The 576077-nt window shown below is 42.8% G+C and overlaps 5 protein-coding genes, 1 long non-coding RNA gene and 2 other non-coding genes across 21 annotated transcripts; 5 read left to right on the top strand and 3 right to left on the bottom strand.

Moving 5' to 3' along the window:
* Positions 1 to 71046: 71046 nt before the first annotated feature.
* USP46 (ubiquitin specific peptidase 46) lies at positions 71047 to 98301 on the bottom strand. Its single transcript, XM_053404437.1, has 9 exons — positions 98143 to 98301; positions 86313 to 86393; positions 83364 to 83577; positions 81530 to 81759; positions 77264 to 77340; positions 74550 to 74633; positions 73987 to 74184; positions 72788 to 72866; positions 71047 to 71348 (listed from the first exon to the last, which is right to left on the bottom strand). The coding sequence occupies exons 1-9, from the start codon at positions 98176 to 98178 to the stop codon at positions 71247 to 71249; spliced, it is 1101 nt and encodes a 366-aa protein (XP_053260412.1). The 5' UTR covers positions 98179 to 98301; the 3' UTR covers positions 71047 to 71246.
* A 10159-nt stretch (positions 98302 to 108460) lies between these two features.
* LOC128421526 (uncharacterized) lies at positions 108461 to 114096 on the top strand. Of its 2 annotated transcripts, none has more exons than XR_008332334.1 (5): positions 108461 to 108548; positions 110198 to 110301; positions 112277 to 112342; positions 113263 to 113663; positions 114030 to 114096. It is a non-coding gene; the product is annotated as an uncharacterized LOC128421526 (long non-coding RNA). The 2 variants fall into 2 exon arrangements; XR_008332335.1 differs by having other exon boundaries at positions 108472 to 108777.
* Positions 108619 to 108740, top strand: LOC128421571 (small nucleolar RNA SNORA26). Its single transcript, XR_008332352.1, has one exon. It is a non-coding gene; the product is annotated as a small nucleolar RNA SNORA26 (small nucleolar RNA).
* LOC128421570 (small nucleolar RNA SNORA26) lies at positions 111981 to 112098 on the top strand. The gene has a single exon (XR_008332351.1). It is a non-coding gene; the product is annotated as a small nucleolar RNA SNORA26 (small nucleolar RNA).
* Positions 114097 to 151741: 37645 nt separating the features above from the next.
* Positions 151742 to 157558, top strand: RASL11B (RAS like family 11 member B). The gene is made up of 4 exons (XM_053404441.1): positions 151742 to 152065; positions 153024 to 153080; positions 154729 to 154805; positions 155742 to 157558. Exons 1-4 carry the CDS (start codon positions 151924 to 151926, stop codon positions 156210 to 156212), a joined length of 747 nt encoding a protein of 248 aa, XP_053260416.1. The 5' UTR covers positions 151742 to 151923; the 3' UTR covers positions 156213 to 157558.
* Positions 156759 to 307206, bottom strand: SCFD2 (sec1 family domain containing 2). Its single transcript, XM_053404446.1, has 9 exons — positions 306275 to 307206; positions 304913 to 305081; positions 288817 to 288944; positions 275504 to 275679; positions 258055 to 258304; positions 183259 to 183404; positions 179284 to 179418; positions 164475 to 164594; positions 156759 to 160609 (listed from the first exon to the last, which is right to left on the bottom strand). The coding sequence occupies exons 1-9, from the start codon at positions 307131 to 307133 to the stop codon at positions 160517 to 160519; spliced, it is 2076 nt and encodes a 691-aa protein (XP_053260421.1). The 5' UTR covers positions 307134 to 307206; the 3' UTR covers positions 156759 to 160516.
* A 2614-nt stretch (positions 307207 to 309820) lies between these two features.
* On the top strand, positions 309821 to 345191 carry FIP1L1 (factor interacting with PAPOLA and CPSF1). Of its 9 annotated transcripts, none has more exons than XM_053404424.1 (18): positions 309821 to 310129; positions 312460 to 312499; positions 313206 to 313266; positions 315304 to 315407; positions 316087 to 316148; positions 316516 to 316623; positions 317212 to 317342; positions 317633 to 317701; positions 320610 to 320713; positions 322371 to 322478; positions 326325 to 326418; positions 327270 to 327426; positions 331231 to 331257; positions 331650 to 331704; positions 334868 to 334923; positions 339838 to 340051; positions 343729 to 343866; positions 344870 to 345191. In XM_053404424.1, exons 1-18 carry the CDS (start codon positions 310042 to 310044, stop codon positions 345018 to 345020), a joined length of 1767 nt encoding a protein of 588 aa, XP_053260399.1. In that variant the 5' UTR covers positions 309821 to 310041; the 3' UTR covers positions 345021 to 345191. The 9 variants fall into 9 exon arrangements, with proteins under 9 accessions (XP_053260399.1, XP_053260398.1, XP_053260400.1 ...); XM_053404423.1 differs by having other exon boundaries at positions 320604 to 320713; positions 326328 to 326418; XM_053404422.1 differs by having other exon boundaries at positions 309822 to 310129; positions 320604 to 320713.
* A 637-nt stretch (positions 345192 to 345828) lies between these two features.
* Positions 345829 to 472462, bottom strand: LNX1 (ligand of numb-protein X 1). 5 transcript variants are annotated; one of them, XM_053404416.1, is made up of 13 exons: positions 472086 to 472462; positions 439264 to 439424; positions 415988 to 416481; positions 386046 to 386287; positions 383847 to 383996; positions 379676 to 379816; positions 376729 to 376931; positions 374645 to 375016; positions 371833 to 371967; positions 361628 to 361808; positions 357805 to 358033; positions 348606 to 348764; positions 345829 to 346529 (listed from the first exon to the last, which is right to left on the bottom strand). In XM_053404416.1, exons 3-13 carry the CDS (start codon positions 416380 to 416382, stop codon positions 346394 to 346396), a joined length of 2343 nt encoding a protein of 780 aa, XP_053260391.1. In that variant the 5' UTR covers positions 416383 to 416481; positions 439264 to 439424; positions 472086 to 472462; the 3' UTR covers positions 345829 to 346393. The 5 variants fall into 5 exon arrangements, with proteins under 5 accessions (XP_053260391.1, XP_053260394.1, XP_053260393.1 ...); XM_053404419.1 differs by lacking the exon at positions 379676 to 379816 and having other exon boundaries at positions 472086 to 472459; XM_053404418.1 differs by lacking the exons at positions 439264 to 439424; positions 472086 to 472462 and adding an exon at positions 426628 to 427160.
* Positions 472463 to 576077: the final 103615 nt, after the last annotated feature.

The following is a 576077-nucleotide window of genomic DNA, read 5'->3' as shown; positions in this document are numbered from 1 at the left end:
ATTTCACCTAAAGCAAAATTTATTGTGAATTTGAGGGGTCCTACCCTAGCAAAACGTTGGAGAGGTTTTGGGGGAAGTCAAGTGAGCTTTGATAGGCTGGGCAAAACTGAGTGGTTGTTAGCTTACACAGGATAGTCACACCAGAAGCACAACTGTAGTAAAACCAAGAAATGTTTTTGGGGGGAGAGGTTGAAGAAGTGATGATACAAATGAAATAAACTGAAATCACGCTCACACAAAGTTCAGTTTCCCCAGAATAAATGCTGAGTAGGCAACAGTTGTAAATGCATTCTGGGCAGTACAGAAGCTGCTTTTGTCCCATTCACAAGCTACACTTTCAAAATATGGTACAAAGTGTGTCTTCTCAGAAACTAAAAACAGTACTGTAGTGATTTTTAGTGCAATTTCTCTTCAGTTTCAGAGGACAAACTGCTTGGGTCCCCCATAGCAGCTCAGCAACAGTGGTAAAGTGCTGGCTTTTGCTTGAAAAAATCTCTAGACATAACCTTATTGACAATTATTTCATTCCTAACATGACATTTTTTTTAAAAAAACGTCAGAATTTGGGAACGGGGTGTATTTAAATCTATTAGTGGTTAGGGATGAACAACAATAAAACATAGAGTCATGCCCTTTATATCTGTCTTTAAGAGAAGAAGAAAATACCTCCCGTCAATCTCTTCTTATGAAATACTGCTATATTGCAGCATAATTTGAAGAGAGTGGAAGGAATTCCTGCTGCTTGCCAGAACATAAATAATGGATTTAGGTTTCATTTATACCGTGCCTCTTGCAAAAGCCAAGTCATCTTTGCCAAAAGAATTAACGGGGGGAGGAGGGGAGGGAAACGTGAGGAAGAAAATTAAAATACTCTGTCTTTCCATTTATTTCTTGCCAAAGCTTTTCAGCTGCAAGACCCAGTAAGGGCCAAAACATTTGAAACTTATTAGAATTGTCATGGCATTCAAGGAGAGTGCATCTGAGATACAGATATGGATGAATACTGCAGCAGTCTCATGCAATGGAAGGGTTTTTCTAAAATCGCCCACCCAGTGCAGTTTTTAAAGGGTAACATCTGTCCATAATGATGGGGCGCCCCATGACTCAATATGGATTTTAAAATTTTACTGGTATTGCAGATTGACATTTTAACACCTTTTCAGCAACTCTTCCAGGGTAGTGTATTTATGCAATTTATAAATATAGTATTTTATCCACATATTGGACAGGACCAGCCAAAGTGGAACACATCCATGCATCTATTTTTTTTTCCTGGTATCCTGCTCTTTGTCACAAGAGAGTCCAGGGCAATATACCGTATTTTTCCGTGTATAAGACCATATTTTCTCCCCTATTTTTTCAAGCTTCAAATTGAGGGTCGTCATATACATGGACACACAAAAAAAATACGGTATTTGGTTACCTGATGGAAAGGACAAGAAGCGCCTCCCTATTCCAGGTATAGAAGCTAGTTCAACTGCAAGTGTAATCTTATTTCAACACTGGCAACAGAACATACCTCAGGGCCAGAAGTTACAGTATTTTTCGCTCCATGAGACGCACCTAGTTTTGAGAGGAGGAAAACAAGAAAAAATATTCTGAATGAAACACTGGATGTATGATTTTTTGGGTGCAGGCTGTAGCCATGGACATGCTATGTGATCTGATGGTGAATTTGGGGTGACCCAATGCAAAAATCCTGAGGATCCATGGGCATCTGTGCTTTGTAACCACATTTTTGCACCATTGCAGCCCCAGGAAACAGTGGGTGCATGATTTTTTTGGTGCAGGCTGTAGCCATGGACATGCTATGTGATCTGATGGTGAATTTGGGGTGACCCAATGTAAAAATCCTGAGGATCCATGGGCTTTTACCTTCCCCCTCCCAGGCAGCCTCCGCTAGCGTCCCTTATCTCTCTTCCGATCCCACCGATCAGCTGCTTCCTTTCAACACTCCCTTCCCTCCTGTTTGCCATAGTGTATTTTCCTTAGCTGGAGCAGTTTTTTGCTCCTCCTTTTCTTCTAATTGATTTAGTCTTCCTGTTTCCCCCCTTTGCAAGTTTGCTGTCTTTACCTCCCCCCTCCCAGGCAGCCTCCTTTATTGCTAGCATCCCTTATCTCCCTTCCCGATCGCTTGCTGATTAGCGGCTTTGTTTCCACACCCACTTCCCTCTCTCTCTCTCTTTTTAAAAAAACATGATCTGCTTTTTGCCCCTGGGTAGTTCAGCTCCAGAGACCACGCATTCACTCCATAAGACGCACAGACACTTCCCCTCACTTTTTAGGAAGAAAAAAGTGTGTCTTATGGAGTGAAAAATACAGTAGCTAATGATGGTTCAAGGCAGATTGAATGGCAGACATAGCTCTATCCTCTAGCACAGGGGCAGCAAACATGGAGCCCTCCAGATGCTGTTGGATTCCAGCTCTCATCAGTCCCAGCCAGCATGGCCAATGGTCAGAAATGATGGGAGTTGTAGTCCAGCAACATCAGGATACCACCATGGTGTCTGTCCCAGCTCCAAAATCTCAGAACCTAAGTAAAATACAGTTTATTGAGAAATTCCAATCTGTTAGGTATGTTTGTTATTAAAAACTCTGAACTTACAATACACCTTCATGAAAAAGAGCTACAGTTGTTTCAGTTGCGGGCTTTCCCCTTGGGCTTTTTGGCGAGACATTAAGAAAAGGTGTTTTTGCAGAACAGGCTGTTACATCAGAGGCGTACTCAAATGGTTAAGACCGAGGCAGAACACAACAGGCAGTTTGTTCCACTGAGCTGTCTCTCTCATTACAGCAACTTCTTTATTTCTCTCGCAATGACGTTAGCTAGAGGCTTTGCCAAAAACAGACATTTGTTTTCCGTTAGCTGCACATATTCTCTGTTTATAGGCTTATTATGACTTGATATACATTACGGGACATGGCTCTGATTTATGTAAAGGCATCTTTAGATAAGGATAAGAACCTTCACATTCAAAGATATTGTGCTTTCTTGCATTCCCCTGCCTCAAACAGTGTGGAGTAGCCCTGCTCTTTGCCTTCAAGAGGTCTCTGGCCTTCCCAGAGATAGGTGCTGTACTATACCCAGAAAGGCTGGCAGAACATCAAGGTATTGAATGGCACTGAGGCTTCAGGAACCCTCAAACAGTCACTCTTTGAGCCTCCAACACAATCGTAGTGGCTTTAAAATTCAACCCATCTGTCTTTTTTTCAGCAAGGGAATATATAAATACTCCAAAGAAACTATTTGAAGACCCTGCTGCAGAAGAAAACTGTTTTATCAATTTCTTTTCTTTTTGAACAGTGTTGAAAGTTCAAAACACCACAAAAACTGTTCTATGTGAAATCATCAATTACACATAAAAGCTGCTGTGGTTTTAGTACCTTTTCACAACTGAGTTATTGTTACGTCCAGGTGCCTGGAGGGCTGCAAGTGAAACCTGAGCTTTTTCTTCTGTATAATTTCAGTTGCCCTTTACTCAGCCTCTTCTCTAGCCTTCCGGTCCCAACTCCTCCTGCTATACACTGCCTGCCTACTCCCACTGCAATATTCTTGCACTCATCCCTCGAAGCCTTTGTGTACTTCTCTCCTTCCCAGACAACTTCTTGCCACTTTCTGTTTATAGCATTGCTTTAGTTCTAGTTTTGTTATTCTCCCTTTTGCACCCTCTGTCCCTGGGTCTCAACTGCTACATCCATGTCTTGATCTCCTCCTTCTGATCCTTAAATCAAGAGTGCTGGTGTAGATTCCACAGCAGCATCAATAGGAAGAACTACATAACAACCCACAGCAGAGATCACAACTTCGCATGGAGCCTCACCAAGAAGTTGTCTCCCATATAGGTAAGAGAATGGGAAGAAAATAGGCCCTATGTCCCATTCTCATCAGCAAATCTGTCCATGCTGAGGGATTGAAGGTCCTGGGCTGCCTAGATGACAAGACTGCCCCCCTGGCCTTGCTGATGCGGTCCAAAGGAAAGCAGAGCAATATGTTTGGCACCAGCTTGGCTGCAAGAGTTGCTGGAAGGAGCCATACAAGGCACCATCCAACCATCTTGGGGACTCCACTCTGGATCTGTAGAGGGTATACTCCTTAGACTTTTCTTCTCCTGAAGATGTCCTATTAGGCAGTAGATATGGATTGTTCCTGAAGGTTTACTCCCGGCACCTTTCTTACGAATACAGCAGAAGTTGGGGATAAGAGTTTTCCTTCTCCTAGATGGGCTACCTTCTCAGGTCGATGAGCCCCTCACTTCCTTCTACAGCACATGAAGAAACTGCCTTCTTGATCACTGACTCACTATTGGTCTCATCTCCTCAATCCATTGGAGCCTGTCTTCACATGCAGGGGAAGTCTCTAACTCACTGAGGGTGTGAGACTCATCAGCTCCCCTTACCTGGTTTAGCTGTCCAGGGTGTGGCCACTGTCACATGCTGACAGCTTCAAGGAGCCACAGGTGAGAGCTGAGTGCAGGGTGGGGACCAAAGGTGGACAAACTATCCCAGAAGGAGCATGACATGGACTCCACCAAAGGTACTACCCTTCCCCTAACACCCTATATACCTCACCAAAGGGGTGGGTCTGGGAAATCTCCTGAATCTGGGGGTATATGAAGTCAATAGCTTCATCCATATATACATTACCTGTATACTAAGTAATATGTCAAATATACATAAGGACTGAAGGCAATGGAAAAATAGACGGAATAGGGTGGGACTCAGGGAGACTGCAGTCCAAAGAGCAACAAGTTTGGGAAGGTTGAATCTGAGCCCAAGACTTGAGTTAGACCTCTGGAATGCAGAAGATGGCCACAGTGACCATCTTGGACCCTTTGTTTAATGAGGAAGACTTTGTTTAAGAAGTTAGCCAATGGAGTTGGTTTCTTCAGGCACATCCGGTCAAGGCCAATGAAAGAACAACAGAGGCCATTTCACCCCATTTGTGGACGGAGGAGGAGATCACTTGAGCACAAATTCTTAATTGTAAAGAGATGCGAGCGTCCCAACATGAGACCTGAGGACACAGGCATAGATGGAGTCTCGGCAAATACTTGTCATGCAGAAAGTGCACGGAGAGACGTTAATGTGGTCAGCAGCATCCTGTTGCCTTTGGAAGAGGCATTGCTCAGAGCATGGGCAAATTGGCTTTGGGCCAGCCCTTCTGAACTACAGGGTGAGCGCAAAGCGAAGGAAATGTGTTGATTGGAGCTGGTGATAATTTTTTATTCCAGCATGAATAGCCCATAGCAAGGAGACCCAAATGACCTTCTTGGTGAAGCATGATCAGAACAGGAGATGTTTACCCAAGGAAGAAATAGCTATAGGGAAGCTACAGTTCAGATTTCATTATTTTGGCTACTATACACTAGGAAATAATCCCTAGAGAAGGGTCTTAACTATTTTAATATGTATCTCAATAATGCTGCTTGAAGGAGGCCCTGAATTAACTATTTGATTGCTGCTCTGTAGCAACTGCTGGTACTTCCATACAAACATTCATTCCTGGATTTTTTTGTATTCTTTGTAACATGCTTGGCATTGAAAAAGTGATATTCAGTGAAATGAAGCCACAGAGGCTTCATGTGGTACACAGAAGTGGTGGGATGAGAAACATATTCCATATATACTTGGGAGGTGGGACAACTCATACAACTCTCTGTGAGTGGGATTCAAAAGTCCCCTTTCATAAATTGCACCAGAGCAGGAAAGAAAAAAGAAAAGAAAAAATTGGAAATCTGCATCTCTCACACTTTATTCTACCCATAATTCTTTGAGTTGCTGCTAAATTCACCATTATATGAAATGATTAAATCTAGTATTTCTTGCAAGCATAGGCTCAGCCAGTCCTACTGAGGTGACACGGGACGCGGGTGGCACTGTGGTCTAAACCACTGAGCCTCTGGTCTTGCCGATTGGAAGGTCAGCAGTTTGGATCCATGTGACGGGGTGAGCTCCCGTTGCACTGTCCTAGCTCCTGCCAACCTAGCAGTTTGAAAGCATGCCAGTGCAAGTAGATAAATAGGTACTGCTCTGGCGGGAAGGTAAACAGCGTTTCCGTGCACTCTAGCTTCTGTCACAGTGTCCCATGTGCCAGAAGCAGTTTAGTCATGCTGACCACATGACCCAGAAAGCCATCTGTGGACAAAAGCTGTCTCCCTTGGCCTGAAAGTGAGATGAGCGCCACAACCCCATAGTCGCCTTTGACTGGACTTAACCGTCCAGGGGTCCTTTACCTTTACCTTTTTTTATTCTTTTTTACTGAGGTGACAGCCTGAGCCCCTGCAGGATTAGCACTGAGTTGAGATCTAAATGCTCCAGAAAGGCTGAGGCTAATTTTCGGGAAAAGTAGCATATGAGCAAGTTCATCAAGTGGCTTCCCGAGTCAGTAAGGTAGCACTAGCTGGTCCAAAAGCAGTGTATAAGATAATAGTAATATAATAATAATTTATTATTTATACCCCGCCCATCTGGCTGAGTTTCCCCAGCCACTCTGGGCAGCTCCCAATCAAGTGTTAAAAACAATACAGCATTAAATATTTAAAACGTCCCTAAACAGGGCTGCCTTCAGATGTCTTTTAAAGATAGGATAGCTGCTTCACATTTCCTTCACAACTGAAGGGAGGGCGTTCCACAGGGCGGGCGCCACTACTGAGAAGGCCCTCTGTCTGGTTCCCTGTAACCTCACTTCTTGCAATGAAGGCCCTTGGCTCTGGATCTCAGTGTCTGGGCTGAACGATGGGGGTGGAGACGCTCCTTCAGGTATACAGGACCAATACTGCTCTTCAGCCAGCAAATGCATGCCCCTCCCACACGTCAGCAGATGATGGCATGAAACACAGACTCATGCAAAATAAATGAATCTCAGCGGAATGGAAAATAAGAGCCGCAAGTGTGAATGAGCATTGGAATGGATTGAGGCATGCTGGTACACTACTACACCGGACAAGTAAGAAATATATCCAACCTGGTATAGGGAGATGAGGTGAAAGGGACCAGCAGCATTGCATCCACGGTAGGCATAGGGCACAGAGCGGTCATGGAGAGCCAGTGTGGTGTAGTGGTTAAGAGCAGTAGATTCGTAATCTGGGGAACCGGGTTCGCTTCCCCGCTCCTCCACATGCAGTTGCTGGGTGACCTTGGGCTAGTGACACTTCTCTGAAGTCTCTCAGCCTCACTCACCTCACAGAGTGTTTGTTGTGGGGGAGGAAGGGAAAGCAGAATGTTAGCCACTTTGAGACTCCTTCAGGTAGTGATAAAGCAGGATATCAAATCCAAACTCCTCCTCCTCCTCCTCCTCCTCCTCCTCCTCCTCCTCTTCTGGCTGTGGTGTTCCACCTGCCCATCCACCCACACAAGGGGGATCTGGCTGGCCGATGTGGCCCTTGGAAGGCAACCCCTTCCCCCCAAAGCTGGGCAGGCGGCCATTTAGTGAGGGGGCCAGGGGCACGGCAGCAAAGCCAAGCTGGGTTTTGGTGCCCAGAGACTGCAGGCTGCAGGCCGAGCAGGAGGGGGATCCCTGCATTGAGGCACCTGGTTCACAGCCCCTCAAAATCACGCACCCGTGGCCGCATCCCCCCTGGCCCGCCCCATGCTGAAGGGGACTTGAAAAATCAACTGGGGAACAAAATGTAGGCTGTCCATCCCTAATCTTATTTAATTGTTAGTGTTCCACACAAAGTATATCCTCCCCCACCGTGCTACAACTGGTACTATATCCTAAGCACATTTACTCAGTTGTAAATTCCACTGAGGATGCTTTCTGGGATTATTGCATAACTACATTATTGTGTGGCAGGGGCCTTTATAGGCAATGAACCAGCCTCATCTGATGCCCAGTGAAAATGGAAGCTGAACTGGGAACTGTCTTTAGAGAGGTGAACAGGAGTTTCTGCACCGAAACTGATTTGAATAGTTTCTCTGTGAAAATATTGTTTCAGCTGCAGCTTTTTGGACTGAACAGCCAGGAGGGAAGCAATGAATTGATTGTTAGGCTAGCAGGCTGGGGCTGGCAGTTAGGGTCCATAGGCTTCAAAGAAAGATAAATCTTATTAAGCTAATTCTCCAATGACACATTTACGAATAGCCTGCTTATTGAGCAGGACTTGACACTTTGTGGATTTTTAGGAATAGAGAAGGTAGATGAACTCTCCCGTACTTTAAGGGAATTGTCTTTGCTTGGAAAAATCTAAGATCTGGAGAAGGTGCCACAGTTCTGTAAAATTCTATTTAAAATCCCAACAGCCCCCTACTGGCAGTTGTGTTGGAAGACATATGAATAATTCAATGAGTCGCATGTTCTAGGTTAATCATTATTTTGCTAAGTACAGAATAGGACAGCAACAAAACGTTCTACAAAAATCTGAGCATTAATTGCATTCATGCAATTAACAGCAGATCTAGTTTGTCCCTATATTTCTCTTCCTTGAAAAAGCTGTAGCCAATATCCACCATAGCCAGTCTGGGAGATCCACTCAGTGGGTTAGCAACATTTCTGGGCCTGTGGGTACATTTGGAAATTTGAGAAACTGTCATGGGCACCACCACCAAAGAGTTCCCATGGCTGGGCCTGGCGAACTCAAAATGGCTGCCATGGGTATATGTTTGATGGCTAGTCACTCTACAAATTCATTACCTAAATCAATTTCTGATTAACTCTCAATCCACCACCACCCCAGATTATCACTCATACACAGATACACACACTATCTCTCCAAAGAGCACCCACACCCACTCAGGATTACCCACCACAAAACTCTCTCTCAGGTTGGTCCACCAAACCCTTTCTCTCTCACGCATGCAAACACACATCCATCTATCCAATCATACACACACAAGGCCATACCACATCTCCCCTTTCTTTTAAGACACACACGCAACTCCCTCCTTTAAATACCCACTTTATCTGGGCCTTTTAAAAAAAATTCCTCCCTTTCCCCAGTTTATTGCCCTTTGCCAAGACCTCTATGTGTTTATTCTTCCCTCCTGGTTTTTCCATTCTTGACCCTGCTTGCCTAGCTTTCTTTTCACCAGGTACACAACAACTGGTTTTGCATGGCTCTGCCTCCTAGTCTTCTATTCCAGGCATAAGTAAACTCGGCCCTCCAGATGTTTTGGGACTACAATTCCCATCATCCCTGACCACTGGTCCTGTTAGCTAGGGATCATGGGAGTTGTAGTCCCAAAACATCTGGAGGGCCTAGTTTGCCTATGCCTGTTCTATTCTGTCATTTTGGGTATCTGAAGCGAACCGCAAAATGGAGAGCCTCTCCCAGCTGGGAAGAAGTGGTGAGTGAACGTCTACATCAGGAACAAGCGGGGAGTAGAGATCTATGGTACATTGGGATCTGCTGCTCATGTGGATCCTTCCTCCCGGGTCAGTTGCCTCAGATTGCCTCATGGGTAAGCCAGCCCTGGTCACACCAATTCATTGGTTGTACATCCAATCAGGATAGAAGGCAGGGCAGATATATGCAGAAAAGACCTGACAGAAAAGTACTAGGTGTAAGCAGGCACTGTGGGTTAAACCACAGAGCCTAGGACTTGCCGATCAGAAGGTCGGCGGTTCGAATCCCCGTGATGGGGTGAGCTCCCGTTGCTCGGTCTCTGCTCCTGCCAACCTAGCAGTTCAAAAGCATGTCAAAATGCAAGTAGATAAATAGGTACCGGTCTAGCGGGAAGGTAAACGGTGTTTCCATGCGCTGCTCTGGTTTGCCAGAAGCAGCTTAGTTATGCTGGCCACATGACCCGGAAGCTGTATGCCAGCTCCCTTGGCCAATAAAGCGAGATGAGCGCCACAACCCCAAAGTCGGTCACGATTGGACCTAATGATCAGGGGTCCCTTTACCTTACCTTTAATAGCCATAGATGTCATATTAGCTAGCAGCTGGATGCAGAGGGGAGCTGACCAGCATATTGACATTGCCCTGGCACTCATGAACACCAGATTGTCAACCCCAAGGTTAGGTTGCAAGACAGTGACTTGCCCAAGCCCACCTTCCAGTTGATTAAGCAGGTAGTTGAACCCAGGTTTCCCCAGATGAAATCAATCAATGTATGTGCTACTTCTTGGTGACTCTGGTAGAGATTGATATTTTAGAGCACTTCTACATGGCTTTCTTACTATATTTGTAACCAATAAATATTTCTAGATGGACTAGACAAGAGGAGATTGGCAGTCTAGGCCAAATTGACAGGAGTGTCCATTACATATCATTACCAACATTGTGTGTGCCTGAATTTCGGTATTGGGGATTCCACTGACAAGAGTCTAATGTTGGCTCTATACTTTTTTATGGGCCTGACCCACATTTCCTCTGTCCTCCTGTTAAGGAATAACCATCATCCCCTGGCTGAACGAATGTACAGATTTTGCTTGTAATCCAATTATAGAAAACAAACACAGGCCGAAAACGTGAAGGTGCTGGAGGGTATGCAAAAGGTCACGAGACAGTATTAAATTATACTGTGTCAATAAACAGAAGACTGTTTGTCCTGTAACAATAAAACACTACTCTTAAAAATACTCACGGATGTACAAACTGGGATTAAATTTCCATTGCTATTCTCTTGCATCCTTTCATTTGGTGACGATGAAGTCAGAGAAGTTGGGTGGAGGGGGAGGACAGATGGTACCTGAAATCCTCTCAAACACATTTAGTCTAGCTGAAATTACCCTTGTAATGTTGACAGAGTTGTAAATATTTATGTTGCAAAAAGTGGGTGCCCCAAAATTTAAACAACCCTGAAACATCTGCCTCCCTGATATGGTCACATCACATGGCACTAGCGGAGAGTTGCTAGGAACACAGAGAGCTGGGTTCAAATGCTTTGCTCAGGCTTAGCCTTAGATTTTACTGGGGGACCCTCAGTCAGTTGCTGCTCTCGTCTCCATGTAACCCTAAGCCAAACCATGACTTAGTATGCGTGTGAGCTTCCAAAGAGGAAATGGTGTGTGCTTTGCTCCTCCCCAGTGATTCTGCTGCTGTGCTGACATAACCCATGGTTTGTCCAAGCTTGAGTTTGTGGTTTAGCTCTCTCCAGACAAACCACAAGCTGCAAATCAAGAGCCAGTATTTTTTCTTATTTGTGCTAAGCCATGGTTTGGATTGTCATTATGTGGGAACTAGGCCACTGACAGTCAAACCTGCCTCACAGGATGTTGTTCCAGCCATCAGGAAGCCCCTGGTTCCAGGCTTACCTAGTGGTAACACCTGGGGTTGGGAAGCCACTCAGCATGTTAAATTCCCATGATGCTCAGTCCAAAGCAATGCTTTGTGTTTCAGGGCATTGTGGGACATTAAACATGGCGGATGGCTTTCCAGATGCAGGTGTTGCCACCAAATAAGCTCATTCTTGGAGCGTTGGACAGGGACAAATAGACATTAACAGTACTGGTGAATCTTCCGGAAACTGTTTGAGGGTGCTGGATTTAGCTATGCTATGAGTGCCCCTTTGTCTGCAACATGTAAACTTTCAGGGTGTTTTTTGGAATGTAATGCCTCCATGGAGGTGCAGGTCAATTCTGTGTCCAGGGCAGCTGTTTACCAGCTCCATCTGGTACGCAGGCTGAGACCCTACCTGCCCGCAGACTGTCTCACCAGAGTGGTGCATGCTCTAGTTATCTCTTGCTTGGATTACTGCAGTGCGCTCAATAGGAGCTACCTTTGAAGATGACCTGGAAACTACAACTAATCCAGAATGCAGCAGCTAGACTGGTGACTGGGAGCGGCCACCAAGACCACATAACACCGGTCTTGAAAGACCTACATTGGCTCCCAGTACATTTCCAAGCACAATTCAAAGTATTGGTGCTGACCTTTAAAGCCCTAAACAGCCTCGGTCCAGTATACCTAAAGGAGCGTCTCCACCCCCATCGTTCAGCCTAGACACTGAGATCCAGCGCCGAGGGCCTTCTGGTGGCTCCCTCACTGTGAGAAGCCAAGTTACAAGGAACCAGGTAGAGGGCCTTCTTGGTAGTGGCACCCGCCCTGTGGAACACCCTCCCACCAGATGTCAAAGAGAAAAACAACTACCAGGCTTTTAGAGGACATCTGAAGGCAGCCCTGTTTAGGGAAGCTTTTAATGTTTAACAGACTGTTGGATTTTAATATTTTGTTGGAAGCCACCCAGAGTGGCTGGGGAAAACCAGCCAGATGGGCGGGGTATAATTAAATAATTAAATTATTATTATTATTATTATTATTATTATTATTATTATTATTATTTTACTGTTTTGTTATTATTATTGTGTTTTAAGATTGCTATTGTTTGTAAGCCACCCAAAGAACACAGTTAAATATTATTATTTTAAAGAAGAAAGGTTTAGGATTAGCAATTGGGCTTATTTGCCCTTCTTCTTAGTTTTCCTAAGCTGTACAACAGCGCTTAAGTATCTCTTAATGTAAGGGAGCATCAGTGTGTGTAGGTATCAATCACACATTCATCTAAAGTGATCCTACCTTCCACTGACCCCCTTGACTCTGCAGGGTTTTATCTGCTTATAGCTTCCCACCTCAAAATATTCAGAGACCAGACAATGGAGGAATTTACTAAAGGCAAGATGTTCAGCAGAAGACAGGGCACATGGGAGGTTTTTGGCACTGGTCCTGGATCTCTCATTTCAATCATTGGCTTTGGGTCCAAAAGCTTTCATTTTCACAGAACAGGATGCCATGAAGACAATAACCACAATGGGGAGATATTGTTAAGCCTTCCATATCAAACAAGAAAGAGAATATGAACCGTTTGAATTTTACATTGGGGAGAATCAATGGCTGCTATGTTAACCTTAGGCTTGTAAAATTCATTCTCATTGTTGGTTTCGGGTTATTTTGTTACTGTATTATGCCTAAGAATTTTGAACCGACCTGTATTTTCAAAGCTTTAATTGAAAACACTGCTTTGTACATTCTGGACTGAATCTTATCACTGTCGCTGTGGTAGGGATGTCAGCACAGATTCCCTGAAACTAGCTTATATTTGAACTCCACTGGTCAAACAGGATTCCCTCACACTGATGATAGGCTTGCACTGTATGAGTATGATGGACTTGATTATCACTTCTTAAAATCTCTATTATTATTGTTGTTGTTGTTATTGTTATTTCCATTATCATTTTTATGTGACTAATGGCTGTCTGCTAAAACACAATAAACTGATTTGACTTCTTGATGTGACATTTCCATGTGGCATCTTCAAATTCCTCTATAAGCTCCCCCAGACGCCTCTGTTTATTGAGCATTCATTCTCATTTTCTTGCACAAAGCTTACGCAGAGGTTAGACCAGGGATAGGCAACCTAAGGCTCAGGGGCCGGATGTGGCCCAATTGCTTCTCAATCCAGCCTGCAGACGGTCCGGGAATCAGCTTGTTTTTACATGAGTAGAATGTGTCCTTTTATTTAAAATGCATCTCTGGGTTATTTGTGGGGCCTGCCTGGTGTTTTTACATGAGTAGAATGTGTGCTTTTATTTAAAATGCATCTCTGGGTTATTTGTGGGGCATAGGAATTTGTTTTTTTTTCTCTCTCGTCAAAATATATTTCTGCCCACCACATGGTCTGGGGGACAGTGGACCAGCCCATGGCTGAAAAAGGTTGCTGACCCCTGGGTTAGACTATGTCCAATCTTTATTAAGCATTCCTTCTGCTTTCCTTGTGGGGTGGCAATATGACAATGAGCATTTATTCTCATTTGCTTGAAGGGTGTATATACATCTACCTGTTAATCATTCATTCGTCCCACATTTTTCTGCGCACTTCCTCATAATTTCCGTAATTTTTTTTTTTATAAGGGGGTTGTTGCACTAGGGCAAAATGCACTTTAATCCCTTTTAATTGTGCAAAAGTACATTTCCATTGGGCACCTGAATCCCTCCAGCAATATAGTGTCAGTCTGGAGGCAATCTACGTTTTGAATTTGACCCACTAGCAGCCGAATGTAGTCAGTGTCACTGCCTCACTGATTCATGTGAGATTAGGGGTCAAACTTGACATAACGTTAACCACATCTTTGAATCCCATGCTTGGGATACTTCTCATCTCTCCCTCCCCCCCCCAACCCCAAGCTAGTAGTTGTTTCAAAGCCACTCAGTCTGGATCAGATTCATGGCCCAGAGGGCATTTTCAACCTTTTACCCCTTTGATGTTTTCCTGCTGAAAATCTCCCAGACCACCATTGGGGGTAAATCTGCACCACTGTGCTTTCACACAGCTAACTTAAAAAAGAAAAAAAAAGAAAGGAGGATTGTTTCAGGAATAGGATTCAAAGGTGTGGTTAATCTCAGATCTAATTTGACCTAAGGGGAAGCAGCTGCAATTAGGAAAATAAAATAAAGGGGTTATGCTCCCCTGCACAGAGACTTCCTGTACTCAGTTAAGTTTTCAATGTGATCAAAATAACTAATGCTGCATGAGACCTAAGTGACATGGAAATGGTATGGTGTACATTGTCCCATTTCTTCATATAAAATATGACCAGAATGTCACTGAAGAAATTAAGGATCATTTATGATATAACATTGCCCTCAAATCTATTTTTCTTTTACCCGAATGCTAGCACTAATTATTGTTTCATTGAATGCTTTTAGATTTACTTTCTGTCCCTAGACAGAGATCTGAAGAAAGTTGACAGTTTCCAGAGGCAGCTCTGCATAGTGTTGCCCTTGGAACCTGCCCTTTCCTTCTCGCTAAGGTAGATTTGATGTATTTAGATGGCAAGCATCACTGTATTTTGCCTTGTGGCAAATACTGTGGAAACCTCCATGGTTAAAGCAAGGGAACAGATGTTCAGCCTCTTCCTTGCCGCATGATGGCAGTGCTTTACAATATGACAAATATCTGCATACTGGTCCTTTGACATGTAACCAGTCTTCTTTGCTGACGCTGCTATTTTTGCTCTCTCTGCTGTTTCTGCTCTGCTTTCATTTCTGGTTATGCTATGGTGCTTTCAATTATTTCTTTTGTGTGTGTGCGGGTGTACTGCCATTTATGTGACGCTGTATTGCTTTTGTCATTTTGTTATTTAATTTCTAAACTGCCCTTCATCCAAGTATCATGGGAGTTACATTAGAAAAACACAAAAAATGCACAACACAGTAACAAACATAAATAATAACCCCACAGTTTATTTATTTTTTTATTTTAATGTTTTATTTAAGCATATTTACAAACAAACAAACAATAAAGTACACACACTTAACCCCAAAAACCAGAGAGTAAAGGGAAAGGGTAAGAAAGAAAAAAGGATGAAGTGCCACACCCATTGGACTCCCCTCCACCAGCACTTGTCATCTTTGAGTCATTTAAGTTCTTATTTACATTGCATATCTTTTATCACTGTAATTACTTCTTTTATAGTAGTATTATGGTATAACATCAAGTCACTTGAGGTAACCCCCACAGTTTAAAAGGCTGTAGGTTGTTTAATTAGTCCAAGGCTCCCAGAGCCTGGTATATTATTTTCCTCATTTACAAAAGCACATGCATTGTCTCTTTCTTCGGGTTGTGTTTTCTACAGATCAGTTACATTTTTTGTGAGACATTGGTGTTATGTGCAGTATAGAGTTGGGAAGAAAAGGGGGGTTAGAGAGGGGCAGTAATGCTTATGTTCTTTTACTTAGTGTATTGTTGGGGTTTTGTGTCAGCGTCACTTGGGTAGGTTCTTTTTCTATTCGCTTGTTATGTTTCCTTGGTGGTGAGAGAGGTTGGTGTGGCCTCTACGCTGTGGCTGATTGTCTTAAAGGCAATGAGCTTTTAAGCTCTCCGCCTTGTATGCATTTTCTCTGAATGCATGCTAGCTGGCCACCAGGTCTGTAAAGATGTGATTACAGTGGTACCTCGGGTTACAGACACTTCAGGTTACAGACGCTTCAGGTTACAGACTCCGCTAACCCAGAAATAGTACCTCGAGTTAAGAACTTTTCTTCAGGATGAGAACAGCGCGGCAGCAGCAGGAGGCCCCATTAGCTAAAGTGGTGCTTCAGGTTAAGAACAGTTTCAGGTTAAGAACGGACCTTCGGAATGAATTAAGTACTTAACCCGAGGTACCACTGTATACGAATTACCCATAAATGCATGCAGGTTGTGAGTCCTCTACACAATGAAAACAATCCAGTATTTCCAAGCAATATTTTTTGCAGCGCACCGAAGACATCACAAAGACCAATAATCTGGAATGACCATATGAAATCTAAACAGGCATCTAAACTGGTCTACAGCAAATCTGCTGAAGAGTTAAAGGAATATGTATGTATGCTAGAAACCTTGTGGAATTCATTAGGAATCTTCAGATTCTTTCCCCCCTAGGAAGTAACTGCACAGAGCTTCAACAGCATGAGGTAATTTGCTATTCAGAGCTCTTAAAAAAAAATCCCTCCTGAATTTTAGAAAAGCAGAATGAGATCATTTGCAGGTGATAAGTGGGGAGGTTGGTTGGTATTATAAAAAGAAGGACTTAGACCGGTAACAGAGCACTGCAATCTAAAGCTATGTACACATTAGCAGCTCAAAACAGAGCAAGTTTGTCTCCCTACTGCATTTCCAGTTGCATTTGCACATTGCTGTACACACCAGAGGGGGAGTGGAGATGTCTTAACCTGATACATATTAGCTGTTTGGTTTCCCTGCACTGCAATGTGCCCCTCTCCTGTTCATGAAGTTGTCATCTGCATGTGTGCCTTGGTTCAAATGTGCACACCTCAGTTTAACTGCAAAGTGAATGTGGTTTGCATCCTGTTTTCAGAGTGGCCTATGGGAAGTCTACAGACAGAAACTGAGCCCAACAGTGCTCTCGATACATGCAATTCCCAGTGACTAGCATTCAGAGGCTACTCCTTCCCAGAATGCTTCCTTATGATCCATGAATCTGCCTAACCCTCTTTTAAAGCTGTCCAAGATGGTGGCCGTCCCAATGTCCTGCGGAAGCAAATTCTATCGTTTAACTATGCATTTCGCGAAGAAGTACCGTATTTACTCAAATGCAATGTGCACCTTTTTTGGCCCAACTATTTCACAAAAACTAGGGTGTGCATTAGATTCAATGGCGCATTCGATTTGTGTAAATATGGTAGTTCTTTTTGTCTGTTCTGTTCAGATTACTGTTTTATTTTGCATCCAGAGTGCTCCCGCTGCTAGTTTTCTGAAGCCACCTTTACGCAACGTTGGCCACAATCCATATCGATCCCGTAGTTTCCTGGCAAGTGCTGCTGTTTGATGCATTTGTTTTGTCAAACAAGCAAGTGTCTGGTTTGCGGAGTTAGCAGTCAGTACCGTGGGCATACCCTGACAGCTGTCTCTCATGAGCAGATGACAGCTCTGTGAAGCGTTCATGCGGAGATGGACTGCAGGAGTGGAGAAACCCGAAAAGGAAATGCGTGTTGGGGTGAGGATGCCTACCTCTCCATGATGTGAGCAACACTGTGCAAATACAGCTTGCAATGCATTTTTTTAACCTGCTCAGGTGAAGATAGCCTTAATCTTCCAATATTCAACTTCTCTCTTTCTCCATTCGCTCCACACGATGCTTAATTTACGCACCTCTACCATCTCCTGTTTTAAGCACCCTTTTCCTAAACTAAAAAATCCCCAGCTGTTGTACCCTTTTCTCCTAGGCAATTTACTGAACTTTTCTGAACTTTTCCCACCTCTATCCTCTCTGGAGTGTGGTGACCAGAATAATATGCCATATTCCAAGGGCAGATATGTATAAGGACACCATGATATGGCTGTTTTATTTGATTTGATGGATGAAGACGAAGAGTTTCATCTATAGCGTTTGAATTAGTAAGTGAAGGAAAAGCAATGGAGTGCTCCATGCTTCCTTCGTGCTAACTTTAGAAACCAAGTGGGTTGCCAGAGGGGGGGATCCCCCGTTTTCCATACCCAGCACTGAAATCAATTGGCTCCTGGAAAAAGAACAAAGCTCTCTGTCCCTCCCCTGTTGGCCCCCAAAAACTAGTACAGTGGTACCTCGGGTTAAGTACTTAATTCGTTCCGGAGGTCCATACTTAACCTGAAACTGTTCTTAACCTGAAGCACCACTTTAGCTAATGGGGCCTCCTGCTGCTGCTGCGCCGCCGGAGCACGATTTCTATTCTCATCCTGAAGCAAAGTTCTTAATCTGAAGCACAATTTCTGGGTTAGTGGAGTCTGTAACCTGAAGCGTATGCAACCTGAAGCATATGTAACCCGAGGTACCACTGTAAGGTGATTTGTTGTTGTTGTTGGCGGCGGCTAGTAGCTTTTGCGAGTTTGTTTCCATAGGTATGGAAAATAATCGTTTCTGGAATTGTGGAGGTGCTATAGGTCTGTGGTTCATGCCCTGTCAAACTGGCTTTCTAGGTTTTTGAGTGCTTCAGGCAGTATAGGGACACAGAGGCAGAGAAAGGTGGGTGTGGTGGGTGTGGCCCGCCCTGGGTGCCATCCCTGAGGGGAGGTGACATGCAGAGCTGCCCCCGATGTTCGCTTGTGAGCAGCGCCCCCCCCCCCAGGACGCTGCAGCCAGTGCATCCGCCAGGACACTATTCCTTCCCCCAGGTGCACACCACTCCAGGTGCTGGAGCAGCTAGTTCCACCTCTGTAGGGACAAAGTCCCTATAAGTGTTATCAGCTCAGGTGCAATAACGCATGTTTTTGTGTTGTCACTTTTGCCAACATCTGTTAGATTAGTGCTCTCTACCGCGTTCTGTGCTTGTGTGCTTTGAAGTACTTTTATATTACTGGCAAGCAGGAAAATGATGCTATGGTTTAATTTTGAAGGTGCCTACCACATATGATAATTACTAGATAGTACCATTTAATTGTCCCACTGGAATTTCTGTCTTGGATTTAGGTTTTGGGAGTTGTTGTTTTTGCAATCTGCCCAATTTTACAGTAACCAATGAAAAGGCTCACTTAGCCTCATATTGATTGTGTGATAAGACTCCTTTCCAATTATTAAATGCAGATGGGAGCCATCCTGAGCAACTGAATACAATTGGTAATATTTCCAATAATAATAATAATCGTCATTGTGCATATCTAGTGGATGAAAACAGCATGCTAAGCAAGAATTTCATATTATATCCCCTTCTTTTGATAATATCTGACTTGCAAACAAAACAGCTCAATTTATTTGGCTATGAAGATGAAGTTTTGTGCTGTGCAGGTGCTTACTTCAGCTAATTGCTTCCCTGGGAACAATGAAATATCAGCTAACTCGAGCAAAAGAAAATAATAACCCAAAAGAAAATTCCCAGTTTGAAACAAAGCATGGATTTTATGGCATTCAAGGTTAAATTACTCTCTATAGGATGCTAAAGGGGTGGAAAACCCAATATGAAGTTCCAAGAAAACGTGTTTAAATTTCCTGCCTGTTAAAATATTTCTCATTTTAAAGGTGCAAAGTTAGTGGAAGGAATATTTCTTGGCAGCTGGACTCTGAACTACAGCTAGGAGGGATTTTCCTTTCATTCAACAGCAGCTAGTCGAATTTTAGCCCTACTGCTATATCAGCAAATCAGGATATATCCTCATGGGGTGGGGTGGAATGGTAAGTGCTAGTTGATGGGTCTTTCTGGTGTGTTGAGTTTATCCAAGTAATCACTTTTGATGCAGAAGCATGGGCGTAGCCGGGGGGGCAGGGGCAGGAATCTCCCCCCTCCCCAAAAAATCAATAAAAATACATAGCAAACTGAGGTTCTGCCCCCCCCCCACAAAAATCCTGGCTATGTCCATGTACAGAAGTTGTAGATTTGCAGAACTGAAAGAGTTTCAACAACACAAACAGGGAGGAAATGGGAATCTGATTATTTTAGGGCATATTTGTGTTTGCTCTGTCAAACACCAGACATTTACTTCCACAGTAGCTTCAGAAGAAGAGATCTGTGTATGTGGACGGCTCTGTGTTTCCTCTGCAGTGTAGCTTCTAGAGGTTGATATGGTAGTACTTCAAATTATCCTTTCCAAATACAGTGGTACCTCGGGTTACATACGCTTCAGGTTACATACGCTTCAGGTTACAGACTCCGCTAACCCAGAAATAGTACCTTGGGTTAAGAACTTTGCTTCAGGATGAGAACAGAAATTGTGCAGCGATGGCGCAGTGGCAGCAGGAGGCCCTATTAGCTAAAGTGGTGCTTCAGGTTAAGAACAGTTTCAGGTTAAGAACGGACCTCCAGAACAAATTAAGTTCTTAACCCGAGGTACCACTGTATATTGTTATGGGTTTGGGCGGTGGGGGTAGGCTGTTTGCGTGACTCCCTTCCAATTCCTGGATCCAGCAGGGATTCAGTTGCTGAATTAGCCAGGCAACGGCCATCATGGCCCTAAGTATGAGTTGTTAAGCGAAGTAGCTGCACCAGAGAGCAAATGGGTAGTTAACTGTCTGGTAGTTAGAAAGACAAAATGTGTACCGAACTTGCAAAAGCGCTACAAAAATTCTGACAATTCTGGATTAAGCAGGCTCACACATTTCTCCTCCCACCCCAACCATGCTGATCCCTTTCCTTTTGTGTTCTTAAACAGAGAGTCCTACAAAGATTGTGGTGGGAAACCTGTGACCCTCCAGATGTTGTTGGACTACAACTCCCATCATCCTTCACCATTTGCTGTACTGACCGAGACTGATGGGCATTGGAGTCCAACCATTTCTGGAGGGCGACAGCTTCCACAACACTGACTTAAGCCCTCAGGTGACAAAGGAGGGTGTTTTTCGTTTTGAAATGGTTGGAATTACTGCTAGAGGGAAAATACAACTATACCATATGCCACTAGATGTCAGGAAAATCACATGGCTCAGCTTAAGATAAAGCTCTGCAGTCCTTAAACATATTGCCTATGTAAAACAAGTGATCTTTATATTTTTAATCTGAAAACTCCAGGATTTCATGGATTTCATTCATTCATTCATTCATTCATTTAGTTATTAATTCATTTGATTATTGTTGTTGTTTAATTGTTTAGTTGTGTCCAACTCTTCGTGACCCCATGGACCAGAGCACACCAGGCACTTCATCAGCTCTGAATCTACTTGTACTTGTCCTCCGCTCTTCCTCAGTAGCATGTCGGACTCCTTCCGACCTGAGGGACTCATCTTCCAGCGTCATAACTTTTATATGCCTGTGTCTTTGTCCATGGAGTTTTCTTGGCAGGGATACTGGAGTGGTTTGCCGGTTCCTCCTCCAGGTGGATCACGTTTGGTCAAAACTCTCCACTATGACCTGTCCATCTTGGGTGGCCCTCCACAGCATAGCTCATAGCTCCTCTGAGTTATTCAAGCCCCTTCGCCACAGCAAGGCAGTGATCCATGAAGGAGAGTCAATTATTAATAACATTAATAATGTTTGCTTCAGGTGGCCCTCTTAAAAAGCCTTTTTAATGGAAAAAACAGAAGCCATGAGTTAGGATTCTGATAAATTTTCAAAATGCATGACTTTCGGGAAATGCACAGAATTCCAAAAAAGGCACAAAAATTGGCAAGCGACTAAGGATTCGGGGGGGGGGGATAAACAAAGTGATACACAAAAAGTTGGCTCATAGATAGGATTCTTTGTAGAAAGCTTCAAAAGAATGCCTCAAAATGTGATTGAGGTTTTAGATTGGGAGGGGGGAGTCCCCAAATGTGACCAGGATTACTGCAAGTTATGCTTTCACTCATCTTTTGCAGTCCTGAAGCTTGGATCACCTTTCCCCTCATTTTTCACATCCTGACCTAAATGTCATGATTTTTAATCATATATTGGAGTCCTGATTGGGTCACGTTTTCATTCATTTTATACCTTTGGACTCGTGAGTCACATGTTCGGCTATTTTTCAGAATCCTTAAATCCAGGTCAAGTTTTTTTGCTCATGCTTTGCCTCTTAACCCATGGGAGCAGCAAGAATGAACTGGAAGAAACCTATTGGTATCTGAAGAAGTGTGCATGCACACAAAAGCTTATGCCAAGAACAGACTTAGTTGGTCTCTAAGGTGCCACTGGACATTTTTTTAATTTTTTAAAATATATTTTGACTGCGTCAGACCAGCACGGCTACCTGCCTGAATCTGGAAGAAACCTATGTTATTGCAATATATCCATTATATATTTGGACCGTTACAAAATGTGCAACTATTCTATAGATAGTATAGTATGTTTAGATAGAAAAGAATGCTTTCCTGAAATGGAGATAATCTCAACACCCAAGGAGTTAAAAAAGAAAAAAACATTGATTAAAATAAATCACAAAGCTTTCCGCCACCCCGCTATAGTCGATTAGCACTCCTGCTGAGATCAAACAGTGTTCTGACATCGCTGGATTGGGCCTTGAACAGTGATTTTTTTAAAAATATTTTTTTATTAAGGATTTTCTTGTTTTACAGAAGTGTAGTGCCTCATATTTTTTTTCTTCTTCCATGTAACATTTTTACAAATCCGTTTCATTTGTTGAGGCATTAGGGGGAGAAGAAACAAGAAAGAAAAAAGAAAGGGGGGGTGGAGAGAGGGAAGATGGATGGGGGTGGGGTCGGGTGGCGGTGTTTCTATTATGTTTAATGTATGTAGAGTTTGGTGTCAGCGTTGCTTGTGTTGTTCACTTGTGTTCCTTTGGTGGTGAGAGAGGTTGGGGTTGGCCTAGGGTGTGATTGTTTGCTTGTGATTGGCTGTGGTGATCTTTGTTTTCGTGTGTGAGTGAGGTGGGTGGCCTTGAACAGTGATGACAAATATCAAAAGCAAGGTGCAGATTTGGGGTTTGGGGTTTTTTTGTATTTTGTTTTTTTCATTTCCATTTCCAGGACAGATGGAGGATTAAAAAGTAATTATCACACAACTGTATGCAACTGAGTTCAGTGACCATCATTTGACCACCATTTGCTGCATTACACTGCAGTTGAGCCTTAAAGAGACGTAGGCATGATGTAAGCTTATCTGTGCAATATGATAACCATTGGTTATACAGTGGTACATCGGGTTAAGAACTTAATTCATTCTGGAGGTCCGTTCTTAACCTGAAACTGTTCTTAACCTGAGGCACCACTTTAGCTAATGGGGCCTCCCGCTGCCACCATGGTGCGCCATGTGATTTCTGTTCTCATCCTGAAGCAAAGTTCTTAACCCAAGGTACTATTTCTGGGTCAGCGGAGTCTGTAACCTGAAGGCCCTGTAACCTGAAGCGTCTGTAACCCGAGGTACCACTGTAACTAGGGCTGTGCAATATCTGGTTTTCAACATCACAATATATCGCCAGCTAAACATTGCAATATGTACCAATAGATCATGGTGTTTGAAATAAGGGTGGAGCTATGTAGAAGCATTGGCTGGCTTCGTGGTTTTTCTCACATTGTGATTTTTGCACAGCACACAACCACACACCATGATTCACAATATATTGCCTGGTCAAAAATTATGAAACAGATATCACAATATGGACTTCAAATCAGTTTTGGACAATATATTGCCCAGCCCTAGTTATAATATAAATTTAGGGTTCTGATTGTAAATGAAAACTGTAAGTGAACTGAAACAATTGCTTAAGGTAACCCTCTTTGGAGCCAAACACAATTTGCAAGAAGATTCTATTCCTTCCAGCTAGATATGCATAGGACTGGAGTGGTTCCTTATTATTCAACATCACTTCTCATCGGTTTTGTCTCTGAGACTTAACCCTTACCCACCCTGTTTAAGCTCCCTGCCTCTGTCCTAAGTCACAATGTCAGAGTCATACCTCTAAGACATGCCAGAACCACTGACTCAGCAAAGGTGGAGGCATTTCTGAGCAGCACAAGGCCTGCTGCGTTCTGTTAAGAACTTATCCCAGAAATAAAGGTGATGTGTACACTGTTTCACATGGGGTGGCGCTGTGGGTAAAACCTCAGCGCCTAGGACTTGCCGATTGTATGATCGGAGGTCCGAATCCCCGCGGCGGGGTGAGCTCCCATCGTTCGGTCCCAGCTCCTGCCCACCTAGCAGTTCGAAAGCACCCTTAAGTGCAAGTAGATAAATAGGTACCGCTTTATAGCGGGAAGGTAAACGGCGTTTCCGTGCACTGCTCTGGTGCCGGTTCGCCAGAGCAGCTTCGTCACGCTGGCCATGTGACCCGGAAGTGTCTGCGGACAGCGCTGGCTCCTGGCCTATAGAGTGAGATGAGCGCACAACCCTAGAGTCTGTGAAGACTGGCCCGTAAGGGCAGGGGTACCTTTACCTTTACACTGTTTCAAGGTTGTTGCATACCCCTTACAGAATCAATTCAAGCAGGCTCTGTATTTTGCCTGTCTGCTTAAACACAGCCTCTCATTATCGGGCTCCCGACCTCAGGACTTCCTCAGTTTCTTCTGCACCGCAAACCCCTTTTTAGATGCTAATGGAAAGTTCTCCAGAGAGGTGCCCCAGACTCCTTGAGGCAGACGGCTTCAAAAGAATCCAGTGATCTGTAGAGCTTCAAAGGAGGAAGGCATCCAAGACATCCAAATATCTTGAGTGCATCTTGTAAATGGTTTTTGGGACATGTGCAACCTTATCCAACATTCACTTAAGCTGAAGTTTGTATTTAAGGGTGCACCCAGATTTGGGGTGTGTATTAATTTGCAAATGGGTCATTGATTGCAAATGGATCATTAACAACAGATTGGATTAAGCAGGCAATAGAAGCAAGTCCATAACTGGCCCTACTAAACATCTACCAAGACAATAATGCACACTTACCGGACAAAGAACTGTATATTTCTTTTTTCCTTCAGTGCAGCTGAGGAAAACAACTTGTTCGCACCAAATATATCCAAAGTCAAATAATTGGGTGAAGCTTTCCCCCCCATTAGACACACTCCCTCAGTAACTTTTATTCTGCTTATTTGGCAGTGCCAGGTTAGACTACAACCTTTAATCTGTATACGGAATTCCCAATTAGCTAATCAGAAGCCAACACCTCTGAGACACCGAGGGACGTAACGAAACACTGAAAGCAGGTTTCTATTTTAATGAAGAAATAATTGATGCTTGCTGGTACATGTGCACTGTCTCCAAAGCAAGCATGATCTTTGCTTTGCTTCGTCACATGCAACAGAGAAAGTTACTTTTTTCCCATACAAGGGAAAAGCCTTGGATCTGTTAAAGTTACATGAGAATACCTACTTTGTCTCATGGATTCTTTATTGTTTCTGTAGGTGTGGCTCAGTCTTAATAAATGGGTTTGTGGAACATGAAGTCATGCACTGCACATAGCACCTGATTCTCTTTCCGAAAATGAAGTGGAGGCGAGGAATTGTGCTCTAGCAACAGGTTTTAATAAGGATGTGTATGGGTGGGCTACAGCTCTCCTGTGGCAACTTCTTCACTCCTTGCTGGTCATTTAAAAAAGGTTAAGGTAAACGACCTCTGACAGTTAAGTCCAGTTGCGAACAACTCTGGGGTTGCAGCGCTCATCTTGCTTTACTGGCCGAGGGAGCTGACATTTGTCCGCAGACAGTTGAACAAGTTAAAAACTAAGGTTTTAGAGAAAAATCTAACGCCGATTGAGAGAGAGAGGTTTCAGAAGGAGACAGGTTAAGAAAGTAAAATATCTGGGGGTTAATATGACCGCTAAGAACCTGAATCTTTTTAAAGATAACTATGAAAAATGTTGGTCAGAAGTGAAAAAGCATTTAGAAATATGGTCAAATTTGAAGCTTTCCTTGCTAGGCTGCATTGCTGCTATAAAAATGAATGTATTGCCAAGAATGTTGTTTTTGTTTCAATCATTGCAAATTTTGGACAAAATGGACTGTTTCAAGAAGTGGCAGAAAGATATTTCTAGATTTGTCTGGCAGGGCAAGAAGCCCAGAATAAAATTTAAAATACTAACCAACGCAAAAGAAAGAGGTGGATTTGCCCTGCCAGACCTTAAACTTTATTATGAATCAGCAGCATTTTGCTGGCTGAAAGAATGGCTGCTTCTTGAGAACACAGACATTTTGGATTTAGAAGGTTTCAATAATGTATTTGGGTGGCATGCATATTTGTGGTATGATAAGGTCAAAGCACATAAAGCTTTCAAAAACCATATTGTCAGGAAAGCACTGTTCAATGTTTGGATAAGATATAAAGACTTACTTGAAAATAAAACCCCAAGGTGGTTATCACCGATGGAAGCAAAGGCTCAGAAAAAGCTCAATATGGAGGCCAAATGGCCAAAATATTGGGAGATCTTGGAACAAGAAGGAGATAAATTGAAATTGCAGAGCTTTGAGAAACTAAAAGACAAAGTGCGAGATTGGCTTCATTATTATCAAATAAGGGAGGCTTACAATTTGGACAAGAAAATTGGTTTCTGGGTGAAAAAATCTAAATTGGAAACAGAACTGTTAGATCCCAAAACTAAGATACTATCAAGAATGTATAACTTGCTGTTGAAATGGAACACTCAGGATGAAACGGTGAAATCTGCTATGATAAAATGGGCACAAGATGTTGGACACAACATTATGTTTGCTGACTGGGAACAGTTATGGACCACAGGTATGAAATTTACGGCATGTAATGCCTTAAGAGAGAATATTATGAAAATGATATACAGGTGGTACATGACACCAGTCAAGCTTGCAAAAATCTATCATTTGCCCGATAATAAATGTTGGAAATGCAAAGAAAATGAAGGTACATTCTTTCACCTCTGGTGGACGTGCCCAAAGATTAAGGCTTTCTGGGAGATGATCTATAATGAAATGAAAAAGGTATTTAAATATACCTTCCTGAAGAAACCAGAGGCCCTGACTTAACATTACATCCAAACCAGGAATCATAGCTGTTTCATTCCAAACAAACCACAATGATAAGCCAATGTTTGTTCTTGGCTTACCAGTCGTGGACTAGAGTCCACTTCATCATGGAATGTTGCTCTGAATTTGCAAGCTAGGTGCTTATTTGCATGAGTTACGAGCAAGCGAAAATGTTCGCTTTTGGGGTCAACGGAAAATTAAATGCAACCAATTCAGAGCAGTGGATTTAGATCAGGGGTAGGCAACCTAAGGCCCGTGGTCCGGATGCGGCCCAATCGCCTTCTCAATCCGGCCTGTGGACAGTCCAGGAATCAGAGTGTTTTTACATGAGTAGAATGTGTGCTTTTATTTAAAATGCATCTCTGGGTTATTTGTGGGGCATAGGAATTTGTTCTTTTCTCTCTCTCTTCAAAATATAGTCCTGCCCACCACATGGTCTGAGGGACGGTGGACCGGCTCACGGCTGAAAAGGGTTGCTGACCCCTGATTTAGAATAAAGTTTAGCATGAGATTTAATTGAAATAATTGCAGTGACCATTCACAAAGGTGATCACACACATCTTAGCATGAAGTTTTTTGGCCTAGTGTGCATTTTTAAATGTTTTTTTTTTAGTCTGAGAATGTCACCAAAATAATTACATTATTCTCTGAATGGTTTTTGACATTTTCATTCCATTGAAAGACATTGCAGCTAATTACATAATTAATTATGTTAGTTTAGGCTGTTGAGCAAGGGAGATGAATCACATAGGTTTTAGCAGAAGCCAAATGACAGTGGAACAGAAACAGCACTGATTGTGACAAATGCCGGATGGGATGATTGGCACCTCCTAGTTGCAGCCTCTGTTGCATTACTAGACATTGCACAAAACATGTAGCTGCTACTCAAATCAGCCACTGCATGTTTAGCATCTCCACTAGTGCTACCTCAGTGAGTTTACCTCATATCACAATGGCTGCATATTCACCATATGTTTAAAGCACATTTAAAGCACACCCCTCTAAAAAAATATCCAGGGAGCTGTAGCTTTTTAAGTGTGCTAGGAATTGTATTTCTGTGCAGGGTGAACTACAGTTCCCACAATTCTTTTTTGGGGGGGATATGCTTTAAATGTATGGCATGCATGAAGGAAACATTATGACAGTTCTGATTTCCTAACACCTGAGAGACAATGATGCAAAGAAGAGAGAAGGAGTTGTTCCACCAAAATGTTACAGAGTAGGAGGGAAGTCACATATGCAGTTGCTATTTTCAAGGTAACATCTACCGTATTTTTCGCTCTATAACACGCACCCGACCATAACACGCACGTAGTTTTTAGACGAGGAAAACAAGAAAAAAAAATATTCTAAATGAAACAGTGGATGTATGATTTTTGTGGTTCATGCTGTGGCCACAGACATGTGATCTGACAGTGAGTTTGGAGTAGCCCAATGCAAAAATCCTGAGGATCCTTTGTAACCACGTTTTAAGTGGGGAGGGAAGGAAAAGCACTCAAGGGACAAGGAGCATGCGTGGGGTGGGTGGAGAAGGATGCTGCTAATAATGAAGAAGAGGGGTATAAGGGGAGAAGGCTCCTCTCCTCTTTGCTCCTTTAAAGCAAGCAGGCTCTGCTTTTCTCCCTCCTCCCTGCTCATCCCTGGCTTAGCGAGCTGAAAAACTTTGCTGCTATGTAGCGAGCTGAGTGGGGAGGAGAGAGGGACAGAGAGGCTGCTTGCTTTAAAGGAACCAACCGGACAGGACAGTAGCCGCTTACACTTGTGTAAGCGGCTCCTCTCCTCTTCCGCTTTGCTCCTTTAAAGAAGCAGGCTCTCTGTCCCTCTTTCCGCCCCACTCAGCGGCTCTTCTCCTGCTTTGCTGTTTCAAAGCGAGCCACGGAGGAGGGAAGGAAGGGGAACCATGGATCCTCTGCTCACGACTGCAGCAGACCCCCCCCCCCCGCCATCCGTAGGCATTCGCTCCATAACACGCACAGACATTTCCCCTTACTTTCTAGGAGGAAAAAAGTGAGTGTTATGGTGCAAAAAATACGGTAGTTTGACACTTAAAACTGCCAGCAAGCTGTGGATATTTATTTTAAAACTCACCCGCCATATCTCTGTGTGTAAATGAGCATATTGGGGGGGGGGGAATTATGCAAATCGCTAGCACAAGAAGCTGGTAGAAAGAGATAGCTGGGAGGTATTTATGAGCATAGATGAATGTTGTAAGATGTGTAAATGTGGCTATGGATGTAGAAGAAGGTGTGAAGTAACTTGAAGGCTGCAGGGGTTTTTTTGTGGGGGTGGACTGGCCCAAGACATTTTCCTGCCTGAGCTAGAACAGCAGGTAGCCCCCCAGCTCCCGAATCCAGTCACAGTATTTACAGACACAGAATATCCTACAAGCACCTCTCCTTGGCAATAAAATACATCAATAGGAAACATTTTTTAAAAAGCCAAATATTTGTTGGTGTCTATTTGAAGGGCTGTGAGGGGACAATAAAGAGTACCTGAAGGAGTCCTCTGTTTGAAAAGCTGTCTGGTCTGAGTTCAGTCGTAAGATAGGGTTGCCATATTTCAAGAAGTAAAAATCCCCCCAAATGGTTGAGCTTTCTTTAGGAAAACCCAAAAGTTGTTGAGCTTTTTTTGACGAAAATTCCAAAAACAAACAAGCAAAAAAACCCACAATTTCTCAGTTTACTTGCCAAACCACAACCTTCCAGAAATTCCCCCCGGATGTCACTTCCGCCTTTGAAATATTAGTAATGTCCAGAAAATCCCAGATGTATGGCAGATGTATGGAGAAGTGAAGTGGAAGGGTCCAAAAGTTGCCCATCCATTTTTTGCACCTGCAGACTAAGCAGGTGTAAATGAGTCACAAATTTCCCTAGTATAGTAAAATGTGTTATATTTATATTTTTAAATGATGGTAAGTAATTCCAAATTTTCATCTATACAGCTAAATTAGCATATTTAATTTTCATGCAATTTTAAAACACATTTTAAATGTATTTTATCCAAAAGAGGATACATATTTTCATCCTCTTCATTGGTGACACATTTCCTTTGGGAGAGGTGATGCATAATATCCTAACTGAAAATCAGGTCCCTTTGATAAACAATTGGGCTGGCCCAGGTAGATACTATGCTCATGAATAACTTCACTTTCTTGGAAGCAAAATGAGTTAGTGAATAAGCCCCAAAGATAAAAAGGTCTCTGATAAATAGCTACAATTTTAAACAAGACAATGTTGTTTTGATTTCTATTTTGTATATATAAATATATAGCCATTCTTCCTTGATCTTTTTAATTGCTGAGGTATTTTGCACCTTTGAGGTTTCGTTGCATTAGAAGTCAGGTAAACAGCTGATGGGGACGTGGGTTTGCTGATCAGAAGGTCGGTAGTTCAAATCCCCACGATGGGGTGAGCTCCCGTTGCTCGGTCCCAGCTCCTGCCAACCTAGCAGTTCAAAAGCACGTCAAAGTGCAAGTAGATAAATAGGTACCACTCAGGTGGGAAGGTAAACGGCATTTCCGTGCACTGTTCTGGTTTGCCAGAAGCAGCTTAGTCATGCTGGCCACATGACCTGGAAGCTGTACACTGGCTCCCTCGGCCAATAAAGCAAGATGAGCACCGCAACCCCAGAGTCAGCCACAAACTAATGGTCAAGGGTCCCTTTACCTTTAAACAGCTGATGGGGGGGGCGGACTGAGGCAAAGGAAATGACTCCCCTCCCAGACTTTGGATTTGCAGTGAGGTGGTTGTGACTAAACCAAGATCCAAGCAGCAAAACGGATAGAAAACACATAAAATCTGATACACAGCATAAAAGTTTCTTTAACTCTGGCATTTGGGTCAGAAAGAGTTCTTTCATGCTTCTGTCCCAAGAGGTTGGCATAGGAGAGGAAAAGAGGAAACTGTATTTGTGTTACAGTCTTGGTTTTCCAAGCTATAGTCGCTCAGGCTGTTTATATCCCCAGGATAAAAAGGCCCTCTGTAACTCACAGTCTTTGTTTGAGACTGCCCCTTTTGGAATACTATGTTGCCTTGAACATTAGACTTTCTTCTATTCCCAAAACAAACACCACTCATCCAGCACCTTACTCTTAAAGAAGGAGAGGGAGAGAGAGATATATGGCTTGGTCAGAAAAGTAAGCTTGTAAAAAAATTTCAGGAAAATTGGGGCTCTGCCCCATAAGACAAATGAATTATGGGCATAAAAAGTCCCCAGTAGGGTTTGGGGTTGAACACACAAATCTCCTTCCCACTCCCCAAATTAATTTCCTGGTGTATTTGCCTGGAGGTAAAGACCGTACTTTGACCAAACTGCGGGAGGTAGTGGAGGACAGAGGTGCCTGGCGTGCTCTGGTCCATGGGGTCATGAAGAGTCGACTAAACGACTAAACAACAACAACAAAAGACCGTACCTTCCAAGTGCCCTGGAAAAAAAGGGGGCATTCCCTTTTTTTCCTCGTGAGATCTTGACGGCCATTTTGGGTGCTGCACTCTTGCCTTCACAAAAGCATGTTTTGGGGGCCGCAATCTCACCTCCCAAAATTGCATAGCCAGTAGATACAGCAAGCACTCCTTGCCATTTTCTATCTAATAATAATCTCTGTGGAGTTTAAAAGCAGATGGTTTTTAAAGAATTTTTTGTATGAGGTTAAGAGATCTTACTTCGGGTGACTATGAATGATTCCGAAACTGAGAAAGTGGGAGAAAATTTCTCTATGCCAAAATCCTGTCAGGTTTGCATTTCACCTCCAGAATTACATTGCAGTTTATTGCCACCACATTGTGTGCGGATGTTATGACATCTTGTGTGCTATGCTTAGATTTTGCTGCTAGTATCTAATTTTTACTGTATTTCTAAAACTTTAGTTTCAGATTTCACCAAGAACAAAAGCCATTAACAGTCAGTTTATGAAGCAGGCAAAAGCCCTACATGGGGCAAGCTTAGTCACGTCAGTGAAGTTACTCCAAATATGACACCCTTTTAAGAAGTTCAACTTTTAGGTTTTTATGGCCATTATTACCATTGATGGTTGCCCTTTGTAAGGGATGGGGAAACTGTGCCCTTCCACGTGTTGTTGGAATATTTTTCTCACCATCCCTTACTCTGGATAATGGTGGCTGCAGCTGGTGGGAATTAGAGTCCAAAAATGTCTGAAGGTTCCCCACAAGTTCCCCACAATTTTGACACAATGTCGTTGCTATAATGCATTTCTTGATTAGGTTCAGCTCAATACACCTTGGCTTTTGAAAGCCTGCCACTTCTCTGCTCCTTGCAGCAATGCCAAATGTGTGTTTGTCTTTGAAACATGAGCTTGGAACCCCAGGAGAAAAGGCAGCTGGGTGTTTGTGTGGGGAGTCGCAGAGGAAAAGGGGAAGCCCCTTTCCTTCACTGTTCCAAATCACTGTTCCAAAAGCATTCTTTCTTGGAAGATGAAGCTTATTGACCTTTGAGTATACACATGTTTGTATGTAATAGGCAGTTAGTTCCTATGGCAGAAAAGTGTAAATGCCTTCCACCTCATGGTGGAAATAAAACAATCTAACTTAATGTGTAGAGGTAGAGCTACAATGAGTACCAGTTAGTCGGACAATGGCAGAATTCTGTTCCCAGAGGTGGACTTTGGTCTTTCAGATTTCAGTGGTAAAGGTAAAAAAAAAAGGTAAAGGACCCCTGGACGGTTAAGTGCAGTCAAAGGCGACTATGGGATTGCGGCGCTCATTTCGCTTTCAGGCCGAGGGAGCCAGCGTTTGTCCACGGACAGCTTCCCAGGTCATGTGGCCAGCAGGACTAAACCGCTTCTGGCACAATGGGACACCATGACTGAAATATACTCAGAGTCGAGTGTGGATTTCATGCTCTTTATTCAGCTCATAGTAGTGAGGAATGGAAGTTCCCCCGAAATGTCTGCTTTAGATACATTATTTACACAATGGGCCCCATGTGATTGGCCAGTTCCGGGATTCTCCTGTAGGCCAATCAGGTTATGGATTCACTTCCACCTGGTGTTGGATTGGGTGGCTCCTGCGGATCAATCAGACTGCTGCATTCTGAATCCTATTGTTCTAGGACCAATCAGAATGCTGCAATTTGGATCCTATTCAACTCTGTACATAACAGTGATGGAAGCCAGAGAGCACAGGAAAAACCCTTTACCCAGTGGTGGAGCTTCGTGTTCCAGCACCGGGGGTCAGAGAGCAGGCGGGGGCAGGGCTGGCATGCGTCCTGGGGGTGTGGTGTGCTGCCTGCAGGGGCGGGGTGCCCAGCGAGGGCGGGGCGGCAGCCGCGATGGCACCCTGCCAGGATTGCACTGCCGGGAGCGGTGCACTCCCTCCGCACTCCTCTTCCTCCACCAGTGCCTTTACCTTCCCACTGGAGCGGTACCTATTTATCTACTTGCACTGCCGTGCTTTCGAACTGCTTGGTTGGCAGGAGCTGGGACAGAACAATGGGAGCTCATCCCGTCGCGGGGATTCGAACCGCCAACCTCCTGATCGACAAGCCCAAGTGACTCAGTGGTTTAGACTACAATGCCACCCGCATCCTTTACCTTTACGTTATTTCAGTTTGTGAGGCCAGAATTTGGCACTTTCCATTCTGCACATGCACTATGTCATAGTTGCGATGCTATGTGGCACCCCCCCTGGCTCGGCACCCAGTGAGGAGGAACCGATTGCACTGCCCTAAATCCACTTCTGCTGTTCCTTTCATGCACTGCTTGTGGAATTCCTAGAAGTGTCAGTCTGCCAGTGCTGGAAAAAGGATGCTGGACTAGATGAAGCCTTGATCTGATCGAGAAAGTCTCTTTTTTATATTTATAGATTTCATGCATCACCATACAAAATACTCATTGTTTGGGATTACTCATGGGAGTAATTCTGCAGGAGCTAACATATGAGTCAGCTTTCAGTTCTGGCTCTAATTCATTAAGTATCCAGAGTAGAGAAACTTCCAAGGCATATTTGAGGTTGGATACATACATGGCTGGAGGCAGCAGGGGGCAGCAAGAGACAGGGAAGAGGGTCAAGACCTGTCTTCTGTTTTTGGAACACGGTTATTTAAATTTGATGGATACACTCCAAAACAGAATTAAACATAAACTTAAGCCCATCAGAATTGGCTAAAGCATGCTCATTAACTGTGTGTTAGACCATGGCTTACTATTTTCCATATAACTGAATCTATATTCCATATGTTCCATCCTCTGCCCCAGAAACAGGCTTGAGAAAGGGTGGAGACTGATATAACACCACATAAAGCATAATCCCAAATAGGATCTTCCCCCCATTTTAATTTTGAAGAACCAGAGCTGGATTAGAAAAGAAGATTGTTTTGAATTCAAAATATCTTGGCTAAATTCAGTGGTTAAGACACACCCCTTTCCCACTGCTCCATCTAGTCTGTTAACAATTAGTAAATTACAGGGAATAATTTGTAAACACTATAGCCTGCCACAAGAAATGGCAGGTTAGGATGCTTACTTGTGAAGTTCAGTTCTGTTTGCATGCCTAGATGAACCTACCTAATTCATACTTTCAAAAATAATATGCAAACCGAAACAGTGACAGCCTTTGAAATTTGCACCTCCTAATATGCTAATTATGGTGCTGGAGGAGACTCTTGAGAGTCCCATGGACTGCAAGAAGATCAAACCTATCCATTCTTAAGGAAATCAGCCCTGAGTGCTCACTGGAAGGACAGATCGTGAAGCCGAGGCTCCAATACTTTGGCCACCTCATGAGAAGAGAAGACTCCCTGGAAAAGACCCTGATGTTGGGAAAGATTGAGGACACAAGGAGAAGGGGACGACAGAGGACGAGATGGTTGGACAGTGTTCTCGAAGCTACCAGCATGAGTCTGACCAAACTGCGGGAGGCAGTGGAAGACAGGAGTGCCTGGAGTGCTCTGGTCCATGGGGTCACGAAGAGTTGTCCGACTAAACGACTAAACAACAACAACAACAACAACAACAAATATGCAGTGCAGTTCCCCAGCCCAAGTACTAGGGTAAAGTGTGAATAAAAATGCATACATTAGTGAAAGCAGAATGCAAAATTACACTATATTAGGTAAATTGCTTTCTAAAAATGCATATTACCAAATTGAATACAAAAATGTGCATGTGATAAGAAATTGCACTCAAATGCTGCTGAATTTTCACAGGGACCTTTTTTAAAAAAGCAAACCATTGTGGAAATACAGAGAACTGAACTGAAGAGTGGGAAAATGAGAAACTGAGAGAAACCAAAACTGACGTATTCCTCCATCTCTACTCATGAGTAGTTCCAGTGCTACTACTTCTGATGTGCATTGAAAGATGACAATGAAGTGAATTTATTTTTATTGAGCAACTCACTTTCCTGCGAACGACGACAACAACCAGCAGTGCAATATTTGTGAGAGATGGGGAGGTGAGATGAGCAGCAGCTCTGCCCCCACCCCCAGGTGGAAAGTTGGCCTGTACCATTGAGGTAGACAGGAAGGCAGAGGGGAAATTGAGATCTTCATACCCAGTGTTATCAAGTGGGATGGAGCTACTGGGTTGTTTTATTACAGCCCTTCTGCTTGGTAGCATTGATTTGCATCATTTCCTCCTCCATTTTGTAGCTGCTGGACTGAGTCTCGAGTGCGAAGGGGATCAGCACGCTCTATTAATTCCTTGACCTCTCAGCTGAGACTGCAAGCGAGGTCAGAGGATGTGATTTGTACTGGCGACTTCTTTTTCTACGATGTCACTGGTCTGCTGCTTAATGGACTGAGGTCACCCTCCCTTACTGCCCCCAGACAGCTCAGCAGGAAAACATTTCGCTGAGCAAAGACCATCATCAGCAAGGCAGGCTATCTATAATGTGCCAGTGGTGTGCTTGTACGGTGGTTTGAAGATGTAAAATGTCTGGTTTTAGTAGCAGCTAAAACCTTCTGGCGGTAAATGCTTAGAATAAATTCAGGGAGTTTTTAAAGGCAAGGCCTTTCTGCTTAGTTGGTGGATGTTATGAAGATGTAATGCAACAGATAACTCCACTTGGCATGTTTGTTGCTGTTGCTGTTGCTGTTGCTGTTGTTGTTGTTGTTGTGTGTGTGTGTGTGTGTGTGTGTGTGTGATGTCACACATGTGTTGAGCGATGTGGGCACCGAGCATCCTGAGTGCTGGCTTCTCTTCTTCTTCCTCCTCCTCCTGCTGTTGCAGCTGCCAAGGAAATAGGCCTTGGCTCCTCCTGATGTTGTGTTGAGCGTTGAGCATGCCGCGTGTGATGTACCACATGTGTGGCATTAGAAGTAGTCAGGACCTCTTTCTCCAACAGCTGGAGGAGAAGGGGGAGCTGCAGTTCCATGCTCAGCCTCCACTGCCCCCTGAACATTGGGGATGGGCCCTCTGCCCCGGCCAAATTATTTTTGGGGCCCAAAGATCTCTGGCCCTCCCCCCAGGTGGTGCCCCTGGGCTGGTGCACTTGAGAGAACCCTACTAGGGCAGATGTTATGTACTGAGCTGAATCCTAGAACAATAGGATCCAGAATGCAGCAGTCGTATTGGTCCACGGGAGCCACCCAATCCAGCTTCAGGTGGAAGTGAATCAGCGACCTGATTGGCCTGCAGGAGCAGCCAATCAGGCTTCTGGAGGAAGTGAATCTGCAACCTGATTGGCATACAGGAGCAGCCTGGAATTAGCCAATCACACGAGGCCCATTGTGTAAATAATGTATATATAGTTAGACGTTTTGGGGAAAGATTCATTCATTGCTACTATGAGTTGAATAAAGAGCATGAAATTCACACTCAACTCCAAATATATTTCAGCACAGAAACCTTGTTTTCAGTGATCCACGCTTTGTTCCCCACACTAGTCTTAGGGGATGGTTTGATAAGCCATGAACTTCAGGCTTCATCAGTGGGAGCTTTAATCCTACAAACATCACTGCATAAGCAACTGCGCATTGGGATTAATTGGCTCTGAAAGCCATGTATCAGGTTACACCGGGGAAAGGTACAGTTTGCTTCATTTCAAAAGGGAAGACAGCTTCCCTGAGAGTTTACCCATTTTTGAAGTTTGCTTGACAGTAATTGCTAACTGGGCTAATGAAAAATCAAGACAAACAGCCCCGTCCAACAAGAGAAATCTGCATTTGAGAAGCTGGCTTCCTTCATCACAGCTGACACTTTTAATAGGTTGTAGTCAACTTTTCATTCCTTAGCTACTCTTCTGTTCTGTGCGGGTGCTTTCAGATGCAGGTTTATTGCAGGATCAGTGCTGCTCACGCATCAAAAGGGTTTTTTTTGCAATGTTCACACAACACTGTTGACATCAGAATGCAACGCCTTATTGGGCCCTCCATTTAATCTGGATGTTCCCTTTTTACAGAAAATTGATTTAAAAAACACTATTGCCAACCACCTCTCTGTGATATCTGAAAGACTCATTTGCAATATAAGCATGTCCCACTTGCAATATGAAGCCCTCATCTCCAAGCACCCTAAATTAGTTACAGTGCATGTTTTGCACTGTCCCAGATCACGACTATATTATGGTTGTTTTGAGTATTTTTTTATTAAGCCTTTGCTTAATGATGTGTCAAACTAGAGAACTGCTCCTATAGACCTGGTTTTGTTCATGAGTGCATTACTGTTTCAACGACTGCTTGTTTAAACTCCCCAAGACAGAGTTCTCTTCAGAGTCGTACGCCACCTGAATGCAGCATGACTAGTGACACAGAGAGTTGTTTATTGGATGAGGAAGAAAGAAAAGTGGGATAATTGGATTTTAAAAGCACCATTAGAGACAAAGTACTCCTCTGGCATAATGCCTATTTACATCAGTGGTTGGTGGATTGTGTTTGGGAACTGAATGTTTATACAAGACATCCCAGACTGGGTATTTAAGTTACCCTGTTGGTGTGGTGGCGGCAGCAGCAGCAGGACTCCTCTCTGTGCCAGTCTCGACCCTAAAAAACCACAACATACACACCTGGATTGACACTGGTAAGAGCTGTAGCATGGGCCCCTCCCGTCTGCTTTGGGGTTTCTTGTGTTCCCACAGTGATGTGGTAAGGAGAAGTACTGGCAGGCTGGCCCAATACATTTTGGTGCCCAACACAAAGGACAAGATGGTGCTCCCCTCATTCCCTGTGCAGAATGACAGACAGCTGAATCTTATTTTAACACTGGCAGTGGGAGAGCATCCTCCGCTGGATTTGAGGGCTGCAGGCTAGCACCTTGGCTACCATTCTCCTCCCCTCCGCATCTGCAGCCTGTGGTGGCTATCTCACTCTGCCTAACGGTAGGGCCAGTCCTGATGTCAGGTTCTGCAGTCAGACGCAGGTCAGCGCCAAAGTAATGTCACCAATGCCAGTGAAATTAACTCTTTATTCAAGTGGCCCTAGGCTCAGGCCTAGTGATCTCAGGAACTTCTCCCAGTAGGTCTTGCCCTGATGACATAGTTGCAAGGACTGAAGGTCCTTGCCTTCCCACCCCCCTCTGAAGCTCCTCCTTTCCAGGGTTTCCCCCATGCAGTCTCAAACTGCATCTGTGCACAACTAATCTCTGTTCTGCTCTTTTTATTTCTCTGCTCATTCTCAGGGACCAGGGGGGAGGGGTGCGGGGAGCAGCAGGAGGGGGAGACTCCCTGGATTTTTCAGCAGCCTCTTGACATCCTCCCCTCCAGCCTCTGCTTCAGCCTCAGAGTCTGAACTGCACTCTGCCACAGAGTCTTCCAGATCACGAAACCCTGTTGCCCCTCCAGCTTCTGACATTTCCTCCTCCCAGGCTGTCCCATCTGCGGCGATCACACAGGGTCCCCGGACGTTTCACCGTCTATTGATCCCTGTGCCACCACTTTATTTCTCGCTGCCACCACCCAGGCCCTACCTGGTACAATACTGAGTCCAGTCAGTGTTAAATTGGAACATAAACTTCTGTTTATTTATTGCAATTTAACAAGCATGTGGTTTCATAAACAGTATCAGTCGATTACAATCATGGGGTGCCTATCCAGACCTATAACTTCTGCTACCTGCTCTCACTCACTAAACCACCTCTCAGATATTTACTTGTCTTCCTAGCCCCTAACTGTTCCTGACTCAGCTTATTTCGCTACACTAACTCAACCTACCCACGCTCTATCCCAATTCACTCCCACTCCAACCAACCACCCAACTCCCAACAAACTTCTCCCTTCGCCCCTCCCAGAGCTGGTTTTATAGTCCCTCTGACTCTATCCCCCTGGGTTCTGATTGGGTAACCTGTTTAACTATTTCACCTCCAGCACTCTCATATGTTAACATCACACCTCTCACCGCTCATTGTCATCCCACTCTGAGCCTTCCTCCCCTGGGGGTTCAGCTGAGGATTCCCCAAGTGGTGCCCCCCCCTTCTTCTGCATCCTGCCAATCCATGACATCTGAACACCTCTGTGGCTCCCATGATACTAGGATATAAAGAGCATGCAGGTGTTGACTGAATTCAATGGTCCACACCTCTCACTGTTTCTGTGATTTTCCCCTTTCCTCAAGACATGATTAGTGTGTTGGAGACCTATTTCATACTACTCACCCTTGGTTGTATCTGTGCAAGTGGCTGTTTTGTTTTCCTGTTTTTACGTCTAGCTGTTCCATAAAGAGCTGCCAAAACTGAGTCAACTGGATGCAACCCCAAATAAGTACATTCCAGTGTGTTGAAATGCTTACCATTCCTTATAGATGGTCAAGTTCAATTAAAATTGCATAACCTTTCTCCTAGATGCTCAGTAGCCTGGAACCTCACCAGGGTGTCAATTAAAATTCCAGCAAAGTTGAAGGATTTCTAGGGTAGTGAGAGTCATACATGCCTGTTTAACTTCTTTGAAGGAGGACGGCTTATTTGGATTTGGAAGAAGACTTATGAATAGATCTGAAGATATTATCCTTGAAGATAGAAACCAGATGATATTCTTGTCTGTTCCATTACCACCTACTCATAAGCTAACCTAATATGTCAAGGAGAGGTAACGGGGCCAAAATAAAACAGGATCAAAGAGTTGTCAGAGGCAAGTAGCAGCACATTTGTGCTAGAGACAGACCCAAGCCAAAGTTGTTTCAGTTCTCTGTTAAGTATAACAAATGATTGGCTGATTCTAGCATTAATCAGAAGTACTCATAATCTGGATGGTTAAAACAAATGGCTATAGTTTTAAGGTAAAGGTAAAGGTACCCCTGACCATTAGGTCCAGTCGCGGACGACTCTGGGGTTGTGGCACTCATCTTGCTCTATAGGCCGAGGGAGCCGGCGTTTGTCCACAGACAGCTTCCAGGTCATGTGGCCAGCATGACTAAGCCACTTCTGGCAAACCAGAGCAGCACACGGAAATGCCATTTACCTTCCCGCCGGAGTAGTACCTATTTATCTACTTGCACTTGACATGCTTTCAAACTGCTAGGTGGGCAGGAGCTGGGACCAAACAACGGGAGCTCATCCCATTGCGGGGATTTGAACCGCCGACCTTCTGATCGACAAGCCCTAGGCTCTCTGGTTTAGACCACAGTGCCACCCGTGTCCTTGGCTATAGTTTTAGTCTACCCTAATTATATCATTATGTAACACTTTCACCCATGTGCAACAAGAGAGATCACCATATAAAAGTAGGTTTCCATTTTCTGGACTGGGAATCACAGGTGCAGATGGGGCAGATGACGTGTTCATGTGCGTTATAATTTGTCCTAATCATTCAGATGTGAGTGATTCAGTGCAATTCATCTGCCCTACAGTTTGGATAGGGATATGTGCTACATGACCATCTTATAAGGCAGACTTATAAGGCTTATCTCAGGAAGCTACTAGCTGCATCCAATCCCTTCTTGATGGGGATGGGGTTGTATTTAACTTTTACTAGGAATAGACCCATTGAAAGTAATGGCAACAAGTTAGTCATGCCTATTCATTTCAATGGGTTTACTTTGTAGGACATACGCTGAACACAACCCATGATGGCTTTACCTAGACAAAGGGGTTTACTTGGTTTTTAAACAGTTTTAAGCAGTGCTGGATCTCAGCAGCCAAGCAACCATTGCACTGAAATATTTATTTAGATTTTTCAAGCTGTTTGCCTAGTTGACCAACACCTGCCAGCATTCTATGGCTTAGCCCATGGCCTGCACTTTGGGGGGATATCAGGAAATGGAATGGATATAACAGTTCAATTGTTTTGGCAGGAATGGGAGAAAGAAAAAGACCCAAAGGATGGATGCACTGCCCTAGTTACCCGGGGTTGGTGGAGGCCAATATTCTGGAGATATACATTGACAATCATTTATTATAATGGTTAAATGAATAAATAAAACTGGGGGAAACACAGATGAAACAGAGAAAATGTTTTTAAGATAGTTGTGGGGTGGGGAATCACAGAAAAGGGAGGAATGTTCAAATGTAAAGCAAAGCATAAATTTAAAAAGCGTAAATTTCAGCTAAGCTCTAGATATTTGGACCCCAAAATCTTGAACGTTGATTGTGAGTAGTAAATCTCTGAGATGAAGTATGAACTGAATTTCCCCTTTTTGAAATAGCAGAATGTGCCAAAAAAATAAAATAAATCCTTCCAGTCTGGCTGTACTTTTCCACATTGCCAAAACAGAGGGCACACATTGCCCAAAGAGAACAAGAGAAGGCAGATTTCAATAAAATTTGCAGTTGCTCATTTATATCTATAAATATGAATTTAAAAATAATTCTTATAATTTAAATATAAATGCAGCCCAACTCACCATGGTGGTGTTGGGGCAAAGGGGACTGTTGAGTAACACACTGTAGACAAGGCAATTGTACACTTCCATTGTGGATTCAGAAACTTGCTTTGTATTTTGGCATTCAGGCTTCTCAAGAAATGGAAAGTGCTCCTGTCAAATCTATGGAAATATGGAATATTCCCCAGCCCCCAGCAACTAAGAGCTCCCTGGGCTCATAGTGTGGAAATAACAGTGTAAGTCTACTCAGAAGCAAGTCCCATGAAGTTCAATGGGGCATACACCCAGGTATAGGATTTCAGCCTCTACCACACAAGTTGACCTAAAATATGGGAACAGATATTTCTAAAAACATCAGTGCTGAAAAAGAATTTCCCTTGCTTTCCACATAACCCCCTCTTTACAGGAGATTACTATGATCAAAGACATAAGCAACTGTCTAATTAATGTTTCTTTTAAAATGGAATATGGTCTGTTGGCCACCCTCAGACTTAATCCAATGTCTTATCACGGAAATGCAAAAAAACACTTCATAGCTTCAGATCTTGCAATTGGTTAGCCTGGACAACCAAGGATGAAAACCTTGAAGTATTTCCTTGAGCTACAAACATTTCTGTAAAGCCCTCGGGTGAATATATTTTCATGTGTTTTAGATTTATGTTGCAGACGAGGAGAGAAAGTTGAGCGATAGAAGCTGTGCTTTGTTTGGCTTTAAAATTGGAATTTCTTCTCTTTTCACAAACCTTGTGTCAGTAACACTTCCACAACCTGGGGTGGGCATAATATGAAGGAGGTGCTAATTTTGTAGGGTTGGAAGGGGAATCTTGGTCTATGGATGTTTGAGGGTAGATGGGGAGCCAGAGACCCCAAATCTTGAGACCCGCGTCTTCTTCATTGTCAAGACTTGTAGCAGGAACATATCAGAAGAGGTGTTTCTTTTTAAAAGTGCTCATTCCAATACATAGGTAAAAGGTAAAAGGCTGATCAGCAAACCAAAGAGACTCAGTGGTTTAGACCACAGTGCCACCTACCATTCCAATATATACCCTTTCCCTGGTAACTTTATTTGATTAAAGAAACAGATTTATTTTAGAATATCTGAGCACAGGAGAAGCTTACAGTGGACTGTTAGCCATTAGATGGCACTGCTGTTATTAGTGGACCCCCCCCCCAAAAAAAAAAACACAGAAGAGAAAAGTAAAACTAGGGCAAAGTTAGTTTGCATTAACTCTTCCTAAGAAGATACTTTGTACATAAAATCCTACAGCTGCATTGTTTTAGAGGAGGGCTGATCTAATTGTATTGAGAAGTGAAACCCAGCTATTCACTGAAATCTCCACTTCTCCAAATGTTGCAATGCAGTTCTCCAGCCATGTAATGTGTGCAAAAATGCATATACAAGGGCACCAGCAGGCACAAAATCATATGCATTAGTGAACATTGCCTAGAAATATGTGTATATGAGGAAGAATTTGCTTCAAAATGCTGGTGAATTTTCACAATGACTTTAAAAAAATTAAAATTCAAACTGATAAGGAAATAGGAAGAAATGTTGAAAAGCAACATACAAAACTGCAACAGCAAATATTTTCCAGCACACTATAAAGATGAAGTGTTAGATTTCTTCAACTATGGGATATAATAAAGCTCTCTGAATTTAATGATATTTCCTTGCTTAGCACAGTGTTAGCTTCTTTGTTAAATAGAGCATCTAAACTGCAGCATGTTCTAAAGGATATGATGTACCATGTTTAACCATTACAATTCCAAAATGAAGCTCACATCTGCTTATTATTCCAGCAGCACAAAGCATTTCAGAAGACGGTTGCCATTAGAAGCAACTCTTAAACAGTTTCCATAGTGATAGTGTGACTAACTGTACCAAAAGGCTAAAAATTTGTTTTCAATTACAGGATATTTAAGAGCACTTGTATAATCAATTTCAGATTGTTGCATTAAGTTATTTGTCCCCAGGGGCCAGCTCCCATCAACTAACTGTGCCATAAGTGTCCAAGCATTGTATGAACACTTCATCTATGCCACCAAGACAGAGATTAACATATGCAACCGGTGCTTTTTTCCTAGAAAAATAGGTGCCATGAAGTTGTTATAGTAAGTGACACACTTTTCAACAACAAAAAAGAGGTTCCTGTACTGCATACCTTTGAGTACCCCCTGAAAATAGCACTGGATGCAACCAAACAGAAATAGAGTTCTGGTAGAATGACCAACACATCCCATTTAAATAAGGCTGAATTCTTCGTAAGCCTTTGCATGTTTACCAATGTGGTATCAAACTGGCTATAAAAGTGGATTTATAGGGGCAGAGCTATACTAACCATACAGTGATTTTTTTAAAAAGGGGCTATTATATTCAGCCCTGCACAGCTTGTGAGCCATCAAGTTGAACACACTGGGCACCCTGGGAGGGGTGTAAGTCAATTGCTCTTCTGTTTTTACTACCTCTCAGCTGCAAAGAAAAAAGAAAAAAGCCAACAATGTCAAGTATCCGGTAGAGTGGTGGATGCCATTCTGCCTGGTGGATCACAAATTGTCCAGCCTGGGAGTTAGCATAATCATGGTTGCTTACTTACTCACTCACTCAGAGAATTTTGTGCCATTCTTCAGAACGAAACTCATGGGGCATCGTACATTAAAATACTACTTTAAAAGTGACTATACAGTGGTACCTCGGGTTAAGCACTTAATTTGTTCTGGAGGTCCGTTCTTAACCTGAAACTGTTCTTAACCTGAAGCACCACTTTAGCTAATGGGGCCTCCTGCTGCCGCCATGCCACCGGAGTGTGATTTCGGTTCTCATCCTGAAGCAAAGTTCTTAACCCGAGGTACTATTTCTGGGTTAGCAGAGTCTGTAACCTGAAGCGTCTGTAACCTGAAGCATATGTAACCTGAGGTACCACTGTGTAGCCATTAAAAAAACTCAGGATGAAACAAAGCAGTGATGAAACCTCGGCAGAACTAAAAGCAACCACAGTTAAGTCCAATTTATGCTGCGTTCTGGAATGCCTGCGGCAGATAAAAGGCTCTTCAGCAGAATGACATGATAGTTGATTCTGGGCCTGGTTCCCATGGAAGCAGGGCACCACAACCAAAAACGCCCTATAGCTAACTTCAGAAGGCACATGCGGGAGAATTCAGGTAGTCTCCTGTGGTAGAAAGTGGCCTTTCAGGGAACCAGGTCCAAACTGGTTTATTTAGGACTTTATATTGATTATTTGCACTTTTAATTGTGCCCCCTCTCCACACAACAGATCGATGGCTGGTGTTAACAATGTTTCTGATGGCTCCTGTATTTTAAGTGAAGAGAAAAGGGCTGACAATATTTTGGATGTGCCCTAAACTTCTATTTCAGAAAACCCATGTATTACTGATATATGTTAAAGGAAAATTATCAGTGCTATTTTTCTAGAAAAAGAGGTGTCAAAACACACCGTGGACACCTCCCTTGTTCTTTTAGAATGGTAATGGTGCCCACCTGGGAGGTGCTGGAACTGAGTTACAGTGAGTTCTGACTGAAAAAAGCCCTAATCCAAAGTATGTATGAAATGTTATATATCTCTGTGCGGACTTTTAAATCATGATGCATTAACAGAAAACCAAGCAAGGTTTTCAGCACCCAGCAAAAGTGTTAATAGATGTTCCTTTAGCATCTGCCATGAGTGAATGAATGGATTTATGAGTAACAAAAATAACACATGGAGTTTTCTTAATATAGAACCTCAGAAAGGAAAAGAACATATGGTGGAGCTTAGTCTGTTATGGGCACATTTGTGTTTTGTGCACTGCAGACAGAGTTCTGTTGAAAAATGCAGGTTTTTATTTTATTTTCTTCAATATAGGAAGTGAATTCATTAAAAAATAAAATAAATACAGGTGTGTGGTGCCTCAGTGTGTGAGACAGATAATTCTTTCCATGGATAGGGAGATTTGTTGGGAAGAAATAATTCTATTTTTTCTACACTGTCCTTTAAGGCAAATAGCTGATATACAGATCCAGCCAACATATTCTCAGCCTGGAATAATATGAGGATCTCAGCATAATATTTGATAGCTATAGATGCGACAATAGGGTTGTATTCAACTAAAGTCAACCATTGAAACTAATGGATCTAAATGAGCCATGACCATTAATTTCAATGAGTCTACATATAGTAAAAGTTAGCTGAATACAATCCATAGAAACAAAACCATAAATGCATTCTTACTTGGTAAGCCAAGGATCAGTAACTTGGCATCCTTCAGATGTTTTTGGATTCTGACTCAACCATCACCCTCAACGATTGGCCATGATGGCTGGGTCTTTTTGTGTTGAAGCAATTTTTGTTTTAATGTGGTGAAGCCTTCAAGTACATGATTCCATGGTGTCGCACAGCAAAGGGGTGTATGGTGTGGTATTCTTGGGTGTGTTCTGTACATTTTTACCTATAAGTCCTTTGGTCACTTCTATGTTGTGTGCCATGTGTGATGAATCCCAGCTTCCCAAAATATATTTCTTTGTTCATTTACTCCCTAAAGCCCAGAGGCATCTTCCTCAAATGCAGTGGGCCTCATCCTCTAAGCGAGCTGAGGCTTTGGCAAAAAAAAAAAAAGTTCTTACTTATTTAGTTTATTTAAAGATATGTTGTTATGATTCCTGACTATCCATTCTAGAAAAGCGGCTTATTACCAGGAAAGACTCCATATTTAAATATGGCTACAGGAACACAGAATGATTCTAATAGCCACTAATGATTTGCAATTTGTTCTGAAATAGACAAGTGCGTTCCGGTTCATCGCAAGAACAAAGATATGCTGGACTCTTTATGTAACAGAACATCATAGAGAATTCCTTGAATTTTGCTAGTACATCAAGCTGTAATTAAAAACAGCAAATTGTAATGATGTACTCTTTCCCCCTCACTCTAAGTAGGCAGAAGAAACAAAGCAGAACAAAAAAGCCTGATGTTTGTTTGCTGGGGAAAATAAGCATTCAGTAATCCAGGAAAATGCCATATGCTTAATTTTCATATCTTCCTCATTTTCCAAGAAATGGAATACACAAACTGAGCTTTGAGGAAATTACAGAGCCTGTTTTATCATGCCTATTTCTTCTAGCTGCTTAGATCGGTGCTATTCTTAATTAGCCATTTTACATTAGAGTTTTTATTCTTTTCCACCCTCAAATACCCCAGTCACACATTGGACACATGAAAGGTACTTGGAAGTGCAAAGTGCTGTTTTCAATGTGATGAAATATTCTCTCATTTATCTTATTTGCATCTTTTCTGCAGACTTTGGAAATGGGAGGCCCAAGTTGAAATCTCTGCTCAGACATAAAATATCCTTGGCAGCCTTTAATCTTCTAGTCTGTAATACGAGGTTGTTGTGATGATGAAATAAGATAAAGATGAAATGCAGACGTTGCACATGGTAAGGAATAGATATGAGGGCTGAGCAAAGTGGACTCCCAATGCTGTCCATGCTATTTATGAACAGCAAGTTGGGAGGGGTGTACTTTGCTGAATATTCTCTGGGGAGAATTCTCCAACACATCAGGAACAGCTCAATTCAGAAGGTTTTCAAAATTTGTCACAAAATTATTTTATGAGAAATGTTGGCTGACTTAATGTTGACTTAATGTTGACAAAAGTCTGTTATTTATTCAGATTGGTGGATGGTGGAGATAATGGTCTGGAAGAGAAGGACTGGAGGTAATAAGGATCAAGCCCATTGCTTGGCTCAACAATATTAAAATAATATGGAAATATGAAAAATGGATCCACCATTGCATCACAAATCATGAAACTTGGGAGGCTGTTTTGCCTAATATCATTCAGAGGACTAGTGGAATTATCCAGTAGTTCAAGAAGAACTCAAAATCTATCAGAAAACTTTCATCAGAAATTTCATCTCAGTCCTAATTAATATGGATCCTCACGAGGCATGGGTTACTGTATGTGACAGAACAATTCAGATTAGACCCATATAGTGCATGATTTGTGTATGCAAATCTATCACCTATTAGTCACCTTGTGTCTTCTTGACATCTGACAAGCGGGTGGCCTCATCTCCTGTCAAAGTTGACCTGTAGGGTGAAGGGGGGAGATAGAGATCTCACTCACCAAGCCAGAAAGTTTTCGTACCCCTGTTCTACAGTCATCAAAACCCTTTCAGCCAACCTACTGCTGCAACTGCAGGACAAGCATTGACACAGAGAGTGAAAGGAAGAGGGGATCTACATGCCAGATCCAGAATTGCAGCTCCTCTCACTGATTTACACAGCAACGTGGTTCCACACCATCCTAGTTGCAAGCTGACAGTCGTAGCCCTAAACCAGGCACATCCAACTCCAAGGAGACAGCGATCTACTCCCAGTATAAAAAATCTAGCAGTAATCTACCCATTGTCATTGCCCAGCGTTGTTGAACTTTTTTTTAGGGGGAGTGCCAAAAGTTCTCATTGGCCAACTTAATAAATCCAGCAATTGACCTGCAGCACCCCTGCAATCGACCTGTTGGACATGCCTACCCTAAACAAATGAGGGAGCTGTCATTCCAACACATTCCCCAATTTACTTTCCACGCATGGTATAATGAAAGTTACAATAGTCTAGTAATGAAGAACAGGATGTTGTGATGCTAAAAAGAAATATACATGTGCAAATCTAATATGTATACAGTGGTACTTAATTCGTTCCGGAGGTCCGTTCTTAACCTGAAACTGTTCTTAACCTGAAGGACCACTTTAGCTAATGGGGACTCCTGCTGCTGCCGTGCCGCCGGAGCACGATCTCTGTTCTTATCCTGAAGCAAAGTTCTTAACCTGAAGCACTATTTCTGGGTTAGCGGAGTCTGTAACCTGAAGCCTATGTAACCTGAAGCCTATGTAACCCAAGGTACCACTGTATATAAAATAGCTGTTTCAGTCACCATTTTGTCACTGTGTGCACCATGAAGAATTTATTTCTTTTTGCACATTTTCCTCCTGTGCCGAAAACAAAGAGAGCTGTGTGTTTATGTAACATGTACAGCAATTAGCCATCACTATGTTTCCGGATCTTGAAAACACCTGCACATTTAACAGGTTGATTATACGTCCAAAGTGCATTTTGTTGGTCTCTGAGCCCTGAGTGCAGCAATTAGATCTAGGCAGGTGGTTAATTGCATTAATGCAGAGTCCCTCAGAAGGCCCATCAATCCTGTTTGCTTTCTCAAAATCCCACTTCTTTTCTTAGTATTTTAATAACATAGATGACTGCAGTGTTGGGACTTTATGCAAATATATGCACGTTGGAAAATGCTGCAATGCCTTCTACTACCAAGATGCCTTTTGAAACTTAATGTAGGATATCTTTAAAGCCTCAGCTATAATATAATTTGCTGGAGTATTAAGAGCATGCTCTCTAAACAACCAACAGCATGAAACATGCTGGGTCTGATTGCATCCTTCTATAAACTGCTACAAATCCATTTCAAGCAATTGTGAGAAAATTATGTGTGTTTGACTGCTGAGTTCAGCAGATTTAAGGAAACATGGGATGCTTTTGATCCCATACCTAGACGTTAACAGTGTGAACAGTGATATGTCAGGTACCCAAGTCTTCGACAGGAAGTCAAGAATGACCTATCACCCGAATGTGCCTAACTTTATTAAATTCTTCCTCTAACAAACTGCAGTTTCTTTGGCAATTTGGAGGATGAATGTTTCTTTGATGAACTCCATTCAAACTTTTTTTCAACCTTCAAAGGGAGAGTCTATAGAAGGAACGAACGACAAGTTGACAGGATCCTGCAAAATCCTGCAGTCTTCAGAGTTGCCAGTTCTTGTCCGTTTAATGAAAGTCTTTTGATATTTGGTATTTTCCTTTAAGCTCTTGGGGGGGGGGAGTTTTGAGTTATTTTCAAATCCAGCTTTTGTTTTATTTTGTGATGGTAAGGTTCCCTTTTAGTCATAAAGAAATAAGATATCCTAAAAATATAAATGGCTTTAGAAGAATGAATATGCATCTGAAATTTTTAATGGATAATATAGGCTCCCAGAATGCTTCATGTTGCTCATGCTAGTTTTCAACCAATCCTTTAAACAAAAAAGACTGTTTGGTTTGTAGCATCGTAATCAGAAGCTCTGATCCACACGTACAGCAACTCATTTGTTGGAGGAGACAGGAGAAAGCCCTGGAACCTGAATTCAGTTTCCTGCCTTCCCTCAAACAGGTGGTTTTTATTGACAAAGCTGAGATCCTTCACACATGTTTGGTGAATAAAGATGTTGGAAGGCTTTGCTTTTTGTTCTACTGTGTATTCATCATATGTGTACCGCTGTTTCTATTCCCTTGCACTTTGCTTTCCACCAAAAACAGCATTATTCATTTAGCTGTCCACTATGGTGAAATTATGTAAGTCACATAACTAATTAACTTACATAACTACTGTTATTCCACCACATTCATTTCAATACAAAGGCTCTGTATTGTTTTGAGAGTTAATTTTATAGTGTACTATTATATTCTAATAGCTTATGGAATATTACTTTATTTGATATAAGTCATTCCATTTTAAAGTTATGCTTTATTATGACTTTCTATATCGGATCAGATTATTATAAGGTGTGTGCTCTTTGTTGTGTATTTTGTTGCTGTAAACTGCCTTGTGTATAGTAATATAGAAATGTGGTATACAACTTAAAAGTGAATTGAAATGAAACACAATGTAAATGGCTGTAGGGGAGCATAACCAATTACGTATTGTTTGTAGGTGAAAAGTAACAACAGTGAATACCAATCATATTCACTGGATTGATCTCAATTCCAGACAATTTCCACTTCTATTGCCATTTTTCTCTGATTTCTCTGGCATCACTAATGGTGAGGCTTAGCAAACCAAGAGATGGCTGTCTTAGGTCTCATTTTGCATGCCTAAAGGTTTCTAGCATTGCACATACATTGTGATGATGTCATTGACCCATGCAATGTTCCTGAGGTGTAACCGCATTTGCGGTTTAGGGTGATCTGATTATTCCATTATGTCCTGGTTCCATTGCAGCAGAGAGGAAAAAAATCTGTAACAGTAAATGTTTGTAATTGGAACAAATAGCAGCTTTGAAGAGATATTTTTAGTGGGGAAGACAGTAGGAGAAAAAGAGTTCAGCCAAACCTGCATTCCACAGTCCTCCTGATCCAATTCAGCCCTCACCCTGCCTGAAAAAGCTGACTTTTGGGGGGCGGGGGAATAAAAATAAAAACGGACAATTTTCAATCACTCCAACATCACATTTAGTTTGACTGCCAGTGTAAGGTAAAGGTAAAGCGACCCCTGACCATTAGGTGCAGTCGTGGCCGACTCTGGGGTTGCGGCGCTCATCTCGCTTTATTGGCCGAGGGAGCCGGCATACAGCCTCCAGGTCATGTGGCCAGCATGACTAAGCCGCTTCTGGCAAACCAGAGCAGCGCATGGAAACGCCGTTTACCTTCCTGCCGAAGCGGTACCTATTTATCTACTTGCACTCTGACGTGCTTTCGAACTGCTAGGTTGGCAGGAGCTGGGACTGAGCAACGGGAGCTCACCCCGTCGTGGGGATTCGAACTGCCAACCTTCTGATCGGCAAGTCCTAGGCTCTGTGGTTTAACCCACAGCGCCATCTGCATCCCTGACTGCCAGTGTGGTCGGCCACAATACATTGTCTACATTCTGAAGTGACTTAACACAGTCAAAAGACAAGTACAATTCTGCTTCATCAGAGGAGGACTTCGTATCTTTACATACAAGTATGTGCACTTTTGGGGGGAGGCTTGAGTCTAATGTGGGGAGACTGTGACAGCAGCAGAGTGGAGCGCAACTTTGGGCCTCCACAGAAGGTTGGGAAGAAGCACCTAAAGGCAGATTAAGGTTGATTGACATCTGTGACCAGGCACTAGGATGCCCAGGTATCAACATCTGAAGAACTATAAATATTTCCAAGAATGCATTTCCTTCTGAAAGCAGTTTATTATAAAATTCATTTTCAATTACTCTGTGAAGTCTTTTCAAAAAGGTCATTGGACAGCTGCCTGACAGGATATTGTTGAAAAGGAGTTAAGGTGGAAAGTAACTTCTTTTAAAACCCCAGAATCCAAAAACAAGGGAAATATGTGTTACCATATATGTGGATGGTCTAATTCCCCAGCATTATTACCCTTGCAGCTTGAATTAAGTTTGTGGCACAGTGACACATGTTACACAATGTTGTTGTTGAAGAAGCACGGCGACCCACATTGCTGTTTCAGTTAAATTCTGCATGGCTGTCAACACTTAAAGCAAGTAAGTCAGAAAATATGTTTTCGTTATTGTTGCCTTTAATGGTTTCATTCCAGACAGTGAAATTATTTGGTCAACTGGCAGACTGACAAAGATGCCCACATTGGGTGGGAAAGCTGTAACAAAGAAACAGAACCACTTCTTGAGGGGCTGGAAAACAGTTTAGGTCATTTATGTTCCCAGAAATAGCTTGGTGCTGAGTGGCTTTATGTAACACCAAGCTTGTCCACAACAGAGCAAAATGTGGCTTTGCACCTGCCTTGCCGACAAAGATCCGTATAGTTAAAGCTATGGTTTTCCCAGTAGTGAGAGCTGGACCATAAAGAAGGCTGATCGCCAAAGAATTGATGCTTTTGAATTATGGTGCTGGAGGAGACTCTTGAGAGTCCCATGGACTGCAAGAAGATCAAACCTCTCCATTCTTAATGAAATCAGCCTTGAGTGCTCACTGGAAGGACAGATCCTGAAGCTGAGGCTCCTATACTTTGTCCACATCATGAGAAGAGAAGACTCCCTGGGAAAGACCCTGATGTTGGGAAAGATGGAGGGCACAAGGAGAAGGGGACGACAGAGAACAAGATGGTTGGACAGTGTTCTCAAAGCTACCAACATGAGTTTGACCAAGACAGGAATGCCTGGCATGCTCTGGTCCATGGATTCACAAACAGTCGGACACAGCTAAATGACTAAACAACAATCTCCCCATTAATGGTCATTATCCACAAAATGATCTCTCCATCCCAGTGTTGTCCCAGAATTATCCTCCTGTCTCCTCAATGCTGATTCAAGACACATAAAATTAGGGGTGCAGGGGTATGAGTAATGGGCTCTGACAGAGTGTTTGAGTCTTGGCAACTGTTATAAGAAAAACTGCTCCCTTTCCCTTATGGGGTATTCCAGAGCCTGTATAGAGTTCTTACGTGGGTTCCCTATCAGGGGGAGAAAACAGAGGCTAACCAGAGTATACTGAGAAGCAAAGCGGGCAGTAAGCCTGATCTTTATTAAAGGGACTGTTGCAACACTCACCACACACACAGGAGGGAGGAGAACCCCGAACAATGGTCCGCAAGCCCTTATATAGACTTTTGAAATTGGCCACTCTGTAGCCCAAGACCACCCCCCAAAATATTTTACATACATCACAGAAGGAGGCGGTCTACAGCAGAAATCCTGCCTGCCAGGATACCTGATAATGTTCACTGATTGAATTACCTGGGCAGCCTGGCCATTCTTTTGTGCTGGTTAATACTTTAGTTCCTGAATCCATGTCACAGGTTCACCCTATTCAGACAGAAATATGCCCTTAAGACAGGATTTGCAAGCAAAAAAGACAATGGGAAGGCTTTCCCCATTTGCCTCCCTTACTGCAGAGGAATATTTGAGGTCACTGGGAGAGTCAAAACAGCTTCAGGGTTGGTATCCCATACTATTTCAGACACATGGTTCATATATTTAGATATGTGTGCATTTATGAATATTTATATTTGAGGCCTTAAAATTCTTATAACACAGTTGTCTGGCAATGCTGTGTCATGATGCCAGCCCTCCATAGCATCATCTCATATCTACTATATAGTAACTGCTCATTTCATACAATATCTTTTCATCTCTACAATTAAGGGATAATACTAGTTTATAAACAGTTCCATTTTTCTCCAGAAGTATATATGTAAATTTTATAATTATTTGTGTCAATGTGCAATACACAAGTTAGTGAATCAGGATAAAATGGGTGATTAAATAAAGGTAGCAATTTGGCATAATCAAAGCAGGAGTCAAGGCCAAAGTTTCAGGTATCAACCATGCTTATTTTCATGACATGTTATGAAGTTGTTGGGAACAAATCGTAGTCTGAACTTGGGGTACTCACCAAGCTGTTTGGGGAAACCCCAAAGCTCAAGAAGGTAAGGGATGGAGAGATGAAAGGAATCTTTTGTTTTAACATAGTTAAACATTTTGGAGCAGTGATTTCACTTCAGTAGTATCCCCTGTTAGGAAGGATAGTGTGGTTTCATTTTACAGCACCCCCAGTTTAGGACACGGTTGTCAAGATGTGCATTTCACCTCTGTTGGGTATGTTTACCAAGAAAATCTGCATTAATCGAGAACAAAAGCCAGAGTTTTAAAGATAATAAGATACCTTTGTAGTTCTTCAGATGATAAACATTGCTGACTAGCAATCTGGCAATGTTATTCCCATGACCTGCCAAGCAGTTTCGGGGGAGGGGAGCTACTGCACTGGGACATCATTCACCCTAAAAATAAAAAAGGGAAAAAGGCAGAATTCCAAATAGGTGTTAGAACTGACTTGGGCTGACCAAAATGAGAAAGAAAGAAAGAAAGAAAGAAAGAAAGAAAGAAAGAAAGAAAGAAAGAAAGAAAGAAAGAAAATAGGCAACTCTGTTATTGTGTTTTGTTAGTTGCTGGGTTTTATCTTTTGTTTCTTCTTTGTGTCTCAGTTACCACAATGCATCTTACTAGACAAACAGAGCAGTTTCTACAGTGACTGCTTGCCCAATGTCGGAATAAAATATTTCAGATCTTGACACTTAAAAGAGCCCTAGCAAATGCCAGTTCTGGATTTGCGCCAAAGTATACTTTCTGTGGAGTTCCATGTTAATTTCCCTTTCCCTCTCTTTTTAAAATGAAAAGCAGGAATGGAAGAAGGACAAGGAGGGAAGGGGGGACTTGACACTTCCTTTGCCAGCTGTTTTCCCACTCAAAAGTGCTTTCCTGATCTGTATCAAAAGAAAGTGGGAGCAGCAGTATTGAAAGGAAAACTGGTTTTCAGGGAAAGCTTAAACACCGTGTAACATCTCTGGTTTTTTGTTTGTTTGATGCCAGGTGGTCACTGGGGGCACTTTCAGACATGAAATCCTTTTTTGCAGTATCTGTGTGTCTTCACTGTCTTCACTGGCAAAAAAAGGCCACTCCACAATTCCCACTTTAATCTGGATTTACCATTTCTAAGAAAAATATGATAAATATAAGCCTCCGTGTGGAAACCTATTTTTATCAGTTTGCCAGAGCCTGATAATCAACTGAGGAGCTCACTGTCTCAACTGCACCGGTGGTCTCAACTGCACCGGTGGCTGTTGGAATCCATCTCTATCCATCTGTCTCAAGAGACAATGGAGTTCACCTTTGGGAGTGAAGTCAAACTGCTGTGTTAGCAGCACCAAAGTGACCTCCCTGGGGCACAAGCCTGGGAAGTGTGTGTGGAGGTCCTGGGCTGTCCAGACAAGGCCCTCCTCTCCATTCCTCTCAGCCTCACTGATGTGGTCCAAAGGAAAGAAGAGTGATACACTTGGCACCATCTTGGCTGTAGGAATTGCTGGAAGGAGGCATACAAGGCGCCATCCAACCACCTTAGGGACTCCATTTTGGATTTATGTTACATTTACTCCTTAGCCTTTGTGGTGTAGTGGTTAAGAGTGGTAGTCTCGTAATCTGGTGAACTGGGTTCTCGTCTCCACTCCTCCACATGCAGCTGCTGGGTGACCTTGGGCTAGTCACTCTTCTCTGAAGTCTCTCAGCCCCACTCACCTCACAGAGTGTTTGTTGTGGGGGAGGAAGGGAAAGGAGAATATTAGCCGCTTTGAGACTCCTTCGGGTAGTGATAAAGCCGGATATCAAAGCCAAACTCCTCCTCCTCCTCCTCTTCTTCTTCTTCTTCTCCTCCTCCTCCTCCTCCTGAAGATATCACACAAAGCAGCATAAGTTTAGGATCAGAGTTTTCTTTCGCCTTTAAAAAAAAAATTATTACATTTTCCATTTTAACAATCCAATCAAATCACATTAAGTATTCCAAATTATACAAATACATATCATATAGTCCAAATATTCTGCCAAATTATAAATTTTTGTTGGGGCTTCCCATGCTTCAAGTTCAGCTTCAAGTTCAGTTTTCTTTCTCCTAGATGGCCTACCATCCCAGTTCGATGAGCTCCACATGCCCTTAGTAATAAACAGTGCTGGGGTTTTTTTCTAGAAAAAGAGGTCCTGGAACTCACCATGAAGACCTCCCTTGTTCTCTTATAACAGCAATGGCACCCACCCGAGAGGTGCCAGAACTCAGTTCTGGCAAGTTCCAGCTTTTAAAAAGCCCTGATGGTGATGATGTTGATGATAAATAACTTCTACAACCTAACATGTTACATTACAAACTCTCCATCACATACTACCTCTCAGCTTTCTGGTTTTTTTATGACAGCCTGAACAGATGCTTTTAATTTTTTTTAATTAAAGGAAAGTAGCATAGAACACTACAGAACATGAGGTATGGCTCTTTGAAGGCTGCACGTTGGACTAAGAAGGATGTTGCAGCCTAGGATTTAGAAGCCCTACAACAGAGTTCCCTGAAGTAGTCTTCCTGGCGCCTTCTTGTATCATGCCTGCCTCTTTGTTTTTTTATGTAGGCCTATTAATTTCACGACCACTGAGTGCCTGCTTAAAGTATTTACAAAAAAAATTATTGGGCATTTCCAAGGTAGACATCTTATATAATTAGACTTAAAGTAAATCTACTACACTTTGTTTATAACTGTGGACCACAGATTCTCTGGAAGGTTTAGAATTTCCTGTTGAGCAGGGAGAGCTTGTCAGGCAGCAGGGATGCAAAACAAAAGGGAACCAGCCAGCTCTGAAAGAGGTTCTGTTTTTTTGCCCATATTAAGCTAAACAGATGTGGTACAGAGTGGCAGAATTGCTAAAATACTCCCTTTGCTTTGTTTTGGCAACCATTGTTATCATCGGTAGAGACACATGAAAAATGTAATCTGTTGCTGAATTTGTTGGCGAGGCTCGCACCAATGCTGTCATTTTCACACCAGGAATCAGAAATGTCTTCCTCTAGCATAAAGGCAACAAATTCAAGTATTTTTTAAAAAATGCAGGTACGTACATTCCTTGAATAAACACAGATCTTTTTCACCTCATTTTTGGGAGAGTTGATTTTTAGGATACTTTTGTAGCAGTTTTGAACAAAAGGGAGGCACAGAGTTATTCCTGAGCTCTGCGGGTATAGGGCGGTATACAACTTTAATAAATAAAAATTAAATAAATAAATTCCTGTACCCTCCTGCCTAATTCCCACTGCCCAACATGTACAAATACACGAATGAACCACCAAGTCCTCAGCTGGAATTCAGGCCACTGTCGATATCCATTTCATCTTGGAAGTGAACCTTCTTTCTTGGTAACGCTAACCTGCTATGCAATGCCAATGCCCTCATATCCTGTCAGCAGGCTTCCCATAGGCATCTCGTTGGCCACCACAAGTATCAGTCTGATCCAACAGGGCTCTTCTTTTACCTACTTATGAAAAAGCAGGCTTATACTGAAAAATATACCTGGGTACTCAGTCCAGAGGGTGTTCTCTTAGACAAAGACAAGCTGGGTTTTGTTTTTTAAATCTTCTGTCTTAATAAAATAGTTTTGACTAATAAGCTACAATATCTGCAAATGAGCAGAACCAAGCCACAAACATAGGTGGCAAGTTTGAAATATCCTTTGATTATTTGCTTTGCTTGCATCCCCCAAGGACCGATAATCCACAGGGCAGTTGGGGCAATTCCACCAGGGCCCGTGCCTGCAAGGGGTCACAGTGTGTGAGTTTCCTTTCTTCCTTTTTTAAAAACGTCAGCCTCTAACCTTTCCAAAGAGGAAGTTATCAATCAAAATATCGAACCTGGTTGGAGATAAGATTTTCCTGAAGTGGGTGAAACAGGTTTCATATTGCTCTGGAGCAGAGCTGGCCAATTAATGAGGTGGAGCAAAGTGCCCTCCTCAGGTGGTGGAAGTGCCAGAGGCGGCAGCTAGACTGGTGACTGGGAGTGGCCGCCAAGACCATATAACACTGGTCCTGAAAGACCTACATTGGCTCCCAGTTTGTTTCCAAGCACAATTCAAAGTGTTGGTGCTGACCTTTAAAGCCCTAAACCGCCTCAGCCCAGTATACCTGAAGGAGCGTCTACACCCCCATTGTTCTGCCCGGACACTGAGGTCCAGCTCCGAGGGCCTTCTGGTGGTTCCCTCACTGCGAGAAGTGAGATTACAGGGAACCAGGCAGACGGCCTTCTCAGTAATGGCGTCCATCCTGACCTCCTATCAGATGTCAAGGAAATAAACAACTACCTGACTTTTAGAAAACATCTGAAGGCAGCCCTGTTTAGGGAAGTTTTTAATGTTTGAAGTTTTATTCTGTTTTTAGTTGGTAGCCCCCCAGAGTGGCTGGGGAAACCCAGCCAGATGGGCGGGGTATAAATAATAAAATTATTATTAGTATCTGCCCAAGCACTTCCACCACTTGGAATGCCCCCATCTCACCAGCAAGAGGGAGGCATTCCAGCGTGTGGCATTGCCGTTCATCTTCCCCACCCCTGAGGCAGAGAAGATGAGAGTGGCAATGCCTTGTGGAATGCCCCATCTCTCACCATATTTGGTGAGGGGGGCTTTCCATCAGCAGTGGAAGTGGTGGGTGGGGGGCACACTAGAGGAAGCACAGGGCAGCACATTCCTGTTTCGTCTCATGTGACAAAATGGGACGAGATACCCCTCTTCTGCAGAGCAGTTCCAGAAATCTAAAGGGCTCTTCCCCTTTCATTCTCATTGCCTATGAAATAATTCTCTCCCCCTTTGGAGAGAACTCTTGAGACTTTGTGTGAGATGTGGTTGTGGCCAAAGGTAGGCCCATCTACCTTTTGTAGGTTTTTTGGAGGGTGTTTGGGGACTAAATACAGCAATGGCGTTAGGGCAGGGGGCAGATTTTGTTGCATCTGGAGAGAAGGCTATTTTCCTCCCTGGTTGTTTTGCTGAGTTAAGCCATGGTTTGCACCTGGACACATGCTTTAATGTTCTCCTAACAAACTACCAGCCATTACGAAGGTTTGTCCTACAGTTTACAGCTTGTGTTTTATCTGGGAGAGCTAAACCAAAAGCCCAGATTTGGATGTCATGGTAAGTCGAACCTTGTGCTGTGTTTTTTTTAAGATATACACCTAAGAAGTTCTAAGTATGTCCCTGAAGTGTAAAGTGAAAATGTAAGAAAATAAGTTTTCAAACATGGTGTTCTTGTGATCTGATTTGGCTGCAGCTTCCCATTTGATTGTAAATTCAGTGGCACAGTTGGGTTTCCTGTGTACAATGTGTTAAATGTTTCCTGAGAGTTTCTTATGGTTGCATGTCAGGTTTAATGTGATCATACCCCCCAAAAGAAACAAGAAAATGGATAAAGGAAGAGAATTATATAAAAGTCTGAGGATTAGGACAACAATGTTGGTTTGGGAATAGGAAAAGAGGGGAAATGTGCGGCAACAGATATAGAGAAGATATAAAGCAAGAATGAAAGGTGGTTTTGCCAGAAATATCTGAGATATGCTCCAGGTGGAGAAGATAGTAATAACAGATTATTCCCTAGTGGGAGCAGAGCAATAGTCTATAAAGCCTGATGTTAGTAGAACTACAAGCCTCCCACAGAGATGTCCAAACATAGGCTTTTGAAGAATGAGCAGAGCTGAAATTCTGACAAATGCTATAGCAACTGTCACCAAGGATACTGTCAGGAACTTTCTTATCCAGAAGACTCATGAGCTGTGGCATGTGTTAACAAAATTGGGAATAACTTTTTAAAAGCCAAAACAAGTGCCGCTTCATGATACCTCTGGAATGTGTGTGTCTCAAAATGGAAATAAGTCGCCTTTAGTAAAGCTAAAAGGCAGTGCTTTGGAAAAGATGGGGGCATGATAATGTGGCTTTAGGAATCTACATGGATGTTTTTGTGAATGAAGGGAAACTTGAAAGGAGCCAGGATTGAACTGGTTCTATCAATAAAGCCAACACAACATAATGGGTTATAGAACTGATTGAAAAATAAGATACGAGTTGAATAGAAACAAACATATGTTTAAAACAAAATGTCCGAGGACCAGCTCTAAGCCCACTGTTGGCTTAAATGTGGCACATATTTTATTATTATTTTATTAAATACACCTCACTCTTCCTTCAAAGAGCTGAAAGTTCAGGCACTGTATGACCAACAGTAGTCACAGCAATTTTAGACCTACAGTGGTACCTCGGGTTAAGTACTTAATTCATTCCAGAGGTCCGTTCTTAACCTGAAACTGTTCTTAACCTGAAGCACCACTTTAGCTAATGGGGCCTCCTGCTGCCGCCACGCCGCCAGAGCACGATTTCTGTTCTCATCCTGAAGCAAAGTTCTTAACCCGAGGTACTATTTCTGGGTTAGCGGAGTCTGTAACCTGAAGCGTCTGTAACATGAAGCGTATGTAACCCGAGGTACCATTGAAGTGAGAAGGACAATTTCAGTTTGTGTATAAGTGAACCTATACATTATTTTATTTGCCAAACTTGTTCTTATGTTCCCTCAGCAATTGTCTTGCTAATCAACTGCCTCGTTTTTCTATTGTGTAAAAAAAAAACTTGAAATGTTGCCTCAGCAGTTGCAAGCCTTCAGGTACTTTTCTATCCTGCCCACCACCAAGGCAGCTTTTCACAAATACATCCATCCTCAAAAGTGTGTTGCTGAAGACATTCAACAGTTGACTGAGGCCCACTCTCCATAGCAAGAGTGACATTGTTATCCACATTAGCACTCAAGCAGAGAGCGCCAGATGGTTGGCTGCCTATATTATCTATTTCAGGGGGTTATTTGCCTCACCATCATGTTGATTTTCTTGTATTCTTGCAGGACTGACTATTGGGAGACTTGTGCTCCCCTGTTTAGAATGCTACACTTGGTTCGCGCCATCAACTGCAAAATGTAGACTCTACCACACCACACTGAACCCAAACAGGTAAACGCACGCACACACACAAGTCACAGGTAGCATTTGCATGGTTGGTAAAATAGAGCTATATGCAGAAAGAACCTGTCTCCGCATGTAGATTTCAGCTGTTCTGCTATTTGTTGAGTTGCTCTTGAACCTTAGAGAGAAGAACATAACACTCTTTACCTCCATTCCAGTAAACAAAACCATTCCTAAGCACTGCAGATGTCCAGTCAGTTATGTTTAAGAGCCCCATCAATACCAATAGATCAATAGACCAATACTGGTTAACAGTAGCTAAGGAAACTTGGCTACACAGCTTGAGTCTAAAGAGGAAAGAGATTATCCACAATTAATGATGGGTGATTCTGCCAATTTCAATTTCTCTGTGTTTCTCGTTTTCCCAATATTAAGTTGATTTCTTCACGTTTTCACAACTGATTTAAAACAAACAAACAAAAAGGTCTTCGTGAAAATTCATCAGCATTTTGGTACGGATTTATCCTAACATATACCTCCTTGAATGCAATTTTGCCCATAAACACACCGTCATAGAAAGATGGGAAACATTAACAAGGACCAAAATGGATGATACATTAAATATGTGACTGCATTTAACATGCCTGGCTTCTTAAATTTTTAAAATAGTAGCGCTCTCTCTCTCTCTCTCTCTCTCTCTCTCTGTGTGTGTGTGTGTGTGTGTGTGTGTGTGTGTGCATGTCTAGGCTGATAAAGCTCAGAATTAATCCTCCCCCCTTTTCTTGTCACAGTCCTGACAAAAATTGCCCCTCAAACTGCTAATTCATCCTTCCAGGGAGCTCCCAACTGGCATTTTGTCCTTCATTGAGCTGCTGATGTAGTAACAAGTATCTGTTAAATTGTGACAAAGGCTTCCTATTTGGTATGCCCTGCTGCTAGTAGATTTGCTAATCATTTCAGGTGAACAGATTATAAGGCCATTTTCCACTTTCTCTTTTCCTGATATTGCTAGAACATCTTGCAGAAGGCCTTTTTAACCAATTTGGTTGACATGATGAGAAGGCTGCCAGTTTCCATTTTGTTCAAATTTAGTTTCTTACTGATGGATATCTTTTCTGGCAAAGTCAGACAATGTGCATTTAAAATAGGCTGCTATGGAATTTTGAGAACATTGCTACTGAAACACTTGAAAGTGCTGTGTATAAAAATTGATTCAGATATTCAACTGGCAAAATATTCCCGTTTTTCCCATAGATGTGAAACAAAAGAACACGAGGACAGGAATGGTCAAGAATGTCATCAGCCTTAATTTTCCACGCTCTTATTTGAACGTATGAATAGAAGACTCTTACGCTCTGCTCCAACTATCTCTTGTGGACTCCAGTGCATACAACACACACAAAAACAGCTCCCTCGCCTTCCATGTTCACTTCAGTGGAGGGGGAAATGCAGAATGCAGAAAAGCACATGCGCACATTTCACATGCGCAGGAGTTCCACATGCTACATTTCACAGACTGTATGGGACTCTAGGTTGCAATACAAGTGCTCATTTTATTTGCAAATGTCAACATTAAAAGCATTGGACATAAGCTTATTCTTCTGGCCAGCCCTGGATTTTCATAATAGGCTGGTGTACAAAGTCTTGGTCAGAGTTCTTCAATGCTATTCAACAGCAGTAGCAACAAATGCTGCTTGCTTTCAAATTCCATCCACTATTGCTTCCAAGCTTGGGAGCAAACAAGGTGGTCGTGGTAGCTCCTTAATGAATTTCAGAAATGGGTAGGTTACCCCTTAGCCTGTTTAATTTGTGTGGGAGTCTATGCCCCTATGTTATAGGTCACAGCTCTGAGTAGAGAGACATCTTCAGGCTCTATGGAAACATATTTTGATTTACCCTCTGTGAAGAGCTTGGAAAGTTCGTTTAAAATAGGAACTCCATCTCATTCAAGCTCAACAGGTCCACAAAGGAACTAATTCCAGATCATGTCCATCATAGGAGCCAACTTCTAGAGTCTGAGGTTCATATGGCCCCCCCTAAAATATTTGAGGAGGTTGGGGGGCCCAAAAGTTGATGGGCATTGCCATTCAAATGCGCAGTACATCTTGTGATTGATTACATGGGAAAGGGCTTACCTGCCTTCCCCCATATTTTGTTGAAGTTGTCACCTCAATGTCCACCCCTTTGCAAAATGAACTACTTCAGTTTATGTTCAATTCACAGTTCACCTGAATGATTCTTGGCGAAGTGTTTTCAGCATTCAGAATGTTACAAGCTGTGGTGCTGAAGCATAAACTATAGCTAAGATGACTAAGAAAACATCAACACACAGAGAGAGAAGTATGTGGCTTGTTTAATGTACTGTCCCCAACAATTATTTTCTTTAAGCTTAAAGGATCAAAAGAGCAAAAAACAGACATAAGAGAATGCACTAGAAATCGTAACCAAGTGCTGCCACCAGATTAATGTAATTCACATTCACCCAGCAATTACTTTCAGGTGTAGTTCAGAGATTTATTAACTTCATTAAACTGAACTAGGTGATTCCAAGTACTGCACCTGCAACACAGAATGTGGCAGAGTATAACCAGCAGGTAAAGGTAAAGGTAAAGGGACCCCTGACCATTAGGTCCAGTCGTAGCCGACTGCAGTTGCAGCTCTCATCTCGCTTTATTGGCCGAGGGAGCCGGCGTACAGCTTCCGGGTCATGTGGCCAGCATGACTAAGCCGCTTCTGGCAAACCAGAGCAGTGCACGGAAACACCGTTTACCTTCCCACCAGAGCGGTACCTATTTATCTACTTGCACTTTGACGTGCTTTCAAACTGCTAGGTTGGCAGGAGCAGGGACCCAGCAACGGGAGCTCACCCCGTCGCAGGGATTTGAACCACCGGCTTTCTGATCAGCAAGTCCTAGGCTCTGTGGTTTAACCCACAGCACCACCATACTCTTTATCAAAATCCTGAAGTACAGCACAGTTGCTAGCCCCAAAGAACAATAGAGAAAGAGAAGGAAAAAAAGGATGTGAGGGTCAACTTCAAATTATGGATGAATATGCAGAGCAGAAAATAAATGTATATATTGGCCACCTAAAGTGGGGGATGGGGAGAACTGCCCTCCTGAAGATAAACAAGACACATTTCTGACAGACATCCACAGACCCATTGCTAGCCAGGTTCTTAGTAAAACATGCCTTTGCACATGTGTAAATTACTCTCCTTTGGGATGAGAGACACACTCACAGCTCCAGTAGTCAACCATTGATATGGACAGATGAAACAGATTGAATGTTGTTTCCCAGCAGGGTGTGAAGATGTGTTTTGCACAAATTGTGAAGGAGTGAGGAAAATGGCACTGACTTCTCAGCAAATGTGCACTTACTCAACCTTTGCCCCGCTGAAGACAGTAGGACTTATTTCTGAATTTTCGCGCTTAAGACAGGATGCTCAGGATTGTTGCGCATTCAGCTGATTTCTGTACTAGACTGTACTAGACAGTCTAGATATGTACTAGACTGGTGAGAGTCTAGTACATATTTAAGTCTCTCCTTAACATCTTTAGGGCTTGAAGTAATTTGCCTTAATCCTGCTAGCATGGGTGTGACCAGATTTACATCGGAGGGGGCTCCAGAACCAAGCAATCTGTGATGCAATCGGTCAGTTAGTTAAGCATTTTTATTTATTTGATTGATTGGGGGGGACTGCCCCCTGTCCCAGGCTATGTGCATGCCTGCTATATTCACACAGAAACTGACTTCTGTGATAAGCCTGGCTGCAGGAGGAATCCTACCTGAGAACAAACGCTGCATGAATGATTTGCAGCCTGATCCACTGGTCAGGGCTGCATATGCGTAGCCTTGGCTAGAGATGTTGAATAGCATCTTTCAGCTGTTTAGGAGGGGAAGAGAGGGGGGAGGGAGAGAGAGAGTAGGGGGCTGGCTGTGCATTCATAAACACACATACAGGCTTACATGGGACAGTGCCTTATACTAAGCAGACCATTGGTTCATCTATCTCACTACTGACTGCACTGACAGTTTTGACTGTGTTATGCCTGATTTTGTAAGAAAACTAGAAAAGGGAAACCTAGCATAGTAATTTTACCATTAAAAAAAACCCCAGTATAATTATCTGCATTTATTATCCAACTCAAATCATGAGATACAGCAAGGAAAAACATGTTGAACTGTATATTATAATATTTAAATATTATTTCCATCTTCTGGCTTTATTACCTGCCACAAAAAGAATATTGTAGTTAATGTAAAACACAGATATACCCTAACCCCCAAGTTGTTTTTTTAAAAAATATTCACCAGTAATGCAAAAATTCTGTCCATACAAACATCAGCTCCAAACATTCCAGTTATACATTAATACTAGCTTCTTTTTATTTATTTTTAAAAAGAGGTTTAACATATATCCTTAAAATGTTTGGCAGCAACCTTTGCAATGTACAAAACATCTGTATTACACTGATTAACACTGAACTAGAAAGTGCATTTATTCACCACAACCAGAGCAGCCTAGCTTGTCAGAAAAGTGATGGTCACACCTTGAGAGAAATGCTGTGCAATGTAGCAAAGCAAGTAAAGGATTTCATTCACAAAAGGACCATATCCTAACCCCATGGGAGTCAATAGGACAGTTGTCTTTTGATGTAAATGGGCTTTAATGGAAAGAGCCCCATTGATTCCAGCTATTGATGAGACAAGCTAGCATTGTTCCAGTCCCAACACAAGGAATAGTTTCTATATTCTGTATTCTGAGGCAAGATCTACATGCTGTGGGCTGCTGTACACATGCCTGTTAATCACTTGATCAAATGATGCCTCACAGATGTGAATGTACAGATCAAAAGCCAGACACAACTTTCACATCATTGCCTAAAGTGCAATGCTTCTCAGATGATGTCCAGCTAGGTGAATGAAGTATGATAAGCCTTGGGCTCACACACTCCTCCTGTTTTGCTTCTTTTGTGGCCATAATATTAGTTTTAAACAAACCACAGTCCCCCATTATGTAGAAACTTGGGGAACTCTGATTTGTTTAAACTCCAATAAGTTCCAAAAACAAAGCTGGGAGGAAACTGTGGTTTCTAATCCTGGTTTATTTCCTAACTGTAGTTTAAACAAACCATAGTTTCTGCATAATGGGAATCTGTGTTTTGTTTTAAAACAGAAGTAAACGCGTCCACAATCTCCTCCTTGGAACAACAAAAGACGAGGGTTTCCCATTACATCTGAAACAGGTCTGAGCCGGTCGACATATGAAGCTGTCAGAAATAAACCACTGAGGAATCAAGTGATGCATGTGTGTGTGTGCAGTGACAAAGACGGCAGGCACAATTTGAGGTCTTCTTGATATAAACCCAACATTTCCATCCTTTGCTTCAGCAAGTAGCCCAGTCAGGAACCTGCAGACTAACGTATTTGTTCACAGTAACTCAATAGCATCAGTTATTCCATTTAATATTTTTTTTTAAAAAAATATTTATTGAGTTTTTCCACCTTTATACATTAAAAAATAAAAAAACAAAAAACAAAAAGTTAAAAACACAAAGTTTACAATCCTTATTTTCAATAACATGTTTCCCTGACTTCCCCACATCTCCCCTTCTTATATTCTAATTCAAATTGTTAATTCAACAAGTTCTTATCCCCAATTTTTGACTTTTTATATTTAATTCATTTTAGAAAAACCAATTTTAACTTATAAACATCAGTATTTATACATCAGTGCTCATTCTTAAAACTTTTTTCTAAAGTCGACCCAAATTTCCTTCCACGAATTCCCCAATTTTCATACTAATAAAAAAACAAAATAAAAAAAAACAGATTATAATTATGCACCCTTTGGATTCCCAAACCCCACCCCACCCTTTCCCGGTTTCAATCCCCAACAAATGTCCATCAGTCTTAGTCTACTATCAGCCTGGAGACCTCACGTCCGAGGCTCTTAATTCTCTCTCAATTCCTCTCTGCCAGTTTTTTTGGTAGTCCTTAATATTAAACACCAGATCTCGGAGAAGCTCTGTCCCAATAGGGTCCATATTTCTTCCAGCCAGACCTCCATACTTAAAAGTGGAGCCCGGATCTTGTTTCTTACTCCTTTTAAGTCCAAATGTCCCAAAAGCTCCAACTTCCACCTTAATCAAATTTGTAATCCATAGGTCTTCAGATCTCCACATAAGGAGATCTCTCCATTCTTCAATCTTCAATTCAAAACAGATTTTCATCATCCAGTACTTATTTTCCTTTGTAGCCATCATGTCAGGCCTTTGGCTCTCCTTTGTCATCTGCAACATTACATCTCCTCCTTCCTTCTCCTCAGAAACAACATATATCTTTTTCTCCACACTCTCAAATCTTTCAAGTTTCTCTTCTTGTCCAGCTGCATGAACTTCATGAGTCAAGTCCTTATCAAATTCAATGAATTTGTTTACTGTTAAGTCCAGAGTTGCAACATTTGTAGCCAAAACATCAATTTGGCCTTGTAACTTTCCCAAGAAAAGAAACACTCTGTCCAATTTAGCTTGAATTTTTCCTCCTTCAGCCATTCTTGTAATGTCCCAAAATCCCCTCTAGAGGGATTTTGGTTACTTTATCTTCCTTCCAGTTCAAATCCAAAAATCAAATTAGTTTGTATCAGTTCTTCCTTGTTTTCAACAAAATATAACCAAATTGTAGCAAATATATCCAGCAGAGACAGCAGAAACAAAGTTCTCTTTTTCCTTCTTGACAGCTAATTTGACAGCTGTCAAACTCTTCTATATCTCCTCAACAGGCTCTCTCGCGGATCACTCCCGGGTCCGGGGGGGTGGCACTTCAGCTCTCAAAATTAGCTCTTATCCTCCAGTGAAATTACTTATACTGCCAAATCGTGAAATTAATGTCTTTTACCCAATAAAGAAGAAGAAATTCTCTCGACCTTAGTTAGCTAGTCCTTGCTTTAGATTATTTATAAGACAGGGAGACGGACTTCCTCTTTGCGCCTTCCCCGATCGTGCCTAATTTAAAAAAAAAAATTCTTTACAAATCCAATTTCCGTATTACTCACGGGTTGTTGCTTTTAGAGTCCAATTGTTCACAAGAAGAAGTCAGCGCTCTCCGACCATGGCATGCGGCTTCACTCCGCAGGAGAAGCAGTCGACTCTCAGCACCGCGCCGCTCACCCCGTCCCCCGTTCCAAAGCCTTTAAAAAGGCTCCTTCGCGGGTCGGGGGCGCAAATGGTGCCCGCCGAGTCACCAGGTTCACAGGCTTCAGCGCCTGTGATTTCTGAGGGTCCCCACGTCGCCGCAGCGGCAAGACCCGGATCCTGCGGAGCCGATTCCCTCCGGAGCTCGGAGGGAATCCGCCATTAGCCGATGGCGCTAACACGGAAGTCAGTTATTCCATTTAAATAGCCCTCAACCATTCTGCATAAAGGGACCTTCAATGTATTTATATTGTGTTCTTGCACTGAAGACAAAAGGTGTACATTTTGCCTTCCTGAAATACTGAGCTCTAGATAATTAATATCACTGGTATTATTGGGTCAATGGTTTTTCGATGTTTAGCAGAACATAAATAGGTACATAGACATTGAATCATGGGAAAATGAAAAGGAACAGAGTTAATCACTCAAATTGATATATATATTTAAGGATTCAACAAATCCATGAGGCCTAGGTGAATCGAAGGACATTAGCTATAATTAACTCTTTTTCAGAATATATTACTGAGTATCAGATATTGGGGACAAGCAAGCAAGAGCTATTGCCTTTGTAACTAGCCAGGGACATTTGGTTGGCTACTGTTTGAAACTGATTGACCTTTGGTCTGATCAGGAATGATTCTTCTTATGCTATATTCAGGACTATGTATATTTTTATACATTTGACGGCACTGTGCAAGGGTGGAATTTGGCATCTTGTTGAGAAGTCAGAATTCTTCAAATTGTTTTTAAATATATATATTTCTAATCTTTGTTGCCACTGACATGTTTGGAAAAGATGTGGGGAATGCCTGCTATAAAATTTAATTTGTCAAAATTGGGTCTGAGCAGGACTTCAACTGGTCAGGAATACACACAGGCTTTATTAATCTATGTATAGGTGTCTGTTTATGTACACAGAGTATCCACAGCCCTGTTGAATAAATGGAATATTCATGCAAGCAAGACTCTCTCTCTACTCTGTTAGATCACCGCAAAGATAAAACAATTTATGGCACTTTAAAGAATATCCAATTATGCTCATGTAAGGTGCTACAAAGTAGTTCTAAATGCACTGTTTCCTGTCCCAAATGCACAGTAAACGGTGTTCTCACTAATACTGTAAGATCACCACAATGTAACAAAGGTACATAACACATGCGCACAAGAAAGATTTTCATTCCCAGATGGAAAACCAAGATGCAAGTTCCAACAGTGTTGAATTATGGCAAAATAAGCAGCACAGCAGTAAAACTGTAATTAGATCTCTATTCAGAAAGTACTAAGAGGGGCTCTTTCCTAATAAATACATGCATATTTTTTAAAAATAGAAAAAATGATGTATATCTCTTCTGGAATTTTCTCACTTGAAGTCATACTCAGATCTGCACAAATCCAGGGTATATGTCAGCATGAAGTAGCTTTTGCACAATTCATTTATTGTATTCCTATTCGTTTCTTGTATTGCAAACGTGAATATCTTGCAGGATATTTATTTGCCTTTTATTTTGATCGAAGACCATGCACAGCACCTTACAAGTGTCAAGACAATCCAACTCTGCAATTTTAGATCCATTAATTCAGCAAAGTAGAAATTATTCCCATTCCTCTTCTGATATTTGCATTTAAACATGACTTATGCAATAATATTTTTAAACAGCTATTGAATAGCTAGAGTGCATTTATCATAACTAACAGGGAACACCTCAAAACATTCATATAGTCTTGAAACACAAATTCATGCTAGTAAATGGCTCATGGCTGTTGATGCTGTTAATTCCTGCAGGGCCAAATGCTCTTCATTATTACACAACAAGCAAAATGCCTGCAAATATGATGAGCAAAAGAGCCAAAGATATTTGTATATTGCAGGTTCTATTGGTGGCATGCAGAGACACGTATTTCCTCAAATGGGAGTCTCACTCAGCACAACTTTGGCAACCCAGTGTTTGGGCCAGAGAGCATGTTTGGCCACCACTGCATATCCTCGAGATGGGAGCAAAATCTGCCCTTCACCCCCAGGAAACTTTCTCTTGGATCAGCAGCTCTGTACTTTACCCAACAGCTTTGCCAATTTGGGCCAGTTTTCTAATGGAAGTAGCTGAAATTGGACCAGGTCCTATTTACTTTAGGTTTCCGGCGTTTGTCACACTAGAGCATGACAAACAGATGGAACCTAAAAACTGATTTTTATTACATATGGCTACAAATGTAGTACATCTTTGTGCAATGCCACATAATGTGGCTCTCAGTGCAATCGGTGCCATCTGTCCAAGTCCAGAGCTCTGCGTAATATGATGGATATTCACTTAAATCCAGGGATTCTGATCTGCGTGTAGGATCTCTTATGTGCCCATGATGCATCCCCAAACACCAGGAAGAATGAGAAACTCCTCTTTGCACAGAGCTCTGCACCAAAATCCTATGGAGCTTTGGATCATGGTCACTATTGCTTAATTGGATTGTACAACCAATACTTGCTTGCATGCATGATACTCATATAGACATGTGCAAACTCAGGTAAGCAAGGACATTTTGTGGTATTTCTTTGGGATAAAAGGATACTATCACTCATCACACAGTGAAAGTAACATGGAAGAACAACTCCCCCCCCCCTTTTCTTTTCAGTGCAAAATCTCCTAAAGCCTTTTACAGTGTGGGAATCCAAAGGAGCAGTTTGGCTGATCTGTGCTGTCACATGATAAACAGGAAGACTGGTGGAATTTGGTTCAAACAGGACTGAGCGACGTTGTGTTTTGTGGCTGCCAATTTGATATTGTTTCATGACCCAAAGCTTGAGGGGGATCGGGAGATAATAGTTTTCTAGTTAAAGAGTACCATGTGACACAATCCACAATCCAACCAGATTGAGGATCCATGAATATGAGTTACATTTCAGTAGGTATCTAAAGCAGCAATTTCCCAAACGTTCCAACTTAAGAGAACACTTTTCACATTGATTGCTCTGCCTAGGAACCCTTGTGCATTTGCCAGAGTTCTTGCAAAAGAGTTGGGTGTTCTAGGCTGCACATTTCATTTGGAGTGTTGGCTAGGTTTCTTGGGGCTCACTACTGTCCTGTGTGAATGGTGAGAGTGCCTCTTAGGACACAGCCCAGTGCTCCCCACAGCTGCCCTTTACAGGTGAAGATTGGTAGCTGCAGGCAAGCTGCCATTAAGGGATGGGTGTCTACCATTACTATTGCATCTTCTCATTGAGGAACCCCTGACAGGCATCTCAGGAATCCCAAGGTTCCTCAAAACATGGTCTGAAAACCACTAGCCTAAAGGAATGGTTCTTTAGAAACAGAGAACAAATGGTCCTTAGTGGTGGTGCAAACATCTATGCCACATTATACCTCAGTTCAGCAGGATTCAGCAAATGAACACGAGCTGTATAAATTTGTTCTTGCAGTAGTTAATGAGATTCAGACTAAAGAAAAAAAGATCTTCCAGTCAAAGATGGAGAGTCTTAGTTCACAATTTCGGCATGAGCTTATCACTGTCATACTGTATTGGATGAGTCTACATGGAAGTCAGTTAACAGTGTTGGTCAGTTTCTCCTCTCGGGGTGGAAAAAGTCAAGTGTCTTCCCAAGTCACTCTCTTGACTGATAAAATAAAATATATCCAGATTCTGAATTTTTAGATATATCAGAGGTCAGACCATAAAATTCTTCAATAGCCTGCGCATCTATTTTCTGCAAAGGTAAAACAATCAAAATGTTAACGGAGAAAAATTAAGGAAATGGATGTAACAATATCAAAACAAATAGGCTTTGCCCAAGGGAAAATTCTGTTAGAAATTTAGACAAGGTGGCAAAATAGTTGTCCAGCTCCTTCCAAACTCTCAATTCATGCAACACTTAGAGATAAACTTACCTTTTAAATGCACAGAGGCTGGCAAGTTACTGCAATAGCTGCAGACAGCTGAGATCTTTCTCCTGTTTGTGGTTGGAGTGACTTGCAATACAAACTTTTTGTGGGGCATATTTATTTTGCATTGTCCAATTGAGAAAGAACATCAATTAACTTTATTCCATCCAAGCCCCCTCTATCTTCACATATAGACCTTTTGTTCAACTTATTACTGACTACAATTTCTTTGGGGAGCAAGCGCCTCTAATCCTTTTACCAAGACAATGAGCAGGTAGGCTATGTGATACAACTGCGTATGCAAACATAAACCAACCAAGTACAGATAGCTAAAGGCCTAGGTAATCCTAGCTGCCTTCAGGTTACAGCTACTTGGTTCAAATATATTTTGCATTCTGTCACAGCAGGGCCCTTCTGTATCAACCGTCATTATTATTTTTCAAATCTATGGTGTGCCCTTTACTCAAGCTTGTGGGAGATTTTATTTATTTGTTCAAAAATATTTACAGATCAACCCCTCCATATAAAATAATAGGCTTGTGTACAGCAAAATACACAGGTGCAACAACACATAAAATACCATAAACACAATATAAAATAATCACACAAATGACTGGCTCATCTTGAAAAAGTTTAAACAACTGAGTAGGCCGTTGGCATGAAAAGGTCTTCAAGAAACACTGGGGGGCAGAGCAAGAAAGAATCATTGTTTGCGATGATGTTCCATTTATGAAGCAGGTAACTGGTTATTATTCTACTTGTATTCCCCCCCCCCCATTTTCTCTTGGGCTGATTATGCTATATGCAACTAAAATTAGCTTGTGGGGGTCAGGAGAACCCACCAAAACAGTGTGTGGAGGGAGGAATGGGGGGATAATTCAATCCGGCAAACAAAAAAGCTTGTGCCAATGGAACAAATGGCAAGGTGCTACATTGAATTCCTTCCACAGTATATCAGAGAAAAGGGTTCTATCTCAGGGCTGCTGTGTTGGTTTTCTATTGATGGAGAGGTTTTTTAAGTAGGGAGAAAATTAAAAACAGAATCCTCTGTTTACACCCGGAGGGGATTCCATCCATTCTGCCATCTTGCTCTGTTGCATATGTAGATTAGGCTGCAATGAACACCTGAGGGTAATTAAAAATTAGGATCCTTGCATAAGTCCCATTGGTTTTTATGCTTTCCAGTATTGGGGGCTTGCTCTTATATGGGGTGGGGCACTAACCTTCAAGCTATAAGCCACATCCCAGAAACAAGTATACTGACCTCTACAATGTCATCATCAAACAATAGCCAAAAGCCATGACTTTTCACAATGGTAATATAATGTCCACGATTAGGTCCACTAAAAGAAAAGAAACACCATTAAATTTAAAAAAAAAAAATAAGGACACAACTGAGTCAACCTTCTACACATAAAGGTTGCATTCCCTGCAACTATAATTCTCCCCTCCAGGGTATTGTCTATAAGATGTTGAGGCTTGAACAGGTGAATTCCATCTTCTCCCACATCCAATTTATTTTCCATCTCTGTTTCAACTGATATCTTAACATTATGACTTTCAATCAAGGTAGTTTATATGTGCTTGTTATGCCATTTGGGTAATAATAATAATAATTTAATTTACAAGCTTATATACACCAGAATACCTAGATAGTACCCCAAATGTGTAGAAACCACATTTTTGGGTGCAGAAACCCTTATTTTTAGGTGGCCCTGTTTTGTTTCCAAACTGACAGGCACTCCTGAATACTAAAGGCAGTGCTTTTTTCTGGGGGTACACATATCCCTAAACATTGTGTGAATCTAAGTTTGGCCTCATTGAGGGGCAGTATTTCAAAATGAGTAGGAAAATGAGAGTACTGCTAGACATTTTTTTTAGAAAAAAGAACTGACTAAAGGAAATTATACTACTTCTTCTGCACAGGATTTATTTTCTTTAATGAAGCATCAATCTTGACTGTGGTCAGATTGATGCTTCATTAAAGCATCAATCTGACCACAGTCAGACAGCAGAATTTACAACAGCATCTCACACTGCATCCACGCCAAGGGGCGGATGCAGTAGATGAAATTAAAAATTCCCTTTAAACTTATTTGCATTAAAAATAGCACTCCTTCAGTTAAAATCTATGTTCCAGAGTTTAACATCAGTACTCATTCATCGACCATCACTGTCACTGCAGCCTGTCTTATCCTCGTTGCCATAAAACATACTCTTCGGGTATCACGATACAGCAGACAATATAGAAGAACATGCCAAATGGACACAATCCCATCAGAATTACATGGACACCATCTCTGTTCCACTGGGATGTCATGATATGTGCCCTCTAATAATGCTGAAGGGAGAACATTAAATGCCCAACGGTGTTCAGAACTGTCCAGCGCACTTAAATCATTTGCTGGATAGGATCTTTGGGGTTCGTGTTAGAGTTTATAAATGAAGGAGAATGCTGCTTACCTGCCACAATGCACTACTACAGCCACCAAGTCATACATGCGATCCAAGTTGATAGCATCCCCGGATGTGTTGAAGAGACGCAGCTCGAGAGGAAATACCACGCGGTAAGAGAGCTTGGTATACCGATGTAACTGCTCCATGTATTTAAATCTCTTCAGGTGCAATGCAAGGATCATTGGCAGCTTTTTGACCCTCATCCTATGAAGTCAAAATAATATCACTGGATAAGAACAGAACCTGTGCAGGTTTTGTTTTTTCTTCCAAAGGGAAAAAAGCAACCCGCAATTATTTGTTATAAAAGCTATTTTTAAAAACAAAACAACAACAGTCTAATACTTTAAATACACACAAAAGGGAGTCCATGATATCCATAATAAAAATGTAAAATTAATAAGTGCCCATTCTATTTATAAACAGGTCCCTATTCTTGATACGGTGTTCCCACATAGGCACACCTCTGTTACTGTTTTTTGCAGAACTGAAAGCAGGAAGAATTCGTTTTATTTCAGCTTTAAAATTTATACTAGCCTCCCTGGGACCAGGCCACAAGGTGCTTTGCTTACCTTTTCTGTGCCTCTTGTTTGCTGCAGCAAGTCTCACAGTAGTACTTTTGTTCGCTGCACAATGTTTCTGTGTTGCTGAAGTCTCTGAAAAATCAACGGAGGGAACAGTGCTCACAGTTTCATACTTCCCCTCCCAAATGCCCCCTGAGCTGGTTGCAAAATATTGTACAGTTGTTTGACTGTAACTCAAACACAGTGGTCAGAGAGAATATACTTGCAGGATCGCCTTACTTGGGAACTGTTAAGGGCCCTGAGAGTGTTAGGAGACGCCCTAGTCTTCTCACTGAGCTATGATTCTCAATCCCTCTTTCCAGGGAACTCTGGGAATTATAGTTTTGTGAGGGGAATAGGGATCTCCCAACACCTCTGAGAACCTGTAACGCACTACAGTTCCCAAAATTCTTTGAGGGAAAGCAGGCCTCTTTAAAGTCCTGTGGTGCTGCTTTAAATGTATAGTACAGATGGGCACTCATTCTGCCCTTCAAATTTCATTGAAGCGTGGTTTTCACAGGCATAAGAAATGCTTGTTTTACATTCAACAGATGACAGATTACTTCATTTTGACCTAGCTAAAATAAAACTTCTAATTTCTGGATAAAAGCTAGACATATAAACTATTCTTAGACAGAAATATGCTGGAGGTGTTGGTTTATTCATGGGGCAAATGCTTTTCTAAGAAAAAAAATAGAGAGGTAAACTGACAGAACCAGCTGGCCTTTTCAACTCCTCATGGAAATAAAAATAATTGATACATAATTTATTGTGTTATTTTATGAATTCCTCTTTTAATGCCAGCACTGATGCCCAGAGGAAAAGAACTATGTTTGGAGGCTTAAACACAAAAGGGCTTTTTCTTTCAACGATAACTAAGAGGAAGGAGAGTTTGCTGTAGTATTAAAGGGAAGCAAGACTAATTGAGCTATTGCCTCTGAAATAGCTCCTGTTTACTTATTTCTCTTTCCAGCTCAACACTGTTTATACAATTAAGGTCAGACAATGCCATTTCTGTTCTCAAACATGGCAATTATAATTTCCAAAATACACTTGGGAAACCTGCCAGCTAAAGGTTCATTTCCATTGCACATGCGAGCAGACATGTTTTGAAGTCACTCTATGTTAAGAGCTCGTACTCTTAAAAGGGGTTAACTACAGTGAATCCAAAATCTTAATGCAGTGGTACCTCAAGTTACAAACGCCTCAGGTTACAAACACTTCAGCTTACAAACTCCGCTAACCTGGAAGAGTTACCTCGAGTTGAGAACTTTGCCCAAGGATGAGAATGGAAATTGTGCGCCGGCAGCACAGCGGCAGCAAGAGACCCCATTAGCAAAAGCATGCCTCTAGTTAAGAACAATTTCAGGTTAAGAATGGACCTCCAGAACGAATTAAGTTCATAACTAGAGGTACCACTGTAGAGGTGAAAAGGTGAGCTTGCAAAGCAATTTGTAAATTTTAATTTTAATTTAAAACAGTAATAAAAACACATGAAACAGGAAAAAGTACACATTTTGCCACCAGAATGCATCACGTTCAAAATAGAAGGGGCCATAACATTGAAGTGAAGATAACAGATCCATATCGTTGTCATTTATGCCATAGCATGTCTCCAAAAAAAAAGATGCAGGCACACCTGGAGGGCACTTCCTGTTTATCCAGGCATGTGATGGATGAATGATGTTGCTCCTGGCAACCTTGAAATTATTAGCTTTGAGGGTTTTTGACTCTTGTACATTTTTTTATATGCTCATGATTGGTTAAAAAAAAACACCCCAAATTTTGGATTATTTTAAATGTTTCAAATATTTTATTTTCGTTCATATCGTTTTGCTACTTTGGTGTTGGCTTCGCAGGGCCCATTTGGGAAGAAGGACAAGAGGGAAATTTAAGAAGTAAACAAGAGAGAGAGAAGAGAGAAGAGAGTTTGGATTTGATATCCCGCTTTATCACTACCCGAAGGAGTCTCAAAGCGGCTAACATTCTCCTTTCCCTTCCCTTCCGTTCGACTTCCAAGGTACAAATGTATAAGCATTTGGGATAGAACTTGTGCGCGCGCACACACACACACACACACACACACACATGCACAGGCAGGCAAAGGGGGATTTTTGTCTTCCAAGTATTGTTAAGTCTTGGACCCAACTGATAACAAGCCTTGAGGAGGTTCTGAACTCAGAAAGATGTGTTAAATTGCACTCTTAGTTCAGTATAACTCTGGTAAATCTAAATTCAAAGTTGTATTTAATTCAGTGGGACCTAATGGATGCTTAACGACTTCTTTCAGATTAACTGCTGTGATAAATAAAGTTTTCTAATACTTGGGATAAATGCTCCATATTATTCATCAGTAAGCCCTTTGATTGACAGATGGTAGATTACTTTCCCAGGAAGTACATGTTATGCATGCATGCACACCATTCTCAAGCTATTTGCTCCAGAGTAAATCTGCTGCCTTCAGTGGAACCTCCCTGCAGTAAGCAATCGAAAGATTGAAAAGCTGTAGTTTCTTCCTGAATATTCAATTGCAGCAGGATCGATTTGTATTTCTACTTTCCAAAAAAAAGTTCCATTTATATTTCTTGATTTGATTTATGCCATATCATACCATAACCCTCATGCTGCTCTTCCTTTCAAATCCCACTAATCTAAAATGATCAGACAGCAAAAACCTGCTCCCACTTTTTTTCCAACACACATTTCTGCAGCCGCTCATTTACCTTAAGCAATGAGTAATCGATGTGTTCTGCTCCACATCAACAGAGAGATCGAGGAAATCTTCATCTTTGCTGCTAACCTGCAACAAAAATAGGAGGCAATAATATTTCTGGGCACTGCACAAGCAACAGCTTGATCCTAAGGCTAGCTGCACCAGCAGAGCAAATGCCTACCATTATGTCAGCACAACATCAAAACCTAGAAGAAGATGCCAACATTGCAGAAAGAATTAAGCAGTGGGGCAGATGAGTACACCAAAACAAGTTATTAAAAAGTTCAGGTTCAAGTTGCGGAGCTGAATGGTCCTGTCTTTGAAAGTAGTTTGGGAAAAGGAGGCATATTAATCTCTTGCAGCTCTAAGATGGGATACCTAAGCATGGTTTGTCTTCTGTAACTATGGTTACAGAAATGCCTTCACCGTAGTTAAGGACTGGATACAATGTCATGAAACTGTGATTTGAGGGTGTGTGGCTTTTTTGCCGACTAAGGTTTGTTTTAGCATAATTGTTACACCCGTATTGAGTATAGCATTCCCCCTTCCTCTCCAGCCTTCCTGAAGAGCCCAGACAGTGTACTGAACTTCATATTTTGAGAGGCCATCTATAGCAGGTTCTGCCAACCTGGTGCTCTCCTGTGGTTTCAGACTACAATTTCCATTGACCCTAGCCAGTTGTCAAAGACTTTTCTATAGGATGTTGGCCACAGGTTGTGAAATATTGCAAAGATAAGCACCAGCACCTTGAACTGAGCAGAAGAGGCCTGCAATATCAGTTGCATATGACCTTACTTCCCTGGGCCTGTCGGGAGAGCAAACATTCTGTAGCAATTGCAGCTTCAGAGTTGTCTTCAGAGTTGCTCTCGGTGGTGCTCCCCAGTAAGGGGCAGTGCAACAATCAGTCCTATAAGTTATAAAACCACAATCCCCCTTCTCCAAAAAGAGGAGTCTGCATAAACTCCAGCACTGCTGCTACGTGCTTATCCAGGAAAGGGAACCTCTAACTCTGGACCTGCTGAGGTAGAGAAATTCCTACTGGACCTCTCACAACCAATGCTCCAAAGACCCTTTCCAATACACTGGGGCTCCCTACCAGCCTCATCTGGTATAATTGGCCCAAGCTATGGCTGTTTTAAAAGTCTCTCTCTTCAATTTCTCTGAGTTGTGAGTACTGTTATAAGTAGATTAGACCTAAATGTGGATCCCTACTCTCTAGTGCCATTGCTTTGATCCAGTTACAGATTCTCTTCCTCATATTGCAAGGTGCTTTAAGAAATGCTTGTGTTTACATAATGTCACTGGCATCAGCAAAACTATAACCACACAAGTTTAGTTGAGTTTTTATTAAGCTTAGGAACTATAGATACAAGCTCAACTGCGGGGAAGAGATTTGTGGGATGAAAGTTTTTCATTCCAGAGTTTGTCCTGCTGAAACCCATTATATGAGTCACTTTGAACATGGGTATGAGAATACAATCCCTTTTGTACGTTTGCTTATACTGCTGCCACTAGACCCATTTTCCCCTGTTTGAAGGGGAGAAATAGACTGCTTCAAACAACAAACATTGCTTGTTACACACAGCAGAAATAATACCTCGTAACTACTTTATATTGAAAGAATAAAATAAGGATATTTGCTTATTTCAAGAAACTGATTATGGCAAAATCTCATAAATACAGTAATTATGTGTTGACATATGGAATCTGGATCCAGGGCTCTCTCTTTCTCACCTAGTATCCTTTAGCACAGCATGCAACTTAATCCAAAAAAGCTAAACTGCGCATAGAAGTATATCTCAGTCAAGATTTACCTTGCCCCAAATCTGACAATGACAATTCAGACGATGTCATATTTCTGACTGTTTTTCAGGTTGAGGGGTAAGCCAGTCAACCTGGAAAAAAGGGCTGCTCTCAGGCTCCACCTAAGAGGCCCAGATCCATCCAAATCCCAACTCTCGTGTGAACCTCCCTGCCTCCTCAATCACACATTCTGTTTCTCACCCTATTTCTAAGATATGAATAAGAGTGATGACTTCACAGGGATGCCGCAACAGTGAATATAAAAAAGGCCACAATGGCCTTTGACTTGCACACTGTTACATAAATGGTCCTAATATGCCCTCATCAAAAAGTTGAAGCACAAAACGGCACGATACAATATTAGCGGTGCAATTATAAGAGATTGCCTTTATCTAATCCACTAATGACCAAACTGTTTTCCAGGGCACACTAGTGTGCGACGACAGGCCCGCTACTGATCGAGGAAAAAATTAATGAATTCCATCATTAGGAGCTCCGGGGAATCTGAACTACTCACTCAAAGTACCTACTCAACGCCTTACTGCATGAGTCACTGATTCAGCAGGACTTTAGCCTAGTCGGATAATTCTGGCTTGCTATCTGAGGAAGGCACAAACAGGGCAGGACTTGAGGGCAAACGTTCAAGGACCACTCCACAGAATGAGCAGGGCGGCCCAGCAAACATTGCAGTGACGGCTTACTGTATTTTGAAGTAATGTGCATTACCATCTACAAGATTATCTAAGCCAAGACAACTAAGTCTAAAATTATCTAACCGAACCACTGCCTCTGGGATACAGAAGGGTGCCTTCCATTGTGGAATGCAAGGGGGCAGATGTGGGGTTCCCTCCCATGTACCTTCAGAGCACACCCTGGGCTCTGTCTGTGCCCAAGTCTGGGAGGCACATCTAGCACAGTGGCTGTCACAGAGGTGGGTTCTTTCGAGCTCTGGTAAGTCTTTCCCAAGGCTAAGCTTGTTCTGCTGCAACTCTGCATTTAGAGTGCCCAACCACGGCTCTCTTCACACACCCCAACTTGGATTAGGGCTGCAATGCTGGAGAAATGGGTCTAATCCTTCCCCCCCACCCTGCAGCACAGCCTTGATCCAGACGGCCCCCCAACAAATTTCCATTAGTGACAGAAACCTGGAACCTTAACAATGTAATAGCAGTTTGTGTGATGAGGTCATCTGGATTGGTGCATTAGCGTTAGACCATGATTTGCCAAGGGACGCAGGTGGCGCTGTGGGTTAAACCACAGAGCCTAGGACTTGCCGATCAGAAGGTTGGTGGTTCGAATCCCTGTGATGGGGTGAGCCCCCGTTGCTCGGTCCCTGCTCCTGCCAACCTAGCAGTTTGAAAGCACGTCAAAGTGCAAGTAGATAAATAGGTACCACTCCGGCGGGAAGGTAAACGGTGTTTCCGTGCACTGCTCTAGTTCTCCAGAAGCGGCTTGGTCATGCTGGCCACATGACCCAGAAGCTGTATGCCGGCTCCCTTGGCCAATAAAGCGAGATGAGCTCCACAACCCCAGAGTCGGTCACGACTGGACCTAATGGTCAGGGGTCCCTTTACCCTTTACCTATGGTTTGCCAAACTTGAGTCTGCAGCTGATTTTGGACTACAATTCCCATCATCCCTTACTACTGGTCCTGATAGCTAGGGATGATGGGAGTTGCGGTCCAAAAACAGCTGGAGAGCCAAGTTTGGGAAACCCTGATTAGACCCTCTCCTCACCACAATGCAATCCTGTTCAGTTCTCACCCCCATGGGAAAAAAATTCTGTTGGGAACTTCAAACACACTAGAGTACCAACCTAAGAACATAGATTGGCCCATGCAAACTGAGGTTTAAGAGTGATGTGTGCCTCCAATTCAGTTTCAGGAAAAAGGGGATATCAGAAGTTTGGAGAAGGGTAACCTCATTCTTCTTTTGGCACAAGTAATTCCTGGAGCTGCTCCAAACTCAAATTATCCCTCAGTGAAAACATGTACACATTTACAATACCTTAAGATGCAATATGTCACATGTGGGGCTCTCTTATGGGGAAGGACCAAAGCTTACATGTAGATCATCTGCTCTGCATGCAGAAGTCCCAGGTTCAAATCCTGACACCCCCAGTTAGAGCTGGGAAAGATTCCTGACTGAAATCCTGCACAACCACTGCCATTCAGTGCAGACAATATTGAACTAGATGGTCTGACTCAGTATTATTCAGCTTCCCATATTTGTATGCAAAGAGACAAGGTTGGGGAATAATTTGTCCTTGTCTAAAGAAGATTCAACACGGTGGGGGGGCGATTAACCAAAGTTATCAAAAGCCCCAAATAAATATACATAGACAATAGCTGCTTTACTCCATAGAAACACTCATATTTCTTGAACGGCTTCATAAAGCGACATATTTAGCTCTACAAGCTGCTATAAAGTAATCTAACTATTATCAGGAAAACACCAACAAACCCAGTGCTTACAGTTTCACAGTTCAAGCATCTCGTTTCGTTAGTCAGCGTTCCCTGAAAAATCTCATGCACCCAGGTGAGTTCTTGCTTGTTGTTCTCTTCCGCTTCGTTCATGTTGCCGTTTTTCAGTTTGCCGTTTTGCTTTTCCTGCTTCTTCTCCTCTTGCAGAATGTCGGCGACGGTATTCAGTAAGTAGTTTAAAAACTCATGGGCGTCTTGTTGCATGTAGTTGTCAAAGAGATCTGTAGAAAAAACAGGAGGAAGGCATATACAATGGTACGTCGGGTTAAGTACTTAATTCATTCCGGAGGTCCGTTCTTAACCTGAAACTGTTCTTAACCTGAAGCACCACTTTAGCTAATGGGGCCTCCTGCTGCTGCTGCACCGCCGGAGCACGATTTCTGTTCTCAACCTGAAGCAAAGTTCTTAACCTGAAGCACTATTTCTGGGTTAGCAGAGTCTGTAACCTGAAGTGTATGTAACCCGAGGTACCACTGTATTTAAGCAGCAGCTCCTCCCCACAGCCTGAGAGGACAGTCAGCACAGGGCTGCCTTCACTTGCTTGCCCATGTGTGGTCCATGCAGCCACCAGGGCATCTGATTGCTCACCTGTTGTTTCCCTTGGTGGTTATTTCTGCCTCTGCCCCCTCACTCACCTTCTGGTGTGACAGGGTGAATCTGGGCCCAGCAAGACTGCCCAGAGAGAGCACACAAGCAGGCAAGGAGGAACCCTTGAAGAAGTATCCACCTCACCCTCTGAATTGCATCTCCCCCTCTTTCACTGAGCAGTGTAGCAAGGAAGATTGTAGTTTCTAATACTGAATTTACAAAAAAAGGTTTGAAAACCTAAATAGCAAGTTTTAAACAAAGCTCAATTTGAAGAAAGCAAAGCACCATAATAAAGGGTTAAGGACTCAACTGTGAAAATTCTAGTGCTGCTTTTACAAAAAGGTTTAAAAACCTAAGTGGCACAAATTCAAAGAAAGGAATACAAGATAAACCTTTTTTGTAAATTCAGTATTAGAAACTGTACTTTTGAGTCCTCAATCCTTTAACACTGCACTTTGCTTTATCTAGGTCGAGCTAGGATTATAATACGCCAGAATTTTTGGGATTCTACCCCTGTTTGAATTTTGGTCATTTAAAGTTTATGATTTTTCTATTTCCTTCTGCGGAAACTGAATAGTTCAGTGAAACGAGGTTTGTAGCCGGCATCCCATTAAGGCTTTGTTCTATTTTAGGTTTTTCTAATTTTTTCCTTCAGCTTTTTGATTTTTATTATTTAGTTGATTTCCACAAGATAATATTTATAGTCGATTACTTCTTGTTTCAGGGATTTTCACAGTATTTCATTTGTTTTGTGCAATTCCTTGGTTTTCAAACAGCTTGGTTCTCGAACGTTTCAGCTCCCAAACATCACAAACCAGGAAGTGACTGTTCCAGTTTGCGAACTATTTTTTGGAAGCCAAACATCTGACGGGGCTTCCGATTGACTGCAGGAGCTTCCTGCAGCCAATCAGAAGCCGTGCTTTGGTTTCCGAAGGCTTTGAAAGTCGAATGGACTTCCAGAATGGATTCCGTTTGACTTCCAAGGTACGCCTGTTCTGACTTCTGCCTCTGTCCTCAACAGGGAAGGACTGGGTCTCACGGGGGCTGTGACTGTCTCTACTCCTTTCTCTGGCCTCTGTCTCGAGGTGACGCAGAGGACTGGACAGCAGAACTGACCAGAAAGCATAGGCATATCTGAGAGGACATCCACTCCTCCCTCCTCTCCTCTCTCGGGAGCCTTCCAGAACGGTTTGGGATCAGGGCCGTGGTCTGAAAGGATGTGCGAGTCTATACTTGCCATTCTCCTTTCGTAACCTCGAGATGAACTTTTTGGGTGGAATCACTCCAACTTTCTTCTTCTGTGTGGCAATACTGTGGAAAAGGTCCGCAAGGCAAGTCAGGAGGTTTTCCTTCTTTTTCTGCTGGGCCTTGTAGGACAGCACATTTTCCCGAAAGGGCCGGCAGAAATACAGGGCTTGCAGGACGGAGTTGCAGTAGCACGTGTTTCCAAACTGCAAAATATAAGTGGGGACGGGAGAGTGGACAATGAAGTGCAGCTTAGTGTAACACCCAATATCCTATCTCCCTTGCCTCGGTATTTTCTCCTCTCGGTAGAAGAGGAGAAATCTATAACTGTAGCTTGAATGTAGGTCAACAGGTCTGTATGTGGAGCTTCAAAGTATTACTCTTTAGCTAGGAATAAAAATTACGTAATGCTAAAACAGGCTTCTTCAGTTTTGTTCTGGTGTCAGGCGTAACACGGTTTTAAAAACAGTGGGCCCCTTCAGACTTGGTGCTTTTTTGTGGGTTCACAGTAAGTCCGCAACATATGCAGGGGTTACACTTCAGGGGTTGTGCCTAAAGCCAAAATCATGTATAGTCAAAACCCATTAGGTTCAATGACAGGCGGGACTGCCAAACTCAATTTTCCTGGAATATTATTATTATTATTATTATTATTATTATTATTCTGTTGGGTGGCTCCCAAAATAAAAAATACAATAAAACATCAAACATTAAAAACTTCCCTAAACAGGGCTGCCTTCAGATTTCTTCTAAAGTCAGATAGTTGTTTTCCTTGACATCTGATGGGAGGGTGTTCCACAGGGTGGGAGCCACTACCGAGAAGGCCCTCTCCCTGGTTCTGTGTAACCTCACTTCTTGCAGGGAGGGAACTGCCAGAAGGCTCTCGGAGCCCTGCACCCTTTCTGCTATCATCATCATCACTATTATTATTAGCCATGCATGTAAAGCTGAATGTGCACAAGTTAAATGCATGTAAGTTGCAAGCTTTCTGTATTCTGCAACACATAATTGATGTAGTAATAGTGCATTAGTGCTAGGTTTTTACTGGACCATCCACACATCATTCTGCTTCATAGCTGTTTCACAATGCTCTTCCAGTATTACTGTATTACTGGATTTCACTATATTTCATTAAAGCACAAAGGGACACCCACCACCTCTCTTGGAACACTTGTGGAATAAAATGTTACAGTGTTTCAGCAGGAAGCTACAGGACACGCACTGACTGGAAATGAAATGGGACGTCTATTCCAATGTTTTTCCAGGTGCAAACAGCATTGAAAGTACAATTGCATAAAACTGTCCCATTTCCATCACGAGCATAAATAAAGGAATAATAAAAGGCACACCTGGAGGGGCCCAGTGTTACTATTCTAGAAGTTCCCAAAATCGGTAGTCAAAGCACTCATCAAAATAACTTTTGTCTGTGACCCAGAGAGCCCTTTACCATGCATGACCTCCACCTGAATATATATATATATATATGTATTTTAAAAACCTATTATGATAAGGCATAAATGCATGCTTCACACGCAGAACTCGCTTCCTTCTTCAAAACAGGGTGGCTGGACCTTTACAAATGCTATTTTACTTAGAGTATGGTCAACATGGTAAAAGTGGGCTAGTTCGGATGATGTACTGGCTCAGCACACAGAGAGGCACATGTAGTTTCTCCTTCCTGCGCACCTGGCATACTATCCATACCTGTGCACTTGGGGGCAGATCATCTGATCAATGACCACAAATCAGGGGGACTCACATGAAAGAATGTCCTGATCTATTGTACACAGAACACGTGGGTGCACCTGCCCACACCTGCGTCCTATCCTGACCTCAAGCAGAAGCCCACGGGCCAGAATATAGTCCACAACACAGTGTAGAATTACTGACCACTGGAAAACTTCAAGTGAGCAACTTACTCTCAACAAGTCTAAAACTGGATGGAAGGCTTTTATCCTTCTTGGGAAATATTACTCTTTGCATGTTCTGCCCCTTCCTGGTAATGTAGAAGGCCTTAAAGAGGCAGACATTTGACCTGGAGCGAGCACTCCACCCCAACACCAAGTTCATTGCCTGCCAGACATGGGAGTGGAGGTCTTTGGGGTCAAGAGCACCAGTTCCTCAGAAAGTTTAGGCTTAGTTGTTGCTGTCTCCAGAAATCCCAGGGGTCTCTGGCTGACAGGGTCTGGCTGAGACCAAACTGTGATATTAGGGTCTGGGTTGGTATGTTGAGTCAGGGTCTGTACTGCTGCTCAGGGTAAGGTTCATAATAACAACCCAACTGCATTTGATTGATAGGATTTTTAACTGCCCTTCCTCTCTAAGCAGCAAACACATCCACATTTTAAAAAAAAACATTCCAAAAGCAGTTAAAACATTCTAAAAACAATTACAAATAAAAACAAATTTTCATCCAGTGATGTCAGGGTCACCAGGAAAATTATTCTGCAGCCACCAAATGCCTAGGTTAGCAAGAAGGTTTCAGATTCCTCCTGAAAGCTAATAATGATGCAGACAGTTGCACCTCACTAAGGAGGGCATCCCACAAATGAGGAACCACCACTGAAAAGGCCCTGTCACAGGTCACCAACAACAACCAGGCAGCCCCAGGCATGGAGAATATACCATTCACACCAGGCTGCACCCAGGTTGCCCTTTAGACCTGCTGAATTAGTCAATCTGGTCCAACAGCGCTCCTCTTATGCTCTTCTCCTGATGTTCTACCAGTGCTGCAAAAGCTACATATTCTCTCAACCTGTTCCTCCCATAGCCCTTTCCACTGCTGTGGGGCAACATGGGAGTCTAACCCAGCAGGTGGGGGGTGGAGGGTGGTGTAGCAAAATGGAGGACACATCTCCACCTCTAGACAGTACTCCGAGGTGCGACAGGGCAAGTCATAAAATACGTTTTCAGAAACTGACACCGCAGCAGTAATACTTACATTGACCAGTCCAAAGTAGTGTTCATTGATTGGAAATTGCTCTGGCCCAATGTCTTTTTCCAGAGCAGAGGCATTGGTGCCCTAGGGAAAAGGAAACAGCCAGTTATTTTAGTTCCAGGTTAAAATATGACACAAGCCTGAGAAATATCCTGAAAGGTTAGGTCACTTCCTGCTGCCCTCCCCCAAAGCTGTGCCAAATGGATTGTCTGAAGTGTTTTAGACATTTCCGAATACTTACGGCCCAGGCGCTGCTCAGCCAATGACATGAGGCTGCCATGAACTCTGTGAAAACCCAACATCCCATTGAAAATGCTTGTTAAGAGAAAAGGGCTGTTATCCAGCATGCCAAGAAGCATATGCAAGCCCCATTGATTTTAAATTGGAAACAGAGCACAGGATCCATTCTTTCCAACACATGACATGGGAATGGTTGGCCAAAGAAATCTCTCACTCCACATCCATTAACCTGTCATCATCTGGTTCCCAGACAGAGCAATATACAAAAATAAACAGGCCCTCCCCAGGGCTTTTTCAATGTTATTTGATTTTATCCATTTCTGCAATCTAATCTAACATTTCCTTATCAGCCCTTCTATTTGCCTGATTTGCAGGGGTTGGGAGAGAGGAACCAGAGCAATGTTTTCTCTCTCGCTTGGATGAATGCAAACGACTTTGATTTTTCCCCAGCAAAATAAATGCTTTCAGAGAGCTGGAACGGCTGAATGAAAATCAGAAGAGATAATTGCGGAGAGCTTGTAGGCTTGAAATGTAAATCAACTTGCTTGCAGTTGGCAGCTAGTAATAAAAGTCACAAGCATTTGGGTTTGGTTCTTTTTTAAAGTTTCATGCGCCGGAACACTTTCCCTATTTTTGAACCTTAGGCTGCAGATGTTTTTGCATATCCCGTCCCAGCCGTTCCCATTGAAAACAAAGGGCTGTATTGAATTTCGTCAGGCACACAGAACACCTCAGTTCCCCAAGACACCTGAGCCTTTCTTGAAGAGGGCAAAGGAAAGGCAGACAATGCATTGTGGGTGACTCCAGTTGCCCAGGAGCTGAGCTACTATCAATCTGTATTTCAAATTATATCACAGGGAGGATCAGGTGAAAGGGTTTTTTTTATCCAACACATCCATCATGCTGCCATCAGCCCTGAAAAAGGAAAAGCATTCCCAGAGTCCAAGTGACCTAACTTTCCATTGCTGCAAAGTGTACCAGGATTACTGATTTTGAAAGTGTTTATCTATGAAACAAAACTATGGGAGGGAAGAGATTACGTAAATTGTCTTCCCTAAACACACCATGGTCAGGCAACCTGGCAGCTTAAAGAATAAAGGACATGCATATAGAATACTCATAGCCATTTAGCATTACATGTAGTTTGGTCTCTATACATAGGAATGGTCCTGAAGACTTCAGAAGGAGAAATCCGTAGCTCAGGTGCAGAGCAACAAAACTTCATGCTAAATTGTATTTGTCATTTTGCAGCAGCTGTACTGGCTTCTTGTTATTTCTTGCACCAAATTTATGTTGTTGTTGGTACCCTATAAAGTTCTTTGTGGTCTAGATTCCTGTGTCCCTTACCAAGTGTCTATCAGCACTGGAAATGTTTCTTTTTATGCAAGAAAGCATTTGCCTGAAAGTATAGGATGCTTTGTGCACAGGCCTTGTGGCTGCTTTGTGTATGACTGGTTTCACTAGCCTGTAAACCATCTGACAGATTTATGTCTTAAAATAAACCATTTCACAGAGACCCTCTTCTCTCACTGATGTCATTTGCTAACTTGCTAAATACAAAGATGTAGGTCAGGTCCTTTTCTCCCACTTTTGTGATCTCTCTTACAATTGTGAGTGGCTGCTTTTCTTCCCCTGCAGCTACTTGTCATTCTATTCCCTTGTTGAGGTTTACATTGTCAGTTTCTATTTGCGAAGTTTTCATATTCTCTTTCTCTCTGTCGCTCTGTCTCTCTCTCTAACACACACACACACACAGTTTGTGTACACATGCCTACACTCATTCTCCAGCAGCTTATTCATTAGTCATGTGTTTTCAAAATTTCTCTCTTTGGCTGATTGACATCCAATGGGCTTTCAAAATGGGTTGGGGAGGGGGGTTATTGGGCTGTTTTTGTTTTTATTATGTACTTATTATGCTTTTATTATGTACTTTTATTATGTACTTTACAGTGGTACCTCGGGTTACATACGCTTCAGGTTACAGACTCTGCTAACCCAGAAATAGTGCTTCAGGTTAAGAACAGTTTCAGGTTAAGAACGGACCTCCGGAACAAATTAAGTACTTAACCTGAGGTACCACTGTATTATGTAATTTTTTAATATTGTGTTTTTATGTTGTAACTGCCCTGAGACCTGCAGGGTAGGGCAGTATACAAATTTAATAAATAATAATAATAATAATTGCAGTGTAGATGTATAGTGCAAGGAATCGATTCCCCCCCCCTACTGCTTCTGAACAGGCTTGCTATTTCCAGACCTATAGACTGCACCTATAACTCTGTCCTTGGTGCTCAAGTACGTACTGAAGTCCACCCATTCAGTTCCTTTTTCTACAAAAACTAGCATCCTGTCAACCCTGTAACTGCAAAATTCTAAAAGTTTCAAAGATGGGGTTTTAATAATAATAATAATAATAATAATAATAATAATAATAATAATGCCCAGAAGTATACAACACAGAATCACAATCTTTGGAGGGATTTATTCAAGTCACAGATTCTCATTGCAGGGATTGACAAGCATTGGAAACAAATTGGCATCTCAAGTTGCTATAATGTGTGCGACAGCATCAGGAGCTATTATGACATGTTGAAATTTGGCACCAAACTCAAAACAGATAATTTTAGCTATTGTTCAGAATCCCAGGGAGGAATGAAGTGTGGGAAGAAAAGCCAGATTACTGCAGGTGGAGAAGATTATATATGGCAGCAATCACTCTCTTTCCTTTTCTCTCTCCCTCTCTCTCTCTTTCTCTCCCTCTGCAGCTGAACTGCAGCAACCACTTAACTTAAAGAGTCTAAAGCTGCTGAACTGGAAGATTATGAGTGATGCAGAGAAATGTGCTGCAGAGGATTTGTGGGGAAAGTGACAACCCATCACAAGAACATCAGAAAAGCCACCGGATCATAGAATTGCAGAGTTGGACGGGACCCCGAGGGTAATCTAGTCCAACCCCAAAAAGCACATCTAGTCCAGAATCCCACAGTGGCCAACAGGGCAATAGCTCTCTTCCACTGTTGCTCCCAGTTGTTCCCATCAGCTGGTATCCAGTGGCATGCAGCCTCCAAACTCAAAGGTTCCATGTAACTATCATGTAGGGCCAACCCTACCATTAGGCAGAATAAGGTGGCTGCCTCAGGTGGCAGATTCTGGAAGGCAGAGGACAGTGATAGGATTTTGGAAGGTAGAGCAGGCCTGCTCTTTGTCCCCTAAGTTCACCTACTGTCCTCAGGTGCAGTGGAAGACACTGGTGCATTGCTTTTATCAAACTTAGACTGCATGCACACCATACATTTAAAATGCTCCCTACCCACAAAGAAACTTCCTAGGAACTGTAGTTTAAGGGTGCTAGGAATTACAGATCTCTGAGGGGTGAACTACAGTTTCCAGGATAAATGGATGGTGTCTATACATTGTCTCTCAAGACAGATGGATGCCAACAGCACACCCTAAAATTCAATTGTCAGACTGATCAGTTTCTGCACATAGAACAAGCAGGGACAGAACCATGTCCTCCACTTCAGACGTCATCAACATGCAAGGGATCACCCTTGCCATCATGACTAGAAACTGTGGAAAAAGATTCCACAATTGCCACCCAACTGCTTATTGGTTTTCCTTCTGGAAAGTTTGCAAACAAAGCTTACGTGAGTTTGGACTAACCTACACTGGTCAATTAGTCCAAACTCACATAAGCTTTGTCTGCAAACTTTCCAGAAGGAACCGTGCGCTGCTCTGGTTCACCAGAAGCGGCTTAGACATGCTGGCCACATGACCTGGAAGCTGTACGCTGGCTCCCTCGGCCAATAAAGTGAGATGAGCGCCGCAACCCTAGAGTCAGTCATGACTGGACCAAATGGTCAGGGGTCCCTTTACCTTTACACTGGTCAATTAAAACATTAAAATGTCTTATAAAAGTGTGACACCAGAGGGTGCTGTAGAGAAATTGCATTGAGAGTTATATTATGTGGGGGGTTTTAGCATTGTTGCTTTTCAAATCAGTGTATATCCTTTGAGAATGTGAACAAACACATCACGCACAGGAAATCTATTGCTCCAGCTGCTGCCCCACATATCACTGATATTGTTTTTGAAAGTCAGGGCTAGCCCCATCTACCTGGCGAAACCAGAATACTTGTCACAAGAAGCAAGTCCTTAGTGGCTGGAGTCCCACAACCAACAACCACGAGACAAGCAAAACCAGGGCACTGGAAAAGGGAGCGGCTAGCAACACAGCAAGATATAAAAAGGGGAACAGCACCTATGAAAGAGTGGAACTCATCAAGGAGTACTGAAGGACCACAGATAAAAGGAGGGAGCAGGCTGTGAGATGGAAGTGACACATGTTGAAATCCTCCTACAACATAACAAACCCCTCTGCCAAAACCAGTCCCTGTTCTTCTAGCATTCTCAAGGAGCCCATATAAATGGAACTACACCAAATGCACAAAAGTAAAATTGAACTTTGCCACACCCTCAGTGTGTCCAATTTCCATAGCATGCTGGCCAGAGCGCTAGCATGCTAACTCTTCCTCATGCTGGAAACATTTTCATGGAGTTATCACTTGACCTAGCCACAGGATTCAAAGATATCAAAAGTAAATACAACTAAGTTTGATGACTCGAGTATTTCTAAAGCTGGCACCAAACACCAGGTCTGGCTGCTGTATTTGGGAGAGGCCTATCTTCGTCCTTTTTCTTTTCCCAACTATTTCAAAATCTGGACTCCCAAAGGAACCTAGAATGAATTTAAATGGCCCAGGCCTTCCTTGCCTCCTTTATCCAGTTGGTGACATGCAATGAGGCCAGAGGCCTCCCCATAAATTGTACACATCTTAGCCTGGCTCTCCCTACTTCACTACTGCATCACATCCCAAAACTCCTGTTGTGCATCCTTCCTCTTTCCAATTAGTGCAACACTGCAAGTTCTATGTGCTGTTGGGTTTCCTAGTTGGTGGATAAATGTCCCTGGGTCGCAGGAGAAACAATTTTTTCTTTCTTTCTTTCTTTAGCCTTTCAGCTTTATATTTTAAAAAATCCCCAAAGCCCTCACCTTTTGTAATGATCCATCTAGTTCGGAGCCCAGGCACAAAATACTGTTGCTTTGACTCAGGATGCAGGTCTAGGCTTTAAAGTTGCATTTCAGAGCTCGCTCACTCTCTCTCTCTCTCTCTCTCTCTCTCTCTCTCTCTCTCTCTCTTTCTCTCTCTGTGTGTTGGCACTTTCTTTGGGAAAACCCATATTTTACTGCTGAATCAGAACAAACAACAACCAGGTTTTCTGTGAATTGCCATTTGCTGTGATTCAGCAGTAAAACACAGGTTTTCCCAGAGACAACAAAACTGCTCAGACACAAAGCTCTCACAAACCTGTGCCTGGAAAGCATGGTGCAAAAGAAAGTCTGGATGAGCTCCAATATCCTTGACATGAAGGATCCTTTCTTTTTGGTGGGGGCGGACCTGCTTTCTATTTAATATACTGGAAAATAGATTTATTTATTTACTTGTCAGAATTAGAAGCTTCATCCTTATATCCCCACAAGAGTCCGAATAAATTCTGCCATTTCAGGAGTGGTCTAAATGCTCTCCATCATGAGGATTCGCTCTTGTAAAAATGATCATCTTCCAGCAACCACTGGTAACAAAACAAGGAACCTTCTGGTTGCTCTGACAAACCAAATTCGATATGTCTAATTCCCCAGCGTTAATTCTCAATTTACAGTATTCATTTCAGGGGCACATGATAACATAATGTTTCCAAGTGAAACAAAACAAAAATCAATAGGAGAGTCCAGGATTCTTTCCTCCCAGTCAAAACATGGTTTCTTAAATAGTGTCGCTTATTCCAGGAATTCTCAATCTTTTAAGCTGGGTGTGCCTGGGGACCTCAGCACAGTTCTCTGTATGGCTGTTTCTGACAATGGAGGCAACTGAGAAAACTCATTTCAACAAAATATTGGCAAGAAAGAGGAGGGAATAGTGCTCATGACTCTCAAACAGCCTTGCAAGTGACCCCAGGAAGGTCAAAACCCCACAGGCTGAGAGGTGCATTACGTTATAGGAAGGCTCCATTGTCCACCACTGATGAACGGCGCATACGACATCAGCAGCAAGGGACATGCAGGCTCACCGCAAGGAGGGAAAATAGTGACTGAATCTAGCTGCTCTTGCAAGAACCTGAAAATAAGGAGGGATATAAACTAAAACAGAAAGATGTTCTGAGGAATGGCTTCAGATATTGTACTTGGATACTTCCTTTTATTCTTAATATTTTTATTTATTAAATTTCCATACCGCCCTTCCTCCAACAATCACAGGGTGGTTTGCAATATACAAACACAAAAATACGAAACATAGGAACAAAAACAGTACACTCCAGTTTCAAATGCCACAGTCAAAGCCAATTTCCCCACCTCTCCTTAAATACAAATTAATGAAGCAAACATTTTGACTAAACATTTTGCGGCCCTAAACAGGCAATCAAAAGCCCCAGCAGTCAGATTTGGCTCCCGGCATTATTTTTGTTTTTTATGTAATTTTATTTTAATTTTTATCCCAGGGATGGAGAAAACACAGATCCTTGGGACTTTCTCCAGGCCACAAATCCTCTTGAATCAAGCCCTGCACCAGCCTTCCTTGAGTGCTTCTGCCTGTCTGGAATATGTCCTTGAACTCTGAGAAATCCTATTGCTTGTCTGGATGGAGGGCAGTGAGGGATGTGGCATACTGTACAATATAAAAGCCATTGCTCTGCCCCATTTAGTCTCTGTTCCAACTCATCAAAGCCCATTGTTCTGTTGCGACACACGCAGAGCAGTGGCAAAGCCTTCTCTCATGTCTGGGATGTTGTTGTTGTTGTTTTGCTTTGTTTGTGGCAGGGGGGCAGTAGAGCCATGGAGCTTTTTGTAATTGAGGCTGAAAGTGAGGATGGGGGACAAGAGCTTCCATGGGACCCAAACAGGCAGGCCTGATTTTTGTTTGCCCCCAACAAAGAAATCCCAAGAATGTTTCTGCACTGTGAGGAATTTCTCTGTGCCCCCCTACTGTTTCAAGGCAGCTTCCTACCGCTTCAAAGGAAGAAAGGAGTCTCTGTTATTGCTCTTCCAACTACAGAATCATCAAACGGCACATGAAGGGAAGCAAAAAAAAACACACACAAAAACAAACCACCCATGTTATGCTGACTGCCTTTTCACTAACACAGAAAAGAATGGTTAAATGGGGGGAATCATTCAAACATGTAATCCTCCACACGCATTTTACAGCTCTAGGAAGGCTGCACTATGGACATTTGCTGAACATGCAGATGGCCTCATGGGCGTAGCCATGGGGGGTGCAGGGGGCAGCTGCCCCCTCCAATTCAAGTAAAACAATAGAAATACTTAACTCACTGGCGAATCATGTGGCATCTGCCTGACCCCCCCAAAAAAGTCCTGGCTACGCTCAGGGATAGGCTGTGAAACATACACAAAACCCATTTCAGGACTAGGTACTGGATAAAAAGCCTGCATCTCCCCAAGCAGTTTCTCACACACTTCAGTAGACAGAGCCCCTGCTCAGAATTGTAGAGTTGGAAGGGGCCACGTGGATTCAACCCACATTGCTATGTGAAAAGGTAAAGGGACCCCTGACTGTTAAGTCCAGTTGCGGACAACCCTGGGGTTGCGGCGCTCATCTCTCTCTATAGGCCAAGGGAGCCGGCGTTTGTCTGCAGACAGCTTCTGGATCATGTGGCCAGCATGACTAAGCCGCTTTTGGCAAACCAGAGCAGCGCACGGAAACGCCATTTACCTTCCCGCCGGCGCGGTACCTATTTATCTACTTGCACTTTGATGTGCTTTTGAACTGTTAGGTTGGCAGGAGCTGGGACTGAGCAACGGGAGCTCACCCCGTTGCAGGGATTCGAACCGCTAACCTTCTGATCGGCAAGTCCTAGGCTCTGTGGTTTAGATCACAGCACCAATTACTGTTGTTGCAAAGATCACTTTGCTTACCTACAGCTTTACACAGAATTGTCACAAACTGCTTTTTTTTTGCCATTTGGACACACAAGTTTACAAATTTTCTCTCTCTCTCTCTATATATACATGTATGGAATTACCCTTTTAAGGGCGAGCTTGTTGATGTTTATTGCTATTTTAGTTTTATTGTATTTTTGTATGCTGTAATCCACCCTGGAACCTTCAGATGAAAGGATGATAATATAATAAAATGTCAACAATAACACACACACACACACACAACACCAGTCAACTGAGGATAACACTTCATGTATGTATCTGGTAATGCAGACTCTAGCTAGTACATGAAAAGTAATGCCCTAATAAATATGTTACAATGAAATCCTATACATGTCTACTCGAAGGGAAAGGGTTATTGAGTACAGTGGGACTTATCCCAAGCAAGCTTACGGTATATAGGATTTCAGCTTTAGGAATTAACTTTGGAGTACTTTTAGTCTTGGAGGTGCTGCAAGCCTCTGTTGTTGAAAGGTAGATTTTGGCCACTAAGGAGAAGGGCAGAACGTTTATTATCGTCGTTCTATTTCCCAAATCACATTTTTTTGGTATATGTTTATGCAACCGTGAGTCACTTAATTGTCAAAATAAGAAAGTAAATTGGTCCTTCTAGGCAAGTGGTGTGTGTGTGTGTGTGTGTGTGTGTGTGTTTTGTGCGAGTCTCAGAACCTGTCCTACTACTGCATCTTGAGTATCTTCCAAATTAAAGGCAAGGAAACCAGACCAGCTTACTGCTTAACAGCACACACAAGTTCTGTCACAAAAGGAAGAAACCAAAGCAGAAATGAAATACAGGCTGCTCCAAGCCCCACATTTTCAGAACCCCTTTTGACTTCAATGAGCAAGCAATGAAGGAATCAGCTTGAGGACTCAGGTCTTACACTTCCTGTTATAAGCATGTGTTCTGACCACAAGGCTGGTCCATCGTCATATTTTGTGATGTGCTCTCATATTATATTATTATTATTATATATACCAAAGATCCCATGGCAGTTCACGGCATAAAAATACAGAATAAAACCATAAAGTACATAATAAGTACAAGAACAAAACCAACCCATAACAACCCCAAACATATTTTAAAGGCCATAGACTGTTCATCAGCCAAAGGCCTGGTTGAAGAGGAACATTTTTGCCTGGTGCCTAAAGATGTATAACAAAGGTGCCAGATGAACGTCCCAGGGGAGAGCATTCCACAAATGAGGAGGTGATCCTTGAGCAGTTCAAGGCTGTATCAGTCAAAACCAACACTGTGAATTGGGCCTGGAAACTAACTGACAGCCGGTGCAGTCGGGCCAGGATCGGTGTAATATTCACACACCATCTTGCTTCGGTGAGCAACCTGGCTGCCGAATTCTGCACCAGGTGAAGTTTCCGAACTGTCTTCAGAGGCAGCCACACATCTAACACATTGCAGTAATCTAACCTAGAGGTTATCAGAGCATAGACAACTGAGGTTAGGCTATCCCTGTCCAGACAGGGCCACAGCTGGGCCACCAGCCAAAGTTGATGGAAGGCACTCCATGCCACTGAGGCCGCCTGAGCCTCAAGCGACAGCAAAGGATCCAGGAGGACCCCCAAGCTATGTACCCACTCCTTCAGAGAGTGTAACCCCATCAATAGAAGGCAACCTCCCATCCATACAGTCAAGGGAACCACCCACTAACAGTGCCTCAGTTGGCTCTCATCCAGTCCATTACCGAGGCAAGGCAATGTTCCAACACATCCATGCCACAGCTGTAGATGTAAAGGAGAAGTAGATCTGTGTGTCATCAAGAGATTGCTGACCATGTGCTCCAAAACTCCAGATAACCCCACTCAGAGGGCTCATGCTGATAGGGGATAAATTGAGCAGAGCTTTTTTTTGGCCCAGAACTCACCAGAATTCAGTTCCGGCATCTCTCAGTTGAGTGTCATTGCCATTATAAGAGAACAAGGGAAGTATTCACGGTGAGTTCTGGCACCTCTTTTTCTAGCAAAACAGCACTGGCCCTGAGGCCACAATGAGGGTTCCACAGGGCCGAAGAACGTTCCCCAAGCATCACCCTCTGGAAACAGCCATCCAAGTGGGACTGGAACCACTGCAAAGGGGTGCCAGCCACTCAAACTCCAGAAGGAAACCATGGGCAATGGTATTGAAAGCCAGTAGGGGGTCAAGGAGAATTAACAAGGACACATTTCTCTTGTCTCTCTCTCCTGACAAGAGCTCATCATACAGGGCGACCAAAGCAGTTTCAGTGCCAAAACCGGGCCTAAGTCCCAACAGAAATTAATCTAGAAAATGGGTTTCCTCCAAGAGTGCCTGGATCTCATCTGTGACCACCCGCTCAAGAACCTTGCCCAAGAAGGGGGGATTAGCAACTGATGGTAGTTACTTAGATTTTCTGAGAGCAGGGAGGGTTTCTTAAGGAGTGGTTTTTACCACTACCTCTTTCCCTAGCTATTGATGCCCTCCAGTCTAAGCATGTACACACTGGTACAGCAAGTAAGATCTAGGTAGTTGTTTTTCACACAATTTGTTACCTACAGACACACAAGGCGATGACTCACTGGACCTAGTGACTTTTCACCCTTTGCGGGGCGGGGACTTGCCCACACCCTGCAAAATATTGCAATTCAACTAGTTTGCATTGTCTCTCCTCCACCCGATAAATAACACTTTTTTATCACCTAGCTGCCAATTTACAAAGGAGAAAAATGTTTGGAAAATGTTGACACATTAGGTCAAGAAGTTTAATGCAGAAACCTCATGGTTAACTAAATTTCTAAGCCAAGAATAGCAAAACTGATCAAAGCCCTGCATCTAACTCCTGATTTATTCATTTCACCCAAAAGAGAGGCAGGTTGAAGGCCACATCTCTTAGCTAGGCTTATTCACAGAAGCTTAAACAACTCTCATTTGGACCAGTTCCTTTTGGAGCACATGCTTCCTTGAGGGACTAGCACTGCCCAGACGGAAATCACATGTTCATGTTTGAACCTGCCCAACATGTTTGCACGCTGGAAAAAAAACAATTCCTTCCTTGTTTCCAAAACCCAGTTATTCAGATCCCTGGCTCATCCGCACCTAGCACTGTACAACCGGTATTCTCCTGTGCAAAAAAAAAAAAAGCAACACTGTGCAAACTTTCAAGGACGCCCCCCTCCTCCCCACACATGGTTCGGATGCCCACCTCCAGCACCCCGCCCACCGGGTCAGCAGAGAGATCGCCTGCATTTCCAGACTTCGGCAGCTCCTCCTTCCAAAATGGCCCCGATCCTGGGGAGGGATTACTTGGGAGCAAGTCCTACTGGGCTGCAGTGGGCCTTTTATTCCCGAGTTCAGTGTGGCCCAGGATTGCAAGCCTGAAACTCTGGCAACCAATTCGCGGCGGGGGGGGGGAGGTGGAACCTTGCCCTCTCTGCACGCACCTTTCTGTGGATTCCGATCTCCCCATAACTGGGTGGGTTGTAGGGGGTGGGGAGCCGGAAGAGTGTGTGTGTGTTTTTAGTGGGTGCGGGGGAGGATTGTGCGGCTCTCTCCCCCGCCCCGTGCGCCCCTCCCGCCCCCAGCCAGGCCGAGCAAGTAATACTCACCATATTACAAATGGAGGCGATGTTTCTGACAGTCATGAGTCTAAAGGTTGCAGTGATCCCGCACCGCCATCTTTATGAGGTGAAAACCGGAATGTTCATGGCTGGGGAGGATCGGGAAGAGGCCGGGAGGAGCAGGGAGAGGCGGCGCGGGGGGGGGGGGAGTGGAGAGAAACGGAAGCTCTGCCGAGGCGGGGGGAGGGAGAGAGAGATCGGCTGCTCCGCCTCGGGGCTCTGCAGGATCGGAGGCAGAGGGCACCCACCCACCCCCTTTCCCTGCTCTGCCGGCTAATTCCGCCGCTCCCAGACCCGTCCAGGAACCGCTGGGGGTGGCCGGGGTCTCCCTCTCAGCAGCAGCAGCGCGGCATTTCTGGGGGCGATCGGCTTCTCTCGTGGGCGCGCAGCCGCCACCAGGCGAGCGCGGATCAGCGGCGCTGGTTTCCAGCAGCTGGGACAGGCGCGATCTCAATCCCCCCGCTTTCCTTCCTCCTCCTCTTCCTCCTCCTCCGCCTCCTTCCCCCGCAGCGGGTGCTGTTGCGCCTCTTCCCTTCTCTCCATTGCAACGCAGCGCCCGGCGGTCAACTTTGACAGCGGCCGGGGAAGGGGAGGTCAGGGCCGGGTGAGTGGCGTCGCCACCAGCCAACCGCCCCGGGAAGGGGGCGCGCCGAGCAGCCAATGCCAGAGAGGCGGGAGGCGGGTTCCGCCAGATACGGGTCAAAGGGGCACCAAGGGGTTGGGTGTTTCTCCCATCCCCACGTTCAAAGAGTCAGGGATCTCGCCTCTTTTTTCCTCTTTTTTTCCACGTTTTAGGACGCCAGGGCAAGATGCCGGCTTCAGATCCTGCAGGAGCAGCACTCAGAAGGGCGACACTTGAGCACACGCGTGCATCAAGTGATAGGGAACACTTGATGCACGCGCGCGTGGGGAAACGTCGCCGTTTCGAGGGCTGGGAGAGATTTCCTCTCCGCTGGAAGCTGCGCATCCTTCGCGCCGCCTCGGATGCAATTGCTTTCCCAGGTGAATCAGTTCTCACATCCTTGGTGCAGCCAGTCAACTGTGCAGTGATCAAGTGCAGAGAGGGACCCAGTGAGGCATGTGTGCATGTCTTGTAAAGCAGACGTTTGTTTTTGGAAAAAGAAACATCATCTCCCTGGCTGACAAGGACAAGGGGGAAATGTTACTGATCCTGCTCTTCCACCACCAGTATCAAGAGACATATATAACCAAGGCCACGCAGGAGGAGAGGTGCCCAGTGCGTTTTTAAAAATGCAAGAGATCTGTGGCCTGCTGGTTCTTGGGCAGCATTCTGTTCCCAGAACCCACAAGCAAGACATGAGTGAAATAGCACCCTCCTTCTTAAAGAATGGTATATAAAATGTCATGTTTGCAGCCTGAGAGTTGAATCTTTCCCAGTGCTCTTGTGGGGGGGCGTTACTCAAGGGTTCACAGGACCAGCACCTTTCCTCCCTCCAAATGTTAAAAAGTACAGTGGTACCTCTGATTACATACTTAATTTGTTCCGGAGGTCCGTTCTTAACCTGAAAGCGCCGCTGCTGTGCAATTTCTGTTCTCATCCTGAAGCAAAGTTCTTAACCTGAGGTAATATTTCAGTGGTTACATTCGCTTCAGGTTACAGACTCCACTAACCCAGAAATAGTACCTCGGGTTAAGAACTTTGCTTCAGGATGAGAACAGAAATCGTGCTCCGGTGGCAGCTGGAGGCCCCATTAGCTAAAGTGGTGCTTCAGGTTAAGAACAGTTTCAGGTTAAGAACAGACCTCCGGAACGAATTAAGTACGTAACCAGAGGTACCACTGTATGACACTTACCCAAACTCAGCCCTCCAGAAGTTTTTGGACTACAACTCCCATCATCCCTATCTAACAGGACTAGTGATCAGGAATGATGGGAATTGTCCCAAAACATCTGGATGGCCGAGTTTGGGGATGCCTGCTGTGAGAGCTTCAAGGTGAGTACTGGCACCTTTTAAAAAAAAAGCACTGATCTTACCGGCTTTTAACACTGGAAACTGGTCGATATCCCCCAGGTTTAAGACACACAGGGCACACTGCGTGATGCGCAAAGGTCTGTCTGCAGCATCTCACCTCCCCTTCCTTGCCCCTGGCCTCTGCCATCTGAGGCAACTGCCTTGCTCTGGTGGGGCAAGCCCAGCAGCAGGAAACATCATATCACCCCAACACAAACATTTATCACTGGAAACAGTTCATGCATTCTCTTGCAACTCCCCAAGTGTTATGTGATGAAGGAATGGACACGTGATTTATTGGGGGGGGGGACAGAACTGAGTTATCTGTAATGCAATTGGTCAGTCCAGGTTTTTTTTTATTTACTTGATGGGAGGGCAGCTGCACCCCTGCACCCCCTGGCTATACTCATGGATGGACAGGAGTTTGCAAAGTGGGCCTAGTGCAGCCGATTCTGCAAAGTGCCTTTGTCTTCAGAGCGTTGTGCTTGAAGTGATGCCCTGTGATGTGTTCTGGCTGATTCATCCCTTACCATTCATTGCTTGATGTTGCAGTTCTTGAATGATGAACAACCATGTGTGTGATCTTAGGCAAGTTTACTCAGAAGTCAGCTCCACTGAGCTCAGTTCATAGAATTGTAGAGATTAAGAGTCTCACAAACTACCGACTGAGCTATCCCAGCTCATTAAATGTACACAGAACCGCAATTGTGCAGCGCAATTCCACATATGATTATTTGGAAGCAAGTTCCACCAAATTTATTGGAACACTCTCCAAAGGGAATGGGGATGGGACTGCAGCTCAGCTAGGTGATCTGCACTGCTACTAAATGGGCAGCTGCTACACCAAGGCTTTTCCTTTCAGCCCGCTTTCAAGTTATGACTGTTTACTGGATTAGTCTCAGCCAGTATGGTCAATTACTAAGCAGTATGGTAGCACTGTGGGTTAAACCACAGAGCCTAGGACTTGCTGATCAGAAGGTCGGCGGTTTGAATCCTTGCAACAGGGTGAGCTCCCGTTGCTCGGTCCCTGCTCCTGCCAACCTAGCAGTTCGAAAGCACGTCAAAGTGCATGTAGATAAATAGGTACTACTCCAGTGGGAAAGTAAACGGCATTTCCGTGTGCTGCTCTGGTTTGCCAGAAGCGGCTTAGTCATGCTGGCCACATGACCTGGAAGCTGTACACCGGCTCCCTCGGCCAATAAAGCAAGATGAGCGCCGCAACCCCAGAGTCGGCCACGACTGGACCTAATGGTCAGGGGTCCCTTTACCTTTACCTTATGGGAGTTGCAGTGCACCAACAATCTAGTTCCCAATCCCTTTTTTAAAATACTGTATTCCACTGTAAGCAGCATCTAGCGCCTTCCATTGTGTGCTCCACCCCAGTTGTATGACCAATTTTGCTTGTAGAACAGGCTTCCTCAACCTCGGCCCTCCAGATGTTTTTGGCCTACAACTCCCACGATCCCTAGCTAGCAGGACCAGTGGTCAGGAATGCTGGGAATTGTAGTCTCAAAACATCTGGAGGGCCTAGGTTGAGGAAGCCTGTTGTAGAGCATCACCCTGGTGTGAGTTTCTGACTATGTTCTGCTTCTCTCTCACCAAACTCCTTACTCCACCCATTTTGCTCTCCTAGCCAGCATAAGGATCCACCACTCAGTGTGAACTAGCATCAGTGATCTGCTGTAAATCCAGCATATTTTGTTTGTGTTCCAGCTTAGGGCAGTTTTACTAGTGATCCATTCCTGCCCAACAGGCATAACTGGAGGCTAGTTTAAAATATTAGTTCACGTTAACAAAATTAGAATTGATTTTATTTCGTCATGCAGTGATATATACTTGCCCTTCAACAAAATAACATTTTTTTAAAAAGATTCAGAAACTAGTAGAAGAGCATTTCAGTCTCTCAGAACACTCTGTTGCTGACCTTCAAGGGGTAATTCTCAAACAAAGGAAACAAACAAATTCAAAAGGATATACCCGCATGAAACCACTAAATCACAACTTATCAAGATAAAAATCCAACCTGATCACTTGGGGGGTTAATAAATAATAATAATAATAATTTATTATTTATACCCCGCCCATCTGGCTGGGCCTCCCCAGCCACTCTGGGCGGCTTCCATAAAAACCAAAAATACAGTAAAATATTACACGTTAAAAACTTCCCTGAACAGGGCTGCCTTAAGATGTCTTCTGAATGTCAGGTAGTTGTTTATCTCTTTGACATCTGCTGGAAGGGCGTTCCACAGGGCGGGCGCCACTACCGAGAAGGCCCTCTGCCTGGTTCCCTGTAGCTTTGCTTCTCGCAATGAGGGAACCGCCAGAAGGCCCTCGGCGCTGGACCTCAGCGTCCGGGCAGAATGATGGGGGTGGAGACGCTCCTTCAGGTATACTGGACCGAGGCCGTTTAGGGCTTTAAAGGTCAGCACCAACACTTTGAATTGTGCTCGGAAACGTACTGGGAGCCAATGTAGGTCTTTCAAGACCGGTGTTACATGGTCTCAGCGGCCGCCCCCAGTCACCAGTCTAGCTGCTGCATTCTGGATTAGTTGTGGTTTCCGAGTCACCTTCAAAGGTAGCCCCACGTAGAGCGCATTGCAAGTAGTCCAAGCGGGAGATAACCAGAGCATGCACCACTCTGGCGAGACAGTCCGCAGGCAGATAGGGTCTCAGCCTACATACCAGATGGAGCTGGTAAACAGCTGCCCTGGACACAGATTTGACCTGTGCCTCCATGGACAGCTGTGAGTCCAAAATGACTCCCAGGCTGCGCACCTGGTCCTTCAGGGGCACAGTTACCCCATTCAGGACCAGGGAATCCTCCACACCTGCCCGCCTCCTGTCCCCCAAAAACCTCGGATTGAGAACCCCTTGCTTCAGGATGAGAACAGAAATCGTGCTCCGGTGGTGCAGGAGGTCCCATTAGCTAAAGTGGTGCTTCAGGTTAAGAACTGTTTCAGGTTAAGAACGGACCTCCGGAACGAATTAAGTACTTAACCCAAGGTACCACTGTATAGGTGTTCATCAGCTTAGCAATGCCAGGATGTTTGCATTATTACAAATACATCACCTCACAATCTTGTTTGCTGAATGTCTTTGTTTGCATGTCTTCTTTCAATTTTTCTTGAGGAACTAACTGTAAACTCTGGTTTAACTACCACTGATGCTAAGTTGTTTTGTTTTGTTTTTTAAAAGCGGAGGCTTGGGGGGGAGGGGCTCAACTCACACCACAGTAGGTTTGTTGGTCTTTTAAGATGCTGTGAGATTGTGTCAAATACAGCTGCCTCTCTGAAAACTAGTAGCAAATAAGTGCAATGTTGGCAGGGTGCATATCACAAAGACGTATTTTCTTTTTTAATGGTTGACAAAGAAATGTTGGGAAAGCAAGAAATTTTATTCTTCAAAATAGTATCAGGAGGATAAGAACACTGAGCAATTGTTCTCATTGTATCCCTTCATAACAAACAAAACAGCCTTGTGTTTCCTTTCTCTGGTAAGACAAAACGAACTATTTATAACACAACTGTGCTTATATAATTTTTATTGAAAGGTCAAAAGAACATTCACCCTTGCATTTCCTTTTCACAGCCTGCTGCTCATTTGCCTCCAAATACTCCCAACCAAAATGTTATCAGAAAATATCCATTTTGCTGTGGGTGGTTGTGGTAAGAGCCTCAAAGCCATACAGCTACCTAGACTAGCTAACATTGCTTCGCCTTATCTACATTTCAAGCTCATGCATAGAATTGGAGCTCAAAATCCATGGGCCACAGACTTCCCCACCCCTCCAAAAGCACACAGAATTAATCCAATAGTGAAGAGCCTGAGCAACAGACAGTATGAGCACGCTGACCCCATCAGCTCACCCTGTTCCCTGGCAGGTCTACTAGCCTGGCTAATGTTGGGCTGTAACAGAACTGGTGGGAAGAGTGATGGGGTGTGTGCCTTGCTGCCAATTGTTAAGACATCCATGGAATCATAGAATTGTAGAGCTGGAAGGGTCATCTAGGCCAGCCCCCTGCATTGCAGGAATCTTTTGCCCAGTGTAGTGCTCAGACCATGACTCTTGAGATTAAGCTTCTCATGCAGGTCATCTGAAACAAGAACAACCAGAAGCTGATAGTAGGGCATAACAAGTTTATCACTGCCTTTGCTTGTTGTTTCATGCTGCTGCTATTTGTGGGGGATGGATGGTGGTTCTCAGTGAGACTGTGGAGTCCCAAGGGAGGAGGTGTAGCATTTATTCCAATCTCTCGGTGAGAGCTTGAGTCTGGGGGACAGCAGCCTGAGTGGAAACAGGCCTGCTGGCCATGAATGCACATGTACTTGATGTCAGGAGCTCAGCCCTACACTCGAGTAGGGCCCTGGCAGAGACACATGCCCAACTGGCATGTTCTCTCCCTCCTGGCCGTTCGTTTGGGAGCTTCAAAAGCTTTCTTCAGCCCAAACATCACAACGACTGATGCCAACCGGCACAGGCACACTTAGGGATCCGCAGAGTTTGCGCATCGTGCGTAACAGACCTCAGCAACTTAGCATTTTGGCTAATCTACTTTATTTACATATAAACACACACATGGAGCACTCCAACATGGCTCCCTCTCTCTCTAGCATCGGACAGCAAAGAGAAAAAACAAATGACAATAGTCCCACTTCACAGAACACAGTAACACAAACATCCTGTCTCCGTCACTTCCCACTCTGTGGAGTCAAAACATACACCGTCATGTGATAGACAACAATCCCATGACTGCAATCATGGAGCAGGAATTCTAACACTTGACTGGGGTCAGAAAACTGGGTGTTTGTTACAGTCTGGTTCTGTAGCAGCGGCTTCTATTGAATCAGGATACTCTTGTATGCTGACTAAGTAAAGTGCATGATTATTAAGCTGGCGTGGTGGCAGCGGCAATGTATGCAACAATGTTTAGCTTCTGTCTTATTATTATCGTTATATATAATAAATTATTTATAATTGTTTTTACATTATGCATTTGCTAATGATATTACATCACTTGTGCTCTAACGATGATATTCTATTATGTCCCTGCTTTTGTTGCTTATTGTGTGTAAGCCGCTTTGGCATTCATCTGAACAGAAAGTGACAAAGAAGTACAATCAGCCAAGAAAACCAACTTAATTGGGAGTCTTTTTTGTTGTGGTGGCTTTTGTGAAACCATTGGGAATCAAAAACCCTTGTTGATTTACTGACAGCAATATGTAGGAGTTTCCATTACTTTCTGCCCACACCTATAAAATAGTTTTGCTTGTCACATGAATGAAATATGGGCTGATGGACAATGACACTGGCAAGCCTTAACTCTATCACACTCTTTTTCTTTTCTTTTAGAAATAAAGCATTGCTCTCATGAATTTGGACAGCATCATGAGTACATGTCCTTTTCCTTTTTCAAGCTCGTCAATTTGATGGTACTGCATTCCTGTCCATGCCCACTCAAGTTCACCTCTGACCATTCATAAAGGTCCACAGTGGTCCTCTCGGTCATAAACCAAGAGAGTAGAAACCAGTGTTTTTTTTCTATAGTGAGAAGGGAACGGCAGAAGGATTTGTTTTCTGTCTAAGAATTAGACAATAGGCAGCCTCACACTGACCTACCAAATTCATTTACCAGAACATGACATCACCAAATGCATAAAGCAGGCTAACACTCTGTGCTAATAGCAAGTTAGGGGCGTTTATTCCTATCTACCTTTATTTACAGCAGCTTTTTGCAGTTGGTCCAATTCTCCATAAATACCCCTGGAATATGATTATTTTACAGTATAGCCATTCCTTCTCCTACCTTGCAACTTAATTACATTTCATAAAGTTGTATTTCACGTGCAAATGTGCCTTTGTAGAGAGAGTTCCAATGAGACTAACCTTCTTTGTGTACATAATATTTGTCTTTATTGCAGCTGCTAGTTGGTTCAAAAAATTTCCTGCCTTCTGTGGTGTAAAAGCTTGAATAAGGTTGCAGCTGTGACCTAATAATAATTTGGTAACCCATTCAGTGAAGAAGTCATAAATTATACTAGCACTGGAGTCATTTAAAATAGGGAAATGCTACAGAAAATATTAATCCTTCCCAGGAACATATGATTCCCCCACCTCTCCTGGAAAATTGATAAAGCATAAATTAACCATAGAAGAGACATATTGCTGTTCTGTTTTTTCAAGTAAACTAGAAAAAGGGGCATGGACAAATTCAGGGCAATTAAACCAATAGCAAATTAAATTGATAGCAAATTAAAATCTTACATGTTCAGAAGTGATATTCCACTCAATATCATTTTTGGTTGCATGTTTCTCTTTCATGGGGGTTGGGGAACAAAATATTTTTTTGTCCTAGAGGGATTTGAACTAGTGATTCTAAGGACATGCTTATACATTTGTGTTGGCCTTAGCAGATAGTACAACAGAGGTCTCTTGAATATTCCTGTGACACTTTGCCTAGTTGTCTGTGCTGTCCCACCCCACTGTGCTGGGGGTGTTGAGCCAGGAAAAGATCCCAGCACCTTCTGTACCATTCCTGATTGGTAGGTTTTAGTAATATTTCCAGGGACTGTGACGGGGGTACAGTCTGCCCTATTCACAGTGTTCTGGGATGTTTCTAGCCGTGTGTTTCCTTCCTTGGGATTAGTATCAGATACAATGGCAGTTCCTTTGGCACAGTGATGTATCTACCCCCGGGTACAGGATTGCTCTTCTGCACCCCTCAAATTTCCCACCATTTGGGGAAGAGGAGGAGTGTAACAACATTTTGAAAGTGGCCTTTAAGAAACAAAAATAGCACATTATCACTGAAGGGTTGACAACAAGTGCAAAACGGTTCTTCTGCCTTTGTAAAATACATACTGCTTCTATGTGCTCTTTTCCCATCCAGTATTTGTGTATGGCAATCTAGAAATGTTAATTGCAGGGCATATGCATTGTGGAAGTCAAATAGTGGGGTGCACTGACAGTATGTGGGCTGAAGACATACTAAGAGCTATTTTCAGCATCGTATAATAGGACCAACATGTAGAGGGTAAGCATAAATCCATGCAATAGCAGCAGCCAGGGACTCCAAATTGAAATTGCAGCTCGGCTAGCTTTTATTTATGGCTTGTATTCTTCATAAAAGTTCATGGGGTAATTTTGAATGAAGGATAGAAGTGTGTTCATGTTTATTATTGCAATGGTCTCTGGGCCTTACCGGGCCTTGTGCACAAATATCTAGAATGATTTTTAAAGTTGCTTTTTTTAAAAAAAACACCCACTGGCATGTTTGCTGTGTTGTCGGTGGAGACAGAGCCTGGCCCTGTTGCAAGACGGCACTTGTGCTTCCAGATCCTTCCCTTCACATTCATGGAAGTGATTCACGGCAAGTGCAAATGTCTCGCTGTTGGTGTCCTGCTTACTCTGGCCACAACTAGACAGCGGGGCTTTTCTGGGTCCTATTGTTCTAGGGCCAATCAGACTCTGCATTTTGGATCCTATTCAGCTCAGTACATAACAGGGTCCCTTCCAACTCCCTGTGATCTAGAAAGGGAGAACTGGATTAAGAAGGAAATACTGTACTAGGAAGGCTGCTTGATCCAGCCTTTGCTGAAACCAGATACAGTACACAACAGAGAGAAATAGGCGGAAGCTCAACTCTCCCGCAGCTCTAAACTGCAACTAGAAATGGCGGAGCTGGTAACAAAGTAACACCTTGTACTGTTACGTGGCAGTTCCACTTATTTCATGGGCCAAACCTGCGCATCAAACAGCACAATGCAAAGCAATGGCGAACTGTCACCCCCACCTCCCCAGTGCCACGAGGGGGAAACCAGTCGCGGGCTACACGGCAGGGCGACTGCAAGCCACCGTCTCTTAATATTTATCCTCCTGCAATGCGCAGATAATGGACAGCATCGCTCTTCCCTCTTCAAGCAAGAGGCGCCTGCTGTAAGAGCGGAACAGGCACTGCAGCGTGTAGGCAAAAGCGCCCCCCTTTCCACCCCTCTCCCTTTTCCATTTCCACACAGGTTGGATGGCCACCTGTCCTGTTCGACCGAGTTCCCTGCATTAAAAGGGGGTTGGACTAGATGACCCTTCCAACCTCTCCCATTCTAGCATTTTATGCCTAGAGCTTAGCCCACCTCCCTCGCCAAGCCCGCCTTCTCTTTTAGATAAGTCACGTGCCTTCTCCTCTCCACCAATCAGCGACGTAGCCGGAAGAGGCGCTTGCCCGGAGTGGACGAATTCTCTCTCTTCCCCGCCCCCACACCGTCTCGCGCCGTCCTCATCCATTGCGCGCGCCCTGGGCCCTGAGTCTCGCGCGATCGGCTTTGCCCGCTCGCTATATAAACCCGCTGAAGGCGGACTTGCCCCCTTTCCGCTTCTTGGCTGGTTGGTCGGGGTGGCTTGACGCAGCTGGGCCTACCGAAGTTGGAGGTAAGCATGGCCGCGTGCGAGGTGGAGCTGGCCTTGAAATTGGACTTTTCCCTGCGGAGCCCCTTAAACATTGCGCACCTCAAGCGTCCCGTGCTTGAGGTGGTCAACACAGGGGGGCAGAGGATCCCTCTCACTGAAACCCGGGGCAGGGCTGCCGCTCTCTGCTTCCGGATCCTGTCGTGAGAGACACGTGCTGGAGCTCCTGCTTGGTCCGGGAAGAGCCATTTCGGTGTGTATCTGACTGTGGCGCTGGATTGAAGCCCGTGGCTTGGAGAGGTGGGTGGGTGGCAGGCTTCGCATGAGGAGTTCATCTACCCAAAAATAGATGCCCCGCACCCCCTTAAGTTTCCCAGCTTCATTCAAGAAAGAGCATTTAATCATAAAAAAGCATGTCGTTGAACCCATGCATTCAGTCATCGGCCTAAATTGTAAAATTGTAGAGTTGGGAGGGATCCCCAACGCTCATCTAGTCCAGCCCCCTGCAATGCAGGAGTTCATAGCCTGTGAATACAGGCGGAAGAGGATGAAACATATTAAAGGGCTAACTAGTATCCACGTTTGCATGGCTTGTCCTTCACTGCTCAGCAAGAGTTAATTTTGCAGTGCAAATAAGTTAAGAGTTTGGTATGAAAGACTGGCAATGTCCCCTTGTATTTTATGCTTGGGCTGCATATGTACCGTACACTTTAAGAAGCACACTCAGGGGGTTTTGAGCATTGTGGTTTACCCCTTACAGAGTTATAATTCCCAGCAGCCCTTTAAAAGCTGCAGTACCCAAAGTTATTTGAGGGAGAAAATGTGCTTTAAATGCACAGTGCGCACACAGCCTTGTACCCTGCTTTCTCCCAAAAAACGTTCAGAGTGGCCTTTATATACGGCCAGGCCTGCTTACAGCTGCTGGAACTACATCAGGTACCTTCAGACAATTTCTCTGGGCATTGAAAAAGAAACACATTTAATATTTTTTTTAAAAAAAAATTGCAAATTTTGTTGCCATAAAAATATTTTGAGTTCTTTCCCCCCTCACATAGAATCATGTCTTCTCTCTCTTACGTTTTGTTATCCATCACACTGGACCAATAGAAATAAATATTCTTCATTCATTCCCAACCCTTCACCCTAAGGTTCCAGGGCAGGTTACAGCATTAAAACAGTTTCCAATCATAAAAAATAGGATGGGTCCTAAAAATACATTGTATGAGGATATTGGGGAACAAGGAACCATTTGTGGCATCTTCCCACAATGTTCACTCTGCAGTATGAGTCTCTAGAGTAGAACTTGAGGGTCAGGATAGTGCTCTGGAACTGCGAAAACTGACAGAAAATGCTGCTTGAATGCTACAGGAATTCAAATTTAAAACACACACCTGCCCAGATCCTTTTGGTTGCTAGCATTGGGAAGAAAGCAATAAATCTCGATTTAATTAAGAGTATTCCCATGGTGCATTCCCCCTCATTTGGTCTACAAGCAGTGACATGATGAAAAACCAGTGTTGCAATTCTTCAGATTAGTGGGCTTTTGATACATGTTATGACAAAATTTGGTACAGTTGCCTTGACTTACAAGGTTGAAACATTTGCTGCTAGCTTTGTGTTCTTCAAAAGCCATAGTAACAAAAGTAGCCAGTTAACTAATTCTTCTGTTGCAGGTATGTTCCAGTAAAAGCAAAATCCTTGTCATCTTACCCGCAAGGCCTTCCACAAAGTGTTCTGTCACTGAACAAGCTGGAAGCAATATTCCTTTAGGTAGAAGGTAAGAATTAATGACAATCCTTTCTTTAGAACATCATTTGAATCTGTCTCTTGACCTCAGAGCTTGCAGTGAGCCCCTTACACTAACTTTTCATCCTATTTTGTATCCATCCCAAGTGCCTTACTTAAAACTCAGTGACCTTGCCCCAGTCTACTTTTTGCCCTCATTTCCCATTACAACACTGCCTGTGATTCTTTCCCCTCCAGTGCTGTCTTACAAAGCTCTCTTCTAAACAATTCTACCTGTGTTTCCTTGCTATCCTTGATGTCTGTGACTTATCCAAGGACGCCTGCATGATGTTACTATTTTTCTTCAAATCCTTCCTCAGTACCACCCATTTTTCCAAGAAGTCATTGGCCCCCAACCCCTTGATGCATATTGCATATGCATGTACGTATCTTTCGCCTCTCAAAATACTGCAACAACCTGTTGTTTGCACTGTTCTCTTTATTGAGTGTCGTGTAATTTGATGGTGCTAGATAATCATTGCTTGAGACTACTTGCTTATGGCCAGTATCTTGTACCAGTGTTGCACAAAATGCTAAGTAAGATAAGGGGCAGCTTTGTTCCTGTGTAGGAGATGCAGGGTCAGAACATGGGCTGATTAATTAAAAAACGAAGAAACAGTGCTAGATTTGTAAGGTAAAGGACCCTTGACCATTAGGTCCAGTCGTGACCGACTTTGGGGTTGCAGTGCTCATCTCGCTTTATGGCCGAGGGAGCCAACGTACAGCTTCCGGGTCATGTGGCCAGCATGACTAAGCCACTTCTGGCGAACCAGAGCAGCGCACTGGCAGATGAAGGTGATGGACTACATGGGTTTGGCAGAAATGACGAGCAGAATCCGAAACCAGGGAAGAGAAGCAGCGGAAGAAGAATGGAAAAAGTTCAAGGACTATCTAAAGAAATATTATAAAATTAATGACAGTTAGAATGATGTTGGACTAAAGTAAATGGTTACTATTAGTAATGGTTAAGACAAGGAGAATAAGGATGATTAGCTAAAATTTATAGTAAAATAAGGGAAGATTTGCTGAGCAATTGATTAGAATTTGGAATACAGAAATGGGAGGCATGAGGAAGTCGAAGAAGAAAGGTTCAAGAAATTAGGATATGAAATGGTACTTGTTTTCTTTTTGTTTGTTTGTTTATGTTCTGTTTTTGTCTCTTGTTTGTTTATGTATGTTTTGCTTGTATGATTATAAAAATTGTTTAATAAAAATATTTAAAAAAAAAAAAAAACCAGAGCAGCGCACGGAAACGTCGTTTACCTTTCCGCCGGAGCAGTACCTATTTATCTACTTGCATTTTGACGTGCTTTCAAACTGCTAGGTTGGCAGGAGCAGGGACCGAGCAATGGGAGCTCACCCCATCGCGGGGATTCAAACCGCCGACCTTCTGATCAGCAAGTCCTAGGCTCTGTGGTTTAGCCCACAGCACCATCCGCATCCCTCCAGATTTGTGAGTAGGAAGGATTTAAAGGAAAAGGGCCTAATACAGCAACTGATGAATATGAAAAGCATTGTGCTTATATGGTTCAGTCTGTTTCTTGATTTGGCGTGGATGTTTGCAGATCAGTGGATTTAGTAGTTGCCAAGTGATAAACATCAATGTGTGAACTAAGTATTTGGAGTCAAAGTCTTTGGAGTTGCAGGCACTAGATTTCCCCCTTTTTAGCTTTGCCCTCTTAAGGCTGGTGGTGCTTTAAGTGGCCAAAACAAAGGGGTAAAGTAATTCTCTCTTAAACCCAGAGGCGAGAATGCAACTTTCCTCTGGATCCTGTCGGGAGGAACAACCATAAGAAAATACTTGTGAAATGTCTACTGCGATACAATGATATATCTTGCTCTAGAATTGTTGAGACTGATGTCAGTGGCGTTTTAAACAGCAGCCCATGGATTTTGTACTTTCTTGATAGTTAGGTACATGTAAAACTTTTTAGGAGGTAAAAGTTAAAATGGATATATTCTTTTAGCAGATGCCTGGGCGGTTATCCAGAGTTTTGAGCATCCCTCACCACTAGGAAGACCCAAGCATCTGGGTGAGTGCTATGAACAGCTGCAGATGAATGGATTATAGATGGTTCTGTAGAAACTGCAGGTGTGGCAAGGGAAGATTCATTCATCTGGCTGACATTTCATTACCAAGTAAAGAAGGGGCACAATGCAGTAGCCTGTAAGAAGAATGAAAGTTCTTAACCCAAGGTACTACTTCCGGGTTAGTGGAGTCTGTAACCCAAAGTGTTTGTAACCCAAGGTGTTTGTAACCCAAGGGACCACTATATAACTTTGTTTGCCATAGCATTACCATGTTTGGTATATTAAAAGTAGTTTATCCAGACAATAATTACAAATTGAATTTACTTGTTATTTTGTTACAAGTAGAACCACAACACAAGCCTTTGATCAATTTCAGATTCTTTCTGTTCCTCTGTACTTTCTCCTACGAGAGGACAGAAAGTGACCCACCAACCTTGCTAACAAAGGGAAGCCCACAAAGAAGGCACTGAATCTTCCTTTTGTGTTAATGGCAGTGCCTCCTAGTGGCCAAAATGCATCTTGCTCTTGTTTTCAGTGTACAAGAAACGCAATAATCAGCGGTTCTCAACCTGTGGCTCGCGACCCCTTTGGGGGTTGAACAACCTTTTCACAGGGGTCGGCAAGCTTTTTTGGGGGTGAGCTCCTCCTCCAACAGCCTCTGCCACTCGCAAGGGCAAGCACAGGAGCCGCGTTTAGCAGAGCGGCGGTGGCACAGGCGGCAGCATGAGCGGCAGCAGCAAACCTCGGCCACACGCAGCCGCCACTTGCCCATTGGCCAAAATGGATAACAATACAAAAAATAAATCTGTAAAATCAAGGCAGGTGTCAACACTGATGGCATTCACTTATGCCCATAAGTATAGCCAACTGATGTCTGTTTTAGCCTAACATTTCCTCCTGTGCTACTGTTTTCTGCTTCCAGAGTTTCTTGCACCCGGGTCCCACGCTTAAATTAAAGCAGCAATATGGAAAGATTCTTTAGTTTGGCAGGTACTAGTAAAAAGCAAGAACTTGTTGAGGATGACAAAGAAGAAGTTGATGAAGAAAGGAGCCGCAAATACAGAAAACAAGATGAAAGTTATTTGTATTTTGGTTTCATTAATGTGAACAATGAAGAGCACCCACAGTGTGTTTTGTGTTTGAAAATACTCCCTATTGAATGCATGTTGCCTTGCAAAATGAAACACCACTTAGAAAGTGTTTATAAGAATGATGTGGGTAAACCAATGGAATATTTCTCTAGAAAACTAAGTCAGGTGAAAGAATCAGTATTTAATAAACAGGTTGCCGTCCTTTAGTAAAGCTCTTTTAGCATCCTATAAAGTAACCTAGGTAAAGGTAAAGGGACCCCTGACCATTAGGTCCAGTCGTGGCCAACTCTGGGGTTGCGGTGCTCATCTCGCTTTATTGGCTGAGAGAGCCGGCGTACAGCTTCCGGGTCATGTGGCCAGCATAACTAAGCCACTTCTGGCGAAACAGCAGCGCACGAAAACGGCGTTTACCTTCCCACTGGAGCAGTACCTATTTATCTACTTGCACTTTGATGTGCTTTCAAACTGCTAGGTTGGCAGGAGCAGGGACCGAGCAACAGGGGCTCACCCCACTGCGGGGATTTGAACCGCTGACCTTCTGATCAGCAGGTCCTAGGCTGTGTGGTTTAACCCACAGCGCCACCCGTGTCCCATAAAGTAACCTACCAGGTCGCAAAATGTAAGAAACCCATACAATAGCAGAAGAACTCTATTGATATGGTATCTACTATATCCTCTGACAATGCAAATTCAAGATTTAGGAGAGGGTCTTAATGAGCAGCTTTTAGAAAAAATGGGGAGGAAGGACTTTGGTTTGCAGTTTGATGTCTCCACTGATAGCAATAGAGATGCTCATCTGTTATGTACTGCTTGATGATGATCTAAATGAAATGGTGGAAGATATTTTTTGGTAAGAACATAAATGTAGGAGTAACAGGGAAATATTTGCTTGGAATTGTGGACAACTACATGGCAGTAAATAAAATAGTCTGGACTCGTGTCAGTGTGCGCACCAATGGTGCTCATTCTGTGGCAGGACTTCAGTAAAACAGGAGTTCCCAACATTGAGTAACAAAGCACTGAAGATAATGATTAATTTTGCAACATCCCATCTATGTGAGTCTGGGTTTCCAGCCATGGCTGTCATAAAAAGCAAATACAGCTCAGGATTTGATGTGGAGAAAGAAATAAGAGTAGCAGTAACTAAATTGGTGCCAATATTTGAAAAGCTGTGCAACAATAAGCAAACTCAGGTTTCTTGCTAATAAAAAAGACTGACATTTCATGCGCCTTATGTTTTTACTGAACCTTTTTTAAAAAATGAAGACTAAATGGTTTGTTGTATTATATCTGCTTCAAAATGCAACTTTGTATCTTTTCCCTATTGGTATATTCAGATTTTCTTGATTTTTTTTAATTTAAATTTGTTTTCAGTTTTCCCCGGCTTACAAAAATAATATTTAGCAGGGCAATGAGTGACTCATGATTTTTAAAAAAGCTTTTTCAAAGCTCTACTGCCTAAATGTTAAGTCTTAAAAATGATAGCTAAAATGGCTAAATGATGAAACAACACAAGTTTTAACCAGGTACAGGGGAATCTCCACTTGCACACAATCTACATATGCGTTCCCATGTGCACACATTCTGAGAGGGGTGGGGGTGGGGTAGAACGGAGCTGAGACACTGGGGGAATATGAGACACTGAATATAGTTTCAGGCAAAAGGTTCAGTGACTATTTTTAATGATGTCATAAGTAATGTAAGGGAGAGCTGCAAGAGATATTGGGAGTATATTATGCTTTGCTCATTGGGGAGTTTGTTCCAATACATTCTTTTTTCCTCTACTATACCATATTGATCTTTTCAAGGTAAACTAGTAACTAATAGCCAACCCTAAGTGTTTGCCATTTTGATAAAGATTACATCCAAGCACAGCCAGTTTAGCTCTAAACAAGAGTGGTATAGATCTTGAAGATACAAAGTTGCAGTGCTTGATCTTTAATTGAAAGCCAGTTTATTAGTTTAATGTCACACATTTCCTCCCACTTGGCGGTGTCCAACAATATAAACTCCACATAAAGCCAACTTCAAATACAGCCAAAAATGCCTGACTAAGAATGGTGTTGCTTCCTAAAGGCTAAAAGATAATGTTAATTACTGAATAAAGAACATCCCAGAGTCTTTTTTGGGGGGGAGAGCATCACAAAAAAGTCACTGCACCTTATACATGCTGCCTTTGCTTAAGGGGGAAAGCCCCCCTCCCTTGCTTTATCTAAGAAGCTGAGGAACTACAAATGCAATCAGGCATTGATATACAGAAGGGGTGGCCAACTCCCAAGAGACACTGATCTACTCACAGAGTTTAAAAACTGGCAGTGATCTACCCACTTTTGGGGGGTTCAGGCCAAAGTAGTTGAGCTTTTTTAAGGGAGGAGGAAAGCCCCATTTTTGGGGGTGCAGGGCAAAAATGTTGAGCTTTTTTAGAGGAGCCAAAGTTGTTGAGCTGCTTTAGGGGGAGCCAGTGATCTATCACAGACGTGTCAGGAGCTCAGCCTACATTCAATAGGACCCTGGCAGAGACACATGCCCAACTGGCATGTTCTCTCCCTCCTGGTCATTCGGGAGCTTCAAAAGCTTTCTTCTGCCTGAACATCACAGCAACTGATGCCAACCGACACCGGCACACTTAGGGATCTGCAGAGTTTGTGCAGTTGCACAACAGACCTCAGCATTTTGGCTAATCTACTTTATTTACGTATAAACACACACGGAGCACTGCAACTTGGCTCCCTGTCTAGCATCAGACAGCAAAGAGAAAAAGAGCAAAGGACAATGATCCCATTTCACGAAACACAGTAACACAAACATCCTGTCTCCGTCACTTCCCACTTTGTGGAGTCAAAACATATGTCATGTGAAAGACAACAATCCCATGACTGCAATCATGGAGCAGGAATTCTAACATCACGTCCAGTGATCTACCAGTAGATCAGGATTTACTTGTTGGACATGCCTGATATACAGCATTAAATTGCTTTGGTGCTGGAAAACATGGCTTGATCTCGTGTGCTCCTTCTGCTACAAAGATATTGAAAACGTTTGCTTCACTTAGCTACAGTGGGCCACTATCCAAAAACAGACGAACACTGGATTTTACATAATGATTTGTCTAAGCAAACTAACTTCCAGCTGGTTTGTGATCCTGGCACGTTTGGATAAACCATAAAATGTTCTGTATTTCCTGGTTACGTGTTGGCTTGCCAGAAGCAGATGCTTCTGAAAATTCAAGCAGGTTCATACACACAATGCCAAACTGGTTTGGTGTTGCATCTGAGCCCACCCCATCCTCTATAAAAGGCTAGCGATCAAAGTCATTATCTTCATTTTTTTCCATTTGTGGTTGGGATGAAAGCAGTAGAAAAAGGTATGGCAGAAAGCTTTTGTTGAAGTATCAACAGTCCTGAAACTGGTTGTTTCCAGATGCAAAATTAACCCTTATTTGACAGTACACAAAGAACTTGTCGTATTCTGATTTGTGGAACCTTGATGAGAAGTAGCCAAAACTTTACAAGACACAGACTATCTCACCATTGAATTTTGGTATCAAAAGATGTGGCACATAGAAAAGTTAACACATCAGCTCAGGACTTCCCAACAAATTGCTTTTATATACCATAGTCCTTACTCAATTTGTTACAACCTTCTCAAATAAGTGCGCTTCATTCCACACTTGGCATTTCTGTTGATCTACGTTTTACTTTAATTGCCTTGATTGAAGGTTGTCATTGTGACTAGTCTTTTGGTACCCATTTCCTTTTGAATAAGTTTTTAATGTGGAAAAATAAGCTTTGGGGCAGTGGAATCCACTTGAATTTACTCCTTAGTGTGCCATTCAGCACTCCCTGGAGAAAAAGCAGTAAGTAATAGATTTTCTTGGCGAGGAAAGTGTCCTCACTTCACAGACGGTTGCTTTGTTGGAGGCTGCTTCCCCTGCTTCGTTTTCCTTACATAATCTTTTGGATTCTCTGTCAAGATAGCAGTCTAAGTCAACTATGGAAAAATGCCCTGTATATAAAGAACAGAGGTTATTCTTGATCGTTTGTCTCTGTACAGTCAAGGCAGCACACAAAAACAAGTGCCTTCGGCTTTAGAATTTATTTACATAATTTACATAGGATGTACAGAGAGCCAAGTCAAGGTTGTTTATATATCTGTTTGGTGTAAGGCATGACCTTAACTTGCATCAATACAGCATTTTCTGAAAAGTGCACATAACTTTCTAAAGCTTGTTGGCAGCAGACGTCATCAAGCATGGCGGAATAAAACCTGCTTTTGCTGAAAAACAAGCAGAGGGAAATTCCAGATAAATTCCAGATAAAGTGAGACTTGAAGACTTTAGTATGTTTACCTACATCAGATCAGTTGACTCCCCCCACCCCCAATTATTCCCCTGTCATCAAACTTTGCAAACGCCGAACATGGAAAAGTTATGAACTGCTCCATTATGCTGGCACACAGTAAAAAGGTAAAGGGACCCTTGACTGTTAGGTCCAGTCGCAGATGACTGGGGTTGCAGCGCTCATCTCACTTTACTGGCCAAGGGAGCCGGCGTACAGTTTACAGGTCATGTGGCCAGGATGACTAAGCTGCTTTTGGCGAACTAGAGCAGCGCACAGAAACGCCATATACCTTCCTGCTGGAGTGGTACCTATTTATCTACTTGCACTTTGTGCTCTCGAACTGCTAGGTTGGCAGGAGCTGGGACCGAGCAACGGGAGCTCACCCCGTTGCGGGAATTCGAACCGCCAACCTGATCGGCAAGCCCTAGGCTCTGTGGTTTAACCCACAGCGCCACCCGCGTCCCATGCAGTACATGCAGTACCCATGTATTATTCCTGTTTGTCAGAATCATGGTGGAAAAGGGCTCAGTGTTTGAGCCTGACCTGGTAAAAGCTATTGGCACATTCCCATCAACCTTTCAGAGAACAATTATTATGCAGTTCAACAACAGTGAGATGCAAATGGAAAGACAATGGTTTGAAAGAACCAAAAAGCCGCCAATAAGTAAGGTATACCAAGCATTCCACTTTGTCTGGCAGCTTTTTGACATGGAGAAAATGGCTCCATCACTTTCAAATGACCAACTCAAGTTCCAGCTTTCAAATGGAGACAGGGAGATAAAATAAGCTACTCAGCGCCCCTACAAATCTGAGCTTCAGACGTTGGATTTGTATGCTCACTGTGCTCCATTCATGCTTACAAGGCTCTGTATAATCATGCTGAATATTAGCAACATCCTTGAGCCCTTGTTATTGGTTATTTACAGCGTCTCTGCATTTTTCATTGAGTTCATCCTTAGCGCATTATCCCCTCCCCAACGCTATTCATAGACTTTTTGCTATTAATGCAAATAATACGTTTATGAAGATGAATGCATGTCTTAAGGTTTTCAAATTCAAAACAGTATCACAACATTCAAGGTTATTTTAACTTTTGTATGTTTTTAAGCATCGGTATAATTTTTCTTGTTTATATTGTTTTACCTTTTGTATTAAATGTTATGAAACAAATACACTGTAATAAATATATTACTTTTTTTTTTAAAAAGCCAACCTAAATGTTTGTTTCGAATCCCCGCGGTGAGGTGCGCTCCCGTCGCTCAGTCCCAGCGCCTGCCAACCTAGCAGTTCGAAAGCACCCCCGGGTGCAAGTAGATAAATAGGGACCGCTTACCAGCGGGAAGGTAAACGGCATTCCGTGTGCTGCGCTGGCTCGCCAGATGCAGCTTGTCACGCTGGCCACGTGACCCGGAAGTGTCTGCGGACAGCACTGGCTCCCGGCCTATAGAGTGAGATGAGCGCACAACCCTAGAGTCTGGCAAGACTGGCCCGTACAGGCAGGGGTACCTTTACCTTTACCTTAAATTTTTGTTAGTTTAACTCTTCATTCCTTGATGCAATCAATTCATTTCCAAACCATTTTAAGATGCTCGCTATGACAAGTACTATGGGGGAAAAAAGGCCTTACATAATATGGAATGCTTGTCATACCTTGCTTATTGATGGTTCTCTTTAATTCAACTGATTTTCTTCATAGTTCAGGTTTCAATACTTAGATGACTCAGTCCTGCAGTAATTTGAGTAGAGAAGGGGGCTTGGAAAGAAGGGGAATTGCCGCTTGTAATCTGCACATTTTTAAGCAGTTACAGCCACAATGGCAGAGCTGAATTCATTTCTCTCTCTGCCAGACCCTGAAATTAGTTATCCATGCTTTTATTACCTCAAGATTAGATTTACCACTTGGATTGCTTGAAAAAGTTTTGCATATAATTGAGTATCAAGGAACGTGCTTGCTGCATTCTTGCGGGGAGTGGGGAATAAGCTTCACAATGCCTTGCCTTATTGCTCAGAGAGGTGAAATAGCTACATTTCTTGTCAGACAAGCATGATATTTAATTAAGAAGTGCTTTCTAAGTCTTGTGAAGCCCATACCTTGGCATCATGCTTGCTTGCTTGTTAAGCTGGCAAATATCCACTGTGGCAAATACCTTTGGGACAGGTTCGATAAACTCTCAATTCTCAAGCCTTTTGAAAATATTAATAATTTGAAATGGGATTTTGAATAGTGTTCTGCAGTGCTTTCTCAGCCTAAGGAATTCTGAAGGAAGTTGACGCCAGTCTTGGGCTGCTATCTACAACTCCACTTGTTCCAGAATAGTACAGTTAGCTTGGCCATATTAAAAATATATATTAAAAATCCCTCCATGATGGCCAAAATCCCAAGAAACAAGCCACATGGAGGGGAATCACAGAATCAATCGCTAATAATTTGATCCATGGCAGAGAAAACCTTTCATTGTCTCAGTATGGCATCCAGCACACAATAATTCCTCAACTGTGATGCAAGGAAACGGGGATTTGTGAGAGATCTCACTCCTACAGTAGCCAGCACAGTTTAGAAAAGTTGTACGTTGGATCTGGAATGCCTTGCGAGTCGAACGTTTTGGCTGCCAAACTCCGCAAACCCAGAAGTGAGTGTTCTGGTTTGCAAACGTTCTTTGGAACCCAAACGTTTGGTGCGACTTCCGATTGGCTCCAGGAGCTTCCTGCAGCCGATCAGAAGCTGTGCCTTGGTTTCCATTCGACTTCCAAGGTACCACTGTAAAGGAATATTTACAAACAAACTGTAAACAGATAAGAACATTGGCAGGATTATTGCAATAACCTGCAGTTTCATAAGAGTATATATTTAAAGTAGATTAAAAAAAGAATAAGTTGAGAATATGCAGGAAATGTAAAAAAAAAAAGGAACCGCAGAAAGAGGAGTAGGAAGTCGAGTTTTGAAATGTTAGAATGATTGTAAAACCATTGAAATATATATAACAGAAAATCATAAATATTTTTTTAAAAGACATTTTAGTAAAGAGGGCAATGGGACTTGACCCATAAGGTAAAGCTTAGCAATATTGCCCACCCTAAACTGGCAAGTGACATTTTCTATAGTGATTGCTGTTTTCTTAGAAGCCTGTGCTATTTTTCTAAGAAAAGAGGTGCCAGAACTCACCATGAACACCTCCCTTGTCTTGTAGAATGGCAATGGCTTCCACCTGAGAGGTGCCAGAATTCAGTTCCGGTGAGTTGAGGCTGAAAAAAAGCCCTGCTTAGAGCTCTGAAGGATATTTATATATCTATTTAACATAGCGCACTGCTTCTTCATGCCACAAAGCAGTTGTTCAAAGTGACTTACAGATGTAAGAGCAAACAAACAATCAGAATCCCAATCAATAAAACAGAAGTGATCAAATCAAAAGAAACGGCACATGGAAAACCCAGGCACCATTTCCCTGTTGTTGTTTTAATTAAACTCCTTGAAAGCTACTCTCTTGCTTGGGAATGGGAAGTGGGGTGTATAAGCCTCAGCTCTCCTCTGGCCAGCAGGACAGTGGAACCTGAATCCATCATTAGAACCGAGTGAGGAGCCAAGTCAACAATTGGTAGCCAGTCTGGGTGTAGGAACCAGAGTCGCCACGCAACCACAGCTCTAAAGAAGAAGCCGTGGAGAAATGTGGAGAACAAAGAGGGTACAGTGGAACCTCAGTTCTCGAACGTAATCTGTTCTGGAAGACCGTTCGGCTTCCGTTAGAAAACTGAGGCACAAAGGACTGTTGGCAAATTCAACTGAGAAAATTGAAAAACACGCAGCGGAAACCTTTCAACTTCTGAGACACGTTCAAAAATGGAAGCAATTCCGGGTTTTCGACATTTGGGTTCTGAAATGTTCATCAACTGAGATGTTCAAGAATCGAGCTTCCACTGTACTTTGCCTTTCTATTTGCTACTTTCCCTGATTCTGTCCCCACAGCTTCTTTCTCCCTCAGTGGGGTAAGGACCAAGACCTCTATTGCCTGCCCTTTGGGGGTATGGTGACCATGTTTCTCAGATCTGAATAGTTTGGAAAATGCCAGGCCTAAGCTAACGAAGCTCATTTTCTTTGTCCGTCAGTGAATTTATTTTCAGTCGCGTCACAAGCCGAAATGGTAATTGTGTGAACAAGTTTTAAACATCTTGAACTGATGGACTCCAAGACTCCCCTTCCTTTAATGTGTTTCGTCTGGTGGACTCTTGATGCTTTAAAAGCAAATTAAGTTTTCTATCCCTGTGAGACATTTGGCATTTCATTTAAACTATGGTGCAACAGCAAAGCATGTCACTTATTTCAAGAACTTCGCAGCCATGGGGTCTTATCGGTGGATTTAAGAAGCGAGCAGTGGGGCTCATTCCAAGCCCTTGGATATAAATTCCAGATGTGAATTCAGCTATAACCCCATTCTTAGAGGATGGCCTAATTTAAATGACAGCATACAAAACAGTACATTGTGTGCTGCTCTCCAAAAAAGCTACCAAGCACTCCTCCTCAGTGTTTATGTATTCCAAGATATTAGAGAAGTATTAGGGGAGTCAAGATTTAATGTGCTGTGTAAAGTTTCTCACTCAAAAAGAGGACAACTTGACAGATTGTCTGGGGGGGGGGAGGAAATGGCAGATAACCAATGTTTGTCCTTCAAAACAACAGACTAGAGACTAAAAGGAATTGGAGGAGGGAGGGTACAAAGTTTTGAAGTAATATGCCAGAAGGAATATTGGCAAACGCATTACTGGGATGGTTTCAGCTGTGCATTTTACTATTATGAAACCCATCTTTTATAGCATCTATTTATAACAATATTTGTTATCTCACCCCCTGACTTCACAACAATGCTCCCAAGGTGAACAACAATCTCAATTTTAACAAAATAATAATCTCAATCCCTGATCAACAAAACTGTGGATAAAAAATAAAACCAGAATACAAGAGCAAGTCAGAAACACCAGCTACAAATACTTTATTGCAGTGAGGAACTGCAATACCCAGCAGATATAAATAGTGAACATGTTACTGAAGAATGTGTCAGATTTCTCACTCTAAGCCTGACTGCCACTGCTAAGAAAGCTCCAGCCCTTTTCTGTCATTCAGTGCATGTGGCTAGCCCCACCTGCTAGATGCCAAGTTGGTCAGTCAGGTCTCCTGCTCCCTTGGCAGGAGCATTGCAAGTCAGGCAAATTCATGCAGCTTCGGGGCATACCATCCTCCAAGGCAGTATTTAAGTGGCAGAACTGAAACAATTGCTGCAGGTTGCATCCGTGGGTGGATACATTAAACCTCAACATAGTTGAGTAACCACGGGACAAGGGTGGAATTGGGAGCATTTATCAAGGAGAGAGGGACCAAATCTATCGTCATCTTTTACCTTCTGTATGGTCTTCCTTTGCACTCTGGGAAAGAAGAAACCCTGAATTTATTGCCTTGTCTGTACATCCTAACTATATATACAATTTGTGATTATCCTTTGACCTTCTCCATTTGACACCACTTTTAAATAAAAAAGAAAGCATTGCATATAATGGAAACTAACCACAGTACCACACACACACACACAATTAGTGCTGGAATGTGAAAAGCAAATACCAAAGTGTTTGCCTGGATTGTTTAAAGAGAGAACACAGAGGAGCCCAGTGTGGAATCTGCGGAACAATTCTGCACCAGCTGAAGGTCATCATGGAAGCAACTCAGTCTTCCTTGGAAGAGAATTTAAAGTGCTGTGATTCATAAACCAATTAAGCCTGTGCTTCTTGGATTACTTAATTGTATAGCTTTGGTCAGCCTAAGCCAGACATAGGCAAACTCGGCCCTCCAGATGTTTTTGGCCTACAACTCCCATGATCCCTAGCTAGCAGGACCAGTGGTCAGGGATGATGGGAATTGTAGACTCAAAACTTGTGGAGGGCCAAGTTTGCCTATGCCTGGCCTAAGTCAAGAGCTGGCATAAGGCTATGCTTACTAACTGGCCTGGGGCTGGAAGGCTTGGCCCACGTTTGTGCTTCTAACAGCATTTTGGTGTGCAGAAATGAGCAGGGGAAGTATTGCATAGAACAGAGGTAAACATTACCCTTCTCCAGACCCTCCCTTCACCACGTGTCCATTGGGCAAGGGGAAGGAGGGTACTCCCTGATGTTCTGGCTAGTCAGGCCTCCAGCAGCTGAACATTCAGCAGCCATGAGAAAGAGGACCTGCGTGTACACATCTGTCCATGCACCAAGCTGTTGTGTGTGAATTGGAAACCTGGCCAATTAAGTTGGAGCCTTATGTTTGTTCATATATATGCACACATGCAGCAGATGGGGCCAGGTTTGGCTCACATGTCACGGTTGGCTATTCTCAGCCCATAAAGCATCAGGGCAGGTTGAAAAACTGGCAGCCTTCCCAGGTCGAAGTTAGCTGGTTTGGAGGTTGAGGTTGTAGATATGGTTGCAATAAGTGGACTTTTGACCTGCTAAGATCAGGTTTGTAAGTATTGGGGCATCATACATTCAATCATTACACTCCTCTGCAGGAACAGGTACGTAGCTTGTGGGTATTTCTAGATCCTTTGATGTTGCTTAAGGCTCAGGTAGCCTCAGCGACACAGAGCACCTTCCATCAGCTTGGCCTGGTGATCCAGCTGCATCCCCATCTTCTGTTGTCTATACTTCAGTATAGAGAGAGCCAGTATGGTGTAGTGGTTAAGAGCGGTAGACTCGTAATCTGGTGAACCGGGTTCGCGTCTCCACTCCTCCACATGCAGCTGCTGGGTGACCTTGGGCTAGTCACACTTCTTTGAAGTCTCTCCCTCCTCCTCCTCCTCCTCCTCCTCCTCCTCCTCCTCCTCCTCCTCTTCTTCTTCTTCTTCTTCTTCTTCTTCTTCTTCTTCTTCTTCTTCTTCTTCTTCTTCTTTTTCTTCTTCTTCTTCTTCTTCCAGTAACCTCTGGGTTAGATTACTGCAATATGTCATAAGTAGGGCTGCCTCCAAAGACTGTTCAGTAACTTCAACTGGTGCAGAATTCAGTGGCCAGGTTGCTCAATGGGGCAGGGCAGTTTGAGCATATTACACCAATATTGGCCTGACTGCACTGGCTGCCAATTAGTTTCCGGGCACAATTCAAAGTGCTGGTTTTGACTTAAAAAGCTTTAAAGGCTCATGACTGCAATACTTCAATAACCACCACTCCCTGTATGAATCAACCTGGACCCTGTGAGCATCATCTAAGACTCTTCTTCATGTGCTGCCTCCACAAGAGGTCCAGAGGGCGGCAACACAACTATGGGCCTTTTCTGCAGTGGATTCCCATTTGTGAAATGTTCTCCCCAGGGAGGCTTGCCTGGTGCCTTCATTATACATCTCTAGGTGTACAATGACAAAAACATTCCTCTTCAACCTGGCCTTTGGCTGATTTACAAGTCTACATCCTTTTAAATGTGTTTGCTGGAGGCTTATCGGTTTATTTTGTTCTTGTTCTTGCTTTTCTTATGTACTTTGTGATTTTGTTCTGTTTTTATGCTGTGAACATCCCTGAGACCTTTAGATGAAGGGCGGGATGCAAATATAATTAAAAATAATAATTATGTAGAAGAGGGAAATTGGGCAGTCAGAACTTCTGCTGAGGTCCTCCCTTCTCCGTAGTGTACCTGTCCTCTCATGGCCAGTATTTTTCAGTGCTTGCAACTCTAATTTAAGAGCATATTTTTCATATAAGCACTAGGAGATGCTTGTTTTTCATGCTCTGACACCTGGCCTCTCCTTAGGTGCCGACAATCCCAGATTGCTCTAGTGCAGAATCCCCGCTGCTTCCAATTATGCTTCTGATGAACATTCACGCAGCCAGATCTGCTTACATAGAGAGATGTTAATTTTGATTTCTTCTTCTTCCGGCTTCAGAAACAAAAGCCTAAAGAGTTGAAAGGGAGGGCGTGATACCTGTCCCTAGGCGGCAGGCGGGTTGGTGTACACACGAATGATGAATAAAATAAATAAATAAAAGCACACAATCCTGCACACCAAGAATGCTGCAAATGCTGCAGACGGTAGAAATTGTGTAAAAGGCAGATTTATGGCTTCACACATGTCACTGTACATTTTCACGGCTCTCAAAGCAGCCGGTGAGAAATGGGGAATTTCTTTGCGAAGTAGCAAAGGAAGGGCTGAATCCTAAATGAGTTTATGGCCTGCTTCTGAAAGCATTGGAAACCTTTTCCCATACAGTGGTACCTCGGGTTACATACGCTTCAGGTTACATACCTTCAGGTTACAGACTCTGTTAACCCAGAAATAGTACCTTGGGTTAAGAACTTTGCTTCAGGATGAGAACAGAAATCATGCTCCGGCGGTGCGGAGGCAGCAGGAGGCTCCATTAGCTAAAGTGGTGCTTCAGGTTAAGAACAGTTTCAGGTTAAGAATGGACCTCCGCAACGAATTAAGTACGTAACCAGAGGTACCACTGTATACGGTTTTGAAAGTGGGAAATGGGGACATTTCTAGCATCAGACACTGTGGAAGAAGCAGGCTGGCTAGTTGCAACAAGGGACTGCACTCCTGCACCTTTTGTGGTCTTGCAGAAGAGTGACTCTCAGCCGGCCTAGCTTGTCACAAGATGTCATGAACTGACAGCACAAAGGGGAGGAGGAAGAGGACCCCAGTGAGGGCACACCAGGGCAAGCAGGAGATGGAGAAGAAAGTACCGGTACTTTCAGGGTGATGGTGAGGGAATGGGGGTCAGTGCACAGGAACCAGAGCAGCAGGACCCATCACCAGAGACAGAAGGGCCCCTGTCTCCCCAAACACGTCGTGCTCTGAGGCATAGGGAGCAGTGGGAGGGACACTTTAGGAGGCTGAGGCAGGCAAGGGGCCACAGCCCAGCTCCCTAGCTGGCCAGGGGTGCTTGCTAGCTCTGGGAGGAGTGGTGTGATTCCTTAGCTGGAGTAGGTCCAAAACAGGTGAGGGTCACATGCCTCAGCATGCAAGTATACAACGCAGCAGAGCTGAGGTGCTGTGTCTGCTCAACTGCCCATGTTGACTGAACCTCAGTTTGGATGCTTCAGGATTTCTGCAGGACTGTGCCTCGGTTTGGACTTTGGACATGTGTACTGTCCCTGGACATACTGACTTGCCACCAGGTAGGTCAAAGTTTCAGGATACACAAACTACATCTGCTGAAATTCCCATTTTGCTCAGGTATTAAAGGGACCAGCTTCTATGGTTCCAGAAGTGCTCTTAGGGACCCCTCAGGCAACCATGAAAACATATTAACCCATCAGTGGTTATTATTCCAATGTGTTTGAGTTCCTTTCCTTGCCCCTCCTCTACAACATTCACAAGCCGCTGTCTCGTATCCCAGTGGGTAGCAGATACTGGTATACTGAAGCTGTACTGGACCAGTGCATAGATGAGAGATGTTTAGACCAGGGGTGGGGAACATATTTCAGCCTGTGGGCCACATTTCCCCCAGGCAACCTTCTGGGAGCCATGTGATAGCAGTGGGTGGAGCCATAGGCAAAAGCAGATGGAGCAATGGGTGTGGCTCCCTGTCGTCGTCTTGTTGCTGAGCAACAATGTGCAGGACTTGATGGAGTGGGAGGCCAGACAAACAGAAGAGTCTCTGAGGTGTAATTGACTCAGCATCCAAAGTCAGGTCCAGTCCTAGGGTCAGGCGAACAGCAGTCTGCATGGTCAGGCAGTCCAGGGGTCAAGGAATCACGTGATCATGGGGTTTTCCAGTTAGCTTATTCTACAACTTTTAATGTCAAAATGGTAAGACATTATCAAGACTGGAGTATCATTCATACATAGTGTCGTCACATCAAATCATCGTGACATTCAAAAGATGGATGTTCTGGGCTTTTTAGAAACACAAGTAAGCCATTACTGATGGGGATTTTCAAAACAACAACTTAGCAGATGACCATGTTTGCTATAGTCAGGGCAGATGACTCACCGATGTGATCGCTCAAGATTATTTTCATCTTGATGCATTAAGAAAAGAATATAGAGGGCAGAAATAAGTAGAGCATAACCAGATGTGTTTTTGTGAAGATCTCTCCTTTGCAAAACACACACACACTTATTTTCAGTGGGCTGTTGTTGTTCACACTCCCTTACAAAAGAGCATGAAACTGTTCATGAGTGGGCAGGAGTCAGAGCACAAAAGAGAGCATGGACAAAGCCACAAATATACCCCACAAAGAGGACAATGGATCCATGATTCCAGATCTGAAAGATACACACACACACGCTGTCAGGGAACTGCCATTGGCTTAGAGGTGAGAAATAGAAGGACAGTTGTGTTACAGGGAGCCTCCGAAAATCTTGCGAAGCAGTTTCTCTTGCAGAGAGGAGGAAAGCCCCACCTCCAGTGGAGAAGAGGTTCAAGGACCAGAGGATGCTAGTGAGAGCCTTAACGCTGCTCCTGAGCAAGCCGGAGAGGGGGGAAGCACGCCCTTGCCATCGCCCATCCTGCGCTGTAGTCTGGGGTGCAGGGAGGGGCGGAAACAGTTGGGGGTAACGAAACTTTCATGTTGGGGGAGGTACAAAAAAAGACCACTCCCGGATTCTGCTAGCGATTGAGCCAGACATGAGCCCTGGGGCTCTTCACTGTAAATAGTCTGCACCAAAATAAAGTGTGTAAAACACAGGTCGGAGTCCTGCCTGCTTACTCTCGAGCAACCGCAACAGCACCTGACACAGACAGACACACACACACATCGCCAAATATCCACTACAGCAAATATCAAGTCCCTTTTTAAAAAACAATTTGTATTAAAGCTTTTTCATAATACAATAAAAGAAACTAAATAAAAACAAAAACAGAGGGAGGAAGGAAGGAGGGAAGGAAGGGTTCTCTCTCAAAGGTTACACACAGAAAGGGGTGGACCCTCCCAGCTCTCACCTGGTAGCTGCCAAACTTTCACCTAAGATGCTGGCATTGTAGAATGAGATAAATATGCTGCTGCTAGGTGCAAATCCCATAGAACATTGCTGAAGCTGCAACTGAATAAAATAGTGTGCTAACAGAAAGGGTTACAGGAGGATAGGTGGCCAAATGGAAAAGTGGAACTGCAGAAATCATGCTGAGTTAAGCTGGTGTGTTGGATGGAGTCAATTTGGAACTGACTCCATCCAAATTGGTTCATACCCATCTGGGCCTACCATATTTTTCCATGTATAAGTTTTGGGGACTCCAAATTAAGAAAACACCCCTCAGCACTACCCGTGTATAAGACGAGCCCCAAATTTAAGCCTAATTTTTTTGTTTAAAAGCCTAGTCTTATACACAGAAAAATACAGTATATTGACTAAACATCATCAAGCAATCCCACCTCCCATATGCGAGTAAACCAAGATAAGGGCTTCTGAGTAAATCTCAGGGGTTTCGTATTAGTTTTACTTTAAACTGCTAAATTGTGTTTCATGCACGGATTGTTCAACAATGGTTGGTTTGTAAAAACAACAACATTAAATTGGCAAGACAAGGAAGCACAATGTGACTTTCAAAAATTGTTACTGTTCGTATTGACAAGTGGAGTTATTTTATACAGAGTTGCTTAGAACGCAGTGGTTTCTGCGCTTGTGGGTAGCTGCGATACAAAGAGAGCCGTCATATCAGAGAAGAATGCAGCTCCAATACATTCACCTCTGCACCTGCACAAGTCTTCTTTATATAAACTCTCAGTTTCTTTGTCCTTTTGCACCTGAAGAATGTGTGCATGTCAGCATGAAATCTGCTACACAGCACAATGATTCCACTGTATCACTAGATAGATGCGACATCGTATTTATAAAATGGAACAGCTGAGCTGCTTGCAGTGCCCAAAGACATTTTGTTGCCTAAAATGGAGCCCAAATGGTGGCTGTTCCTGGCAAAGACTACTAATGTAGAAACCTTGCTGCACCACTCAGACATCAATTCTTGCTCTCATCTATCTTCCCTGCCCACCTCCACTGGCAGATACCATGGGGTTTTGCCCTACCATTAGGTAGAGTGAGTCAGTTGCATCAGGCAGCAGATTTGGGGTGTCCTGAAAGGACAGCAAATTGTTACTTATTTGATTTATTACTATATTTAGTAATAAGGCTTTTAGGGTACTTTCCATGTCACATGCCAGAATTATTTGGCCAGTCACAAGTCCTATGAATCTTGACTTGAGGGAAGGGTTTCATTGGCTCTTTGGCCTAAGGCAGAAAAACTCTCAGACTTGGTTCTTCTTGGGATGGTAAGTCTGTGTCTGGGCTGTAGTACTCCAGATTCACTGAGGTCCAGCTTTGAGGGTCTTCTGGCGGTTCCCTCACTGTGAAAAGTGAAGCTACAGGGAACCAGGCAAAGGGCCTTCTCAGCTGTGGAATGCCCTCCTATCCAATGACATGGTGATAAATAACCACACAACTTTTAGAAGACATTTGAAGGCAACCCTATATTGGGAAGCTTTTGATGTTTGATGATGTTTTTATGTGTGTTGGAAGCCACCCAGAGTGGCTGGGGTAAAAAAAGGTAAAGGATTAAGTCCAGTCAAAGGCGAGTATGAGGTTGCAGCACTCATCTCACTTTCAGGCCAAGGGAGCCGGTGTTTGTCCACAGACAGCTTTCTGGGTTATGTGGCTAGCATGACTAAACTGTTTCTGGCACAACGAGACACCATGATGGAAACCAGAGCTCACAGAAACGCCATTTACCTCAGCAGTAATATCTGTTTATCTACTTGCACTGGTGTGCTTTCAAACTGCTAGGTTGGCAGGACCTGGGACAGAGTAACGAGAGCTCACTTCGTCATGGGGATTCGAACCACCGACCTTCTGATCGGCAAGCCCAAGAGGCTCAGTGGTTTAGACCACAACCCAGCCAGATGGGTGGGGTATAAATGATAAAATGATAATTTTTATTTTTATTAAGTGCATGAATGCCCAATCAACAATAAAAAAGACCCCTTCACATTGAACTAGATATGAGAAAGAAGAATCCCATGTTTCTCATGAAACACTAGTTTTCAATGCATTTTCAGTCTGAGCACTACATGCTAGAAAAGTGCATCCATTTGTACTAACGTTGGTTGGTTCGTGGCAGCATTTTGAACCAATGGAATTGCTGAGTCTATGTGGAGCAGCCCCACATAGAACTCGTTGCAGTAATCCAGTCTGGAAGTTACCGGAGCATGGAGTACAGTGGCTCAGTATTTTCTGTCCAAAAGAGGCTATAGTTGGTGACCCACTCCTAGCCACCAAGGTCACCTGATCCTCTAGTGATAATGTTGAATTCAGGAGCACCCCAAGCTGCAGACCTGCTCCTTCCAGAGGCATGCAGCCCTGTCCAGAACAGACCATCTCTCCACCTCCCAGAACTCAGGGCACAAAACCCACCTGTCTTTTCAAGCTTCAGCTTCAGCTTATTGGCCCACAACCAGCCCATCATTGCCTTCAAGCACCAGTCTAACATGTCCCCATGACCCTCAAAAGGTGGGCATGGCCTGGGCCTCTCTCAGTCTCTGAGGGGACCTGTGTGTAGTTTGGACCTCAAGCTAATAAAGACCCTAATGTGAGGAACAGTGGCATAGCATGTCTGTGCCCGGGGCCACACGGGGGGGGGGGGAGGGAGGGAAACAGGCGGAGTACATATGCACATTCAACTGCCTAACAGCATCTGTGTCACCCAGGAGATCGCAGACACAGAGATAAGAAAAGAAGAGCCATTCCATTGCTTGGAGAGGTCACTCTCTGGTTCGGAAGGAGAAGCCATTTTCAATGGAACCCAGTGACAGAAGGGCGCAGCTGTATTGAGGCAGCACCGGGTGTTGAAATTTTGCATCCCCTAACAATTTTGCCCCTGGGGCAACCACCCCTGTGTTCTCCCTCCCACTATGCCACTGGTGGGGAAACAGGTTTCTACATGCAGGTAAAAGCTGATGCAAAAAGGATCCAGTATCCCGCAATTAAAATGCACACAGAGTGCACCGTACTCTGTGCACTACCTGACCCAGAGTTCACCCATGAGGCCCTGCACTCAGTTTAAGGGCACTTCTTTTCATACTCCCCTAATTCGTGACTGCTGCTGTCCATCAATAGTGCCTGCTATAGCAATGGAAAGAGCTCTATAAGCACAGATTCGGCTGACCTCGTGATAGTTTACAAGCTGATCTTTTTAATGCTTGGCATTGTATTCCCAGAACCATTCTTTAGAGTTTGCTGCTGCTGCTATTGTTAGCTTGTCATTAATGACTGTTATATAAATCATCTGTTCTTCTGAATGACAGCGCAATATGACTCAACCTTTAGATGCTGTTGTGAATTTTTCTCTTGATGGCAGCTGCCCAAGAAAAAGCTAAATAAAGATTTGTGGCTTATCTGTGCTCTTGAAGAAATCCATGCATTATTATTTTTTAGCCACAGTTCTGATTAGTTGTTGTTGTTGTTTGAAAAGAGGTTTTTGCATTTAGTCAAGATATCCCTTATCAAACCACTGTTTCAATGTATTTGTTTGCTTTTGGATAAGGTCAGGCAGGAGGAGCCCCCCTTTGCTACTAATCTTTATAGTATCCTATCTTCAGCAGTTAACTGCAGTGGCGAGAAAATGTATTTTGACAAGAGATGAAGTTGCATCGGCTATTGCCATGAGTCATACTCTTCTGTAAAAGAAACAGAAAACTGCTTTTCCACTGTGTTTAGATGTGGCCTGGCTATTGATTAAGGACAACAGGCACTGATAGGCAACTGACTTTTTTTGTGCAATAAAATTGTCATTTTCCAAAATAATAAAACTTTTAATGACAATAACTGGGTACAAGTCTAGTTATATAATACAATCTCCACAGAAAAATTTACATTGAGTTTGTAGTGTCATTGCAAGCATATTCTTAAGACATTAATATACAGAAATTTGAGTAGTTGGTGGGAGAGACATCTTATCTTCTTCTCCAGAGACTAGGTTTCAGCAAAGGTGTTGTTGTTGTTGTTTAGTTGTTTAGTTGTGTCCGACTCTTCGTGACCCCATGGACCAGAGCACGCCAGGCACTTCTGTCTTCCACTGCCTCCCGCAGTTTGGTCAAATTCATGCTGGTAGCTTCGAGAACACTATCCAACCATCTCGCCCTCTGTCCTCCCCTTCTCCTTGTGCCCTCCATCTTTCCCAACATCAGGGTCTTTTCCAGGCAGTCTTCTCTTCTCATGAGGTGGCCAAAGCATTGGAGCCTCAGCTTCAGTCAGCAAAGGTATCTCTCTTCAAAGCACCTTCTAAGCTCTAAGGCAGTCACATTCCAAATATGGTTGAACCATACCTCAAGGGGGAGCTCAAACAGGCAACTGACTTTGACAAGTAACATTTTGTGTGTGCACAAACCACATCTGGCTGAACATTCCTAATAGCTGCATGGGGGCAAGTGGATATTTTCCCATCACAGCTGGAAAAATGTGCACTTGTTATATTTCTTCTTAACACAAAGATGATAAAGGCACAGACTGTGTTCCTGTTGAAGAAAAGGTTGGTTACCCAAATATAGAAGCAAGTCCAATACAACTAAGTGTGAGATGCTGAAACAACAAAGACCACAGCTTAACACACAGTGGCAGCAGACTCTCTGGTAAGGTCCCTCCAGAGTTTTGTAAGAATCATTCTGTGTTTAGTCATGTGTTGTTCCACACCAGATAGGTGGCAAAGGCATCAAGGTGTGGTGCTTTCTAGAGAACTATTTCCTGAATGATACAACCCAAGGCTTTCCCTTCCAGGCATTTTAAAAAAAGAAAAAAGCTCATGTCCAAAAATGGATTTATGACATTCTTGTTGTGAAACGGTCAATAGTTCACAGCCACTGCAGCCTTAGAACATGCAACGCTGAGCTGGAGCAATGCGAATGGAGAGCAATTCCTAGACTCTCCATTCCATTTCACATCACAGGTGCCATCTTGGTTCAAAGGCCTAGGTTCAAAGCAATACAAGCACCGGGAAATTGTTGAACAGCTAGATTCCCCAAAGGACACCGAGTTCTAATGATCGGGTTCTTCTCAAACTGTTCTTCCAAATACACTGGTTACAGACGCTTCAGGTTACAGATGCTTCAGGTTACAGACTCCACTAACCCAGAAATAGTACCTCAGGTTAAGAACTTTGCTTCAGGATGAGAACAGAAATCGTGTGGCAGCGGGAGGCCCCATTAGCTAAAGTGGTGCCTCAGCTTAAGAACAGTTTCAGGTTAAGAACAGACCTCCAGAACGAATTAAGTTCTTAACCTGAGGTACCACTGTACCCAGAGACCTGGACAGTAAGGTAAAGCCGCCAAGTCAAGGGATTTTCTTAACTGATCACAGGATGGTTTAAACTAGGCCTGTATTAAGATGACAGTTCTGTGAACACTTACATAAAGGCTTGCAGCTTAGAAAATAATGTGAGGAAGGGGGGCATGACCAATAGGCAGCCCTGCTTAGGGAAGTTTTTATGTTTCATGTTTTATCGCTTTATGATGATGTTGATGTTGTTGTTGTTGTTGATGATGATGGGAGCTGCCCAGAGTGGCTGGGGAAACCCAGCCAGATATGTGGGGTATACATTATAAATTATTATTATAAATTATTATTACTCTGGTACCTCGGTTTAAGAACAGTCCTGTTTAAGAACAATTTGGTTTATGAACTCCGCAAAACCAGAAGTAGTGTCCCGGTTTGTGAACTTTACCTCAATCTAAGAACGGAATCTGAACAATGGAAGGGCACCGGCAGTGGGAGGCCTCATTAGGGAAAGCGTGCCTCAGTTTAAGAACGGTTTTGGTTTAAGAACAGACATTCGGAAGGGATTAAGTTCGTAAACCAAAGTACCAGTGTATTATAAACATTTTATGCATTGCATGGGGACTGTGCTGTTTCATAATACTAGAAGAAATGAAGGTGAACACTGAGAGAGTCAGGTCAAGCAAAAGAAAGAACTTCTACACACAGTGCCTAGTTAGACCATGAAATCTGCTGCCACAAGAGGTAGTGGTGGCCGCCATCTTGGACAGCTTTGAAAGGTGATTAGACAAATTCATGGCGGACAAGGCTACTAGTCATATTGATTATATTACCCTCCAGTATCACAGGCAGCATGCTATGCCTCTGAATACCAGTTCCTGGGGAACATCCACTTGGCCACTGTGAGAACAGGATGTTGGACACAATGGGCCACTGACGGAGACTCAAAAAATAAACAAAAATCTGATTGACCACTGTGGAAACAGAATACAGGACTGGACAGGTCTTCTAGCTGCTCTAAATGGGCTCTTCTTGTTTTCTCCTGATGTTTGATAGTGTTTGGAGGTATGGGATTGCCACTGTGGCAGGTAGTCCTTGCCTCACAAATTTCTATTGGAGACCAGTGCTGAATACATAGCAGTCTCATAAGACAGTGCTAGCCAAAGCTTTAAGGCAGGCATAGACAAACTCAGCCCTCCAGCTGTTTTGGGACTACAACTCCCATCATCCCTAGCTAACAGGACCAGTGGTCAGGGATGATGGGAATTGTAGTCCCAAAACATCTGGAGGACTGAGTTTGTGTATGCCTGATTTAAGGGATATGCATCTACAGTGGTACCTCTGGTTACAAACTTAATTCGTTCCGGAGGTCCGTTCTTAACCTGAAGCACCACTTTAGCTAATGGGGCCTCCCGCTGCTGCCACGCCACACCACGCAATTTCTGTTCTCAACCTGAAGCAAAGTTCTTAACCTGAGGTACTATTTCTGGGTTAGCGGAGTCTGTAACCTGAAGCATATGTAACCTGAAGCGTATGTAACGTGAGGTACCACTGTACTTCCCTGTGCCATGAAGTTAAATAAAGTTTAACAAAAAACAAAAACACCCAAATATTCCATTAACTTTTACTTATCAATTTTAACATATTAATGACAGTTTTAAGCTACAATAGTCCCCCCATGTCCCACCCTGAGTCTATTAAAATATTTACATTGTAATAACTCAGGGGCTTGTCCCTCCTTACTGGAATGCCCATAAGTGGGTGAAAGTATTTTAGGGTAGGGAGAGACCAAAGTGATGTGACATGTAATTGATGCAAGGACCCTACAAGGTGAAGCCCAGGCCACCATAAATTCCAGGAATGCGGCGGATGTGACTCTCTCAGCATGCATAGAGGGCTGACAGAGTCTGACAGCTCCCATCTGTGAACAATAATGTGTAGAATGCAGAGCCCGGCGATGAGAACTGGAATATACCTATTGGACATGAGGGGCTCTAACAATTTATGGTTTCTTATCAGCGACCACGGTCATGATTAGCTGCCACAGGACTTGGAATGAAACTTGGGAATTCTGAAGAGAGAGAAAAATCCACAAAGCCTCTCTTGTTAGAACAGAGTAATGACTTCTGTGCACAGGAGAGAGAAACAGGCAGGAGATAATTTTCTTTTTTTTCTGGCAGTTTACCAATCAGTGCTCACACAAAACCATCAAAATGGTATTTAGGTAAACCTACAGATACCTGGGGGACACAGGTGGTGCTGTGGGTAAACCACAGAGCCTAGGACTTGCCCATCAGAAGGTCGGCGGTTCGAATCCCCGCAACAGGGTGAGCTCCTGTTGCTTGGTCCCTGCTCCTGCCAACCTAGCAGTTTGAAAGCACGTAAAAGTGCAAGTAGATAAATAGGTACCGCTCCGGCGGGAAGGTAAACGGCGTTTCTGGTTCACTGCTCTGGTTCGCCAGAAGCGGCTTAGTCCTGCTGGCCACATGACCCGGAAGCTGTACACCGGCTCCCTCAGCCAATAGAGTGAGATGAGTGCCGCAACCCCAGAGTCAGTCACGACTGGACCTAATGGTCAGGGGTCCCTTTACCTTTACTTTACAGAAACCTGGAACCAACGTCCATGGACATAAATGTGCCTCTTCACTAGGAATGGAAGAGAAGGTTATTTTCTAAAGCAAGCTTACACCCACTGGTTATGACGGCTTTGCTGCGAAAATCTTTCCCCCAAATGTTCCAAAGTTCCCTTCAAGCAACGCTTTCCTAGAGATGACAAAAAGAGAGATGAAAAATGGAGGCTTATTTTTATGCTCTTATGCTCAGCACCATAAGAGAAGCCTTGTAAAGAACGTGGATATCTTGTAACTAGCTTTGTAATAGCACTTGTTTTATTATAAACACAACTAAGAAACATTCTCAGATGGAGGGATCCGCATACATCCCTCTTTGGCATCAGTATGTCCATGAAGATTTGTGCGGATGGTAAAATCCTGGCAGGATAGCTCCTGCAAACAAAAACAAAAAACAAAAAAACTAGCTAAGAACAACTTAACATTCACACCCACCCACCCCTGGCTTCACCCTGTCACACATCCCTGTTTCCATCCCACTCAACATATTCTCTTCTGTGCGAAGCACACGCATTACACATGCTGAAGGTCACACCTAACTAATTACTGATTTTATTCTTGGAACCTGAATTTCACTGCCACAATTTGGCTAAGAATAGCTGCTGCATTTCCTGAATTTACAAGTACTGTAGTGATTTGCTAAAGTTAATGCTGGCATGACTCAGAATGTTATCTTCTCTAGCTTGGAATGAGAAGTTCTGCTAGTGAGGCTTGTCTGCAAGACAAATTGAGCACCATGTCTCCCCCCCCCCCCCAAGTTATTTTCAAGCAGAGGAGACAACTCCTAGGGGCCGCGGGGTCTTCTGCCCCGACAATAGAATATTTGAGGGAGCTGGGTCCTCCCCCCAAGTTGATGGGCATTACCATTCAAATGTGTGTGCACCACATCATGTGATCGATTGTGTGGGGTGGGGCTTATCTGCCCCCCCCCATATTTTATTCATGTTGGCACCCCTGTCCTCAAGCTTGGACAATAGCATAACTTTTGGGACATGCACAAATCAGCAAGAAGCCCTGGGACATGTAATTTTCCAGGGGACCTCAGTATCTGTTCCATTTCAGGGTCATGATAGTGCTTCCAAATATCAGAATCAGGCTCAGTAAAACTTTTCCAGCACCGTGATATGTTTTTGCACAGAATTCACAGAGTACATGCAGCCCTACTGATGAATTTCCCATGTGCGTGAATGAGATCGTGGGAATCTGCCTTGCAGACATGTCCTATGAACTGCAGTTACTGCAGCCAGTTCCAACAGGGCTTCCTGTCCCCTAGAAACACATAAATTGCAGAACAATCATTAGGTTACTTTAAAAGGAAGGTGGGGAATTATCCCAAATGTTACTGAGTGATTGGGGTCAAATTTGAAGTAACTGGCTGGAAGTGAAAAGTCCTGGCTGTCATAAAGTTTGTCTCCCCATCCTCTGATCCTTACGGTGTATTTGATTCCCTAAAAGCTGTCAAGCATAAAGATTCAGATTACCAATAACCCAGCAACATGCATTAATGAGGGATTAGATAGGGTTTAGTATCCCTTCTTGTTTGCTGATGTTCCTTGACAGGCTTTCTCTTCTGCTAATGCTCTTAAAATGTTCTCTAGATGCACAAAGGATCTTATTAAAATGACTGCTGATAATACCATTGTAAGGTGGGGGGGGGGTTTAGGTTTCAGTTTTCATGGCAACCTCAGATGAATAATTTTTTTTTTTAACCAGCAATGAGAAAATTCAAAATGAATTTCAACAGGGACAAATGTAAGGTTCTGAACTTAGGCAGGAAGAACCAGATGCACAACTATAGGATGGGGGACACCTGGCTTACTAGCAATATACACGAAAAGGATCTAGGAATCTTGGTGGACCACAAGCTTAACATGAGTCAACAGTGTGATGCAGTGTAACACTATTCTGGGCTAGAAGTATAGTGTCCAGATCAAGGTAAGTAATAGTACCACTCTATTCTGCCTTGGTTAGAACACACCTGGAATTACTGTGTCCAATTCTGGGCACCACAATTTAAGAAGGGATGTTGACAAGCTGGAACGTGTGCAGAGGAGGGCAACCAAGATGATCAAGGGTCTGGAAATTAAGCCTTACAAAAAACGCTTGAAGGAGCTGGGTATGTTTAGCTTGGAAAAGAGGAAAAGTCAGCCATATCTTAGGAAATGTGAAGAGTATTGATTCCTTTATTGTATTATTTTTTGAATATTTTATTGTCATTTTTTAAGAAACAGAATTTTGATTCATTAACATCATTTTCATATTTTACACTTCTGGAATAACTTGAATCCCTTGGACCCCCCCCCCCCCGATTTCCAAATTCCCCCTTATTTCTTTGCAGGTGAGTACATTTTTCTAATTTATTTTATCACCCCCCTCCTTTTAACTAATATTACATTATACGTGTTACAATAACCCTGCTAATATTTTTAAGTATACACAATCGTCCTTAAGATATTCTATAAACTTTCCCCACAAATTTCTTGTCATCTTAGTGTCTGATCCTCATGGTCGTCTTCGCCATTTTGGCATTGTCCATCATCCTGGCTATCCACTCTTCTTTGGTCTGGACTTTTTCTTCCTTCCACTTCTGGGCAAGTAACATTCTTACGGCTGTTGTCACATACATAAAAAATCTTTATACCATGAAAAATAATAATAACAATAATAAAATCTTTTAAATTCTTTTGGTATTTCATCTCCTATCAATCCTAGTAAAAAGGCTTCTGGTATTTTGATAAAGGTTATCTTAAACATTTGTTTTTAATTCATTGTATATCATTTCCCAGAAGTCTTTTACTATTTTACATGTCCACCACATGTGGTTAAAAAGTACCATCTTTATTTTTACACCTCCAGCATAAGTTGGAGGTGTTTTTATACATTTTGGCTAATTTTACCATAGTCAAATACCAACAGTGCATCATTTTCATGCAGTTCTCTTTATTGTAAATTGAGCCTTACACTGTCTGCTCAGGAGGAAGTCTTTACAACAACCCTGTGAGGTAGGTGAGGCAGAGAGATTGGCTCAAGGTGACCAATGTTGATCTGTATATGATGTTTAAGTCTGCAGGAAATCAAATGTGGGAGAAGCTTCCTGATGTAGACTAAGATGTCCCTATTTTCACTGGAGAAATGTTGCAGGGTATGCTTGTGGTGTTTGCCCGTTCATTTGAAAAATGTCTGTACAGGGGGAGAGAAAGGGTTAATATGTAAACCAATAGGAAAGCCGGAGGCGGAGCCTACCTGTATATAAAAGTTGTTGGTAGTTGGTTGGTTGGTTTTAGTGGGTTGGTTGGTTGGGAAAGGCAGCTGGAAAAGCAGTTGGCAGGCAGTTGGAAATAGAGAGGCAGTTAGTGCAGTGGCTTCTCGTGTGAGGGGAGGTAGAAGAGATAGAGACAGGATAAAACAAGACTAAGAAGGTAAAGAGTAACAGCATTTGGAATGCAGTTAAAGTTTGTTTGTGTCTGAAATAAACTACACTCTTCTTTGTTAATTTGAGAACCTGACTGAGACTAAGTGATTTACCGGGGAGGACCTGGTTGGTGGCAGCGGATTAGTGGTGTACAGGTCAATAGTCTGTGAGACGATTGGGGGATCCGTACGAACGCTTCCTGATGTAGACTAAGATGTCCCTATTTTCACTGGAGAAATATTGGAGGGTATGCTATACATGATTTTGGCTTGAGGTGTGACCCCCCCCCCCGGATCATAACCCCTGCGTTAGTTGAGGGCTTATTGTAATTTGGAGGACAGCAGTCTAGGAAAGGCTGCAGTAAAATTTGCCATGTATCTACAAGAGCAATTAGAACAATCCAATTGCTGTTCTGTTTTGGTATCCTCCTCTTACTCAAACTTGTTCCAAATTTCTCATTGTACCCTGCCAAACTCATTGTGGCTTGCCAGAAAACAATATGTATTCTGGAAAACACCAGAACATGCAATTACAATACACCACCCCCTTCCCCATCCCCTCTTCTTTTCGCCTGCCAAAACGTTTTGAAATGTTTTCTTTTCGGACTACCTTTATTTTCACCTCTGCATTGTCCGGAATATTTCTCCGCTCTCAAATACATCCATTAGTTCTGTCCCTCGAAAGGATTCCAGTTATGTCTGCTCTCCCCCCACCCCCAAGGCTGCAGAGCAGCACAAACTTGGCAAGCAAACAAAGACCATTTGGAAACTATAAGAAAGGCGTCGCTGGAATGTTAACTCAGATTCAGAACCTGCTTCTTAAAATATTCCAGCAGCTCTCCTATTGGAAAAAAAAATCTAATGCTGCTGACTCTTCAGATGTGTAACGTCCGATTACAGTAACAGACTCGTGTTTCTAGAAATCATTACCCCGCAAGCAATTTCTAAAGAAAGTTAGGGAAACCTTCAAAAACAAGCCAACTACAGTGGTACCTCGGGTTACAGACGCTTCAGGTTACAGACTCCGCTAACCCAGAAATAGTACCTTGGGTTAAGAACTTTGCTTCAGGATGAGAACAGAAATCGTGCTCCGGCAGCGCGGCAGCAGCAGGGGGCCCCATTAGCTAAAGTGGTGCTTCAGGTTAAGAACAGTTTCAGGTTAAGAACGGACCTCTGGAACGAATTAAGTACTTAACCCGAGGTACCACTGTAATGGCTGATGGGGTGGACTGACAGAGCCAAACTGTGGTCCACTGCCACTTTTTGTCTCTTTCCATGTCTTTGATGCTCCCCTCCCTTTTGTTGTTGTTGTTGTTGTTGTTGTTGTTGTTGTTGTTTTGTTAACCAGCAAAAAGAAAGGAGGGGGAATGAGCTACTAACAAGCTAACAAGCTAACAAGCTAAAGTACACAGTTCATGAGCTGAAGTTGGTGTGGTCATCTGCATGTTGCTCAGACTTGCCCCATGGCAACCCCGCTTAAGGGAACCATTTCAGTGAGGGCTTCAACGTACCGTATTTTTCGCCCTATAACACGCACCCGACCACAACACGCACGTAGTTTTTAGAGGAGGAAAATCCGTAGGCATGCCACTCGTAGGCATTCCCTCCATAACACGCACAGACATTTCCCCTTACTTTTTAGGAGGAAAAAAGTGAGTGTTATGGTGCAAAAAAATACGGTATTTCTGTGAAGGGACAAACAACATGCTCAGCAAAGTTCAAGCACTCACTCTTGGACCTCTTCAAGATCAATTTGTCAAAATATAGGTGTTGTTGGTTTTTTTTGCAAACATTTGTTGTGATGAAGTATAAATAACTTATAAAAACTAGAGCAGTTTCAGATGAGGTTACTATTTTAATTTTTTTAAAAAAGTCAAGGAATGTGTGTCTTCAGCATACAGATCTAGTACTTATGAGTATAAATTTCTTTGTAAAAACCAGTCAGTGTTTAGAAGAAATGAATGATCAAGATACAGAGGTCGCCTCAGGGCCGACCCACCCATGAGGCAAGGTTTGGCGAGTGCCTCAGGCAGCAAGATCCACAGGGGCAGCAAATCAAGTCTCCAATGAATGCACCACCCACTGCTGCTAAGGTGGCAGCGACAATGGTGGTCTGCTCCTTGGCCTCTTGGAGAACAGAAGGCGCTGATGGTCTTGTTTCCGATGCAGATCTTCATTCCCCCTGCTTGCTCCTGATGTAGTTTTTCACTCACCCCTTCTCCCCTCGTGTGTATGTGCTCATTTTGTGGTTCGCCTCAGGTGCCAAAGTGTCTTGGGCTGGCCCTGAATGGCCCTGAAGAATAATCCCATGTAGGTCTCCCTAAGTAGTGCCTTTGTTACACATTTGCTAAAAATCACCTATCGTTTTCTGGGCTGACCTTTCCTGATGCAATTCAACGCCAACACAAAAAATAATAATTGTATAATGTTTTGAAGTGGACGGGTCCCCTTTGTTGTGTGCGTGACTTGTCTGTTAAGAGAGATGCCTGGTCTGTACTAGAAACACCCCTCCCTTCTCTGGGTGTGGCTCCCTCTATAGTTTGGTCAGACCTAGTTGGAACCATAGTGTTAACTTGTGTAACAAGCTTTAGCTGCTGTATTGTTTCCCAATAAATACAACTACCCGGTATTCCAGTTTCTCTGACTCCCACTGCTTCCTATTATTAGGCCAGATCCATTGCAAAGTTTCCTCACACAGTGAATACTGTTGGGAAAGTACCCCCCCCAAAAAAAATCCAACTTTTGTCTCTGGGAAAATAAGGCATGATAAATATATTTTTAAAGAACAGTCTGTTCTAAAGTGCGGAAAGTTCACAAGGCAAGTTCACAAGGCTGACTTTGCCAGGGGATGTAAAAATAAAACATTATTGCTCAACATAACTCAAGACAGCACTTATTCCTTTAGCATCGGGCTATGGTATCGGGCAACATACTGTACATATTTTACCTACGTATGAAAAGCCCATAAGGCTTTCCTGGGAGTTCATTAGCTCAGTAAAGTAGTATTATAATTGTTCTAGCCAGCTAGCCACATATAACAGCATTATATTGATGGCCTATTCATAAAACAGTGGTTGGCTCTTCGTGTCTTTAAAGTTTAGGACTGAAGTCTCCCATCTTTATTCGGAACAATATGTACTATACTTATTCTCATAACACAATGAGGAACAACCTGTAGCTTAGAGAGTGTACAGATCATAATGTGCCTGGACGGTTCCCCCCCAACATTTCAAAGGGTACATCTGCCGAAAGAGCTGAAAAAGCAGCTACCTTTCACTAAGATGAAAGCAGCAAAGTACTCCCGACCGCGTTTTCATGTTTAATGCATGACTTACGGTAATATTCGAGCAAACATTTCTGAACTAAGTCATTTCAAAATCCAATTATCAGTTTTATGATGTCTCGGGCATTTGAGATGCCTTCTAGTGAGAAGATGGTTAGGTATATAAGCCGTGAGTCAGCTCTAGCGAAGATTCACTAGTAAAGGACTACATCGTAAGCTACACTTCTGTCCATTGATCTTCCATGCATTAGCTACTCCCCACAAACCATTCAGGAAAGAAAATGATGATGAATGGGCATCGTACAAGAATGAAAGAAGAGCCCTGCTCGACCAAGCCAAAGTCCAACATCCTGTTCTTACAAGCGGCCAACCAGATTCCAATGAGAAGCCAGCACACAGGACTTGGGTACAACTGGGCTTCCTCCACTTGTGATTGCCAGCAACTTGTGTTCGGAGATATCTTGCTTTTGACAGTAGAAGCAGAACATAGCAATCACAGCTAGGAACCATAGATAGGCTTACCCTTCATGAATTTGTCTCATCCTCTTCTAAAGCCATCCAAAGTGATGGCCACTTATGGAAGTGAAGTCCATAATTTAGCTATGTGCTGTGTGCATAATTATTTTCTTTTGAAGTAGTTCCAACATTCCACTCTGGAATGGGTCTCTGCTATATTTTGTGTGCGCCAAAAGAATAGACAAAGTAGTACGTATTTGCAGGCACATTTGTGAGCATCATAATTTCAAAAAAAGGTAAAGGACCCCTGGACGGTTAAGTCCAGTCAAAGGCAACTATGGGATTGTGGCTCTCATCTCACTTTCAGGCCGGTGGAGCTGGCGTTTGTCCACAGACAGCTTTCTGGGTCATGTGGACACCATGACAGAAACCAGAGCACACAGAAACTCCATTTACCTTCCCAGTGCAGTGGTATCTGTTTATCTACTTGCACTGGTATGCTTTCGAACTGCTAGGTTGGCAGGAGCTGGGACAGAGCAACGGGAGCTCACCCTGCCACGGGGATTCAAACCATCAACCTTCTGATCAGCAAGCCCAAGAGGCTCAGTGGTTTAGACCACAGCGCCAACTGCATCCCATTAATTAGAATTGGCCTGATAGTATTCAAATTCCAGCATATTATCTTATAAGATTTTTATTGTTCTGAACCACAAGTTAAAATAAAATAAAATAGACACTGAAATTATCAATAAACATTAGCATCAAAAGCAAGTTAACCTACACAAAATTCAAAACATCACACACACACATTAGAATACATGTCTACCTTGCCTTTCTGGGTAGATTTGCTTAAACAGAAAAGGTTTTGTCCGCTGTCAAAAGCAGTGTGGTGAAGTCACCCACCTGGTGTCAATGGGCAGGGAGTTCCAGAGGTGCTCCTACACTAAAAGTTGGTTTCCTTGTAAGTACAGAATGAACATTATGGGACACTTGTAAAAGTTCTAGTTTGGCAGATCATCTTTAGTTTAGGACCACTATAATAAAATGATCAAAACTAATTTCCTGTTGAGGAAGGGGTGGAGGAAGGAGCACCCCAACTCAGACAGATTGATCCCCCCTGCCTTGCAAGAGTTCACAGAACTGATAATCTGTGTGGCAGCACACAGGGCAAGACCTCCACATGTGCTTTCCTGGGTCCTCTTTTCTGGTCACCCTCCAGACTTCAACAAGAAGAAAGCTGTCAGCGGATACTTTCTTCTGCTCACAGTCCTCGAAAAGTTATGACAAATGTCTTCAGCTGACTAATTGGACTTTACTGTGCACAAAACGGCACCCTAGTTAATTAAACACCGCCATTCATTTTGCAGTGTTTTGATTTGTTAAAAAATGAAAAGCAAAGCTGCCACAGGCATTTGCAAAATGAGAACTGGGCATTTACACCATTTGGATCGCAAAACCATATGATGAAAAGTGCCTACTCGACTGCTTTATTTATAATTGCATTCAAATGTAAACTAAAGCAGTTTCTTTTATTTGAAATCCCTGCATATTAATGCTTAGAGTTTGTTCTGTTTCTGCCAACGCAGCACAAATCCCTAAGCCCTTAGGAAGAACCGGATGAATATAATGAGTCGGGTGAAAATGGTAAAACTAGAATAGAACTTTTTGAATCACTTAAGTCTTCCTTGTGATTGGACAGATTTACACTCCAGATGCAACAGGCTGCCTTTCACACTATATTCTCTGCAGAGATGACCTAACATTCCAACCTTTGTGTTTTTGGTGCATGGAATTTGCAGTTCCTCCAGAAGCAGAATTCTTTTAAGTGTTACTTCTATTTTTGGACATGCTCCATCCTTTATATAGAAAATTAGTCTCCTTCTTCTTCTTCTTCCTCTTCTCAGGCTGTAGGAGACGATATGACTCATGTCTTTATCCAAACTGAGTTACTGCTCTTGACAATAGATTATTGCAGTATGATAACCGAAGGATTTGTGGCACAGAAACATTTTTACATAATGAAGTGCCACGCTTCCCCATCTCTAAATTTTTGTGCATGCATAATCACCTGAAGAGTTGGCCTGTAGCAGTGCTGGTTCATAGCTGCTGCTGAAAAATTAACTCAATTAAGGTATAGTGAAGGACAAACAAATAAGACTCACTTCAAAATGAATGTGCACAAATGTTAGTGCAATAGTCTTTTGAAGCATTGAGAAACAGAAGGCTTATGTGCACTTGCATGGAAGAAAGCAGAAACATGATTGACAATTTGCTTTCACAGCTGTAACTCTCTCAATACGATGAAGGTTCATCATTCATTAATTGAATCGACGTAGTGGCATTTTGGGAGAAAAATCTGTGATGCTAGGAAGAGCTGTAGTGTGTAGCATGGAAGGGCCTGCTTCTTTGAATCATCCAGATTGCATTTGCTGAAGTTCCTGCTTGTCCTATGCACAACAAATTACTTGCCTCCTGTTCTCCTTTTGTGGGCAGCCAGGAATGGAGGGTGAAATCCCAGCCAGAGCTCCACTTCCTTGCTTCGGCACACCCTTCCTTGTGGTTAAATAGCTGTTGGAGTGAAACGGGTTGTTCCAGTGTTCTAACGTAACCCCCCCAAAACCTTATTTTATTAGCACTGACAATACAATCAATGCATTATTTCCACCACATGGCACCTATGCAGGGTAGACCCCAACATTATGCTGAATCTGGTGGTAGATGCTGGATGGGGTGGGGCACATTTGCCACCTCTCTGGCTGAAACTCTCAGCCATTCCCAGTTTCCCCAGTTTCCTGGGAAGAGGGATTGCTAAGCCACTCTGAGAAGCGTAGCTCTGTGTGGTGAACAGGGGTCTCTTAGCTACTCTCTGCTCTCATAACAAACTACAGTACCCAGGATGCCTTGCGGGAAGCCATGACTTAAAAAGCGGTATAATAGTGTTTTCAATGAATGGGGCAGATACGACCCAGGATTCAGCTACCACCAGTCCTTCCAGTTTCTGTATATGGACGGAATCTGTCTGCATTGTCATTTTGCTAAAGGGACCCCTGACCATTGGTCCAGTCATGACCGACTCTGGGGTTACGGCGCTCATCTCGCTTTATTGGCCGAGGGAGCCGGTGTACAGCTTCCGGGTCATGTGGCCAGCAGGACTAAGCCGCTTCTGGCGAACCAGAGCAGCGCATGGAAACGCCGTTTACCTTCCCGCCCGAGTGGTACCTATTTATCTACTTGCACTTTGACGTGCTTTCGAACTGCTAGGTTGGCGGGAGCAGGGACCAAGCAACTGGAGCTCACCCTGTTGCGGGGATTTGAACCGCCGACCTTCTGATCAGCAAGTCCTAGGCTCTGTGGTTTAACCCACAGCGCACCTGCGTCCCATGAGCATATTTACAAGCAGGTTTATTCAGCATAGATCAGGACTGAAGGAAAACATGTCTGATCTCCTTTGTGTCCAAAGCAAAACAGAAAGCTATATACAAAGGGAAGTTCCCAGCATACTGTGCTGGAATGTAAACAGATATGTGACATGCAGCAATTCCACATGTCTGTCCCTTAAGGTGGAAGGGAATTCTCAACAAGGACAGGTGAAGAGGCAACAATAAAGAGGAGGAAGAGCAGGCCCAGGAAACTCAAGGGATTAGCAATCCACACACCCACCCCTGTCACTACAGAAGCATGGACCAACTGGTGCCCAGGGATGCGGACACCTGACACCAGTCCTGGAAAAAGACAACACCAATCCCTAACATGGAAATCTGCAATGTGGCTTGCAGAAAGCTTGCAGGCACGTGTGCATTCTGGCTTTATAGCTAAGGCGGGTGCTTTCATTCCAGCACATCATTGCCAGCATTACTTTGGGCTGCAAACTTTAACCAGTCTTTGTGTCTCAGTCTGACTGCTCTTTCAGTGAGGATAAAATTGAGGTGCTGGGTTCTAACAAGTCCTGAACTCCTTGGAGGAAGAGTGGGATAATTTTTTAAAAAGACATTTTTTAATGGGAGTTTATAATAGGAGTTCCGCCCATCCCGGCGCTTTTAAAATAAGCCAAGCTTTGAAACATGTGCAACTTGTCCCAAATTCTCTTGGTGAGATAAGGCAGGATTGAAGTTTAAAATAAATACGAGTGGCACATGGGCAGCCTTGAGCAGCAGGGGGAAAAGCAGCTGCCTTGGCCCAGCATGCGTGTGTTATGTAAGAAGGAAAAATTGGAAAAGGGGAAAAACGCCCCGCGAAAGCTTCAAAAAGTGATAAAAATCTTAATGTAGCTGCGGAACATTAGTTGGCCTTTTTTGTGGAAAGAGAAAATATGCCTGCTATTAAGACGACTCTAGAAGCCAACTGGCTTTTTTATGTGTGTGTTTTGCCTGGCCCCCAGCTCTCCGTAATGAAGATCCTATCTCACACAATAAGCCCGACCAGCTGATCTTCCCCGGTACAAAGCAAAGTTGCCCTGCTTTTGTATTAAATTTCTTTTCAGCCCTGGCTCGGTTTCCTCTTTTGTTCTGGGCTTGTTTGAACGAGGCGACTTTCTGCTAAAGCAGCAAATATGGCAGTCTCGACAAGGTGCTTCCCGCCATGGTTTGCTGATCCACATCAGCTTAGATGAAGCAAGCAGGCAACACACGTGCACTCGATGCTGCACCAGCGGCTTCTGATGCCTGTGTTTATTTGTGCAAACTGCGCAGGTTGTTGGACGAATCCAAAAACAGCAACGACACAGGAGGGACCGGCACGTGTCCATTCACATGGCTTGTTTGCGTAGGCTCAGAGGTTCAACAGCACAGCGCTAGAGACAGAGGAAATGTTTGAATAGCCACGTTGTTTCTTTGAGTTCCTGCTAAACCTCAGAATGGATCGAGCAGCCCTGCACAAACCACTGTTCACCTGAACACACAGGTCTTAGGAGAAATTTCCACGCAGAACAAGCTGTTTCAAAGAGAGTGCAATAATTATAAGAATTTTAAGATGTTGATGTGATGCAAGCACATCACATGCCACATGAGGAGCCTTGCTGATTCAGATCAGGTATTCACCAACACATTTCCAGCACTGGCCAGCTAGGTACCTCCTGGAAGTCCAGAAGCAATGTTCCATTCAGTGATGCTAAATGCAAGCACTATGATCATTAATTATATTCATTAGGAATATTTTTGCACTCAAGTGCTTCAAAGCAACTTACACATAAAAGAATTCATGGCCATTGCATTGGGCTGGGTGATATATTAATATATTGTCCAAAATGGTTTTGAAGTTCACATCGTGATAATTGTTTCATAATATTTGAGCTGGCAATATATCATGAATCACAATGTGCGCAAGGGCTAAGCGATATCTGGGTTTCCGCACTGCGATAACTAACCAGTTAAACATTGCAATAACTCACTATATAAATATCGCAACAACTCAGCTAAACGCTGCAATGTTATCAGCAGCTAAACCTCACAATATCACCAGCTAAATGTTGCAATCTACCACAATGTTTGAAATAAGGATGGAACTATACAGAGGCGAACAGGACAATATCCCGGCAACTGCTACTACTTAGGGGTCTAAAACGAATAAATGACAATATTATCAATAATCACACACTCAGTTTCATCAGCAGGCATCAATATATTGGGATGTTTAGCTGGTAATATATATTTGCAATATTGAAAACCAGTTATTGCCCAGCCCTACAATGCATCCATGCTGCAGGGCATTCATGGACAATAGTCGTGTGGGCAGGTGAACTGAGGGACTCGGCTACATTGGTAAAGAAAAAACACTTTGTCTGCGTTATAATAACACTGTAACACCAGATGGCGCTGTGGAGCCCCACTTTTTGCCAATGGGATTTCCCTTTATGAAGTTTACAACGTGTTTAACTGAATTGCTTTTTTTGATGTGTCTAGATCCAGCCCTGGTTTAAAACAGATTTCTTAAGGCAGCCTTTTGAAATGATACAAGAAAAGCATGCAAGACCAGAGGTGAATGTGGGATACCTGCGCAAAGCAGAGACCACTCTTTCAAACTGCTTCCATCTCTCAGGGGCAGGGGGAGTTTGTCTGTCTAAACCAGGATGTGGAACATTTTTCAGTCCGAGTTGGATATATAATTGGTCAACCCACTGGGGACCATTTCTGACAGGTGGGTGGGTCCACCTATCTGTCAGTCACGTGACCATTGTATGTTGTCAGATGATCCAAATTCCAAGCACTGAAGCAGGCAGAAGGTTAAAAGACAGCAGGTAGCTAAGCCTCTGCATGATGCTTTCTAAAGAGCAAGCAGAGGTACATCGTCAATTTTACCACTGTGTTCCCACAGCTCTGACCCCTAAAAACCCAGCAAACATGAGGAATTTAAATGGATTGGGACTGGTTCTCAACATCTCCTCCAGCACATCTGGAGAGCTTAATCTGAAATGAAGAGATTTGTATCTCAAAAATGAGGCTGATAAGGAATTCAGATGGTAAGCTTGGGTGTGAATCTCACTTAATGGGATTTGCGTAGGATTGGACTGGTCCATCCATCTCTCTCTAGAGTAGCCTTTCTCAACCTGTGGGTCCCCAGATGTTGTTGGACTACAACTCGCATCACGCCTAGCTAGCAAGGCCAGAGCTCAGGGATGATGGGAGTTGTAGTCCAACAACATCTGTTCTCATCCTGAAGCAAATTTCTTAACCCGAGGTACTATTTCTGGGTTAGCGGAGTCTGTAACCTGAAGCGTCTGCAACCCGAGGTACTACTGCACTTGGGTGTTGCACCTCAAGCAATGTCAGCGCTTGTGCCAACACACACCCCCACCTCCCGCGAGCACAACCTCACGGACTCTCATCCTTTTGTATTCTATCAAGTGGGAAATGCAAACTCCAACGTGGCCCGCCCAGCAGCCCTTTGCAACGGACGCAGGCGAGCCGGGCTGTGTGTTTACCTAGTGCCGAGCCTGGCGAGCCGCGCACGCTCCGGGCCTTGTGGAGCGCAGCGCAGCAGGGGGCCACTTTCTCTGAGTCACCGGATGCCAGCAACTCCCACGCCGCCTTTGAGGTCCGCCGCGAGAGTTCGACGGCGAATTTTCTGCAGACCATTCCGGGTTCCTGGAGCGGGAGCTCGGAAATAAGAGGCGGGGCTGCCCTGGGGCGCTCCCCCCAGTCACCCACCCTCAGTTTGCCTCAGTGCATCGTCGTTATTGCTGCCCCCGACGCCTGACCCATCACATTTGGGGAGGGGGAATCCCATTTGGCTCGCCAGAATTTTGTTGCACACCAACTCCAGCCTGAAGAGGGTAGAGAATGAGACTCTTAATTTCAGGGTTGGGGTTTCGAGCCCCAAGTTGGGCAAACGGTTCCTGCATCGCAGGGGGCTGGACTAGAGGACCCTCGTGTCCCCATCCAACTCTCTACGATTCTGTGGTCAGAGAAGAGGGAGCTTGCTATGGGACAAGGATAACTATGACTTTAAAGATGAATGAGAACCCTTTACAAAGTAGTTGAAGACGCAACAAAGTGAACTGGACTCCTTGGCAGGTTTTGAATAAACATTCACAAACTTTTTATTGATAATAATCAGCTAAATAGTTTAAAACAGCACTCTCAGAGAAACCAAAGACTGGAACTGAGGGGGGTGGGGGGGTTGTGTGGAAGGGTGGAGGGAGGGAGGAAAAATGGGGAAAAAACAAGGATGATATGTTTTTGGATAATATGTCTTGTTTTAATTTTGAATAAAAAAACTTTTTTAAAAAAAAAAGAGAAGAGGGAGCTTGCAATCCGCTGCAGCTTGCACGCCGGGGGGCCGTCAGCCCCCACAATATTTTATCCAAGTTGGCACCCCTGCCGCGTTCCCTCCCGGGAAGCAGAGCAATCGCCAAGGCGCTCAGGATCGCGCAGCGGGAAGGCGGGTTTGCTAGGAGAAGGAGGTGGGGAGAGAGGTGGTGCCTGGCTCCCCATTGGCTGCTCAAAGCGAGGAGGAGGCGGGGCGGAGCTTTGCCCGGGAACCGGGAGGCGGGGCTTGCGGAAGCCCAGAGAAAAGGGGCTCCGGAGCGCGGAGGCGGCGCAGAGCAGACGCGCTTCTTCTCCGTCTGTTCGGGTTCCCGTCGCGCCTCCTCTCTCCCAGTCCGTCCCCATCGCGGCTGGGCGTCGTTCGGCTTGCAGCGACGCTCGCCTCCCCGAGGGCAGCTGCGATGCGCCTGATCCAGAATATGGGGACCATCGCCGAGTACCCCCAGGCAGGGAGCACCCTCAGCGGAGATAGCTGCGGCGGCTCGGGCCGCCCCCGACTCATCAAGATCGCCGTGGTGGGAGCCAGCGGGGTGGGCAAGACCGGTAAGAGAACGGGACGCGCGGGGCTCATCCTGGCGACATGGAAAGGCGTGTGCGGGGGGGGGGCGGGGCGGGGGTGGACGTAGACATACTGCAAGGACGCAATGAATATACCAATATTCAAGGGAGGGGATCCTTCCCCAGTTGTAGCAAGAGAGCGGGGCTGGCCCTGCAGGATCCAGAGGTAGCAAACCTACTGCCATTGTGACAATCTGTTTGCCCGGTCCAAAGTATGGTTTGAATATGAGGATAGCATCCCTGCCAGCGATCCAAAGCGCTCACCTCTAATTTGGGGAGAAAGAGATGATGGCTAGCTAGGTAGCAGCATCCTTCTCCTCTTAGGTAGGCACCTGCTGCCAGATCAGGCAGATCAGGAATGGATGAAGATCAGTGACCAGACAAAAGCTCTGACACCCCCTGCTGCCCGAGCCTGACATGTGGACGCCTCGTTAAAAGGATAACACCCATTCCCACTCCCTTGAAGATGCTTCTGTAGTTGTAACTTTCATCATAGCAGTGAATCCTTAACCTGTGAGGGGTGAATGATATTAGAAGGTGCCTAAATGCCTGCTCCTTCAGACTGAAAGGTGTATCGTGGATGACTGTTCACAGCTCCACTCTTAAAAGTATTTACTCAGGAGTCAGCTGCAGTGGATTCTGTAGTAGGATGTCTTTCCCAACAGAATATGCTTAGGATTGCAGCCTTTAATTTGCTTGACTGCTACATCCCAAGTTTTGATGGCTGCTGCTACTGCTAGCCAAAGCTAGCTCTAGAAAAAGATGCACTCCCCTAATAGCCTATTGAAATGCTGTCCCTGCTCAGATGTCCTGTATGTGGAGTTTTTGGGTATGCAGACAGAAACTGGGGGAGGCTATTGCCCTTAAACACCAAGTGCAGATGACATTGTGTCTTCTGCTTTTCCCCCTTTCTAACCTGCACCTTTTTTATTATCAATTACAGCCCTGGTGGTGAGATTTCTCACAAAACGGTTCATTGGAGACTATGAACGCAATGCAGGTAAGAAATGAGCTTTGCTGTATTCACAGGTGTGCACTGCAGTGTATTTTGACTCCAGCGACAAACTCAATGAAGCCTTTGGTGTCTCACTTCCAGAAAGCTAGACTGTACAATGGGGATTTCACTAGGCAAAGTCACTATGCAACGCTGAAACCCAGGTGTCTGGCCAAGTGTTATCAAGAGGACAAAAGGAATTTATACACTGACCTACTTTAGCTAGCACAAGGCGAGAACTGCCCTGTTTTTCTTCTCACTGCAGCCACATTGGGATGTCAAGCCCCTCCTCTATAGTTTGACTTCTGAAGTTTTGTCCTCATTCACCAATCTGCTACACACCCACCTACCCACCCACCATTAGAATGAAACAAGTTCCAAGCTAAAGGAGGTGGCTTCAGTCCTATAACCCTTTCCCACTCCTATCTTTATGTAATCAAGTTATTTATGCAAATAAGCTTGAATTCAGAGCCAAGTAGTTTGTTATTCATGCAGAACAGCAGACACACAAAATTTCCAAGAAATTTCTGGACCACGTGTAACGATGAATGGGGTGGGAATGATCTTCTATAATGCAGATAAACGAAACTAAAGTTTTCAGTATATTGGGGGCGTGTTTAGGTGGCTCTCCAGGTGTTGATGAGAGTTTGGGGTCCAAGCAAGATCTGGATGGCCCCATAACAAGGTGTACACCCATCAAAGCAATATTCCACTGTCCTGTTTTTGCTGTAATGAAGATGCAGCTTTATATTGAATTCATTTATTTCTTAGCATCCATTTCATTCCCCCTTACACAGGCTGCCTGTGTACTTTAAATCTACTTGCACATATTGTAGATAAGCATTTGTATCCACTTGGAGGGGTATGTATTTGCCTCAGCTTGAGCCAATAGTGTCAAGACCAAATATAGTTGATCCAGAATCAGTTGTGACAAAGCCTTTAAAGTCTCTTGTATAAAATGAAAACAACCCCCCTTTCCCATTAATCAGACACTGTAGCTAAAAGAGGAGTGTGTGTGTGTGTGTGGAGGGCAGGACACATTGATTTGAGGGTGGTTGTTTTTTAGCACAAGGCTGATTTGAGTGAAAAAGTTCTGTGGTCACGCAAGATCCCACATTGTCAAGGAAGGACAGCATGCTTCAGTGTGGAACGTTGAAATCCTGCTAGTTCCAGTGTAACAGTTTTAAGCACATGCTTAACTTTCTTCTTGGACTCAGTGGAACTTAAATGAGCCTACATTTGGCTAGGAATGTGCTTCCCATGCCAAGAGGTTTTTATGTAGGTTTGCTTCAGCATTTTAGCTTTGTAAGTGAAGCCAATTATTAAGAATTCTGTTGTGTGGTTTTTTGCCCATATACGCCATGCTTTCCTGTGTTTAGGCTGTAAACACTTACCTGGGAGCACATCCCACTGAACTCAGTGGGGTGTCTTTTTGAATAGACATGGGCAGGATTGTGCAGCCAGTCTTTCTTATGATGAAAACACCATCTGCCTAATGTAGCAAAAGTGCCACTTTTTTTCAACAAGTCACAGATCCACCTCCACTAATGAGTTTTTTTTCTTTTCATTGTGCAGAGGTTAATGAATGTCAGTTTATAGTGCATGTACAACCCCCTGTCTGAACTTGTCTGATGAAGTGCATTTTTATTGCTAGGTAATTTGTACAGCAGACAGATCGAAATCGATGGGGAGTTGTTTGCAATTCAAGTCCAAGATACACCTGGAGTACAGGTGAGTTATGTTCCTATGCCTTGTACCACTTTAAAGGGGAGCTTCAGTTTTGGCACATTTCAAGAAGTTCATTGTTACATATATTGATTCGTAAGAATCCCAGTAGGGCTTTACTTCCAAGTAGATGTGCAAGGATCGTAGCTGTTTGAATTGGGAGCCTAGCTGCATTGAAAAACTGTTTTGTTGCTAATAACTAGAGTTGTAAACAGTCAGACCTTGATAAATGGTCTGTATATTGTCCCCTGACAGTAAAAGAAAACAATCCACAATTTCAGCTAAACTTTGGTCTACTTGAAGACACAAGCATCATGTTTAGGAAACCTGCCTTTCTTAAAAGAAAGGGGGGGGGGAAACCCGAATGTGTTAAAAACAGTTCCTTGGCAAACTAAGAAACGCTTCATTTTTATTATTCTACTAAAGTGCACTGGATATCTGGAAAGAAATTTCATTGCTATAGCCTAATCAACTTTAGTTTCATAAACACATATGCAAAAGAAACTAAAAGTCACAGCCCTGGCAGCTGCACTCATTAAAATTTGTTAGGAGTTGAGTTTATATTACGGAAAGTTTGAACGTATAGGCATGAGTAAGGGCAAATTTTGCCTTTTTGAACTGGGCTGTTCTCCAACTTTAAATGTTTCCAGCTCATACCTTTGTTCTTTTCTCCCCACTCCCGACTCACTGTCTAGCCAGTTAATTTCCCATTCTACGGCACCACAAAGTCTTTTTCTCGAGGCAGAGTACAGCTTGAATATGGCAGACTTTGCAATAATTGAGTGTAGCATTTTTTATTTTATTTTTTTGCAACTGGACTAACATGTGGAAATGTGGATTAAAATTTTAGAGACAACATGCAATAATAAACATGTAATGGACATTGTAAGCTTTCCTTTGCAGCCAAATATTTCCCCTACTTAATCTTTTTTCCTCCCCCAGGTCCATGGACACAGCCTTGACTGTAACGAGCAACTGAACAAATGTATTCGCTGGGCAGATGCAATTGTGATAGTCTTTTCGATCACAGACTATAAGAGTTACGAACTACTCGGTCGCTTCCACCAGCACATACGGCAGCTGCACCCAGGAAACAGAGTGCCTGTGGTGGTTGTAGCAAACAAAGCAGATCTCCTCCACATTAAAGAGGTAGAACCACAAAATGGACTTCAGTTGGCTGGCATGTTGGGTTGCACTTTCTATGAGGTGTCTGTCAGTGAGAATTACAAGGAGGTCTTCAACGCCTTCCACAACCTCTGTAAAGACGTCTGTAAGCAACAAACCACCAGCAGCACACCAGAGAAGCGGAGAAGCTCTCTCATTCCAAGACCAAAGTCACCCAACATGCAGGATCTAAAGAGAAGGTTTAAGCAAGCCTTATCTGCCAAAGTGAGGACTGTCACATCTGTCTGAAAGATCAAACTAAATGGGATGGGGTTTCCCTCCCCCTTCCCAGTGCATATTTCTATAGTTCCAGCTTTGGAACGTTAATTGCTGGTACTTCAGCATCCGAAAATCATGGCAGAGAAAGAGTTCAGATGCACATAAAGCATTTTGTAATGAAGGAGTAACTCTGAAGCTTGAATAAGCCCCCAAAGAAGTGGTGGAGCATAGAATTTCTTGTTGCAAGCACGTTTGATTGACTAAGTGGACAATATTTTCATGTTCTGCTGTGGAAGTTAGGTCATGTTGGTATTTGTATCATACTTACACAATGAAGGACAGGGGAGAAATATTCTGAATGCAGTCTTACTGATGGGGAACAAATTGTGTGTTACATCCATTAGCTATATTTTGGTATTTGGTGGAAGGCTGGCTTCTTTAGTAGTCTTCAATGGAGCCATCTGCTTTTTAAAAACCCATGGTTTAGAACAGGGGTCAGCAACCTTTTTCAGCCGTGGGCCAGTCCACCATCCCTCAGACCATGTGGTGGGCTGGACTATTTTTTTTTTTTGGGGGGGGGGGGAAATGAACGAATTCCTATGCCCCAAAAATAACCCAGAGATGCATTTTAAATAAAAGCACACATTCTACTCATGTAAAAACACGCTGATTCCTGGACCGTCCGTGGGCCGGATTTAGAAGGCGATTGGGCTGCTTCCAGCCCCCGGGCCTTAGGTTGCCTCCCCCTGGTTTAGAAGCACAAGTATGTCATTGAATCAGTAAAAGAAATGTCAGTATAAAATGTGGGGGCATTATTAACTGTATTTCTGATGGTGTGATGAGACATTTTGGTACCACAACTGTTGTTTAGCATCATTTTTAGATAGCTAAGTTTACTCTCACTGTCTCTAAGATACTGCCATCTTGATGATTCTTCAGAGACTGGTCATCTGATGCAATGCTGCAGCTTTCCAGATAATATCTTTTTCTGCATTCCACTCATCATGAGGATTGTAAAGTTCCCACTTAATTGCTCTGAACAGGAATACAACTTCCTATTGTTTCAATCCAATCCAATTATTTGTCTTAGTCCATGAAACTGTTCCATTTTAGCTGAGACTTATCTCCAGCTAAGGCATGAGGGCTATTCCACTATTGCATAAGTGCTGTTTGTAGTAACATTTGAAAACACTGAATTATCAGTCGTGTTATCCAGGATTTGAGGACTATGCGCCCGACACCAATGCACTTTAAAAACAAACAAACACCGTGCTTGTTCCTTAAGCTGTAACTTATTTATTTTTATGTTGACAGCAACTCTTTAAATGGGACATCTTCATTTTGTTCCGGTGATTAAACCAAACCTTGTTTTCTCATCTGATTGTTGTGTTTAATATTCAGATGCCAAACAAGCCAGAAATGAGTGGCAAGACTTGTGAGAGACAGGGAAGTCACCTAAAGGCATTCAAGGGCTAAGAGGACCTTCAATCATTGGCTTGGCCAGTGACGGTTTGCAGGGATTAGTGTCTCACTGATTTTAGTAACACAACACAAATACAGATGATCAGGGCTTGCCTTTGCAGCAGTCTTCTGCTGTCCCCAACTGCAGACTTCTGTAATACAGACTTGTACTGCAGCAACTAAAGCAGTTACTGTATTATGCAAAAGCACTTGCCTCTTAAACCCTTTTTGACCTGATTATTAGCATCGTTCTGTCATTCCTAAGACGCTGAAGACTGTGTAGTAGAAAATCTACACAGTCCTCCTTTACCTCATCCTAAAAAACAAAAAGAAAAAAGGCTATTGTATATCAAGACTTTTTCAGAGTACTGGGAGTATCCCTTGTCAAGACAGGGACTCTCCTTGTTCCGATGGGTCTCTCCCCACTGCCTAAATCTGTATTTCCCACATTTTGAGAGCTATTCATGCCCATTCACTTGTGACAATGGCATCAGAAATTTGGTTCAAGCATCGTGTGGTCTTTTCCATTACACACAATACACAGTTGTCCTGCGAAGCAAGCCCCAACTTTTATGTCTTGAGTCTAAACCCATGCTGCAGTTAACCATCATGAACAGAGAGGAGCAGCCATTGAATGAATGAAGGTCTGGCTTCCCAACAGCCTTTGGGGCACCCACCAATGGGCAGAAAACTGGTCTGGGTTTCCAATCCCATCAAGGAGACAAAGAAAAGATGCATCATTTCTGCCATATGCCCGTTTTCCTGCTTAATCTCCAAAATACTGACGTCTATTAACGCAGTGTAGCAGAACTGCAATGGTAACCATGGAGACTGCCAGCTTTTTCTTTTCTCCAAGTGCTTCAAAACAAATAGCTATACAGATATTATTTGTCACCTGTCTATCAAATGTAGCCTGCGAGGTGCATCCAATGTCTATTGCCATAAGTAAATGCTACAAAATGTGTCCTTTTCATTTAAGAAAACTTTGTCCATTGTTCCCCTTTTGTCAGCTGGGTTAGAGCCCAATTTAGATTACCTTCATGAAGGGCCATGAAATGAAACGGCTTTAAAAATGGGATGATCAGCATCTACTAGACTGGGGAAGGCCTAAACTGGTGGTCCACATAAATATTTGCTGGCTTACACTGGAAAAAGGCAGTGCCTCGCTGTATTCTAACATTGTAAACTGCAGCAAAGAATCACTAGCTGGCTGGAGGAAAATCTCATATGCAATTCAGAAAAGAAAATTTTGTTTCTCTGCTTGATTTGTCAGGCATTCTTTCCTAATCTTAAACTATTCTACCATTGTTTTTTTCAGAAAACTAGCTGTAAGAGAAAGATTAGCTGTAGCCTTATAATGTTAAACCTGCTACAAATTTTTATCTGCTTCTTTTATAACAGAAGACACTAAGTAACCATTTCATCCAATAAATCCTGGTCTGGACTAACAAGCTCTTTGCATGTGGCTTCTTCTATAAATGTTCTACATTCAGTAGCCAAAAGTGGAAAAGACTGACTTCAGGATGCAGTGGTGGCAGGTTTCATGTTTGAATGACTTTTGGTGGCAATGTCTAAGGGAGAATAGTTAGCATATTGTGACCACCCTCAACATCTGGGATGGAGTAGGCTAGAAGTCCAATAATACATGCAATTGTGGGAGATACTCCATATAGAAAACTAGCGATGCCTGGGAGATGTCTATGTGGAACCCTTCTCTCTCACATGCTAGTTTGCTAAAGGAAGGGAGGGTTTTTCACTGGAGGAAGCAACTGAGTTGAAGTGGGAAGGTCCAGAAGCTTTTACCGTATGTATCTACTGAATGTATAAACTGACCCTGTGTCTAGATGACAACCCAGGCCCATACAGCGTTTTTTGCTCTTAGTATGATAGTGTAAATCCGGCAGGCCCTGGGTGAGCCCTTGAAGCTGGCTTAGACCTCAGAGGCCTGGGGCAAGAGTACCTGGCTGCTCCATCCTCTGCGTGGGCCTATGGCAACCCCATGGTGCTGTGCACTTTCAACAGTTCTGAAACAATCCAACCTCATTTGGGTGTTCAGCTTTCCAACACCCTACATGTCCAATCACACTGGGCTGATTCTGTAGTATACTAATGTATACGTAGCTATCAAAGGCTTGATATTTACCTTCTGTGTAGCACCACTGAAATGGACACCACTGAAGAGAGTGACTCCACAATGGACCAATAGAAGATTTAAAAAAAAATTTTTGGAAAGCACTGATAGGCAATCCCAGTCCTCCCTCTTTCTTCAGTGATGTCCACTGGTTGCCATTATGAAAGCTGCCCCACATTAGAGCTCACTATATTACAGATTGTGAAGAAGACATTAAGGCACACTTTGTTGTCACTGACATATTCTGACCCAACATTTTCTCCAGGGGTATCTTATATCACAAGCCAGCCAACTGCGTAAGCAAGATGGAAGGAAAAACTCAGTATAAAAGAAAATGAAGGAAAAGTTCAGCATAGAAATGGAAGCACTGATAGTCATCTTCAGTGGTTCTGCAATGCTCCGATGAGACTGATATGGACAGTGAGGAACCTTTACTCTGTAGATGCCAGCAAGAAAGAAAGAATTTCAGTTAAACAGCATCACTGCAGAGAGAAGAACTGAAAGTTGGCTTGACGTCACAGGACTAATGAACAGATTTTCAAGTGCTATCTTAGCGTAGGTACTTTTCTCTTGCTGGCAGCTATAAAAGCAATTCCCCCAATGTTCAGATCAAGATCAGGAGTAATTTCAGAACCTCTCATTTTCTGCAGGAATGTCTCATTGGATAAAAGGCCAAGGGTTTTGATATTTTTCCGGCGACTTGGGCTTGGTGCTCATCTTCTCTGATAAGACTCTTGGCTTGTCAAATGCCAATGTCTGGCTGGAGACGGTCCGTGGCAAACAGCAGCTCCAGAAGGCTAAGTGGTGTCAGGAGAGCTGTGGAGAGTATAATTACCTGAAAAGAAAGAGAGATGCATAAAGAATAACAGAGACTAATCCCTGCCACCACTACCAGACACAGAGAAGTGTCAGGCACAGTTTATGACAAGGAGTTGTGTTTCTGCAGGCAAATAAATACAGCTTCACTAAAGCTCAATGTCTTGTTATAGATAGTACTATTATTGGAAACATCATAATCAGAAAACTTGTACCCCATTGCATAATTTTCTTTTCTTTTCCCCCAGCTTATGGGCTATAGCAATGTTCCTTATTTTAATTAATTGTCAATCTGAATATACCTGCAATAGGTTTACTGCAACTGTGTTAATATTTTTGTCAACAAATGATTCAATTTAAATTGCTTCTTTTTGGCTTATGATGAATTTTAAAAATCAAATGTGTTTTTTTCCTAGCATGTGCTCAGCAGATTACAAAATTTGCCTTCTCGTATTTGTAAGAGACAATAGTTAACTTGTGTCATGCATTGTGCAGTGGTGGATGCTGGGTCTCAAATTTCAGCAGTATCCTGTATGGCGCCCACAATCAGAGCCCCTCCATCAACTAAACATTTTCAATTGATTAATTATTTCTTTTAAACTGATTAATCAACCAATTAAACTTATTTACATCTGCCAAGTACCAAAACCTCAATAGAGATGCCTTTTGAAATTCTTACCCATTAATAATAAAGACAATCTTTACTATTTCCTTCTTTCACAATAAGAATGAAATAATGTGGTAACTAAACCATGTGTAAAAATGATAGGTGTAATGGAAATATATCCTTTTTGCATTCTCTGGGTTGTAATCAATTCCAGTTATTACTAATGCCAGTTATTAATCACTGTTTGTTTCTGCAAGGTGGCCTTGTGCTTCTCTGAGACATTCACAGGTATTTTTAAGTACAATCCTTAACAAAAAGGAATGCCACGAATAAGCTATTTTCTCTTTGTGTTTCTCAATGAAAGGCACGGCTTCTCTTATCATCATAACCATCTCTGTATTTGAGGTTGCTCTGTGAACTGAACCACACGTTCTTTAACTTTGCATTTAGTCATCATTTGCTTATACTCCAACCAAACATTGGAAGTGATCGGTATCTGTTGACAGGCTCTTTGCTTGTTGCTGAAAACACTTTAGATTTAACAACCCTAATCCAATTCCTGTTTAAAAGGGACACCAGCATAAACTGTGAACTGCAAGGTGTTGTTTGAATAGAATGGTATGCCAATAGCAATGTTTTCATCTGGACCTAAGATTTAAAAGCGAGTGACACGAGGCTTCACATAAACAGCTTTGAATAGTGCCAGGATCATTGAAAACATAATCCTGAACAGGTGGTCAGCATTCAGAGACCCTGAGGAGTCCAGGTAAATCCAGATGATTTGGAAACTTTATGTAAGAAAGGCTCAGATAACTTTTTTTCGGGCTGGGGAGAAGCATAGGATTCCCCTTCCCTTCTACTCCAAAGCCCTTTAATCTCTAATGTAACAGCTTTATACATAGGGGCATAAAACAATGAGTATGTTCTGAATTCTTTGTCTCAAGGGGTGACCCATCGTTGGTGGGGTCAAGTCAAAGCAAAGCAACACCAGATTCCATGTCACTCCTTGTCAAACCTCAATCCCTCTCAGATAGTAAGCCAAAAAGCCTGGCTACATAGTTTAAACTCTTCTCACTCATTAAACCTCTGCTTATCTTTCAAGCCGTAGTAATACATTTGGAGTCGGGATTAACTTGTCCATCAGTGTACTGCAAATTCAAGGTCTGCCCAGGGCAGCGAAGAATTTGATTCCCTGGGTTAAGGGGATAATTGAGAAGCAAAACGCAAGCGGGAGAGTTATCAGATGAAAATGTGTTGCCGGAGAAAGCATTTAAGGCTTGGGAACTATTGAATGAGCTCTTAACTCAAGAATGCCATTAACACGCAAAAGGCATCTTCTCCAGCCCTGCATTGCTTCAAGGCCCACCCTGCTTCCACCTCCAACATTTTCACTAATCAAACATGCGGCCACCATGATTTATGACAGGAGGGTTTGCATGCTGTTTGCAGAGCAAAAAGATGCTATTTATGTACCATGGGGGTAGAGAAGGATGTCTGCCTGGATTTCTGGTGGAGCCCTGAAGAAAACTGTCATGACAGCTCCTTGTAAGACTGGCCCACCCCAGTGACACCCACTCAGAGAGGAAAGGAGTGGGGAATCTTTCTGTGAGTCCACAGTCGCAGCCAATGACTCATGGGGAAGCCATGAGTATGCTGTGAAGGCTTACAGAATTATAGCTGCAGCTTGGCAGACGTTTAAGCTGACCCTTACTGTGTACACACAATAATTTGCTGGACGACCGGCATACAAAAGCGGGCCAGTGTTGGCAGAGCCTGAAAAACTGCCTAGGTTCCCGAAGCAGCCTCCCATCCATGTCCTAGTTATTGGGTAGGCCTTAGATAATTCACAAGGGATTGGGGAATCCTGACAGGAAGCTGTTTGGTAAACCGCCCTCTGTGAGTGGTGTAGAATTCTGGAGTCCCTCTCTAACCTCAGGCCTCCATGTTCCTCATCCCAGCTTGAGGTGGTACTGTACCTGCTACTGCCATTCGCTTATGTCTTTCTTACGTCCCACCTCGCTAAACTCAATCGCCAGTGTGGTAGGGCTACACCTCACAACAGGCTGTGTTATGGACTACAACTGACATCATTCTTGATCAGAGAATCATAGAGTTGGAAGGAACCATGAGAGTAATGTAGTCCAACCCCCTGGAATGAAGGAATATTTTGCCCATGCGGCTCAAAGAGAGCCAGTGTGGTGTAGTGGTTAAGAGTGGTAGACTCATAATCTGGGGATCTGGGTTCGCGTCTCCGCTCCTCCACATGCAGCTGCTGGGTGACCTTGGGCTGGTCACACTTCTCTGAAGTCTCTCAGCCCCACTCACCTCACAGAGTGTTTGTTGTGGGGGAGGAAGGGAAAGGAGATGGTTAGCCGCTTTGAGACTCCTTAGGGTAGTGATAAAGCGGGATATCAAATCCAAACTCTTCTCTTCTTCTTCTTCTTCAAACCCACAATCCTGGGACGAAGAGTCTCATGCTCTACCAATTGAGCTATCTCAGATGGGTGGGGCTGATGGGAGCTTGAGTTCAAAAACATCAGAAAGCTACCAAGCAGCCTATTCCGGGTACTGAATGCACCACCCCATGTACTCAGTTATTTTGAGTGTTATTTGTTCCTATCTGGAACATAAACTAGGTAGTAGACAACTTTGAACTCAATAGCTACACACCCATATATGCCCTCCTCCCTCCAATCTACAAGGCCAGTTCCACATGTGCAGCAGAATGAGGTGAGAAAGAAGTGGTAGAATAATAGAGCGAACCACCTCTGGCGGATGAGCAACAGTCTGGAAAACTCCTCTACATAAAAACTCCCTGAATGGAGAAAACTAGTACTGTGAGGAGAAAGCTAACTGAGAACCTTTCTTCCTGATGTGCTAACTTTCAACGTGAAGGGGTTTTGTTTTATTTTTTTAACATGATGGAGCATTAAGAAACGCCACCTCCCACTTGAAGTTTGAAGTGGCACAGTTTGCTCCATCACCTCAGGATTCCACCACCTCATTCTTCTGCATGCGGAGACCCAGCCACACCTTAGAGCTTTTCAGGTTTGCTTTATCCTGTGGCACATTTTGGGCAGGGGAAAGGCTTTTGTGGATTATAGGGGCCATTTGTGTGAATCCTTCCCATTTTTTCTGCAGAGCGTGCCACTTCATTCAATCCGAGAATCGAGTCTTTGTGACCCCAGAAAACTCTTAGCATCAGATTGAGGCTGAACCCAATAGTTCTACATCCATATGCAGAGATGTTCTTGTTGCTCCGAAAAGAGTTTTGTACCTGTACTCCGGGCTTGTGCACCATTACAAGGTCCTTTACCATTTTGACTTCAGACACTGTCACTCCACCAACCACGAAGATGATCACCAGAGGATGATCACTAGGGTGAGGGCGGCTCACCTATTAAAGGAACAGAATTAAGATGCTTATGCAACTTGAGCTATTTATTTATTTAATTCCCCCCTCCAAAGTAAGGAATATGCTGCCTTTCAGAGCAAAATCCTCCGATGGCAGCTGACATCGGAACCACAATATAAAACTAAAACATTACACATTAAAACAGCAGCAGTTAAAACAATTTGGAGTGCCACATATTGAGATGCAACTTGGATAATGATAATAATCAAGTTTTCAGGGTCTGTTTCAAAGTCAGGACACTAGAGGCCAGCATATCTCCTGGGGGAGGGGGGAATTCCACAAGCAGGGGGCCACTCTGAAGAAGGCCCTCTCTTTTCTGCCTGGCAAGCGAACAGATCATGAACAGAGACCTCCTTTCCCTCCTAATTTACTCTGCCTTCCATTTTCTATGCCCATTTACCTATGCATCGTTGCTATGGTTGCAGCTTCACCCCTAAGATGGCTGCCCACCTTGTCAGATTAGAGAGAAGAGGAAACTGGATTCTCATTGCTTGATGACAGTAACAAAGCATGCACGTAACAGCCTCCTTTAAACCACTTCTAGGCTGATGGTGTGGAAACCTTTTGTAAAAATGCAACTTTAAAAGTATAATTTGCTTGATGTTCTCTTGCCATCTCCCAATGAAAAGATGCCACTAATAGGTTTATTTAAAATAAGTCCCTTTCTAGCTTAACTATTAACACTGACAAGCTAAGAAGCAGCAGATCTGAAAGGCATGGCGACATCCAGATATTCTGCTGCCTGTTCTGTAATAGATTTATGAGTCAACTCAAAGAAGCCCTTGAAAGAGAGAACTGTCCTTTGTAAAGGAAGACATAAGGGCACCCTAGGTGGACAGACCAGAATGGAGAGAGGGGTGCTGTGCTATGCTAGCAACTAACTGCCTCGTCTTGCAATACCATTTGTTATATGCATTTGCTCTACTGATTGGAAGCCGTAAAAGTTCCATGACCGGATGGAACCTGTACTGTCTATTATGGAGGGCTTCCAAACTGCAAGCTTGAGTGTCATTGTTGTTTTTTTGCAAGGCTGGTGAAAGACATTTCACTGACAAAAAGAAGTGGCAGTGTGCTCAGGATCCCATGCAAAGTGGCTCAGGATTCCTTGCAAAGTCGTTCAATGGGGAGCAAAACACGAAACAAAAACGCAGATTGCATTCCTTCCCTACAGCCACCTCAAAGCAGGCAGGCTGCACCGAATGTGGTGGAGAGGCCACCAAACCCCATGCGTACCCTCCAACATTCCTCAGAGGGGAATAGGGACATTTCTCACCCACTCCCAACTGACCCTCCACAAACCCCCCATTTTTGTGTGTCTCTCCACCCAGTGGAGAAGCTGCATGCTCCGCTACCGGGGCGGAGAGCAGGCGTGGCGTGGCTGGCGCCCGTGGGGTGTGGCACGCCGACCATAAGGGCGTGACACTGTGGCGATCACAGAGGGTCCCTGGACATTTAACGGTCTATTGATCCCTGTGCCACCACAGGTGGCTGTGTTGCCATGGTAACAATGGCCTGCCCTCCTTTGTGACATCTCCTGCTTCTCCCTTAAAAGCCACCAACTACAGGTGTCCAGTGTGGGTTAGTGAGGATAGACAGAGAGAGGTGTGTAGGTGCGGTTGGTGGTAAGAGAGAAAGCAGAGGATTTGGATTTTCTTCTGATTTTGACTGCTTAAAGAGGAAGCGGAGCCAGCATCAACCATGCGGTCAGTTCCAGACCTTCAGGAAGAAGGAAGGTTCAGCAGACTTTTCCCTCGCAGAACAGAGTGGCTCAGGCGACTGAGAAGCGTAATGCAGCTCAAAAAGAGCAATAAAGTGGCCCCGCTCCAGCACAAGGAGCAGCCTCCTGTGGCACCAGTTGTGACAAAGCTCTTCAAGAGTTTTCCAGAGCTTGAGAAGGCAATAGCCCGACACCGGGCCCGTATCAGGCCAGCACCTGAAGAAGAGGACATAATTGTAGAAGATCTAGAATGAGCTTCCAGCGTGACGGGTCAAGGGAAGGTGCTCCACTTTGGAAGAGCTAAAAGGGAGTAAGGGAAGAACGAGGCCGATGAGATCAAGGTAACCCTCCAGCCTCTCCTGAGCTGCAGAGGCTCAGGGCAGAGAGGCGGAGGGAACTAAGTTCCCGCAGGAGGAGTGCTCGCCTGCAGACCAGGAGAGGCGAATCACCAGAGGATCGGGGCCGCCCTATGCCTCGGGGCAGATAAAAGCCGGCCAGCCCCAGACCCAAGTTGCGGGAGCAACATTGTTGGTTCCTGGTTCCTGCCTGAACCCTGTTCTGCTTTCCTGCCTGAGCTCCTGACCCGCCCTGGTTCCCTGCTTGCAAGCCTGTTGCTGACTTCACCCGACTCCCTGCCCTGCACCCATCTTCAGCTACTACGGACTGCCTTCACGTTGCACCTTTGACCACGGACTGGACTTGGACCTTGCCGCTCGGGTAACCCACGGGACCAGCACAACGGGGAAGGAGGGAGAAAGGATTGAAGAGAGGTGAATATGGCGGGGACAAAAGACTGACTGCTGACTCACCCTTACCATGCGAGGAAGAAACCAGAAACAATGGAAAAAAAATAGGCCTTTTGGGGATGATGTTGTGGCGTTTACACAGGGTCCCCGGACGTTTGACGGTCTATTAACAAGTTTATGGTTTCCCAGATAATATTCCTGTCAGTATCTTAACTTTAGTTTCTTTACCGGCCTATACCTTCCTAATACCTTCTGACTGATTGTCTCAACTGTTTGACTGACTCCCCTTAACAAATTCTCTCCCTCTCTCACACCAGACTAGCCCAACCCGCAGACTTATCTTCTCTGTCTCTTCTAACTCCAGACTGACTTCTCAACCACTCTTAACTCTAACTCCTCCCCTCGGGTTCCCATTGGTTAGTCATTTTACAATTAGTTAACCCTTTCCTTATGAACCCAGTATGATGTCACACACCTAGGAGGGCAAACGTCACATACATGCCTCCTGGGGGCGTGGCAATGCACCTGTGAGGGCGTGGCACGCTGCCCGCAGGGGTGTGGCACATGTTCTGGGGGTGTGACGCGCTGCCTGTGGGGGCATGGCTTGTGGCGCATGTCCAGGGGGGCCGCCACGATGGCACCCTACCAGAATAGTGGTGCCGGGGCGGTCCGCTCCCTCCGCACTCCCGTTCCTTTGCCAGTGTCTCCCCCCAGCATTTCCACCACCAATACACCAACAGGACCCAGCACACACACCCTCTGCCGTCCTCAGAAAACCCCTTAATCCCGAATTTATTTTATTCTTTGGTAGGTTTACCAAAAGTAAAACACACACCAACAAATACATTTTGGAAAGGGGAAAGATCAGACGCAGCACGCAAAGCATTTCTTTTTTTTTTAAATAAAAAAACAAAACAACAGGACTCCTTAAATTACGCTCCCCCTTTCTTCCTGCCCTGTGCCTGCTCCTCAGGGCTGGTGTGTCACACGAGACTGGGCTTCTCCAGCAGTCACTACAAGCTGCCCAAGGGAGGAGGCCAGCAGCAGTGGCCACAACAGGCCACGGGATGCTCCCTTGCACCCACTGATGCCTCCGCCATCGCTCAAGACAAACGCAGGCTCGTCTAACTCCCCAAGTTTGGTGGCGGTGGCACTGATGGGGGAAATGGGGACATTCCAGGATCAAATTAAAAGCTGGGATGGCTTTTGTCATTCCAGGCCTGTCCCTGGAAAATAGGGACACTTGGAGGGTGTGCGGAAGGTGCTGCTCGCCGTTGCCATTTGGACAGCTTGCGTAGGTACCTCGGCCCTGATCTTCTAAAGGCAAAAGAAGATGGTTTTATTTGGACAGGCCTGTGGCAAAGAAAAAGACAGGGCTGCATTCAACCAAGTCATCCCATTCATGCAAGGAGCTCTGTGTGCACAACAGAACTTCCCCCCAGTTTCCTCCCCCTCTTGCACTCCTCCAGGCTGCTGTGGAAGCACACCTATGATTTTATTAATGTACAGCATATTTTAAAGGTTTCCATGCTTTTCGTTTTGAATGCTACAATACACCTTCCCTTGCTAATTAAATTAAACCACCGCTTATTTTGATCTTTTCTGGCTACGGCTAACCATTTGTCCTCTATTACACACGGTCAGCTACATTCAAGTTCCCTCGCCACCAGTTCCTGAGCATGCTGTGTCACGCTCCTCAGAATGACAGGTAGGGGCTCTTTTGGTCTCTCAACAAGGTTGTTTACACAGTACGAAGACCGAAATCCCTGTCAAGCGGTCTTCCCAGGTGCACAGCTCTTGAACACGTACATAATTTAAAATTAGCATTGTCAATTGGCAATCAGATAATGGGCCACCTACAGAGATGGGGAGAAGGGCAGACAGACGATGTGTGGGTAATGTTTTCTCTCTGCCATCTTTTGCTGTGAGTTTTCAAGGGGAGGGGAGATTATAGTATGTTAGGACACACACTGGGTTGCCACTTGGTGCAACTTCCAACGTATATAAAAACATAATAAAACATTAAACATTTTTTTAAAAACCTTTTCCTATACAAGATTGCCTTCAGACGGCTCAAGGGTCGGATAACTCCAACATTTCTCCAATGAAAACAGGGACATCCTAGGGAAAAGTGGGACATTCTGGGGTCAAATCAGAAACCGGGATGGCTTCTTTAAATCAGGGATGTCCCTGGAAAATAGGGACACTTGGAAGGTCTGGTAGTACCTTGTAAGACTGCAAGCCTATGCAGAATTATGTACAGTATGACAAAACCTGGTGATTTCCAGTGCAGGCTGGTCCATTTGGCAAATGGGACATTGCTCCACCAACCTCAGTCAGCCCACACTTGCACGTTTATTTCAAGCACCCCAAGGGGTTGTCCTGGCTGCCATGTTCCTCAGACACAGTGTGGCCCTTGTAGAACTTAGCAGAGAAAAGGATGGGGACAAAATGAGGATCAGTTGGCTCTGCTTATCGTTGGCTCTGGTTCCACCTACTGTTGCTGGCTTTCCTGCCTTCTGCTCTAGTGACCCCATTCATTGACAATTTCAAAGGGCTTGGTTGAGCATGCCTACCTAAATGTGTAATAGAAGAAGAAGAAGAAGAGCTTGGATTTGATATCCCGCCTTTCACTCCCTTTAAGGAGTCTCAAAGCGCCTAACATTCTCCTTTCCCTTCCTCCGCCACAACAAACACTCTGTGAGGTGAGTGAGGCTGAGAGACTTCAAAGAAGTGGGACTAGCCCAAGGTCACCCAGCAGCTGCATGTGGAGGAGCGGAGACGCGAACCCGGTTCCCCAGATTACGAGACTACCGCTCTTAACCACTACACCACACTGGCTCATGCTGCAAGTTGTTTCCAAGATGTGGTTTAAAACACAAGGTGAGCGTATCCCTCATGTTTGCTAAATGATGACCAACAACGTTCAGACTCGACATACTGTCTGGTATACTCTGTTCACAGCCGCTATTCATGCACTGGTTTCCCGGCAAAGGAAGAAAGCGATGGATGTCAGCTGTCTTCTTCTTGTCCATCATCCTACTTCCACTGCAAGAAGATTATGCAGCATGGCAGCATTTACTGGATAGCTACGTTTCTGCAGAAGCCAAACTATTTGCATACCATAAATAAAAGCACACAGTTTGTGAAAGATCTCAACAGCCACACTGAAAAGTAGGTCAAACAAGACTCCAAAATTGCTGAGCAGTACAGCAATATGAGCCGCTGTGCTGTTCAGCGACTTGTATGAGCTTAGCTGACATAAGTTAAGAATAAATATTTATGAAGATTACAGACAGAACTATTGGCTACTCAGAATTAATGATAGAATACAAGCCACAGCGACTGGAGATCCCTGTGCTAAATCTGATATTGAGTGATACCATCTGCTACCACTGCCCTTGCCAAGATAAGAGAACTCATTGGAGTGGCTTTCCTGAAAACAAATTTCTGACAAGGGTCTTATATTTATTCTTTGCCCACCCACCCCCCAAAGAAAAGCTCAACAACTTTTGCATACAGATTTTCACTTTTTGAAATATGGCAACCCTAGCTTAATGCCTATATATTTTCCTAACAGAATTCTTCAGCAGCCTAGAAAAATTACCGCAGGTGCTAATAAGATTTTGCATCCTTTGTATTTTGACAACTTTTCTTTAGAAAAGCTCCACATACTTCTACTTCTATTAAATGTGTATGAAATCATCTCTATAATTTTATTTTTAAAACCCGGCTATACTAGTGCCATAATATATTTTAAAAAAATATCTTAACCAATGTTGTAACGACTTCTGAACATTTCCTTCAAATTAAGAATGACTTGAGAGAAGCAGATTTGTAGTCTCAGATGAAAAAAGTCTATCTATCTATCCATACATATCACCATTTTTCATCTGTGACTACAAATTCCATAGCTTTCCCCTATTTTAAGTCATTATTCTCTGATTGTATCAAAATATGAAATGGTTTACAGTCCAACCTGATGCATGTTCATTCAGAAATATGTCCTGTTTAGTTTACTAAGACTTGTCAGCTTTTAGGTGTGCTGAACTCAAACACCTGGGTCTTGGTTTCCTGTACAGTGGTACCTCAGGTATATACTTAATTCGTTCCGGAGGTCCGTTCTTAACCTGAAACTGTTCTTAATCTGAAGACCACTTTAGCTAATGGGGCCTCCTGCTGCCGCCGTGCCGCCGGAGCACGATTTCTGTTCTCATCCTGAAGCAAAGTTCTTAACCCGAGGTACTATTTCTGGGTTAGTGGAGTCTGTAACCTGAAGCGTCTGTAACCTGAAGCGTATGTAACCTGAGGTACCACTGTATTAACATGTTATCAGCTTGCCCTAGCAAGGACCCAATATACATTTATGTGGGACCAAGCCCCATTGAACTCAGTGAAGCTTACTTCTTGGTAGGCAAGCCCAGGATTGTGTTCCAAACCTCAATGTTAACATGTTTGTGGAGTTAGAAAAGGACTTTAAGGTTACTTAATGCGCACTGAAAGAAGTTATGAAATTTAACTGAGCTGCGTGTCCTTTCGTGATTGTGCTAACAAAGAAAGTGCCTCAACAAATACTTTCCTTAAGTAAAAAATAAGCAAGCATCCAAACACATGGTGCATATATAAAATAGTATCCCTTTTCAAAGGTCTGAAAGTCAAACCATGAATTCCAGATATGCATATTAAAATGCAGACTGCTTAGGCATGCAAGTTTTCAATTAAAACTGTTATGAAAGAGGTTTTGGAACATTTCAATCCCCCCCGCCCCCCCGTTCATGGTTTTCTTTTCTTTTATTCACTGGAACTGGACAATTTCTGAATGCAAATTAAACTGTGTGTGGACCTGGGGTACAATTGAGATTTTTGATGCGATAAAATACAATTACATAAGGCTTTTTGTTTTGAAGTGATCAGTGCCATGTGGCTAAATGCAGCAAGGAGGATTTCTGATGGCAAGTATTTATAACCTTATTATAATAGTTGAGGCTTCAAGGGAATCTAATGAGATTGGCTACTCTGAGGAGTTTCCACATTGTCTTGTTGTTTGTGTGCATCATGCCAGTTTCTTTGCTGGAATGCATTTTATATTAAATGTTGTTCCTCGCCCTGTAAGGACAGTACATTGAGCTCCTCCTGCTTTCTGAGGTACAACCTCAAAGGGTTATTGTGTGAGGGGGTAAACATGTATGTGTGTTGGGGGGGAAATGACTATATATGCTGCCTTGAGCTCTTAGGAGGAAGTCCAAATTAAAATGAAGTAAATAAAACCTGTTAAGTGGTTTGGGTTCTTAAAATGTCTGCCTTTGAGTGCTGGACATTAAAATGCAGGCACCAGATTAAGTACAGTGTATGTACCATTATGTGCCCGTATGTGGGACGCGGGTGGCATTGTGTGTTAAGCCACAGAGCCTAGGACTTGCTGATAAGAAGTTCGGAGGTTCGAATCCCCACGACGGCTGGAGCTCCCGTTGCTCGGTCCCTGCTCCTGCCAACCTAGCAGTTTGAAAGCACATCAAAGTACAAGTAGATAAATAGGTACCGCTCCGGCGGGAAGGTAAATGGCGTTTCCGTGTGCTGCTCTGCTTCGCCAGAAGCAGCTTAGTCATGCTGGCCACATGACCCGGAAGCTGTACGCCGGCTTCCTCGGCCAATAAAGCAAGATGAGCGCCGCAACCCCAGAGTTGTCCGCAACTGGACCTAATGGTCAGGGGTCCCTTTACCTTTATGTGCCATTAAAAAAGTCTTGCTAGAGCAGACCAAATACTACCAGTCCAAAATCCTATTTCTAGTATTGGCCCTACAGATACCACTGGGAACTAATTTTCATCCTTTGTTGTTTGTCAACAGCATTGGTTACTCAGAATTTTCTGCCTCTAAACACAGAGGTTCCATTCAGCACTTGTGGCTACGAGCTGCCAAGAAACCAGGAATGGAGAACCTCCAGCTTTCTTGACTCCCAACTCCCATCGGCCCCAACTAAACAGGGGTTGAGCAATCTTTCAAGGGCCACATACCAGCGGCAAGCATGGCCAGAGGCAAAGGTGGGTGTAGCAATAAATATAAATTTTACCGTTGTACAGCAGGCTTGTTTCTACACAAACTCACACACCTCTCTCTCCTCCATCCAGGCAAACAAGAGGTATTATTAGTGTTCAAGGACACAGTCCAGTTAGAGAAAAACAGTCAGAGAGAGTACAGAGTACAGCTGGTGAGGGATATGGCTTGGGGAGAGAGTCCCAAGAGCCAGACAGAGAGTCTGCAAGAGTTGTATTTGGTCCCTGGGCCTAAGGATCTCTATGCCAGTGCTAAACTGTGGTAAATCTAAAATTGAAACTTCTGATATTCTCCTTATGGCAGTGCTGGAGATAAGAGGAGAGTTGCACATGAGCCCAGAAGGAGGCTAGGCTCATTGTCATAATACCAAATCACAGTCCAAACACAGCATATTGACATGCATATTAATGGCACACCAGCCCTTTCTCATATTAAATATGGCAATCCTCATAAGAGTTCTGATGCATTCCTTTCCTACAGTTCTATGATTTTGAGGAGCCATTAAGTAATCAATAGTAAATAACTTTATTTCCAAGACAGCCCACAAAAAAGCTTTCCCCTGTTGTTTTCCCACATGCTAACAGAAAACCCTGCGACAGCAAAGGTATTACAGCAAATCATGTACTAAGGCTCCCCTCAACCAAGCAAGTTTGTCAGGTTCAACCAAAAAGTGACATTTCTTGCCCAGGTTTTGATATACAGCAGCAACTGCTGAGTGATTCTAGCTATGTTTTAGTTTCTCCTTTATCTTTCCACCAAAGATGGCTGGCATAGATAGCAATTGTGGCTGCAAGAAAGACTTTCCCTCTCTTTTCCCCCTGGAGAAGCCCCTGTGAGGTGGCACATTTAGATCCCTAATTTCGGAAGAAGCAAAAAACAAGAAGCAAAGAGGCATTGACACACCCTCTTTGATTCTACAAGAGTGCAAAAACTTGTCTACACTAGCAGTTGCATGCCTATATTGTCAGGGCCGTGCTGAAGCAGATTTAACAAACTGCTTGTGCCGACCACGTCTGGGAATCGTTTATGAAGTGAACCTCTGGTGGCAGACGTTCAAAATGGCAGAGGCAAGAAAGGAAAGAGGGAGTCCAAGATATTACGCTGCCTAAAGACAGGATTCCGCCCCACCCATTCTACACACAGAAGCCAACCAGACTTGCAGCTGATTCCTGCTTTAATGCTGGCAACAGGACAGCCACGTCTGAGCGCAGCAGGCCAGCTAAAAGGCCACATGGCATGTACAGCTGATCAGAATACCAGGAGGAAAGGCCAGAGAAGCTGCCAGTCATTGCTGTCCCTCAACACCCCCCCACGCCAGCACCTACCATCTCAGGTAGCTATTTTACTCTGCCTACTGGTGTCAGGCCTCAGGGAATCAGCTTCCCACCCCCCTTGGCAGTAGATAAGCAGGACAAAGGAAAAGAAGTCTTCTTACCAGTTAGAAACTTTACTGATCACAGCGAGAGAACAAAGAATCCATTTCCTAGGAATGACGGTGCTCCCAATTAAGGGCTCCACCCACTTCCTCCCTAGTCACCCACTTCACTACTGCGTCTTGTACCCTGAGCTCGTGACCTGTGCTGCCACCTTATCAGCTCTTCTTGACCTTGGGCTGAGCGGATGAATGCTTTCCAGAGACAGTGAATCTGTTAACTCTCTCTCTCCCAGTTCTTCTCCTCCTAGCTGTTCCCCATCCAGTATTTCCCAGCTTCTGCCTTCTGAACTATGTCCCACTGTTTGGGACCACTGTTCCAAATCTATACTGTCTTCCTGTGCTCCTGGGAAGATTCAGGATCCGGATCCGGAGCAGGGGGAGGGGGAGGCTCCCACCATTCCTCCTCAACACGGTCCCTGACAACTTGTAGGACTGGTTTATAGATTACCAAATTCAGGGAAAGATACATAAAATACATTCATTGTCCTGGGTCTCCCTTACACAGCTTAAAGACAACTGTGATTAGGAACAAGAAGTTCCAACAAAAGAAGAGTGGCAGATGAAGATGATAGACTTTGCAGGATTGGTGAAACTGACTGGGGAAATCTGAAATCAGCATGATCAAGCATTCCAAAAAGACTGGAGCAAATTTAACCAATATTTGAAGGACCATTGTAAGCAATTAACAACACTGGCAGGACAGTAAGAAAACTTGTAATGTTAACCGTACTTACCTTTTTATATTTATCTAAAACTGAGACGTATCAAATGAGTGAAACGTAAATTGGGAAAAGTATAAATGCTATGATACGCAGGTTAACTCTGAAAACCATGAGGTGGGAGGGAGGGGAGTCAACAAGCTCTTAAGAGCCAAAGAAGTAAAGCGAAGAGTGATGATGTGATTAAATATTATATAATAGAAATTTAATAAAAAAAGTACTAAAAAATAAAGAAAACTGTGATTAAATGACATACAAATTGTTAAAATAATAATTATAATAATTTAAATAAAAAGGTGCACAGAAGACAATTCACTGGCTAGTGCATTCTGGATATGCAGGGGAGGCTCTGAGTCTCTGTTTTCAGAGAGATCCCAAAGATGACCATTGGCTCAATCCAACCCTTGGCAGCCTGGTGCTCTCCAGATATTTTGAACTATAGCTCCCATCAGTCCCAGGCAGCACTTGGTTGGCAAAGGCTGCCTTAATCTCTTTTTGTGGTGTCTTAGTTTGCCTGGCTCAAAGTCAGCTGGTTTGTCTGTGGAGCAAAGCAGAGGCGGATTTAGGGGAGCGCAACTGGTTCAGTCTTACTGGGCGCAGAGCCTTGGGGGCGCCGTAACTGTGATTTAGAATGGAGAGTGAGAGGTGGGGGGGGGGCACCAGATTTTGGCATCGCACAGGGCACCGCTGAAATTTGATACCGCAAGATCCAGCACTGAGCACAGTTATGAAGTATGAACAGTAACTGCGAAAAAGGCTTAATCTATATTTAGGGCTCACCAGGACAAGAAAGGGACCTGTGTTACAGAATCCATTTTTAGATAAGTCTTGGGGAGCCAGGGAACAGGGGAGCACTTCCACCTAGAAAACTAGATGAGCAAAAAAAAAAAAAAATGTAGCAGAGAAATTTTGTGGAGTTTCTATTAGTGGTCAAGAGCATGATTTGTGGACAATCTCTCAGGGATGCTTTCTAGGTAATATTTCCTGCCCCAAGACAGGCTTGTTGGTGTGCCCTTTAAAAATATAGATTTCTTTCAGCTTAGGTAACGTCTATGGCTGAGGGTCTGTATTGCAGGATTTCCTAATTGGTTTGCAGTGTTGATACTGTATTTGCCTTTCTTCATTGATTCCTTCCCCTCTCTCCTGTCTTTTATTGCTAGTCCCTCTCTCCCTGCCTCCCAGCCTGTAGCTGCCAAAGTGAATACTGGGCTGTCCCTTGAGAGACATTTGAGGAGCTGCTTGCCTGCCTGTCACCTTCCTGAACAGATCTTGTTAATGACTCCCACAAGCTGTGCGACTTCATTAATCATTTTGGTGTGTGTGTGCATGATTAAGTGAGGAGGGAGAGAGGATTCATACCCAGTGGAAAAGAAGGCCATTACATCATATTTGTAATAGGGAAAGTGGGCACAGACAGTGCAGTTAAAGGCCTGGAAGGATCCCAGGACAAAATTGGCACAAATGTTCTTATCTCGTGAATGGTGGTGAAAAAGCTAGTTTCCTCCCAAAGGTCAGTCAACATTCTGTAGCCAATCAGCACACACAGACTACGTTGGGCTGCTTTGTATTCCCCAAGTTTGCCCATTTAAGGGCTTTCTCCACATAACAGGTAGGGAGTATACAGTGGTACCTTGGGTTACAGACGCTTCAGGTTACAGACACTTCAGGTTACAGACTCCTCTAACCCAGAAATAGTACCTCGGGTTAAGAACTTTGCTTCAAGATGAGAACAGAAATCGTGCGGTGGCAGTGTGGCGGCAGTGGGAGGCCCCATTAGCTAAAGTGGTACCTCAGGTTAAGAACAATTTCAGGTTAAGAATGGACCTCCGGAACGAATGAGGTACCACTGTATCCTGGCTCAAAGGGGGATGCTTCTTGGATACCTCAAGAAGATGCTGATTGCAAGGTGATGAAAAAGAAATGATTCATAATTTGCTGAAACATGAAGATTTGTTCCTGGCATGTATAATTCATAAGCACTTCATAATTCTTCTTCTTCTTTTTTCTTTCAAAGGAAAGCTATTTTGAGAAATGCCATTTTAACGCAGTCACTGTTGTTTCCAATTTACTGCATAACTCACTGCTTCCAATGCTTGTTCTTAAGAGCTTTAACCTTTTTTAAAAAAATAATAATTGAGTACTGCCTAATATATTCATCAGGAGAGAAGTTTAAAAATATTCTGAAGAAACTAAGGTTTCCCCTCCCCCCGCCCCATCAGTCCTCAATGATTCTGCCCCCATCTCTTTCTTCCTGACTGACTGAAGTTAAGCTCTAGGGCCTGTGAAGCAGGCAAATCCTTTGATTGCAACAGTATTTTCCTTAAAGGTAAAGGTACCCCTGCCCGTACGAGCCAGTCTTGCCAGACTCTAGGGTTGTGCGCCCATCTCACTCAAGAGGCCGGGGGCCAGCGCTGTCCGCAGACACTTCCGGGTCACGTGGCCAGCGTGACAAGCTGCATCTGGCGAGCCAGCGCAGCACACGGAACGCTGTTTACCTTCCCGCTGGTAAGCGGTCCCTATTTATCTACTTGCACCCGGAAGTGCTTTCGAACTGCTAGGTTGGCAGACGCTGGGACCGAACGACGGGAGCGCACCCCGCCGCGGGGATTCGAACCGCCGACCATGCGATCGGCAAGTCCTAGGTGCTGAGGTTTTACCCACAACACCACCCGCGTCCCAATGATTCTGCCCCTATCTCTTTCTTCCTGACTGACTGAAGTTAAGCTCTAGGGCCTGTGAAGCAGGCAAATCCTTTGATTGCAACAGTATTTTCCTTAGACCTAGTTAATTTCAGCACCGGCAGACAAATGAGTGAATGGACAAATTGTTTTTGGAAGCATCGTATGATGTTAAAGGCTGCAGTTATTAATTATGGACTGATAAAAAATGGTTTGCATTTGCATTTGATGTGGAAACCAGCAGTTTCACTGCAAAATCAGTGAATGCGAAATCTGTTTATGTGGAATTGTAGGAATGAGTTCATCCCTTATGGAGAAAAATACACTAATTCTGGCAATCAACCCGAGCCCATCCTAGCAGGTGAAAGAGAGTTGAAGAATTGAAACCACTATTAACAGAGGCAGATGGAATAGTCACTACTTCTCTGTGGGCCTCAAGAAACCATCTTTGGGTGCAGACTTCAAGAAACCATCTTTGAAGAGACTTCATCAGGCAAGGCCTTCTTTCATCTGCCTTGCCCCACCCTCCAGTCCCTGCTTCTCAATTTGTATTGTATTATTTTTTGCTCTGTGGCTTACCAATGTTTTATTGATTGTAGTTTAGAAATTATTTATTGTAATTAAGAGTGGATTTCTGTTTAATTTTTATATGCTGATATTATTATTCTATACTATTCTAATGATTGTTGAATGTTACTTTATTTGATGTATGTTGCTTATTTTAAAGTTATGTTTTATTATCACATTTTTGTATTGCATTAGATTGTTATAAGGTGTACATTCATTGTTTATTCAGCTTGTAAACCGCCTTGGGTATTGTAAGATAGAAAGACGCTATACAAATTAAAAGTGATGATGATGATACAAAGTGTTCAAAGTGGCCGACAAATATAAAATCGAACATAAAAACAACAGCAGAACCACTAAAAACTCACATTATAAACAAAAGCCAGCAGTGACAAACAATAAAGAGCCATCAGTACTTTTAGTAGCAACAGAATCAAACGTTTGCTTAAAAAGGAGTTTTCCATTCCCGATGGAAAACAATTAAAGAGAAAGAAAACCTAATCTTTGGGGGCAGGGAGTTCCAGAGCTACCACCTATATATCAAATACAAACTTTAAAACTACAAAATGCATGTTCTGTATTCTACTGCAAGTCAAATGCCAAAACCAGGTGTAGCCAATGACTTGTGCACATTAGGCATGAAACGATGAGATAACAACGTCACAGATAAAACGAAGCAGCTTCCTCTTACCAAAAACAGCTACACATTTAACTTTGTTAAGATGTACACGCGAGCAACTGCATAGCAACCTTACCTTCATAAACATACTAAACCCAGTTTTCAGAAGGTCTGTGAGCCCAGAAGACATGTGCTCAATATCAACAGAGTCAGGTCGATCCGGATTATATATCTCTTCCACCACTTGCTTCAGCAATGGTTTATACGAGGCCTGGAAAATATTAAACACTGAACGTAAGTGTATATATACAAGTGATTTCACAATGCACAACCCACTTGTGAAATTTACTGTGTTGGGATATGTTCATGGTCACTGTGGTAACTGCTAAAAAAAGAGAGGAAAAAGGAGTGGTCCAACTTGCTCACTGGAGAAGATACTGTCCTGCTTGCATCAATATGTTGTCTGGAGACAGAGACAGGGCACACACACAGATATCTTTCATACTGCTTTTGCAACACTAGACAAACCAATTCTGCTTCATTTCGCTACTAATGTTGGGGAAACATTTCCAGCCTCTGGCTAGTTGATGGTTCAAACTGGACTATCGAGCCTCTGCACTGATTCCCATTGGTTGGCTCCACAAAGATACAAGCACTTAGCTTCTTGGAAAATAAAAATCCAACAATCTGAACTTTAACTAAATTTGAAGATGAGGGGAGGGAAATGTACAGAATCCCAGGGAGTTCTTGCCTCTGCCTGGTATATTTGCTTTTGCCAAAAAAACAAAACAAAACACCTCGTCATGAGAAATAACATTGGTTCACTAGGTCCTAGCCTTGTGCAATTTTGGAGCTGCTTTTTTGTATTTATATGATCGGGAATTGATCATGAATGGACTGAAGTCTCCCAACAGTAATGATTACCATTACCCTCTCTCAACACACACTGGCTGGGATGGGGAGCAGCGGTGTTCCGATGGCTAACTAATCATGTATTAAACACAAGCATATAAAAAGGATGCATAGTTGAGTTCTCTCACCTACTGCTGCTGGGCACACAGAGCTCCTAAATTCAAGAGCGGGTGCAGACTGTGTAGGACAGCAGTTCTCAACCTGTGGGTCCCCAGATGTTGTTGGACTACAACTCCCATCATCCCTGAGCTCTGGCCTTGCTAGCTAGGGGTGATGGGAGTTGTAGTTCAACAACATCTGGGGACCCACAGGTTGAGAAAGGCTGGTGTAGGAACTCTAAGCACATGTCACATGAGGTACCTTTCCCCGCACTAGTCAGACATGCAGCCAGCCAGGTAATGGTCTCCACATCCAATGGTGGCAGTGGGGATCTGCTCTCTCTCCGTCAATGTATTGGGGGTGTATGTTTGAACATCCTTGCCATTTGGCCCTTCCAGGAGGAAGAATGCTCTCAGCACTAAGTGAAAGGATGCGGCATAGACATCATGGATAAACACAGGGGCATCTGCATTGCCCTCTTATTTAGCACTGAAAGGGACAGTATCCAACTAGAAGGGAAGCCTGAGAAGGTGCTGCCTTTTGTCTGAACAAAATTGCTCCCAGGCTTCCCACCTAGCTCTCCAGCTTCTTCTCCCCCATCATGAAATGAGAGATCCTATGTTCCAGAGGGTGAATTGCAGCAAAGGATAGGCTATCTAGACTAATGAAGAGTCTGGGTTTATCTGGCTTTTAAAATGATTTTTAAATGTTACAATCTTCTTTTGCTGTATATGCTAAACACATTACTGAGAGTGCATCACTTCAGCATTTTGAAAATTGCTTTGGAAGGCTGTATTCGCAACATTGCAAGCACATCATTTGGAAAACCAGCATCAAAACTGAAGTTTTGATATAGAGCTGGTGATGGACAGCATATTGTCTATTTGAACATGTATTTTGCTGGTTCTTCAGGTCCCTGGATCCAACCGTAATGCAAATAAAATAAAGAAGGCACTTTAAACCAGAGGAATGCTTTTAGTGAAAGCTTACTGTATACAGTTTATAAAGTTTTCTACATTTATACAATTACTGCAGATCTAAAGCAGTAACAACCAACTAATATAATTTCAGTAGCCAGTATTACAATCTACAAAACTGAATTAATGTGTTCCATTTATGGCAGCCAATGTTTCCTTACTGAGCTATTCCAAGAATGTCAATCTCTAGTTTTCTTAGAAAACACATGTAGGAGTCATGCTGCAGAAATGATAAACAGAAGTGCCACTTACCTTAGACAGAAAAAAGAAAAACAAATGAGAAACTAACTACTTAAACTGAACAACCTGGGGGAAAATGATTTTCTAAAACATTATAGCCATTAAAGACACATTTTTGTGTCCAGCAGTTTGCGATGTCAAATAAAGATCTTTTTCTTCCATGCAGCCACTAAGAAAATGTAGATGAGCCACTCAAAGCTTCCTCCAACACACATTTACATTTTAACTGAGCCAAGAATGATGCAGCAGACATTAGCTGTGTGTTATATGACTGGCTGGGACTCAAAAACATAAAATACGGCTTGTTGAACACACACAATTATTCCTTTGGGAAAGAGAAACAAATTCATTCAAAATGATATGCTTAAAAGGGAAAGGATGTCAAAACAGGAAATATGTGATTTTTTAATATATATTAAAAAATCACTTAAGCTTTGATTCAAAGCACACTTATTGGAAATAAGTTCCACTGAAATAAGCATAACGTCTCTGTATTTAGGTTGGATCCAGATTTGGTTAATTATACTTTAGTCATGGCTAATATAAGTCCCATTGAATTCAATGGGTCTATTCCAAGTAAGACTAATGAAATCTGGATTCAATCCATTGTAGTTACTGATTATCCATGGGGGAGGGGGCGGCAGCTGGACCCACTCTGGCCAAGGACCTGGGGATGGGTGATGGCATGATAGCCAGTATGGTTTCACTCCCTCTATGATCTTGGCAGTGTGGAAGGTAAGGTATAACCATTAAACATCCCTGTCTATGCAACTGGATGAGGAAAAAAGTTTTTTCTTATTGGGGCGGGGGCAGGAATCCTCTCTTGCACTCTTCGTACTTCTAGTTTAAGACTACAGCAGCTAAAAAGAATCAATCAGTGCTTAACAATGGTACATCAGGGACATGATGCTATCTGAAATTAAGGGCTGAGAAATAGGAACACGGTGACAAATTGTCTAGAAAACATCAACAAAGGTGCTACCAAAAAGCACAGAGCAAAAGCTTCAGTAACTGGTTGTTCTAAACTCTGATAACTTACATAATATATTGGGGGGGGGGGTTAACTGTTTCATGCACAGAAAATGTATCAATGAAAAGATGCTATAGTTTGATTTCTATTCTTTTTAAGCTAGATACATTTAGTGGTTACTGCTAAATGGATGACTATTCTATAGAGTAGAGTAGAGTACCCCTGGATGGTTAAGTCCAGTCAAAGGCAACTATGGGGTTGTAATGCTCATCTCACCGCAGTGGTTCCTATTCATCTACTTGCACTGGCGTGCTTTCAAACTGCTGGGTTGGCAGGAGCTGGGACACAGCAATGGGAGCTCACCCTGTTGCGGGGATTCAAACCACCGACCTTCTGATCGGCAAGCCCAGGGGCCCAGTGGTTTAAACCACAGTGCCACCTGTGTCCCTTTCTATTTTATAGAGCAGGTGGCCTTCATGGGTACGTGTAAGCTCCCTGCAACTGGGGAGGCTAGCACAGAAACAACATTAGATGGATGGCAATGTTATAGCTGCTGTGGTTCAGTAGATATCCTTTCAATTAAGCAATGACTATTAAGAACATTGGAAGGGAAAGACAATTCTACAAACCCACTTGTAGATTAGCAGAATACATTCTGCATTAAACAACCACAAAATCAGTCACATTTTGCTAAAGGTAGCTTTGCCAATGCCCCAAACCAGGGCTTCTTAAACTTGGGTCTCCAGCTGTTTTGGGGTTACAACTCCCATAATCCCCAGCTAGCAGAACCAGTGGTCAGGGATGATGGGATTTGTAGTTCAAAAACAGCCGGAGACCTAAGTTTGGGAAACACTGCTATAAAGTAACACAGAGTAACACATGGATTTTTTTTTAAGAAGACACAGCAACTTGCCTGTTGAATTTGGCTTCCTGGAACATGTACGGAATTAAACTGCTTCATGTAAGCCCGAGCTCTTGCAACATCTCTGAGAGTCATAAAGATCTCATTCACAGCAGCTGTGGCCTTTTGAAATGTCAGATCAAGTGAAGACTCACAACCTGGAACAACATGGAAAAAATATTTGCTAGGTGAGGCCTTTTTTTTTTAACCAACACAAATGAAAGTAGTGGGGGAAGTGAAGAGGAATGGGGGGGGTGTTTCTCTAATTTAAGAGCAGGGATGGTCAACGTATGCATTCTTGAGGGGGTTCTGCATTCTCCAGATGGTAGTTTAACAAATCCGCCCAGATTTAAGAAGGCAAGCAACAGTTTGAACCTTGCATATGGCAACATTGGACAAGTCTTGTTAAGCTCTCAACTATGATGCTGAAAACAGAAATATCAGTTTCCTTACCTAAAAGTTTTAAAAGAACCATCACCACTTTAGCATCCCGATGTGGTTATGCATCCCAACTTGGTTATGCTACCAAAAATAAAATAAGGTATCGAAAGAAGAGAGAAGAAGAGTTTGGATTTTATATCCTGCTTTATCGCTACCCAAAGGAGTCTCAAAGTGGCTAACATTCTCCTTTCCCTTCCTCCCCCACAACAAACACTCCATGAAGTGAGTGGGGCTGAGAGACTTCAGAGAAGTGTGACAAGCCCAAGGTCACCCAGCAGCTGCATGTGAAGGAGCGGGGAATTGAACCCAGTTCACTAGATTATGAGTCTACCGCTCTTAACCACTACACCACACTGGCTGTCATAAAGAAATAATAAATAAATAAATAAATAAATAAATAAATAAATAAATAAATAAATAGATAGATAGATAGATAGATAGATAGATAGATAGTATAACAAATGCCCATTTAAGTCTCTTTTGTTCCTGTTAGTCTACATATATAACACACAGGTTTGACACAAAGGATTCCAGAGGTTTTCCTTCTAATAATGTATTACAATGTATTTTGCATGCTTCCTTAAAACTGTTTGCAGAGGATGTCCATGGACAATGAGATGAAATCAATGATAGGCGATATCTATCTGACTTCCACTGATCTTGCTGACATTTCAGTACAAATATGAAACAGCTGCGAAATTCATGCTCACAAGGAAGCTTCATAAAGTATTTCCCCCCCTTTGTTTCTACGCTATGGTTACTCCGTCTAAAATTAAATTTTAATCTTTGCATAGCAACATAGCAGAGTGGTTTTGTATTCTCAGTGAACTGACTTGAAGCTCATTTCACTTAAGAGAGTTTTGAAAAGGCAACACAGTTTCCAGGATTACAAATGGTTGTTACAACAACTCTGAGGTTATTCTCTGCTAGCAATAAACATGTTGTAGCAAGTTGATAGATTCAATTGCATCAAGGAGTAGGGCTATCGGACCTAAACAAAACTGTAGCATCACTGTGTTTGGGGGCCTTTGGCAAATATTTCTAAAATTTTAGAAATTGCATTTCTAATATTTTAAAACCACCACCAATTATACCTGCTACCCACTGTTCAACCACATGGTTCCGGGGTGGGTTACATCTTCAAATGATAATATAATACAATAAAACACCCCCATTCCCAAAATATCCTGGTTGTTTGATAGTAACGACAACTGCAGTAATAATAATAAACGTGGTTGATTTGTTCTAAGCCGGGATGGAAAGGGTCCCAGTAACACTATGGCTGATACAATTGTCATGAATGTGTTTGCTGTTATTAAAAGATAAAGCTTTAAAAATGACTCACACTTTCTCTACAGATATGAAAGGTTAGGTTATTTAAGTTTCTTGAACTCGTGTAACAAAAAACACTGAAGTAATTTACAAAGAGAATAAAATAAAATAATAAAAATACGTACACATATTAAAAGCATAGTCAAAATAAGGTCTCACTGTTTAAGGATGGAACAGTATTTTGTACATTTTGTGCACCAAATAACCCAACTTCAGGTTAGAAGACTATTGTTTTTAATGTGCAGCTGACAATAATGCACAATGTGTTCCTGCACAGTGTGTTCCTGGATTGAAAACACGCATGGACATACACATAAATATAACTCAGATGTTGTAAAATCCAGTCCTGTTGGTTATGGACACCCTTCTTAACTTGGATCAAAAGAAAATGATAAGCAGCAGCAACTTAGAAGGAGACTGGTTTTGAAATTATTTATAGTCTGAAGTCTTCCCTACACATATTCTTATATGGTTAAAAAACGCAATTGAAGAAGGTTGCATAAAATCAAAGAGGTGACCATAGATGTAGCGGGAAGGTAAACAGCATTTCTGTGCGCTCCGGCTTCTATCACAGTGTTACATTGCGCAAGAAGCAGTTTAGTCATGCTGGCCACATGACCTGGAAAGCTGTCTGCGGACAAACGCCGGCTCCCTCAGCCTGAAAAGCGAGATGAGCGCTTTGACTGGACTTCACTGTCCAGGGGTCCTTTACCTTTACCTACCACGAACCCCATGCAATTTAGTTCTAATCCAACTGTGCTGTTCATGAGTGCAATAATATCGGTAATCGTGATGTTGCAGCTTATGTTGACCTTTCCCTTAAATGAACTGAACAAATAGAATTCCATGAAGTTAGTAATGGCTTTCAATATAATGCACAAAAATACTATTTTAATAAACTTCTTGCATTTCCATCCAGCTTAAAAAATAAAAATCAAACCTCAGGAATAATTTCAAATTTAATTCTACTTCTAATATTGGATTTGAATTAATAAAAAGTGAGCCTTTAACAAGAAAAAAAAGCCAAGGCAAAAGTTAATATTGGAAAATCTCGCAATTTTTTTTGACAGGATTAACATTTTCCTCAAACCATGGGTGGCAGCGTGATTTGAAGTACACATTGCACTCAGAATGACATTCAATAGAACATCTTTAGCAGAGGGGTTTATTGAGATTTACGTAGCTTATGAATCATATAAATCATTCATCTGATAATAATTCAAACAGCTTTGCAAACCTCTCTATCTTGATTTTTCAAAAAATTTAATCAGGGCTCTGTAGGTTTTCTGGGTTGAGGAGAGTAAATATAATACAATAGTCTATCTATCTGAAACTGAGCCAGACTATTTCTCCAGCAAGGTAGTGCAAACTCAATTATGTTACCGGGTTATTTACAAAATTAATCATTTTGCTTTATGGCAGCGATTCCGAATCACAAAAAGAAAGATGGAAAAAGAGAGAAGCACGTGGGCAAAAAAGGGAACACAAGATGACACAGAGTTGCATAAAACTGACATTGGTTAATTTAAATGTACAAATGTGAATCTAAAATATTTACTATAATTTAAACCAGAAATATGGTATACTTAGCCAAGGCTTCCCACTTGGCCAATGAGACAATGTTCCTGAAGACACACCCACCTGCCTGACACCTGATGTCACATGTGACACCAGGTGTGGGGCAGGTAGTTCCTTGGCTGAAGAAAGAAGCCTAGAATTCCCCTGCTCATAAGTAGTGAATTTGATCCTGTTCGGTTTGGGCTTGTCGCCAGTGAGTCAGCATGGGGAGTTCAATCTTGCATGGCAGTATGTCCCCCCCCCCACTACCTGGGCCATTTTTGACAGGTTGGTGGGACAACCTACCTGTCAGTCACATGACAAGTGACAGGCAGGTGGTGGTCTCACCCACTTGTCAACGTGGGCTCGCCAGTGTGGGGAAGATTTGGGCCCTACTGAAAAGAATGATTCCCCCACTCCAACTTCAAAACAAATACAATTCTTCTTTCCATAGTGGGAAGACTTGACTAGGTGATGGCCTGCTCAGTCTGCTTTCCACATGTTAACTATTGATAGTTAACATCAAGGTCCTTGCCTCTTATAGTTTTTATCTTGGACTAGACCACCCCTGAAATAGGGCTTCTTCAACCAGAGGGCTCTCCTGTCTCCCCCCCACCCAAATCTGTGAACTGTGAATCTCTATTAAGCAGACAGAGGAGCCAGCAAAAATGTTTTTGGCTGATGAGCATTAAGAATGCAACTCAAAACATGTTTAATAGGCAGTAAGCCTTGCCAAACACAGAATATAGGATTCTGCTGCTGTGAATCATAAAGTGGTGGAGTTGGACTCTTAAGTGTCAATAATAATAATAATAATAATAATAATAATAATAATAATAATAATTTATACCCCACTCATCTGGCTGGGTTTCCCCATGGAGCCCCATGGTTTGGCAAGATTTCCATGTTATAAACCCTCTTCCTTAAGTTTTATATCCGACCTTTCCCATCTTTCATTCAGAAAAGATTAGGCCCACTGCATTCACGATATGAACCGAGCTACAAGACTTCTTTGAAAATAACCAATTAATTTATTGCCTTGCTCTGTCACTTTCCAAAACCTTATCATATAGCATACATGGCTCAGTTGGTAGAGTATGAGACAACAACAACAAAATTTTTTTATTATTTCTATCCCACCCATCTGGCTGGGTTTCTTCAGCCACTCTGGGCAGCTTTCAACAGAACATTAAAAACAGAATAAAACTTGAAACATTAAAAACTTCCCTAAACAGGGCTGCCTTCATAGGTTGGACTCAGTGACCCTTGTGGTCCCTTCCAACTTGACAATTCTATGATTCTATTATTACAAAGCCTAAAAAGATTGGGCAGATTTTGCTCTGAAACCTCCATATCCAAGGTCTGATAGAAGTAAGGTAAAGGTAAAGGGACCCCTGACCATTAGGTGCAGTCGTGGCCGACTCTGGGGTTGCGGCGCTCATCTCGCTTTATTGGCCGAGGGAGCCGGTGTACAGCTTCCGGGTCATGTGGCCAGCATGACTAAGCTGCTTCTGGCGAACCAGAGCAGCGCACGGAAATGCCGTTTACCTTCCCGCTGGAGCGGTACCTATTCATCTACTTGCACTTTGACATGCTTTCGAACTGCTAGGTTGGCAGGAGCAGGGACTGAGCAATGGGAGCTCACCCCGTTGCGGGGATTCGAACCGTCAACCTTCTGATCGGCAAGTCCTAGGCTCTGTGGTTTAACCCAGTACTGGATATTAATATCCTCTCTGCATAGCCTTCCTCCTTTACTTGTGTGAAGGATTTTTCTCTGTTGTATTTGTTTGAATGTGAGCTCTCCCTAACCCCACAATTCATTTCTACTTGTGAAAGCAGGGTTAGGGTGATCTTCCAGACAGAGCAACACTGTCACACATCACTGCTAGAAAAACTTAAAAGAGCCAGCAACTCCCCTCCATCTTTCTAGCCCATCATCTCCTGCCCCCTCCCCCCGATCATACTATCCAAGGCTTTGCACTGCCATCTTGAGAGGAGGAGGAAATATTAAAATAGCATTCTGTGGGGGGAAACGTTGCCATTTGCAGCGCCAACTTGTTTCTAACACTCAACACATTTTCATTAGCAGGCTGTAAAACTTTCAGGCTGCCCAGGACTTTAGCAATCCACAGAATAATTTATCAGAATAGAAAAGAGCACTTGACAAAAGTCTCCAAGCAGCAGACTACAGCTAGCCTGAATCAAGCTTTGAAAACAAATCCAGAACACTTCTGGTCTTTTCCTAAGAACCTCGCGCCAGAGTTTATGAGAACATTTATAGAGACTATGATTTTCTCAAGCTATTTTTGCTTTAGACAGTTAAGTTGAAAAAAGTTGTTTTGCAAAAAATCATAGGCTCGCTTTCACTAAACACTGTAGTCCTTTCCAGCATTGGAATCTGTATTCACGAGGGTGTGGACTGAATGATACATCCCTTCCACCCTGATCTTCCTGCACTGAAGGGGGATTGTACAGCAAGTCTACTTGACTGAATGTACTTACAACTCTCCCCACAACCGCCCTGAGATCTCCAGGTATAGGGTGGTATATAAATAACAGCAACAACTGGAAACCCTCAAAGTGCAAGGTTTCCAACTGGGCAGAGAATTGGTAAATGTGTTCAGCCAAACTCACAGATTTTCTTAATCAATGCAGGAGTTTCCTCACTCCATGGATACAGATTCTGAACACCTCAGGAGGAATTGTTTTACAGTGGTACCTCAGGTTAAGAACTTAATTTGTTCCGGAGGTCCGTTCTTAACCTGAAACTGTTCTTAACCTGAGGTACCACTTTAGCTAATGGGGCCTCCTGCTGCCGCCGCACGATTTCTGTTCTCATCCTGAAGCAAAGTTCTTAACCCGAGGTACTATTTCTGGGTTAGCGGAGTCTGTAACCTGAAGCGTCTGTAACCTGAGGTACCACTGTACTTCAGAATCATTACACTAAAAACTACAGTGTTCCTTGTTCACTGCCCGGTTTGACACAGCTCTAGTACGTTTTATCCTGAGCATACTTTCAAAGTAACTTACGTTGCTACCACAGGTAGGATTTGAGCATCAACTTGTTACGGTTAGTCACATGACAGTACTGAGCTCATGGTGCCTCCCCTTGTTTTCATACTACCACGGATTCAAGTGTGTGGCAAAATTCTGTGTGCAGGGGAGAATCAGACATGCAACTGGAGGTACCTTCCTGCAGCTGTTTGTACGGCCGAACCAGAGCTCTGCTGTTATTGGCTTGAGTGTTCAGCTATGTGAACTGTTCAGCTATTCTCTTCTGCATGTGGGCAGAACTTTGCAGACTAGAATGCTCAGTAAGAGGGGGATAAAATCCCTTCCAGCTACCTTTTGTCAAAACTCAGAAGCAAGAGGAAAAGAAATGTCAGCACCACGTAAGCAACTTGTTTTCTCAAAGAGACACCAGGTTGAAAACTCTCTTTGGCTTTTAGATGAACAACAGCTTGCCACTTTGAGTCATACAGTGCCTACGTATTCTTTCTCGACTAAAGCTGTTTTGCAGTTGTCTGCAGAAGGTGTGGGCAACATATCGCAAGGGGTTGGCATGTGCTCCTGGTAGTATTTCTGTAACCCACAAGGACTTCAGGAAATCCAAGAGTCTAACTTTTAGCCCCGCTAAAAAAGTAATGCTCAAGAACTTGTGTATTTACAAAGCGCTGGAAATTCTACTAAAAGAGGAACAAAAATGCAAAGCAAAAAGAAGTCCAAGAGTAGAAATTGCCTACCCTAACTGCTCTAGAATAGAGGTTTGATTAGCATATGCTACGCTAATGAAAACGCTGAGCAAATTAATTACAGGCAGCATAGGCCAATGAAATATATTCGGAGTCAAGAGCGGATTTCATGCTCTTTATTCAGCTCATAGTGGTGAGGAGGAATGGCAGTTCCCCCAGAATGTCTGCTTTATATACATTATTTACACAATGGGCCCCATGTGATTGGCTAATTCCGGGATTCTCCTGTAGGCCAATCAGGTTGCGGATTCACTTCCACCTGGTGCTGGATTGGGTGGCTCCTGTGGACCAATCAGACTGCTGCAATCTGGGTCCTATTGTTCTAGGACCAAACAGACTGCTGCATTGTGAATCCTATTGTTCTAGGACCAATCAGACTGCTGCATTGTGAATCCTATTCAACTCAGTACATAACAGCCAAGCAGCTACAACACTTCAGATCTGCTACTGGTCTCATGTTGCGCTTACAGTGCAATCCTATACAGGTCTGTGCAAAACTAAGCCCAATTGAGTCCAATGGGGCTAACTCCGAGGCAAGTGGGTATAGGATTGCAGTTCTAACAGTCTTCTGTGGCATATGTTATTTGATCCAATTACAGTCGTACCTTGGTTGTCAACTTCCAAAAACGTTTGACAACCAAGGCACGGATTCTGCTTGGCTGCAGGAACTTCCTGCGCACAATCGGAAGCCGCAGAAGCCGTGTTGGACATTTGGCTTCCAAAGAACATTCGCAAACTGGAACACTCACTTCTGGGTTTGCAGCGTTCGGGAGCCAAAACATTCATCTCCCAAGGTGTTTGGCTTCCAAGGTATGACTGTATAACACACATTAGGGGGGAATAACATGTTAATGGGAACCTTGATTATGCTGCTCAGCTACAGAACCATGCCAAAGGAGGATGTGAGGAACAAATGAGAATGGGCACTGCTCAAAGGTAGAATAAGAGAAGTCATTTACTCCACTGTATTAATATTAAAATTATATCTCAGGTCAGTATATTACGATCCCACAGTGTATGTTCCTCCAAATTGGCTTAACTTGCAATAATATATTATTGCCTGGTTCACATGTCTGAGTCACGTTGATTCAGGCCTTCTCTTTCAGTTTTGGTTTTATTTTATGTTTGTTCTTTATCCAAACTGGACTGTAAGCCAATTGGGTAGCAATGTCTTAGGTGCCTCAATAAAATATATTATTATATTATATAATATTATATAATATTATATTATATTTATATGACATATAAGGGCACCTGGACCAGGTGGTCCTTGTTCTGACCCAGAAAGGTAATACTTACTTTGTTAGGCTATATATGAAAATTCAACATTACTGAGTATCTCCGATTTATTTGGTTCCTGCGGTTGCTACATTTAGACATGCCACAAACCCACTACTGCCATGGAAAATTAAGTATGCGTATAAACAATGAAACAGCAATAGCTCCACTGCTAAGCAATCTTATCCACATGTTCCAATTAAGGTGAAACAATCAAAAGCAACTCTAAATAGGCTGCCAGAGGAACTATTTCTAGGAAACTTTGACTCCAAGAAAGACACAAAATTTGGTGCGAGGTTGTTTCAGAGTTCACTGAAAATTAATGAACTAGTTCTCTTAATGTTTGGCCACAGTTTAGAATTTTAGCTAGGACCTGTTGCGATTGAACTAAAATGAGAAGAGGATTGGAAGTTAAGCAGCTCAAGCTCTTGTGATGTTGCCTATTTCTAAAGACTGTGATCTAATTCAACTCCTTCCTTCCTTTCTTAAGAACATGAGAAGAGCCTGTTGGATCAGACCCATGGTCCATCTAGTCCAGCCTCCTGTTATCTCAGTGGCCAACCAGATCAAAGAATCATAGAACAGTTGGAAGGGATCCTGAGGATCATCAAGTCTAACACCTGCAATGCAGGAATATGCAGCTGCCCCAAATGGAGATCAAAACTGCAACTTTGCTGTTATCAGCACCTGATAGCCAACTCCTCCATGAATTTCTCTAATCTTCTTTTTAAAGGCCACCCAAGTTGGTGGGCATGACTGCCTCCTGTGGGAGCAAGTTGTGGGAAATTATCTATTGAAGGTGAACGTTCTTGATCCATTTGCGCTTAAATTTGGCAAGGGTCTAGAAGAAAGAACCAGACTGTAGCTGCAAGAATGAGGTGAATATCTGTCATGTTTCTATAATAACATGGGATAATGCAATGGTCAATTTGTAAGGAGCTGCTGGGACTCAAAGTCTGCCTGGAAGCCACAAACCCTGGCCTATGAGTGTCAGTCGAAATTTACCGTATTTTTCGCTCTATAGGATGCACCCGACCATAGGACGCGCCTTGTTTTAGAGGGGGAGAGCAAGAAAAAAAAATCTCCCCCTCTCTGCGCAGCACCGCTTCAGCGAAGCGGCAGGAGAAATGGAGCCCCTTCCATTTCTCCTCCCGCTTCGCTGAAAGGGGGCTGCACAGCTCTCCCTCTCCCACATTGCCTTCGCCTTCAGTGAAGGCAACCCAGTGCCTCCGGAGCGTGGCGGAAGTTCCCGCTGCTCTCCGGACGCTTCGGGTTCCTTTCGCTGAAGCCACGAGAGTCTGCATTCGCTCCATAGGACACACACACATTTCCCCTTAATTTTTGGAGGGGAAAATATGCGTCTTATAGAGAGAAAAATACGGTATACCTTTTATTGCAATGCCAAATAAACCAATGTTTTGCTATTATCACCAGAAACAAAACTCAGGTAGCCATATAAACAACTGCATTTTTTTGGGGGGGGGTTTCTAATTCCACACACTATCTGTTAAGACAAATACAAGATATAAGTAGAACTTTCAAGATCTTCTGTCTGTTATCGATGGAAGCATCCCAGTCTCATATAACAGATTTCTGCCCTCACCCCATTACACACACACAGCACACACAGAGAAAGGTTTACCGGTATATCTTTTCTCAACAATTCAAGCACTGCACCACTGCCCTCTGCTGCTCATTTTCTTTTTTAACTGTAGTTCGTATGTGGATAGTTCTCCAACTGCCTTCATAATACCAAGCGGCAACTCACCTGCACTCTGCGATAGAGCATCTCAAATAAGTAAGAGATATAAAACGTCTGTCAACAAACTGAGCAGCCCCGCAGCTTTGCATTTTTTTGTATAGCATACACAAAATGTACTCATGTGGGCACAGTATCAAGCCTCTGTTTGGAGGGAAGCGTAGTATGATGTCTTATAAGGGATGCTGATAAAGCATACTGAATCAAGTTCCCTGTTTAATTTCTTACTCCATCCTGGAGCCAAGGGTTAATTCCTCTTTTGGCAGCAGTGTCATTGCTGTTTACTTCTAAATATAGGATCGCACTGTCAGATACGATATTGTACCTGTAAATAAGGTTTTGTCTTCTGACGCTACTGTAGCTATAGTAACTACAGTACATCAAGACCCCATTATGCAAAGATCGTATTTAATTTGTGCCTCAGCTTCTAAAAAATGGACGCTGCTTTCTATACCACAAACCTTTAACAAGGCTGTTCTTATCAAGACACCTTGCCTTGTCCAGAGAACATAATAAACAGATAGCTGTGAACTGTGTAGCTGTTTGCCTTATCTACTTGGGATCCAGATATCCAGTAATCCCGCCCTTGTTCCTATATTTATTGTTATATTACATTTATTTATATTCCACCTTTTTCCCCTGACAGGGACTCAAGGTGGCTTACAGCTAAAATAGAAACAGCTAAAAACATGAGGGGTGGGGTGGGAGAGAGAGAGAGCAATCATTAAAAAAATAATCTAACTTATATCCTAAAACCTCAGCTTGCCTAGCAACCCTCCTTGCCCCATGCTCCCAGTTTAGCAACTGGAGAAAAAGGAAGTATCAGAACAATTTTCCTTCCTTCTCCCCCCCCCTCCCCTGGCACCAGCTGTTTTCTGGGCGCAATTACAGGGAACAGAGTATGACAGGACTAATCCCAGTTTCCAATGGAAACATTAAATGGTCTAGTCGCATCCAAAAACAAAAGGGTTATAATATCTAGGTAGCTCTAGTAACATTCTGTGAATCTTCATAACACTGAACTGGCGCTCTAAAAAATTCTGTAATAAGTGACACCTGCTGTTTCAAGCTAAGTTTTGTGGATCTGCGAACCTATGAGGAACCTCTTCCCCAGAAATTCATACTAAAAAGTTTAAGTAAAATAAAGCAAAATTTATTTCCTGCCTTGAGTGGGCACGATCCAGAAAGGCAGCTTATAAATGCTGAAAATCCTAATCAGTAGCAGCATACTTATTGTGCTATCGCCGCCACCAATTCTTTATTACTGTTAACCAACCAATAAACCAACCAATAAACAAAATACAAAGTCACAACCTCAACAGAACCAATTATTAATGATTAACAATGACAAGCTAGGAACTGACAATGATAGCAGGTCTAAGAAATACAAGAACATTCAAATAGTCTGGTAGATTTATGAGTTCCTTCAAGGAAGATACTCAAAAGATGAACCACAAAACCTTCTCCCCTTGATGAAAACTAGAGCAGAAAAACACACGAGTGACTGTTAAAATATTTGAATGCTACAAGGACAAGTCATATCCTTGACGGGAACTTTAGCAAATCTACCATCTAGGATCTCAGAGGGAAAAACATTAAAATGCAATGCAAAGTTAGTACATCATGTTTCAGATTCCTATTCCTGTTTACCGCACACATTTATTTTATCTGATATACTAGTAACTAGTTTACTTACCCATCCTCAAGGGCTTGCATTCATTTATCCATAAAGGTAAAGGTAAAGGTACCCTTGCCCGTACGGGCTAGTCGTGTCTGACTCTAGGGTTGTGCGCCCATCTCACTTAAGAGGCCGGGGGCCAGCGCTGTCCGCAGACACTTCCGGGTCACGTGGCCAGCGTGACGAAGCTGCTCTGGTGAGCCAGCACAGCACACGGAAACGCCGTTTACCTTCCCGCTATAAAGCGGTACCTATTTATCTACTTGCACTTAAGGGTGCTTTCGAACTGTTAGGTGAGCAGGAGCTGGGACCGAAAGGCGGGAGCTCACCCCGCCACGGGGATTCGAACCGCCGACCATACGATCGGCAGGTCCTAGGCACTGAGGTTTTACACACAGCGCCACCCGCGTCCCCTCATTTATCCATACTCAAGGGCAAAAATTATATTATTTTTTAACCCGCCCCACTTGAACAGCAGACCTAACCCTTTCTGAAGCCATATTACAAATAACTTTCGAAAGCTCCCATTTCAAATAGAGAAGGAAAGGAAGGGAGCCATAACAGGGCAGAGGGCAATCTGATGCTTGTTGCAGTTTCATAAACCATATATTATGAAGCTGGCATTCGGCTGAACAAGGAACATTCTCTTGTTGGAACAATCTGAAAATATGTAACATTAAAGCACATCCACACTCTCACACATGCCATCAAAAACCTGGAACTGCATTTTGAAAATCCATAAACAGATTGCCAGCAGGGGTAGCATCGGTAGGGGTCTTCACAGCCAATTAGCTGTTTTCCATATTGCAATTGCAATCAACAGGACTCAGCACAGCAGGAGAGGTTTTAAGCCAGAGACACACAGAACTAATTGCAAACTATCTCAAAAGACCTCGAACTGTGTGCACGCCACATTTCTAACTAAATGGGATGCTAATCTATCTTACAATATGAATTTGGAACATCAAGTCCCCCTCTATATTGCATTGTAAAAAAACCATGTATGAAAACCACCTTTACTATAGTTGATCCAATAGTACAGATCCTTTCTTTTTTCTTTTCTTTTCTTTTTTTGGGGGGGTGTGGTGTCAGCAGAACTCTGCTCATGGGATGGTCCTCATGAAGGAAAGGGGTGATTTTTGCCAATTCCTGTTTCTGCTCCCATATATTTGTAGGGCCTGGGTAATTTCTTTAGGTGCTAAGAATGACTGCAAGAAGAGGGTCCTACAGTACAGTTTTGTGGCTGTCTTCAAAATATGTAAGTTTATTTAAATTTTATAGGTTAAAAGGCAGCTAATCAACTTAAATCATTTTATCATTGGCAACTCCAAATATTAGCCTTTCATTATAACATGTTTTAATATGCAATTCTTTCTTCTGACTGATCTTGATCGGGACCTTCACTTTGTTTCCTTCTCTGCAAAAATCTTAGACAGACTTTAATCCTGGGCATGCTTTTTGTAAAGTAAGTTCCACTGAAGTAAATGGGATTCATTTCTGAGAAATCTTGCAGAAAACCAGGTGGATCACTTAATGTAATTTCCCACCATCTCCCTGATCAATTTCTTACTTTTTTTCTAAAACTGGCCCTTTCATTATGCCTCATTTTCGTTGCTCTTTTCATGCCCCTGTTTCATTAGGCTGATTAAAGTGGCATTCTAAGACTGTCACTTATAATCCATTAGACAAATCTACACTAAAAAGGATCAGAAATATGACAATTTATACCAGTGGTAATGCATATATAAGTTAGTCATAGATGGATTTGCAGGTTCCACACTCATTTATAATTGTTGTTGTTGTTGTTTAGTCGTGTCCGACTCTTCATGACCCCCATGGAACAGAGCACGCCAGGCACAACTGTCTTCTGCTGCCTCCCGCAATTTGGTCAAACTCATCTTTGTAGCTTCGAGAACACTGTCCAACCATCTCGTCCTCTGCCGTCCCCTTCTCCTTGTGCCCTCCATCTTTCCCAACATCAGGGTCTTTTCCAGGGAGTCTTCTCTTCTCATGAGGTGGCCAAAGTATTGGAGCCTCATTTATAATACTCTTCCATTAAGAAATATATGACTGAGATCTTCCTATAGATTTTAAATTGTTTTTCAACCGTAGAATCATAGAGTTGGAAGGGACTCATGGATCATCTAGTCCCACCCCCTGCAATGCAGGAATCTCAGCTAAAGCATCCATGACAGATGGCCATCCAACTTCTACTTAAAAACTTCCAAGGAAGAAGAGTCCACAACCTCCTGAGGGAGTCTATTCCACTGTCAAACAGTTCTTACTGTCAGAACGTTTTTTCCTGATGTTTAGTTGGAATCTCCTTTCTTGTAACTTGGAGCTGTTAATCCAAGTCCTACCCTCCAGAGCAGGAGAAAACAAGCTTGCTCCATCTTCCATGTCACAGCCCTTGAGATACTTGAAGATGGCTATCATATCTCCTCTCAGTCTCCTCCTTTCCAGGCTAAACATACCCAGCTCCTGAAAGCGCTCCTTGTCAGGCTGAGTTTCCAGACCCTTGATCATCTTGGTTGCCCTCCTCTGCACACGTTCCAGCTTGTCAATATCCTTCTTAAACGGTGGTGCCCAGAATTGGACACAGTATTCCAGGTATGGTCTGTCGAAGGCAGAATAGAGTGGTACTATTACTTCCACATTCCCACTAGGCAGGGGTACCAGCTCCTGGAGCCCCCCCCCAAAAAATGTTCAAAAAGCATGGAAGCGAAGTGCAGAGCTGAGCATGGCTGGGCTCCAGTGGCCAGCTCCTTCTCCTCCTTTTCTTGTGATGGAGGGGAATAAGGGTGGAAGCAGCCTCCTGCCAGTGGTGGTGCCAGGAAGAGGAGGAGCCGCTGTCCACTGAAGTTGCATGGTAGGCGTGTTTGGCTCCGCCTCCAGCTCCTCCCAATGCCCTGACATCATGTGTGCAACATTGCCCCACCCACTCCCAATCACCCTCGCAAGCTGGCGCCTCTGATTTCAGTATTGCTCAGCCTCTCTCTCGCTATGAGCTTACCCACACTCAGCTTTTGCCCTCCTCTTTCCAGACACAGGTCCACGCTTAAAAGAGCGTTTTTTGGTCCATACCTTTCCCTGTGAAAATATGCTCTTTAGTGCTCAATCGGAGCAAACATCAATTTGAGGGTTTTAAAAAAATGGATTGCTGTTTGCTCCGATTCAGCTTTAAAGAGTGGGTTTTTGCAGAGCAAAAAATTAAAATGGGCACTTAGTGCTTTAAAGCACAGATTGTGCCTGAAAAGAGCGGAGGGAAGATAAGTGTGGATATGCTCTTTCTGACATTTGCAGGTTTATCTAGATAGGCTTTTTGGGGGAGGAGTGGACACAATACCTTTCCATGCACAGAAGGGGCTTTGCAAGGCACAACCCAGTAGCTGATCTGTACTTCTGATACTGCAGCTTTACTCATGTTAAGTCACTCTGCAGCTCTTGTTGTGTGCCCTGCAGGGCCTTATAGGTTCATGATCTCAGACTAATTTCTTGTACTTCACAAAAGCCCTTTAGGACATTTACAGTAAAACGATCTCTCTCCAGTGTTTGTGGTAAAATCTGCAACCATTCAAGCCCACTCAATAAATTTAAACCACATGGGCATAGAAACAAGACAAATCGTTCTTTTAGGCACCACTAGGACCTGTACCACCAATTCCCAGGGCCTTTAAAGTCCACACACTACAAGATCACTGAACTATATACCTATTCATAATAGTTGAGCCAAGCCAGAGTTGTGAAGACAGTCAGCAAGCAACACACTCTCTATCCATTTTGATATAGATTAACCTGTGCACACTTCTTTCCCATATTTAAACTCATTCCGCCTTTTTTGGAGTGCTTTTCGACTAGGCATAATCTTCCCAAACACAAGCAAATGTAAGCTGCTAGTAAGTTTTCTCATCGACAGTATTATTTTAGTCTGCAGGTTAAAGCTTTTCAGAGAGCCCATCAGAGTTAAGGTAAACTTTACCAACTTCGGTTTAAACCCGGTCAAAAAGCCAAAACAAAACACCCCCATGATGTAACCATTAAAACTTGGATATAAAAAGTTTTCATTCCCTGGAGAAAAACAAGGAAAATAAAGCTCCTTCAGAAAACCTTATTTTTTAAAAAAAAACCAAAAAAAACCTACCACACATATTTATTCCAGACAAAGCAGTCTTCTGGATATTTTACGTTTTAAAATAATGTCTGGTTCTTTGCATTTCAGTTTTCCCAAGATGAAAAGAAGGGGAAGGAAGGAGGTTCTAATATGTCATGTTTGTTGTTTTGACAATGAGAATCATTCCATTTGTATTACTATCTCAATATCATTGGGGGCCATCTTGTAATAAAACCTTCATACTAAATCTCTGTGCACCTTATGAATTTCACTACATCTTTACCTACAACCCCCCTCCCCTCTCAAGTTCCTTTAATAATAGCAGCAAACAGTTCCAGCTTTCCGCAGCTGCAGAGGTTAACCCTCCTTAGAGATTTGCAGTGGTACAGCTCATGCTTCCAATCAAAACAGTGACATAGTCAACGTGATTTACAGTCTAGAGGGGTTTGATTAGAGAACAGCATGCCGTGGAGCAAAATTTAAACCTGCAATGCTTTCTTCTTAACAACAATAACAGCTCCCTGCCCCAAAGCTGAGAGAAATAGAAAGGCAAACTTAAGATAACAATTCGCTTGGCTGGTGAGTTTTTGATCCAAAAACCTTTGTTCCATAACTGAGAAATGGGTCTTGAAGCAAAAGTTTCAGTTATAGCTTTAAATAAAAAACACATGCTCTTTTACGCCAAAAGGAATGCCCTCCTCATGCCATAAAAACGAACAATACTCTGGGAGGTCAGCATTAGGTTAAAATCATCTCTCAGGTAGACCTGGCAGCATTTTCCTGGTTGAATTTCAGGGGTTTAACTAATGATGGAGGCAATCAGAGATGTGGGTGATTTATTTAATAGAAGCAAATATGGAATGAAGACAGCATCTCTAGCAGGAAGCGCAGGCAAGGCAGCCACACCAAACAAGGTCATTTCTGCCTCCAAACTGCCCTTGTAACTCCAACACAAAACACGAATATACAAAGTCAAGGCCCCTAAGCCCAGACATTCTACACCCCATTTACTTTAATGGGAGAGAATTAGCTATGTGCTTACCTTTCCATTTGAGATAACAGGGATTTAACGCAGCTTAACTTTGACTCGGTCATGCCCATATATTATTTTTACATTGATTTTACCCTAGGGATAGGCAAGCTGAGAGCTTGAAGAGTCAACCTTGCTCTGGCTTCCCAGCTGGTCGCCGGCACAGGAGAATCTCATCTCCTTTACTAGGAACGTTACTGCAAAGGACTCAATGAGAACCACCTCCATAGGTTTAAATGGTTTTGGAAGAGCATCCCTCTTTGCATTGCTTGGTCATTCACTCCCATTTGGGACAAACATGAGAAACCAAAAGCTGAGAAGGTGAAGAGAACCCTGCCAGAAAACTCTGCTGGTTATGCAGGTGGGAGCCATTGGCCAAGTGGCATGTTGCTTCCACTTCAACGCTTGCTCAATTCAAAATATGCCTTTGGTTAAGTAACTGCCAACCAGGGCTGCATGCTTCTCTACCTATCATGTTGACAGAAAACAGAAGCAGCCTTAATGCTGCACAACCTTTCTTACGTATGCATGCCCTTTTAACTGCTTTTTTAAAACAAAATATTACAAAATTGTGGTAAGCAAGGAGAAAGCCTCAGAGTTGCCTTGTGGAGTCACCCCTGGACAGAGATTTCAAACCACATACACTGGTTGTACAGTCGTACCTCGGAAGTCAAACGCCTTGCGAGATGAACGCTTTGACTCCCGAGCGCCACAAACCCGGAAATGAGTGTTTGAGTTTGCGAACGTTCTTCAGAACCCGAACGCCCATCGTAGCCAATCGGAAGCCGCACCTTGGTTCCCAAACGTTTTGGAAGTCAAACGGATTTCCGGAACAGATTCCGTTCGACTTCCGAGGTACGACTGTACTTTGAAGATTTTCTTGCTAGTCTTGTCTAGCTGTGAAATATTAGCAAAATGCTAGTATCATTATTCAAGACTGATCCCACTGCAACACTAATTCAAAATATTTCTACAATTTGCTATCAACACAGGCACTTCTTATAAAATTAAAGGCCTGTGCCTCTTTTTTTATGTTCCACAGCTAAGATATTTTATTTTTCTAACACACTTTTAGTTGTCACATTTTCCACTGATTTTTCCTAACTCCTTCATTCCAAGCAAAACCCAGCTCGCTATCAGGGATTATTTCATTTTGTTTAGTGCTTAGTCTGCCTGCACAAGCCTGTTTCAGCTGTACAGTAAAAGCACATCTGCATTTGTGGAGTTAATCATCATCTTATTAATTTTGTTTGGGCTTTTCCTCCCCCTCCAAGAGAATCCTAATGAAAACCATGTTTATGTGCTCTAAGGCACAGAGGAAATTCATTACTCTGAGGAATAACACACTCCACAAGTGAAATGAAAGTAATCTTATTTATGACAGGAAGAGGCCTTCACTAGCCTGAACTCCACCACACTTGGACTGATACTGGGAGTATGAGGGAAGCAGCAAAAATGTAGAAACTTATTTTCAAATAGAAGCTTCATAACATTACATTCACAACTAGGCTTTGAAAGATTTTTAAAGCTTTTTTAAAAAACAAAAAAACCAAAATCCTTTGCTATGGCCTGCCAAATTGACAGAGTTGCATGGAGATAATGCATTTTAAATTCACAAGAGACCTCTCTCTCTCTCACTTTATCACATGTACCTTTGGGTTCCATCGTTTCCTTATGTTGCTGCTTACAATGACACGTACCTGTGTTGACAGCCCAGCTTCCTCGTTATCAGTGTAGGTCATTAGTACTCTGTTCCATAAGATTATTCTGCATTGCTAGAATATCTGGCTTTCATAAAACAGAAGTCAAGAGTATTTTAGAAATGTTGTCGCTTGTTTCTTGAGAATTGCTTTATTGAATGTTGGTCATTTTTTAATGCTGGGCTAAATAAAGGATTCTAAAGGATGATTAACTCTCAGTTGCTGCTCGCTGGCATACTGGCCCTTTGTTTGCAAATTATGCATTTATATTACATTAGAAAATGATATTATATACATATTATATAGAATCGTGTTCATTGATAGATGTCTGAAAACCACCTAGAGAATACCTTGTTGTGTAAGGTGGCCTAAAAAGATGTCAGATAAACAAAGCACCCTATGATCTTCTGGTGAAGGGTGGTTTACAAATTTAATAAATTATTATTATTAATTATTATTATTAATTAATAAATATTGATTTATTAATAATAAAAATACTGCACCTTATACTACACAACTGGTGGGAAAGGCGGTGATGAAGTTGATGATGTATCCAATTCTTTATTGGCAGAAAAGCTATTGGTACTGGGGTAGCAGCAGAAAATGTGGGTTCTGAGACCAGCAAGAAAACAGTTCAAATTTAATCACGGCCACAAACTCACAAGAGGGACTTAGCTAAGGTACTGTTCTCTCAGGTTCAGCCTCCCGTATGCAATATGTAGTTAACTCTGCTTTCCTACTGTACAAGATTGTTGTCATGATCACAGAGATAACCCCCTAAAGCAATCTTAAAAGGTAAAGGTAAAGGGACCCCTGACCATTACGTCCATTCGTGGCCGACTCTGGGGTTGCGGTGCTCATCTTGCTTTATTGGCCGAGGGAGCCGGCTGGTCATGTGGCCAGCATGACTAAGCCGCTTCTGGCAAACCAGAGCAGCGAATGGAAACGCCGTTTACCTTCCCGCTGGAGGGGTACCTATTTATCTACTTGCACTTTGATGTCCTTTCGAACTGCTAGGTTGGCAGGAGCAGGGACCGAGCAACGGGAGCTCACCCTGTTGCGGGGATTCGAACCGCCGACCTTCTGATCGGCAAGTCGTAGGCTCTGTGGTTTAACCCACAGCGCCAACCGTGTCCCTAAAGCAATCTTAAAAGGTTACATTTTATTACTATAATCTGAAATGCTTAAACCAATTCCCACAAGCACCGTATGCCACCCACTCTTCCTTTCCTCTTATACTGAACTAGATGTCTTCTGAAAGCTGGGTGGGACAGTATCCAGTGGACCAAGTCTTCCTCCATGTAGACTAAGACTTAACACAATCAAAACTGACAAACCATGCATACAAGGGGTCAGGTGAATGGGAAGAAGTACAACTTCTGCTGTGAAATACACATGGCAGGATTGCAACCTTGAATAGTAACATATGCCTTTTTTAAAAACACACACACACACACACACACACACACACACACACAATGTATATTGCATTCACTACAGACCTGGAGGAAAGAATCTTCTACTTATTGTTGTATCAGGAGGTCCTTTCTGTATGAGATATGAACAGGGCCTTTACTGTGGTGGCACCTATCCTTTGGAATTTCCTCCTATTCCATATTAGAGAGCTGCAGTCACAGAATAATAGAATCATAGAGTTGTAAAGCTGGAAGGGACCCTGAGCATCATCCAATGCAATGCAGGAATATGTAGCTGCTGAATACTATTTTTAATTGCTTTCTAAAAAAAAATAAATATTCTTGCTTTATGGTTGTAACCATTTTATAACTTTATATTTTATTGTTGTAACCCACAGAGGGACCTTATGAGAAAGGGCGAGTAAGAAATCTAAATAAATAAATACTTGTTTTTGCTTTTAGATTTAAGCCGCAACACATTGTGTTCAAGGTGGGAAACAAACCAGCAATCAAGAATATTCTTTTGAAAGGTTGATAGTCTCAGGTTGAAATCTGAATCGCACTTACAGTGGTACCTCGGGTTACAGATGCTTCAGGTTACAGACTCTGCTAACCCAGAAATAGTACCTCAGTTTAAGAACTTTGCTTCAGGATAAGAATAGAAATCACACAGCGGCAGCATAGCGGCCCCATTAACTGAAATGGTGCTTCAGGTTAAGAACAGTTTCAGGTTAAGAACGGACCTCCAGAATGAATTAAGTTCTTAACCCGAGGTACCACTGTACTAGGAAAGGAAAAACATGGGGTCTGCTCCATCCTTTCGTGTATTTCCCTACCTTTCTTTAGAGTCTGGCACAGAATCTGTCTGAGTCTAACAGAGCTTCCCAGCGGCCTTTGCGAGACTCCAGCCATAGACTTTCCATGCTCTATTAGGTGCTAGAAATCATGCTTTCTCCTGAGACACACATGGCTTCAGCAGCAGCAATGTCTGCTAATTACACCTCCCCTGGTCCCTCCTGTCTGATGTCCTCCATCTGGAGTTCACAAACTCAGGGCCACTCTAAGTGCTCTGTCTGTTCCCTCACACCAAAGTTGCATTAGGCACAGGGAAAAAAGGAGATGGAACAACAGAGTCAGCTCAGCTGCTATCATAACAAGTGCCAGGGACTTAGTAAGAGCTGGGACAGCAGCAATGTGTCTCACTCTCCTATGAGTGCATTTGCTTTAATCAAATCTCTCAAGACTGTGCTGTCAAAGAAAGGAGGGGTGCTACCTTGGAGTTTTAAGTTTCTTCTGGCCTTTGAAAAATAATGCAGCAAGCACAAATACAACTTGTGCATCGAAATGTGATCCTTTTAAGAAAGAATATGTTTTATGGTATTAGGATGAAGGAACAACCTTTTACAGTCGTGTGGCCAGAGATTAAAAAACCAAAAAGGGAGAATCTTTTGAAAGCGTTCAAGAAGTTTAAAGTCTTTTTTTGGCCACAAGAAGGCACTGTATACTAACAGATGGAAAGGGGTTGCATGGAAAGCGTCTCACTGAATGAATCTTCATTTGATGTACTGTTGACGATTTCCATGAAGGATTCATCAAAACATACAGAGCTTTATCTAATAATATGAAGGACAATTAGCCCCTCTGGAGTGGAGATGTTTAGTCAACTGTAGTTTAGATGCTTGGCGGCTGTTTGCAGATAATTGGACAAAACTCAGTGCTGTAGCTCCTGCCAAATAGGGACTTTCAGCAATCCTAGAGCAAGTCCATAATAAAGGACAGCAAAATATGATGAGCAATTTATGTGGCTATTTGTTTCCCATATGTCCTTGACAATGTTACAATGTGTTGTAATTTGGATTTTCTCATAATTTATGGGTCTTCTTTGCTGTGGAACAAAGCTGCAGCTGCTTTGTACAGGAAGAGCCTGTACCTACAGCTCTGCAGATGGGTAATGAAGTTAGAAAGGTTATTTCTTAAAGCAAGTTTTTATTTTTGTGGATGAAAACTTGATTTCTTTTTTCCAGTGGTTTTCAGCACCAATTAAACTGCTGTCTCCTGAAAGAAAGATTGGGCAACATGTGGATCGCATTCATTTGTTTGGTACCATTAAGCTAAACTTCCAGATTGCTGTCATTTGGAAATTGAACATGATTTCAAAATTTATGAATTTTGTAAATGTTTGCTACAAAAACAAAACTGCAGTTGTTTCAGAAACAAAAATATGACAAAAATAAAACAGATTGGTAATTGCTTGCCTCAGTGTCTATTAAACCCAGGTCAATATTACTAGGCTATGAAACAGGATTGTGATTAAAATAAAATCATCTAGATGAAATTATTGGCATTTCAATTGAATACACTGTTTGTATTTGCATCCTGGCCAATGAGGTACCATTCAGATATGATGTCGGCTGCACTTGAGCTGCTTTCCTTTCTATTCATCCCAGTGTGCTGCTGTGCAGTGTTGAGACTCACCTACACAGGACTATGGGATCAACTCCATAGGATGTTACCATGCAATCCCTGCCTGGCAGGGATGGGGGCAACTGTCGGGAGCTAAGGACAGGTGCAACTGGCCCATCACATCCCTTTAAAAAGGGATCTTGCACTGCTAGGGGATAAATCAATAGATTTGCTCTGGGATAGCTCAGTCAGTAGAGCGTGAGATTCTTAAGCTCAGAGTTGTGGGTTCAAGCACCATGTTGGGAAAAAGATTCCAGACCCTCCAAGTGTCCCTATTTTCCAGGGTTTACAGAAGCTGTCCCAGTTTCTGATTTGATCCCAGAATGTCCCACTTTCCCTTAGGATGTCCCTATTTTCATCAGAGAAATGTTGGAGGATATGAGATTCCTCCATTGCAGAGGGTTGGAACTGATGACTACTGCAGTCCCTTCCAACTCTACAATTCAATGATTTTATGATTTAGACCCAGAAGCCACTTTTAACCCAAACATGCATTCAGGAACTCTTTTCTTAATCTTTTAACATAAATTTGCATGGTGGCAGCGCTCCTCTTGCATCCCACCTTTGATCAGGCCATGACCCACTCACTAGTAGGTCCCAACCAACCAGCTGATGGGCCAGTGCTGTAGACAATACTGAGCAGGATAAAGCAATGGTCCGATTTAGTAGAATGCAGCTTCATATCTCTACAGAGGCAGCCTAGGGTGATATTTCCTTTAAGGATTTTCCATGTACAATATAACTTCCCTTCTTACTCTGTGACTTAAGTTTTGCATTGGCATCACAGGATATAAAAGCAACCTGATGCCTGAAAGGTGGTGGAACTGTTTAAATGTCACCATTTATAGTTCCTATTATCTGTGCAGTCCAAGCATGCAATGCAATGCATTAATGCTACAAAAGGGCTGATAAAGGAAAGAGGAATGGCTGTGATTGGCATGGTGTTATGTCAACTTAGAAAACTCCTAGATAGGGAACACGTGACACACCAGATATTGATAAACTACAGCTCCCATCATTCCTTCTGGAGGTATCTGGAAGGCTATAGGCTCCACATCCTTGGATTAAACTTAGTTGCAAGAGATATGTAGTATATTCTTGTCTAAAAGTAAGATCCACAAAAGTCTCACCATATATAATAGTCATACTCTTGCAGCCTTAGAAGCAACGATGCTTTGCTTCAGACACGTATAACAGAAAGGAAAGCAGACTGAATTTTTAAACTGACATTAATCCTTGCCACATTTTAACACAGCCATATGGACTAACTGTTAAACTCATTTATTCAGGAGTGTATATTTTAACACCATTTTAAAGACTTTGCACCACTGAATATTTTACCATGTTTGTATTAACTCGTTACGGTATCAATCTTTATTTGCTGGATAGAGCTATATTGTCTTCCGTAAAAAGAAAAAAAATCCCTTCAAATTACAAAAAAAGGGCTAGAATTTACAAGGCCTGCACAGCAAGTAGTGTGAATTATAGTACTCCATACTGGCAAAGCCCTCAGGTCCAGGAGGCAATTATGCTATGTTTTACTTTTCCTGCTGCTTACTTCAAGGTGCTTGCTGGCTACTTCAGTCCAAATTCAGAAGTACCGGTAATCTGAACAGATTTAGGAGAGGAGAAATATCCCACACAATAATTAGGGACTTGGGGTGCAAAAAGCCACGTTAAGTGTTAACAAGTAAAATCCCACCATCTAGCATTGACTTTTAAATATGGAATGGATAAACTAATGACAGTAATGGCTAGCTGCCCATTGGCTTTGGCATAAGGAGCCAAAGTAAGGATAAATTGGTAGAGGATGCAGCTCTGTATTAACTTCTGTAGACTGTAAGAAAAGCCCTCTTAGCCTCATCTTTTGCTGTTAAGACATTTAGTAATTACTTTTTCTCTTCTTTTCTTGTTTTGCTTTACAATGCTTTTATGGTTATAAAATTGACCGGGAGTCCGGCTGGGTTTTCTCTGTTGTTTTTATGTGCCTTCCAAGCTAATTGCAGCTGCCTTATATTTTACAGCTTAAATTGTTTATGACTGTGTTGTATATTACTTTGTGGGTTGGATCCAGACCTGCGCTCAGCAAATTCCACTCATGTAGGAGGAAAGGTGGCAATTTATCCAGCCCGCCTGAAGCCTCAGAGCTCCAGAAAAACCGGGGAGGTGACACTGGGAGATAGAAGGAGAAAAATGGTTAAAATCACCACCCCACCCCTTTCCTCTAGCAAGAAGTCTCCACTGGATTCCGATTCCTTTGGTGTCCAGAAGAAGCTCATCTGTTCACAGAGGGGAGAGTCTGGATCCAAACTTGTATATTCTATGAAGAGAAATGTATCACAGAAATCAGGTGGGAGTTTCACAGGTGGGAGATGAATGAGCTGGTTGAGGGTAACAGCTACACTGGGATCTGTACTGACCTATCCTGCAGCACCAAGATCTGATTGGATTAAGTTGACTGTGTTATTTACATACTCTGAGATTTTCAGTTGAGTTCCATTTTCTTTTGCAGCTCCCCTATTTGGCAATTTAGAGTGTCTTTGGCATCACCTACCCATTGTCTAAGATGCACCTTTTTAAGTGGGTGAATGTGGTCCTTTTTCTCTGTTGTGTGGAAGCAATCTTCAAGATTTCTTGTTTTGGGGATTCATACCTCTGTGCTCAGGGACACGGGTGGCGCTGTGGGTTAAACCACAGAGCCTAGGACTTGCCGATCAGAAGGTCGGCGGTTCGAATCCCCGCGACGGGGTGAGCTTCCATTGCTCGGTCCCTGCTCCTGCCAACCTAGCAGTTTGAAAGCACGTCAAAGTGCAAGTAGATAAATAGGTACCGCTCCGGCAGGAAGGTAAACGGCGTTTCCGTACGCTGCTCTGGTTAGCCAGAAGTGGCTTAGTCATGCTGGCCACATGACCCGGAAGCTGTACACCTGCTCCCTCGGCCAATAAAGCGAGATGAGCGCCGCAACCCCAGAGTTGGTCACGACTGGACCTAATGGTCAGGGGTCCCTTTACCTTTACCTCTGTGCTCACCCACACTGTCTCTGATCAGGGTAGCTTCAGTCTTTATTGCTACCATAAAAACTACAGGGCTGTTCCATAAAGTTTTGGGTCACACACACATGGCAGGCCAAATGCCTAATACAAAAAGCTGCTGACCTGAATGCGGGCAAGGTATCAAATTGTTCCCTGTCCTAGTTCGTCTCTGCGTGGCCTTTCTTTTCCAGTGATTTTCTTGATTGGAATTTTAGGTTTTTTCATTGCTTTTTAAGTTTTAAAGGTAAGTAGTCTTGGGAACTATTGGCAAAGGAGTAGGCTAGAGGAATTTAAAATAAATAAAGTATAACAACAACAACAACAACAACAACAACACCAACACTTTATTTCTACCCCATCCATCTGGCTGGGTTTCGCCAGCCACTCTGGGCAGCTTTCAACAGAACATTAAAAACAGAATAAAACTTCAAATATTAAAAGCTTCCCTAAACATATGTATATATGTATATGTTAAATCTAGATCAGGGTTTCCCAAACTTAGGTCTCCAGCTGTTTTTGTACTATAGTTCCCATCCTCGCTGACCACTGGTCCTGCTAGCTAGGGATAATGGGAGTTGTAGTCCAAAACCAGCTAGATACCCAAGTTTGGGGAAACCCTGATCTAGATTGTCATTTTTAGTTCTTTTCTTACCATACCCCCGCTTTTTCGCTTCCTACTTTCAATGACACTCTTTCAATCCATTATGATCCTCTGCACTCCATGTTTTCAGTACTCCTAGCTTATTTACTCATGCATGGCAGCCAGCTATCTAGGGGGAAATGTTCATGCTTCCTAGCAGCACTAGAGCTGAGTCACAGCTCCTGGACAGTATCGCCCCAAATCCTGGAACCATGCTATTTGTAAGAACATAAGAACTGCTTTGCTGCATCAAGGCCCAAAGTCTATCTAATCCAAGATTTTGTTTCTAATAGCAGCCAGCCAAATACCTTGACCCATTTCTCTCTCTCGTTGGATGAAAATACTATAAGAGTGTTTTGCATTATAATACTGTATTCCTTGAGTAAGCAAAGCAAAAACACACACACAAAAACGTACACATGAGAGTCCTGTTATTTTAAATATATACAAGCACCACCCATTTCTATAAATCAGTGCAATCTTGTTTTGCTAAAATAAAATAAACTTTGCCAAGAGATGAAACGGATAGCCTGCTCCTTTGCAAGGCCTCCAATCTTGGCTCTGTGAACTATTACACATAGGAACTAAGTGACACCTTTTGGATAATGGTGCCAAGTCAACAGATGGAACGCATTACAGAGTTTGGGACAATGCTGTTTAAACAACTGGATGCCAGGATTCCAGGGTAAAAAGTAGAGAGAGGTTAAAGGACAATGTGTTATATAAAACATGAACACACACACAACTACTCAGGCTGAAGAGTCCTTCATTTAAAAGCAATTTTGGTGGCTGCTGGAAGCAGCCCTAATCTTTCATTCTTTCGACACCAATAGGAATGCTGTTGCCTATTGCTCATTCAAAAAAAAAAGTGGCATGGAATCTGAGTGAACAAAAAAGAAGGACAAAATACAAGCTGGATGAAAGGATGTGAAAAAGAAAAACCTAGCGTGCTTCGAACTTTTCTCCAGGACCAAACAGATGAACACATTTTATAAGGCTTTATAAAACACATTTTATAAGGCTGGCCCCACCCCATGGATTTCATGGCAAATAGATTATCAGAGTGAGTTCTGTTCCTGTCTGCTTTCTGAATGTTTGGCCTCTGGCAATCAGCTGCTAGTCAAAAAGGAGGTCTCATCTTAATTCCATTCTATGGGACTCAGACCCACAAATTTCCATTCCCATGCTATATCCAAGTGAGTTAATGGGGTTTGCTCCTGTGACAAGGCAGCTGTGGCTTTCCTTGTTGCTCATCCTAATATTTCCCAGGCAAACAGTTCCTCCTCATACAGACACAGTTCTCCCAACAGGGCTTGAAAACCTGGTAAGGGCTGGCTATGTGTTCTCCATGTTTGCCCCTCACCATGTGAGCGGCAGGGGTGGGTGATGCTGAACTCTGGTCTTCCTTCCCCTTTTGTTGACCAGCCCTTGTTGTTGTTCAGTCATGTCCGACTCTTCGTGACCCCATGGACCAGAGCACGCCAGGCACCCCTGTCCTCCACTGCCTCCCGCAGTTTGGTCAAACTCATGCTGGTAGCTTTGAGAACACTATCCAACCATCTCGTCCTCTGTCGTCCCCTTCTCTTTGTGCCCTCCATCTTTCCCAACATCAGGGTCTTTTCCGGGGAGTCTTCTCGGGTGGCAAATTGTATGCTTATGTGTCAGCTGTACAATGAGATTCCATCTCCTGTCAACTACTGGAGTGTGTAAGAAGTGGGTCTCCTATAGATTAAGGTGGTATTTATATGTGATATGGGACTGTGAAGGAAGACATCCACCGTAGGTGTCTGGGCATAATTTTGCTTGGATGAACTTACCTTTGTTCTGCATTTCTAGGCCCAAGTCCAGGCTCTCCAAGTCCGCATCCAAATTTTGTTTTGTTTTGTCCTGGCGCTTTCCCCTGGGAAAACCAGTGTTTTAGCACTGAATCAGAGCAAACAGCAATCCGGTTTTTCCTGGGGAAAGCGCAGGGACAACCCCCCCCCCCCCCCGCTTGGACACAGACCTGGAAAGCCCAAACCTTATGCCTAAAAAGCACAGAGAAACGGCAAGTGTAGATGAGCCCTCATTCCACACAGGGCTAATGTGGGGGTGCAAAAGACACTTAAAGAAAAATGTAATGAGTGCTTTGCATTCTTTAAACAGACAGCATTTGCTGTTGATGCAGTTGCTAAGATGCACAGGATCCCAAATATGATATACTGATGATAGACACATATATTAGCGACTGCTGGTGTAGCTAGTACCCATGACTTGGAGCTTTGGCTTTTTTTCTTGCAGAGACCCTTTGTTCATGTCATGGATAAGTTTAACAGTCACGATGATAAGTTTGATGATCTGCATTCTTTTCTTGTTACAATATATTCTTTCCCCATCCCTTATGATGTAGAACTGATAGCAACTTCTTCTTCTTCTTCTTCTTCTTCTTCTTCTTCTTCTTCTTCTTCTTCTTCTTCTTCTTCTTCTTCAATGTACTAGCTCTCTTTTCCACTCTGTGATCACAATTTAGGTTAACTCTTCTTCTGGTCTTATAGGGACGCAGGTAGCGCTGTGGGTTAAACCACAGAGCCTAGGACTTGCCAATCAGAAGGTTGGTGGTTCGGATCCCTGCGACGGGGTGAGCTCCAGTTGCTTGGTCCCTGCTCCTGCCAACCTAGCAGTTCGAAAGCACCTCAAAATGCAAGCAGATAAATAGATACCGCTCCAGCGGGAAGATAAACAGTGTTTCCGTGTGCTGCTCTGGTTCGCCAGAAGCGGCTTAGTCATGCTGGCCACATGACCCCGGAAGCTGTACGCCGGCTCCCTCGGCCAGTAAAGCGAGATAAGCGCCGCAACCTGAGTCGGTCACGACTGGACCTAATGGTCAGGGGTCCCTTTACCTTTACCTTTTCCTGGTCTTACTTACTCTTGGCCATCATTCTGCTTTTTCAGAGAAAGTACTGAGCCTGTTAAAATTTTCTCCACTATAAATGCATGCTAAACTCTCCTTTCTGCTAAACCATTTTGTTTTGCAAACTTGATTTCTCACACGTTTTCTCCCTTGCTGTTTATTTTCCATTTTCAACTCTTTGTCCTGTCTGGTTCCTCTTTCTCTCCAGTTCTAACCCAGGTTTTCACCTAGGTAATTCAGGATGAACCAAGATTACTTTCCTTCAGTATATCTCCTTTCTGAATCTTTTCTGTTTTCTTCTATTTCTCCATTAAAATGATCTTTGTTATTTTGACATCACCAATATTGCTCCTTTCATTCCTGATTTCTTTACCCGTTTTTTTCCTTAAGGCCTTGGCTCTCTTACCTTTACCTGCATTTCTGAATTTCTAGTTAGCTTCTACTGAATTTCCTTCAGATTTTCAATATCTGATCTTTAAAAGAAGCACCAAAACTATTCTCAATTCTTTCTTCTTAGCTATCACACTGTTCATCTTCTCATGTCCCCAAATTGCTTGAAATGTATTTATTTTAGCTGTCTGCATTTTCTTTTATCTAAATTTTTGATCTTCACCAATCTGGTTTCCGTGCTTACCACAAGAGAAAGTAATTTCTTCAACTAATTTTCTTTGTCTAAACAGCAGAACTAGTATTGTCATCTTCTTCTTGATTTAACCTCTGCTTTCAGTACTGTTGATCATACTTCTTTGTATGAATTTGGTTTTCATGGATCTGTTCTAACTGTGTTTTCTAATGTCTATCGCTCTCTCTCCTTCCATTCCTTCTTTGGGCTCTTTTGCTTTGATTCTTTATCTTTGCCCTTTAAGATTTTCCTACTCAGTCATTTGGTACTAATTAATTCTATGGTGATAGAAAAGAATAAGTGAATATTATCATTCATCTATCTTGGTCTTTGCTAATCTTTCATCATCTCTTGCTGCTTCCTCATGACTTGCTTGCTCATTCTTTGAAGTTTAATTCTTCAAAAACAGGATTTCTCCAGTTTCCTCTCTTCCCTATCCTTATATTGTGTGTTTTTGGTTTTTAAAAATCCACTGATAAAGTTATTTCTTCTAAGCTAGAGATCTTGGTGATTTTAAAAAAAATCTCATCAGATTTCATCTTCAGCTATGTTTTGCTGTTTTCAGTTGAGAAAGATGCTAAAATCTGACAAAGTATTGCTTTTATAGGGACTCATTTATTTCCAAGTTCTCTAATGTGCTCCATTGAGTTCCCTTATTGCCATACATTAATCTTTCCCCGTATTTTCCTGTATCTCTGTTAGTGCAAAGACTTAGGTTTTCTGCAGACAGTTTTTGTAATAATTTTACGGAACAGTGAACTTACCTCCAAAACTGGGGATAATGAGCAATAGAACTTCTTCTCATCAGCCTCTGGCTGATATTTCACTCTAGGATTGTGTGGCTGCAGAATTGTTCTAGGGCATTTTTTTTTTGCGGGGGGGGGGGAGCAGCTGCCATAAAAAATGGCAGCTCACCTGGTGGCTGCGGTTTTTTTAAAAAAGCTGCAATTGCATAGCCGCCACTAGAGGAGTCCTGGAGTAGTAGTTGTTAAATGAAAAGAGTGAAATCCACAAGTGTCTCAGCACTAATGGTAGGCTCTTCCACTCTTCCACAAAGTCCCTCCCACCATGATACGCCATCTGCAAATAGGTATTTTTGTTAAGAAAATGTGCATTCTCCCACAAATACCATATTTTTCGCTCTATAAGACGTATGTCAGGGAACTGCCATCGCAGCCAGGAGTGGAGGAAGGGCTCCCAAGCGATGCCGGAGAAGGTCCCAGCAGGAAAAGAGGGGACTCAGCGACCGGGGAAGGAAATCAGCGTTACACCAGGGAGAAAGGCGGGCAGAGGCGGGCTTCAGAGAGATGGCTCCAGGACTCTTCGCTAGAGACCAGCGGGGAGAGCACAGGTCCTCCACTGCCCACACCCACCCTGCGCAGAAGACTTCCACGCAGGGACGCTAGGCGGAGACTATCCGTCAAGGAACTTTTATGTTGGAAGAAGTTCAGGAAACACCCACTGACGGATTCTGCCAGTGACTGAGACAGACGCGGATTCAGGACTGTCCAGCCAAGGGAAGGTTTATCCAGGCAACCTTGCCGAGAGTGGCGGCAACTTACGCACGAGCAACCCCCAATTCCCATTACAACGTACCAGACCATAAGACGCACATAGTTTTTGGAGGAGAAAAACAAGGAAAAAAAATATATTCTGAATCTCAGAAGCCAGAACAGCAAGAGGGATCAGTGCACAGCGATCCCTCTTGCTGTTCTGGCTTCTTGGATAGCTGTGCAGCCTGCATTCTCTCCATAAGATGCACACACATTTCCCCTTACTTTTTAGGAGGGAAAAAGTGTGTTTTATAGAGTGAAAAATACGGTAATCTGGGACTCAGCTACATTGAAAAGTGCTTTATACGCATTGTTTATGCATTCTAACCAGTGCTATTTTTCTAGAAAAAGAGGTGCTGGAACTCACCACAAACACCTTCCATTTTCTCTTGTAATGGCAATGGCATCCATCTAAGAGGTGCCAGAACAGAGTTCTAGCGAGATGTGGCTGGGGGGGGGGGGAGCCCTGATTCTAACACTGTCACATCAGATGGCACTGTGCAGTTCTGTTTTTGCTAACCCAATTTCTCTCTCTCTCTCTTTTAATTTTTTAAAAAATTCATTTTCATTTTTAACAATTGTCCTCATACATAAATCATAATCATTTTGCAAATAGGATTCTCAGAATCCCAGATCTTCCCTTCACGGTTTCTTTAGATATTATTTTGAAACTGCATCATGTCATACCTTCATATTTTCTTAAAACTCAATTGTTACCATAGTTCTCGCTTCATTGCAAGTGTTTTTGTTCTTTTTTTACAATCCTGCCAATGTTTTTATTTGTTTACAGTGTTATTTCCAGTAATTTATAACATTTCCCCATTCTTTATTAAATTTATTGTCCTCTTGATCTCTGATTTTCCTGGTCAGCTAACCCAATTTCTCATACAAAGTTTGCAATGTGTTTAACTGAAACGCCTCTGTGATGTGTCTAGATCCAGTCCTGATTTAGAAACCTTGTGAAGCAGCTCAAGGATGTAGGGAAAAACAGCCAAAAGATTCCCAGGACAGAACCCCAAATTACCAGTTTCATTCGTTTACTGTAACAACCATTCAGATTATATCTATTAGAATAACACAATACAGCATGGAAATAATGCAATCAGAATAGAACTAATTGTTTCCGATTAAAAAAGATTCCTTTTACAGTTAGCAGGGCAATGTTTGGCACACAGTGTTTAAATGGGGGCTAATCATACAGAACAATTTACTCTAATCGCAGGGACTAGTCTAGAATTTTTTGCCAGGGTATTCGCCAAGATACATCCAGTAACCTTACCTCAGTCTTCAAAAATTTCCTTGAACTCAGTTATTTCAAAGGCTTTTCATACTCACAAAGGGAGGGATGATACAGATGCAGGTTTCTGCATCACAAAGATCAGATTATTTTAATGGAGTGGCAAATCAGATATCCCTCATGAGCAGCACCACCAACTACCTCACAGATAAATTCTCTTCTTTCCAATGGGCATTTCATACATGGACACACACAAAATGAAGCTCATATTTAAAATCCATATGTTATGTAGAATACGAGTGAGGGCAGCGTAAGTACTTCACATGTACCTAGGAAGAAGAAATACTTGCTTAAATGAAATTTTGTTAGGTACTGGGCAGAGCTTTGCTTCAATCAGAATCTTGGCTAAGTCACGCGGAATGTTAATGCTAATAATAATAATACTAATAATAAATATTCCTCAGAGTAAAAGGCTTGAAGAGGAAAAACAAAGCAGCCATCTTGATTCCATTCAGTTATTTTCTCCTCTGCTTAGCCTCATGACAGGAACCAAAGTAAAACACAAAGCAGCCAAATGTTGCTTTAGTCACAGTATATATTTTAGATAGGCCTGACAAAGTTATTTCTAATTTTGAGCCCCGAAACCATTAGGAAAAAAAATGGATCTGCAAATGCTATTGTGTTATTTTTGTATGTTAAGAGTAAATCTGGGAGCTAAATTCCCTGGCAGTGGCTATCCAAGTCTGGAGTAAAATTAAATTAAAGCAAGAGCTCTGAGAATGTCTGCTTGTATATAGGTCAAGAGCCATTGCTGTGAGATCTCACATTTCATGGATATGGTCAATGCCAGGTCTGTTTATACAGGGGGATGTCAAGCTCACCTCATAAAACAGCACTGTCCAATGAAAACCATTCATTTGATTGCTCTGGAAAAGGCCCTATAGCATTGTTCATAGGCAGTTATCTCTGGAAAAAGCTGGAGCAGTTGCCTGATCTGCTTTTCCATGGAAGAATTCCAAAAAGGCTGAAAGCAGTTTATTCTTTAAAATAAAAACAACAACACACAGTTACAACAATGCACACAGAACTACCACCACATGCTCCAGCCCTCTCATTTTCAAAGGCATTCATTCACATGCATGCCAAAAAACACCTATCGCTGATAGGTTGGAACTTTGTCATGTTATCAACCTTTTTCAAAGAAAGTGTAAACTGATCAGAGTTGCTTGGGGAATGTCTTTGACACACAGTAGGGATGCATACTGGAATGTGAAGCAGCCTTGTGTGCAGTGGAACCCCACAAGAGTTTGGACTGTGGACATTATATTCAATTAGCAAAATGTCCCTCATTGTCAGGGGACGGTGTGTGTATTGGAAAGCACTGTGCATTTCTTTTGAGTCCTGCATTCAGACACACAATGCGCCCAGCCTCTGTGGAATCCTGTCAGTGGAAACCTCAGCCTCATACCAAGTCACACTACTGATCCATCTTAAAAAGGTAAACAAAGGTAAAGGACCCCTGGACGGTTAAGTCCAGTCAAATGCGACTATGGGGTTGCGGCACTCATCTCACTTTCAGGCCAAGGGAGCCGGCGTTTGTCCATAGACAGCTTTCTGGTTCGTGTGGCCAGCATGACTAAACCGCTACTAACGCAACAAAACACCACAATGGAAGCCAGAGCACACGGAAACGCCATTAATCTTCCTGCTGCAGCGTTACCTATTTATCTACTCGCACTGGTGTGCTTTCAAACTGCTGGGTTGGCAGGAGCTGGGGCAGATCAACAGGAGCTCACTCCATGGTGAGGATTCAAACCACCAACCTTCCGATTGGCAAGTCCAAGAGGCTCAGTGGTTTAGACCACAGTGCCACCCACGTCCCATACTGATCCATCTACCTCAGTATTGTCAACAGCTCCCCATTGTCTCAAGCAGGAGTCTTTCCTAGCCCTACAGAGAGATGCAGGGGATTGAACCTGCAAAGCATGTGCTCTGAAACTGAGCTGAGCTATAGCCCTTGCAGTGACACGAAGTCATCCAGCAGTAGAGTAGAGCAGGGGTAGTCAATTTGATACCCCGCCCCAGTGTTGTTGAAAGACAATTATCACTTCAAACAATGTGGGGCTTCAGTAGACTGTCTGTTCACATTGCAAAATCTTCACATAAACACACACACACACGTACATTTCTGGAAGAAGGGCTATAGCTTAGCTTTACTCATGTCAAGTGGCTGGATTGTGAGTCCTAACTCCCAGTGTATATTGGCACCATTTACAACTTCACAAAGAGGTTTATCTCCTCAGTAAGGACTATTCCAAGGCCCTGGCCACAACAACTGTGATGAAATGTTAAGAACTAGAAGTGGAAGAGAGGGAAGACTAGTAAATTTGCCACCATATTCAACTATAATGCAAGTTATGAAATGAGCTTCTATATTTTTCCTTAACCAAGAGTTAAATTCTCAAGTGGGTAGGTTTTTGAGTATCGATGCTTTTGGAAAATGAGAACACCCTGGTGTGTGTATGTGTATGTGTTTTATTATACATGCATACACACCCACACACCCACTCACAAAAACACACACACAAAGAGAGATACACATAAATATATACACACAGACATATATATATATACACAATTTAATTTTTTTCTCATATCTATCTTTTAGCCCAAGGAAATATATAAAAGAGGTTTACTGTAGAAATACTGACACATTGAGATGCTATAGGAAACATACGAAAAACAGAAGGGAACAAAAGTAACCTTTTAAAAAAATAATAATGTTTAAATGGCTCCACGCATTCTGCCCATGAACTTCTCTTTCCTCTTGAATTCACCCAGAGAGGAGCTGGACAAACAATTCATAATGTTTGCCTCCTAACAGTGGCAAAACACACTTCTAAAGTTCAATAAAAACAAACAATTCCAGTGAAAAACAGTCGCTGGGGGAATCTGTGACCAGCAACCATGTCTTGTTCCTTCATTCTTGGCTTTTCTCCTAGAGATTTAGCTTCCGCCATTGACCTCTCCAAGGCCTTTCCAAGGGGCTGCACTCTCCTACCCTTGAGATTTCTTATCCCAAGTTTGACTCTAGCTTCCTTGCTTCCTCCCACTGGTTTATTCAGCCCTGAGATGTGGGCGATTTGGCTTTTTGTTTAACTACAGGCAACCTATGCAACTCCATTGCCTCTTTCCTGGACTCCAATTTGGCTCACTCACTCATGGCCCAAGTTTTTTTGACATTGACTTTCCCTCTCTTTTCGTATCAGTTATATTGTTATGAATCAAGGCTAAGATCTCCTCATCATGCTTCCATTTATCCACTGTTTCCTCAGTCTTTTGATGAAAATCTTATACACGATATGGAAGACTAGGATATGAAGATCATCACTAGCATAACTTTTGAGCTTGAACTTTTCCAGTCTTCCCACCTTCTTCTCCTCAAGCTCACCTCCCTTTTTGTATCCACCACTAATTTTGAAGATTTGAGAAAAAAGCAAATATCCCTAAAATTCCAGCTTAATAATGACAATGACAGCTTAATGACAAACCTAGACAGCATCTTAAAAAGCAGAGATATCACCTTGCCAACAAAGGCCCATATAGTTAAAGCTATGGTTTTCCCAGTAGTGATGTATGGAAGTGAGAACTGGACCATAAAGAAGGCTGACTGCCAAAGAATTGATGCTTTTGAATTATGGTGCTGGAGGAGACTCTTGAGAGTCCCATGGACTGCAAGAAGATCAAACCTATCCATTCTGAAGGAAATCAGCCCTGAGTGCTCACTGGAAGGACAGTTCGTGAAGCTGAGGCTCCAATACTTTGGCCACCTCATGAGAAGAGAAGACTCCCTGGGAAAGACCCTGATGTTAGGAGAGATTGAGGGCACAAGGAGAAGGGGGCGACATAGGATGAGATGGTTGGACAGTGTTCTCGAAGCTACCAGCATGAGTTTGACCAAACTGTGGGAGGCAGTGGAAGACAGGAGTGCCTGGTGTGCTCTGGTCCATGGGGTCACAAAGAGTTGGACACGACTAAACGACTAAACGACAACAACAATAACGAGTCTGGGACAATATTAGAAAGCATGAGAGAGAGACTGCTTCAGACACACTGTTAGCCATTCTGGACAATGGGCCTTTAAGGTAGACCAACCATACTGCTCCATTAAATATTGGTGGGAATTTGGGCTGAAATACAGAAACAATTGCACAGCCCCATCCTATTAACGTTCTCTCAGAAGCACACCCCACCAATTTCAATGGAGCTTTCTTATACATAAGGGCATGCAGGATCATAAGCAAAAACTTCTTAGGATATTTTGGGATACATTTTGGAGGCAAAACAGCTTACAGCTTTCACAGGCATGCTCACAATTGTTTTAAAAGTTTACTATGGACTTCCAACAGCTAGGCATTATGTACTGCATTTGGACCTGGTGTGTATATAACTCAATGTTGCAAACCAAGGGAACAACTTTCTTCTGCTGTTCTGAGCCAGGAAAGCACTCTCACTGCCTCAACAGCTGGCATTGCAAGAGAAGAATGCATTGTGGGGAGCCTTGAGATCTCAAGAGACTTAAATATACACACCAGCTGACTGCTGAGTCATCTCTCCACCCTTCTATTTCACCAATAAACTTCACATAGGAGAACATAACTGCTGCACTTCTAGACTGGTGCAGCTCTGGTTATGGTGGGTTCATGGCAGCCAAGCAAAACATTCCTCAGGAGTGGTAATGCAGGCTTATAAATTGTCTCTTAGTTGATAGTCTATGACAGGAACAAAGGGACATTTTAGCAAGTTATGGCTCTCTTCCTTACCCACAATCCCCCATTTTAGGTACAACTTACTAATGCAGAAATGGGTGTGGGCAGGTGAGCTAGTTAACCTTTTTGAAGGCTTAGTAGTTTGTGGGCTCATCTGTGAGACAATGCAAATCCAAACTTTATTAAATTTTGAACAGGGGCACCCTATGCCACTGAAAAGCATTTCTGTGGGGTAGTTTCTAACTAACATTCAGTGGAGTAGCCATTATTTGGCTTTTTAAAAAAGTATTCAGTAGTAGTGGTGTTCTGTCCCACAGTAATTACTACAAGAATAAACAGGCATTTTCTTTTCAAATGTTCACCCTGTGCATTCCCAGTACTGGTCTGTATTTCTTCAAATTAGAATGTGCTATATTTACTTTTCTAATCGGGTCTTCAAGCAACACTTTAAAGTTGTCCACAACTAAAGTCTGCTTCCTTCCCAAAATAAATTTGCTTTTTTACTTCACACCCATACTGCGTCATTTCTTTTTACTAAAGGCTTTCAGTATTCCACTTAGAGAAAACAACTTTATGGCCAAATGAAATAGTTCTATCATTCCGTGAAGTGTCGTCTGCTACAAAAGTGTGTGGTGTTGCTGCCAGGATTTTTACGGCAATTGCCAAGCCATGTCTATTTTGTTATTTGTTATGGTAGTCCCCCCAAATTATTTTAACCAAAAATTAGGTGCATGCAGTTTTTGTGTTTTCTCCTAGAGAAATACATAACTTTACTTCTCTACTAAGTTGATATGGAGGTTTCCATTCTTCAGTCTTGAAGACATGTACTTGGGAATATAAACCCGACTGATTTGTCCTTTTTTGTAGCAAGTTTGCTTAGAATCACATTCCACCAAGAAATTAAGTTGACAACTAATTATTTACTCACTCCTAAGTAGATATAAGCCATTCACACAAGCCAGTCCCTCCAAAATAGATTTCATCTAAATTGTAGAATGACCAGCACACTCTATGTGAAAGGCAGGGTATGCTATGTAATCATGAATTGTAGAGTGCAGTTTGGATTTAATTTCTAATTTTAAAAAGCACATTACCTTGACCCCCCTGCAATACTTCTGGGGTCCCTAGTCAAAGACCACCTTGTAGAACAAGAAATAAGCTTAATAAGGTCATTTTAAAACTAAGCCATTCAAGTGACGGTGCAGAGACTTTAAACCGATTGACTGCTTTCTTGCTCGTGCATTTGGGGCTCCAGCGTAGTTTTGTTATTGGCTGCAGAAAAAGCGTGTGAAAGAGAAAGGTGGGCTAGACAAACAAACTCTGTAAGAACAGATGACAGGGGGGAGGCAGACATTGAATGCATAGTCAAGAGGGAGAGGATGCTGTCAGCTCGAAATCTCAAGGGCTTTGTGCAATAGAGCCAAAGGTCCCCAAGTAGCTTGCTGGAGTGCATTGGTCCCTAAGAGTTTAGTTATATAAATAACTCGTGTTCCTGCAGATCCCTAAGGACTGTTCATATATTCTTGTTTCCTGAATTTCTGTGTGTTTTGGAAATAAATCATCCTACAGCTGAGGAGATGTGTACAACTTATTCCATTCAAAACATTTGCTTCTGTACACTCACCATATGAACCAGAGAAGCTTGGGGAGGGGAATTAAATGCTCCCCATGGTGGTATATTTCTAATTATTTTTTCTGTATTTGTTTCCCCCCCCCATCCCCCCAAAAGTCAGAACCGGCACTAAAATATTGCACAGCTAATCTCACACACTAGACAGAATTGCTGGATCTTCTTTTTTGTAGTGTGTTGACTTTTCCAGTTTCACTTTTTCCATCTGGAAAAATGCAGCAATGACTTTCCACTAATACTGTTTGCTTTTTTCATGGAAAGAAAGAGCGTTTCTAAAGCTCTTACTAGACCAAGATGAGAATTCACTAATTATTGTAACAAATTTGTTCTTAGCACTAGAAGTTCAGGATTTTTCTTTTTCTCTTTAAAAAAAGAACACTCCACATTTCTTCGCCTGGGAAAATTCTAGATCCTGAGTTACCTTTCTTGTGGTGAGAAAATTGCTAGTCTGCATGGCTGAAAAACGGAAGTAAGCCAAAAGCAATGTGTCATCTCTCCAGAAAACATGAGCTTGGGAAATTTTGAACAAATACTATTTACCATTGTGGGTTTCTGAGTGTGTTGAAAGGATGAGAATCTCAGCCAAACAGCTGAATCCAGAATAATGGATCTGAGGTAGTGACCTATCTGTATACAAAAGTGACTTTCCAACACTGTCACACTCTTCTAATGTTTTGTTACACTATAGTATGAGGGGGCACTGCAGACAGGAGAAAGCTTGGTAAAGTCAGGGCAGGGTGCAAGATCACACTCCTCTTTTATATGGAAAAGTAAGTACAGTGGTACCTTGGGTTAAGAACTTAATTCGTTCTGGAGGTCCGTTCTTAACCTGAAACTGTTCTTAACCTGAAGCACCACTTTAGCTAATGGGCCTCCCACTGCTGCCATGCTGCTGCCACACAATTTCTGTTCTCATCCTGAAGCAAAGATCTTAACCCGAGGTACTTTCAGAACCACTGGCAGTCATCTTTGAGAATTCCTGGAGAACAGGCGAAGTCCCGGCAGACTGGAGGAGGGCAAATGTTGTCCCTATTTTCAAAAAGGGGAAAAGAGAGGACCCAAATAATTACCGCCCAGTCAGTCTGACATCAATACCAGGGAAGATTCTGGAGCAGATCATTAAACAAACAGTCTGTGAGCACCTAGAAAGGAATGCTGTGATCACCAATAGTCAGCATGGATTTCTGAAAAATAAGTCATGTCAGACTAACCTGATCTCGTTTTTTGACAGAATTACAAGCCTGGTAGATGAAGGGAACGCAGTGGATGTAGCCTACCTTGATTTCAGCAAGGCATTTGACAAGGTGCCCCATGATATTCTTGTAAAGAAGCTGGTAAAATGCGGTCTTGACTATGCTACCACTCAGTGGATTTGTAACTGGCTGACTGACCGAACCCAAAGGGTGCTCATCAATGGTTCCTCTTCATCCTGGAGAAGAGTGACTAGTGGGGTGCCACAGGGTTCTGTCTTGGGCCCGGTCTTATTCAACATCTTTATCAACGACTTGGATGATGGACTCAAGGGCATCCTGATCAAATTTGCAGATGACACCAAACTGGGAGGGGTGGCTAACACCCCAGAGGACAGGATCACACTTCAAAACGACCTTGACAGATTAGAGAACTGGGCCAAAACAAACAAGATGAATTTTAACAGGGAGAAATGTAAAGTATTGCACTTGGGCAAAAAAAATGAGAGGCACAAATACAAGATGGGTGACACCTGGCTTGAGAGCACTACATGTGAAAAGGATCTAGGAGTCTTGGTTGACCACAAACTTGACATGAGCCAACAGTGTGACGCGGCAGCTAAAAAAGCCAATGCAATTCTGGGCTGCATCAATAGGAGTATAGCATCTAGATCAAGGGAAGTAATAGTGCCACTGTATTCTGCTCTGGTCAGACCTCACCTGGAGTACTGTGTCCAGTTCTGGGCACCACAGTTCAAGAAGGACATTGACAAACTGGAACGTGTCCAGAGGAGGGCAACCAAAATGGTCAAAGGCCTGGAAACGATGCCTTATGAGGAACGGCTAAGGGAGCTGGGCATGTTTAGCCTGGAGAAGAGGAGGTTAAGGGGTGATATGATAGCCATGTTCAAATATATAAAAGGATGTCACATAGAGGAGGGAGAAAGGTTGTTTTCTGCTGCTCCAGAGAAGCGGACACGGAGCAATGGATCCAAACTACAAGAAAGAAGATTCCACCTAAACATTAGGAAGAACTTCCTGACAGTAAGAGCTGTTCGACAGTGGAATTTGCTGCCAAGGAGTGTGGTGGAGTCTCCTTCTTTGGAGGTCTTTAAGCAGAGGCTTGACAACCATATGTCAGGAGTGCTCTGATGGTGTTTCCTGCTTGGCAGGGGGTTGGACTCGATGGCCCTTGTGGTCTCTTCCAACTCTATGATTCTATGATTCTATGATTCTATGATTCTACTATTTCTGGGTTAGCGGAGTCTATAACCTGAAGCATCTATAACCTGAAGCATCTGTAACCCGAGGTACCACTGTATTACACTTGAGTATAGGGAGCAGAGAGGACTGATAGAGTCTAGCATGGAGTGGCAACAATACCCTTTGTGTCCTAGCACAAAGAACACCGAGGTGGCTTGGAATCCCTAAAGGATTCTTGCAGTACAGAAATCGTTTCCCTCTCCCACACCACCATAACGATAAACTGCAACAGAAGTCTTTGAATGATGGCATCTGCACTTTTACCCTAAACTTGTTACTTCTCTGCATTTACTTCACACCTATATGAACTGCATGGAACAAATTACAGATTGAATACCCAAGGTGTTTGCAGCTTCGGGAAAACAAGGTGTAGTATAACACAATACAGAAAGTTGCAATATGAAACCAAGAAAGAGAGCTGTAGTCATTTTAACTGGAATGTATTAGAAAGGATCCCAAGCGGTTACAGGAAAGAAGAGAAGGCAATATAATAGAATCAAAGAATTGTAGGGTTGGAAGGAACCCAAGGGTAATCTAGTCCAACCCCCTGCAATGAAGGAAGAACACGTACTGTACCAACGATTTGCATGTATATTTCCAGGTACAAGGAAGCCTGGAATTAATTACACAGTGCTCCTATTATGAAGATAATGTTAGTAAAAAATGAGTTGATGCAAATCGGAGACCAAGACTTAACCTCATAACAACAATTAATATTTAAATTCAATGTTACTGATTACCAATGGAAAAAAACTATTAAGAGCTGATGCAATCACTTACCTAGTGATGTTACTCCAGTGTATTCTACATTTAAGGGTTGTCACGCCAAGATTTTCATTAACAATTGAACAATTTCATTGGAACCGTAGCCATACATTATACGTAGTAGAAATAGGGAAAGAAATATTAAACAACCCAAAAAACAAGGGAATGGGCCTTACTAGTCAGTTACTTCTAAAACACTCAATAAAAGATGCTAACACCGCTCTCTCTTTCTCCTCCCTCCATTTTATTTGCCAAGGAGTACAGATGAAGCCTGATCAGTCTGTTGCAAAAATGTTTCCCCTCCTGGTAAAGGTAAAGGGACCCCTGACCATTTGGTCCAGTCGTGGCCGACTCTGGGGTTGCGGCGCTCATCTCGCTTTACTGACCGAGGGAGCCGGCGTACAGCTTCCGGGTCATGTGGCCAGCATGACTAAGCCGCTTCTGGCGAACCAGAGCAGCGCACGGAAACGCCGTTTACCTTCCCGCTGGAGGGGTACCTATTTATCTACTTGCACTTTGACATGCTTTTGAATTGCTAGGTTGGCAGGAGCAGGGACCGAGCAACGGGAGCTCACCCCGTTGCAGGGATTTGAACCGCCGACCTTCTGATCGGCAAGTCCTAGGCTCTGTGGTTTAACCCACAGTGCCACCCACGTCCCTTCCCCCTCCTGGGTCTTTGTTAAATAAACAAAAACCAATACAGGTTCGGATTTCATCCCTTGCTCTATCGGCAAGCCTGTTATTTGCACAGATGCCTCTTCTTTTCTTTTAAACAGTGCAAATCCGTTGGTTTTTATCTGTTTGGATATTCCTGTATTTTCTTTCAAAACCCTTCCCTATAAAATAGAATATGAGGGGAATATAAAATAATACTCCTCATGGACTGCCTAGATGCAGAGGAGCAGTGGGAGGCAGCAGCTAGGGAACCCCCAAGGGAAGAAGTCATGGAACCGGGAGATTGGTGGTGAGATGACGATGAGTGGTCTGAGAGAGAAGAGGGCGCAGACCGGGAGGAGGAGGCGTCAGAAGCAGAAGAGGCAACAGGGCTTAGTGAGCAGGAAGAAGCTGCGGCAGAGAGCAGTTCAGAATCAGAGGCAGAAGCAGAAGCTGAAGCTGGAGGGGGGGCAAAAGGCAGAGATGAGTCAGGCTGCTGAAGAAGCCAGGGAGTTCCCCCCTCCTGTGGTGACCAGCTCCCTTCCTCCCAGAACCAGAGGAGGTATGAAGAGGGTGGAGCAAGAGACAGGCACAACAATGAAGTATCAGATTGCTTGGGAAGAACCTGGGGGATGAGACATAGGGAACTGTGGGAAGGCAAGGACCTTCAGTCCCCACATCTCCCCCTATAGGGACAAGATCTACCGGGAAGAGTTGCTGTGCTCACTAGGCCTGGCCTCCTGAGTCGACCTGGTTTCCTTGAATAAAGACTTAACTACACTGTTGCCATGTGATTTATTGCTGACCAGCTCCTGACATTAAGTTAATATTTGAAAGAAAAATATCAGTAAACTCAATATACTCTCCTGCTAAGGGCCCTACTTTCCCCATTCTCTGATGGTCCTTTCTTAGCATAAGAGAGATTTAATTTCAGAAATTCCTTCAGGTTATGCTTAAAATAGGATAATTGTTTCACAAAGCCACAGAATGAAATTCTTCTACTAGAGGAAAGCTGCAAATTGCAGAAGCCAGGAACGGGGGGCATGTGATGTGGCTAGAGGTACAGAGGCATCCAGCAATGCCCTTGGGTGGCAATATTCTGAATCAAATGCATTGGCAAGTTTGAGGCATTTGAAGCCACAATATGTGTTTTGCAGCAGATGTCGTGTCTGCTTTAATACATTTTGCAGCTCATGAGGATACCACTAGCAAGTTTCCTCATCTGGACAATATCCAGTTGCTGTCCAAATGGAAATCTCCCCCACAATCCCATTTTCTTTTCGAGTTTGAACTCATCTTGGTGAACATGGAGCTAGGAATAGCAATTAAAACATAAAGCAAACACCAGGAAATCAGGTAATATTTTGCACAAAGTAGAAATGGCATCTTAATATAGCACTAGCAGTGCCAATTCTTTTAGAATATTAGTTGCAATTTCTGCTCACAGCTTCTAACTTTCACTCTATGTGTGGCCATAAGGAAAACCACACACACTGTCTCCTTTTTCTACCTATAATGAGAGAGAGAGAGAGAGAGAGAGAGAGAGAGAGAGAGAGAGGAATGCATCAACAACTCCACAATCCTCACTTCCAAGGGATGTAATTGCTTGTTCCTGCCCAATATGTAGGGGGACAGGCAACTGTTACAGGTGTCCTAAGCACAATATCAGCTCACGTGAAGTGCCCAATAGGTTTGGCCCGTGTTGTTTGTGAACACACTGCACATCTTACAGAACAAGCTACAGGAATTTTAACTGCACAGAGGAATGCCTTGGCAAATGTCAACATGGAAAGGGTTCCCCGAGGACAGAAAGTGTGGAAACCATTAGGTCTGGAAACAACTGAGTAAGCACCAGCTCAAATGCACCATCCAGTCAGGTCTCCGTAATACATCCAAGCCTTTATGCTGAATTAAGCACTGAACAATTATTACCAACCTTGTGTTCTACAACGCTACATATGCCCTGAGAAATATGAGCTGTCCAGCAGGGAGGAAACTGTTTCCATACCTATACATTTCCAGCATAAGACACACCCTCGCTACCAAGAAACCACCAAAGTGCAGGTCCATGAAAACCTTCACCACCCACAGAAAGAAACCCAGCCGGCCCCTGTTATAAAAGCTTTGAAAGAAACAAAACATTACTTATAGGAACCAAAACTATTAACTACGCTGGCAGGGTGAAGTCTATGACAATTTATTTTTGGTTGCTCTGAACGACAGTCTGCTATCTGTGGCTGCTTAAAGCTCTGTTCATTAGAGTGTACCTATCTGTTTGGTCTCACTATAAACAGGATAATGAATGCTTAGTGGAAAGAGACCACCATGAGAAGAACCACAACCTTCTTGGAAGATCTCCTTATTTAATTTCTTGCTCTGGTTCTTAACTAAAAAGCACCGTTAATGGCAAAGAAATAGGGTTTCAAGCTTCTAACTATAGTCTTTGAAGTCTGGCAAATTCACAGGATGTGCCTACTAGATGGCTTTTTAAAAAACTACTTGCAGGAGCAATATCTCCACATCATGCCCCCAATTTGAAAACAGTAGCAATTCCAAATGGAATATAATCAAAGAAGGAAAACAAAAAGGGGGGGAAACACTATAGGCTCAAGAAGGCCTTATATCTTCAGATGCCCCACTAAGCAGTGAACCTAGAAGGAATTCATTTGCATGCCCCGGCGGAGACTCCACAACCCCCAGGAGATCACCCAGAAGAAATGAATAACTCACGACAACGTGTTATGGTATTAAATTGGTCACAACTTTATTAAAACTTTAAGATGTAGGAAGACCTTGGCTTAGGAATTGGGAGTGTATCCCTCCCAGTCCCCCAGCCGGGGGACTGAGGCACAGCAGGGTTAATCGGATCAGGGGAAGGGACACTGCAAGACGTTTGTTTACACAGCCAGCCAGCCCCCTTTTCCTTGCAACACTGGGGAGTTCACTGACAACCTTTCAGTGTATGGCCAGTGACTCCCCTCAAACAAAACCCCTTTAATGGGGAACCCTGGAATCACCACTGCGGGGTTGGGGGTGAGTCACCACTTCACCCCCCCCCTTTTAGGGAAGATAGGGATTCCGCTCAAGGTCTAAAACCACCAAAGTTGTGACAATTGCTACGGAGAAGGCAAAACCTGTGCGGCAGGGGAAATTCCTTCCCAGTTCTTTAACAGCAACCACCATAAGATGAGAGCAACGCCCACTGACCTGGAAAGAAAAGGTTAATCTGTCATCAAGCATGAAACAAGGGAGGGTTGGATGGGTGAAGCTCCGGAGCCAACTGCGTGCTCCCCGGTTGGTTCTGCCCCTTATTATACCCCTAAAAAGGACCGGAGCAAAGTCTGCTCACTCTTGGCCTCCTCAACTGGCCCCACCTCCACCAACACCACGGGTTGGCTTATTTGAACCAGGGTTTGGCAGGAAACCCAATGGCCGCAACGCAGGAAGGCAGGCCAGTGTGACCATCCGGTGAGTCTCCAGTGGATCGGGGGTGCTGTGCGCGGCCCCGCAAAGGGCACCCACTGATAGATGGGTGAGTGATCATTACAGCAAGGAGAGGCAAATTCCCACAGCCTGTAGGTTTATAAACATGGAACAATCCGAAGTATCTAGAAGTCTCTGCTCAAAATTACTTGCCACTCACGCCAGCTGCAAACGGAAAGGGGAGATCTTTTAAACAGATACACTTTCATTCTATTATACCAAGTTCATATGGGAATAAAATTTTCAGTTATGTTTATCTTTTAACGAGTGAAACGCCTGTCATTATGACGGACAGGGGTGTGGAGGGAGCACTGTGCATTACACACAGCCTTGTACGTACATGTAATTATGCCAACTTCCTGCCACTGTCCGTTGAAAATGTCAATAATATTTAATACTGCCATAAATTGATAGGCAAAGCGTTTAGCGTTCTTTTATTTCTTGCAGCGGGCCAAGGTAGGTGTTAGTTTTTCAAATAAAAATTTTGATCAAGTATTTTGCTTTGTAATACAAAACAGTCTGTTGAACTGTAGAGTTGTTTTCTTCTTTTCTTGTTTTTGTGTGTATGTGTTAATCTTTTATATACTTTTTTATACTCTCTAACACTTTTGAATTTCTCTGTGAATCTGTACTTTTTGTTTTATGCCAGATTTTTACCCTTAAAATCAGGCCTTGAGAAAATTAGCTGGTCTATTTCCAGAATGCTTGTGGCTGGTAATGATCAAGAATTGGAGTGTCCAGGTCATGCAATCTAGATGATATTATTGGGTCGGCTTTTGCAAAAGCCTCTATCAGCCTGCACAGGTGGGAGCTGGGAAAATCACAGGCCTATCTGAAGTGTCAGAAAGTTTGAGCAGGGGCAGCAAGGAAAATCATCAGGCCAAACAGACACCCACACTCCAGAGAAAAGCAAGGAAGCTTGAAAATGTGCCACACAACATTGCAACCATCTAGTAACATAACAAAAAAAAGTTGTTCTGGAATTTCATGTGTGTTACATACCTGGCAGACTATTCTTCAAATAATTCTTACAAAGTACTGAAACAAGGGACATCTCTCTATACTTAATGTTCACATACCTGAAATAAGTGAACAAGCAAATCAGCAGAGGTGAGTCGGTTTGCTTAAGATGAAGTGGTTTCATGACCTGCAGCACAATCCGATGCATGTCTGCCAGGATGGGTTCAAGACATTTTGCTGCCTGAAGCAAAGTACAAGATGTCACCCCTCCTCACCATTCCATGTACAGAGGCCAACTGGACTGTCGGCTGAATATTACTTGAACGAGGGGGGTGTCCTCCACTGAAAAGAGGGTAGCAGGAGAGTTTAGGGCACACCTACCACCCCATCCTCAACACATTATCTAAGGGTAGGGCCGGCCTTGCTGTCTGTACAGAGGCAAGTCCCAATGAGTTCAACGGGGTTTGCTTGCAGATTAGTGGGCACAGGATTGCAGTTTTAAGCTTTTAATGCTCTGAAAAAAGAAGCTGAACTCAAAAGTTAGTGCATATGTTTTTCATTGGCGTTTGTGCTACTGTATTTTTTTAAAGCCACATTTATATGCATGAAAAAGGGAAAGGAAAAAGGCGCAGTGCAAAGATAGCAAATAATGAATACTGGGGTCACCATCAGCAAACTTTTCCTTTATGATGAGAAGCTTTTAATACCAACATTTCTTCATTTAAAACCACTCACATCAAAGAAACAGTCAAGAACAGCAATACCTTCTGATGTTCTTCAAGTATAAATATAGGAATCTTTTTGTTTTCATAAACCAAGCAAAGACAAACTACCGTGTAGTTCTATCACAGTAGGTCTGTGTTTTTAGCTTACAGCAAAGCTACCATCAGGTGAAATAAAACAATGAATCATTGAGGGAGAGCTTGTTAATTGAATCAATCTGGCCCAATCCAGCTATTTGTTAAATTGTTAAAACAATTTAGTAACCCCAAGGGCAGTTACCAGCTTTCAGTAAGAAATGGCAACAGATAATGTCCTCATGATAATTTTATGAAACAAATGAAAACACTGCTACAAGACAAAGCTGTACTGTTAAAACATATCTCGTAGGTTCATAAAATGGTCAACATATATGGTTTGAGTAGCTGCCCAAATTAGCAATAAATACAAGTTAACAGTGCAATTCTATACATGTATACTCAGAAGTAATTCTCAATGTGTTCAAAGGGCCTTACTCTGTGGTCCTGTGCTCAGCTACTGAGGGCAAGCTCCACTGGGTGTCTTGGGAGCACACCTTGCTATAAATAACTTTCAGAGACATGCATCCAACATATTAAGTCACACATGTGCTGATCGCTCTTGAGTGGGGAGGTGCCTGTAAATATTTTTCAGTATGCTCAAAACTCTGATAATACTTCCATTCCCATTTATTTCAGTTTAGTTTGGTGGCTAGAATAGACAATGTCTCACTTTGTTCCGGCCGTTATTATTTCTAAACTCAAAGATTTACAGCGTTGCCCAGTGACTCCTTATGTTGTTACACTGGTGAACAAATAACTATGGTATGGCTGGTAAATTCTGGAATCTGCTTCAGCCTATTCTGTGGTTTGTCATTCCAAGTGGAATGGGGAGAGCAATGCATATATATACACATTAAGTAGGTGTTCAGCATATTTTTCAAGGTCAAAAAAATCACAGAAGGCAGAAATGCTGCCCATTGCTCAGTACTATTTAAATACTTCTGAGTTTTTTGGGAGGGACATTACTACTACATTATTTTCAAATGCTTGTGTTTTGGCTTTGCATATAGAAAGTCCACATTATTTTAATATATTCAGCTTTAAGTCTGTTTCCCAGACACAGAGGAAACTAGGTTCAAAACAGATATGAAAATGACAAACTATGTTAACATAAAAACTGCTTTTATGTGCGGGAAACCATTTATAAGCTGCTAGCTAGATGTGCTTACTTTAATTCCAAATTGACTAAAAGCCCCACTCCCCCCGGAGAGGACAGATGGGTGTTAGTATTTAACTAAGTTCCATCAGCAAGCACCTGAGTCAAAGTTAGATAGCGCCTCCACTGCCTTTTCAGATAGATGGGAAAATTCAGTGGCTGAACACTGAGCATCTATTTTAATCTTTAAACAAGACACTATCGCTGGCAGGGCTGAAGGAAGAGAGAAGAGAAAACTCTTCTTATAACCCTCCCGTTTAACTTCAGACGGATGTTAATGGTACAAAGCCAGCAAAGTGATAAATAGGTTCTGGCAGAGAATTCTTCCTACCTTGAGCAGTACTACAGTTTATCGTTCGTTTTAGCCATTCAGAACAGGAAGTAGGGTGGTGTTGCCTCAGTGTGTGTTCACAGATACTTCTTTGGCAAATACTCTGTGCGTACTAAAAAAGCATAAAAATGGCTTTATTTCATGAGCAGATTCATCTCCAAAGATCTGCTGGGGGAAACCCAGCAACTGGGGAAGCCTCGGCCAGAGTTAAAATAGCTAGTGTATTCACATCTTCACAGTGAACAAAGGGGTTGACTGATTCACCAGACAAGCAATTGGCTAATTTTACACTGTGGGAAAGATCACAGACACTCATACACAAATTAACAGCATCTGCCACTCCAATTCAAATGAGGATTAAAATGCTGCTCTTCACTCAACTCATAATTGCAGCATTTTCATTTTTCTATTGCTGTTTATAACATCCTTGATGACTCTAAGGCGCAAGGACTCTTTGCCCGAATCTTCTATAATTAACAAAGGCTTATTCACGTAAGCAATCCTGTTGACTGTAACAGAATAAAATTTAAGATAGGCACCATGCAACTAGGGATGTTAAGCAGACATTCCTTATTCATCCTTGATTCAATTTATTAGCTACCCAACAATAAAGGGTTTTCTGGGCTATGTGCAAAGTAAAAAATACATTTAAAATAACAATTACAATAGGACAGATTAAGTCAGGGGTGTCAAACTCAAATTCATCGGGGGCCACATCAGCAGTTTGGTCACCCTCAAAGGGCCGGTTGTATCTGTAGGACTATGTGTCCACTCTTTATTATCATAAATTATTGTCACTGCATTCAATTATTACTGTATTTTGTAATAATGTAAGTAATAACTAGCTCTGAAAGCAGAAACATAGTCAGAATAATGGCAAGTAGATATTCAAATGTACAATTATTGTACAATTTATTGAAAAATGATTTTTGGTAACAGACAGTAATTTTTTTTTAAACATAGAAATATTGCCAAACACTGTTTATTACACATATGGCAAACACAAGGCATTAACTTTTTTTTAACTTTTCTGACTAGATGGCTGACATCGTTTTCCTGAGGTCAGTCCATCGATGTCTGGCGTTAGGTCTTGTGCTATAGCAATCCGCAAAACAGCATGGAGGTTATTATCAGTGATGCGTGATCTGAGCTTGGTGAACATCTGTTCACATAGATAGGTGCCCCCAAACATGGACAGAACACGTGCAGCTTGAAGTCGGAGCTGTGGCATCAAAGCCGTTGGATCTGTCACATCACAGGATGGCATGCGCTCAATATAAAAGCAAGTGGAGGTTTCCTGAATGCATGTAAAGTGGAGGTTTCCTGTGTAGAACGGACAGCGCCGCTAGAGGGCAGATGTTCTCTGGCTTGTAGGCTGCCGCGCATGCGCTGAAGAGGCGGCTTTCTTGTGTCAAAAAAAAGAAAGCGAGAATAAAAGGTGAAGGCTGGCGGCCGGCGGCGGCTACACGGGCCACTTGACGAGGTTTGGCGGGCCGGATTCGGCCCGTGGGCCTTGTGTTTGACACCCGTGGATTAAGTGATTATCAATGATCAGTTAGAAGAGTGAGTTTAAAAAATGTTTTCAGAGAGCTAGTATCAAGTTTGTATCCTAAATACACTTAGGCACAATTAATGTGATCAGGGAGGTATAGGAGAAGCTGATATCATCTGTAAGGAGAAATCGCAAATGATGATTAAATGACATGGTTCTTTCTGATGCTAACATATACTGGTCAGGGCCAACATGTTACATATTCCTTATTTGAGCTTATTTCAAATCAAACTGAGTTTTCCTTTGACAATTTAGCTTTAATCAGCGCATGATAACCAATCATGTGCTTTTGCGTAGGCATGCCTAGGCTCCAGAACTTCTGTGAGCAGATCTATTAACTTGCACGTAAGTAGAAGTAAGTTATAATATGTGCATGCACAAAAAGCATATGCAGCTGACCAGAATCAGGTGATAACCGGGGGGAGGGGGAGGGGAGTTGATCGGATTTGAAACAAGACCAAATAAGGCCACAAGAACTGACCCTTCTCTGAAGTACAGTAAATCTAGCTCAATGGGATTTACTGCAGGGTTAAAGGTAAAGGTAAAGGGACCCCTGACTGTTAAGTCCAGTCGCGGACGACTCTGGGGTTGCAGAGCTCATCTCGCTTTATTGGCTGAGGGAGCCGGCGTACAGCTTCCGGGTCATGTGGCCAGCATGATTAAGCCGCTTCTGGCGAACCAGAGCAGCGCATGGAAACGCCGTTTACCTTCCCACTGGAGCAGTACCGATTTATCTACTTGCACTTTGACATGCTTTCAAACTGCTAGGTGGGCAGGAGCTGGGACTGAGCAATGGGAGCTCACCCCGTTGCGGGGATTCGAACTGCCGACCTTCTGATCGGCAAGCCCTAGGCTCTGTGGTTTAGACCACAGTGCCACCCACTGCAGGGTTAAGTTTAGGGAATTGAATTATTTGCAAAATGACCATTGTAAGCAAAGAGACCTTTCAAATGTTGTGTGTGTGATTTATTTATTAGAAAGATTGATATCCCACCTTACAGGATACAGATCTTTCCAAGGTGGCTTGCAAGAACATTAAACTGCATTTTTAAAAACCACAGCAAACAATATCATAGGAGCAGAAGAAGTAGCCTTACAATGAGTCAGACCTATTCATGCATCTAGCTCAGTATTGACTGGAAGCAGCTAGCCAGGATTTCAGGGTCCCCCACCCCCAAACTTGGATATGTCAGGGATTGAACCATGGGCCTTCTGAGCACATGGCAGATGATCTATCACTGAGCCACTGTCCTTTTAAGGTCAAAATATGGAAAGTCATCAGGCCTCCTTCCTAAGGGGCACTTGGTGGTAGAATGGCCCTATGTGTGTGATGAGAGAGGACAGTCCAGCTGCAGCAGGCCCCAATGTTTTTTCACTTCCCTCCCTTTCTTTCCTTGCTACAGGCCAGTCGATGGCAAATGACCCTGTATTGGGAGGGAAAATCCGGCTGGTATCATGTAAGGAACGCAGGTGTCATAATGAAGAATCAAATACTATTGCACAATTTTGAAACACAAACAGCTGCTTTGTAGCACAACATTTATGATTCAGATAGTTCCCTACACCATCACAATCTTAAAAGTGTAAACACTGGGGGAGAATCTCAAAATGCTTCTCATATGTAGTAAGTAGCTGCATTAAAGCTATATAGATTTCTATATTCATATCAGTATTTGCTGTTTTCCAAATGTTACAGTGAATTATTATTAGCAAATTTTTCCAGTTCCAAAATATTTTGCACCACTTTGGCACAGTAATGTTGAGATGGGCGTTTTGGATCAAGCTGCTGCCTTAGTTTCTAATAGCAATAGTTTTATTTCACAAAGACTTTAAAGCAGGTGCTTAATTTTTGTCCTCTTTGAGGAGGCACTCCCTTCATAAGACAAGATTTTGGTTTTGGTTTTTTTAACCTACAGTTTTGTTGTTCAAGTTAAGGAGGTCTGTTTAGTGTTATTTGTCTGCAGTGGAAACGGACTATCAAAGAGTAAAGAAGCAGGCTCAGGCTGTAAGGTGGGAGGAGGACATGAGACTTAATGATGTATTTCATTCAGGCTTCAAGGATTGGCAGCACAGCTCGACGCAACCGAGTGAGACCCCTCTGCATGCGTAGCAAACAGAAGACACCGGCCAGCCATCAGAACAATAAGTTCAACCTTTGATTCTTACGTTGCTACTGTCCAGCACATAGGACCCTGTGTTCATAACTGCTCTGAGTGTGCTGTATCTCTAGGATCTTCTCTGTGGCTTAATGGACTGGAGGTTGTGGTTTGGCTCATTTTCCAGATAGATACAGGTGACCAGCTGTGAGAGGGTAATTGCCACGTCAACACAGAAGCCTGATCTGACCATACAACCTGCATACAAGCCTGCTCAGTGCTGCTCCTGACATCCAATCAGCAGCAAATAATTTCACAGCAATAAAAATAAAAACAAAAACTTGGGAGCAGCAAAATCAAAGCCCGTTATTTCCAACCTTAAATTGCCAGCAATTAAAATCTCATATCCTGGTTACAAACTTTTAGCCAAATAAGAATACTTTTAAACATTTGGGTCTCGTTAGAGAAATGTGCCATTCTTTCGTTTCTGGCTAAGAAGAAAACTTGAGATATTTCAGCTTATAAAAAGTAGGTGCTCTCTGCAGAAACAGTGTTGATGAGAACCATACCACCAAACAGGAAGTTCAAAAGACAGAATGGCAGATGAGAGCTGCTCCATCTGTTCTGGAAACGTATAACTGTACTGCAGAGGCCAAAACAACTGACAGAGCTAAGTCATTATTCATGGAAAGACTCTGAACCCTGGCCATTTGTCAACTGCAGGCCCAAACGGGCTTGCAGGCATCACACACCGATTAGTGCTCTAATAACTGTCACATGCAAGAGGTGTTGCTGAAACTGACTGCTGAAATTTGGGGGCCGGGGCAGGAATAAGGTACGTCCCTCACAGATTGACCTCAATGACCATCACTGAGTGACCTTGACTAGGCGATCCTCAAGTGCTGAGATGCCTCTTTTCGAGGAAAAGAAACGAGAAAGACGCTTGCATGGAAATTTGGCTGTGAGGTGTGATGGGTTTTCTGGAATCCCAGTATTCCTTTTGACTTCAGTAGCTTAATTCCATCGTTAAGGCCAAAGAAAATATGTAACCCATCAGATGCATGCATCAGCAAAGGGGACCAATAAAAGTGGGCTGTGACAAGTCTGCTGCTTTCACAAATTAGAATTGCTTGAATTCTTCAGGAGAACCAACTGAAACAGAGATAAATTTGATGTTTGGCTGTGGTGGTCTATATATTCACTCCCAAGCAGGGTTTTTGGGGTAGTGATGAAGTCTCTGGTTATTATTGGCTCAGACCCTTCAAGTGTCCCTATTTTCCAGCGATGTCCCAGATTTAGAGAAGCCATCCTGGTTTCTGATTTGATCCCAGAATGTCCCACTTTTCCTTAGGATGTCCCTATTTTCACTGGAGAAATGTTGGAGGGTATGGAATTATCTGAAGGAAATCCTCTATAGGGAAGTTTTAAAAAATGTTTCATTACGTTTTTATATGTTGGAAGCTGCCCAGAGTGGCTGGGGCAACCCAGTAAGCTCTGTGGGGTATAAATAGTAAAATTATCATTATGGAATGGGATGTCCCTATTTTCATCAGAGAAATGTTGGAGGGTATGTTAGCTTCCCTGCTTGAATGTCACAAAAGTGGCAGACAGTTAGAAGGGCTTTGACCGTTTTGCTCAGACCCTAAAGAGTGTAAGGTGGGCAGAAGAGACTTGGCAAACAGAAAATACCAAGCAAGTTGGGAAATCAGGGGGCAAGGAAGGGCCTAACACTCAGAGCTCTAAAATGTGCAAGGAACCTCTATGAGACACCCCACCAAAAGATAACCCTCCAACTTGTGCTTGGTGACTGTGAACAGCAGTGGAGGGTGACAGTGCTGATGTGCTCATCCCATACCCTCAGGTGCTTAATTAAACCTTAACGTGAACGCCTGCAGAGGGCTTCTAGTAAAATTCTTGTAGGAGGCCACTTCCAGCTTATGCTTACTAAGGGATCCACAGTGGCTAAGGTATCTAGTTAGTTGGAGATGGGCTGAGGAGTTTGGTAGGCAAGGCTTCTGCCATTACCTTCATTTCCTAAGAATGCCTCTAGACCCACATGGAAAATGAATACTTTGCCAGAGGCCAGTACTTTGCTACAAAGTGCCCCCAGTTGCCCACAATACCTTTTCACTTAAAAATGGAAAAGGAAGGGGAGAGAGCTGTGGCAAGTGCTAAGGAAGGAGTTCACATTGGCAACCCAAGATTCAGGTACTGAAGAACAACAGGTCTCCATGGTGAGAGGCAGGAGGCTCTTCAAGGCCTGACTTCAGATGCCAGAGATTGAATCTGAAACTTTTACATGCAAAGCATGGGCCCAACCAACTAGCTACAGCCATTCCCCTCAAAGACTACAGTAACATGTGCTATAATGTTTGCTTGTGAAACATGGACCACTTATAAACGCCAGCTCCAGCTCCTCGAAAGATTCCATCAAAGGTGTCTCCGAAAAAATTTACAAATCACTTGGGAAGACAGGCAAACTAATGCCAGTGTACTGGAAGAAGCAAAGATCACCAGTGTCGAAGCAATGATTCTTCAACATCAACTTCGTTGAACTGGTCATGCTGTGCAGATGCCTGATTATCATCTGCCAAAGCAACTACTCTATTCCAAACTGAGAAATGGTAAGCGTAATGCTGGTGGTCAACAAAAGAGGTTCAAAGACTCTCTCAAGGCAAATCTTAAAAAATGTAGTATAAACACCAACAACCGGGAAACACTGGCCTGCGAATGCTCCAATTGGACAACAGCCTATACCAAAGGTGTCATAGGTTTTGAAGACACTCAAACTCAGGATGAAAGGGAGAAACAGGCTAAGAGGAAGGTACGCTTGGCAAACCCTTAATGTGATCAGCTCCCACCTGGAAACCTATGTCCCCACTGTGGAAGGACATGTGGATCCAGAATTGGCCTCCACAGTCACGGACTCACTTTTAAAACCGTGTTTATGGAAGACAATCTTACTCGGCTATGAGTGATCGCTGAAGAATAATAATGTTTGTCTCAGTTCTACAGCATTATTTGAAAAGCAAAGCAACGAACTTAACAACAGCAGTCAATAATCCACTTTGAGAAACAGAAAGAACCTTAACAGAAATTATGACTATACAGAAGGAAAATGAAAATTAGTTTTGTAAGGTGACCGTTTTTATGCTAAATATTCTAACTTTTTTTAAAAAAAGCTTTCAGTATAAATGAAGAGCAGAAATTGTAACACAGAAGCATCATGGCAGAGTTGTTTCTTTAAAAAAATAAACAAACAAACAAAGCAGCATAGCTTCATTTTCTACATGTGGGGAAAATCTATTACAGTGGAAAATATAGTCTTTAGTTATTGTCATCTTTTCCTTTGTGTCGTGTGAGGAGGCATTTTTATGGAGATTCCAGAGAAAATGGGAAGGAGCCTAGACAATCTCGGTGTTGCTTATTATCTATTTTTCAGAAAAATGAATCAATGGTCAGAACGTTTATTTTAGATAGGGACACCCACAATATAATAAACTTGCCACTCAGGCAACCATTATGAAAACTGAAACTGAATTAAACTGTGCTGCAGGATGCTGACCCACACATACACCCCACCTCCCTAGCTTTCTTGGACAGAGAAAATAAACTACGGTTCAATCTTCAGACAAGGGAAGAAATATATTGTGGGAAAGTCTTATTGAACTATTCAAAACGATGAAATTTCTAATAACAGAATGAAGTTTCTAGTTAAATCAGATTTACAGCCCAAACCTATACCTGATTAGCTCAGAAGCAACTCCCAATAAATTCCGCTGGATTTGCTTTCTACCGAACGTGCACAGAATTACAGCTTTAAGATTATTTTTGCTTGCAAATGTCCACCAATAAGTCAAAGCACTCTTGCAGAGGGCAGGGAAGAATTGCTGTAAACTCCATTTCTACTTGGAGCAAATACTGAGAGCAATCTTTGTGCACACTTAGATTTTACTGCCTGTAAATGTAATGGAAGGAAGCTCGCAGAAGGGGACTTTCACACAACCATTATCCCACTCTAGCAGTTTGTGACCATTAAAAAGCCTCCCTGGAGGGTCGGAGGAATTTCCTGACTAGTGAATGATAGGTGCAGGAGGATGATAGGGTGGAGGGTGGGGAAAATTCCACTGCAAACCACTCCGCCCCATCCCACACAATTCAGGAGGATTCTGGACTTCCCAAGAGGACTGGGGAGCAGTGCAAGGGAAAGGAAGGGATGTGAAAGTCCCCTTTCGTAATCTTCCTTCCACTCAGGAAGTCAGCATCCATGCTGCATAGGATGTAAGAGCTACATTACACTAATAAACTCCCATTGACTTTGATAAGGTTTAAAAGCAGCCTAACCACATGGAGGAATTGTAGCTAAACCATGCTGGCAGGGAAAAAAAACCTAACGTACAAAAATAAGTGCAAAGGCTATACAGTGGTACCTCGGGTTACAGACGCTTCAGGTTACAGATGCTTCAGGTTACAGACTCCGCTAACCCAGAAATAATACCTCGGGTTAAGAACTTTGCTTCAGGATGAGAACAGAAATCACACAATGACGGCGCGGCAGCAGTGGGAGGCCCTATTAGTTAAAGTGGTACCTCAGGTTAAGAACAGTTTCAGGTTAAGAACGGACCTCCAGAACGAATTAAGTTCTTAACCCGAGGTACCACTGTAGTACTAATCTACCTGACAAACCATGGCTAAGCCTACATTTGAAATAATACAGCTAACTTACACCTTTGAAATCATTAAGTGCAATTAATACAAGAAGAGCCAGTCCCACGACAATAAACAGAAAGAAAAACAAAATAAAATATTTTACTATTATTGATAATTTATATTAGATACCACTTTTTGAAACCAACCATTATGGAAAATTGGGCTTTAATTCCTAGGGGTTCTATTCTGACAGTGTTAAAGAGTTCACAATCTGATGCTTGCAGCAGAGTCCTAATCAGCGCTGTTTTTCTAGAAAAAGACGAGCATCTCACCATGAACATCTCCCTTGTTCTCTTAAAATAGAAGTGGCGCCTACCTGAGAGGTGCCGGAACCAGGTTTCAGCAAGTTCTGGCTGCCAAAAAGCCCTGGTCTTAATTCAGATGTCACGCTAGCAATCTCTAAGCCATAGAAGTTAGTAAAGCCTATCAAAGTCAATGGAACTTACTTCCTAAGAAAAGTGCTTAGGATCATAGCCTTAGTATAGCAGTACTGATTTTACCACATGTTAACATCTAAATAATCACACAGTAAGGCGAAAATCTGAAACTACTAATTATGAGACATCAGTAAAAGATGTCCTATTAGTAGTGGTGACGTAACCATGATAAGGAGGTCATATTTCATCATCAGACAGTTCAAAAGGATTCCTCTCAAGCCACAGTCTCCATCTCTGGTTTATATCACAGGCTGCCTAGGCAGCGCTCACTTATATGTCAGCCAATACATTTTGTTCAACATTTAAAACGCTGACACTTTCACGTGTTTAAAGTCAGAATAAGCTTTGGTTTTAAAGAGTAAGTCAGTCAAAAATCTTATATGGTAATAATTAGATATATTCTTTAAAAAAAGAGTTGCATTATTACGCTTACAGTTTTACCTCAGGTTACAGATGCTTCAGGTTACAGACTCCACTAACCCAGAAATAGTACCTCAGGTTAAGAACTTTGCTTCAGGATGAGAACAGAAATCATGCTCCAGCGGCGCGGCGGCAGCGGGAGGCCCCATTAGCTAAAGTGGTACCTCAGGTTAAGAACAGTTTCAGGTTAAGAACGGACCTCCAGAACGAATTACGTTCTTAACCCGAGGTACCACTGTATGTAAATGTACGATTTGGAGAAGAGTTAACATTTCACAACTAAGACTCAGAGGAAGGATGCTATTGCTCTATTGACATTCCTTTCAAGGCCTGAACACAAAACTGCTGCCCCCAAATCTTTCACGTGTGGTGGGCAGTGGGGCTGGCTATGCAGTTGTCTCCCCTGGGTACACCATGTAACATACAACTCAGGTAATACAGCTGTACGCTTGTATAGCCATGGGTCATATATTACATTGACCTCATGGATGGAGGGAAGTCTCATTGTCCTCTTCCCCCCACCCACCCACTGCTAATCTCCAGGTAGCAATTGTATAAATATGATACAATCCAAAGGTACTTGGACAGTCAAGGTCTTCAACTGTTTTAGTAAGTATTCTGGAGTTTAATTCCAACTGTTTCCCATTAACTTATTAGGGTACCTTCAGGGCTTTTTTCCCCAGTGAGAACTTGCTGGAACTCAGTTCTGGCACCTCTCAGGTGTGCGCCATTGCCATTCTAAGAGAAAGAGGGAGGCATTCATGTTGAGTTCCTGCACCTCTTTTTCTAGAGAAATAGCACTGAAGAACTTCCCTTAATTTACGTCACATATTGTGTTGCCTCAACTTCCCCCAAACCAATGAAATTTATAGTGGAATTTTCCTGTTCCAAAGCTCACCACCACCACCATTTAAGTGATGGCATACTCTAATAGAATATTTTAAATTAGGAGCCATCTGTTGACCTGGAAATCTGCCCTTCTTAGGTGCATAGGTTACATTTCTTCAATTCAGCCATCAGGGCAGCCTAGAAATTCGGCTTCTGAAGCTCATCATTTTGGAAGCACTTACCAGAAATGAGACACTGTACGGTATTGGGATTTCCCATTTTTGTTCCAGGATTATAATAAAATAAAAAAACCTGCATGCCCAGCAATACTTTTGACATTCACTCTTTGAATAGCAGCTTCCATTGGCAACCCATGTTTGAATCTTAATGGGAGCTTTAAAGAAGTTTATGATATAGCATCTGTTCAACGAAAATAAATCAAACTGGGTATGTATAAATTCTGGACTGTGGCCCAGGTATATCTTTTTTAACACAAGGGCCAAATCTTTATTGGAGTAGACAGCATTGGATTATAACAGGAGAAGTGCATCTGGATTGGCTTTAACTGGCTCTAACTCTGTCATGCTTAAAAGGCCTGCAACTTAGTCCTCAACAATGTAAAAAAAACTTGCATCCCAGCCATTTTCTCAAAATGTAAAACACTGAGATATGTTACACTCCCCATAATTTAAAATATGGGAAATAAAATGTACTTCATATAATGAATCAAGATGAAAAAGTGTCTTGCTTGAAATATTTTATAAACAGAAATGTTAATATACCCTTTAAAAACTGCTCACATTAAAGAAAAAAACTGCTCACTGATGAAAAACACGATTTGCAATAAAAGGATATGATTTTGAAATGTTAGATCCATTTCTTACTACAAAACTAAGCAAATTTATACAAATCATTCTGGAAATATATAGACCATAAAAATATTTGTAAAAAATATACTGACAATGGTCATTATCTTAAAATGGAATTTTAAAAGACATATGTCTTAATTTATCAGAAGGTTGTATTGTCATAAACATAACTTTTATGGAATCTACAAGACTCAAAAACAAGATTTTCCAGTCATTAAGCCTGGCAAGGGCTTAATGTTTCCAACCTCCTAACTATGGCTAATGTTTCAAGCGCAAATGTAGCCATGTCTAGAAGATAAGGAACATTATATCTTCATTGAGCCATGGTACTTGGCTTGTATTGCCTCTGTTGAAACAATTCATATGAGCAGGCTATAAAAGGATCTTTGCTCTTTTTAACTGCCCCATATTCATGCGAATTGGATTTCTGTTGGAGGTGCAAACATTTCAAATAGTGTAACAATTTGCAGATATGTAGTACCTCCACATTTTGAAATGCTTTGCTAACTTAAAAAACAACATGAAAAAGAATATTTGGTTTGGTTTTTGTTTGGGTTTTTTTTAAAAAAAAGAGTTTTCCCCATTAAGTAATTATTCAGAGTGAACTTTGCAATATTATGCAGAAATTCAGAGAATAATTGGATCCAGACCTCTAATACTCCCAAGCCAAAAAAAGAGAACCATCTTCTTTGATAAACCGGGCTGATAATCAAGCTGCACATTTGCATTATATGCATTTGCTTTACTTTGATCTGTAGTCATTCCTTAAAAGGCAGGCAAACGAGAGCAAAACAAAAAACAAAACCCCAGATCCTTCAGCTTAACTTTCTACTTTGATACACTGAATATTTAAACCTTCTTGAAGTGATGCAAGAGCCATCCAAAACCAATCTAAGAAGTAAATACAGTGGTACTGTGGTTTTAAGAACAGCTTAGTTTATGAACAACTTGGATTAAGAATGCTGCAAACCCGGAAGCAGGTGTTTTGGTTTGTGAACTTCACCTTGGAAGCAGAACATGTTCTGCTTCCCGTTGAGTGTACATTGATTCCCCCACTGCTATGGGAAAGCACACCTTGGTTTAAGAACATTTGGTTTAAGAACGGACTTCCAGAACAGATTAAGTTCGTAAACCAAGGTACCACTGTAGAAACCTCAGTGTTTTCATCTGGTCTGTACTGAAACTTCTGAATTATGGTTCTCTATCCTGAAAGTACAATACCACCTTCATCACAACACAACCTTAACAAACTATTTGCTGCATTAGTATATTAAACCTCAATTAAAGGAGATAATTTACACACATACATAGAAAAAGTATCACCGATTCCTATTTTAAACAATTGTTCAGCTAGCACATTCCTAGATACAACTAGTGGTAATTAAAAACAGCAATAGTGTTTTTTCATAGATCATAGAATTGCAGAGTTGGAAGGAACCAAAAGGATCATCTAATCCAACCCTCTGAAATGCAGGAATCTCTTGCCCAATGTGGGTCTTGAATCCATGACCTTGAGATTGAAAAGGAATGCCAGGTTACTCAAGCACAACTTTTTGCAGAGGGAAAGATAATAAACCAACATTACAATCCAGATAATATGTGGTGTCACACAGCCACACTCGTACAAATCTCAGATTGCAGGAGCTCACTAGAACAGCAGAAATGCAGGTCGGTTCAGTAGAGTCTAGCAGTAACTGTTAACAGCAGGCTAAGCACAACTGCAATCTGTGCCCTTCACTGTATTACTCAGAAGCAACTAATTTAATGACAAATAGCCTCCCTGGAGATGATTCTAGCAGCTACTTATGAAGTAAGGACTTGCTTATATAATCATTTATGGTCAAATAACTTCTTAATAACTCTAACCTCAAATTAATCAAGAGACTATGGATATTCATGCTTTCTTTGGACCCAATTTACCTTGGAATAACTGACTCAATAAACTTAACAACTGGAATGACATCAGCAGTTATGACGAATTGACAGTCTCAACACATTACGCAACAGGCTATTAAGTCAAAAGAATGGTCTAACTTACACTCAGAAGTGCTAAGACAGAACAGGTTCAGACTGTTCTTTCTCAATTATTAATACACAAATATATATCATTTCAAAAGGTCCCAAGACGATAATTGAAAAGAATACAACAGATGCAGCTATGTATGTATGAAAAAAGCAGAATATTTCTGCTTCATTTGACAATAAACCAAATCCTCCATAAAACATGCTTGGTGTTAAAACTATGCGAGTTATAAGAGTGAGGAGCCAGATCAATGAAACGCGCTTTCATTTCAGGACTGTAAACCTTAAAAAATCATTATGGAATAATCATGGAAGATTTGCAGCACTAAAGGTTCCAGCAAGCACACAGGATTCTAGGATACAGATACAGAATATTGTGAATCATGTTAGAAAAAGATAGGGCACCTCCAGACATCCTTTTTATTTTGCATTCATGATGATTTGTGCTCATGATAGTATCAGGGAAGTTATACGTGATTCTACTTCCAAGACTATTTACGCCTGCAAAAGTTTACAGGGAGCATTACCGCCTTATGACATTTTGCAAAACACACCTGCCAAAAATAAAAACATTAAACACATCAGACTGAAAAGGCCCATATATTCTCGAGATTTTTCCCGCTTCGGGAAAATCTGTAGCTTAATTCATTGGATGACTGGGACATTGGCACATGAGTAAATTCAATACTGGGCAAGAATGTGTTATTGTCATTTTTAATGAGAGTAGGCCTGACCCAAGCCTAACCTCCTCCTCCTCCAATGAGGACCCCAATGATAGAAAGTCCAAAGGTCTTATGGGGCCTCCTGACTCTAGTGCTGCCCCCCACACTTCCAGCATTTCCAGATAAGCACTGGCAGGCCCATCTGCAGCAGAGGATTCAGAGTGGACAGAGTTCCTAATTGGGCCAGCTCTTTTGACTGAGGCATCGGAGGGGGTTGTTGAACTATTGCCTAGCGCCAGGAAACACTGGTGTCAGAAGGTATAGGCAATGACAGCTACCCATCAGTGGAGTGCACACTTGAAGGGCTGCAAGAACCAGGCTCCTTGTGAGTAAGGGGACTCCTTGAGACCAGGGAACCTTGCAGGCTGAGTTAACCAGTTGTAGCAGGGTCTGGGGACTCAGCTAGACTGGTAAAGAAAAAGAGATTTATATGTGTTGCATATAACATTGTGCCACCGGATGGCGATGTGGAGTGCTATTTTTCTCTTCCCATTTTCCCTGTTTAAATTTACAACACTTTAAGCTGAAACACTTCTTTGATGTGTCTATATCCAGCTTCTGTGACCAGGCTACATAATTCCTCCATTGTAGAATGTTAGTAGCTGCATCAACACATTTCCACCCTGACTGACCTCTAGAGTCCTGCTAATACTTACTATTGCATTCTGCCAACCTTTGAATTGCTCTGCTGTGTTGACTTCAGCTTTGACTCACAAAGCTGCTATTGGACTATACCCATTAATGGACTTAGTCATTGTTCTTGACCTCAGCTTCTCCTTAAGATCTGACTGCTACCAGACCAAGGCAGGACAGAGAGAAACTCAGCTTTTATATTTACTTAGCTGCCATGGTCATTGCCTTAGAGAATTAAGAATTGTCTTACTTACAAATCAAAATCTGGTTACTCTTCAGAATGAAGGGCATTTATTCTGGGATAACATTTATAAGAGTATAAAAGAGCAAAAAAATACTCATTGGGAGGAAAAGCCCTACAAACTCTCGAGTCACAAAGCTAAAATATAAAAAGGGAACTAAAGTATTGTGACTATCCTATGCTGCTTGTTAAACTTGCAGCAGATCCTCAACTTGTGACCTGAGAGACATATAGGTAGAGTTTTAGGTTAAGCACCGCTACTCACCTCTGGCCAAAGGAGAGAAATCACCCAGATATTTCCAGATGTTTCTGAAATTTATCTAGTCATGGTTGGTGTCTAGCCTAACCAAATGAGGGGGCACTGTTGCTGTATAGGCCACCTCTCTGAGCCTCTCCCCCTCTCCTCACTCCCTCTGTATCTTTCTTGCTCTGACCTCTCATTCACACACACACACACACACACACACACACACACACACTCTATAAATCTTGAGGGCAAAGTTTCACAAACTGGAACAATCCTTCTGGATTTAGAATGTCCAGGTTTTATAATGGTAGAATGCAATTGACTCAATTAGGTCAAACTAGGGCAGGCACCCCCTTTCTATGTAACTGAAGGGACAATATGAAGGTTGGTGGCAAAGTAACTCAAATAGTTTCCTGAAACCATAACAAATGATCCTCTGATATGACTGGTCATTAATTCTTCTAAAACAGGGGTCAGAAAACCTTTTCAGCAGGAGGCTGGTCCACTGTCCCTCAGACCTTGTGGGGGGCTGGACTATATTTTGAAAAAAAATCAATTCCTATGCCCTACAAATAATCAAGAGATGCATTTTAAATAAAAGAACACATTCTACTCATGTAAAAACACGCTGGTTCCTGGACCATCCGCGGGCCAGATTTAGAAGGTAATTGGGGCAGATCCGGCCCCTGGGCCTTAGTTTGCCTACCCATGTTCTAGAAGTACCCTAAAGCAAGTAGATGAACATTAATAATGGAAGGATAGGACTTTAATCCTTTACCTAATCAGATCAGGGTCACAAGCGTCCTATTTAATAAATCCCTATTCATGTGAATAACAGGGGATCATATTCTGACTTATTTCCTTGGTTTGTTAACCAACGTTAAACCGGAGTTCCCCAGTTCAGATGTTAATGGGGAACTCTGCTTTAATTCAAGTCATGATGTTTGCATCAAATCCAGCATGCAAAGGGAGGGGGAAGCATTCTGCCATGATACTTGTTCCCAAATTCCACAATCATGGATTGTGAATGGTTTATGGTTTATGAACCATTAATTTCATACATGCGATTTCTCTGTTGAAAAACCAAGTCCCAACGAGCTTCAGCAATAAAAAGTGTTGCTAAATCATAAGACAGTTTGGCTCCACATATTCCATAGCAACAATGGAACACTTGTGGTTTCTTATGTTTTAAGTCCCTGCACATCTGCTTTCAACAGAAAACCTACATTTCAGCCCCTAATTTCTAAAAACCTGCATGATATGCAAGCTGGGAGCCGGGAGTGGGTGCTGGAATCTGGATTCCATAAAACCTGAAAGGATCTAAATTATACCCAGGACAACTACTGAAGGCATCATACTACTTCCAGGAAAAAACAGAACCATAGTTGTCCAGTTACAATTGGAAGGGGGGGTGGTGGTTTTGCCGTTATTAGTATGATGTCATGGTGTCTAGGAGTTGTGGATTCCTAGCCAGAAAAAAAACTTGGAAAAATCAGGAATGGAATTGTTCCAGGAGATGATTATTTAGGCACTCAATGTGGATATTTAAATTTTCCAGCTCTTCAAACCTATTGTTATTAACAAGAAGAAAACCAACAGTTCAAGCAGCTTACTGAACAGCATACCATATTGGCATTCTTAGCAGAAAATACTGAAAGTAATACCTTCTATAAGCACATTTACAAATGCTACAAAATGTGAAACTGCATGCTAGGCAAGACCCAAAAAAAGGGTGTTGTTGTTGTTGTTGTTGTAGTAAAGGTAAAGGGACCCCTGACTATCAGGTCCAGTCGTGGCTGACTCTGGGATTGCGGCGCTCATCCTTCTTTATTGGCCAAGGGAGCCGGCATACAGCTTCCGGGTCATGTGGCCAGCATGACTAAGCTGCTTCTGGCGAACCAGAGCAGCACACGGAAACGCCGTTTACCTTCCCACCAGAGTGGTACCTATTTATCTACTTGCACTTTGTTGTGCTTTCGAACTGCTAGGTTGGCAGGAGCAGGGACCGGGCAACGGGAGCTCACCCCGTCGCAGGGATTTGAACCGCTGACCTTCTTATCAGCAAGTCCTAGGCTCTGTGGTTTAACCCACAACGCCACCTGCGTCCCATTGTAGTAGTAGCATCTCATTTTTCTGAAGGACACACACACACACAGTTTCACAAAGTAAGTAGGCAGAAAAGAATGCTCCTGTTTTAAATATGTGTGAACAGCATTCTCTGGGATCTTTCCAAAGAAGCCACATGTATGTAAAAGAAAAGGTGAGGCAGGGGAGGGAAAAGTGGAGTTCCTCCTAAAAAGCATGCAGATTAATTTTAAACACAGCTTATTGACTAATTAAAAAGTTTACTGTCTGCTTATGTATTTTGAGAAATGTAAATAGCTAATGGATATTTCGACATATCAGTTTCCTGCTCCAGTTGGCTGACTTGTTAAATTGGCAGGAGTTGAGGGGCCAGCAAAGCTAAAAGCATATATATTGTGTTTTAAATAAGGGGGGCAGACAGACATGTTACGGACACCTCTGTGAAAACTGCCATCCAGTTTAGGGTCTGCTCAGACCAGGTGCTGAAGAGAGGAGTAAACAGTGACACCTGAAAGCATAATAAAAAGTTGAGCTTCTATAGGAATTATGATCTAAATTCCATTTTGAATACCATACTAAAATAGGAGCTGATGTATATTTATCTAGTTTAAAAGCCATGATTTAAGATTACACATTTTTTAAAAAAAATTAACGGCCCTATGTATTATACTGACTTGATCTTAAAATTGGACAGTGTACATTTTGTTATAATGCAATATGTATTGCTCTACTTCCCTTTGGACCAGATCAGCAAGGCGTGTCGTCTGGGCAGCCCAGCACCTCCATGCACGCTGCCAGGGCCTGCACCACAGGGAAGTCACTTCCGTGCTGCTAATGCAGCAGTTTGACTTCACCCCTGGAGGCACACTCCATTGTCTCTTGAGACAGGTGGATGCCAACTGTACTTACTAGGATTTATATTGAGCCTATGAGACCCAAATAATATTTGCTATCTATGAAATAGCCTACAGTCTGTAGGCATTCTTGCCATTAAATACAGACCAAATCTGTATCAAGAAAAACCAAGTCTTAGTACACAGCTAAAGAATCAGATGTCAATTCCCAATTTTAGCATTTTAACTATTTCCTAAAACACAGCACTTGCATGTATAATCTTTATAATGTATAATATTCTCCGCTTTATCCTGAGGGCTCAGGGTGCATTATGGCAAGTTTTCTAATCACACACAGTTTCTTTTTGTGTGCTAGCTTAGGGTGTAAAGGTAAAGGTAAAGGGACCCCTGACCATTAGGTTCAGTCGTGGCCGACTCTGGGGTTGCGGCGCTCATCTCGCTTTATTGGCCAAGGGAGCTGGCGTACAGCTTCCGGGTCATGTGGCCAGCATGACTAAGCCACTTCTGGCGAACCAGAGCAGCGCACGGAAACGCCGTTTACCTTCCCGCCGGAGCAGTACCTATTTATCTACTTGTACTTTCGAACAGCTAGGTTGGCAGGAGCAGGGACCGAGCAACGGGAGCTCACCCCGTTGCGGGGATTCGAACCACCAATCTTCTGATCAGCAAGTCCTAGGCTCTGTGGTTTAACCCACAGCGCCACCCGCGTCCCAGCTTAGAGTGTAACAGAGGCCAAAGAAATTTATCAGCTTAAACCTATCCATGTTTACTCAGAAGTAAGCCCTACTGTGATCAGTGCAGCTTACTGTTAGGCAAGTGGGCATACGATCGGGATCCAAGGTTACAATCCTAAACATAGTTGTGAGTGTAAGCCCTTTTGAACTTACCTCTGTGTAAACATGCATAGGATTTTGCTGAAAAATTATATTTCTTAGAAATAAAATTTTAAAAAGAGATATGCCAGTTAATCCTATGCAAATAGGATGTCATGCACATAGTTAGCTCAAAATTAAGCTCCACTGAGTTCAATACGATTGCTTGCTGTTTTTTACTTCTAGATAAGTATGCCTAGGCTTGCACTAAAAGAAACCCAGTTCTGTTCTGATTTACTTGTATTTACTTCTATTAGCTGTACTAATATTTCAAAGTCTTGATGCCCCCCAGCAACATGTCGTTTCCCCTACCAGATTTCACCTCTTTTATTTAGATTTTAGAAGTAGAATCGCTTTTCCAATAGGAAAAAGAAACTGCATATGTCAACCCTCCGCTCACCATAATGTGACCCAAATTAGTTTTGAGCACAATGTTTTCCTTAACATTAAAATACGATCTAGACGTATCAGATCCACATCTTTTGTACGGATGGTTTAGCTTTTAATTCAACGTGTATTGACCTTCATAGCACATTATAAAGGATCTCTGATTTAAGGGTTTTCTTGAAGGCTTTGTAATGAGTACATTATGGTTGAAAAGTTGAAAAAACTGTGCATATATATATGAATGAATGAGAGAGAATACCTTTGGGGCATGCCAGTGTAGCCGATTTAACGCAATCTCCTCATGGGTGCAGGTTGTCCTCAAAAGAGAACTAGAGGCATAATTTTTGTTCCAAGATAGCAGCCATAGGAAGTGATAGAGAATTGGAGGAGGAAAACAGGACTTTTAAATAGGTCAAATAGGCTGCCTTATCAGTGGAGTTTGTCTACGCCCCATTGTTCTTAGTACTCAAGATTTTTGTCCACCCCCTTTTTAATAGAGTTGAAATGAATCCCAACCCTTTAGCGCTGTTATTTTTGTATGGTATCATATTGGAAAGGGGAGCCATTTGGTTCTAGACTGGTTCAGCTAGTCTGGGATTTCATCTTTCACTTGTGCTTTTCACCCTCTTGTCAGGAGACAGTAGCCAGCTGGAATCCACTAAGTCTAGGACCTGTGGCATTGTCTCACCTCAGCTATGGGCCTAGGTTCTAGAGTTACTCCAGAGTCATAGCTGATGGGGATAAAGTGAGCTCAAATTCGCATTTTGGCATTGTTTTAAAATTGTGTTCAGCTGTGGACAGGTGTTTCAAAATAAATGTAAATTACACATTTCAAGCTCTACTTTTAAGATCCTATTTTCTTTTATAGCTGCCAAAAGAAATCTTTTAACCGAAGAAGACTGTTTGCCATTACAGTTTACTACAGTGCTTGGCCTAAACCTTTGCTCTTGATTTCTGCTGGAAACAGTGATGAAGAATATAAAGCTGTTACGAATTAGTCACTAGAAAGCCCTGAACGGTTACATTCAAGTATCCATTGCATTTGAATAGCTATAAACAAACAACTATGAGCAAATGAAACTATGTAGTATGTAATATTTTAGAGTGATGCCAATGAGAAGAGGTATTTATCATCCTGTCACTTTTATTATTTTAGAACATACTGAGAAATTCAGATTAAAGGCAACTTACTATGATAGTCATATCTTTTATTTGACATTACAACTGCAGCTGCATGCAAGGAGTCCCTGGCAGATCATTCCCAAAAATGCCAATCATCTGCTTGGAGAGAGCAGAGAGGGATTGAAATCTGGATAACCATAACTTTGGCTAATTTTGTGACGAGAACTACATGAGCACAGCCTCAGCTGCTACACGGGCCTTTGCAATATCAGAAACTGCATGCACAATTCCTCCACTGGTTGGAAATATGTGTGAGGAAGCCTGCTTCCAAAGACATAAATGCCTCTGGGTGGATTAGGGTGAAAATGTAAGCAGCTTCCCCCCCCCCTTTTTAAATTTTATTTTGACAAAGTAGTACTCATAAATAAATAAGAATAAAAATGTGCACCCCACCACTGAGACCATTTCGTTGTAACCATCCAACCTCCCAAAATTTCAACACCTCTTGTGATGGTTTGAGCCCTTTCTGTTTTAACAATACAAATTCTACAAACACCCTCCATATCTCTTCAAAATCATTTCTCCTGCATATTCCCTGTCTTACCTTAATGGCACATGTTAATTTATCATTAATAGCTATATCCCTAAGTGCCTTTCTAGGATTATTATTTTTTAAAGATTCTTCAAACGCCATCTGTTTCCAGATATTCAATCTTTCTCACAACAAAAAATGCAGATATATTATTACTTCTAATGTGTTTGTACAGTGTTAATAAATACGTGAAGCAATGTCCAACTCTACTGTCTCTTTCACTGCTACTGGTAGAGACTTCTAGTTCTATGTAAACACACATTTGTCATATGCGATAGTACGCACAAAATATAGATTTTCCTTTATCCTATACAGATGTAAAGGAAGAACCAAGTATTTATTGAGAGCACATCTGGTTCATTTGCAAGAAAACTCTACGGAATTGTCCTTTTCTCCTCCCTCCCCCTCACTCTCACTCACGTTCTAGCAATTGTCATGGATGTTTGAGACTGATACAGCTACCGTATTTTTCGCACCATAGGGCGCACCGGACCATAGGGCGCACCCAGTTTTTTGGGGGGGAAATAAAGGGGGGGAAATTATTTCCCCCCCAGGCGCGGGGCTGGGGCGGGGGAAGCTCGAGCTTCCCCCGACCCCAGCCCCCAAACAGGCAGCTCTCTGCAAGCCGTGGGAGCACTCCCGCTGCTTGCGGAGAGGTCCGCGAAGCCTGGACGTGCTGAGCTCAGAGCGCGCAGGCTTCAGCATGCAGGCAACTCTCCGCAAGCAGCGGGAGCACTCCCGCTGCTTGCGGAGAGTCCGCGAAGCCTGGACGTGCTGAGCTCAGAGCGCGCAGGCCTCAGCATGCAGGCAAGTCAGCGCGCGCAGGCTTCAGCATGCAGGCAACTCTCCGCAAGCAGCGGGAGCCCAGCGCTGGGCTCCCGCTGCTTGCGGAGAGGTGTGCGAAGCCTGGAGAGCGTGAGGGGTCGGTGCGCACCGACCCCTCTCACTCTCCAGGCTTCAGCGAAAGCCTGCATTCGCACCATAGGATGCACACACATTTCCCCTTCATTTTTGGAGGGGAAAAAGTGCGTCCTATGGTGCGAAAAATACGGTATTTATTAACGTTAGCCAATGCGGTTGGCTATCTATGTACATCTGTTGTGTAGAAATGAATGGCAAGGGGGAAAGTGATGGCTCACATTTTCTCTGGAGTCTCCAATGCAGCCACAATAGAAGAAACAATATTTTGTTGAATGTGCCAGAAATCTTATGCAGCGTGGCTGTGCTTTTGTTTGCACGCACACCATATTTTTTTCCATCTGCATTATGTTCTGCAACAGTTGTTTATTTTGTACTTCCACATAAACAGCTGTATTGGATGCTGTACTATGTACTATGCCTGGCAGGATTTGCAAATTGTTACAAATGAGTTATCCACACGATGGAAAAACTGAACAGTAACCTATTTGTGCTATTTGCCACATGTTCTTTAATCATCTCAGTTAAAATCTCCAGTCCTAATACAAATACACACACAAATCATGTTTGGATGCAAAAATGTTAATTTGGGTCTTTCCTAATTTTTTTCTTGGGTGGTGTAAAAAAATCTCTCAAAGCTTTCTTGTAATGACATTATACAATAAGAGTTAAAGAAAATATTTTCAGTACACAGACAAAAGTTAGTTTTTGGTTGTTGTTTTTTTAAAAAATAACATGCTGAACATATCTGACTTTAGCTACAAAAGGTCTAGAGGAAGAATGCGCTAGCATTGCTAAGGACCCATAAGTACAATGGGCTCTGAATTTCCTCAAAGGTCTTGCATTATTAGCATTGTGCTTCTCTCTTGATGGTCGCCACAGGGGACTTGACTATGCAAGTTTGCTATGGCCACTCTAGCAGTCATAAGCTTACTTTCTAGAAGAAGAAGAATTTGGACTTGATATCCTGCCTTTCACTCCCCTTACGGAGTCTCAAAGCGGCTAACAATCTCCTTTCCCTTCCTCCCCCACAACAAATACTCTGTGAGGTGAGTGGGGCTGAGAGACTTCAGAGAAGTGTGACTAGCCCAAGTGGAGGAGCGGAGACGCGAACCCGGTTCACCAGATTACGAGTCCACCGCTCTTAACCACTACACCACGCTGGCTCTTCTGAGACCTCAGAATCGGAATTTCAAGGTCTGAAAGCAATCAACAAAAATAACCTGAACCCTACTGTCTATGTTAGTTAGGTTGGTTGGCATTCGTCTGTCTTGGAAGACAATGGAGAAGTGACCAATGTGGGAGAGACATGTTTTGTTGCAGCTGGGGCAGATGAAGGTATTCAGTTGTGCTGCTGCAGATTCACCATGGCGTTTCCTCTCTCTGCACTCCCCCCAGGGGTCAATTCCTCCTCTGGTCACTGCTATGGATACACAACTTGACTGCCTGCCTGCAGGCACTGTGGTCGTCTGCAAGGAATTCCCACATGAACCTTTGGATAGCTTCTAATAGGTGTAGATCTGTTCAAAGTCAGCGCACCTTCAAAAGCACTCTATGCATGTTCATGTGATTCAGACTGTAGGCCAGTTTCTGCAGTAACTATCACAACACTTGAAACAGTTGCAGAGAAGTTTGCTCCAGGGCCCAACCTGCTCTGGCACCCTTATAATTCCTACCAACCCCAGCTGATCACAGGAGCCACATCAAGCATGATCTCTGTAGAGTTTAATAGATTAAAACACACACCAACCATTACTCTGTTAGTAATTAAACCAAGTGTGTGCTAATGGCATCTATAGGCCTCACACAAGTCCTCCCAAGAACAGCAAAACCCATGGACAAGAGCATAATGGGTGTTTTCCTTTTGGTTAGCCAATATTCACATTCAATAAAACATTCAATGTCCATTTTAGAAATGTTACTACTTGCAGTGCCAGAGAAGATAGATCAAGTGCACAAAGCAGTGGTTTACTGAAGATGCCTTTTGAATTTCCAAAGCCGGCATTAAGTACATAGCTCAAAAGGGAGGGGAGCTGCTTTAATAGAGAGAAATGCAGCCAAATTTAAGAACATAAAACAGTTGCAATGATTTCTAAAATTCAGTAGTAACTTTCAGCATTTGCTTGGGTGCATCTCCAATATGGCTTAACCCACACAAAATCCTTGGGGTTGAACTTAACGGCTGTGAGCGGACTTCTGGTTGAAAATGAGCTGCTGCTTCTTTTACCTCCACCTTCCTGTTGCAGCTCTGTGACCTCCAAAATAGCCACTCCTCTTATCTGTTATCCAAGGATGCCCCTCCACAAGAGAGCCATGGGAAGCTGGTGGACATTTTGAGAAGTTGTGGATAGATGACCCTCCAGAACAGTGTGGGACATGGCATGGGGGGGGGGGGAGAGACAGCGGAGAATGTGGGGTTGATCAGGAGTGGGGGTATGGAGAACATGACTACAAAATGTCCTCTGCTTACACAAGAACAGCTGGATGCAAATCACTGAGTTCATCCACATACACCAAATTACAAATGCTTCCTTTAAACCACAGAATCTACACTAATAGGAAAAAAGCAGGAAGTGACAGGATGTATCCCAAACGACTATATTAACCCCCCATTGAATGAAACTGAATCACAGATGTTGACCTAAGTGGATAGACGTGGAGGCCTTGGTAACGTGGAATTAAAATCTTTTATCCAGCACAGAGGTCCACGCATTGCAGCAGAGAAGGAAGACCCTCTGATACACTTTTGTAGTTTATTACCTACCTGACTGTGCAACCTTGTTTAAGGAGATAAGGGTAGTCACATCATTGTGAGCAACATCATTGGGAGTGATTAAAAACATAATTTTTCTGTGTTTTTTTAAAAAACCTAGTGATCTCTACTGCTTCACAACATGTAAACACATGAACGCTTTATGAACAAAGTAGTTTACTTAGTGCACTAAACTTCTCTCCCAATTCTCTTTTCATGCCTGTTCAGATTTTGGACACTGATAGGGTGACAGTTGCTTTAGTGCCATTACTTTTAAAACCATTTTCTCCTAAAAAGAATTATCCCAACTAATTGGGGATCACCTGGCAAATGTTAAAGATACCACAAGGCTGTGTAGCCAACTAGATTTGGTCAGTAGGCAACATCATGGAGCCAATTCAGGAGTTCTGGCAATACCTTCTAAACTGGTGCACTGGCTTTTTTGCAGAACTTCTGAAAAGTTGACAGAAAGCAGAGAACACTTTCCCCAGCCCAGAAACATTTAACTACAAAGCAACACCCCCTCCCTCAAGCTTTGCATGAATTACAGCTAGGCAATCTCAACTCTACACTCCTCACTACTTTAGCCCAGCACAGAAAATCATTTACTATGCCATACATCTCTAAAACCCTGGACATACAACATTGTTTAGGCTGAAATTCTACATGCAATTACCTAGCAGTAAGTCCCATGGAACTCAATGAGGCTTACTTCTCAACAGATGCATATAGAATTGCGCTTAATTTCATTAATTAATTAACCCTTAATTAGGATTTCATTCTCTTCAATAAATGTGTGTGCAATTTTTATAAATAAATAGTTAAAGCAAGCAGCAGGTATTAGCAGCACCCTGAAAGCCTCGGAATAATTAATCTATTTTTAATTGATGGAAGTCTATAGCTTAAACAGTGTCCGAACAGGCCTGCTCCTTGAACGAGGAAGGGAATCTACACTTACCTGTTATTTTCTGCAATAGGAAAGGCAGTTCAGGCTCGTCACAGATAGACTGGACAAGAGCCTCTTTCACTTCTCTTTCAGCTTCATCCAACTCTTTTCCAGTTTTGAGTTCCCCAACTATGGAGTAAATATACACCAGCAATACAAGGAAGTCTTCAGGGGTATAATCACCATCTGTCCTGTTCTTATGAGACTTGATGATAGGCAACAATTGGTTCAGTACAGTAGGTAATGTTGACTCCCCAATATTCTGCAAATAGAAAGGGGGTTGGGGGAACAACCACATTATAAGAATTTGAAGGAAGGCTGCATTGTGGTTCACATATTGTTTCACAGAGTACAGCTTAGGTAGGTTCGTCTTTAAATGAGAAGTGAATCAAATTTCTCCCTGATATTTACAATGAGTTATTGCCCTTCCCTCAAAGTGACTTGATAGTTGCCTGGATCTGTTTCAGTGTGGGATTTTATGAAAGTGACAGACTTTCTTGGGGCACAGGAACATACCCTCCAAAGTTTCTTTCATGAAAATAGGGACACCCTATTATTATTATTATTATTATTATTATTATTATTATTATTATTATTATTCCGCCCATCTGATTGGGTGGTCCCAGCCACTCTAGGTTCATAATAAAACATTAAACATTAAAAAAAACTTCCCTTTACAGGGCTGCCTTCAGATGTCTTCTAAAGGTTGTATAGTTACTCATCTCCTTGGCTTGGGGGGTTGTATAACGCCATACCCTCCAACAGTTCTCTGATGAAAATAGGGGTGTCCTAAGGAAAAGCGGGACATTCTGGGATAAAATAAGAAACCAGGGCAGTTTATGTAAATCCGGGACTGTCCTTGGAAAATAGGGACACTTGGTGGGTCTGCAGGAAATTGCTTCAGTACATAGTGGTTACTGATTCTGGACCCAAAGTTTTTTTTTAAAAAAATAGATAAGCCACACATTCTAAAAAAAAAATTATTTTATTGAATACTTGAGCCTTTTAAAAACTAGTGTGCAAACTGCCATAAGCATAAAAGGTAGAACAGGTTACAAATTAAATAATGATAATAAATATCGGCATACAATTTCTGTTACGTTTAGAAAAATAACTGGAAGAAGCAGGCGTCAGGCTGGCAGTGGAAAATAATTTGATGAAGAGTGTAAAAAACATTTTAACCATAGATCAGAGTTTTCATGTGCCTTACAGCACAATCCTTTGCACGTCTACTCAAAAGTTAGTCTCCCTGAGTTCAACAAGAGGTAAGGGTGTACAGGATTGCGGTATTAATCTCATAGGTCAAAAACCGCCAGAATTTTTTCTTTGGCAGAGTTGACTTTTTATGCATGAGAATAAACACATGAAGACCCTGAGGAAAGACAATGTTCAAAAGCAGTGGGGAACTCTGCATAAAACAAATTACTACTTCCCAGCACCAGTCTGCCGCCTGACTCTCTCTTGTTTTGCATTGTTGTTCCTACTGATATAAGAATTATGTAATTATATACCTGACATGTCTAAAGATGGTGTTTCATATTCCAACTGGACAGCGATACATATGAAAACAGGCAACAAGCCAGGTCCTTCAGACTTCATCCGAACACCACAGAGCTTGGAAATTTGCCTCAAACAAAATCCTATAGCAGCTTGTCATTAACCAGCACCTCTAAATGATTTAGGAGCGCTCTCTGATGTTACAAATCAATCAATTACACTGATTGAACAGCCCTGAAAAAACCAACAAGTTTTAAAAATGTAACTACCCGTGACCCAAATTTCCTGCTGGTTATGTTGGCCTCAGGTTAGCCTTGTTTGTCTATCATCAAGGGGTCTAGTAAAAATAATAAAACGAGGGTCAATTCTGTGCTTCTGAAAACCCCCATAAAAACAGCCACACTAGTCCAGGTGGGTCCAGCCAAGATGACTCTCTACCACCTTTCTTTACTTATTGTCACTTGGTTATTTTAGCACGATACAAAGGCAAGAATGAAAGGAGAGGGGTTCCTCTTCTTCTCTCTTCTCGCTAGTCTGTTTTGTATTAAACTGGAACTAAGAAATAATCTACTATCCCTGAAGAAAAAGCGGTGACGTCAGTTTGCTGACTGCTCCAGTTTGGGTTTTGGCAGGTTGGAGGGAATAAGAAAAAAAATATGTATTTCCCAAAGTAAGAAAACAGTTTTATTTTGCAAGATGTTACACATAAATCTAATGTCATGTATTAAAGAACTGAGGGAAAATCAATGCCATAATCATTTTTTAAAAGCCCAAACCTTTATACTTATATTATCAAACACAGAGTTCATACAGAAGGTATCCTTCCCTTGATCAAATCTGCTATGAACTTGCACATGCACAATAAATTTCTGGCTCTCATTGGGCCTACTAGTTTTCAAAACTGTGGTAAAAACTGTGTCACCATTCTGACTTTTATTGGGGGTGGGGTGAACAATTTTGAAATGCCAGACAGAAAGTATTCACACTTTAACTTTGCATGTATCTGGAGGGTTTGTTTGTAATGCCTACCAGTACCTGAACACACATGTTTTATAACTCTGACACCAACATTATTATAGAGTATGAAGCAGTTGTGGGTTAAACCACAGAGCCTAGGACTTGCCGATCAGAAGGTCGGCAGTTCGAATCTCCGCAATGGGGTGAGCTCCCCTTGCTCGGTCCCTGCTCCTGCCAACCTAGCAGTTCAAAAGCACTTCAAAAGTGCAAGTAGATAAATAGGTACCGCTCCGGCGGGAAGGTAAACGGCGTTTCCGTGTGCTGCTCTGGTTCGCCAGAAGCGGCTTAGTCATGCTGGCCACATGACCCGGAACCTGTACGCCGGCTCCCTCGGCCAATAAAGCGAGATGAGCGCCGCAACCCCAGAGTCGGTCACGAATGGACCTAATGATCAGGGGTCCCTTTACCTTTACCTATGAAGCAGTTGGATTGTGCCGTAACAAACATTCCAGTCCCTGGACAGTTGTATGACAAATAAATTTGCTCTCAATAAGTTGTCCAGCCCATATCTGGAACAAATAAGAACATCCTCCTTGCCTAACTCTTTATTTCAGAATTCTCCCCCTTTTCTGCTAATTTTCGTGAAGACAAATTATTTGTATAATCTACCGGCAAATCACTGAGGTATCTACGGTAACTGTTAGTATTATGCCAAGATTTAGGAGATGTTTCAGGACTAGAAATTCGAGGATGGGTCTTGTCCACCTGTTGAAGATGACCAAACATGCTTTGTTACTGGAATTTTCCTTATGACCAAATGACACATTGAACATAATTGGGGTTGGAAAATGAATCAAGCAATCTCTGAGAAAGTTGAGGATGGAAGACACTAATGGTAGTACCCGTAAAAGTCAACCCACATGTCCCTGAAACCGAAAATTCTAATGCAGTATCATGCTAGTTAGCATATATGTTGGCAGAAAAGGAAGACACAAGCTAGGCAGAATCAGATGATCCCCCCCAGTCCTTTACAGGGCAGGTTTTTCATGTATTCAATAGGCAACAGGGGGAAACAATCGGGAAAAGTTAAAACGTGAAGTTGGTTTCATTTTCTAATCCCTGTTTTGAAAACAGGTTTTAGTGAACAACATTAACCCGTTACTTCTAAACTAAGCTTGATTTATGACACTTATACATATATGTATTTTCTTCCTCTTAAAACAGGTATCCAAATAACCACCAGTTAAGTAGAGACAAGAAGACCTCCATCAGATTAGACCGCACTATCCAGTACTGTCCAGCTACTTTGTAGGAATCAGTGCAACAAAAGCTCTTTCCCATTTCTTTTCTTTGCTCAATGCTCCTTCCCATCCTCCTTCCCCTTTCTGAGTGGCAATTTCCTGCCTCCGTTAAACTTTAAGCTTCTTGATTGCTCTGGTTTCTTCTCAGTGGAACCTGTCAAGATTCTGTTGTTGACTTTATTACACCATAAATGGAAGGCTTAAAAACAAGTGACCCTCCCCTAATAACAAATTAAATACCTATAATTGCCAGATGCCAAATCTTCCAAACTCTCACGGACACGTGGAATTCACCAAGTTGCTCTTCTGGGCAGCATGTCGTTATATTTGTGACTATAGCATACTTGCAAATTAACCAAACATAAAGTTATGGGTACAGTGGTACCTTGGGTTACATACGCTTCAGGTTACAGACTCCGCTAACCCAGAAATAGTACCTCGGGTTAAGAACTTTGCTTCGGGATGAGAACAGAAATTGGGCTCCGGCGGTGTGGCGGCAGCAGGAGGTCCCATTAGCTAAAGTGGTGCTTCAGGTTAAGAACAGCTTCAGGTTAAGAACGGACCTCTGGAACGAATTAAGTACTTAACCCGAGGTACCACTGTATTTTGTTGCAATTGATTGGCTTAGTGTAGGGTCAGCAGGAATAGAAGCTGGCCATTGTTTTTCTTTAAAGCACTCCTAAGAAGGTTTATAAGAAGCCTGGATTTTGTAGCATGAATATCTGCAAAAGTTGGAGCTTTTAAGTCTACTCATCTGCACTCTCAACCAAGAAGCTGTTAACGATGACCAAGTTCAAACTGCAAACCTCAGCCACCATGAAAGCCTTAGTAATAGCAATGGATGATCAGTATGAACGAGTAGTATGCACTCAAATGTAGCTTCTTTTCTGCTTTCTTCACACAAATAAGTGAGGATTCAGCTTTTAACCCTAACTTCCTAAGAATGTGCAAACCTGTAAATCATGGTTAGTGACTTTTTAATGTGTATTTAATAAATATATATGTTGCTGTTCAAAACATACCATCTTCCCACAGTGCTTTACAACACTGAAAAAAGGTTTAAAGCCACATTAAATATCAGAACTACACACGAATGATAATAACAGCAGTAAAATATTTCACTTCTTCTGATCCAGTTCCACGATTTAAAGTTGGCTTAACATCCTGACTTGTAAGCCACTAACCACAGTTTCTGGGTTCACAGGTAACAGGAAACGATGGTTAAGAGCTGAATCCCGGCTTGTTCAGCTGCTCCTGAAAAGGGAAGAATGAAGCACTCTCAATAGAGCTCCAGCCACCAATGGGCAGGTTGTGCATGTCCTTGTTTATTAAATCAGGAACTGATCCTGTGAACCAGACCATAAACTAACCATGAACTAACCATGAGAAAGACTGAGGACATGCAAATGACCTGTGCTTCAGAGAGACCACTTGGAAGGATCAGCTGTGATGTAAGAGGGCCCAAAATAGCAGATCAGAGCGGCACCATCCTCAACTGATCCAACTGTACTTCAGCCAAACAGTGGTCCATGGCCTTGGGCCTTAATAGGACTAACCATCCTGTTGGGGAATTTCAGTTAATGCTAGTAAGTTTTATTAGATTTTAAAGTTTTATGATATTTTGAAAGATAAAAACCTCACTGTGTTGAAAGGGTACGTGTTATATGTAGTTTGACCTTGCTGTAAACAACTTTTTCAAATACTGTTCACAGTAGAGGTACAAAGTAAATAGGTATCATGAATATGGGTTTCTATAGTAGGAAATACTGCCCCTTCTCCTTATTATATCTAGAAGAAGTGTCCTGAAGTACCCTGTTGTTGCTGCTGCTGCTGCTGCTGTTGTTGGCACCCATCTGTCTCGAGAAACAATGGAGTGTGCCTCTGGGGGAGAAGTCTAACCACATGTTAGCGGCACCAAAGCGACTTCCCCAAGGCACAAGCTTGGACAGTGTGTATGGAGGTCCTAGGCTGCTCAGACAACAAGACCTCTCTCTTGGGATCACTGTATGTTGCAAAGAATAGCAGAGCAATACATTTGGCACCAGCTTGGCTGCAGTAGTTGTTAGAAGGAGGCACACAACGTATCATCTAACTGCCTTAGGGACTCCACTCTGGATTTGTGTAGAGTTTACTCCTTAGCCTTTTCTTCTCCTGAAGACATCCCACAAAGCAGCAGAGATTTAGGATCAGAGCTTTCCTTATCCTAGATGGGCTATCCTCCCAGCTTGACAAACCCCATCTACCCCTCCCTCCCCCCTACAGAACATGCAGAAACCACCTTCTTGACCGCAGGGCCCCACGATTGGTCTCATCTGCTCAATCTGCCAGAGCCTGTCTTTGCATGAAGGAGAAGTCGCTGCTTCAGAGATCCTGGCAAAGCAATAACCGGACATCTCTCTGGTATACCATTCTGTTGCAATGGTTTGTGCATTGTTACAGAATGGGTGCATAACTGATGCATGGATTTGTTCCCTTAAGGAGAAGCCTCCTAGCAGGATCTCTGCTATTGTGGTACGTGAAAAATGTTCACAAGAATTCTCCCAGTAATTCTTACAAACATGTGGTAAGTGGTAGGTAGTGTTTTCCCCTTATTACAGATGGGAAGCTGCAGGACAGTGACTTGGCTGTGCCCATAACAGTGAGAGCGGCATAAAAACCGAAGACACATGGGCTCCTAACATTTTACAGCCCAAGTTATTAGGGTTTTTAAAAATGTCACGCCACAGTAAACAAATCTACCACATTTTGCTCAATAGGTAGGTGTGTGTGTATGAGTGGGTGAGAGAGACAGACAGATGGATAGACAGACAAAGACCCCACAATTATTTCCCCTTTAAAAGTGAAAATGAAATTTCTGTATAGCAATCAAAGCAAGGAAGATCTGCTGACTGTTCTCTGCTTCTCTGCTCCTGTCAAATTCTAATGCTTTCAACAAAAAAAGAAAATTAATGGTAGGTGGTCTGCTATAAAGAAGACAAGAAAAGTGTTTTAATTAGCCAAGAACACCAAAAACATTATTGTGCAAATACTGGCGAATCTTCAAACAAGAGTACATGCTGTCCGTTTTATTCACAATGAAAAAGTTCTTAAGAAAGATTTCGATAAAGATTTGCCTCCCTACTTGCAGCCTGCATTTGTAATGTTTATGTAAGTGAGGGATATAAATCTTTTTCAAATGAACCCCACTGTTCTTGAACCAGACTGCTTGTTATAAACTGCCTGTTTCCGCTTTGCCTGCTTAAGCAAGCAATGCAGAGCCTTGCCCTGGACATACTGGAACTAATTTAATGTGTTCCAGGTTTGATCCTCACTCCCTCCTCCCAGCTTTTACGGGTAGATTTTACACACTGGATTACTGCTGACTTTAACAATGATTCATGTGATAAGTGGAGTTTGATTTGTTATGCCATTGCAGAAAGGGTGCCCTACCAACAAGAATGTCACCAACTACTGTTAAAAATGAAACAATCCCAATCCCAAATACAGAAATTTACAAAGCACTAGGAAACAACTCGCACATGCAGAATTACTCTCAAACCCTTAAACAGGGCTGAGCTTTATTGTCTCGGCACAGAAAGCGGAGAGAAGATTTTGCAGGCGGCTTTATTTGACTTGGAAGAAAGCCAACAAACATTCTGTTCGGCGGATTTTTGTACTAAGAGACTCGTGCTTACTGTTCAAAACACAAAACCACCACAGGAGACGATAGACTGAATTGCAATTCTTTGTATTGCCTAAGATTCTTCTCCTTATTGTTTCAGCAGTGATTAATTGGAAAAGACAAGCACAAAGCAATTAGTTGCACACTCTTGTGCATTGCACAAATATGTGGAACATAATGAAAGCTATGTTAAGAGTGGCACCATGAAACTGAAATAACTGCTAGTGATTTTTAACCTCCTCAAATCTCCCTCTTTCAGTGTGTGTGTGTGTGTGTGTGTGTGTGTGTGAATGCGAGTGTGAGTATGCAGACACAATTTGTCCAAGAGACCATTCTACTTTCCAAACCATAAGATGGCAGTATTGCACTAAGTTGCTAAACTGTCAAATATGTTGGATGGAGGAAAGAGACAAGATTCCTGTGTACTGAGTTTCAGTCTTGTCAAAAAAAAATTCACGAAAACAACAAAACTGATGCTGAACTTCAGCAGAACACTCTTCAGTCTCATTTCATTTAAACGGAATAGGGTTATTAATTCTTAAGGCGCAAGGCAGAGCATAGTCATTCTATGTATACACTCATGCATAAGTCAACTACGCTCTGAAACACAATTCAGTGAATCAACCTGGGATACAAGCGAATCAACCTGGGATACAAGCTTTGAAAGTTAGAAAACATAAGGGTACAATATACTTCGTCCTTGTGGGGTGGGAGCAGTCTTTAAGGAAATGGAGCAAAAAATACTGCACAGACACTGCGGCAGTTTTCTTCCAAACAATGGTGTGGTTTTATGCTTCATAACCCTTGGCAGAAGTGTTCAGCAAGGAAACCAACTGGTGCACTGAAAAACACCATCTCAAATGCTTTTCACCCCCTTTGGGGAAGCAACAACAACAACACCCTCATTGCCAGGACTTGACGCTAGAATCAGTCATCTGATGCATCTCTATAATGGACAAAGGGCATATGTTTTAGCACAAACAAGAATGCTTAGTGTTCGTAATTTCTGCAGCACTAATTGGCTGATGGGATCTCTTCCCAAGTCCCTGATTCTCTGAAGCTTGCAGAGGAAGGAGAGTGAACAACTATTACATGATTAAACCACAAACCCCAGCCCACCCATTCATGTTTATTGAGTATAAAAATAGGCTAACGGGCCATCAAGGAAACACAAAAGTTGAGTTGTTGTTTTAAAAAATAACCTGTTTTACAGTGTGAATTTATAAATTTAATCTAAGCAACATTCAGTTATCACAGTATTTGAGAGCTGTGCAGGAGGGTTAAAGTATCAAGGATCTGATCCAACTACAACTGTGGGCACCTCATCACATGCTAACTCATCACTAGTCTTCTAGATTATTATTATTTTACATTTTTATCCATTTCCTCCAATCGGACACCTTCATCTGCCCCTGCTGGGACAAATCATGTTTCTCCTACCCAGCATGGTCATTGATTAGGGTGGACATAAGTTGCTGTCCAACAAAATTGTAGGGCCACAGCTTCCCATCCCTGGGCTACACAAGATTTCTCATTGGCTGAGATCATATATGGAAAATACCATTCCAAGTTAAAAATGTCTAAGCACCTGCAATCAAGCTGGCAACAGATGAAGAAGTGGAAGGCAGGAAGGTTTGGTAAATATTTTTTTGTGCCTTCTTCCAATACGTTATTTGTAGCAATAATTCGATCTCATGAAAACTCAGAGCAGTGCTATTACATACAAGGATCTTTCTTACTGCTTTGGGGGGCACCAAGGTCAGGGCTTAATAAGAAGTTCCATCCAGAGCAAAATAACATCTCCCTCCACCAGAAAATTCTTACTTAGTTTTGCAAACATGGGGAAGATGAGGAGGCAGGCAGCAGGGAAGAGATGTTCTTACATTTGTAAAGGTACAAGCTAAATCATCCTTGGGGCATTTATCTGTATCGGAAATGTAGAACAAGAAGGTTGGCAATCACACAATTTGTTCTATTTATTTATGGAATTTGCTACGTTCATTTGCAACTAGCTTCATTTCCTGGAAATTTAAATGCAAGCTTGATCAGTGAGCATGAATCCTTCAGAGAGGATGCCCAGAGGCCAACTCAATTAACAGAAGAGGAAATGCAAGTGACAGTGATGGAACGTACTGTGGGCAGGGAACATTCTTCTACATCTATACTGACAAGCTTTTCAGGAATATTACTCCTTCAGTATTCCCCCCCCCCCATCTAGACCCAGTTCCAAAGAGCTGGGATGGCTTTAGTCTTCTCTGGTGGATTATCTATATTGAGAAAAAGGGAAACTGTGACCCTAGTGATCTTCCTCGATCATCTCATCCATTTGGGGGCTGGGAGTTGGAGATGTTGTGATACAAGGGTTCTGTTGCTACCTGCAGGGCTGTTTCTAGAGAGTGCAGAATCCTTTTCCCCCTTAAAAAGTTGTGTTGTGATTTCCCTCACTTCCATTAATTCTCCAATGCTATTTAACATCTACATGAAGACGTTGGGCGTGGTTATCAGGGGTTTAGGGCTTGGTGTCCTCAATATGCAGGCAGCAAGCTCTACTTCTTCATTCCATCTGCACAGATGTGGTTGGAGGTACAGATGGCTACATTACCAAGTTTCCAATGCCTGGCTAAAAATACCTGCTTCTTCAGGTATTTGGAGATAAAGTCGTACCCTGGATCCCAAATGCCCTGGAACTCGGATGCTTTGCCTCCCAAACGCCACAAACCTGGAAGTGATTGTTCCAGTTTGCGAACGCTCTTTTGGAACCCAAACATCCGATGAGGTTTCAGCGGCTTCTGATTGGCTGCAGGGGCTTCCTGCAGCCAATCAGAAGCCACGATTTGGTTTTCAAACGTTTTGGAAGGAATGGATTCCATTTGACTTCCAAGGTAAAGTGTACTTCAGTCATTCTGATTTTAACCAGTGCCTTAGTCTGTTTGCTCTGCTGTGCTGTTTATATGTAAATGTTTTATACGGGATTTTAGTTTTGCTAGAAGTGTTTGGTCTGATTTGTTTGTACGTACGTTTCCAGATATTATGTTGTAGCTGTCATGTGGTTACTTTGTAATGAAGGGTGCCATTTACATTTTGTTAATAAACCAAATGCCTGTCCAGTGGGCTTACTGACTTTTTTGTCGGGGAACAGATGTTGCTTGGTAGTAGAACATCTGTTTTACCCCCAGAATGTTCCAGGTTTAATCCCCAGCATCTCCAGGTAGATCTTGGAGAGATCCATGTCTGAAACCCTGGAGAGGTAGTGTCAGTAAGTGTAGACTTAAGTAGACCAATGGCCTGAAATCAGCTTTCTCAGTTCCCCTTTGAACAGCAGATCTCCAGGCCATATTGGAAGCTACCTTTGAAACACCACACAGTTTCTAAACTGTCTTGCTGGAGATAACGTTGCATTTTGGGAAGCACAACCTGAATCCCATTTTTTATACACAGTTGTGTAGTTCTTCCTATCCTTCATGTAGGGTTTAAAGTTCCTGGTGAAAATACTTGAACCTACGTGGCCAGACTTCTTAGCACTGGGCATCAGGAATACCTTGCTCTAGAGGGGTGGTTCACAAGTATGAACACAATATTCTGTACTCCTGTTTTCCTACATGCATAAACCAAAATTAGAAGGAAAAGGTTGCTTGGCAAATGTGCAGTTCTTGCTGCAGATTTGATAGCTTAAAAATATTTTAAAATACAATAGTTTTAGGACACGGACATTATTCTACATTTCTTCTGTCTGGCACATATGTTAGGTCTATATGTGATCAACAAAAATAATTAATGTGAAAGGGAGGGGGAGAGAGGGAGAGACAGAGAGGTTAGCATCTTGAGATGTCTTGCAACTCAAAACTGAAATATTCAGTAAGATAATGAAAGGTGAAATATGGTTTGGTTTGACTGCAGTTATGTTACTGGGAGCCCCTGACATTAACTGTACAGAGATATATGCTTGAATAGCCCAAGATTCCAAATAAGCTGCAAGAACCAAGCTGAAGTCGTGTGTGTGAACTTTTCAACCTGAAGTTTTTTACCAGAGAAAGCGCCTCTGCAAGGGCTAATTGAAGGCACATTTCTTTCAAGACGTTCACTCCACTCTGGTTTTCATTTTGGACTTCTTGCTATGTCAAAAGTCATGTTGCAAAAGGGAATTCAAGTTTATTATTAAATCAGGAGCGATATTTTTTTCTGTCTGTCCTTACTTTGTCAGTCTACACCAACCAAACGTGCTTTAAGTTTTGGCTTCGCATTCTGCGTGCCCAAATAAGATTGTGTTACTTGCACCTGAGGATAAAGTGTAAACAGATATCAGGGCAAACTTTAACTTTGCTCTACATAATAGGAAGAAGAATGAGGGGAAAGTAGACTGTTCTCAAATTTTGCTGCCATTCTTCCATGAAAACAGTTAGGAATCAAAACCAAGTAATCAAAACTAGAGTTGAGCCAAATGTTCTCTCTCAATGTCCTCAAAAGTAACTATTTCCAGAGCAGGGAAACCTATTCAAAAGTGATTAATTTTGCCTTTTACATGGCTCCTCAAAACTACCGGTATTTACAGGTAATGTTTCAGTCCTCTTTTTCCTTCTTAAGTGAACCCTGCCAAGCGGAGTTCAGGTACTGGATGTGATGAAATCATGATCCTATGTAATTAATCTGATTTGTTTATGTTCTGACATCCCTAAAAGAAAATGAAATCTATTCAGAGCAATGGTGATATTTCTTATTCTGGTTGCAGGGATAATTCTAGCCAAGCAGGAATCATTCCGTTCTCTAATATTGAAACACTCTTGATGCTACCTTGTAATAATCGCTGAAAATCAATAGGGGAGCTGCCCCATTTCAAAGCTGAGAAAGATGCTCATGAAATGACCCAACACTGTGGGCTCAGCTCCTTTTCAAAGCAGACAGATCACACATGTTAAAACACTTTTATACAGCCCTTCCTCATGTCAGACTTCAGAGTTCTGTGCAACATAAAACAAATACAATGAACAAGAAAACATATATAACTTTAAACAGACTGAAATTCACAGTGTTAAATATGTAAAATCTATTGAAGTGCCAGGGTAAATGAACAAAGATAGACTGTATATCTTACATACTTTAAATGAAAATAGAAAGGACACAGTCTAAGGGCAAAAGTAAACTTTACTGGAAATCCAGGGTTCCCCATTTGAAGGATCAACCGTGGGGGGAAATTATCAGGACAGAGGAGGTACTTAAAACATTTTCCAGCCTACCATTCCTCCCCTGCCAATTCCTGCCTGCGGTGGGCATATTAAATTATTTTATTGCTACATGGTCTCAGAAACTGGAAGCAAGGAGGGGAAACAGTCCTATCAGTAGGAGAGCAGGCATCTATGGGAGTGGTTAAGTGTTTCAACTGCTGATCAAGTCCACCCTGCAAATGCCTTGCAAGTCCTGCATTCAAAGCTGTTGAACAAACATGAAATTCTGCCCTGAAGGGCAGTTTTGCTTCTTGCTTCTTCTTTTTGTTCCATATAGACTGCACACATACAGGAGGGAACAATTTTTCTTTTGGTGAGCAGATAAGATGAAGATTGCGGCCTGGGTAGTTGGCTTTGTTCGTGGGTTGAAAAAGCAGTTGTTTAAAACTATAGTACAATCAGTTTCAAGAGTGTCAACATTTCTCAAAAAGAAGATAATCTGTATCTAGAGTTTATAGAAGCAAAAAACAAGTATCTAGATTTTATGGTAAACATCCCCTCCCATAATATAGCCAGAATCATCATCATCATTGTATAGTTCTTGAGCATAGTTCTGTATACTCAATGGGGGCATTAGGGCTGTTTTTCTTCAAAACAGGAGCACCCGCTCCAGCTTTCCATATGGCATAACAAACTGCTTTTGAAACTGCAACCGTAAAAAGTCCAGCATGGAGTCAGCTATTGAAAGAAAAGGACTCAAAAACTCCACTGGGTTTCTGCGAACCCTTGGGCCTGGTCAGAAGTTGCTCTTTTGGATCCTGCCCAATGAATTTTGGATTGGAGCATTAGCTCAACTGATTCCTCTTCGGGTCAAAGGGAAAGCAGCTAAAGTCCCTCCACAAACACAAGAATGGCATCCATGATGTATTTCCAAGGCACGAAATGTCAACCAACATTGGGATACAAAAACACATGAGGACATCCATCGCAAAGCAATCGCTCCCAATTATGTGAAACATGTTCCTGTTATCTTTGGAAGTTTTGCAATTTCAAAACATTCATAGCAGGAGAAGCTAACTCAAGGGCATTAGTGCATACTTCCAAGCGCAAAAATGTGATGATGTTTTTCAGAAAGTCTCTAGACGTTCACCAGATGTGACACACATTTGCCTCTTCCTTATAAGATGATGGTGTGCCTCTAAAGTTGGCTATAGTAATATCAATCTGTGATACTAATCATTCAAAAATGCCTTGCAGATATTCAGCAATTTGCAACTTGTGTAAACCTGTTCCTCTCTCAAGGCGATCCTTAAAATGCCTTGCCTTTTAAGAGTGTCTATCTGCACAAAATATGTTTTTTCTCTCTGCAAGACATCAGATTAAATAGGTCACCATATAAACTATTTAGTACATCTAGTTTCTCTCCCATATGCTATAATTTGGCTGAGTGGGTGATCCAATATAACCAGCAAGGGGGTATTAGCTGGAACAAAGAGCTCAATATTCTGCGGTGACGTGTGCGTGATGTGCACATGCCACGTGATGTGTGCACACCGCACAATAATAATAACAACAACAACAGATTAGCATGTTGCATGGCTTGCGTGCGACACGTCAATTGCATGCACCACAGGTTGCCCATTCCTGATTGAGAGCTATGAATTTTTTTCCAGAAAGTTTACGTTTTTAGGAAGCACAGATTATCGCAGCAGTCCTAATCTAGAAAACTGCAGAGTCTATAAAATGCATCGGGAGATGGTGTACGAGAGGAGAAGGAGCCCACAGATGGAGGAAAAATCAGTGAGCAAATGCGTTTGTCCCTTACTTAAATCTCCCCATGACACATTGTATTAGGATTCTCAGATAGATCATCATGTTCCCTGCTAATAGTGGTCCCTGCTGCTAACAACTGATATTCCTAAGAAATCACCCCTGGACCCAGAAGTCTGCAACAGCTATCAACAGGTCATAAATCTTCCCTCTCTAGGCAAGGTGTTTGAATGGTGGTGGCTGTACTGGAATTCTTGGATGACACTGATGATCTGGATGCAGTTCAGTCTGGCATCCATCTCTGTTTTGGCAGCAAAACAGCCTTGGTCAACCTGCTGGATAACTTTTAGTGAGAAAAGAACTGGGAGTTGGGTGACGCTACTACCACTGACCGTGGTGTGCTTCCAGATCAGGTGTTCATAATGAGACCTGAGGAAGACACAGCATTCTGGTGCTTTCATTCTTGCCTGGTAAACTGTTTCATGGAGATGAAAATAGGGTATGGTTGTACCCTGTGGACTTTGTGCTACAGGGTTTTACTTGGTTTGAAATGTTTGTTTTTTACATGAAATGACATCCAGGGGGTCACCAATATGCTGGAGTGACTCTACTAATTTTCATCCAATGCAGACATGCTGAATAGAGGTCTGCAGGCTGGAATGGACTGGATAAGGCTTAATCTAGAGAAAATGGCGGGTGGCTCATCTTAACAGGAGGTGGTACGCAGCCATTTAATTGCTTTGAGCTGTTCTTTTGTGATATTTTATGTTGTCTCTGTTCTAAAATGTTTAATGTGGGGGGGGGATGACAGAAGTGCCCCTAGGAGCAACATTTAATTCTAGCATAATTCCCCCATTAAAGAAAGGAATATTATTTAAACCCATCTCCCTCAAATGCACATATTGTCTCTCCCAAATTTGCAGACTGAGAATGGGGCTGGGAAGTTCAGGAAGCACATACTGACCAGCCCTATAAAATTATAATCCCATGAGCACTATAGGGTCAAAGACTAATCTAGATGTACCGTTATATAACAGCAGCTAACATTTAGAGGAGTGCAGTGGATTTGCAATTTATTGTATTAAAAAAATCTTAAGCAGAGAGAGAAATGTATCAGAGTCTTTATTGCACAGTTCTGACTTTAAGCAGACCGTTACACCTTGCAGAAAAGAAGAATCTTGGAAAGCTAGACAGCATCCTAAAAAGCAGAGACATCACTTTGCCAATAGTTAAAGCTATGGTTTTCCCAGTAGTGATGTATGGAAATGAGAGCTGGACCATAAAGAAGGCTGATTGCCAAAGAATTGATGCTTTTGAATTATGGTGCTGGAGGAGACTCTTGAGAGTCCAATGGACTGCAAGAAGATCAAACCTCTCCATTCTGTTTTTTTTTTTTTATAAAATTTTTATTGGTTTTTCAACATATAATATAAGACAATACAAACAACAAACACTGACAAACAAACATATAAACCTGTATAATTTCATAAATTTTTTTCATATACCCAATTTCAACGACTTCCCCATGCCTCCCTTTTCTGCATCCCTGTTTTAAACTTTTTTCAGCAACCCCTGGTCTGAATTACTTATTAATTCCTTTCTTTAACCCTTTTCTTTCCTCTTGTCCAATCATTTATCGCTGCAAATCTGTTATGCTTTACCCATGACATTTTAGCATTCAGTAATTTTACAAGAATTTTTAAGATAAAGTTTCACCTCAGATCGTATAAATCTTTCGCCTTTTACAAACCTCTCCATTCTGAAGGAAATCAGCCCTGAGTGCTCACTAGAAGGACAGATCATGAAGCTGAGGCTCCAATACTTTGGCCACCTCGCGAGATGAGAAGACTCCCTGGAAAAGACCCTGATGTTGGGAAAGATGGAGGGCACAAGGAGAAGGGGACGACAGAGGACGAGATGGTTGGACAGTGTTCTCGAAGCTACCAACATGAGTCTGACCAAACTGCGGGAGGCAGTGGAAGACAGGAGTGCCTGGTGTGCTCTGGTCCATGGGGCCACAAAGAGTTGGACACGACTAAACGACTAAAGAAAGGAAAGCTGGCATCATGTATTATGATTCAGTACATAGGAAGTTTCCTTATGCTGGAATCATGCCAGTGACCCATTGAGTTCAGTACTGTCTACACTGACTGCCAGAGACTGTCTATGGTTTCAGAAGAGCAGATTTTCTCAGGTCTACCTGGAGAGGCCAGGTTCTGAGCCTCTGCAACAAAGCTATGATTCTTTCCCTAAGGACAGCCATGCTTTCCGAGCATTGAACTTCGAAACTCAGATTTGTTTTCCCTTAGGTCCACAGTTTCCCTCCTCACAACCCGCCGCCTGCTAGAAATAGGGTTCTGTGTCCTAGTTCAGAAAATTGCAAGCCTTATGGATAATGCAATTCAAAATAATTGTCATTTGACTGCAGCAAATGAATGTGTACTTAGGAAACAATTATAATGCCAGAAAGGAAAGTTTGCTTTGGCTCCAATTCCAAACCTATTATAAAGGTTAGGAGGCAATGGGTATAAATCCTGAGATGGGTATGATTAAGAAAGGACTTGGTAACAACTAACCATCAAAATGTATATTTTAAAATGTTTGCTTGCCTTCTGCCCTTTTTCTTCTTCTGCATTTTTTTCCTTCACTCAGAATTTAGTTCAACACAGTGCTGTTGTTTTTTCAGCGGACTTTGCACACAGTGCTGAGCCTGTACTTCCTTTTTTAATACAAATAAAATTACAAGTGTTATAACCATATTTTATATACAATTGGCACAATCTTGCCAAAGCCGGGCAACTTTTTAAAAAGTTTGATTCTATGTATGTTTCCTTGAAAGTAAGCTCTTGTCAGTTCAAAGATCTATAGGTCAGTTCTATAGGATTACAGCCTCAGTTGTTCTGATTACATGGGTGAGACTTAAGCACATGCTTAACTGTTCTAACCACTTCAAGGAAACTTAAGAAAGTTCAGTTTAGAGCATAATCTACAGATTTTAATGGAAGCAAAGGCTGGGGGCCTGGCTAGAATCTTGATGGTGGCCTACCTAAAAAGTGCCACTGTTAACTTCTTGGAGGAAAGAAGGAGGGACATAAAAATCTCACATTATATCTTACCTGCACAAGTAGCCTTTCAAAGGCTAGGAAATTGTCCCATTTGGCACTCTGAGGGTGTTTCAGTGTCTGCACAACAGCCAACGCAATCTGCAGAAGCCCACAATGGTTCTCAATGGCCTCAAATTTCTTTTTGAAGAGCTGGATATGTGAGCTGAGCTGCTCAGGGGTGACTCTCCCTGTGAAAGTAATTGCAGACACTTCTCAACAGTGTGCAGGCAGGCAGATGAAAGGAGCAAATGTTACCAACAGCGAGCAATACTTATGCATTATGCTCCAGTAAGAGACAAAGTCTTTTCTCAGCTATTCATTCAGCACAAGCCTCCCCCCACCCCCACCCCATTCACAATCATTTTCTTTACCCAGGAATAGTAACTTTGGTAATTAACATGCACATATAAACATAGCAGTATGAAAGTTGGTGTGTACTCTCCTATGTCTCCTCTTTTTGGAACTCACAGTCAACCAAAACCAGATGTTTGTGAACTGCCACTGCATTTGTTGTGTGAATCTGATGGTTGTAGTGGGTAGGGAACAAAAGAAAACGATGGGTGCCCAATTTTCACTCATATGGAAGGGCAAAATATGCACCCTGCAAAGGGTCCCTGTGTCCTTGGTGATCCCATCTGTTGCCCTCATGATACGCATTGTGCTACCACTTAACGTTTCTCGAACAACTGGATCAAAATAAATACATAATTTCAATTACGCTCCCCACCCCAAAAAAAACACCCTCTTAATTTCATCAGTGTGCAAGAGGAACACCGTTCCTTGCTGGGCCAGCATCATGCAAGTTTTCCCTTTAGCTTCAAACTGAGTTTTTAGAGGCAGAACTCGGAAATGCCTTCCTTGCAACATAATAGGTGGGATCCAAAGAACTCTTGGCAAGCAGAAAGAAGCTGCTAGCAGAACGTTGCAAAGGTCTGTGCAAAAATCCATTCCAAATCTCAGTACGTTCTACAGCAGCTCTCGTGCTTACATGAGAAGATGAACATCTTTGGGTTTAGTTTCCTTTTTCCAACACATCTCCTTCCACGAGAAAAAGCACTCTCTGCAAAACATCAAGGCAAAGCCAGCAAAATATCACATGCTTCAAGCTGCCAACCCTTTCGCATGGCTAAAAGCTGACAAAAGGGTCCTTCGCTGAGCCCACAAAGGCTAAAAATGCAGCCGCAGCCAGACTAAACATTCAGCTCCCAGTCATGCTATAATTTATTTCCTTTAAAGCTGTCATGCAGATTGACATAGTGGTCTGAAAACATTAACCCTGATGCTTTGCAATAAGTGATTTCTCCTTTTTTTCACCCTTAGCAGTAATGATCTATTGCTACTTACTCAAAATCTGTTTCATGCACACATCACAGATAAAACCACAAGGTGCAAACCTCCCCCCCCCACTTTCGTCTCAAAAACGTTATATTTAGAGAAGGTGTAAAATAGCTTTCAATTTCATAAACCTTAAGATACCACCCACTGTTAGGAGGAAAAGTCATTTGCAGTATGCTGTTCACTGGAGAAGAACACCATGGTCTGTGGTTTCCTAGAGCATTTGACTTTGGGCCTTTGCTGGTGCAATGCCCAATAAACTGTGTTCATATTGTAACCCATCTCCAAGCTTAGTGAAGTCAAAAAGCCTGATTTTAACTAGAAGCCTTATTAATCCTCCTGAAGTACTGCCAAGAGCAAGGACTTAAAACCAGATTGAAGAGGATGAAGGACAACAATAGATGCTTAACACAATTTGAAGTTTCTCACTTCCTTATGCATCTATATTAATGTGCTCGTCAATCCTTCTGTTTTGTGGAAATGTATGTCCTCACTTCACACTGCTTTAGTCTCTCTCTCTGTCCCCTGTTCCAGGCCGCTTTATTAAACTTATTTAAGGGACGTTCCTTACAAGAGACACTTTACACTCATGGGTTGCCAAGTACAAAATGTGCATAGACTCTACCAGATGCAGAGGGCACACACATTTTTGAAACGAGGTAGGTTGTGGTTTTTCACATTAAAGAACTCAAAGAAAATGGGGGTGGGGTGTCTGGTCCTTTCTGCTTTTTTGACTAAGTATATTGTGAAAGGTGCATTTGAAAACATACATGCAGACTTATAATCCCTAATACAATGCACATTGTACTCAGATTACTTAAACCACAGTTGAAAACATCTCATGAGTATGGCCTTTTATTAAGGCTGTGGTAGTTTTGTAGGACAAGCATTATTATAAGAAAACGTTGTGCTCCAGGATTGATTGATTGATTGATCAGTGCTAAAAATGTCATGTTCTTAAAACTGAGTATCCCAAAGAAGACTGTGGATCTTTTCCTCCAGACTTTACAGATGAATGAGGTGACAAAAAAGAGAGACTCCATCAATGCTGAAGGTGTTTGAATAGATGGGGTATTTTATTTTGGAACATGCATCGAGTTAATTATCTCTTTGGGGACCAATTAATAGGGAGTAAACTTCAAGGAACTGAATATGGCCTCTTTCCTAAGGATACAAGTCCGGCCAAGTATGGTAAATTCAGTTCAGCTTTTGTTGATGCTCAATTGCAGAGGTCCCCAAGCTTTCAGCTGACAATCAACAATAAGTGATTCCTTATGTTCCTCTCCATTTTGCAAGCAAACCAGACTGCAGAAAGCAGAATAACTCTGTGGAATACCATAATAAAAAAATACAATACTTGGGATTCATATAACACTTTCTGGTGTTCAAAGATTTTCTCACACTCTATCTGTTATAATTCTAACAACCCTGGATGGTTGGTTAGTGTTATGGTCCCCGTACCCAATTCCCAGATGTGGGGCTAAGGCTGAAAGAGTGTGGCTTGTCTACATCTACGTACCGAGTCCCCAACTAATATGAGATTTGAAGTAGAGACTTACTGGTGATGATTCATAGATCCGCCTCTTATGGAGCTACCCTATGCTGCAATTATGCCAGGGGCAGAGATACTTTGGTTCTGCACTAGTACTGAATAAGTGTTTTCAGAAGGGAAAACATGGTAGGAAGAAAAGCATAAAAATGCCACACACAAACTCCTTGGCAACACTAGCCAATCCTTAGCTGGATTGACTAAGCTCGGTGGCTGGAATTCTTTTCCTCCTCTTTAAGTAGTAACAACACAATCCAAACCACACCTAGGCATTAGTCAGTACCCCAGGTAAGTAGGGCTGGGTTTGCATTCCAAGACATTTAAAGTGTAAACACATTCAAGGATTTTCCCTTTTTGTAATCAGCTGCTACATGGTGTATCAGTTCATTATTTGTTTCTTTTCTTTTCTTACATTTATATCCTGTCTCTGTTCTGTCACAGAACCCAAGGCAGTCTACATGTTGTTCCCAAGTTAGTCACCCATCCAGAAACTCACATCCAGAAAAATCACACCCACTTAAGTTTCAGCAAGATGGTGGGCTCATGCCCCTTCAGACCATATACCCTGGGACTCAATTAGCTGTGTCAGCTTTGTCTGGAGTTTCTCACATTCACTTCTACATCTCTGTTTACTTCAGTTGTCAAGGACAATTTCACCTCCTCGTTATTCTCTTACTTTCCTATGGAGCCAGCCTGCTCTTTGACCCTGTCACGATGTTTTGTACATATGATTCCCCCCACCTGCATTCTGAAATCATACATTCCACAAGAGAGTCACATCCAATGGCCCTTTGGATCGCATGCTTCAGCTCTAAATCCTTAGAAAGCTTCGGCACTGGCATGCAACCTAAGAGGCAGAATCTTCTGCATACAGAAGATGCCAGTGCAGTAATGCTGGCCCCCTTACTGTAATACTCTGGTATTTTTAGAATGCTGGCAAGGAATGTCACATGATGAACAGGAGCACTGCAAAGTACAGTGGCACCTCGGTTTAAGAACTTAATCCATTCCGGAAGTCCATTCTTAAACCGAAACAGTTCTTAAACTGAGGCGCACTTTCCCTAATGAGGCCTCCCGCTGCTGGTGCCTTTCCACCGTTCGGCTTCTGTTCTTAGACCAAGGTAAAGTTCTCAAATCGGGACACTACTTCCGGTTTTGTGAAGTCTGTAAACCGAATCGTTCTTAAACCGGACTGTTCTTAAACCGAGGAACCACTGTAGTTAGGAGAAGTAGTGAAGAGAGTTCATTAAGGTGAGGAAGAGAGACTTTTTATTTATTTATAGATATAGTAAATAAATACTATCACACAGTTACATGGAAATGAGTGTCCCAACTGCATGGAAGCTTGGGCATGAGTCGTTCTTCAAGATGACCATGCAAACATGCAGGTATTTGGAGACAGAGCCTGACCCCAGAGACCAGGATTGTACCCCAACCCAGGAATCACACGATGCCTCCATCATGCAAGTAACAAAGAAAAGTAATATATGGGTTTGCTGTTGCTATTAACAAGTTACTGCATATGGATTACCGATTAATAAAATAGTGTCTATTAATTTTTCTATAATTCTTCACAAGTTTTTTGACAACAAATGCCTTTGCCTTTTACACATCTGAAACACAACTTGATCCTTTTTGGTAGGTCTTGAAACCACTGTATGTAATACTGGAGCACAGCACGACCTTAAAGATGGAAACACTTGACAGCCATCAGTATAACAACCAAAAAAATAATATTTGCATTTTGACAAGGGGATAAAAAAAACATAAAATGAGCACAAAACCAATAAAGTAAATATTACTTACAAATATTGGATTAAAATTAATGTATTTGTAAAATTACATCACTGAATACGGAATGTATAGGGAACACTTTATCAATACACTTTCCCTTTAATTATTCTTAGATTAGCTTTATTTAAAAATATATATCCACAGCTAGACATGTAAAAATACTTAGATATGAATTTGAGTTTGAGCATTTCCATTTTCTATCTTTAAAACAAACAAACACTGAGATTAGGATCCTGATGTATCTTCAGTCTCAAAATTTTGTTGGAAGATATGCCAACAAAAAGACCATTGTCAGCAAACTCCCTTGTTGCAGGAAAAAGTAAGGTTTCTGTGTCCATGTGCCAGCCATAATTTAATATGCAAAGATAACATACTACCAGCATATTTGGCTTGTAAATGTCTCCACACAGGTTTTATGTAACAGTATTTTGGTTCTAATTTTTCGTGGTTTATAAGGGTAAGTGAAAATTGATTTAGCTAGAGACACAAACCTAATATGTATTACAGATCTGTCAGTACATACATTTAATCTAATGACAGTACGCCTATTTTTGTTTCAGTTTTTTGTTCACATCAAGATTATACACTTCAGACAAGCAGTGCTTTATTGCAGCTGGAAGCGGCATCAGAGGTATCTGAACTAAGGCCAACGAATCACATCCAGCTGAACAACGTTCCCTCGTCCTCCAAGGACATGCCACTAAAGATGGTAATTTCCCCTTATTCCTACAGAAACCCTACCTCCATCCTGTGTGTAATGCCTAAATAGATTGTAATCCAAAGACCGCTTAAGGATCTCCTTCGGTTTCATCAGTCAATATCCATGCTTTTCTTCAGCAGTAAACTATGGTTATTTTCCCACCGCTGTAAATTAACTGGCATTGTTAAATCCAGCACAGCATTTATTATTTGTACTTATGAGATGCCAAATAAATGGAACCTCTGGCCCTGAAGCCTAATAAGGCCTTCAAGGCAGTTTCCTCAAAACCACAACCCAGACCCTCCACGTGTCACTATTTTCCAGTGACATTCCTGGATTTACAGAAGCCATCCCAGTTTCTGACTTGATACTGCAATGTCCCACTTTTCCTCAGGACATGTCTATTTTCATTGGCGAAATGTTGGGGGTATGGAGTTATCCAACCCATCTGAAGGCAGCCCTGTATAAGGAAGTTTTATTAAAACAGTGTTTACTGTTTTATTATATTTTTATATATGTTGGAAGCTGCCCAGAGTGGCTGAGGCCACCCAGTCAGATGGGTGGGGTATATACAAAGTAAAATAAGAATCGGATGTCCCTATTTTCATCAGAGAAATGTTGGAGGGTATGACATCCACATGCCCCACATCTGACAACATATGTGACATAAGGAGTGGAACAGGTAGATTTGGCCCACACACAGTCAGGAGCCTTAAAGTGCACTCCTGATTCTTCACAAGCATGGTAGATTTGATGTCACCAGCAATCAGCTGAATGGCAATGTGAACAAGGCCATTGGTGCTGGGATTGACTGCACTGCAGCAAACATAGGGCCTAGAAAGCCCATTGGATGCAGCTGTGCTATTAATTTCCCTACCTTTCCCAAGTTTCAGGAAACCAGGCAGAGGGCCTTCTCGGTAGTGGCACCCGCCCTGTGGAACGCCCTCCCACCAGATGTCAAAGAGAACAACAACTACCAGACTTTTAGAAGACATCTGAAGGCAGCCCTGTTTAGGGAAGCTTTGAATGTTTGATGCATTACTGTATTTTAATATTTTGTTGGAAGCCGCCCAGAGTGGCTGGGGAGGCCCAGCCAGATGGGCAGGGTATAAATAATAAATAATAAATTATTATAATTATAAATCATTATACCTGTAAAGAGTGGCCCACTGGGAGCAGGGAAACCCAGGATCCAGGCCACTGGCCAGATGAAGTCCCCCCACCCCCACCCCTTTTAAAATTAAAAAATAGGAACACAACAGGGAGAATATACTACATAAAAATCCACAATAAAACCAAATACAAAACTAGCACAATAAAACACCATACTCAGCACAGAACCAGAAATAGCCATCCAATACATATGTTAAAACCACCAACCTGATCACAGGGACTTAAATCAAAATCTTAAAGGGCCTGGAAGAATGAAGAAGTCTTAGCCTGTGTGAGCACCAGTCAAGCTTCCCCAGGGAAAAAAATTCAATAGGCAGAGGAAGTCACCACTATAAAGGTCCTCACTCTCATGGACACCCTCTGCACTTCAGATTAGGATTATGGAGAAGGGTGTGTTTATGGCATCAACCTTAATAGATTCCCATCCATTCTTTAAAAAGCATTTATAAACCACTTCATATTTTAAAAATAACTACACAATATACCAGCTTCCGCAATTCTGCGAAAGTGTGAAACAGAAGCTGCAGCACATAGTACTGGGTGCAGAATTCGTCTTCTTGAGCAATTAATTTCTGATTTAAAGGCATGGCAGTTCCTAGCCCTTAAGGCTGCAAATAGAGATGTCATGGAGGGAGAAAGAAAGTAACACAGAACAGCTGCCTCATTGGCAACCACATCTTGCTTGCACCGTCTTATTTCACCTTCACAGAAACCTCAGAAATTATGAGATGATGGAAAAGACGAGCACCACCAAATAGGGAAAACTTCTTTATAATGATCATATTTGAAGCTGCGTATCTCTCATTAGGACTGGTGTGGTCCAACATTAAAGGTTTTGTGAAAGGTGTGTGTGTGTGTGTGTGTGTGTGTAAGTAAAAGATGCTTAAGTTCCAATTCAAGCATTACAAAGATATGGGGGAACAGGAGGCAAAAGGAATTTGTGCTTCCCATTTCTCTCCTTTCATAACATCCAGAGGTGATCATATTGCTGTGTTCTTTCATATCTTGGATATTCTTTCATGTTTGCAGACAAAGTTCAGGCATACCTTACACCCCTAACAAATCTGCCATTTCCTTTGATGGTCCCCCCCCTTTTTTAAAAAAAATGCCAGATAGTTACAAACTACTTAAGGGATTTACAGTAGCCTTATCCCAACCTCTTTCACAAAGCATGCTGTGCTGGTATATTGTTTCTGTAGGCTAGGTCTGCCTTGTGCTCTTTAATGAGATGCTTTCGTCTTTCAGGTCGCATTCTGCATAGTTTACTAGGGAAGAACTGAGAGGGCTTTCTTCCATTAATGGAGGGTTAGAGTAACAGAAGAGAGCACTTTGTTTCTGTTATCCTCCTGGTGTTTCAGCTTTCATCATTCAACATGCCAATAAAGGGAGATAATAAAGGGATTCAGGCTCAGGCTAGATTTACTGTCCACTGTTAAAACTGCCAAGCAAGGCAGGCCATTTCTGAAGCCACAGAAGGACATTTGTAGCAAAGTGTCTTTTGCTGCCAAATAATATGCTAATAGCAAAGCTTTAAACAAAAGCATCATGAACCATCACTTTCAGAAGCCTTCTAAGATATGCATCTGATCACCAGCGAGGCTGCAAAGGAAGTGAGGATTGGGGAAAGAAGAAGCGGTACTTCTCCTGAAGGAACAACACTCCTTTGTTTCAGGAAGCTAGAAGCAGAATAGAACTTTCTTTTGGAACCCAGTATCTTCAAGTGTGTTAAAATGCGAAGGCGAAGAAGAAGAAGAAGAAGAAGAAGAAGAAGAAGAAGAAGAAACCCAACAAAAAAATAAGAGGCCTGTTTTTCAACAAGCCTGACTTCCTTTTGGACACTAGAAAGAATGTTACACTATAAAAACCTTTTTTAAAAATACAGTTACATTTTGCTACTTGTCTAAACCAGTGCAAAGAATATATACATTTTGAATTGATGGATACTGCATTGAAATAATAAATGTTTAAGTACTTGGTTTTTTATTATTCCTTTATTGCTGTTTTGTTTGTTTGTTATTTAATTGATTTATATTTATATGCTGTTTTTCATGACGGCTGTCTTTATTTATTTAGTAGTATTTATACCTTGCCTACCAACTGAAGTGGCTTAACATATATCCAAAACACAAGAAAGCAGACATTAGCAGAATATTTACTAGAATAGGGTAAAGGTGTATATAATTCTGCCCTCCAGTTCTCTGATGTTCCACTAAGTGCTCTTCTGCATAAACACTCTACGTACTGTTGATGTATATGTTTTGCATACTGTTTTATTATTATTATTATTATTATTATTATTAGCAACTTTGAGTTCTTTAAAAATAGGCAGGGTGTTAATATGTTTGCCATCTAAGATGCACTGAGAGTAAACTCAAAGGAAATCAATGGACTTTCAACCATCAACCCTGGTTGACATAGTTGGGTATAACCCATAAGAAATGAACAACAAACATTAATCTAATCTCATATCCAACTAAGCATCCTCTATGTACGTCATAGAGATATCTTGGTATCTGAGGAGTGTTCCATAACAGCAAAATGTCAGTTATTATGGGCAGGGGCCCAAGAAAGAGACTCTGCATTTGGCAAGGGACAATGGGTCTCGATGCACTCAAAAAGACACACACCCTCTCAGGGGAGGTCAGGCTGACCAGTGCTATGGAAGCCAAATACAATGGTGGGCTCAAATACAGTACAATGGTACCTTGGTTCTCGAACGGCTTAGTTGTTGAACAAATAGGCTGGCTCCTGAATGCCGTAAACCCGGAAGCTCCTGCAGCCAACCGGCCTTGGTTTTCGAACAGTTTCAGGACTCCCGGAACAGATTAAGTTCAAGAACCAAGGTACCACTGTAGTTTCATTTTTTTCAATAGGAGTATATGGCACACATTCACTCAGACAAGAAAAGTATTTGCTCAGGAAAACTGAGCAAGTGAGTTCTCCAATATATATCCACAACCACTCACGTCGCAATTTCTTGGGATAACTGTTTCTGCACTTCCTCCTTAATGGTGGTGCTGGGGAGAACTTGGCTCACTGCCTTATTATAAAGGTGCATTATATCCTGTCAAACATTACTTATTTGCTTATTTAAGGTGCTTTGCAGCATCTTTCTGCCAAGACAGTTTAAAATTTAATACCAACACAAGCAAATTACAAACTTTTTTTTTATGTCACTGATGGCCTCTTCAGGAGACGATGGTTTCCTGACCATGGCATCTTCTTTTCTCTTTGGTTTGTTAATATTTCAGGAAGTATTCATAAATAAGGCCTATGATGATTGACAGCCATGGTGCTACTGTGCTATATTCAACCCCAAGTTGTGAAAACGAGAAAGAAGTATTTCTCTTCTTAGATGCCAGCTTAGTATATATTTCTTTGCCTGGAATAGAATGTGAAGAATTCTGGACCTTCTCACTGTATTTTTTATCCACATAAACTAAAACAACCAAAAATGATTATTTAAAAATATTAGAATTAAGTGAACTGTGCATATTTAAACCACATATACCCACCCAGTAACAAAAAGTGTTTTGTTCAGGTGTGGTCTGGCCTGAGGGCAATTTTAACAAGAGTTTTCCTAAAACTGGTATAATATTTAGGTCTTTAAAGTGGAAAAAATAGCCTTTTTATTCAGCCTTGGCACTTGCATATGACTCCTGCTATAATGATAAATCAGGACCCTGATTTTCCAGCAGCTTCTGAGGTTAATTTGCACACGCTTAATGTCCATCTTCCTCTTCTCCCAGGCCTTTGACTAATTAAACAATCTTTTAAACTGTCTGGGTGGTAGTGTTTGGTTTGTTACTGTATGTATTTTTGTGTTTTCGTATTGTCAACTGCCCTGTAATCCTCAAATGAAAGGCAGTAGAGAAATGTTGTTGTTTTTGTTGTTATTGTTAATGCTACATTTTGGATTTAGATACTGAAGCAAGTTTAAAATATCTACATGCTAAAAAGAAGCTTGAAACCATCATTGGCTTGCAATTGTCCTTTGTCCTTCCTGAATGTGTGAAGAGATTTTTTTCCAGCAACCGATAGCTGAGGGGGGAAGTTAAAGGGCACTTTCAGATCATACAAGACAAGCCAGCATTTGCTATCTTGAAGCAGCGATGAGCTAATATGGGTAACTTACATGCCCTTGCCCTTTGGCAACTCAACTCTTTAGTCACCCTAAATTTTTCCAGTCTTCTAGGGACAAGGAGTTACTGACTGGCTCAAGGGACAAATGCTTTCAGATAACAAAGTTAACACAATACTGCTCATAATGAAGTTTTGGCCTAACCATTGTGGACCCTGGTTGTGCAGCCTCAGACAGCAAATTTTGCACATGGAAAGGGGAAAGATCAAATTTATTTTGAAGCAGCTGTACCTGCACCTAAATTACAGCATGCGATTACTACATTTTATTTGAAATAATTATGCCTTAATGTATGCTTCCACTTGCCTGTGTCTACTCTTTTGCATTATACTTACAGTACAGTCGTACATTGGTTCTTGAACGGAATCCGTTCCAGAAGTCCATTCAACTTCCGAAAACGTTTGAAAGCCAAGCATGGCTTCCGATTGGCTGCAGGAGCTTCCTGCACTCAATCGGAAGCTGCAGAAGCCGCTTTGGACGTTCGGGTTCCAAAGAAGGTACGACTGTATCTTAAAGCAATCACTCAGTATTTCCTTATTGAACATATATATGTGCATACACACTAAGGCTCATATTTTTAAACAATGATGAAATCGTCAATACCAGATGAGCTTATGATTCAGAAAATAGGTAACAGGCACAAACAAACTTGAAATAGTTACACCTGTGTTTCACTTATTCAGCTTTCCCACTCAGTGGTAAATAAACAAAAAAAAACACACAACGGTACTTACAGACCACTTAACTTAACAAAAGAACTTGTCAGGAAATAGTCCCAGGCTGATTTTCTGTATCATGAAGGCAGAGATGTTCATGCACTGCTCTTGCATGGGATACAGGGACAGGATGCATACATGATCAGCTTCCTGTTTTTTCACAACACTAGATTTGAAATAGAGCCTTTGCTTTTCTTCCACCTAGGAGCTCTGTTGAGACTACAGTGGTCCCTCGGGTTACATACGCTTCAGGTTACAGACCTTGCTTCAGAATGAGAACAGAAATTTTGCTCGGCGGTGCGGCAGCAGCAGGAGGCCCCATTAGCTAAAGTGATGCTTCAGGTTAAGAACAATTTCAGGTTAAGAACGGACCTCTGGAATGAATTAAGTACTTAACCCAAGGTACCACTGTATGTTATGTCCCAAAGACGGGGGAAAGCAGATATTGAACACAACATTGTTGGGGGGGACGGGACAGGAAGCACAGGGCACTTGCCTGTCCATCTGCCACCACAGCAAGATGGTGCCCCAAGTATCCATTTCAGCCTTGTGAATAAGCTTACAAAAATAATTAGGCTGCAGAGAAATAAACAATTACTAGCATGCTAAGAGGGAAGTAGCTTGTGTTTCTATGCTGGATATGGAGGAGGACAAGGGTGTAGGGGGGCTGTAGCCCTGGGCATACGATTTTTAGAGGGCTCCCATGCAGGGATTCCTGCCCTGCCCTGCCTGCCGCTGGGGGTTTCTGGGCCCTGGAGCCCAGCTGGAGCTCGCCACTGCACCCCTAGCCCCCTCGCTGAATGGCCCCCTGGCCAGCATTGGGCAGTTTCACCTGCCAAGGGCTGCGTCAGCCAGCCTCCTCCCTGCACAGGCGGTGCAACGCAGTTCCCCTTGGCTCTGGTAGTGAAAGCCAGGCTGGCCTGGCGCGCAGGCTTTGTGAACTCTCCGCACCCTGGGGGTGTTGGCAGCAAGGGCTGGGCTGGTGCGATGGGTTCTGTTCCCCCTCTATGCCCCGCCTCTGTGTGTGCACACGCCCCGGTTGCCAGCAAATGCTGCAACACCACTGGAGGAGGAGAAGGATGCTACTATTCTCTTAGAAGGCAAGATAAGATAAATGACCTTCCGCCTGGGACAATCCATCCCTGCTTTGTCAGCCTATTCACTTGCTGGCATTGAATTCCTAGTTGCTTAAGGCGTATACAACATTGCCCATATGATATACAAGGTTGCCCCATGATACTGAAGGCAAAGAAAGCAATAAAGTGGTACCTCGGGTTACATACACTTCAGGTTACATACGCTTCAGGTTACAGGCTCCGCTAACCCAGAAATAATACCTTGGGTTAAGAACTTTGCTTCAGGATGAGAACAGAAATCATGCTCCGGCGGCGCAGCAGCAGCAGGAGGCCCCATTACCTAAAGTTGTGCTTCAGGTTAAGAACAGTTTCAGCTTAAGAACGGACCTCCGGAACGAATTAAGTACTTAACCCAAGGTACCACTATACAGAATAGACGAGAGCTATGCCACAGCCGTAAGTGGAAACTGAGAAAACTGCAGTTTTTTGGGCACAGGAACAAGGCTCTGAATAACCCCTTCCGTCCCCAGGCTCATACTACAAAGCATTAAAGGCAAGAGGTGACATTGTATATTTTTATGAGTGTATTATCAGCCTGTAAGTCAGGCTACAACTGCGTAACATTTTGAATCCATTTCAAAACACTGATTGATAACCCACCAAGCTCCAAAGAAACTGATTGCTAAAACACATGGCTCGTCACCAAACCGCAGTTAACAACCTCAGATTTATTTAAAGACAAATGATTTCAGAATGATCAGCGTCTGAGAAATAGCTACACTGATTAAATGGCTGGACGCAGATGAAGAGTACGCACAGGCCCGCTCCAAGGCTTACTTACCCATGCTCATTTTGATTGGCAAATTTTCTCTGCTTGCAGCTTCCACTAGGTGTCTCCTGGCTTCCATCACAGCTTCTTTCTGCTTGAAATTCATCAAGGACTCCCACAGAGATTTAGCAGCTGGATCACTATATATAAAAAAGAAAAAAAGCACCCAGGTTTACACCAAACATCTGCTAAGAATCAAGCAAACGGACTGGAGCTTAGTGATTTCTACAACGTGGATAGCCTATTTACTTTCAAGTACGGAAACAAAGCTCAACTTTTTCCAGAAAGGGTTGCTCTCTCTTCAGACTAAGAATACATGGGCTGATTTGGTAACTTGTTATATTAACCGGTTATCCATTTAATTGGTTCTGTTACCACAAAATTTTTAAGAGAATAGTTCAGCAGTGGCTTGCGCAAACAACCAAAGCCACTGAGAATATTAATGACGAAAAAACAGCAACAGTTTCAGTATAGTAGACTTTCTTCTGAAATGTACTATACTTTTGAAATGAAAAGCTGTTCGCGGGGTTCAGAAGTAATGGTGGGCTTGCGAAGCCGTTGATACAAGCAGAATATTAAGTAAACGTTCATATGGCCATTGATGGAAAGTGGATCTGGATAAGCTGGGAGGTGTTGCATTAAATCTCACCTCGTTCATAAAGCTCACTGAAGTACAACAAGCGAGGGAGGGACACTGAGAGGAAAAGCAGTGGTTTCAGAAAAGGTTTCAGTACAGCAATAAAGGAGTTGGGAAAGGGTACTATGCCAAGGCCACTGCTGCTGTGAAACATGTCTTCTCTTTTGCTCTCCTGCCTACCCCTGACTTTGTGCAAATCCAGGTCTGTGTTGAGGCACTACAAAGCCTCCAATGGGGGCTGCATGAGGACATACATTTTTTGTTATATATGAAGGCATAACTTTATGCAGGGTCAGTCTTGAATGGCGTACAAAAGTGCTCTATATCTCAAATATGTCAATATTAATTGTGATCGCATGGAACTATAACTTTTAAAACAAAAAAGAAAGAAAACTCAATACCCATGAGAAAGCTCCTTGGCAGAGACAAACGTTTATTGTCAAGTCATGCTAATATAGATTTTAAAAGTCCTGGAGGGCAATGATTTCCTTCCCCAGCTTTTGTTTCTTTACAAGCCAATTTCTTCCCAAAGTTGTAGGTTTGCTTTGCAAGGCTACTGGGAATTGTTTAAAAATATGTTGAGAATAGCAGACTCTATTTAAAAGCAAAGTAGAAAATATGACAAACCGGCACATTTGAAGACTTGCAATATCAAAAGTGGATGTTTTGTAGACTTATTACTGCTTGCAAAAGATGGGGAAAAGGAGATAGACACTGTTTCTACACACTTATTTCTATATACAGATTCAGCTGTCTAGCCAAGTGATAGGATAGCACCAGGAGTAGTATCTAAACAAATGGCTTTGGACAAAAATAAAATTTGTAGCTAAAGAGAGTAGTTAATTGAGATTCCTGCCCTGCCACCACAATGCTTTCTAGTGACGGACTTAGCTTTCAGATTTGGACCTGGCAATTCTAGGTCCAAGGGTTGTCTACTAATATACCCTGTTAAGTAGGCAACCTCTGAAGCCAACAGCAGCCGCACATTCCATGCAGGATACTGCTGCTAGTCTCCTAATACAACCGAGCTAGAGTCCACACTAACATTCATCAGATTTCTCAATATGATCAAAGTGATGAGGTTCTACACAAATACTGCTTGCTTCCCCGCGTTCTTCAAATCTCAGATCTAGAGTCTGTTCTGAAGGCAGGCATGGAAAATGTGAACAAATAAGTATGTGCCTGAGCTTATTCAGAGTGCATACATGGTAACTTGACCAAGAAAAACTGGCATTCACACAACTGGGACCAGGGCTTTTATGAGTTTTGGAGACAATTCAAAGAGAAAGCACGCATGACCTTATATTCGTTCATTTGATGTTTTAATGTAAACCGTTTGGAAATCCCTCCACCCTTTAAAATATAAAGTATCACAGAAATGAAATAAATAATAATAACAATAAGCTTCATGTGCGGATGGTGCCTTGACATTCCATTGTAGCGACTGTAACCCAGGGTTGAGGTGCCATTTGGCAATTAGCTTATATATGCCAGTTTCTAACACTGGTGAGAGTATGTGGAACCACCAAAACAGATGGACAGTACATGCAGTTTTGACAACCTGGATTCAGCCCCCAATGCCCTGAAACAGGATACTGACACTATCAGAGTTACCCATAATGACTATTTGTCAAGCAAGCACCTTTGAAAGCTGTGTGTGGATTACTAGACTCACAACTTTTGCTACAGGGCATCAGCACTCTTTGCTCGATCAGATTGCCTGTAATTCTGACACCCGAGAAAGCTTGGCTTCTTAATAGGCTTTCCTTCGTCTCTTCGGTTCCAAGTAAATATGATAGGACAACTCACAAAGCATTCAAAGATCATGTTTCAGAGTGATCTCCAAAATCCCCAGGCAGGCTCCTGAGAAAGGGACTCCTCCTAAAGTCACATCCTGAGTAAACAATGCTGAATAGTTCAAGATTTTAAGGATTTTGTTTTATTTTATTGCAGACAGAGATGCTGTCTCAGTTTACAGCTTGGTCTGAGTTTGAAATCATGTCCGCTGCCAACATGACTTCTGTCTGAAATGAAACATTAAGCATGCATATATCCTGGTTTCGAACAAATGCCAGTTGGAGTTTGCTGGGAGCTAACAGGAAATGCTAATCTCAAGATAAAGTGCAGCTCTGTTTTAATGCAGAAGAGTAAGTAGTGAACTGTGGTCCAATGAAATGTAAAGTAGGCAGTGGTTCTGGAGAAAGAGAGATACGGGGCCCTGTTTAGAAACTGTATCAATGTTGTCACAGAATCATAGGATTGTGGATCTGGAAGGTGTTATGAGGGTAATCTAGTCCAACCCTCTGCAATGCAGGAATCTTTCACCCAACGTGGGGCTTGAACCCACAACTCTGGGATTAAGAGTCTCATGCTCTATTGACTATCCTTTAAAACCAATTTAGATTGTTAACTGTGTGTAGTGGGACAAAACTGGTGTTTCATGCCTAACTGAAGCCAGAGAGATACATTGTGTTAGGGTCAGTTTTATAGTGTGTCAAAAAAACTGATACTATCTAATTTGTGATGTTACAGTTATAATAGTTAGCTGGAGGACATAGATTTTTACAGTGGTACCTCTGGTAACGAACTTAATTTGTTCCAGAGGTCCGTTCTTAACCTGAAACAGTTCTTAACCTGAGGTACTACTTTAGTTAATGGGGCCTCCCGCTGCCGCCACGCCACCACTCCGTGATTTCTGTTCTCATCCTGAGGTAAATTTCTTAACCCGAGTACTACTTCCGGGTTAGCGGACTCTGTAACCCGAAGTGTTTGTAACCCGAGGTGTTTGGAACCCAAGGTACCACTGTATATGCTTCAGTTTATTCATAAAGTGATGGGTCCTTTACTGGGCATTCCATTCAAACATAGTGAGTCATAATTATAGGCCAACCAAAATTCAGAATTTCACTGAGAGCCTGGTAATTGGTTGGAAAGTTAGACTCAGCACTGCTTAAGAGCCTGAGAAGAAAACCTTTGAAAAATGAAAGAAGAGACTCTGAAGAGGCAAGGCAAATAATGTGGTGTGGAAAGCAGCAGCAGCAGCAGCAGCCAGGACTAAAGTGGCTGAAGTCCAGAGAGAGGCTAGGACCTGAGAAATCCCTTTGGCAGAAGGCAGCTGACAATGAAGGAGCCAACACCTTAAAGATGAAGTCACTAAAAGCAGAAACTAAGAAGGTCTTCAAGGGGAGAGGAAGACCATAGCAGCAGCCCTTGGGAAAAGTTGAAGGCAGTGTGTCAGCCGCAGCATTCAAAAGTTGCCAGGTATCAGGCAAATTTTATACCTGTCTATTGGCCACTTGCGACCAAGTCAAGAAGGCGTCTGGTGTCTCCACCATCTGGAGGTGAATGCCTGGAGATCCTTGGATATTGACTGTTTTCACACACTAGCAATACATCCTGTAGAACTCTATCCTACAGAATAGAATTCTATTCTATTCTATTCTATTCTATTCTATTCTATTCTATCTATATTTTATCTGGACAATTAGAATGAATTTCAAGAACCAAAAGTCGGATTGGAAAGTATGATTTTTCAAGCCACCTGGCCCAAAAATGGCAACTAGGCATTCTGTTTTGGCAACTGTAACTCAAGGAGCCATTTGGCGCCTAGCCAAATCTGAGTTTCTAATACTGGCCAGCCGGTACTTTTCAGATGTGCTCAGGTATTTGCAACACTCAAAGTGTGGCAGGAGGCATGCACCCAAGTCCCCCCAATGCCCGCTCACACATTGCCTCCCCCCTCAACTTCCCAGTGTTGTGTGGGGTTGGTTTGTGGCGGCTTCTATTCATGCCTGCTCAATTGGTTGGAGACCTTGTTTGATAAGTGTCTCCAATCTCAGGGACAGTTCCACCACATTCAAGAGAGCATGAATAGGTGCCCCTGCAGAACCACTGCATTCAGTATGGGGATGGTTTGGCACTGATCATGCACACCCCTGACCTTGGCCATAGATACAGGGATCATGCATTCGGGGAAATGCCTTAGAATGCCTATCATTTATCGTGCATATGTGACAGGAATACCTGCAGTCAATAATATAAAGGTAGGATAAATAAATGATAACAGGCCTTCCCTTTCAGGTTCTTGAATGTGTGAGAAAACAGATAGTGACATTTGCTAAGGGCTACTAATTTGAGGACGCGGGTGGCGCTGTGGGTAAAACCTCAGTGCCTAGGGCTTGCCGATCGCATGGTCGGCGGTTTGAATCCCCGCGGCGGGGTGAGCTCCTGTCTTTCGGTCCCAGCTCCTGTCCACCTAGCAGTTCGAAAGCACCCCTAAGTGCAAGTAGATAAATAGGTACCGCTTTATAGCGGGAAGGTAAACGGCGTTTCCGTGTGCTGCGCTGGTGCTGGCTCGCCAGAGCAGCTTCGTCACGCTGGCCACGTGACCCGGAAGTGTCTCCGGACAGCGCTGGCCCCCGGCCTATAGAGTGAGATGGGCGCACAACCATAGAGTCGGACACGACTGGCCCGTACGGGCAAGGGTACCTTTACCTTTTACTAATTTGTATAGACTTATACGGTTATGACCTATGCTGGTATCCAGTTTAAGAAATATGCTCATGTAGAAAATTCTCACATATAAAGCAACTCCTTCACAAGGAACAACAGATTGAAAATATCCAACAATACTGCTCCCACTTAGGCTAATAAATACAATCTGATACAGCAAACAATTCCCAGCTTCCTAGTCACAGAGCATTATCCTCATTTGGATTAATGGCATTTAAAATTCCCATAATTTTTCAAAGCAAAACATGCAGTTGCATATTTTAAAAGCCAGACAGTCAACATTAAAGAACGTAAGCATTTTCTTGAGCAATTTAAGCTTATTCCTCAATTCCATTCCAACTCCTCAAGCCACTTTGATGGCGTAATCTGCTCTAGACTCAATTTAACTGTGTGTCTTGGCAAATACTCAAAAGTTAGAGATTATTATTTGATTCAGATGCCAAAAGGCTTAGAGATATATAGCCCTAGAAGCAGAGAAATAGTATCAGCCCCCCCCCATAGCCTACTTTTTGCATCTATGAAAAGAAACTGCCACATCCAAAGATCATGTACTCAAATTAGTTCATTGCTGGCATAATCTGAGGCATAAAGCTATCATGGCATCAACAACTACAGAGTATTCAGTGCCCCAGTCAGATGTTACACACACTTTTCTGTGCATGACTAACTCAGATTATTCATCCCAGGACTGGTCTGAAGGCAGATGCTAAACCTTCCATGACCAAAGAGGAGGCAAACTTCACAGTCTCTCAAGACAGACGGATGCCAACAACAAAATGTAAGAGAAATGTTGTTCTATTCACTGCATGCTTTTTCAAAATTCCCAGCCATAGATTGCAATTAATCACCTCAGCTTTTCAGTTAAATTCACCTGCCTACACATACCACAGGGACGCGGGTGGCGCTGTGGGTAAAAGCCTCAGCGCCTAGGGCTTGCCAATCGAAAGGTCGGCGGTTCGAATCCCCGCGGCGGGGTGCGCTCCCGTTGCTCGGTCCCAGCGCCTGCCAACCTAGCAGTTCGAAAGCACCCCCAGGTGCAAGTAGATAAATAGGGACCGCTTACTGGCGGGAAGGTAAATGGCGTTTCCGTGTGCTGCGCTGGCTCGCCAGATGCAGCTTTGTCACGCTGGCCACGTGACCCGGAAGTGTCTTCGGACAGCGCTGGCCCCCGGCCTCTTAAGTGAGATGGGCGCACAACCCCAGAGTCTGTCAAGACTGGCCCGTACGGGCAGGGGTACCTTTACCTTACACATACCACAGCTAGTTATCTGAGGCCTAAATGAACAAAAAGGAAACATTGTTCCTTGCCTAATCATCTGAAGGCAATTTTTACTCATTACTTGTGACCAGGACAACTGTTTATAAGCCTGCATGACTGACCAGATGTAACTATTTTGCTGTTTAACCAGTACATCTAAATTTATGTGCAATAAAGGCAGACTATATGCATCCTGTATGCATACAGCTATTTCCAGGGTGAGAGGAATCCCAGACATTGGGCTGTCCAGAGCCTATAAATATGACACTGATAATAATGAATATGAGAGACATGCTCAGTCCTAGTTCCTAGTAATTTGAAATATTTTTCTAGTTTGGGAGATGGCATTATGGGAACTGGCTGTGCACCAAGATAATTTTTGGCACAGATATATTGTTACAAAAGCCCGGCACCTGCCCCCTCTCTCTGCCAAGCAGTGGCCAGAGCGCATGGGGTCACTGGAGAACAAACAGGGTCTGTGTCCCTTTGGAGAATGGAAGACATGACGGAGACTGTCATGCTTTAAGAAATATGGTTTATTCACATATTTATACCTTCAGTCTGCATGGAAGGGAGTCCAGATCTTACAGCATGGCCCAGAAGCCCCTTGCCCTCCCCCAGAGCAGCTACCCTGGCAACCTTCCAAATCTCTAGTCTCTGGTCACAGCTGGAGCAAGGAGTTGCTAACCCTCAATGGCTCTCCATTGGAATGCTAACAGGCCTGCCCTTCCCTCAGCCAGCCAGACTGGTTTGCAATAGGTAGGCCAGAAATTCCTTTTCCGCCACAGCCCTGCAGTTTATGTTTTAGACCAGGCGTCAGCAAACTTTTTCAGCAGGGGGCCGGTCCACTGTCCCTCAGACCTTGTGGGGGGGCGGACTATATTTGGGGGGGAGAAGAAAAACGAATTCCTATGCCCCACAAATAACCCAGAGATGCATTTTAAATAAAAGCACACATTCTACTCATGTAAAAACACACTGATGTCCGCAGGCCAGATTTATAAGGCAATTGGGCCGGATCCGGCCCCTGGGCCTTAGTTTGCCTACCCATGTTTTAGTCCATCCCCAATCAAAATCCTAGTATTTATTTGTTCCTAGTGTTTAGAGGGATCCCTTCCCCCCATTTCTATAACAATATTTAAGATTAAAAAGTGCTTATATTTAATTTTTTCTTGTTAATTCTTTGAGAGAAAATAAGATTTTCAAGATAAAAACATCACATATATCAGGTCAGGACTGCAGGACTTCTTTTAAAATATTGTTTCAGATGACATTATTTACCACTAATGTGTTTTGCATTCCAAGTAATGTATGATTTCTTAAGGGTGGTACGATTTGGGGACCTTCATACAAAGAAAAGACCCTTACACAGAAGATCAATTCATTGCAAATCAGCGTTTGTATGTAGGAAGCCATTTTCTGACCCTTTTCCTTAAAGTTAATATTATGTTTGTCTATTTTTTTTGGGGGGGGAACAAGATGAATAAATTATGGTACAAATGGGAATATAGATACTAGTCAACAGCAATTCCTTTTCCTTCATAGCTACAAAGGAATAGGTACAGGGTAAAAATCCATGATGCTTTTATTGCTTCTTTATATATGCAAAAGCAATTAGAAAGTGATTAATTTTAGACTGACAGTTTTAAGGAAAGCCTTCACTAGTTACTAGATTGCTCATCAATAAACAGAAACTGGATACATCACTTGGCCTTAAGAAATTCAGTGGCCTCAATTTCTCCTGTAAGAGAACACTTCTTTTGGTGCAAATGGATAAAGTGGTTTAGACATATGTTTTCAGAGGCATGGTGTGTGGAGACAGTGGGTTTCCAATTGAAAACATCTGGGAATATCCCAAGGCTATAACATTCCTGGAGTTCTTCCAGATTCAAGTGGCAACAATGATTTGCACGTTTGAGGGGGGAGGGAGCATTGTTTTATTCAACTGATGGCAAAAGTCAGTTTCCCAAAGAAAAGTCTGTTTTGGAGAAGTGCGAAAGATATTGGAAAACATCTTTTTAAATGAACACCAGAGTAGCAATCATACATTGACATAGCACACAATTCCTCCTGTTATGTTTCTGGTGCTAGTGGAATGTAGACTCATCTGCGTGCAATTCTCAAGGGTCTACACATTATGAGTGGTCTTGGTAGCCACGTCAACATTTGTGATCACCCATATCCTACCCGAATTCATCATGCGAAAGGCTGGGCTGGATAAATCCCAAGCCAGAATTAAGATTGCCGGAAGAAATATCAACAACCTCAGATATGCAGATGACACAACCTTGATGGCAGAAAGTGAGGACGAATTAAAGAACCTTTTAATGAGGGTGAAAGAGGAGAGCACAAAATATAGTCTGAAGCTCAACATAAAAAAAATGAAGATCATGGTCACTGGTCCCATCACCTCCTGGCAAATAGAAGGGGAAGAAATGGAGGAAGTGAGAGATTTTACTTTCTTGGGTTCCATGATAACTGTAGATGGTGACAGCAGCCACAAAATTAAAAGACACCTGCTTCTTGGGAGAAAAGCAATGACAAACCTAGACAGCATCTTAAAAAGCAGAGACATCACCTTGCCGACAAAGGTCCGTATAGTTAAAGCTATGGTTTTCCCAGTAGTGATGTATGGAAGTGAGAGCTGGACCATAAAGAAGGCTGATGCCAAAGAATTGATGCTTTTGAATTATGGTGCTGGAGGAGACTCTTGAGGTATGGGATCCTTGTAGGTGATCTACACATCCAAATCTCAGCCCAACAGTGAGGTTGGTATCAGTCTCTCTTCACCTCTAAACTGGAGAGGAAAGCTAAGGTCCTTTTGTTACCCTCACCAGAAGAAAATGGAATGCTTCCCAGAGTGAGAATGGAGGGTGGGATTTTGGTCTGCTTTCTATTCTAGAACTTTTTTGTGAAAATAGTGAGCCAGAAGACGGCAAAATGTATTTCAATTATAAAAAAAGATGAGCTGTGGTATTTACGCACAAGAGATAAGCAAACATGTCAAGAGTTGTGCGCCCTGGAAAAATTGTAAATGGGATTTAAAAATGGGATAAAATGAGCACAAGCTTGCCTGCTGCGGTCAACTAATTTTTTCAAAGCAGTATTTTTACTTGCCAAACCCACAGAAGTAAACCCATATCTTAAGCATGTAGCAAACATTTCCTGCATCCCAACATCTTGTAAACTTGTAGAAAAGGGCAAACATCTTAATCCTCAGTATTTTTTTATTTAATGTTATCTAAAAGGAACAGAGAAAGGCACACACACAAAATGTTCAGACAAAAAAAATCACAATATGTTCTTTGGATTTAGAATACCAGATGTTTTAAGGCATATTTGAGTGTCTGTGATAGCAAATAACTTGATACACTTAGTCCCTGGATGTGCGCAACGCAATCCAGTCTAGAAAAATAAAATGTCTAGAAAATAAAATGTCTAATATGTCTAGAAAATAAAATGTCTAATATGTCTAGAAAATAAAATGTCTACAAAGGAAAAACATTCCATCTTTGTTTATTACATCCTGCCACACCAAGCTTCATAGGGCTAGTGTAGGATTTTTATTGTTGCTAATCCAGGAAATATAACTGATAGCGCAATTCATTTCATTCTGTAGCCTTCAGCTTTTTCAGACCCCAAACCTAGCTTGCACACCAAACCAGAAACATGAGATTAATATCCAATTTATCTATGTTATCTTCATTCTCTCTTTCCAAGACTAAAGGCACCATTAGGGCCAACAAAATGTATTTTGCTATCTCAAGATGGTGCCTCCCTCATTCCATGACCAGAAGCTGACTGTTAATTTCACTTCAACACCAAAAATATGGTAGCATCTGATGCCAGCAGGGCAATTTCAAGGGGGGTGACAGGCTGTGTAGCACATAAAGCTCTGATATCCAGCTAAGGGAAATGGCTGGGAGGAGCTCAGGAGGAACAGTGAGGACCATTGTCATCACCTCAGCATCTGCCACCTAAGGCTTGCAGTACATTCCTGTCAGATCTCTCTGAAACATTTGATGCTGCTGCTCAGTTTTCTAAGCAGCAAGTCAGTACACTATGCCCATATTGGCCTCAAAGTCTTTCAAATTGCAGAAAATAAGGTAGGATTAGGCAGATGAAGCAAGGAAGGTTTTAAAATATACAGCTCCACTTGCCTACCACTAGGTGGCAAATTCCTAAAATGATGTATAATTCTATTTTTTGGGGGGGTAGGAAAACCCCCTTGTGCTAGCAGGAATCCTTGCACTGTTTTCCCCAAGCATGGTGGGTTAATGGAATCTGAGCCGTGATCCTTCAGATTCACAAACCCACTTGTTCCTGAACAGTTAGTTCTTAGGTGTCCTGTAAAAAAAATATATTAATACATTAAATGCATACACTGAAGAATTGTCCGCCACATTACGCTTTTAAAAAGTTCTGATCTTTATAGCATGTCTGTTCCTTGACAATTCATTAGATACGTAACGGTTTTAAAACATTCTTCTTTTGTGCTTTAAAAGTGCAAACAGTTACTTAATAGGAAAAGAAAAGAATAGGCTGATGGAAGAGGAGTCAATAACAAGGTGCTGACAGCTGAATCTACATTCAGGGATTGTAACCACGGCCAAGTCCATTTTTGCAGATGTGGCAGCTAGTTACTCAGAGGACGCTTCCTGGTGCATGCAGAACACTTCGTTCATATCTATATGGAGTAGATTTTAAAAAGGCAACTCAAAATATATTTAGGTCACTTTCATTCACTCACCCATTTACTGTATATAAGACAAAAATTCTGATGCTACAGAATGAATAGAATTTGCTTCCATCTGAATATTTTTCTATTTGAAAAGAGCTATCATTTGCTACAAGACACTCTGACTGCTTCCTTATCCTCTTGTTTCCTCTGGGTTTAAACTACACTCACAATTTTTGTATCAATAATCTATTCTAATATATATTGTAAAGCTTCTATGGATAGTAGTATGACACAGGACACCCGTGCCTCCCCCTCCCCAATTTTAATTTCTGTCATAAAAATGTAAACTTCTAAATAGTTTTTATGTGGATGTCAAACAATTATAGTATATAAACTTGAAAATTTTATATCGTCAACAATTTTAGGTTATATTTTAGTGATTAAGATTTAAATTATATATTTTTAACTGTTGCTATATCTGTATTGTCCCTGTTATACCCAACTGTAAATTCAAATCTAATCCTATCATGTTTTATGACTTTCCGGATATTGTATGTGAGCTGGAACTGGTCTGTGACTGAAATAATTAAATTATTATTATTATCATTATCATTATTATATCTTCAAGGCTAAGGATTTTCAGCTCAGCAATCTGAGTGGATTATGAACTGGTTTCTCAGACAAATGTTACTGCATCACTGACAGAACAGCCATGGAGAGATTTGAATTTTACACGTTTCACAAAGTTCTATAGTGCACATTTTCCGTGGGTGCCCAAATATAGAAAGTAGTATCACCTTTATTTTCTTTCTTAAATATTTATAAACTACACTTTCATTTTTTAAAAAAAACCACAATGAATGTTACCATTGTATATGTGTGTGTATAGTTATGATCCATAAGTTTTATATCATAATATATAAACCGTATACTTAAAGAAAAAAGATTATCACTCTCCAAAAATATATATTCTCTGCAATCCATTTCTACTAAATGACCAATGTGTCAGCAATTATAGCAAGAAGGTTTTCTTGATGGAAAATTCTGCACATGACTAATATGATTTAAAGAATTTTAAGGGCATTGCTGCATTTTTCAGTTTCTCAAGTGGTTATGTTCGAAGTCCAATAACTTTAAGAGCACCGAGAATTTAAAATTTTCATCTTTAAAGAAGTTAATTGTTTCCCTAGATTTAAGTAAAGACTCTGCTTTATAGCCCTACGTCAACCATAAATATTCATTAAATCTGCTTGCTAACTCCATAAACTAAGCCCAGATGTTTTGGCTGGAAACACATTTATTTATTTATTTTTAAAATACATATAGCATGCTGTAGAGAAAGGAGATCTTCTTTCTCCGTTATCCCAATACATTTGAAATACTTAGAAGAAACATCTCTTAAAATGTGAACTACCTGATGGTGGATTCCAAACTCTAGGTGTGTATATATCACACACACCTTTATTCAGAAATAACAAATTCTACAAAATTCCCATCACTGCCAACAAACATTTTATGAAGAATGACATCTGATCCGAAGTTCCCTGCCAAAACAGTAATTCAATTCAAATTTAAATGGACTTCTTTCAGAGCTGAATATTGCAAATATTAGTTCAGACTACAGTTTAGGATGCAATTCACAAGTATAGCTAACTGCAGCCAAATATTTAGCATATTATTTCAAATCAGTATCTGAACTTCTCTGCAGCTAAGTCTTATGGACCTGCCTTCATTGTGCATTCCCTCTCCTTCCCAGATTCCCTTTCCCAAGTATTCTGTTATTCTCTTCTTCCCTACAGCCCAGTCTTCCAATACTCCTTTCCCGGGCCCTTGCTTTCCTAAATGTCCACTTCTTTTTTGCTCCTTCACTTTCCCTGCCAGTCCCTTATTTAGGATCTGAGCAACTGAGCCAATGGCAACCAGAGACACTTGGAGCAGGAGTGGTTGGGGCTGATGGGAATTGGAGTCCTACAGTATTTGGTGAACCACAGATTCCCAACCCCAGCATTATGGCAAATCTGGTAGTAGCTCTTCAAAAATTCCACACAGAGTTCTTTCCTGGCCCTACCTGGAGATGCCAGAGGTTAAACGTGCGAATCTCTGCATACTAAGCATCTGATCCACATTTAAGCTTACAGCTCTCACAGCAAAATTCCTAAGCATTTTATAGTACAGTGATGGAAAGCAACCATCCAAGTCACTCTTGTGTCTGACACAATGCTTGAGGGAATAATGTACGCAACTGCCTCAAAAAACAAAGGTTCTACATAAAAATGGGCCTTCTCTGGGGTAGCTCCCACTTGTGGAATGCTTTCCTCAGGGAGGAATGCCCGGTGCCACCACTATCTGATTTTTAGGCACCAGGCAAAAACTTTAATCTTCTGTTCTGTAACGTTAGACTGTTTTGCCTCTTTTTATTTGACAAATGTTCTGTGACATTGGGGCGGTGGTAATTCTGTATTGGTGCTGGAGGAGACTCTTGAGAGTCCCATGGACTGCAAGAAGATCAAACATATCCATTCTTAAGGAAATCAGCCCTGAGTGCTCACTGGAAGGACAGATCCTGAAGCTGAGACTCCAATACTTTGGCACCTCATGAGAAGAGAAGACTCCCTGGAAAAGACCCTGATGTTGGGAAAGATGGAGGGCACAAGGAGAAGGGGATGACAGAGGACGAGATGGTTGGACACTGTTTCCGAAGCTACCAGCATGAGTTTGACCAAACTGGGGGAGGCAGTGGAAGACAGGAGTGCCTGGTGTCCTCTGGTCCATGGGGTCACGAAGAGTCGGACACAACTAAACAACTAAACAACAACAAAAATTCTGTATTGATTTACTATGAATGTTTGTATGTGATGCCAATAAAAGGTTTGATGATGATGATGATGAATCTTCCACTCATTTTGGGGGGTGGGGGGTGAGTTGGATCTGCTATTTTACACATCTTATCAGTGAACATTTTAGGTTGCATTTGTTCTTGTGTCACTCTGTTCTGTCTTAGTTAGACCACACTTGGAATACTGTGTCCAATTCTGGCCACCACAATTTAAGAAGCATGTTGACAAGCTGGAAGGTGTGAAGAAGAGGACAACCAAGATGATCAAGGGTCTGGAAACTAAGCCTTACAAGGAGCGCTTGAAGGAGCTGGGTATGTTTAGAGGAGACTGACAGGAGATATGATAGCCATCCTCAAATATCTTAAGGGCTGTCACATGGAGGAGGGAGCATGCTTGTTTTCTCATGTCCTGGAGGGTAGGACTCAAACCAAAGGCTTCAAGTTGCAAGAAAGGAGATTCCAACTAAACATTTGGAAAAAAAACTTCATGACAGTAGGAGCTGTTCTGCAGTGGAACAGACTCCCACAAGAGGTGGTGGACTCTCCTTTCTTAGAGGTTTTTAAACAGAAGTTGGATGGCCATCTGTCATGGATGCTTTAGCTGAGATTCCTGCATTGCAGGGGGTTAGACTAGATGACCCTTGGGATCCCTTCCATCTCTATGATTCTGTGAAATAAATATATAATAAAAATAATACAGGATTTCAAGAGCAGCTCAAATACAGTATCTGTGACTGTCCCAAGAGTTATGTGTACTTCCTTCCCATACATAGGGGAAAGTGGTTTTAAACTTGGGCTAAAGATGTCAGTGCTTGGAATGAACTAGTTCACTGAACTAGCTGAAAAGTCTCTGAACTACACGTGAAAGTAGTTCCCATAATTGCTGGGTGAATTAGTGGTCACTTAAGTAATTTTCCGGATAGAAATTCAATTCATCTCCATTCCATTCCCCACCTGCCCTGCAGAAGGCCTAGACTCTTACTTTTCTTTCAAAAAGAAGTCAATTGGAGTTGGAAAGCAAAGTGTGGAGGCAGCTTTTTATGACTTATTAGGCAAATACAGAGTCACTGTTGTTGCTAAGGTCATTTAGTCACTTAATCATGGCTGCCAAGTAATTAGAAAGAAGGGGTGTGAGGCATTTCTTGCATCATCCCTGTTGAAGAGTGCAGTCGTACCTCGGAAGTTGAACGAAATCTGTTCCAGAAGTCTGTTCGACTTCCAAAACGTTCAGAAACCAAAGTGTGGCTTCTAATTGGCTGCAGGAAGCTCCAGCAGCCTGGCAGAAGCCCCGTCAGACATTCGGGTTCCAAAGAACATTTGCAAACCGGAACACTCACTTTTGGGGTTGCAGCATTCGGGAGCCAAAATGTCCGAGTACCAAGGTGCTTGGGATCCAAGGTACGACTGCATCTCTGTTTTCCAATAGCAGTACCTGTTGGGTACTTGTGTGGCTGCCATAAACAGGGCAAGTCTACTTTTGGACCCTTCAGCACAGTAGTTTGTAAACATTCTGAATGTTGAATTCGGGGGGGGGGGAACGAACGATGATGCTGATAAAACTTTTTATAAGCTAAAACATTCATTTGCATGTAGAGCTATAGCTCACTTGGTAAAGCATGAGACTCTTAATTTCTGAGTCATGGGTTTGAGCCCCACGTTGGGCAAAAAGATTCCTGCATTGCAAGGGGTTGGACTAGATGATCCTCATGGTCCATTCCATCTCTACCATTCTCTGAACCTATTAACTTGAACTGAACTAGTTCCTTCTTGTATAGCGGGAACCTGAACTAGATCCCTTTTTAAATTAGCTTTCTGAACACTTGAAAGGGTACATGGGCAAAAGAAAATCACTCTGCTAGGCAGACACCATTTTAGATGATACCAACGATGATGCAATAGCAACATTTTTGTATGTGAAATTGCCATCATATTGTGGTGTTTGAGTTAATGATCAATATCTGAATAGACAATAGTAAACATCAACTTTCTTGCAGCTTATGGTTGGCATCACAATACAGATGCACATATACATCCAGCCTACATTTTCAATTTCCAGCCCAGAAAAGCAATATGCATGCAAAACCTGCTTGTGACTACATCTCTGTTTTGCTGGGTTAGGTAACAGTGCAGAACTCAAATGCAACATAGCTTTTAAAGAATACCACACACATGGAAGCTTCTTACTTTGGTTGTGCCAAGCAGCCTGGTGCTACAATAGTGCAACTTGCATCATCACTCTGCAGGTTTGTAAGTTCTACCATGTTGATCATCACATCATTTGTATGACCTGGAAGTTTGGGAAGAGAAGAGAGTATCTTCTCCGCTAGGTTGTCACCATGATGACCAACTGCTCCTGAAAAAGAATAATCCATTGACTTAGCAAAAGGTCTATTACATGAGCATTCAGAACAAAACAAAATCATATAACTGTGTACACAAGAAGAAAAGCTGAACAATATCAATATCAAAATGGCAAAGAAAGTGAATTTTAGAAGTTGACCATTTGGAAGACAGGTAAACAAACAAAGATCACCATGATTGTATAAAATGAATTCATACTCTATTCACATAGAGGAAAAACAGTAAACTAGATCCCGGTGTCTAGATCTCTTATATACAAGCAATATTTGACAGTAATTGGAAAGCTGGTTAAATCCTGGCAGATGGGCACATATCACAGAAGTGTGTTTACATTTTAACTGGCATCTCAAAGGTTTATTAACTTGGGATGGATTTGAAATAATCTACGGTCTCCAAGACTGCCTTGGCAAGCCACTTGGATTCTTCCATAATGTTATCACTACTGCCTCTTTCAAGGAAGATGGGAATTATGTCCTCTCTTAAAGTGACACTAACCACCTCCAGGGATCCTACTGAGAGCTCATCCCTGGAAGATTTCACCAGCCAGGAAGAGCAGGAACCCAAAGAACAAGATGTTTCAACCCTTGGAATCACTTGCCAACCTGCTCAAGTTACACAAGCTGAAAAGTATCCCTAACAGCATAACCAGACAGTGTTAAGGGGCACCTGTCTCCAACTCTTTAAAGAACCACAATATCCAAGTCAGAGTAAATACAAACAATTATATCAACAAACTGTAATGCCTTGGTCAAGCTTGACTCAATGGGCCTATAATCAGGCATGGCCAAACTTGTCCCTCCATCTGTTTTGGGACTACAACTCCCATCATCCCTAGCTAACAGAACCAGTAGTCAGGGATGATGGGAATTGTAGCTGGAGGGACAAGTGCCAGTTCCCTCACCCACATATAACCTTCCCTTACTCCAGTACAGAAAACCAGATTTAAAGTGTTTCCTAACATATGTGTTTGGCGATTTCATTTGAGGCAGGTGCTGCTCCAGCCAAAGTGGCCCTGGTGTTTATGCTGAAATCTAGGAGCCTTAGAACACTCATTTAAGACTGCCTCCACCAACTCAGGCATGTTAGTGTTTCCGTTCCTACAGTAACATACAAAGGTTAGTATTCTTGAAACTAAGGGAAATAGCTTCAAGAAGAAACAAACTATTAATCCCTCAAACATCTTACCTGTCAAATCTAATGTCCTGTCCATGAAGATGACAGAAGCTCTGTGTTGTGCAGTTTTCCTTCTGGTCTTAGCCTGGGCATAATTTGCCAGATCCCCTGCAATTATCTTACTTATTGTCCCAACAGCAAAACATTCCTCCCGCACACTGAGGTACTCAAACAAGCTGTTGAAATCAGAAACCAAGGACCTGATCTGAAGCTGCAACTCTGACGACAGAGATGAAAAATCAAGATCACTCAAGTGGGAAATTTTCTTCTTCTCCGGTCTAGCTTTATTGATCCGAGTCAAATCCTCAGCCATCAAGGGGAAAAACAAGGAGAAGGCAGGTGCTACAAAGAGATGAGGCGAGATGGGTGCCAAGAACAAAGGGGCATGTTGAACCTCTGCAGTGTAGTTCATGTTTCCCATCCACTGGCAGAGCTTCTCTTCAAACTGTTCAAAGACCACCCGGCCGACACCTTCAACCTCAGTAGTGCCTGGAGCGTTGTGGGCCTGCAAGTGCACCGCATGGCTGACAGCTGTGAAAACCACGCAGTACTGGAAGTTGCTGAGAGTGACAATGTCACGGATGATGTCCACCGTCCTGCCTTTCAGCAAGCTGCTCACCACAAAGACAGCTTTGGGCTGGTCCGCACCTCCAGATTCAAAGCTGGAAAACTCCTTGACGTTGATCGCCCCGGCCTGCAGCAACCTCCCGGCTCCTCCGCACGCCCAGTGAAGGCTTTCGGCACAAGCAGGGTCCATGAACACAACAGCCCGCTTCGCCTTGGCAAACACCTGCCCCCAGGCTTGCTGGCAGAATTGCGACATCCCAGCAGGGGCTGTGGGAGAGGAGGAGGTAGTGGAAGAGGAAGACATCGTGGGAGAGGCTTGCTGGAGTCCCCCTGGCACTTCTCAGTGGGTACCACTCCAGACGACGGGCTGCAAGGGGTGTCAGCTATGTGCTGAAGCGGGAAGCGCACCTCCGAGGCCCGTCAGGCGGCGCGGGATACTTAAATCAGGCACATCCTAAGCCACTCCGGCACTTCACAAGCGGGTAGCGGAGTTGACAGCACCGCCGGCCTCCACAATCCGCACACGCCTATCTTTGAAGCGGTCGCGCGGATTCAACGTCATCTTCCAGCTCCCGACTCCAATTGGCCGGTCGGGAAGACCAGGAGGCGGGGCGCTGTTTCGGAGGTTTGTAAGAACGAAGCTCTTTGGCCGGCAAATGCCCCTCTCACCTGAGGGCGGAATACCAACCCGGAAGAGCCGCGGAGCCTGAATGGAGCCTGGGCAACGTGTAGCGGGGCGGGACCTTTGAGAGTTGTGTCGGGCGTTTCTCCTACTGTTTTCGGTTCTGAAATGTTCTGTCACGTTCGCCTTATTATTTTTTTAATGACGGTTTTGAAAGACAAAATAGTATTCGGTGGTGTTTTCATGTCCTAGTGATAGCAATTGTAGTAGTAATAGCAACAGCACACCCAGGACTAGCTACAGGTCTCGTCGGCTCGCATAATTGTCTCATCAGATTTAATATCTGTTAAACAATGTATTGTTGAATGTCATAAAAGCTGGAAGCCTGAATTCTGTAGAGACTTGTCATAGTTGCACTGATTAAATGTGCGTGTGGGGGGGGAGGGTGAAGGTTTAACAGGAAAATAATCTGAGTTTGAGTTTTAGAGGGGAAAGGGTTGAAACTAGTTATTTATAATTAATGGTTAAGGTTGCAGTCCTAGCTGTACCTAACTTCGTGTAAGCACCATTGAGTTTGGTGGGGCTTTGTTCTGAGTGAACAGGTTTAGGTTTGTAGCCTCATTAATTTAAAACATTTAATACCCATTCTTCATTGCAAATGCAGTTCTAGAACTGGTTACAATTAAAACTAATCCACCTGCTTGGTAACATTGACTTAATAGGCAAGTCAGATAAATTGCAACCAGCCAGCAATAATCATAGATCATGATCCTTTTTGTAATCCATGGAATAAGAGGAGAGTGCTGTTGTACTCAGGTCCTGTTCACTAGCATTTTATACATGAGACAGGATGGTAAATCAACCTTTGTTTTAATCCAGCAGTACCGTCAGGTAGAAGTCCTTGAACATATTAAAATAAGCATGTATACCTACACAACACTGGGAGTGTTATGAACAACTAACTTCAGCAAAAAAAAAGGTATGCAATTCTTAAACCTCTACAAAAGTCCACACAATCCAGACTACAAACTACAAAGCACTACAGGAAGACAGCAGGAACAACAAAATACTGAGATGTATTTCTGGATCTGTTTTTCAAGCTGACTTGAGTAAATGGACAAAGTTACAAAGAAGCTATCACTAGCTAATCTGTTCTGGGGGGAAACCTGTTTTCAAAAGTCATTAATGCAAGTCCCTCACATAGGTATGATTTAATCTGAATCAATATTCATTCACCAGGCCAAACCATTTTAATGCCAGGGTTGAGCCATGGAACAACATGTGAAGTGGTAGCAAATAGAGTATATGCAAATTGTTTTCCCCCTCCCCACTGAGTGTCTTAAATAAATTTATCAACCTGGATGCCTCCCAAAACAAATGGTCTGATATAAAGGCAGGCCTGAAAGCTAGCACCTCTTATTTTAGAAAGAAATGGCTAATGCTGATTAAAGGAGCTGACTTCTCTTCACTAGGCCAACTCTACCACAAGCTGAAGACACTGAGGAAAAAGAGCAAAGGGACTTTCAGAATGGAAGGTTGGTAAAGGTTACGTTTAAAGGCACGGGGACTATAGAATCAAATTAAGGTGTTTAGATGGGTGGAAAAGGGAAGTTCCCAGTGGCTTGAGTTGTACAGTCTCAGAGAGCACTTAGCGGGCATAAAATGGCATTATAAGACCCTAGAAATAGGAAATGCCATTCTAACCAGGCAGTGAGTGGGAAACCTGACTGGTACATCAAAACAAAACTACCTTGCTTAAGAATGAAAAGTGCTTTGCAGTAACAGCCGCCCAGCCCAATCATATGCCTCAAATCACACCCCCTTTTTGCAAGAAGAGAACTAATTAAAACTGGATAAAAAATAAAATCTTTAAGCATCTGGTTTATTTTAAGTCCCTTCCACGGGGGTACCTTGCAAGTAGATACACACACCTTTGAGAAACAGGTGAGCCGTTTGAGTGGATTGAGAATGCATCTCACGTGCGTTTGTGTGTGCTGAAACGAGTGCATTAAATCCTCTGGGCTGCCCGCATCTGACTACAGCACTGACTTTGTAACTACTTTGTAATTGTGGTTTCAACACTGCTGCGTGTCACAGCCACCCTCAGCGGGGCGGATAAAGAAGTGCTCGCGTGCAGGTGTTGCTGCTCAGGGACAACCCCACATCCTTTTTTTGGGGGGGGGGATTTCCTCAGTTTCCCAGTGCACTCTTGTCCTGGGCAAGTAAGCCCAGCTGAGCACAGCAGGGCTTACTTCAGAGTAAGCACGCTTAGGGTTGGCAGAGAAAGGCTTTCAGCAGGAAAGCGGCGCCCGGCGACGGGGCCCAGGCCTGCCCCTTCCCCAGCGTGTCAGTCGCGCAGCGGCGGCGGAGGGGAAGTGCAGGCCGAGGCGCCGTCGCGCTTTCCGCCGCCGCTCGCCTTCTCCGGAGGCGGGGGAGAGAGAGAGAGGCAGTGGCAGCCATTGTTGTTGTCCTTCCTATTGCCGCCGTCAAGAATCAAAAGCGGTCCAGGTTGGAGGGGGCGGGGGCGCACTGCGGGACTCGCCTCAGCGAAGCGCAACCGGGCCTTCCTCGTGCAGAATCAGCAGCAGCCATGTCGGCCGGCGGCGAAGTGGAGAGGCTGGCGGCGGACCTGAGCGGTGCCGGCGCCGGGGATGAGGAGGAGGAGTGGCTCTATGGCGGTACGAAGCTTCTCTCAAACCCCACCACCACCTCTTTCCTTTCTTCAAGCTGCTCTCCACCTCCCCACGCCGCCATTATGCTGCTTGCCGGGCCGCCCCTCCTCGGGTTTCGGCCGGCGGGAAACGCTAGGCCCTGCCCGTTGCCAGGCCGCGGCCGGGGCCTGCTCTTTCCGCGGCCGGCTTTTCGGGCTCCCAAAGGACAGGGAGGCCTCTGGGAAGGAGGCGGGTTGCCCTTTGCAGCGCGGCGCCTTCCCCTGGCCGCCTTTATGCCGTTTGCCCGTCTCCTTAAGGGAGGCTCGGTAGGCCCCGCTGTGGATTTGGAGCCCCATGGGTTGGAAAGCGAATAGGCACACCGGGCCCCATCGTACATTCACCGGGGAAGAGTTAAGCCCCGCTGAACATGCGCATGCATATGGGGGTATTTTAAGCAGCCGAGAGGGGCTCCCTGGATGTAGTTGGGGTGCCTTGTGAATCGATTTGGGTCTTTGTGAAAAAGGAAATACGGTAAGTCACGGTCTGATTCGAAGCCTCGTGCTTTGGTGGGAGACTCCTCCCTGACTGCATAGCCCTGGGTTTTGTGTTTTTAATACTCCGCCCACCAGCTTTTTAATACGTTTTAACTCGCCCACCACCATATCGAGGCACTTCCTTTCTCTCAGGAGTTGGCCGAGGTCTTTGGACCAGTAGCGATTTTTGAACGTTTTGTTGTTATTAGTGGTAAGGTAAATCAGAAATACTGGGGGAGTTGGAAGGCTGCCAGCAGCAATGCACCAACCTGTTTTGGTCCTTTGCCTTCCTGCCTGAGAGACATGGGAAAGCACAAGGTGTTCAGAAACACACTTTTATTGAATTTGTTTCCAAACAGTACAAAGGTAGTAAGAGGAAAGTAGAGAGTTATGGCACAAATGGTATGCCATGATGCTGATGCTGATTCGTTAAATTTGTATGCCACCCTTATTCCATAGATCTAGGGGCAGTTCACAACAGAAATATACAAGATAAAAACACAAGATACATAATAAAACAAGAACACCCCTCCCTCTATACTGCTGCTTTACTGGAGGTGTGTGTCCCTGTGTGTTTAAGGGACAAGGTTACAGCTTGCAAGGAAAAGGCAGGAAGCAGGTTACAATTCACTAAAGAAAAAGTACAAAGAAAACACAGCTCACATCTGTTGGTGCAGAATCAATACCATACCAAAAGCAAATAAACAGGTTATTGGTGGGGCAGGGGGAATTGTCCACTGGAACTTACTGTCCAGGTGCTACACAAATTGCCCGTGCTACTGCATGAAACCCCAAGTTATGTCACCTCTTACAGGGAATTGCTGTATGCACTTCAGCAGAGATTGGATATATATATATATATATATATATATATATATATATATATAGACATCAAAGCGACTCTTAAGGCTTTGGGGGTGATAACCTTCTAACAGCTATGTTTAGAACTGCCATGGCAAGATTTGAATCACCACCAGAAGTTGGATTCTTTGAAATTTTGTTGAACATCTTGACATGAATGCTCTGTTTTGTATTCTGCCCATAGAAGTGGTTTTGCGTTATAATTGCAACACAAGTGATAGGTGTGCTGTAACTTTCACAGCTTCATAACACGCAGATTTAACCAATAAAATTTTCCCTGAAAATCAAACAATGTGAGAAGATTTGCCTGTTGACATTGTGCCTGTCACGTATTTTTTAAAAGTGCAGAAGATGCTAGGTAAGAAAGAAGACAGTAAAGCTAAGATACACTAAGAAGTGAGATAGGTTTACTGTACTTGATTTCAGAAAAGTAATTTTTTTCATGATAGTAAAACATTTGAAGTAATGGGAAGTAAGTTATAATGGGATAACATTCTGTCTCCATTGTAGTAATAAAAGACTTTCTCCAGTTAAGCAAAAATTTCACTAATCTCTGTACACACAAGGTTTATCTTTGAATATATATGAGTAATCCAGTTTGGAATATTGGGGAACATCTTTAGTGTTTTATGTAATTATTATGGGATTTGAAATCTAAACACCAATATACTCGGTTAAAACTTATAACCATGGAAACTATTTGGTACAATTTAGAATTGGAGCCTTATAAAACTTAAAAACTTTGACCCATTATGAATTCACGTGTAGAAGGACTAGTAAAAAGGGAGACAATCCTGACTGCAGATATACATGGTTTGAGAAATGCAGCTGGAATATTTAGAAATGGAATCTGTGCATTTTGTATAAAATGAAAACTGGAAATTTGTGAGGGATTCTTGTTTGTACTATTGCAGTCAGAGATAATTTTGAGGTAGTATTTTTTCTTCTTGTTGCTTTTTGTAGATGAAAATGAAGATGAGAAACCTGAGGAAACACCTGGCAAGTAGGTATTCTTTTATTTGTGTGTGTCGTTGTAGCATTGACTGTGTAATGTGTTGATAATACATGGATTTATTATTATTTGTTGAAGAGCTACTATACGATACAATACGTCACGCTGGTGGCGCTGTGGTCTAAACCACTGAGCCTCTTGGACTTGCCAGTTGGAAGGTCGGTGGTTTGAATCCCTGCAACGGGGTGAGCTCCTGTTGCTCTTACCCAGCTCCTGCCAACCTAGCAGTTCAAAAGCACCCCAGTGCAAGTAGATAAATAGGTACCGTACCACTGTGGTGGGAAGGTAAATGGTGTTTCGTATGCTCTGGATTACGGTGTTCCGTTGCACCAGAAGCGGTTTAGTCATGCTGGCCACATGACCCGGAAAGCTGTCTGTGAGATGAGTGCTGCAACCCCATAGCCGCCTTTGACTGGACTTAACCGTCCAGGGGTCCTTTACCTTTTTTCTCAGCCTAACCCATCTCGCAGGGCTGTGAGAATATTATGCAGAAGCAGGAGGACCATGTACACTATCCTTGAGGAAGGATGGGATATTAATGCAGTAATAAATAAACATACAGATTTTTATGGAACGCTATTTCATCCATCCATGCTATAACAACAAGTACATAACCCATTTTAAGTGGAACTGATTTTCTTATACATCTTAACACCTCATAACTTGGTTAATGTTTTTTATTATGATTATTTTTAAGTGCTCAACCTCCGACTGGAAATGAAGAAGAAGCCGCTGCTGAAAACGGTGTCGTGAAAACGGTGATTGAAACCAGTTATTTGATGTACTTGGATTCTGAACAAACTGCTTGTGGTGACTAATGAACTCAAGTCAATGTGTTTTTTTGCAAGATGTTATTATCACAACATTCAGTTAAGTCAACCCAGGTGCTAAATGATTTGAAAAATCCAAAGCTTGATAGTGCGGCTTCTGGAATTAGGCTCATCTTTGAAAGCCCATCCAATAAGTCAGCTTCACTGTCCTCTTCCCTTTTTCCCCCCCTTCTCCACAATGGTGTTGAACATCAGTCAAAAACTGGTACAACGTTATGAATAGATTTAACATGATTGCAAAAACAATTTAGTTCAGTAGGAGTTTGTTTGTTTCACCAAGTCATGTGATTGCATTTAACTAATGCTGAAATACTTGCCTTGTTACTGGAAAAACAACAAAACAAACTACCTGATACAGATCGTCTTCATACTACATGCACATAACACAACCCCAATGGCTGTTTGTTGTGAAGAATGGTAGTTTTAGGAGAGACCAGCTGGGTAGATAATTAGTATTTTATCCCTTGTCCCAATATCTGCTTTTTTCCGTTGCATTGAAGTTTGGAGCAGTATCAGCGAATAATTTGTCCAACTTTGTGGAGGAGTGGCTGCTTAGCTTTCTAATGCATTTGATAGCATTTTTGGTTGATGCCCGCCAGTATTTTCAATGGATACTATGGATGTACGCACAAGTATTTCAGACTTCTTTTTATTATCGTGTTATTTCTCATGCAGCTCTAGTTAGAAAACATTAATAGTGAGGATGCTTGTGTCCACATCCATTGTACCGTATTTTTTGCCCTATAGGGTGCACCGGCCCATAGGGCGCACCTAGTTTTCAGGGAGGGAAATCAAGGAAAAAAATATGACCCCCCCCCCACAGCCTGTGCGCTACTCCAAGACCTTCCTGCTTTTGCGGGAGGTGGTGGAATTCCCCCACCTCCCGCAAAAGCCTACAGGAGCCGCTCACGACTCCTGCGGGCTTTTCAACCAGGAGGGAGAAGGGACTGAAACGGCCAGTCAGTCCCTTCTCCCTCCTCGGTGAAAAGCCCCCAAGAGTGGCGCACTCTTTAAAGGGTGCGCTGCTTCTGCGTGCTTTTGCAGGAGGTGGGGGAATTCCCCCATCTCCCGCAAAAGCCCACAGGAGGGAGAAGGGACTGATGTGGCCAGTCAGTCCCTTCTCCCTCCTTGGGGAAAAGCCCCCCAAGAGCGGCACGCTCTTTAAAGGCTGCGCGGCTCCTGCGGGCTTTTCAACCCAGCTTGTGGGGCTGGCGGTGGGGGGAAGTGCTGCTTTCCCCCACCGCCAGCCTCCAAACCAGGTCCGGGAGCAGCGCGAAGACGTCGCACGCCTTCCTGCTGCCCCCCGAGCCTGTGGGGCTGGCGGTGGGGGGAAGCGCTGCTTTCCCCCACCGCCAACCTCAAAGCCGGGTCGAGGAGCAGCGCTAAGGCATCGTGTGCCTTCCCGCTGCCCCCGCCAGCTTTGAGGCTGGCACTGCTTTCCCCCACCGCCAGCCTCAAAGAACAGACTTTCCTGGCTTCAGCGAAAGCAATGCGAAGCCTCCGGAGCGCAGGCTTCGGAGGCTTCGCGTTGCTATCGCTGAAGCCAAGGAGCCTGCATTCGCCCCATAGGATGCACACACATTTCCCCTTCATTTTTGGAGGGGAAAAAGTGTGTTCTATAGGGCAAAAAATACGGTAAGTCAGTGGCAGAGCCTGTATTGACTTCAGTGGTGCACCATAGTAGTACATATAAAAAGGTTCTGTGGTTGTGAAATGAGCCAGATTTCCTCCTCTTTTTCTCTTGAGATGTCAGTGTTTATCCTCAACACTCAGTTTTCTGCTTAGTTTTTTATTTTTTGGAAGTGTTAAATGATATAAATATTACCCAGATATGAAAAAAGCAGTAACATTATTTTTTATTTTGAAATAATTGTAGTGAAAGTACTCTATTAAATGTTAGTCTGCCATTGTCGGTCACTTACTTACATTGAATGTGATTTGTAACTGTGATCTTTCTTCTTGTAGAAAGCAACAGAGGCCGAGGATGACAGTGATAGTGATAGTGATGACGATGAAGATGATGTTCAGGTCACAATAGGAGATATTAAAACAGGAGCCCCACAATATGGGTAAGCTGTCTGCAGTGATGTGGGGCAGATTATCCTATGCAGATTACTCTGGTTTGCATTGGAAAATTATCAGAAAACCCATATCACTGGTTGGTTGGTTTGGTTGGTTGGTTGGTTGGTTGCTGGTGGGCTCAGCATCTGACTTCCATGACACAATGGATCTGATCTAAGGTAGGCAAGTGAATATTCACTTCCCTTGTCAAACTGTAGCAAGGAAACATGTGTAAGTTGTAACACTTTTTGTTTTTCAACCATCTCGTCATGTGTTTGATCAGGCCAGTTTCATTTTTGATGGACTAATCACACATGGGCTTTTTATAAGTAACATACAAAGCTCAAAATAAAAAAGTTTTTTCCCTTTCGGTACTTTGCCAGGTTGACTAATTAAAAAGTAACACAATCCAACTGATTCTAGATAATATAGGTTTATAATGCAACATCTTGTTTTTTCATAATATTGAAAGTCTGCACTTATGCTGCAGATGCTTTGAAACACATGATTCAAAATGGGAATATGGTGCCAGCATGTTCCTCAAATTCTTAGGTTAGGGGTTTTTTGTGCCTTGGATAATGTGCTTACAAAATATTAGGCTTTGTTTCATGTGCAAATAATGGGTGCTAAAGTTGGCAGCTGTCAACCTTCATTTTTCCACTTAATAATACAAACATTAATTTTTAGGTATGGAGCAGCCCCAGTGAATCTCAATATCAAGACAGGAGGACGATCTTACGGATCTTCTGGTAAGCGTCTTCTGTGCTGTCAAAAAGAAAAAATAGAAGAAAAAATCAGCATTCTGTACCAACTATCCCAATCATTATTGTACAGCAAGAAATTAGAAAAACATTGAAAATGAATGCATTTATATACAGCTGTAAAGTTATGAATTATATCATTGCAAGAATATTTTTCTCAACAATATTAGGTAGGCTCTCCTGAGAGATGTTCCCAGGGTACCTACTGAAAGTCTTTCTTCCCCATGTATCTGTAGTTATTTCATTGTTTTCAATTATTTGTCAGGCTTATAAACACAGATATGCTTTAATTCTGGATGTAGAATTGTTAATAGTGTGATGGTTCTTATTATAATATTTTGACACTTCTTTGTAGGTGCAAAAGTGAAAGGAGTTGATCTGGATGCACCAGGAAGTATTAATGGTGTTCCACTATTAGAAGTTGATTTGGATTCCTTTGAGGATAAACCTTGGAGAAAGCCAGGTAACAAATTTTGCTGTTTGAATTTTTATCACTGTAGAAGCTTGTCAGTGAGATTGTATAAAAATGTGGGTTTTCCATGTAGCAAATTAGAACTTAAGCCATTAGTCAACTAGAAAGTAGGGTGATCACTATTGCTCAGAACCCAATGAACACAATTTATGGATAAGAAGTTGTGTTGTTAATTTCTTAAATCAATGTGGAATAAACCCTTACTTAAATAAATGAATTTTCATGTACAAGAATATGCCTGTGCATCGTTTAAATCATCGTATCAACAGAGCAGTCCTCTTAACTGCATAGGTGTCTCTTGAGCATCTGCTTGGAGTTTTCTGCTTTGCTGCAGTTGTACTTTGCTAGATTATGTACCATTTGGTCAAGTGCCCTCTCCCTTGTACTGCAGTTAATTAATTGTCACTGCTGGTAGCTAATACATGCTTCAGGGGGGAGTAGAAAACACCCCCTTTTAGAATGGTTTTCGGCTATGTTTCATTTAAAAACCAACAGCTTAGTGGAGGACTGGGTTATTTCCCTTCCTCTCTGCCAGTTGAGTTGTAACTTTTAGACTGTTTGTGTTTTATCCCTCTTCAGGTGCTGATCTCTCAGATTATTTCAATTATGGGTTTAATGAAGACACCTGGAAAGCATACTGTGAAAAACAAAAGAGAATACGAATGGGACTTGAAATTTTACCTGTTACCTCAACGACAAATAAAATTACGGTAATGAATAGACTCTCTGATTACCAAATTATGGAAATGCTTTCCCTTCTGAAGTTGGAATAGCACTGTATCCGCAGTGAGTGTTAGAAGTCTTTGTGTGGTTCAAAGTACATACCTACCTTCCTTCCTCTTCCTGTCACCCAGACGTTTTGCTCCATTTCTTTGTTGGCCTTTGTGTTGATAGTGTGGAACCACCAAGCTACAACTAGCTTGTAACCTGTTGTTAGTTGTATTGTAGCCCATCAGTCCATAATGTGGTGTTTTAATGGGCAATGTGTTATTTAACTTAGGCCGAAGACATTGCTATGGAAGTAACGCCAGGGGCAGAGATTCCAGATGGCACATACAATCTTTTTAAGGTGAATGTTGGTAAACTTTCCTTAGTCACTCTAATCACTGTTTGCCATACCATTTCCAAGGTCTGAATCAAAGCACAAGTGGGCGTAGCTGTTTTCCCCAAGTGTTTTGATGTATACTCCAGATGTGCTGCATGTAGAACCCTGTAATTTACCTTTGCTGCTGCAAGCCTGTGACTTGATGGCCTAATGTACTAATGATTGCTATGGCAGTTCTTTAATTCCTTGTATGCTGCATCCCTTTAGTCAGATGAGTTTCTAGTTTATGGAAGTGTCAATGTTTAATGTGTTTTTATTTTCTGTGCAGTATTCAAGTGAGAAAACATGCTGGAGAATGATCAGAACCAATTGAATGGATGGCTTCTTTTGTGCCTCCCCCCCCCCCTTCTCTCTCTCACTGATATCAGGAATGATCCACTTCTGTATTATTGGGGGCAGAGCAATTTACTCCCTCATAGATGACTATAAAGCTGGCAGTAAGGATAGAGGATCACATATTTTGGCTGGTGTTGACAGACAGCTGTCGTCACTGACCCTTTCACGCTGATGTGCATGGAGAGCTCCAGAGGGAACAGTTTTATTAGCCTTACAAGATACTAGGAATAGCAAGAACGTTGACTGTTTCTGAAGTTAGAACCTAGACATGAGACTTTGCCTTTCCGCTGCCATACATTCATATAGAAGGACTCACAGGCAATGCAGTGTTTATCTCTTTCCTGCATGGAGTGTGTGAGTTTTCTCTCCTCTTGAGATCTCTGTGCTGTGTGGAGAACTTGGGGGAGGAGAGGAGCCCTGCTAAGTGCTGGATAAATGGTAGGAGGTCTCCATTGGCAACTGCATTTGTGGACACCTGAGTGTAAAAACTTTATATTAAGAGACGACATGGTGTGAGACGATGAGTAGGTTCCTGGTGCCAAGGAACCAATATGTTTTTGGAAAAAATGGCTTCAAGATTGATGGGGGTGCTTTGCTTTTCCAGAATGCATACATGAGTGCAGTTGAATAGAATGTGTAAGCTCATGAAAGCTCTTTGTTTCTTAAAGTGAAAGTTGGAACTATACGATTCCCTTTCTTTAAAACACTTTCATTTAGGTTGGGCCAGTAGGGGCCAGGTAAAGGAGGTTATAGCCCAAGGGCAACCAGTTACCAATCCCTTTTTATGCACATTTGTCTAATATAATTAGTTTTACTATGTAAATAAGAATGCCTGATCAGTGTGCATACTATATGCCTGCAGGTAAATTTGAGTAGAGGTTTTGGATTGGATTCACCAGCCAAGTTTTCCATTCTTTATTAGCGTTCAGTAATCCAATTCTGGGTACAGAAGACCTAATTGATGCCTAATCTAGACAAGGCTGATGTAATACTAATAATTTGAAGTTTGCTCTTGCCTAGTTTGTTTGTCTCTTATTTTTTATTGTATCCTTTAAAGGATATTAGGGTGGCATTAAGCCTAGCAACAATTCTAAGAGGTAGTGACTTTCAAGGCCACCTTGCAAACTTAATATTTAAATCTGGATTTGAACTTTTCCACATTCAAACTCAGAACTCTGACTGCTGCACTGCAATAGCAGACTTTGAATGATCCTGATTTAAAATTCTGTGGTCCAGTGGTGCTTTTCATTAACATCTGGTGAGAATTTGAAGGCTAGATGTACTTTGCTGCCTTCAAATAAGGGGAGATCTTTGGGAATACATTAGCCTTTTAGTGATCTTATGGATGCCCAGATTGGAGGGTTTTAACAGTCCAGATGGCTCTGCTCTCTTAGACTACTTGATGGCATTGGAGTGGTATGTTGGTGGCTTTTCTGAGCACGGAGCTGTGAAAATGGATGTGGTTTATCCTACCTGGCCTGCTCTTTGGCAATTTATACAGTCATAATTAGCTGTACAACACCACAATATTATTTTTGCCTAAATAGAGGGAGACATTATTGCCACATACATAGCAGTAATTATTTGTTTCCTCAAGCAAGTAGCTAAGAGCACCCTGCTCTATTGTAAAAAGAAAGGGTTTTGATTCCTGTCTCTGCTTAATTTGTATGTTAAGTTTTGTTTACTTTACTTGAAGAAGAATTTTCTTAGCAAGTGGGAGGCATTTTTTTTAATGACACAGTTCATGTGCAGGACAGTCTGCATGAAGACTAGTCTAGATTATTGCAGTCCTTGTTCAATGGCTTGGAATTCTTAAATTTATAGAGACACAATCGTTCTGTAGCCTTGTTCCTTTCTGATGTTGAAGATTGGCATAATTATCTGAAAGGAGATGATCACATTTAATGAGACTACAATTACTGTGGCAACTGTGTTTTGCTTTTTGCTCTAGATGCCATGAAGAACTGCTTTTCCACGGTGGAGACCATATGAGTTTGTTTTGCTTTTGTTCTGGTAGAAACGTGGTTGTTCAAACTTTTCAAATGTTCACCATACTATAATTTTCAGTTTCTGTCCCTCTCCCACATTGAAGAAGTATGCTTTACATAAAATCTTACGTAGGCTGCAGCAAAATAATACAAACATTTTTGGCATTCAGAGAGTTACTTTATGCTCATTCATCGAACATGTCCAGTGGAATTTTTTTTATTTCTCACTTGTTCTCTTGTGATTTATCTGATCTTCATGCTGTAGCACAAACTATTTTTGAAACTCCCCCAGATTGAAAGAAGGTTTATCACAGGTTTGTGTGGGCGACACAGGCTCTTTTGGGTACATGGAACTAGTTGCAACAGTCTTTGAATCCAGGCCAAAATTTTCCTACACAAGATCTGCTAAGATGAGCAGCCATAATTCGTTAACAGTTTTGTTCTTCAGCCCTGTACTTAAGCATCTTGACTTAAGTACTTGACTTAAAGATGCTTCCCCCCCATACATTAGACAGTGCTAATGAAGAAACTTTATTCTGAAGGTGCAGCAGGGAAGAACTGGAAACATGGAGAAAGAAATGCCACTTCCACCAACCAAAACTGAGTTTACTTCTCCCCCTCCCTTATTCAAGACAGGCATCCCATCAAACAGGTCAGTTGGATATTTTCAAACTGCCATAGAGAGAAAATACCTTCTAGTTGTTACCATTCTCTTAAACTAAATAAAAGAAAAGTTTGCTATCCTTCTCTCAAATCTTAACCTTTTTTCATATTTTAGTTTGCAATCCTAGATGTATTTGAAGTGTGTGGAATTTTACCAGGAAAAGTTAAAGGGATTTAATTATATTTTAGCATGATCAATAGTAAGAATGTGACTTTTTAAGTCTCTGTTTAAAGCACCTGTGCTAGGTAAGTACAGATAATGTGCTGGACTACATGATGAAATCACTGACAGGAACAAGCTGCTTCCCTTGTCCTTCCTCCACAAGGACTAGACTGGAAGCTTTTGTTTCATTTCCCCATTAATTGTATCTTATCAGCAGCATGCTCACCTACACAATGTGTTAAGTATAGCTTGTTTGAAATGAGTCAAATTCAGACCATAGTTTGTGAAACGGTTTTGTTTCAACAAACAGTAGTTAAGATTAACCAGTTTAGGCTTTGAACAAGGCTTACTGTATCTGTTCCTGAAAGCACTGTAGTAATTCACAGGTGGTATTTCTATTTTAATATTTTGCTTAATGTTTTACTCTATTCTACTCTATGTGTTTTGATACTATGTACTGACTTTTTGCGGTTCGAATCCCCGCTGCGGGGTGCGCTCCCGCTGCTCGGTCCCAGCGCCTGCCAACCTAGCAGTTCGAAAGCACCCCCGGGTGCAAGTAGATAAATAGGGACCGCTTGCCAGCGGGAAGGTAAACGGCGTTTCCGTGTGCGGCTCTGGCTCGCCAGAGCAGCGATGTCACACTGGCCACGTGACCCGGAAGTGTCTCCGGACAGCGCTGGCCCTCGGCCTCTTGAGTGAGATGGGCGCACAACCCTAGAGTCTGTCAAGACTGGCCCGTACGGGCAGGGGTACCTTTACCTTTACCTTTACTGACCTTTTGCTTGTGATTTTATGATTGTAAATCTGTGTGTAATGCTTAGGGATTTTGTTAAGTGATGTATCAAAGAATGAATGAACATAATTCAGTTATGATTAATAAAATCTAGCAATTTCTTCCTTGACTGCACTAGCTGTGTGCATCAAAGGCTAGCTTTGGCTCATGCCAATTGGTGATAAACTCTGGCTTATCATTTTATCCAAACTGGGCCAAGGGTTGGTTCAATTATTAAAACCTAACCATGGTTTGGCGTTCCATGAATGAACCCTGTACTTGCCTGTTTCCTTTGCTTAATAACTTCCTCGTTTGGGCACGAGCCAGGAACATACGCCTGACCCATCATTAGCCCTATTATCGCTGGAAAGTGACACAAACCCAGGGGTTAAACATAATAACCTAGTGTTCTTTTCTTTTCTTTTTTGATAGCAGCATTACCGGCTGTGCCTCATCAATAGAAAGCCGGATCAGAGTTCCCAGTAAATACCTGGATAATTAAGTCTGGGACATAGGGCTTCTCAGATCACCTTACGCAGAGAAGGAAAGGGGTCAAAAAGGGATAGATTTGAGGTTTTGTTTCTGCTCTTCTCTTCCATTAATAAGGGACAACATACTCTATGTCTCCTATGTGGAAAGGCCAATTGGGGGTTCATTGAAAGTGGGGTAATGCCTGAGGAAAAGAAAGACCTAGAAAATTTATCTCACCAGAAACAGCGCCTCTTCTCAGTCACAGCCGAGCACTGCAGCCAGAAAAACAAGTTCAGGTGTTGGGAAGTGGCAGGACCGATATGGGAGGGCTGAATCGCCGGAACTAAGGTAAGAAGTTAAAAGGGACATAGTCCTTTTAGAATTACAATGTTAATTTTACTCATTGGTTGCATGTGTTTAGGCAAGGCTGCTGTAGAATAGCATTCTGGACTTTAGTGTATGCCCAGGTTTTGCAGCACAAACCCCTACCCTTAATTCCGCAGTATAAATGCAGTGGGTAATAATAGCCACACTTCTTACATAGAGCAAAAGTGCTAAATCTTAGAGTCCAGTGATATCTGGGGATTAATACTATCAAAACCAGGTAGGTTTTGTTCTTCTCTCTCAATATAATAATCATTTGGTAACAGGAAAGCATAGAAATAGGGCAAGCTTCACATCAGAATAGCAGTCTTCATATGCTGCTAACAAACAGAATATGAACTAGTTTGTAAACTGTGTGTGCCTGTGTATCCCCGTCTTTCCATTGTGGAACGCAAGGAGGATACCTATCTAATACTTGGCAGACTCATACCTTTAGATAGCTGGTGGCCTCGCATCCCTTCATCGCACACCGTAGCACCATACTTTTAAAGTATCAGTTTGTGAAATTACAAAGTAATTCTTTGCAGACAGGATGAACCTCCCAACCCTTAACTTCCATCACTTTTAACAATAACAGCTTTTGTGACAGTTGCCACAATAGTAGATATACAGTCCTACTTCTCTCCAAAAAGATTGTTGATTACTAGCTCATTGCCTCCAGCTAGATGAAGTATATATGTCATTTCTGTCAGTCTTCAGACACTGATATTTTGTGTTTTGATTTGTTTGGCTATTTAATCTACATGTTGCAGACCCTGTATTAACTTTGTTTTCCCACCTAGTTCCTAAGTATAAGATTTTAAACCTGTATTTTTAGTGGTTTCTGATTTGTCCTCATTCAAGGGTCCACAAACTTTGCTTGGCTTGATCACTTCTTCAAGGAGCAGGATCTTGGCACTGGCCTTCCACTATAACTCTGAAACTTTACATGATTTCCAGGACAATCCTTTAGCCCCAGACCCCTTGAAGCTGGGGGGGGGGGTCATCACAGTTAAACAGTACTTCTGAGATACCTAGGGCTCTGTTGGATTCACTACAATCACAGCACAAAATAGGCAAGTAGCACTTGGCCTGATCTGGAGCTTATGGGGGAAGAGTTTTGAATTGTCCAGAAATTGAGCTTGAAGTTCAGGTGGAGGATTGTGCTTGTTGCGACTGTGTTGATGCACAGTCTTCTACAAAACCACTCACCAACAAATAATATTATAATAATTTATTTATACCCCGCCCATCTGGCTGGGTTTCCCCAGCCACTCTGGGCAGCTTCCAACAGAATATTAAAATACAGTAATCTATTAAACATTAAAAGCTTCCCTAAACAGGGCTGCCTTCAGATGTCTTCTAAAAGTCTGGTAGTTGTTTTTCTCTTTGACATCTGGTGGGAGGGCGTTCCATGGGGGGGGGTGCCACTACCGGGAAGGCCCTCTGCCTGGTTCCCTGTAACTTGGCTTCTCACAGGGAGGGAACTGCCAGAAGGCCCTCGGCACTGGACTTCAGTGTCCGGGCAGAACGATGGGGATGGAGACGCTCCTTCAGATATACTGGACCATGAGATGAGGATGTTTTTCCTCCTGACAAGTAAAAAACCAACCAACCCAGGGTCATGTGTTCTGATGGCTTCCAGCCTGATCCCATAAATAGCTGAGTATATATACTTCATTTATTAGCTGGAGGTGCATTTGCTCAGTGTAAAGGGGAATACACTCTGAGTGTGCTCATGGGCCTTTTTACTACATTCCCACTGGCTTGTAGAAATATTGTTGTCTGCTGATTTTGGACACAATTTGTTGTCTTTTACCTTATTGCCCTACCTTTTCCCCAACTCCAAGGTTGAAAGGAAGGTTGGATGTCATTGTGCTTGCCAGAGGATGGTAGAATACGGATCATGCTGAGTAAAGTTGAGTGAAATTGTGGACCCATGTCAGTGTAGTTCATAATATGTTTGAATGTAGAAGCCTTTTAAGTACGGATTAGGGGCCCTAATTTTCTGGTGTATAGTCTGCCTCTGTATGCTTGCTGCTACCCTCTTCCTATTGCTAATGATCAATGTAGCTTCATCTTTCTCCTAACCATTATTTTCTGTTTTTTCAGAGCAGGCTACACTATTAAAGATTTAACACCCTAAAATTCTTAACTGCTGGCAAAAAGGTTGTGTTTGTCTTCTGCTTTTAGTTTGCCTGCTTGCATGTTCCCTTGAAATACTGTTGAAGATTTCGAGGCTTTTCTTAGGTTATGTTCTCATCAGCTGTTTGTAAATTTTGGCTCCTTTGTAACTAGTGTAGAATTCATTCATACGTATATTTATCATCTGGCAGTTAATGTTTGACTTAGTTGCGTTTTGTTTTAACAATATTAAAGTTGTTGACTGTTGTTCCCGGACTATTTCACTTCTGTAGCTACAGGCACTGTGCAGGTATAGAAAAATGTCAATTATTAAAGGGGGAAACGGGGTGTTCCCTTCCTTAAAAGTTAATCTGGAAATGATGATGATGATGATAGATTTATTGCTTGCCCTTCACCACAATGTCCCAGGGCAGGTCTCAACAATGTAAAATGCAATATTAAAAACAGTTTAAAACAGATTATGCAAATGGCATTTTACAATAAGCTATCCACATTTTCAACTCTTTTCTGAGCTCAGCCACAAATTTCGACTGTCCTCTCAGCCACATGAATATTGGGAGGTAAGAGTAACTCTTGAGACCTAGCTTTTGTATGCTGACTTTGTGTCATACTTGGAGAGGGAATACTCTGGTTTTATGTTAACTTGCTTTGTTTGGATGAGATGCAACCTTATTAAAATGTATGGGAGTCTTGCCATTTACTTCAATAGGATATGAATGGTAACACTTTGCCTAGAAACCACCCAACAGACAAAAGTTGAGGTTTGCTTCCCTTTGGGGTGCATGTTACAGCAGATTTGGAAAGGTGCCTGTCAGAAGTATTTATAGCTGAGGCATCACTGCCTGTTCAAGAATTGATCTTCTCTTCTTAGGCAATAATATTTGCTAGGAATATTTCCTACCAGAGTTTCAGCTGTTGGATAGGTGCCTTGCTTTAATATATGTGATACACAGCGTGAATAGTTCATAAGTACCTTCTTAGTCATGCAGTCTTTCATTTTAAGTAATTTTCTGAAACTAGCTTCTATTACCTCCACCTTTAATTTCAAGGATTTTTTCCTTCAGTAGAAAAGCAAGTATATGCTAGGTTTGAATAGATGCCTCTTATGGTCTAAACCACAGCTCCAGTTGCTCCAGTTGCTCGGTCCCATCTCCTGCCCACCTAGCAGTTCAAAAGCACATGAAAGTACAAGTAGATAAATAGGTACCGCTCCAGTGGGAAGGTAAACGGCGTTTCCATGTGCTTCTCTGGTTCGCCAGAAGCGGCTTAGTCATGCTGGCCACATAACCCGGAAGCTGTATGCTGGCTCCCTCGGCCAATAAAGCGAGATGAGCGCCACAACCCCAGAGTCATGCACGACTGGACCTAACGGTCAGGGGTACTTTTACCTTTTTATTTTCTCTTCGTATTGCTAATTCTCAGGGATACTGCTGATATACTGTACTTCTGTTTGAATATAAAATACTATGTTTCTTCTTCGGGGATGACACATCATCTATTGAGATGATCTTGCTGCCTTTAATAAAGAAGCAGGAAAAAACCCTCAGCTGATTATCCTTGTTGAATAATAGCCTTTTGAAATGTATACACAAGGCATTTGAAAGGCTTGAGATGCACCCCCCCCCCCCAGGTCTTGCTCTGGTCCTGTGTGTCAGTGTAACAGTTCCCTTTTATATTTCTTTTCAGAAGGCTTTCTGGTACAATAGATGTGATTGGGCAGACGATCACGATAAGCCGAGTAGAAGGAAGGAGGCGTGCGAATGAAAACAGCAACATACAGGTTTCCTTTTTCCCTCTTACATACGCGTAGTGGGTACAACAAGACTGATTTTGCTTTCACCTTAGCTTCAGTTTAAAGAACTGAAAATGTGATGCATATAATATTTGATATGCAAAGGGAGTGAGCAAATAGAAAGCATATATTTGATTAAGCCACTTGTCGAGAAATTGGAGAGAATTGCAGCTTGAAAGAACCCAGTGGCTTGTATCCAATGTAGCCATCCCATCAGTGTAAGGATTTACACTTGTGCAATGGGACGTCTCCTCCCCCCTCCCCCGCACATCCACTAACTCTGTTCTTGGAGTTCCTCCAACACTACGGAACAGATTTCGGGAGGGTGTGGGGTATGCACTGGAAAGGAGGGGGAGAAGTCCTATAGTTCTAGTGGAAATCTTTGCACTGACAAGACAATGCTTAGTACTGCATTGGTTACAAGTCTTTGTATGGTAAGCAATGGTATGCAATGAGTGCTCTTAGGGTCTTATAGTCATCAGCATGCTTTACCGCTAATGCAACATGGAATTGAGGGTATTGTTTTGCCCAGGCATGCTCACACTCTTGTGTTGTCAAAGTTTCACCTTGCATCTTCTCATTTCAAGTGAGTATACATTTAGAAGTGTTTGTTAGAGAGTGAGAGATCAAAATGCATAGGATATTCCAGCAACGACCTGTATTATCCTCTTAATCTTCAGAGTTTTCACTGAGAAATTTCTCCTGTTTCTGTTGGAAGGCAAATGCACGTTTCTTCATCTCAGAAAAAACTTTACTTAATATGTAAATTAGGAGAAAATATGCATCTCCCCCCCCCCCTTTTTACAAAATAAAATTATAATGTTGGTTTTGTTTTGTAGGTTCTTTCTGAACGCCCCAGTGCCGACGTGGACAACAGTTTTACCAAGCCCCCTCCGTTTTTTCCTCCAGGAGCTCCTCCCACCCATCTTCCACCGCCTCCTTTTCTTCCGCCACCTCCATCTGTCAGTACTGCTCCCCCTCTGATTCCTCCTCCAGGTAAAAATAAAAGATGCAGAAAGGAAAAAAAACCCATAATTAGCAGTGTTTCCATTTAGATAGCTAAAGTTGTGTTCAGGGTGTGTTTTATATATTTATCTATAATTGGGATTTGATGTTTTTCTGGCCAGTAAAAGATTTGCAATTTGCTTGACAACTTCCAAGAGTTACCTTGGCTTCACATGGTCCTTTCTTATGAAGGGTTTTTCACATGTTTTCCTCATCTTTCCTTCGAAGGCATTTTTCTTCATTATTTGCATTTTCTCCTCCACGGGTGAAGATCCCCTTACTTCACTGACGTTGCATTCAACTACAATTTGCTTCATGTAAGGGCTGGTGACTTGTGGCCTCCAGGCAGAATTGGATCAAAGGAAGGCTGCCAGCTGGTGAAGGAGCAGGGCGGTAGAAATGCTGGCCATGCTCCCATCACTGCTTTAAATTAAAGCGAAGCAATTGAGATGTAAAATTTCCACTGATTTTTAAACCTTTGCATAGGCAAGCTGCAAACCTAAATGCTATTCAGTCACCTGTGAAAATGAAATGCATTATTAATCATTTCGCTTACATTAAATCTTAAGCTGCTTTATGACATATACTGCTTTTATTCAAACCATAATTACAAATATTTTGTAACCCAATATACTTGTAAATAGTGGGGAAACGAGTTGAAAATTGCATCAGCATTATGGTAAACAATTGTTATTTGGAGTTACAGTGGAACCTCGGTTGTCGAACGTGTCCACGCGGCTTCCGTTTTGAGTTTCCCTATTTTATTGAGGCTTCCGCTTTCAGTTTTTGGTTTTCGAATGTTTCGGAAGTCGAATGGTCTTCTGGAACGGATTAGGTTCAAAAACCGAGATTCTACTGTAGTACATAGTGCTTGATTTCTATCCATCAAGAAACAAAAGGAACTCCTACGTTGAACATCTATGGCTCAGTACAGACACCATGGGTGGAATTCAGCATAGCGCTAAAGACATAATTCCATTGATGCAAACGTTTCTGTTGGAAATGCACTTACACAAAATCAAGTTAATTCCTACCCTCCTATGATTCGTATAGGGCTTTCCTTCATTTTCTGTTTGTGTTTTTCTGGGATTTCACATCTCTGCACAGCGGCTGCATGACTTTCCAACCAATTTCATTCCAGCAAGGGAAGGAGGGGAGTCATGAATGTAGTTCTGGACAAACACAGTTTGCTTTTGGATTACCTGGAAGCATTGGGCAACTGCATATGAGCCTCCACTTCCTTTTCTAATGCAGCAGTTGGCATGAAGCTGGCTGGAAAGTTGCACAGAGGCTTCTGGCAGTAATGCCAAACCACTGTCTGTGACTCTTATTTCAATAACCTTAACTGCTGCCTAGCATGGTAGGAAGTGGATGCCTGAGGTGGGCTAGTCTTCAAAAGCAGTCCATACCAACTGCTTTCCTTTTTTGCCTATGTTCTTTTCCATGTTTCTCTCTGACCCTGTAAACATTAAAGGGATTATCGGCCCTACTTTCCATTCTCCGGATGATGTCCCTTTTCTAAGACTTTTGCTCTCTCTTCCTGGCCCCTTTCAGATTTGGCATGTTTGTGGCAAATTGCATTCTTTACTGTGTGCTTAAATTCATATGGGCTAAACAAAGTGGGAAATAGGAAAAGCTAAAATCGTTTTTATACACAGCCCAGGTAATGCATTGCTGATGTGTAGTACAAAAAGGCCATGAAAATTTACAGTGCAGTCACGAGCATGGGACTTATATTGTAGTATGTATGTTTAGGATTGCAGCCTTGGTGCTCTTGAACAGGGGTCGGCAAGGTTTACCTCGCCTGGGCCGGTTCACTTCAGTGGAGATCCCTCCGTGTGCCAGATCGCGCACACCCGCGTTTTCCAGTGTCTGTGCAGACACGATTTCTGGCGTCTGTGCATGCGCAGATGCGATTTCTGGTGCCGTGGAAGTGAGTCACCACACTTCGCCAGTTTAGCACAGCGCGCGAGGTCTCACCGAGTGGGCGGTTCAGTTTGGGGGTGGCTCATGGGCCAGTTAAACGACCTCCATGGGCCTCTTGTGGCCCATGGGCCTTAGGTTGCTGATCCCTGCTCTTGAACAACATAATTGTGGAGTTGGTATACAACTTGCCATGTGGTTATGCTGGAAACTTTTGAACAAAAAAGGAGCAACATTTAAAGTACAGTAATTCTGTAGCATAGCACTTGCATACGTGGTTGGTTGGAGAAATAGGAGATGTGTTGCCTTCAAAGAAATAGGAATGTAAAGAATAATATTAGCCTAAGCCTTGGGGGTGAACTTCTAGTCCCACCTACAAGTAAGAGGCAGTATTAAAGAAGAAGCTTTCATCTGTTGAAGTTCAAAGTTAAAATAAATCTGCATGTGTTGTGACTTTAGTTGAGCCCTTTGGTGAAAGCAGCAGAGGACTGGTAACATTCAGACAGGTTGATGAGATGAGCCCAGCCAGAAGATTTTGTTTGCTATCTCCTGTATTTTCAGCCCATTTGAAAATAACTTATAAGTAGTGGCTTTGGCTTCTCCAGGCTTATTTTAATTTTGCTTCTGCCAGCATTCTGTCTTCAAAGCTCCTACCAAAATAGAACCTGCCCATTCCTCATTGGTTTAAAGAGGGAAAAGTTTCTTGTTACCTAATATTAGCTTGGAACTACTGGCCAGAACGTTTAAGCATTCAAATATAAAACATCCTTCAGAAGATCCTTTGAAAAAGGATCTCACTTTGAAGTTTGGTCTCTTGTACTGTGTTCACTTAGCCACTCGTGATGCAAATACCTTTGAGACAAAAAGAACCATCACTGTTTGAAAATATAACACTAGAAAGTTGAATAGCTTCTACTGGAAAGGACTCTCAACTAACAATTGCAGTAATAATGTCTGGGCTAAGATTTTCAGGAATTAGGAATTTTTAAAATTGCCCATTCTGTAGACTTTCCTACAATGCTTTGGAAAAGCAGCTAAATATGCTTGTTTGTAAAATATGTCATGTGTCTGTGTTAGAAACGTGGAAATTATTCTATTAATGCCATAAAGTCAGTGCATTTTTGATGACAGTATGGCCTAGTTAACATTAACCTGTCATTTTACATTTTGAATCTGCTGTCTTGTCTGTTAACATTGAGGATATAAAGGCACAGGTGGGTTTTTGCATTGACTTGTGCATGCATATCCATACGTATGTACAGCGAAAGGAGTACTTCCTTACAGGTCTATTGTTGCATACGTAACTGCATTAATTTGTAGGGTTAGATTTATAGAATGTGCTTAGTGTTGATAATAACACTTTTATATTCCAGATGCTATGAACCTGGAATTCAGTTGAAAATCTTTATAAGATTGTTAATGAAGTTTCCTTGTGTTTACTCAGTGTTGCCTGGACGATGACGTTGTGATAAATACGGAATCTTCAGAGCAATCTATTAATTTAGCTTTAAGTGAATTGATATGGGTGTGTTACTTTCAGAGAGTTTTAAGCAGCGACCCCACACCACAGAACCTTGTTTGGCACATGTGTCAAGGTGTATGCTGTGAAGCCTCCCCACTCCCCATATTTATGAACTTAAAGCCACTAATGTCACCTTGCATTTGGCCCACATCCTGCTGCTGGTGCAGCTGCCCACTAATTCATCCTTGGATCAAAGCCCAATATGGAGTGGCAGTAGCTGAAATTGCTATCAACTCTTACTGGCTTTTTCATACGTTGTTGGCATGAGTGCCATGATACCTGTTCTGGTAATGTGGGAATCAGAATAAACTCATTACTGAAATGACTGGGTGCATTTTTTTTGTTTTTAGGTATACCAATAACTGTGCCACCGCCAGGTATATTTATCTGTTTTAGTAGTATGAAACATAATGTGAATGCAATTTTGGTATAGGGGGAAATCTGCCACTTCCCTTTTTAAAAAAATAAAAAAAGTACTTTGATTTCTTTGGAGAAAATAGCTAAAATTCAGAAATAGTTTTAAATTGCCAGGTAAATATATATAATTGAAGAACTGGATAAAATAAATGGAATAGAATAAATATGCTAAGTATAAGATTGCAAGGATATGATGTAAGAAAATAATGGTTTAACTTTGGGCATGTCATTCCTTTTCACTGTTATACAGATTTATCTTAATATATATACACAGCTTGCATGTATTGGGCTTTTCAGGCGTTAATTAGCAGTGATAAGCTAAGGCAACTTCTTTGTTTCTCAAATATTTCAGGCTTCCCTCCCCCACCTGGAGGACCACCACCTTCCCTAATACCGACCATAGAAAGGTAAATTTCAGTTTGTAGAATGATCTCAACTAAGCACGTTTTCCCTGCATGTCAAGCAAGGTGTGGTTATTGCTTCAAGTTTAGAGAACAGCTAGGCATGGCTCTTGACTTGCTCATGCCAACAGCCTCTGGTGGCAGTGGGTGGGGAGGAGAAGATCTATGGAGTCTGTTAGTAGGTGCAGAAACAGTGCAGGTCCAGGGCTGCTACTTCTTACTTTACTTTGGGCTAAACTTGTAAGGAGGCAAAAGCAGAGAGGAGTGGTGGTAAGCCTTAGTGAGGAGAGCTGTGGTATATATTATCAGCTGGCTAAAATTTTTTGATGCTTTGTTTTGTTTAATTCTTAGTGAAGTGGTTGCTTGTTGGATTGGTGGAAGCGCTAGGGAAAATAGTGACTAGCTATCTCTGTAACTGCTCTTGCATTTAGTATTTTTTCTGGAAGGTCTCTAGACGCTCTTCCAATAGACAGAAAAAAATAATAGTCCCAACTGAGTTATTTTGAAGGCTCCAGGAGATTTTCAGGTTGTCCTTTCAGTTAGATTAAGCCCTCATCATTTTGCCTAAGATGCTTTTTCTTGCTCCTTTGGGCACTCTTCCCTACAGAGTCTGAACTTTCATTGCCTTATGTACAATCCCCTGTAGAGTTTAGTTCCTCTGTCGAGTCCTTTTCTCCTGCACTGCTTCCTGATTGCCACATTTCCAAAATACTTTTTTCTTACACAGAATGATTTTGTTCTTCCTTACACTTCTAGTTGAATGAAGTTCTCCATAAACCTAAGAGGCTGATAAACATTACTTAAGGTTTTCATTATCTCGTTTCTAAAGCCACAGTCCAAAAAGTGTTTTATAAAATATTAAACTGTCTTCAAGAAGAAAAATAGCACTCATCTAAGTATGGTAGATGAGGTAAATATAATTAATTCAAGATATATGGGGAGTAATAAAACATATAATAGAAAGTAAATTAAACCATACATATCTTTTTTCGCCTTAGTATTTTACTTATTTCAGCTGATATTTTCCCCATTCAGCTGAAACTTGGAGAATGTGAAGTTAAGTAGGACGCAAGTATATTTTTACTTCCCAGCATGAGTGCTGCTGTTCAGTGCCCATGTCTTCCAGCCATGCTGTTCTCCAGGATGCTGTAAACCAGAGCTAGATCCACCCTTGGCCAAACTTCCAGTGAATGCATGCTGGAGGTGGAGGTGACTACTATTCCCCAAACATACAGCACACAGAAAACACACTAGACAGGCATACATACACACCTCTCCTCAGGTGATCCATGCAGATCATCTGAGAAGGGGTTTTACTTGCCCTCTTTTCAGGACAGTCATCTGATGAGTAGGGCAGTTTGCATCCTCAGCCTAGCACTGCGATGAGGACACAAACGACTCCATCCCCACATGACTCTGTGCCCCCGGTGCTATTGCTGCCTGGAAATTGAGCTAGTGGGGAACATATGGTGAGCTTGGGGGTTTACCACCCGTAATGTAAGCTATAAGGAGCTCAAATAAGGCATTCCACTTCTCCTTTCTTCCATTGGTGTCCCTGCTCCCCCAACAGATTAAGCACTCATTATTTCATGGCTACTGAGCATGGTCACACATCATTGGGCCATGGGAGGGGGCGGCCTCCTTTTTTAAAAAACAAAACAAAACCCCAAATTTGTACTTTTTGCTCCGAGCATACTGATATAGCTCTCTTGTTTCTCAGTGGCCCAATTTTGGCTCCATTTCTGTCAACATTTATCATCTGAGTTGGCTGTTAGTGTGTATGATGAATAGCAGTCTCATGAATAATGATTTTATATGGCAGACTGTCCAACTGGGACCTTCATTCACCCTGTCCCTTGTAGTGAATAAAATAAATGTGTGGATGAATTTGCCACATTTGATTGCTTGAGGGGCAGGATAGATTCCTGGCCACATCAATATGTGTAATGTTTTGCCTGTGCAGATCTAACAGATAATTATAGCCACTGCTGAGCTGCACAATAAACACTCCTTCCACTGTTTGGGATAGAATCATAGAATTGTAGAGTTGGAAGGGACCACGAGGATCATGTAGTCCAACCACCTGCAATGCAGGAATCTTATGCCTAATGTGGGGCATGCAGGGTTGGTCCAGTTGGCCAGATTGTCTTCTGTCATCGTACCAGAGCTGAAAGCACAGCATGTGCAGAGCGAGAGGCAAAAGCTATAGTCACTCCAAATTACTTTGGCAGATATGACATGATGGGTGATGATTTTATTACCCAGCCTTTACCCTGAGGTCTCAGGGTGGGTTATAGTACTTTAAAATACAACATTAAAAATAATTTCCACTCACAAAAATAGAATGGGTCCGAAAAATATATATCAAGTGTCAAAGACCAGCTTATTGTTGGCACCTGTCTGTCTCAAGAGACAGTAGAGTGCACCAGTCATACCACTTCGTTAGCAGCACTGAAATGACATCCCTGTGGCGGAAGCCTAGGCAGTGTGAATGGAGGTCCTGGGCTGTTCAGATGACAGGACTCCTCTCTTGGCCTCACTCATGTGGTCCAAAGGAAAGCAGAGCAATATATTTGGCACTAGCTTGGCTGCAGGAGTTGGTGGAAGGAGGCGTAGAAGGTGCCATCCAGCCATCTCCACTCCGGATTTGTGTAGGGTTTACTCCTCAGCCTTTTCTTCTTCCAAAGACATCCCACAGGATAGTGGAGGTTTAGGATCAAAGGTAACAAATAAGATACGGTGGTACCTCGGGTTACAAATGCTTTCAGTTACAAATACTTTGGGTTACAAACACTTTGGGTTACAGACTCCTCTAACCCAGAAGTAGTATCCTGGGTTGAGAACTTTGCCCCAGGATGAGAACGGAAGTCACGCGCTGGCAGTGCGGCAGCAGCGGGAGGCCCCTTTAGCGAAAGTGTGCTTCAGGTTAAGAACGGTTTTGGGTTAAGAACAGACCTCCGGAACGAATTAAGTACGTAACCAGAGGCACCACTGTAATGTTAATAATGACTTCACTGACGAGAGAGGCTTGTTGCACACTGACTTTGAAAGTATCGCATGAATGATTACATTCCTGGTATGACAAGTATCATACCCTACCAGCTTCAGCAACCAGAACTGGCTATTTTAAATGGTAAGATGTATTTATTGTGTGCTTCTCTTTCAACAGTGGACATTCCTCTGGCTATGATAGCCGCTCAGCTCGGGCATTTCCATATGGCGGTGGTAAGTGTCTTCAAAACTGCTTGAAAATGGGCTGACCAGGTGGCTACACTTTTAAGTTCAACCTATCTTGAGTTAGCAGGTTAGCAGCTTGATGCACAGCCTACTCTTTGAGATGCTTCTAACCTTTATTTTATATGTAACCTCTTCCTCTTGTTCAGGATGCATTGATGCAAACAAGCTTCCTGTATAATAGTTTTTAATTCTTTGGAAAAAATGGTGCTCAGTTTCTGGTAAACGTGTGAAGCTGGTAACCATGGTGTATGACATATATTCTCCTTTGCACACATAAACAAATGCCATCTGCTGTGTTTGGTTCCTCTCCCTTGTTTTTTAGTCAGGTATTTACTCTTTGTAGTTATTACAAAGAAGAAGAAAAATATTTCACCAAACATTTTTCAATCTTCTTTTTATTTTCCTTTTAGAAATTGACAGGCAATAATGTTCAGTGTGCAGACAATTGGCTTAAGTGCAGGTTTTGATAGCAGTATTAATTAGAGATTTGTGTACTTTTAAGTTATAGAAGCAGTGCCCGGTCTCTCTCCCTCTCCCCCTCTTTCTCCCACATCTTCACGAGTCAGATTAAAAGTACAGTGAATTTGTAGTGACCAAGCAGCAAGAATGAAGCTCCAGTAAAATGGGAGGAGTGTGTGGGTATGAATGAACAAACCAGAATTTTGCTTCAGGTAACAAAAAACAGATGATGCTCAGAATGACTCCTTTAATGGAAAGCAGATGCCTTTATTAATCTGTGCTCATGTGAAAGTATTGAAACTGCCTTCTCTGTCTTCCATATTTCGGAGGAGGTCTCACACTTGGTGCCTCTATCCTCAAACAACATATATTATGGGTTCTTAAGTGTGATGCGAAGCACACATAAGGGCTGGGTTTCTTTTCTGTGCAAGTGCCTTTGGAGTAAGCTGACTGAGAGAATGTGTCGCTTCAGAATAGGACATCTACAGAAATTATCCCCAAGCACTCATGAAGAAAACATAACAGATCTTAAAACTGGCATCAAACATCACATTCTGAGCACTGATTCAGATGTGTAGACCACAAGTTTTGCATGGGTAGGATGGTGTTTGAAACAGCATGGATGTGAAACGTGTCTTCCACATTAGGCTCTTTTGGGAACTAGGTACAAAGAGGGGCACTTCAAAATTATCAGAATTCTACATTGTAAACAACACTATCACTTTTTTGGCGTGGAATATGTAAGAATCCTCAAAGTACGACTAATACTGGAAGCACTTTATTCCATATTTCATTCTGCGTATTTTAGTTTAGATGGGAATACCATCTTTAATTCTCACAGAGATGCTGCAGGTTTAGATGAGAAAGGGAAGGAAGTTTAGTTCTTTGGCCTGATCTGTGAGAATACTGCTCTTCCTGCAGCACAATCCTATTCATGTCTACATAGAAATAAGCACCACTAAGTTCAGTTGGGCATCCTCACAGGTCTGAGTATAGAATTTCATCCTGCCTTTGCTCATCTACCTTTTTTCATATACACTTCTGGCAGCCCTTTCTGATGTTTTTGATGATTATTTCTGTAAGCTATAAAGGACCAACTAGGATTCATCAAACATGTTTTCTCTTGACAAATAACCACAGGCAAGAACTCAGTGATAATATGTAGCCTTCTTACATGTGAGTCTTAAACTGATTTGATTTGTTAGAGCTCAAAGTTGCCCACACAGTTCTCCTTCTGCTTGTTTAATCCCCATAACAACCCTGTGAAATAGGTTAGGCCAAGAGGCAGTGACTGGCCCTAGGTCACCCAGTGAACTCCATGGCCAAGTGAGGATTTGCACCTGGTCTCCCAGGTCCTAGTCTGACATCATAGGTGCCAACTCCATAGGGCTGAGATGTCTTCAACCCCCAAAGTCTGTTGAGATAGGGTTGAGCCTCCCTCCAGTATTGAGAGGTTGGGCCTTGTGGCAGCGGGTCTCGCAGCTATGGCAGAAGTCCTCACTGTGCCAGGAACTCGTGGCAGCAGCTGGTCTCGCAGGGGCTCACTGAAGTGTGCGGCATGCGTGATGTCACACTTGCGTGTCGCAGTCTCAAGCAGCGGGGATCTCCCCCCCCCCCGCAATGTTTGGCAGAACTCAGCACCTCTGTCTGATATTCTAACCATTATTCCACGTGTTGACCTGGCTGTGACGTAGATAGTAGAATCAGTATTGCATTTCTCTTTGTCCCTCTGTTGCTGCCTGGTTTCCTCACCACCCCCTTCTCATACTGTGGCTTGGCACACTAGCCCCAAAATCTTGCATTTATATCATCTAGTATCTCTTCTTACAAGAAACAGAAAGGAACTTCAGTTAAAAATAGAAGCAGTCCTAAAGCCTAAGAAGTTACACAAGTTTCAGTTACTTCAGAGCACTGAAAGCCTCTACTCTATTTTTTTTTAAAAGTTTCTTAAAAAAATAGTTTCTATTCTCTCTTCCTTGACTATATTTTTGTATGTCTCACAGAACTGAACCAAGTGCAATTATTTTTTCCCAATATATTTTTTATTGAATTTCCAAATTTTTACAAATTAACTTCAGAATAGCTACATTATTTCATGTATTGACTCCCCACCCACACCTTCACAGTGTTTTTATTCCAACTCTCTATCAAATTATTGTCTTATTACCAATATCCCTCTAATACTATTACTTTGTCATTTTTTCTTCTTCTGCTACTCCTATCTTGAGTCTTGCCCACGATTTCATTTGTTTCCCAAATAGTCTAAAAAGGCCTCCATTCGTCTACAAAAAGTTCATCATTTTGATCTCTTGGCTTTGCCAAGTGTAATTAGTTTTTAAATGGTTGATGAGTCAGATTTAATGAGATCTAGTACTAAGATCTGCACCACACTCACTTCTATTGATTATGCCAGTTTTTTATAAGATTTTATTAAGTCTTTATCATAGTACAATACAATAAAAAACTAACCTAAATAAAAGCAGAAAAAGAGAAAAGAAACTGCAGAGTCCTCTCTCAAAGGTAGATCTTAACCCTTGTCTCATACAGAAAAGGTGTGGTTGATGAATGCTACATCCATGACAGTATTGGAAGTTGGGGGAATTCTCTGTAAAGTCCAGCTATTTCTTGGAATTCTAGTTGTCTTCTTTCTTCTCTTCCACCACCCCCCAAATTAAAAACTAAAGCAAGTCATAAAATGTTTTTCCTTCCTGTGGTCAAAAATAACATTTCTGTGGTGCAAGAAAATTAGAAAAATACAAATTGTTCAGCTGTAGATTATAGGCAATGATGCTGGAAATTGTATTTCAGTAATTCTTTTTTCTTCCACCATTTTCTTCTGTTCCATTTTCTTCGAGAATTTTTATATCCACCCTCCCCCGCACCTTTGCATGCTACAAATGGAGCCCTTGAATACAATTCACTTCAGAATCCTACTCTTGTTTCCCACCCCTAAGTTCAGCAGTTGTTAACCTCTGCAGCGCTCCTCCTGAGAGTCATTAGATGGAACACTTGAAAGATTTATGCATCGGCATCACCACCATTCAGCAACAGCAAAGACTAATAATGTATTAATGAGTGAGGCTGCACTCCCAATTAACTGGTGTGAGGAAAGGAGTCTGGGAGTTATGAATTCCTGATGTTCAGGCATTCCTGTTCCTGAGAGGAGAGGCAAGCAGGCACTTTGCTCTATTTCCTTGTCCCTGCTTAGTTATTGTCTCCTTAACCCTCTTAATGTTAGTGGGGAGGAATGGGAGGGATGTTGCTGGGGCTATGCTAGAATTAGTAGTTTGAAGATGGCAGCCTAATATTTGCATCCTAAGCACCCTGAGCTTGAGGAGGGTGAGGTTGCTGTAGCAGGGAACTGGCCAAGGGGAGAGAAGCCACCATTGCTTATGGCCTGGATGCCTCGGGATCATGCTACTCTTTGGAAGTAAGATCATCGGCTGACTTCCATGCTAAAGCATGGAACCATGGTTAAAGTGTAAAAACACGACGGAAGTGTGTTGAAAATGTTAGCACTGTAAGTAACTTCTGAGCCACACAGTACTTCTGTTAAATAGCCAGCGATGAATGGAAATGCAGAGCACTGGCCGAGATCTAGTAAGGCCTGTGTGAATGCAAAAAGAATGTCAGGAGTGCAAGCTGAAAAGCCCCCTTGTGCACACTTTGGAGCTTCACCATCGCTAGAAATTTTTCTGTAATTGGAAGGCACGCTGAGGTGCTAGATCCCTTTTCTTCTTCGTTAAATCCCCCTCGTTTGAGTAACACACACCTTACCAGAAGCTTTCAACTGATAGCGGTTTCATTTTCTGACAACAACAAAAGCCCTTTTTCTTTTTTAGTGTCTACCTCAAATTAGCTTTTTATCTAAGTAGGTTATGCATTTCCACACAGTTCCCCAGTGACTAAAACACTCCTCCCTGGTGTTTTTGCATGTTTCTTTGGCTTAAAAGGCTCAGTGCCTAGTAATCTTTGAGCCTTTCCTTTTTCTGCACCACTTAGAATTTCAGTTTCAGAACCGCAGTATTTAAAGAAGCAACACTTTAAAGTAATAAGCACTTTTAAAGAAAGATCAGCTGTGATCACAAAATAATACGAAAACTTGTGTTTTAAATAAAGTACCATTAAAACACTACTGCGGAGCAATCCTTAACTGTATATGACTTTGTGTTTACTGCTGTGAGTAGTTTTTGCTACTAAGAAAAGTAAGCAAGTATTGATAAACAGCAGTTATCCAACAAACAGACTGGTATGAAATGAACGTGAGAGTTAATTGTTGCATGTGGTAAAGTAGCATGCAAATAACAGGCCTAGAGTCACTGAACTTGCCTTCTAGGCTTCAGCTAAGCATATAAGATTGGATGTCATTGATTTTATATCACACTTTTCCACTGTTGTCAACTTTTTTTTCTTTCTAATGCTGGCATTTTTTTTCTTCTTTAGTCACTTTCCCGCACCTTACAGGTTCTGCTCCATCGTGGACTAGTCTCATGGACACAACCAAACAGTGGGATTATTATTCAAGAAGAGATAAAGAGAGGGAGAGGGAGCGAGACAGAGATCGAGAAAGGGATCGTGACCGTGACAGGGAGCGAGAGCGGACCCGAGAAAGAGAACGAGAGCGGGAGCATAGCCCAACTCCTAGTGTGTTCAATAGGTGAGTTTGAGGGTTACTCGGTGGTGGGAGTTTTGTGTCTGTACTAGAGACATACTTTCAGCATGCAGCTGTGTATTCTCAGGGAACAAGGGGTGGGGCTCACATTTTGTTTGTCGTTGGAACCATAGCCAGCAATTTCAGATGCAAACCAGAAGTATGACAATAAGTGGTACATAACAAATGCTTTGCAGGCAAATTGTGCTGAGCTGATGATTTTTGTTGTTAATTCCTGGGAAGGAATTGGCTCTAAGCATTCAGAACATTAATAATAGAAGGGCCTAATGGGTTTGAGTCCCCTAACCATCATTTTACAGCTGAAGTTCCTACAGTAACTGATTCCAGTCTAAAACTTTCAATTTATACTGCTTTGTGAGTTCAGTTGTTCTGGGATGAGAGCTCTGAATACCTGAGGAGGAATAAAGTACTGTTTGCTAGCAGTTTCAGCTATGCCATTCATCCTGTTAAGCAATACCAGGGCTACAATACAGTGGCTACAGTATTACATAAACTTTAGCCCCTTTTGTTTATGCAGCAGTTAAGCCCCACATTTCCTCTGTCTGGTGATCATTGAATACCCTTTTCACATGGCAATATCTTGACTATTTCTAATCATTTTTTGTTCTGCCTTCCACTTAAAAAGGTTTTATGCATTGGGTATTAAATTGGGTTTTAAAAACCATTGTTAGAGTTTTCCCTTGTAGGTCAGCAAAACAAGTTTGCATGATCTTGGTTAACACGGGATTAAAAAAATGCTATGAGCGTTAAAGAATTGACTTGGAAGTATAAGATGACGATGATGATGTTTTGTTCATATAAGACTTTTGTTTGTGTGGGGGGGTGATACTTTGTGTGTGTTTTGTGTTACAAATTACTGGGTCAGTGTGTTAGACGTTAAGATCAATTTAACATCTGTTTCTTGGGCAGCTTGATTGAAAGCCAGAAAAAGCCTGGTCATTCAAGGGTGCTTGAAATGAGCCTTAATGTTTTCCAGGCCCAGAGAAGTCTCTGTGTTGCTGCCAGACTTATCAGTCAGGGAAGGGGTGGGGAGTGGAGTGGGGTTTTTTTATGTGACTAAATTATCCAACATCTGCAGTAAAGCTGCTGCCACATGGCGATGTGAGAAAGCAGGGGGGCCTTGGTCTAGTAAAAACTTGATTAGGGGAGTAACAGGGAAAGTGGGAGGCTTGAGAACGACAGATCATGTAGATATGACACCCTTGAACAAATTTTGCTTCATCGTTTAATAGTCCTGTTTTTAACAATTATTCAGCGGCTTACGAAAACATTGTAACAAATGAATAAAGAAAGGGGGGTGGAATGCACACAGACTTTTTACCATTTATAAGTGGATACCGTGACATTGGTGTACCAGTATAGCTTTTGGTCTTGTAGAGAAACTTAAAAATTAGCACCCACAAGCCATGAAATGTGGCATCTGCTCTTCACATCTCTACTCTCACACTAGAAATGGTGGCATGTCTGAAAGGAGTCTGGGGAATTCGCCTTTAAGGTGCCTCTTGTAACCCCCCCCCCCAAACACTTTGCAATTAAATTATGGAATCGATAGCTCAGTTGGTTAGAGCATGGTGCTGATAATGCCAAGATTGCAAGTTCAGTTCCCATCTGGGACAGCTGCCTACTCCTGCATTGAAGGGGGTTGGACTAGATGATCCTCAAGGTCCCTTCCAACTCTTAGGATTCTATGAAATTAGTTTTCAATTCAAACGAAACAAGATGTCCATTTCACACTGAGCAGTATGTGGTGCACTATTTCTGTTTTTTAGGCAGTAACCTTACAGGGTCTTTGGAAATGGCTTCCTTCAGAAAATAAATGTTGGGCCCCTGTTGTTATAATTAAGTGGAGTTCATCCCACCCAAAAAGAGTCTATTTACCGTGACCCTTGACAACTGAGAGATATTTTTAGTACCTCAATATTCTTTTGCCTGTCATTTGTTTTAAACTGATTTTAGACTGTATTTTTAAATTGCTGTAACCCACCCTAGGACCTTATTTATTTATAAAAAATACTTGTATATCACAATTTCATTTTAAAACCCCAAAAGTAGTTTATAATAATGCATCCATGTGTGAGCCATTTTTGCAATGGAAAACACAGAGGATTTATATATGTATTTATTGGGGGCTTTAATGGCATACAGTGTGACCCTTCAATCTTTATGTCCAACTCTTTAATGTTTTGCGTACATAATGTATCACAGTAGCCTAGAGCCTCCTTGGCATGGAAGGGAAAGGCCAGGATTGAAAGAACAGTGGAACAAGTCAAAGTAGCCTTTGTCCCTCTTGAAGAGCAGCTGCTCAGATTGAGATGATACACAAGACAGCTCTCCCCTTAAAGTTTAGGGGATTAAAAAAGAATGAGTCAGTTTCAAGGTGCTCTTTAAATCCTGGCCGTAGATCAGATGAGATAAATGGCAGATCAGAGAAATGTGCCATTATAGCCAAGGTGCAGGTCCTTAATTTAACACTGTGTGAGTACATAATTATTTGTGGGTAACTTCAATCTCTGTAGTCACTTCAGATATTGTTGGAAGATGTGAAGGATATCAGCTTGATAGATTGCTGCTTGTTTTAACAAATACAAGATTCTCAATGTAGTGTACTACAGGTGATATTGATCATCCCATGGCCGTGCTGGCTGGGGCTGATGGGACTTGGAAGTCTTAACAACATGTTGAATTCACCACAGTGGCTACTTTTAGGTCAGCATCATGGTTGGAAAGGGTCTTGTGGGTCTAGTCAACATTCCATCCTGCTTGATGGAGGAAATGCACAGTAAAGCATCGCTAACAAAACACACCTAACGTATAGAGATGTCCAGTCTCAGTTTGAAGACCTCCAGTGAGCAAGAGCCCACTAGTACCTTTCTAGCTAATTGGGTCTGTTGTCAAATTGCTCTTGCCATCAGGAAGTTTTCCCTCCATGCTCAACCAAAATGTCTTGTGCGCACAGCTTGAACAGCCACTATGTGTACCCAGGCATCCCGGGGGGACATAACTTTATTCTTTTTCATTTGTAGTTGATCCCAAAGATTAGATGTATACTGACCAACAAATGTATTTGGATAGCACTCAATGTTAAACACAATGTTTTGAATTATAATTGCAAGTTTAACTGAGTAAAGTGGTGAGCCACTTATTTTTTTGTTTGGGGAACTTTCATTCTTTTAATTTAGCAGATGGAAACCTTTACTGCAATATGAAGAAACAGATCACATTCCTTATTTCTTTGATGGGATATCAACAGCTTAGCAATATATTTGGTACTCTGTGTCCTGAGATTTTCAAAGGGGCCACGAATATTTCTCCTTTATTAAGAGTTAACTGTCAGGCCGACAGTCTCTTCTACTGTTCAGCAGTACAGTCATCCAAGACAACAATTTATTTGTACGTAATGAAATCTGATTTTACTAATGTTGGTATTTTTGATTCCTTAAAATACATTTTCCATTGTCAGGACTGTACAATGGTAGTTTCACACTGTGTTAGGTTACAAATTCCCATTTTGGTAATACCTTCGGTAAGAAATTGTGTTCTGCTGAATGTAGAAATCACATGAACCACCTGTATTTTCTCTGTGCCTGGGAGGAGACAAAGATTATTGATGCTCCTTTAGCATTTGTTTGTCTGTCTGCTGAATGTTTTTATTTTCTTGCTAGTGATGAGGAGCGGTACAGGTACAGAGAATATGCAGATAGAGGCTATGAACGGCATAGAACAAGCAGAGAGAAAGAAGAACGACACCGAGAAAGGAGACATCGAGAAAAGGAAGAGACAAGACACAAGTCATCACGAAGGTTAGCTCTTTAATAATCTTTGAAGTAATGCTGTGGGATGATTGAAGTGTCATGGGAAGACCTTGGCTATTGATGTGCTGCTTTTTAGTTGCTGACATTTAAAAATAGCCAGAAGTTGAGAATATACCAGTAGGATATTAGCCCTTGTGTCATATGACCAGGATATAAGTTTCAGCCATGGGTGGTGGATTATTAGGATTTCTCAACCAATTGCATATTTTAGTTGATGCCCTAGAATAGATGTTAAAGGAAAGCCTCCGCAGCCACAATCTCTGTGTTCTCTTTGGGCAGCGTGAACATTGGGAGTCACTTGGGCAGAGCGGGGAAGAGGTGGCATTGCTGCCTCCACCAATGGCAGCGGGCTCAAACCTTCCAAGGCGAGCTACTACTAGCAGCAGTGTCAGCTGCTGATGCTCGGGGGGGGCAGTTAGTTGGGGATTTGCAAGCCTGGGGTTCTGGAAGCTGCCAGACAGTGCCCATCTCAGGCATTGATCCTAGATGTACCAATGACACCAATTGAAGCCTGCAGTTATATTTATTCTATTGTGTGAGAAAGGAAACTAAAAGGCGGGCTTAGATTATTAGAAGTTGATCTTGGTCACCGAGCAACTCTTCAGATCATTGTTGCAAACCTATTTTAAGGCTGCCTCTTAAATGTAGTACTTTCTATGTAGAATCCTATTAAAAATCTCTGTTCTCCTTGACCAACCAACTCTAGCCCTATAACGTTACTTTGATTATGTGATGGCAAAGATTTTCATTGCTGCTATAGGTGCCAGGCAACCCGCCCAGAGTAAATACTGACAGGTTTTTTTCTTCACTCCCTTTCTAGTTTTAATTTGCCCATGCTTAGGGGTCACGTGGTGATGCCATCACATGTACTTAGTCCTGTGACATCATCAGGCTAATTATTTAAGAAGTAGCTTCCGTTCAGGGTGGCGCACTGAGCTTGAGACTCCCATTTAATAGCTCTGTGTCATTTCTTTTTCTTGTCCCCGCTTAGTAACAGCAGGCGTCGCCATGACAGTGAAGAGGGAGAGAGCCACAGGAGGCACAAACACAAAAAATCAAAAAAGAGCAAAGAAGGAAAAGAGTCGGCTGGTGGCGAGCCTGCCCCGGAACAGGAAAACATGGATGCTACTCCTGCGGAATAGGCATGTGTGGTTTTTGTCTACTTGCTTAAATTAGTGCCAGAAATAGACGGCTCTCAATCCTAATTATTTTTTCTGGGTCTAAAAAAATTACTCTTCATCTTGTTCTGTTAGCATAAAGCGTAAGTTTAATTTGGAATTTTGAAAATAAAAAAAGCATTTTTCATGTTAAAACACATTGTTTGTCTTGCCTATGCAACTAGAAAAAAGGACGGTAACACATAAGGTACACACGGAGAATTGTGCTTGGATAGTGAGGTTGTGCACTGTTACACAAACTCCGTCAAAGTGCAGTGTGCAGATGTAATGCAGAGGGTTTTTCCCCCAAAGAGTAAAGAAAGTGACTGTACCACAAATGAGGTGTCCCATCTGATCAACATACACAGATCCTAGTAGAATGAATTGGAACCAACATTTGTTTTGGCTCTTCAGATGGATGCTGTTATGTAACTCTTTAATTTTTAAAACAGCCAGATCTTCAAATAAGTCTGAGTCTTGGCTACTACTGTACAGTACTAAGTAGCCTTTGTATTTGATGCTTCCCTGCTCTCTTTGATCTCCACTAGTTTTCCCCTCAGCTACTTAATCCAGGCAAACCAGGCAATTTCTCCTCCTCTTCTCTGTCTATGCTGGTAGCTTGCTACACCTTCCTTCCTTCCTTTCATTATTATGTTGATTCAGAACTGACCATCACAGAAGATTGTGAGCAAAACTGAGTAAAATAGGGCAGAACACTCGGTTCATGCCACGAATTAGATCCACAGGGGAGAAATGCATTTTTTGTGCTTTTATTTAATGAAAATAACCTGGCTTTACAAATTACAGTTATTTTAATGGTAAAAATGAAATTTCATTCACAGTTATTACATACCGGGAAACAAAATATTTAAAAATATCTGATCCATACTGATCACAAAGTGGGATTTCATGTATTCAATCAGACTGCTTTCTATGTCTTGGAATAGATGCTGTCAACATAATAGAAAAGTATTGCAACAGTTATTCAGGAGTTCAGAATATTTTCAAATTACAGGTCTAAAGTGGTTTTCCTTGTTTATAAACTGTTGGTGGAGCATGTTTCTACTGCTGCTTGGAATAGATATAAAAATACAAACATGAGACATAGCGCAGTAAAGATGTGTACCCTAACTTATGATCTCAGTAGACTTCCATACTTTAAAATTGCATGTTTTTCTAACACATACCACACATTATTTTTTTCTTCAGACCATTCTGTTTGTGTTATGCACATTTATACTTCACAACGTTTTCTTTTACAAGTATACAGTTGACCAGAAAGTGGAGTAAACAAACGTCCATATTAAGTGGCTGATTTTGTGTCAGATAATTTTTCGCTCTCCATTTGCGATACATCTTTATAAAAAAGTGCCAGGCCAGGACACAATGGTGAGAGAAATTTTCCCCTTCAGTTCTTTGAGCATCCTTGCCAAACAGGCATGCACCATACCTGAGATACTCCTACCATTAACTGCAAGGAGGATGTCACCACACCTGGAAGGAGGCAATATAAAATTGGTTAGTGGCACTTCAGCAGCTCCAAGGCAGGAATAGCTTGCACACCCCTACTCATTTTTATCAGAAAGGTAGCAGATATGAGGGGAAATGAGAATAGCCAAGTCAGGTATTGCTAATTAATGCCAGCTGAATAGACTTGTTTTATATAAATGCTTCAGATTTCAGTCTGACACTTCCAGAGGCAATGACTTTTATAACATCATGTGTCTGCAAGACTTTTGGACTGTGTTTCTAGTGTTTTTAATACTCTGTAAAAAATATACCCCTGCATTTTTTTCTAATTTCTTGTTAATATTTTGATTTGCAAACACCTGCATTTATAAAGTTCTCCATTTCACCAATGGAATTGAATCAGAATTTGCAAACCACACGACTCTTTGAATTTGAACTCAGAAGTGAACATTCCGTTCTTCCCAGTTCTTCCTATTTAGGAATCACTTTGCTTTTGAAAACAGTTAGGGTTCTATGTGTCCTGCCCTATAGCTCTATCTTCTGTTATGGATTTTACTGCACTGGCATAAAATTAAGCCTACTTTGATCTTTAAGAACCCCTTGACTCCTTCCAGGCTTCAGCTTTCTCTGCAGACAAGAAGGTATTTCAAGATTAGTACCATGCCCTTCTCCCTGCCTCAACTGTTCCAGTATAAGCAGAAGTACTGCCACACATGGTGCTTTGTGGCTTGCAGCTAAATGAAAGGAGAAAGCAGTTTGAGTACTGTGCCTGGTCAGCCTTTCAAACTAAGGGGTTGAGTTTTGCACTGGTGAACCTGAGCCCCAAGTGCTGGTTTGATATGTTGCTCAGCAGCGTAGAATTGGACCTTTGGGGTCAATTCTCACAAGCTAGGTGAGTAAAACATACCGTATTTTTTGCTCTATAGGACGCACTTTTTCCCCTTCAGAAATGAAGGGGAAATGTGTGTGCGTCCTATGGAGCGAAGACACCATAGCCCTGCGACCCTCTCCCGGCTGGAGAGGTAAAGCGGGGCTATGGCAGGAGCCTCCATAGGCGCACGTTACCTCTTCACCTGGGAGAGGGTCGCGGGGGGCTAAAGCAGCCCCCCGCGACCCTCTCCCAGGTGACGCGCGCCTATGGCAGGAGCCTCCATAGGCGCGCGTCACCTCTCCAACCGGGAGAGCGCGGCGGGGCTAAAGCAGCCCCCCGCGACCCTCTCCCAGCTGGAGAGGTGACGCGCGCCTATGGCAGGAGCCTCCATAGGCGCGCGTCACCTCTCCAGCCGGGAGAGCGTGCGCGGGGCTAAAGAAGCCATAGCCCGGGACCCTCTCCCAGCTGGAGAAGTGACCCTTGACTATGGCAGCAGCGCCTCTCTGCTGCGCCTTTCCGCTGCTCCCTGACCTGCTCTTTGGGGCTGGTGGTGGGCTTCCCCCCGCCAGCCCCAAAGAGCAGGTCGAAAGGAACCTGAAGCCTGGAGAGCGAGAGGGGTCGGTGCGCACCGACCCCTCTCGCTCTCCAGGCTTCCAAGGTAGCCGCCTGAACGCACCTTAAACGGCACCTTGTTTTAGAGCGGGAAAACAAGAGGGGGGAAATTCTGCCACTCTCTGCGCAGCGCCTCCTGCCGCTTCGCTGAAGGGGCGCTGGGCAGAGAGCGGAAGAATTTTTTTTCCCTTGTTCTCCCCCCTCTAAAACAAGGTGCGTCCTATTGTCCGGTGCGTCCTATGGTGCGAAAAATACGGTACTTGCGGAGGTTGTGACTGCATTTCTGAGCTTTCACATACCTTCCCCCACATACAAAATGTGCTGTGTGGTCAGGCATGTATGCATGTGAACGCCAATATACATAAACACTGCCTGCCTGCGTGATCCATCCATCACAAAACAGGAGTGAAGTGATTTGATGGACAGAGTGTATATGCCTAATCCCGCCTCACATTCCCACATGGAGAGCATGCAAGTTTAAGAAACCTGTTGTATGTTAATACTGCACATCAAACTGATACATGAACCAGCAGCCCCAGTTAACTGAGAACTGTTGTGATAACCTGGATGGGAATGATTGGCTTATAAATAACTGCTAAACAATGTGGTTTCATTACCTGATTCTTCCATCGTTATACGCTGGTGTTCCTCCAACAATGGATTTGATAAAGAATGGCTTGTTCCCACTTTGTTCTTCATAACCCCCCACGATACTGAAGCCAAGACTTCCCGCTGTATTTCTTCGTAATACAATTTCTTTGCAGCTGTATAAATACCTAAGGAAAAAAATCATTCTACTTAATGGTCTGTTGTACAATTAAAATTATTGATGATATCATGCTCATTCACCTTTTTTTGGCATATTGGACTTGAAAAGAAATGTATATGCCAGATCGGTATAGTTTGCACAAACTTCTAGTTTCAGTTTGGATGTTTTACACATACATTTAGCAGCATTGTACAGACTAAGTTTCACCCATAAATATTCTGTTCTTGGGGTTTTCCAGGGAAACTTCTTATCTGCCTGTTTGGATTAAAAACCTAGTTCGGATTATAAAATGGATAAGGGTAGTGACCTTCGTGTAATATAGAGCACCTTATTTTTCTGTCTGAAGAAGGGTTTTGTACAAATTGGACCTGTCCTGTTCTTGCTGTTGGGTCCAATAAAGCCTGTCACAGACACCAAAGTAGCAACCACCCTTTTAGTATCTTTGTCTTACAAGCACTAAGAAAAATATGCTTTAATTTTGAGGAGGTATTTAAAAACAATCCTTTAAAATGATGTTTCCATTTTGGGGGGGTATTTGTTTGTTTGCTTGTTCTTCAGGGTTTTTATGGTACTGCTGGATGAGGCCCTTGAGAACTACAAATATTCACCTGCTGGCAAGATACAGGGTACTTGTTTGTGCAACAGTTAGCTGGCTGCTAATGTGAAAAGCAGGAGCCTCTTGGCCCTTGTGCACAAGGCTCGCTCTATTGCTTTGCCATCTGTGTGGGGCTTTTAGCATCCTGAATCCCATTTCTCATAAAGACATAAAACTCACTAGATTTAACAGGGCTTTCCAAGGTCATGACCAAATGTTACCAGAATTTAGCCATTATTGATTGCTACTCACTAAGTCACATATCAACATTCTGTTAAGTAAGAGCATGGAGGAAACCAACCTGCTTAAGAGTTTACATAGACAAGGATTTTGAACATATGGAACATACTAAGAGGAGAGCTTGAAGGAACCACTTTTTGGTTTACAGATTATGCTCGTGGCCACACTGCTACACCAGCGTGTGGGTTTAGAGAGCAATAAAATACACTATAACCATGAGACCAAGAACAATTCCAGATCACGAGCTACCATATTCCAAAAACTTAACAAATACTAGATTGCAAACTAGCTTGCAATTTGCTGGGTGCTCAAACTTTGGATAATATCTTGAGCTTCCACAATATCAAACATATCAAAATTAGGAATCTTCTCTGATGTATAGTGTATGATTTGACCTTTTTGTCAAATGTTGATTGTTGGATGGAAAGGCAGGGGAGAAATGTGACAAATGTTTGAACAAGGCTTTCAAGAATACAGCTATGGTAGCTTTAGAGCTTTGAAAAGAACTGAAGTAGTTAAGGCAGCAGCTCTGGCCAAAGGAATTACAGTCGTACCTTGGAAGTCGAACGGAATCCATTCAGGAAGTCCATACAACTTCCAAAACATTCAGAAACCAAAGCGCAGCTTCTGATTGGCTGCAGGAAGTTCCTGCAGCCAATCAGAAGCCACGGAAGCCCCGTCAGACGTTTGGCTTCCAAAAATAGTTCGAAAACCGGAACACTCACTTCTGGGTTTGGATCGTTTGGGAGCCAAGGCATTTGAGATCCAAGGTACGACTGAACCAGAAAAAATACCCAGTTTGTCATTTGACAGCCATGTGATGCAGGTGGGTGGCTCAACCAAAAATTTATTACTGTACAAGAAAATTGGGTGGGGTGTTTGCTGGTCAGCACTGCCTTTCTTGGTTAGTAAAGGCTGGGAATGGCTTGGATTATCCAGTGAAACAAGCTGTATTAAAAGATGGGGAGGGCTGGGGGGAGGTGGTTAGATGTGTTTTGTTACAGATCAGACTTACAAACACAAAACATATCAGACTTCCTGTGTGTATGTAACGTATGTGTAAGTGCATTAGGCAACTGCCCTGAAATGAGTGCTTTTTAAAGTAGAGTATCGTCTCTAAAGCTATTTATGTCATTTGACCCTCTTTTATTTACCTGATCATTTCATTACTTAGCTTGTGAAGCTCCCAAGGCCAAAACCATTTGGAAAACTACTGTAAACTGTTGGGATGCAATGCTGGAGAAAATAGGATTTGTTAGACAAACCTAAGTAAATAAAACTCAATTGCAAGCAGCACACAAGAGGTATCAAGCTGAAAAACATCTCCCCTGGTGAACAACGGATTAACTTGATCTATGATTGTGCGAAATGTTTCTCCAGGGAATTATGGAGCTTGACAAGCCTTATGACCCTAAAAGTTGCTCCTGGCTTTTAAACTGACCTGGAGAAGCAAAGTCCTTACACCCAAATCTGTTCCTTGTTGCAAGAGGAGTTTCCTCCTTGCCCTGGTACCTGCCTTGCAGCCTTAAGACCATGCAGAGGGAGGCAAACGCAGAAGGGATGTTCGAGAGTTGCACTGCTATTGCCATCACTGGGAATCATGACGTGACAGTTGGGGTTGGAACTGGGCTCAGAATCAGTTTTCAAAGTGATTTTTTGAAGCTGGCCACATGAGCTTGCTGCAAACCTTTTGGGCTTTCAATTCCACACGTTCCAAAGCATCTGACTGATTCTGAATATTTGAGGTTACCACTAGTTGGAAGTTAGGGGCAGTGAACCCTATGGACTTGTCCATTAGCAACAGCTGTATGAAAAGCCCTAAGAAAACTGTCGATTGTGATTCATTATGTGTTTCTGTTGGTGCCAAACTGAACAGTGCACAAAAAAAGGTTCTAGCACTGTCTTTCCAAAATGAATCGAGGAACAAAGTTTATCAATGCACAGACAAGCAGAGCCCACACCCATCTGATCTGCTTGTCACAGTGAAGGCAGCCAGAAGTAGTAAACAAACAAACAAAAAGCAAAAAAAAAACCCTTTGCTTTTCAGCCTTGTAAATGCCATTGCAGTGGTTACGTGCTTTGCTTGGCTTCATGACGGAAGGACAGCCGTTTCATTGAGGTGGAATTTCTAAATTGGTCTTTGGTGAGTCATCGTTTAGATGCTCTGGCAGTGCATGAGCAACAACTGCCTGCCCTCCCTGCATTATGAGTAAAATAAATGCTGTTACGAAACAGACATGCTTGCTAAAACTCATCAGTCAGAACTACAGACTGAAGTTTATTTTTCTGGAAACTTGAGAGGAAGGAGCAAAGGACTACTGAATGCAGAGTGGACAGGAAAAGAACAAAGGAACCCAGGGTCTGAAAATATGTGAATAACCTTAAATACTAATTTTAGGTGGCTATCTACCTATAAATACCAGAGAGAATGATCCAGGAAATGCATACGATAGTAACCCCCCAATTACTGCTACTCTTATTACTGATAAGATTTAAAGTAGACCCTTAGCGGTTTCTTTGTAATGCTCGAACGGTAAGCACAGCACACGCAGTAAGTAGTTCAATTCAGTTGCTGCAACTCCCATTTGCACCAAGTTGTGTACCTTTTACTGGCTTAAAATGCAGCAAGGTTGTTCCCCCAACATAGACATTCATGCACTGCATTTCAAATTGCATTTGCATTGTACACATCAGCATAGTTTGATGCGTTTCCAAAGTCGCATCCGCACCGGTAGATGGATGGGGTGCGGGTATCCTCATACAGCTTATGTTTTCACACCCGGTGGTAGATGGTTTGAGGGAAAACACATAAAAACGCAGCATTTCTCAACAAACTACAGGATGGATTGCGGCTAACCCTGTGTGCCCCGGGGCTTCACAAACAGCAGAGCAATAGTGCTGGATTTAAGGGAAATGGAAGTGTATATACAGCCTAAAGAGCGAGGCTTCCCCTTTCTGCTACACTTGCCTTGGCATCTGCCGAAGGATAAGGCTGCTCTCATTGGCCATAGGATATCAGCCAATGGCAACTTTGCTCTCCACTCCAAAATATATTCTTTCATCTTTGTCTTCACTGCCCCCTGCTCTCCCCTTCTTGCCTCCCGTCCTCCTCCTCCTCCTTCCTGTTCACCCCTTCCTTTGCTCTCCCTCCTCCAACTCTCCTACTACAGTATTTCTGCAGTGATTTATTAGGTTTTCAAGAAGCTGCGCATGCTGCTTTAAGTACGGTTTCCAAAATGCAATTAATACCTTAAAACAACAACAACAACAAATGATTTCTCGGTCATCTGCACTCCCAGCAACGAGCCTAAAACATACTGCATCCAGGATCATTATTTCCCACCCACGCGGTCCCTCAAGACAGCTTGATAACTGCAGGAAGGTTTTGGGAAAATATCCTTGAGGCCCATCTGACCTGCCTTAAAAGAACTGCTGGGCAGTTGCCCTCACCAGTACCAAATGGGAACTCTGGTACTGAGAGGTTACATTCTCAGACGAGGGGGAAATGAGTTAATGTGTGTTAATGTGATGCATGCTCTGGTAACAGGACCTGAAAAAGGGCTTCCAGATGTGAGGCACTGAGCTCAGAGAGTCCAATATGGAGAAATAAGACGGTGAGCATAAACTCACTTAGGTAAGATTAAAGTATCTGATAACCTGCTCTGTTAAGCGTTTTGACTCCTGGGTGCCTGGCCAAACAAGTACTAGCAAGAAATACACCTCTGTTCCTATTGATTATAATCAGTGTCCAGATGCCTCTTGCTACTGACTGCCCTCTCCCCTTTAATAATCTGAATTTAAGAAGACCGATGTACCAGTTTGGCATACTAATCCCTTCTGGTGTTCGTATACACTGTGGCCCTTTTCTGCAAGTGGTGCTGCAGCTGGAGATAGGATTACAATGAATTTCCTGTTTGCAGACCTGCTGACATTGTGGGCGATTTTCCTTCAGTAAAAGAGGCCATGGGGGGAAGGGGAAGGATGGGGAAGCGGTAGTGCCTGCATACAGACTTGGAATAAGGCAAAGGAATCCCGGTGAAAACTGCTGCTTTATAGAGAAAATTCTTTCCACCAAGATCTTTTTTAAAAAACTTTGTTTTCCATGTTGTGAGCAAAAGCATGGCATTTCTTTTAGCACTGAGGGAATCTGTTGGGGGTTAAAGGTAAAGGGACCCCGACCATAAGGTCCAGTTGCAGATGACTCGGGTTGTGGTGCTCATCTCAACTTTATTGGCCGAGGGAGCCACCGTACAGCTTCCGGGTCATGTGGCCAGCATGACAAAGCCGCTTCTGGCGAACCAGAGCAGCGCACGGAAACTGCGTTTACCTTCCCACCGGAGCAGTACCTATTTATCTACTTGCACTTTGACGTGCTTTAGAACTGCTAGGTTGGCAGGAGCAGGGACCGAGCAATGGGAGCTCACCCCGTCGCGGTGATTACCATGCCTCATTTACAGGGCTGACACCTTTTAACTGCCATCTTCCTGTGTCTTCAAAAGCTGAATGGCGGTGTGCAGAAATTCAGCAGGTGAAGCTTTCCCTATCTCAGAAGCGCAGTGACTGTGAGTCATTTTCTGTCATGCAACTGTTAAAAACCGTAAGAACCCTGCCTTCCCACCAATAATAATAAATGATGATAATAATAGTTATTGTTTATTAAATTTGTAATGACCCATCTTTTAAGATTTCACAGAAAGCTGTTCATGGGGGCGGCTTCCTTATGCGGTAAAGGGGATAACCAGCCCATTTCATTATTGGCTAGTGCATGCCAACAGTGCAGGAACTCACCGTGAATGCCTCTCCTGTTCTCTTACAATGGCAATGGTGCCCACCTGAGAGGTACCGGAACTGAGTTCTGGTGATTTCTGGCTGGAAAGAAGCCCTGCATGCCAGGCATATTGCATCAGCATCTCTAAGAACAGGGGCTCAAAGAAACTCCCAAGGACCACTTTTCTCCTTTCAGTGACCTAAGAGGACACGTTGCTATGCTAGCCAGAGAAAAACATGCTTGTTACAGTTTCAGCTCAGGGCTTTTAAAAACCCATCCTGTTAAGTTGTTTGTTTTTCCTCTCATGTGCCCCATGGCCAGTGTGGTGTAGTGGTTAAAAGCGGCAGATTTGTAATCTGGGGAACTGGGTTCGTGTCTCCGCTCCTCCACATGCAGCTGCTGGGTGACCTTGGGCCAGTCACACTTCTTTGAAGTCTCTCAGCCCCACTCACCTCACAGAGTGTTTGTTGTGGGGGAGGAAGGGAAAGGAGAATGTTAGGCGCTTTGAGACGCCTTAAAGGGCGTGAAAGGCGGGATATCAAATCCAAACTCTTCTTCCCTGTACTATGACAGGCCTCTCTAAATCTCTCCCTGGTCATCTTCCATCCTTTTCTCTCTGCTCCAGGGTTGGGAATCTTCTTCAGCCCAAGGTCCATATTCTCTAGCAGGTAACTTTCTGGGGCGCAGTTGCCAACGCTGAGCGTGGAAACAGATACGGCCTTTGTACAGTAGGCTGCAGTCCAGCCATTCAAACGAACAGAGGGTTCAGCACAAAATGGAAGAGGACTTGGTACAGATCAAGGGCACCTTCCAGCCAGGCAAAAGACCTTGAAGATGTGGAGGTGGGCCTTGAGGAGAACCCTGAGGGTCAAAGAAGCCACCTTAGGCTACTGTGCTCATGATACCCCACCCCTTCTCTACTCCATAGCAATTGTCTCTCTGCACCAGGGCATAATCTATTCTCCTTGTTGGTTCTGCACCACCATCTTTTAGTTACCTCCTTTATCTGTTGCTGTATCAAGAAGTCTTCCAATTCTTATTCCCCCTCCCCCATTCTCTCCACTCTCATCTCCTGGCAAACTGTCCTCCATTCACTGCAGTTTTAATGCTTGTTCCATTTCTGTTTCTCCTCCCCACCCAGTCCATTTCTCTCCTCTTGGTTGCCAAGTGATCTGGAAGCAGCCCACCAGACTTTCAGCGTAGAAGTCTCAGGCGCCACCTACAACTAGGGACGCTCAAGGATTTAATTTGCTCCATACTTTCAAGCCCTGCAACCCGATTCGCACTCTCTGTACTGTTGTGTCAGCAAGGATGCAGCTATCCTTCTGTTTTTGCGCTCACTCGGTTTTTGTGATGCAGGTCAAAAAAAAAAAAAAACAGTTCCAAAATGGTTTGTTTTCTTGAAAAAACACACTAAAAATAGTTTGGGATGAGGTGGTGGTGTTTTTTTAAGTCACAGATTGAAGTGGAAACAGGGCTTATGAATAAACATATGTAAACTGAGATGGACTGGCAAGAGACTGATCTGCCTATCCCTAGGCTCAAAAGCCCGGTGCCAACTCCACCCTACAAATCAGATTCCGGGAAGCAATTTAGATGGAACGATGCAGGCATTATTCTATGCCTCCTCCCCATTTTTTATGGGCTAGGGTGGTTCCTTGTTCTCACAAAGAAATGGGGAAGTCCCTAAAGCATTGAGTGTTCAGAAAGTCTGCAGGGAGTTCTTGAATAGACACATTTTTTTTTTATGTTAAGGAAGCCTACTTAAGAAGCATCTTCAACAAAGCCCAATCATCACCTAACACAATCTTCTCTCTTTAGTGAATATTGATTTGCCTGCTGCAGAATTCTTCAGCATCCATCAGAGTACCCCCAGTGTGCTGTATTAAAGTGGTTCTGAGAGTACTACATTCAGTTAATGGAGACTCTGGCCAAGCCTGTTGTTGCACCTTACCATTGTGCAAGGGGAAATCTAGAACACATCTCACGGCACTTCCAGCTGCACACTACAGAAGATGGGCAAAGCTCTCTCAATGATTTGTGTCTGCCATTACAAAGCTTCTCATTTGAGGAGTGTTATGCATCTAATAACATATTACTGCTGTATGTGTGATACACATTCTCATTTAGACAGAGGATAAACTAATACAACATAACCTAGATAGTTCATATATTTTGATAAGTGGAAGATGAGATTAAAAAAAAAAGTGTGCAAAGCTGCAAAAGGAGTCTCTTATATAACTAACATTTTCTCACTGATGGGCTGCTGGAGGGAAGATTTAGCTCGAGGGCAGATTTAATTCAGTGTCAGCCTGGTAGGATCTCGTTTTTAAAATTCCAGTTCAGACGAATGCTGCAATGATTTATGCCCCGCGGAGTCATTAAAATGTGCTGTGTGAGTGGGTGACAAAGTACGCACTCTGTGGTTTTACTAAAAATTGCAACACAGCTGCTTCCGGCCCATTAGAGAGGTGAATGTTTTCTTTTCTTCTTTTTTTTGAGGGGGAGGGGGTTTGGATAATTTCAGCCCATGAGCGCGTACACAGTTTTTGAACATCTGGGCAAAGTCAAACAATTTAAAATGGCATATAACTGAAACGGTGTCTGTGCAGTCTGCAAGCTGCAGGGACTGTCTGGAAGGACGCAGGGTGGTCTGGTGTTCAAGATCCTGTATTCTAAGAGCATAGATGCAATCTCCGCAGGGTTTCCCTCACTACTTTGAGAGCCAGACACATTTTCAGAAATGGGCCTGCTCAGGATCTTTTCTGCTCCCTTAAATACAGTCCTTTCTGTCCTTTCCAAGTCTGGAATTAATTCAGGTGTCAATGCAATGCATCAACTCAGGGGAAAGAGTCAGGTAAGCACCCCAAAGCTATCAATAGTGAACCTGTGGCCCTCCAAGTGATGCTACTGGACTTTGCGATGTGGGTGGCGCTGTGGTCTAAACCCCTGAGCCTCTTGGGCTTCCTGGTCAGAAGATTGGTGGTTTGAATCCCCGCAACAGGGTGAGCTCCTGTTGCTCTTACCCAGCTCCTGCCAACCTAGCAGTTCAAAAGTACACCAGTGCAAGTAGATGAATAGTTAGCCCTGTGGTAGGAAGGTAAACAGCGTTTCTGTGCACTCTGGATTCCATCACGGTGTTCCGTTGCACCAGAAGCGGTTTAGTCATGCTGGCCACATGACCTGGAAAGCTGTCTGCACTGCAGCTAATGAGCGCTGCAACCCTATAGTCGCCTTTGACTGGACTTAACCGTCCAGGGGTCCTTTACCTTTTACCTGTACTGGACTACACTTCCAATCAGTGCTGGCCACTAGACATGCCAGATGGAGCTGATGGGAATTAAGAATCCATGAACATCGGAAGGGCCACAGATCCCCTATCCCTGCCATAGACCCTTTCCTCCACAATCCCTTTCAGCACATGGAAACACTCCTTGGACTTACCGTGGGACCTCGAGCCACATCACCCAGGAAGGAGACCATTCGCTCGGGCTAGACGAGTTCAAACTGGCATCGAGCAATGAGAGGTCATCGCCATCCTCCAAGGTCTTGCAGTCTTTCATTTCTAATGCTTTGAGGACAACAGACGAGGAGATGTTTTTCAAAAGGGCTACAGCCTCCCCACGGCTCACACCTGTCAGATCAATTCCATTCACATTGAGCAGAATATCACCTGGAAGGCAAGAAATGAAGGGAAAAACACCTGTTAGCAGTTAATAAAATACACTTTTGTCATTCAAAGCTGTACCTCTAAACTTAGGAGCGGCCAACTAACAGCTGGGAGGTCCTTAGAGCAGTTTTTCTGCCTTTTATAAAATATGTTTTTGAGGTCAGTTGTAGGGAAAAAAAGGTTTTTCCTTGTTTTGAGTTTGCTCTATCCCAAACCCCATTCTAAGAACAGATGCCAATGGGGAACTTAATGTGTTTTGTACAGTACCCTTAGATATAGATGGGTTGTTGCCTACAGGTTTGGAAGATCTGGATTCAAATTCCAGTTCAACAAGAGGTAGCGTTTGGTATGTTACTGACTTTACTTCAGTTTCTTCCCACCCCAAAATGAGAAAATAATAATTTTGGGGAAAGGTGGTGATATTTGTTGTCCTGAATGAGCTACCAAATGAGTTTGCCTGTGAGCATTGCAAGCAAAATAAAACTGCAATATCCTTCTAGATCTCTGGTTGTAGAAGAGCTGCAATTTAGACTTGTGCTCTGCCAATGAATCACTGAAAGAAAATGCAATGTTGTGTTTGTTTAAAAGTGGACTCCTGTGCTTGCCTACTCAGAAGTATGCCACACAGAATTCCATGGGGTTTACTTAAAGTTAGGTGTGTGCAGCATTGCAGCTTTCGCATTTAACTGTTTCCCCTGAAATCTGTTGGGAATTGTTGTTGTTTTTAACCACCAGTCATTGGCTTGGCCTGCTGCTGTTTTGCTTTAAACATTGCACCAGTTCACTGTTATTAATATCAGCAGGGCTGATTAACTCTAGTTTAGGGTGGTATGAATATGCGCTGTCCCAAATGTCTATGGGTGGAGGGATTATTTTAAGAAATAAAGCACCTTCAGAAACAAAACAAAACTCAAAGGTACAAAGCTAAATTGTCTACTATCTTCCTCACATTGCTGCATGAGAATCACTGTAGGGTTTCAAGAGACCCTCGTCCAAACCCCTGCAATGCAGGAATCACAGGAATCCCTGACAGATGACCATCCCACCTCTGTTAAAAAACCCCAGTGAAGGAAAGTCTGTTCCATCTGACTGCTTCTAGCTACTTTCATGTAATCAGGATGATAGAAAAACCAACACTTTCCGGACTTTCTTCCCAGAGGATACAGCATTCAAATGTTACAATTCCATGTATGTAAGCCAGATAATTACATAGGAAACATGATGATGAATACACAATTGTAAGAAAGCTTCCATTGTCTCCCAAGACAGATGGATGCCAACCAACCAACCAACCAACCACCTTGTGCACAGAGAGAAAGCCATTTCTTGCACTTTAAGCAACCCAATTTTGTGAACAAAAGGCTGCTTAAAGCATGTTAGAAGCTACCTAATTCATTATTAAGCCATTTTGAGAATGATGTGGAATACTAAAACTTTTGAAAACTGAAACCAAATTTCAAAGTGGGTAGTACTCTGAAATACAAGACACCAGTCTTATGAACACCTCCTTGTGGCATCTGGAATAAATTACAAGTGAATTTCTTCTCTGGTTCCAATTTATATTCAACTGTTTTAAACGGTGGCTCCCTTTTGGACCTACATTGCTGATCACGGAGCTTGAGTTTTAACAAATACCGTATTTTTCGCTCTATAACACGCACCTGACCATAACACGCACATCGTTTTTAGAGGAGGAAAACAAGGGAAAAAACATTCTGAATGAAACAGTGGATGTATCATTTTTGTGCTTCATGCTGTGGCCACAGACATGTGATCTGATGGTGAATTTGGGGTGACCCAATGCAAAAATCCTGAGAATTCCTGTGGATCCATGCTTTGTAACCACGTTTTTGCACCATTGCAGCCCCAGGCAACAGTGGGTGCGTGATTTTTTTGGTGCAGGCTGTAGCCATGGACATGCTATGTGATCTGATGGTGAATTTGGGGTGACCCAATACAAAGATCCTGAGAATCCCTGTGGATCCATGCTTTGTAACCACATTTTTGCACCATTGCAGCCCCAGGCAACAGTGGGTACGTGATTTTTTTGGTGCAGGCTGTAGCCATGGACATGCTATGTGATCTAATGGTGAATTTGGGGTGACCCAATGCAAAGATCCTGAGGATCCATGTAGATCCATGCTTTTTAACCACGTTTTTGCACCATTGCAGCCCCAGGCAACAGTGGGTGCGTGATTTTTGGGGGGCAGGCTGTAGCCATGGACATGCTATGTGATCTGATGGTGAATTTGGGGTGACCCAATGCAAAGATCCTGAGGATCCATGCTTTGTAACCACATTTTAAGTGGGGAGGGAAGGAAAAACAAAGAAGGGAAAAGGAGCATGAGAGGAGTGTGCAGAGAAGCAGCTGGCTAAGAATGCAGGAGAGGGATTTAACGGGAGGGAGGAAAGAAAGGCAAAAGTTTCCCCCCACCTACCCACCCAAGCCAGCCAGCTCACGCTCTTTTTCTCTCTCTCTCTCTCAAACCTGCATGTTTTCAGCAGCACCGGACCACAGAGACGACACTCTGCTTTCCCCTCTGCTTGCCTGGAGGGGAGGGGCTTTCCCTGCTCTTTGTTCCGTTTGAGCAAACACAGCAAGGAAACAGAGAAGGGTGGGCAGTAAGACCCTGAGGCAGAATGCAGGAAAGCAGCCACTTCCTCTTTTCTGGTTTCCCTTCTCCGAGACGCGCGATTTGATTTTTGCCTGATTTTTTGGCTCCAGGGACCACACATTCGCTCAATAACACGCACAGACATTTCCCCTTCCTTTTTAGGAGAAAAAATCTGCGTGTTATAGAGGGGAAAATACGGTAGGTTAGATTGACTTCAGGACTGGAAAAAACTTTTTTTATTGGTATTCACTAATAAAGTGACTGGGAGACCAGCTCATTATCATTTTCGTTCCTATATCCTACCTTTCTTGCAATAAGCTCAGAGTATACATAGTGGTTCTCTCACTTTATCCTTAACAACCTTGTGAGTTGGGTTAGGTTGAGAGAGATATATATATTTACATACAAAACATTTGTGATACTTGGCAGCTTTCATAATACTTATTCCAGTAATTCTGAAAATATTTCCATTTCCTATGAAACACATCTGGCCATTATCTGGTTCTCTCTGAGTCAAATAAGACTGTGCACCCATCTCAATAACTGTGGGTGGTGAGTCAGAGTCCTGTTTCTTTTTACAACAATCAACATATTTTCTTATTAAGTCCTTATCTGAACAATACTAAATTATTATACGGTTGAATTATTGTTCAGCAAGAAATTAATTTATGAACAGATTTCCTCGGTCAAGATGGTGACCAGAATTCCTTAAAACTGCCTATCTGGTAATATGTGTGCCGAAAGTCAGCACTATTTGGTGTTATGTCTGAAATCGTATTTAGTCTTCGGGGGGGGTGTCAAAAATCACAGTAAAAGTGACAATATCCCCAGATTTAACATTACCAGGGCATCATGGAGAGTGGGAACTGTACTACAAGGTAACTGAGAACCAGGCCTAACTAAATGCAAGCGCAGAGTTGCGGTTACAGTTCACAAAGACATACTCATCTCAAAAGTGTGCTCTGAATTCCTTTAGTCTCACCTGTTTTGATCCTGCCATCTCTGCTGATGACTCCGCCTGGTTCAACACTTATAACGTAGATAGGCAAATCCCATTCCCTGTGGGAGAAGGCACCACCCGACACAGTCATCCCCAGCGACTCTGCGTTGTCTTTCCGGACGACCACCACCTTTTCATGACAAGTGACCGCATGGAGGCCAGTCTGTGGGGCACAAAGGGCAAACATGAGTAGAGGACATGGACAAAGCTTTTGGATGGTATGATCGTGATCAGCTACTTCATAACATGGTTCACCATAATCTGATGGCCTTTATGATCAGGGTCAATGGTCCATCTAGTCCAGCATCGTGTTCTCAAGGTCACCAACGAGATGCCTGTGGGGAAACTCTCAGCACAACGGTACTCTCTCCTCAGTTTCCAACAGCTGATATTCAGAAGCAGCGCTGCCTCCATCAGTAGAGGTATACATAAGTCGACTGATGCATTGTTTGATCCAAAGCATTTTCTTTTTTAAAAAATGAAACACTAACTTCCAAGGAAGTAATGGTTAAGCATAACACTGGACATCTGACCCAGTTTTGCCTTAATGTTTGAGATTAAATTTCTCCACATGAACAAGATCGTGAGAAGAACATTCCCTGTGAATGCACAGAGGTGCACATTCAGCAGTTGTTTACCTGACAGTATCTTTTCATACCACTATGAAATACAAAAAATGGTTGCAAATTATATTTGTATACAGCCATTCTGCAGAGTGTTTTTTTCTATAGAAACTCTGGGAAGCACATGTCTTAAGGATGAACATGTAAAGAATGCCTGGTGGCAGGTTTCCAGGTGTGTTATAGGTTCCTCTGATCACCTGTACATGTGAGTTCCTGCATTATTGGACAGATTGGCTCCACTTGAAATTGGCAGAATAGTGAAGTTTTGGTGATTTCTGCCCATACACTGCTTTATTCCGGCTATATCCAGGAAATTCCGGGTGTATGGCAACTCTAGAAAAGCCTCCTCCAACCTGGTGCCCTCTAGATGTTGACTACAACTCCCATGATCCTTGACCACTGGCCATGTTGGCTGGGACTGATGAGGCTTATAACACAAAATCTGGTTGGGAAAAGCTAATATATAAGATCTGTTTTTGGCAATCTAGGACCTCCTTAAATTCTGAAATGTACTCTAAGATCCTTTGCAGATTCAAGATAGCTAGGTTCCAGGAATAATTCTAGGAACTTCACTGTGACAGTGCCAAACTCTGATGCATCTAGCAAAGCCTCTAGAATTGTCTTGTGTTCTGATGGATGCTGGTGTGTCCCCTAGATCAATCCCAGGCAGAACTGCAAAATTGCACTTTTCCTGGACTGCAATTCAGTGGCATCTTACGGCTTAAAGCATATATGAAAATGCAAGCAGTGGGATGTGCCTCTATTTGACAAAGGAGCAGCTTACTTGTAAATGAATTTTGCACATACCTCAAACGGCATCCAACTGGATCATATCTTGAGTACATCTCTTGTTTTAAAAATTTAAATAAAGTGTTCTGTTTTCATAAATCAGTTCATCTGAAAAGAATCTCATTTCCAGTCTTGTGATCAGAAATTCTCCTCACTGGCAAGTATTCATTTTTGAGAGGAAATACCTTTTTCATAAGTCAGGGCTGCTTCTCACTTTGTACCCAAAGTATGAAAATTATATGCTTCCTCTGACTCACACATCACTAATGTTGCAGCTATTGCAGGCTGTTTACACACTGTTCTATGAAATAAAATTATGTAAACCCAATTAAGGTTAAAGGTGATGTCCAGAATAGGAATGGGAGCTAAATTTGGTTTTGTTCACATTTTAATGGAAACCTACCTAATTCATACTTTCTGAAACAATATGTGAACCAAAACACAGCTAGCCTTCAAGATGTGCACTTCTCCAAATTTTTCAGTGCAGTTCTCCCACCAAATAATGCGCGCAAAAAAAAAAATCATAACTAGTGAAAATGCCATACAAGTGCGTTTAAGGGTAAATGTTTGCAAAATATGTAAATCAGGCAAAATTGTGTACAAAAATGAGTACATTAGGACTTTAAGAAAAATCACCAAATGATATGGAAATGTGATAAACTGAACCTAAACCTGGAAATGTGAGAAACTCAGGGAAACTGAAATGGATAGATTTGTCTACCCCAGATCAGAAATCAAGTTGTCACCTACTACATTTTGTCGTGATGAAAATTCTGCCACAAGTTTTTCCAAAGCTTTTTTTCAACATGACTTATTGTAAACATAAAGCAACTTGTGGAGTCTCGGCTGACGAAAAGTAGGACAGCAGGGGAGATAAGGATGAAAGGAAAGGAAAGGTTTTATTTTAGTAAACACCACACCAAACCTTGGCTTTCTTACCAATAACCAACTCAGCTAGTCGAAAGGCAATGTTTAGCAATGGCAGTGTTCAGCGTGTTCTTTCCTAAACAAGTGCTTTCTCTTCATGATTTTGACATTACCTTGGGCACCCCTCTGACGAGGGGAACACAACAGCTTGCCTGGTTTTTAATATTTACTGTAAGATAAATATTTACAGCAGATTATCTCTCACTCGGTGTCCTGGCAGTTTTCTCACAGGCAATGGCCACAGCTGGATGTACCATTTTAATTACCTGAAGGCTGAAGCTGATCCTTCAGCTACAGGGTTTTATGTCTCTCAGTGTAAAGGGCACAGTCTTTGAAGGCTGGAAGATAATGTATTTATAAGCAAAACACAGCCATTTCACCCTACTAAGAATAGTAGGTGGTATTTTAAAACCTGGTTTGACTTTATGTACAAGCTCCCATTGATCTCAAAGAAAACACAGTTCAACTTGCACTTCACCAGGGATATAACTGTAGGCCAGCCTGGGGTGAGGGAGTGAGAGGGTGTTCAGGCTATTAACTGACAAATTCCAGGAGGGCCAAGCTGCCATGCATAAAGAGGCGAAGCAACCTTCCTCAACAGTATCATAAGGCGGAAACTGATAACGGAATAGTACAGAAAGACCTTTTGAACTGTTGGCAGTAGCGCAGCCAGGAGGTGGATGGGCTATCATTTGGACTCCACTTCAGGCAACAAAATTTCTTGGCCTGGAACTGAATCCAAAGCTAAGGGCTTGTCCACACTTCAGCTTCTTCAACAGGTTTTTCGTTTCCTGCTTTCCCCAGGAAAACCTGCTGTTTACAAACATCAATCTGCAGAAAACCTAATTGACATTTGTTATGAATCAGCAGTAAACAGTAGGTTTTCCCGGAGAAAGCAGAAGGGCAAACGAAAAGCCTATCGGATCCAAATCTAGAAAACACGGGGCCTGCAGAAGTGTGGCTGAGCCCTAAACCACTCCACAATTCTTGCTGTATTGGGTTTTCTTGTGACCTTACCAAGCCTCCATACCAGATCCAATTTCGTTAAAGTAAATGTTGAGGAAGCTTTATTTTCCCATCGAGCTGTGCTACTCACTCAAATGGGATAAGGGGTTGAGGGGGAAGCACCTAACCAATTCAGACAGACTTCTCCCTCACAGCTGTGCCTGGGACCCTGGACTGCTAGAATGTCCTGAATCCTTAAGACTGAAGAATTCCAGAATTCCCAATGCAGAGAAAGCTGGTCATTGCCAAAACCCAGTAAAACCAATGTGACAAATACAGAGGCACAAATAGGGTCCCTTGTACCCTTGGCAAGGAGCTATATCAGCGCGCGCGCACACACATCCAAAACATCACTTTACTGCAATAGCCACATTGATGTGCCCCAAGTACTCGAAGCCTTTGGAGGCAAGAAGGAAGGGCGACAAAACTGCATGCCTTTGTGCTGTGGTGCAAGAAGGATGGGATGTTTCTCCCATGTTTGATCTCGCCTTGACAGTGGCAGTGTGTTGACACACAAACACATACAACATATACTCCATACAGTCCCCCTTTCTCCTACGACTCAGCTCCAGGCTCTTGTCTAAATTCATGACCTTACGCAGATAACTGGAGACAGATTTCTGGGGTGATTTTTGCTCGTCTCCCGGGGTCTGTTTTTACCTTTGGAGATGTGTGCAACTTTCTTTGGATTGGGGATATAATCTTTGAGTTTTATATTTTATTTTGGGTGTACAAAAGGCGATTCCACCTTTAGAGATTTCAAATTCATTGCTTCTTTGTATCCCTCCTAATTTATCTATTAAGCTCCTTGGGACTGGCCAAACACAAACAGCTATTCTGTAAAGTGCCACATATAATGTGGCTCTGGCTGTAATATCTATCAAAAGGATTGGCAAAGGGTTAACTAGAGAAAGGTTAAAAGGCCAGTGCATATTTTTAGTCTTTGGAAAAGATTATTGGTACATGTTAACAATCTCAAAAAAGAAGAAGAAGAAAGGAAAAGAATGCCACAAAGAAAATCTGGAACAGAATAGCTTTAGATAAAAGGAGATGTGGCAATTGGTTTAAATTGCAGAAGGGAAACGTGTAGCTGATATTAGGAAACAGCTTTAAGAAAACACTGATGGAATTAGTTTGGAAAGCATAAAAACATAGTGCTAGATAATTCTTAGGGTTGCTCTTCTTACTATATGAGGACAAGGAGGTATCACATCTTCTTGCCTGCTCCCCCTCCATAACATAAAAGTGTATGATCATTCTCAACAGGCAAAATACACTCCAAATTGCTGCTAATGATGTCCGATGCTTCATTTCTTAATAGTGCCTCACAACTTCCCCAAAGCTTGGTGCTGGACAACTCAGTGTTTACAATTGGCACTCGCTTCAGAGCCAGCCTATTTCCACATGGAGGCAGGCAGGATGTCATGGTTTTCTTTGCCAAAAGGGATGGCTGAGCCCTTTTATAATAACAAATGATGTTGAAGGTTGGAGTTTATTCTTGGCACTGGATATTAGAAACTTGAAAGCAATATCAAGCCCACATTTACATCTGTGTCCTTGGAAATGTCGAAGCAGAGAGTCAGCTCTCGAAGAAAAAAGAAATGAGGGGGTGTGGTGGGGTTTTTTAAAATCAAATTATCCTAGAGAGAGTAGAATGTTTTAAGTGTGTCAACAGAATATACAATAAAATCCAATTTGGAGGTGGTGAAATTTGACTGTGCAATCTCTCCCCCCCCAAAAAAAATATCAAAATATTGAAATAAAGTAACTAGATTGAAGTGTGAGTGTGGTGGCATTTTGAGCTGAAAGCCTGAAGGCTCTCCAAAACTCAACAAAATCAGTTTATAATTACATTTTGGGTGAGGATGAGGATAGTTAATGTGCATAGATGCTAAATTTAGCACCTTAGGCAGAAAACAACTGGCAATATAGCAACTTTAAGCTCTGACTGTGTAAAGAAAACCACACTCCCCCCACACTGTGATTCCCTTGAGCAATTTCAGCTGCAAACAGGATACATCAGAGGAGATCTGAATTTATTTGTTTAATTTTAAAAAATATATATTTTAAGGTTGCCTTTAAGGGCAAAGGCTTACGCTTTCTTAGAGCAACAGAAAGTAAATGATGTTAAGAAGCACAGTTTAATTTATTTCAGGATCAGCTAATTTGGAACTGCAGCCACTGACGAACTGGGAAGAATGTGCTACAGACATGAGACTGTCTCCCTTGCAGGTTCCAAAAGCCAGATACCATCACCCTGATGGGCCCACTTTAGGGTAGCAGTGTTTTGGGCAGAAACACCCACAACCACATGCCCACCGAAACTTGAAAGACTGACTAGTAAAATCTAATGGCTCTCTTCTGCGATTGGATTGAAGACTTACACAACTTGCAACATATGAATAACTTGCATATAAATGCAGACTTGCCATGGACAAATTCAATGATATATAGGGAATCCATTCTTACAAATACTGTAATAGGTTAAGATCTGGTAAATTACAATAACAACTTTGTGAAGTATAGAATTTGGAGTTCTCCCCTCCTCCCCCTTTTACTTTCCCTTCTACACAAGTGCTGTTTCTCTTTTTCTCTATCTCTCTTTTATTTACGTCTCACCATGTTTAGTGGACATATAATTATGTACTTTTAAACTTTCAATAATTAAAAAATAAATAAATAACCGGATCCAGTGTTGACACTGGACAACCTGCAGGAATCTTGGAGAATCTGAAATGAATTGTGAAATGTATAAACCTGAAAATGATAAATAATTTATTTTTAAAAAAGAATCTGAAATGATACACTTACAAGGATCCAGGAGGACAAATGTGGAAATGGGAGAGATCAGATATTATCTTCCAGATTCCAAAAGAAACTTAAAAAATCAATTTAATGTTGTTTTTTATATTGTTGTAGCCCAGCCTCGGACAGCAAGGTAAACAATGGTATGACATTAAATTAATAATTCTGAAATCTCAGAAACGGTTGTTGGTTTTTTCAATTTGACAAACCTGGCTCTCTCTCACCCTTCTCTCACTCCCCCTCTCTCCTGAAATTCAACATCCTTCTCACACTGGGCATGCAGGATCCTTCCTCTTGCTGGGTCAGACCATTGGTTCATCTACTAGAGCAGAGCTTTCCAAACTTTCCATGTTGGTGACACACTTTTTAGACGTGCATCATTTCTCCAACACAGTAATTCAATTTTACTAGCAAACCGGAGGTTGAACTAACCCAGTGACGGCCAAACCTGGCCCTCCAGCTGTTTTGGGACTACAATTCCCATCATCCCTGGTCCTGTTAGCTAGGGATGATGGGAGTTGTAGTCCCCAAACAGCTGGAGGGCCAAGTTTGGCCATCACCGAACTAACCCCTTTCCAAGCGCAGGGAGCATTCACGCGACACACCTACACACTGCAGCTGACACACTAATGTGTCGCGACACACAGTTTGGAAAGCTAGAGTGTTGTCCCAACAGCAGGGACGGGGAACCATTGCCTTCCAGATCTTGTGAAACAAGCTGACTCCAGCATAATGTGTTCAAATAAGTTATCTTTCATGTCAGCCCACTCCTTTGCTCAAGAAGCTGCTTCGCTTTGTTTTGGCTCAGCTTCACCTTGGATGATATAATATATATATATATATATATATATATATATGCTGTTTTAGACCAATAAGAATGTCAGCTTCCTTTTGCTACAGAAAGGTGAAAAACCAAGGAAGTCACAGGGTAATAGCACAAAAGAGCTGATGCACAGAGGACAAAGGGTGTTCTCACGAATTACAGTGGTACCTCGGGTTACAGACGCTTCAGGTTACAGATGCTTCGCTTCAGGTTACAGACTCCGCTAACCCAGAATTAGTACCTCAGGTTAAGAGCTTTGCTTCAGGATGAGAACAGAAATTGTGCTGCGGTGGCGCAGCGACAGCAGGAGGCCCCATTAGCTAAAGTGGTACTTCAGGTTAAGAACAGTTTCAGGTTAAGAACGGACCTCCGGACCGAATTAAGTTCTTAACCCGAGGTACCACTGTATAGGGAAAGGGAGCAGGAATGAAGTGCACAGCATGTGGTTTTCCTTTCTAGCCAACTCAAAAACAAGGCAAACAAGAGAGATTAAGTAACGTTCCTCAAAGCAGCCTTCTGAAATGGTGACCTCTATTGAAGAGGTCAAAAAGGAGGCAAGCATAGCCTATCAGCTTGTCATTGTGTGGTCACTAAGTTGACATTGCTGACACATGGAGCAAAGAGAGCAACGAAACTTGCTGAAAGGGTATTTTATTTGAATGATCTCAGTCATCCCCCGGTTCCTAGGGTCCAAAGAACACTGTCTTCACCTGAAGAGGCAGTGTGCAATGACAAATGCGACAGAGCTGGTATTCTACTTAATTAGAAAACGTCTCCCTCTGCTCTTTCACCAGTGAGGCTCTCAGAGCAGCTTACAGGAGATTATAATCCAATAAAACAAAGAAGCAGCAAAGCAGATGAAATTCTAGCAGAAAGCTGCCTTAAAACAGATGCCTAAAAGGTGTAGGGAAATAAAAAGGTGTTCACTTTGGAGGAACCGAAAAGGAAAACGATGGGGACAAGGAAGGTCTACAGATGGCATACCACAACTGAGAAGTCCCTTTTTCAAATAGTCACTGGTGGTAGAAGGACCAAATAGAGACAAACCTGGCCTCCTCCAACAGAGGAGCGGCAGCTGCAGGGGGCTTTCCTCCCCAAGCAGAAAACAACACTCAGCTCAATACTCCAGTTACTCTGGAACTGCAGAAGCAAGGAAAAGGCCACACTGGCCTCATTGCTCTGCCAGTCTGCTAACACCAGGAACAGAAGATCAGCCTGGCTCAAACTACATATAAATGCTCTTAGTTCATGTCATGTTCATGTCATGACTTGAAGAACCAAAAACTCTCTTTCCCTGCACCTCCCTTGTGTGTCTTAAGTTTGTACGTGTGATACCAGGCTTCTATATCATCACCATCATCATCATCTCCGATAACTGCCTGAAAAGTAGGACTAAAATATAGCAAAGAACTACCTTCCTATGTGTACAAGTTCGCAATCTTATGGTATCTGGGTATCAAGCAGTTTACACCTTTAAACTTTAGAGCAACCTCTTTGAATTATGCTCAGAAATGGACTGGGAGCCAGTGGATTTGTTTCATGTTTTCACATGAAACTGCCCAGCTACTAATATCTTCCTCGGATGCCTTTCTTCTGGTTTCCCTGCTTTCATTGGTGAGCAGTGGTAGCTGGCATCCATTGGAGCTTGTAGGGTGGAAGGCAGGGAGCCCAACAGTAGGTGGCGACATAGCTGAAGACAGGCAGAGCCAACTACGGTAATTCTAGTTTTGTCCCCATCTGCCTCTCTGCTGAGTTCTGCAAGGGCGGCACTGAGGCTGAGGAAGAGGAGACTGATAGGTTATGCGCCCCCCAAAATTGATTGTAAGTAAGAAGGTGGAGGTTGGCAAAGGGCAGACTGGGATTGGTGGGGCAGGGCCCCATTTCCCTTATGGAGCTGCCTCCACTGGAGGTGAGGCAGGCAGCAACACTTCCTTGGTCCTCTGGTGTCCTGAGTTTGGAACCTGCTCCATAATGAGGGTCAGCTGACAACATGTGATGTCATTTCAGTGCCAGGTTATGACATTTCATTTGCCCAAGCCTTTCATGTGCTGAATTTTTAAATTGACATTTTAATCTAGCCTATTGCTCTTTTCCCCAGCTACAGTTTCTGTGATCTTTTATAAAGTTGTAAATTTTATACTTTTACCATTAACTGTTCTGGCAGATTTCTAAAAAGAGATTAAAAATAAATAAATAAGAGGCTAGGCTATTTAAATTCTAAGTGTAATAGTCACAACTTTCTTACCTGCCCTTAACCGTAAGGTACCAGGAAGGGTTATAACAATAAACAAATACACAATTCCACCAGTATGCCAGTTCCACCCCTTGCTTGTGTCACTGTGGCAGCAGCTTGAATAAAGGAAGATATAGTATAAAAGGACTCGTAGGACTTCAGTGAAACTGCTGGCGTTCATGGACAGAAAACAAGAAAGAGAGGAAACCAAACTCTCCCTCAGGATGCTAACTAAGTATCCTTACCTCTGTTTGTCAAACCTGAGGTATGAGTAATGGGAGCCCTGCTCCCTTATGAGGACTGACTTTATTGTCCTGCATCCAAAGTCATAAGTTACACACTGAAAAAAGGAGTTTGTTTAAAAATAGCCCCTCATGCTTCCTATTTTAGGATTTAGTAAATCACAGCAGTGGCCTCCTATGGATGCTGTGACAGGCAAGAAACTGGCAGCATGTTGAAACTCCACCCTCACAATCCTCTCGATAACAGTTAACCCCAAAATTGACTGACAGGATGACAGTCCTCCTATTAATCTTTTACCAGATGGTAGGAATCTCTGAAGCAACGGCTTTGGCCTTCATGCTCTCCTCCAGATGGAGAAAGTGGAGATAAGCTTCTCTTTGTTGTTGTTTATTAACGTACATTATGTTTTTGCTGGAAAGCACAGTTGCAAATAGAATACACGAGGGACACATGCATATAAAACTTTTTGTGCCCTAGTTTTCTTTCAACTTCCTCCTTCTCACCCCCTGCACTCTCTCTGCCATCCATTCACAAGACAGCAGCACTTCCCAGGGTATAAACAAAGAGGATCAAGGTTTCTGTGTTTACACAGCAAAGCTAAAATGTGCTCATTTCAGTGATACTGTCCAGAGAGGATACTTAGAGACATTAACACATTAGTCAGGGTTCCAGACACCCTCTTCCCCCCGCCCCCTCCACAGAAGAAACCACAATGTGGGGAATGAGTCCTAGGCCTCACCTTGTTAGGATTGTTCCTCAGAGAGGGGAAGAGCTGGTGGCTACCATTGTAATCCCATCCAGCCTCCTGCAAGATATCAGGAGTCTGTTGCCTGGTTTGCCGAGACACAGTGAAGTGAACTCGCTTCTGACTAGCCTGTGTACGGATAGAAGAGAAACAAACCCAGCTTGTTAATCCGTTGCAAAAGCAAATCTCTCAGGACTGGGAGAATGCAAATATTTTTAAATGATTTTATTAATGACTCCTTATAGTCCATCATACCACTTCTACATATTTTTCACTGTAGATAGATCCATCAAACAATTTGTAATATTAAGTAATCAGTGGCCTATTTAATTTTTTTAAGTCTTTTTTGCATTGTGGGTTTGTTTTTTTTTACTAACTGGACAGAGGATGTTTTTTATTAACTTACCGCTCCTTTTTTTGTCAGACTTTTGCTGCCAACAAAGGTGGGACAAGGGAGCAAAACTAAAAATTAATGGGGGGGGGGTGAAGAGGAAGAAAAGACTGGTGCTCCCCTACTGGAAATATATAAAAGCAAAATGCAACTCCTGGTCAATACAACACAAAAGGCAGAAGTTAAATGTAACGTTTGGATCTAGCTCTGCATCCATTCATTTGTATTATTAATACAAACCCACCCACAATTCTATCCTGGGCTTTTATGGCATGCCATCGTATAGGAATATCGGCATCTGAACTTTAAATCCACATAGTCACAGTATTGTCTTGTAACTAAAAACAGATGTCTGAAAAAGATTTAGATTAAAGCCATAGGCATGATATGAAACTAAACCAGCTGGTGGTGTAATAACTAATTAATAGAGAGATCTATTCTATATGAAATAATATGAAATGTATTATAAAGTCAGATGGAGATAAATCTACGGTTTACCTCATGAACTGCTTATTTACAAGTAGTTGCAAATGTGATGAACTGCTTGTGCATGGTGGTCGAAGTGCGGTTGGAGTGACAGAAGTTCAAATAAAGCATTTCTCTGAAATCTCATGGTTCTTTCTATATCATGGGTCTGAGTGAGAATTATTGGGGCTGAACTTGAAAAACTGAGAGGTGACATGATAGCTCTTCATATATTTGAAGATGGCTATCACATGGATGATGGAGCAAGCTTGTTTTTTGCTATTCCAGAGGGTGGGGCCCAAACCGATGGATTCAAAATACAGGAAAGGCGATTCTGATAAATATTAGGAAGAACCTTCTGACAATAAGATCTGTTCAACAGTGGAATGGACTACCTCAGAAGGGGAGGCAGGGGGCTATTATGCCCCCTTTGCAGATAAAGATAATGGCCCAAATCAAGAGAAAGTTAGTCATGTGTAAGCCTCATTGAAATTGGATGGCCACTTACTTATGTCCCGTTAATTTCAATCAGTGGTGGAATCACTAACAGCCTTAGGATTTGGATCAATGCTGTGACTAAGTCAACTCCCAATCTTGCTCAAGATGACCATAACTAAATTAGGCTGAATCTGTCAGTTTTGGTCTCTCATTCGTTCAATATTAAGTACAGTTTTTCCGCATTTCTCCATCAGTTTGCTTCTTTCCCCCCCTTTAAGTAAGAAAATGTAAGGGCTTCAACTGCATTATTAAACATTTCTGTGGATTCTTTCAAGTTCAGTGGGTGCACATGCACACACATGGACTCTTTCTGCTTACAAAGCACTCTTGATCTTTTCATAAATCTAAGGATAATTTGAAATACTAGCCTCTAGTAGGGTATTCCCTTTGATGCACATGCACATGCACACGCACATCAACACATGCACACACACACACACACTGGTATCTTGGTTCTCGAACTCAATCCTTTCTGGAAGTCCGTTCAGCTTCCCAAAGATTCAAAAACCAAGGCGTGGCTTCTGATTGGCTGATTGGCCCCGGAAACAATGCCGACAGCCGAAACGGATGTTTGGCTTCCAAAAAACGTTCACAAACCAGAACACTTACTTCTGGGTTTGTGGCATTCGGGAGCCGATTTGTTCATCATTAAGCCGTTCAGGAACCAAGGTACCATGGAGACTGGGTCATTTTTACCACCATAAAGCCAAACTGCTATGTTTGGCTTCAGAACATAACAAGAGTATCCTGATTCTAACAGTGGCTAACTAAATGCCCATGAGAAGCCCTTAGGACATGAGGGCAATTGCCCTCTCCCCCAATATAATTTCCCAGCAACTGGCAATCAAAGACATACTGGCTCAGTTCTTGGAGGAGACTACACAGCCCTTATGATTAGTAGCTACTGATAGCCATGTCTCCCATGACTTTCTTTAGCCCTTTTTAAAAGCCATCTAAGCTGGTGGTCCATCTCCACATTTTGCGACTTGCTTCCACGAACGGGTGGACCTAGCTAAAGCTTCAAACCTGCTATCATCATACATCTATGTACTTCAGTATGGGAAACAGGCCAGAATCTCAGATGACGTTACCCACCTACACAATAAAGAGCAGGCTGGAAGCACTTTTGTAAAAATAAAATTCCACATTGCTAATTTAGGAATGATTTGTAAAGCTTTAGGAATACGTCTCACTGAATGAGATTAGTAGTGTATTCGTTCTAATGAAATATTGTCACAATACTCCGCAGGAATTAGAGGTCCCTTTGATGACATTTAGTAAATCATCTCCACTTTCCCACCAATATTAGCAAATGGATTGCACTTAGGGAGCATAGTTAACTTGGCAAGAGTGGAAGTGGAACAGCTTTCTCTTGCTAAGTGTGCAGTTCATGTCTTGAAGTATCACCGCTTATCAGATATGCTCAGAAATGGCGAGGAAGTTGAGTCAAACCTGTATCAGCTGGGCTGCACTTTCTGGACTTCCGTATCGAAGATCGTGCCCATTAATTGCCAAAACCCTGTCATTCTCCTGAAGCTGCCCGTCGCGGGCGGCAACGCCTCCTTCCAGCAAGTTGAAAACAAACACCCCAGTCTCATCAGCCTTGCGGACCAGCTTGATGCCCAGCTGCTCATCCGGGCTGCTTTTGTTCAGAACCACATGAAAACTGTCGTCCCTGTTGCAGGGAATGTCCAGAGAAAGTCCACTGTTTCGGCATCGGTACCTCTGCTCTCTGAGTACGGTGAGCCGGAGGACTTGGCAAGGTTGCCTCAGGACCGACAAGGCGTAGCTGTGCGGCACGTTTCTGATGTCTATGCCATTTACCTGGAAGACAGAACCACAAACCAGTAAGGTTAAAAAAAAAAAGGCCATCTAATTGGAACTGGCACTGCCAGACAGAAAGACCTACTCGTACAGATGTCTTCCTGTTATAGCGACATGTGGCATTTGCCTCCCTCAAAAGAAGCCAAGTTTTCATTATATAATATCCTTTCCCCACAAGGACAGCACACACTGTACTGTTTTCTTCCTCTCCTGCTGATTATCTCCAGACATAATGGCTATTTTTCAATTTTATTACTGCTCCTCCTCAGGCTCCAATATCCTCTCGCCTATCTCAATTTTGAGTCCAGCAGCTTCTCCTTTTCCAGTGCTGCCATTCCCCACTAACCCTGCCTTCTCTCCCATTCTGGTATTTATCTGTTGCCTCAATGATACGTGGACTATAATTGAAACACGCCGCCCTCGATTTCTGAATGATAAAAGAATATGGATACTGATCACGGTCCACATCTTCACTAAACAGTATAAATAGTGGGACTGAAGGAGGACGCAGGCAGAAAACCCAAGTTTTAAATACTTAGGAAATCGCATATGTTTGAAATGGCTTTCAGCCATTTTATACCAACGTTTCATTGGGGTTCTCATTGTTTGTTTTCACAGGAGATTTAATCCTATCTCTGCTAATACTTCTAGCACTTAAATTTGCTATAAGGGAAATAAATCAAGCAACGGTTTAGAGATGCAGTTTTATGCAGTTGACCCGCTGACTCGAGTCCCTGTGGAAAATACATTCTTTCTCCAGCAACTTGACTTAGCCTTCTCTCAGAGAATGAGAACTGAGTAAGGAACAGCAAATTTCTGCTATAAAGTCGGAAGTAGGGCTGGATGCATCCTTCGGCAAAATAAGCCACAGAGAAGGGAACCTACCAAATTGGGAGCTTTCTCCATGGTGAAAAGCGTTGCTGATCTTCTATTTAGCTCAATACACTGTGAGGGCTCCTAAGAGTAGTTAAGCATTGCGACATCTGGAGAAAAAGTATTTGCAGCAGCACCAGGGAGTTGTTTCCTCAGCACTGCTTCAGTTAAGGTGACCACATGTAAAGGGGGGTGGCGTTTCTGTTAATACAGTGGTGGTCAGCCATTTTGGCAAGCATACCACAAGTCAAATCTGAAATACGAGAGACTGATGAAGAGCTGGATTTAGGCCTACTGAGTCCACAACGATCCAACACAAAGCATATTAAATACAAATAACTTTGCATTAACTAGGTGAAGGATTGCTGCTGAAACTCATTGGTTTGACTTCAAAATGAATCCACACCAGTAAACAGAAAGATGCTGCTCTTCCTTATGTCTTCTTCCTGTCACCCCTTCCTCTTCTGTGCAGGCAAGGAATGTTGTTTGCCATGTCCTCAAGCTGAATTAGGAACTTTTACACATAGCTGTCAACTTACAGATTTGAAAATAAGGGACCAGCAGCCTCGGAAATAAGGGATCAGCAGCCAAAATAAGGGATTTTCCGGGCACAGGTATGTTCAACTTCTGAGCCCCTCTAAGCCAAAGGCAGAAAGCCCAGCCAGCGGCCAAATGAAGCCTCATCAATAAGGGACAGCAGCGGGACATGGCGCTGGGATAAGGGACTGTCCCACCAAATAAGGGACACTTGACAGCTATGCCTTTACATAAAAGCAGTGTCTCTACGTACACTATTAAAAGTCTCCTCACATTAGCATCCACCTCCATTGAGAGTGTACCTTTAGTATCATGTCCCCTGGCAGCAACCTTCCATCCCTGGCAATGATTCCATCTCGGTAGATGTGCTGTATGATGATGTGAACCAATGGCGTTTCGCTGCCTCCCACAATCCGAATGGCAAGGCTTTCGTTGGGATCACTGCGGCTGATCTTAATGCAGGTAATTTCACCATCTGGGATGAGGTGGTATAGCCTTGGGAAGACTGAAAACACACAGAGAAAAGGCCTTTATTCAGAATACAGATCTCTGGTTTTTGCTTTTTTTGTTTGTTTGTTTTAAAGAAATCTAGCCATAGAACATGGAGCTTTGCACAGTTGACCCAACTAGGCATTAACAGATCTGCTGTATGTTAAAAGGGGTAAGAGATTACATCCATTCGGTTCATGGTGCAAGAAGGATTTTTCCCCCCTAAGCCAAAATAATGCATGCTAATCTTCATCTTTTTAAAATCAGTTGTTGTCTCGGACATCTCTCCTTACATAAAGCAACTTCCTCTGTCAGCCTAATGATTCCATAGTACACAGCACAACAATGCTATGCAGAGGACACAAATATACAAGAAAATTTCAGCAGTATGCTTTAGAGAACCCAGTTCTGTGATCACATTCTGGTAAAAGCCCTTCTCTGGCTGTGCATACAATACCCTTAAAGCACATTCAAAACACGTTCTCTATCTCTCAAGAAATTATGGGCACTGTTACTTTATCCTTCACAGAGTTAAAAATTTCCAGCAATCCCTAACACAGTGAGGCACAGCTAATGAGAACAGGTACAGAGTACAAGGAATACTGAAAGTTAGGAGAAACAGCTGGACAACAGATGTATATGAGTCTGAAGTATTAGCAGGACCAGTCTGAAGGGATTTTTGCCACTCTAGGAGAAGCATCCCTCATGCAAGCTGCCTATATCCCCATTATCTCCTGAGATACTGCAGTGAATACTGAGGTGCATTCTGAGTATTTGTGGAAACAAGTCACATCATAGGGAGTGCAATATCTCATACTTGCAAACTACATCTAGTATACTGGGACACTTCTTCAATTGGGTCATCCCAGGTGCTTCAGGTCTTGCTGTATGATAAAACTGGCCTTGTGCATCTATCCGAAGCCAGTTCAAAGAAAACATCTCACTTTAATGTTGCCATATTAAATCCTTTATTGTTCCAAGGCTAGAGGAAGGCCTCAATGACAGGATCCAGTACTACCACCAAAATGCAATGTGAAACCTTGAATTTCACAGAAAACTGTCTAGCAGCTAGCTGAAACAAAATCACTTACTGAAGATTCACCCTCACCCAATCCTTTCCCCTATTCAAAGTGCTGAAAATCAGACGACTGATTGAAACTACCCAAGTTTCAATTGCAAAATTCAGTGACGAAACCTAGTTCTTTGAAGCACATTCGATCCTCATTTTCCCTCTGAAAGAATTCTGGTCTTTGTAGTTTACGCCTCAGAGATTTATAATTTTCAATGATCCTTCACAAACTAGAATGCCCAGAATTCTTTGAGGGAAAGAATGCACTTCAAATCTATAGGTTGCCAACAGCAGTGTTATGTGTATTAACAAGAGCAAGTACAGCTCCAGTTATTATGTCATAATAAACACTCAGATTTCATATTTCCCTTATCTGCCACTGCTAGTTGTTTCATCTGAGGTTTTCCAGAGTGGACACTCAACAGAGAGCCGCAGGCAATCCCAGTTTCCCTGTGTTGGTGCTGACCTTTAAAGCCCTAAACGGCCTCAGTCCTGTATACCTGAAGGAGCGTCTCCACCCCCATCATTCACCCAGACACTGAGGTCCAGCTCCGAGGGCCTTCTGGCAGTTACCTCACTGTGAGGTGAGGTGCCTGCCTTGTGGAACACCCTCCCATCAGATGTCAAAGAAATAAACAGCTATCCTACTTTTAAAAGACATCGGAAGGCAGCCCTGTTTAGGGAAGTTTTTAATGTTTAATGCTGTATTGTGTTTTTGATATTCAATTGGGAGCCGCCCAGCGTGGCTGGGGAAACTCAGCCAGATGGGCAGGTTAATAATAATAATAATAATAATAATAATAATAATAATAATAATAATTCCCAATGAGTGTACCTCTACTGTAAATGTTTATCAACACAAGTCTGACACACTCACACCTTAACTTTGTAAGTATTGTCATGTAAGGGAGGCTGGTTCTTCTAAGTTTGAGGTAGCCTGAGGAGATGTGGTCCCTCGTATGTCAGCAAAGCCTGCCCATGGCCTTATTTGGCAGTTAGAAGCAGCTCTCCAATCAGCACCGGGTGTCAAGCCAGTATTTTAATTTCCCAAAGTGCCCTGAAGCACTACTACACTGGGGAAATTAAAATGGAGGGAAATTAACACGGTGTCTCACCCCACCCACTGCTGATCAGAGGTCTCAGGGAAGGCATTGGCAATGGGCCCTGCTGGAACACAGAGGCCTGGCAGCTGCCCAAGGATACCACCACATTCTGATGACCTACAAGTGCAAATCAGCTCTAACATTCAAAGGAAGGCATTTCCATAACCAGTTAAACTCAAAACTACCAGCAATAATTAACTCCAGTATAGTAATAGTGGCATTTGGATGCAAACATATGCTGATATTTCAGTTACAGATAGGTAGCCGTGTTGGTCTGCCATAGTCAAAACAAACAAAAAAAATTTTCCCCCTTCCAGTAGCACCTTAAAGACCAACTAAGTTAGTTCTTGGTATGAGCTTTCGTGTGCATGCACACTTCTTCAGATACACACTGATACACATGCTGATATTGCCAACTAGATCAAGTGCCTCCATTTCTTACCTACTGACAGAAATGGGCTTCATTCTAAATGCCATTCCCAAGAGCCTTGTTTTCCTTTCTCTGGTGTTCTAATTCTTCTTGTTAGCTACTTTTCATCCCGTTTTGAAAAGCCTTCCAGTTAAAGGAAAATCCTAACCATCGCATACCTTGCTTTGTCCCCTCAAACTTCCATCTCTTACATAGCGATGAACTGCCAAACCTAGAGAGAAGTATACTTTCTGTCTTGCTTTTGCCGATTCTGCTTCGTGATTTTGCTGCGTGTGTTTGTGGGGCGGGGTGCACTGGATCTGTCAATAATAATAAAACATCATCTCCATGCAGAAATATCTGGTGTACTGCTTTCCTGAAGAATATGTCAAGTCCTTACTTCAGGGAACACCTCTACAGAAAGAAAACTTGTGTGTTGCAATTAATTTATTGTTTAAAAGCATGGCTAAGACACCCTTCTTGGTTTCTGTTAACTATATTCCAAATTCAGGAGATTGTGAAACAGCGGGCAGGAAGGAATGGAACTAGCAACCCAAAAGCTGGGTCTAAAAGTTATATCTAAAGTGGAACCTGCATTGACATAATTGTTACTGACACATTTGTCTCAACAAGATGTATTGATGTTGTATTTCCTACGATTTATTTTACAGAGGCAGCGAAAACACTTTGCACATATTCTTTACTAAAGTGGATTCTCTGAACAATTTTGCCTTTTTAATATCCACTACTTAAAAAAAACAATTACTGGTCACATGATACACTTATCTTTTCAAAAATAGTTTGGGTAGAATTACTTAGATGTGATTGCTTCCAAGTTAAAAATACCTCCTTGAATTTAAGATCCTACTTAGTCAGATAACTAATCACATTTCCCTTTTCTCTGCTCCTCTTTCTGCTTTGTACAGGCAAGCTAAATCAATGACTTATCTTAAACAGTCAAAATCCCACCAGATTTCTTCTGTTATCTGGCTATTTATGCTCTGCTTATCACCAAGTCATCTGTCAGCTCCACTGAGATTGCTAACTAACAGGGTTTTGCCATATTTGGGTTGCAAACTCTATCCCAGGATCAAAACTCCATCCACAAGCCTGTCTGGTCCAGATTTTGACCAGTCTCCAGCATAAACTATCTGGTCTGTTACAGTTTTCTGTTCTCATGTCTCATATGCCTTCTTCTGTTTGTATCAGTCATCTCCATATATCCCATACACATGGACCTGAATTTCCAGGCAAATAGTTGTTTGTTTCTAGAAGTTATCTTTGTGATGAAATGTGGTGTGTATGCTCTCTGAATTCAGTGAAGATTGTTAGGCTATGTGCTCATTGTCTTCTGGAACAAATTTCAAGCCAGTCCTTTGCAAATAAATGTTCAGAATTAATGTTGCTCAGTCGATACAAACGGAAATTTCGTTTTTGTCCAGACTGATGTTCTTCCTATTATAGAGCTAAAGAGCAGGTTTTCCCTGTGAAAGGAGTGGAGCAGGGGCAAAACTGCTTTGACTCATGGGAAGTGGAAAACCACCCAGACTCATGTTTTCTACGCAGAAGTGTGGATAAGCTCTTAGTTCAGCCTATTCCATCTACAGGGACATTATAAAATTGATACCAGACTTCTGAATCAGTATCTTGATTGTACTAGAAAATGTTCATTTGAATAGCACTGGTTAAAAATAAAGGAGTGAAGTCTAATTTCTGCCACAACAGGAAACATGTATAAAGACAAGAGTGGCAATAGTTTGACACCCACCACATAAAGTTTCAGAGGGACCAGTGGACATCAGGAATGATGATTAGGAATGATTTACAGCAGTTTCCCAAACTTGAGTCTCCAATTGGACTACAATTCCCATCATCCCTGACCACTGGTCCTGCTAGCTAGGGATGATGGGAGTTGTAGTCCAAAAGTCTGGGAAACCTTGATTTACATGAATGGGGATCTGGTCTGACCTGGCCCACCAACCCCTCAAAAATAATACCACTTTTCACCATAGCTGGTTTGACCATGGCTTCGCTGACTTCTGAAGCAGCATACAGCTACTGCCATTGATGAGTGGTCAGTGTGCTCCACAAACAGGGGAAATGTTCTGTATGCTCTAAAGTGCTGGCAAAAGATCTGAGCAGATAGGGGTGCTGTCTCTTGTTCTGGAAAACTCTGACCACCTCTCAATGGCAGGGGCTTGCTCAGCACCACCGCAGAAGGCGCCAACGAAACTGCTTTGGTCACAGTGGCAGCAGCTTATGCAGTGCTGCCACAGAAACTGCTGCTGAAACTGACACGGTCACCCACTGTGGCCACCACCAAACTGCAGGTGTGACTAGGAAGAGAGAGAGAGAGAGAGAGAGAGAGAGAGAGAGAGAGAGAGAGTCTGTGTGTGTTACATTGTTGGCATGGGTGGGCATTGATGTGTTTGTGAGCATTCACAGGATAGGACTACAAGCTTGTTTTCTCCTGTTCTGGAGGGCAGGACTTGAACCAACGGCTTCAAGTTACAAGAAAGGAGATTCTGACTAAACATCAGGAAGAACTTTCTGACAGTAAGAGCTGTTCGACAGTGGAACAGACTCCCACAAGAGGTGGTGGACCCTCCTTCCTTGGAGGATTTTAAGCAGAGGTTGGTTGGCCATCTGTCATGGATGCTTTAGCTGAGATTCCTGCATTACAGGGGGTTGCACTAGACGGCCCTTGGGGTCCCTTCAACTCTATGATTCTATGACTAATTCCTGTCAGCAGAAACACCTCAGAAATTCATTTCCCATTAATTTCCCATCCCACCTTACTTTAGCAGAGAAACAGTCTCTGAATTGCAGTGTGATGGAGAAAAGGAAATGGAAAACAGGCAGAAGATCAAGAAGGCACAGGACAGGGCCAGGGCCTCACAAACATATGCAACGGAGGTTCCTAAAATGAAGAGCCTGCTACTTCTCATATCTTACTGGTGTCTCAAGGCTGCTCTTGCATGGGCAGCTGTTAATGTTGCTTCTTGTTCCCTGTGGGGTTCTACCTTCCCTATCTCTCTGTGTAGGCCTTGATAAAAGAGACAAACCTAGATCTTTTAAAATCACACTTTGACTAAATGTTGATTGTCAGGGGACATACGTCTAGACATAAACTGAAGCTAAGCTGACAGCTACCGAAAGGAAAGTTAAAATAATACTGGCAGTTAAACCATCTGAACTGCAGCTGACCTCAGCGAGAGCATGAAATAGGAAATATAATTTTAGAAACAACCAGCTCTTGAACCTTGACAGGATTAAATGAACACGAATTTTGATGGATCAGGAGGATTCTAGAAGCTAGATGGTGACAGCTGACAGCCGACAGGCAATTGGGGCCTTGCTTAAATGTTGTTTCCTTCAAACCCACAATCCTCCCAGAATTCTCCTTGCAAAACCACAGTCTCCACAGTCCCACATCGAAGATGAAATGAGGCCCAATTCTGATTAGTCATTTATTCTTCCTACCAGATGTGCTAAGTGTATAAATCCTTTGAGCTCTGCTGTATAGGAAACATACCATTCCGCTGTATATATACCGTATATCCCTCAATACCTTCCCATGTTGTTGGCATTAAAGGTACAGTAATAGCTTTAGGATCAGGGAGTAAGAGGAAGATATAGATGAACGGAATTGGCTATATGTGTACAGGGGCATATGCATGCAGACCGTCTGCCTGAGGTAAAATGGTAAGGTGCCTTCACCCCAGTGAAAGTCAAGCTTACTGAGATTGTGTGGTAGCAGTTTCCAGGTTCTGCTAGTGGCACCCCTGCCATGGGAGCTGCAATGGTGGCTTCCAAGTTCCAGTATGATCTCTCTGGAACTCTGAAGCCATCACTACAACTTTTTCTCCAATGATGCAGGCAGAACTGCGTCATTGGGATGTTGCCGCCCGAGGCAACTGCTTCAGCCTGCCTCATAGGCGTGCTGGCCCTTGTACGTAGTACACTATCCATGGAAGAAAACCTATTCTCACCTCTAATGGTGAAGAATCTTTTTTTTTTTTTTAGTTTATTTTCCCCAAGGAAAGTGAAATAAACACTAAGCAGAAATCTAAGTTCACCCACACCGATGACATAATCAATGACAAAGTGTCTTGTGAAAGCTGTGAGGAAAGGTACGTTACAGCAACCCAGCCAGATGGGTGGAGTATTTTTTTATATTATAAGTTTCTATAGAGCTTGTTGCACAGAATAACATATTTAACTTCTGGCTCAAGAATTTAGCATTCACAAGATTCCTATACAATTTCCCACAAAGTTTCTGTTTTCACATGTTAGAATTAAACAATCAACTATTTAAAAAGACAACATTTTAAGAATAAAAGTTATTACCTTCCTCCAAGGCAACCAAATGGTCAACACTCTCCCTCTCGGCGTGGTTAGCAACGGCACTCCCACTTTTTGTCCTCCGAAGAACACTAAAAGCTCTGTTTATTTTTTTAAAAGACCTGCTCCTTATAGAAGAACGTTCAAAATGTCGAGCTGCAGCAAAGAGAGAGAGAGATTTATTTTTAAAAGGAATAAAATTATGTAGGTTTGGGATAAAGACCTAAATACTTGTTCTGAGAACTATTAAAGGAATACACACACACACACAGAAAGAGAGAGACTTTTGCCCTTGCTTTGCAGTTACATATATCCTCCCACCCTCTTATTTTGTACCTGTCGTCCCCCAAAATGGACTTGCAGGGCTTAATATTGATTAGCAATTCCACAATAGTCCCCAAAAGCAATAATTTTGCACTGGCACTGCAGAATTTCACTCTGACCAGTGTAGTTCATATAACTGAAGGATTTGTAATAATATTAATGCCATGCCAAAGTCACATTATTGCAAAAAGAAAAGAAAACCGGGGGGGGGGGGGGCATTGAGAGTCTTCATTGCAAGAAGCTGTTACTCCTTCCCTGAATTTGCTGGAATAGTCTATTATCCTCTTTATTTTCAAAAAGCAGTACTAAGTCGTAACAATGTGTCTTCAAAGGCCAAATTGTTATTCTTCAAACAATACCCAATATTATAAATGTGGCCTAATGAATCCGTAACACATTCCTCCTTTTCTTTAGGGTTGATAATAAACAAACACATTCCAAGTTTAAAGATAAAAATTAACAATATATATAAGCCAGTACTACTGTGAGGAAAAAGCTGAACTGATTTTTCAATGTTTTTTTGTGGGTTGCTGAAGGGGTAGACTATTTTCCTGAATTGGTGCATTTTCTGGTTCAAAAACGTTTGGCACTTTTTTTGACAGCAATTTTCTATGTTTCCAATTTTGTTCACAGATTTCATATGGTATCAGTAATAACTCATAAAAAGGAGAGATTCTGTGGGCCCATGATCAGATAAGCATGCCGAAAACTGGATATTGTTATGTAGTGATATGTGATGCTCAGATAACACCGAGCTAGAACCCATAACAAAACCTGGGACTGTATTGCCAGATGTCACACAGAAGTATATGCGGAGGTGAAAGACATACAAAGTGACTCACATCTTTACGGTATTTGACAGTTCAGGTAAGGCACATGACTTGAGAAGTTCCTGCACTTCTTGTGCCGCTTGTGCATCTCATTATTCTCATTCTACCACCCCAACGCAGTATTACAAAGCTTTTGTGGCTGCTTTTGTGACATCTCTATATATGCAAAATGAATAGAGAAATGTAAGGCCCTATTTGATTCTTTACTCCTTTTGACTGCCATTGAGACTTGTACAAAATAATTGTTGTGTACTGGTATTTTATGTACCTTTATACTATATTACTGCATATTTGAAACTACATTATTTCTGTACTTAAACGTTTTACCTTAAAACTATCGTACTTACACGTTGTGTTTAAATTTACTATTAGCTTCTAACTGTTATTCTTAGCAGAATATACACGTTTTTCTTTTCAACTCTCGAGTAGGAATTATTCCTTATATTGAAACTTGTGGCCTGAGCTCTTGGTATATCCTTTTTAGTGTATTTCCAACAAGAACTCCAATTCCTGCTTTTGTTGTCTAGAACATTGGTAGCACTTTTCCCACCGAAAATTTGTGTTATTTTGTACATTGTGTGACCATTAGCTGATTTATAGAGCAACCTTAACCCCTGATCTGTGCTGCTGGAGGGTGTTAGGATGCACTTGCACACACCAGCCTGGGGGTTGCGTCAATCACTATAGAGGTTCCCATGGCTTTCATGGTAAGTGTGGTACATGGAATGTTGCCACCAGCAATAGCCAGCACAGAACACCAAGATGGGATATTCATGGAGGCAGGGCAGAGATGAAACAGAGCTTGCATGAATTCACTGGATCCTAAGGCACTCTGTCCCCACCATTTGGTGCCAGCACAGACCCAACCCCCCAAAAACCCAACCCTGGGATCTAGATTGCTTTGCTAGGATCTCAAGACCCCCACAGTTTAATATCAGGTTTTTTCTGCTCCCCAAAAGTATGAAATGTCTTCTGACAAGTAAATGTGGCAGAAGAGGGGTCATTCAGGGAGAAGGGGGCAAAATCTGAGGAGCTTCTCTCTGGTTCTTACTTCTAGTTTGGTTGCTTCTGTGGAGATCTGCAGAGGTGGCTCCTGACTGGCTGTCTTCTGAGGTGGTGCTAAAGGCTGGATTGATTAGGCCTGGCTCATCTGTCATTAAGGCGATGGTGGCAGAAGCAGAGAGCTCAGGGCCAAGGGCAGCTACAGTTAAAGGGGCATTAGAATCAGGAGATCCATCCTGCGAACGCCGTTTTCGTTCCTTGGTAAGGCCGTAATGAGATGCTCCTTTACACCTAAACAAAGAAGGGAAAGAGAAACGTCATGTTGTGAAAACGGTTCAGATCTACTTGAGGCAAATGGAGACAAACAATAGTGTTCGGGGGTTCTTTATTTTTTTTAATGAGGCGAAATCACAAAAACTGTTTGACCAGAAACAACATAGGACAGAAAAAAGAAAAGATGACTCTATCTTACCATGTTCAGTTTTCTGAGCAGACTGTTAGCTTTCATCATATTAAGTTAACAGTAACAAGGCCCAGCAGTTAACATGAATTCATTTTATTAAACAATAAATTAGACTGGACAGTGAGCAACACTATGAAAAGATTTTTGGCATGTCATGTTTTCCCAGAACTAAATAGGAGAGGGAAGGGGAAGGGGACATCTAATCATAATGGATTAAGTTATTAATTCACGTGAAAAATCTACTTTTTGATGAAGAGCCCCATTCTAGCAACACAGGCCTGTTTGTGGCTGCAGTTCCACTGCATAGGAAACAGAGAGGCAGGTGACTGATCACAACAAAGAACGGAGCCTATAATCAGCTCTTTGTCTTTGGCTAATGAAAGAGGGCAGTGTGAGACACGAAAGCTTGTCTATGTCAGCTTACGTTTGGGGAAAGAAAAAGCCACACACATAGGAGGCTGCTGGGCTCGACACCATGACAAACAGTGTCTGTCATAGCAGCCGTCACTTTGCGAGCGCCGTTGCATCTGCCTTCCAGATTCAGTGTTCCCACCGCCTTTGCAAAAGGCTTTCCCATAAGCTCACTGAAACAGGCCTTCCTTGTTGATCCACCTGCCTCTTAGTGAGAGTTGGGATGCTTCGGACGGTCATAGGTTTAGGCCTGGTAACAAAAGTCTCTCCCACGTAGGCTCCCCACCTGCCCTCTGGTCATATGCTCATTTTCAAGCTCCGTAGCTCAGTCGGCAGAGGGTGAGACTCTTAATCCCAGGGTTGTAGGTTTCAGCCCTGCGTTGGGTGAAAGATTCTTGCATTGCAGGGGCTTGGACTAGATGGCCCTCAGGGGCCCTTCCAACTCCATGATTCTATGGCAAGAAAAGCAAGAAGGCAGGCAATGCAGGGGCACCATTTAAGGAGGGACAAAGGGACAGTCCCTCTTCCCACAGCCACATGCATTATTCCCAAGCACACCTACACATCTGGTTATTATGAATATATACACATAAGTACACATGTGTGCGCACACGCACACACACACACAACATAACTCTTTTTTAAATTTAGTGCAAGGACATAAGAAGAGGCTGCTGGATCAGGCCCACTTAGCCCAGCATCCTGTTCACACTGCAGCCAACCAGCTGCCCATGGGAAGCTCCCAAGCAGAAGCCAAGCGCAAGTAATGGGTAGCATGCTGCCTCCAATTGTGAGGCAAAGCATAGTCATCTTCATGGACAGCCTTATCTTCAATGAATTTGTATATCCTCTTTCAAAGCCATCTAAGTTGATAGGCATCCCTGTCTCCCATGGGAGTGATCTTGATAGTTTAACTATTTATTTATTTATTTAATTTCATAAAATTCATACACTGCTTGATGGTGACAAACAAACACCCTCAGAGCTCCCTGGGAAAAGGGACCACTCTGGGAATTGCAGCTGGAAGAGACGACTGGAAGAACTCCACAAGATTCTGAGACGGGAGAGTGAACGGTCATAGCTACACAACTTGCAACTCACCAATTCAAAGGCTGAGTCTGCAAAGAGACAGCAACATGGCTCAGAAGACCCAGAATTTAAACAAATGTTATTCAAATGCGTACACACACAGTCATTTTCACAGCTTATTGTGAATTTTATTGCAATCCTCTACGGCAAAAAAATTCTCTCTTGCTCATGCATGAGCACACGGTTTTCACACTCTGAGAAATGCCTGACTGCCTCACCACGAGGAGCATTCAAGATGAATTGAATCCTTAATGAGAGTCGCACAATAACCATAAAAACCAGGCCACTCTGAGGAAATTGCCTGTCACTTATCTCCAGAACCAACCTCATTCTGCCACTGCAAAGGTTCAAAACATGCTCCTGCTTGCAATGAATTCCGCTTTTTAATCAGTCTCTAATGGGCTTGCCCCACTTTCTGTTATTGTTCTCTTTTCTGTTATTGTTCTCTTGGCTAAGGTTAGCCAATGACTTTCATACAAATGTCCTCTGTGAAGGAACTCCTGAAACAGCGGTAGCCCTTAATAAGACAATGCTGCTTTAATGTATGGAATGCATGCCAGCGAACTGCCTAATGAAGAGTGCTTTCTGCTGTGCTGCTCCCTAGCTGAACTTGTTCCTCCCTGTTCTGTTTCTGACCAGCCACTTCTTTCTTTGCCTTTCAGGGCTGGCTCACACCTAAGCTCCATGGCAGCTACTTCCAAATGTCCACTCCGCCACTGAAATTAGTAGCGCCCCTTTTCGGTGCCTGTGAAGGATGCTCCTACAAGCATCTGTCACCGACACATGAAAAGGTGTTTTCACTAGGAGTTGCTAGGCAAGACACTCTATACCTTAGCTGAAGTCCCTCCATCTAAAGCACTGACTTATATTTACTTTGTAACGTTTACAGGATTGTTGTGCGGATTACAACTAAAGAATGCATGCACAACACTTTGAACACAGCAAAGTGCTATACAAACGTTAAGTAGAATGATTATGATGTTTTTCCTAGTCAAGAACCACTGCACTTATTTTGAAAGTAACTTTAGACTAAATGTTGGTGACAACTCTCATGTACGCCATATGTAAGGTAAAGGGACCCCTGACTATCAGGTCCAGTCGTGACCGACTCTGGGGTTGTGGTGCTCATCTCACTTTATTGGCCGAGGGAGCCGGCGTACAGCTTCTGGGTCATGTGGCCAGCATGACCAAGCCGCTTCTGGTGAACCAGAGCAGCGCACGGAAATGCCATTTACCTTCCTGCCAGAGCGGTACCTATTTATCTACTTACACTTTGACGTACTTTCGAACTGCTAGGTTGGCAGGAGCAGGGACTGAGTAATGGGAGCTCACCCCGTTGCGGGGATTCAAACCGCCGACCTGCTGATCGGCAAGTCCTAGGCTCTGTGGTTTAACCCACAGCACCACCCACATCCCTACACCATATGTAAAGGGTAAAGGGACCCCTGACCATTAGGTCCAGTCGTGACCGACTCTGGGGTTGCGGTGCTCATCTCGCTCTATAGGCCATGGGAGCCACCGTTTGTCCGCAGACAGCTTCCGGGTCATGTGGCCAGCATGACTAAGCCGCTTCTGGAGAACCAGAGCAGCGCACGGAAACACTGTTTACCTTCCCGCCGGAGCAGTACCTATTTATCTACTTGCACTTTGATGTTCTTTCGAACTGCTAGGTTGGCAGGAGCTGGGACCAAGGAACGGGAGCTCACCCCGTTGCGGGGATTCGAACCGCCGACCTTCTGATCAGCAAGTCCTAGGCTCTGTGGTTTAACCCACAGCGCCACCCGCGTCCCTTACACCATATGTAAGCCACTGCAAATAACTACTATTTTGTTGTTTATTTATATGGTGGGAAGCCTCAGGAACATGCATTACTCCTTTCAGACAAACATTTGTACCTCAAACGTATAACACTATCTGCCACAGCAGCTACTGCTGCCTTTCAGAGACTACTTATGCTGACACTGCTTAGAAAAAAGAAAACAGGATTAAGCCAATGAATTCCTCTCTTAAAAAGAACAGTGGTGCATGGGTAAGTTTGATCACATTGGAACAGTTCCTGCTTAATTTCCATATGGCTTAATTGTCTGCCTTCCAAAACAGGCCATTAAGAAACAACTTAATGACACTACTAATAATATTTCTGCCACTGAACAGCATCGCATCTCTGGCAGTGCCCATCAACAGCTTTTATTTGTCCTTGGTTCAAAAGGAAGATCATTCAGATGCTGAAAACCAGTACTGCAAACCATCAGCTGCCGGTCATCAACAACTCCACCACAGTTCAGGTTGGGTGGGATGCTTCAGGGACCAAATATGGTATTGGTCTCTGGCACATTGGGTTGGAGGAAATGGCTGATGCATCACATCAAATAGTTTGAGAAGCACCTCCTCTGGCAGCGTTCCCACATGAGTGCAGTCATAAGGTAGACATAATGTCTGACCAGACATGATCGCACTGATGTTGTGTCCTCAACAGTTATTTGCCTGGCCATGGGCCCATTAATACCTGCCACATTAGTGTGAATGAGAAGCAGCTTGGGTCATCAGTTCCTGCAGCTTGGTGCACAGGTAAGAAAGCACTCATGTCCTTGGTTTGAGCTGTTTGGTCCCTAACAGGTTCCTCATTTTGCTTCCCCAAAAGTGAATTGTAAATAAATAGGGAGGAATGCTGTCATTCTGATGTCGGGGTGTGTGTGTGTGTGTGTGTGTCAGCATCTATCTCAGCCTCATCAATGGATCATGTGGTCTCCAATTCAAGCTCTGCAACATGAAAAAGCTTTATATGCATCACCTCAGCAATCCTCACAATCTATAAGGGAGGCCAGTGATATTATCCCTGTAGTGTGAGGAAAAAGGCATGTGTAAACTGGAAGGACAGATCCTGAAGCTGAGGCTCCAATACTTTGGCCACCTCGTGAGATGAGAAGACTCCCTGGAAAAGACCCTGATGTTGGGAAAGATGGAGGGCACAAGGAGAAGGGGACGACAGAGGACGAGATGGTTGGATAGTGTTCTCGAAGCTACCAGCATGAGTTTGACCAAACTGCGGGAGGCAGTAGAAGACAGGAGTGCCTGGCATGCTCTGGTCCATGGGGTCACGAAGAGTCGGACACGACTAAATGACTAAACAACAAAGAGCTAGAACTTCCCTGCTTATTTTCTACTACACAGCACCAACCTCTGCCCCAGCAAGATGTTGTTTGTGACCAATAGCAGAGGTATTGTACCCTACTCCTGCAACAGCTAAGGATATGTGATTATGCCTGCAAAGCCTCCTGTATTATCAGTCAATGCACCACAGGCTACAGGCCGAAGGGATGGATGCCAAAAGGCTCAATCATCTTTACTTAAAAAAACAAAGCAAGAGAGGGTGTGCCTGTTTGTCCCATGAAGATAATATTGCTATAGTTATTATGAAGTATTAAAAAATAAGAAACTGGAACATATGCTCTTAAAATGCATGGCTGTTTCACAATACATTGCCAATATAATCTGAAAGCTTCTAATGTCTTGCTTGATTGGGCATGAGTCTGTGTTATTCTACAATCCCTTGGGTAGGGTGGGAAACGGAACCATTTCTTAGGGGGGGAGCCAAACTTTAAATCCAAACGATTTAGATCAAAATTCAGAGAAATTGTGCAACTAGCTTCTCATATCCAGCAAAGCTTTATATCCAGTCAACAACATGTAGATTTTGGAAAGTTCTTAATTTTGGTGGGAGGATACCCCTTTTTCCAACAACATATTCCAAACTGTACAGAAAGGACTGTCAAAAGCAGTTTGCAGGGCCAAATGTGGAAAAGGTAAACGGTGAAAATAGAGTATCATTGTGTTTGCATAAGGTATTCAGTACAGCAAAAAGAACTCTCTGTGTTGTGGCTTGGGATGGAACATGCATGGCTTTAATGCCACTGGTGCTGCCACAACCATAACCCCAGACTTAACAGCATCTCCACCAACCAATCACTATCTATTGATCTAGTTTAGACTCAGTACTGAATTCCGTTTAGTGTTATGTGCACAGACCTCAGGCTTGCCTGTTTCCTCGTCCCTCCTTCTCCAGGACAGCTAATTACATTTTATCATTAGTCCACAAAAAAACCCCTCCAATAAAGTGTGGTCAGTCTTAACTACAGTTTACTGAAACACATTAGTCTCAAACTGTGGTTTGTAAAGTCCACTTGTTCCTCTAAACTCTAGTTAAGATTAAGTGCAGTTTAGGGTTCCAATACAACACTAAACTGTGACTAGCTGAAAGTGGAAGCAAAAGCTTCCAATCCCTTCCTTGCAGCCACGGTGCAAGCCCCAGATTCATGAACAAAACACTACACCACTGTTTAGCATTATGCTTGGCTAGATGGATCTGGTATAAGAAACCTGTGTTCTTGCAAACTGAAATTAGCAAAGATATGCGCCTGTGTTACAGGAGTTACAGAATAAGCTTCAATGATTCTGTGGAAGCCCTTCTTGTACTTAGAAACTATAGCCTATTTTAGGGACAAGCCACTGGTCCATTTAGCTCAATACTGACTACACTGACTGGTAGCGACTCTCCAGAGTACAGACTGGAGTCTGTTCCAACCCCAACCTAGAGATGCCAGAATTAAATCTAGGACATTTTATGTGCAACGGAGCTACATTTCCCTTCACAGTCCTAGAATTTTGTGAGCATCCTGCTAGTATTATACATTCATGCTGAACATTCAAAAACCTTGGCATGCCTCTCTGAACACTGAGCTGTGATGACGTACTCCTTCTTTCTATACTTCCTTTGACATTTCGTGTTAACCTTGCAGTGCTTCTACAAGTTTCGGATTATATCAGGTCCCAATGGGTTTCTTACCATCTCAATGCCATCTAAAACCTCCTCTTTGTTCAGGGATGCCAATTTGGGAAGCTTGAGCCAATACACAATTGGGGCAGCAGTGCCCACATTTGAAGCATTGAATAGTTTTTAAGTGCCCTGGGCTTGGTTCGAAGCATCTTTTAAAGATTAGGCTCCAGACTTCACTGGCCTCCTGGCTCTAGTTGCTCCGAGATGCTGAGAGAAGCCCCAGGCAGATCACTGCAAACAATTGGACACTGTCTTTACACTTCTGCATTTGACGGAGCATGGTGTTAATAGCCTCCCAGAAGTCTGGATTTTGTGACATTTACCTCTGACCTCTGTGACCTTAATACCTCCGACCTTCATCCCCCACTGGCTCTTTTAGGTATCGACATTTCAACGGACAGCACGTCCCAATAGGAATGAGCAGTAAATAACCCGCGTTGTCCAAAGAAAGCACATCAAATCCCGTCGTTAACGCGCCTGCAAAGGGTTGGTTAAAAGTTTAAAGATGTAAATCAGTTGCCAAGTTGCCGGTGAGATGGATGGAGAGGAAATATTGCAAATAAAGGTTTTTAATTAAAAACCAAAAAAAAGAGGAAGAAAAGACAGACAGTGATTCTCCTGACCTGATCAATTCGCAATCTGACCTCTAGCAGCTTGCAAAGAACCTTTTAAAGAACAAAAGTGAATGACAGCATGTGACTATAACCCTGGCACAGCAGGGGCTCCTTGGTTTAGAAGGAAGAAAATTATGTCTCTCTCTTTCTCTGTCTGTCAAGAAACAGTAGATTTCTACTCCAGTCTTAGCCACATGACTTGAATGTGGAAGTCTCACATTAATACCGCACACCACATTTGAACAAATTGTTTCTTGCCTTCATGATGCTGTCTGAAACATTTCCTTGTTTTTTTTATTTTTTATTTTAAATCATGATTCATGGTTTCCCAAATATTGCCCAACGTGGCTTTTTTTCAAACTAAGAACACATGCAAATATCGTCACAGTTCTTCTTGAACTGTAGGCTCACATTGCCAAAGCTGACAGGTCCACAAGTGTCATCTATGAGGGGAGTACCCCTGCCTTGAGTGTAGAAGGTCTCAGGCTCAATCCCTGGTGTCCCCAGAGAAGGCTGGATAAAGCTGATGCCTGAAACCTTGGAGAGCCACTGACAGGTGTAGACAATATTAAGATAGGGTGTGACTACGATGAAGCGACTTCCTAGGTTTCCATGATGGAGGGGCAGGAAGAAGTTAGAGAGGGGATGCTGCAAAGGATGCAGCCGCCATGTTGAGGAGACAGCAGAACGTTTGATTCTCCCATCACCCCACTTTGAGCTGGAGAGTCTCTGTAGCTTTCCTGCTCAGAAAATGAGAGCAATATCGTCTGTGTCAGTTATTCTGAGGCACCATACCTATCTAAATATTTTATATTTTATTTTCTTTATTGGTTTTAGTGACGTCTCACTCACACAAACATTTGGGGATTTTTGCTTCATTGCCTGGGCAGAAAGTAACCACGTATTGTGTGGCATTCAACTAAGCCTTACTCAGAGGAGACCTGTTGAAATCAATGGTCCTGACTCAGGCGTGTTGATAAATCCCAAGGTGGTCTACCCTGAGTCAAAAGCAGCTGCTTACCATCCATTGTTTCTCTCCACAAACTTTTGCCACTGAGCAGGCAATCCAGAAGATGGACAGCTCTTTACAAATATTGCTAATGGAGCAACTCAGGGGCCCCGATCCTTGGTTCTTCTGCACCTGGACCCAGACTTCCTGCCTCTTCACCTGGCTTTTTAAAAACTTTAATTTAAAATAATATGTTGCTTACAGTGTTGCTTTCCCTCTGAAATTTGCTTCAATTTATCTAGAAATAAATTAGTATGTGCAAATGTTATGCAAATATTGGTCACGGGGCTCTGACCTGAATTTTTTAAGGACATAGCAATGCTCCTCATATCTTACTTTTCTTTGAGGAAGCTCAGAGCAGCATACATGGGTAAACCTGGCGGTCTCTTATCCAGGCATTGACCAGACTAGGACACACTTCTGTTTCTCAATGTACCCAAATCAGCTACCCTAAGGCCATTATATACAGTGGTACCTCAGGTTACATACGCTTCAGGTTACATACGCTTCAGGTTACAGACTCCGCTAACCCAGAAATAGTGCTTCAGCTTAAGAACTTTGCTTCAGGATGAGAACAGAAATCGTGCTCCAGCAGCACGGCAGCAGCAGGAGGCCCCATTAGCTAAAGTGGTGCTTCAGGTTAAGAACCATTTCAGGTTAAGTACGGACCTCAGGAACGAATTAAGTACTTAACCCAAGGTACCACTATCTGTTATTCTACTCATGGGTATCCCCCATGGACTAGAAATGCACACATATTCCAAAGCCATCAGCTTTGGATGAGAGTGACTTTCACTCTCGTGTCCTGTATACCACATTGCATCAAGCATCTGATGTGCTGGCAGAATGAATGCAGACATATTTAAAACAAATCCTGCTTGCTTTCTGTAAGTATAGCTGTAACAGCCTGTCAACACAGATGGCTAATCCTCCCAAAATGACCAGCTTTTAGATATATAATGCTCTTAGATCTATCATAGAAAGCACTATTCCATATAATGTCCCAGATGGGGAAACTCTGGAATTTTTTTACCCTGAGAATCTTAGCTTTTTCTTTTGAAAAAAACAACAACAAGCCACTAGCCCTCATGGTGTCCATTTGCAAACAGCTCCAAAATTCAGACTCAATACAAGATTGAGCACAGGCTGAAGTCTTTACACCCATGGATATATCTAGTTTCCTTAGACTATTTATTTTTCTTCTCTTCCTTCTAGCATAGATTGGAATAGTTATATTAGCAAGTGTGTGTCTCCCCAATTCCCCAAAGGCTTCACTTTAAAATATGCTTTAACATTTACTTTCCTGCTTCCGCAAATTAAGTCGCAAACTCTCCCAATTCCAGACACAAAAACAATATAGACTCTACAGTACTTCTCTGCAAATTCGCTTTCAAACTTGCTATTTCATGCAATGACATACTGCTGTTGGATTTTTCTATTTGCCATGGGCCTAGCGCAGTGCTATTTTTCTAGAAAAAGAGCCGGAACTCACAATGAACACCTCCCTCATTCTTTTTGAATGGCAATGGCACCCACCAGAGAGGTGCCTGAACTGAGTTCCTGTGAGTTTCCCCTGAAAAAATAAAAGCCCTGGCCTAACTTATCATCTTTTATCCACCAACTTTTTCTTCAGTATCTGTTTTCTTCAGGTGTCTTCTGGACTCACAGACAGGAGGCATCTCAGAAGATCACCAAACCTTTGACAACTTTTGCCCCACCAAACAAGGCCAGGATTAGTCCATACAAAAGATATGTACTTTCTGGGCACTGCGGTGCTATTAACATGATGGACCTATAAGCACCACCTTATATTAGAAGCCTACAGACCTCTACACATATCTACATGCTTCCAGCTACTATCCAGAACACACCACAAAATCCATGGCCTACATCCAAGCCCAACTGTTTTTCTGGTCCATTCAACAGAGATGCACATCTTATGGGTTTCTCAGACCATAACACCCATCCAGTAAAGTAAAGAAGCAGATTAAGTAGGTCAAATTGGTATCCAGAAATTGCATATTACAGGGCAGAATAGTGACAGAACGCCATTTGTTGTCATGTATAGCTCCAATGTATCATTAAGGATCCACAGCCATTTTTGGACATTTCCTTCGCACTGGCTTTGAGTGGCAGGAAAGCCCTCACTTAAACACCCCTAAAAATAAAACTGCTACTCACCAGCAACAACAGGTCACATAACGGAGACACAAAAACAAGGACCAGGTGCTGCAACAGACAGAAATGCCAAATCTATCCCCATATATCAGAGATAAAGGTAAAGGTAAAGGGACTCCTGACTGTTAGGTCCAGTCATGACCGACTCTGGGGTTGCGGCGTTCATCTCGCTTTATTGGCCGAAGGAGCCGGCATACAGCTTCCGGGTCATGTGGCCAGCATGACTAAGTTGCTTCTGGCGAACCAGAGCAGCGCACGGAAACGCCGTTTACCTTCCCGCCAGAACAGTACCTATTTATCTACTTGCACTTTGATGTGCTTTCAAACTGCTAGGTTGGCAGGAGCAGGGACCGAGCAACGGAAGCTCACCCCATCACGGGGATTCAAACCGCCAACCTTCTGATCAGCAAGTCCTAGACTCTGTGGTTTAACCCACAGCGCCACCTGCGTCTGGCAGGGCTATTTATTCACCTCTCAGGAACTCAGTTCCGGCACCTCTCAGGTGGGCGCCACTGCCATTCTCAGAGAACGAGGGAGGTGTTCATAGTGAGTTCTGGTACCTCTTTTTCTAGAAGAATAGCACTGGGGATAAGGGAATATTTTTCACCCTAATGGCAGCATTTATTGATGTGTCTTCATGGCCAGTGTGGTGTGGCAGTTGGAGTGCTGGACTAGAACTTGGGAGACCAGGGTTCAAGACCTCACGTAGCCATGAAGTTCACTGGAGTAGTCACCACCACCCCCTCACAGGGTTGCTGCGAGGATAACATGGAGAGAAGGGGAATCATGTATGCCACCTTAAGCACCTTGGAGGGAAGGTGGGATATAAACGTAATCATCAGCATCCCCATCTTCCAAGGGGCTGTGGGAAGAGGCTGGTTGGCATTTTCTTGTGAGCGAATGGGAAAAGAGAGAGACTCTCTGCCAATGGGTACTATTTACTTCCCTAGTAACTGGTGCAGATGATGGAGTGACCTTAGGGCCTATGGGTCTGGTAGATATGCTGTCTACACTAATAATAATAATAATAATAATTATTATTATTATTATTATTATTATTATTTATTTATTTATTTATATCCTGCCCATCTGCCTGGGCTTCCCCAGTAACTCTGGGCAGCTTCCAACAAAATATTAAAATACAGTAATGCACCAAACATTAAAAGCTTCCCTAAACAGGTCTGCCTTCAGATGTCTTCTAAAAGTTTGGTAGTTGTTGTTCTCTTTGACATCTGGTGGGAGGGTGTTCCACAGGGCGGGTGCCACTATTGAGAAGGCCCTCTGCCTGGTTCCCTGTAACTTGGCTTCTCGGTGTGAGGGAACCGCCAGAAGGCCCTCAGAGCTGAACCTCTTTAAAGGGCTTATCCACACTTCCATTTGCCCACAGCTTTCCCCCAGGGAAACCTGCAGTTTAGCACTGAATCAGAGCAAATGGCAACCAGGTATTCCAGGGACTACTGCTTGCTCTGATTTATTGCTATAGGCTTTCCAGGAAAAAGTGACAGGGCAAAGGCAAAACTGCTCAGGCCCATGCCTAGAAAGCACAGGAGAAGCAGAAGTGTGGGTTAGCCCCCACTCTAATGCTGTGGTTCCCAACATGGGGCACACACCCCATAGGGGGGCAATTTGATTTTTAAGGGGGCAATTTGGAAGTTTGTTTACACCAAGTAATGGCCTTTTAGAATTCCTCCACATGAATAGGAGTTCACCTTTTTAAAAATAATAATAAGAATTATATGTCACGGGGGTGGGGCATCATGATTTTAGAGGTGCTTAGGTGGGGCACCAAAAGGTTGGGAACCACTGTTCTAATGGTATATCCCAAAGATTCCTGAGAATCCTAGTTTGATAAGCTGCTGCTTCTTCTTCATATTGCTACAGTTCCCAGAATTATCTGGGGTGAGAGATTGACAGTCAAACCATTTTAAGCCACGGGATATGTTGAGCGAAAACAGGAGGAAAAACAGCATTTCTCCCCCCAATCATGCATTATTTCTCATTTGAACAAAACAAAAGCCATCCACATAGTCACATGTGGAAAACAGGAGCTATGAAGCATAACTGATGTGTACAAACCACTCTGAAGTGGTGGAAGTGTGCATGCCTGCCAAATGCTATTTTTGTTCCCCTGGCCTTCCATGGCACAGGACACGCAAAACAGACTCCTTCCATTAAGCAGGAATTCTCACCATTGTCTGCAAAGCTCCCCTGATGCTCAGTGGCACTGCATGGCATCCCAGGGTATAGATTTTTAATTGCTTGTCAGCATGTACCGTATTTTTCGCTCTATAAGATGCACCAGACCACAAGACGCACCTAGTTTTTGGAGGAGGAAAACAAGAAAAAAAATATTCTGAATCTCAGAAGCCAGAACAGCAAGAGGGATTGCTGCGCAGTGAAAGCAGCAATCCCTCTTGCTGTTCTGGCTGCTGTGATAGCTGCGCAGCCTGCATTCACTCCATAAGACGCACACACATTTCCCCTTACTTTTTAGAAGGGAAAAAGTGAGTCTTATAGAGCAAAAAATACGGTATTTACCGAGTGGCGGAAACATCTCAACAACCAATAGCTGGAGAAACTTGGATGAAAATAAGTTTGCATTAATTGCAAACGAAAAGACCCCCAAGAGACTTTCAGTGTATTTCAAGGAGTTATTTGATGCAGCAGCCATCAAATAACTGACCTGGATATTGAAGATAAATTGCAAAGGATGAAATTTGATGACAGAGAAGCAGGGAGTGAAACATAAATGTGTATCTGGTCTGAATTAGGGTTCATTATTATTTTTTACCAGTAAGTAATTTAGGGTAGCTGCCTTCTATAAGCTTTTTCCCCATGTTTAGGTCATGTATCTCCATGTTATGACTTCTTACCGATATCATAGTGTATAGTGAGTGACCAGCATGTTGATTCAATCACTGACAAACCACATCGTCCAGCTGGAAGAAGGGAGTAAATCCTTGTTTCGCTTCCTCCTAGCAGGGTGGATAAGTGGAAACCCCATGAGAATTAGGGGGAGCTTTGTGCTTGTAAAGTAATGGTAGGTCAAAACCCTTGCAAGGGTTAATGAGGACATCCTGCTTCAAGAACTGTCTGTCTAACAGTAGCAAAAAATGTTTGGAAGTCCCCTTGTTGGCATTATATCTGAAGAATGGTTAAGTATCTAAAGCTGTATCACTATTCCCCAAGCTGGTGCCCTCCAGACATTGCTGGAGGGTACCAGCTTGCAGTAAACTGAAATATGCATTAATCTGGTTTATGGGTGTACGTAGCTGTCAGTTTCAGTTTCTCTCTGTTTCTCATTTATTCCTTTGCTACATTTTTTGCATCAAGTTCGTGATTTTAAAAAAGTCCTAGTGAAAATTTATCAGCGTTTTAGTGCACACTTCCCCTAGACGCATTTTTGTATCCAGTCTTGCCAAATATTTTGCAAACAATTTTTGCATTTTGTCTCTAACATATGCATTCCTATACACTTCTTTTGGTTGAAGAACCTCATTGCAAAATTTGGAAACGTGTGAACCTCGAAGGATAGCTGTGTTTAGTTTGCATCCTGGAAGTTGAATGCACCAGATTTGTATTAAATTGAAAGCCCAGCCAAATTTCTCCCCCTTCTGTAATCTAGTCTGCTACTGGCATGCAGCTAATGAGACTTTACATCTACTCTCCATCTGAAAGTTCTCTGTTCTACTACAGTTGCCAAATTCAAAAGCTGTGCACATGCAATGTGAAATGTAGCAACCATTACTGTCCACTCTTATCATCTTCATGTCTTGGATGGCTACAACAAGAATGTCCTGGAATTTAATCTCTTCTGGGAGAAGGAAATTTGGAAGGAAAAAAGGCTCATTGGTGATGGTGGCAAAACAACACTTATGACCCAAGCAATGTTCCAAATCATGAGATTAAGCAATTGTCCAAAAAGTACACACTGCATATTTAGCGAGGAAGAACAGCATACAAAAACAAAGGACAAACATTCATGTAATAAAGAATGTTCGAGCAGATTCTGGCTTTCAAAGCACACACACACACACACACACACACACACACACACTTCTAGGAGAGCCTCCCAGGTGTTAAAAAGTAGAATTAAGACACTAGTTTTACGTGAACATGACATGGCCAGAACATATAGTCACGTCCCTTCAATCCCCAGCTGCTGGGAACAGCTGCGCTTCCAAAGGGAATGAGGGATGTACAAAAATATCAACAAGTTTCATACGTGTACAAATAGTCAAAATTCAGATGCAAAACCCTTTCTAATCCAAGGTTGGCCCAACCAAACAACTCAAGAGGTCAGCTGGAGTTGCTGCACTTTAAAGCAGAGTGAGCCTGCGACCCTCCGGATATTATTGGACTACAACTCCCATCATTCCTCACTATTGGCAATGCTGACTGTGGCTGATGGGGTTTGGAATCCAACATCATGCAGGGCTGCATGTTCCCCACACCTGATTCCCTAATCTCAATATAGAGGAAATGGTAATGATTAAAGAGGTCTTCAGTGTTTGAGGTCTAAGGTTTACAGGTTCATATAAAACTATATAATACATTTTTCATTTATGGCATTGTAATTATGCTCCATTTGTAAAGTTTCCTGTTTAACCTCAAACCACACCAACAAGATGTCAACAAATTTGTCTTCTCCTGTGTTTTGGATCAGTTGTCAAAATAATTTGCACATTAGCCAGCTTATTCTAAGCACAGTCCAAGAAAAATCAGAGGCCAGCTTAATGTTTTCCTTGTGTAGCTATATCAAGGGTAATACAAGATTAAATTTGGATCCCGGAAGAAGATAAATGAATATTGCATTCCTTGACCATTACACAAGGTCTCTCAAGTCCAATGCAATGGGAGGGCCAAAAATGTATGCAAGTACATGAAAAATACACACACAAAGGCATGTGCATCCCATATTTTCCTTCTGCCGACTCCTTCCGTTGGAGTTCGGCTTTGCCAAAGGAAGGGGATCTTGCAGAATGAAGAGAAGAGATAGTAGACCTGTAAATTCAACCCTTTGCATTTCTCAAAATAAGAATTTAATATTCAAGGCTGAATCTTGAGCAAGGATGATATATGGTTCTCCCCCCCCCCAGCAAATTATATATATATATTATCCTGATTTGAGAGCAGATGTGTAGTGTAGTGTTTGAAGATAATGAACAAACTGATTCACTTCCTAACTCACTTCCTAAATAGTTGGAATGGCAGAATTCAGTCCACTGCCATATGCATTAATCTGGTTGTCCTTGGATATATGGACATATAGTTAAACTTTAATGACTTAATGGGGAGTCAACATTGTTAGGGTACTTCCCAATGAGCTAGAATCAGGAACTTTGGGAATGGGTACTCCAAAGTAAGCTGGTAACTTGGGGTTGGGGACCTGAAAAGTGGATATTTACTACTCTCTGCCTAAACAGGGGGCCATTTTTTTGTCCTGCCTGCAACAACAACATAACACCCCCCTTGGGGAAGAGTGAATAAGGGCAATAGTTGTCAGAAAAGTCTCAATATGTCAACTGGAAATGATCCATAACATTTTCTGCTAGGAAATCACGATGTTTTAGTATAGTCTGTTTCTGGGTAGAAACCAACGCTTTGAACTTCATTTGCTGTAAGTGGGGCAGCCTGCTAGGACTACCTGCATCTAGTTTCACTGAACACCACTGGCATCTGTTACCGGATCCCTTTTCTCTAATATAAGGGTTTTTTTTTTCTTTATTGGAGAGGGATGGGTTTCAGCTGGTAGGGTGCAAAAAGAATCAAAGAGGCCTGCTGGCAACAATTGGAGAAGGAGTGGTCCCATGGCTGAGCATGCCAATATCATTATTTGGTGCATCTTATGCCAGCAAAGCATGTTAGACCACACTTGGGATGTAAGAACTCTACTGCCTTTTCAGACAGACTGTGCTGTGGGCCTGAAGGATGGTGAAGTGAGTATCTAGGCTTGTTGAATGCAAGATTCACTGGGCAACAATGAATGATGGGAAAATGTAGGTCAGAAGCTATTAACTAAGGTTTGATTTCCCCTTGTCAGTTTTGTTCTTTTAGATCTATCTTATCCTGCAAACTAATGGCCTCATTTTTCATCATCCCCATCTATAAAATTGCATTCAAAACTAATTTATTTGCTGCATTTCAGTTCAGCTGTCAAAATGCCTTTACGTATACTTTGTTATCTAATTGATGTGCCCTCCACTGTACTTAAATCTATGAATACATAAAGCTACTACGTTCTAATCTCCTTTGTGCATCTGATGAATCAGTCTGTTGAGCATGAAAGTTTATGAACTAAGAAATAAGTTACGTCCAAACTTCCAGTTATAGAGAAATACTTTAGGGCTGGCAATCACCATCTCCCCATTGAATCTTCTAAGTGGTGCATGGTTGAAAAGACATGTAGCAAGACATCACCAGTTTGCATTTCCCCGTCCGCTTCAAGCGGGAAGCAGTGAAATGGTGTCTGGAAGTAGAAATTTCAACTACATGTTACCAGAGAGTTGAAAAATGATGCATGGCTCAGCAGCACCCATGCATCTCCCTGTAATGAATTGAATGGAAGTAAGTTGCGTTGGGACTTACATCTAAATAAACATGTTAACAAGCTATAAACCACTTAACTGAGACTTGATGGTACAAATTAACAGAGCAGTTTGACTGAACACCTATTAGTGGAAACAATCTTTCATTGTATAAAGTGCCAGAGGTCTTGAACCAGATGTTCAGACTCCGCTCACTATGCCAGAAAGGGGCAATCACTGGTGCCTTAAGCTAGCTATCCACTGCTGCCAATATGGGCCAGGAGGAGGTACTGCAGCTCATTCAGAAGTTTGCCATGGGGCTCAAGGGGCCTTATAGCTGGTCCATATAGCCAAATCCAAAGCAAGTCCTGCCGAGTTCATGTTACTCCCCAAAGTATGTGAGTGCAGGAACACAGACTTAGGTGCAGAATGGGGAACACCACTCTATATGTGAGCAGTTTCTTTATGCATAGAGTGCCCAGTTGTTGCTGTAGAGGTGCAGCCACAAACAAGGAGTCAAGCTGACTGGCTATATTGCTGGTGAGCAATGTGGGACTATGCTTGCATACCTGGCTGCTGTGTAGATAGCCCTGCTCACTCCTGGACAAATGTCCCATCTATCCAATGGAAGGCCATCCTTGGGGGTGAGAAGCAAAGAGGAACAAGCGCAGCAGGCACCCTAACAGTATGGAATAAAAGTGAGCTGCTTCTGTACATTGGAGGCCTAGCTCACCCTGCCCTAATCTGTTACAATTAACCTAGTTTGGCCTAGCTTTGGCGGCCTGACAGAGACAATCATGGCTCTCACAGCCTTTATCTGATAGCTCTGACAACACTGTTCTGTTCTGGCAATATGAAAAGCAATTCCCTCCACCCATTTATTCATGATGGACAAGAAGAAGATTCTCAGCTCAGCCCCTGCAGTTGCCTGTAGGTCTGTCCTTGTAACACCAAAGCACACCCGGCGGATTTTAATTTTTTATTATATTTTTATTAAGCACCCTTGACCTTTGTGATGAATCTGCCTCCAAGCTTCAAGGAGTAGAGCAGCTGGTGAGTGTTTAGTGACCTTCTCCGTCAGCCATTCTATCTTTTGGGGCTTCAAATTGATTTTCTGTGTCTTGGCATGCAGCTGAGTATTCAAAGTGTCCCCTGCGGGCTGAGAGCACACACAGAGAAGAGGCATAAACCGCATGGAGCCGTAGCAACACCGCGGCCAGCAGTTTCTGAGAGAGGGCTGAACGAGTGGATCTCAGAGAGCCCTGCACCACCATCCTCAGCACAAGAGGAAAGATGCCTTTCTAGGTGCGGTTTCTGTCATCACCAGTCAGCCATACAGCATCCTTTTCATCAGCATCATCCCACAGTATTATCTACACTAGTGGCCAAAACTGTGGAAACCTTTTGGGAAAAGTGTATTTCCAAGGTTTGATGGTTCATACCACCACTTATTTTTGTAGTACAGTGGTACCTCGGGTTAAGTACTTAATTCGTTCCGGAGGTCTGTACTTAACCTGAAACTGTTCTTAACCTGAGGTACCACTTTAGCTAATGGGGCCTCCCGCTGCCGCTGTGCTGCTGGAGCACAATTTCTGTTCTCATCCTGAAGCAAAGTTCTTAACCCGAGGTACTATTTCTGGGTTAGCGGAGTCTGTAACCTGAAGTGTATGTAACCTGAAGGGTATGTAACCCAAGGTACCACTGTAGTGCCATAAAATTATATATCAATGGAAAGATAATTTAATGAAGAATGCAGTGCAACAAAGTTAATTCAATTCTCTGTATTCTATCAAAAGTTATAGCCAAATAACAGAAAAAGGTTGAGATGCAATAGCTTTCCTTCATTTGAATGTAGCCAATGAGCATGAGTATTCAGAGTGTTCCCTTCAGACAGTGACCTCCAGATAGTTTAAACAAGATTTATCCTCCTGGAAGCTCACAGCCACCTAGGATACCTCCTTTAGGCTGTGAGAAGGTGAGTTTACACAGGGAAGTGGAGATTTGAATCTAGATCTCCCCGCTCTGAATCAGCTTTCTATCCAATGCAGCACACACTGCAACCAGATTGGTTGTCCCCCTTTCCATTTTGGCATGCAAGACAGCTTCCTTCATGCAACATACGCATAAAACTCAACCCCAATGGAGGAATTCCTTATTTATTCGGCGGGACTGTAATGACAGTATTACCTTTTGCCTTGCTCTGCTTTAACTTCAGCAGCTAGCTTGATTCTGATGGTTTGTTACAGAAACCCTGTCCCTAACTGACTTTGCCTGATGTTACTGTTTCTGAAAACTGTCACAAAGCAGCCAAGAGCAAATACTACATGCAACATGACATCAACTGCAGCCAAATGCTGCCCCTGAAATATAGAAGTGCTTTCCATGAGCACCAGAGGGTAAAATATGTTAGTGCTTCCATTTAAATTGCATTAGTTGCACTATCCATCCTTTTATATGGCAGAAGACAGCAGCAGAGATTTGTCAGAGCATATTGCGGGGGACGGGAAAGCAATAGAAGATAAACCCTCATATATCTCAAATGTTCCTAGCAGAGCCTGTATCAGGGATTGCAAAGTTGCTGGCCCTTATGATAATAAGGGTTTTTGTCTGCCCCGGGGCCTCAGAGTACACTGCTATGAGAATGAGAAGAAGGACTTGGTAGGATGTCCAACTTGCAGATCTCTTTACCCATAAAGCTCACAGGGTTACCTTGAGTCAATTACTGTCTCACAGCCTAAGACAGCCCTAGCTCAGTCATAGAGCACGTGCCTTGCATGCAAAATATCCCAGATTCAATCCCTGGTAAGGCTGGGAAATCTCTTTCCTGAAACCCACACAAGCTTCTACAAGTCAGTGTAGTAGGCAAAACCAGCCTAGATGGTCTGGCTCGATATGAGGCAGCTTCCTGTCACAGATAGGACGAAGAAGGCTCAGATAATTCCCTTTAAATGTACAGTGGTACCTCGGGTTACATATGCTTCAGGTTACAGACTCCGCTAACCCAGAAATAGTGCTTCAGGTTAAGAACTTTGCTTCAGGATGAGAACAGAAATCGTGCAGCAGCGGCGCAGTGGTGGCAGGAGGCCCCATTATCTAAAGTCGTACCTCAGGTTAAGAACAGTTTCAGGTTAAGAACAGACCTCCGGAACAAATTAAGTACTTAACCTGACGTACCACTGTACAGTGCAACAAAATGATGGCAGAAGTCATCTTCAGCTTGAAAGAGGGTTCCCTGGGATTGAGTCTTGACATGCATTTCAAAGACACAAATGTGGATTACCTACCCAAAGCACCAATGAAGGTGGTAACTAAATATGTGCTGTCTCTCATGTGCATCCCAAGACGCATCTGGACAGACAAGACTTGAGGCCAACACCTTTAAAAAATAATGCCCGTTAACCATCGTCTGTAGCAACTTCCAACACTACCACCGTTCAAGCTGCATAGAATCAGCTGTGCTGTAATGTCCTCATTTGCCTGTCTCATGAGGTCAAGGCTGCAGAAGCAAGCAAGCAAAAGCAAGAAACCTGGAGCAAAAGCACGCAATGCAGTTCTTGCACGGAGTACAAGGGTGGGGAGGGGGACAAAGCCGCACACACGCCCTCAGCCCATTTACCTTGCAAACCACAGGGATTCACTGATCTGTGTGGCAGCTGAAAGACAATCCCTGTGTACATCAGGAAACCTAACGACCGGCTTGGCATGCTTCTGAACACAGAGGGAGGAGCTTGTTTGATCATCTGAATTATGGGGTCTTTTGGGTGACTGCAATTTCCAGAAGGAGAATTTCCTTCTCTTGTGGCAAGTGGACTGGCTAAAAGTTTTCAGAACTGTTTCTATTTGTATACGTTTGAGGCTACAACTGGAGGCACACCTACTTGTGAACAAGCCCCATGGTGACTTCTGTGTAAAAGTGCATAGGTCATAGTATTCAATTGGCCATTATACCCTTTACTGGTTAAAATGTCTTATGCCATCTATTTGCAGATGTTTTTTTAAAGAAAGTCCTCCCAGCACCACTGAGGAACACTCTTGACTGGAGTCCAGGCATGCACTGGTTTGGAGCAGTAGTGCAACCAGGGTATTTTTTTCCAGGCAGAACCCAGTTCTGGGACCTCTCAGGTGGGCACCACTGCCATTATAAGAGTCATGGTGAGTTCCGGCACCTCTTTTTCTAGAAAAATAGCACTGAGTGCAACTGATAACTGGAGTGACCCAGCCTCTTACTGTTTCCCATGCGAAACCTTCTGATAATGACCTTGAACCAGAATCATCTGCCAAAGGGACTTTATCACCTCAGAGCCCTTTGGATATAGAGACTGTGAAGGAAATGACCAAAAACATCTCTGAGAAGTTACCAGACTCCCAACATGGAAGAAGTTGCTCAGTCTTTTCAGGTGAGGAGTCTGAGGGCTCATTCACACTTCTGCTTGTACTGTGCCTGCTCCTTTCCCAGGGAAAGTTTGTTCTGCTTTATTACTAAAGAGCAGATGTCAAATTGGAGAAAACCCATATTGCTGTTTGCTCTGACTGAGCGCTAAAAAGCAGTTTTCCCTGGGGGAAAGCAACGAAACAAGAGGCAGTGTGAATCTGCCCAGTACACCATCCAAGGCTGTTTGCTTTGCTAGGCGAAGGCAGAATGCACAGTGTAAGTCAACCAGACGCAGCTTCTTCAAATTCCCTGACCCTTCACTCAGTCATCAAGTCCAGAAGGATACTTTTGATCTGGGCATCTGGGCAGATCATAGTCTCTGGGAACTGTCCAAGGTCCTGCACAGCTTTGATCCACTTGCTTGGCCCTGTTTCCTGCTGATGAACAACTTTGCTCAAGTTCAATTCTTTGCTGGAGTGCAGCCAGGCCAGAACAGGATAACAACAAAATACAACAACAACAAGCAATCTATTGGTTACTTGAGAGAGAGAGATAATTTATTGTCATTGTCCATATATACACAGTATACACAACAACGAAAATCAAACACCCACCCAAAGACCGGGTTCACATACACATTTGCACGTATCTCCAACATTCTCATCCTATTCAGACATAATCTATAAAACATAACATAATCCAGAATATAACATAACCTATTTAAAGGCATAACATAACCTAAAACCTATCTCATTCCTTCCTACTTCCTGCTTGCTATTTCTTGCAACTGGCCCTAAGATCATTATTTAGTGCAATCAGAGCTCTTGGATAGAAACTATTCAGAAGGCGTGTGGTTCGTGTTTTCATTGTCCTATATCTTCTGCCCGAAGGCAACAGTTCAAAGAAGTTGTGAGCAGGATGGGTGGGATCTCTCAGGATATTGTGTGACTTCTTCAAAGTGCGAGACGTGAAGATCTCATCCAGGGTTGGTAGTTGGAGCCCAATAACATTCTGGGCAATTTTAATTATTCTCTGTAAAGCTTTTTTATCCGTTTCAGAGCTGCTCCCATACCACGATAATACACTATAGGTTAAGACACTCTCAATGGTACTGTGATAATAGGACAGAAGTAGGTGCTGAGATAGATTCAGTCCCCTGAGCATTCTCAGGAAATACAACCTCCCCTGCACCTTCCTCACAACCATATTAATATTTGCAGTCCATGAGAGGTCCTCAGAGATATAAATGCCCAGGTATTTAAAACTACCAACCCTCTCCACCTCCTCGCCATTTATGTGCAATGGTAAAAATACACTTTTCTTTCTCCTAAAGTCAATTATGAGTTCTTTGGTTTTTTTGGTGTTAAGCATAAGATTGTTTTCTTTACACCATTGAATTAACCCCTGTACTTCTTTCCTATAAGCAGTCTCATTGTTCTCACTAATGAGCCCCACCACCGTTGTATCATCCGCAAATTTGATGATTGTGTTGGACTTATACAGTGGGGTGCAATCAAATGTGTACAGGGAATAGAGAAAGGGACTTAGCACACATCCCTGAGGGGCTCCTGTGCTTAACACTAGAGTAGAAGAATAGTGAGGTCCCATTCTCACTGTCTGCGGCCTATCAGTCAGGAAATTCCTTACCCACAGACAGATCTTCTGATGTATACCCAAGTTGGTCATTTTAAGAAATAACCTGTCTGGCAGAATTGTATTGAAGGCAGAACTGTAGTCCACAAACAACAGCCTTGCGTAGGTTCCCTGTCGTTCTAGATGACTCAGTACAGTATGGACAGCGATGGAAATAGCATCATCAGTAGATCTGTTTCTTCTGTATGCAAACTGGAACGGGTCTAGAGTGGATGGAAGACCAGCCTTAATATGATCTAGCACCAATCTCTCAAAACATTTCATAACGACAGATGTTAGAGCTATTGGTCTATAGTCATTGAGAGATACCACCACTGACTGCTTGGGGACTGGCACTATAATCGATGTCTTCAGGCAGGTAGGGACAGAACCCTGCAACAGGGATAGGTTAAAAATGTCCGTAAATACCCCAGCTAATTCTGCAGCGCAGTCCCTAATAACCCGTCCCGTGATTCCATCCGGTCCAGCTGCCTTCCTAATGTTAATGCTCCGAAAGGCACGTTGTACGTCAGAGGTCTGTAATAAAAATGGTTGTCTATCAGTAATAGTTTCTGATGATGTGCTGGTAGCCAATGCTGTAGTGACGGTAGTTCCAGTTCCCACCTCAAAGCGACTAAAAAATTGATTCAGTTGATCAGCCAGGTGCGCACTGCTACTGGCCAGTTCGTTTTTAATATTTTGCCCTGTAATTTGTCGCAGGCCTTGCCATACTCGACGAGGGTCGGAGCTTTCAAAATGTTTTTCAATCCTCCGGCAGTACATAGCTTTGGCGTTCCTAATGCCCTTTTTCAATTTGGCTCTGGCTTCTCTATACTGTTGCACATCACCAGAGTGAAAAGCAGCATTTCTTGCCTTTAGCAAGAGGAGCTTATGTGTGATCTAAGAGTGGCAACCCAGCACCCTCTGCAAGGGACCCGGAAAGCCACCAATGCACCACACAAGACAGATGTATTGGGGGCAGCAACAGGTGCTGGACTGACAATATATTTCTGCAAATCTGTGATATTAGTGTTGACTAATATTTGGAATTCTTGTTGAGTAGCGCTGCAGGCAGGATTTAATTTTAGCTGCTGCTCACCAGGCTGAGCAGAAAAGCATGCCTTTGTTGCCAAGGCACAGTTCTAGTATATGTGGAATCATAATAAAGAAGAGACAGGAGGCCTATTAAGAGCAGAGTTCATGTTTCACATACTGAATGTCCTAGGTTCAATCCCTGGCATGTCCTGTTTCAAGAATTATCCCTTGGAGAGACACTACCAGCTTCAAGGCAGAGAGCCTCTAACTTGCTTCAGTCTTTTCCACATATCTAAGGTTGTGAATCATAGTTTGCATGCCCCTCCATAGTACAACAAAGATAAAAAAGACACACTATGAGATGCCTTGCTCATTCACCAAACAGAGAAATCAAACCCAGCCGTACACAGCATTCTAGATTAGCATAGTACATCCTTGTTGCATTGAAACCTAGACACACACACACAAAATGTAAGTGTCCAATTCTAGCCTTGTTGCACCGACTTCTTTACAACAGGAGCAATATTTGCTGGTTTCATACCCTAATTTTGCTGCTGTGACCCAGTTCACATGCAGTTCTGTGCTGTGGTTGATTTGCTCCCTCCCCTCCCCTCCCCCCAGCAGAGTGAACCACTAAACAGATTTGGTTGTTGCTGATAACTGGCGAGGCGCATCCAACAGCAAACCATTTGGGTAAAGAGCATGTCAACAAGAATAGCAATCAAAGTGCAGTTAAGGGTTTTGTAGGTTAGAGGGCAAAATAAATTCAAGTTGAGTAGCTACTGTACATAGTAGCCCTCTGTGAGTGACAGGAATGGAACAGAATTCCCTAGGAAACAACTCCGGGGAGGAGTTTTCTCTGTGTATGCTCTGATTAATCTCATCTGTTTGTTTTCCTGGAAACTGGATGTCCCAGATGCCATTGTCCCTATTATGAAAGTTTATCTGGTCTGGTTTGATCCTGATCCTCTACAATTTGCTTCCACTAACAATTATTTTCCTAATGATCTTTTTAAACCGTTAAGCTACATATATCATACCAATTTCTTTTTTTGTGGGGGGTGGAGGGGACTGTGTGACCTGTAGTGAAATTCAGAATGCTCCTTGCAAAGGTCCCTGAAATATTAATAGTTGCCTTTTACACTGTTTTCTCAAAATGCTAGCAGCAATAACCCAGGCAAATTACTATTTCTAGACATACATGTGCTCACGCTTGCACTCAGCCACTGCATGTTACAGCAATTATTGAAATGCCCCCCTTGAAACCATATCATCATCATTTTATGCATTTTAAAGGGAAATTATGCATGCACTATATGAATTTTCCTAACGTGTCACACCGTACTTCACTAAATCCATTTCACTTTGGAACATATTTTACAGATTAGGCATTGCTACCCAAAAACCTCAATAAGGATAATCAGCATTCAGAAGGCAATTCATCATGACATTTACAAGCTAACTCAACAAGCATCGTTTATGAGCTACGCTGCCATATATATCGATATATCTATATGGAAAATAGCATTTATATTCTCTCTCTCTCTCTCTCTCTCTCTCTCTCTCTCTCTCACACACACACACACACACACACACACACACACAATGATGATCCTTTAAGTATATTCCAAATAAAGCAGAGTTAAAGAAAATTAACATCCTGACTGTGGACAGAAATGGGGCACATTTTCACATCCCTACAGAAATTATGCATTGTGAAAAGGTTCTCAGCAAGTGAGAGAGTGTGTAGGCTAGCTACCAGTTCATCTACACAGTGTTCTGCACATCTGCCTGAATCTAGTCCAGGGGAAAAGACTCTCAATCCCAAAAAGCAACTCAGCAAATGGAAGTAGGGAAGGAAAACAATGCTCGTCTCAGTTTTTCCCAGCACTTTAAAAACAGAAAGTGCCAAAAAAAGGGGGGAATTCTTGTTCCAAGCCTCTCAGATTAGGTATGTGACTGTTAAGCAGGCTTATTCATTTATTACACATACATATGTACACACACAGGTACGAAGGAGAAGTAACAAAGGGACATCTTTTTCCCATTCCTTTTAAAAAGACAACACAGAGACACAACACAGAGACACCACCACAACATCACAACTGTGAGTACTCACAGCTCTGAGTACAGGAAGTGAAGATTCCCCACATTGTCTATGTAGTTTGCAGGACTTAGCCATGGCAGAACCAACAACAGCAGAGCCTTCATTTTCCAAGCGCAAGATTTAAAAGTGCTGCCCCTTTCTCTCTCTCTCTCTGTCTCTGCCTCTTGATTTCTCTGTGATGGGACACAGAACTTCAAGCTTTTTTTATGCCAGCCAATTCCAGCCTCCCCCCCTTCGTTTTTTTAAACAAGCCTTTCAATTTCAACACAATCGAGAGCACATTATGAACTAATGCAAATCCCTTAAATGAAGCTATGCTGGAAAAAAAATCATTGACCTGTAAGAGGATTACTTGATCTGATTCTCAGATGGAGGTTAGATGTGAGGGTTTAAGGGAGAGCAGAGCATGGTTGGTGCGAGGCGAGGCAGTGACTTATTGCTGCAAAAAAAGCAGGCTGATGCACAGGGAAAAGACCTGCCTCCTGCACTCTTCAGAGTGGTTCCTCAGAAGCAGCTGGTACATTTACATCACTGGTCGGAGAGGCAGATGGGTTATGAGCTCGGCTGCATAACAAAAAAGAGGGCAGGAAGGAACCTGAACGTGGCAAAATGGGAAGCCACACAGGCAGGTCAGAAGCAGGAGACGTGTACTGCAAACATGGACTGTCCTTTCAATGCTCCATCATGACGCTGTCTGATGTGATTCAGCCAGATGGAGGGAGCGGGAAGCTATAAAACAGGAAGGCTTCTGATTATCCAATCCAGATTTGATTTTGGCAAACTGTGCAGGCAGGGGAGCAAGTATTGCAAGTGGATTTAAAATGAAAACAAATGCAATTAGGTTCACACCCTTTCCAACACTTGGACTTCGTATCCCATTAAATAAGCAGGCTGCTTCGTTAACGACAACATCTTGATGGGCAGCGCTCAAGTGCACAGCATGTAATCAAGTGAGGCGTTCTGCTCATCACTCTGGGGTAGGTAAAAGGAAAACATACTGGCAGCCATGGATTTCCCTTCCACATCCTTCTTTCTGAGATACAGTGGTACCTTGGTTGTCGAACTTAATCCATTCCGGGAGTCTGTTTGACTCCTGGAACCATTCGAAAACCAAGGCGCAGCTTCCGATTGGCTGCAGGAGCTTCCTGTACTCAATCGGAAGCCACGCTGGAGGTACGGCTTCCAAAAAATGTTTGCAAACCGGAACACAGAGCCGATTTGTTTGGGAGCCAAGCCGTTCAACAACCAAGGTACCACAGTATGTGGCTTGTTCATAAAATGTTGCCTCCAAAACATCTCCGTGTGGATCTCCAGCCCTGAACAGTCTATTATTCATCCTACTTGCAAAATTCAGCTTCTATTACTACATAGCATAGGTCCTGGGAGATCTTGCCAATAATAGCTTCTTATAGTCCTTACTGACCAGTATACTGAGGTATCTCAAGAGAAGGCCAAATGCAGGTTTTCCTGGAATGCTCCTAGACTCTGCCCAGGAAGCCAGTCATACAGATTACCCCAGCTAGCTGACATCATTATACAAGTCAACCATGTAGAATAGTTGGGGTGAGAAGAGTGCAGGTAATTAAAACATCCCAAGAAATGTTTAATGGCATTTGCTAAGGCTAAACTGGTCCCAGTATGGGCCAGCACTTAGACTGGAAACCTATGTAAATGGTGGGGCAAGATATAATTTATTTCTGGGTGATGATTACTGCAATGTTTATTTTTTAGCTGCTCTTCAACCCAGGATCTTGGAGCAGGTTACATATTAAAACCATAAAGACAGTGGAATAATATGCTATAAAAAACCCATTACCAACCACAGCAGAGCACATCAACCCAAATGAAACCTGAATTGCAGGTGAGTGTCACCCCCACAAAAGCCCCGACAATCTCACTGTCAAAGTTGAATTCAAGAAAAACCCAAGAGAGCATAGCTAGTACCACATTGCAATAAAACAACAGGTTTTGGCTTGCAAGGGGTTGGGTCAAATGCCTCAGGAAAGGAAAGAAAAGAGGACTATTTAGACCAGGCCACCTGCTTTCTTGGGTCTACTTTCTGAGAGAGGGCAGAGAAAATTGCATTAGCTACTGAACCAGTTTCACTATGTTACCTGAGGTCAAGTGGTGTCCCTGAAGGTATTTGAGGAAGCCAAAAGGTGGATTCAAGCCCAAGGCAGACAACAAAGGACTACTACAAAAATAGAACTTGGCCCATTTCAAATTCCTTTGAAGTGCAAAATAAATCTTAAATTTAGCCCGACAGCAATTCAGTCAACTAGGTGGGTAAGGGATCATTTTAAATTTAATGAAGCACAAGGGAGGCAAGCTCAGACAGGTAGAAATGAAGTACAAATAAAGAAACTTGCCCAAGACTACATATTTTCTGAGAATGAAAACAAAGACAGATTTTTCCTCCCTTCGACTCTGGTCCAATCTAGCCAACTAGAGACCACTGCCTCCATGTGAAAACCTCCAAAATCCGCAGCTGGGCAATATCTTTATCTCGGCCAACCAAAATGTCACAAAATAATGGGCTTCAGAGTATTGATTAGGAATACTAGTTTATAATATCATATGTTACAGCAAAAGAGAAGGCCTTGGGTTTCCACAGCTGGCTGTATCTTTCCTACAATTGTTAAAGGCAATTCACACTGGAAAGTACACAGTAAATACAGCCCTCATAACAGGTGGATCAGAATGATCCCATGTTGTAAATCACTGTGCCTCAGCTCCACAGCAGAGATGTTCATCACAACCAGATAGTCCTGATCCACCCAGTGAGTAAAATATTACAGCAGAGAAGGGATTCATACACCCTCAATCTGCATGGCGAGTCCTGCCAAAAATGTTATTGTGAAGTGTGGGGAATCTGCCACACTGGGGAGGCCATGTTTTATATTTACAAAAGAAAACAATTCAGAAGAAAGGGAACAAGAAAGAGAAATAATATTGGGCTGCTTTATACTTTGACTACTCTAATTTTTCCAGTACCCAATCCAATAGGTGTAAGGTGAACATATTTATGACATTATGAGGATCCAAAACATAATTGGTTAATGGTTATAGAAACCCTTCACCTTTTGAAGGCATGATGTTCTTCTGATATCCTAAAAAAACCCCCAACGTATTTCAGGGTCTGATGGGAAATGTGTAGCCTGTTGTTCTGTATAGACCATCCATACTCCATTTTAATATGCCCAAACCTGTATACCTCAAACATATGAAAGTCAGCATCCACACACACACACTTGTGGCACTTTCACACACTGCTTCAATATCTTAATCAGGCCCTGAGGTGTAAAGTATCACCAATATAAAGCTGCAGATTTCAGCTCTTTAAGATTTAACTAAAGTGAAAAAGAATGGGGAGCTTTAAAGATTCATTTTAGGAGAGGTTTTCCTCGCGTTTTGTTTGTGTGCATAACATTCATTCTTCTCATACTGTGACTCAACAAAGTGGAACAAGGCTTTACCAATAGCCCTTGAAGATATGATATATCTCCCTCTGGTGTATCCAACTAGGGTACAGTCTCCCATTAGTAACTGCTACACCCTCACTAGGGAGACTCACCTCCTACTTTTTACAGCGAACTAACTTGCAACAGAACCTGTTTGTTTTCTTGTTGGGAAAAAAAGCCATTAGCTGTCACACAAAGGACACTGATGTGATTCCTGTCAGTGAAGGGGGGGGGAGCGGAAATATACAGAAGGACTTACCCATTCTGAAAATGCTGCTCAAGGTTACAGCGTTGCACGACCTCCGAGCAGTGCTCTGTGAAAGGGCAGCTAACCATTAGTTTATCCAAGAGTTTATTGACTAATATGCTTGACTTTCTGCAAGACTGTAGGGTCAGAGTTTTGCGATCCACTGGGCAAAAGTCTTTTTCCACTAGGAAATCCGTAAGGCAAATTGTGCAGTAGGTGTGGCCGCATGGCGTGTCCAGAGGTTGAAGCAGCGGTTGCAAGCAAATGTGGCAGATGAGATCGTCATCCACATCTTCTGTGTAGCTATAGACATGGTTCTCTTCTGGGAAGTGGGGCTGGCCACAGATCAAACATAAAGGTTCTTCTGAGCTTCCTTCCACTCCTTCTGATGGGTCTTTTTGACTCATCTTGGGGTAAATGGCACGAAGGGTAAAGAAAATGTAACTTCTGTCCAGATGTTAATCTTAATCCACAAAACTGCCCACTGTTCCTTTGGGTCTTCAAACCTGTATGGGAATAGAGCAAAGATCAATTGAAACTGTGCTGCAACTTCTGTGGTTGATAATTTTAGGGAACAGGAAGCAACAGACAAACCTTATTGTGCAAGCCAGTAATTCAAAGCTTAATTGGAGTTTGTGTTAAAGAACAAATAACAGAAGAAATGGTGCTATGCAACTGTCAGTCAACTCCGTAAGTGGTTTTTGTCAGAAACTCATCTTTTGGCTTCTGCACCCTCTCCTCTCCACCAATGTGCAATATGTGGAACTATAACATTATTATTCGATATTTATTGCAATTACATTTTGCCTTTCTACCAAAAAAGCTCAAGCTGGTGTCACCATTCTCCCTCTTTTTATCATCACATGCGTCGCAGGTTAGACGGAGAGAGTGTGACTGGCCCAGGGTCACCCAGTAAGCTTGAAGGCCAAGAGGGGATTTGAATCTGGGCCTCTTCCATCCCAGTCCTTCATTTTATCCTACACAACACACGGATTCTCATAATACTGACCTACCTTACAGGGTTGTGAGGATTATTGACATAAAGATAACAGAAGAGTTTGAGCACTCAAAAAAATAGATGCTCTGTATGATTGTTGTTGGGATGCGGGTGGTGCTGTGGTCTAAATCACAGAGCCTAGGGCTTGCCGATCAGAAGGTTGGCGGTTCGAATCCCCACGACGGGGTGAGCTCCCGTTGTTTGGTCCCAGCTCCTGCGCACCTAGCAGTTCGAAAGCATGTCAAAGTGCAAGTAGATAAATAGGTACGGCTCCAGCGAGAAGGTAAACGGCATTTCCGTGCACTGCTCTGGCTCGCCAGAAGTGGCTTAGTCATGCTGGCCACATGACCCGGAAGCTGTACGCCGGCTCCCTCGGCCTATAGAGCGAGATGAGCACTGCAACCCCAGAGTCGTCCGCGACTGGACCTAATGGTCAGGGGTACCTTTACCTTTACCTTTATGATTGTTGTTACCCAACAAGTAGGGAACACAATGGGGCAAGATAAACCTATGTGTTCCATGTTGTTTAACTTGCGGTGTTGTTGTTTTTACTCGCATTATTCCTTAGAGTTGCAACCACTACCTGTGCTTTTTCTTCACTTTTTCTGCAAGCACCACATCTCCATGAAATGGGTGATAAACACTCTATATCATACATATATAGGGTGACAACTTCCTCTGGTTTGCTCTTGGTCAGCTCTCATGTCTTCACAAGATCCTAGTGGTGTATATCCAAGCTGTGAAACAGCTGTTAAAAACACATGGTTCATGCTTGGGGCGAGGGAAAGCAGGGAAGGACAGATGGATTACTGATCTGCATGGATGACCCCAGGACACTGACATCAGGGCCAACGTCTAAGACTCTGGGTGATATAATGATGACACTTTAAAATCATCCTTATGCCACTTTGCAGCAACTTATTATTTACCTCACCACTTGGCTGCTTAGCATAAAGAATAATCACTCGCAGAATATATTTTTAGAGTTGGTGTGAAGTTAGTGCCCAGGGAGTCTCTGGAAAAATCTCGCCATTGTGGCAAAGAGCTGCAAATCTGGATTTTACTTAATGTACAACAGCCAGGTCAGAAGATCCTGGAAATCACTGCGGCACTGAGTTCAAATTTCACTTTTAAGCTTGTAACTTCAGAGTAGGAGTTCCTGGATATCTCTGCAACCACCATCATGATTTTCAGTGAATTAAACAGGAGGAACTTTGATGCATGATGTTGTACGCATCCCAATCTCCTTGTTAATACAGATTTTCCTTTCTGGGGGTGAGGGAAACCCTGATTAATATTGTTAAGACTGGTAGAGTTGCGTGGACAGGCGGAGTCCCCCCAGATCCTGAGCGCCCCCCCTGTCATGTGGAATAACGACTCAAGACAACGTGCTATGGGATTAAATTGGCCACAACTTTATTAAATTTCAAATGTGGGTAGACCTTGGCTCAGGCATTGGGTGTTATCCCTCCCCAGTCCCCAGCCGGGGACCTAGGGAACATCAGGGTTATCCAGTGTGTGGCGGGGGGATGGGCCGGCTCTGGAGAACATATGTTCAAGCAGAGATAGCCGCCCCCCTTACACCGCCGCCGCAGGGGAGAGCAATGATGACCTTTTGGCGTACGGTCAAAGCCTCCCTTCAGAAACCCCTTTAACGGGGAACCCTGGTATCGCCGCTGCAAAGAGGAAGATAGACTAAACGGTTCCGCCCAAGGCCTGATACCGCCAAAGTTGTGACATTTTGCTACAGGAAAGGTGAAACCTGCCAATGCAGGGAAATTCCTTTCCGGCCCTTTAACAGCGACCTTAACGTAGCAGCGCCCGCATACCTGTGAAGAAAAGTTAACCTGCAAACCTGTGAAGAAAAGTTAACCTGCAAAAGAAGACATTAACTGAGGGTGGGTAGGGTGGGAGAAGCTCTGGAGCCAAGTGAGGATTCTCAGGTAAGATCCTCCCTCTATTGTGTGGGCAGGTAATCCCTCCCCCTACCTGGCCTGGTCTGGTCTCCTTGGCAACGCTTCCCCCAGGTGGGATTGGACAGCTGACTGAGGTAGGCGGAGACCTCCAGGTATCCCACCTGAGGGAAGGCGAAGCCAAGCCTATGCAGATGGAGCCGCTCCAGATCCAGGGGCTGTGCGCGTCCATGCAAAGGGCGCCCCCCGTTTTTATGCGGGGAGTGGTCATTGTGAAAACTCCCAAGGTGTCACTGTTTCAAAACAAAACGATTTAAGTTTTGGGATATAGTTTGTTTCTGACATGCTGTGTGACATGTCTTAGAGGTATTGTTAGCATCCATTTGTCTTGAGAGGTGGAATGCAGAGGGTGAATAATGATAAAATCAGGAAAGGTATGGACAGTGCTGTGCTACCCCGAATTCTGGTTAAGGGGGAATGAGAAGGAAAATAGCTTGGCAAAAGGCTTCCATGTGGAAGTGCCCTGTACCTTCCAAACTGCAAAAATACATTTCCTTTCTTCCTGCCTCATTCCACACCTAGTCATGATTCAAGGCTGGCTTCCCAGTGGACCCCACAAAATTCTGCAGCATCTCTCTTATTGAAGGCATAACTCTGCCTGCTGCTTCAGTATGAAATCCATTCCCTAGGGAGACATTATGTTTCTCTAGCATTCAGGATTACATATGAAAAAGAAAAGTACTATAACCGCTATAGCCCTGAAAGATTATACAACAATTTCATTAATGCCAGTGGGAGCGGGGGGGGGGGGGAGGAGAATCCCTTCTCGATTTACTACTTGTGGCAGGCATCAGATAAAAGCAAAGATGGATTAGGGTCACTATACAATATTTATGTTAGCCACAGCCTATATCCATAATGCAAGTAATGTGCTGTGCCTTATTCTGTCGTCATTCCCTAGAGGTGTCAGGTTTGATTCTGTTTATTTAATCTTGAGGATACCAAAACAAAATAGAAAGGTTGTATAAATGCATGATTAACAACCCGGCATTCAGGTCATTAGCAGGGCAACTCTTAAGCATGTTTACTCAGAAGCAAGACCCACTGAGTTCAATGGCTTGTATCCAATGCTTTCCCTACTTACTGAAGTCCCATTGAAGTTAATGGGCATGACTTAGATCCGAGGGAAGGTGCATCCTGTTTCCTCGCTTAAGGCATTCCCCATTGGACCATCCTGCTGATGGGCCCTTAGGCACCTTCACTTGCCTCCTCCATCACCACCACCACAAGGGCCACAGTGATTCAGCTTTCCACCCGATGTACTAGCACTGTTCTTCCAGAAGGAGGAAGAGGAGCGGATGATGCATGGTTACAAGGCAAAAGTGTGTCTTTTGGTCCCACAACTGACTCAGGCCACAGCATGGGACCCAAAAAGATATAAGTCTTTCGGGTCCACACTCTGGCACAGCCAGAGCACAGGAGCCCAAATGGGACATTCAGGATTGGGATCAGAAGTCAGGGTGGCTTCTGTAAATCTGGGGCGTACCACATAAAATGGGAGAGACGCATAGTGTGATATAGAGGCCAGCCCAGTGTTAAAGTAGGCCTGAGGCCTACCGTGTGAGATACGGCTGGAGCTGAAGACCTCATGAGGGAAAGTCAAGAGATCATGGTGGGGTAGAAAGAGTTGAGAGCAAGAAAGGGTTGTGGCCAGTGGAAAGGTGTAGCTACATTTGCTATTTACTTATAAAAGTATTTATAATACCACCCTCTCTGATATCAGGGAGGTGTACAGAATTTTTTTAAAATTAAAAACACACACATTGAAAGCAGTACAGTTCAACACAGGTTCCCCCTGTGCACTGTTCTATGCCAGCATTTTAATTGCGAGGAACCCAGGCACAGCAAAATGTGTATAACTCCACCTAGAGCATGTAGGGTGGTTATATATGTAGTGAAATTTCAGCTCCTACCACTCCAGCTAACCTCTCCCTTCTCTTGGATCTCTGTGGGAAACAAAAATTAGTGAAGAAGATGCCTGAGGCTGTGTTACTGATCAGGGTGCCACTAGGTGCTTAAAGGACCAGGGCACAAGTCCTGCTCACCAGACTACCTCCCTAACAATACACCTCCTGGTTATGTTTCTGCATCAGTTATTAACTGACCAGTCCCTCCCATCTGCTTAAAAATTCCAGTCAGTTGACAGAACTTGTAATGATGCCAACAATACCTTGACGCTTCAAGGGATTCCAACGTGCTGTCGAAAAATTAATCAGCTTTCATTACAGGCAGTTAGAGGTTGCTACCATTTTGTAAACGAGTGCAGCTGAAACACAAAGAATTTATCGAAAAGTCACCTCAGTGAGTCAGCATCTGGGGTTGTGAACAAGAGCTTCAGATTGTGAAGCTATTGCTCTATCACCTCTCTCTCTGCCTCGCTCTCTCTTGTGAAAGACTCCAGAGCAGTTTATCCAGTTGAAAGCAGGTTTAGCTGGAATATGGTGCTTTCTTTTACAGGTCATGAATACAATTATATCCACAATGATAATAATAAAAAACAGGCTGAGAGAGAAACATTGCTCCCTTCAGGTCATATTCTGCTGTTGTAATAAAGAAGATCAAAAAGACCCAGTACAGACATATATAGTCAAGTCAACACAGACACGGGTATGTGTACTGACACAAATTCCAGACTGTAGGCTTTTTACTTCATACTAAGAGTCTGACCTAATGACATCCTACACAGTGCTGGCACAACCCACATCCTAGTATACAGAGCAAGTCCCAGCTAACTTTCTGCACCCTTGGAGACAGATACTGCAGCTCTGAATTACTGCCAGTTCAAGTGAGAAATTGGCAACTCACTCAAGAAGAAATGATACTCAAGAAGTGAGGAACTGCTAGCAGGAACGGTATTTGGTTCCTGGGCACTGCTTGGTTTCCTGCTGTGGCTCATAGTGATGCAGGGAGGGAGGGAGACATAGCAAGGTAAGGCAAGACTTTGTTGGATCAGGCCCTTGTGCCGTAATCAAAAGATGACATAGAAAATTCAGTGCCAAAATTTGCTACCTGCTGTTCTCTTGCTCACAGGAAGTAGCTCATTCCTGAAGAACAAGCCCATAGGAGGGCTGATTCACATAAAACATCTTGTGGCTTATATCGTGCCTTGCAGAATGCGATTTGTAGCTCGCTGTCTGGCATTCCAGAGTGTAGTACAGGTGATCAACCCAACAGAAGAGCCACTTTAAATATGCTGCTGACATGCCTGGACTGAGTCTTTGGTGACATCCACACCGTATGTTTAAAGGACACGGATTCTCCCAAAGAATAATGGCAGCTGTGGTGCGTTAAGGGTGCTGCATGTCATGCAGGATCATCTTATATAAGTTGTTGTGGGGATGTTTAATAAGCTTCTTGTTTTATTTGACTCTAAAATGATTATGTGGTTTTTGCAACTGTAGCATTAGTAACAATTGTTTGCAGCGGGTCTTCTATTTATATATGTATTTATAAATACAACCCTGTTTTGTCACGGCACGTGGTTAAAAACAAATACATTTTGACTGCCTGTCTTTGCTTTTATTAAGCATCACAAGACTATTAACCTCAGGGCTGGGGATTCGAGTCCCATACGGGGGAGGGGGGGAGAGATTCCTACATTGCAGGGGGTTGGACTAGATGACCCCTAAGGGTCAATTCCAACTCTATGATTCTGTTCATCATATTTGTATGTATGATAGTAACCTTAAAGCACTGATATCTCAACTAAAGTATAGCCAAGATGTTCAATGAATGTAAGTATTCCACTTGCAGAGCACATCTGAAATGAGTAAGTAGAACCTATGATGTCCTAACTTTAAATACTAGAAGTAGCTTTTCAAAGCCTTGAAATACAACAGAAAATTCAACTGCTGCTCATACCACCAAAACTATTACAGCAATTGTCTTGTTTTTATGACACCTACCATTGGCTGACATCTGATGAGCTGTAGCACAAGATTTATTTGCATGGTCCATCTGAAGCATGCTTATTATGTGTGCCAATAAAAGAGTCAGACACATAAATAGATTTAAGGAGGCCACAACTTTATTTCAAACGGGCAACTTCTAACAATTAACATCCCCAGACCAGTCACTAAGGAGATCCCTGTGCTCCTGAGGCCCAGCATGGCTGTCCCACCAATTGACCTATCCCCAACTGGGCAAGCCTGCCCAATCCCAGGGTCAGTTGAATGCCAGCTCCAAATGGCAGCCACTTGTACTTTGCCACCCCAGCTTGTCCCTAAGGAGATGGTAATCTGTGCTAAGCACTCCACCTTTCCTTGACAATGATGTTACCTCCCAGGCTCTTTCTCACCTCTAAAGGGCTCCTCCTCAGCCACTGGACACCTGCCAAGCCGTGACAAAAATTAACAAGTCTAATTAAAGCTAGAACACAACTACAGCGCCCTGGGGAAGACAACAAGCCTGCTCTGCAAAGGCCAATTCTGCAGAACATGCAAAATTTCCCTCCTAACCCTATAAGGTGGATCCAAGACTCTCAGGGCAACTGCTAAAAACTGGGAGAGGTGAGCACTGCCTGCCTCACAAAAATAACCTTGGGCAAAGGGCGAGACTGCCTTAAATATGCTGGTTTCCCCCTTCTTGTACCAAATCTTGTAAGGAACCATTGCCCTCACACAGTGGTGGACTTAGGTACTATGGGACCCTGTGCAAGGCCAAAATTTGGTGCCCCCTTCAGCCCTCATGCTGTGTTCCAAAGCTGAGAAAGCACTCACAAAGCTTTAGGAAGGAGATGGGAGGACTCTAGGACCCTGTCAGAGCCTCCTGCCTTCTTCCCAAAGCCCAGCGCCTCATTTACTGGGCTTTGGGACAGTGCCCCTTGGCTCACACAGGCCTAAATTTGTCCCTACCTCACAACTCTGGCAATGTGGCCCTCCCTGTGGCTGCTCCTCAAGGCAACCTCAAACTTCTTCCATCCTACAAGCCATGCCCTCAGAAGTCCCATAGGATATGCTTCCACAAAAGGACATAAAAGATTTCAGCCTATATTTATTAAATTTGTATACCGCCCTTCATCCGCAGATCTCAATGTGGTTCACAACATAAAAATACAACATAAAAACACAAAATACATGATTTTAAAACCCCAATAACTCCCGCATCCCACAAACACACCTTAAAGGGTTATAAGATGTTCATCAGCCAAAGGCCTGTTTAAAGAGGCAAGTTTCTGACTGGAATCTAAAGGTGTATAATGAAGGTGCCAGGCAAACCTCCCAGGGGAGAAATTCCACAAACAAGGAGCCACTACAGACAAAGCCACTTTTCTATAGGAAATGCTTTTAAAACAAATACCAACCATAAGTTAAGTGTGGCATTTTTTTAAAAAAAAAATCTAAAATAGTGCAATTAATTTTGCAAAGTTAGTTATCCAGTGCTACATTAGAGTCACAAAAAAATCTCTCCAAGGCCAAATTCACATGAAAGACTATTATCACTACTTATTTTTCAAAACTATTTGTGCTAATTGAAATTGTTTTAGATGCTTTGTTTTATTGCTTGTGTTTACCATCCTCCTTTGGGAGGAAGAGCGAGACATGCATTGAACAAATAAGCAGGGATTTTGTCAGCCAGAACTCACCAGAACTCAGTTTTAGCACCTTTTAGCTGGGCACCATTGCCATTATAAGAGAACAAGGGAGGCATTCATGAGTTCCGGCACCTCTTTTTCTAGAAAAATAGCACTGCTTATCTTCAGCTCTAGCCTTTGATACCAGGGCAATCAGTGGCCTTACTCAATGTTTTCCCTGGTACCTGAATTAATATCAATGAGAACACCCAGGACTAAACAAGTCCTTTCCAAGTAGGGTGGCGCCTACCTTGTGGAATGCCTGACTCAGCAGACCTAGGAGGCAACTTCTTGGGCTTCCCTCACCAGCTGAAAAACAACTTCCAAATAACCAAAGGCCCATGAGCTGATTCCCTCGCATTTCCAACACGACAAGAATCAGACAGTCATTGTGTGCTTCTTAGGAGAGGATTTTCTAATAGCTGAAGGTATAGATAAACACCACACTTTACTAATACATTTCTGTTATCATGACACCTCTAAAGCAGGCTTCCTCAACCTCAGCCTTCCAGATGTTTCGAGACTATAATTCCCAGCATCCCTGACCACTGGTCCTGCTAGCTAGGGATCATGGGAGTTGTAGGCCAAAAACATCTGGAGGGCCAAGGTTGAGGAAGACTGCTCTAAAGGAATGTCTATGCACAAAACTTGGGCAATTGTAGCTCCACCCCCAGTGGATTCTGTTTATTGATTGTCATTTTTCCAAGCAGCTCAAGGCAGCAGACCAAGTTCTCCCCACCCCCATTTTATCCAACCTATCAGGTAGGTTGGGCTGAGAGGCCCCAAGGTCAACCAATGAGCTTCATGACTGAGTGGGGATTTGACTCTTGGTCTCCCAGGTCCTAGTCAACGCTGGATCTGAATTTTGATTTGGAAATGTCCATGCAGTTCTAGGAAATAATTGTTTCTTTGACAAAGTAAAGGTAAAGGTAAAGGGACCCCTAACCATTAGGTCCAGTCATGACCGACTCTGGGGTTGCGGTGCTCATCTCGCTTTACTGGCCGAGGGAGCTGGCATAAAGCTTCTGGGTCATGTGGCCAACATGACTAAGGCACTTCTGGCAAACCAGAGCAGTGCACGGAAACGCCGTTTACCTTCCCGCTGGAGTGGTACCTGTTTATCTACTTGCACTTTGATGTGCTTTCGAACTGCTAGGCTGGCAGGAGCTGGGACCAAGCAACGGGAGCTCACCCCGTCGCAGGGATTCGAACCGCCGACCTTCTGATCGGCAAGTCCTAGGCTCTGTGGTTTAACCCACAGTGCCAAAGGTTTCAGTAAAACACCATCATGTGTTTTCGACATTTGTGTATGAGAGAAAAAGGGGGAGGGAGGGAGGGAGTATATGCTCCCTAGTTTTTGTTTGCATTCATCATATGCACACTTCCCTGGGAGTCCACCCCATTGAAGACAGCAAGACTTCCTTCCAAAGGATTACAATGTGCCTACATATGAATCCAATACAAAGCAATGCAAGTTTCCACAGACACCTTGTAAACCTGACAACAAACCAGTCTCAGCTGCAACAACTTAACTCTCCATTCTTTTTATATTAAAAAAAGAAACCTTGACACATCTAAGCCCATCAAGTCCATTTTGTGCATTCTAAACACTCAGTCATAGTCACAGACAACAGAGGTACAGGATACTAAAAAAACAGACATGCTAAAATGGTAAAAAAAATACTAAAAAATGGTAAAAAATAAGGTCATGGTAAAAAATATAGCAATGGTAAAATATTTGCATTTCACACATATCCTCTGCCACAGTTCCCACATGTATGTACAACCCAGGCATTAGCACACAATTAGAAACAGCCCCACCCCAATCATTATTAGTAGTAGTGAATTTATTACTTGCCCTTCTCCAGAAGCTCTCAGGGCAGGTTATACAACAATTTAAAATTCAGTATTCAAAGCAGTTAAAACAAATTGCAGCCACAGGAATAGCAACCAGATGCTATTTTCTCATGGAAGCAGGCTCCAGCGTGTATATTCTTAGATGGAGGGCCAAGTCCATGTGCCAACATGTGCTACATGTTCAATCCCCCAGCCAGTACTGTACAAGCTACACTGAGCCCATGCTCTGCATCTTACAGAGGAGAAGGCTTACCTTGTCTCTAGCTGTATTCCATATAGCGATGTCCTGCGGCAGTTCACACGTATTTCAAAAGACCAGTGACTTCAGAGTATTTCACCTTCCAAAAAGAACGCTCTCCTACCTTTCCTACTTCTTGAGTAACCTAATCAACATAAGCTTTGACAGATACTTTCTTGGCTGATTCTGAAGGCAAGAAAAGTCCTGTCCCAAGAAGCTGATCAACAGCAAGGCAGACGTGAACTTACTGCTTCACCGGCATGCTTCTCACCTATACATCAGGAGCCAGTCATGTGGTGTAAACCAAGTCAGGTGCCTGATCTCTCCTGAACTACTCCTCAAAGTATGTACTCCTCCTAATTGCCCTCATAAATGCAACGGCACTGCCTGCAATAAATCTTATTATGCAAATGCGTAGGGCTAGAGAGTGCAAATTGTTTGACTGCCACTTAAGTTGTTCCTCTGAATGTTCAGGCAGAGTTTTTTTTCCCCAGGCAGTCCGGTCACATCATAAAGATCCAAGGACACAGTTGTATTGATCTGGAAATATGACTTTGAGGCAGTTAATAAAGATCACTCAGGGTGCACTAGTTGGGATCTGAGAAACCAGGTTCAGATCCTCATTCAGCTGTGAGGTGCACTGGGTGGCCTTGAGCAATTCAATATCCCCCCCCCAAAAAAATTGACCCTGCAGGATTGCTCTTAAACTAGGGTTACCAGACGTCCCCGTTTCCCAGGGACAGTCCCCGGATTTGCGAATAAGTCCCTGGACAAATTCCGTCCCCGGATTTCATCTCATGTCCCCAGGAAAGGCAGTAGCAGCAGTCTCAGCAGCCCAGAGCAGTTAGCTCTGGCTGGCTTCAGGAGCTGCTCGGAAGTCCCCATATGATGGTAGTGTAGGGGCTCTAAGATGCAGCTTCCGGACTGCCTCCACCTTCCCAGACCCCAGCAACTAAGCTGTGCAGGGAGGCTTCATGCTGCCTATCAGAGCAGCCTCCCAACTCCTACTTGCGTGCAAGCAGGAGCGGGGCAGGGATCTCTCAGCTGTGAAGGGAGGCTTCACGCTGCCTATAAGAGCTTGTCTGCAAGCAGGAGGGGGCAGGGATCTCTCAGTTAGGCAACAGGAAGCCTCCCTTCCCAGCTGAGGGATCCCCGCCTCCTCCTGCTTGCACGCAAGTAGGAATGGGATTGGGGCTGCTCCGATGGGAGAGGAGGCATTGTGCTGCCTGAGCCTTGCTGCTGCTGCTCTCAGCCATCCTTCTCCGCCTTCCATGCCTGACTCACTGCACACCGCTTCCCCACCACCACCACTATCGAAAAGCCAACAGCTCAGGCTTGTGGAGAAAGGAGATCGAAGCCTCAGAGGAAGAGGAAATGTGGCGCTTGAGGTCAAGGTGGTGGCCACCGCCATCGCTGCAGCATCAATGTCCCGAACATGTAGTATTTATTTATTTAAAGTGTCCCTGGATTCACTGAAAAAAATCTAGTAACCTTATCTTAAACATACAGCCTGATCTTATGCTTAAATACTGTAGCTGTCTTTGTACCTCCATATAAAGAAAGTGTCACTGAATGCATTGGGGCACCTTCAATTAAACACAAATAGGCTCAGGCTTCACAGCTGTGATCTCATCTACACTTTCCATCAGAGGGCAGTGTGACCGGTTCCATGCACTGGGTGCTGAGCCTAGTGGGTGCTGCAGGGCACCACAATGATAATGTAGTGAATTGGGCAGAACGGAAAGTGAGAGTTGGGTGCCAAATATTGGCCTTGCATGGGGTACCATTGAAATGTGAAAGGCCCTGTTTCCATTGAATTAAGTGGAATTTCTGAATAAGAATGGATAGGATCAAATTACAAGCTTAAAATGAGGTGTGGATGAGCCCCAAGTATGAAAGAGCCCTAAGGCAAGTTATTGGGGACTCCTATTTTGAAGATGGGGAATAAAGTTGGGGAAGGAAGACTCCATTGTCATGGACATATGCATAGACCTGTCAAAAACCTGATAGATACATTTCTAGACTTATGACTACCAAGGTCAGCAGTGGGAAGATGCCTTTTAACTGAACTCAAAAGATTGGAAAGCCAATTAAGACTAAGACGTAATTAGAGAGATATCTTAATATATAATTGTGGGAACAAAGAAGCCATCGCGTAATTGGAAAAATGAAATTTACAAAGCTTAAAATTAACATTATAGAGTACATTTTATTTAAAGTACTGCAAGTTATCTAGTCTGTTTGCCTCCCTGTTCTGTTTTCTCAGTTCATTGGTTTAACTGCTCTAGACGTGTTCTCCTCCAGCCATTTTTACAAAGGGATATTACTGGTTTCTCTGTATCAAATGCGTTTCCTTAATCTACTTTATGGCAGCTGGTTTAATGGGAGATGCCTGATTTTAAAACTAAGCTATCAGTATTCTCCTGATATATCTAGTTACTAAGAAAATTAATATTTTACCATACTCCAAAATTTCTTAAAGGTTTAACTAATGACACATCCCAAACTCTTATTCTGTTGGGGTTCTTTTTTTGAACACAGCTGGCCAGCTAATCAGTAGCATTCAGCATAGTCATGTTGCTTCCCAGGAGGGAATAATCAAACGGAATTGCCATTCATTTCAACTTATCCAATAGGCCAAAAAGCAGGAAGAAGTACAGGCAAGGGTGCATCTGACAGATACATTTCAGTCAAATTAGGGGATGTGTGTCTAGCTGAGAAATGGAAGCTTTCTCATGATTTTGAAAGCAAAACTTGTTAGGAATATATGAGCACATGGCAAGGACTGATGCAAGACTGCAAGGAGGAAGAAGGAAATCAGGAATTTGTAGCCATGCAACACAGTAGGGATATTTAGGGACTCAAAAATCCTTTCTCTGACCACTAGAGGTCCTGCCCAATGGCCCCCTGGGAATCCAATAACTGAGACTGATACTATAACTCCGAGAATCCCCTGGTGGGGGGGAGGTTTAAAGTGAAAGCCAAGCTCTGTAGGCAACCAAATTCTACGCTAAATTTCCATGCCTCTACAGCAAAGCTTGTTGACAGGCATGAAAAATGGGAACATCCCTTCCTTAAACCAAATTCATTCTGTTCTACAAGCTATTTTTGTTCATTCTAATTGAATCAAGTCCATAAAACAAATAAAGAAAAGAAAACCCAGTGTTTAAAAAAATCCAGCAGTTTGGCTAAGCCAAAAGGCACACGCATGTAAATAAAAATGGAGCCAGCACAGGATTTTCGTCCCATGGGGTGAACTTGGCATTCCTCTACCTCCTCTCTTCAGATGACGTAAATACTTGCCTCCTAAGGGTGCCATATGTAAAAGATTGTTATGCAAGCTCCATCTGCTGAAACCCCCTCTTCTGCCTAAGGACCATCCTCAAATTGTCCCATTTTCTTGACTTTTCCTGTGTGCTTCTCATGGCTGTCCAACTTTAAATTGTTTGCATAAATGTGCCATTACGCATTTCTGGTGCCTTTCTTGTTTGGTTTTAAAATTTGGTTGTTTGCTTCAAACTGGAACACTGCACAGCCCCTCCTGCTTCGAGCAAGCCAGACTTGCTCTTCCTGAACTTGATCCTCAAGAGAAGATTGAGCGTGTGACAACAAATATGGTCAGTAGCCTTTCAGTTAACAGTAGCAGGGAGCTCCTCAGTCTACACGTGTCTGCAGTACAAGAACCAACCTAACACTGCTTAACTGCCTGAGCAACCAACAGGGCACCAAAGTACCAGGGGGAGACGACTCTGAATGGGCAAACAAACAACAAAAACCCTGAAAAGTCACTTTTCTCAGAAATGTTGCATAATAACTGCGTGGGTTTGTGTGGCACAATGTTTTGCTTGGGGCACTATTTAAGCAAGGCCTGCGTAATTCACTCACAGCTGTCGGACTTGACGGCAAAGCCACCAACACAAAGCCTTCCCAGTAATAACTTGGTGCCAATCCATCATTGCATGGTTTTAGGTGAAGCATAACTTTAATGCAATACATGAGTGAGCTTATGGTGGAATCACTGTTCATAGATTGTGGGGGGAGAGAGAGAAACACGGGTGGGGTGAGGAGGAGACGTGTGAAACCTTTTGCATATTTTCTTTTAGTTTGGCAAAGTGTAGCCAGAAGCAGTTTTATTTTCATCTTCAGCTGGCTCAGTTTATATAGAGAAGCCAGCTGGCTTCCCATACAGTGTGCCTGAGATTCCTGGAACTCAAGTACAATAAAAACGGAGTTATTCCCCAGACGTTAAATTGATAATTGAGGCCTTTCAGTTAATTTGATTTGGATAGCCAGGCTAAACAAACCGCAAATCTTGAGGGGGCGAGGGTGGAAATGCTCACGTCCCTGCTTGTACGGTAGCATCTGTGTCGGATCCTAATAGTTGCAGTTGAGTTAATGATTGATTGACCTGTCCAAGTTCTCTCTGGAATTAATTTGGAGCAGAGTGAGTAATTCCTGGGTGTCCCCTGGATGTCTGAAAAATAATACAATTGCACTCCATAGTGGGTCCAGGGTAAATTTGGTGCCTCAATTTGGTGTCTACACAACCAGACACATAATTTTATTATGTGTGTTTGATTTTTAAACTGTCGACATCGTCTGTATTTTTTATCCTATCTACTGTTGTTAAAGTTTATTGTAACAAATATTTCATACCATGTTCTACAAATAGCTCAGAGATATTTTGTGATTGAGCTGCTTATAAATCTTGCTAAACAATTAAATACAGTGGTACCTCAGGTTAAGTACTTAATTCATTCCGGAGGTTCATTCTCAACCTGAAACTGTTCTTAACCTGAGGTACCACTTTAGCTAATGGGGCCTGCCGCTGCTGCCGCACGATTTCTGTTCTCATGCTGAAGCAAAGTTCTTAACCCGAGGTACTATTTCTGGGTTAGCGGAGTCTGTAACCTGAAGCATCTGTAACCTGAGGTACCACTGTACATGTCACCACTGCCATATGCCAGAGCCCAGGGAACCTCAGCGAACCTGAGAGTTTTCTTTGCCATGCCTCAATCATGCAACTTCCCAAACCAAAAGGGAGGAAAGCAGACAGTTTGAGTTTATTACTATGCCTTTCGACCAGAAATGTCCCCAAGGTGGCCAAGTGATAAAATGCAGTTTACAGATATTTTAGACCTCTTTTTTTTTTAAAGTCTCATGCCTCCCAAATGCACCCACCCCCGATGCCAAAGAAAGCAGGAGTAAATCCTCAGGCAGCTGCTCCTCTCAGCCAGCAACTCTGCCAAGGTTGTGAGGGGTAGAGCAAATGGAGAAGCTTTCCCTTAACGGCCAAATACAGCCTTATTCCTGCAACAATGCCTCTCAGACAACAGCTGTGCTTGTAAGAGTCCCAAGCTGGCCTGATGTGATGATGTCACTATGGCACAGCAGATCATAGAATTGTAGAGCTGGAAGGGACCCCAAAGACCATGTGGTCCAACCTCCTGCAATGCAGGGATCTCAGATACGTAACAAAAGGTAAAGGACCCCTGGACGGTTAAGTCCAGTCAAAGGCGACTATGGGGTTGTGGTGCTCATCTTGCTTTCAGGGCGAGGGAGCTGGCGTTTGTCCACAGACAGCTTTCCAGGTCATGTGGCCAGCATGACAAAACCGCTTCTGGCGCACAGAGGACCGTGTTGAGTGCTGGAGCGCACGGAAACACCATTTACCTTCCCACCACAGCGGTACCTATTTATCTACTTGCACTGGTATGCTTTCGAACTGCTAGGTTGGCAGAAGCTGGGACAGAGCAATGGGAGCTCACCACCATATAGTATGGATTCAAACCGTTGACTTTCTGATTGGCAAGCCCAAGAAGTTCAGTGGTTTAGACCACAGCACCACCTGAGTCCCATGCACACATATAACCCTAAAACCCTCCTTCCTTTAAAATACTGCATTTTATCTTACACCCTTTGGAACCCGCAGCCTGATGCATGTTTATCCAACAGCAAGTTTAACAGGACCTGTTCCCATGTAAATGCACATTGCGTTTCAGCCCCTCCCACTTGCTCATGTGCATGTGTTTTTCAGATGCATGCACATTTCTTCATTTTATTTCTAAAGTACATGCACCACCTTTCCTTATAAGACGTTCCAGGGCCACTCACAGGTCCCAGGGGTTGTATCCAACATTGTCTGTACCCTAGCAGAACAAACTTCTGCTCTTCCACCTTCCTCTGTCTCACAATCCTCTTTGCACCTCAAAATCTGCTCTGGGGGACTGGGGGCCCTTCCAGAGCAGATTGTTTTGAAGGGTGCAAGTAGCTGCAAGGGGTGGTGCGAAAGCTGAATCACTGTGTGAGCCAAAGTCCAATCGCAGAGTGTTGGATTCCATCCAAGGACTGCAACTGCGGTTCACTTTCTAAAGATTTTCTTGCACTTGCCGCTTAGCTTTAAGGCCAACTCTTGTCCAACAAGTCCAGTGGGTTATCAACCAAGAAGCTGCAGGCAATTTTGAGACATACCGCAGAACACTAGTAAGATAGTATTCAAATAGCTCAGTTACATAATTTCAGCACACGTGATAGTTAACTAGGTGCATTAACTCTACGGTACTTAGCATATTATGTTTTAATTATGCTGCGTGCTCATGCGGTTCCTTTAATCTACGGGGCTTCCAAGTATTCGGACGTTATTAAAAGAAGCCTCATGCTTCCACGCATGAACTCATCTCACTGGTTAGATGACACGGAGTGTGTTTGGATGACTTGCCCATAATCACATATTCCTGAATGAGTCTTGTGCTAGAACTGAAGCCTGTTTAGGAACACAGGAACATAGGAAACTGCCTGATACTGAGTCAGACCACTGTCCCATCTAGTTCCCTATTCTCTTTCTTGTGCACTGACTTTTTAGGTTTAGGTTTTCCTAGCCCTGCATAGAGAAAGAATCCAAAGCCAGTGTGGTGTAGTGGTTAAGAGCAGTAGTCTCGTAATCTGGGGAACCGGGTTCGCGCCTCCGCTTCTCCACATGCAGCTGCTGGGTGACCTTGGGCCAGTCACGCTTCTCTGAAGTCTCTCAGCCCCACTCACCTCACAGAGTGTTTGTTGTGGGGGAGGAAGGGAAAGGAGAATGTTAGCCGCTTAGAGACTCCTTAGGGTAGTGATAAAGCGGGATATCAAATCTGAACTCTTCTCCTCTTCTTCTTCTTCTGCATGGAAAACTCACCTCCTGCCATCCCTTAGCTACTCTAGAAACAGATTGAATCATACAGTCTTTATTCCACCAAACTATGCTCGGTATTTCTGCTTTCCTATTGGCTTTCGTCAAGCCAACCATTTCACCACAGCTACATTTCATATGCACAAGCACAGGGCATATCAAGTGTTCCTGTGCCAACCAAAGATGGTATCTGCTCTCACCACTTCAGATATCCTCATACTTAGGTCACATGGCAGAGAATCCAAGATGGCGCTGGTGGCGTCGGATATGGATAGCACCGTCTCGCACAGGCTTACACATGCACACACTGCACAGAGAATTTCAATACTTCAGCCAAGTCTGATTATAATAAACAGAAAGACTGGCGGGGGAAGGAGAGGCAAGGGCTTGGATGGATAAAGATATATTTACATGATATCACAACCAGTGTCAGAAAACAATGCACGCTGGTTGGCTTGCACGATGAGTGGGAACATGTGGAACATTGTGGGGAGGAGTAATGTGAAGAAAGTCTGCAAATAGGTTTGCAGGATGGGTGGCTGCCATGACAGGATTGTCCTCACATAGCCACTGACTAATGCCTGAGCTACCTGAGAGTACTCCATACCTGAGCTTGAAAACTAGAGGTCTAAGTGGGTGACACATTACAAACTGACACATGAATATGCCTTGTACACATGGAGAGCAAGTAGCTAAGTAGACCAATTCCATTTATGTAAACAGCTTTGTGTCAGCCCACAACCAGTCACTGCCATTTAACATCTTGAAGTGGGATGAAAGACTCTTGACACAATGGGAACAACCCACATGCCAATGCCCATTGTGTGTGTGTTTTGTCTGTCATATGCAACAGTCCCGAGTCATGGAGGCTGTTCTGAGCAATTTTTTAAAACCTTTTTTCCTGAGCAATTTCCACCCAATTACTCCTATATATAGCCCAACTCTTAAAATTTGGCTACATTTTACGCTCACAATGTCAGAGGTTGTCAAACTCTGCCTGTTTGGAATTCCGAGGGTGCCCTACAATCATCTGTCACTCGAGGAAAGCTTGGCTCAGTTAATTTCCCTCTCTTCTCAATTGCCAGGAGAAATTAACCTAGTGTGAAAACAAAAGTCTACAGGGCAACAGCAGCTCCTCCTCTCTAAGCACCGAGATCAAGCAAACACCTATCCTTGAGGGTTGACTGCAGGGTGACTTGAGAATTCTCATCAGTCAGACCCTGGCTCTGTATGTATGAATTGTTTTCTTCCCATGGTTTGAATAAATGGCCGGACATGTGTCTAATTTCATTTTACCTGTCTAATGAGTTCAAAATGTGGACACTGCTTGTTGCATGGATGATTGGTTTATATAATTAATTAATTAATTAATTAATTAATTAATACTTTGCTTTTTGTACCCAGCCCATCTGACTGGGTTGCCCCAATAGCTCTGGGTAGCTTCCAACAGGATATATAAAAACACAACAACAACAACAACAGAATATCACACATTAACAACAACACCAGTCCCAATATGAATATCACACATTAAAAGAGTCCCGATACAGGACTGCCTTCAGATATCTACGGAAGGTCAATTATTTATCTCCTTGATATCTGATGGGAGGGCGTTCCACAGGGCAAGAGCAATTACTAAGGCGGCCCTCTGCCTGGTTCACTGTAACTTCACTTTTCACAGTGAGGGAACCGCCAGAAGGCCCTCAGAGCTGGACCTCAGTGTCCGGGCTGAACGATAGGGGTGGAGACGCTCCTTCAGGTATACAGTGCTTTTTTTCTTAAAAAATGTTTAGGGGTACTCTCATTTTCCTACTCATATTGAAATGCTGCCCTTCAATGAGGCCAAACATAGATTCACAAAATGTTTAGGGGTATGCCTCCCCCTGCATCCCCCCCAGAAAAAAAGCACTGTATACAGATATCCCAAGAAGCAGGCATTGGCTATTCATAAGGCTACATCTATAAAACACATCAAGGCTAGATGGACCAGTAAAGAGCTATTCTCCTTTAAAATACTGAAAACAAAGTTATATGTGTTCTTTCACACAAAAGTTGCACTTTTCTTGATGTGGCTGAATGTCGGAGTTTTCTTTTAAAAATATGTATTTGGGGAATTTCACTTCAAACTGGACATTCGAAGTGTCAAACTGGACATGCACAAGTGGCGTGAATGCTAGTCAGTTTGGAAAGTTTATTTAATTTCTTTCTTACATGGGAAAAAAAGATCCTTGATTTATTAGGTGATGTTACATTCTGCACAACAATACATTTTCCAAGCCAATAGAGTGCATCAAATCTCTTATCCTGCCTGTGCATTTTATATGCATTTCTCACCAAAAAAGCTATTCTATTGGGAGCCACTGGAACCTTTTGCTGAGTTCTCACATAGCATATCCATTTTCTTCTCCAATAGACATGCAGTATTCAGAGCCAGGAACATTCCTTTTCTCAGCTCAGGGCTATATATCTAATAAAGGCCTGCAGCCGTTAACGCCCAGACCCAGAAGTCCAGAAAAACACTCCAGAAAGCACAAAAGACACTGGAAGAACAAACCTAAGAGCAAAATAAACTGGCACCAGAAACTACAAGTAGGGCTTGTTTCACAGGATAAGAGAATGCTATCTGACAGACATGCTGTTGGATTTATGTTGGTGGAAGGTGTGTTGTTTTTTAAAAAAAAAAAACAACTTAGGTGCATCACTAAAAAATACTGAATGATTTTAAAACACTTCCTTAACCCTCCTATACATTTCAGTCAGAACTAACCCCAAAGGGATATACAGATATGTAACACACACTTTGCTATATCCTATGCAATGGTTGTATGTTCTGTTTTACTGGGGACGGTCCTCCGTTTCAAGAACTGTCAAGTCCAAGATCAAAAAACGAGGAAGAGTACACACCTTGATGGCGTCTATCTATAGTTAGCACGGGCGACAGCAGCCTGAGCTGGTACACAGCTCATCTGGTTGCAGTCTTCCCCACTATTGTGAGAAGTATTGCACTTTTGTTTAAATTAATTATTTAGCATATGCAAATTTTGTGTGCACCTCTGTCGTCTTTCATTCTCCTTCTTGCCAATGCATCTTCTCTTTTTGCAGGTTTGGCCACCCTAATGCATTCCCTTATAGTAAAGGGGTCCATTGCTCAGTGGTGCTAAAGCACTGCACCCACCCATGCCCACTGTATTTTATAGATTTATGTTATTTGTTAAAAGGACTTCCAAGTTAATTAGGTCTCACTTAAAATGAAGGGAGGGGGAGTGTGAAATAATGTCTGCCTAATACCATTACATAGTTCAACATGATGAAAACTCATTGAATAACTCAATAGTTACTTGGATGCTGATGCAACTGGTAACAGCAGGCATAGGCAAACTTGGCCCTCCAGATATTTTGGGACTACAATTCCCATCATCTCTGACCACTGGTCCTGTTAGCTAGGGATGATGGGAGTGGTAGTCCCAAAACATTGGGAGGGCCGAGTTTGCCTATGCCTGTGTAAGAGGTTAGCCAGTTGCCATTACTTTATTATTATCCTTATTATGCCTACTTCCATTTAAGTTGATATTGATTGACTGCATTTAAATCCCGCCTTTTTCTCCAAAGGACGTCAAGGTGGTGTTCTCCCCCTCATCATGTGATCCACACAACAACCCTGAGAGGTTGGTTAGGCTGAGAGGCAGGGACTGGCCGAGGTCCCCCAGTGAGTATCCTGGTCAAGTGGGGATTTGAACTCTAGTCTCCCAGGTCCTAATCTGACATAACCACCATAATACCACACTGTGTCTCAAGTTGAAAGGAAGAGTGCAGGAGTAAGGGGGTCTATGAAGCCCCACAAGAATTAACAGGAAAATCCCATAAAGTTGTGCTTCTTACCACAGTCATACCTCGGAAGTCAAACACCTTGTGAGTCAAACGTTTTGGCTCCCAAACGCCGCAAACCCGGAAGTGAGTGTTCCAGCTTGTGAACATTCTTTGGAAGCCGAATGTCCGATTGCATGCCTGAAGCTCCTGCAACCAATTGGAATCCATGCCTTGATTGCCGAACCAACTTCCGGAACGGCTTCCGTTCGGCTTCCAAGATACGACTGTATAAACATTAATCCTTAGTACTGATTCCTCCCCGCCCCCCATTAAATTGGAGTCTTTAGAAAACAAATGCATGCACTGTATTTGAATGTACTATGTCTGACAAAACAAATTCTTAAAGTGCTTCTTACGAGTATAGGAACATGAAAAGATTTGCCCATTTCTAATTTTGGGAAAGGGCAGAGTTATGTACACCTCATGTACATAAAGTATCTGCAAACGCCTTACACAATCCCGTAACAAATCCTAACTTCTCAGATCTATTTTGCTGCACAAGTCATGCTCTACCAAACTGCACAGAATCCATCAACTGGCATGTTTTGGTGCCTCCAGGTGCATCTCCAAGTTCTTTTCTGCCCAGACCTTTTGTCCCTGCAATCCCAGGCAACCAACAAAAACAGGAGATAAATTGTGACCCTGTCAGGCCACCATATATGGCTGCATTCAGCTTCCTGGGTCACAGGGTGTGCAGAGTTAAAAGCTGCTTTGATTACACTAGAACATCAGCTGGCTGTATCCAGCACACCACATAAACCTGTGTTCGAAACCAAACAGCAAATAGCTTCCATCAGCTGTTAACCTAAACATGTAGACCTCATTGAACACAGCAGGACTGACTTCTGAAAACACACACAGAGCGTTACAGATTTTTATGCAGGCTACTCCTTTGCAATCTGGGGCAAATTCTGTGCTGGGACAGGTCCATCCTTGTCCTTTTTTTACAAAGCCAAACATGTCAGCAGTAACAAGAAACTAAATAAGGGAAGACTTTTACCACAGGAGATTTTGTGAGAGAGGTTTCAGTGAGAAATCTGGTGAGATTTCACCATATAACCCTGGGGGTTTGCCAGCCAAGGGATATAAAACAAAGCAATTACAACTGATGTTAAGAAGGATGTTGTTTAATTAGCATTTAGGGGGGGAAATGAGGGATTTAAAATAATCCATACAGAAACTATAATCCAGCAGCATTTAAACTGCAATCCTTAAAACGCTTCTCAAGTATGTTGTTTTACAGAGTAATCAATGTGAAGATTGCCGTCTCCTTATAGTATGACTCTGCATTTTTACCTGACTGTAAATCAATGGGACTTACTCTCCCGTCAGTATGCACAGGTTTGCAGCTTCGGTGAATTAAACCTTCCAACACAATGTTACAAGCAACCTCATGGAGGCCTTTCTCACAATAAAAGCCACAGTGGAAGACTGAAGCAGAAATTTCACTTCAAAACGATAAAAGCAAGCACATTATCCGGCACTTTTAAAAGCATGCAAATATTTGTTCCCTACAATTAGTTCCTCTGACAGGTTAGGATTTGCTTCTTTAATAATAGCCTGGAGCCCGTAAGCGAGAATGAAAGTTTAGAGCAAAACAGCGTAACTCAACTCACCTTTCGTTACCAGTGTATGCAACTAGATTTTCAATTCATTTGCAGGGTCATAAGGTACATCCCGACCAGAAGAAAAGAAAAGGGAGCAGCCTTCTTCAACAGATGTCTAGCCCGACGACAAGGCGTTCAACAACAAGGCATTTGAGCTCCCAATCTGATACCTGCAGGAAGAAAACTTTTTTAATTGGCTGGCCCACACAAGGAAATGCATGACATCACAGACGGCTGGAAAGACAAACTTTGCTGTGTGCACCTGAGAGATTTAAAGCAACAGTGAGCCGCACCCAACCTGTCATCTACCCAGAAACAAGTAAACTACATGTGCCTGCCTGCATACGAAGTTCAGATAACAGTCATGTCATGGGCAGTAAGATTTCCTTCCTTTTAGGATGCTCATGTCTCTTTTGCTCTCACCTTTTATCCTTCGGTAGCAAATTATTATGAAAATATGCTACAGATTTAGTAAATCATAATTAAGACTAACCACAGGTTTGGACATAATACTGAACTCAGTTAAAAACAGAAGCGAAAGCTACAAAATTGCTCCCAGTTTTGACACAGGAGAAGAAGAAAGTGGGGGGGGGGGAGTGTGAGCCTGAGGCTCACAATCAACCACACTATTTATCATTTTGTTTAAATACTGCCTCCGGCCTTGTTTGAGCATCATAATAAACCATAGTTAAATGTTGCACCAATCTTTGCTACTTTGCTCCTCCCTGGTATTGTGCAGGGGAAACAAACCACCATTTCTGGCAGGCTCTTATGTCCAAACTTGGGTTTGTGTTTTATTTTACTTCCAACAAGCCACAATCTTTTGTTCTCGTTTGTTCTTGGCTTAATTATTGTGGTTTGCTTGAGAAAAAATGAACCATGTTTTGATTCCCCTGCGTACAAGAAGAGTTAAGTAAAAACAAACAAACAACCCCAAATTGGGGTTGATGGGAGTTGTTGTCTAATAACATCTGAACCATATTGGCTACCCCACAGTAAGGCAATAACAATGGTTTACCATGACATACAAAAGGGGCCTCTGTGTCCAAATTCAAACTGCCTTCACTTCTGCTACACCCACTCACTAACAGAAAACTGATTTCAGATCCCAGCCGGCACATAGAACGGCCATTAAATAAAACGTCCTCAGACATTGGCTGCCACTAAGGGAATGTCAGCCAACCCCGCCCTAACGATTAGCAAGCCACCACCTTAACCAAGGATGTTTGTAATAAGAATTTTAAGGTCTTAGATATATATTAAATGTTCATAAATGTACCAAGCAAACACGTACATAAATATATAAACCACATGTCTGAAGCAGCACAGGAAGACAGTCCTGAAACCATTTTGACTCCCAAGCTGACCAAATGTTTCTCTGCAAGGAGGAAGGAGGTGAAAAAAAACCTTCCTTGTTACAGGAATTTAGTAATCACCATTTGTGAGGGGTGGTCTTGGGTTACACCCCTTCTGTGATGTATGTATGATGTATGGAGGGGTGGTCTTGAGCTCCAGGGCAGGGAATTTAAAATGTCTATATAAGGGCAGGCACACCTTGTTTCTGGGTCCTCATCCTTTCCTGCATGTGAGGGGAGCACCCTGTTGCAACAGATCAATAAAGATTCTCTGGTTTGCTTCTGTTATTTTCTCCTACCAATAGGGAACCCATGTAAGAACTCTATATGCGCTCTTGGATACCCCATAAGGGGAAAAGGGCAGATTTTGTTTACAACACCGCCCAGCAGCCGTAACATTTCTGCTGTACGGAAAAGATAGATATGAACATGCAATCTGAGTTAACACAAAGAAAAACAAATCTGCTGTAGAGAGGTGCCAGCAGAGAACGTGCCAGAATTTTGAGTGTGGAAGAAGCAGAGCAGCTTTTGAGCAGGTTTCACACAATTGGCACTTTACTGAAACAAAAATCCCTCTTTTGTTCTGAAAGGCAACTTGCTGCGGGAGGAAATACTGGTCCACCAACTATGTGAATCACAAACAAGACAACCCTTCCAACTGCCTTACTGATCGTTGGGAAGTGCAGTTTCTTTCCAAAGCAAAAGAAGCCACTTTTGAAGATTTCCAGAAGGGACGGCTGACCTGGCCTGTTGGACTAAAAACAATCAAGTGTCTGTTGGCACATTAGAAAGGAAATTCTCGTGGCCTAAGCTTTCAAGGGCCACTCTACCAGATGTACGAAATACTCACCTCAGTGGGCAGGTGTATACCCTGAACGTAAAAAGAAAGAAGAAAAGTTTTCTACAAAGTGAGGCTAAAAGGTCAAACAATGCAGAACACAGAAGTAGGTGAGTCATTGTACCATGTGCAACGCAAACTAGTTCCATACAATGTGGAACTTGGGACGCATCAAATCCTGGGAGTGGCTGGCTCACTGCAGAAAGTAATTGTACCTCTGTATGCGCAGAGGATATTGCTCTTTTCATTATCAGCTTTGCTAGTCCAGAGTTGGACACACCCATATTGATTGGATTTTGTATTAATTTGAAAAGCCTCCGCATACTGCTGTAACGAAACCTGCTGTCTCTTTTGTGCTTGTGCTTTTAGTCTCTTTAAATAAAAACACAAAGCCTTATTTCAATATCAGACCCTCGAAGTGTCCTTATTTTCCAGGGACAGTCCCAGATTTACAGAAGGTTTGATCCCATAATGGCCCACTTTTACTTAAAGGTAAAGGGACCCCTGACCATTAGGTCCAGTCACGGACGACTCTGGGGTTGCGGCACTCATCTCACTTTATTAGCCGAGGGAGCCGGCATACAGCTTCCAGGTCATGTGGCCTGCATGACTAAGCCGCTTCTGGCGAACCAGAGCAGTGCAAGGAAACGCTGTTTACCTTCCCGTTGGAGCGGTACCTATTTATCTACTTGCACTTTGACATGCTTTCGAACTGCTAGGTGGGCAGGAGCAGGGACCGAGCAACGGGAGCTCACTCCATCACGGGGATTCGAACCGCCGACCTTCTGATCGGCAAGCCCTGGCTCTGTGGTTTAGACCACAGCACCACCCGCGTCCCATCCACTTTTACTTAGGACATCCCTATATTCATCTACTAGGGTTAACTAAAAACATGTTTGAGTGTTGAACTGCAGTCAGAGAGCCTGTGGTATTTCCTCCTTTCCACTGTCTCCCAAGCAGTCTGTCTCTACAGCCACCCAGTTTGATTACTGAGAACTAAGTGTCTGGTGCTATGTTATTAAACAGACAAACTGCATTGCTACATTGGATTCATTAAAGGCTGCTTGATGCTTATGATTGAAAAAAATGCTAAATCTGGGTGTTGCGCTTTTTAATCTCCAAACTGAGAGGCAGCCTGTTTGACTGAAAGGAGAGCAACATTGTATGCTGGTCTCAAAACGGACAAGGGCCCTGTTGCTGAAATTATGCCCCACGATTTAGGAGTTTACTGCCTGCATTTCTGCAGGTCTTTAACACATCCTTGTGTGGCTTACCACAGAATGGTTTGCTCTCATAACAAATAATGGCATGTTCCATCTGAATTTGATGAGATGTACTGCTGATAAAGATCCGTATACTTTAAAACTGCAGTGTGGTACAAATTTACCCCGCCACACTGGGTTTGCACCATCATTTATTCTTCCAGTACATTCAGTAAAACACAGACAGCAAAATGAAGGCTAGTAGATGCAGCACAAAAAAAGTTGAAAATAGAAGTAATCCAAAAGTGTTGAAATAGAAATTATTTCATGAATTGAAGTATTTTTGTCATTGTGATGAAGTGGCTCAGACTGACCGATTGTTAGAGAGGGGTGGGGCATGACAGGAAGAAGGTCCTTGGACAGGAAGATTAAAAGTAGCAAAGAGGAAAGGAGAGCCTTTAGAAAGCAGCAGATGGGTGGAATGGAGAGAGGGGGGAAACTGGAAGAAAAGAGGAAATGAAAATAGGAGTATGTATGGCCAGGAGCTGGCAAAAGAGAGGAGAACTGATGTTCACATGCTGTTTTCAAGCAAAATCTAGGATTTCATGGCTCTTGCATTCCTGTTAGAAATGCAACCTGCACCGAGTTCCAATCCTTTTTCTACGAAAAAGGTACAGCAAGAAGGGGGAAACCCCAGGCAAATGGGGAAAGAGGGACCAGGAAGCAAAGGGGCAGGAAAAGAAGAAATATCCAAAATATTTCAGACCTGCCAGTAGAAGAAAAGAGGAAACAGTATTAACAAAATATTGAACTTGTAATAGAAGCTCCCCAATGAAGGACCTGGGAGGTCCAAAATTGGATATTTACTTCTTTCCCCGACTCATTTGCTTCCTGCTCCCCACCTGCCATCTACAAAAAGGATCCTTCTTCTACCCTGAGTTGACCAGATTTCAAATCTGCAGTGGCCACAATATAGACTTCTTATCTGCCTGTTCTGCTCTCCATATTAAAATGCATCACCTGAACCAGAGCTTCTTTGGGTGGCAGATTTTAACAGTGGGGTTGAGTTAATGTGGGGAGCAAGGAAGCAACCTTCTACATGCAATGTGTAATAACGTTCTTGCAAAAGAAGATTGCTCCACACTCAATCTCCACAAGGTATGAATTGGCCTTAGGACCTGGAGGATCACCTCCTCTCAGAGAAAGACTGCAGTCCTTGAAAGAATTACAGCTCGAGCCTGCAATTTTTCTGAGCTATAAATCCTGCTAAATGAGAGGGAGAATGTGTGCTTGGCATGCAGGAGATCCCAGACTCAATCCCTAGCATCCCCAGGTAGGGCTGGCAAAGACCTCTGTTTGAAACTCTGGAGAACTAGGTGGACCAATGGGCTAGCCTACAGCAGAGTCCTATATTCTTTACTAGGGCTGTCCAACTTTTCATACCAAGTGGACTACAAGAGTACTTCAACACAGAACTTGCGGGTTGCACACTGCCTTGTTGTGTGGTGGTGGTGGTGGGGTGCCACCCAGCCCTCGCTCTGCCTTCCCAGAGCTGGCCAGACAGGGGCTGTGAGAAGGAGGCACAAGGCTCTGGCAGGGTGTCGTGAACTGGCAGGACAATGGGGATGAGGCAGAGAAAACTGGTGAGGGGCAAGCTAGGGATGGGGAAGGAGAGGTTGGTACTCACAGGGTGATGGAGGATGATGAAGGGATGGGGGTCAGTACACCGGAACCAGAGCAGCAGGACCCATCTCCAGAGCCAGAGTCTGTCTCCCCAAACATGGTGAGCTCTGAGGCACAGGCAACAGCAGGAGAGGTGCTCCAGGAAGCTGAGGCGGGCAAGGACCCACAGCCCAGCTCCTTAGCTGACCAGGTGGGGCTTGCTAGCTCTGGGAGGAGGGGTGTGATTCCTCAGCTGGAGTTGGCTTGGAACAGGTGAGGCCCACATGCCTCATCCAGCCCAGGTGCTGCAATCAGCATGCAAGGAACAAAAGGGAAGCACAGCTGAGGTGCTGTGTCTGCTCAACTGCCCACGTTGATGGGCCTCAGTTTGGATGCTCCTGAATCTCTGCAGGACTGTGCTTCTGTTTGGACTTTTGACAAGTGGATTGATCCTCAACTGGGGGCTTAACATACTGATTTGCTGCCTGGTAGGCCAAGGGTTCAGGACACAGGGTCCTAGAGCCCTCCTACTTCCTTCCCAAAGCTGGGAAAGCACTAACTTGGCTTTGGGAAGGAAGCAAGAGGAATCTAGGACCCTGCCAGAGCCCTCATGCCTCCTTCCCAAAGCCCAGTACCTTGCTTACCCAGTTTGGGGAATGCAGTACAATGTCAAATGTTGCCAATGGCTACTAAAAAAGGCCTCGAGGGCCACCTACGGCCCACAGGCCTCTCATTGAATCACCCAGTTCATTACTATGGACAGTGAGACTTACACCCAACTAAATGAACATATTATATAGCTCATTAACACTGTGGCTAAGGTGTGATTTTATGCTGTGAAACAGAGTTGGAATAACCAACTATGCTGCCCAGCAGAGGCGCCAAACAATCAATGGCTCTGTTTTCAGATCATTGCCAGCAATTTCCTGAAGTAAAAAGAGCCTGTTTCAAAATTTCTGCAACTCAGAATGCAGTGAATTATCAGCTAACAATGGTACTTTCCCCCTCAAGATATAGGCAAATTTAAACTTGGCCTTGCAGTGAGGTAGCCTGGAGGCTTCCTGTAAGAATTATGGCAGCCAGCCGGACTTGGGTCCAAGGCTGTTCAGCCAATTAGTGTGCAGAAGGGAGAGGAGGAATAGGTCATAACTATGAATATGATTTTAAGACACAGTGGTATCAGTCTTGGAACTGTGTTTCCCCTCCGATTAGAAAAACACAACCTATTAAATCTTAAAAGCGAGAGTGTTTCCAGAGATTAGCTATAGTAACCCATGAATCGCACTATAGGTTCTTGGTATGATAAAATACACATTCACAGCTGGAGAACGTAAGGTTTTGAAACCCCACGAAGCAGCTGAAGAAAAAGAAGAAAGCAGCAACCCACAGAGATCAAAGGCACATTTCACCAAATAAAGCTATTTCTTTTGGGCTGATTTTTCTTCTGCTTTGTTTTCAGCCCAAATAATAAGTTTGGGGGGTGGGGAGGAAATTGCAAACACTTGCTAAAGTTTCTTCTTCAACACTGTAGACTCCCTAAGCTTGCTTTATTAAGAATTGAATTTATACACAATACCACAACTGCCAATAGAAGACAGAGAATTCTAGACCCTGGTCGTCCATGACAATTATTCTGTATTGGGCAAAATCAGAAGGGTGCTTAGGCATGTACTCAAGTCAGCACCATAGACCAGTCCTGATTCCCAATATGCTTTTCCTGCAGCACAGATAGAAATAACATAGTATGGACAAGAAGCGGACTGAGGGCGGTAATGCTCCACATCCCATTTTCCTAGTGAAAAGAAAGGGAAATTTACTGCACCCATATTTCATGGAATCTTATACGTCAGAGATAAATATTCCTATTAGAAATGTCATGCAATGTCAGTAAATTATGGGTGTGTGTATTTTATACAACCAAGGATTAATAAATATGAGAGTCCATTCTCGAACATGTGGGGAAAACAACTTTGAAGTTTCTTACTTTAAGTTGTGGATAAATTTTATTAAATAAATAAATAAATAAATAAATGTGTTAAATTTTGCCATTGGACCCTCATTGTTTCTTGGTTACATGAAAACAACAGTATTATTAGAAGATCAGGAAAAGGTTATTTACCTCCTCACAGCCACAATAATTTCTTTTTTTTTTTTATAAATTTTTTTATTGCTTTTTTCCAGAATCTAAATCCATCATCAATAACACAACAAAAGCGGTTTTACAGAAAGAAAAAGAAATTAAACAAGAAGAAATTCATTTTTCGAAGTCTTTTTTTTTTTTTTTTCATCATCCACTGGACTTCCCCATCTCCTCCATCCCTGCATTCTTTATAATAAATATAAACAGCAAATTAATACCTTGTTTCCTGTGTTTTTGTATTTTCATCTAATTATTCACTCTGAAATTAAAACTTTTCTCAATCATTAACTTTGTTTCTATCAACTCCGAATTTCAATACTGAAGCATATTTACCTCAAACCTTAGCAAATTTTTAACATTCATATATCTTATAATGTTTTTGTAAATAGTCCTTAAATTTTTTCCAATCCTCTTCCGCAGCCTCTTCTCCCAGGTCTCGGATTCTGCCAGTCATTTCGGCTAGTTGCATATAGTCCATCAGTTGTGTGTGCCATTCTTCCAGTGTGGGTAGCTCCTGTGCCTTCCAGTATTTAGCTATGAGAATTCTTGCTGCAGTCGTTGCATATAGAAAGAAGGTTCTGTCTTTCTTAGGTATCCTCTGGCCCACAATGCCCAAGAGGAAGGCCTCTGGTTTCTTCTGAAAGGTATACTTAAATACCTTTTTCAACTCGTTATAAATCATTTCCCAGAAGGCCTTCACCCTCGGGCATGTCCACCAGAGGTGGTAAAAAGTTCCTTCAGCCTCCTTACATTTCCAACATTTATTATCAGACAAATGGTATATCTTTGCAAGTTTGACTGGGGTCATGTACCACCTGTACATCATTTTCATAATATTTTCCTTTAAGGCACTACATGCCGTAAATTTCATACCGGTGGTCCATAACCTTTCCCAGTCCTCAAACATAATGTTGTATCCAATATCTTGTGCCCATTTTATCATGGCTGATTTGACTGTCTCATCTTGAGTATTCCATTTAAGCAGCAAGTTGTACATTCTTGAAAGCACTTTCGTCTTAGGTTCAAGTAATTCTAGTTCTAATTTTGATTTTTCCACCTGGAAACCAATTTTTTTATCTTTTTTAAAGATCTCTAAAATTTGGGCATAGTGAAACCAGTCTCGCACCTTCCCTTTCAATTTTTCAAAGCTCTGCAACCTCCAAGTGTCACCCACTCTTTCTATTATTTCACAGTATTTTGCCCAGCCACCCCCCATATTAAGTATTTTTGTGGCTTTAGCCTCCATCGGTGATAACCACCTCGGAGTCTTGTTTTCAAATAAGTCCTTGTATTTAGTCCAGACAGAAAACAGAGATTTCCTTACAATATGGTTTTTAAACAACTTATGAGACTTTACCTTGTCGTACCACAAATATGCATGCCACCCAAAAGCATTGTTGAACCCTTCCAGATCTAGGACATCAGTGTTTTCTAGCAAAAACCAATCTTTCAGCCAGCAGAGGGATGCAGCTTCATAATACAACCTTAAGTCCGGCAGGGCAAAACCCCCTCTTTCCTTTGCATCTGTTAATATTTTAAATTTTATTCGGGGCTTTTTGCCCTGCCAGACAAACTTCATAATGTCCCTCTGCCACTTTCCAAAACATTCCACTCTGTCCACGATCTGTAGGGTCTGGAACAGAAACAGCATTTTTGGCAATACATTCATCTTTACTGCTACAATTCTTCCCAACAAGGAAAGTTTCAATCTTGACCAGATTTCTAGATCCTTTTTAATTTCAGACCAACATTTTTCATAATTATCTTTAAACAGATTCAAATTTTTCCCAGTCAAGTTGACCCCCAGGTATTTCACTTTATTAACAACGTTTAGTTCTGTTTCCTTCTGAAACCCATCTATTTCTAAAGGTGTCAAGTTTTTTGCCAAAACCTTAGTTTTTTGTTTGTTTAACTTGAATCCCGCCACCCGACCAAACTCAGAAATTAATTCCAATACTCTTTTTGTGCTGGACACCGGCTCCTGTAATGTCAAAACCAAGTCATCTGCAAAGGCCTTCAGTTTATATTGTTTTCCTCCGACCTGTATTCCTTCCACCTGCTGATCCTTCCTGATCAAATTTAGCAAAACCTCAAGGACAGAAATAAATAGCAAGGGTGATAGGGGGCACCCCTGTCGTGTTCCTTTTTCAATTTTAAACTCTTCTGTCACCACATTGTTTACTATCAATTTAGCCTTTTGTTCTGAATATATTGCATCTATGCCATTTTGGAACGCCCTTCCCACTCCCATCCCTTCCAAATTCTTCTTCATAAATTTCCAAGATATATTGTCAAAGGCCTTCTCCGCGTCTATAAATATCAAAACTGCTTTTGTATTCAAATTTGTCTGTAGAAGTTCCAGAACGTCAACAATGTTCCTAGTATTATCTGACAAATGCCTGCCAGGGAGAAAGCCTGCTTGGTCTTTATGAATAACTCCATTTAAGACTTTTTTCAATCTATTTGCCAAAATGTCAGCAAAAATCTTGTAATCCACGTTTAGGAGTGAGATGGGACGGTAGTTCTTAAGTTGAGTCTTTTCAGATTCCAATTTTGGTATCAAAGTGATGAATGCCTCTTTCCACGATTCTGGTGCCCCCTTCCCTTCCATAATTTGATTACATACCTCCATCAATGGCTGAGTCAGGTATTCCTTCAATATCTTATAGTATTTGGAGGTAAGTCCATCTGGGCCCGGGGATTTGCCTAGTTGCATGTTCTGAATGGCATTTTCGATTTCCTGTTGGGTTATTTTATAATTCAGGTCAGTTTGTTTGTCTTGTGTTAGTTTTTGTAGGCCATAGCTTTTTAAAAATTTATTTATTTCAGTCTCCACTTGGGGTCCTTGGGAAAACAATTTTTTAAAATATCTCTGGAAACACTTTCTAATTTCCTCTGGTTTCTGAATACATTCTCCTTCAACCTCTAGATTGGTAACAAAGTTCAGTTTTTGTCTCTTTTTCAGCTGCCATGATAGCAGCTTCCCACATTTATTTGCCGATTCAAATGATCTTTGTTTCATCTGTTTGATTTTCCATTCAACTTCTTGATTTATCAGTTTTGCATATTGTGCTTGATGGAATTTTATTTCTCTCAAAACTTCTTTTGATTTTGGATTTAGTCTCAACTTTTTCTCTCCGTCTTTTATCCTTTCCAAGATCTTGTCCTTTTTACCGTTCCAGAGTTTTTTCTTAATAGAATTCTGCTGTATCAGAAACCCTCTCATAACAGCTTTGCTTGCGTCCCAGATTGTTTTTTTTTCCACCGAAGTGTTCAAATTTAGTTCAAAGTAGTCTTTCATCGTCTTTTGGGCCTTCTTCACTATCTCCTGGTCTCTAAACAATGCATCATTCATTCTCCATCTGAAGGATCCAGCTGGTGTAAGTCTCAAGTCCATTTTCAAGGGGTTATGGTCGGAGCAAGTTTTAGGGCAGATCTCTACTTTTTTGGTCTTGGGTGCCAGTCCTCTAGATATCCAGATTTGGTCGATTCTTGTCCAGGATAGGTGGGCCTCAGAAAAGAATGTTCCCTCTCTACCTAGGGGGTTCTTTGTCCTCCAGATATCAATCAAGTCCATATTGTCTGTGAGTTCAAAAAAAGTCTTTGGTAGTCTGCCATCTTTAGTCACATTTTGATTTTGTGACTTATCCATGTGTGTGGAGACAACCCCATTCATATCTCCCATCAGAATGATGTTATTATAGTCCATATGGTCCAGCATTGTCCCATGCAGCTTCCCATAAAATTCAGATTTCCCCTCATTTGGTGCATAAATTCCAATTATCAAAAATTTTTCTCCTTGTGATTGTATTTCGATCGCCAAAATTCTTCCTTGTTCATCTTTGAACACAAATTTTGGTGCTAGGCTCTCCTTTGCATATATCACGACTCCCCTTTTCTTTTCTTTAGCTGATGAAATAAATTCTTGGCCTAGTCGCTTGTTTATTAGCACTCTTCTGTGGAGCCTAGTCACATGGGTTTCCTGGAGACAAATGACGTCTAGTTGTTCTTTCCTCAAAATGTGAAAAATCCTTTTCCTTTTTTCAGGGGAATTTGCCCCATGGATATTCCAACTAAAAAGCTGCAGAGACATCCTGGATCAACTTGTTAGCCGATGGGGTTGTCTCCCTTCTCGTCTATGTCTGGAGGTGGATCTTTTGTACCAGGCGTGGGGGGTGGCCAGGTACCTGCTGTCCCTTTTCGAAGGTCCTCCCCGTGATCGTTTAGGAATTTTTCTTGCTCTTCTGCTGTTCTGATTCTCACCTTCTTCCCTTTCAAATTAAAAGATAATCCTTGGGGGAATTCCCACCTGTAAGGGATTGTGTTGTTTCTTAATAATCTTGCCAGATCCTTGTATGTAGTTCTTAAGTCCAACAATTGTTTTGGTATGTCTCTGAAGATTTCTGCTGTCTTTCCCTGTATCACCAATGGGTTTTTAAAATGTAGGCCAAGTATGTTGTCTTTTTCTTGCTTGTATCTCAATATGATCAAGCAATCCCTTGGTTTATCTTTCTTGGCCACTCTTCCCAATCTAAAAGCGGTGACGATTTTGAAGTCTTTCTCTTCTGCCAAACCCCAGAACTTGGATATTTCTGCAGTCAAAAAGTCAGCCAAATCTTCCTTTTCTAGTTCTGGAATATTTCTAATCCTAAGATTACTTTCCCGGTTTTTCAGCTCCGCCATAGACAGATAGGCCTGTTGTTCAGTGACCTGTCTACTCAGTGGTCTTACTTCCCCTCTTAATTCCTCAATCCTTTTTTTGTTTTGGTCTGCTTTCGTGTTTGCGTCCTCAGCTAATTTTCGGTTCTCTGATATAGTCTTTTCAAAATTTCCTATCGCCTGTGTGTTTTGAGCAACTTGGTCTGTCAACTTATTAATCGTTGCTGTAACCTGGTCAAATTTAGCCGCTTGTTCATCAGCTTTCTTATTTAATGCTGCCAGTTGATCCAATATTTCTTTAGAAATAGGGTCTAATCCTCCTGCAGCCATATCCTCCAAAACTGGCTGTTTAAATTGTCCTTCTTGCAGACCTGTCACAATTGGAACAGATGATCTACGTGGCTGCACAGGCAAAGTTGATTGCAATAGTTCAGTTTGTTTTGCTTTCTTGGCAGCCCTTGTTTTTCCTGCCACACTCATTCCACAACTGTCTAGGTTTCAAGGTCAAATTGTAAATCCCATGGGAAAAGCAATCATCCAGGCAAAAAGATTTCCAAAACAACCAGCAGTTCTCAGAGGTTTATATTTCCACAATCCAGCAGGGGGAGCTCCCCAAAAGTTTCCACCATTTAATTCCCAAATATGGTAAAATCCAAAATAAAGGGGGGAAACCCTCTAAATTCACTTTAAACTGCAGATGATAAAGGTTCTTTGCGAAGGTGTGAACAACAGTTCCTTTTTTGTAACTGCAAAGTAGCCCAATGTAACTTTATGTCTCTATACACAGTTGCCACAGTCTGATGTTACTTTGTATCCAGGCAGCCCGTGAGCTGGGGCTTATAACTTTATAATCCACAAAATATAGAGAGGTATAGCACAGTCTCACAATCAAATCCAAACTTGCAGGGTAAGTTCCAACTTCTTTTAAACTCCTTTCAACGCTTCCGCTTTAAAAAAACTTTGCTCAGTACTTTAAACAGGGACGGAAGACTGACTTCCTTTTTAGCGTCTCCCGCTTTCAGCCGAAATTCACCAATTTGATGTCCAAATAAAGCCTCAAATTTCTTACTCACGAGTTTGTTGTTTCCAATCAAATGTTCAAAGAAGAAAGGTCAGCGCTCATCAGCAGCAGCCGCGCGGCTTCGCTTCCGCGGAAAGAGCGATGGATTCACAGCACCGCTACCCCCTCCACGTTCCGGAGCCCCTTACGGGGTCCCTTCTGCGTATCCGAGGTCGCTCCTGGTGCCCGCCGAATCCCACGGCCACGGGCTCACTCTACCCGTGGTTTTCCTAAACGGGTCGTCGCTGTGCCGCAGCGCACGACCCTTTTCCGCGGAGCCCCTCTTCAACAACTGAAGAGGACCGCCATTGCTGTTTCGCGCCGCCTCCGGAAGTCTCACAGCCACAATAATTTCTTATCACCTATAAAAAAAATTGGCATTGGTTTGTAGAGAAACAATGGAGTGTGTCTCCGGGGGTGAAGTCGCTGGAGAATTAGAGCACCAGCTGCGGCTGCAGACATCAGTAACTTGTAACTGCTGCCTCCCACATTGTTTTTTGTTGTGTTAACAGCACTGAAGTGACCTTTCCAGAGCGTAAGCCTGGGCAGTGTGTATGGAGGTCCTGGGCTGTTCAGGTGACACAACCTCCCTCTCAGCCTCACTGATGTGGTCCAAAGGAAAGCAGAACAATACATTTGGCACCAGCTTGGCAACAGGAGTGGCCAGAAGGAGATGTACAAGACACCATCCAACTGTCTTAGGGACTCCACTCTGGATTTGTTTAGGGTTTACTCCTGAAGATGTTCTGCAAGGCAGCAGGTACAAATTTCTCCTTGGGGTTTACTCTCAAAAGCTTTCTCAGAATGAGTATAGTCAGGGGGCAGTGGAAATTTAGGACCAGAGTTTTCCCTCTCCTAGATGGGCTACCTTCCCAGGTTGACAAACCCCATTTGCCTCTCATTTCCCTCTAAAGCACTTGCAGTAGCAGCTTTCTTGATCATCAGACGCACCAGAGATACTACAGCTCCCCTAACATCCCATATGCCAATCAATAGAAAAATGCCCCATTAAAATCTGATTGTCTATGACGAGTCTGCAATATTGTATCTATGATAAAATGAACAAACTTGGTAAAAGAGAAGGTGGGCAAATAGCTAATAATTTTTTGAGAAACAGAATGTTACAATGCACTGGAATATTTCAAGCATTAAGTGAAATTTTCACCCATTTTCCCAATCACAAGATGTTAGTGAGGTATAACATTACAATTTCCTTTTAGCCATTGGATGATAATATGTAAAGCTTTGAAGAGCATGCCATGTATATATAAAAAAAAGTTCAAGGATTAATCTCTGCTCCTAGCACATTCATTAGGTGAATTGAAAAGCAAGCATGTTACATAACCAGTCTAGAGACAATTACGTTTTCTCTTTCCAAAGTTCACAGTATTAATAGCCATCTAACTAAACGGAGGTGAATACAACCATGCATGCAACTATGCTTCGATTCACTGGCCGCCATCCAAAGAGCAGCGCAATTAGTTATGCATGCCTAAGAGCACTATGGGATTATATTTTTCAAACCACAACACACACCCCATATCACATGACGGAGCACATTTGAAACCCACAGGACTTTCAAAAGCAGTTTCTAATATGGCCTGGGAGTTTGCTGTTGAAAAAATGATTGAAAGTTTTTTTTAAAAATCCCACAGGCCACACCCAAGGATCCTAGCGAATGGAAAACAATGTGTTGGGGTGGGATGGTGGGGAATAAAGATTATTTGCTAGGAATAGATCATAGCAAATTGCAATAGTTCCTGAGCAAATGGAAACTAATGTAGCGCCAGAATGTAGCCTTTGACAAACCAGTTATTTTTCCTGTTATGTGTACAGATTAGTAACTAGTTCAAAAGTACACACAGCATCGTTCTCTTTTCTGCTACATCTGTTTGCCACCAGCACTGCCTGTGCTCCTGGTAGGTGCACACCAATCTTGGCCTAAATCAAGCAGTTGGTCCCTTACCTTTCCTGCCCCGACCTGGCCACAGTGATCCATGCAACGGTCACCTCCAGGCTTGACTACTGTAATTCACTCTATGTGGGGCTGCCCTTGAAGCTGTCACAGAAACTCCAGCGGGTGCAGAATGCAGCAGCGAGGCTCCTCACGGGGTCTCTGCCATGGGAGCATATTCACCCAGTGCTTTTCCAGCTGCACTGGCTCCCGGTGGAGTACAGGGTCAGATTTAAGGTGCTGCTTTTGACCTTTAAAGCCCTTCATGGCCTAGGACCCTCGTACCTACGGGACCACCTCTCCTGGTATGCCCCACAGAGAGCCTCAAGGTCCATAAATAGCAACACCTTAGTGGTCCCGGGCCCTAAGGAAGTTAGATTAGCTTCACCCAGAGCCAGGGCCTTTTCAACACTGGCTCTGGCCTGGTGGAACGCTCTGCCTCATGAGACCAGGGCCCTGCAGGATCTGATTTCTTTCCGCAGGGCCTGTAAGACAGAGTTGTTCCGCCTGGCCTTTGGCTTGGAGCCAATTTGATTCCCTCCCCCTCTTTCTTTTTTCTTTTTCCTTCCTCCTCCTGTGATGAGGCTACATTTTAATATTTTAATGTTTCAATATTTTAATGTTGTATTTTAATCTTGTTTTTAAGTTGTATTCATTCAACTTGTTTTTATTATTGCTTGTTAGCCGCCCTGAGCCCGGCCTTGGCTGGGGAGGGCGGGGTATAAATAAAAATTATTATTATTATTATTATTATTATTATTATTATTATTATTATTATTATATATCAGTGCAGTAGGCTAATATCGCTGTTATGTTGTATGAAGTTGGTAGGAGACTAGGGCTGTGAACACCCTGTGCATCAAAGCACATTTGAAGCATGTTCTTTTCCTCAAAGAATTCTGGGCAATGTAGTTTGTTAAGGCTTGCTGGAAATTGTAACTCTGCGAAGGCTAAACTTCATCAGGCCAACCAAGGCTGACTCAGTCCCATGGGCCAAGCCTGAACCCAGATTGGAATGGATCTAAATAATCGGTGTCATCCAAGAATGCTTGTGGCTGCATAATGATATGTTGTTGTTGTTGCTTCTGCTGCTCCTTATTCTTCTGACAAGAGACTATTATTGACAGCGCCAACAATAATGGGAGGGGAGGAGCAATAGTGCGGTAAATGAATGCTGCTGATTGACAGTACCAGCCACACACTTTCTTCAAAGCAAGTAATGCTTATAACCAGTGTTTTGGTTGTTGTTTTTAAGAAAACAGGTGCCGGTACTCACCATGAAGTTATTACAGTGAGTGCTACACTTTTAACATTTGAAAAATTTCCTCCAGAAAACAAGACTGCTTTAAAGCCCTAAACAGCCTCGGTCCAGTATACCTGAAGGAGCGTCTCCACCTCCATTGTTCTGCCCGGACACTGAGGTCCAGCGCCGAGGGCCTTCTGGCGGTTCCCTCACTGCGAGAAGCCAAGTTACAGGGAACCAGGCAGAGGGCCTTCTCGGTAGTGGCACCCGCCCTGTGGAACGCCCTCCCACCAGATGTCAAAGAGAAAAATAACTACCAAACTTTTAGAAGACATCTGAAGGCAGCCCTGTTTAGGGAAGCTTTTAATGTTTAATAGGTTATTGTATTTAAGTGTTTTGTTGGAAGCCGCCCAGAGTGGCTGGGGAAACCCAACCAGATGGGCGGGGTATAAATAATAAATCATCATCATCATCATCATCACCATCATATTATAACAATCATTCATCTAGTACATATTTAAAGGAACTCACCTCTCGTTTCAACAGCAGCTATTTAAATTATTTGGAGTTTGATTCTTAGTTCTTACAGAACACACTATTTTATACCATAAGCTTTTAGATTAAAAGGAAGGAGACTCTTGAACTGTCATTTAAATACTGTCTCCATCATTTCCCCAAAGCTCCATGGAAGATTGGAAAAATGGATTAGAAAATGGTGACATATTCTTAAAAGCTTGCCTTGAATGTTGATGTCTCTTCCTTGCTAACAGCTAACAGTAAGGCACTGTTTCTAACACACGGCATTTTATGCACATTACAAATTAAGCAAGCTGTGTGGAGAAGAGACTATAAAGTCCTCTCCTTCCCCTCATCTCCTGAGAAGTTTAGCAAAGGACCATTATCTCTAATTTAGACATCTGAAGAGAGGATGCAAAAGCCAGGAAGGAAGCTTTCAAAATCTGTACAAAAATACTCTTAGAAAAGGCCTTCCAAAGGGAATATTACAACAGGATACAGTTAAGAAAAACAAGAGATGAGAATGAGGAGGAGAATGTCAAACTGTAAACAAAACAAAACAAAAAAATACATCGGGAAAGTAACCCAAGGAAAACATCTCAAAGCACTGCAAGAATGGTTTGGGGGTAATGTATAATAAATACATGGTTAAAATGTTTCCTGCTTAAAACATACTTCTAAGCATGTATGTAAACATTTGGGGGAATTAACATGTACTTTTCCAAATGTACAATTATATGATGCCCAGAAAGCAGAACTTTGTGGACTCCCACTGTTTGTGTTCATCTTATAGCTCCTTTGAAGCCATGTGATGGGATATAAATCTCAAAAGTACATAAATGCATGCATGCATCCATCTGTAAATCTAGGCCATACATACTCGCTTTAGGCCACCAAAGTATCAAGACAGAATTCTTTTGACATTATAAGAAGATACTCTGCTCTCTCCTCACATTATTTCCTGAAGTACTAAAAGGCCTGATAGGCAAACTCCACCCGGGATCCTTTCTTGGAGAGACTTGAAAGCATGAAATACTCAACGTTTATATGGTGCGTTTCATATGTTCAAAGCTCTCTGTGTACATTATCTCAGTATTAATCATCACAAAACCTTGTAAAGTAGGCTAGTATTATCTCCATATTTCTCAAACTCCATTGAAATGAATGGCAGCTGTGCAAGAGACAGTGAATGGAGCTCTTTGGGTTTTTTGTCTTAGGCTTCAAACTCTCTTGAGCCAGCCCTTGGATTTGCCAAGACGCGGGTGGCGCTGTGGGTTAAACCACAGAGCCTAGGACTTGCTGATCAGAAGGTTGGCGGTTCAAATCCCCGCGACAGGGTGAGCTCCCGTTGCTCGGTCCCTGCTCCTGCTAACCTAGCAGTTCAAAAGCACGTCAAAGTGCAAGTAGATAAATAGGTACCGCTCCGGCGGGAAGGTAAACGGCATTTCTATGCGCTGCTCTGGTTCGCCAGAAGCGGCTTAGTCATGCTGGCCACATGACCTGGAAGCTGTACGCCTGCTCCCTTAGCCAGTAAAGCGAGATGAGCACCGCAACCCCAGAGTCGGTCATGACTGGACCTAATGGTCAGGGGTCCCTTTACTTTTACTTTATCTAAGCGTTACTGGCAGGGGACACCTATAAATATATGCACTGAGAATGAAAGGAAGTAAAAACATGCAATTTTTATTGCTTCAGGTTCACCATAATGTATGTGGAAGTGTGTGCCAATTTCCATTCTTAAGTTTCTTTCACATATGTGTGTGCAAAGCCTTCTCCCTGGTTCCAATGTAACTGAGAAAGATGGTAAGGAATACAATCTGGGGACTGGGGCATTTTTTGTTTGGAGGAGGGGGGAAGTGAGTAAGAAGGGACAAGATCCAATTATGGATCATAATTGGTTTATCCAATTATGCACGTTTTTTGGGGGGAAAGGTAGTTTGAGAGAACTTTTTCCTCCTTTCTCATAACGCTAGAATCAGGGATCATCACCCTATGAAGCTGAACGGTGGGAGAGTCCAGACAGTCAAAAGAAAGGACTTTTTCACACAGCACATAGTTAAATTATAAATTTGGTCACCACAAGTTGTAGTGATGCCCACCAACTTGGATCGCTTTAAAGGGGAATTAGAAAAATTCATGGTGGGTAAGGCTACCAGTGGGTATCCGCCATGATAGGTGCATGCAGTAGGCCTCTGAATACCAACTGCTGAAGAGTAGTTTGGACTTGATATCCTGCTTTATCACTACCCGAAGGAGTCTCAAAGCAGCTAACATTCTCCTTTCCCTCCCTCCCCCACAACAAACATTCTGTGAGGTGAGTGGGGCTGAGAGACTTCAGAGAAGTATGACTGGCCCAAGGTCACCCAGCAGCTGCATGTGGAGGAGCAGGGAAGCGAACCCGGTTCACCAGATTACGAGTATACCACTCTTAACCACTACACCACACTGGCTCTCTAAGAAGAATGTGAGTAACAGGACTCTTGCATTCATGTTCTGTTTGTGTCCTTCCCATAGGCATCTAGTTGGTCACTGAGAAAAAAGGACGCTGGAATGCATAGGTCTTTGGTCTAATCCAAAGGGGCTTTTCCTTATACAGTAGAACCTCGGTTGTCGAACGTAAACTGTTCCAGAAGAACGTTCGACTTCCGGAACTTTCAACAACCGAGGCGCAAAGGGTTGTCGGGAATTTTACTGGTGAAAATTGAGAAATGCGCCTCGGAAGCCATTCGACTTCCGAGGCGCGTTCGAAAACGGAAGCAATTTCTTCCAGGTTTTCAGCGTTCGGGTTCCGAAACATTTGGCTTCCGAGACGCACGAAAACTGAGCTTCCACTGTATTCGCAAATGAGAGAAAACATGATAGTCATCAGTGTGTGGTCTGTATTTTTAGAAATCAAAAAATAAATAAGTAAAAAACCCCAACACTACGCCCTTGAGGAAACTAACCATAGCTAGCAAGAGCTGCCTCAAGGAGATATACTCATCACACTATAGCCATGGTCACCACCACAACTGTGTGAACAGCTGCCATGATGTGGATGTGGACTACGGGAGGTAGGATCATGATCAAAGTTATATATAAACAATTTTAGATCAACTACCAGAAGAAAACCAGGGTGGAGGTGGAGGGGAGGGAGTTTACAGAATAATATCCTTTATTTATAGTATTCCTCCCACTGAAAACTTAGGAAAGAGATTGGAAGTGGCTTTTCTGATCTCGGCAACAGAATTCAATTATTGGATAGTATAACAGGATGCCCTAATTGGGAATGGGTTTTCTGGACTGGGATATGTAGGAATAAAGAGGATAGCCTACATTTCAAGAACCACAGGCCGCAATTGTCCTGGAGGACAGCATCATTCCAGTGCTCTGCCTGATCACATGTCACATGTGAGACCGAAACATAATATGTCCCTTCTATGGCTTAAATTTCGGAGTGCACCCTTGTGGCTGGCATTCACAAGGATCCTCAGATGTACATTTGGATGCAGTTATCATGGGAAAATCCCATGTATGGCTTTACTTGAGAATGGGTCTCAATTTCTCAGAGCTCAGACAAAATACATCAGTGGTAAAGCAGTGAGACTAATGAGATATTCTCAGTTTGCCATATGAGTCCTAAACCAAAATGAAATAATACTTCAGCCAAGCAATAACAGCAAAAAAAAATGAAGGGCTTATTTTTTCCTTCTTGCTAGTGCATGATATAGTGCCAATGAAATGCAATCTAGAACTTGCAAGTAAAAATGTGAGGCACAAAACAGATGGACGACAATACTGTATCAACAAGAAGCTCTGTCCTGTTCGAATCTGCTATTACTTCTTACATTATCTGCTAGAATAAAGCATGAAAAAAGAGTCTGTTCAGGTCTTGACACGCTTGGCAAAAGTTTTTGTTTTCCTACCACAAAATATAGGCCTCAAAGGTTTAATTGATTAGAATTGGATTAATCATTTTTGTATTAATCAGTTAAAAAGGTGCCCTAACTGGTGGGTCAAAAATTATTGTTATTAGTGCAGTTATAAACACTACCGATGGCAACCATCACTTCCACTAATAGTAAACTTAGCTGGTGATTAATGACAGAATTGTAGCCAAAATGGGGGCACTGAGGAATGAGAGGGCGGTGTCAGCATGTGTGGTAGAACCCCAAAGTTTGCAGAAGCAGAAAATAAAAAACTTAACAGAGGGAACCTACAGCCCAGTGAGGACTGAGCATGCTCAACAGGCATGCTGAGTTGGGTTGTTGGTTTTTTTTTAGAAATATAAAACTTTGGGGGGGCAGGGAGTTTGATATTGACTGTATGCTGTATTCAAAATTATTGTAACCTCTTATTTTCAGCAGTATATTTACTAACACTCCCACTGCCTCCTGTCATTGCCTCCTTATAGGAAGTACATACCGCATTTTTCGCTCTATAACACGCACCCGACCATAGCACGCTCATAGTTTTTAGAGGAGGAAAACAAGAAAAAAAATTCTAAACAAAACAGCGGACGTATGATTTTTGTGGTTCATGCTGTGGCCACAGACATGTGATCTGACGGTGAGTTTGGGGTAGCCCAATGCAAAAATCCTGAGGATTCATGTGGATCCATGCTTTGTAACCACGTTTTTGCACCACTGCGGCCCCACACAACAGTGGGTGCGTGATTTTTTTGGTGCAAGCTGTAGCCATGGACATGCTATGTGATCTGATGGTGAATGTGGGGTGACCCAGTGCAAAAATCCTGAGGATCCATGTGGATCCGTGCTTTGTAACCACGTTTTAAGTGGGGAGGGAAGGAAAAGCACTCAAGGGACAAGGAGCACGCGTGGGGTGGGTGGAGAAGGATGCTGTTAATAATGCAGAAGAGGGGTATAAGAGGAGAAGGCTCCTCTCCTCTCCCGCTTTGCTCCTTTAAAGCAAGCAGGCTCTCTGTCCCTCTCTCCTCCCCACTCAGCAGCTCTTCTCCCGCTTTGCTGTTTCAAAGCAAGCCACGGAGGAGGGAAGGAAGGGGAACCATGGATCCTCTGCTCACGACTGCAGCAGATCCCCCCGCCATCCGTACGCATTCGCTCCATAACACGCACAGACATTTCCCCTTACTTTCTAGGAGGAAAAAAGTGAGTGTTATGGTGCAAAAAATACGGTATTTTTAATCAGCATTTAAATTAAGGTAGAAACTCAGGCACAGCACCTGCTTATAGTTCCAGGGCTAAACATTTATTTCAGGTGGTAAACCAAACCTTTTTTCCTTTTCCTTTTCTGATATCTGCCACCTTGCAGGAAAAGAGAGTACAGTGGTACCTCGGGTTACAGACGCTTCAGGTTACAGACACTTCAGGTTGCAGACACTTCAGGTTACAGACTCTGGTAACTCAGAAATAGTACCTCAGGTTAAGAACTTTGCTTCAGGATGAGAACAGAAATCGCGCAGCGGCGGCGCAGCAGCGGGAGGCCCCATTAGCTGGTACCTCAGGTTAAGAACAGTTTCAGGTTAAGAACAGACCTCCAGAATGAATTAAGTTCTTAATCCGAGGTACCACTGTATTTGTTAAGCATGTCCAGAGAAATCACAGTCACTTGCAACACAGCTCTGGCACTTCTTATCTTACAATTTAATCCGTCAAAGCTGGCTGTTTCATTAGGTAATGAATTCACTCTGACTTATACCAATGAAGTATGTTTGGGGAAAAATAGAGCTTTTTTTCCAGCTGGAATTCACCAGAACTCAGTTCCAGAACCTCTCAGGTGGGCTCCATTGCCATTCTAAGAGAATGAAGTGAGTTCCGGCACCTCTTTTTCTAGAAAAATAGCACTGGGTAAAACCATTGTGAAGCTTGTTTGAAGAACGTTTGTTCAGGCTTGTAAATGGGTCACTGACCTGGTGAGTAAGAACTGTCTCCAGGCAAAGAAGTTTTTGTAAGGTAGTTACTTTTTCCTTTAAACAGTAAAGAACTAACACAGGTATTTGAGGGCAGGTAGGCTATCTCATATGCGTGAACTAATAGCTTTTGTGGCTTTACTTGCATGGTTGATATAACCATTTAAGGAAATCCTATTTCCTCTGCTTGCATTTTGGTCCCCACTTCCTTCAAATACATCCAAGGTTGTTACTGACGTTGCATTTTAAATCTGAGTTGCAAAGACCCTAAACTGAAAGTTTCCTCAAAGAATAGTCATTGCCTCCAGGAACATTTCTGCAAAGACCATTCTGGCAGCAGATTTATCTATTGGGACAAGACTGGTTACTCATAGCAAAGCATCATTTGTCATGTTTATGAAGACAGGCAATGGAAAAGACAACTGCAATTGCAAAGGTTGCAAGAGGTTGCCTTGGTCTTTAAGAGATAAAAATGAATGAAAGAGGCCATTGATTCTTCATATTTGTTCAATCCTAGGGGTGACCAATGAAGGGCCAAAACCATCTATCTTCTGCAGCAGAAACAAAATGGACATCCCTAAGGGGGCATGTAAAAAGACAAACAGGAGACTTCCTTTTAAAAATAGTGACTCATGGAGAGATTATTATCTTGCAGACCAGAAGTAGAACACATATACTCATGTTGTCTTAAGACAATACCATTTTCTCCAGCTTGTTACGGTTTTGTAAATCAGTTCTGTACAATCAGTTTTTCAGCCCAGGCGAGGGAAGCCATTAGCCTAACTTTAGCACCAGGTGACCAGTTTGAATAGAGCTAGATGTGAATTTTGACTTATAATAACCTTCTTTCATGAGTTACTCATGCAGGGGGGCAAAGCATGTTGAAAGGGGATGCAGAATTATACCTCTAGCCCCACCCCAGCATCACACAACTCCTTCCTGAGATTATTCGTGTGCTGGGGGCTCAAGTCCATGAAGATTTTTACCACAATGCATGCTAGTCTTTAAAGCGCTGACAGACTCTTTGTTGCTTCGGTTCAATGTGATGGCGGCAAATCATATGTAGATCTGGCATTTTGCAGAGCTTCATAGGTAAAAGAGATGGGACCCTTCCCTCAAAGAACTTGTTCCTAAATTGGTCAGTGAGGAAAACAACAGAGGGATGGGAATTAAGATGTGGTAGTTGAGGACCAGTTTGAAAGAAAACCACAGGATCTTCAAGCACACTGGGGGTTGATGACGTTCCTGAGCACATGGGCACAGTTGCACACTGGAGAAACTGTTGTGGTTACCACACACACGCACAACTCAATCCATTCTATTGGCCAGAGTAGAGGGCTTCTTTCAAGCCTAATTTCAGTGGGGAAGAGTAGGGAAGGGGGGTGGGGTCCAGTAGGTGCCAGGGAAGGCTCATGAGAGCACCATGTTGCTGACTCCTTGCAGCTGATAATTCAGTACATTGTCAACGTAAGGATTTGATAACCACAGAGACAAGTGGCCCAATCATATGCATTTACAGCACAATCCAAGTCTGTTTGCTTGGAAATAAGCCAAGACATGCTACCAAATTAGTATGCATAGGATTGCAACCTCAGTCTGTGACTTTGTCTCAATGCAATTTTTTCTAGCTCTCACAGAGATATAAATCACAACATTTTAAGGAAAGTGAGGCCCCCAAGTTGGAACCACTCAATGTGCTTGTATCTATCACATCACTGATGGGTTCCTTTCTAGTAAGAGACTCAGAACTTTAGAAGAAGATAATCAGTGGATCTTGAAGAAGAGCTATTAGTCACGAATGCTTAAATGGGACCAGCATGTTTAGAGCTAACAGACTTTTCATGCCAGAGGCTGGGGAAGCACAACAGTGGGTGACTCTCAACAGCGTTCTCCACTTGTGGGCTTCTAGGGTCATCTGGCTGGCGATTGTTGGAAACAGAGTGTCATACTAGATCAGCCACAGTCTGATCCAGGGAAACAATTTATATATTTTAACCCCCTCCCCAAAGGTATACCCATGACTGCCATTAAACTATTGGAATGTAGTGAAAGCCCTGTATGACAATGATATTTTTTAAAAAAGTATTGGTGACTGAATCCCCTCCCCCAAACACTTTTAGCAATTCTAAGTTAAACAACTCTTTTTTTTTCTTGTTTCATTATGTGGGAACATCCCAAAAATAATATTTCAAGCTCACCGTCTCACCCTGCTGAGTCTGCAGACCCTTCTGCTGATGTGGAAATGTATTACATTACTTGGTAATTCTTTAGTTGTTTGTATGGGAGAGGGAATTTGTTTTCTTTCATGAGGAAGACTGAAGGTTTAAGGCCTCTTTACCAAATTCAAGCAAGTCTGACTATTCAAAGATCTTCCTGAGATTAACAAGTACCTAACATTCTCTCTCTCTCTCTCTCTCTGGGTCAGTATGGCTGCAAAAAGAGATTCTCTTGTTCATGGATAGGCAAACTAAGTCCCGGGGGCCAGATCCGGCCCAATCGCCTTCTCAATCCGGCCCGCGGACAGTCCAGGAATCAGCGTGTTTTTACATGAGTAGAATGTGTCCCTTTTATTTAAAATGCATCTTTGGGTTATTTGGGGGGCATAGGAATTCGTTCATCCCCCCCAAAAAAAAATAGTCCGGCCCCCCACAAAGTCTGAGGGACAGTGGACTGGCCCCCTGCTGAAAAAATTTGCTGCCCCCTGCTCTTGTTTAACACTTAACATGCACTAGTCTACATCCAGAGAATGCTAGTAATGCTTTTAACTCCACTTAAATGAGTGGGAAATAAGTTGTGGTTAGTTCATCCTAATGATTTCATTTGGGACTTGAGAGCAACTAAATTTCTCCCGTTTATGGGCTCTGAGGTTTTTTTAAAAAAGGTGTTTAAGAGTACATCAAGGAGGAGTTTGTGAAGAGAAAACAGACACAAAGGTTTTAAACCCACCTATTGAATGTAGGAATATTCACAGAGCCATATTCTCAATGTATAAACTATGCTATTTTTTCAGTTTCATACACAACTTTTTTCTTGAATGAGCCACCGTGGAATCAGAGTTTTAGAAACAAAAGCCTCATCTCAGGTTTGTCTGATCATTGTTTGCGAGAAAGATGGCGTCACAACCACAAGCTTCAAACAAACAACTAAATATATTTAAGTAAGAAATGGTGCTGACCAGTATAAGACAATATAAGTGACAACTAAACATCAGGAAGAACTTTCTGACAGTAAGAGCTGTTTGTTAGTGGAATGGACTTCCTCAGAAGGCGGTGGACTCTCATTCATTGGAGGTTTTTAAGCAGAGGTGGGAAGGTCATCTGTCATGTATGTTTTAGTTGGCATTTCTGCATTGCAAGGGGTTTGACTAGGTGACCCCAGCTCTACAGTTCTGATTCTATGACTAACTGGAGCATCCTAAACCAGGAATCAATACTGTCACATGTTTTATTACACAACCAAGACATTGTTTGAACACCAATGTACGGTACATGCCACTGTCACTCCCAGGAGCATCTACAGTGTTTTGCCCACAAAATTGTGCTTCCTTGTGCTAATGTAACAGTCAAGTGCTGGACCTCCCAAGGCATCAGAGGTCACTTATGAACTAAGTAAACATGCAGAAAAGGCCAACCGTTTGGCTGGCTATTTTTTTATATATTCTTGGCAGCAAGTACAGAAGCATAGCAGCTACATCACAAAATAATTATAATGGATGTGGAGAGAAGCTACTGTTCAAATCTCCACTCAGCCATGAACCTGAATGGATAACGTTAAGCAACTCACTTCTGTTAGTTAATCTACTAATATTGTGAGGCTACAGAGATGGAGATAAAAATAAACAACTAAAAGTCACAAAGTACGACAGAGACCGAGAACATGCACAGCTGAGGATGAGTTAATGTACTCTGTAGTTGGCAAGAAGGTTTTATTGCTCATACTATCAAGCCAGCCTTAGTTGGAATATTTTACAGGGTTCAGGGAATAACATATGACCTGCTCAGACTTATTGGTGCAAGCAGACTTCATGGGTAATGTGGCTGGTCCTCACCTGAGTTTCTTCATTTGACCACCGTTGGGTGGTCTGAATCCCTACCTGACATCTCTGTTTTGGGCTCGAGTTGAACCAGTGCTGAAACCACATCAAGTCAAGGAATTTGGAGCATTGGCAGAGGAAACAAAAAGTTATTTGCAAGATATTTCAGTGTTTATTGATACCCACTAAGATAGGGATAGCCAATATGGCATCTTCCAGATGTTGTGGACTGCATCTTGGGAAGAGGGGCTGGGAAAGACATCTTGGAAAGCTTCCATAAGTCAAATAGGCAGACCTACATGGACCTATTGTTCAACCTTCATATGCTTTCATGTGATGGAAGATGCCCTGAACCATCTTTGATTTGATTTGCCTTTGGGAAGAGGCACTGGCAAGCTGAAGGAGCTCCACACTGCATGAATGACCTAGCTTGCAGATTGGGAAAGTTTCAACTGCTGTGCATTGTATTATGGAATGGCTGTTGTAGCTCAGTTGTAGAGCTCATGTGTTGCACACAGGATGCCCCAGATTCAATCCCTGGCATCTCCAGGTACAACTGGGAAAAACTCCAGTCCGAAACAAAGAAAGCTATTGCTGGTCAATATAGACCATACTGAGCTAGGTGGCCTGACTCAGTATAAGGCAGCTTCCCATCTTCCTGCACTTGGGGCAGGGTGGTGGGAGAGAGCAGAATCAAACCCTTGGTGAAAGAATGGGATTTTCATGTCTCATCTGCTTCACAGAACACTTGCTCCCAATACATTTCTGAGCACAATTTGAAGTGTTGGTGCTGACCTGACAGCCCTAAACGCCTCGGTCCAGTATACCTGAAGGAGCGTCTCCACCCCCATTGTTCTGCCCGGACACTGAGGTCCAGCTCCAAGGGCCTTCTGGCGGTTCCCTCACTGCGAGAAGTGAGGTTATAGGGAACCTGACAGAGGGCCTTCTCGGTAGTGGCACCCGCCCTGTGGAACGCCCTCCCATCAGATGTCAAGGAAATAAACAACTATCTGACTTTTAGAAGACATCTGAAGGAAGTCTGTTTAGGGAAGTTTTTAATGTTTGATGTTTTATTGCTTTATTATTAATAACAATAATATTCCATTGGGAGCCACCCAGAGTAGCTGGGGAAATCCAACCAGATGGGTGGATTATAAATAAATTGATGTTGCTGCTGCTGCTGCTGTTGTTGTTGTTGTTGTTGCTATTATTGCTGTTTTTCTTTTGCCATGAACCCACCACTTTGATCCTAAAATACATTTACTAATGGGACAAGCCATACAGTTTTCTTAGCAGCTACTTGTGATCAACTTGCAATCTTGTAATTAGGATGGAGCCTATCTGGTCACAAAGTTGCTTAAAGTATGTTTTTGTATTTTAGAATCAAAACAGCAGATGGACTTTCCTTCACACTCTGCTGATCAGCCAAAATGGAACCACAGGCCTTGGTAAACTTGTAAGAGAATTTGGAGTCGAGAGCGGCTGGCAGTATGCAGTTTTGATTCTTCCCATTCATGTTTTATGGGGAGAAAAGGAAAAACAGCTGGCAGTAACTGTTTCTTCTTTTCAAAAGAAGCAGTAAATCGAAAATTTGCAGAATCTTAGTGCGATTTCACAACTGCCCTTCTGAAGCCAGCGTTACTCATTCCCCGATAGTAAAGCAGTACTATCCAGAGTCCAGCTTCTCTTGCCCTGGAGTATAATTCTCACCCTGGGTGGGAAGTTCTAGTAAAAACCACAGACTCTAAACAAAAAAACAAAAAAGGCATTATAGTGTCACAGTGGAATATAGCTGCTTTAGTTGCTGAAAACGAGCTGAGTATTGGAAGATTATATTTCACTAGAAAAATAGCAGATCACATGGCTGTTTCTACAAGACTGCTTTCTCATGAGCAACTTCTACCAGCTGTGTGTGGATCTGGCACAGTTCAGCCATGTGCCCTATTCATAACTCAAGCCAAATACAGTCGTACCAATGGTTCTCGAACGCCTTGGTACTCGTACGTTTTGGGTCCCAAACACCGCAAACCCAGAAGTGTTCCGTTTTGCGAATGTTTTTCGGAAGCCAAACATCGGACGTGGCTTCCGCTTGACTGCAGGAAGCTCCTGCAGCCAATTGGAACCCAAGCCTTGGTTTTCGAATTGTTTCAGGAGTCAAATGGACTCCCGGAATGGATTAAGTTCGAGAACCAAGGTACAGCTGTATACCTTAACATTGCAAGCTGCTGAAATGGCAGTATTCCGTACATGTACTGAATGTACCTGTAGCACCTTCTCTCTCTTTCTCCTTTAGATTCCAGGTGCACATTTTCTGTGAAACCTCTGTCTTGACCCCAGTCTCAATGATCAGCTATAACCCAAACGACAAATAAGCGTAAGTAAGTACATGAGCCTGCTTTAGCTGCTTACATTTATCCACAGCTAAGTGTGTCTCTCCCTGCCCTTTTCTCTATTGTCTTTTCTACTTTCAAAATTTAGATCTAAGCTCTGGGGGTGGGTGGGAGGCAGCAGAAGGATCTGTGTATTTATTTATTTTTACTTATAACAATGCTATAGAGTTTATTGCTGGCTCTGCAGTCATTGAATACAAGGTATAAATGAATGAATCATTCATTCAGAGATCACTAAGGCATATTACCATCTAATTATTCAATACTTTCAGCTGGGCATTTATGTTGGTTAGAAATGAAGGAAAGAGACTATGGATTTATCCACACTTACTTTCCCCCACCCCACTCTTAGCTTGCCCAGCAAAACATACATTTGTGAAACACAAACATTTCCTTCTCCACATCCTTACTGGGGGTGGGGGAAATGAAGTTGTCATTACACCTGGAAAACAAGTTAGGATCTGCAAGCGCCTTGACAAGCAGCTTCTAATTCAACATAATAATGTCACAAGAGGCATCAGGTAATTGCAGTGTCGATCAGAAGATTGGCAACCATATATGACTGACTCTGCTGAAAGCTGAAGAGAAACTGAAAACGGCAAGCAATTAGGCAGAGTTTTGGGAGTTAGGCATATTGCCTTAACGCAGCTTTTAGAGTAACTGGGTGGGGAGAATTACACCCGTGACAAAAACAAAAAACCTTTCAGTCTGACAGGACATGTATTATGGAAATGATGTCTACATTTTTTAAAGAGAGTCATTTAATTTTACGTTAACACCCAATGAGGAAGTTGAAAGGGGAAAAGGAAGACTCAGGACTTTATTTCTATGTTAACACCCAAACAGGGAGTTACGGTTCTGCGGCTAAACTGGATCTGCCCCATTCCGATCTGTGTGGGAGATTGTAGAATTCAATGACCCAACCTTTGCTGACTTAAGAAAGGCAGAAACTGTGCACATTTTTAAAAATGTGCATCCATGGTGCATCCCGGATAGGTGCCATAGGCTGCATAAACCAATTCAATCTTAATACAGTGGTACCTCAGGTTACATACGCTTCAGGTTACATACGCTTCAGGTTACAGACTCCGCTAACCCAGAAATAGTGCTTCAGGTTAAGAACTTTGCTTCAGGATGAGAACAAAAATTGTGCTCCAACGGCAAGGCGGCAGCAGGAGGCCCCATTAGCTAAAGTGGTGCTTCAGGTAAAGAACAGTTTCAGGTTAAGAACGGACCTCTGGAACGAATTAAGTACTTAACCCGAGGTACCACTGTAAATAGATTCAAGATCATAAATACGAGGTCACATGAATGTTATACATATGTGATTGTGGTGTAAAATGTTGGTAAACATTGCCTTCCTATAGCTGGAAGCACTTATATGATTGACTTCTGGAACCAGCTATATAGGGGTTCCAAGCAGGCGAATAACAACCCAGCTGGAATCATATGAAAGCACTTTTTCAAGCCACTACATTCACGCAACTAGAGGTGCGGTGGTTCCAGTCCTGCTTGGAGGGTCGTTCCCAGAGGGTGTTACTTGAGGAGTGCTTTTCAGCCCGTGGTGCAGCTGGTGCAGAATTCAGCGGCCACGTTGCTCACGGTTTGAGCATGTTGCACTGATCCTGGTCTGACTGCACTGGCTACCGATTAGTTTCTGGGCCCAATTCAAAGTGCTGGTTCTGACCTATATAGCCTTAAACGGCCCAGGACTGCAATTCCTCAAGGACCGCCTCTTTCCATATGAACCTACCTGGACCCTGAGATCATCTTCTGAGGCCTTCCTTCGTGTGCCTGCTGTGTGAGAGATCTGGAGGGTAGCAGCACAAGAACGGGCCTTCTCTGTAGTGGCTCCCCGTCTGTGGAATTCTCTCCCTGGGGAAGTTCGCCTGGTGCCATTATTGTACACCTTTAGGCGCCAGGCAAAAACGTTCCTTTTTAACCAGGCCTTTGGCTGATCTAATCAACATCCTAAAATGAGTGCTCACTGGAAGGACAGATCCTGAAGCTGAGGCTCCAATACTTTGGCCACCTCATGAGAAGAGAAGGCTCCCTGGAAAAGACCCTGATGTTGGGAAAGATTGAGGGCACAAGGAGAAGGGGACGACAGAGGACGAGATGGCTGGACAGTGTTCTTGAAGCTACCAGCATGAGTTTGACTAAACTGCAGGAGGCAGTGGAAGACAGAAGTGCCTGGCATGCTCTGGTCCATGGGGCCACAAAGAGTCGGACACGACTAAACGACAAAAAATGTGGCTCTTTGTGTGTGTGTGTGTGATTGGATTATTATTTGATTTTATATACTGTGGTTTTTTGTGTGAACTGCCCTGAGACCTCCGGGTATAGGGAGGTATATAAATTCAATAAATAAAAATGAAATGAAATGCAAACTGCAAAGGCTGCATACAGAGCTTTGATATTCACACCCTCAGTCTTCCATACAATCCCCAGTGTGGGCTGTGAACTTCTGGAGGTGATATTGCCGGGTACATTAAGAGCTCATCCACACTTCCATTTGTCCCATACAGTGGTACCTCTGGTTACAAACTTAATTTGTTCCAGAGGTCCGTTCTTAACCTGAAACTGTTCGTAACCTGAGTTACCACTTTAGCCAATGGGGCCTCCTGCTGTCGCCGTGCTGCCGCCGCGCAATTTCTGTTCTCATCCTGAGGTAAAGTTCTTAACCCGAGGTACTATTTCTGGGTTAGCGGCGTCTGTAACCTGAAGCATTTGTAACCCGAAGCATTTGTAACCCAAGGTACCAGTGTATATCATTTCATTTTTTCCTGCGATTCCTGGACATGGGTCTAAGAGTTTTTTCTTGTGTCCCCCTGGGAAAACCCTCTGTTTGCCACGGCATCAGAACAACAGTAAAACCAATTTGCTCCAGTTCAGCAATAAACAATGGGTTTTCCAGGGTAAAGCTGTGGGACAAAAGAAAAGGCAGACCGATAACTAGAAATTATTGGACAAATGTGCTTTTAACCATCTTCCCCTAACAATAGTGGCTGGGGAAACTCAGCCAGATGGGCGGGGTATAAATAATAAATTATTGTTATTATTATTAATATAGTTTGCCTGCATGCAAAGTTAACACACTCATTGCAATGTGCAAAACTTGGAGCAACATACAAGACGGGCACTGACTCTTCAACAGGCCTTTAGATTGGGAGACAACCTGGATGTTACATGTAAGTGTAACTTTCCCATCAACGACCTTCTAAAAAGAAAAGAAAAGCATCAGTGAGGAGGGAAAGAAGTTTTTGAGGGGTGGGGGGATGCTTAACCCTTTCCCTGCTGACTCCTTTTCTGTTAAAAATTGAGTGGACTCAGCAGCTTTTCCCCACACAAGGAGAAAAAATGTGGGTCCCAAATTGCTTTCTGCCATTGTGATGATAGGGGAAACAGAAAAACAGCAGGCAGGGAAAGAGTCAAGAATCCTCCAACAACTCCAGGTCAGTCTCCCAAGGGCTATTTTCAGTTTTGTTTTAAATCCCATCAGGATTTAAATATTGGATATGATCTGGTTGCAGAATCCAAGTTAGCCCTGGGTCTCTGAGATAATGAAGATCAAGAAAAGGTGGGAAGTGTAGCTTTGTAAAGGAAGAAACAGTGTTCTCTTGGGGGGGGGGGAGACAGACTCCCATTGAAATGAATGGGAGTCCTACCACAAGCAAATTACCTGTGTAGGACTCCCAATCCTCTAGCAAGGACCAAGGGTAAAAGCCCCCTCCACAAACTAATGCCTCAATTGAGATCAGGGTGCCCATGCTGGCAATTTATGTAAAAAGCAAAACAAAAACCAACCCCGCACTGAAGGGCACAAATAGATATTGTCTCGTTTGGCCCCACCTCACTGATACGGAATGCCACAGAAATGATCAAAGCAAGTTGACTGCATAAAGCGTACCTTGTGAAGCTGGTCACATGGACTTGGGTCCTCTACATCTAACAGAGCTGCGTGGGGATGGAAGAGCCACTGGCCGCGGGGAGAAGTGCTGTGGCTTCTCAGAGTACAATTCTCCTGCAAAGAAGAGGGAAGAAACAAGGAAACGAGGAGGATGTGAACTCAGAGGTAGGAAATGGAACTTTGCAAGAGCAACAACTCTAAACAAGGCAAAAGGGGAGACCCGACAGTGGCAAGTCAGAGGAAATGTTATGTCCCCTGTGCACTCATCCTGTTGTTTTCTCTGGTCAGCAGGATTTTGCACGTTTTTGTAATGGCTCCAAAACCAGTTTGAACAGAGATTAGCTAAAGAACGATCATGTGCATTACAGCTGACGATGATGCCATCATATGATGTTCAAGTCTCTATGAGAAATTACTGCCCATGCCAGCCCAGGAACAGTGCATGCAGCTGGAAGTCCTCCAATTCAAACTGGAGCTTGGGCAGAAGCAAGCTACGGGGCTGTGAGCAAACCATTATTTCAGTCATCGTTAAAGGTAAAGGGACCCCTGACCATTAGGTCCAGTTGTGGCCGACTCTGGGGTTGCAGCGCTCATCTCGCTTTATTAGCCGAGGGAGCCGGCGTACAGCTTCTGGGTCATGTGGCCAGCATGACTAAGCCGCTTCTGGCGAACCAGAGCAGCGCACGGAAACACCGTTTACCTTTCCGCTGGAGTGGTACCTATTTATCTACTTGCACTTTGATGTGCTTTCGAACTGCTAGGTTGGCAGGAGCAGGGACCAAGCCACGGGAGCTCACCCCGTCGTGGGGATTCAAACCGCCGACCTTCTGATTGGCAAGTCCTAAGCTCTGTGGTTTAATCCACAGCGCCACTGCAGTCATTGTTAGGGAGGATTTAAAGGTGAACCTACCCAACCTGCACTTTCCAGAACCATATGTGAACCAAAACAATGCCATGGCAATCCTCTGAATTTTGCAATGCGGTTCTTCAACCAAGAGAAACAATCAGAGTCTAAGTTTTTCCCTTATTCTGCAGGAATGCATTCTACTTAATTGGAAAGGGGGCTGGTGATTTACAGGGCAATCCCATGTGTTCATACTCTGAAGTCTCATTGAGTTAATAAGAACATAAGAAGAGACTGCTGGATCAGGCCAAGGGACCATCTAATCCAGCATCCTGTTTTTATATAGTGACCAACCAGATGCCTAGGGGAACCCCAAAAGCACCCTCTTTGCCTGTGACTCTCAGCAACTGTTACTCAAAGGCATATTGCTTCCAACAGAAGAGGGAGGACACAGTCATTGTGGCTAGTGGCCGCTGATAGCCTTTACCTCCATTAATCTTCTCTTAATGCCATCCAAGTTGATGACCATCACTGCCTCTGGTGGGAGCAAGTTGTGTGAAGAAGTAAACTTCCTTCTGTCTGTCTTGAATCTTTTTATTTATTTCATTCATGTATTAAATTTGTCTACTGCCCTTCATGCGTAGATCCCAGGGTTGTTAACAACAACAACAACAACAACAACAACAACAACAACAACAACAACAAAATAATAATAATAATAATAATAATAATAATAATAATAATAATAATTCATACCCTGCCTATCTGGCTAGGTTTCCCCAGCCACTCTAGGCTGCTCCCAACAGACTATTGAAAAATATGATAAAACACCAAACATTAAAAACTTCCCTAAACAGGGCTGCCTTCAGATAGTTGTTTATTTCCTTGACATCTGATGGGAGGGCGTTCCACAGGACGGGCACCACCACTGAGAAGACCCTCTGCCTGATTCCCTGTAGCTTCACTTCTCACAGTGAGGGAACTGCCAGAAGGCCTTCAGAGCTGGACCTCAGCATCTGGACTGAATGATAGGGGTGGAGACGCTACTTCAGGTATACAGGCCCAAGGCCATTTAGGGCTTTAAAGGTCAGCACCAACACTTTGAATTGTTCTCGGAAATGTACTGGGAGCCAATGAAGGCCTTTCAGGAATGGGGTTATGTGGTCTTGGCAGCCACTCCCAGATAAAAACACAGAATACATAATAAAAAAGAGGGGGGAGGGGAAACCCCATGAACCAGTAAACCCTCCCCCACCCACCCCACCCAACATTCAGCTTCCTATGAATTCCAGAGTCATGAGAGGGGGAGGAAAACTTTTCTCTGAGCTGAATGAGACTTAACATCCTTGCAAACAGCATAGGCTTGAAACCTTGCACCAAAAGCTACGTGGAACCTGTTGACAATTGACAATTGGTGAAAGGAGCAGTGGCTTTTGTAAGCAAGCATCTATCTTCTGTAAGAGACATTGAAAGGAATGCAAAGCTCATAGTACAACACTGTATATTATTCAGCATTTGTTGTTATTTTTCAGCGCAGAACTGAGTTTGAAATTCCAGCCCTGTACACTCATTGTATGATGTGGCTGCAGATTAAAGCATTGTGAAAAAGAGTTTGTGTTCTTTTTCCTACTCCACATCTTGCGTGCTGGATAATAAGTTTCAAGTAATTCACCACAGGCAAGCCTCATTGCACCGATGGGAATAAAATCAATTAGCTCAAATGGTTTAAGATGCTGTCATACACGCCAGCATCAAATTCTGTCCCAGACTCCAAGACGACACCATCCAGACCTTCTGAGATACTTGGAATAGGTCAGAATGTGCCTTTGCCTGTTTTCACCATGTCAGGGCATAGGTTCATCTTGTGTTGCCTTTCAACTAGTACAGCCCCTTAAATTTCAACTTCCTTGCACTTGGTTGAAATTAGGACATGGACAAGAATTGACCAAATCTGGATAACTAGAGGACTGGCACCTAAGACTCGAAAAGTGGAGATTTGCCCTAAAACTTGCTCCGACCATAATGCTGTGAAAATGGAGATGAAATTAACACCAACCGGTTCCTTCAGATGGAGGATGAATGACACCTTGTTTAGAGATCAAGAGGTTATCAAGAAGGCCCAAAAAACCTTGAGAGACTATTTTGAGATAAATTTGAACACCACTACTGAAAAAAGAGTAATCTGGGACGCAAGTAAAGCAGTTATGAGGGGGTTTCTGATTCAACAGAATGCAATAAAGAAGAGAGCTCAAAATGAGAAAAAAGATAAAATTTTGGAAAAAATAAAAGAGGGTGAGAAGAAACTGAGAGCGAAACCAAAGTCACAAGAGATTCTGAGAGATATAAAGTTATATCAAGTGCAATATATGAAGATGACGAATCAGGAAATTGAATGGAAAATTAAACAAATGAGACAAAGTACATTTGAATCGGCTAATAAATGTGGAAAACTGTTAGCCTGGCAAATGAAAAAAAGACAAAAGCTCAATACTATTACCAATTTGGAAGTGGAAGGAAAGAACATTCAGAATCCAGTGGAAATTAGAAAATGCTTCCAGAGGTATTTTAAACAGTTATATACACAAGGGCCACAGAAAGAGTTTGATATAGACCAATTCTTAAAAACAAATGGATTACAAAAAAATCTCTCAAGAAAACAAGATAATGCTGAACTATAAACTTACAGAACAGGAGGTAGAAGGTGCCATTCAGAATATGCAGTTGGGCAAATCTCCAGGGCCGGATGGCCTAACCTCAAAATATTATAGAGCTCTGAAGGATTGGATAATTCAACCACTAAAGGAGGTCTGTAATGAAATTTTGGAGGGGGAAAAGGCGCCAGAGTCGTGGAAGGAAGTCTATATTACGCTTATACCGAAAACTGAGTCTGAAAAGACACAACTTAAGAACTACCGCCCCATATCCCTGCTTAATGTGGATTACAAAATATTTGCTGATATTTTGGCTAAAAGATTAAAAAAAGTATTAGTGGAAGAGCTACATAAGGACCAAGCCGGCTTTCTCCCAGGTAGACACTTGTCTGACAACACGAGGAATATAATTAACATTTTGGAGAAGTTGCAAGTGAACATCAATACTAAAGCAGTTAATCTTTGTAGATGCGGAGAAAGCCTTTGATAATATTTCTTGGAGTTTTATGAAGAAAAATCTTCAGGGGATGGGGGTTGGTCAAGGGTTTGAAAATGGTATAAGTGCAATTTACTCAGAACAAAAGGCTAAATTAATAGTTAATAATGTGGTGACATAGGAATTCAAGATAGAGAAAGGGACACAACAAGGCTGCCCAATTTCCCCATTGCTCTTTATTTCGGTCCTGGAGGTTCTGCTAAATATGATTAGAAGGGACCGTCTGATTAAAGGTATACAGATCGGAGCCAAACAATACAAACTGAAAGCTTTCACAGATGATTTAGTATTGACGTTACAGGAGCCAGAATCTAGTACTAAAAGAGTATTAGAACTGATTCAAGAATTTGGTCATGTGGCAGGATTTAAGTTGAACAAGTTAAAAACTAAAGTTCTTGAGAAAAATTTAACACCGATTGAGAAAGAGAGGTTTCAGAAGGAGACAGGTTTAACATTGGTCAAGAAAGTAAAATACCTGGGGGTTAATATGACTGCTAAGAACTTAAACTTATTCAAAGATAGCTATGAGAAATGTTGGTCAGAAGTGAAAAAGGACTTAGAAACATGGTGAAATTTGAAGCTTTCCTTGTTGGGTCGAATTGCTGTTATAAAGATGAATGTATTGCCAAGAATGTTATTTTTGTTTCAATCATTGCAAATTTTGGACAAAATGGACTGTTTCAAGAAGGGGCAGAGAGACATTTCTAGATTTGTCTGGCAGGGCAAGAAGCCCAGAATAAAATTTAAAATACTAACTGATGCAAAGGAAAGAGGTGGATTTGCCCTGCCAGACCTTAAACTTTATTATGAATCAGCAGCATTCTGCTGGTTGAAAGAATGGCTGCTTCTTGAGAACACAGACATTTTGGATCTAGAAGGTTTTAATAATGTTTTTGGGTGGCATGCATATTTGTGGTACGACAAGGTTAAAGCACATAAAGCATTTAAAAACCATATTGTCAGGAAAGCATTGTTTAATGTCTGGATAAGATATAAAGACTTACTTGAAAATAAAACCCCAAGGTGGTTGTCACCGATGGAAGCAAAGGCTCAGAAAAAGCTCAATATGGAGGCCAAGTGGCCGAAATATTGGGAAATTTTGGAGCAAGAAGGAGACAAATTGAAATTGCAGAGTTTTGAGAAATTAAAAGACAAAGTGCGAGACTGGCTTCTCTATTATCAAATAAGAGAGGCTTATAATTTGGACAAAAAAAATGGCTTCCAGGTGGAAAAATCAAAATTGGAAACAACTGCTAGATCCCAAAACAAAGATACTTTCAAGAATGTATAACTTGCTGTTAAAATGGTACACTCAGGATGAAACGGTTAAACCTGCTATGATTAAACGGGCACAAAATGTTGGACATAACATTATGTTTGCTGACTGGGAACAGTTGTGGACCATAGGTATGAAATTTACGGCATGTAATGCCTTAAGAGAGAATATTATGAAAATGATATACAGGTGGTACATGACACCAGTCAAGCTTGCAAAAATATATCATTTGCCCGATAATAAATGTTGGAAATGTAAAGAAAATGAAGGTACATTCTTTCACCTTTGGTGGACGTGCCCAAAGATTAAGGCTTTCTGGGAGATGATCTATAATGAAATGAAAAAGGTATTTAAATATACCTTCCTGAAGAAACCAGAGGCCTTTCTCCTGGGCATAGTCGGCCAATTGGTGCCAAAGAAGGATAGAACTTTCTTTATGTATGCAACAACAGCAGCAAGAATACTTATTGCAAAGTATTGGAAGACACAAGATTTACCCACCCTGGAAGAGTGGCAGATGAAGGTGATGGACTATATGGAATCGGCAGAAATGACTGGCAGAATCCGAGACCAGGGAGAAGAGTTGGTGGAAGAAGATTGGAAGAAATTTAAAGACTATTTGCAGAAATATTGTAAAATTAATGAATGTTAAAATGATGCTGGATTGAAAATAAGTGGCATTAGCAACAAGGTTAATAAGAATATGCAAAAATGGATTGATAATGGATGAAAACATATAGCTATAATATGTTAAGATATAGAGTTAAGATAAATGAAAGAGGGTAAGGATTTGCTGAATTGATTATGTAAATGGGAATACAAAAAGGGGAGGTGTGAGGAGGTCAAGGAAACAAGCAAATGAGCTTAAAGATATCAAAAAATGGATTTGTTTTTTAATTTTTTCCTATCAATTTGTTCTTTGTATTTTGTATTTTCTTTTTTTCTATGTATTTTTGTATTTTTTGTTTTTTTTCCTTCCTTTTCTTTGCTTTCTTTTTATTCTGTAAATCTCTGTTTTTTGTAAAACCCTAATAAATATCTTATAAAAAAAAAGAAATTAGGGCATATCTATGATTTCCACCAACACCATCAAAGTTGTTCATATGAATCTGATAGCATTAAACTAGATGCCAGACAAGCCTCACTGAAGGATGCATTCAATGCATGGTGATAAATTGTGGCTTCCCACTCCACTGTTGGGATACTGCCAGGGAGATAGAATCCATCTGAGCCCCCAAGCTCGGTGCTGGACGATCCATCGACCTCCCGTAGTCAGGCAATATCAGCAATTCAGCGACACTAAGCCTCAGGCTTAGTGCACACTCTGACAGCAGAATTCACACAACAGAAGTTGCACAGCATGAGAGCAGAACATGCATATTTACAGTTTATTAGGCGTTGGTCAGAACAATGAAATCATGACCGTCTGCTCTGACTGCTCAGGCAAAACAGGCAAAAACGAAACGAACTTACAACATAAACATCCTGTGAGACAGGAACTTACGCAGGCTGTTATACAAACATCCTGCTCCCTTTTAAGGTGGAACGGAAATATCCTAACATCCTCCCCCTTTCCGTGTAACCTGTAGTACCTGTGGTTCAACTCAATTGCAACCTTTGTGCGTAAACCTTCAGTTGTTCTCTGTTAACAACCTTAGACAACAGATCAGCAGGAATTTCATTTCCTGGCATGTAGGACACCTGAATGAGTCCTTTCTGAATACACTCCCTTGCACGATGTAGCTTAATCTGCAAGTACTTGGTCCTTTGCTTGCAACTCTCCGAGTTCAGCAAAGCCAAACAAGATCTATTGTCTTGATACACTTGTATAGGACATTTCACAGAAACCCCAATGTCCTTAAACAGTTGCATCAACCATTCACAATCCATGAGTGAAAATGACAGAGCATTGAGTTCTGCTTCACAGGAACTTAGGCTAACTGTTGTCTGCTTTTTGCACAACCAGTCAAACAGGCAGTGGTTGTACATGTAGCATACTCCAGAAGTGCTTGTACCATCCATGGTGTCACTTCCAAAACTTGCATCTGCAAAGATTTCAAGACCTCCAGTCTTCTGACTGGTGAACCTCAGCCTGTAGTGCATAGTCCCTTTCAAATACCGGGCTATGCGCTTCAGAGCTTTCCAATCCTGAACAGTAGGATTGTTAGCATGTCTGCTCAGCAGGTTAGTGCTTACAGCAATGTCAGGTCTCGAACATCTAGCAATGAAATTCAACTTGCCTAGAATGCATCTGTACAGCGTTGTGTCAGAAAACGCTTCAGCAGTACTGTCTACCTGGTAACCTGTCACCATCGGTGTGTCTGCTGGGTTTGCATCAACCAAATTCAACCTGGTTAATACATCAGCAATTTTCTGTGTTTGGTGTACCAGAAAATTACCTGCTTGGTCTCTCTCCACCTGCAGAGAAAGATAGTTGGATACCTCACCAAGATCCTTCATGTCAAAGTGCTCCTTCAGCTGAGCTAGGGTGCTTTGGTAAAAAGCCTGATTCTTCCAAAACATCAGAAGATCATCAACAAAACATAAACAATACAGTTTGTTTTGCCCCTCCTCCTTGACAAACACACATGGATCAGCTTTGCCCTGGTGAAAACCTAGAGAAAGCAACGTTTCAGTGAGTTTTGTGTTCCAACACCTGGCACTCTGCTTGAGACCATATAAGGATTTCCGCAGTTTACAGACCATTCCCTTCTGTATCTGCATCCCGTCAGGTGGAAGCATGTACAGCTCCTCCCCCAGAATCCTGTACAAAAAAGCTGTATTAATGTCATGATGGGAAACATGCAGTTTCTCCTCCGCAGCGATCTTGAGCATCAGCCGAATGCTCTCATATTTGACCGTGGGTGAGTAGGTCTCGTGGTAATCCTGCCCTGGTACCTGTGAAAAACCTCTGGCAACCAATCTGGCTTTGTGTCTGACAACCTTGCCATTCTGGTCTGTCTTGGCCTTGAAGACCCATTTGCTGCCAACCAGTCTCATTCCTGGGACTACCGGTACCAGTTCCCAAGTCTGGTTCCTGTTCAAGGAATCAACTTCAGCCTTCATGGCATTAAGCCAAGGCTCAGCATCTTTAGAGGTTAACTCCTGGACCTCTTTGAAGCTAGAAGGTTCCCACACCTTCTCTGAGCTACTAAGAACAGCAGTTGCCATCTTAGCAAACTCATCAGCAAATCTCTTTGGAGGTTTGCCTTTGGTCGCCCTTTCAGACCTGCGAACCAGACGCAAGTCTTCTGGACTCATCTCCTCTTTCTTAGGAGAAAAGTGACCAATGGTGAACAGTGGTTCTTCCAGTTCATTGTCAGACTCATCAGATGGTCTGACTGAGGCCTTTGCGCTCTTGTAGTCTGCTGTGTCATCACTGTCACTGACAGCAGCAGCAGCGCCGCCCACTGAACTGGAATCCGAACTCTGATCATCATCATCATCATCCTCATCCTCAGTTTCCTCAGCTTTCTCAGCATGATCTGCTTTCTTCACATCACCTTCATCCTCCTCTGGGTAACTCTGGAAAATTCCCACATTTTCCCCCCACTTAGGATTGTACTCAACACTCCTTGTGAACTTTATGGATTTAGAGTTAGTCATCCATACCCTGTATGCACCTTTTTCGTACCCCATGAACAAACCATGTGCCCCACGCTTCCCAAGCTTGTTGCTTTGTGGGGTGTGCACCCACATGTCAGAACCAAAGATTCTCAAGTGCTTGGTGTTAGGTTTCTTACCAAACATTTTCTCATAGGGAGTGCAGCCAATAGGTGATGACAGTCTGCGATTAAAAGTGTAAACCAAATTCGAGAGAGCCTCCCCCCAAAACTTCTCAGGGAGGTTGGCATCATGCAACAAGGTTTTTATCCCTTGCAGCAACGTTTGATTTGCTCTCTCCGCAAGCCCATTCATCCATGGCGATCTAGGCGTTGACAAATCATGCTGGATTCCCTTCTCAGTCAGGAAAGCTTCAAACTGCTGAGAAGTGAACTCCCCGCCCCGATCAGTAAACAGACAGCCAATACGTTTACCGTGAGCATTCTCCAACCAAGCACAGAATGCCTTGAACTTAGGAAATGCTTGCGATTTCTGCTCGAGCATAAACACATGAATGTACCTGGAAAAAGAATCAATTAGAACCATGAAGTACCTTGCTCCTCCCAAAGAGGGCGCTAGAGGGCCTACCAGGTCTGCGTGAACTAGCTGGTAGGGTTTGGAAGCCTGCCTGCTAGACTCCTTGCTTTTTGGAGCAACCTTCACCTTGTTCTCTGCACAAGATACACATTTCATGTGAAATTTGCAAGGTTTGATGTCCAAACCTTCAACCCACCCAGGCATCTTGGCTAGCGCTTGCCAAGAGAGGTGACAAAACCTTCGATGTGCATCATGAATGCAACCTGCATGAAGAACCTTGTTAGTTTGTGCAACACAACAAGTATCAGCATTAGACATAGCAACACCATTGTCATCATAAGTTAGACAGAACAAACCATCCATCAACTTTGCATGCCACATGTCCTCTTTGCCTTTTCTGATGACACAGATAGTCTTCTTGAAGGATACCTCAAAACCACGCCCAGTCAGCTGTGGTACACTTATCAAATTGTCCACAGCTCCTGGAACAAAAGAACATTACTAATCGTAGTATGCAGACTTTCAAGTTTCACAGTCCCAACTCCTGTAGCTTGCAAAGTCCTTCCATCAGCCAGCTGGACCTCTCCATCTTGAGGTGTGAAGGAGATGAACAGATGGCGGTCTTTGGTGAGATGGCGCGTGGCCGCAGAGTCAACAATAAACCTGGCCTTCCCCTTCGAAGCAGATTTGCTGGCAAACAAAACCTTGTTTTCCACCAGCGTGGGCTTTTGCAGCTTGCCTTTAGCCTTTGGTGAAGCTGTGCCAGCAAACATAGCCTTGTTTTCCACTGGCGTGGGCTTTTGCAACTTGCCCCCCCGCTCCTGGCCACCTGCAAGCATCTTGCTCTGTTTACATCTGGTCTTCCGGCCTCTGCAAAGGCTCTGACCTTGGTTCTCACGAGAAACAGAGCTCTCAGCTGCCGACTCCTTGGCTCCCTCTGGAGGCTGGAATGCTGCCTGGGATGACATCACAGTCAGCTCCCCCTGCAGCTTGCAACCGGTGCCCTCGGCATCTGTGCATTCACTCGCATTCTGGGAAACAGCCAGGACCTCCGATGCATTCAAACACTGGGCTGGGATTATTGGCTGGTGGGCCTTTTTTAAAGCATCCCACATGTCACGTGCCGTGAGATTTCCAGCAAGCGTCTTTATTTCCTCCAGAGAGACGGATAAGACAATAATATCCATGGCCTTCGAATCCTGGCCCTGCCATTTCTCTGTCCGAGGAACTGGAGTGGCCTCAAATACAGTATGCCAGACTCCAAACTGACGCAGCAAACTCTCACACCATCTTGCCCAGGTCTCATAATTGTCCCGATTTAATTTAGGACACTCAGCAGCTTCAAAGGCTTGGAAAAACTCCATTCCAGCTTTTTACTTTAGCCGTGAGCCTTTATGCGTTCTAAGACTTCTTATCTCGGCAGCCCATAAATCACGATGCCTCTGGCTCGGCTCCCAGGCCAATTAGTTTTGCCGGACATCTAAGACGTCTTCCGCGGCAAACAGAAAAGCCTCTGCTTTCGCTTTTCCAAGATACCTTTCAGCAGTCTGTCGCTGTCTTACTCTTCTGCAAGTGCCGTGAATCTGGGCCCATAACCTGTTGTTGGGATACTGCCAGGGAGATAGAATCCATCTGAGCCCCCAAGCTCGGTGCTGGACGATCCATCGACCTCCCGTAGTCAGGCAATATCAGCAATTCAGCGACACTAAGCCTCAGGCTTAGTGCACACTCTGACAGCAGAATTCACACAACAGAAGTTGCACAGCATGAGAGCAGAACATGCATATTTACAGTTTATTAGGCGTTGGTCAGAACAATGAAATCATGACCGTCTGCTCTGACTGCTCAGGCAAAACAGGCAAAAACGAAACGAACTTACAACATAAACATCCTGTGAGACAGGAACTTACGCAGGCTGTTATACAAACATCCTGCTCCCTTTTAAGGTGGAACGGAAATATCCTAACATCCACCAGGTCTCAGTTGAGATTTCTGGTCTGGATCTGGTAGGTTTGCACTGCCACCTGTGTTTTTTCTCTTCCCTCTCTGTCCATTGATTTTGGAGCAGAGGAAACTAGTGTCTAAAACTAGCACCGGTTTATCATTTTGCTCGAGTGGTATCCAATGACTTAGGGAACCATATGCCAACTGTGTTTGATTCACATTGTATAGCTGGATATGACTACACAAGTTAATGGCCTGGAGAAGGAGGACACAAAAATGTCCAGTGCCTCACAGTGAATGACTTAGAAAACCAGGTCTGTTACTCATGCATTCCTGCTGCAAAGGCCTGAGGTTCAGCCTATTGTATGATGATGTCTGCTTGTGCCTTGAAAGATCAAAAGCTCATATAAATTATTGTTTCCTGTTTTCCCCCTCTTCTCTTACTTTTCTGTGAGATCCCGTGCCATTTGAGTGTCTCACGTTTTGCATTTGTGTTCAGCATGTTATAACTGAGTGACTCACACTAACAAATGACTCAGTAAACTACGCTAATTAAAAAATATGAGTAAAGGCAGGAGTTTACTTGTGCCAGCCCTTAAACAGGAGTTTCTGTCACAGGGTGAAGCTTCTCTGAAGCAGGGGACCATTTTTTCTGTGGAATGCCCTGAGGGTCGAACTCCAAAGCCAAAAACAGAAGGCTGTGGTTACTGCTATGCTCTCTGCCCTTCCCCAAGCTGGAAGAAGATCTAGGCAAGGGCTCACCAACCTCCCAGAGACTGTGGGCACATCTGCAAACTGAAGACACTGTTGTAGACACCACACATACATCACAACCTTTCCTTGGACCACAATATAATGCTTATTCGAAGCCGAGTTTTAGACAGAGGAGGAGAACCAGGGATGCTGCTGTGTGAATATATGTGCATTTCATTAAGATGAGAGCATTAATATTGTCTTGGTAAAAAAATCTGGTGTGTTTACAGCAGGATGGGAAATCTTTGATCCTCCACATATTGCTGAACTAGAACTCCCAGCAGCTACAGCATGCAGGGATAATCGGAGTTGCAGTTTATCAGCATCTGGAGGGCCAAAGATTCCTCAGCCCTGATTTACAAGCAGAGCATAAGGAAGGCAATGAAGGCAAACAGTGGCGTAGTGTGGGTTGCGAGTGCCCGGGGCCACGTGGAGGGAGGAAATGGATGGAGTGCGTATGCACATTCAACTGCCTAACGGTGTCCGCGTTACCCAGAAGATCACAGCCATAGAGATAAGAAAAGAAGAGTTGTTCCATTGTCTGGAGAGGTCGCTTCCTGGTTTGCATGGGGAAGCCGTTTGCAATGGAGCCCAGCAACAGAAGCACACAACTGTATTGAGGCAACAGTGGGTCTTGAAATTTTGCACCTCTAATAAACTTAGAGGCTACGGGGATGTAATAAGTCTCTGAAAATGCGTTTATTGGATTTGCATCTCAACATTTGCCCAGCCAAGTTGGGTGCTGTTATTGATGAACACTGGGAGCAGGTTCACCAAGGTATTTGTGGCATGGAAAGGAGGTACCAAGACAGGTGGAGTCTCAGCATGCTTTCAGATTTTTGCTGGATGCTCCAGAAGCAAAATATAGACATTAGACAACATCAGTGCGTTCATAAGTTAATAGAGTCTGAAAGATCACATGTTAAAGAGGGAGAAGTAGTGGACTAACTACAGGTTGGGACATACCAGTATCTTATGTGATTCACAAGCAAGCATGAAGCTACAGTAACACACAAAAACGAAAGCAAAAAACACCTGCTAATGTAGATTGTACCCTGTTATGTATGCATGGATGCTGGACAGAATCTGACTGCCAGTTAAATAAATATCTGGAATATCATTGACAAATTTAAGCTAAAGATTCAGGAGGCAGGAGCAGAAGAGAGAAAAACAGTAGTTTAAAATAGGCTGGGTAGAAGACTGGCAGATACAGCCTCATCCTTCAATAAGTCAGGAAAATGGACTGTTGCTGCTATATTTCGATATTTATGCTATGTTTCATTTTGTAAGTTGGCCAAAAGTATGGAGTAGCAAACACCAATGCTATTATCACTTTGATTTCAATTGAAAGGAAATTGATGAAAAAGGATAACTAATGTGGTTAACCAATGTGCCTTCCCCATGTTGCCGGCTACTATTCCCATCAGCCCCATCCAGTATGGCCAATGGTCAAGGATGATGGGAATTGTAGTTCAGAAACATCTAGAGGACACCTCATTGGCTATTGCTGGGTTAGCAGTATGCAGACCTAAACCATGCATATAGTAATCTTATTCATAACATTCCAGAAAAGCTGCAGCAGTTACAGCATGGGGGGGGGGGATTCAAGGTTACTTGGAATTGACTGCAAAAGTCATTAGGATGGTGCAGAATAATGGCACTTTCCTTAGTATGTTGTCAAAACCTGTCAACAACATGAGCCCCTCTGGAGTTTTTTAGGTTTTGCTCTTTATTCCTTCAAGTCCCTGGAATTCCTAGGTCATGTCACTATGATGGTTTCTCCAGTGGAACACAGATGGTTGGGACTTCCTCCTCTGTGGTTCAGCAGCACCCCTCCTGAGGAGACCAGAAGCACTTCAACTAGCTGTGCAATGAGTGTGCATTCCCCTGTTGAACCTAAGTCTGTGAACTTTGGAAGTCACATTTCTGTAATAAATTGCTCCTGTTATTCGCTCTGCTGTTATTTTTTCTTGTCCTGTTACCCTTTCCTACTTCCACTCACTAACAATGGCTCATTCATTTATTCCTCTTCAGTACATGAATGGATTGGCTGGGAAAGTCCATTCCACAGCAGAATTACTGCAAGAACTAGTGGTCTCCTCCCACAATTGGTTCCCTCACTTAACATTTCTGTATTTAGTTCCTCTTATAGCTCTGCTCTTCTAACTCTGCCATCCTCAGCTGTACACCAGTAGCTCCCGAATGATTATCTACACCATCCAATTGAAACAAGCTGCAGAACTTGGTGGACCACTTATTAGTAATTACAAGGTGCTGTGCCTGTATGATTTTCATTGTATTCGTAGTCCTTCTTTTTTATTATATTTTGTTGTATTCCACAGAATTCAAATTGCAATACAATAAAATACAATGTATAAAATAAAAAGCAATAAAAACACAATTAAAAATTCAATATGAATATTCAATGTGATGGATGCTCTGTCTCCCATCTTCAACCACAAATCCACAGATGTAATGTGGACCACTGAATGAAGCTCTTAGATGACTGGTGGTCCATAGGCCAGTTCTGGACATCCTGTTCTACTTTGTTCAGCAGCTCTGACCATTCTCTTCCACTACCCTCAGTGCTTGTCCTGCCTAACATACAACATTCATTAACTCACAAAATGTCATGTATACCAAAACAATAAAGCAGATAATTTTTTTAAAAGAGGGTGAAAGGGGTTGGTGGTGATGTGAGCTAATGAAGGAAGTTCATATTATAAGTTCTTAGTAGAAGTTGTTGATTACAAAGTTCTGGAATCATAGAATTATAGAGTTTGAAGGAAACCCGAGATTCATCTAGTCCAAACCTCTGCAATACAGGAATCTGAACAAGATCATAAATGATAGCCATCCATCAATGGAGACCTCATATCTGTATATGTCCCCTGAGCATCTTTATGAACAAAAGCAGTTTTTTAAAATATGTAACTGCTAGATCTGTTAAACTCCTCAGTCTATTTGAATATGGCTTTACCTGCTGGTGTTTCAGGAAACTGCAAAATAAAAGGAAACACAATCAAATTAACAAGATCAAGAGCTCTAAGCCACAACTGAGATATCAACTTCTATCCAATCGTGATGAGTTTTTGCTTGTTCACAACTGACTGAAAATAAAGGCTGTTTTATTAATTTAGCATGAGAATTAAAGCTCATAGTATAGCTTTCTTAAGTATGTTTTCTCTATAAATTTATGGGCTTATAAAAATGCCCCCAGCTGTTTGAAATCTACTCGCAGGAATAGACATTAAACCAAGATGCAACTGAAAGTGTTTGAAAGCAGTAGCATTTAATTTATTCTTTATGGGAAAGAAGAGTCACAGACTTTTATGGTAATTTCTAAGTGTCCTGATTTTTTTTTTAATTATTGAAAATTCTTTGCAAGCCCTGTTTGCACCTGGTGTTTAGCTACTAACTCAGCAAATGTTTGTGTTCTTGTTGGAATTTAGATGCAGCTTGACAGAACGTCACTCTAGTCTGGAGGCAATGCCTGTGACTTTTTAAATACCTTCTTCAACCATATCCTTTTAAGGTAGAAAACCTTACATCAACACACATCTCAGACAACTTCCTGTAACAACTACTTTCCTAAGAAGCACGAACATATCAGCAGTTTGCCACTAACTTCTGGTGCATGCCACAGATTTCAAGATGTTTGACATTTGATGTCGGGATGATTGGCCCACCAAATAAAAGAAAAAAGATAAAACTACTATTCTACCCTTGAAGACCACAGTGCATTTCTTAGCCGTTTTCCAGTTGAAACTTAATTTCCTGTAAGATGGCCTCAAGGATGACAAATGAGTGGAAGAAAATTAAAGAGAGATAATGCTGAACAACATTCTGAATGCCCACATGTTTAAGCAAAATACAGATTCCAGACTATCTTTGCTACCATGGCAGAAATTGGCCCCATAGAATTTGATTGGTTCAGTAAAAATCAGTAATACTTATTTGCAAGGAAATCTTGAATGGGATGTTTTTATTGGTAGCAGTGGTGGTGAGATTCCAGCGCTCTAAATAGATTGGACAACAGTCAGCATGTTTACTTGTTTAAAATTTAGTAGTTACAAAACTAAACTAGTATACACGTCATGGTTTTGTGTGTGTGTTATACAAACAACTCAGGAAGTTCTTCCAATTGCCAAAAGTAGATGAATGGGAATGTTTTATTGGGTGGGGAGCAAATCAGTAAAGCATACTCCATTTGGTTTAAATATCATATTCAAAAAATATTTTTATTGAAATAGTTGTAAATATTTTAAGACTGGCAGCAGCTCAGCAGCATATGCTTCCCTTATGTAATTTAAATTTTAAGAAAACTATGGTTCATAAACCAATTTTAGCTTATTCAGATTGCTGTTCTGCTTTGGTGGATATGTGGGGTTGCGTGTGTCTGTGTCCATGTGCACAAATGCACACATGTGCATGTACTTCCTATGGGTATTTTATTTGACTGGTATGGTATACCTACATTATGTGGATTGTTCATTTCATAAAAGAATGCAGTTTTGGAAGTGAAAACATTTCTGCAGAAAAATGCAAGAGTGAAAAAATTGCCACCATTTTTTTTCACCCCACAACAGTGCATTCTTCAGCCCTGAATAAGCAAGAACGCTAAACATAATGATGGACAATCTTCTGCTATAATCCTGTTTTGCTAGACTAGCCAGATATGATAAATGGCTGTCGTACAGGGGTCAGCAAACTTTTTCAGCAGGGGACCGGTTCACTGTCCCTCAGACCTGGGGGGGGGGACAACAACTATATTGGGGGGCGGATGAACGAATTCCTATGCCCCACAAATAACCCAGAGATGCATTTTAAATAAAAGCACACATTCTACTCATGTGAAAACACACTCATTCCCAGGTCATCTGCGGGCCAGATTTAGAATGCGATTGGACCGGATCTGGCCCCCGGCCCTTAGTTTGCCTACCCATGCTGTAGTATATTTTATCTAATAAGAGCTGCCAACCCAATAGTTGCAAGCACCCATGTGTCCAGTACTTTTCTCTGGGGGTATGCAGGGGTACGCATACCCCTAAGCATTTTGTGAATCTAAGTTTGGCCTCATTGAGGGGCAGTATTTCAATATGAATTGGAAAACGAGTTTCCAGTGGTACCTCGGGTTGCATACGCTTCAGGTTACATATGCTTCAGGTTACAGACTCCGCTAACCCAGAAATAGTGCTTCAGGTAAAGAACTTTGCTTCAGGATGAGAACAGAAATTGGGCTCCGGCGGCGTGGCAGCAGCAGGAGGCCCCATTAGCTAAAGTGGTGCTTCAGGTTAAGAACAGTTTCAGGTTAAGAACGGACCTCTGGAACGAATTAAGTACTTAACCCGAGGTACCACTGTACCACTAAACATTTTTTTTTTAGAAAGAAAGCACTGCATGTGCGTAACAGTTGATTCCTATGGTGCGTCCCCACAAAATAGCTCACTAAATAGCTCTTCACAAATTTACAACGGGGCTTTTAAGTTTAGAGAAAAGCAGACCCTCCAAGAGTCCCTATTTTCCAGGGATGTCCCTGATTTAAAGAAGCCATCCTGGTTTCTGATTTGATCCCAGAATGTTCTGTTTTCCTTAGGGTGTCCCTATTTTCATTGGAGGGTACGGTCACAGAGAATGTGCAATCTGATGCAGGTCTCGTCAGAAGTAAGCCCCATTGATTTCAAAGAGGTTTACTCCCAGGTAAGCGGGCATAGTGCCATAGGCTCAGGGAGATCAACATGGGGGGGGGGACCTGCAGAATAAAGCAGGAGACATGTTCCATAGCGGAAAAGCAAAAATGGAAAGGTGTTTTTTTTTTAGTTAATATGGTAGTATTTAAAAGAGCGTGGGGAAAAGTCATGGAAGAGATGCTCAACACACACTGTTTTCACATGCTTTCTACTTCAGGGCCTATTTACTATAATTAGCCTGCCACAAATGTTTCAAAATCAGATGCTTTATAAGGACAGATTGACGGAAGAAAGTGCTCCAAGGGTGAAGACTATTGTTAGGCAGATTTTTCTCTTTGGGAGTCAAGAGAAAAGAAGGCAAACATTTAAATTGTGGGCTTTAATTGAGTAAATAAACACTCTATAAGTGAACAACTGTCTTAAGAAACAGGAATGAGGAACATTTGTCTTGTGTGGACTTTCAGAGGTAACCTAATACCTCAACAGTGGCCTAGGCTCTTGGGTTTTATCACCCAGTTTTCACCTCTCTTATCTGGCAATTGGTGACTTTGGCAGAAGTGCAAAGTGACACATAAGTGCTGCTACTAACTCTTTAAGAAGGGGGAGATTGGGGAACAAGGAGGAGCACAGCAGTGCCGGATTTACGTATAAGCTAAACAAGCTATAGCTTAGGGCCCCACTCTCTTGGGGGCCTCCAAAAAATTTAAAGGAAAAAAACTGGATGTACATTTCCAAAATATAAGATAAAAAACAAAATAAAACCTACATACAGCAACAGTGTTTAAGCTCCTATGATGTAAGTAATGGGACCTGTCTGGTAGCCTGCTCGCTAAAATATCACTGGTTTGCTCATTTCTATATATGGGGTGCCTACATTCTGCTATTTATAATTATTGGTAGTTCACATCATATATTTACACCTATTATTATTTCATGTTATAGCAAGTGCTAAGTTGTGGGAGAACATATCAGACGACACATTGAGTCTCCAAACAGCTCTGGTTTATTCACAGGTCAGAACAGAACTGAACTGAAGGGTTCAGCCAGCCTGCTTATATAGAGCTCCACTACAATGTAACTGTAACAACTTTCTGTAACTACCCAATCACTGAACGTCACTTTTGATCCCTTATTTGCATATGTGGACCTGAGTGAAAACTATCTACAGTATCCCCCTGCTGGCCCAGGGTGAGAACTTCAGTACATAACAGCAAGTTTCTAGAGACTAGATTATGAGTCTTTGTAAATTGTGTTTCTGAAGGAACTTTTGTTATTGCCCAATGCCAGTGTGTTTGCATTATTAAGTTTGTTATGAATAAAAAAATCATTTTAAGTTAGAGCTTAATAATTATTTCACTATTAATATACTTCTTAATTGTATTTCAGTTCAACAATTACTTTGCTAAAATACATATTTTGTTATGTGCAAATGGCTTTAGATACCTATTAGTTCCATAAATTACCATATGGCATATATTCAACACAAAAAAAGCGACAATTTGTTGTTGACAAAGGACAGCTGGGAGGGGCCACTAGGGGTGCATCGGAAGATGGCTGACAATAACATCTCTCCGACCCACACGAGGTAATTAGGAGGCTGTGATGGGAGTAAATAGCCTCCCTGCCCCCCCCCAAGGGTGTGGGGGGGACTGCCCTTGCCTGCTGTGCCCTATACCACCCCCCGAATTTGTGGGGATGGGGGCACTAGGCAGAAAGCCCTCCTGTGGATCTCGGCGCTCCTGGACGCTGTCTCTGATCTGCGTCCCTAGCTGCAGCAACTTCAAAAGAAACAATTAGGAGGAAGCGAATGCACATATTTCAAGGAAGAAGGGGGAGTAAAGACTGCTCACTGAAGAGATCTCTGATAAACAAGACGGGTCGGAGGACCAAGAATAAATCATGAGAAAACACACCAAGACTCAGTATGGCAAAGGGACTGGATGGGGGAGGGGGAAAAAACTTTCCTTTCTTTTCTCTATGTGATTAACCAAGAATCCCCCCCCCACAAGTCACAAGTTAGTAATGCCGTTTAAATGACTTAAGCTGTGGATTTATGACTGTGTGGAGATAATTTTCTAACCAAAGCATGTTTCAAGAAGATCGTGGAAAGTATAAGAGCTTTGGAATGATGCAGTAAAAAATACCGTCGCCATGTTGGCAAGTTCTGTCGGAAGACTTAAGTCTGGGAGGAGGAACAGAGCTGTTTTTATATTGTGGGTGAGACTCCTCAGAGGGACTTAAGAGCGACAGATTTGCGAGATTAATGATGGAAAGAGTGATGTTATTTATGAAAGTGATGATACATGGAAACCATCTTGATATGAGGACTGGACGAACGGAAAAATTCACACAGGATTATAAATGGTGTCTATCTGCTTAAGGAGATTATCAGAAGAGATCATAAAGGAAAAAAAGGAAAAATATACGAATAAGATGAGATGTGGAAACAGCAAGATAAGACTGGATAGAATTATGAACATTATTTGGACTGATTTGTGGATATTAACGCAGTAGCAAGAAGATGATCGGAATCCCCCTCCGGAACTTGAAATATAGGTCCCCTCAACAAAAATTTAAAATTCGGCTTTGTAATTCGGAATTTATGTGATGTGATTTGATTTGATTGGTTGGTTAATAATTTTTTTTTAAAAAAAAAAGACAAAGGACAGCTGGACATATAAAGGGCACCATCACCTTCAGTAGCTGAGGGCCTCATCAAACCTAAATCCGGCCCTGGGAGCCAGTAATGCCCCCCCCTCGTGTTGTCATCTTTATGTGCTGCAAATTTTGATTAATTTATGTTTTGTCCAATTTATATAAAGGAAAAAAGGTTTTTATTTTATTTTTTAAAAAGTGGCCTAGCTAACATGTCACATTAGACCAGGGGTCAGCAATCTTTTTCAGCTGTGGGCCGGTCCACCTTCCCTCAGACCGTGTGGTGGTCCGGACTATATATTATTTGGGGGGGGGGGAATGAACGCATTCCTATGCCGCACAAATAACCCAGAGATGCATTTTAAATAAAAGCACACACACATTCTATTCATGTAAAAACACCAGGCAGGCCCCACAAATAACCCAGAAATTCATTTTAAATAAAAGCACACATACATTCTACTCATGTAAAAACACGCTGATTTCCGGACCGTCCATGAGCCGGATTGAGAAGGTAATTGGGCCGCATCTGGCCTGGTTGCCTGCCCCTGCATTAGACCATAGTACAAAAAAATTCGTATGGTCTAATGCGAGTAAGCAGTGTACTGATCCCACTCCTCAAAAGTTTCTGCAGCACTCCTGCCCATGCCACATCTCGGATGAAACAAACTGGAGTCTGGCATATTTTTTGTCCAAGCTCTTGAAGTACATATGAAATGTGTTATGGTGCAAATACTAACAATAGCATCCTCCAGGGCTTTTTCCCCCAGCTGGAACTCAGTTCCGGCACCTCTCAGATGGGTGCCATTGCCATTATAAGAGAACCAGGGAGGTATGAGTTCTGGCACCTCTAAGGGCTTTTTAATTCATTCATTAGTATTTGCCATGAAGCTTTCCCTGCGAAAATGCACTCTTTAACGCTCTTGGCAACGCACAGACAACCCAATTTGTCATTTGTTTCAATTCAGCATTAAAGAGTGGGTTTTCCTGGGGAAAGTAGTGGGGCAACAGAAAAAGAAAAACTGCTCAGATATGGACAAGAAAAATGTGGGTTTGTGCCTAGAAAGCAAGAGGCAAGTGTGGACGAAAGGGATAGTGACATAAATCTTTAGTTCTTAGAGGATTGTACCACATACTTTGAAAATCGGGGAATGGGTGTTTGGGTGCTCTCTGACATCAGAACTCTGCATATAGACAACTAGCACATCAGAGAGAGGACCAAAAGCTCAAATATTTTTCCTTGATATGCAAGATGCAGGGAAGTTTTGTTTTGAAACTGAATTCAGAATTCAAAAATGCATTCATATAAACTTCATACATGCAAACTGAAACAGGACAGTCCTGGAAATTTAATCCTGGGTGCAAGACTCCCTGAACACTTGAATTAGCTTCAGCTACCTGCTCATTTCCAGTAAGAAAAAAGGGAGCGGGAAACAGAAAACAGAGGAAGCAACACTGAGAAAGCAAGATAAATACAGTATACAAAGCTGCTGAGTCACAGCCTCAAGCGGGGAGGGAAAGGCAACGCCATAACGGCAAAATACAGTAAACGCACTCAACTAAGTTATTCTCATCCACGCACAAAGAAGCTACCGTAAGTTTCTCTACCTTCAGGCTGTTTGTCAATGAATGCAGCACAGGCTCTTTCATATCAGATCTGCCTTTTAAATCACCTTTGCAATAATCTCCACGTGTTTCGTGCAGGTTGGGAGCAGGTCACTGTACTGAGCTCTGACTGACAAAAACTCAAATCTCCCTTTGCGTGCATGCAGCTCGTTGGGTTATTAGGAAGTGTTTACATTTAAATGACATGATTTTCATACGACCCATTCATCTAGGACTGAATGAGCATTTCCACAGGAGAACTAACTTGCATTTCCATAGTAGGGAGAACAACTGCACTACAGTGGTACCTCGGGTTACAGATGCTTCAGGTTACAGACTCCGCTAACCCAGAAATAGTACTTCTGGTTAAGAACTTTGCTTCAGGATGAGAACAGAAATTGCTTGGCGGTGGCACGGTGGCAGCGGGAGGCCCCAGTAGCTAAAGTGGTGCTTCAGGTTAAGAACAGTTTCAGGTTAAGAACGGACCTCCAGAACGAATTAAGTTCTTAACCCAAGGTACCACTGTACTTTAACCACTCCACTTACTGCTGGGAACATTTTCTTTGAACTCCTTGCTAGATCAAGCCCCTTGGGAGGTACCCCCTGTCTCTACCACATCCTACAACCCGAGGACCCCAGCCTTTGCTCAGGATTTGGCTGAGCTAGCTTAACAAAGGCATTGTGGGTATTTTGTGGGTATTTTAATGAAATAAGTAGAGTGAAAGATTGTGCATCTTAGGGACATGGAGTGTGTATATGTAAACTTAAATATGCTTATTTATTTAAGTTGCATTTTGTTAATGTTATTACAGTAGTACCTTGGTTCTCAAATGTAAATCTGTTCCGGAAGTCTGTTCCAAAACCAAAGTGTTCCAAAACCAAGGTGCGTTTTCCCATAGGAAGTAATGCAAAATGGATTAATCCGTTCCAGACTTTTAAAAACAACCTCTAAAACAGCAATTTAACATGAATTTTACTATCTAACGAGACCATTGATCCATAAAATGAAAGCCATAATCAATCTACTGAACTATAAAATAAATAAGACAGTATTGGAGATGATAAAAATGAAAATTAATATTTTTTCCTTACCTGCACTGATGATAGTCATTGTTTGGATGGAGGGCTTTTATCCATTTCTGCAGTCACACAATCAATTAATCAGTAGCTGAACTGGGTTCCACACAGTCACAAAAACAAATTAACTGAAAAAGCCTCAAAAACAAAAACGCAAAATAAATAGCAAAAACAAAAGCGCCAAACTTAATCTGTTCCAGATGTCTGTTTGACTTCCGAAATGTTAAAAAACCAAGGCACAGCTTCTGATTGGTGCAGCCGCCCCAGAAACAATAGCTGACAGCTACATCGGACGTTCTGAAAAACATTCAAAAACCAGAACACTTACGTCTGGGTTTTCGGCATTTGGGAACCAAGACGTTTGAGAACCAAGGTACCACTGCATTAAGTTATTATTTGTTGTTTGTAAGCCACTTTGAGATTCATTTGACTGAAGAGTGGCATAAAAATACAATCAATCAATCAATCAATCAAATTGGAGTAGTGAATAAAAAGGTGACCAATAGTCCAATTCATAGCATTGGCACAATTGTGGATCTATAGTTCTTTCTCCCTGGCCACAAGCCTACAGCAGCTGCTGAGTTTCTGCCTACTGCTGCCTCGCTAAACTAGGCCCAAATCTGCCTCAATCTTCCTTCGTTTTCTTTTATTCCCAAATCATAAACACTCACGGAATGATTCTGGTAATTTTTACTATCTGTTTATAGACAGTTGCCAAGCAAATAAAAAGGGGGAAATTATACAGAATGCTTGCCTTGCTCTCATAATAAAATGGGTGAGGAAACAGTGGATGAGAAACACGGATGATGTGTTTAGAAATCTACAGAAACCTAGGTCCCATCAAGGCAATCGCCATGTTAGAAATCTCACATTTGATGATAAACAGATTATCTCAATCGTGCAATAAACATGATTTCCACCCCCATCACACTGAAACAATGTCAAGCACAATACGTAATATTTATGTGATTATAAGCGGTTTAGGGAACCCTTAGCCCCCACTAATGGTGCAATGGTATCTCCTTCCAGGGACGGGATCAAACTATCAACACACATCCTGGTGGTATCTCTGAAAATCTTCCTCCTACAGACAAGCAGAGTTCTGAAGAACACAGAAGGAGCTCTTTACTTGCACAGCTGTGTGCTCAGGGGCTCCATCTGAGTGATCAGATGAATAAGGGGCAGGGTCTGCCACCCATAAGCTATATGCACTTAGTATCTACAGATACCGAACGCCTGAATAATATGGAGAGTAAGGAGCAGAGAGATAGAGCAAAAACCTGAGTGAGGCTAGCAATGGAGATGGCTTTCTAACCTCAGAAGAAGAAGAAGAAGAAGAAGAAGAAGAAGAAGAAGAAGAAGAAGAGGAGGAGGAGAAGGAGGAGGAGGAGTTTGGATTTGATATCCCGCTTTATCACTACCCGAAGGAGTCTCAAAGCGGCTAACATTCTCCTTTCCCTTCCTCCCCCACAACAAACACTCTGTGAGGTGAGTGGGGCTGAGAGACTTCAGAGAAGTGTGACTAGCCCAAGGTCACCCAGCAGCTGTATGTGAAGGAGCAGAGACGCGAACCCGGGTCCCCAGATTACGAGTCTATCGCTCTTAACCACTACACCACACTGGCTCTCAGACACATCTGCTGTTATGGGGTTGGTCATGGGCATCTGCTGGAATATTCCCAGGGTTGGGTGAAGCAGAGCACTGAAAGGAGGGAGACAGCAGACTAGTACCTGTACATTGTACAGTGGACGTTCGGGTTGCGAATGTGATCCATGCAGGAGGAACGTTCGCAACCCGCAGTGCCGCGTCTGCGCACACGCGGGTCGTGATTTAGCACTTCTGCGCATGCGCAAAGCATGATTTAGTGCTTCTGCGTGAGCGCCAAAACCCGGAAGTAACCCGTTCTGGTACTTCCGGGTTCGGCACAGTGCACAACCCGAAAACGCGCAACCTGAAGTGTCTGTAACCCGAGGTATGACTGTACCTCATATCTCAGGTTCTACAAATGCTAGAAACTTACTCTTTTTTAAAAAAGAAAGCAAGCTTCAAACCTGATGATTATGGTTTATATGGGGCAAGGCTTTTTTCAGCTGGAACTCAGTTCCAGCACGTCTCAGGTGGATGCTATTGCCATTATAAGAAAGCAAGGAAGGTGTCCATGGTGAGTTCTGGCACCTCTTTTTCTAGAAAAATAGCATGGTTGGGAGGATAACAGCCTCCTTGTCTCTTCCCCAATGACTCCTATGGGACTGGTACAATTTTTGGCTCCTGACATCCTTATTCGTATGTATCAGGCTTGATGACTCAGTGTAGGTTTACATGATCATCAATGTTCTCTAGATGTGCCTTTGCCAACCAGGTGTCCTCCAGATGATGTGGATTACAATTCCCAGCAGGTCCAGTACAATACATCTGGAAGGCACCAGGTTGGCAAAGGCTACACCAGATCACTTTAGGCAAGGTCCTGGCCTGATTCAAATGGGAAATCATGCTTTCCTGTTATGAGAACATAGTGCAGAAATGTCTTGGGCTCCTCTTCCCTTTCCTTCCTTTGCATGTGAGAGAATGAAATTTAAAGCTTCTGCCTGCAGTTTGATGGCAAACGACCATTTGTTCCACCGTTTCCAGTCAAAATGAGTTCACAAACCAGAATTTGAGACCAGTTTGATATTAGTTGCTAACTATTTCTCAAACACTTTTAAATTGCAATGGGAACCTCAGACGGAAGCTTCAGGAACATCCCCACCTGGTGCCTCAAGGAGAAAAGGAAGGGGAAGATACGAGTTTGATCCTTGCTACAACATGTTTTTATAACGGGATTTTTTTTAAGTCTGAGAGATACAGTCATACCTTGGAAGTCAAACGGAATCCGTTCTGGAAGTCCGTTCAACTTCCAAAACGTTCATAAACCCAAGCGCAGCTCCTGCAGCCAATCAGAAGCCGTGGAAGCCCTGTCAGACATTCGGCTTCCAAAAAAAGTTTGAAAAGCGGAACACTCACTTCCGGGTTTCAATCGTTCGGGAGCCAAAATGTTCAGCAACTAAGCCATTCGCGATCCAAGGTACGACTGTAATTAAAAAATTAAAAATCAAGTGTCCCATAATAGCTTCTGTCTCCATGGACACTTCCAGCCTGTCACTATTTCATGTGGGATTCAGTCACATACCAGCACATTTTGATTATGCAGTTGACCCACCCTAGTTTTTGTGACTGGTTTGTTTTTGTTTTTAATTGTAGGTTTATTTTAATGTTGTATTTTAAATTGTTGTGAGCTGCCCTGGGACCTTAGGGTGAAGGACAGGTAACATATTAAAACAAACTGCTGCTGCGACTAATGATGATGTGCTAATTTGTGTTCTAGTACCACAAAGCTCTCTCCTCCGTGCAACTGTTTGCAGTAAGGAAAGTGACAATGAAATGCATTCACAAGGGAGGATAACCCTTGCTGCTTTGCACAACCTCCCAGCAAACAAATGAGAATGAATGTTCAATAAATAGTCGATGCTGTGTGATCTTCCCACAAACTTATTCAAACGAATCAAGATGAATGCTTAAGAAGCAGATCACCTGGAAGTCACCCTTGTGAATTTGCAAATGGCTTCTTCTTCTTTTTAAAGAAAAACTGGAAAACCAGTAGGTGCAGTTCTACTTAGCAGTTGAAGAACCATCCCACCCAACTCCGTCTTCCAAGAACATAGCCTGGAAAGGAGTAGGTATGTTTGGATCACTTCCAGAGCTGTCACAGTTCTCTAAAATTGCTATGTCTCTCTTCATCCAAAATAGCTGGAAAGTTGGTTTTCCCCCTTTCACTTAATATGCCAAAGACATAACTACAGCTAGTTTTCCATTTCTTGGCACTGCTATAGCATTATTTGTAAAGCTGAACTTCCTATCATAGCAACTAGAGGCAAAAAGCAAAGGAGGTCACTTCTTTGCATCAACTGAAAATGGATTCTTTTCATTCCTTCTCTGGAGGTAGAAAGAAGAAGCTGGTATCAAATAAAAAAGGCTGGCCTCTCTTCCAGCTTATCATCAGTCTAAATATATTTGAATAGCAGATTGCGTCAGGAAGTGGTTCTAAATATGCCGCTAGCTGAATATTCACTTTGAAAAGGACTCCCAAAGTCATGGAGTGCTGCTTACAGGGTGAAGTGTCACCTGTTTGCAGCTTGCTGGTTTAAATTTAGAAGAAGCTGGACTAGACACACACAGCTTTCATCAAAGAAATGTGGAAACTATAGTTCACCACTTGCAGAGCTACAATTCCCAGCACCCTTAATAAACTACAGGATTCTTTGGGGGGAGGTTGCATGTTTTCAAAGTGCTTGAAATGTATGGTGTGTATTGAAGCCTAGGACTGCAATCCTATACACAACAGAGTAAGCCTCATCGGACTCAATGAGACTTACTTTTGAGTAGGTGTGCATAGGCTTGCACTGTAAGCTCTTTTACAATAAAAAACCCCCACTATAATAATGTTAGTCCTAAGCCAAAAATAACAGGAAAACCAATGATGTGATTTGAGGTCATGTCTTGTCCAGAACCTCCTACAGATGTTTCATCAACAAAACAACCACTGGAGTTCATGTTCTGGCGCAAAACAGCTTTAGACCATTACTGTCCTATATGCAGTTTCCTCTCAGTTAATTTTGTTGATCCGAGTGTAACAGAAGCCAGAATTGCAACCTGGATATTATATTGTGCATGTCTGCATTAGTCTATGGGCTTATACCTGCGGATTTCTTATGATGTCTGGATTGCAATAACATACCAGTTGCTCAACTGTAGCATGCTGACTTAAAAGTACAGAAAACATGGGCAAATGTGAGTTGCTACTTAACTGCATTAACTGCATCATACCACATTTCTCCATAACTCACTTTTGCAAGAGCCAGACACACATTTGGACTCCCCAAAAGTCATGCCATGCTTTGGGCTATTGCCCATTTGCACCCTAGAAAACCTCAGTTTGGCAGTTACGAGAGCATTTCTGCAGGGAATACACTGTCCTAAAGCCAAAAAGCATCCGAAGTTAGAAGTAAACTTGATCAATAGGGTAACCAGATGCAACACAGAAGAGAGTTTAGGTGAACAGGAAAAGGCAGAGGGTCTTGGGAGAAGCAGAATATCAGGCAGAGGTGAGAAAAGCTGAAACTGTTGACGTTCCCTATTTTGCCCTTTGTGTCTGCTAATTTTCTCCAGAAGGGATGATCAGGAAGCTGTATAGGAGCTGTAGTTTGTTAAGGGTGCTGGGAGGTGTTAGGAGGCTCTTATTTCCCTGCACAGAGCTAAGACTTCCAGAAGAATTGATTGTTAAACCACTCTGAGAATATTAGCTCTGTGCGGGATATACAGTGGTACCTTGGGATGCAAACGGGATCCGTTCCGGAGCCCCGTTCGCATCCTGAATGCAACGTAAGCTGCGACGGTGCGTCTGTTCATGCGCGGGTAGCGTTTTGCCGCTTCCGCGCATGCGCATGTCATTTTGAGCATCTGTGCATGCGTGGGCGGTGAAGCCCGGAAGTAACGCACTCCGTTACTTCCGGGTTGCCGTGGAGCGCAACTCGAACACGCTCAACCCGAAGCACATTCAACCTGAGGTATGACTGTAGAGGGTCTCCTAACAACTCCCAGCACCCTAAACAAACTACATCTCCCAGGATCCTTTAGGGAAGCCATGCCTGTTTAAAGTGGTATCACAGTGCTTTAAAGATAAGTTGCGGACAGGCCTCTGTTTCAGTTGCTGCTCTAAATTATGCAACACACACTTAGAGTCAAAGTGAAGCAAATTCTTCATGTGCCGCCTCCACGTGAGGTCTGGAGAACAGCCCTTTTCTGTTGTGGCTCCCTGTTTGTGGAATGCTTTCCCCAGGGAGGTTTGCCTAATGCCTTCATTATATATATTTAGGTGCCAGGTGAAAACATTCTTCTTCAGCCAGGCTTTTGGCTGGTTAATATCCTATAGCCTTTTAAATGTATCTGTGGGAAAGGGACGGGGGGTTATTATTTGGTTGTTTTGGTTTAATTATTTACTTGTGTTTCATCTTGTATTTTATTTTGTGAACCACCCTGGGATCTTTTGATGAAGGGCAGTATATACATTTAATAACTAATAATAATATAATAATCATTATGCAAAACTGCAGGCTCTTGGAACAAGATCAGCTCTACCATCCATGATGGATATGGAAGCACATCTTAAGTTTTGGTTTTTGTTGTTTTCAGAATAAGGTCCAGCTATGAATGACATGATAAAAATAACGCTAAAGCTAAAAGAGCTTTCCAAACCTGGCCAATGACATGGAACGCCCAAGAAATTCTGGAAATAAAATGCATTGAGGGTCTAATTTCATGGTAAGAGCTTTGTTTTAGAACATGGCTTGCCAAAACCCTTCTCCATAGCTGCTCTTCTCCTTGTTTGGGTTCCAAGACCAGAAATAAGCAGGCCTGGAGAACAGTGTCTGTCAAAGTCGGGGGGAAGAGAGGTGAATTCAGGGAGAAAGCTGGTGGTGACTGGAACTTTTTTGGAACTGGAAGAGAAGAAAGCAGGGAAGCCAAGTGTAAGTGGAACCAGAGCCAATGACAAGTCAAATTAGCTATTTCTTGCTCAGTTCCCATGCTGCTGCCAGCTGAGTTCTACAATGACAACAGTGACTGTCAGGCAGGGCCACTGCCTGGGCTGGTTGTAAGAAGGCAGGCAGGTGAGGGTAGACTGAGTGCCGCTCTCAGCCTAAGAGACCAGCCTCCACTGCAGAGAGCATGGGGGAGGGAAGGATTCAACACCTCCCTACGTCTTCTCCACAGGGAACTCTTCCTCCATCCACAAACACTTTCTTTCTTTTTCTTTTTTTTTGTGGCCACCTGCCTTCTAACGCTGAGCCACGCTGCTTCCACATCTTGTCAGATTCCAGGAAACTGGAATGAGTGTGGGATGTCAAGGCTGGCCTGGAGGAGGCAAAGGAACTCTGGGCTTGATGGATACCAATGCAGTGACTCAGCCTGAGGCTAATTGCGTCTTCCTGCTCCCTTGTGGGTGACAAGATGCAAAAGGAGAGAGGGGTAGGGAGACTGGGCTGCTGGATTTTGAAGCTGTGACAAAGGCATTTCAGCAGGCACAGCTTTTCCTCACCTGCTCATGAGGAGAAGCTCTTTTCAAAAGGTCCTCGTCTTCAACAGCTCCTAAAGGAATAGAGAAGGAGTGTCCTCCTTCACTGCTCCACCATCCCAGTTCACTCTCTGCTTGTAAATAAAAAGAAAATGAACACATTTGGCTCTAATGCCCTCTCCAGTAAAAGAGGGACCATAGCTCAGTGAGTGAGTTTCTGCCTTGCATGCAGAAAGTTCCAGGTTCAATCCCTAGTATCTCCAAGCAGGGCAGGGAAGAAATCATGCTCATCAAAGTGGACAATACTCGGCAAGATGGACCAATGGTCTGACTCATTATAAGGCAATTTCCTATGGTCCTCAAAGAAACCTGTATTGGAAAAGATGAGTTCAGCTTCCTGTCCTATCTCAGAGACAAACAAACCAAGAAACAGTCCTCTTTTTACACAAAAGATGGTAACTAAAACAACTTCAATGAGAACCAAATCTATCACATCAGAAACCCGTCCTTGCAATTGCTCCCAGGTCTACTCTCTAAAGTTCTCAAACTTCGCGTAAAAACCTGGACTGGAACTCCTCCAGCCTCCGGTGAACACATAAAACACAGACCAGATGCCATAACATTACGCATCCCATTGGCATAATTTGGAATTGCTGGTATCTACAGAATTCTGCCTGCTACAATGCCCCAGATAACCGTTATGACAAAAGAGTTATAGCAACAATGGGCCCCCTGCATGACAAAGTCATATTGCCTTTCATTTATATCAACCTAATGGCCATAGCTTCCTTCAAAGGATCATGGGAATTGCATTTGGGTAGGGGTACTGAGAATTTATTTATGTATTAAATTTATATCCTGCCTTTCCACCCAAAGTAAAACAAGTGATAAAATATCTTTAAACAATTCCAATACTGATGTAGACTGGGAAAGATCTCAGCTTAAAAGATTTCTTACTTTCCTCTTTCAACAAACCTTGAAATAATTCTTACCTTCACAGGAATAGTTTTTGGAAAGAGAAGATGCATCTTAAACCATATACAATACTTATCGTGCAGACTCAATTCAGTGAGCAAGCTGCAAAATAGTTAGGATCCAGAGTTTCTGTCTCTGCATTGCTGCTTCGGGCTGGGGTGGGGGGACCATTAATTACAATGGATTTGATACCTTCAAATCCCCTGATATTTTTCTATTTTGATATTCTTGTTTTCTCAAAAATAGCCTCCTCCATACTCTGGGACAGATACCACAATCCTGTTCCAGGTACACTTCTCCCATTCACACCCATGGGAAGAACTCCAGAATTGGATCAAGGTTCATGCACACTGAGTGATGACAAACACACTTAACAATTTAAATGCCTCTGTTTCAAGATCTAAATGCTTCCCCCCAAAAATCAGCTTTGCGTCATTAACAGCATAGTTAACATCACTTTCGACATGCACCTCCATCCTAAGTACAGTCGTATCTTGAAAGTCAAACAGAATCTGTTCTGGAAGTCCGTTTGACTTCCAAAATGTTCAGAAACCAAAGTGTGGCTTCTGATTGGCTGCAGGAGCAATCCAATTGGAAGCTGCAGAAGCCCTGTCGGACGTTTGGCTTCCAAAAATAGTTTGCAAATCGGAATATTCACTTCCAGGTTTGCTGTGTTCAGGAGCCAAAATGTTTGATAACTAAGTTGTTCAAAAACCAAGGTACGACTATATATTGTTTTGATTTTCTGGGTGCAAGACACCCTAAAGTCCTGGGTCTAATAGGTGTTAGAATTTAATCAATGGCATACCAGTGTGTGTTGAGCCAGGCCTGTGTGTGTTAAGCTTCTAAATCCTGTAATCAGCAATTGTCGAAAACCAATTAAGCTAGGCTAGTCTTCTGTGTGAGGTTATAGCCACAACCTGTGCATTAGGCTGTGTACTAGACATTTCTAAATCCTCTGGAATTAGCATGTGTTAAAGGCTAATTAAGCCCAGCTGGCCTCCTGTGTGAGATGATAACCTGGGGATGGGCCATTAAGAGGAACACAAAGCATCAAAGGGAACTCTGAGTGAGATGGCAAGGGGGGTGGATCCTGTCACTCTGCAGGTAAAGCCAAAGGTCAGAGAAGTTGGGGAGGAGTTATGTGATGGAAGAAGCAGAGAGCAGGGGGATAACAATGGCTGGTGTCTGTTTGGATTCAAGACTGTGCCTAAGGAGGGAGAAAGAGTATAATGCTGAGCCCTAGTAGGCTCAGGTTGTATATATGTGTAAATCAACCATATATCATAAAGACACCACAGCCTCTGCTGTGCCTTATTTTCCAAAAGGAAACACAAACCCTGGGTGAGTGCACCTGGAACCACTAGAAACTTGAACAATTTGGAGAATGCAACAATATTATTAACTAGGAGGTCCCACTGACTTCAAAGGGGTTTACCCCCAAGTAGGTGTACCTAGGATTGCAACTAGACTTCAGTCTTAAGCACATTTACCAGGGAATACGTCCCATGAAATAAATGGGGGGTTCTGAGTAAATAAACATGTTTAGGATTAGACTCCCCATATTAGGTACATATATTCTTAGTACATTACGGCATACTTAGCAACATATCCATTAGTGGGTTTAATTCTAAGTAAGCATAATAATAATAATTTTATTGTTTATACTCTGCCCATCTGGCTGGGTTTCCCCAGCCACTCTGGGCGGCTTACAGCAAAAAATCGACAATAATAAAATGTCAGACATTAAAAACTTCCCTGAAGATGTTTCCTAAACGTTGTGTAATTCTCCCTGACATCTGATGGGAGGGTGTTCCACAGCAAGGGCGCCACTGCTGAGAAGTTCCTCTACTATCATACATAAGGTTGACACCACATGCACTATTATTTTATTTTATTTATTTTAGTTTACAGATTAATAATCTGCTTCATAGTCAGAAACTACTGAAGCACTGTACATAAGATAAAAGGGAACTGAAATAAAGATATGAGAGCTAAAAACAAGATAAAAGATAAAGACTCTAAAAGCAATGAAACCATTTCCAAAATTAATAAATATTCCGTAAACGACTGAGTCACACTTCAGGGAAAGCCTTCTTAAAGGAAAACATATTGAGTGGCCACCTGTTTGGATATGACAGCAGGTTTCCTTATTCAGTGGCACTTGAACAAAACGACTTCCTGGTGCCTCATCTGGTTTATTAAATGATCTCTTAATACTTTAATTAATGCATCAGATATTTTATAATGTTCCCCAGGATCACTGCTTTGGATTTGCTAAAAGGCATTGTCTGTGGGCTTTGAGACATCAACAAACTAGCTCTGTACATTTTTCATGTTGCTGCAATCCTCAGGAATCAATGGCCAAATCCATTAGCTACAGCTCTTCCACTTCCAGAAGTATCAGGAGCCAATAAGACACTTTGGGACTCTCAGTCCCAATTTCATTCACAGGATATGCAACCACACCCGCTAGTTATGCATTAGAAGCTTCAGTTGCTGTTGGCTTTTGCTATTGATACGTTGTGAATGCTTTTTGACCCACAAACCCCTCACAACACCACGCTCTCCGTGCCAAGTCCTACCTCACAAAGACTCGTGGCAAAACCCTGTGATTTCAGGTGCTTCAAAACAGGCAGGACTGCAGGCCAGGGATCCTGAAAGCCAACAAATGGGACTTGGCAGAGCTCCTGTTTTTCTTGCCTGTCTAGAAATTCAAAGTGGGACAAGGTTTGGCCTCCATCAGAGGGTTGACTGACGGAGGAAATCACTGTAGGGCTGTCACTTTTTAATGCCCCTCCCTGCCATGGTGACATAAAGCAGTAAGCAACAACTTGTCCAAGTGAACTTTTTTTTAAATCACCTTCAACTTCCTGAGGACCAAAATAGGGATGCTCCTTTTTTGGCCCTGAGCTCTTGCGCCTGTGTGAAAATGTACAAACCAAAGTTGCTGTTTTCCGCCTTTCATTCTGGTGTTCTGGCTTGACCCAACTGATTCATAGCACAGTGCCAAACCAAAAAATGGCACGTTCTAGAATCCAGTCAGAAGTCAGGATTGGCTAGTGTAATTCTGGGGTGTCCCTCTTAAAACCTGGCAGTTTAGCGGTATGTTTTTCTATCATGGGCATACATAAGTGTTAGAAAACTTAATTTCTGTATACAGTCATACCTCAGCAGTCGAACAGAATCTATTTGACGTACAAAACGTTCGAAAACCAAAGTGCAGCTTCTGATTGGCTGCAGGAAGCTCCTGCAGCCAATCGGAAGCCACGGAAGCCCCGTCGGATGTTCGGCTTCCAAAATTGTTCGCAAACCAAAATACTTCCTACTTTGTGGCATTCAGGAGCCAAAATGTTTGAGAACTAAGCTGTTCGAAAACCAAGATATGACTGTATTGAACTATTGTTTTTTAAAAAACAAAAAAGCAAAAAACAATGCAGGCACCTACCCAGCAGAAAAGGTGACAATCCTAAGTCTGTGTCATCTGAAAGTACCCTTGGCTTATCCTAAGAAGTACTGTAAGACACCAACCAAGTGGACTGAATTTATTGTCTACCACATAGATAAATATGACATTGCCCCTGTTAAGGCAACTTTTGGGAATATTTTTAACTCAATCGGTCAATGTGATTTAAAAATGCTTACAGTTGAAAAGAATACTGGAGTCAGTTTCCTTGTTTTAGTGGGTTTTATCCAGGCCTCTGTATCTTGCAATAATCAGCAGAGTTTGGTTTTTATTTAAACATCCTTACCAGAATATGGACTCCCACAGCTCAGCAAGAGAAGCAGCAGTCTACAGGGAGAGATCAAAAAATTCAGCTGACCTAGCAAAGCTGTACCAATGCAAGTCATTAAAAAGTCTTTGGTGCTCCAATTACATATAGACAAACACATCTGTAGCCAATGGGAGTTCTTGCAGACACAGAATCCAGCAGCTAAGCAAAATATGGTCTTGGGAGAACAGGAATAGGTAGAGAAAAAGGAAAGCTCATCCTGGATGCACACAAAATAAAGCACAGAAAAAACAAACCACTACCTTTTAACTTTTTTATTTTTTTTAACTATGCTTGAGTTAAGATTAAGGGTGCAAACTGAGGTACTATAATGCAAATATGTCTCTGTGTTTATGTGTCCCTAAATGAGCCCGAAAGTGTTTGCAGAAAACACTCAGAATTGGGCTTTGACAAATCTTTAAGGGAGATTTCTGGACAGTCACTATTTGAATTTTACACACAGGAAACATCCATAAGGTTGGGCTGCCAATCTTTGATTATTTTTTAACTGTTATGGCTTCACCCAAGAATTCTCAAAACTGCAGTTTTACGCGTGTGGCAAGACATGGTCCCTTCCAACTCTACAATTCTAAAAAAAAATTGTTTTGAGATCATCCCCTCACTGAACTATAGTCCCCAGAATTCATTGTTGGGAGCTTTGACCAGCAAATGAATCTGAAACTGGTTTAAATGTGTTGTGTGGACAGTGTTGGGAGTAGGTGAATACTGAAATATTGACTTATGAAGAAAATGTTACCCAATGTATCTTTAGCAGCAAAGGTTCAGAACCCCAACAACTTTGGAATGGTTAAAAAACAAACAAAACTGAATGCTGCTGTGCAAGTAAAGTCGGCCTAATATTCAAGAAGTTATTTCAGAAAACAAGAAAAAATATTTTAGCAAAAATATGGATTTTTGGCTGAAAACCTAATCCCATTTCCCTTTGGAATGAACCTAAGTTTATTTTATATATATATATATATATATATATATATATATATATATATATATACACACACACACACACACACACACAACACACACACGCACACACACACACACTTTAACTGAACATGAGGAATTTTTATTTAAAAAATCAAGTTAATTAATTCAATGGTTCTGCTCCAAGTAAAAGCTAGTAGAATACAACCCACTACGTTTGAACCTGAAACTTAAATCATCTTCCTGCATGACTACTGTTTTTATTTTCTGTGAAGACATACCGAAGTTGGAAGAGGTAGCAGGTTTTAGAGACTATTAGAGAGCTAAAACCATAGTCTCTTCTATGGCTATATTCTGTAGGCTTTTTAATGCAATTTCCTCTCCTCGTTGGCAAAATATGGGATCAGTTAAGTATTCAGGAAGGGTTGTTTGAGGATTTGGAAACTTTCAGAATTCCCTTGTTTAAATCAATCCACATTAAAAGCACGGGTTTTCTTTATTATCAAGTGAAGAATAAACAGAATATATTGTGTGATGAAATATGAAACAGATTTCTTTTTCCTCTCTGTCAGCCAAACCAGAAATTGAAATAGTGTTGTGCGGAGGAATCAGCCTCTCATTCCCACAGCAATTGTGGTCTGGTGGCAAAACATTACACCAGGGGTAGACAACCTGGTGCCCTTCAGATATTATGGACTACAATTCCCAGCAGCCCCAATAGTCAAGGATGATGGGAAATGTAGTCCACAAGAAGATGCATTCCTTATGGTCATATTCTTTCTTAGAGGCATCTTAGTACTACTTCATATCATCTGCAGATAGCAAAGTATATCAATGTGGTGTGGTTGAGTGTCCAGCTATGACCTGGGAGACTGAGGTTCAAGTCACCACTCGGGCCATGAAATGGGTGACCTTGGACCAGACTGGGTGACCTTGGGCCAGTCACAGTCTCTTAGGCTAACCTTCCACACGGGATTGTTGTGAAAATAAAATGAACAGGGGAAGAACCATGTGCGCCATCTTGATATCCTTGGAGAAAATGTGGCATATAAATGTAATAATAAGCAAAACAAAACACAAAGTATGGATAATCTTATGTTGTGTTGTCCGTCCCAGAGAAAGCGAATAACAAATGGGGCACTAATTGACTACCGAGTTGGGTTACCTGAAGTCCTGCTCTTTACAACAACAGGTGGAAGGGAAACAGGACCAGAAGAACAACAACAGATGGGAAAAGCCAAGGCTACCTTGTTTTTGGTAGGTTACATCCTGGCAAGGATTTTCAATTCAGTGAATGTAATTCTGCATGCCGTGGGTTAACAGGAAGAGGCTTGCCTGTGTTTGTGCCTATTGTGTGCATGAATCTTTACAACTATTTAAAACAGTAGAACTAGAAAGCTGGTCATGAGTTGGAACCCCTGACAAATAATCCATGATCCAAGTGGGTTGTGATGGCATTTTCAGGTACACCTTAGAGGCATCCCACTTCTTTGGGGGCAGACATACTTTGTTTAGCATTGCTTTCCTACTTTCTTTTTCTTATCCCCCTCCCACTGGAAGAAATAAGCTCTGGGAATAACCACATACGATGCAAAACACGAGAGACACTGCCGCCTTTCACCCATACTGATGCATATAGGTTATTATATATTGAATATGAAACACCATAGACTTTTTGTTTCTATATTGCTCATACTTTACTTCACTCCTACATTTCTCCAAATATAGCGGTGGTGTTGGGGTGGGAGCATGTTTTTTTTAAAAAAAGATACACATTTTTTGTTCATAAATAAAACTTCTATGTGTGTATAAGCACTGGCTGCAGAAGGTATTTTGTACGTTAATCGGATGATCAGTCATCACGGAGCTATTTCCTGTTTCCATCAGTTTACTACAGTGTAGTCGATGAGATAAATAATTCTCGAACATGCAAAAAAGGGATAGTTTTTGCTAGGGCATTGCTTCTCCCTCTAGTGTAAAATAATTCTAGAAGAGGCAGCTCCCTGTGTCAATAATTCCATGCTCCTCTTCTGTGAACAGATGACAGTTAATACCACAGTCCAGAATGACAGAACAAAGGCTTATCTGCACATCAGTTTGAACGATTCCTCAACTACCTCCACACACACACACACAAACACACACACAAACACCCCACTCACTACTACACAGCTTACAAAAGTTTAAAGTCCGTTTCTGCTTTTGTTGTCCACAAACACATAGGGCTGATGCTATCATTTGGCCAAATAGGTGGCTGTCTAGGGTGCAGACCTCAGAGGGGTGCAGTATGGACCTTTGAGGGGCACAATTTTATACAGATTAGTTTATGTGATGTCTTATAAATTTCTGATAATATTTCTATTTCCTATTTTGAAGGGTTTTATCCTTTTTACAAGACATATGTTTTGGAAAATTGATGTTAGACTTTTTTTCTGAGGAGGGATACCTAGGGAACGAAACAGACCAACACTGCAAGCACGGTAGCCTTTTTCTTTCTTCCTTACAGTTCTACAAAGGGAAGAAAGAGTGTTTCAAGAAAAGCATCCCCAGTTGTTGTGGCAGGTTAGCCAGGGATGGTGGGCAGAGGGAGCGAGAGCAGACAAATGCGAGTTAAGGATGGCTGGGGCATGAGACAAAATCTGAACTTCAAAAATTCATAAGACTAAACTATGCACCACAATCAACGCCATGTGTGTCGAAACCCCGATGAATCCTTTTGTCCCTTGCAAAGCATACTTTGGAGGCGTTAGTTGTATTGAGGAAATGACAGGAGGGAAGGAAATGTTTGATCATTCCTCTTCCAGTCACTTTCCCCCTGAACCTCCCCTCCATACAACCACTGGTTTTGTTTTCCCCCATCACTGTTGCAGTGCAACGATGGATCTGGAACCCTGTAGTGTAAAGGCAGCTGGATGGTGGATAGTTTTGCTGGAAAAACTGGTGTCAGCAGAAGGGCTAATAATTCCTTCTTTGCTGCACATCCATCACCTGCTCCCCAAGGCATTTTGCAACAAAGTTAAGGATCTATTGGGGCTTTATTACATGGGGCTGCAGTGTGCTGTGTCATTCAGTTGCCCCCTATGAATCCTCCAGGTTCAGATTTCCTCTCATGCTTTCCTCTTAGACCTGTCCCAATGTCCCTCAGCAAGCTGGATTGACAGTTCTTGTGCATATCGGTCCCTCCAGGCCATGGTGTTGGGTTGCATTTAAGTCCAACCCTCATCCTCTCCTATAGCCTACTGAGTTCAGAAATAATGGCAAGGAGGAGAAAACAGTACAGGTTGGTTGTGCAAGAATGGCAGAGCTATGAACGAAGCCAAATTGAGCCGTCTGGTGAGAAAGTAATAGGACCTGATTCAAAATTACTAGTCTCACTGTTTAAACAGATCACAGACCATATGCACTGTGGAATTTTCCACTGAAAGGGAGAAGGGAGAAGCTTACTTTAAAGAAAACATTAAAATGCTTAGAGTCATGACTTAGCCTGCTGAGATTTCTTCCCTGAATGTAACCATCGGGGGAAGAAACACTTCATAATCGTTGTGTAGTTAATCTTGATTACGTTCCATGTGGGTGGATGACGATATGTCTGTCAGGGAACTTGAGGTGTGGGGAAAACCCCAGAGGGCTATATGGAGTTGTCTATTAGTTTAGGCCTGGAAGGTTTAATGTAACGAGTGTTTCCAGAAAGTTTTGAGCTGAATGTTCAAGAGCATTAAGATTATCCTGTTTGCAAAAACCAGCCAAGACAACTTTGCTGACCGACGGAGGCAGAGGACCAAGCTGTCTCAGAGGTCCAAAGAGACCTGGGCCACTTCCAGCTTTTGAGGGCCCTAGCCATAATAAAAAATAAAAAATGTTGACACACCAAAACACGACACCCCCCCCAAAAAAAGAGTGAACGGTTTGTTTATATAATCAGCTGATCTGAGAGGACGCATTCATCAAAGTCTCATCTTGCGCCATCAGTAACAATATATTTTTATTAGCATTTATGAACAAATTTAACTCTTTAATTTTTTGAGCTAATTATAAGAATTATGTCTTTTACATCTCCTAGTTGCTGAAAATTGTAACTTGAAGCCTAGAGTATGTGCCGCATTGTGAGTCTGGCTCCAAACCTGCATCGAAGTTGCTGTTTCAAAAATGAAAACAATCTACTTCTCTGTGTTATATTATGAGTTGCTCAGTGCAGTTTTTCCATTAATCATGACAAATGTGTTGTGAGCTGCCTTGAGCATCATGCACATCAAATTAACATGTCAGGGCCATTCCAAGCTGCCCTAGCCATCCACTGGAATCTAAGAGAATGAGGGAGGCAGGGACACATTTATTTGCCCTGCACCAGAACCAGGGGTGGCTCCCAAACCAGCTAGGAAGACAGCGTGCCAAAGCTTTTAGCACTTCCGCAGGCAGTGAATGTGTCTGTGTTCAGGGCTGACTTACTGTAAGAACTTCATGGTGTGTTCTGGCACCTATTTTTCTTGAGAAAAAGCACTGAGCAAGAGCTATGGCCTTTTCTCCTTCCCCTGTATTCGTTGAGCAACAGCTAGTATGTGACCCAGCTAATATCAGTAGGACCCTTTAAAATCTGTTACCGTTCCACATGAATAAGTGTGATGGAATCCTGTTCTTTGCAAACGGAGCTGTAGCAGCGAGACTTGATAGGAAAAAATAACATAAAAAATTGAGCGAGAAGCTCTTGGCAGTATTAACAGTTTAGGTTCTCTGTCTAAACCTGAGGGACTTAGGCAAACTTTTTTTACATTTCTAAAGGGTTACTGTAAGTGTAAATATTATTTCACCCACCCACTTGTATTTGAGCCTTTTGGATAACTACCAGATGGCCCCGCCCAGGCTTGAACTCTGTCTCGATGCCATGGTTTGCAGCTGTGATAGATCATTATCTGGGTCACACAAAACTTATTTGCAAAGTAGCGGATGCACAAAGGACAACTTCCCTTGTCCAGCCCCACCTAATGAAGCAGCTGTGCTCCAAGACTTGGTCAGATGCAAGGACTTCCTGTAAAGATCAAGGCATCTTTGCAGATCAACCTTAGGTTTATGGTATGCAAGGAGCAAGGCCAGCACAGCAGAAAGCAGTTGATAGGAAAGGAGTCACAAAACAACCCTCCTGAAAACATCATAGGCAGGAAAAAGAATTCTCCAAATGTTTGGGATTAGATTGATTCTTACCCTACTTAAACTTACGCGTTGGCCAAAGTTTTCATTTTTTCCATCCTACACCACTCAGAGGTGGGCCAGGGTCTCTTTACAGGAGTATCACTCCTAAGTGTGGCCTGTAGGAAGGAAGGAAGAAGAAGAGGAGTTTGGATTTGATATCCCGCTTTATCACTACCCGAAGGAGTCTCAAAGCAGTTAACATTCTCCTTTCCCTTCCTCCCCCACAACAAACACTCTGTGAGGTGAGCGGGGCCGAGAGACTACAGAAAAGTGTGACTAGCCCAAGGTCACCCAGCAGCTGCATGTGGAGGAGCGGAGATGCGAACCCGGTTCCCCAGATTACAAGACTACCGCTCTTAACCACTACACAACACTGGCTCTAGTTCTATCCATAGCTTCCATACCCTCCAACATTTCTCTGATGAAAATAGGGACATCCTGTTTCTAATTGCCATGGTTCCTGCCAAGACCCAGAAATCAGCAAACCCCCTTCTGAAAAGAGAGTGGGGGAGAAAGGAAACAGAACATTAGCCCCTCGGTACTCTTCCAATCTCTAAACCAGGATTGGCGATTGGGAATAATTCTGAACCAGGCCTGCCACCTTATGAATCACTGTGATTTGAAAAGGCACTAATTCTGGGCATAGGTCTATCACAGCCACCTAGCTTCTGAATATTTTAGATATCTTTTTAGCACTCTGCTGCCACACTTCCATGCTCTCCTTGCAACAATATGGACTAGAGACTTGCTAAAAAAAAAGGAAGCAGCAGCAGCAGCAGCACCAAAGCTGTGATTCTCGGCTTTCTAACAAGAATGTAAGAGGGACTCAAAGTATCCTCAGGGATTTCATGCCTCTCTCACAATATAACAGCCCAGAAGACAGCCATGTAACACTATCAGATAATTGGCTCTGTTGTTTCTTCAGGATACTGGATATGCCTGAGAATGATCTGGTTTGATTTATTATTATTCACATCAAACTATACTTGCATATGTAAATCAAACAAACAACAAAAAAACCTTTGTATTAAGCCTAATATTATTGAATGCCCACCAAGGTCTTCCTAAATATACACTGAGATTACCTATATCTCTATGATAAACTCAAGCCACCAAATGAGTTTCTGTTTAACATCACATATTGTAAAAAGCCTCTCCGGAAAATATCTGTGCCAGATTCTGATTTTATGGGGCAGTAAAAATCCCCCCCCCCTCAGTACTATTTCTGAACATTATTTCTGGCACTGTCAAGGCACTTTTAACAGCCTAGTCCTATGCACACTTACTCAGAAGTAAGTTCTGCTATGCTCAATGGGGAATGCTGGGGGTGAGGATACTCTGACTAATGGCCTGCTGCAAGCCTTATTTGACTCGCAAGGACATTTTCCCTAAACCACACCTGCCTGTCCACCACAGTCCGGATTTACGTATAAGCTAAAACAAGCTATAGCTTCCCCCCCCCCAATGATATTTATTCAAAGTTTCATCAATACATATAAAAAACCCCAACCCTAACCCAAGAAAGGAAAACAGAAAAAATAGAAAAAGAAAAAAGAAAAAATACAAATCTCAAATTACAGTTTTTCATTTGCTTAATTCTTGAACCTCCTCACACCTCCCTTTTTGTATTCTAGTTTAGTTCGTTATTTCAGCAAATTCTTCCCATATTTCTCAATTTTAGTTTAAATAATTAATCTTCACACTCTATCTTATTTATTAATCAACATAACCTTTCCCTCTTTTAATATAATCTGTTATTCAATTTACCTTACTCACTTTAACCTTATCTTATCTTAAAAATCTTAAAATTTCAAAATCACATCACATTCATGCATTTCTCCTTAAAGTCATTTCTACTAAAGCCAATTTGGTTCCTTTCCAGCATAATCCCTCAAATTTCAATAATATTACACTAATTCCAAAATTTACATAAGAATTTCCCTTCATATCTCTGATTTTCATCCAACGTCCCTTCTTCCTGGTTTCGGGTCATGTCAGTCCTTTCTGTCCATTACATAGTCCATCAATCTGGTGTTCTAATGTCCGAGGCCCTTAAATCTCTTCTAAGCCCCTTCTGCAGATTTTTTTGTTCTTGTTTGTACTTACGCAGTTCTTTGTCTATTGTTAATTTCTGGGGGAGTGGGTCTCCGGAGGGTTCCATCCAGTAATGATTTCCATTTTCCTTCTTCCGATTGTCCCCTCCCCCCCAGTCCCACTCCCAATCTCCATCTTTGTAGTCCAAAAAGTATTTGTCCAGATAGTTGTTCACCTGTTTCACAGTCCCACTAGAGTTAAAAGCTTCTTTGACTTCAAATACTTCCCAGCCCTCTCCAGGTTCAATCTTCCCACGCAGTAGCTTTTGTTCCTGTAGAACTTTGGATCTTACCATTTGTGTTGTATAGGGAATATACAACACAAATTCCTTCTCCATCTGCCCTTGGACTTGCCTTGTCAAACCGGATTCCTGAGTTGATCGCTGTGTAGCTTCTTTATCCTTGTTCCCTGTTAAATCATATTCACTGGCCACAGCACTCATGAAGTCCAATTTTTCATTCATCAGGCTCATTTTCTTGGACAGCTGCTCCAGCAAAGCATTAGTCCTGCCAAGGGCAGACACCAAACCTTCCTGCCAACACATTTCTGTTCAAAAACAAGGTCAAACGGCTGTTCCCACGGTCCAAATCTCACATATGTAAGCTGCGACCGCAAACTGACAGGCTCCCTCTAGGGGACACAATTTCTATTTGTATCCTTTTTTTTTTTAAGAAAGTATCAAACAAAGAAAATTACTTCCGATTTCAAGTCCTTTCAATTTCAAATACTTTGTTTCTTTAAAGAGCAAAAATGCAGAAGGTAGCGTTGAAGTTAGTTTGTTTCTCTTTTTTTTTCTATCTGTCAAAGTACTCCACTTTCAATCAATGGACGTCTCAATCAGTTTCTGTCCCGACACCCCGTCCCCAGGTTTGGGACGGTGGAAACTTATAATCCTTTTCTCACTTCCTGCAGGATTAAACAGTCAAATTTCCCCCCCTTTTCTCCTGCTTCCAAGGGGGTTTTGTTGGTTATGGGTGCAGGAAATTTCCAACTTTAAAAGAACTTTTTAGGCTATTAGGTTGCAAGATCTTTGCTTCAATCTGTATACAAGAACGGGAGGCGGACTTCCTGTTTACACCTTCCCGCTTCGTGCCCAATTCATAAATTTGCAGATTCTTAATCCGATTCTCCGTTTTTACTCACGGGTACTTGATTTAGAGTCCAAATGTCATCAGGAAAAAGTCAGCGCTCTCCGGCGATGGCTGCGCGGCTTCCCTCCATGGAAATAGCAATCGGTTCGATGCACCGCGCTGCTCACCCCACTTCACTCCGGAGCCCCAAAAATGGGTTTCCTCGTGAGTAGGGGAGGCGCTCTTGGTGCTCTGCCAAACCCCACGTTCCCAGGCTTCCTCTGCCTGGGATTTCTAGCGGGCCCCCGCATTCGCCGCGGCGGGAAGACCCAATTTCCACGGAGCCCGTTCCTCCAATCGGAGGAACTCCGCCATTCGTCGTTGGCGCTAACCCGGAAGTCCTAAAACAAGCTATAGCTTAGAGCCCCACTCTCTTGGGGCCCCCAAAAAAATTCAAGGGGAAAAAACTTAAGTTAGAGCTTAATAATTATTTCACTATTAATATACTGCAGAGGGAAAGACATTTAGTCTGGCTTTGGTTGAGAGGAGTTCCCTACCAGGACAGACTTTGCTCGTGTGCTCAAGACATTGATTCCATAAAGCATATTTTGTTGCATTGTACAAAATATGAGCAGGCCAGGGCTGAACTGATACTACCCTTGCTGGTATCTTTCCCGGGAAAATCAGAGGCTCACTATGTCAGGTTCCTACTGGAAGACCGGACAAATGCTAGAACGTTAGCAGTGGCAAAGTTTTTATCGGTGGTTGCAAGAACAAATGAGCCCTATATTCTAAACAAAATGCTTGATTAACCTGGAGGTAGGCTGTATGAATTGTGTATTGATTTGTTGGGCCTCTGGACCGTAATAAAGATTGATTGATTGATTGATTAATATACTTCTTAACTGTATTTCAGTTCAATAATTACTTTGATAAAATACACATTTTGTTATGTGCAAATAGCTTTAGGTACCTATTAGGTCCATATAGCATATATTCAACACAAAAAATAGCGGCAATTTCTGGTTGACAAAGGACAGCTGGACATACATAGGGCCCCATTACCTTCAGTAGCTGAGGGCCTCATCAAACCTAAATCCGGCCCTGCATCAGCAGGAAACATGGCAGCAAAGCAGACTCCTGCAGAGAGCAGGATTTAACCCTCTGCTTATCAGCTGGCGAGCAGAGTTCAATCCTGCTCTGGGCTGCTTCTCCAGTGTGTTCTTTGTGGGGAACATGGTGGCAAAGCAGACCCCTGCAGGGAGAATGAGTGAAGTTTTCACTCATCGGTTGAGCGTTCAATTCCTCTTTCAGTGAAATCAATAGGGTTTGAGGATATGCGTGCCAATTCCATAGGGTTACAGGCTATTGATTTCACTGAAGCAGTAAGCACATGCCTAACAAGTTATACCTATATATGTCTACTCAGGGGCTAGTCCCACTGACTTCAAATTGACTCCATCCTAGGTAAGTAGCTAGACTCTGAACTGCAGCCTAAGATTCTCTCATTTGAATCTAATGCGGCTTAAAATATTTAATTTTGGTGGGATCATGCCCTTTGCTTTAAAGAAAGAATATCTGTCCAATAAAATCTACTTTACATCCTCTAACTTTAATCACTTTAGCAATCTCTCATCACACACCTGCTTTTCTGATCACCAACTCCAAACTTGGTAGCAAGCCAGATCTAAATGTGGATGGGTGTTTGTTTTCTTTTGAATGTATAGATGAGAGAGGTTTCTGTTTGCATACAATTGTGGATACAGAGATAAAAACCCACCTTAAAGAGATACAGATATGACTTTGGTTAAATCCTTTATTAAACGTAAGCTGATAAATTAGTTGTACACTCAGAAGTTTAAACATGCTGGCTCGCTAATGATGGCACAATGTTCTTGTTTTACAACCATCTGTTGTAAGACAGATTAGTTTTAAAGCAGTATTATATATCCAGTAATATTTTATTGTCTTACTTTAAATCAAGAAAGAAATGTTTTCAAAGTATTAATATTTGCTTTTTTTTCTAGAAGCATTTTCTCTCTCTCTATTTCAGCTCTGACTATAAAAACAAGTGATGTCTGAATAACAGGTTGGCCTATAATGAATTTAATCAAATGAGGCAGGAAAGAAATATTGACTCCCGGGCTACATTCACACCAAACATTTAGAGAACTATGATGCCACTTTAAACAGTTATAACTTCACACAAAGAATGCTGGGAGCTGTAGTTTGTGGGTCCGGACACAGCAGAGCCACTGGTGGTGGGCCAAGGCATGGAAAAAAACCCCACAAAGAAACTGATGCAGAAATCTATTAGGAATGGTAGGAAATGAAATCAATAAGAGAGACTGTAAACTGTTTCAATATGCAGTGACTGCCGCAAGGTTACTTCTGGCCCAAAGATGGAAACAGGAAGAAATTCCAACAGTGGAAGAATGGAGAAGGAAATTGACCGAATATGCAGAATTGGACAAATTGACTGGGAAGATTCGATACCAGAAAGACCAAAAGTTTATTGAGGACTGGGGAAAATTTACAGAATATCTGAAAAATATATGTGATACACAGACAACGCTTGTTGGTTTTGAAGAGACTCTGTGAAATAGTAAGAAATACTGCAAAAAAGAGAGTAAGAGGAAAAGGAGTGGGGAAAGGCAATATCATGTTTAGAAATGCGTCAATAAATAGAAATTTTTCGAAAGATTGACAGAGAAACTGAGGGAAGTCAAAAATTGAAGCATGAGTGTAAAATAATTTGTTGACTGTATAAAACTTGTTTGGAAAATGAATAAAAATTATTTAAAAAAAAAAAAGAAACTGATGCAGAAATGTGGAGAACTGAATTTAAGATGAGAAAAATGAGAAATGGAAATGGATGGATTTGCCCATCCCCATCTAGAGGGCCCCATGGTCTACATGGTGAAATGGGGCCTTTTATTTCTGGTGGTGGAACTGTCTCTCTAAGGAAGGTTGTTGGCCAACAACGCTACTTCAATGTTTTAAGCAAGGAAAGCTTTCTAAAAGTGTTATTTTGCCAGACATTCTGGTGGTTAACTATGTGCTGGTTTTATGGGTTTTGCTGGGATTGTAAATGCTGTGACTTCTTCTTCTTCTTCTTCTTCTTCTTCTTCTTCTTCTTCTTCTTCTTCTTCTTCTTCCCCACCCATCTGACTGGGTTTCCCCAGCCACTCTGGGCAGCTCTCAGCAGAATAGTAAGAACACAATAAAACATCAAACATTAAAAACTTCCCTAAACAGGGCTGCCTTCAGATGTCTTCTAAAAGTCAGGTAGCTTGAACCAGGGGTCAGCAAACTTTTTTAGCAGGGGGCCGGTCCACTGTCCCTCAGACCTTGTGGGGGGCCAGAATATATTTTGAAAAAAAATAAATCAATTCCTATGCCCCACAAATAACCCAGAGATGCATTTCAAATAAAAGGACACATTCCTACTCATGTAAAAACATGCTGTTTCCCAGACCATCTGCGGGCTGGATTTAGAAGGCGATTAGGCTGGATCCGGCCCCCGGGCCTTTGTTTGCCTACCCATGGGCCTTGAACCCTTCAAGCTCCAATCACAAGGGCTGTAAGGAACAATGTCAGAGGTTTCTGGCCAATCCAGGTTCCCTTGCCATGCAGCAACCCTTTTACAAATTCTTTTGCAGGGCTTGTTGGGAAATGAAGTTCAAACGTGGAAAAGAAAGAAAGGCAGCAATACCCATCAACTTTGGGGGGTACCCGGCCCCCTCAATTTTTATTGGGGGGCCTATGAGAGTTTGGGGGGCCCTGGGAGTTGGTACATATGTGCAGATACAGGACGACACAGAGGAAGGCTAATGTAGACTGAAGCCCCATTTGAGGAAAGGAAATGAAACTGCTCTGAAAATTGTATTTCTGTAAGGGAACAAGGGTCTCCTAACAACTATTTGCACCCTTAAAAAAGTACATGTCCCAGGATTCTTTGGGGGGCAGCCATGACACTGTAAAGTGGTATGATGCTGCTTTAAACTGATAGTACAGATGGGATCTTAGTAGTAAACAAAGAGAGCTGGCAGCTGTGGTCGTGGCTGTATTCTTATTCTTATTTGAACTACTGCAATGCACTCTACATGGGGCTACCTTTGAACCTGACCCAGAAACTACAACTAATCCAGAATGCGGCAGCTAGACTGGTGACTGGGAGCAGCTACCGAGAGCACTGGTCCTGAAAGAGCTACATTGACTCCCGGTACATTTCCGGGGCACAATTCAAAATGTTGGTGCTGACTTTTAAAGCCCTAAACTGCCTGAGCCCAGTATACCTGAAGGAGCGTCTCCACCCCCGTCATCCAGCTCCTAGGGCCTTCTGGCAGTTCCCTCCCTGCGAGAAGCAAAGCTACAGGGAACCAGGCAGAGGGCCTTCTCAGTAGTGGCGCCCGCCCTGTGGAACGCCCTCCCATCAGATGTCAAGGAAATGAACAACTATCTGACGTGTAGAAGACATCTGAAGGCAGCCCTGTTTAGGGAAGTTTTTAATGTCTGATGTTTTATTGTGTTTTTAATATTTTGTTGGAAGCTGCCCTGAGTGGCTGGGGAAACCCAGCCAGATGGATGGGGTATAAATAATAATTTATTTTAAAGAAGAAGAAGAGGAAGAGGAAGAGGAAGAGGAAGAAGAAGAAGAAGAAGAAGAAGAAGAAGAAGAAGAAGAAGAAGATTTTGCCTTGGTCTAGATGATTACTTGCTTTCCATTGTGTGCCTCCCAGTTCACACTAGCCTTTTCTGTGACATGTTAACTTTTCCACCATGTTTCACGCAGGCACATCAGAGCAACGTGAACCGTGATCCCTGTCAAGGTATGCAACATTAATAAGGCAAAACATTCCTACTTGTTGCTAGTAAATAAATGGTAAGCGATTTGTCTTTTTGACAAATATACTGAAGCACAGAGCACCTCCTGGATCTATGATCCCCCCACCCACCCAGCCATCTACTTCTCTGTTTATCTGTTACCTCTGCTTCTTTGCCAGTTGGACCATTTATTTCTGAATGAAAGAGAAGACAGATGTTTCTGATTATAAAAGGATGAGACTGTGGAGATGTAAGGGGAGGAAACTTGGCACAGCCGGCTACCTGAAGCAGCGATACCAGATGTCCCAGTCACAAAACAACTACCACATACAGTCTGTTCTCACTAGCAGATCTCGGCTGCAATTGAACAGATAAAGCGCGTTTTCCAATCTAGCCCAGGATACAAAGCACTTTGGCAACTTCAGGGCTGGGGAAGGAGGGGCGGGATTTGGACTTGACAGAAAACACATTTTTAGATGAATGGTGACCCAGAGGGTTTCGTTGTACTTTGCTTGAGGGAGGTCATGCCATTTCTGTGAGTTTTCAATTTGGACTCTGTGTCACTTAGAACATTTGGATTTTCTGATGCATAGCCAGTCCAAAGGTACAAAGGGTGGTTCGGGTTTCCCCACTGCCCTTCAGAATGTAGGAACCAGCTTGGAAGAAGAGAAAGATGGAAATCCAAGAGTGCTCATGACAGAAGAGACGCTGTGCTTCCAGGTGTGCTATTTGACCATAACTGGCTGCTGGTTGCAGTTAGGAAGGAAGGAAGGAAGAAGGGGAAGCCTCTCCACCCGAGCAGGCAGTATCTGATTTCTCTTTGGAGAACTGTTTGTATCAGCTTATATGTCTTGTATTTTTTTTTCTTAACTGACACCGCTGTGGTATGTTGTAATGCTTAGCACTTTATAAATATTCCAAATCAATAAACAAGCCTGGTTAGGAGGAGGAGGAACAGGAGGAGGAGGAACTTGATCTCTGCCATCCTCAGTAACTCGGACACCAGGACCAATAATTTAGGGCAGGCGCGTTCAACCGGTAGATCACTTGATGTCTGTGGTAGATCACTGGTAGACCATTGGCTCCCCACAAACAAGCTCAACAACCTTGGCTCCCCTAAAAAAGTAAAAAAGTTTAACAGTGTTGGCCTGCACCCCCAAAAAACAGGGCTTTCCTTCCTAAAAAGGGGGTAGATCACTGCCAGTTTTTAACTCTATGAGGTAGATCACAGTCTCTTGGGAGTTGGCCACCCCTGATTTAGGGTAAGTGGGCACCTTGATTCTTTCCCATATGTGACTCCATTGACACCCCCTGATCTTTTCCTCCTCTTGTTGACCTGGAGAGACTTCTTGGTCGACTTCTTTTTAAATAAGATTTTATCAAAGCTTTTCCATAATACAATAAAAAATAGTAATAGTAAAAAATAAAGTAATTTAGACAGAAAGATGACGAGAAAAGAGAATTCAGAGTCCTGTGTCAAAGGTAGCTCCTAACCTTTGTCTTACACAGAAAGAGGTGGACCCTCCCAGCTCTCACCTGGGAGATCTTCCCTTCGCTGCCTCTCACTCAGGGTCCTTCACCAACCAACCATCACCTTTGTGTGTGTGTGTGATCCTTGGTCACCAAACCTGATGGTTGCCTAGCAACTACATTAAGCCCTAGCAACGGCATGGCAAAATGGTCAGCCAGTCCATTTGCTGAGGAATGAAGCTGCATGTGTACCACCTATACACAAGTAGGCACTGTCCTGAAGAAAGCACTGAGATGTGGGGCAACCCATTTATCTGACAGGCAAATGCTGTGTGAAGTGTCCTCCACAGATTTTGGACTCCAGTTCCCATCATCCCTGAACATTGGTCATGAGGGATGCAGCTGATGGGACTTTGAGTTCATAACATCCAGAGGGCACCTCATTGGCTACTTCTGAAGTAGAGCCTTAGCCTGTTCTTTCCACAGAAGGCTCTGCACCAGCAAGGAATTGCGCTCCCAACATTCTTCATTTAGGGGAAAAATCCCTTAGACTTCAGGACATAGAGTCAAAGGCAGAGCACATGTATTTTGTATTAAGTTGTCTGGATTTATTTTTGTCATTCATATACTGCAGCACAGAGCACTCCTTGGCTCTGGAACGCCAGCTGATCTCTCTGTATATCCATTATCTCTGTACCTTTGCCAGCTGGACCATTTATTTCTGAATGAAAGAAAGGACAGGTGCTTGCAATTAGGGCTCTGTAAAAGGATGAGAGAGGTAAGAAGAAATCTGGCACAGCCTGCTACTTGGGTATCTATACCTGAGTACAAAACGCTTCATGGAAACCATCCCTCTTTCCTCCTGCTATTACAAACAGATGCTCAGAGTTGCTATGAATAGGATGGCCATGTGTCTTCCTTTATAGATGACAGTCTTCTAATTTGATGAGCTATCTGAAGGGTTGTCCAAACAGGAGACCCCAAACCATAAGGAGGGAGAACAGGGACCTTGGAGTTGTCAGTACCTGGGCTGAGCAGTCAATGGATCACACTTTGCCCAGAGGTACGGTATTACTATATAAATTACAAAAATAAAAAATAATAATCTAAATTAGCATATGCAAATTTAATGGAAATCTGTATCCTCTTCTGTTTTTTGTGTGTGACCCCTTTTCTCTTTTATTTGTGAGGTTTAAGTAGCCACCTTACATGATGATTCCTTCCTGCTACATAGCTTCACAGTCCCTCCTGAAAAGAGTATTTTATTGCATTACATTTTGAATTCTATGGAATTCAAATTATAACACACTAAAGCACAATATATAAGAAAATAAAATAAGCATTAGAAATACAATTAAAAGTTATACCACAGCCTGCACAGCACATTACATTTGCTACAACAGATGGGAAAATCATTAAGTGGCCGGCCAAGGCCCTCAGCAATTTTCAAGTCGTCTGTAGGAAGACTGCACTGCTCAAGAGCCATAACACTGGAGTCAAAGTCCCCAATAAAACATCTTCAGATTCTTTTAAACGTACTTGACAACTACCATCCCTTTGTATTAGTTAAGAATTTAACAGAGAAATCTTATGTTGAGAAAGGGGAGATTCTATGGTAGAGCTGCCGCCATTTCTTAAACCCTACCAGCTTACTGCAACCAGGGCAGTGGGGGTTTATAGTGGAAGCTTCTGGAAATTAACTGTGCCAGATCCATGCTAGAGTAGATTAAGAGGCATCCCATTGATCCTCTGCTGCCAAAACACCTGGGAGTAAGTGTCACTCAATCCAATAGGACTTCCTTCTGAGTAGCCAGGCATAGGATTTCTCTCTAAGTCTTACTGAAAGACACAATACGCAGTTCAACTCTTTTAACACTCATTTTGTTCAGTGGTTACCTGAGGCATAAATATTCTATCAATGGCAAAATGCATGATGACTGTATTTTCAGTGATCAAGGGCTAGTTTCCTGAGATTAGGAGTGTCTCAAAAGAGGCTGATCTACCTTTGCAGAAGAAAAGCAAACATAGTCCGAAACTGTTCCGCCAAAGAGCAAATCATATTAACTGGCATAAATCAGTGAAGATCGACTGAAGTTAATTAATAGCTGTCAATTGGCACTGTCTGAGAACTTGGCAGGAGATCACATATATATCTACAAATATTGGCGGCCTTCCCTCCGACAGATGTTTCTCACATTCAATGTCTTCTCTACATGTGCTCCGTGTCAAGAATATACCCTTCTATTTATGGTATAAAACTGGCCAGATTTGGTCAACCAAATAGAGTTCTCCTTCTTTAACAGGGATTTGTGTTTGGTGTTTTAAAGGTATAGTGTGTACACAGCTAAAGGGTAAATGAAAAACTAATCTACAAATGTCCCAATTTACCATCATGCCTGGATTTTCTCCTCCCTAATGCTGCAAATTGTTACAACGTGTGTGCAATTTCTGAGAAAATGGCAAGGGAAGAAATTCAGAGAACTTAAGGATAATTTTCAAATATCTGCTTAACTGATTGGCTTAAATACACAGACATTGACTGTGAAGGTTAAGATGGCAGCTGTGCAGCAAACCGACTAGAGACCAGCTGGTTTCCCCTTATGACGTCTAATTTCACCCCTCTCCTCCTCTCTGTCAATCTTGCAGGTGCTTCTGAGCTGGGCCTTCAAGAAAAGGATTGACAGCTTCAAGCCCGAGGGAGAATATCCTCCAGCATTTTCGCAAAGCTCATGCCTCTTTTCATTGACATATCTGTTATGAAATGTCCAGTGTCAGGGCTCATAATTGGAGACACATTGAGGAAACCCCACGTTCTGCCTCAGTAAGCTGAATTTTGATCTGCCCTTTTCAAAATATTAGAGGCTTGCTTTCAGCTTGTAAATGAACAGCACAGTCAAAATAGTTTTTCGAGGGAATAAAAGGGGGGGGGACAGTATCACAATGTCAGCCACAAGATTCAGGTGTGCTCTCCTCTCCTGGAACAGAGGTTAGGGCTCTGTGGGTACACCAGCAGAACCAATCCAGAGCTTCCAGCAGTGTGCCCAGAGAATCATGGGAACTGTAGTTCTTCCCCTTACAGAGAGTGCTTTTTCTGGGGGGATTTATTCATAACTTAACATTTCTGTAATGGTTCTTGTCGAACTTTCTGCTCTCAGGGAACGATTTCCATATTAATTTGTCTGCCAATGATCCTTTGTGGCTTGCAGAGGATTAGGAATGGGCAGATTTTTCGATTTCTCTTTGTTTCTTGTTTTTCTAAACTTCAGTTCTCTGCATTTCTACGTCAGTTTGTGAATTATTATTTTTTTAATCTTATGAAAATTCAGCAGCATTTTGATGTGGATTCTGCCTAATAAACACATTTTTGTATGCCTTTCTTTGGCGTGTTGCACACTTTAAACCAGTCTGTGCATTTTGGTACACATTACTTTGCTGGAGATCTGCATGGCAAAATTTGGGTAAGTGCAAATTTCAAAGGATGGCTGTGTTTCAGCTCAAATCTTGTTTCAGAAATTGTGAATTAGGTAAGTTTGCCTTTAAATGCCAACAAAGTAAACTTCCTACAGAGAAGTTGCATGAGAAACATTCAGGGAGAATATTCAGTTCACCCAGGGGAGCTGGCAGAGACTTTTTGACCTCTGGATTATACTTTGCTAACTGCGGTCTAAACAAGACATGTTTGGGCTGCGTAACTGGTTTTTGTTTAGCAAATAGTTAGCGTTTGGTAGGGGTGGGGGTGTGCAAACTTGGACCATGACATTACAGAGGGCATATAACCCCCCTGCCCCCTCACCAGACTCACACACCCCTCCATGCTTGCTATTTGCAATGGGAGGAAGGTTTGCATGGGAGCCAACAGGAACTTTCCTTCCCAGGCAAATCACAGCAGAGTGGGGTTTGATTCTGATCAGGACTGGAGCTGGTCAAAAGCACTAAAGCTTCTCTTCCCATCCACACCACCACACCAGCTAAAGAGCAATGCAGGGCCAACCTACTTAATAAAAATCGCTTTAGCCCACATGAACCATAGTTTCATTTTACTGAACGTGTATGATCAGTTATATGGACGCGAGTGGCGCTGTGGGTTAAACCACAGAGCCTAGGACTTGCCGATCAGAAGGTCGGCAGTTCGAATCCCCATGACGGGGTGAGCTCCCGTTGCTCGGTCCCTGCTCCTGCCAACCTAGCAGTTCGAAAGCATGTCAAAGTGCAAGTAGATAAATAGGTACCGCTCCGGTGGGAAGGTAAACGGCGTTTCCGTGCGCTGCTCTGGTTCGCCAGAAGCGGCTTAGTCATGCTGGCCACATGACTCGGAAGCTGTACGCCGGCTCCCTCAGCCAGTAAAGCGAGATAGGTGCTGCAACCCCAGAGTCGGCCATGACTGGACCTAATGGTCAGGGGTCCCTTTACCTTTACCTTATGATCAGTTATGGTAGACATCAGGATATCTTTGCCAGCTTATTGGTCGTTACTGATCTGATCTAGGGACCCTTGAAGCTTCCAAGCCCTAAATAAATTTCTAGGAGTAAGGTTTGAAAGTCACTCCCCACTCCATGTTTGTTTTGGGGGTTGTTGTTTTTTTTAAAAAAAACAACTTTATTTAAACAAATAATGTCAACTCTGCTTACATCAAAGATCTTGGTAACTAAGGGTTGATCACCTCATACTCAATTTTTAATGTCTTCCTACTGCTGCTTGCAAATGACGCTTTATGGAATAACAAAATAGGTCACTGCATGACTGTTCATCTGTGAAGAGAGATGAAATCTATCAAGATTCTGCCTCTCCTGTTACCTTAAACAGACTTTCCTCCCAAGTGATATGAAATGACTGCAGCTTGTGAAGAATGCAGCTGCTAGGCTGGTAAATGGGCCATGTGAAAATACTCAGTGCAGGATTAAACCCCGTGGAGGCCCCTAGGCAGTCAAAATCTTGGGGTGGTGCCCTCACAAATTATCTCCTAATACTTAATTGTAATTTTCTTTCAAGATCAAATCAATATTATTTTGATCCGTTGTCAGAGGGTCCCTAAAAGGCCATAGGCCGGTGCCTACTCTGCCTATTTGGTAATCCAGCACAGCTGCCAATGAACTACTGGGCCAAATACAAGGTGTTCATAGTAGCCTATACAGCGATAAATGGCTTGGATCCTAAGAACATAAAAGAGTACCTTCCCTACTAACAACCATACTGGACTCTATGATCCTCAGGTAAGGCCTTGTTCGTGCCACCCCTGGGAGCTGCCCAGTTTGTGGCAGCCCATGACAGGGTCTCTTCAGCGGCAGTTCTCTGTTTAAGTGATGTGAAACTGTCTCTCTTTCATTCTAGACCTTAAGGAGAAATTTCGAATCATTCCTGTTTGCCTAGGCAGTTGATTGCTGGGAGACATTGCTCCTTGTGACCTTTGAGATTACTGGTTGAGAATGCTTAAAAAAACCACTAAAAAAACTAGTTGCGTGTGTTTTTTATGTTTTATTGTTGCTGTGTCTGCCACCCTGGGCTCCTTTGGGAGGAAGGGCAGAATATAAATCAAATAAATAAATAGAATTAATCTTAATTCCCTTCTCTATCGAAGGATGATGTGAACTCGAGATAACCTTCCATCTCATAAACTATGAGAAGGGCTGGGTAAAGGTTAGTTTGTAAAATCTGGGAGAAGGGTCTTCAACCCTGCCTCTCCATTCTATCTTTTCCTCGCTGTGTCCGCTTGCTGTGTCTCCATTCTAGGAGTTCCTCCCTGTTTAACACAAGCAGTTCCTTCTGATAATTCCTGAAACACTGGGTGGATGTTGGTGAAGTGCTTTTCTCCTTGCCTGCAGCCCCTTCTTTCCTTGCCCTCTTGTGAAACACCAGTTTTTTCGAAGGATCGTGTACAATAAAGTTCGGTTTATAGTGTGCCCTTTAAGCAATTACCACTTTTGACAAATGCTCATCATTTTATGAGCAGTCTGTCAGACTGAACGCATATGCTGTCGTTGCAATACGTAATGTGTCATTAACTAACACTTTAATTCTGTAAAGATTATTAAGCAATTACTGACTGCCGCATATTTATGTAATACGTCTGGTAAATGCATGGCAAATACTTTTCAGTTATGTCACCACAGTGGTTTTTAGCTGATCACCACCTGCCTTTTAAACATATTAAATTTAAATTTGTCAGAAAGCAAAAATTAAAGCACAGTGTCCATAAACTAGATAAATTAGTCCCTCCCTTCAAAAATCTGCCTTTAGTGGGTCATCTTGAGAAAACCAAAAAGGAGCAATCAAGACAGATGGATGTTATTTTTAATTAGTGCTGCCTCTTTAATAATTAAAGAAATAATGTCAATATGAGTGCAAATTAATTGAGAAAGGGCTAAAATATCAAATATCAAGTAGCAGTCCTATTCCTAAATCCCCATTTCAAGTTTCTACTGATTTTTTAATGTCATGATTTAGAGAGTTCTTTTACCTACTCACTGCAATGTGCCTCACAAACAGGAAAACCGATTATAAAGTGAAAGAGGCCCATTATGAATTTTGGCCAAATACACAATATAAACCAGCTGCACACCAATTTAATAAAATATTTTGCCTTACTGATCTTCAAATTACTCCAATTTGGATTATTATTTGTAGCAATCAAAACTAATACATCCCTTCTCGCCTCCCAGTTCTCTAATCACTCACAGATTTTTTTTATTCTATTTAAACAAATAATGTCGGCTCTGCTGACACCAAAGATCTTGTTAATCAAAGCATGATGATCTAAAGTTGTGCCATGCTCAATTTTTAATATCCTTCTCCCACCTTTTCTGGCATATCAAAATAGTTTGCCGCAAGACTATTTATCTGTGGAGAGAAGTAAAATCTATCAAGATTTTGCCTCCTCTGTTTTTGCTCATCTTAAACAGACTTCCCTCCCAAATGATATGAAACGGGGGTGGGAGTGGTAGAGGCAGAGGCATGTTGCAGGGATAACAAAATTAATCTTAATTCCATTCTCTATCCAAGGATGATGTGACCTCGAGATAACCTTGCATCTCATAAACCCCAAGAAGGGCTGTATAAAGGTCAATTTGTGTAATGGTGGTTTTTTAAAGGAAATTGCCTAAAAAGCCATGTGATTCCAGAAGGCCCATTCCATAACCCAGAAAGCTTTTAGGTTATTTAATGTGAAAACTGTGTGTGTAATGTTATTGTGAACTTTGAATGGTTGCTTATAAACATTGAATCTGATAAATAATTACTGGCAGTAAAGCGAGTGTGTTGCATCTTCCCTACAATCATAAGCCAGCGCTATGTCTGCAAATACAAAATCGGTGAAATGCAAAGGCAGTAGAAAGTTGGGGGGGGCCTTCTGCTGATTTGCAGTTTGTCAGACAGGAAAATAAATTAAGGGCAAAATGCAAGCTTCAGATTTAAGTGCTCCGCTCTCCAGCTATATTTAGACCCAACTTCCTGTAGCTCCATCCCAACCGCTATACTAGCTTAGCGACAATTCCAAAATATTTCCCTAGTTATGTACCTAACTGTGCAGCTCCGTTTTTATTTTTTGGGGAAATGTCTGTATCCCTGGCGTAGCGTGGGGGGTGCCAGGGGTGCCGGCCGCACCGGGCGCAACATCTGGGGGGGCGCGAGTCCAGAGGGAAGGGACAAGTTCCTTCCTCCGCCGGGCTCCCCGCCGCCACCGCCAGCCTTGCGCCCTAGCGCGCGCGCCCCCCGCCGCCGCTGCGGCTGCGCTCCACTCACTGCTCGCAGGAGGAGCAGCCGCTGCAGCAGCACCGACGCCGCCACCGACGCCTGGCCGGGCACGGGCAGCCTCCGCACCCCGACGCCAATGACGCCAACGCCATCCCCTCGGCCCAGCCACAGGCAGCGGCTGCTTCTGCCGACTGGAAGGGAGGAGAGCTCCGAGGGGCCTCGACGCGCCCTGCCCTCCCCAAAACCCTCCGAGACGAAGCCGGCGGGTGGGCGAGGGTCTCCCGGCGGAAGGGGGCACCACTGGCTCCGGCTCTCAGCGCAAGTCTCAGCTGCGGGGGGGGGGCGAGGATGGAGCGCGGCTGGAAGCCCCCGGACCCGGCCGGGAGGAGGAGAGGCGCTCGCCAAGCCCGGATCTGGAGCACCTCAGAGCGCGGGCTCCACCTACAGCCCAAGGAGAGGAGGGGGCGGGGAGGCGCCCGAGGGGAGGGGGCTTTGGCTGCCTCGGCCCGCGGGGGCTCCGCAAATAATAAATTTAATAAATTCCTGCTGAGCCTTTGGGGGGGTCCTTGGCTCCTTCGCTCGCCCCCAGCCCCAGTGGCGTAGCATGGGGGGTGCAGGGGGGCCGGCCGCAACATCTGGGGGGGGCGCGCTCGCACTCGAGTGCTAAAATCCATGGGTTAGGGGGCGCAAATTACTTGCCTTGCCCCGGGTGCTGACAACCCACGCTACGCCACTGATCCCTGAGCAGCTAAAGAAGTCTGCAGTTCCTCTGGCTTCGGTGCAATGTTTATTTTTTAAGGCTGAATATTTCAGCAGTCCTCTTTCTGAACCAATCTAGTCTCTCTGAAAAGAGTGGCCCCCTTGTGCGACAGTAGCGCTACCCTTGTTACAGCAAATGCAAGAATCATTGTCTAGTTTACAGAGACCTTGGTTAGTCTCTGTAATATTAAGTGTGTCCTAGGAGAGAGGAAGAAGCTATTTTTATTTCCAGATTCAGTATGGATAAAGAGCCTCATTTTCCCAAATCTATAAGTGAACCTATTTTTAGCTTTGCAGCCTTGGGCAAGTTAGATTAGGAACTGATCCTCGTTCAGTTTTTATTTCCTCTCTGAGGTTCCTGCTAATATTTATTTATTTTAGAAAGCAGGACAGCTGTGTTGATCCGAAGCTTGCAGTTGGGATCACTGCTTCATGGCTAAAATGTGCTGATAGGAAGGACCACCATCCTCTAGTCCTCAATTGTGTATTTATTACCCCTGTTAAGAAGTTCTAGTGATATTGAGCACATGTTTGAAATTTGTAGACGGGAGTTTCAGCGGCAATGTGTCTTCTCACTGCATCTGTAGTTGGAACCCATTTATAGTCCATTCCAAGTGTGCTGGGAAATGTAGTTCACTCCTCACATAGCTGCAAAGCGTGTTCTCCTTCATGGAGAGCACGTGTTGCGGTGGGGGCCGCCAGGACACTCCAAAGTTGTGGGGCGGGCTAATTGATCGTTGGCCACTGATGCGATTGGGCTTCCCTTGTTGTTGGGAAGAAGTTAACGTTGCCATTTGTTGATTGACAGCCAGAAATGCTAAAACTCCTTGCACGAGGCTAGGGCTTCCTCTTTTCGCCCCACATCGGATTGCCCGTCCCCCCCCCTTCCTATATTTAGGGTTGTTCGCTTTGACCTTGCTATGCCTGTCATGGGGTCGTCTGCTCTTGGGGCAGGGGCCCGGTAGGAATTTTGTTCATCTGGCTGATTGGCTGGGGCCGTTTGGTTTTTGCCTACTGCGTAGCAAATCATCACAACTTGTAAGGTTGCAGTTAGGCATTGGTTTATGGTTTGGTTGGTTGAGGGGCATGGATTGGCTGTGCCTGCCCCTCTAATGCTGCTGCTGCAAGGGATTCCATTAAAGGAATCAGGGGCTAACTGTTGCTTGTCCACTCTGTCAAGGGGGCTCGGGCCATAGCAATGAGCTCCTGGTTGCATTTGGGGAGGGCTGAGGGCAGGTTCCCTGCTCCATCGCTACCCCCAAGTGTATTCCCCTATTCTGACTTTCGCATCGTGCGGAATGTCAGTCTGTCCCCCATGGTGGGGGCAGATAGTCGCAACCAATGCCTAAGCAACCACTCACAAATTTGTATTTTAATAAAGTTGTGGCCAAAATTATGCCAAAAATCTTAAACAAAAAATTCTGTGTGATGTGTGAGTTATTGGGGTGGCCCTGGGGACCTCGACACGCAATTCCTAGCACCCTTAACTTACTATAGTTTCCAGGAAGCCATGGGCTTTGAATGTGTGCGTGTATGCAGCCTTCATCCTTGTGGTTATATTTCTGGCATGGTGTGTAACAGAGAAGACAACAGCTCCCATAGGGATGATAGCCCATCCATCAGGCTAGCGGTCACTCACAGCTGCCAAACGCAAGGAGAGAAGCTGGGGGGGGGGGGGAGGAAAGAGTGTTCATCTTACAACCCGTTCCATAGGAGAGAGGTGGAAAACTGTGGTCCTGCAGATGTTCTTGGACTCCAGCTCCCATCATTCTTGACCATCAGCCATGTTGGCTGCAGAGGATAAAAGCTGGAGTCTTACACAATCTGGAGGGCTGCAGAGTCCCCATTGCTGCCAGGAAGTCCTCAGTTTGAATCTCAACCTGCTCTCTGAATTCACAAGGTATTCTTAGACAAGCCACCCTCTCAGACTCAGACCCCAGATCTGCAATATGGGGTATAATAATAATGTTGTCAGGATTATAGCTCCAGGATTTCCTGCTGTGTAGACATAAAGGATTGTGTTTTAAGTCCTCAACCTCAATGAGGGGAGTTGTTTCACACTCATTTAACAGGGCAATCCTATACAAGTCCACTCAGTAGTGAGTCCCGTTGTTTTCAAGTAAGTGAGGATAAGATTGCTGCCTTGCACCATCTCTCTCTTAAGCATAAACCCTCACCTTCAGGAAGTTAGTGCTTCCAGAGTGTCAGTATTTTGTGGGAGGGATTCTAGTGCATATTGGGAAATTTAGGTGTGGGCTATCAAAGGAAAAATACACATTTTAATAATTGTGCGATGAGAAACTGCTTAAGCACACATTGCTGATCAAAATACTTTTGAGTTAAAATGTTAGTTGAAGCCACCTTCAAGCACTCTGTCGTCCTAGTGTAGCAAATCCACTTTGAGAAAGAAACAGACTTTTCATGGTTAGAAAGGTGATGGGGAAACACATTGAGAAGTGTGGGATGAACAAATGATTATTGGGAAGATCTAAAATCATCCCGCCAACAGATCAGAATGGATGCTCACTAAAGACCTGAAATAATCTAACCCCAGCAAAAGCTTTGTGCAAGCAAATCATGAAAAAAAACCCAACAAATAGGTCATCTGAAGGAGTCCTAAGTGAATTTCTTAGTTTGAAGAAGGAAACAATTGCCATTTAAATATCTATTTGTTCTAATAGAACTGCAACCCAGTGACTCATTTCCAAGTGTCAGGTCACACAGAAGAGTGTTGTTATCTCTACAGTTTGTCCTAGATGAAAGTCTGATAGAATTAGTTCATCCAGATCGCTATCGTACATGTGGGCTTGAAGTTGTATCGTAGCCATAAAGAGCAGAGAAGAACAGATGCAACCATGGAAATAAGCCAAATGAATAATGGAAATGAATGCTTGTTTAGCCAACGTCTCTTCTCTGTGGTGCCTTCTCCATAGGGGAGAGGCTGCACTATATACAATAGACTCAGTCTTTACCAGCAACCTCCCGGTTGGGGAAACAGTTCTAAAAAGACCATTTGTCCTGAGGGACAATAACAACAACAACAAAAGAAACCTCAGCACCTGGCTAACTTGCAATACACAGATTGTAGAAAAATGATCTAAGAGAAGTGGACATGAAACATTAACCCACTGGGCAGCAGACAGCAGTTTCGGAGAAGGATTCTTACGTAATCCCATTTAAGAATAATGAAAAAAATTGGCTGCCTCTCCAGAGGAAGCTGTGCTCCCCAGATTGCTTTGCAAGACGAGATTCAGGAAACCATCAATCAGGTGGACGAGATGCGGTCTGCATGCGATTCCATCCAGATGAGATGCTATATTAAAAAAAACATGTTCCCACTGGAAGACCCAATCAACACAATGGTAGACGATCTCAAAAAGAGTTTGTCTCCCCTTCTCTCTTCCACTTTCATTATGAGAGATTTAAGGAATAGAAGTTCTCTTCTCAGTGCAGACAGAATTAAGATAAGAGGCTCTCTCATGAGAATCGCGATTTTGCTTGACTCCAGCTGTGTAACATTAGACAACCATAGAGGATAAGGTGTGGCTTAACAATGGCTCAGTTGTGAAATCTCAGCTGAATGATGGAGTCATGTGCAGTAGGAAATAAAATAAAAGAATTACAGTGTTCCTGGGCATGGGCAAAGTGCCTTTTCTTCCCAGCTTATTAAGGGTTTCTGGAGCAAAAAGCATGGCTTTCTCATCAGGTCAGGGCCACAGTGCTTGGTTTGGTTTGCTAATGAAAAAACCATGTGTTAAAAAAACAACCTCAATACCACAACTTCGATACATTGAGAAAACTTGTCCTGAATTAAAATTATTTTATTCAACACTTTCTCCCAGGACCTCAAGGTGGTTTACACAGTAACACACACCACTGCCCATTTATGCTCACAACAACCCCATGAAGTCAGGAGAGGCAGAGAGAGGCAGACTGGCCAGGGGTTGCCCAGTGAGCTTGATGGCTGGGTCAAGACATTAACCTAGATCTCTTCAATCCTAGTCCAGTATTCTAACACAGCCTTGCCCAAACTTCATATGCTGTTGGGCTGGACTCCACCTTCCATCAGCCCCAGTCAGGATAGCAAATGGTCAGGGTTGATGTGCTGGCAACTTCTGGTGTGCATCAATTTGGTGGAAGGCTTCTCTACTCTCTGCTATATCACACTGGCTCAATGGGTAAGGTAAAGGTAAAGGGACCCCTGACCATTAGGTCCAGTCGTGGCCGACTCTGGGGTTGCGGTGCTCATCTCGCTTTATTGGCTGAGGGAGCCAGTGTACAGCTTCCAGGTCATGTGGCTAGCATGACTAAGCTGCTTCTGGCAAACCAGAGCAGCGCACAGAAACGCTGTTTACCTTCCCGCCGAAGCGGTACCTATTTATCTACTTGCACTTTGATGTGCTTTTGAACTGCTAGGTTGGCAGGAGCAGGGACCGAGCAATGGGAGCTCAACCCATTGCAGGGATTCGAACCGCCAACTTTCTGATCCACAAGTCCTAGGCTCTGTGGTTTAACCCACAGCACCACCTGCGTCCCATCACACTGGCTCAACAGGTAAGATAGCCATCAACAAATCCCAATCTCAGCATGTAGCTGAAACATTCCTCATTTCCCCAACTCACTCCCTTGAGGCAGGAGCAATATTAGGTTAGGATAAACAGACGGGATAAATTCTTTAAAGGGGAAGGAATGGGGGAGCAGAACAGGCAGTATTCTCAAGCCAGATTACCAAAGGCACAGAAAGAACCAGTTCTTTCTAATCTCCCAAAATCTAGAAAGTACTGCCAAATTTCTTGAAAAGCACTCGTCGTTATTCAACATATGTAAACCACCCTCTCTCCCTTGCCGCTTCTTCCAGCGAATCACTAACCCATTTCCCAGTCTCAGGGCAGTAGTCTATTTTGAGCTTCAATATTAGGTACCACTGCAGCCCAAATATAAACCCAGTGAGTTTGTACAGAGAGACAGAATATGTGTTCTGGATGTGTGCCCCTCCGACAGAATCCGAAACAGATTTGACAGAAGCACATTCCTCAAAGAGAGTTAAAGCTGTTCTGTTGGATGTAACTGTGCTAGATCTAGTTAAGGGAATGTAAGGAGAGACTTGTGGGGTCAGACTAAAAGCATGCCATTTCCAGTAGCGACATAAAGGCAGCAGCTCCCTCCTAAATTTGTCCGCAACATCTAGCATTCAAAGATGTTGAATGCTACCCTCCCCCCCCCAGCTGTATGAGACTCAAACGCTGAACAAACAGTAGTTTTCTCTGTTTGTGGATGCTGAACAAATAGCTGCGGCACCTAGTGGCTCAAGTTTGGAAGTGCTAAAAAATATTTAGGAAGGCAAAGTATTCAAGCAGGAGGAAGACAATTAAATTTCACTTTACTTGCCAAGATTAATAACCCGGAAAGGTAAAACGCTTCAGGTCTCTGTATTTACTTTTAATAAGAAGGAACATGGAGGGGAATATTGATTGTTTTCTGGATTTTTAAAAGCATGGCTCTCAGGAACTTTGTCCACGCTTAATGAGAAGGAGAGAGGGTTGAGATGGGCTTCAACGAAAGATAGGATTATGATGTGTACTGTGATTGTAGCTTTTAAGGTGCACAGCAACGGAGAGATGCAGTGTTCACAAGATGAATGCTACCGGATCAGGCCATTGGTCCATCTATTTCAGCATCCTGTTCTCACAGTGACCAACTGAATACCTGTAGGGAGCCTGAAAGCAGGACCTGACTGCAACAGCCCTCTCTCCACTTGTGGTTTCCAGCAACTAGCATTCAGAAACTTACTCTCTCTGGCAGTGGAGGTAGAACATAGACCATCAACAGCCTTATCCTCCAGCCATCCAAGCCAGTGGCCATCACTGTGTCTTGTGGGAGTGAGTTCCATAGTTTAACAATGCACTGTATGAATGACTTCCTTTTGTTCATCCCAATTCTTCCAACACACAGCTTCATTGGATGTTGTGCCAGCCCTAGTGTTAGAAAACCGTTTTTTCCTACCCAATTTTATCCGGTCTGCAATCGTGCTCTCTTATTCGTATGGAGAAACCTAGCCATCGCCTCTGAAAATTCATCAGCATTTTAGTGCAAATTTCTCCCAATGGTCACTTTTTTTTGTAAGCAATTTTACCAAATATACACACTTTTCACAAACAAATCTCCCTAATATAATTCACTATGTGGGTTTATGGATACTTTACCCTAGTATATGCGTTTTTGTACACATTACTGGGCGGGAGAACTGCATTGCCAAATTCTAAGAAGTGCAAAATTCAGAAATATAGCCGTGTCTCGGGGTTTGCTTGTAGTTTCAGACAGTGTTTATTTGGTCTGTTTGTCTTCGGGTTACAGACACTTCAGGTTGCAGACACTTCAAGTTACAGACTCTGCTAACCCAGAAATTGTACCTCGGGTTAAGAACTTTGCTTCAGGATGAGAACAGAAATCACGCGGCGGCAGCGGGAGGTCCCAATAGCTAAAGTTGTACCTCAGCTTAAGAACAGTTTCAGGTTAAGAACAGACCTCCAGAACACATTAAGTTCTTAACCAGAGGTACCACTGTATATGCATACTAAATGGAATATCTCTCTCCCAGCCTAACCCAGAAGAGCATTGTGTGATAATGTATAGCAGTTTTGTGGAAAAATTAGCAGCACAGAAAACCTCCTTATGTCATACAACTGGTCCATGCGGCTCAGTAATGTATGCAGGAAAAGGAAAAAGCTCTTTGTGGTCTGAGATGGGTCTTTTCTCAACTCCATCTGCAGATGGCAAGTATTGAAGATGGGACTTTCTGTAGGAAAAGCACGAGTTCTTCCACTGATCAGTGTTTCCCTCCACCCCTACATATGGGGTTTCCTTCCATTTCAGAAGATTAGCTTCAAATGAAGTAAAGTGTTCATTGGTGTCTCTCCTTTGTAGAAATCCATGGGAACGACTGGTAGATGGTGCCACGTGCATTCTGTTGTGTCAATGATTTGCTAATCCTGAGTTAAACTTTGAGATACCTACAGTGGATATGTGTTCGAATATATTTCTATAGTTATCCATCAACACAAAGTGACTTCTCAGTTTAAGTTTCCCATATGATGCTCTGGCTTAAAGACACATGAAGCCACCTAAACAGATCTGGATCCGGTCAATGTCGGGATAAGTGACTGCCTGGGAACCACATATAAACTACAGTAAGTTTCACAATGAAAGAAAAGCAGGATATAAATGTGAGGAAATAATAATAAGCAAAAGAGGAGTGGAAATCGAAATACAGTAGTGAGCACAGAGGTATCAAAATGCATGCAGCTATCAGTGAGAGTAAGCATTCATATGCTCCTGCAGTTCTGGGGGAAGAATGGAGAGAATATTTGGAAGGTGGAAATTTAAGGAAGTGGTAAATATCTTTTAAACGCAGACAAGGTTATCTTAAATGTACAAAGGTACTGCAAATATTTATGTAAGGTGCTAAAAAGCAGGATCCCTTTTACTTAGAATTATTTGGACAAGGAAAGCCCATAGCTCTCATACGTATAAACAGTACAGCAGTATTCTAAACAGATTTATTAGTGGTATCAGTATAAGTCAAATATTTATGGGAGCTACTCTAGGTACTCCAAGAGAACATTTTAACCACTGGTTTTTAAAAGGCTGAGATGCTGGAGAATGCTGTCTATATCCCTCCGACCTTCACTGTATCCTTTTATATATATAATAAATGAGACAGTGATAGCAAAGCTATTATTTCCCTTTACCCAAGAAAAATGACTTTCTGACTTTTTGAAGGTCTCTCTATATCTCATGCAGCCTGGCTTTAACATACATGTGCAATGGGGAAGTGGGGATGATATCTCTTATAGAGATACCTCATAGCAGCACAGAATAATTTTTCACAGAGCACTTTTAAGTGGCAGAGGTAGTAAGGAGAGAATTTCCTCTGTGTGAGCAGGCTACGCTCAACATAAAAAACCCCCGAAGATCATGGCCACTGGGCCCATCACCTCCTGGCAAATAGAAGGGGAAGAAATGGAGGCAGTGAGAGATTTTACTTTCTTGGACTCCATAATCACTGCAGATGCTACCAACATGAGTTTGATCAAACTGTGGGAGGCAGTGGAAGACAGGAGTGCCTGGTGTGCTCTGGTCCATGGGGTCACGAAGAGTCGGACACGACTAAATGACTAAACAACAACAACAACAGAGCAGGCTACTGTTTTGCTTCATTCTTACAGGTGTCTCACGCATGCATGCAGGTACATGAACCATTAACACTTCCCAAAGACAAAAGGAGTTCTGTCAAGGCATGGGTCCATGGCAGGTCAAACTAGGGTCCCTATAGTTCACAAGCCAGGGTTGCTTTGATGGGCCATCCATGGAGGCTGCCTAAGGGAAGCAGAGAGCTACAACCATTCCCCATATAAATAGTGGAACAGGGCTAGATTTCTTGCATTAATTTACAAGGCCCTTAACAACCAGAGTCCTGGATATCTTAAGATCCCTTGTATCACTGCCCAATCACTGAGGTCCTTGATGGAGTCTCTGTTGGTGGTGGCCCCATGGCTCAGATGCAGGTCTCGTAACTACCAGAAGTCATGCTTTCATTGTTGTGGGCCAAAGCCTGTGGAACACCCAACTAAGATTAGACAGGCTGCCTCCTTGCTGAACTTCAGGCACATGACAAAGACCTTCTTATTCCAGTGGGTGCATTAAAGTAGTGTTCAGGTTGTTTTATGAAGATTTTATTCTGTATGATTCATTTTATGTACACCACTTAGAAGTGCTAATGATTAAGCGGTACATGGATGCCTTAGAGAAATATATACCACATTCACCACTCAGCTAGCACCCTTGATACTTTGGATCTGGGAGGGTGAACTTTAAAAGACTAAATGAGCAGGCTAGCTGCAGTTGTGTTATAAAGTACCTAACAAGGTTGCTTCTTGCAGATTCTCTTGCTTAATCAATCACGGCATTTGACAGTCGAAGAAGCAGATGTGAGTGACCTCAGCTCTTGCGGTTATCTTGTTATCTCACACGGCAATGAAGACGCCACATGCAAGACTCTGCAAAGTGATCCAGACACTGACCAGCGATTCCAACTGACTGCAGCTGTGTGTGTTGAAGTAAGTGTGCAATTTGGAATGCAGCCATATTCATAAGGCCAGTATTCCTAATAAGTTTTCCTCTTGGTTATTGGTTGAAGTCAAAGCACTGTTAGCAACCACCAACCCCCATTTTAAAATAAGTCTTCAGAGATAGTGCTCCATGATGCCAGACCTATTATTTTCAGCTCTTCTTCTAGCTAGGTGGTGGCACCACTGAGCTTTTGTAGCTATGCAATTAAATAGCTAAACTTCACTTTTCAGCAACATCACACAGCAGAGTTCTTTGGGGATTCCTCCTGCTCCAGATTTCAGCTGGGGGATGGAGGATTTTATTTTTAATGCTCTCTTCATTTGTGTTTTTTGTTGTTGTTTTAAATAGATTCAGTAAATGGTTGGCAACATTCTCTTTTTATTCTTTTTAATTTCACAAATTAATCATTGCACAACAATATAGGGATCAGATTAAAAGTGGGCCGCTATATTTTTTTTAGGCATGTTTGACACATTTCACTTACTGGTTGTTTGAAAAAGAACAGCAGCATCATACCATAAATGGTGTTCCAGAAGAACATTCTGCCATATTCAAAAGAAAGCAGAGTTGAGGAACAAAACAAAAATACCGACAGGGATAAGAAGCCAGTATCCTTGAACCAAAATTGTAACAGAGGTTACGAGAGCGTCAATAAAATGTATGACGAAGCTATCCCCCCACCATTAACAAATATGGTCAGTGCCGTTATTTGTTCTAGACTGGAGGAACATTTGGTGTTTAATTATTTGTTGTTGTTTTTTAAAATATTTTTATTAAACAGTTTTTATAGCCACACAAACAAAACATAACAACGACAAATACATAAACAAACAGTAACAAAAACAAAACAAAAAAACAAGTACCATTTCATATCCTAATTTCTTAAACCTTTCTTCCTCGACTTCCTCATGCCTCCCTTTTCTGTATTCCAAATTCTAATCAATTACTCAGCAAATCTTCCCTTATTTTACTTTAAATTTAAGCTACTCTTCCTTATTCTCCTTGTCTTAACCATTACTAATAGTAACCATTTACTTTCCAGTCCAACATCATTCTAACTGTCATTAATTTTGTAGTATTTCTTTAGATAGTCCTTGAACTTTTTCCATTCTTCTTCCGCTGCTTCTCTTCCCTGGTTTCGGATTCTGCTCGTCATTTCTGCCAAACCCATGTAGTCCATCACCTTCATCTGCCATTCTTCCAGTGTGGGTAGCTCCTGTGTCTTCCAGTACTTTGCAATGGTGGTGTTTAATTATTTGTGGCTGGAGAGTTGTACTGGGCTTAATTGTGGGACATGCCATAAAAGGATATCCAAATATGTATCTGTTCATCTGGGCATAAACATGTGGGATACCCAATCATTTTAACAGGGGGGCTATGAATGTCCTCGGTTTCAGTCAATACAAGTTGCCTTGGCAGTTGTCTAAATGGCAACTGAAATTGTTATACAGGGATGGGAGTCACCGAATAGTTAAGATGCGAGGATGTTTTATGGAAGTGAAGGAATTTAAAAGAGCTGTAAATTAGGTTGATTTGTGGTGCAGGTTAGACCGTTTGGAGGGTCAGGGTTTTCTCACTGATCAGACTTGGTGATAGTTCTAATTAGGGATGTTGCAAGAATCCAAATATGGGAGCTGACAAAAGGAAGCATCTCTGTTTGATTCCTTGTGAGGATTCCTTGTTTGAATCAAGCGGGGCCCTGCGAACAGAGCCTGCTCAGACGGAACCTCCAAAACCTACCTCTGCTCCTCCTTGCCCAGTAATACATTTGCAGTGGTGATGAAAGCAGCATAAAGAACAGTGCATGAGCACTCTGGATCCCCAGTGAAATCTGTGGAGAGGGCTGGAAGCAGAAATCCCAGAATTCCGGGAGGAAAATGATACTATCCACCTCAACTACCATAGAGAAGGTCTGCCACCTATTCTTCACCAGCACATGGATGCAGAACAGCAAGGGTCACTATGTTGGTGTCCAGGGTCATCAATAAGTTGCCCAGTACCTCCCATGGCAACCGCAAAAGGTCTCAGTAAACATCCCCTCAAAAATTCTCAATGCACAAGGAACGTATAGAGGATTGTAATTTAAGGGTATAAAAACACATCTGTTCATTGAGCTTGATCTTCCATTACAGACATAAAGGTAAAGGTAAAGGTACCCCTGCCCGTACGGGCCAGTCTTGACAGACTCTGGGGTTGTGCGCCCATCTCACTTAAGAGGCCAGGGGCCAGCGCTGTCCGGAGACACTTCCGGGTCACGTGGCCAGCGTGACAAAGCTGCATCTGGCGAGCCAGAGCAGCACACGGAAACGCCGTTTACCTTCCCGCCAGTAAGCGGTCCCTATTTATCTACTTGCACCTGGGGGTGCTTTCGAACTGCTAGGTTGGCAGGCGCTGGGACCAAGCAACGGGAGCGCACCCCGCCGCGGGGATTCAAACCGCCGACCTTTCGATCGGCAGGCCCTAGGCGCTGAGGCTTTTACCCACAGCGCCACCCGCGTCCCTTTATTACAGACATAGAGAACAATTTACTTACAGTATTTAAATAAGATGACAGAATTTGCTCCATCACTTTTGTTAACTCCTGCTAGGAGTATTTACATGGTTGAATATGGTAGCTGCACTACCATCTACATAGCGTTTAGAGCTACAGTATGAAGCTGTAGGCTGTTCATATGAATCCTCTGCCTACATTGTGACTGGGTGCAGGACAAAACCCGCTAGCCCTGCAAGGTAGTCCAGTATTATCACGATACCAACAGATTCATCCCAGGCTGAAAGAAGAGTTGTTTGCCTATGGCTAGCTAGATGGCAAACAATAAAGCTGAAATTACTCAAACTCTCTTTTTTGACATTCACGATTCTCAGGACACATAGCCTGCAAATATGATGGTCAGTCAAGGAACAAACACAGTCACACAAGCATTTGATTGTTGACCTGATATAGAAAACCAAATTTCAGAGAACGTTAACAGCAAATAAAACAACATGCCAAATGAATCAGAAAGGAGAGGTTTCAGCTGTAATGATAACCTTGAGCAGCTAGAAAAATAATGTCCTTCCAATGCCCAAACACCAAGGGTGGGGGGGACTGCATTTCTTCAGGGGCAATCTGTTGGAGGGGGCACATATTACTTCAGACAGTGCCAAGCCTAATGGTGGGTGGGCTAAAGCCAAAGGCTAGGCTATCATCATCTTTCTTTCCCCATCCCTTTTCTCATCTTATTCTTTTTGCCACTTCTCTCCCTTTCTCAGGTAGTCCTTGACTCCCAGGAGTCAAGACAGTCCAACAGAACCTTTGCAGGGCAAATATAACTGTGCTTTGAGAGCTATACCGACAGCTCAATCCTATGGCTGATAGTCATTTGCCAAGTCGTTAAGCTATCACGGTGTGCATGTAACGACTTGGCAAGCCTCTCATCTGTGATCTTCTGCTAATCGTGGCAAGGATTCAACATTGCGAAGACTTTACCACACTCCCATGTAATCTGCCTCAGACTTGTGTAATACACGCTATCAATTTGGTGGTGTAAAACCATGTTTGCGGTGCAAGGAAAACCTCAGAAAACAAAAAAAGAGCCAAACCCAAAGCAAACATATTTGGTTTCAGGTCTCGTGAACTTGAAACCAACCTCATTGTTCGGCTGAGTTTGTCTCCGGCTTGTTAGACATCTGGGAGGACTGGGAAGGCTACAGTTGTTTAGAGGCATTCTATGCAACTCCAAATGCACACAGTACACACAGATGGAGTTTGCCTGACTGGGCCTGGCGGGAGGAGTTGAGTATCTCTGCTTAGTTAGGCTGAGGGATCAGAGACGCACCTAGGATCTCTTGCATCCTTGGCAAGAGGCAACCCTCCAACCCCCCCAAAAAAAATCACTTTACCACAATAACCACATTAAAAATTACTACATTTTACACAACCCGAGTGCTCAAAATGTCCAGAGTGAGGATAAGACAAGGAGGAAGGGTGAAAAAACTCACACACCTTTGTGCCACAATGCAAGGATGGAAAGCTTCTCCCTCAGGTGATCTCACAGCAATAGCAGTGTTGCGTCGCCACAAACATTTACTGAAGTGTAGGTGGGCTAAGAAATGACCCATGACTGAGACTCAGCTCAAAATGGACTTATTGGAACATCAAGAATAAGAATGACAAACAGGAGCACTTGGCCCTGAAGCTGGCCAAGGCAAAACACACATCACCTGTGATAGATTGCCTTAATGCTGCAATTAGCGAATCACAACACTGGCCCCATCTCAGCAGGAATTGGGAGCCTGCCAGCTGCTAACAATGTCATTGATGGGTTTTAGAATCCTCTCTGTCTTTTGTTATGCAGGTGACGCTCCTGAGCTCCAGGAGACCTGAAGGCCTAGGCTTGCATTGCATTGCTTCAGCCTGCATACATAACATATACATCATTCAGTGCTTTTTTCTGGGGGTATTCAAGGGTATGCAGTACCAAACCCCCTTCCCCCCAAATATTAAAAATGTGGCACTTACTGTAACAATTTCAGGTGAGTACTGGCAGCTCCCCCCCCCCTTTTAAAAAAACCACTGCATACACTCCATAGTCTCCAGCGGTCTACCTTCATACTTTGTTGCCATTTCTCCTGCTGCTCAGCTCCCAGTTCTTGTCTAAACTCACAACTTTACCCGGATAACTGGATACAGGTTTCTGGGCTGATTTTTGCACTCCCTGGGCCTGCGTCCCAAGTGAGGGCCAGTTTTGCCAACCCCAAGGTACACCTCAGGCTGAAGGTTGAATCATAGAACCCTCTCAGTCCATAGTCATTGTGAAGACAGGAAGTTGTCTATTGCTGAGTCAGACCATTGATCCAACCAGCTCAATCCTGTCTTTACTGACTGGCAGTGGGGCTCCAGAGCTTCAGACATGGGTCTCTCCCAGCCCCAGCTGCATAGGCCAGGGATTAAACCTGGGAGGTTCTGAGCACAAGGCAAATACTCTACCACAAAGTTGGGGCCCTTCCCCAACGAGGACAATGACAATCTAACATGGCTTTCAGGAAGTCCTCTTCCGACTCGTAGGTGCAATTCTGTGCATATTGTTGTTATGAGTGGAACTCGAACAGCGCTGGCTTTTAGCTTGCTACCTCAACAGAGCAATCCTATGCATGCTTACTCAAAAACAACTCCCAATCTGTTCAATGAGGCTTACACCCCTAGGAAGTGTGAAGTCTAGATGTAGCTTTTCAAGCATCTGTGGCACTCCACTGGCTCCAAATGGGTGGAGGCAACCCTGAAATGCTTGGAAACTATGGGTGGTTTTCACATGCTGAGAGAGTTAAATAAATTGGGTGGTGGTCTTGGACAAGCTGAAGCTTCTTAGCCTGAGTTTCACGTGTATAAAACTGGAATTTATATGGACCTACCTCCTTGGGCCATTTTGAAGAAGAAGAAAGGCTTTAAAAGGATGAGGTAAGGAACAGAAATATGTATGGAAAGGTTGAAAACATTTAGAGCCTATGCTTCGTTCAGATAAGAGCAGTTTGCAACAGTTAGTATACATTCATAGAACAGAAACTCTAAAACATCACGATTTACCAAATTAAGGCCAAATTGTGTTAGCTGCTGCAGAAGACTAATGAGTCATTTGTTGTTCCATTGTCCCTAAAGACAAATGAATCTGTTCCTTTCGCATCTGAAACAGACCACACTGGAATGTTGTAGACCTTCCAAGACCAACGGACTGAGACGCAGCTGAAGGTGTGTGTGTGTGCGTGTTGGTTGCATGCTGGATTGCTTTACTGCCTGCCTCTTTTCGTTCTTAAATGGGATTTGCCGGAATCCCTTCCCAAACGACTAGCAGGAGGATACTTAATGGAGGGACCCAGCAGAGGTTTCTTGCCAGCTCTCAGGTCCAGCCAGATACTGAATACTTTGCAAACTCCCCGAGTGTTCAGTGATGTATCCAGTGCTACAGTAGGCCTTCAAAACAACTCCACAATAAAATAAATCTTAACAGTAATGCAATGCTGTGAGTGGAACTACAGCAGACAAAATGCAGAAATGCTATCTACTCTACGAAACCTATCAGGCTCGGCCAATGAATCTGGTGTTCAACAAATTGCCTGATGTGGCCACCCGTTGAGACCCTCCTGGTGGTTCAGCAGCCAATGGAGGTACAAATGATGTCCACCAGGAGGCATGGCTTTTCTCTAACTGCACCCTTCCTGTAGAACTTAGGCAGACACCATAGAATTGTAGAGTTGGGAGGGAGCCAAGGGTCATCTAATCTAACCCCCTGCAATGCAGGAATCTCAGCTAAAGCATCCATGACAGATGGTCATCCAACCTCTGCTTTAAAACCCCCAAGGAAAGAGAGTCCACCACCTCCCAAGAGAGACCATTCCACTGTTGAACAGCTCTTAATGTCAGAAAGTTTTTTCTTTATGTTTAGTCAGAATCTCCTTTCTTGTAACTTGAAGCCATTGGTTCAAGTCCTACCCTCCGGAGCAGGAGAAAACAAGCTTATCAAACCATCTTTGACTTTATATCACCTCCTCCTCAAAACATGCTTATTTACCCAGGCTTTTTCGGGTATATAATTCCAGTTTTCAGTTTGTATTACTCATGCCTGTTCTGGTTTTCTTTCTCTGTTTTAATATGGACATTGCTTTGAGACTATGGTGAGAGGTGGTATAGAAATGCTTTAAATAAATAAAACCTCCCACCAGGCTGGGGTCGTGGTTGTGGCTGGTGGAAGTTGTCATCATAAACATCTGGAGGCTACTAGATTGCCAGAGGCTGGTATAGACCATTTGCAAACTTGAATGAAACATACAACCCAAAATCATTTTAATAATCCATCTTTGCCAAGAATAGAGTTGTTGCATTTTGTACTCTTACTTAATGTTAATATAAACACTGAAATAAAAACTTCTTTTAAAAAAAGGAATAGGGTTACAATAAATGCAGTCAAAACTATTAATGAATCTGGCTTAATATTGTGTACCTCCCCCTCCTCCCCCAATCTAAATTTTCTTACTGTGCACATTTTCTTCCTTCAGGGACAGGTCAAGAAGTGTAGTCAGTGTGATCAGTGCTCTTTTAATAGAAAAATAGGTGCCGGTACTCACCGTGAAGTTGTTACAATAAGTGCTACACTTTTTTAGCTAAAAAGGGGGGTGCCGGTACTGCGTACCCTTGAGTGCCCCCTCAAAAAATGACATTAAGTGTGATGATGCCAAATCATCATTTCACACAATCTTCCATCTTCAAGTCTGGTACTAGAAGGCCAGCCAAGCTGATGAAGATCAGACAGGATGTTGTTTGTCATATTATTATTTTTGAATATTTTATTAGTCGAATATAAGAACAACATATATTCAAATACAAGAAATCAAATACAGTTTTCCCCTAGCCCCCCCCCCCCAACAGCCCCAACTACATCCAGGTAATTACATTAGTAATATAATCAAATAAAAAATTATTTCTACCGTTGCTGGTTTAAAAAATATCATTCCACATGCTCCCATGTGTCTTAGGTGGTTTAAATGCATGTTCTTTCTTTGATGTAATAAAGGAGGACCACGTTATGTAAAAGTTATGTTTCTCACATTGTTTTCTTTCACGTACCTTTTCTGTTAACTTTTCCATCAAAATTAATTCCCAGACATAAGCATACCAAACTTCATATAGGTTCACATTTAATATCCTCCAGTGTCTAGCAACAGCAAGACGTGCTGCAGTTATAAGATGCACAATTAAGTCTTTGTCTCCAAGATTTTGTGCTTTGTCATATTATTGTGATAATCACAGTGCTGAATTCTCTCTCATATTTTGCTGTTGATATGTTCAAAAGCAGAGCTTTGTGCATGCACCCCTTTAAAGCGAGGTGCCACTGACCAGTGTGCATGGGCTGAAATTGTGTGTCTTTGACCAATCCTATGCAAGTTAACTTAAAAGTAAGTCCTTCTGAGTTCAATGGGGCTGGTTTCTAGGTAACTGGAATATAGGATTGCTGGTCTATAGTTTTGTGCTGCTGCATACAGTCAGGCTTTATAGATGTTTAGCATTGCTACTTTGGGTCTCCTTGCCTTCCCAATGCAAATTCCTAATTTAATTTTATTTTTATGACAGTGGGAAGAGCCAATCAATGGCATTTGAATGAACCCAGAAAATACATACAGAGACACACAACATAGCACAGATTTAGACTTCATAGCATAGCCAGAATTCTCTCTCTGCTTTCTATAAAAGACCTGGCATCCGATCATTAATTGAAAGGTACAATTTTTAAAAAGATCTATGGCATTTCTTCCTTCTCTGCTGTTTATTTATTTATTTTTGCAGTCCATCTTTCGGACTGTCAAGGGTTATAGCCTCTCTTGAGTGGAGCCAGAAATGTGGCTTGGGTTTGTATACTTAGTACTGGTTTCTATGTAAAATACACATTGTGCCGATCTTCAAGGAACTATTTCTCCCAGCAGAAGGTCAGACGCTTGGTGCCTTTTTCCATATGTTCTCTCCCGAGTGGAGTTGCTGGCTGCTCTGTGTGCATTGAAATGGACCTTTGGGAAAGATGCGTTCAGGCATATTGCACATCTGGAAATGGTGACGGTCAGTTTAGATTTTAAAGCACGCCGGCCAGTGTCTTCTATATGGTAATAAAATAAGTCAAACGGTAACAGAAGCAAAGAATCGGTGAGGGGGAGTTTCTGAAATATGGGCTGGTTCGCATTTTAATGATGCTTGATTCCTCAACCCTTAATGACTGATAGCAGCAGGGTTTTTTCAGCCAAAACTTGCCAGAACTGAGTTCTGGCACCTCTCAGGTGAGTGCCATTGTCATTATAGGAGAACAAGAGAGGCATTCATGGTTAGTTCCGGCACCTCTTTTCTAGAAAAATAGCAAAGGATATGTACTGACTCTTGAAAAAGAAGAGGTGACAGAATGCCTCCCTTGTTCTCTTACAAAAGCAATTATAATAATAATATTTATACATACATACATACATACATACATACCTACATACCTACATACCCTGCCCATCTAGCTGGGTTTCCCCAGTCACTCTGGGTGACTCCCAACAGAATATTAAAAACACAATCAAACATTAAACATTAAAAACTTCCCTAAACAGGGTTGCCTTCAGATGTCTTCTAAAAGTCAGGTAGTTGTTTATTTCCTTGACATCTGATGGGAGGGCATTCTGTAGGGTAGGAGCCACCACCGAGAAGCCCCTCTGCCAGGTTCCCTGTAACCTCACTTCTTGCAGTGAGGGAACCGCCAGAAGGCCCTCTGCTCTGGCCCTCAGTGTCAGGGCTAACGATGGGGGTGGAGACGCTCCTTCAGGTATACTGGGCCAAGGCCAATTAGGGCTTTAAATGTCAGCACCAACACTTTGACTTGTGCTCGGAAACCCACTTGAGAGGTGCCAGAACTGAGTTCTGGTGAGTTCTGGCTGAAAAAAAGCCATGGTTGTGTACGATCTAGTTCAGATTCCTGCATAGAAGGGCTTTGGACTAGATGACCCGTGGGGATCCCTTCCAGCTACAATTCTATGAACCTTCCAGTTTTTAATGTTGGATTTGTAGCTTGCTGAGCTAATTTTTGATGGTGTATGTTTACCCATCCTATATATACATGAAGCTGAGGCTCCAATACTTTGGCCACCTCATGAGAAGCGAAGACTCCCTGGAAAAGACTCTGATGTTGGGAAAGATGGAGGGCACAAGGAGAAGGGGGCGACAGAGGACAAGATGGTTGGACAGTGTTCTCGAAGCTACCAGCATGAGTTTGACCAAACTGCGGGAGGCAGTGGAAGACAGGAGTGCCTGGCGTTCTCTGGTCCATGGGGTCACAAAGAGTCAGACACGAGTAAACGACTAAACAACAACAACATATATACATGGCATGTCCTTCAGAATTTTCCGAGCAATACATCCCAACCTTTAGATGTTTACCACTGTGAAAAACAGATACACTGCAGCCATTTGGGAACTCTTTACAAGTGGCCAATCTAATCTACACCCACAGGATTAAACAGTTAAGGGGAGATCAGTTAAAAGCAGTGACTGGACTGGGGCTACTTGATGCTGTAATAAGATAGAGTAGAGTTCAATTAGTGTCTTGATGGGAGACTATACAAACCCCTCAAAGCTTGCTAGAAGGACATAAACACAATTTATACTATAGAACTGTAGGTACAACTATGAATTTTAAGAGGAACGCCTAAATACAGAACCTATGTAAATACATATGTTCTGTTGACTGGATCGGAACATTTATTGCTCTTTAAGGCTGAGAGATTATCAGTGGAGGGGAAAGACCTTTTGATCCTGGGAACTCCCATGTCAGTTGCTCCTGCAAGTCTTCTGTTTAAAGAAGGCACTGTATGTTTATCCATTTGCCTGAAATACAGAGGGTCTGTGGCAGGCGCTCTTTGGACATCCATCAGCTCCCCCATTCACTAATAAACACAGTCAAATTTCAACACTTTCCTGAAGATCAAAGCCCTTTTGAGAATACACTTCTTATAAAAAAGAAAGAAAATAGATTCACTCAAGTTCAAAGACAATAAAATATTAGAAGCTACATCCATACGACATGCTAAGTAGCTCTGATTTGCACCCAATCTGGCCTATCCATAAATTCACATTTTAAGATGAATCTATCTTTCCAAAACAAAATGAGAACCAACACACACTTATCCTTTGAAATTTGCACTCAACTGAATTTTGCGATGCAGTTCTGCAACCAAACGACGTTTACAAAAATGTATGTATATAAAAATTAACATGCTGGCCACAATAATATACACGAATGCACTATGCAAGGAGAAATTTCTTGCCCAAAAAAATTGTGTACAAGCTGTGTTTATTAGTAAAAAATTGCACTAGAATGCTACTAAATTTTCATGAGGATTTTTTTTAATCCAGAAATAGCTGCAGAAACGTGGGGAAAGGGATTTAAGATCAGAAAAATGAGAAACTAAGAAAAGTGAAATGGGCATATCTGTCCATCCCTTTCTATGTCTTTATCTAATCCTTTCAGTGCCAGCAGGACAGAGGCGCCATCTTCTCAAAATGATTGACACGTCCTGATGTCACGTGCACAGTGATGTGCGGCATCCTGGTGTCGCAAGGAGCCAGGGGACAGAGCTGAATGCCCGCTGAACATTGAGGGGCTTGAACATTTGGGGGAGCGAAAGTGCCTCAGCATCTATGCAGCTGGAGGGATTTAGGGGCCCTCAGACATGCAAAGAAAGAACTTGTGCTGTGTGCGAAGTAAGATCTGCATTGTAGGCGCAGTGAGGCCTTTGCTGGTGTTTGGGCCCAAGTAAATGCCTGAAAAGGGACGCGAGTGGCACTGTGGGTTAAACCACAGAGCCTAGGACTTGCTGATCAGAAGGTCGGCGGTTCGAATCCCCGCGACGGGGTGAGCTCCTGTTGCTCGTTCCCAGCTCCTGCCAACCTAGCAGTTCGAAAGCACGTCAAAGTGCAAGTAGATAAATAGGTACCACTCTGGCGGGAAGTTAAACAGCGTTTCCGTGTGCTACTCTGGTTCTCCAGAAGCGGCTTAGTCATGCTGGCCACATGACCCGGAAGCTGTACGCCGCCTCCCTTGGCCAATAAAGCGAGATGAGCGCTGCAACCCCAGAGTTGGTCACGACTGGACCAAATTGTCAGGGTTCCCTTTACCTTTACCTAAATGCCTGAAAACTTCACCACTTTCTGGAGCCAGCCCTGAAATTCTTCAATGAAATGAAACAAAAATGTCTAAGCTAGTGGTCATTATCTTACCTTGTGGCAGATAATTCCATAAGTTAATTGTGCTTTTTGTGGGGGAATACTTCCTTTTTGTCCATTCTGAATCTACTGGAAAAACATTTTTTTCAAAGTATGGGGGTACCTGGAAGGTTTGTTGTCTGCATCCAATAGAGTTGTTTTGGAATTAGGCTGAGAATTTCTTAGATTATGAAATCCCTTCAGGGAAAATAGGGATGAATCAGTGTTCTTTGGCAACAGCTACTATTACCCAAAAAACCCCATTTTCAATGAAAGAAGAGAGAGATAATGTCAAACCAATAAATTAGTCTGGAAAAGGGGTTGTAATGAAAAACATACAGCTTTGTAAATGAGTTGCCTGAAGCCTGATGAGCCAGTTTCGGGACTAGTCACAACAAAAATTCCTCCTCCAGCCAATGAAGTGAGGATTAGTCAGCCCAAGGATTTGGAGGAGAGGAAACCCATTTCAGAAAATGGCCAAACAAGAATGCAAGACCAGATGCTGCAAATTAAAGTATTTATGCACAATTTACCGGAATGTTCCCTGCATGAGCCCCATGGGAATGAATGGCTCTTACACAGCTATCATTCAGTCCAATGGGGGTTACGCGGAGACATGTTTCCACAGAATTGACAGCCATTTGACTGTGAAGTTTTAGATGTGACCCAGTGATGGCTGGTTATCAATAAATACACTGTGTTGTTGAAAACCAGAGTTTCAAATGATGCGCGGAGCCTTCATAGATATAAAAGGCTCCTGACAGTCACCTTTCACAAATTGGAAGCCAAGAAAAAGAGGGATGAAGGGGGCAAAGCTAATGTACTTCTTTTTGCTGCCTCAACTCACATGGTAACTTCTCAATATGTAGAACACCTGAAGAGGGTTTTAGATAGAACAGGGAGTCCCTAGGTGAATGTTAGGACTCCCCTGCAGGTCTGAGGTCTGGAACCTCTCTTTTTACAAATTAAGTATTTCACACTGTCCCCAGCCCAGTACCATAACTACCTTCTGAAAACATAGTAACTAGCTTATTTTTTATACTGTGTGGTAAGGTTAGGGAGTGCTGTGATAATACCACCACACCACTGTTAAACCTTACAACAGTATTCCCTGCTCACAGGACCAGCACCAGGGGCCAGCCACACTGAGCACTGGATGAAGCCCCAGTGACTCAGATCAGCCCCTCACTGGACTGACCTGGCCATGACACTTCCTGGCCTCTCCACGGGAGACATGGACAGCCATTTTAGCTGTGGCCCAGCGGCAGTTCCACTTTTGAATGGGAGTAAATCTTAATTCCATCTCATTTTTCTCAAAACACAGTGCAAATCTTTAAATTGTGGTGGGGGTGGGTGGGAACAGGGGTTTCCTTGCAACTCTCAGTTCCCTTAACAAACTACAGTTCCCAAAGTCCTTTGGAGGAACCTATGACTGTTTAAAGGAACGCGGGTGGTCCTGTGGGTTAAACCACAGAGCCTAGGACTTGCTGATCAGAAGGTCGGCGGTTCGAATCCCTGCGACGGGGTGAGCTCCTGTTGCTCGGTCCCTGCTCCTGCCAACCTAGCAGTTCGAAAGCACGTCAAAGTGCAAGTAGATAAATAGGTACCACTCCAGCGGGAAGGTAAACGGCATTTCCGTGCGCTGCTCTGGTTCACCAGAAGCAGCTTAGTCATGCTGGCCACATGACCCAGAAGCTGTACGCCGGCACCCTTGGCCAACAAAGCGAGATGAGGGCCGCAACCCCAGAGTCGGCCACAACTGGACCTAATGGTCAGGGGTCCCTTTACCTTTAAGTTTTATGACTGTTTAAAGCGGCTTAATACTACTTTAATGCAGATAGGGTCTTAGGGGGCAAAGTCAGTTTTCCCTCTAAATGCATTCGTTGGGGTAATATTTTGTGTACTTTTAAAATTTTGTGTGCATCATACCACTATTCAGTCTAGCTTTTGACATGGGATTAAGGCAGATCCTGTTATTACTGTTTGCTTCTGTGCCACCTCCTCGGCTGCATCTGGCTGAAGATTGCAAGCTATGTGGGCTATTCATCTGACTCACAAAAGATGTTCTGCTGCTCCCAAAAATAACCACTGAAGTTCAGTTTGGAACATTAACCATCTGTCAACATAAGACATGCAATGGGGGAAGAGGCTGGATTTCATTTATGAATTATCTCTTGTACAAGCCATAACACAATATGATGTTGTTGTTGTTTAGTCGTTTAGTCGTGTCCAACTCTTCGTGACCCCATGGACCAGAGCACGCCAGGCACTCCTGCCTTCCACTGCCTCCCGCAGTTTGGTCGGACTCATGTTTGTAGCTTCGAGAACACTGTCCAACCATCTCGTCCTCTGTCGTCCCCTTCTCCTTGTGCCCTCCATCTTTCCCAACATCAGGGTCTTTTCCAGGGAGTCTTCTCTTCTCGTGAGGTGGCCAAAGTACTGGAGCCTCAGCTTCACGATCTGTCCTTCCAGTGAGCACTCAGGGCTGATTTCCTTAAGAATCGATGCGTTTGATCTTCTTGCAGTCCATGGGACTCTCAAGAGTCTCCTCCAGCACCATAATTCAAAAGCATCAATTCTTCGGCGATCAGCCTTCTTTATGGTCCAACTCTCACTTCCATACATCACTACTGGGAAAACCATAGCTTTAACTATACGGACCTTTGTTGGCAAGGTGATGTCTCTGCTTTTTAAGATGCTGTCTAGGTTTGTCATTGCTTTCCTCCCAAGAAGCAGGCGTCTTTTAATTTCATGACTGCTGTCGCCATCTGCAGTGATCATGGAGCCCAAGAAAGTAAAATCTCTCACTGCCTCCATTTCTTCCCCTTCTATTTGCCAGGAGGTGATGGGCCCAGTGGCCATGATCTTCGTTTTTTTTATGTTAAGCTTCAGGCCATATTTTGTGCTCTCCTCTTTCACCCTCATTAAAAGATTCTTTAATTCCTCCTCACTTTCTGCCATCAAGGTTGTGTCATCTGCATATCTGAGGTTGTTGATATTTCTTCCGGCAATCTTAATTCCGGCTTGGGATTCATCCAGCCCAGCCTTTCACAGGATAAATTCTGCATGTATAATATAGGTGCATATATAAATCAGGACTTGGAAACCTGTGACCCATCAAGTGTTACTGGACTACAACTCCCATCATCCCTGACCATTAACCATGCCATCTGGGGCTGCTGGGAATTGGAGTCCAACAACATCTGACGGAACACAGGTTCCCAACCCCAGATATACACAATGAAGACTGCAAACAGTTACTTTAGGATTGCCATCTTTCAAAAAGTAAAAACCAGAACACTCCGAAAGTTGAGCTATTTTTTTAGGAAAATCTGAACGTTGTCGAACTTTGTTTAGACAAACCCCAAAGTTGTTGAAGTTTTTTCAAAGTTTTTTCAAAAACACAAAAAACCTCATGATATTTCAACTGACTTGCCTAAGATCCAGGACAAAGTTCAGTTCCTCTTTCAAGATGACATTCACCTCTCATGTTTTCCCGCACTGGTATACACTTGATTTAAAAGGCCAAGATGCATTGCCGTACCAGTCAGTAATGGATGAGTGACATGTAGTTTTCACAATTGTATTCCATGGAGAGGAGACTGTCAGTACCAGAATGCTAACCATACCTGCCCATCCTTCCCTTGCCGTCCTTCTCTTGCAAGCCGATAAGGATGACTGAGGGCCTTTTAGCGTGTTTTACATCAAAGGCTGATGATGGGCTCTGACAGCCTGGATGTCAGTGCTGTAAATAAACCATTAATCACACTGCTATTCCATGGGACAAACCTTTCCCAGAGGGCATGAACCTTCTTCAGGTCACTAATATAAACCACATCTTCTCTTGTCCAGAAGTGAATTAGTGGGGTAGCTCTGATGTCAAAGCTCTCAAGGTGGCCTGGCTCCATGTCAGGGTGACATGCCATTACTTCAGTTTTAACGCACAGGTCAGTGTCATGATTCACATGATTATACATGGTCTGTTAACACAGGGAGAGGTTCATAGATGTTTGCACAGAACTATTTTGGTTTAAATATTATACGATCTGTACACACACACACAGAGAGAGAGAGAGAGAGAGAGAGAGAGACCGACCTCTTGCCATGTAGAATAAAGATTAAGGGCATATCAAAAATATTTCAAGCAAAGAAATAATAAGTCCTTTGCTATAGCACACCTCAAGTCAAGAAATGTTTAAGCTATCAGGAATGAAACTTACATGAGCAAGCTGTGTATACATATATTTAGTCTGTTCTTTTATTTAAATTAAAAGGAGACAACATAGAATCACCACAAATATCTACATCTATCTATCTATCTATCTAATCATCTATGTATCTATCTATCATCTATCTATCTATCTATCTATCTATCATCTATCTATCTATCTGCATCATGACACCTTAATGGTCAGCATATTTATTGTAGAATATTTTTTTGTGGACTAGAATTTACTTCGCCAACATCTGATGAAGTGGGTTCTTGTTCATGGGATCTTGACCGCAATCAATCTGTTAAGTCATTAAGGTGCCACAGGTCTCCCTTTTTGTATTTGTTGTAAGAAACTATTGCATCTATCCCCCTCCACCCTCAGATTAATTACAGAAATATCATTCTATGGACTTGCATAGCGACGGGGGATGTTTTACAGTCCTGGAACCAAATAGTGTGGGTGGCCACACTAGCCCTCTTAATCCCTGTCCTGGTGACCTGGTCCTCTTTCAGGTCCACTGTAGATTCACTATGGAGCTTCTCCACTCTGTTGCTGCTTCAGTGCAGTTGGGGAATGGAAACTTATAGGAAACAGTCTCCTTAAATCTGAGCTCATATAGCAAATTGGCATAATTTAAGTCCAGGTCTGTCCGAAGTGATTTTGAAATAATTGGAAAAAGACAAAGAAGTGAGACAGAACAGCTGAATGGGGTTTTTTGTTTTTGTTTTTAGTTAGCATGCTAAATATTCAACTTAAGAAGCAAAGGGCTTGGTCTAACACAATTGATGTCTCCTCTGGGACCTGCAAGGGATGTGTTAAGAGAATTGCCACCACCATCGCAGACCTTAATCAATTTAACTGGTTGGGTCTGTTTTTAGTCTTACAAATGAAACTTAATACTGCAGGGTATGAGGTTTTTACATCAGCCCATTCTGTTAAGCTGAATTTTATCTCACTAAAACAACACTATTTAAATTAGGGTAGTCAACTCGTTAAAGGATGGGGTGTAGCTCTGTGGCAGACCATCTGCTTTGCAGTCACAAGGTCCCAGGATCAATCCCAAACATCTCTAGGTAGGACTGGGAATGCCTCTGAAGAACCGCTACCTGTCAGAGTTGACCGATCGGACATAGGACAAGAAGGCAACTCCCTGTATTCCTAAGGTAGTTCAGTCAATTAGTTAATTAATTTTAATTTATTACGTTCATATACCACCTTTTTCTCCATGGAGCTCAAGGTGGTGTATATGGTTTTCCCTCCCCATTTTATCCTCACAACAACCCTGTGAAGTAGGTGAGGCTGAGAGACAGTGACTGGTCCAAAGGCACCCACTGAACTTCATGGCTGAGTGGGGATTTGAACCCTGTTCTCCCAGGTCATAGTCCAACCCTCTAACCATTGCACCATACTGGCTCTCATCATTAACAATGTAATTGGGTAAAGCAAAACCAGATAATTTCAGATTATTTTACGTAGTACCAATATCTGGCCAGAGATGCCCTTTTGAAGGCATCAGAGGAAAGACAAACTTTCTCTATACCCTGGTGGATCCTGCCCCCCTCAAATCATCTCTCAGCAATACCTGAACTTATATGTGCATGTATTTTTGATACCCTCCATTCTCGACTGATGTATACAGGGGCTATCCAATTCTCTGAAGCAAATTTTGAGGATGGGAAGGCATGGGGGGTCAAGGAGGGAAAAATCCTGTTGAACAATTGAAAGACTGTTACGCAAGTAGAACAGCAGTATTGGGTACAATCTCTGGCTATTTTTTAAAAAAGTTTTTCTTTTGAATAACTTCTTTACATATTGCCCTTTGCATGCACGATATTAATATAAATGGAAGGAAATTACCACAGAAGAGAAATAAGCAGGTTTGAAATGTTAGAATTCCAGATTGTTGTCGCCTGCAAATGGGCTTTTGAATTTTCAACACGTTTTGAAAACCTCCGAGAAGGCGGCGATGCCGATTTGCAAAAGTTTTCAAAACTAGGAGGGTTAAGATTTAAATTTTTAAAGGGTAAAAGGTTGTGGGAGGAGGGATCCTAACAGAAAGGTGGGTCGGTGGCTGTGTGTTTACATTTCTAATAAATACAGTTCATAGTGAGACGCGGACGTCAGCAATAAATCAGAAGAGCTGTTACGCCCTTTCAAACCCAGGCTTCTTCTAAAAAAGATCTGTGAGGTAGGCATAGCAAACGATTGCCAGTAGATTTGACTGGGTCAAAACCAGAGAGGACAGAACCCTAAGCCTTTCTCTCTGAACCAAACTGACCCTGAACGGCCCTTCAAGTGAGCTGGGTTGTCTAGGGTCACCGAGTAAATACGAAGCTCTGAGGTGGGTCTTCAGGGAGGTCACTCTGTGGCAAAGGCTACATGTAGTCATTTTCAGCTCGTTTTCGAAACTGCCTTTCTGTTCTGAACCGGGGCTTCCTGCCAATAAGCACCAGTATTCTCTTACTGAAGCTCACAGCTGGTGCTTTCCATTTATATCCCAATCCTCGGTGTTAAGATTTGTAGGAAAGCTTTCCCATGATACAATACGATATGGAAAACTAATGTCAATAAATAAATAAATAAAAACAGCTACAAAAATTAAAAAATGGAAGATGAGGTCCTCTCTTGAAGGTAGTAAGGTAAAGGTAAAGGGACCCCTGACCATTAGGTCCAGTCGTGACCGACTCTGGGGTTGCGGTGCTCATCTCACTTTATTGGCCGAGGGAGCCGGCGTACAGCTTCCGGGTCATGTGGCCAGCATGACTAAGCCGCTTCTGGCAAACCAGAGAAGCACAGAAACGCTGTTTACCTTCCCGCCGGAGTGGTACCTATTTATCTACTTGCACTTTGACGTGCTTTCGAACTGCTAGGTTGGCAGGAGCAGGGACCGAGCAGCGGGAGCGCACCCCGTTGCAGGGATTCGAACCGCTGACCTTCTGATCGGCAAGTCCTAGGCACTGTGGTTTAACCCACAGCACCACCTGCGTCCCTCTGGAAGGTAGTACTTAACCTTTATACCACCCACAGAAAGTAGTAGCCTCTTGTAGCTCTCAGCTAGGATCAGGCATGCCAATTCTATGGGGATGAGGCCTCTACAGTATCCCGCCCCCCATGTCCACTGGGAGGGGGCTCAGTCCTCCCAGTCTTGAGGGAGCAGACTCCTGGGTGATGCAGATGCCTTAGGCGGTTGAATGCGCATGTGTACTCCATCCGTTTACCTCTCTCCCTCCCACCCCTCTGCACAGCCCCAGGCGCTGCTAACCCGCATTACACCACTGGTGGCATCATAGTGCTTTAACTGTATGCTGTGAATGTGGCTGGCCCACCTGTGAGGAAACTGGATGAAAAACTTTATTGCCTCTCTTAAGCAAGGGTAGAGCAGCAAAATGCACCTCTCGACTCCATCCAGGTGCAGTTAAGTCCAGTGCCACCTAGTGACGAAGCGGTAAGACCTTATCCACACGCCTCTCCCCGCTTTAGTTTCATGGGTGGCTTTCTTGAATATAACACTGACTTCATAATTTGACTTCTAGCTTCACTTACATAAATGAGTCACATTCTAAAAATAAAAATAATGGAATATGGGCCATACACCACATGGTACGGCCGCTCACCTTTTTTTTAATAGCTAGAGGCACCAGCTAACAGTTATATTACTTTGTCTACTTTCTGCCTTATCTTCTTTCTATTCACAGATGTGCCGTTTCTTTGCGCTTTACTCTCTTCTCTGATCATTGAACTTTCTTTACCCAGACCCTATTTTCCAGGGACAGTGCCAGATTTAGAGAAGCCATCCTGCTTTCTGATTTGATCCCAGAGTGTTCCACTTTTCCGTAGGAGGTCCCTATTTTCATGGGAGAAATGTTAGAGGGTGTGAAGTTAGGCAACCCCTGAGTCAAGGAGACAACCTTCAGGAGACACCTGAAGCCAGCCCTGTATAGGGAAGTTTTTTGAAATGTCACTGGAAGCCACCCAGTGTGACTGGGGAAACCCAGTCAGATGGGTGGGGTGTAAATAATAAAATTGTTGTTGTTGAAAAGCATGTCCCTATTGTCATAATAATATATTATGTATACCCCACCAATCTGGCTGGGTTTCCCCAGCTACTCTGGGCGGCTCCCAACAGAATATTAAAAACACAATAAAGCATTAAACACTAAAAATTTCCCTAAACAGGGCTGCCTTCAGGTGTCTTCTAAAAGTCAAGTAGTTGTTTATTTCCTTGACAACTGATGGGAGGGCGTTCCACAGGGTGGTCACCACTACCGAGAAGGCCCTCTGCCTGCTTCCCTGTAACCTCACTTCTCTTGCTTTTTTTAAAATAAATTTTATTAACCAGCCAATGACATCGAATCAAACCACATCACATAAATTCCAAATTACAGAGCCGAGTTTTTAAATTTTGTTGGGAGGTCCCATACTTCCAGATCCGAGGAAGGATTCTGATCTAAATACTTACTTCTGCATTAATGTCCAAATAAGTCCGGATAGATGTTCAAACAGTCCAAACACATATTCATAGTTCTTTCCAATCTTCTCTTGCTGTTTCCACATCACTTCTTATTCATATATTTTCTCTTTGTCCTTTATGGTCTATTCTGATGGTCTCCTTAAGCCGATAAACGCCAATAATACTCCTGTGTGGATTTCCCGTCGTCATTCCTCAATTCCAGATGGTTCCCATAAATTGTCACCTTCGGAGATAAGATCGCTTTTTCCATCGTAAATTTATAGCTCTGTTGCTCTTAAGACCTCTTTGAGGAGTTTCTCCCACGATATAGAAAATCTCTATTTCACTCTTTCTCCTCCCGGACTTAGTCCTCCGACAGAGCTTCCCAAAATGGCGTCGGCATTTTTGACTGCGTCATAACAAAGCTCTTATACATTCCACAGTCTTCTATAAACATGCTTCGGTTCGAAAGTTTATCTCCACACAGCCTTAAATTCACACCTTAAGTCCTTAAAAACTCATTTCTGGCTTTTGACTCTTGAAGGGAGGAGATTCTTGGCTTTAATCACATAAGTAAAAAAATAAAACATTTTTTCCCCTCCCCCATCAGTCATTTGCCATACCGTATCTTGACGTATCTTCTCATAATTTAAATCTTGTTTTTCCAGAGACCTCTTCTGTTGCAGCCTTCACTCCTCCTCATTTCCTGAAGTATGTGCATTTCCTTCATGCCAATTCGTTTCTTTTGAAGTTCTTGCAGCTAGTGGCACAGGTCAGAGACAGCGTCCAGGAGTGCCGAGATCCCACAGGAGGGTTTTTGTGCCTAGTGCCCCCATCCCCCTCAAAAATTTGGGGATGGTATCGGGCACAGCAGGCAAACGGCCCCACTCACCGTCTTGAGTGGGTAGGGAGGCTAATTACTCCCAACATAGCCTCCAAATTACCTCCTGTGGGTCGGAGAGATGTTATTGTCGGCCATCTTCCTATGCGCCCCCTAGTGGCCCCCTCCCTGTAACCTCACTTCTCACAGCGAGGGAACCATCATAAGGCCCTCTGAGCTGGACCTCAGTGTCTGGGCTGAAAGATGGGGGCGGAGACCCTCATTCAAGTATACTGGGTCGAGGCCATTTAGGGCTTTAAAGGTCAGCACCATCCACCCTGGCGGTTATCAAAAGTTACTTACTGGCCATGATGCTGATGTTCTCCCTCCCCTGTCAGAGACATCATGCCCCTGAATATCAGTTGTTGGGAATCACAAGTAGGGAGAGTGCTATTGTGCTAACATCCTGCTTGTGGACTTCCCATAGGCATCCGGTGGATCACTGTGAGAACAGCATGTTTGGTTTAGGCCTTTAGCCTGATGCATCAGTGCTCTTCTTACCTTCTTAAGATGACAGCTATAGCTTCTTGGCCCGGAACCAAGCCATTAAAATACTGCAACAAAGTGGGGAGGCTGAAATCAACCCAGGAGGATCCTCCAGACCCACTAGCTAAGCTTAGTGGCCCATGAGGAGCTGAATAAATCCATTTGGGCTGCCTTTTGCAGGCTGGTGGGCTGCGGTTGACTTGGTGATTCACAAGCCGTCCTGGTCTGACTTAGCGACAGTTTTTCCAAATTCCATCTTCTAACGACAGCTTTCCTGCTGTGGTTTAGCATTAATTAGTTAATGGTGTTTAAAGAGGAAGACACAGTGTGTGGTTGTTGTTTTTTACTGCCACAAATTTTAAAGAAAATATTTAATGTTTCACCAAGCACTCTCTTTTTTTAAAGGCGCAAACCCTTAGAATCTAGTTTATGGTTGCACACACAAAGAATATTTTCCAGTGCAATAGGTTTCAGAGTTCAAACTACAGTAATGTGGTATAGTTCAGTGTGCACATATTTGACATAGTTATACAATAAGCATACAAAAATGAGCCAAAATCAAGTGTCATGTATGCTCAGAGCCTGCTCCTACCCGTGTGTACTCATAAACTTTGTTCAGTTAGACAAACTTGTAGCAGTAGTAGTAATAATAAAATAATAATAAAGAACAGACATCCAAAATTTCAGCTAATATCCATGATGGAAGAGTGAAAAATTACCAGAGACACACCAACAAAGTCAAATCCAGCCTGATTTCAGATTAAGCCTCCAAATCACCACAACAAGTTATAGCAATTTTATCCAACTTCCCCCCCCCCCCGATTTTTTGTTGTAGCCATTGCATAGAGGGCCCCTGTCTGCGTTACAAAGCTATTATTGTCACTCAAAGGAAATGGAACCTTTTCTTGTTTGTGTAGACCAGGGGTGTCAAACTCAAATTCATCGGGGGCCGCATCAGCAGTTTGGTCACCCTCAAAGGGCCGGTTGTATCTGTAGGACTATGTGTCCACTCTTTATCATAAATTATTGTCACTGCATTCAATTATTACTGTTTTTTGTAATAATGTAAGTAATAACTAGCTCTGAAAGCAGAAACATAGTCAGAATAATGGCAAGTAGATATTCAAATGTACAATTATTGTACAATTTACTGAAAAATGATTTTTGGTAACAGACAGTAATTTTTTTTAAACATCCAAATATTGCCAAACACTGTTTATTACACATATGGCAAACACAAGGCATTAACTTTTTTTTGGACTCACAGGCACAGGTCAAATCTGTGTCCAGGGCAGCTGTTTACCAGCTCCATCTGGTACGCAGGCTGAGACCCTATCTGCCTGCGGACTGCCTCGCCAGAGTGGTGCATGCTCTGGTTATCTCCCGCTTGGATTACTGCAATGTGCTCTACGTGGGGCTACCTTTGAAGGTGACCCAGAAACTACAACTAATCCAGAATGCTGCAGCTAGACTGGTGACTGGGAGCGGCTGCAGAGACCACATAACACCGGTCTTGAAAGACCTACATTGGCTCCCAGTACGTTTCCGAGCACAATTCAAAGTGTTGGTGCTGACCTTTAAAGCCCTAAACGGCCCTGGTCCAGTATATCTGAAGGAGCGTCTCCACCCCCATCGTTCTACCTGGACACTGAGGTCCAGCACTGAGGGCCTTCTGGCGGTTCCTTCACTGCGAGAAGCAAAGCTACAGGGAACCAGGCAGAGGGCCTTCTCGGTAGTGGCGCCTTCCCTGTGGAACACCCTCCCACCAGATGTCAAAGAGAAGAACAACTACCAGGCTTTTAGAAGACATCTGAAGGCAGCCCTGTTTAGGGAAGCTTTTAATGTTTGATGTATTTTAATATTCTTTTGGAAGCCGCCCAGAGTGGCTGGGGAAGCCCAGCCAGATGGGCGGGGTATAAATAAATTATTATTATTATTATTATTATTATTATTATTATTATTATTATTATTTATCCCGTGAGTCCTGTATCTAGCAGTATTTTGCTTTTGTCTTCCCAGTACCCACATGCATCACGCCAATTTTATTCCAGGCAGTACCGTATTTTTCCCTCTATTACACGCAGATTTTTTCTCCTAAAAAGTAAGGGGAAATGTCTGTGCGTGTTATTGAGCGAATGTGTGGTTCCTGGAGCTGACAAGCGCGAGTGAAGGCAAAAATCAGGCAAATATCAAATCGTCCGGAGAAGGGAGGAAAGCTGCTGCTTTCCTGCATTCTGCCTCAGGGTCTTACTGCCCACCTGCTTCTGTTTCCTTACTGTGTTTGCTCAAACGGAACAAAGAGCAGAGAAAACCCCTCCCCTCCAGGCAAGCAGAGCGTCCTTCCAATTCCTCTCCGTGCGTCTGGGACTCGAAGGCAACATGCAGGTTGGGGGGGGGGGAGAGAGAGAGAGAGCTGGCTGGCTTGTGGGGGGGGGGACTTTTGCCTTCCTTTCCTCCCTCCGGTAAAACCCCTCTCCTGCATTCTTAGCCAGCTGCTTCTCTGCACACCCCTCTCCTTGTCGCTTCTATGTTTTTCCTTCCCTCCCTACTTAAAACGTGGTTCCAATCACGGATCCACATGGATCCTCAGGATCTTTGCATTGAGTCACCCCAAATTCACCATCAGATCACATAGCAATGATCTGATGCAAAAACAGGGCTGCAATGGTGCAAAAACATGGTTACAAAGCACGGATCCACATGGATCCTCAGGATCTTTGCATTGGGTCACCCCAAATTCACCATCAGATCACATAGCATGTCCATGGCTACAGCCTGCACCAAAAAAATCACGCACCCACTGTTGCCTGGGGCTGCAATGGTACAAAAACGTGGTTACAAAGCATGGATCCACATGGATCCTCAGGATCTTTGCATTGGGTCACCCCAAATTCACCATCAGATCACATAGCATGTCCATGGCTACAGCCTGCACCAAAAAAATCACGCACCCACTGTTGCCTGGGGCTGCAATGGTGCAAAAACGTGGTTACAAAGCATGGATCCACATGGATCCTCAGGATCTTTGCATTGGGTCACCCCAAATTCACCATCAGATCACATAGCATGTCCATGGCTACAGCCTGCACCAAAAAAATCACGCACCCACTGTTGCCTGGGGCTGCAATGGTGCAAAAACGTGGTTACAAAGCATGGATCCACATGGATCCTCAGGATCTTTGCATTGGGCTACCCCAAACTCACCGTCAAATCACATGTCTGTGGCCGCAGCATGAAGCACAAAAATGATACATCCACTGTTTCATTCAGAATTTTTTTTTCTTGTTTTCCTCCTCTAAAATCTATGTGCGTGTTATGGTCGGGTGCGTGTTATAGAGCGAAAAATACGGTAAGTACTGGTACCTTACTCAAGACTGGTTAACGTGCTGTAACTACCAAAGCCTGATTTCCAATACGTGCTTTCGCGTGTGTGGGTGGCATTTTAATCTGCATTAGTGACTGACAAGGTGAAACTGGAGCAGGGTAGTGATTCCAAATCACAGCCGCATTCAGAATAAAGGTTTGCCATCGACTGGTGTATTTGTCTCATCAGTATTGTAACAATTCGATTCGGACCATTGGTCCATCTAGCCCGGCACTGCCAGGCACTGACTAGCAGCGGCTCTGCAAGGGTTAAGGCAAGAGTCTTTCCCAGCCATATCTGGCGACAGTGAGGGTTGAGTACGGCTGACTAGCAGCGGCTCTGCAAGGGTTAAGGCAAGAGTCTTTCCCAGCCATATCTGGCGACAGTGAGGGTTGAGTACGGCTGACTAGCAGCGGCTCTGCAAGGGTTAAGACAAGAGTCTTTCCCCGCGCTAAACAGCCTCTCCCCAGCGAGGGGTTGCTCGCAGAGCACAAATGGTCACGTTCAGACCAATCCACAAACTCCTTATGTTGCGTTAGCGGCTGATGTGGATCGGTAGCCTGCAAATAGTTTAAACTGCCACTTCTTGAACAATAGACCCTGCGACAGGAGTAACCACTCTATTATGTCGACAAGCAAGGTCGAAGTTCCACTGGGATTTATTTAAGTGTTTGCTCCGGAGGAAGTGGTTTGCGGATCGTGGCCCTAATGCAATTCCCAGCTAGTTTCCCCATCCCAATTTAATTATCCTTATGGGATTTTTATGATTACCAGGAGCTTTCCTCGCCTTGCAACTGCCTCTCTGCAAAAAGTGAACACGTGCCTTGGGAGGAACGAGACTTCTTTAGAAACCAGCGCGCTTTTTCGCGAGGTTGCCGCTGGTGCCAACCGGGGAGGCGCGGAGAGAGGAACCTATAACTTGATATCTCTTTCTCCGCAACAACTGCTTTTCGGAGAAAGCTCTGCAGAGCGAGCCGCTAAGCAGGCGTGAATCCGGCGCTCTGATCCCCCGAGCTCTGCTGGCGCGCCAAAATGCCACCGCCCGAAAAGGAAAAGTCCTCTGTCGCCTCGCCATTGGCTAGCAGGAATGGTCGTGGCTTGCTATTGGGCAGCGTGGAGGGGAGAGCCCTCCTTTAGGAACGTACTATGGCTTGTCTGGCATTTTTCTCTCCTGGGGGGGAGAAAGGGGTGGGACGGCGCGTGCCTCCTTTCCCGCTTTGCTGCTCGTGCGGAGGGAAAGCCCAGCCTTGTTTGCACAACCTCGAGCCAGTCAGTCACGTAAAAGCATCAGCCCGCCCCCGGGGCCGTCCTCCTTTTCTCTGAATGTGCGGTGCTGCCACCCCGCCTCCCCGCCCCGGTCTTTCCCTCAATGAATACACACAAGCTTTCTCCTTAAAAAAAAAAAAAGCGCTGGCGGCCGGCGGCGGCTACGCGAGCCGCATGAGGAGGTCTGCCGGGCCGGATTTGGCCCGTGGGCCTTGAGTCTGACACCCGTGGTGTAGACAAAGATATCAGAAAATGATCTCTTTTGAGTAGCTGTATAAGGGGCAGGCTAACAGATAATGAATGATGCATACCTCCAACATTTCTCCGATGAAAATGGAGTTATCCTGATGTCCTCCACCAGAGGTTAACCACAAATACAGAGTCTGTCTGCATATGGGGCCTTGCTGTAGCAGCCATCCTAGACTGCAATGGGCATCACTTGGAAACCCAACTCAATAAAGGCATTACTTAAGGAAACTCATGAGAGTTTGGTCATGTAACTAGCCCTGTTTAGGGAAGTTTTTAATGTTTGATATTTTATTGTGTTTTTAATATCCTGTTGGGAGCCCCCCAGAGTGGCTGGGGAGGCCCAGCCAGATCAGCGGGGTATTATTATTACTTTTTGAATAGAGATTTTACCTTTGTTTTTTCTTAATGTTTTTAAATTGCTTATTGTGTTTTGTGTAATTGTTAAGTCACTTTGAAACTTTTTTGTATAAAGGAATGAATAAATGAAATAAATACAAGGGGGGAGTTCAGTGGGGGCTTTGTTCAATGGGACATGCTACTAAGTTCAGAAACTTTGGCTAAACTTGGAAATTTGGTGATCAGGTTGCTCACCAGGGCAAGACAGTTTGAGCATGTTACACTGATCCTGACCTAACTGCACTGGCTGCCAATTAGTTTTGACCTATAAATCTTTGAACAACTCAGGACTACAATACTTCAAGGACCACATCTCTCCATATGAACCTACCCAGACCCTGAGATCATCCACTGTGTGTTCTTGTCTTTATTACAAGAGGATTTATTCCAAGAAATCATGGATAGGATTCTGCTTTTTTGAATTCAATGTAGTTCTACCAAAATAAATGGAGACTTTGCCATCGACTTGTATGCAAGGTGGATTAAAGGTAAATTAAAATTAAGTGCTACCATTGTGCAGCCTAGCAAAATCAAAATCTGTCCTAAAAGGGCAAAATCTGATCCACTGACTGACTATAAAAGAATCACCATTAATTTACTACAGTATTATTTAAGCAGCAAGAGAATTTATTTCATTGCCCAATTATAGCTTCAAATCTATACTATGTGGAGGAAGAAAGCCAGTGAAATGCCACATCTTATCAGGATGTGGCCAAGACGGTCATAAAAAGTCATGCTATTTAATGTACATACCAAGGAGGCTTTAAACAAATCGGAAGGATTCAGATGTTGAACCCCACGCAGCTCTTTTGAGAAATCCCAGCTATACAGATATATAAAATCAACACCACATATTTCAGTATAGAAAAATGCAGGTCATCCAATGTATTTATATATTTTTTTGCATTTTGCCATAGAGTTACAGAATTTAATCTATTTAAATCTACAAATTCCTCCCCCATAACAAACACTCTGTGAGGTGAGTGGGGCTGAGAGACTTCAGAGAAGTGTGACTAGCCCAAGGTCACCCAGCAGCTGCATGTGGAGGAGCAGAGACGCGAACCTGGTTCCCCAGATTAAAAGACTACCGCTCTTAACCACTACACCACACTGGCTCTTTCACCAAAGCTCTTTCACCAAATCACAGAAACCTTCAACCTATAATTTGTAGATTTGAATCTACAATATGTATGGGACCATGTTTCAGATTTTGGAAGTGTTTGACTGCATATGCGCATTTATTACATATGTGGTGGAATTGCCTGAATGCCTAGGAATTTTGGAGGCAAATTGTGCATCATTAATAACAGGATAAACTTTGAGACTTCCCCAGTGTTGATCCTGTTCAGCTGGATTGAGAAGAATATTTATGGTGAACAAAAGTCCTTAGTTAAGATACTGTTGATAGCAGCCAATATAGTTTGGGCTTGCAAATGGAAAAACCCTCAAGTCCCATCTACATGAGAATGTTTACTGAAGTGTTTAGAATGGACAGAAATGGACAAACTGACAGATGGCGTTCATAAGAAAAATGGAATTTTCCATGATGTAAAGGTTGCTAAGATGTGGTTGTGTTTTGTTAAATACTGGAATTATAGATCAGACTTAAAGGAACCTTATTTTTGTCAACTATGAATTATGAATAAATTTCTGAATCTGAGGAGGACAATGAATCATAGGAACCAGTTTTAATCAATGAAGGCAAAAATTAATCTGGGGACTGAAAATTAAGGACACACTTGTTTATTTCCCAAGACTATTTTGGTTCTAGCATCTTAGCGGTAGTAGAAAATGGCCAAATTTGGCTTTTCCTTCTTTCAATGAGCCATGGATTTTATTGATCAGTCTGTAAGTTCTCATATTTCCTTCTAATAGCTCAAAAGTGAACCTAGCAGTGCAATCCTACCCATGGCTATGAAGGAATAAGCTCAGATGGATTCAGTGGCACTTACTCCCAGGTAAATGTGTATAAGATTGAAATCTACATGAAGATTGTGGTAATATTCAGATCTATCTACTCAGTTCCTCAAATAATTGGCCAAATGGGAAGTACTTGCCTACAATAGTTTTTATCTCATGGGTAGCCCTAAATCCTCTTGGTTGCTGTTTTTATTCTGGAAAATATGAATGTGACTTGAGCCGATGTCAAAGAAATAGCTGTTAAATTCGGTACAAGACCACGTCACATTTCAGGGTAATTTGCTAAGTGTCACTCGCTGCCCCATGTTTACAATTTGCAGAGTGAAAAATGGATGCACAAATCCACAAGCCTGACCTAGAGGGACCTTGCATCTGATTGCCTACATCCTGACTCATGGATGAAAGATGGTGTTGACTTCCATGATCCTACGACAACTTTGTAATTGATTTTTATTTGACCTCCAGCGTTTAAATGTGTTCTCTGAAGAACTGTAAGGTCATCTGGGCTGTTAGCAAGCTGGACCACTGCACTCTGTATACGATACACAAATCCACAGGAGGCTGAGAAAGAAAGAGAAAGAGGGGGAAGAAAGAACCTGTAGCTTTGGAGTGGAACCAGTAGCTCACACAGCCACTTCTGGTATGATCAAAAAGTCTAATTCATATTGAAACACAGAAAGTCAATCAGCACAATGAGTTGTGTGTGTCATCAACAGTCACATGACCACCCAATTATGCTCACATGACACCCACCTGAAGCTTTTTCTCCAGGCTGACTATCAGAAGTTATGTGGGACTGAACATTTTCTGGAAAATATTTTCACTTCTGTTTTTTTCCTGGGAAACATCCCCCCCCCCCCCAGTTTATTGTTTTATAAAAATTTGTTACAACATAAGTTACAGTAAGCCCTCAACTTATGTGAGCGTTACGTTCCAGGAATCTCTCCTAAAGTCAAAATCAGGCATATGGGTGCAAGGGCGAGTGGGATTGCCAAAGTCTTTTTTTCCTGGACACCCACCCCCTTTGGACCCCCTTCTTAATTTTTTAATTTTTGTCAAGTGGGTAAAACTGAACGTGCACAAGTTAAATGCGGGCTTACTATTCTACAACACAAGTCAAATTGATGTCTCCCTGTGTAGCGTTGAAATCTGCAAAGGAAACCTCAGCAGCTTGATGTTTAGATGCAGAGGGCCAGTTGAGTGCATGTCACAATGGGTGGATGCAACAGTGCTCCACCATCTCCATACTTGTGGGTAATGCACTCATGGAACTTGAAATACAAGAGGATCTTGGATGTTGGTTATTTATTTAGAATACTTAAAACCTGTAGGAACGCGAGTGGCACTGTGGGTTAAACCACAGAGCCTAGGACTTGCCAATCAGAAGGTCGGAGGTTCAAATCCCCACAACGGGGTGAGCTCCCGTTGCTCTGTCCCTGCTCCTGCCAACCTAGCAGTTTGAAAGCACATCAAAGTGCAAGTAGATAAATAGGTACTGCTCCAGCGGGAAGGTAAATGGCATTTCCATGCGCTGCTCTGGTTCACCAGAAGCAGCTTAGTCATGCTGGCCACATGACCCGGAAGCTGTACACCGGCTCCCTCGGCCAATAAAGCGAGATGAGCGCCGCAACCCCAGAGTCGGTCACGACTGGACCTAATGGTCAGGGGTCCCTTTACCTTTACCTTACTTAAAACCTGTAGTCTTGTGAAGTCACCTCGTCCCCCTTGGGTTGCCCAGGAAGGTCACTTTGGTACTGCTAATGCAGCAGTTTGACTTCACCCCGAGGTGCACTCCATTGTCTCTCAAGACAGAAGATGTTCTCGACAGCAACATGACGATTTGCACTCATGATGAAAATGAGGCAGTCCCACACAAACCTGCTTCCATACTGTTTGCAGGTTTTAGGGAAGCCATACTGCTCTATTTCCAGTCAGTGCCATGTCCTGCAGCTTCCTGCTGTAAATCCCTTAACTTTTTACAGAAGAAATGCTCTGGTTTATATATGTCTAATTTTTGTTGTACTGCAGCTGCTTCAGACAGAAAGAATGTGGCAACACAGAACAAACCACGGCAGAAGAACCACCAATGAACTATCAGTGTGTAAATAACATGTTGCAGAATATGTCAGCAACAAAACACTGCCCCAGAGGGACCCCATAATCCTGCTACACGCAACCATCCATTTGGTAAATGTACCATGGGACTATATGCCATGTGGGTAGATCAGGCATCCTTAGGGAACTCTTGTTTAGGGGACTTAGAACTATTTTGGAGAACAAAGTTTTGAGGGAGGGGATTTTCCCCCCTATGTCAAACAACGAAGCATTCTTTCAAATGAACATTTGGGTGAAAAGTGCCGAGTTTATTTAGACTGGATAAAACAAGATTCTCCAGTCAGGCACCAGTTGAGCCATAATTTGCATGAAATAAACAACAATTTTCAGATGGGGGGAAAAACAAACACAGAGAGTAAAATAAATAAATAAAGCCTAATTATAGTCTAAGTAAGCATATGGTGCAGCTCCATTTTACAGGGAAATCATATCCATGTGGCACAAACTAGATTCTTCAATGGCTAGTTGTATGACCAGCACTTTTTTTCCTGGGGGTATTCAAGGGTATGCAGTACCAGCATTGTACATGACTGAAGCAATGCTCTCATATGCCTTGCCCACAGGATGGAGTACTGCCATGCGTGATTTTATTTTTATTATTTATTAAATTTGTATACTGCTTCTCATCTGAGGAACTCGGGGCAGTTCACAGCATAAAAATACAAAACACAAACACAAAATCCATAATAAAAACAAGAACAAAGAAAGCCAACAAAACCTAGAGGGCTGTGAGTTCTCAATCCCAGATTTAAATCAGTTTGCAGGGAGTGATTTTGAACAAGAGCATGGACCTGAAGGTTCAAGATTATGAGATAATGCTCGGTTGCCTAGCTACATTGCATCTCTTTTCTCTAAGACGTTTGGAGGAAAGCCACAATGGGGGTCCTCAGGAGGCCTTACGGGTGATGATCCTGTTCCAGGGGCCAAGTCAGGTTAGCAACAGAAGGCTAGGAGAGCAGGGCCAATTGCAGAACAGCTGCTGCACGACTTTTCATCAGAACACAGGATGGTGCCTTATACAGTGGTACCTCGGGTTAAGTACTACTTAATTCGTTCTGGAGGTCCATTCTTAACCTGAAAATGTTCTTAACCTGAAGCACCACTTCAGCTAATGGGGCCTCCTGCTGCCGCCGCACCACCAGAGCACAATTTCTGTTCTCATCCTGAAGCAAAATTCTTAACCCGAGGTACTATTTCTGGGTTGACGGAGTCTGTAACCTGAAGCGTATGTAACCTGAAGCGTATGTAACCCGAGGTACCACTGTATCGAGTCAGATGATTCATGGAATCACAGAATTGTAGAGCTGGAAGGTTCAAACATCCCTCACTGTCAGAAAGTTCTTCCTGGTTGGTCCATTCAACTTAGTATTGTCTACACTGATGGGCAGCACATCTCAGAGTTTCAGACAGCCCTATGTGGAGATGTGAGATATTGAACCAAGGACCTTCTTCATGCAAGGCAAATGCTTTACCACTGAGCTATGGCCCTTTCCCCCTTCAGGCCTGTCTCCTACCAGAAACAATGAGAAGATGCACGACGCACAGGGCCTGCTGTTTACTGGGAGGCTGTAAAAGTGTCTCAATTCAATAACCGAGAAGGAAGTCTTCATCTGGGTCCAGCTTAGCATGAGAGCTGGAGAGGGGAGTGGGCTAATGAAGTGCCCCATCCTCTCGAAGCATTCACCCCTTATCCTTACTGGCAAATGAGCTCCAACAATCTGGCCCCACCTACTATGCGATTATCAACTCTTCAGGGGCATGTGTACAAACAGGAATTCATTCAGCAGCTGATAAATTGCCCACAATATACGTACTAATTTCATAATGCCACATCTAAAGAAGACAGTAAAGTAATGTTACAGGCCACCCCAATCCCAATGGGATTCCGGGGTATTTGCTCCTTTGGAGAATTGAAGATGCAGTGGAGACTTCTTTCACGGCATTAATAAATATGATTTATTCACATATTTATACCTGAATTTAGATGGAACGAGTCCAAATGTCATGGTCCGGTTCACGGGCGATCGAAGTCCCAGCAGAGGACGTCAGGACCGGGGGCAAGATGGCGGGGTGGGAGCAGGAAGAGGGGTCCAGAACCCAGGAGTCAGGAAGCCAAGAGTCCGAGGGTCAGGAAGCAAGGAGTCACGAAGTCAAGGATCCAAGGATCAAGAAGCAAGGAGCCAAGAAGTCAAGGGTCCGAGGATCAAGAAGCAGGCAGCCAAGAAGCCAAGGTTCAAGGATCAGGAAGCAAGAAGCCAAACGCAGTAAGGCAGGAAACGTGTTGCTGTGGCAAAGAGCCGAAGGGAAATGCTGACCTTATATCCCTTCCCTGCTCTTGCCACCAGGTGCTGCGAGTTACCAATCGGCCTCACCTGTGAGGCCTTGCCTTTTCAGAACCAACTTAGGAAGGCCCCAGTCCTGCAAAGTCCTATTGGTCACAGGGCCTGGCTCCTGCACTCGCACCTGACACCAGATCTTACAGCGTGGTCATCTCAAGAGGGGCTTGTTCACCATAGCAGTGCAGCCCTGGAGTCCAAGACATCTCTCCCAGCCTGCCTTCAGCCAGCCAGCCTCTATCATTCTGCCTTTTTCAGTTATCCCAAACCTCATGCCAAAGGGCCCAAACTGTGACATGATGCCCAGTTACCCTGGCAACCTTCCAAATCTCCTGTCTCTGTTCAGCCCTCAGGGCAGGGGGGAAGGATAGTTGTCTCATGCGGTCAGTACTCCTCTATAGCCCTGTATTGTTTCTTAATGGCCAGGTTATTTTGCATAGGGTGGCCCAATAATTCCTCCGCAGCTTGTATTTCTCCCTTCACATCCCAAACAGTCAAAATCTTACCATTTATTCATTTCTTGGGTTTAAGGGAGTCTCTCCGCCCCCGGCCACATTCGTAGCAATAATTTTAAAAGAGAAAAATAGACAAGTGTCATGGATAAGAAAAAGCAATATGATTAATAAGAAATACAACCAGTATAGCTGCAGCTGATTTTATAGACAAACAAGAAAAGAAGAGGGAATTTCCAGAGACTCTTACCACTACATCCATCCATTATTCAGACAAATAGTCATCTGAAGTCAAATGAAGATTCATGCAATGCTTAAAAGCTTGGCTGAATCAGCTAAATGAATGCACCAGGCTCATTTGGTTAACAAGCATGCATGCACTATATTTTGCTTTCCTGAGTTCTCCGGAAGAGGGCTATGTATTCTGTCCTGTGATGTCCGCCTACTGTTTTTATAGCAAAATTATAATATACCCAAATACTTCTCCCCCGGGCAAACTAATTGTTAATAATGAAAGAAGCTGTCAATTCAGTTCTAGCAAAAATCATCACGAACCACTCAAGTCTGCCAGATCTCTCCAAACATGTCAAATTTCATTACCCTGTTTAAGTGTCAAGAGAGTTATTTCCTCTAGAACAGGGAGAGGGAGTGACTCACCACTATGAACTTACTTGGCAGCTTTGAATGAGCTGGAGATCATTTGCATATGCAGTCAACACCAGAAAAGCATCAGTTGGCATGTTGGGAAATGGTGACAAAGATTCCTCTTGCCACCTCAGGAGGACCAAATGGGGTGAAACTCACTCGGAATGTACAAAGCAGTTGCCCACACTTAATACAAAATTATACTGCAGTGGGGCTGGGTGAAAGCCAACTGCACACAAATGCTTGAAAGTAGGTTTTCTGTTCGAGTCAGTGATCTCAACACACTCACACATTAGAAGGAAAAATTAGGTTGGGGCCAACTTATCTAAGTGTCCTCTCTCGACATTGTTGATGTAGGGATGTGCATAGGTGCTAGGAGAGGTTATATTTACAGTGGAACCTCTACTCACAACCACAGTCCGTTCCAGAGACCCATCCTTATGGCGAAACAGGTCACTGGGAGAGGTGCCATTGTGTGCAGGCACAGGCGGCGATTGCCCACTTCTGCGCATGCACAAACGGCGATCGCTGCTTCTGCGCATACGTAAATGGTGGCAAACCCACCGGTTACTTCCGGGTTTGCTGTGGTTGCAACTTGGATCATCCACGAGTGGAGGTGGTTGTAAGTACAGTGGTACCTTGGGTTACAGACGCTTCAGGTTACAGACGCTTCAGGTTACAGACTCCGGTAACCCAGAAATAGTACCTCGGGTTAAGAACTTTGCTTCAGGATGAGAACAGAAATCGCATGGTGGCAGTGGAAGGCCCCATTAGCTAAAGTGGTGCTTCAGGTTAAGAACAGTTCCAGGTTAAGAACAGACCTCCATAACGAATTAAGTTCTTAACCCAAGGTACCACTGTAGAGGTTCTACTGTATTACAGTAGATATTATCCTTCCTTCCTCACATTCGTGAGTTCAGCTGAGTACAATCCCTTTACAGCTTAAAGGGAAGCTTAGATAGGCTCATTTTAGCCTTTTAATTTAAGTAATCCAGGATGTTTTAAGGCACACTGGGTCCTCCTGGTATTCCCCCCCCTTCTCCCCCTTAAAACAATAATCACACAAACAAACTTGCAAAAGGTAAAAATAACATTTACTCACTTGGAGCACTTGTTGAAGAGTAACAGATAAAACAGCTTTGTTCAGGCAGGCTTAAAATAGTAATTTGGTTACAAAGACATGCTTAAGTCTAGCTTAGTTTAAGATGGTACAGGGGTGCCAACTTGAATTATATATTGTGGGGGCCCAGGTAAGCCCTGCTGCACATAATTGATCACATGATGTGGTACACACACACCATTTGAATGCAATGCCCATTAAC

This window comes from Podarcis raffonei, chromosome 9 (assembly GCF_027172205.1).
Source record: "Podarcis raffonei isolate rPodRaf1 chromosome 9, rPodRaf1.pri, whole genome shotgun sequence".
Classification (NCBI taxonomy): domain Eukaryota; kingdom Metazoa; phylum Chordata; class Lepidosauria; order Squamata; family Lacertidae; genus Podarcis; species Podarcis raffonei.
The sequence above is the reverse complement of the archived record's forward strand: the minus strand, read 5'-3'. Positions and strand labels throughout refer to the sequence as shown.

Coding starts and splice junctions, on each gene's coding strand:
- USP46 (XM_053404437.1), bottom strand. CDS start 98,178: ATGACTGTCAGAAACATCGCCTCCATTTGTAATATG. Junction 86,394..98,142: donor TCGCCTCCATTTGTAATATG/GTGAGTATTACT, acceptor CCTTTTCCCTAG/GGCACCAATGCCTCTGCTCT. Junction 72,867..73,986: donor GTAGTAGTGCATTGTGGCAG/GTAAGCAGCATT, acceptor CTTTTCTTTTAG/TGGACCTAATCGTGGACATT.
- FIP1L1 (XM_053404422.1), top strand. CDS start 310,042: ATGTCGGCCGGCGGCGAAGTGGAGAGGCTGGCGGCGGACCTGAGCGGT. Junction 317,702..320,603: donor GCACATACAATCTTTTTAAG/GTGAATGTTGGT, acceptor TTTATTCTGAAG/GTGCAGCAGGGAAGAACTGG. Junction 327,427..331,230: donor CCCTCTGATTCCTCCTCCAG/GTAAAAATAAAA, acceptor TTTTGTTTTTAG/GTATACCAATAACTGTGCCA.
- LNX1 (XM_053404416.1), bottom strand. CDS start 416,382: ATGAGTCAAAAAGACCCATCAGAAGGAGTGGAAGGAAGCTCAGAAGAA. Junction 379,817..383,846: donor TTTGGTTGCCTTGGAGGAAG/GTAATAACTTTT, acceptor TATTATTGACAG/ATCCAGTGCACCCCGCCCCA. Junction 358,034..361,627: donor AGATGGCAGGATCAAAACAG/GTGAGACTAAAG, acceptor CTTGCCTTCCAG/GTGATATTCTGCTCAATGTG.
- SCFD2 (XM_053404446.1), bottom strand. CDS start 307,133: ATGTCTTCCTCTTCCACTACCTCCTCCTCTCCCACAGCCCCTGCTGGG. Junction 288,945..304,912: donor GGCTGCTTGGCACAACCAAA/GTAAGAAGCTTC, acceptor TTTTATATATAG/TGATCCAGCTGCTAAATCTC. Junction 258,305..275,503: donor TTGAAAGGCTACTTGTGCAG/GTAAGATATAAT, acceptor TTCTATTTGCAG/AATATTGGGGAGTCAACATT.
- RASL11B (XM_053404441.1), top strand. CDS start 151,924: ATGCGCCTGATCCAGAATATGGGGACCATCGCCGAGTACCCCCAGGCA. Junction 152,066..153,023: donor CAGCGGGGTGGGCAAGACCG/GTAAGAGAACGG, acceptor TATCAATTACAG/CCCTGGTGGTGAGATTTCTC. Junction 154,806..155,741: donor AAGATACACCTGGAGTACAG/GTGAGTTATGTT, acceptor TTCCTCCCCCAG/GTCCATGGACACAGCCTTGA.